The following is a 522,722-nucleotide window of genomic DNA, read 5'->3' on the forward strand; positions in this document are numbered from 1 at the left end:
TGAAATCATGCAACTGCACGAGTTGCAGATCATCATTATTTAGGCATGGCCTGACAGTATGGGAAAGAATACATTCACTTTAAAGATTACTTTTTCAACTTTCTCATTGTTTGATGACTTCAGAACACAATGGTAGGATCATTACAGTAAATAACAGATACATTTAGGAGCACTGATATACAGAGGGATTTTGAGGGCAAATTCACAGCTCCTTGAAAGTGGCAACATGAAGCGATAAGGTTGCAAAGAAAGCCTACAGCATGCTGGCCTTCATCGTTCAATGTATAAACATTGGGAAGTCATTTGCACTGGTATAAAACTTTAGTTAGGCTACATTTGGCATATTGTGTTCAGTTCTGGTTGCCACAAGATAGGAAGGATTTGGAGGCTTTGGAGAGGGTGCAGAAGAGCTTTACCAGGATGTTGCCTCAATTGGAGTGCATTAGCTATAGGGAGAGGTTGGACAAGGTTGGACAAGGTTGGATTGTTTTCATTAGAGCATCAGAGGCTGAGGGGTGACCCAATAGAAATATATGCAACTATGAGGGGCACAGTAGGGTGGATAGTCTGAGGTTTTTCCCAGGGTGGAACATCAAATTCTAGAGAGTTTAAGACTTCTAGATTTAAGTTGAGAGGGGAAGGAGTCTAAGGTAGAAGTGAGAGGAAAGTTTTTTTACGCAACAGGTGAAAGACACCTGGAACTGTTACTGGGGAAGGTGGTTGAAGCAGATAAGGTCGCAATGTTAGTTAAGACAGACACATGAACACACAGGGAATAGAGAGAATAGACGCTATGCAGATAGATGGGATTAGTTTGGAATGGCATCATGGTCAGCACAGACATGGTGGGCTGAAGAGCCTGTTTCTAAGCTATACTGTTCTATGCTCTATCATCTGGTTATCCTTGCTCTCACAGTCTAGTAGAATGCATGAAGTGAACGTACCAGTGTTGGACTGGGGTGGACAAGGTCAGAAGTCACATGTCACCAATCTTGTGACTTCTGACCTAGTAGAATGTGTGGCATAATGTCAAATCAATGATTGTTAACTGTTGACCAACAAATCAAAATTTTCATATGGCTTTGTGTATTTTTGTGCAACATAAGTGGAGAAGGGATTATCAGCCCCAGCAGAACTCCTGTCCAGACAGCAAGTGCAAAAAGTTTTGGCCATCAAACAAATGCATATCCATTCAAAATACTAGTTTGTTATGATCAGATGCCTAATGTTAGTCTTGTCACATCAGATAAAAATACCATTCCGAACGCATAAACTTAATCAGCGACAGAATAAGTTACATTTTTCTATAAGCCTAGGCCTAATGTGGCAGGAGGCAGTTCTTCATTTTTAGAAACACTTGTTTGCATTATTAAATTCGTGGTTGGATTTCTGACATGGAATAATTTTGTTCTAATAACTTTTGTGCATTGATCTCAAATCAACATTTCATAATTGAAACAAAACTCATGTTCTGCTGAACATTTGGATTGTTGTCTATGAGCTTTGGACTGCATGTTGAACACTGATCTCTCCTTCACGCTTCGGCAACCTGCAAGCGATTCAATTTCAAAACCGGAACTGTATCCTGGCAGACTATGAATGCACCTATAAACATGTTGCACCTAGGGAAAGATTCAGTCACACAGCTTTGAAGAATAAATCTGTTTTAACTTATTCATTGCAACACTTTTCCTCTCTTGCTTGATGGTGTCACAAAGCTGGTCCCTTTTTTCCTAAAAGCTGTTCCTTTTCTCAAGGATATTGTATCCTCGATTCTTTTCAGAGTGGCCAGGCTCCGATTAGATTAGTTTGGTACCGATGAAACTTCAGGCCAAAGTGGTCATGTTTTAGAAGTGACCTGTATAACGGAATGGGAGTGGTCAGCTCTCTAGCTGAGCAGTTCAGTCCAGAACTAGTTAGGAATTCAGCTGTGTGGAAACAGGCTCTCTCTCTGTCTGCCATTCTAACTTCAACCTGTAAGCATCTGTTCCATTTTTTAACAGCTTTTCTTAAGGGGGTTTTCTTATTGGTACTGTATTGTATATTCAGAACAGCATAATTAAGTCTAGTTTGGATATACTGAGTTCTGTAGGGGTTCTTTATTCCATTCTTTGTGTTTCAATGTGTAATTTTGTAAGTAAATTTCTGTCTGTTTTAAAACCTGGCAGTCAACATAGCTAGAAGAAAGTGAGGACTGCAGATGCTGGAGATCAGAGCTGAAAATGTGGTGCTGGAAAAGCGCAGCAGGTCAGACAGCATCCAAGGAGCAGGAGAATCGATGTTTCAGGCATGAGCCCTTCTTCAGTCAACATAGCTAGCTTACTCCAGGCAATTTTCACTGTACACTTACCAAAACAAATTGCCAAAACAAAAGTTATGGACGGTTGCCTGCTCAAGAATGTTTTGAGCCGTCTGACCTAGTCCATAACATTGGCTTGATTCAAATTAGCCAAACCTGGAATTGCTCTATTTTCCCCTTTAGCTCCATAGCGTATTATCCCAAAATGATGCCTAACATTAAAAGAAAAACTCCTACAACAGAAGGACATTACATAGTGCAATTCAATATTATCAGGACAAAAGCAATCCACATTTCCCAATGGGACCAAAACAGACTGTATAAATCACATGAAGCCTCCCTCTTTCTTTCATCTAATCCCATCAACATCTCCCTTTTTTTTCTCTCCCACATTTAGCAATGTCTACTTAAATGCATTAATTCTAGTCACCTCAATTATTCTGTGTAGGGTCAGATTTCAGATACTAAGCAACCTCTGAGTAAAGGTAAAATGTGCTGAGAAAATCCCAGCAGTTCTGGAAGCATCTGTACAGAGAGAAACAGAATTATCATTTCAAGTCCAATACGATTCTTCTTTGAAGAACCGTGTTTCTCTCTCTACCGATGCTGCCAGACTTGCCATTGTTACAGATCTCCAACAATCAGAGTATTTTGTTTTTACTTTTGGTAAAGATGTTTCTTCTGAAATGCTGACTCTGTTTATCATGAGAAGATTGATTAACATTTTACAACTAGTTTCCTCATCTCAGTTGGAAGTATAATTTATCATCACTGTGGTGAATCTTAAATTTCACACATTTTTGCCCAGGTGCTTGAAGCCAATGATTCTCAATTGCAAATACCGGTATCTAGACATCAAAGAGCAGTGAAAATGACCATCTCATTTTTCTGGCTTAGGAAGTCTTTGTGACAATAGAATAAATCAGTTTTACATGAAATGAGTGCTAGCCAGTTGTCAGCATATTTTATATCTCTCTGGATGCTGATTTTATTTGAAGTCAGTGCAATTAAAGTTTCAGAGCTGATGTGAAACAACCTGGCAATTTGCTACCACCGAGTTTTAACCTGTTGAATGAAGTCAAGATCTAAACAAACCAGCGCTAAATAAAAAGAGCTGCAGGCTAAGAAATCTGAACTAGATGTAAAATTCTGAAACCAAAAATATTTTGCAAATTGAGCAACTGATAGAAATAAAATAGTATTATTAAGAGATTTTAATTGTTCTTTACTTTGAAAGTAATGATATAAGCATAACCCTTCCATTCAAGAAGAGATAAGGGAGAAAACAGGAAACTAGACCAGTTAGCTTGACATCTGCCATGGGGATGGTGTTAGAATTGATCATTACAGAGGTTATAGCTACACAGTTTAAAAATAAATCAAGATAGTCAAGAAGAGTTTTGTAAAAGGGAAATCTTTTTCACCAATTTAGTGGAGTTATTTGAACACGACAGATAAAAGAGAGCTTGCTGGTATACTAGGATTTCCAAAAGGCATTTGACAAATTGTCACATAAAAGGTTTGTGTTAACAAAGAGCTTATATTGTAATGGGTAACATATTAACATGGATAGAAAGTTGTTTGGCTGGCAGAAAACAGAGCATTTGTATAAATTGATCCTTTTTATTGATTGGCTGGCTATGTGAACAGGGTCCCACATGAGTCTCAACAACTTGGATGATGGGAGCAAAAGCATTGTAACTAACAGTTGACAGAATGATAGGTAAGAAACTATGTGTAAAGAGGACATAACAAGTTTACAGACTGATATAAATTGGTTAAGTGAGTGGGCAAATATCTAGCAGATGAAATATATGTTGAAAAAATATGAAGATGCTGTCTTTAGCAGGAGGAATTAAAAAACAGACTGTCACTTAAACAGGGAGTAATTGCAGAATTCCAAGGTGCAGAGGGATCTTGGTGCTCCAGTGCATGAGTCATAAAACATTAATATTCAAGTACAGCAAGTAATTAAGATGGTCAATGGAATTCTATTCTTGATTAGGAGAGCAATTGAACAGAAAAGTAAGGATACTTTGTTTCAGTTAAGGCATCGGTGAGACCACATGTTGAACACTGTGCAGTTTTGCATGGATATAAATGTGTTGGAGCAGTTTAAAAGAGGTTTTCTAGATTGATATCAAGAATGAGCAAATTGTCCTATGAGGAAAGGTTGGACAGTCTGAGCTTGTTTTCACTGGGGTTTAGATGTTGTTGTATGACTCAGTTAAAAGAAGCAAGATTCTGATCATTCTTGACAGGGTGGACATAGAAAGGATACTTCCTCTTGTGGATGAGCTCAGAACTCGGGATCACCATTTTAAGTATAGGGTCACCCTTTCATGACAGAGCTGTTGAGATTTTTTTTCTCTGAGTGTTGTGTAACATGCCTCAGAAGGGTCATTGAATATTTTGGAGTCAGTGATGGTAGATTTGTGTTTGGTCAGGGAACCAAAGTTTGTCAGGGTAAATGGGAATGGGGAATTCAGAACACAAACAGATCATTCGTAATCCTATTGAATGGTGGACCAGGATTGATGGGCTAAATGACCAACTTCTGCTCCTAATTCATATTTCAATGTTTGTACAACTGAGCTCTGAGCTATTTATGTTGCCTGTTTTTGAATGCTAAGAAAGATTGAAATTTAGATCATGCGTTGTAGAAATGACATAAAATCATGTGAAAATAATTACCATGTGAATTATTTCAGAACTATCCCTAAAAGGCTTGTATTGGATGCAATAATTTGACAAATAATAACTTACACCAAAGTCATTCAGGTTAGGCAATGAAAACATTAAAAAAGCTGCAAAAACGTTCTTGGAATTGACCATTCTCCATTGTGGAAGAATCTAGGTTCCATTAATAATTAATCTTTCAGTTCATGTTTATCATCTCAATGAACTAGAGACTGTACAGAAGCAATCTGACTAGATTTCTTGATTTATTAGAAGACATAGTATGTAATATGAGCCCATTTAATGGACCAATGCTCATAAGATGTAAGGGAAGGGCAATGCCAAAATTCAAATCTCTCTGATTATTTTGATATATCTTCAAAACCTAATCAAGTCCATACTTTATACATGCACAGGTGTTTGTCTATTATTAGTTTAAATGCACTTTGAGGCAATCCTGAGGTCATGAGAGGCATGACACAAATAAAAGAGCTCTCTTTCAAAGATCAATACCCTTTTTAAAATCAGTTTCCATGGTAGTAATTATCACTGTAGATGCTGAGCAGTTTAGTTTGAGACTGTGTAATGTGACACCCTGCTGTCTGAAGCTGAAGCTGCCTCACTAATGTTGTGTCTGATAATGTGTGCAGGTCATGGGATGGCTGGAATAAATTTAGTTGGACCCGCAGGAGGGTCTTTGGAGACTTTGAAAATGTCAGCTGGAATGGGCAGCTGTTGTCTCTTAATCTAAGATTGATGAGTCTTTTCCTTAATTTGTTCCATTCTCTGCTAGATTGAGTGGTAATGAATATTAGCTGTGCAGAATGAACTCATCAGTGGTCGTAATTGTGGTGGTGTAGAAACTTAATGTGTGGATTCATTGAGAAAGCAAAACCATTGAAAATTAACCCTAACATAATCGAAGAGACTAATGTAACGTGGGTTATTTAATGGCAATCTTGTGATGCAGTAGATAGTTTCTGAAATAATTCATAGAATTGCTTCCTGGTTAACATGGAAGGTTGCCAGGTATGTAATTAGGACTTCACTCTGCAGCTATTTTGTAATCGAAATATGTTGAACCAATCTAGCTGCATCTTTCTTCACCAATTTTGCCCCATCAGGCTTGAGCCCAAGCCTTTTACTACAATCAGTGGCAACTGAGTCAGCTGTTTCTCATATGAAATTAGGATTGAAGTTGCACCAGTAATCTGTATAGGTTCCCTGTAGAGATTTGATTTGATTTATTATTGTCATATGTACCTAAGTACAGCAAAAAAAAATTGTTTCGCATGCAGTATAGGCAGATCATAGCACACAAAGATCTTGGGTAATAGAACAAAGTGAGGAATTCAATCTTACAGCTGAAGACAAGGTGCAGAGAGTGAGATCAACATTGCATTTAAAGTTTGAGAGGTCCATTCAAAAGTTTAACAGTGGGGAAAAGGCTGTTCTTGGATCTGGTCATATGTATTTACAAACTTTTATATCTTCTGCCCAACAGAAGAGGGTGGAAGAGAGTATATGGGTGAGAGGAGTCTTTGATTACATTAGTTGCTTTCCCGAGGCAGCGAGAAGTATAGATGGAGTCAATGGATGGAAGGCTGTTTTGTGTGATGGACTGAGCTGTGTTCACAACTCTTTGTAATTTCTTGCGGTCTTGGGAAGAGCAGTTGCCAAACCGTGCTGTGATGCCTTCAGATAGGATGCTTTCTATGGTACATTCATAAAAATTGGCAAGAGACCTTGTGGACATGCTGAATTTCCTTAGCCTCCTAAGGAAGTAAAGACATTGTTGTACTTTTTTGACCATTGTGTCAACATGGGTGGACCAGGCCAGATTGTTGGTGATCATCACTCCCAGAAACCTGATGCTCTCGACCATCTCTACCTCAGCACGATTCATGCAGATAGGGGCACACCCTCTACTCCACTTCCTGAAGTCAATGGCCATCTCCTACATTTTGCTAACATTGTTAGAGAGACTGTTATCTTTACACCATGCTGCTAAGCACTCAATTTCCTGCACTCTGTCTCACCATTGTTTGAGATCTGCCTACAGCGGTAGTGTCATCAACAAACCTGTAAACGGAGTTGGGGCAAAATTTAGCTTTACCATCGTGAGTGTATCAGGACTACAGTAGAGGGCTGAGGACACAACCTTGCAGGACATCAGTATTAAGGAGGTCGAGGAGATGTTGTCACCTATTCTTATTGATTGTGGTCTATGGGTCAGGAGGTTAAGGATCCAGTTACAGAATGAGGAGCCAAGACCTCAGTCTCAGAGTTTAGGGATTAGTTTGTTTGGAATTATGGTGTTGAAAGCAGATCTATAGTCAATAAGTAGGAGCCTGACATAAGTATCCTGGTTATCCAGATGTTCCTAGGTTTTCAGCGCCAAGATCTTACACAAACGTAAGGATAAGAGTCCAGAATGAATTTTGTTAAAGACTGGTTCTGCGATCACTGAAATGGCCACACCAGTATCAACCTCTATCAGAACCAGATGACCATTGAACCAGATATTTATTTTGATTGGCTCTGGTTTGGATGTTGTTAAGCAATTGAATTGCTTAGTTAAGTTAAAACAGTTAACCAGATGTAAGTGGGCTTTCCAGGGTGCGCACACTCACCTGGATGTCAGCTTATGAGTTTTCTTACTCAGTTCAAGCCTGGTCGGAGCCTGTATACTGGCAACAGCAACAATGGCTGGCCAACCCAGATCCTGAAGAAAATAAAAACTATTTCACTGAAGCTTAGTTTTGTTTTAGAATGTTGCTGTGAGCTAACCTAGAGTCCTTCTGTTCAGGATATGTCTGAGGGAGACTACACGTGTCCTCCAAGCTAAGTCAGACTGGTGAGGGTGTCCACTGTCATCAGCATAACCTGCAACCATGTGCTCCAATTGCCACATTTTTAAAAATGATGAAGCCAAATTGTGGTGCCAGTTTGAAGTCCAGTTGGTGCTAGTAGGTGCTTTTACATGGTGACATCATTAATCTCACATACCAAATGGCTTCTCAGCATCTTGTTAAGAGTTAAACCAAAATCACATGCCTCTGTCAGTCGTCTTAACTTCATCAAAAATTCCAACACAAATTCCCATTTTTGTCGAATGTTGAGTAAAAGTAGTAGAGTCTCAGACTTAGAGGAAGCTTGGGATCGTAATTTTCTTTAACCAAATCCGTGAACTCCTATTGCCAAACGTTAGGCTCTTAATATCAATAAAGCTGTGGGTCCTCAAGGAGAAGTGCTCATTGCTTTACATCTGCTCCAATGTCATTTGCCTGGAAATAATAACATATTCTTTCCCCATACTGGGCACAGTCTTTGACAGTAAGATCAAATAAGCTTCCTAAATAACGACATGATGTCAGAAATGCTTCTCCCGTATCAAAGGTGACTATTGTGATCAAATTTCTTCAGGAGAGTATTTTTTTCTCGTTGCCACTGAAGTAACTCCAGAGGCCGGTATCCTATCACCAAGTTACCCTTTATTTACATATGCATAGTAAACCTTTTATTTACATGTGCATGTGACTCACTCAGAGCCAGGTCTCATAATGAGCAGGATGTCTGACACACCTGTTCTTAGCTTTCAGCCGGGACTGCCTGATTGGACAAGATTAGCAGCCCCAATCTGGGTAACCCTGTTCTATAATGTACGTTTAGCTGACTTTGTTACAATCACTAAAGCATCTTAGCCCCGAAGCGAGAAACACCAGGTTTGAGTCACCCCATCCCCCCAGAATTTGATGGTCAAGAATGCAACATTCATCACATGATTGAACAGCTTGATTATCACCTTTCCAACACATACCTATAAGCAGGTGGTAAAACAGGAGAGATTCCTGGCCTGTCATATGATGGAAGGAATGTTAGAGCCTCAAGCATCATTTTCCAATGTTCTAAATTAGACCATGCACATTTAAAAGTGCACGTTACCATGGCAACTACGACTCCCTGAGTGATTTACAACACATTGCTAGATTGTTTTACAATGCCAAGTGGGCAGATAGTGTCATGTTTGCTCTGAGTACCAATCACTGTTATCTGTTAAAGGCATTCTTAAACTGCTGTCTGCTAAAATTCTTACTACCAAAAACTTCTTGTCATAAACAGAACATAACATTGACTTAGGAACAGTGTCAGCCTAACACTTCATTCAGTTAAAATAATAGTGACAACATAAAAATGACCATTGACACTCTTCGCAATCATATTTTATTTTAAGTCAAAATATATTATTGAAAGGTGTGGACATTCTAATAGCTGGTTGCCTGGGGATTTTTTTTTAAACAATATGATCTTGCTTCTTCATCATTGCAGGTTCTAACCACAAATATTTTTACAGTTAAACTTATTTCATTACTGGTTTTTCTTCCAAAGAATATTTTGAAAACCACAGAATATTATTTAGATCTCCAAGTCTAATGCTCAATTATGACTCGGATAATTTGTCTCAGACTGCAGGCAGGATCTCCATGAGTCATTCCCAGCTCAGCAGTGCACTTCTGTGGTCTGGCTCATTTTGAATTTTATCCTCAAGTGTAGGCTGATAACAACAGATGATTGTCAGAGTATGCGGTCAAACTCATAATGACCTGACAATGTTTCCACTGATTGATGAGTCAATGGCTTTTTGAGATGAGCATTTGGAATGTACCTTAAACTGGAATTAACTTTGAAATCCCACCTGCAATTGGTTAAAGAGTGTTTTCAACCTTCACTGGTAGACCAAAAATGTGAAGTATCAGCTGCATAACAAAAATAGCATGGGCAGCATGAAGTTGAGAAAGTTGTCCTCTTGTGTTTTGGACAGCCCAATGTCACTTAGTCTTTTTGTGAATGTTGACACATGTGCTACCCATGCATTTGACATGCCAGCTGCTGTTCATCCCTAGGGATAAGGACATGAGGGCACAATTCAGCCAATCAGAGATTGATGGTTTCGTGAAATAGCAGAGCCTGTGGGAGTGGAGGTGATGCTTAGTAATATCATCACGAGACTATTAATCCAGAGACCCAGGTAAAATCTAAGGGACCCAACTTCAAATCCCACCATAAAGATGATGGAATTTGTATACAGTAAAAAAAAATTGGAATTAAGAGTCTGGTTCACTAATGTACTTTAGGGAAGGAAATCTGCCATCCTTAACCAGTCTGGCCTACATGTGACTTCAGACCCTCACCAATGGAATTGTTTCTCACCTGCACTCTGAGCAATTGGGGTTGGTAATAAAGAATGGCCTGGCCAATGAAGTCACATTCCATGAATGAATTAAAAAATAAACTCGCCCAAAGCCTAGGATTATTCCTGTATCCCTGGCCACACGTGTGGTGTTGTTATGAGGGGTCTGTGTAGTTAAGGTAGAAGGGGTGAATGGGGTTGGTAATGAGTGGAGACAGTGGCCAACAGCACCATTTCCTCCATTTACTCGAGCTTGATCTCTTAATCAGGGATCCCTTCCTTTCAGCCCAATATCTCAATGCATGCTTCATAGGCACCAGTCACATCTGCCCCATAGATTCCCTACAGTGTGGAAACAGGCCCTTCAGCCCAACAAGTCCACACCAATCCTCCCCCCACCTAAACCCATTCCACATTACTCTACATTTACCCTAACTAATGCACCTGACCTACATATCCCTGAACACGATGGGTAATTTAGCATGGCCAATGTTATGCACACGCAGTTGACAGCTTTCTTTCCCCTGTACCAAATCACCTGTTTTATTTCTGTTCATTTATGTCTCCGATTTCTTCCCTTACTCATTGGCTGTGACTTTCTTAATGGGCTGGCATTCAATTCTCATTAATGAGACACAACCATGCATCTTTCTCTTTGTTTTCCACATCCCCCCCCCCCCCACTCCAGTATTGTAAAGAAACCTCAAAATGATTTGAATGCTCTTTTTGAGTGCAGCTGTATTGACATTAATGATTGGAAGAAGCTCCGTTCCCATTGTTCAGAATAGCACTTACCTGTGAATCAATATTTTATCAGGATTTGAGCCACAGCAATTTAAAGATGAGGCACAGCAAGGAGCAGAGAAAGAACAAAGAAAACCAAATTCTGTATTCCAGATTCCACTAACTCATGGGACATTCTTCCCCATGTGCTGAAAGATCTGCTGGTTGAGATCTGATCAGCTACCCAAAGACTATTCTCACTATTTCTTTCCTCACGCACTGTCACCATCCCCAAACCCCAACACCACTAACCCTCCATGCCCTTGGTGCTGCCTACTGACTCACTTAGGACACCTCTCTACTTTCATTTCCCTTAATATCTTCCCCCCTGCAATTCCATGAGACAAGCAGCCTACAATGGGGGTGGAAGTGAGCTTTGCCTTGAAACAGTCTCTGTATGGTAGAGGGCTCTTGAGGTGCAATGGTAGTGTCCGCACCTCTTGGCCAGAAGATCCAACTACTCCAGAAGTGTGCAATAACATCTCTGAACAGGTTGAATAGAAAATATAGAAAAGGACAAATTATATTCTTACATAGTCTCCATTTTGTGACCATTTCGCCACATTGCAGATACCACAACTTTTTCTGTTAATTCATTGATGGAATCTGTGTTTTGCTGGTAATGCCAGCATTTGTTGGCCATCCCAAACCATGGATTACTCGTCCCACGATATGACCACAATGTCGCCAACTACTTATTCTGTAACAGCTCTCCAGAAGCTATAGAAGGGAAGCCTTTGATGACTCTGCTCCAGGAACAAGCTGCAGCAAAAATGTATTTCAAAATTAAAACATTGATGGAGAGTTGATCAGTGGACTACATTACTCTATTTTCCAAAGCCAGCTCCCAAATTTGATTCTGGTTTATAGTTAAAATGTTATTAAATTTTGTCCAAAAGCTGAAACAATTACAGTATAACAAAGGCATATTGACGTCCACACCTTTATTTTGTAGTTGAATGTTTAATAATCCCAAATGCATTAACAGGAAAATAAGTCTCAACAACCTTGTGGGATGATAGCACATCTTCTAATCCTGAAGCAGACAATGAGTCACAGTATCAATAGAATTGAATGTCTCAAATTGTTAATAACCATCAAGATGTCAGTTACAGGTAAAGCCTGAACAAAATTATCTCCTCGTTTAAGTGAACAAATGGAAAATGAATGACTAAATTGGTGTAATTTATTGTAGAAAATCTTGCTTTCACATTTCTAAATCACTCAAATGAAGCTTGCATGCTTTATGGAGAAAGTGAGGACTGCAGATGCTGGAGATCAGATGATTCCTGAAGAAGGGCTCATGCCCGAAACATTGATTCTCCTGCTCCTTGGGTGCTGCCTGACCTGCTGCGCTTTTCCAGCAACACATTTTCAGCTTGCATGCTTTATGGCATCATTTGAAGTTACTGCATTTGTTATCCTCTCATATTTGGGTTATTATTGTTTCATGGTATGTTTAGTCTAAAAAATGTTGTTATCTGTCTGGTTTGCTTCATAAAACAATTCCCACTATAGAAAGTTTGCAGGGGACTATTATAGCATGTGCTTACCTGTCTTTATAATGATTACTAATCCAGGAAAATTCAAAAATCTACAAGTCAGGCATTACATTCATGGTGTATTTTTGTCATGGAACATCTCTAAGTGCCTTTGCTCTGTGAGGTGGGGTAAATCAAGAATAAAATACAGACTCTTAGTAATGGAGGTAAAAACAATGACTGCAGATGCTGAAAACCAAATACTAGATTAGTGGTGCTGGAAGAGCACAGCAGTTCAGGCAGCATCCAAGTAGCTTCGAAATCAACGTTTCAGGCAAAAGCCCTTCATCAGGAATAAAGGCAGTGAGCCTGAAGCATGGAGAGATAAGCTAGAGGAGGGTGGGGGTGGGGAGAGAGTAGGATAGAGTACAATGGGTGAGTGGGGGAGGAGATGAAGGTGATAGGTCAGGGAGGAGGGTGGAGTGGATAGGTGGAAAAGAAGATAGGCAGGTCGGACAAGTCAAGGAGACAGTGCTGAGCTGCAAGTTTGAAACTAGGATGAGGTGGGGGAAGGGGAAATGAGGAAGCTGTTGAAGTCCACATTGATGCCCTGGGGTTGAAGTGTTCCGAGGCGGAAGATGAGGCATTCTTCCTCCAGGTGTCTGGTGGTGAGGGAGCGGCGGTGAAGGAGGCCCAGAACCTCCATGTCCTCGGCAGAGTGGGAGGGGGAGTTGAAGTGTTGGGCCACGGGGCGGTTTGGTTGATTGGTGCGGTGTCTCGGAGATGATCCCTAAAGCACTCTGCTAGGAGGCGCCCAGTCTCCCCAATGTAGAGGAAACCGCATCGGGAGCAACGGATACAATAAATGATATTAGTGGATGTGCAGGTAAAACTTTGGATGTGGAAGGCTCCTTTAGGGCCTTGGATAGAGGTGAGGGAGGAGGTGTGGGCACAGGTTTTACAGTTCCTGCGGTGGCAGGGGAAAGTGCCAGAATGGGAGAGTGGGTCGTAGGTGGATGTGGACCTGACCAGGTAGTCACGGAGGGAACGGTCTTTGTGGAAGGCAGAAAGGGGTGGGGAGGGAAGTATATCCCTGGTGGTGGGGTCTTTTTGGAGGTGGCGGAAATGTTGGCGGATGATTTGATTTATGCGAAGGTTTGTAGGGTGGAAGGTGAGCACCAGGGGCGTTCTGTCCTTGTTACGGTTGGAGGGGTTGGGTCAGAGGGCGGAGGTGCGGGATGTGGACGAGATGCATTGGAGCGCATCTTTAACCACGTGGGAAGGGAAATTGCTGTCTCTAAAGAAGGAGGCCATCTGGTGTGTTCTATGGTGGAACTGGTCCTCCTGGGAGCAGATATGGCGGAGGCGGAGAAATTGGGAATACGGGATGGCATTTTTGCAAGAGATAGGGTGGGAAGAGGTGTAATCCAGGTAGCTGTGGGAGTCAGTGGGTTTGTAAAAAATGTCAGGAACTACTGGCACAATAACTACATTAATCTTTAAACATAAAAGCACATTTCTTGTTTAGCAGCAACTACCACTGCATTCACCAGTAAATGGAACTAAACCAAACCCAGAATATCTGATCACAAATGAGGACAGCTGCCTTCAAATTGTGTGTCTTTATTCTATCAGATTTGAGGAAAATTTTGCATTGCCTTCAGTACTACAGCGTTTGAGATTGAAGATCCTTCAATAAATCCACAGGACTAAACAAAAGAGTTTGGAAAGACAAAACCAAAAATAACTAACATTTGTTGCACAAGTCATTGCATCTTATGACGAAATAAGTTATAAATATACATTTTGGTGGAAAGTGTGTCAACTCACTAACTGGAAAAAGATGAATAATTACTTTAAAAATCTGGCAAATTGCTTTGAAATGCTCAGAGGTTATATTCAACATCTTTACACTTTAACAGCATGTGGCAGAAGCTGTGTATTTCTACAGATTCACTAGTAATAGACAGCAAGAATAACCGTAATTCCAATTTAAATAGAGCCTTCAATGTAAATGAAGTGATCCAGGGTGCTGCATAGAAAGATTATGCACTAGGCATGACAATGAGCTACATAGTCAGTCAGGGACACAATAGCTTGGTCAAACCAATGGGTTTTAAGCAGAGTGTTAAAGCACAAAAGTGAAGTCGTGAAGTGGCGGGAGAGTTTGAGGCTGAGGCAATTGAAGGGACAACCACCGATAGCGGAAGCTGTATTTTTTCATTGTTGTTTTTTCACCTTTAATTCATTTTGACCTGAGTTGCTTCAGTACTTCCCATCCACTAGGTCTAACATGTTTCACTTAAATCTGTGCTATAAAGGCACAAAAACATTGTGGATCCAAATATTGTGCCTTAACACTTATAATGCACACTTCCATAACATGGGCTGAGTCACAGCTGTTGCCAGGATCAGCAGAGCCATGTAGAATTTCTGAGGCTGAAGGGATGTCTTAGTCATTTTTTTTTGCCACTGAGAAACAGTTTTTTCACAGTACACTAGATAGGCCTGAACTCTCTTCTGATTACATTTTGTTGTGTCTCCCACTCTGCAAGCACAGTGAAGGATTCCCAGGAGCTGATGCATTATTGTCTCCCTGCATACTATGTATGCTGTTAACATGAAGCAATAGAGGAGGATCATTGGGATAAAACATAGGAGAATCTCGCAGAATGGTGTATGCCATCATGAAGTTCTCCCATTGAAGTTTTAAATAGCTCAGGTCATACAAGAACCTTTCTGAGGAGCTGTGGAAATAATGAGACCATCTCACTGAATCAGGCAGATAGGCTGCCTACTGCATCACAACCACCTGCTTACATTGCTCTGCCTTTGGCTATGCAAGTGACAAACACACACAATTTTTATGGCTCTTCAAACTTGTGATGTGTTTACTTTAGCCCTGGTTGCTGTCCAGTCATTTATTCCTCAGGTCACTGATGAACATTGCAGGAGGAATTCACCAACTTTATCATCACAGCCAGGCACAAGCAAAATAACGTCGGCAGGTTTTACTGCATCTCTGACTACCCCAAGGCCCAGTGTGCAATCTAGAACACCCACCGTATTCTGAGAGCTCCCACAGAACTTTGCATCAACTCTTTCAGAAAATGCTTCCCCTGCCTAGCGGTCAATCATGAAATTCCAAGTCATAGATTTCCTTGGCCAGGCAGTGTGAAAGCTTTGTGGTGCAAGTCCTTAAAGAAGATGCTGCAAAAAAGGAGGAAAGAAAGCATCTGTCTTGCTAACCATTAAACTTTACCCAACTCTGGTTAGCAGAACTACAGATGAAACAATTGGCGCTCAGTGCCAGGTTTTTTTTAACTAAAGTGATATGGATCAGAAATGGATAGATGGAATTAGCTCATAGATCAGCCATGACCTAACTGAATGGTAGAATCGACTCAAGAAACCAAACAGCTTTTTGCTTTGTGTCAGTGCATGACACAATTGCTCTTCCCACTATATCTGACAGCCAGACACACAACAGTCATTCCACTCTCCAGCTCAACCTCCTTCATCTAACTTTACTGAAAGTTTCTTCACCTGATATGAGGAAAGGATCTGGGGTGCATGCAGAACAATCCTAATTTGGAAAAAATTAAGTTGGTCTCAGACACACTTAACTTGTTTGCAGGTCAAGAATATGTAACAGTCCTGTTGTTGCTCAGCGCATTCTGGCAACCAGTTCATCTACTCCATAGATGGTGACCAATGTTGTTTTATCTAACACACTGCAACAGTGAAAGAGTACATTTGAGTCCAGAGCCACACTATATCCCATTCCTGAGCTATGTTTAATTCACAATAACGTGATCTGCTGTTACAGCTGCCTTTTGCAGTGAAATGAGCATAGGTTATGCAGAACCAGGTGAAATTGTATGATTTTTAACAATCAGAAGAGTCAAATAGCTCTTTACTTCTCAAAGATAGAGGGCTTCCTTGCAAAATTGCATCGCATTAAAAATGCTTAGTTAATGGTAACATTTTCTTAAGTGAAGTTCACATTACGTTTAATTATAGTCATGTAGTAAAATTTGTTAGTTATTCTTGTTCAAACTTCATTTATCTGAAAATTATGAAACAATATTCCCAGGAATACAAACAATTCCAGACAATGAAGACCCTGTGGTTCATCCAGACTGTTCCACACAAATATGAATTGTAAAATATATACTTCACCCTTTTTAAAAACTATTCCTCTTTAAAAGGTGTATTCCTATGATGCTGATTTCTGTCTATGCTGCTACCCACAACTATTCCAGGTGGATCAAGTTCAATATTCTCGTAATTCTCTGCATCAACTTTTTGCGTAACTGCATCGTAGAGACCAGAAAGGCACTTGCTTTGATCCCCGAGTTGTGCTTTGCTCATGGTGCACGGTCTGGTTTTCTCTAATATGTGAATATGTTCCAATATACTTTCGAAATGCCATTTTCCTAACCGTGTATTTGGAGTTTTAATATTGACCGAAACCAGTAACCTGGCAGTCAGAACTTCAGTTTCACATCTCATTCCAAGCATCATATTCACTGAGTGCTTTATTAGAGTATCAAGCTAATTTTCATATTCAAGTCCTGGAGTGTGACTCAAGTCCATAACTTTCTCAGTTGGAGGGAGAGTGCTACCAATTGAATCAAGCTGACCACTCCGTTCATCTTTAATATCGTTAAAATATGCACACAGTGATTAAATTCTGCACTTACGATTTTCGGTCAAATGGACATGGAATACTTCTCTGTTTGTCACCCTCACTCAGCTCTAATGTCTCCAGTGGCCAAGCAACAAGAGGCATCTTTAGGTCAGAGGTTGCAGGAGATATCTCCATTTTGAACTTGTAACGTCTACTTGGCCGAATAGAAGCAAGTAACAGAAATTAGAGCATACTCCCAAATGGCTTTTTGACATTTTGTGTAAATAATCACAAAACCATGAGCAGAGCGTGCCCAGATTCCCAATATCTCATTTCAAGTGGCAAGGTTTCCGTCAGGTTGCAATGCTGGAAAGTGCTCTTAGTGTTGAAGAGTCAAATAAATGAGAAAAGCCTCTTAAAGAACAACTGTACATATAATATAAATAACTAGGAGAAATTGAACCAAGTGCAAGGCCAAATGGGGAAAATAATCTGCACACAAATTTTCATCTCATATAATATCTGAAAATGTAAGCTGGAATAGTATCTAAATATTGCTAGTAAGCACATTCATGTTAATGTTATTGGACTTGTAGTTTGGTGCCTTTTACTACTTTCAGTAGATTGTGTAGTTTATACACATTACTATTGGATGTAATTATGGAAAAGAAGAAAAACAATTCATTGATTTGTTGATAATTTATCATTAATGATATGTGACCTAAGAATGCTATGTGCCTCTGTATTTATTTGGAGAATATACACTGATTCATGTTGCCCTGTCAACATACTAGCAACGCTAGTTAAATACCAGATGTTGACGTAAAGTTCCTGTATTTCTTATTGCAACATGCCTATTTACAAACAGGAGTTTTCAAATGATATGCTGCTGAAATTAATATGTAGCAGAACAAAAAGATACATTGAGCACAAGGAGAAAGTTTGAAAAAACGTACTTTTCTGCTTGACAGCAATAAAAAAAAAGCGTTGTTGCCTCTTACAAAACAGAAAGGAAACAAGCTAAAAGCTGGAAGATCTGTGGTTAATGGAGACTGTTAGTGGCTAACAATAGATAGTGCATGATGGCAGACTATGTGATAACAAAGCTTGGTGTGTGGGGTAGGGGCTAGGACATAGGAGAGTTCAGGCCCCAAAATTATTGAACTCAATATTGAGACCTAGGGGTCTCCAAGCGGAAAATGAGGTGTTGATCTTCCAGCTTGTGCTGAGCTTCACTGGAGCACTGCAGCAAACCTGAATCAGAGATGTTGGCCAGAAACAGGGTGATGCGTTAAATGGCAAGCAGCTGGAAGCTCAGGGATAGCAATAGGGTTCCCCTTGTCCTTACCTACTATTCCACCAGCATCCAAATACAGAAGATCATCAGCCGCCATTTCCACCACCTCCAGCAAGATGTCACTACCCTCCCTCCCTTGTCCACCTTCCGCAGGAACTGTTCCCTCTGAGGCACCCTGTTCCACGCTTGCTTCTCTCCTAACACCCCCTCAGAGCCCCATGGTATCTTGCCTTGCAACTGGCAAAGGTGTAACACCTGCCCATTTGCCTCCTGCCTCTTTCATTGTCCAAGAGCCCAAATATACCTTCCACACTAAGCCGCACTTTACCTGCACTTCACACAATTTAGTCTACTGCATTCGCTGCTTACAATGTGGTCGCCTCTACTTTGGGAAATCAAGTATTGACTGGGTGACCGCGTCGCAGAACATCTACATTCTGCCGGCAAAAAAAGACCCTGAGCTTCCAGTTGCCTGCCACTTTAACACCACCCTGTTCTGTGGCTAATACCTCTGTCTCAGGCTCGCTGTCGTGCTCTAGTGAAGCTCAGCACCAGCTGAAAGAACATTACCTCATTTTCCATTTGGAGACTCTGCAACACCCCCCGGGCTTACTATCAAATTCAATAATTTTAGGTCCTAAGCTCCCACATATCATAGCCCCCTACCACATACACCAGGCCTTGTTATCATATAGTCTGCCATTACACATGACCTATTGTTAGCCATTAACAGTCTCCATTAACAGCTATTCACCCTCCTAGCCAGATCATCATCCACTACTTTGTCTGTCCAACTGTTCTTCTCTCTCATTGGGCTCTATCCCCAACTATCATTTACTCCTAACCCCCTCCCCCACACTGTCCTCTGCATATAAACTGACATTTTCCTAGCTCCCATCAGTTCTGAGGAAGAGTCACTGGACTCGAAACATTAATTCTGATTTCTCTTCACAGATGCAGCCAGACCTGTTGAGCTTTTCCAGCAATTTATATTTTTGTTTGAGAAAGGAAACAAATGTGGCTGAGGCTATGGGACCATAAATTTAGCGTTGAACTTTGTTTTGTACCGATGTATATAGGATGAAAAAATTATGAGTCAATCTACATTATGTGACACAAAAGATAATGAGCAATATTAAACCTTTTCTCAACAAACCTTGAACTTTTTTTAGTAATCCGAAGCAATCCCTTTCAAAGGAAAACAAACTACGGATGGACTAAAGCCGGACATGAGGAAATCCTAAACTGAATCATCGGAAACAGCAATATATCGCAGAAGATGATCCATTTCTTTTGTGCTCAGAGTTCCTTGAGAATGAAAGACCACCTTCTGGAAGGGGGCCAAGTCAGAGATTGGATTGTCTAAAATCCACCAAAACACAGTGAAATGTAAGTAGAATACACTTGAAACATCTAAAATATGCTCTATTTAATTCAAATAGAACCCCTAAAATGTGGAAACAGGCCCTTCGGCCCAACAAGTCCACACCGACCCTCCGAGAGTAACTCACCCAGAGCCATTCCCCTCCCCTATTACTCTACAATTAGCCCTGACTAATGGAACTAAAGTACACATCCCTGAACATGATGGACAATTGAGCATGGCCAATTCACCAAACCTGCACATCTTTGGAATGTGGGAGGAAACCAGAGCACCCAGACGCAGGGTGAATGTCTATGTGGAGTTCGCACAGTCGCCTGGAATCAAACCCAGGCCATTGACACTGTGAGGCAGCAGTGCTAGCCACCATGCCAGGAAGTCTATCTTGTTCTAGCTGAGTCTGCTGAGAATGTAGATGCAGAAACACAGGGAGGGATATTATAGAGGCCTTAGCTATGGTGAGATTTGTAGCAGAATCGCACAAACGTCCAGTGAGGTCTGTCTCGACATTGGGAACAACCCGGTGCATTCTTAATGCAGCTGCTGAGCAGCAATGTGAGTTTCTCACGAGGCACTGGTGAATTACCAATCCAAGAGGGATTACTAAACACACTTTAATACCACAAATTACCTCATTAATATTCAGCTCCATATCTTACTAAAAGTGCCAAACAAGGTAAGACGTCAAAAGTTCTGGTCATGGAATTGAAATTGGATACTTGGTGAATTCAACTCACCAATTACCCTGAAGCAGCATCACATTGGACACTGGACACTGCATCTCAATCCACAATCTGTGGGCTCCACAGACAATTGGCATCTCAATGTGCCAGCCTCTAAGATCCCTCATGGAACATCTCTGAATCCACTTATATGTTGCTTCTGCACTTCTATGCTGTACTTCCACCTGCACTGGCAAATATCATTGTAACACTACAGCCTGGACACCGCCCACTCAACGACACACACCAGGTCCATGGACTGGATCTATCTGCATCTCCAACCTGTTCACTTACTGTCATAGTGTTCACTCACTCTGGCTTTGCTTGGCTGTTCACAACATCACTGCCTTGCCTTGGTGTTTTATGTATTTTACCCCCTTAGCCAGAGTTACCAGGCTCACAATATCGCTGTATTACTGAGTGCTATACCACAGTCACAAAGTCAGGTAAATTGTCATGGTGTCAGCAATCTTCAGCCAAAACAACAGAGATAGCCCTCACTCAGGGTCCTGGCACAGAAAGTCAAGTCCAGGAGCTTGGACGCAGACTGAGGAGGAGTCGAATATCAAGTGGCACACTGACTATCTTGACATGTATTGCCCTAGTATGGGCTGTTTTTCTCATGGAATGAGAGAGAGGCAGACATTAAAGGAAACAAAAATATGTGGCATCGGTTACAATTGGTGCAGGTCAGAAGGTGTCCCATGTGAGGGCACGTACTGGGTCCGTGATGTCAGGGCTTGGAGTGGGTGAGAGTGAGTGGTGAAGATGGTGCAGTCAATAGCGATAGTGATAGAGGATGAGCCTTAGTGGGAGGTGAATTCAGTAGCAGAGAGAAGGTGGTGGTACTTATGTTGTCGGAATGGAGGAGGCCATTGATCTTCTTCCTACATTGCCATGAATTCCTCCAGGTAACTGACACTGGGTGGCAACCTCAGACCAGGCTGGTCTCCTCTGCTGGTCATGGTGGGGAGAGGAGAGCTGCCATCTGCACCAGCCTGTCTAGCAGCTCCTCTGAGCTCCTACCCACAAAAGGAGGGAGCAAATTCACCTTGTTTACCATGTCCAGGCCAAATGTCAAGAATTGGTCCTAGACTAATGTCTGGGTGAACAAAGGGCCCTCTAAAGATGTCAGAACATTCCAGAATATCCTGGCAGTTTTTAACTGTCCTGGGAATGGTACATTGTAAGATGGAGCTAGAATTGAAGGAGAGGAATGCTGCAGGTAAATGCAAGTTTTGTAATATACAGTGGGAAGACTCAGCAGGTCTTGAAAAGTCCTTGCAAAAAGAACTCAATATAACTGGCACTTAGCCAGTAAGATTCAATCCATGTTTGGGTGTCATTGATGAATTCTGCATTTCCTCTTGGATTTGATCCTTTCAATTGATACAGAAGTCATTAGCTATATCTTTGTTCAAACAGGAAGTCACACCTGCTGTTTCAGTCTGCTGCAGTTGACATCGGGGCCTGATTCTCCTGCTGCTATGAGCTCCACATTTTCACAAAGCAGCCTAAACTATCTAATAAGAAACATCTGCAAGCTCATTATTGCCAATAGCAAAGTTCGCACATTTTAACTCAAAACATGTCTAAGAATAGCTCGAACAATTTCAATGCAAGATAATAAAAGGGACTCGGTCATGTGGAATTAATGAATGACTCCAAAGCCCAGAAATGGCATTACTACTGGAAAAAGTATTTCATATCATGATGTGTTACATTCTTTACTGCTGTATTTGTGGTTTATAGCTACGCAGTAACATTAGGTTTAGCTTCTCACCCCATCTCAGGGTCACTGTCCACATTGCTAATACAAAACAACCCTGGTAAGTGATCGTTGGTGAACAATTCTCAGCTCACTGTAACAAACAGTAGTCATATAGGTCAGGCATTTTAGAAAAGTTTTAGAAAGCAAAAACGTTGGAAAATAAGAGGAGGAATTGAACCTGGTCTGTTGTTCAATATGGTCGCAGGTGGCCATGTTGAAAGTTAAAGTACCCAACCTCCTCACTATTTTCATTTTGACTATTTCCATGGCTGCCACCTTGTCACTTAAGTTAATAGAACCTGCTTAAATAGCATTAATTAGATCTGCTACTGTTCATTATGTGATGTATGGACTGTTTCTGTTTCAGATAGGTATTTTCCGAATTCAAATTGACATTGCCAGAGGAGAAATTTGATTTTAATTATCTTTTTGCCACTCAGTCAAGAGCTAATTAGTTGTGGAGACACTTTGACCTTCGAAAGGCACTTTTTTGCAGTTTTGCTTTGAAGTCCTTAAACTCACCTTTCGACATTTCAGAAAGTTTGGCAGCCAGGATCGTCTGGAATAAACATCACAACCAATTGGCAGGTAATGTGGTTCTCTATCAAGGGTGAAAGGGGCAATGATTTTAAATAAAATTTGTCTATTAAACTTTTATTTCATGATGAATATTTGCAGCAATGATTTCAATCCATCTCCACATTTTCATTGTTATTTTCTCTGTGCACTTTTCTCAATTAACTTAGAAAGTGAGTCATGGTAGTGGTAATTGGAATGTTCTTAACATGATGAACATGATAGGTATCACTTTCCTGCTTTTTCCCATATGGCCCCACGAGTAATTTTTTTCCTTTTGAGTGGTCATCCAATTCCCTCTCAAAAGTTTGAATGTGTTTTCAAAATCTGTTTAGGGGACAGCAACAGGAAGACATCGCAGCAGGAGACCATTCAGCCACTGACATCTATGCTAACTCCCAAATGAGCAATGCACCTTGTGCCATTCCTCCCACTTTCTCCCTGTAACCCTGCAAATTCTTTCTTTTCAGATAATCGTCTAATGCTTCAATTTATCTCGCCTCCATCACATTCTCAGGCAATGCATTCCAGATTTTAACCATCCACTGCATGAAAAAGTTCTCCTCCTGCCTCAATCACTTCTTTTGCCAATTGCCTTAAATCTGTGTCCTCCCATTTTTTTTGATCCTTCCAGGACTGCGAACAGTTTCTCCTTATCTGTTTATCCATACTAGTCATGATTTTCAAAGCCCCAATTAAGTCTCCTCATAAACTTCTCTTCTCTGAGGAAAACAATCCTAATTTAGAATTATTGAAAACAGGAGCAGGAATAGGCCGTTGAACCTTTTAAACCTGCTCCGCTATTCAATATAATCATAGCTGCTGATCCAACTCAGTACCTTATTTCCGCTTTCAGCCCAGACCTTTCGATCCCTTTACTCCTACAACCACAGGTATATCTAACTTCTTCTTAAAAACATTCCATTCTTTGGTCTCAACAGCTTTCTGTGGAAAAGAATTCCATAGGCTCAACATTTCTTCTGCATAAAGAAATTTCTCCTCATCATAATCTTAAATGGGTTTATCCCGTTTCCTTGAAATGCGATCACTTCTCCATCTATGTAAGTAACTGAAGCTCCTCATCCCCAGGATTATTCTCATTGGGCTTTTCTGGACTGTCTCTAAAACCTTCTCGTCTTTCATAAAGTGTTGCACCCAGAACTAGATATAATATTCCAGTTGAGGCTGAACCAGTCTTTTTATGCAAGTTTAACATAATATCCTCACTCTTGTACTCTGTGCCCTTATAATACAGCCTCTCAACCTGTCCTACCACTTTCAATGAATTATATATTTGTACACCTAGATCTCTCAACTCTCACCAGTTTTCTTCAGGGAAGGAAATCTGCTCCCATTACCGAATCTGGCCCACATGTGACTCCAGTCCCATAAGAGCGTGGTTGACTCTTTATTTCCCTCTGAAATGACCCTGCAAGCCATTCGCTTCAAGGACAATTAGAGATAGGTAACAAATGTTGGCCTTGTTAGTGACATACTTATCCCATGAAAAGAGTTTTAAAAATTCTCTGAATTGAATTTCATCTGCTGCTTGTTCACCCCTTCCTGCAACTTTTCTACAGCCTCAGCAAATTCTGCACTAACCTCCGAGCTCACCATGCTTCCCAGCTTGGTACCATCCTTTGATTTTGAAGTAGTCCTCTCTATACCAAGCTCAAGGTCATTAATATAGAACTGGAAAAGCCAGATCACCCTTTTAGACAATGTGTAACATTTACATCTGAATAAGGAGCAGCAGGAAACCATTCAGGCCTTGAGTCAGCTTCACCATTCAAAAATATGATTGTAACCTCAAATTCATTTTCCTGTCAACCCTTGATAAATTTTCAACTCCTTGCTTAACAAGAATCCTCCTCTGCCTTAAAAATTCAAGAACTCTGGTACCACCATTTATTTCCAGAAGAGAATTCCAGAGGTTTGTGAACCCCTATCCGAAATATAATTTGTCTTCTTTTTTTTATCTATTTTTCAATAAAAATATATTTTTGTTAATATTACAACAAATGCAAAACAATATAATTTAATAACAGTACAAAGAAAGCACAAGAAAAAATAAAACTAAACTGCACAAATATACAAATGTATAAATCTATATATAAAAAAACTAAATATGTAAATAAATAATAACTAATAACTAACAATTAACTTAATAATAATGCTCAGCGAGACAAGACACTGGCTCTCGGCCATTGAGAGCATTAATTTACACATATTCACGCATTTGCAGTTCCCCCTCTCTGGGTATTAGATTCATAAAACCCAATCATTATGGTTATATAAAAGCTCTTACTAGTGTGGCAGACAGATCTGTGTCCAGGTAGTCCAAAATAAGTCGCTATGTCTTATAAAAATTCTCAGTTTTATGATGCACCATACTTGTAAGAAAACCCAAGGGAGTATTTTCCATTACTATCTTATGCCAACCTGACAAACTCAGAAGATTTTCAGACTTAGGGTGTAGATTTGCTCGCTGAGCTGTAGGTTTGATATGATTAGATTGCATTACTTACAGTGTGGAAACTTCGGCCCAACAAGTCTACACCGACCCACCGAAGCACAACCCACCCATTCCCCTACATTTACCCCTTCACCTAACACTACGGGCAATTTAGCATGGCCAATTCACCCGACTGCACATCTTTGGACTGTGGGCGGAAACCGGAGCACCCGGAGGAAACCCGCACAGACACGGGGAGAATTTGCAAACTCAACACAGTCAGTCGCCTAAGGCGGGAATTGAACCTGGGTCTCTGGCGCTGTGAGGCAGCAGTGCTAACCACCGTGCCACCCTCATCCAGACGTTTCATTACCTGGCTAGGTACCATCATCAGTGGCGACCTCCAAGTGAAGCAAAGCTGTTGTCTCCTGCTTTCTATTTATATCTTTCTTCTGGATGGGGTTCCTGGGGTTTGTGGTGATGTCATTTCCTGTTCGTTTTCTGAGGGGTTGATAGATGGCATCTAGATCTATGTGTTTGTTTATGGCGTTGTGTCCCAGTCGAAATGGTGGCTTTTTTGTTTTTGTTTGTTTATGGCATTGTGGTTAGAGTGCCAGGCCTCTAGGAATTCTCTGGCATGCCTTTGCTTAGCCTGTCCCAGAATAGATGTGTTGTCCCAGTCGAAGTGGTGGCTTTTTCCAACTGTGTGTAGGGCTACGAGGGAGAGACAGTCTTGTCTTTTTGTGGCTAGCTGGTGTTCATGTATCCTGGTGGCTAACTTTCTTCCTGTTTGTCGTACGTAGTGTTTGTGGCAGTCCTTGCATGGAATTTTGTAGCTGACGTTGATTTTGTCCATGGGCTGTACTGGGTCTTTTCAGTTTGTTAGTTTTTGCTTGAGAGTGTTGAGAAGAGACCATCACACACACACCAACCACCATTAATCACATTACCAACGCAAACATCATGAAGCTAGTGGACCTGTGCCTCACCACCCACTTCACTTTCAACAACATAGTCTACAAACAAACCAACGGCACACCCATGGGATCTCCGCTATCAGGATTCATAGCAGAAGAGGTAATGCAAACACTAGAACAAACAGCCTATACCAACCATCAAACCAAAAATCTGGGTCTGCTACGTAGATGACACATTTGTCATCACAAAACGAAACAAGATAGAAGAGACATTTAACATCATCAACAACACCCTCACAGGCATAAAGTTCAGCAAGGAGGAAGAAACTGACAACAAACTTGCATTCCTGGATGTCACAGTTGAAAGAAAGGACAATGGAGAACTACAAACCTGCGTATACAGAAAACCGACAAACACTGATCAAATACTTAGCTACACCAGCAACCATCCCAACACACACAAACGAAGCTGTATCAGAACACTATTCCAATGAGCCACCACACACTGCAGCACAGACGAACTACGCAAAACAGAGGACAACCACCCATACAACGTATTCAAGAAGAACGGATACTCAATAAATACAGTGCGCAGATTCCTCAAGAACAAACCACGACAAGCAGACCAAACACAGCCAAAAACCCTAACCACCTTACCATATGTCAAAGAAGTTTCAGAAATGACAGCCAGACTACTAAGACCCCTCAGAATCCTAGTAGCACACAAACCCACAAACACTCTCAAACAAAAACTAACAAACTTAAAAGACCCAGTACATCCCATGGACAAAACCAACGTCATCTACAAAATTCCATGCAAGGACTGCCAAAAACACTACATAGGACAAACAGGAAGAAAGTCTGCTACCAGAATACACGAACACCAGCTAGCCACAAAAAGACACGACCCTCTCTTCCTTGTAGCCCTACACACGGATGGAAAAAGCCACCATTTTGACTGGGACACAACGCCATAAACAAACACATAGATCTAGATGCCATCTATCAACCCCTCAGAAAACGAACAGGAAATGACATCACCACAAACCCCAGGAATCCCATCCAGGAGAAAGATATAAATAGAAAGCAGGAGACAACAGCTTCGCTTCACTTGGAGGTCACCACTGATGATGTTACCTAGCCAGGTAATGAAACGTCTGGATATCAAACCTACAGCTCAGCGAGCAAACCTACACCCTAAATCTCAACCTGAGCTACAAACCTTCACAAACCTTGCAAAAGATTTTCAGCCAGCCTAATAGAATCTTCTTTCTTGTGCAAGAAGTAAGGATGTTGAAAAGTTTTTTTCTTATGCGCATCTACAGGGAATACACTGGGCAGGCCAAGAAGAAGAGAAACTGGGTCCATTTCCCCCTTTGTCCCCGGGGTCCTCTCTATTGCACCAACAATAGTGCTCCAGTAAGTTCAGAGCATTCAGCATGACCAGAGGCAATAAGTAAGAGTGCTTGTACTCGCTTTGCACTTGTGACATGTTGAAGATACTCTTGGTTTAAATTTTGATAAACAATCTGAAGCCAAGTGACCCCTGTGAAGAATCTTCAACTGTAAATCTTGGGTCCTATTGCAAATCAAGATCTTTCTCACATTCTCCCAAATATCTTCAATGTCTCTGAGGAGATCTCAATGCACAACTCTTTCTCCTGCACCCTGCAAAGCCATATGATCTCATCCAACGTCCCCCCCAACAGCTGATAAAGAGTGCTGATAGAAAGCTTGTTCTTAGCACTGAGCACCCTCTTCTGTCAGAATCGGTTAAAAGTGTAGTCCTTTTTTGAATATAATTCCTAACCTGAAAGAAATGAAAGAGTCCCTACTAGATAGCTCATATTTCCGAGCTAACTGGTCAAATAATATCATTGTGTCCCCCTCAAATAAATCACCCATGCAAGACACACTCCTCGCTGCTCAAAGTTTAAACCCTAAGTCCATCATCCCCGGTTGAAAACTTGGCTTACCACTATAGGTGTAAAAAATACGTTTTGGCAATATAGCTTTCACTTTGCAGCATTTCCCTCCATGTTTTAACAGTATTAATAACTATCAGGTTGTGGTAATATTCCTTAGTTGTTCTTATTTTGTCCAGGAACAGCAAGCTAGTAAAGGAGAACCTCTGCATGAGAAGTTTCAATATCTAACCATATTGAAAGAAGATCTGCACAAGCCCAGTCACTCAGATTAGATGAAAGCAAGCTTAGTTGATGGTTTTTAATGTCCAGAAGATCCACTCCCCCAGTCTGTGAGGCAATCGCAATTTAGCTAATCTAATAAGGAGCCACTTACGATGCCAGATAAAAGAGCTGATTCTGCCATTCAGTCTCCTTAATATTGGCTTAGCAAAAATCAAGGGGGGCATTCACATAGGGTCCAATAGACTGGAGAGAATGTTCATGATAATGAGGGGTATCTGACCTAACCAAGAAACCTCCCATCTTCGAAGGTCTTGTTTAATTTTGTTGAATAAGTGAATAAAATTAGCTTTAAACAGCCGATCGAAAACTGGAGTGATGAATATACCCAAATAAAGAAAACCACTCTGTGACCACTGAAAAAGGAATTGAGATTTGCCCTCAAAACCTAGTATTTTCGTAAGACCACCCATAGGCATGGCGTCTGATTTTGCAAAATTGATCTTGTAACCCAAAAAGCTGCCAAACGAATTGATACATTGTAACAGACAAGGCCTCAAAACTTAGTTTGACAAAAAGATGAGGACATTGTCCACTTACAACAAACTCTGATGTGATCTTGACCCCACTTCTGGGACTGGTATTTTAGGATTCCTAAGAATGGCCTCTGCCAGCAGCTCGATCACCAATGTAAAAAGCAATGGTGAAAGGGGACAGACCTGTTGGCTGCCCCGAAAGATATTAAAATTGCTTGATTGCACACCATTAGTGAGGGTCACGATAGAGATCGTTTACCCATCTTATAAAGACTTCGCCCAAGCCAAACCGCTTTAATGTATGAAAAAGGTATGGCCACTTAACCCAGTCAAATGATTTCTCTGCATCTAGAGAGATCACCAATCCCTGTACAGACTGTTGTTGACATGCTTGAACTACATTAAGTAACGTCAACATTATTGGAGGATCTGCGGCCCTTTATAAAGCCCATCTGATCCTCTTTAATAATAGAAGGTAACACCATTTCCAGCCTTAACGCAAGAGTTTTGGAAAAGATTTTAAAATCAACATTTAAAAGTGAAATGGGCCTATAAGAAGCACAGTTCTCCACAGCTTTCCCACTTTTTTAAGAATAAGGGAGATATTGGTCTATCTTAGAGGTGGCAGGAGACGATCATAACTGTATGAGTCAGTAAACATGTTGAGCATCGGGTCTGATAATATGTTTATAAATTCCTTATAAAATTCACTGGGAGGTCCATCGGGAACAGGCGCCTTTCCACTCTGAAGCTGCTTCACAGCCTCCTACAGCTCTTGCTCTGATAAGGGGGCATTGAGAAAAGACTTGTTTGGGGGTTACATCTGGAAGCTCCAAATTCTTGAAAAAGGGGTCCATCCTAGCCCAGCCATTGTCTCAATCTTCAGATCAGTATAATCCAGAGTAAAATCTCCAAAATGCCACATTGATCCTTTTAGAATCACAGGTTAGGTTTCCACTACTTCCCCCGATTGATGTAATGGATTGAGGGGGCACTCTTTGTCCTGGCAAGAAACATTAAGTACTGGCCCAGTTTGTTACCATGCTCAAATAGCCTTTGTTTTGTAAAAGCAAGCTCCTTCTTTGCTGTCTGCATGAGCATGGAATTCAATGCAGACCGCAGCACCGTAATTTTCTGTAGCTTGACAAACAAGGCCTGTCAGAGTAAGCTTTCTCGCCTGCCTTCAACCGTGCTTCGAGGAGATGTTGCTGCTCGCCTTTCTGCTGCTTCCTACTGGCAGACTAGGAAATATCTAACCCCCTGGAGTAAGCTTTAGCAGTCTCCCACACAACGGACAGGCTACTAGCCGTACCTGAATTAATGTCTAGAAATTCCCTGAAATAATTAGAGAAATACTCCACAAGCTTACTTTCCTTAAGGATAAAGGGATCCATTCGCCAGTGTCTCAGACCCGCTACAGTATCCTTAATCTTAACCAACAAGTACACTACAGCATGATCAGAGATGCCAATATGACCAATCATACAAGATACCACGAAGTCCAGGGTTCCATAGAATCCTAGTGTGGCACCTGTGCGGATTGGAACAAAATGTAAAATTCCTGCCTGTAGAGTGGAGATGCATCCAGACGTCCACCAAACCTAACGCCACACACTAATTAGATCCACTAACTGTTTAGTTTGTACAGAGGGTATTTTGGGCCCCTTTGGGTAACCTGTCTAACACGGAATCCATAAGACAATTAAAATCTCCCCCTATGATGATATGCTGAGATTCATGACTAATCAATTTTGAGGACGCATCTAGCAGAAATTTGGAGGAACAGATAGCGGGACCGTAGATGTTTAAAATACCATATTCTTCTCCATTTATCAAAGCTTTAAGGATTAAAATCTCCCATGTGTGTCTTTAACACACTCCAGTAAATTAAATGGGATATTCCACTTAACCAACATGGCTATTTCCCTACTCCTAGTATTAAAAGAAGAAAAGTAAACCTGATCAAAGCCATTCTGCTGCAATTTTAAGTGTTCCCTACCATCCAAGTGTTTCTCCTGCAATAAAGCAATATACAACTTTTCCTTTCTCAGACTCGAGAGTATCTTTTTGTTCTCAATTAGCGAGTGACTTCCCTTGATGTTCCAAGTACACCATTTAAAAGAGACATTAGCCATAACCTTCTGCACTATCATTTAGAGTTCAGAGAGAAAGAACTCAAATTAAAATTACTGAGCCTTAATAAAAGAAAATCCACAGAACATAAACACTACATAAGATAAAACCACTACAGTTAAGAAACCTATACAACTATCAAAGACTATATACAACAAAAAACAAAAAAAAACAACATATAAAGCACTAATGGTACTGGATAGGGCAGTTCACCTCCTGCCTAAAGGGGGCACTAACATATCCCAAAACCTAACTTCCTGTCCCAGCTGCCAACACAGCAACCAGGCCATTTAAATACCTGAACTGGGCTTATACTGCCTGCAAATAGGCATATTGCCATCCCAACCATTTTTGCTCCTCCTCAGTCCACTGATCGCTCACCTTCCTTTCCCTCCAACAGACCAATGTTCCAAATATTTTTCCTCCAAACTGTATAGTAGAGATCATCAACCTGGTCAAGCAAATTATGGACCTGTGTCTCCAGGGGCTAAATCCTATCCTTGGAGGAATCAGTCTCAGTTCCATCACTATGACCCCGCATTTGACCTCGTCTGACCTTTTTCCAAGGTCTCCCTACTGCTATTCATGGTTCTGCAGCATAATAGAGATCCGGGGCCAGCTTCTTTTCAATTTGCTCATCCAGGATCCCGTGACATTTTGCCAGCTCTGATACCAGGGCCTGGTAAGAAACTGATTTCGAGGATCTTATCGGATGCCTCAGACAAGCCTGCTCCCTTCTTAAGCATCCCTTGATGGCAAGAACGCAGGTAAGTGACTTCTTGGAACTTTCAAAGACTCTGTGACTTTTTTGGAGTCCTAGAATACCGCGATGACCTGGGTAATGTGGGTAAAGGCTTTGTCCCACCTACAATGCGGGGCAGAGCTCTGCAAAACAATCTTCTTAGATCGACACCATCTTGGAACCACCCCCCCGCCCCCCCATTTGTCTCCCTTTTAAATGATTTTTAAACAATGACTCCCTTCTTCTACATTTCCCAAAAAAAAGAAACAATCTGTCCATATCTTCCCTAATGAGACCCCTCAGGATCTTATATGTTTGTATCAAAATGCCCCTTACTGTTTTAAACAGCAGCAGATCCAAGCCTTTTTCTTCCAAACTACAGTTTGGAAACAGGCCATTTGGCCCAACAAGTACGCACTGATTCTCTAAAGAGCGTCCTATCTACTCTATTCCTGCATTTCCCATGAACCCACACATCCCTGGACTTTATGGGCAACTTAGCACAACCCACCTAACCTACACCTCTTTGGATTGTGGGAGGGAACCAGAGCATCCGGAGGAAAGCCACGCAGACACAGGGAGAGAGTGCAAACTCCATACAGACAGTTGCCCGAGGCTAGCTTTGAACTCAGGTCCTTAGTGTGATGAGGCAGCAGTGCTAACCACTGAGCCACCTTGCCAGCCCAACCTTTCCTCATACATTCATTCCAAGTGTTGATCTAGTTAACCTTCTCTGCCTTCCATAGAAGACAACATCTTGACATGGAGCAATATCTCCATTAATTCACTCTAACTGGTTCAAGTTTCAAAATTCCCTTCCTAACAGCACTGTGGGCATCTCTACACACCATGGAATTTAACAGTTCAAAAGGATGGGTCTCCACTACCTTTTCATGGACACTTAGAATTAGAATTTGATTTTATTGTCATGTGTATTCAAGTATAGGAACACAGGGGTAGCATGAAAAGTGTACAGGGTCACTGAAGTAACTGCACCAGAGGCTGGTATCCTATCACCAATCACCCTTTATTTACATGCACACAGTACATGGACTTTGACCAGCCCAGCTCAGAGCCAGTCCCTAGAGTGAGGAAGTTCTCTAAGGCTCCTTTTTATATCTGTCAGCCAGTGTTCCCTGATTAGCCCAGATTAACAGCCCCAATCAGGGATCTCTTACATAGCAAAATTCACTGAGCCAACCTCGTTCCAATTGCATACAGTTGCCATTCTCCAGAGCCATCTTGGTTACACACTTGATCACAAAACTGGGATTTCTTTTTCAAAAAAAACAGCAAAAATAAAGGAAACAATGCTGACAGGAATGAGAAATATCCAGATGTCAAAGTCTTATTGAAGTCTTATATCCGTGCAGGAACCCAGGCCAAGCCTCAGCCTGGAATCTCAAGAGGAGCTGAGGGCTTGCTTCTGTTGATGCTACTGCCTCTAATCTCCTCCAGTTGCCACCGGCAGAATAAATGCTGGCCTAGTTAGTAATGCTGTGAATGATGTAAATTAAAAATGTTGGCTTCATTTCAACAGCCAGTGTGGCACTGAATAACACAAACAAGGAAAATCACGATTTAATTCGGTGGTTGCACAAATTTAACTGATCTCTAGTTAACCTAGTGCCCACAGGCTATGGAAGGGTACAAACAATGAGTTTCCTGTTACTTCTTCATCAGTCTCTGAGAAGTTTGTGTGTATTGTTATCAGATGAGAGCTTGAGCCAGAGTTAAACAGCCTGCTCACACGCATTATCATCAAGTCTGCAGTGCGGCCAATCCCCATGGAATATTCCAGCATGAGTCAACATTTTGAGTAAAAGAAATGAAAGCAAATAGAAGAAAACAATTGAACTTGATGAGCAAGTTAGGGTAAATGAGGAACTCAAAATATGGATCCTTTGAAAATAAAAGAAAACTGCTCAAGTGGTTTTCTGACAACTTTGCTGTGGAAAGCTTGTAAACGTTAATTCTTTTAGAAATAAGACATTGTGTTCATTAATCAATGTACAAAGCCTTAAGGAGTATCCAAAGCATCACCACAAACATTGCAATGTAGTACTTCCTGCCATCTTAATTATTGGGTAAAACCTCATGGAATTCTTTGTTTAGAACAAAACTGCAAATGCAAACTATTTCACAATAAAATGCTGAGTTTATTTAACATGTAGTCTGTGTAAATATGAGGCTGGTTTAAACTATTTAGATCAATTTATAATTTAGCATTTTATAAAACTGTTCCATTGTGTGTGCCACTTTCTTACCCACCATCCTTAATTCTGCTTAACCAAACTCTGAAACCCTCAACCATTTTCTCCCATGTATTCCATCTATACTTCAAGGATTTGTGGGCACCAGTCCTCCTCCGGGTACACGTGAATCTGAAAAATAGAGGTGTTGGACTGACACACACACACACACACACACACACACACAAACGAGCAAGCTCAGTGCTGAATGAATATGAAAGCTAAATCAATCCCTTAAGCATGTAAACCAGGAAGATTTGCTACTTTGGTATTTCTTGAGGGAAAGTTAAAACTTCAAAGCCAGTTCAAATGAAATAATCTTTCAACTATCTCAAGAGCCCTACAATTATTAGGTTTAAATGTAACAAGTGGTTTTATTTCTTGGTGTAAACAGTGGAACCCATGTCTGCCAACTTAAGGCACAGCTACTTGAAAAGGATAAAATTTATGATTCTTCAAAGGTGTTTTCAATCAATTGTGGGATGTAGACAATGCTAGTGATGGTGATATTTATTGCTTGTCCTTAATCGCACTTGGGAGGTGATGGTAATGAGCCACTCTGCTAAGTGCAACTGGTACGTTAGGCCATTTCAGAGAGCAGATCAGATTACTATGCATCTAAAATTATATATGGGCCACACCAGGTAAGATTTCCTTCACTATAGGACAGTTGTGAGCTAGCTAGTTTTTACGATAATCCAAAAATTTCATAACAACAATTCCTAAAAACAACTTTTTTAACTGTCAGATTTAGTTGAATTAACTGGATTTAATTTCGTGAAATTTTTGTTGTGAGATTCGAACTAATGGCTGACAGCATCTCATTTTGGGCTAAGTCCAAAAGTGAGAGAATGTGGAGTTCGGAAACCCATGGCCTGTGAATATCAAAAAACTGCTGTATTATATCTTCAGGTAATCAGGCAGCTTCCTACCAGAATTAGGATCCAGCAGGAGGAGGCCCTGTCTGCCAAGAACTACTGGTCAATCAGAGACCAGCAATCCAGAGCTCAACAGTGCCAGGGCAAAGGCTGTGGTTGCTGGTAAAACATCACATGGACTTCCATGTTGGAGGTTTGGCTCTGGGAAAGGTAACTGATTTGGCAGATGGCTTATGGGCTTGGAGGACACGGGCAATGGTGCCCAAAGCAAGAGTAAGGGGATGGCTCTCAGTCCCTCAATCATGCCGAGATTAGTGCAGAATTAGTAACCACCATCCCCTCCCCCCCCCCCCACTCCATTCCCCCCTCGGCTCCCTCATTGGTCGGTCATCAATTTTTCCTTATCCCACTAGTTTGAAACCTGCACTCGGCCTCTATGTGGACGTTAATTTACTTAATGACTACAGTTGACAACAGGGCTAGAAAATGCAGCTTGGGCCATCCCATCTAGTACTTCGAATCATGGAATTCCTATAGTGCAAATAAAGGCTGTTCTGCCTTTTGAGTCTGGACCAACCCTTCTAAGAGCATCCCATTCTATTCCCATAACCCTGCAATCACAGATTAACCATGGCTAATCCACCTCACTTGCACGTTATTGGACTATGCAAGGAAACTGAAGCACCTAGAGGAAACTCAAACAGACACAGGAAGAATGTGCAAACTCCCCACAGAAGTCACCTAAGGTTGGAATCAAACCTGGGTCCCTGCTAACTACAGTGCCACTGTGCAGCTCTAATTTACTTTGGGAGAAGATGGAAAAGCAGCAGGGTTGTGGTCTCCACCATCCTGCTTGAGTTGAATTCTTACTTCCGAACTCACCATCTTCAGGTCAAGAAGATTCTGCTCTACGTCTGTAAATCGCAAGTTCAGACCTCAGACTTACTCATCCAGTAATATCATCACAATGCTACTGTACGAAATATCTAATGTTGTGATCTTGTGCAACCTTCCCAATAGATTGGGTTATTGTTGAAATACATTTGTTAAAAAAAAGCATTATTATTTATGAAACAACTGACAGTTTTGGGTCAGTTTTTTATGCACACTTTATCAACTGCAAAGACAACCTGTTGTCAGTAAGATGCCAGTGTTGATCTTACCCAACAGGTCTGTGTGCTTAAGAGTTAAAAAGAGGATTTGAACCTCCAATGAAAATCTGATATCATGTGAACTAGCCAGGGTCTGTTGCTTGAAAAACTCATCTCTAAAATACAAGAGAAACTTAGTTAACTTCAGTTGGTGGAAATGACCACACCAGGCCATTGTGTTGTTTTGTTTCTCCTGTTGCACACAATATATGAATCCATGGAATGCTACTGTGCTAAACTATAATTACCATTCCCTCTCACTTCCTACATGAGGAAATGCTTTTTTTCCTTTCGGCACTTCTCCCATAAGTGGCACCTCTGTGAACTGGAAGTTATCAGTTACATCCAGATAATCTGAGATACAGCCGACTTGCATCTCTTGGCTATAGAAGTGAAATATATGTTCAGTCCGTCAGTTCATGACATTACTGCTAATGATTTGAACATATGAACATTTGTATTCCTGAACTCTCGTAATGTATGCACTCCTTCCAAGTCAGTGAGATCATTGCTTTTCAAATTGGTGGCCTTCTCAGATCAAGACTAAAGTTGTAAAACTACACCAAAAGCAAAAGAGGCTGAAAAATCATCCAGTGCATTTCATGAGACAGTAAGTAGGTTTGGAAGGACAAACCAAAGAACTATGTCAATTTGTCCCCACGATCTGTTGAAATTTGTCGGAAGCAACAACATGAGAAGAGCAGCAAGGTAACAATTCCTTGCTGACTGTCCATTTCAATCCCCCAAAGCTTTGTTGAACAACAGACATTACTGCAGCCTGTAAAAATGTTCAACTGAGTAATATACCATCTGGCATTATGGATGGTTACTGTAAAATAGCAAAATGATCATTTGAAGATCTGCCTCAATCTTTTGTTCAATTGTTATTGGAACGGAGGTAGTGTTACTTTCTTACATAATTCATTCGATTTGTTTTTTTGCTAAAACTGTATTAAAGTCAAGATGTTTAAATACATGTAAATAATTCAGTTCATTAACTCTGCAATGCAAAGTGTACGGGATCTAGATTTTATCCAGGTATTTATAAAGAAGGTTACGTTCAAAGGCCTACAGATTGAAAACAGATCAAAATTTGCAGTTGACCTACTATGTTCTGAGTGCAGGAAGGAACTGTAGTATATGGGCCTGAAAGAGTCAATACTGAGGAGTGCTATATATATCATGATATTATGTAGATCTATGGATAGAGCAGAATCTCAAAGCACTAAGATCCTCAAAACATCTGTGACAATGTCCATCTTACTAATGTAACCTGTAACTAGTTGCTAATGTAGAATACATGATATCTTATTTGACTCTTCTAGTCAGGCTAGGAAATAGTTATTCTTCATTACACTAAACCATTAAACCAGGCCCTATAGTTTCCTACACTTACAGGGACAGGATCAGCAGCCTTCATCATGGGCAACAATATAGCTCCGACAATATAGTGAGCTGTACACTCATGCAACGTGGTAGATAGCAGGAAGAATTTGATTTCACTGGATATGTAGCACATGGTGCGGACTGGTGTGAAACCTGCAGACTCAAACTGAAGCCACCTGCTCATTAAAAGCCTAAGCAGACCTATTCAAATGAGGAAATGAGTTTCAGATACACTATTCAAGAAAGATGGGAAATTCTTCATAAGAGCCACAATAAAGGCAGAATTTCCTTACACAAACCACGAGGAATGAGAGTCATGCTGTAAAACTGTAATTAAAACTGAAACTTTTATTAAACAGTGGGATTCATACAGTGAAACCATAAAAAGAGGTGTGAGTCCTTTATTTTAACTGTTCAGATTGGGAATCTCCTTCTTTAGTTGCGAAGCATGGGAAAACCCTTCAGCACAGAATCAAAGAGTTGGCATTATTTGTGACTGTAAAAAAAAAGTTCATTACAGAAGCAAAAATATGTTATCAAATTAGGAAGGCATGCACTAAGAATAATATTTCCAAGAGGACTTCATTTGAGAAATATGCGAAGTAGACCACAGAATTTGACATCATAAAGAAAACAGTTCCTGTGGTACAGGATAGCTTTGAAATAATTCTGAAGCTGAACAAATAAATACACATATACACTACTTGGAGTGAAACTTCACAAAGGACTAAAAGAAACAACAGATACTTTCAAAAAGGTACTGAAAGCCTCTGCAATACTCTTCAGATAATCAGCACAACTTGATGGGTCAAGTGGCGTTGTTTTGCCCTATTGGGATTCTAAAATTCAACTTTGATGCAAGGAAACCTCACACTGTCCAGCTATTAAAAATGAAACATTAGTCTGTCAGGCAACAGGTCAAATTCAGACCAAATGAAAAAAAAGTGGACAGATTCAGAAAAGTAAGAAATCTAATAAATATCAAGATAAAAACTATAATAAAGAAGGCAAGTTTGTAATGGAATTAAAAGTTAGAGTGTTCTTAGTAGAAATAGGTGGTCCAGATGTTATATTTTGGCATCCTGATACTTATTTCAATAGTCATCTCATGAATGTCCAGTTATAAACTGCAGTGAATGTCACTATAACATCAGATAGCCAGCTATGGTTAAGAAAACACTGTTTATTACTGAGAACAGTGCAACTGCATGTTTGAGGAGGCAAGCAATCAAGATTAACAATATTCTACAAGCAGCTTTTTTATAAAGAGAACACCATCTAGTAGAAAACTGATACATACTTCACATCAACAATGATCACTCTTCAGTAGAAAGGAATACTTTGACTTTATTTTCTTCAAATGGTGAAGGGAGTCAATCTAGATAAAATTAATGAACAGCCAGACAAGAAACAAATGGTCAAAGAATAGCCAAATGAGGGAAAACCTGTTCAAAGGACAGTCAATAGAACATTTTATTGGGTTCCTCAGGTTCACTGTGGGACATAAATAAAAAATCAGAATCGATTGAAGTTAGTTACAATAGCATAAGGAACTTGTTTCATACTGTTAATGAAACCTGCAATATGACTAAATTAACACTTTTTTTTCCCAAAAGAAACAGAAATTTAATAAGCAACAATCATATAATGACAACACATGCTTTTACACCAAAATGTTGCTAGTTCCAGAACCAGGTCAAATAATGTGGTTCAAGGAACTCAACAGTCATGGTAGTGCCATCTAATGTGTACCAAATCAACACTAACAATCACAAGGAACAGTACATCAGAATTGCAGACAACTTAAGATAATCTAAACCTCTCACTACTTCCTGAGGATGAACGCTACAAATGACATGGGGAGCCTGATCATACACAATCAAGTCCAATACAAGACCCATAATCAAATCAGCTATTCCCAAATAATCAAAAAAACAATCTTCCCATTCCAACTTATACTCAGTCAAGAATGACTGAATTTGCAATTCAGAGAGCAGAGATGGAATTATGGTAAGTCAATTTGGTAAACTGACTTTACTTATTTGAAACAATCATCTAAATAACTTAAAAACCAGAAAACAAATTGTAGTAGATGTTACATAACACCTGGTATCTGAAAAGGTTACCTGACACCATTAGATAAACTCCACCATCAGAATGTAAAGGATACCCTGAGAAGAACTAATGAGTTGCAAGTACCTATTCCATTTTCAACTTTAGCAATATGGAGTTAAACAGTGATGTACACACATTCTCAACACTAACCTAAAGTCTTACATGAGACTCTGTAACTCAGATGCAATGTAACTAGCTATTAGTTGCTTTTGATTATATCTATTCTGTTTATACTTGCTCTGTTTATCTGATTCTCACTTCTGCAATAACTTATTGTGGGTATTCTTTCTCATGTAGTATCGATAGCTTAAACATATACTAATAAGTGGTAGTGAATATTCCCAAGGCATCTCAGATGGTAAAGGTAGACACAACAAAAACATATAGCAATATTATTATGGTGAGGTTACTTCGGTCAGGTTTTTATTGAAGAGAGGTTGTAAGGCAGAGGCGCTGAGTTGTCCCTAGAAAGTAAACAATTTGTGAGGCCTTGGATTTTTTAAAAGTTGGAATGATGGAAGCAGACTGGGTGGGTCCAGCTCTCATACACCAGGCTTTCTAGTTTTTACGTGTAGTTTTGAGCAGAAGCTTTAAGGGTCTTAAAAGAGTTGGCAGCTTCAATGAATATCCTTAGCTGCTATTCTGTCTGAATCTTCTCCTGATGTTTTTGACACCTGCATTGGAAAAATGCACCTGAGAATCTGTGTCTGAGTTTTTGCCAAGGGGTGTGGTTATGGGATGTTACAATTTGGAACAGCTAATTAGTAATAAGTACTGCATCTATTATTCAGTTAAATTTTCCAATAGTTAAGTTATTATACCTTCCTCTTTCTTTTGTTTGTATTTTAGTGTTTAAATAAATTGTGTTTTGTTTAATATTGAGTTTTGTGACTAGTCATATTGCATGTGGAACACAGCACTTCACATCTGCCTTTAAAATAAGAAAAATATAGGGTGTAGAGTCTACCTTCTTAAAATATATTGAGGGGGTCTAGGCTAGTCCATAACCATTATATCTAATACAGCAACGCTGGATTATTTTTCTGCATTGGCTTGTTAATTTCTATTTTGAATTTTGAGGATCAAGGCATAAAAGGTAAAGAATCAAAGTGACAAAATCAAAGCATTTTGAAACAGAGTGCTCGTTTTTTCCTTCCAGCCAATTTGGCTGGCAAAGATTCTGCAAGGGTGAAAAAGTCACAGGCTTGAGCAGCAAAGGCACTGTCACCACTGTGGACAAATTTCTGTTATCTGATTTTAGGCAGGTTGTTTACATACAGAAAGGAAACTGATGATTTAATGTCTCCATGGGCTAGCGTGGTCAATCATGTAAACTTGTATGTTAGCTTTCTCACACAAAACATAAACAGCTTATATGCATTTGCCAGTGGATTGCATTTGATCAGTTAAGAGCAATCTGTCGGTAAGTAACAATTAATTTATTAAAGTATGTTATAATTTTGATAAGTTTGCAATCAATCATATCGTTTTCATATCATAAAGCAAACCTTGAGGTCAACAGATTGTTTAAAACTGTACATCCTGGGGTTGGGTTTGATCCTCATCAGGGAAAAGGATATCTAGATTTGGTCAATCACTGTAATTATACCATGACATTCCTCAATAATGAGAAATCCTTCCTTTAATAGAAATGATCACTTGAAAGACCAATGAATGCAGCTGCATCTAAATGGTTTCGGAAACTGGTATTTAAAGAAGTGAAATTGCTGTCTGTTGTTACTGAGAGCAGTGTTTTTCACTCAATGCCTGGATATAAATTTTACTCTTGGAAGAAACTGTCTGTGAGTTTACAAGATTTTGAATGGTCGACAGTGAACTTGATTAGCTACTGAAGCATGAGCTCACAGCATGTTTCTACTTTCCTTGCTTTACCTTCAAAAACTCACCTCTGAATCTGCAAACCTGCATCTTACTAATCACAGGACTTGGAACTGAGATAACAGATGTCTTGTACTTGCAACATGTTCCTTCTTGTGGGGAAAGAACATCAGATTCCTTACATCTTGTATTTATGAGATTGTATCAGTAATTCAAGCCCAGGGGCACATGGACTGGACAATTCTCCCTAACATTTAAAAAGCAGGACCCCAACAATCTGGTGAAAAAAATTCTCCTAATGGTTGGTGAGTCCATGTGGTGTTTCTAATATGAATCCACAAGAACAACAACTTTGGAAACATGAATTGCACATTTGTGGATTAATAGCTCAGTTGTCTTTAAGTGGCCTGGCAATACCAGGAGCTTTCTCTGAATTGATGGAACTTTTATAATTATGCTCTAAGTGCTTCAAGGAAATTGTTTCCTCTGTTAGGCTAAAACAGTTATCCACTCAGCCCCAATGGCATCATCACCTACTCTGATCAACTGAGAGAGTTCTCACTCCATGTGCAAACGCTGAAGTAACAGCTTCCAGGTGGCAGAGATTATGAAGAAGGGCAATAAATCAATAGATTCTCCACAGAGAGAATGAGATGACAACTTGATCCAGCTCTGGAATAATTTGGTACGTATTCAGCAAATCATTTAACTTTGTGCATAAATCAGTTGCAGTCATTTCAACTGTAGTTTTAAAGCACTGTATAATTTCATCTAGCTATCATTTATTTCCTCAGTAAAATGTGATGAAGTGTTGAGCTGTTCAGTTTGGTAGGAAAAACAGCAAGGTATTTATTGACTGGTGAGACGTTGGAATATATTTGAATTTTGAGGCAGCTGGCTGTCCATGACAACCTGTACAACAACTTTACAATACACCGTCATACTGCTACCAATTGAGCACCAATTTACTGCCAAGATAAATTTTGATCGTCGATAGAGCAAGGACAACTTTCAATGGTAGAAGCTTATTAAGAACACTGTTAGAGAATTCCATACTTAAATTGATGTGGATAGTAAAATATTGGTAGAGTATTTGGTCAGATTCTTTAAAATCTATTTTTCAGTGGAAAGCCTGCAGTGCTTGATAGCTTTCCACTAAGAAAAGAAACTATTCCACTTCAATTGGCCCTCTAAGGTATGAACTTAAAATTACCAAATTAATCAATTCACAGACTACTGTAGCCCCCTTGTCAAATTCTGCTAAACATTTTGCAAATTCATTTTTGTTAGGGGAAGTGAAAATGCATACATGAATTCATAAATTGGAATTGTTCTCTCAACAGAATGTTGTCTGCCTGTTAAAAATATAGCTAGTATATTGTACAGTATATTGAATGTATATTCAATGTCACTGTTATGCAGTGGATTTAATTTTAGCCTATTTTCCTTTCTGAACATTATACTTAGTACTATAACAATAGAGTTGAAAGCGCAAGGTTACTTATTTTGCTTTCAATATTGAAAGGGATTTGTGTAAAGCAGATTTGCTTGTATCTTATGTCATTATTTCAACATCTAAATGGTGAAAGAATCTAACATTGTCTGGGCTGTGCATGGTGGGTCAATATAACATAGCCTTCTGCAATACATATAACATTTAAGTACATGCTAAATGATTTTTGTTGCTATCTGATGCAAATTGTACCCATTCCTTTTATAGAGTCATACAGCATGGAAACAGACCCCTTGGTCCAACCAGTCCATTCTGACCATAATCCCAAATAAACTAATCCCGCCGGCCTGGTCCTGGCCCATATCCCTCCAAATCTTTCCTTTGCATGCGCTTATCCAAACGGTTTTTAAACATTGTAATTGTACCAACATCCACCACTTCCTCAGGAAGTTCATTCCACATGCGAACCACCCTCTGTGTAAAACATTTGCTCCTCATGTCTATTTTAAATCTTCCTCCTCACCCCAAAAAACGCGTCCCATCCTATGGAAAAGACAACATATACCTCGTTTCTTTTGTATTTCACCAACTCAACATACATTTCAATGAAGCCTTTAGGAATATTGAAGAGTTAATGGCCAGAATTTATTTCTTTTGTTGGAAGAGTCCAGATGAAAAGAATTAGAACCTTAAACTATTCCATTAGTCATTCAGGATTGATGTTATGAAGCATTATTATTCAAAGGGTAAAAAGAAATCTTGGAATTTACTTCCTCAAAATTGTTGATTCAAAAGTGAGATTGATAGACTTCTGCCATGCAAGGGTAGTGAAGGTTACCCAATCAAGTCAGACAGTTGAGGATAAGATACAATTTGTTATGTCTTATGGTAAATATACAATGTACCTTTTAAAGTACATATTCATGATGTAATCACCACATTGCTGCATGTGACTTAATCGTATAAAGGTATCAGTCTCCATCCCACTGAGTCCTCTTGCAGCATGACATACTAGATCACATCACAAGATTTGAAGCTCATATCAGCTATCATGTCACTGTTCAGTCATGATCTAATCAAATAGCAAAACATGCTGAAAGACTTAAATGGCTCCTATTCATGTTTCTCTGATGATGCAGTGCAAAATGTCTGTGCTCATCTTTCTCTATGTTGGGAGATTTTTCAATTGGCTGTAGTAGATACTGAGCAAACAAATGAAATTGGGAGAATTACAAAAATAGACTGTAGCTCTGTTTTCTGAATATGAATGTTTGGTTGCATTCAACAAGGGGCAGAGGGGCCCCTTGCACCCTAAAACACAGAACCTATTTAAAAATTCCACCTGGATTTAATGTAAATAAATGTACAATGCCTTTTACTAAGCCTGTATTAGTAATGTTATATGCTCATTTTAAAATGTATGAACCCATTTATATTTATACCAAGCTGAAGACAGACATTAAAGAGAAACTTTTCATTTTATACTCATTAGGACATTTTGCAAGAATACCAACTTAGGGGGAAAACCAACTGTATGAGAGAAAAATAATTGGTGACCTCTGGTAGAGGAGTTACATGGAGAACACACCCAGTAATGATGACTGGTTGCTAACAGGGCTTCTTTTTAAATTAAAACTGGAAAGGTCAGGGCATTATAATAAATAAACTGGTGACTGTCTAACACCTATTTTGTTGTATTGGGACTAGTGCAGTCCATGTACTTTGTCCCTCTGCCTGCAAAGGATAGTGTTCCGTGTATTTGTATGTGTAGCTTCCAGTACATATAAGTGGGCCACACTGTGAAACAGACTGACAATCTTAAACTGGTTGTCAGCAAAATTCCTGATGAGTAAAAGTTTAAAACTTTTTGGCAAAATTATTTTTTTCATCAATAGTCAAATTCTATAATACCTTGTGACTATTTGGACCATATTTTCCAAAGTGGCTTATTAAAAGTGCTATTTCTTGTCAGGGTTTCTGTATTTGTTAAAGTGCTACTCATCTGCATTATTTCCATGATCTGGAGGTGCCGGTGTTGGACTGGGGTGCACAAAGTTAAAAATCACACAACACCAGGTTATAGCCCAACAGGTTTATTTGGAAGCACCAGCTTTCGGAGGGCTGGTCCTTCATCGGGTGGTTGTGAAATATATGATCGTAAGACACAGAATTTATAGCAAGAGTTTATAGTGTGATCAAACTGAAATGATGTATATAATTATATGCAATTTCAGTTGCATCGCACTGTAAGCTTTTGCTGTAAATCCTGTGTCTTACGATTTGATACTTCACAAACACCTGATGAAGGAACAGCATTATTTGCAGTTGAACTAATGGCAAAAGTGACAGAAACTTCATATGTGTAATTGAATTCAGATCTTGCTGTCAGTGACTCATGGACAGCATTTCCTCCAGTTTGGAAGGCTTCAAAGGCACTTCAGTTGTTGTGAATCCAGTAGATTTGCAGTGATGTACTCCACAACGATTATTCCTGAACAATCACTCTGGTCCTGAGAAACTAATTATTTTATTTGTGAAATTGCAAACTTACCATTTTAAAATTTCCATAGCTTGTTTTTTAATGTAAAAATTAATGATATTTCACCTATCTTAACTCCATGTGTATGTCAGAATGCTTATTTCGCTCTCTCAAATAATTAGAGAAGGATACATCTTACCTCCTGCTGGAATTATTCAATGCAATTGGCTAATTACTCTGATAGCACCACCACTGCTGAGTATTGCTAAACTCCCCTTTGCCTGCTGCTGCAATTAAATTGTCAGGAAATATTAAATCAGTTCAATAGAAATTACTGGATATCAGGTGTAGATTTCTCCAAGATCCGTACTGAATGCAGTCACTCAGTCATGGACAATAAGATCTCTAAGTCATCATTTCCAGTGCAACTTATGGTTCTATTGCATCCAGGAGCTGCAAGCAAAATATAGTTTTTCATCTTTTTAGACTTAATTTGTTTTGACATGTTTTTGTTACTAATATAGTTAACAGTACAAAACTGAATTTAATCCTTCCCTGGTTATGCAACATTCTGAACAATTTTTCACTTTAACGCTTAAAATGTTTCTGATTTTTTTTAAGTCTCCTGGCAAGTACAGATTAAACAACAGAATGAATTTGGCGAAGAGGTTATAGTTGTTACAAGTCAGCCAGCTCTGCCGAAATTCCCCTGCTCAGATATTTTTTAATCAACATGATCAGAGATTTAATGACACATATCTCGTGCAAGTATGAGTTGAACACACCCGCTAAGCCACAAGATCCCTAGTTCCTTTGGTTAGAGATTTTGGTATTTTCTGGTCAATGTGTTTGGAGAAGTAATTACACACTTCTTGAGCAGATGGAATTTGAGCCTGTCTCCTGGCTCTGAGACAAGGACTCTACTACCACATCACATGAACTCCAATTCTTCCGGGTAGTGTGCTTGGGACAGTTACTAAGAGCAGAACATTGTAGAGTTAACTAGGACGCAAGCTAGATATTTCTAACCAACCAGTTCAAAGACGTTTTACACCTCTGGAGCAGGTGAGGCTTGAACCTAGGCTTTCTGGCTCAGAAGTAGGGACATTAGCACTGTGAGATAAGAGACCTTGGTTCCTCTGGTTAGGTGTCCTAGTCCCAATCATCTTCAGTTATTCATTGATAATCTTCCTTCCACGGTCAGATTAGCAATGAGGATGTTTGTTGATGATTACACAGCTTACAGCACTGTTTATAAACCCCAGATTCTGAAACCTCCCATATCTATTGCAGAAATACCTGACTAACACTTGGTTTGTGCTGACAAATGGCAAATAACATTTGTGCCAGGCAAGGACCATCTATCACAAGAGAGAATCTAATCATTGTCTCTTGACATTCATGTCTAAATCCCCCATTATCAACATCCTGGGTGTTACCATTGACCAGAAACTGAACTGTACTAGTTTTATAAATATTGTAGCTACAAGACCATGTCAAAGGTTGGGAATCTTGCAGCGAGCAATTTGTCTTCTGACTCCCTGAAGCTTGTCCACCATCTCCAAGGCACAAGTTAAGGATTTGATGGAATATTTCTTATTTTCTGGATAAGTGCAACTCCAACAAAACTTAGGGTGCTTGATAAAATCTAAGTCAAAACAGCCCACCTGACTAGCACCAGATCCACAAATATTCACTCTCTATCACTGATGCTCAATAGCAGCAGTCTGTACCATCTACAAGATGCATTGCTGAAATTTACCCTGGCCTCTTAAACAGAACCTTCATCTAGAAGGGCAAGCATAGCAGATACAAGGAAATCACCACCACATCCCAAACTTCCCCTCTAAACCACTCACCATCCTGGCTTGGAAATATATCACCATTCCCTCACTGGCGCTGAGTCACAATCCTGGAACTCCTTCCTCAATGGCAGTGTGGGTCAACCTCTGCCAAAGAGACAGCTACAGTACAAGAAGGCAACTCACCAACACCACCTTAAAGGCAACTTGAGTGGGTAATAAATGCTGGCCCGGCCAACAATACCCACATCCCATGAATTAATCCTTTGTAAAAAGTTTAATTATCCAGATATTATAATCATTTAGATAATCAAGTTGAGTTAAATTAATTCTTCATTGCATTCAGCTTAGGCCCCTTTTTTTTATTCTTTTGACATTTATTGTTCCTAAATTTCAGATTTCTTTATATTATCTCTTTATGTTCACTGCAGAGAGTATTTACGTGTGTGCACACTTTCCATTTCACTGTCCAAGAATAGACATTTTGGCACCTTTGGGCACTCTCATTATTTGCAGTTCCAAAAATTCCTTGCTTCTGTCAAGAAATCCATGTATCTATTTTGTAAATTGTCTTTTCCCTTGCATATTTTCTTTTTTGGTCTGTCCATCTTCCCTCTTGGCTTCAACAGCTTCTTTTGTATAATTTCTCCATACTAAACAAAATGAAATGCTCCATGATTGACTGCATGTAGTTGAATCTAAGGTCAAGTCATTTTTTTTCCCCTTTACATTCCAGTTTGCAAATAATGCATTTTTGAGTGAGCTTTGTTTGCTTTTGGGTGACTGTAATTGCTGCTAGAACTTGTAGCATTAAGTATTTACAGGTTTGACTCAAAGACAATCTTCTCTTGTGATCTAGAAAGGCAAAATATTCCAAGATTTAACATCTCACTTTGCAAAAGAACATTCTCCCAAACTCCCTTTATTCTTTATCTCCCTTAAAATGGTGGCATTCGTCATTGGCTCCAATAGAGAAAATAGTCCATCTGAGTCACCCTAGAATAGTTGTTAATCTCTTTTTAATCCTCTTTGCTTCAGTGGAAATAATCTTATACCTGAAATGTTTTACAAATTTATCACTTACTTACTGCTCCAGATCTCGTGCTCCTTCAAAGAAGAACAAATATTATCTGCCTTTCTATCAGCACTTAGTTAGCGATAAAGGTACTACGAATGCTGGAATCCAAGGTAGAAAGGCAGGAGGCTGGAGAACACAGCAAGCCAGGCAGCCCCAGGAGGTGGAGAAGTCAACGTTTAGAGTATAACCCTTCAACAGGCCGAGGGGTGAGTGTAAGGGGAGCTGCAGATAAGGGGACGGTGTGGGGGGTTTGCAGAATGGTGAGGTAGGGATAGGTGAATACAGGGCAAAAGTGAGGACTGCAGATGCTGGAAATCAGACTCTAGATTAGAGTGATGCTGGAAAAGCACAGCCGATTAGGCAGCATCCAGGAGCAGAAAAATCGACATTTCAGGCAAAAGCCCTTCATCAGGACTGAATCTAGGTGAATACAGATAGAGGGTACAACCTGGTTGGTCGATGGGAGGAATGAATCTGGTAGGTGGCTAGAAGGAAGGATCGAGCAGAGGAATGGAAGGGGTGGGAAGGGAGTCAGGGGCTGGAAAGGGAAGTTATTTGAAATTGGAGAACTCAATGTTGAGTCCTCCGGGCTGTAGGCTGCCCAGGTGGAAGATGAGGTTTTGCTCCTTCAATTTGCAGTCTGATTCACCTTAACAATCGAGGAGGCCAAGGATGGTTATGTGAGAAAGGGAATTTGAAGGGGGATTAAAATGGACAGTGACTGGGAGGTCCGGTTGGCCCTTGCGCGCCTGACTGAGATGCTCAGCGAACCGTAACTAAGTTTGCATTTGATCTCCCTAGTGTAGAGAAGACTACCTCAGGGGCACCTGATGCAGTAAACTGGGTTGGAGGAGAGGCAGGCAAACCTCTGTCTCACCTGGAAGGACTGTTTGGAGTCCTGGATGGAGGTCGGGATGGTGTGTGTACCAGCAGCTTTTGCATCTTTTCTGGTTGCAGGAGAAAGTACCTAGGGGTTTGGGGAGGTTGGTCGGGAGAGTGGCACAAATCAAGGATTGGCAATGGGAATGGTCCTTGCGAAAGGCAGAGAGGGATGGGGAGGGGCAGATGCAATTCATGGTGGGGTCTAGTTGGAGTTGGTGGAAATGTTTAAGGATCGTATGTTGGATGGGGAGACTGGAGGGTGGTGGGTGAGGACAAGGGGTCTCTGTCTTTATTGTGTTGGGGGAGTTTTAGAGCAGTGGAATGGGAAATGGAGGTGGTACAGTAGAAGACTGTCTGGATGACATGGAGGAAATGCATGTTGTTCAAAATAGGTGGACATCGGGGAAGCTTGCAAGTGCAATGTCTCCTCATCTGAGTAGTTGCGATGGGGGCAGATGAATTAGAAGAATGGGATGCAGTTATTGCAGGATTCTGGATGGTAGGAGGTGTAGTCCAGGTAATTGTGAGAGTCTGTGAGTTTGTAGTAAATGTTCGTCTGGACACAGTTCCTGGAAATGGAAATGGAGAGGTTAAGAAAGGGGAGGGAGGTGTCAGAGATGGACCAAGTGAATTTGAGGTTGGGGTGAAAGTTGTGGGTGAAGTTGATGAACTGTTCCAGTTCAGACCGTGTGCAGGACGCTGCATCGTTTCAGTCATCGATATAATTGCGAAAGAGTTGGGCACAGTGCCTGTGTAGGGACTGAAGAGGGACTGTTCGATGTAGTCGACAAAGAGGCAGGCATAGCTAGGGCCCATCTGAGTCAACATGGCCATTCCTGGATTTAAAGGAAATGGGTTGAGTTAAAGGGAAAGTTGTTAAGTGTGAGGACTAGTTCAGCAAGGAGCGTATTGGTAGAAGGGGACTGGATGGGTCTGTTGGAGAAGAAGAAGCTGAGGGTCTGAAGGTCATCCTTGTGGGGTATGCAGCCTACAGCCCAGAGGATTCAACATTGAGTTCTCCAATTTCAAATGACCTCCCTTCCCAGCTTCTGACTCCCTTCCCAGCCCTTCCCCCTCCTTTACATTTATCTGATCAAACCTTTCTTCGAGCTACTAATCAGATTCATTCCTCCCATCGACCCACCAGTCATACCCTATACCTGCCTTTACCTAGCCCCACCACCATCCTGCTCCTGCCACCCCCTTTATCTGCAGCTCCCCCTACACCCACCCCCAGTCCTGAAGAAGGGTTATACCCGAAAAGTTGACTTCTCCACCTGCTGATGCTGCCTGGCTTGCTGTGTTCTTCCAGCCTCCTTCTACTTAATATCAGCACTAGCACTTTCAAGAATTTGTGTATTGGAATTGCTAGGTTTCCCCGTTCCCTGATTAATGTCTTTCCATTGGTCCTTAGCTCCTCAAAGTTCACCACTTTGCACTTTTCCACTTAAGTTGCTTTCGTTTACTATTCCCTGTGCTTTTTACCAGCCCAATTAATGCAATGCAATAAACATGTTTGTCGAAAACCATTCTTTCCTTGTGATTCAATCATGGGCAGGATTTAACACCTGCCTAAGTGGTGAATTTGGTGAGGAGAGGGCATTTTATCCAGTAGGAGGATAGCAGGTGAGGATCCCTCTGTTTACCCACCTCGGTGCCAATAAGTCTGTGTCGGGTAACCCTATGGATGGAATTCTTGGTCCATAAGAGAGTAATTGATGTCCAGTAATGTTTGCATCCTGCTGCTGTTAGTATTAACCCAGCAGCAGTTTGAGGTATTTTTGTTTTTTCATGGGATGTGGGCATTATTGGCTCAATCAGCATGTGTTGCCGATCTCTAATTGCCCTTGAAGTCATTTGTTCAGCAACTTCAGGTCAGTTATGAGCCATTAACATTTGACTAGCTTTTAATTCCAAGTTTGTTAATTGAATTTAGATTCTCCATGCAACTGTGGTGGGATTTGAATTTTGTATCTTCCAATCTGTACATCTGGATCATTAGTGTAGTGATATTGCCATTGTCACCTCTTATCTAGGGAGCACACCAAGCAAACTTGTGTAGGGTTGCTAGCGAGGGGTCAGGGATGCCTTGTTCAAAAGCACTCAATGTGTGATTGAGGGACGCAGCATCAGCAGGAAGGGAGAGCCTACTGGGGGCCTCACTCCTGTATGTTTTGCTGATTGCTGTTCTGTGAATACTCCACCTGCCATTACTCACTTGCAATCCAACAATGATACAGAACCTTCAGTGAGTGTAGTACTGGCACCAGCCACTGGCTCCCATTGGTGCTAGCAGCTCTCACCAGGTGGGATGCCAATACCTTTATCCTGAGGGAGGCCTGAGTCCTATTCACATTTAATTCAATTAACCTTTATTAAAAGATATGAAGATGCCTATCTTGGACTGGCGTGGACAAAGTTAAAAATCACACAATACCAGGTTATTGTTCAACAGGTTTATTTGGATGTACAAGCTTTTGGAGCGCTGCTCCCTCATCAGGTCATGAGGTACCTGATGAAGGGGCAGTACTCCAAAAGTTTGTACTTCCAAATAAACCTGTTGGACTATAACCTGGTGTTGTGTGATTTTTAACTTTATTAAAAGAGAAATTGCAGAGCTCTCAGCTGCTTTTCAGGTGACTGTTTATTTGTGTGGAATTTGTACATTCTCCCTGTCTCTGTGTGGGTTTCCTCCAGGTGCTCCGGTTTCCTCCCACAATCCAAAGACATCTAGGTTAAGTAGATTGGCCATACTAAATCACCCACAGTGTCCAAGGATGTACAGGGTAGGTGGATTAGCCATGAGAAAATGCAGGGTTATACAGTAGGGAGGTAAACCTGGATTGGATGCTCTTTGGAGGGGTGGTATGGACTCATTAAACCAAATGGCCTGCTTCAACACTGTAGGAATTCTATGATTCTAACTTCGTTTGTAAACCAAGAAGTTTCTTCATGCTTTACTTAGTATTAACATTCATAAGCATAAGTTAAACATTGACTTCCTTTTGCATATAAATCATCTTGCATTCTGTGTAAATTCCCTTGTATGTAAGTGGTGCTATTTATGAGTGCGCTCTTGTACTAAGCCCTGCTATTTCATTCCAATATGATTACCATTATGTGTATGGATCAGCAACTTAACTGACAAGTATTGCTTTAAAAATAAATATGAATTTAACACCTGTCCTTGTATGTTTGTTTGATAAAATGGATCTCTGAAATCTCTGATGTAAAGCTCAAGATGAATTGTTCAAGAGAAATTGTCTTCTGTCTGAGAGAGAAAAATCTAAATGTAAATGTGAAATTTTCTCTCAGCAAAGGAATCTAAAAAGTCCATTCTCTTTGGAATTTGATTTGTCTTTAGCAATCATTTTTGCATGGGCACCAACATTGGAGAATGTATATTCCTTATTATCGAAAAGACTTAACTGAGTTTAAACTTTGCTCTATGTGGATCAATTGTTCATTTGCATTCAGTGTGTAACAGCTGGTTCTGTTTAATCCAAAGTATTTTGAGCTGATCTGCCCATACTGAGTAAATCAAAGCAGATTCAAATTTGCCTGAATCAAACCAGAAGTGACAAAAGCATTATCTTCTGATGTACAACATGGTATAGCTCATGAATACTGAGAGAAGGAGACCATTTTTCTTTTCAGAGTATCTTCTGATTGTACTGACATCCAGAATGATGAGAAGTGAGATGCAGGAAGCGGAGAAGACCAAAGATCCAGTCCAGATTGTTCCATAATCCAGCTCCTGTCTCAGAATTAGATCTCCTGTACCTGTGAATTAAAACATTATTATTCCAATAATATTCCTTTTTACAGCCTTCAACAGTATCCACAGTTTAACTGTTGCACTTCACATGGCAGCTAATTTTTGCCTGGATGTTAGGATTCCTTGACGGTGAGGCAGCATGTCACAAGATAAGATCTGATTACTTTTGTAAACAGTTTCATGCTTTTAGCTTCCATTGCATTCTGTGGGAGAGCACTAACACATTGATTCAGTTTTCAGATTACTCAGGTAAATTTTGCCTGTTGCTACTTTGGACACACACCCTTTCCCTACTCCTTTTAATTACTATTTCCACGCTGTCTATTAACACATGTTTTGATCCTGGACATGATCGGCAACATTATGCGCAGACCCTTGACAAAAGTCACCAAATTATGTTAAATTGCCATTAAGGATCAGTAATTTTTGATTTTCAAAATTGTAAAAAAATGAGATCCCGGAGCCTTTCTAAATGAATGAAAGCACAAGATTCCGTAAGTTTGAACATAGTAATACTTTACAAGTTGTAAAGGTAATACAAAACACAATACATGCACAATGTGCTTATAACACCCAGAATTAACAAATAGTAAACATGGTTAATATACTGTGATCAAACACAGCATAGTAAACAACAAATAGCAAATGCTATCACAGATTTCACAGAACTAGCACCACCCCAACACCCCTTGCCAATTCCTCTGACAATACTGACACACTAGTCATCAAATCATGTTGCATTTCACAGGGGATTACAGTTATTCTGTTGCTGACCTAGCCTCCCTCTCGAGAGCTACTCCCTCATGAATTCTCTCAATGACTGCTCCTGTTCTAGTTGTTCAAGCCCCCCTTGACTCTGAAAGTACATTCCAGTATCTATTCATTGGCAATAATTTCATATTTTTGCCAACAGCTAGCTTCACCAAGCTAGATATGACCCTGAATTTTCAGTTGTATCAAGCAAATACTACTGTTTACTACCCCCACTCTCTCATCTGCACGGAAGTATCAATGCTCACAGGCTTGACATCCCTCCCGCAGTTCCCTCTGACATCTGTTCTATTTTCTGAACTCTGACATCTGATTCCTGATTTCCAACAGCTAGATGCCTACTGATTCCTAAACTACTTCCTACGTTTGTTCAAACGGCACAGAACTATCCTACTTGATTCCTTCTATACTGGTCAGTATTCCTAACATGCATTCTGCCGTTGCCTCTTTATTCAACTAAATGTCTCCTCTCCCTCTGTCTATATTCTTTTAGAATTGTTATTGCATGATTCCGAACTGCGCTGAATGACCTATCAAATGCTGTGCAGGCAGCCTTGCCCTTTTTGCAAGGTAAAGTTGAACTTCACTATCTCAACTACTCTGGAATGACTTTCCTCAAAATGATACATTTTCATTGTCCCTGGTGCAATCTGGCATCCAGGAAATGGATTTCACTTCTCATACCAGAATAAAATTGCATTTCATATGTCCAAGTATCGCTGGCCTCTCTTTTGCATCCTGATCGCTAACATGAGAGACCAGTATTGTGGCAATACACTGAAGTTGTCCATTGATCGCATGTCTCATTGCCACCTGGGTGACTACAACTGAGTACAATACAGTCCATAATCAAACTGCGAGCAGGGCGTGAAACATTTCCTTACCAATTCAAATTTAGATATCCAAAATCTCTGATCTCAATTAGACATTTCAGAAGTACAAGCACATGGGTGTTGTAAATGGAGGCCAGGATCTTCCAGGGCCTAAATGCTGTGTGTTATAATGAGAAAACTGAGACACTTGTGAGAGAAATCAAGCAAGGCCTTTCCCAATGTTGGAGCAATTTGTTGTGTTTTCAAATAGAGTTCCGGGGGTCAAGATGAGATTCCTGGTAGGCAGTGGGGTGATGCCTCCTGTAGTAAAGCATCGCTTATTAACTGCCCCATTAACCTCAAATCTCACGATATTAATGTGCAGCTTTATCCTACTATACATGCCATGTGGATCTAGACACTGAGAACTCTAAGCATGAAAATCAGAGATAGGTATGTGATGATTCCAGCTCATTGCTTACTTCCCTGGAGCTCCTGGACACCTGACTCCATTATCTCAGGACATTTTCCGTGGTTAGTAAGTGAAAGCACCACCCCGTTCTCTCCTGCCCACTGCCAACTCATGGATTGAACCAACCTGCATCTCAGGACAGTTGGCTTGATCTCTTACTTCTCACTGATTTTGAGCTTCACTCAATGCTCTCAACACCTTTGCCTTGATCTACCATTTTGTAGTATGCCCCCTCAGCCAGTGACACTGGGCTCGTGATTCTTCTGCATTGCCTTGTCACTGAGCAAGACTCAAAGCCAGGAAGCTTGTGATCATTGTCATCAGTCAACTCAAGGAAGACACCCTTCAGTCAGGCCATCCCAGCACAGTAGATCAAGAGTAGCCTTGGACACCAGTTCAGGCACAGGCAGTTCTGCCAACCGGTCAGGTCAACTGGGGTCCTTTCCTCACTCCCGGGTATAGTAGCATCGACTAGCACCAGCGCGATGGTGGTACATTATCGTGGCAGACTGCAGAAGGTCATTTCTCCAAGGGGCCGAAGCTGAATTGACATGTTTACAGTTTCTGACCAGGCTAGCAGAGCCATGTCTTGTAGTACCTGGAGGAAGAGAACATCCTGAGGAGGCAATGACCTCATGGTATTATCGTTGGCCTAGTAATCTGAAAACTCAGGTAATGTTCTGGGGACCTTAGTTCATATCCTGCCATAGCAGATGGTAGAACTTGAATTCAGTAAAAGTCTGCAATTAAAAGTTTAATGATGACCATTGTTGGGGGGGAGGGGGGGGAGGGGGGGGGGGGTGCAATCCATCTGGTTGAATAATGTGTTTTGGGGAAGGATCCTTACCTGGTCTGGCCTACATGTAACTCCAGACCTACAACAACATGGTTGATGTTTAACTATTCTCTGGACAATTAGGGATGGGCAATGAATGCTGGCCTAACCAGTGATGCCAACAGCCTGTGAAAGAATTTCTTTTTTAAATAGTCCCTTTTTCTAGACATCAACTAAGACGTTCAGGTCCTTTTCTGTGAAGTGGGACACCAATGTACCCTTCTCGGCCATGTTGAAGACAAATATCAAGAACGGTGCAGGGTTGCTTCAGACTGACTGATTGTGCTTACCTGGATGTACAATGGCCCTTTTAAAGATGACACAGTGCCAAGGATGCCAGTCTTTTCAAGAATATCTGGCAGTGGTGAATTATTTCGGCTACAGCAGGTGTTAGAATCTGAATAACATCAGATGGGATGTGTGCCGTAGTGGTGGGGTAAGTAGTTAAGGAAATGAATTTGCTAATATAGCATGAGAAAATTCACTGAGAAACTTTTGTGGGAAACCCTCCATGACACTCAATGAAACTGACACTTTGCCAAAATATGGCCATATTCGGCCCAAACCTTTACATGGTAAGGCCTCACCTGTGATATTTGTCATAATGGAATGTAATCTATCAAATAGAATTTACTTAACTAACCCAAATTGTATATATAAATGATATAAATCAGAATATAGGAGGCATGGTTAGTAAGTTTGTGGATGACACCAAAACTGGTGGCACAGTGGACAGTGAAAAGGTTATCGAAGAGACCTTGATCAAGTGGGCCGAGGAATGGCAGATGAAGTTTAACTTAGATAAATGTGAGGTGTTGCATTTTGTTAAGACAAATTAGTGCAGGACTTACACAGTTAATGGTAGGCCCTGGGGAGTGTTGTCAAACAAAGAGACCCAGGGATGCAGGTATACAGTTCCTTGAAAGTTACAAGACTGGTGTACAGGGTGATGAAGAAGGCATTTGGCATGCTTGCCTCCATTAGTCAGAGAATTGAGCACAGAGTTGGGACATCGTGTTACAAGACATTGGTAAGGCCACATCTGGAGTACTGCCTACAATTCTGGTCACCCGGCTATAGGAAGAATATTATTAAACTGGAGAAGGTTCCAAAAAAGATTTACAAGGATGTTACCGAGACTGGAGGATTTGAGTTATGAGGAGAGGCTGGATAGGATAGGGCTTTTTTTCTCTGGAGTGTCTGAGGCTGAGGCACGACTTTATAGAGGTTTCTAAAATCATGAGGGGCATGGATAGGATAAATAGCCAAAGTCCTTTTCCCAGGGTAGGGGAGTTCAAAACTAGAGGGCTTTGGTTTAAGCTGACAGGAAGAAGATTTAAAAGGGACCCGAGAGGCAACTTTTTCACACACAAGATGTTGTGTATATTGAAAGAGCTGCCAGAGGAAGTTGTAGAGGTGAGTACAATTATAACATTTAAAAGACATTTGGACAAGTTCATGAATAGGAAAGGTTTGGAGGGATATGGGCCAGATGCAGGCAAATGGGACTAGTTTAATTTGGGAAACCAGGGAGGCACGCATGAGTCGGGCCAAAGGGTCAGTTCCAATGCTGCATGCCTCTTTCCAGAGGGACCTCGATTATCCAAATATCAATTATCTGAAAATCAGATTATCCGAAGGAGATCTCAAGGTCCCAATAGAAACATTACATCAAAGAGGTGTATCTAACACTGATCGCGTCTTTTGTTTACAATGATTAAAAACAAACTGGGCTTACTGAAATGCTGCTAAGAACAGTCCTGGACATCAAAGGGAGCCCAGGCACCGTCTCCAAATGACTGGCCTCCCGTCCTCTGTCTCCCGGGGGCAGATGGGGTGTGTGTGGGTGGGGGGGGTGCGGCGGAGTTGGACAGAGTTGGGGGGTAGACCGTGGCAGGGGCCTGCACACAGTGTGCTGCTGCCTAGTGTCCTGAATGGGGAGCGGACTTAGCAAGTGCTCGCTGTGTCAATCCCATTGAACAGATTGTGTGTGTGTGTGTGTGTGTGTGTGTGTGCGCGCGTGCATGTCTATGGTGCAGGAGGCTTCAGCAATGCTGCAGGTCCCTTACACACAATGTGTGTCTGCTCAGAAACAAACCCTCAGACAGAGAGAGGAAGCAAGACACGCAGAGTGAGGATAAAGGAAACCAGAAAACTCTGAGCCCGAGAGGAAAGGCATTGAATCAATTAGCTGAATAATCAATTGTCAGAACGAAATTGTGCTTACCCGTCTCATTCAGATAATCAAGGTTCCTCTGTATAAGCAAACCTGAAGGATTTGAGAATTCTGCCAAAAGACATGGAATAGTAATTGTGTGTGAATCTGGCTGCTGTTGAGAGTATTGTAATAAGTACCTCAGGTTACTTAATTTTTTGATTGAATTTGGGATCGACCTTGAACTTGGGGCTTAATCCTACACTAAATTGGTACTTATCAGCTGAACAAACAGAAAATCCGCTTAGGGTTTCTTGAACAAACACAGAGGATTTCATTTACCAATGGTACTTAAGGAGATTTTTACTGGCAGGTGGGTAGATTTTCTAATGTTCAGACGGTCAATATTCCAGTGTAGCTGGGAGTTACACTTGGGACCCTGTGGAATCCCCATCATAACTCATTCTAATGGAATTGGCCAAGAAAATGAATTTTCCTCTGAGTGATTCTCCTATGCCTGGAACCCTTCAAATGTTTCCATAAAAACTGAAGACTTCAATAGTTCAGTGAAAATTAAAGTAAAATAGTTAGTCAGGAACTGTTTGATTATTACATAAGTTATGTATGTCATTGTCTAAGGATTTTTCTGAGTAAGTATTAAACTTTATGCATGTCTCACTTGCGTGTACACACACGCTGCACCATGCTGAGGCCATTTACACATCTGGGATGAGATAATCCCCATCCTCCTTCATTCCTAAACATGACACCCTCCCTCCCCACGTCCCCTGATGGACTTAATTTCTCCAATTCATCCCAACTAACCCTGAACACTGAGCTGCTCCCCTTTTCACCTTGCACCTGGACACGCTACCCCTCCCAGCACCCTAACATCACACCTCACTTTTATACACTTTAACAACAGCTGTCTAAGTCGCTGTCAGGACTTTTACATTTCAGAATACAGTAGCTGACTGCTGCGAAAAGGGGGTGTGGTTTGTCTTCTCCTGACAGCTCTGTGCTATGAAAACACAGTCAAATGGTCAGTGCACATTTCTGAGGAAGACCTGAGTGTAATCTCCTCTTGGAAATCTGAGCTCTCTTCTTTCATTTAAAAAAGGAAGGACTGGAGTAGCAATTTGTGTGAGAGGCCATCAGTGGAAAATGTAGCCCTGAGTGTTTTGTTGTCTTTCAGTGACTGTGCAAGCTTTGCCTGAACAAATGATACAATCAACTTATGCAATATAGCAGAGATTCACACATGAGCATCTCCTCCTAAAATAGTTTCAGTGGAAGATTAGAGACGATCAGGACCTAAAGATGGACAGAAGGCCTGTAAATAAGGAGATAACTGAGCAGATGAAAGTAAACAGGTTGCTTATCCTGGACAGTGGACATAGGACCTGAAGAGCTGAAAATGTGTTGCTGGAAAAGCGCAGCAGGTCAGGCAGCATCCAAGGAACAGAAGAATCGACATTTCGGGCATAAGCCCTTCTTCAGGAATAGGACCTGAAGACACAAGCAAAACATTCATAAGCTTTGAGCAAGAGCAAAGATTATATATGTTTCTAAGTTTTATCCTTTCCACAGATTGGATCTTCACAGATGGTATTTGATTTAGGATCAAGAACAAAGAACAAAGAACATTACAGAACAGGAACAGGCCCTTCGGCCCTCCAAGCCTGTGCCGATCCAGATCCTCTATCTAAACCTGCCACCTATTTTCTAAGGATCTGTGTCCCTTTGCTCCTACCCATTCATGTCTCTGTCTAGATACATCTTAAATGATGCTATTGTTCATGCCCTTACCACCTCAGTTGGCAACACATTCCTGGCACCCACCAGCCTCTGCGTGAAGAACTTGCCACACATATTCCCCTAAACTTTTCCCCTCTCATTTTGAACTCATGGCCCCGAGTAATTGAGTCCTTCACTCTGGGAAAAAGTTTCTCGCTATCCACCCTATCTACGCCTCTCATGATTTTGTCGGCTTCAATCAGGTCCCCCCTCAACTTCCTTCTTTCCAATGAAAATAATCCTAAGCTACTCAACCTCTCCTCATAGCTAGCACTCTCCATACCAAGCAACATCCTGGTGAACTTCCTCTGCACTGTCTCCAAAGCATCCACATCCTTCTGGTAATGTGGCCACGAGAAGTCTATGCAGTATTCCAAATGTGGCCAAACCAAAGTCTTATACAACTGTAACATGACCTGCCAACTCTTGTACTCAATATCCCGTCCGATGAAAGAAAGCATGCCGTATACCTTCTTGACCACTCTGCTGACTTGCATTGCCAACTTCAGGCAACAATGAACTTGAAAACCCAGATGTCTCTGTCCACCAATTTTCCCCAGGACTTTTCTACTTACTGTATAGTTCGCTCTTGAATTGGATCTTCCAAAATGCATCACCTTGCATTTGTCCAGATTGAACGCTATCTGCCATTTTTCTGCCCAACTCTCCAACTTAGCACTGCTGCTTCACAGCACCAGGGTCCCAAGTTCGATTCCAGCCTCAGGTAACTGTCTGTGTGGAGTTTGCACATTCTCCCCGTGTCTGCATAGGTTTCCTCCCACTGTCCAAAGATGTGCAGGTCAGGTGAATTGGCCATACTAAATTCCCCATAGTGTTAGGTGCATTAGTTAGAGGGAAATGGGTCTGGGTGGGTTACTCTTCGGAGGGTCAGTGTGGACTGGTTGGGCCAAAGGGCCTGTTTCCACACAGTAGGGAATCTAATCTATAGGGAATTAATCTATCTATATTCTGCTGTATTCTCTGACAGTTCCCTTCACTATCTGCTACTCCACCAACCTTAGATTCATCTGTAAACTTGCTAATGAGGCAATCCATACCTTCCTCCAAATCATTTATGTATGTCACAAACAACAGTGGCCCCAGTACAGTTCCCTGTGGAACACCACTGGTCACAGGTCTCCATTTTCAGAACTTCCCTTCTACTACTACTCTCTGTCTCCTGTTGACTCCTGTCTTCTGTTGATCAAGGGCATCTTTACAAACATATATATACACATCCATACATATATGGATATATTTCTGAGAATTATCCAGATACTGAGCAGCACTACTTGTTCATCTTTTTAACTGAAGGAAGAAAGCTTAATATTTCTTAAAGTAGCTGATTGGCAGACAATATAGGAATGAAGAATTGTTACTGGGCTCTGTGGGGAGGCCTTGAACTGACTGGCATTCCATAATCCAGATATTTTAACATGTCACTGAAGACTCATGATCTAAACAATCTAACCAGATTGTAATGTGTTATTCAGAAATGGTTGATGCCTTAAAATATCAAAAAAAGAAAAATGTCATTCATAATTTAAGGAAAAATGCAGTTCAAATTTAATTGCTGTAATTGATCAACATCTGTTGGGTGGAGTAGAAAAATGTATTAACATTTCAGACAGGGCCATGATTTAGGTTTGAAAAATAAGCAATCTGTTTGTATATTGTGGCGCATTCAAAACTGTTATAAGTATTTTGTTGTCTTGAGGCAACTATACTGCTCTGCTGACCCAGCAGAGGTACCTTGTTAGGGAGAGATAATTAAGGTTTAACCCAGTATTGATTCTAAATGTCTGTGGCTTAATTTACAATTGTTTCAGTCCCAAGAACTTTGCAATCATGGTCTGTGTGTACAATTGAATAATGTATTTTGAAGAGTTCTTCAAATTGAGAGCTAATTAATTTTGTCCTTGTGTTACTAATGCTGTGTTAACAGAACAAAACATGTCTTTGAAGACTTCTGATTAATTAGATTGTTCCAGACAACTTGAGTATTGCTAATCATGCTTAATGTTTTCTTCGTTACCATCTCTTCTATTTCTTCCATTAATTTGCCCTCTTTCGGTTCTCTGCCGTCTTCCCTCTTTCAAAAAAATACAATGCAACAAACTTTAAATTCTGAAAGCATGGAGCAAAGTCAGTAAAATTTGAAAGTATAAAAAAGGCCAGTGAGTGTCTGTGGAAAAATGATTGACTAAAATGTAAAGCAAGGTCTTCTTTCAGAATTAGGTCATAGAGGTATATAGCACGGAAACAGACCCTTCAGTCCAACTCATCTATGCTGACCAGATGTCCTAAATTGAGCTAGTTCTGTTTGCCAGCACTTGGCCCATATCCCTCTAAACCCTTCCTATTCATACACCCATCTAGATGCCTTTTAAATGTTGTAACTATACCAGCCTTTACCTCTTCGTCTAGCAGCTCATTCCATACATGCACCATACATGAAAAAGTTGTTCCTTTTAAATCTTTCTCCTCTCATCTTAAACCTATGCTCCCTAGTTTTGGACCCCCACCCACCTCAGGGAAATATCTTTGTCTATTTACTCTATCCATAGCCATCATGATTTTATAAACCTCTATAAGGTCACCCCTCAGCCTCAGACGCTCCAGGGAAAACAGCCCCAGTCTATTCAAACTCTTCTTATAGCTCAAACCCTCCAACATCCTTGTAAATCATTTCCGAACCCTTTCAAGTTTCACAATATATAATTGAAGAATAAAACCTAATAATCATTTAAATGAAATTAGAAATTGTTGGGGAATAAGGAATAAATTTTCAAACATAAAGAGAAAGTTGATGTGATGGGAAATCTGTGATAGATTGCATTTTGTTGGACTGATTTTCAGCATTCAGAAATAGTTATTGATTTGCTTTTCAAAATAAAGTACAGTCATCTGTATAAGTTGGAGGGAAAGGTTAAAGAGTTATAAAGGTGGCACCTTGCCAATAATGGTTTATGGAGGTTTTTCTCCTCTGAAGACTAAACAGTTCAATAGTCTGTCTTGGTAATGACAAAACAATGGATGTCAAATATTCTGTAAAGTTTCAGGCAACAATCAAGACAATCTTCTACTTGCGCTTTCAGAAAAGTAAACAAAAGAAGTTGAAATGTGGGAAGGAGTCATGGTCGAGCTCAAGCTGCAAGGAGGAGTGGAGTAAGGGTTATTTTTACTTCTCTAGATGGAAGGTTTCATTAATTTGAGTTGCATCATAAAATCATTAAGTGTGGAACCAGGCCATTCAGCCCATCAACTCTACACTAACCCTCCAAAGAGCATCCCAGCCCCCCTCCCTCCCCCGCCCCCCACTCTACCCCTGTAACCCTACATTTCCCATGGCTAACCCATCCAGCCTAAACATCCCTGGATACTAACTTAGCATGGCCAATCCACCGAACCTATACATTTTTGGACTGTGGGAGGAAACCGGAGCACCCAGAGGGAACCCACACAGATGTGGGGAGAATGTACAAACTTCCCACCAATAGTCCCTGAGGCTGGAATCAAACCCAGATCCCTGGTATTATGAGGCAGCTTGGCTTACCAATGTGCCACAATGCCGCATTGTATGATGGTAAGAGGTAACTGTCTGAATTAATGGCGCTGATCATAATGGTGCTATTATCTGTTCACTCTTTGGACTCAAACCATTAAATTGCTTTTATTTCAATAAGAATGCCATATCTTCTTATGGAATTCTGCAGTTGGGTGCTCTTTTCCCTCCTTCTAGCTTCTCCCACTCAACACCCACCATCTCTGCTAGAATGCAATAAAGTTGGTTGGAAAAAATGTAGTGCCAGAATTCCCTGAAGAGTCCAGACCATCCAAATTATTCAAGGAGCCAACAAAAATGATGCCAAAATATTTCTGACCTCATTTTAGCTTTCTACCCAAGGGCATCTGTGGATCATTTATATTACCTCTGAAGAGGGCACTTACACCAATGTATCACCCATGGTTTGTGGGTAGCTTGGGGAACTGCAGAGAGCAAAATGGTTTCAGGGTCCTGGCAAAATAATTTGAACGTGATTTGAGAAGAATCTTGGCCTGTTTCAAGTGGGATTGTTAGCTTTTTGAATCAAGATATTTTCAAAATTTGGAACAGGTGGGTCTCCAACTGGGTTTAAAACTAAAGGCAGTTCCACCTTTTAAAATGGTTACAGCGAGAGCAATGTGAACATTGAGTTAAACACATTGCATGCGTAGTTATTGCTGAACTTTACATAAACTTCTCATGAAACAAGAACATTTTCCTCATAAGAATGATTAATTGGACCACTCTTGACCAAGATGTCACAGGATTAAGAACCAAGATGAACATATTTCAGAAATGACATTTGTTAATTCCTTACATTTTACGTCAAGTTATGAACATTCCCTTCCCGCCCCCAGTTCAAGGAAGTTTTGTGTCTCCATAATCCGATCAAATACTTTTTTTTCCTGACCATGAGTGGGAAACATACATTACTCTGTGTGGGCTGAATTCCGTCCAAAAATGAGATGAGCGTTTTGATGTTATATTTCGTCTGGATCGGTGAAAAGCCAAATAGATAGTCAGCATGAATCACTGGAGTCATCTCAGTAACTCTCTCTCTTAAAATATTGCTAAATAAAGTAACCAGGTGGCTCAAATGCAAATATATTGTAAATCTACAAAGACAAAAGCAGAAAGTAACTTGTAGTTATACATATTGTACTCATGTGTTACAATTCACTGAGGGAGCCTGATCTTGGCAATGCGCACACTACTGATATAGATAGTGATGATAGAAGCTTTAACCATCTTTCATCACTTGGATGACAAGGAATCTCTCCCTTGCTTTTGGTCTACATTGAAAGGATTTACAGTTTGATGTTCAAACTCTCTGGTCACCATGATCCATCATGCTTATCTATCAGGTCTTGAAGGGAGTCTGTAACACAAATCTCTTGGCTCTAAGGCAGGGAAACCATCAACTATGTATCAGCATTCCTATTAGCATTCTAATCCTTTATAATCTTAAAACCTCTGGTAGGTCACCTCTTAAATTTTAATAGGCTTAATTGAAATGAGCAACATTTTTATGGCCACTTTTTTGATAATTTGAACATTTTCCTTCCTTCACTCTCCATTGTTGGAAGGTGAAAAGGTGGCTAAATGTACCTTGACTAGTCCAAAGATGTGCAGGTTAGGTGGATTGGCCTTGCTAAGTTACCCATGTTCAGAGATGTTTCAGGTGTGTTCTCCATAGGAAATGCAGGTATAGGGGACGGGTCTGTGTGGGATGTTTTTTACAGGGTAGGCTGAAAGGCCCATTTCCACATGGTAGAGATTCTATGGTACAAGGGCAAGTATAATCTTGACCAATCTGTAGTAACACTTTTTAACCTGGGCATGTTATGCAACGAGATGGGCAAAAGTTAGGGGAATGTCCAACACAACTTTATTGAACATTTTATGAAGGAAAAACAATATTCGTCAGACTTGATAATTGTACTTTGATTAATCATAGAATCCCTACAGTACGAACACAGGCCATTTGGCCAAACAAGTCTACGCTGACCCTCCAAAGAGTATCCCTCCCAGACCCATTCCCCTACCATATTACTCTACATTTACCCCTGACTAATACCTAATCTACACATCTCTGAACACTATGGGCAATTTAGCATGACCAATTCACCTTACCTCCACATCTTTGGACAGTGGGAGGAAAGCAGAGCACCCTGAGGAAACCCATGCAGACACGGGGAGAATGCCCAAACTCCACAAAAACAGTCATCTGAGACTGGAATCGAACCTGGGTCACTGGCACTGTGAGGCAGCAGTACTAACCACTGAGCCCTGTGTTGCCCCTAGATTGACCTCTATCAGTCTCTTCACAGGACTCTCGAATAAACAGTGCCAAATCTACACTAGCTATCTTCTTTTGACAACAGCTTTTGAGGATTGGCTGCACCCTCTCCACTGCTGTATTTGAACTGTTTGTCTGAAAAACCTGGTAATACCATTCAGTAAGGCTAGGACAGACTGTTCCACAACCTTCAAGGGTTGGATGATGTTTCAGGATCTGCAGTTGTTGATCTGCAGCTGTTGACTCGGGCTGGTTCTGGTATTGAGCTCATTTCACTGAGTTGGTGTCTCTGAGTCTGGTCAGTCTAATGATACTCAACATGAGGGACAAGCACCTGGTGATACTGTGCAGCTCAGCTGCCAGTCAAAGGTGCTCTCTGGAGATGCTTTTGAAGAAGGTGCTAAAGCATAAATAGCTGGGACTCCAGGTTGCCTCTCTTATCCCTCTCTTCATGCCCTTCTCCGAGATTCTGTGACCTTCTGACCAATACCAGCATTGAGCAGGGGACAGGAATGTCTAATGAGTTGACTACTTTCTATGTGTGAGGGTTGCAGAACATGGTTTTGACCCTGCAACTGTCATGTGCTGTCTTTGTCACTGTCTGCCTTTGGTCTCTAACCGAGCTAGATGCCATCAAGTCTGTGTATCATTCACCTACCAAAGCAGCTTCACTGGAGATACAAACAATTTTGCCATTAGCACCTGGCCAGGCAGTTCCAAGCAAGTTGATTGTCCAAGGCCAGACTGCATGAAAACTATCTATTCCAACTCCGTGGCATGCAAATTGCAGAGTCTGGCTAAGTTTATACATGGCTTCCGCACATCATGTCCATGTCCATATCCGTGTCCATGAGAAAGTATCAATATTCTGTAACAATCCTGGAGATCATGGGTCACCTGACCACACCGTGAACTGCCATTCTAGCTCTGTGTCCTTCCTATCTCACTTCAAGCTTTGTTCAAATATTATAGCTGTGCTTGTTGAATTAGGATGGCACGGTGGCTCAGTGGTTAGCACTGCTGCCTCACAGCACCAGGGACCCAGGATCGATTCCATCCTCAGACAACTGTCTGTGTGGAGTTTGCACGTTCTCCCCATGTCTGCTTGGGTGCTCCAGTTTCCTCCCACAGTCCAAAGATGTGCAGGTTAGGTGAATTGGTCATGCTAAATTGCCCATATAGTTAGCGGGAATGGGTCTGGGTAGGTTACTCTTCTGAGGGTTGGTATGGACTAGTTGGGCCGAAGGACCTGTTTCCACACTGTAGGGAATCTAATCGAATTATGCTGGTTCCTGATCTAACAATTTCTCTCCTTATCTGTGAATTCTCTTCCAAATCTTTGAGAATATAGAACTTTGTATAATGCTATCTCCTGGAAGAGAGAAGTAGAAGTACTGATGTAAAGAATACAGAATTTTGATGGATACCTTTCATGATTGACTTTATCGGTCAAGACTGCTGAGCCAATTGATTCAATCTGTCTTTGTATATCACATTGAATTCTTGTTTAATATTTCATAACTAACAGCAATTTGCCTGCTAATTCATGGTTAGCTTTGTGTGAATCGGTGTCCTAGTTTTTTTAATAAATTGAAGAGTATTGATAGTTAGCTGAGATAGGATTTAGTATTTGCTTTGTTTGATGCTTATACAGCAAAAACTCTTCTGTTTTTAAACTGTGCAATCTTGTGACTTCATCCTTTTTGTAAATAAGTGGGATTTTTGGAGAAAGGTCGTAGTATTATTTATGAAACAGAATGATACTAAGCAAAATCCATCCAGCCATAAAAGCCACAAACATTTTTTTCACTTTCTAGGTGCCAAATTTTAATCCCGAGTTAAAATTAGGCCTTTATCTGTAGTCAGTAATACTTCAGTTAAATTTTAAACATATAATAGCGAAGATTTAGTACGAACGATGAGGGTCTTGACCCCACCTCACTATTTAGAGAACTGATGGCAGACCTGAGTTGTTTGTACAGGGCAGCCAAGTATAATTCAAGTCATATCAGGCTTTTCACATAATTAAGCCCCCACTGAAAGCAAAATTGCCCCCATGCTTTCTGGACTGGCTGAAGCCAGGTCCTTTGATTGAAGTCCTTTCCCCAAATGGAAAACATCAAGAGGGTTTACTAACTGGTCTTTGCGAAGTATAGGAGAGCCATATTGTACAGGCTAATGATACCCCAAATAACAGTCTCATATATTGGTACAAACCCTTATGGGTATTAATTAGAGCATGCTTCTGGGAATCCTCATCTAACCATAAGTATAGGTAAGCATGGGTCATTTTCAGCTGTGTGAAGGACAGCCCAAAACTGTTTCCTCCCGTTTCAGCTCCCAGGAGGACCAGTTTCAACACAGAACACACCTGATGGTCTCCTTCTTTAAAGACCGCAATTTTCCTTCCCACGTGGTTGAAGATACCCTTCAATGGATCTCATCCACATCCCGCACCTCCGCCCTCAAACCCCACCCCTCCAACCGTAACAAGGACAGAACCCCGCTGGTCCTCACCTTCCACCCTACCAACCTTCGCATAAGCCGCATCAATTGCCGACATTACTGCCATCTCCAAACGGACCCCATCACCAGGGATATATTTCCCTCCCCACCCCTTTCCACTTTCCACAAAGACCATTCCCTCCGTGACTACCTGGTCAGGTCCATGCTCCCCTTCAATCCACCCTCCCGTCCTGGCACCCTCCCCTGCCACTGTAGGAATTGCAAAACCTGCGGCCACACCTTCCCCTCACCTCCATCCAAGGCCCTAAAGGAGCCTTCCATATCCATCAAAGTTTCACCTGCAGATCCACCAATGTCATTTATTGTATCCGTTTCTCCCGATACAGTCTCCTCTATATTGGAGAGACTGAACGCCTTCTCGCAGAGCGCTTTAGGGAACATCTCCAGGACACCCGCACTAATCAACCCCACTGCTCCATGGCCCAACATTTCAACTCCCCTCCCACTTTGCCAAGGACATGCAGGTCCTGGGCCTTCTCCACTGCCATTCTCTCACCACCCAATGCCTGGAGGAAGAACGCCTCATCTTTCACCTCAGAACACTTCAACCCCAGGGCATCAATGTGGACTTCACCAGTTTCCTCATTTCCCTAACCCCACCCTTCCCCAGTTCCAACCTTCCAACTCAGCACCATTCCCATGACCAGTCCTACCTGCCTATCTTCGTTCCCACCTATCCGCTCCACCCTCCTCTCTGACCTATCACCTTCATCCCCACCCCCATCCACCTATTGTCCTCTTCGCTATTTTCTCCCCAGCTCCATCCCGCTCCCATTTATCCCTCCAGCCTGGAGGGTCCCTGCCTTCAGTAATGATGAAGGACTTTTGTCCAAAATGTCGATTTTCCTGCTCCTCGAATGCTGCCTGAATGGCTGTGCTTTTCCAGCACCACTCTAATCTAGACTCCCATTATAGGTGCCCAGTCTAGCCAAGATCTTGCGCAAACGTAAAGGTTGAATTCCAGCACAAATTTTGTTAAAGACCAGTCCTGCGATCACTGAAATGTGCACATTGGTATCAATCTCCATTATACATGGGTGACCATTTGACCAGATGTTTATTTTAATTGGTTCTGATTTGGATGTTGTTGAGCAATTTAATCGTTCCAAATCAGCTGTACGTGGACTTTCCAGGGAGTGCATTCTCTCGATACCGGCCTATGAGTTATTTTAGAGGAGAAAGTGAGGACTGCAGATGCTGGAGATCAGAGCTGAAAATGTGTTGCTGGAAAAGCGCAGCAGGTCAGGCAACATCCAAGGAACAGGAGTATCGACGTTTCGGGCCTTCCTGAAGAAGGACCGATGCCCGAAACGTCGATTCTCCTGCTCCTTGGATGCTGCCTGACCTGCTGCGCTTTTCCAGCAACACATTTTCAGCTATGAGTTATTTTACTCAACTCAGGTCGAGTCTGACTCCCTTGCTTTCTTGACGCCACATACTGACAGCAACTACAATGGCTTGCCAGCCCAGATCCTGAAGAAAGATTTAACCATTTGGCTGAGGTTTGTCTTTGTTTTGGGGTTTTGCAGTGAGCTGACTTAGATTCCTTCTGTTGCCTTCACTCAAGTAGTGCCCCTCAAGCTCATTTGGACTGGAGAGGGTTCCACTTCCATTGGAATACCCTGTAACCCATCTGCTCTATTTATTGCATCTTGCAATGATAAAGTCGGTTACAGTGCCAGCTAGGCTTCAGTTAAAAGGTGCTTTTGCATCGTTATATCATTAATCACACATACCAACTGGACTCTCAGCAAGTTATTAAGGATTAAACCAAAGTCACAGGCTTCTGCCAGTTATCTTAACCTCGTCAAAAATCCCAATCTGGATTCCTCTAGTTCTTGAATTACCAAGCAAAACTGTCAGTATCTCAGAATTAGAATAGGCTTGGGACTGTAATACTCCTTAACTAAATCTGTCAACTCTTGAAAGGTTTTAGTAACTGGTGCCTAACAAAAAGTAAAGCTCCTAATAACCGAAAAAGCTGCTGCTCTACAAGCTCTCAGGAGAATTGCTTGTTGCTTTTCATCTGTCCAATGTAATTTGCTTAAAATAAACCTTTCATTCCACATACTGGGCCCAGTCTTTAATGGCAGGATCCATTGACCCAACCCTCCCAAATAATGGCATGATGCTAGAAATGCTAAACCCAACTCAAAGATAACTATTTCTTCAGGAACATGCTTTACATTCACCACCACGGAAATAGCTGCTCAGAGGCTGGTATCCCGTCACCAACCCATTCTTTATTTATACATGGAAAGTCCTTGACACTGATCCATCTCCCTCAGAGCCTGCTCTCAGAGTTTGTTTGACATTCTTCTTTTAATCAGTCAGCCGAGGCTCCTGATTGGACCAGGTTAACAGCCCCAATCTGGGAACTCATATTCTATGGTGTCCAGATGGTTGACTTCATTACAATCATTGCATCACTCCTGACCAGGATTTCCACAATGACTCCTTCCCATCACCAATTTAAGTGGTCACTCCAATAAAGGCAAAATACCGCAAAGGATAGAATTTTAAAATAAAAAGTAGCAAGTGATCGAGAATCTCAGCAGGTCTGGATGCATTTGTTGAGAGAGAGAAAAAACTATGTTGCAAAGAATAATTGCATTAGATCCACCATTAACTCAGAGTTTCTCCAGATGCCAGCAATCTGTTCAGGTACTCTGGCTCCCAGCATCACATCCATTTCAGCATTAAATTCTACCTGATGTTTTTGCATAATTCCAAAGACCAAAAGTCAGTTTAATTCACTGAAATTTGATCAAAGTATGTGAATACTAAAGAAAATTCTGTTTATTCTGCTACTAGTAGCAGTAATGTAATCCAGATGTTTTTGGCTTATTTCTCCATCTTGAGTAAGCTAAAAGTCTGCTTAAAAATGTATTATTTTAAAGTTACTTTTTAGTTCTTCACAAATCTGGAATGGAATTGCAATTCCACCTAAAATGAATGTACTGTAATGATTTCATCACATACTTCAGTCAATAGTCACCCTCAAACATGATGTAGTTTTTTAAAAAGTAGGCAATAGAATAGCTAACAGTTTTGTGATAATTTGAAATTAATAAAGAATAACTTGATTTTTTGCAATCTCGTCTCTCGTGATTTATGCGTCCAGAAAGTTTCCTATTTTCTGTTTAGTCCGTGATAAATTCTGAGGCTTTTCCAAATGCTTTTTCCAGAATGTGAAAGGTGTTTTTTATTAGCAGTTCAGAAGCTTTTATGGTGTCTGACATTCTTCCTTTCAAGTCACAGAATGTTCCTTCTCTGCAGTTGAGATTCTGTGCCTACAAAACAATAGCCTCTGAATATTGTGAAAGTTCAGTGTGTAAAATCCCTATAATTATTGGTTGAAATCTCTTGGGAAAACTGTTTTGGCACACAGAAAATGGCTTGAGTGAAACTATCTGGATGTATTATTTTGAAATAAGACAGGCCCAGACACGGGATGTCATCTTCACACAACGGAAGGCTTGCATAATGATTCAGAGAAAACCACATTTTTTTTAGAAAAACATGCTCTGCATAATAAGCTTTCATGCTACTTAATGATTGAAATTCAGGTTGTAGGCTATAGGTTTACCTACAAGCTGCTCTTTATAGTGGCTCAATGTGAAGTGAGGAAATGGGATTGCAAATCATTCCCAGGACCGTAAGAAACTCCAGAAAGTTGTGTGCACAGCCCCGACCATCACAGAAGCCAATTCTTTCCGCCATGGACTTCACTTACAGCTCTTGGTGCTGTGGAAAGGCTGTCAACATTACCAAAGATCTATCGCACCCCAGTATCACTATCCTATCACCTCAGGGAGAAGATAGAGAAGCCTGAACAAACGCACCAACAGGTTCAGGAACAGCTTCTGCCTGGTCATTATTAGACTGATGAATGGACTCTCTAACTTCAAACAATGTTGATCTTGTTAATGTTGTTCTTACCTGCATGCCTCACTCTGTGTAAGTCTTTTTCACCCTATGATTTGTATATCGTTGCTTACTATGATCTGCCTGTACTGCTCACAAACAAAGCTTTTCACTGTACTTAGGTACATGTGACAATAAATCAAATCAATCCATCAATTATTTCACCTGTCTCTTCCCTTCCCCAGAATGGGGCTGTGGCTCCATCAGAACTATTGGCATGCTTTGATTTGCATTAGCAAAATCTTCTCCACTGAGCTCCACATGTTTATCACAATCTCCTTTCCCAATAATAACTCTTCCAGTAGCAAGCCCTCAAACTACTGGAACACCATCTGCTTAAATAGAAAACAGAAAGCTAACTGGGCACGTGTCCCGTTACTAAAGGGAAAGTACAAATCTCAGTGGAATAGAAACATTTCAGCTTTAGCTTTGAAGCTGCCATCAGGTAAACTTAAAAGCAGAAAATGCTGAAAAAGGCTGCACATCAGATAATATTTGCGGAGCTGCAGCAAACTTAATGTCACAGGTCAATAACATTTGAATGGCTGTCACCTTGAAATAGTAATGGCTTCTCTCTCCAGCCACCTCCTAATTTGCTGAGTATGTACAGATTTTTGTGTTTTTATTTCAAGATTTCTCCCCAGTATATTTTGCTTTTGCATCAGGTTAATTTGACGACAGGACAGTCACTCAGGGAAAGCAATTTGAAATGTAGTCATTTCCAATGCTATGTAATTCCTGAAGTAATTCTGAGCGTGCAGTCACTCTGAATGTATGTACCTTTGGTTCCTTTTGCACACTGCTACCTCTTTCTGTCTTTCCATTGCTTCCTTTGTGTTTTTTTGTTGTTGCTTGGTCTTACTCAATATTCTTTTTCTTTGCTGCTTTAGTTTGAGCCATGATCATTCTGTACCTCAACATTGGGCATATTGTTCACACTTTGACCAAGCATTCTAAATCTTTTTATCGTTTCAAGCTTGTTTACAGCTTAGCGCCTTGGTGCCTATCTTTGTTACTGTTCCCTATCACTCCATGATCATGCAAATGATGTGTCAAACCTTTTCACACATGACTAGAACATTATCTTCTTTATTGTGAGTCCTGGAGCACTTGGAAGTGTTTTGCCTGAAGGAAAATGAAGGGGGTGTAGCTGACCTTGTGAACTGCATATCAAAAGGTTGTGGCACCAGTACTTTTAATGAGATTGGACCCTGTCTACTGAAAACAGATGCAGCATGGTGAATGGCGGTAAATGTCCTTGACGATGAAAAGCTGAATCATCTGGAGGCTCCCGGGACCTCATTTACAGCTCATCATTTCTGGGGTAAAAGGAAATGACTTGGGTCCCATGCCGAGCTGAGTGACAACTGCAGCCTGTTCCCCTTGGTCCCCTGTAAGACTTCCTGTTATTCTGAGCTTGCAGGTTAAGTTGCTAGGTACCCAAACCAAGTTGCACACTTTGAAGTTGCCATTAGAGCATTCATAATGCACATGTTAAAATAAAAGGTGCCAATGTATGCCTTTCTTTTAAAAATACCATATTTAAAAATGAAATTAATTGGAAGCAATATAACAGGTTCAAAGGTTACAATATCCACAAGATTACTGAAATAAACTGAGGTGTAGCAGAGCTGGCATCCAGCTGGATGTGCTAAATGCTGAGATACATAAAACAACAGCCACTTCTTTTTTTAAAATAAAGTGAGAACACTGAGTATTACATAGCTATGGAGAAGGAGAGAATTAGGCAAAATGGGAGGATATTTAATTGGGGAAGAGGAAACTATGATGCGATTAGACATGAGTTAGGAAGCATGGATTGGGAGCAATTGTTCCATGGTAAAGGCACCATAGGCATGTGGAGACTGTTTAAGGAACAGTTGTTGCAAGTGATGAATAAATATGTCCCTCTGAGACAGGCAAGAAGTGGTTCGATAAAGGAACCTTGGATGACGAGAGCGGTGGAGTTTCTCGTCAAAAGGAAAAAGGTAGCTTACATAAGGTGGAGGAAGCTAGGGTCAAGCTCAGCTCTACAGGATTACAGGCAGGTGAGGAAGGAGCTTAAAAATGGTCTAAAGAGAGCCAGGAGGGGGCACGAGAAAGGCTTGGCAGAACGAATTAGGGAGAACACAAAGGCATTTTACACTTTTGTGAGGAATAAGAGAATGGTCAAAGAAAGAATAGGACCGATCAGGGATAGCATAGGGATTTTGTGTGTGGAGTCTGAGGAGCTGGGGAAAGCCCTAAATGAGTTTTTTGCTTCTGTTTTACGAAAGAAATAAACTTTGTAGTGAATGAAACCTTTGAAGAGCAGATAAGCATGCTGAAATGGATAGAGTTCGAGGAAGCTGATGTGCTGAAACTTTTGTCAAACGTTAAGATTGACAAGTCTCCAGGCCCGGACCAGATTTGTCCTCGGCTGCTTTGGGAAGCGAGAAATGTGATTGCTTCACCACTTGTGAAGATCTTTGCATCCTCGCTCTCCACAGGAGTCGTACCTGAGGACTGGAGGGAGGCAAATGTAATTCCTCTCTTCAAGAAAGGAAATAGGGAAATCCCCAGCAATTACAGACCAGTAAGTCTCACGTCTGTCATCTGCAAGGTGCTAGAAAGGATTCATGGGGACAGTGCTGAGCTGGAAGTTTGGAACTGGGGTGAGGTGGGGAAGGGGAAATAAGGAAACTGTTGAATTCCACATTGATGCCCTGGGGTTAAAGTGTTCCGAGGCAGAAGATGAGGCGTTCTTCCTCCAAGCATCTGGTGGTGAGGGAGCGGCAGTGAAGGAGGCCCAGGACCTCCATGTCCTTGGCAGAGTGGGAGGGGGAGTTGAAATGTTGGGCCACAGGGCGGTGTGGTTGATTGGTGCGGGTGTCCCAGAGATGTTCCCTAAAGCGCTCTGCTAGAAGGCGTCCAGTCTCCCCAATGTAGAGGAGACTGCATCGGGCGCAATGGATACAGTAAATGATATTGGTGGATGTGCAGGTAAAATTTTGATGGATGTGGAAGGCTCCTTTAGGGCCTTGGATGGAGGTGAGGGTGGAGGTGTGGGCACAGGTTTTGCAATTCCTGCGGTGGCAGGGAAAGTGCCAGGATGGGAGGGTGGGTTGAAGGGGGGCGTGGACCTGACCAGGTAGTCACGGAGGGAACGGTCTTTGCGGAAGGTGGAAGGGGGTGGGGAGGGAAATATATCCCTGGTGATGGGGTCCGTTTGGAGGTGGCGGAAATGTCGGCAGATGATTTGGTTTATGCGAAGGTTGATAGGGTGGTAGGTGAGCACCAGGGGGGTTCTGTCTTTGTTACGGTTGGAGGGGTGGGGTCTGAGGGCGGAGGTGCGAGATGTGGATGAGATGCGTGGGAGGACATCTTTAACCATGTGGGAAGGGAAAGAAGGAGGCCATCTGGTGTGTTGTGTGGTGGAACTGGTCCTCCTGGGAGCAGATATTTTCCCATACATCATGAATTCCACTTTGTAAGCAATTTGTTATTTAACACCACAGGTATTCTGCAAGGCAGTTAATTGGAGTCATATGCTTTCATCAAATTATGTATTAACTTCACTGATCCAAATTACTTTCTGACCTTTCAAAAACAAGCCAGTTACTACAACAGAATTTTGCTCCAGTTCTTCCTTACCTCATCATGAAAAATCTAAATTCCAATATATTGCATAGCTTTATCACCTTTCCTGATTTCTCCTTCTTTAACTCAGTATCGAAAGATGTTTTTATTAATATTGTTTCTGCTGAACACTCTGGATTGTTTGATAAATGTAAATTGTTATAAATAGATTCATTTTATTATGGAGGGATAGTTTGAGTTAACTTAGAAAATGTGCTTTCTGATTATTTGCCTTGGGATGGTCTTTACTCCATCTGCCATTTGAGATAGAAAGATGTAAGCCATAGATACAAAGAAGCTTCCTAATACACCACACAAAGTGTACTGTTTCTGACCAGACATTTTGCTTGTATATTATTCCTTCCTGTTCTCTTTTCATTACTTAACCTATTTAACAGTAATACTGCGGCTTGACATTTCATATTCGATTGCTGGGGAAAAATGCATTTAATTGTAATTATAGCAAGGTCTGTCAAAAAATCTAATTGCAGATACCTAAATACACTGCTCATTTTCAGCTTTCAGCTTTCATTTAAGCCTCTGTTGGGATCCAAACTTGCAAAATTTCAATGGTATTCGATTTGTTACCATTTAAGTCATGATGTCCAAGGAAGTCAAAAACAACAAAATTGCTTAATTTTCCATCTAAGGAAACTAAAGGACATTTTTCAGAACTTTTACTTTGACAAGCAAACTGATATCAACATAAATTAACCATGAATAAACAAACAGGCAAATTGTGGTCAATGGAAATTATAAGTGGCACTTATAATTAACCTGCTGTAAAAATGGTGCCAAATCCTTCAAAACTCTGGATCAAAAAAGTTCTAAATCATTTTCTTCAAAGCCTTAAACATTAGTTTCTCAACTGGTAGCAGAAACCAACCAACCTAATTTAACAGGTATGGCTTTCATCGAAATAGTTATCTTTTGAACCTCATGAGCTTTTCTCATGATAGTTTTAATAGTGTGGATTTACTAGAAATGTCATTATTTGCAGACACCGTAATAACCCCATGCACTATGTTGCTGCTTCAGATCAATTAATTCATTTTTTCAAAAAATCTAAAGCTGTGGCCATAACTTTTCTTTATCTCTGGTCCAGACTTCCCATTCAATATTTTTAATTGTTTGCAACATCATTGGATAACCTGAGTGCTGATGGTTCTGTGTCTTTGATATGGTTTCATCCAACATCAGTTTCCCCATAATCCTGAAGTTTCCATTTAGTTTTAAAACTACAGTTTCCATCACAAATAACCAAATGACACTTCTCTTAACATCTAATTTTTAATCATTAACAGTAAAAAAAACAACATTCCAGGGATAGGAATCACTCTTGAGTGTTTGCAGAAAGATCGGTATTAGATCAGCCACCCAACATGTGCTGAGCCTGAAAATTCATTGCATTGACTGCAATGTAACTGACTACCAGGAACAAACAATTAACGGTTGGCTGATGCAGTTTGACCCCTGCACAAGACCAATTCTGTCACACAATTTCAACAGTGTTTAAGAGTATAGTGCTGGGTAACATTTTCAAACTGGAAGGGGATGGGTAATATATTTTCTGTTAGAAACATGCTCCTGAAAAAATAAGGTATAAGAAGTAAATGGAAAAATTGCATAATTTGAGAATTGTTCTCTTTTTAAATGCTTATTTATAAAACCGTATTCCAAATGTAGAAATAAAATGGTTATTATCAAAACATTGATGACTGATAAACTGCTACAAATAATATGAAAAATAAAAGTCTAGTCCAGAACTGGTTCTGAGGAAGGGTTACCAGACCTGAAACATTACCTCTGACTTCTCTTCACAGATGCTGCCAGACCTGTTGAGCTTTTCTAGCAACCTCTATTTTTGTTTCTGATTTACAGGATCTGCAGTTGATTTGGTTTTCATTTTGCATATTTTGTCTTCCAGGGAGAAGAAAGTAATGGAGAGATCTCTGTAAAATATTAAATGGTGTAGAAAATTGATATTGCCTTACATTTTCCTTAAACTAAATTGCATGAATAAAACTATGGGGCTTTCCCTTCACTTAAAGACAAATGAAAATGTACAATGATTATTTTCACACAAAGAATTCTCGGTATATTGAATGGACTCTCATGAAACTTTGAAATAAAATGACCTAGAATAACTTGGAAAGCAATTGGATTCCACAGAAGTAGGCCACTCTCGAATCCGTGACCACATGTACAAACATCAGTCAATTAGTATGTTTCCAACAAATTTACCTTGCAAACTATTGCAAATTGAATTTTTTTTTCAAATTTTATGAAGGAAAAGCCCACATGAACTTTGATTTCCAACTGAAAACAATCGTTTGTCTCTTTTTCATTCAATGTGGTTCCCTAACCAGTTTTGACTTGCCTGATTCACACCTCTCAAATGATTTAGCAATCACTTAACTAGGAATGAATCATCTGAGAGTAAACCAGCTGCAAAGAGTGCAATTCTCTCCTATTTTGTCCAAGCCACACCCTGGAGAGGCTTAATGCGCAGGTAATGTGTTTGAGCATGTGGTTTCTGGTAAGGAGAGAAACCTGACAAGAATCACTTGCACAAAGTCAGTTGCTGGAAATGAGGTTGCCAAGTGGGAGTATATTGCTTCTGTGACTTCCATGATCCAGAACAGACCTGAAAGTTTTATTTACCTCTCACACTCTCAGCTACCTTCCCCCCAGCTCCACCTCCCCACCCTCCCCCCCCTCTCATTTTTCTCAGCCCTGGGCCCACAAGCCTCATTCCTGATGAAGGGCTTATGCCCAAAACGGGAGTTCTCCTGCTCCTCGGATGCCACCTGACCTGTTTTGCTTTTCCAGACCACATTCTTGACTCTGATCTCTGGCATCTACAGTCCTCACTTTCTCCTGAAAGTTGAATAGTTTGTACAAAATTATTCTGGTAATCTGATAGTTTAGATTAGATTTTAGATTAGATTAGATTAGATTAGATTAGATTAGATTACTTACAGTGTGGAAACAGGCCCTTCGGCCCAACAAGTCCACACCGCCCCGCCGAAGCGCAACCCACCCATACCCCTACATCTACCCCTTACCTAACACTACGGGCAATTTAGTATGGCCAATTCACCTTACATATACATCTGATGACAAAAGAACTAAGACAAATTGGAATGAAAATGGCAAGATAATTGTGAAAATATCTATTTACTGTCTGAACATATGCCAAATGATGTTCAAAATTAGTTTTGAGAAATGAACATACCACCCACACACTTGTGCAATCCTCAACCTGCCTGTTACTGATACATACATGTCTGCAAGAAAAATGCCGATTGTTAACTTAAGTCAGATAACTGATGAGGACTGGAAAGGAAAGGATCTTGTTTTCAAAGAGGGCCATGATTTGAAATCCCTAATGTATAATTTGATGCAACAAAATATGGATGCCACTCTGATTAGCACAGAATATCTCTGACATGTATCATATGATCCAAACAGCAAAAGATTTAATTTGCGCACACTGCTCAACAATATTAGTACTAATATTAACAAGCCCTACATCATCCTCCAAATGCTGCCCTTTGGGATGACGTAACATATTCCTTAGAGTGGAACCAAATGGAAAGTTGAATAAGGCATCAAAATGGATGACAAGTGACTGCTAAACATGAGATTTGGATCAAATAATGCATCCAGCCCACTTTGAATGTGACAGAGTTTGGCAGAAGGATGTTTCCATGTTGAGGCTTGATACATTCTTTGAGTGATACAATTGGTTTTACACCTGGTGGGCAGAAAGAATCCGTTTATTACCTTGCTCAAAAGATGGTACGTCAGACAGTGCAGTACTCCCTCAGTCATGTACAGAAGAATTTGCTTAGGCCATGGTTGAGTCATGGACTGGGCCTTAATCCCACAACCTAGTGTTGTTGGCACCAGGAGTGATATTTAAGGTCACTGTTAGAAGTTGTTTGATATAGGAGTTTGACCTGGGTTTATCAATCTCCGTTTTTCACTTCTGGTCTTGCTATTGTTTACATTTTTGTATATTGAAATCTAGAGGAAAAGATTGACAAGCAAATTATTACAGGTGCTGTAGAGCTAAAATAAAAACAGCATTGGAGAAACTCAGCAGATCTGGTAGCCTTTGTGGGCAGAAAACCAGTGTTCACATTTTGAGTCCAACCTGACCCTTCTTTGGTTCCAAAGAGTTTTACTGGACTTGAAATGCTATCTCTTCATCTCTATTCACAGAGACTAAAAGATCTGCTGAGTTTCCCCAGCATTTTCTGTTTGATTTCCAATTGAAGAAGAAGCCACTTAGAGATATCTCTTTCACTGTTATAAAGAGGAATGTGAAGAGGTAAGTAGAGTGTCCATGCTAATTTGACAGTAGAACCAATGTCCTCATCCTGTCTATTTGTACTTCCATTTGAAAAGTCATAAACAAAATTCACCCTCAACCCAGGAACATGTAACCATTCCTGATGTTAGGCTCTGAGTGAAATAACTTTTGAATGAGGAGACAGGAAAGTGAAGATCTTTTATTACTTCATGACTACTTCTGATAAGTAATTTGTATATAGTAAGGTAAAAACAATGACTGCAGATGCTGAAAACCAAATACTGGATTAGTGGTGCTGGAAGAGCACAGCAGTTCAGGCAGCATCCAACGAGCAGCGAAATCGACGTTTCGGGCAAAAGCCCTTCATCCCGATGAAGGGCTTTTGCCCGAAACGTCGATTTCGCTGCTCGTTGGATGCTGCCTGAACTGCTGTGCTCTTCCAGCACCACTAATCCAGAATTTGTATATAGTAGTCAACACAGAAGTTTGAGATGGTTAGAAAAATGAACAATGCTTACAATCTTCTATTGGCTCACATTGTGATTGGTTCTTCAGACTCTATCTGCAAACTTGATGAGGTCATTGATTTTTTTTCCTCCATGGAGGTAGCTTATGCTCACTGGCCAGATCATCTTCATCCACTGGGTCTAGACTGTGTTTTGGCTTCCGTACCGCCATATTACCAATTCTGTTGCCCTTCTTATTTTTTGCCTTGTTTTAGATGGCATAATGTTCACAGATGAAGCAAGCCATTTGAAGAGATGCCAGCTGAGTAGTTATCCCACCCTTACTCTTCTTTCCATTATCTAGTTTCTCTCTAACTGCAAAAGGCCAGTTATATAAATGCCATATAATTTTGGAATCCTATTTTTCTTCACCATGAACATGTTTGTTCCCCGAAACAATTTCATAAGGGGACAGTGTTAGTGCCGTTCTCTATTTAAATTAACTCTATCCCATATTCTTGAGCAGGGTTAATGGACAACATCACATTGAGGGACATAACATCTTTTCGAAACATCTGTGCCAGAAGGGGTAATCCATTCTATTCTCTTATCAACACAATGGAACTCTTATTCACTTCTACCTTATTTTATTCTGAAGTTAGTGGCAATCAAGGAAAACATGGTTCCTCAATACCTTTAAAGAGTATAACAATGACTATTCCAAGGAAATAAAAATTCTCATATGGCCGGAAAGAAATTAAACTTTGCTTTAGTCACAAAATAAAAATTGTCCTTTTAAGTACGCAGTTGTGGTGTGATATTTGCACTGAGCTCATTCTTCTGATTTAAATTATACTTTTTTTATAATTGAAACAAGATTGAAAGCATTGCAGTTGGCTGGCTAACTTATCAACATGATGTAAGCTACACACAAACATGTGGTGAAGTTTGCTTAAAATGTGATGTAGAGCTACTGTGCTAGACAACGAATTGTTAAGGAAAAAGGAGGTTTTATCACTGGAGCTATATCATTCACCCTACCATTTTAAGTGGGTGGTAGTCTCCTTTTCAAGATTCTAACAGTGATAGTCTTGGGGACTTATTTGAATGCAGAATTAACATGTGTTTTTGAATGAAATCTGTCAATGAGCCCAACAAACCAAACATTCAAGCTTGGTAATCATTTGTGGCTGCCCCTTGCCATTTGTAATAAGTTAAAATAAATTGATCTGTTTGCTTGAATCATGTGGAAATCACAGTTAATAGTAACATGACCTCAGTAATTGTGTGTTTCCAGTCATCTAAGCTACGTGAAGCATGGCTACATAAGAGTGAGTTGAATAGTGAAGTAATGGATATAATTTGACCAGATCTCTACATCCTTGGGATTTAGTTTCAGGAAGTCTTTTCCAGATGGCCTATGTCCATGCCATTTACTAAGATTAGTGAGGCTATTTCCAGTTTTCCTCATCAATTCTTCCTCAAAGGCCTTTGTCTTTTTCTGTAAAATATGCTGGTTTTAAGGTTTCTAACAATCAAGTATCCGTTTTTCTGTTATTATTGTGATTAGTTACAATTTTAAGAGTGAGTTGACTTGTACCTACTCATAGTGCCCAAGTCAATGAATACAGAACAGGAATAACAACACTGAGCAATTGGAAGGGAGAAAGATTGAACAGTGTTTGATGAACTGCTTGATTCTAAGAATCACCAAGAAATGTAGAAGTCTGCCACCCGGGGAGAGAAAAGTACCTGAGTTATTGCTGATGCCACAATACCATTAGGTCATCACATTCACCTCTCTCCCCACATCCATTTCATTTATGGTGAACCAGGGCATCACCGTGACCATCAAGTAGGCAAGTGCTTGAGTTTGAATATAATGTACAATATATCGAAATCAGTCACGAATAACCAGAAAATCTGAAGAGAAATACTTGTATTGATATTTGTCTTTCAAGATAATCATTGGTTATAAAATGTAAAATTATTTCCACATTTGAAATGTTGTGACTATTGTGAGGGACATGGCAGCCAATGTGTACACAGTATGTGATGTTTAATGGAAGCTCCTGATTGCAGAGCCATGTGAGACCCACGTCACCTCTTTTAGGGAACAATTCACTGGATTGAGACCTACAGGTCATTCTGCTGTAACGCACATTTTGTTATCGCAAATTCACTATGACACAATTGATAAATTGGGGGCACTGTTTCTAAAGTGCAAAGTTTTAAAGGGTGTTTTGGTTATGACACAATTCTGGCCCCATTAATTTAAATAGTGCTGCTGTTATGTGATTTTCTTCTAACACGGGATTGTATAAAAAAGGAACTATTGAATTATAGCAGAAGTGACTGTATTTGGATATTGAGCTGGACTACAGCAAGCCTTCCCTATGATCAATGATCACAGAAATAGAAGTCATAATCGCCAAGAACTGTCTGCCAATTGGAAGCCCAATTGAATGGCTGCTAATGATACTGCACCAAGCCAAATCCCACTAACATTGCAGAAACCCAGGCCACTGAGGAGTAATGACAGAAGACTATTCGTAGGGTTGTAGTTGCAGGGAGGGGGTTCAGTAGCAAGGACAGACTTTGTCAGAACCATAAACCAAATCATCCGCCAACATTTCCGCCACCTCCAAACAGACCCCATTACCAGGGACATATTTCCCTCCCCACCCCTTTCCACCTTCCGCAAAGACCGTTCCCTCCGCGACTACCTGGTCAGGTCCACGCCCCCAAACAATCCACCCTCCAATCCTGGCACTTTCCCCTGCCACCGCAGGAACTGTAAAACCTGCGCCCACACCTCCTCCCTCACCTCTATCCAAGGCCCTAAAGGAGCCTTCCACATCCATCAAAGTTTTACTTGCACATCCACTAATATCATTTATTGTATCCGTTGCTCCCAACGCGGTCTCCTCTACACTGGGGAGACTGGGCGCCCCCTAGCAGAGCGCTTTAGGGAACATCTTCGGGACACCCACACCAATCAACCACACCGCCCCATGGCCCAACATTTCAACTCCCCCTCCCACTCTGCCGAGGACATGGAGGTTCTGGGCCTCCTTCACCGCCGCTCCCTCGCCACCAGACGCCTGGAGGAAGAACGCCTCATCTTCCGCCTCGGAACACTTCAACCCCAGAGCATCAATGTGGACTTCAACAGTTTCCTCATTTCCCCTTCCCCCACCTCACCCTAGTTCTAAACTTCCAGCTTAGTAACTGTCCCCATGACTTGTCCAGACTTGTCCTACCTGCCTATCTTCTTTTCCACCTATCCACTTCACCCTCTCCTCCTTGACCTATCACCTTCATCTCCTCCCCCACTCACCCATTGTACTCTATGCTACTCTCTCCCCACCCCCACCCTCCTCTCGTTTATCTCTGCACCCTTCAGGCTCACTGCCTTTATTCCTGATGAAGGGCTTTTGCCCGAAACGTCAATTTCGAAGCTCCTTGGATGCTGCCTGAACTGCTGTGCTCTTCCAGCACCACTAATCCAGAATCTGGTTTCTAGCATCTGCAGTCATTGTTTTTATCTACTTTTGTCAGAACCTGTCTGTTCAAAGTGGACCTTGCAATTCATTTTGAATACATGCAGTCTTACTCTGCAGATAATCTCCTTCGATTGCACTGATACAGAAAGCTGGTGGAAGTCAGCACCCACTCCACTGGATGGATATACAGCATCATTTACTCCATTATTGTGCTTGGAGTGCTTTCGTCTCCCTGCTGGGTTGTTGCCCTACTCTGCCAGTTGGCTTATAAGGGACTCTGATCTCGGGAAAAGAGCAGATGCACATAAACTCTCACCTTCGATGAAACTACAAGTCCCTTTCTCACACTCTTGTACAATACACACATCTGCACATTTACACACCAAAAGTGTTTTTTTTTCCCGACAGTTTAGTCTTTACTCTGGATTCTCTGGTTAGTTGTACCTTTACAACTCTAACTGTTAAGTGCTCTGAACACAACCAAATCACACAGCTGCCATTCTACCCAGTTGTAGTGTCATAGGCTGACAATGATCTAGTTCTGTGCATGCACATGTGATGATTCACTCAATGGTTATGTTGGCCTTAATTTCCAGCCATCAGTAAGACAGTTTAATATGGGACACGAGTCAGAGGGCAATCCAAAACCACTGATAGACAGCATTTATTTGCACAGAATTAGAGTGTTTATTATTTCATTTCAGACTGTATGTTTCTACTTGAAAAATGGGCTGAATTGTTTTGTCATCAGTACTTATTATATTTATGCACTTTATAAAAGTCATGCATTCCGTTCACTTTGTTTCTCAGAAAGGACCATGACAATATCTGGTGGCACAGTAGCTCAGTGATTAGCACTGCTGCTTCACAGCACCAGGAATCTGGGTTCACCTTCAGCCTCAGGTGCATGGAGTATATGTGCGGAGTTTGAACATTCACCCCCTTGTCTGCATGGGTTTCCTGCCACAGTCCAAAGATATGCAGACTAGATGGATTGGCCAAGCTAAATTCCCATCATATCCAGGGATGTGCAGGTTAGTTGGGTTAGCCATGGGAAATGCAGGGTTATGGGGTAGGTCTGGCTGGGATGCTCCTTGGAGGGTCAGTGTTGACTTGCTGGGCCAAATGGCCTGCTTTCATACTGGAGGGACTCTGTGAATATCTTGTTGATGTGCATACCCAGAAGTCACAAACAAGTGTTGCAGTCTTTATAATTTCTCTTTGCTTTGTTTGCATTGTTCTTAAAGCATTGTGTTAGTACTTTGCTGAAAGTTCCAGTTTATATTGCAGGCAATCATCTGAACCCATTTGTACATCAGCATTTATGTTTAAAAAGATTATATTATTGCCTCATACACTGGTGTCATTGGTTGTCTTTCACTGTATCTGGTAAAGTCCCCAAAACATAGTGAGGTACTTCAACAGACCGATGGAAGAACTTAGCAGTTATCAAAATGATCAAATCAGAGAATCATGTTAAAAGGCTGAATTAAAGAAATTCTAATGAATCTACAGAACATTTGCCCAAAGTTTAAGAAGGGCTTTTGGCCGAAACGTTGATTTTCCTGCTCCTTGGATGCTGCCTGACCTGCTGTGCTTTTCCAGCACCATTCTAACTGGACTCTGATTTCCAGCATCTGCAGTCCTCACTTTTGCCTAATAATTTGAATTGTCATTATAGGGAATTGGCCATGGGGACTGATTCAGTTAGTCCTTAAATAAAGGTTCAATCATCACCTGTATACCATCAAATCTTTTAATGTATTTTCCTAATGCCCCCCATTTGCTCAGTTTCTAAAGATTCTAGGGGACTAAAAATTTTGAGATTCTAAAGTGAATGTCCAAGAATATTTCACATTTTGAAGGAATAGACCAGAAGGATAAAGAGCTGAGCCAGTCATCCTGATATGAGATTCCATTAGTGAATTGGTAAGAGAGGACTTTAGGTCAAAGGATTAAGATGTAGAATCAGTTTGGGTGGAATTAAGAAACACTAAATTGTAGACTGATATTGGGCTTGAAATAAAGCAGAAATGTAAAGATGTACACAATCAGTAAGAATGGATGACTTCAATTTGCATCAAGTCTGAGTTAACCTAGACAGTACGAATGCTGTGAAGGATGAATTCCTGGAGTGTGGGAGTTTACAAAACAGTTTGTTGAAGAATTCACAAGGATTGGGCTATTTTGTATTTGGCATGTCATGACAGAAGGCTTATTAATATCTTTATTGTAAAAGAGCGTTTAGGAAACAGTGTCATAAAATGATAGAATGAAACATATAGTTTAGATGTGAATTATTTTGTTCTGAAACTCAGGATCTTAAACTTGAGCAAAGGAAACTGAGCAAATGGGGGGCATTAGGAAAATACATTAAAAGATTTGATGGTCTACAGGTGATGATTGAACCTCTATTTAAGGACTAACTGAATCAGAAAATGAATTTAGTGGTAAGATGGCTATTATATCATAGCAACAGCCAACGAGCTGCTTGAAAGAAATTTAATTGTTAGATGAGAACAGAATCATTAAAGTGTTATGGAATTGTTAGATATCCTGAGTGTCTGAGAGTTCAGAAGTAACCTCTTAACTTTTGACTATTAAATTATCCTGTATTTCCAATTTCCTGGTTGAATTGGCCATTTGTCTGTTAAAGCTGTGAGAAAGGTGTCTTATGAAATGTATCATTAGATAACTAAACAATACTGGACTAAAGATTTTGGACAATCATCTCAGCACAGCTTCAGTTTTCATCAATCTGAATATTACAACATTTCATGACACACTGAGTTCTTTTGCTTCTGTGTAATGGTTTTACCTGAATACATTGTGTGCAATGAGTCTTGAGAAGTGGTTTTTAACTCTCTTTCTGAAGCAGTCAGACGAGGATGGTAGAAAACAAAAGAATCTGCAATGTGGTAGGGAAAAGACATTTGCTTGTTGCAAGGATATCAATTTATTCTACTTAAGTGAACAAATTTCTGTTTCTGGCATCCTGTTCTATTTAAAGTTTTTTTAAAGGTAATAAAACATTGTTATTAGCATATAAAGACAGTGACCTACTTCTTGAGTCACTGGTCTGTAAAAGTATAGGTTGGGTTTACTTGCAAACTATTTTATTTAACTGCAAAAATTTATGAGTATGCAAAGCAGCTTCCAGAATGTATATCTGGAATCAAGTTGACTTCAGTGGGCAAGTCCCTGGAAGAAGTTCACCTTCCGTTGACACTTCATGTTATATAAATCAAACGTGTTACAAATCACCCAACTTCAGTACTCAGACAGCAGGGAATTTCCAATCCCTGCTCTTTCAACATTTACTTTTATAAAATTGTTAGTAAACCTGTCTTCTGGGTAGCTGACTGGAATTTCCAGCAGGCAATGGAAACATATTATTTTCTTGTTGGAAGCTTGTACTATAGCTGCTGGAATGCAAAATCAGTCATAAACCCGTGCATTGGATTAATTTTGTGACTGAAACTTATAAAGTTTGCACATTAGTATAATGGAAAATATGGAACTCATATTAGCTAGATGCAAATAAATAAAAAAAAGACCGGTCTTTTCCTTAAAATTACTGCAACGCCTATCTATCATTTATTTTCCACACTATCTATCTCTCAAAAATGAATAATATACCTCTTTTTTCAGATCCTCATTAATGGTTTACTTCATAATAATTTAAGTTTGGAGAGGTGGTAAATTAATGGGAATGTTATTGGATTAGAAATCCAGAGGCCCAGATAAATATTTGGTTGATATAGGCTCAAATCTTTTCAAATAGGTGGCATTTAAAATTATTTAATAATCATTAATAAACCATTTGTCAACTGCCGTAAAGTCCAGTTGGTTTTCTGATTCTGTTTAGGAAAGGCAATTTATTGATCTTTTGTCCAATTGGTTTATATATGATTCCAAACCCAAAACAATGTGGTTGACTCCAATGGCCTTTTGAAATGGCCTCACAGGCCACTGAGTTGTACCAAACCACTTCACAGGCAAAGAGAAAAAGAATTAAACCAGGCAGACTGCACAGCAGCAATCTAGTCCCAGAGATAGCAATGGCAAACCTAGCACTGTTGACCCTGAAAGGTTCTCTGTACCAACATCTGAGGCTTGTGCTAAAATTGAAGTTCTGTTTCAGACGAGACAAGTAACAGCCTGACATTAGCTACATCATGATTCGCTGAGTGTGACAGAACCAAACATCACCACCATCAGCTCTGGGCATATGTTTCCCAGCAGCAAAGCAGACACACCAGAGAATGTGGCACAGGGGTATGCAGTTGGGAGGGTGTTGTCTGGAAATGTTGACATTAATTCTGGATTCCAAGAAGTCTCATGGCATCAGGTCAAATATGGGCAAGAAAACCATATACCAGTAACTGTACTCCTCCTTCCCATACCACCATCCCAAAAATTCATCACAGCTTATGAATCCGTATTCCTCAATGTTGAACATCACTTCCTGCAAGCACTGAGAGGGCAAAGACACAGAGTATTCTTGAATGGGGTCTACAATGCTCATCACCAAAAATAGCTTAAGCACCACTAACTGACTCAGCCAATGGACTCCTGAAAGGTATAGCTGCTAGACTGGGTCTGTGACTGCTAGTGGAGGGAGCCTGAGGTGAAATTTAAAAACATGCAGGAAATGAAGGGGAGGTAGAATCCAAAGGGGAATCAGTACTTGAATTGACAAAAAAAAACTAGCAGGGAATTGAGAAGAAGCTTCTTTACCCAATCACAGCAATATGGAATTTGTTATCATCGGGGATGGGTGTTGCAAGTAATATAGATGCATTTGTTGAATCCCTGCAGTGTGGAAAGAAGCCATTTGGCCAATTCATCTGTACTGACCCTCCAAAGAGAAGTCTCTTCCAATCCTATCTCTGTAACCCTGGATTTACCCATGGCTAATCCACCTAGCCTATTCATCCTAGGACAATTTAGCACAACCGAACCACCTATCCAGCACACCTTTGACCTGTGGGAGGAAAGTGGAGCACCCAGAGGAAATCCGCACAAACATGGGGTGAACATGCAAACTCCATACAGTCACCCAAGACTGAAATCAAACCTGGGTCCCTGGCGCTGCGAAGCAGCAGGCCTAACCACTGAGCCACTGTGCCACTGATGAGCATTAACAGGAGAACGGAATAGAGGGTTATGAAACGCTGAGTGGAACCTCAAGGGAGTCATAAATGCAGGGAAAGCTGATTGTACTGAAAGACTTGTTTCTGTGCTGTATATCCTGTGAAGGAATAGTGAGCTAATATTTCCATAAGACAACACTCTCATTCAGCATGTGCCTGTTAATATCATCAGGATGTTATTTCAAGATTCAGAAATGTGTTTATTTTTTGAACAAATTCATTTAGTTTGTCTTAGGAATGTTTTCCAATTTGTCTGTCATGCAGTAAGTTTAATCTATTTTACCTGGCATTATTACCAGTTATATTGATATATAATGTCATGAACTTTACAAGCAACTTGTTCATTCTTAATTGTCTATGGTTCTCTACCGCCCAAGATTAATTCGCGTACCTCTTTCCACAGCCTTTGAATTACCACAAGCAGCATTGTAAGGGATTTCCTGAGAAGAGATAAAAACCCATTTTCACATTTTATTCCATGACTTTTTATGCCAACTAAAAAGCTGTGTATTATGAATTACGTAAGACATTTTCACTCTGAAGCCTTCACACATCATAATCGGTATCTATGACCTAATTTCCACAATAACTGTTTTGTTATTTTTGTTGGACAATGTAATCTTCAGCTGTCGCAATGCATTATTCACAGATCTGATGTTCCACAGATACTCAGTCGAGTCTGATAATAAATCATTTTTGGAAATTTCCAGAAACAAAATTACAACTTTAGCCAAAATATATTGTGGACCGTTTTGTGATTAATAACTTGACCCAACTCCTGTACCTTGTGCAATCCAAACAGAGTCCAAATGCATGATTCTTCAGGAAGACTGGGAAGACAACATTTTTAAAGACAGCTTATTTAACAATAACAGCTTTCAATACTCCAGAATGTCATTATGTGTCGCCAAGGTTCGTTGGCAAACAAGTCTAGGCTGAAACATCGGCATAGTGCTGTAAAAGATGTTGCCTGACAGTTGAAAACATTAAACCTATCTCTGGTGCATGGAAAAGAACCCCTGGTGGTAATGTATTAAAGAAATGCATAAGACAAAAAGCAATTAGACCCCAGGAGTAGGTCATTCCACCCTTCGAGCCTGTTCCACCATTCAGTAGGATCATGGCTGATCTGACCTTTCACACATCCACTTTCCCTTTCTCTGCAACCATTAATTCCTCTATTGACCAAGAATCTATCTATCTCAGTCTTAAATATACACAGTCTGCTGTGGCAAGGAGTTCCAAAGTCACTCAATCTCCTGGAAGAAGAGATTCCTCCTCAGTCTTAAATTGCCGTCCCTTTATTCTGATATCAAGCCTCCTGGTGCTAGACTCTTCCATGAGGGGAAACATCCTCTCAGCATTTATCCTGTCATGTAAGGATCCTCTATGTTTCTCATTCTTCTAAATTCCAATAAGTAGAGCCCCAACTTGTTGAATGTTCGCTGAAGACAATCCCAGAAGAAATAAAAGAGTTTTCTCTGATGTCATGACCAATATTTATCTTTCAACCAATGGTATTAAAACACATTGTCTGATCATGACCATACTGCAACAAGATTCCAAATGTAGCAAGCAAATTGCCTTTTAAATCTCTACCTACATTGCAACAGTTATGACTGCATTGACTGTAAAGCACTTTGGAATGTGAATGTGGCTTTATTTCCCATCATTCTTACGGTGACACAAATCACTAAAAATACAAGTCTGCTATGCTATTCAAATAATTGCTTTAGTCCAAAGTAAAATTAAAGCATCTACCATCAGTGACATTACTACTTTTTGCGTTCTGCTAAACTGATTTTTAAAAATTTAGTTCCTAAGTATTTGTCATCTTGCATAGACTTTTCTTTTCTAATCCCAGGCTTTAGCCTGCGCAAGGAAAAGAATAAGTAAGGATCACCACCTGCTGTTTTTGTGAACCTTTACCTATGTATTCTAATGAATGAAGACCCGCAGTTAAAATAGACTAACCATAGTATTGCAGGGTTTATACTCAAATCAGAAGTGGATAAATTGTTGTGTTACTTCAAGAGCCTGGCATTCCCAGCTGACAGCAGAGCTCATAGGGCAGACATGTGTGGAAATTAGTGACATCCTGAGCAATATTTGCTGTTTGTTAATGGATAGAGCATCATTAGCTGCGGTGAATTCCCACAGCGCATCTTTTTAAGAGCACAGTTATTGTAGTCGGTATTGGGTTGTCAAATCAACTCTTCACATTTCAGCAACATTAAACAGAAATCTGCCTCCTTCCATTGTTATTTATTGTTGTGTAAACAGTCTGCTTCTTTCTCTTTTCAAATGTGCAGCACAGTGGTTCAGTGGTGAGCACTGCTGCCTCACAGCGCCAGGGGCCCAGGTTTGATTCCCACCTTGGGCAACTGTCTGTGGAGTTTGCATATTCTCCCCGTGTCTGTGTGGGTTTCTTGCAGAATCCAAAGATGTGCAGGTTAGGTGAATTGACCATGTCAAATTGTCCATAGTGTTAGGTGTATTAGTCAGGTTTAAATGTAGAGGAATGGGTCTGGTTGGGATACTCTTCACAGGGTTGGTATGGACCTGTTGGGCCGAGGGGCCTGTTTCCATACTGTAGTGAATCTAAACCTAAATATTGTACTTGTAAGTTAAAGGGTTCTGATCAATCTAATCATGTGTTCAACTAATTGATTTGGAACTGATATAAATAAGTATTTAATTAACCTGCTTTCAAATAATGATCACTAAGGCATGACCAAATAAACTTTCTCTTGATAACTACTTCATTCTGGTGTAATGCTCACAATTTATACATAAAGTAGAAACAAACCGTTACTTGTAACTAACACACACTGAATAAGTTGTGACTTTAAAATGTCATTCACTATTTTAGCCAAAGTAAAATAGGCAGTATTGAGACTATTGCATCAAATTAATAAAATTCTGACTGGATTAGAAAGATTATTTTTGCCTACAGAACACTGATATCTGGGACTAGATCCCTGGTTAAATCAGTGAATATTGTTTGATCAATACTTGGAACAGCTACATGAAAATCAGTTCATATTAAATTCAGAGATCTGGGAAGTGTACAGAAAGGAAAGTTTGAAAACTGTGCAGAACATGATTCCTGAACTACTTGGGACTTGGAAATGTCACCTGAAGGAAGGAAACAGTTTAGAAATGTAACAGCCATCAGGTGTATCAGAATGAATGCTAGCCATGGTTCTGTTGATACCTCACACATCTCTTAATCGTACGTTCGAATCACACTCCGGACTCTTGAGTAGAATATCCATGTTATCATTTGTAGTCCAGTATTGAATGAGAAATGAACTGTTGGTCTTCAGATGAGATTTGTGGCTCAGCATAGTAAACAATGGGGGCTAAAGGTTTGTTAGAGACTTCTGGAGTCAGATTTGATAAGCTTGAGGGTAATGCCTATAACTGAGAGATTGCTGGTTTCACTTTTAACTTTAGGCACTATTTTTTATTCCTGTGAAGATCTGGAACAAATGGCTGTATAAAACAATGCTGCCGAGAGGAGAGGTTATATTGCTTTAAATCCTTAAGGTGCAGAGTTAATGTTGGTTTCAGATGGGATAAAAGAGCCTGTTATGTCTCACTGGGGAGGCAGCTAGAAATTAAGCCCCACCGCTCCAGAGTTATTACCAAAGTGAATGACTTTAAGAAGTAAGAATTCCCCAATTTGCCTGTCCATTAGAACTAGCCTGACAGAAAATATAGCCTATATAGATATCTATACTGAACACAACTCACTATTTATTCCAGATAAATAGCCTTTAGTCACAAATAAACAATTAGGAACTGTCAACATTTTACTCCAGCAGTTAAAACACTACTTCCCTTATAAACTACCTTTCTCCGCATACGTACAGCCATACAAAACATGGGTATTATGTGTGGAGGAAAAGACTAAGAAGGCAGTTAAATGTTCACAGGGTCCACTGGAATAGTCCTTTTGGGTTGGTATGCCCTTGATTCTCTTTCTTCAGACATTTTCACTTCCTTGTAGAAGGTACAGGGTGGCTGGTTCACACTTACAAAGTTTTGGTTTACTCATTAAGAACCATAGCTTACAGAAGCTGATGAGGGGGAACATAAAACTCACTATCACCAAGCTTGAGACTCTTTTTGGTTGTGGAGCAAAAACAGATCATTTTCCTACAGATAAAGTTTCATGGTTTCTGACAAAGTAAGAATTTACCCACCCCAAGCTGTTCAGCTAACTGGGAACCAATCACTTAATTGATGGCAGGCAGAAGGTTGCTGTCATTGATCTATGGGCTAGTGACAAGTTATCATTCAGCTGCTTGTTGCTGGCCAACACTCCATTTGTACACATCCAGGTATCATTTCCTGTGGTGATGTCATTTCCGGTTCTTTTTCTCAGGGGGTGGTAGATGGGGTCTAACTCGATGAGATACGCCTGAGAATTCCTAGAAGCATTGCATTCCAACCAGAACTCTATCAACAAATTCATCGAGTTAGACCCCATCTACCACCCCCTGAGAAAAAGAACAGGAAGTGACATCACCAATCCAAAGAAATCCAAACATATAAACAGAAAGCAGGAATTATCAGCAGTGCTTCGCCTGGAGGCCCACGGAAGATGTTACCTAGTAGGGTGACGAAATGAACCTTACAGCTCTGCGAGCAAACCTATATCCACAATATTTGGAAAGTTAAAGTTCCCATAACAACCACCCTGTCACTGTCGCTCCTATGGAGGATCATCCTTGTTATCCTATCCTCGACACCTCTGGAACTACTCTGAGACTATAGAAAACTCCCAACAGGGTGACCTAATCACAGCCCATACTACCTCAATAGACGTGCCCTCAATGTCCTTTCTGCAACTGTCATACTGATCTTGACTAACAATACCACACCCCTCCACCCCCTTTTTATCATTTACTCTCTTACTTTCTCTGTTCTTACTGAAACATCTAAATCACAGAACCTGCAATAACCAATCCTGTCCCTGCTCTACCCATGTCTCCAAAATGGTCATAACATTGAAATCCCAGGTACCAACCCAAGCTGCAAGTTCATCCACCTTAATTTGGGTGCTGCTGGCATTGAAGTAGACACACTTCAAACCAACTTCTTGCTTGCCAGTGCCTTTTTGCGACCTTGAAATCTTAGTTCTGACCTCATTACTCTCAACCTCCTAGATACTCGAACTACAATTTTGGTTGCTATCCACCTGTAGAAGTAGTTTAAACCCATCTGAAGAGCATTAGCAAATCTCCCCCCAGGATATTAGTACCCCTCTGGTTCAGGTGAAGACCGTCCTGTTTGTAGAAGTCCCATCTACTCCAGAAAGAGCTCCAGTTATCCAGGAATCCAAAACCCTCCCTCCTGCATCGTCCCTGTAGCCATGTATTCAACTCCTCTCTCTCACTATTCCTTGTCTCATTAGCACATGGCACAGGCAACACACTAGAGATAACAACTCTGTCTGTTCTAGCTCTAAGCTTCCACCATAGCTCCCTGAATGTCTGCCTTAAATCCCCATCTCTCTTCCTACCTAATGTCACTGGTGCCTATATGGACCATGACTTGAGCCTTCTACCCCTCCCACTCAAGGATCCCGAAAACACAACCAGATACATTGAAAACCCTGACACCTGGGAGGCAACACACCAACCATGAATCTCCCATTCCCTCAGAACTTCCTATCTGTTCCCCTAACTCTGGAGCCCCCAATGACTAATGCTCTGCTCATCTCCCCCTTCCCTTCTGAGCAACAGGGACTGACTATGCCATAGACCTGTGCCACATTGCTTACCCTTTGTTCCCCTCCAATAGTATCTAAAACAGTACACTTGTTATTGAGGGGTAAGGCCACAGGAGATCCCAGCACTGCCTGCTGGTCCCCTTTCTGTTCCCTAATGGTAACCCATCTACCTTCTTCTTTTATCTGAGGTGTGACTACTTCCTAATAACATATTTTAACATAGTCTCTTTTGTAATAAACTTGTGTTTTGTTGTTAAATCAAAATCTGTCACTTGTATTTCAGTGAGAGATTTCTTCAAAACAAATAAAATTATGTTCCATTGAGGCACGTTTGTGGATTTGCTCTGTAATAACATCCACCAGGATCATAATACATATTCTGGGGTTCTAATTTTTCATTCATTTTTCTGTGTATATTTTTCTACCCCTTCCTATCACATATTTTTAATTATTATTCATCTCTACAATATCTTTCACTTCTGCTCGCTTGTTTAGTTTTCTTTCTGTTAAAAACTCCCTTCAATTGAACTTCCCCTTACTAATTAGTTGAAAGCGCTACCTACAAATCAAGCAATATGACTCACTAACAGAGCATGGTTCAAATGAGGGGTGTCCCAAAGGAATAGTTCAGTCTTTCATCAGTACTGCTATTAAGTCCCCATGAATTGTAACCCATTTCCCACATACAAGTCATGCATTTACCCCTCTAATCTGATTTACCCAATGCTAATTTGCTCATGGTTCCCTTAGAAATGCAGAGATTATTGCCTATAGTAAATCTTTAGTCACCTGCCCTTATATGCTCACAATAAAACACTCTGACAAGCCACAAGATATTTTACTATGTGAACAGGGTTAGCTTAATACCTGAGGGTTATGTGTTTTAAATTTGAAGCAAAATAATGTGGATGCTGGAAATCTGAAACATACAGGAGCAACAAACCAACCAGAGCAACTGAGCACGTCTGGCCATCGCCGTGGAGAGAGAAACAGATTTAGCATTGAGTCTGTTATGGTCAATGTGTAGACTATCAGGCAATTTTTGAAAATAAACATTAAATAGTTGTCCATGTGATGTCTCAGCTTCTTGGAAAAGAACTGCTGTATTTACACTTTCTCTGTCAACAAATTCTGGCTGCTGCTTACTAAAGAGCAAATGTTATTTTCACAACATATCTTGCACATTCATTTGAACTTACATCAATATAATGATACCAAAAATTACTTAAAGGTATATCATTTTTCCTGTCCTCCAAACCTTTGACATTCTACCAAGTGATAATCCAGACTGCCAGTTAGCATTAGGCATGTCTTTACCATAGCATTTGACTAAAATCTATCAACACTATAAGTTAGCATAATCGATATTGGGCCAACACATCATTATTTTTCCCATCTGTTTCTTGAGCTTGGTTGTGCCATTTTTTGATAGTTCTATTTATTGTGAGTATGTTTTTGCTTAAAAATGTAAAAACATATTAATGGCCATGATCTTATATTCTGCACTGCGAAAACTGCTGCTGAGTCAATGTTCTCTTAGGAATCTATATAATTTCTGTGTCTAGTGATGAACTTGGCAAAGACAAATTGATTTTGGCTGCAATTTGAGGACTATCCCCTTGGAAACATTGAACATTATTTTTATAGCTGCTGTATCAAAATAGACTCTTATCGGGTGCAATAGTATTTGTTAACGCTTGGCATTTGTAACTGTTTCATTTGTAACAATTGCATTTTAAAGAGCTATTTATTAAGTTTTTTTGTAAATCTCTGCATGGGATGTAGGTGTCACTGGCTAGGCCAGCGTGTATTGTTCGTCCCTAATTGCCTAAAAGGCAGGAGAGGCTCCATCACAGTGCTGTGGGTCTGGTGTCACATGTAGGTTCATATAAGAATGACAGATTTCCTTCCCTAAAAGGCATTAGGAAACTAGATAGGTTTTAATGACAAGTAACAGTGGTTTATTCCAGATGTTTTTTTCTTTTGTTGATTTTTTAAACATCTGCCACTGGGGGATTCCGGCCTAAATCCCCAGAACAATAATTTGGTGGTTTGGTATACTAATCCAGTGACATTCCTATTATGTCACTACCTCACATTAAAGTTGATTTAAGTGGATGAATTGGGAGTTGTGAATAAATAACACACCAGATGACCTCCTTCTTTAGAGACCACAACTTCCCTTCCCACATGGTTGAAGATGCCCTCCAACGCATCTCAGCCACGTCCCGCACCTCCGCCCTCAAACCCCACCCCTCCAACCGTAACAAGGGCAGAACCCCCCCTTGTCCGCACTTTCCACTCTACCAACTTTCGCATACACCGCATCATCCGCCGACATTTCCGCCACCTCCAAATGGACTCCACCACCAGGGATATATTTCCCTCCCCACCCCTTTCCACCTTCCGCAAAGACCGTTCCCTCTGTGACTACCTGGTCAGGTCCACGCCCCCAACAACCCACCCTCCCGTCCTAGCATCCTCCCCCTGCCACCGCAGGAATTGCAAAATCTGCCCCCACACCTCCCCCTCACCTCCATCCAAGGCCCCAAAGGAGTCTTCCACATTCATCAAAGTTTCAGCTGCACATCCACCAATGTAATTTATTGTATCCATTGCTCCTGATGCGGTCTCCTCTACACTAGGGAGACTGGATGCCTCCTCATAGAGCACTTTAGGGAACATCTCCAGGACACCTGCACCAATCAACCCCACCACCCCGTGGCCCAACATTTCAACTCCCCCTCCCACTCTGCCGAGGACATGCAGGTCCTGGGCCTCCTCCACCATCGCTCCCTCACCACCCAATGCTTGGGGGAAGAACACCTCATCTTCTGCCTCGGAACACTTCAACCCCAGGGCATCAATGTGGACTTCACCAGTTTCCTCATTTCCCCTCCCTCCACCTTACCCCAGTTCCAACTTTCCAGCTCAGCACTGTCCTCATGACCTGGCCTACCTGTCAATCTCCCTTCCCATCTATCCGCTCCACCCTCCCCTCTGGCCTATCACCTCCATTCCCACCCCCATTCACCTATTGTACTCTTTGCTACCTTCTCCCCAACCCCACCTCCCCCCACCAACTTGCCTTTCCACCCTGCAGGCTCTCTGCCTCCATTCCTGATAAAGGTCTTTTGCCCGAAACGTCGATTTTCCTGCTCCTTGGATGCTGCCTGACCTGCTGTGCTTTTCCAGCACCACTCTAATTTAAACAACTGTTGTGAATAAATGCATTGTGTGTGACTGCTGGATTACATAATGGATGTGAAGCCATAGTATAGAATTGCTGAGCATTGTCCTATTGCAGTGATTGAAGCAGTGTCCTAAAATAACTTGGCAAGCATCAAGATTAAATAAGAAACTGTAGCTGAATTGACAAAGGGTCAGACTGCCGACTAAAAGCATTGTGGAGTGTAATTTGATTTTGAAGAAGAAAGTGATGCAATATTCCATACAGATAATGAACCTTTCCAAACCTCAGGACATTGCAAAGAGCCTTGCAATCCAGGGGACTGGTGAAGGTCAAATATGGATAAGGAACCCTCCTGCTGATCGCCATACAATCTCCATTCCCCACTCTTCCACTCAAATGAATCAGTGCTCCTCCATGTTGAACAGTTCTTGGAGGAAACTGAATCAGCATAGTCACATAAATACTGTTGCTACATGTGATATGAATCTTGCAGCTGTCATCAGCTGACTCCCCAAAAACTGTCCGTCATCTACAAGGCACAAGTCATACATGTGATGGAATATTCACACTGGCCTGGATGGGTGCAGCACTAACATCACTCAAGATGCTTGACATCATCCAGGAAAGAGTAGCTTTCTTGATTAGTACAACACTCACAAACATCCACTCCCTACACCATTGTCACTCAGTAGTAGTGTGTGCTGTTTATGAGATGCACTGCAAACATTCACCAAGGTTCTTTTTACAGCAACATCTAAACCTTAACCCCAATGTTAACCTTAATCACCTCCATCTAGAAGAACAAAAGCAGCATGTACATGAGAACACCCTCATCTGCAAGTTGTCCTTCAAGTCACTTGCCATTCTGACTTGGAAATATATCACCATTCCCTCACTGTCGTTGGGTCAAAATCCTGGAAATCCCTCCAAATAGGTATTGTGTTGGTAATTATAGAAACAAACTGCAACAGTTCAAGTGACAGCTCACCACCACCTTCTCAAGGGCAAATATAGAAGGGTAGGCTGGCAGGATCAGGTAGTGTGGTCTCCTCTGGTCCTTAGGGAAGAGGACAGCTCTCTGCTACACCTTCTAGTTCTTTGTAGGAAAAGCAAAGGTATCAATTTTCTGCTGTCAACCATATTGAGGACAGTTCTGTCGTGATAACATGAAGGAGTTGGACCAAAGGGTTTGTTTCTGTGCTGTACATTGCTATGACTCTATGACTAGGCACATGAGTATGTTCTAAATATTACACCTGCACCACGGAATCCAGAAGCTTCCAGTAATGATTGGTATGTTGCCTGTGGTGAGAGGGAAGCGTGATGAGCAGTATGCTATAGCAGCACAGTGCATAGCCAATGAGGTGAATTTTGGAGAATTATGTGTGAAATCCCATGGGCCGTCATGAAGAGAAACCGACCATAAAATGGACCAAAATTGACACTAATTTTCATAAAATCTAAGCCCTCAAACTGAAGGCTATAATTTTCCAGTGGGAGTAAAAATTGAACTTTGCTCCCAGATTGATTCTAATGGAAATTACTGTTAATTCTGCTTATTTTTAAAAAAATGATCTTTGACATGTATTCCTGCATTGGCACTCTGTTCCCTGTTGAAGATGATATTTTAAACCAAATGCATTTCCAGCAAAGATAAGCTGTAATGGGCTAATATTTCAATCAGGTTAGAACAATTCACCATTGAAGCAAAAATCAGAATGAAGAAACCTTTCAATGGAAAATATTTTTATATGTCAGCTTTGTAAGTGTTTCCAGAAATGATCTTGCAGAAGCTAGTTTTTGTGACCACAACATTGTTGTTTTAAAAAAACTGGAACATTGTACTATTTTTCATAGACTTCTAAGAAACTATCAGTGTTTGTGTTTACTTGGATGCTTCACATTGAATTTATGTGGAATTTTTGATGGTTGCCAAGTTTTATAATACTTTTACTGCATTGTAAAAATGTTAAAGTGGTAAATGATTCAAAAGTCAAGCATTTTTGTATTGAGAAATATTGCCTTGATTTATTACATTCATGAAAAAAAACACCCTCTTACCTCACACCGGTTGCATTATATGAAGCACAAAATGTTATCAATTTTGAGATGCAATCATATTTTTGGGTGAGTTGTGAATGAGCTCCATGACAGACTCATAGAGATGTACAGCATGGAAACAGATCCTTCGGTCCAACTAGTCCAAGACGACCATATATCCTAACCTAATCTAGTCCCATTTGTCAGCACTTGGCCATATCCCTCTAAACCCTTCCTATTCATATACCTTTCCAGATACGTTTTAAATGTTGTAATTGTACCAGCCTCCACCACTTCATCTGGCAGCTCATTTCATAGATGCACCATCTTCTGTGTGAAAAGGTTGCCCCTTAGGTCTCTTTTAAATGTTTCCCTTCTCATCCTAAACCTATGCTCTTTCGTTCTGGAATCCACCACCCCAGGGAAGAGACCTTTTCTATTTACCCTATCCATGCCCCTCATGATTTTATAAACCTCTATAAGGTCACCCCTCAGCCTCCAAAGTTCCAGGGAAAACAGCCCCAGTCTATTCAGCCTCTCCCTGTAGCTCAAACCCTCTAACCCTGGCAACATCCCATAGAGTCATACAGCACAGAAACAGACCCTTCGGTTCAACCAGTCCATGTTGAACATGATGCTAAACTAAACTAGTCCCACCTGCCTGCTCATGGCCCATATCCCTCTAAACCATTCTTGTTCATGTATGGATCTAAGTGTTTTTTAAATGTTATAACTGTTTCCACATCCACCGCCAGGAAGGTTATTCCACATGTGAACCACCCTCTGTGTAAATAATTGTCCCTCATGTGTTTTTAAGTGTCTTTACTCTCTACTTAAAAATATGCCCCCTAGTCTTGAAATCCTCCATCCTTATCTATACATCTCATGGTTTTATAAGGTCACCTCTCAACCTCCTACCCTCCAGTAAAGGAAGTACCAGCCTATCCAGCCTTTCTTTATGTTGTAGAGTTTGTCACCCAGTGCATTAACAGCCCCCTCTAATATCAAAGAACTGACTTATGATTCATAGGGATGATGAAAACAATGGGAAATATTCACCAAATCAATATTCAAACTTCCTCTTGTGTTGATATTACATTAGTGCCTCTGTACAGTTAGAAGGACGAGCACTCTGTTATAATGTGATATTAATTTGCTGTTGATTCTATTCCAGATGTGTTCGGGAATCTGACGCACTCAGAGGCTCGAGGTTAGTCTTTTAAGATTTTAATTAAGCACCATAATTGCTGAATAAAGGTTGTCAGTTTTCATGATCAGCTGAGAACCAGGTCATGGGGATCGAGTGCTATAGGAGAAAGTGAGGGCTGCAGATGCTGGAGATCAGAGCTGAAAATGTGTTGCTGGAAAAGCTCAGCAGGTCAGGCAGCATCCAAGGAGCAGGAGAATCGACGTTTCGGGCATAAGCCCTTCTTCAGGAATGAGGAAAGTGTGTCCAGCAGGCTAAGATAAAAGGTAGGGAGGAGGGACTTGGGGGAGGGGCTTTGGGAAGGTGATAGGTGAAAGGTGGTCAAGGTGAGGGTGATAGGCCGGAGTGGGGGTGGGGGCGGAGAGGTCGGGAAGATGAAGAAGGTCAAGAAGGTGGTGCTGAGTCCGAGGGTTGGGACTTGGTGGGGGGAGGGGAAATGAGGAAGCTGGAGAAATCTGCATTCATCCCTTGTGGTTGGAGGGTTCCTAGGTGGAAGATGAGCGGCGGGGCGGGGTTCAAGGGTGGAGGAGCGGGAAGTGGAGGAGATGTGGTGGAGAGCATCATCAACCACCTCTGAGGGGACATTGCGGTCTTTGAAGAAGGAGGCCATCTGGGTTGTTCGGTATTAGAATTGGTCCTCCTGGGAGCAAATGCGGCGGAGGCGAAGGAATTGGGAATTTGGGGGGGCACGGTGGGAGGAGGTGTAATCTAGGTAGCTGTGGGAGCCGGTCAGTTTATAGTAAATGTCCGTGATGAGTTGGTCGCCCAAGATAGAAATGGAGAGTTCTAGGAAGGGGAGGGAGGAGTCTGAGACGGTCCAGGTAAATTTGAAGTCGGGGTGGAAGGTGTTGGTAAAGTGGATGAACTGTTCAACCGCCTCGTGGGAGCACCACCCCCCACCTTTTCTTCCGCTACATCGGTGACTGTATCGGCGCTACCTCGTGCGCCCACGAGGAGGTTGAACAGTTCATCCACTTTACCTACACCTTCCACCCCGACCTCAAATTTACCTGGACCATCTCAGACTCCTCCCTCCCCTTCCTAGACCTCTCCATTTCTATCTCGGGCAACCGACTTAACACAGACATTTACTATAAACCGACCGACTCCCACAGCTACCTAGATTACACCTCGTCCCACCCTGCCCCCTGTAAAAACGTCATCCCAAATTCCCAATTCCTTTGCCTCCACCGCATATGCTCCCAGGAGGACCAATTCCAATACCGAACAACCCAGATGGCCTCCTTCTTCAAAGACCACAATGTCCCCTCAGAGGTGGTTGACGATGCCCTCCACCACATCTCCTCCACTTCCCGCTCCTCCGCCCTTGAACTTCGCCCCTCCAATCGCCACCAGGATAGAACCCCACTGGTCCTCACCTACCACCCCACCAGCCTCCAGATACATCCTATCATCCTTCGTCATTTCTGCCACCTCCAAACAGACCCCACCACCAAGGATATATTTCCCTCCCCTCCCCTATCAGCATTCCGGAAAGACCACTCCCTCCGCGACTCCCTCGTCAAGACCACATCCCCCACCAGCCCAACCTCCACTCCCGGCACCTCCCCCTGCAATGGCAAGAAATGCAAAACTAGCGCCCACACCTCCCCCCTCACTTCCCTCCAAGACCCCAAGGGATCCTTCCCTATCCGTCACAAATTCACCTGCACCTCCACACACATCATTTACTGCATCCGCTGCACCCGATGTGGCCTCCTCTACATTGGGGAGACAGGCCAACTACTTGCGGAACGTTTCAGAGAACACCTCTGGGACACCCGCATCAACCAATCCAACTGCCCCGTGGCTGAACACTTTAACTCCTCCTCCCACTCCGCCAAGGACATGCAGGTCCTTGGACTCCTCCATCGCCAGACCATAGCAACACGACGGTTGGAGGAAGAGTGCCTCATCTTCCACCTAGGAACCTTCCAACCACAAGGGATGAACTCAGATTTCTCCAGTTTCCTCATTTCCCCTCCCCCACCTTGTCTCAGTCAAATCCCTCGAACTCAGCACCGCCTTCCTAACCTGCAATCTTCTTCCTGACCTCTCCGCCCCCAACCCACTCCGGCCTATCACCCTCACCTTGACCTCCTTCCACCTATCGCATTTCCAAAGCCCCTCCCCCAAGTCCCTTCTCCCTACCATTTATCTTAGCCTGCTGGACACACTTTCCTCATTCCTGAAGAAGGGCTTATGTCCGAAACGTCGATTCTCCTGTTCCTTGGATGCTGCCTGATCTAGTGCTACACCTTGCTAGAGCCCATTCTTCTCGGTAGAAGGATCCATATATATGATGGAGAAAACTTAGCAAATATCTTGAGTTCCAAATATTAAAAACACTCTCATAATTTAATATCGCTAACATATTTTCACTTGACTTTACTCGAACCAGTTACTTGAGGCCCCTTGTGGCAGTTATTGTTGGAATATAAAACGTAATCACTATTTTAGTTTTGGATATAATAGCATTCCCATTCACCAGTCAGAAGAAATTCCTACTGTACACGATGATTCTATCCTAAGCTTGATGTTAACTCTCCCAATCTAATACCGTATCCCCATTTAAAGAAAAACAACTTAGTTTAAGTCTTGTAGTTCTCCCATCCCCCCATCCCCCCATCCCCGAGTGTGCCAGTTCTTGCTGCGTTATGGCTGACTCCATTCTAGTTCCTCACCCTGGTGGCAACTTTTTATTGGTTAGACTAGATGGCAAACACTGATTTTAATTATTTTAATTGTTAAAATGCATGATTTCTCAGCCCAGTTCTGCTCAGCGTGTAACTTCTATATTTGCATGCATTGAAATAGTTTCAAAGTATAGTCATTACTTCTTGGTTTGAAAGATGTTGCATAAATAGAAGTACTTAACTTTTCTTCTTTCTTTTTTACTTTTCAAAAGGTTAGCAATCAAGAGTGATATGACAAACTGCTTTTTACACTGTTAGGAAAGTAAATCTGTCCAGCTATTGTATTCCTATTTTACCACCTGGGCAGAGTCCAAAGAACATTCTGAAGAACTAATTTCCATACTGAGCAGTACATTGATCCACTGAAATGTCAGGGAAAATGTAATGATTGGAACCAGGTGGATCCTGTTGACTATGAGATCCTCAATTGGGATCAGGAAAACCCTGGCTGACCAATCATAGAATCAAAAAAATCCCTGGGGATTTAGAATCTCCTCAGTCGAGGGCACTGACTCTGAGCTGGCTGGCCCCAGCCAGTGTCCTGTGCACAATTAAATAAAGGGCAACTAGGTGATGGGATACAGGTCTCTGTGCTGCTATTTCAAAATGATTCTGGAATGCGCTCTATACTTGAGCAATTAGGCCATATTGCCCAAGAACAGCTTCACTAGATGGGAAAACAAGTTGAAGTGAAGAAGAAAGAAACTTGCAATTGATGTAACATTTATTTGGGCCTTTAAACTATCCCAATGTATTTCAAGGATTGCCCACTGTTGTAGCGTAATGAAATGAGTTGGCCAGTTTGAATGCAAACAGAGAAGGAACCACACACAGCTCACCAAGAGCTTTTGTCTTGGGGCACAGCTGATCTAGTAACTGTCTCCATCTCCACTGTGTCTGTGAATCCCTAACCCTGCAGAAGTTCCTGTGGATAAGGCTATTAGACCACAAGAAATAGGAGTGGAAGTAAGGCCATTTGGCCCATTGAGTCCACTCCGCCATTCAATCATGGCTGATCGGCATTTCAACGCCACTTACCCCCATCCTTCCCATATCTCTAAATTCCTTGAGAAATTAAGAATTTATCAATCCCTGCCTTGAAGACATTTAACATCACGACCTCCACTGCGCTCCATGGCAGTGAATTCCACAGGCCCACCACTCTCTGGCTGAAGAAGTATCTCCTCATTTCCGTTCTAAATTGACCCCCTCTAATTCTAAGGCTGTGCCCACGGGTCCTAGTATCCCCACCTGATGGAAACAATTTCTCAGCATCCAACCTTTCTAAGCCATGCATTATCTTGTAAGTTTCTATTAGATCTCCCCTCAACCTTCTAAACTCTAACGAATACAATCCCAGGATCCTCAGCCGTTCATCGTATGTTAGGCCTACCATTCCAGGGATCATCCGTGTGAATCTCCACGAGACATGCTCCAGTGCCAGTATATCCTTTCTGAGGTGTGGGGCCCAAAACTGGACACAGTATTCTAAATGGGGCCTAACTAGAGCTTTATAAAGTCTTAATAGCACCTCACTGCTTTTACATTCCAACCTTCTTGAAATAAATGACAACACTATATTTGCTTACTTAATCATGGAACTCAACTTGCAAGTTAACCTTTAGAGAATCCTTTACTGGCACTCCCAGATCCCTTCGTACTTTGGCTTTATGAATTTTCTCACTGTTTAGAAAATAGTGAACGTAAGTGAGCCTACTACTGGACATGAAACACACAGCTTCTCTGACCTCTCTCGCGAGAAATGCCCCTGGGAGCCATGATGTGGAGGTGTCAGTTTTGGAATAAGGCAGACAAAATCAGAACTCAAAGACACCAGGTTATAGTCCAACAGGTTTGTTTGAAATCATAAGCTTTCGGAATCTGGATTTCACCTGACAAAGGAGCAGCATTCTTAACGCTTGTGATTTCAAATAAATCTGTTGGACAATAAAAAAACAAAAGCTGCTGGAAAAGCTCAGCACCTGTACAGAGAAATCAGAGTTAATGTTGTGGGTCTGGTGATCCTTCATCAGAACTGGTGGTACCTCAGAAAATGTTGGTTTACATCCAGAAATATGGTTAGGGAGGTGGTGAGGAGTAAATGTTCGGTGGGAATAGAGCCCAAAAGAGAGACAAACAATTGGACTGACAAAGGAATGGATAACGATCTGGGCAGGAGGGTGAATAGCTGTTAATGAAGAATGTTAGTGGCAAACAATAGGTAGCGTTTAATGGCAGACTATGTGATAACATGTGTGTGGGGTAGGGGGCTAGAATATGGGAGGGTTCAGGCACTAAAATTGTTGAACTCAATACTGAGTCCAGAAAGCTGCAGGGTCCTCAAGTGGAAAATGAGGCGTTGTTCTTCCAGCTTGTGATGAGCTTTGCTGGAACACTGCAGCAAGTTTGAGACACAAGATGTTGATCAGGGAACAGGGTGCTGTGTTAAAGTGGCAGGCAATTGGAAACTCAGGGTCTTTTTTGTGTTCTGCAAAGTGGTCGCCCAGTCTACGCTTCATTTCTCCAACGTAGAGGAGACTGTTGGACTATAACCTGGTGTTATGTGACTTCTGAATTTGCCTCTGGGGGAATTGTCCATCCTAAACTTCCAGGCCTGCAGTGCTCACTCCAGAGCAAGCTCTGTCTCCCCCCCCTCCTTCCCAGGACTACACTAGACATAGTGAGAGAGCAAGAAACAGTGCTTTGGAGGTAACACGGGTAACTCAACCTGTGCTATAAACACACCTTTGCATCAGGAAATCCATACGTGCTTTCAATCATCACATAGAGTCAGAGAGTCACAGAGATGTACAGCAAGATGTACTTCGGTCCAACTCGTTCATACTGACCAGATATCCCAACCCAATCTAATCCCACCTGCCAGCACCCGACCCATATCTCTCCAAACCCTTCATTTTCATATACCCATCCAGATGCCTTTTGAATGTTGCAATTGTACCAGCTTCCACCACTTCCTCTGGCAGCTCATTCCGTGCACGGATCACCCTCTGTGTGAAAAAGTTGTCCCTTAGGTCTCTTTTATATCTTTCCCCTCTCACCTGAAACATATGCCCTCTCATTCTGGACTCCCCCACTCCAGGGAAAAGGCATTGACTATTTATCCTACCAATGCCCGTCATGATTTTATAAACCTCTATAAGATCACCCTTCAGCTCCAGGGAAAACTGTCCCAGCCTATTCAACGTCTTCCTATAGCTCAAATCCTCCAACCCTGGCAACATCGTTGCAAATCTTTTCTGAACCTTTTCAAGTTTCACAACATCCTTCTGATGTTTTCCCTAACTACCATCGAAAGATGGCACATCTAACAGGCATGCAGATCCCACCACTGCGCACCAAGTATAAATCAAACCCACTTTGCCCACTGCAATTTGATAGCAGTCATTTTTCACCTTTTATTGAAGAATTAAGGTTTCGTTGAAGATGACACTCACTATGTGAGTGAGTTCCTGCTCCACCTGATAGTCAAGATTAATCCTGTACAACTTGTTATATATAGATTTGAGGTGTTACTGTTCTTGTAAGAACGTGGGTCAGGTGACTCAGAGCATAGTTTTAGGTTAGTCTAGGACTAGCTGTGTAACTGTACAGATGTGTAATAAATTGTTCCCTCTGCTACGTGCAATGGACAATTTATAAATTGACTATAATTTATGTTGCTGTGACTTTAGCCTCGAGACTCCCCATGTTCCCATCCACCATGTTATTTAATTGCTAACCTCTCCACAAATATTCTCCTCCTCCCATGGCCTATTACCATATTCCTCTTTATAGTTATCCACTGCCCACTAAAGCTACAGTGGTGGTGACTTATAACACTTCATCCCAGGCCCGTCCCCACCACACGCCCCACAATACCCTGTGCTCTTCTATACTGTGTCAGATTCCACCTTATGGTAGGAGATATCTCCTATTATTGTTATCATCACTTCAGCATCACATCTAAATGCTGCACTTGCATAGACTTGTGTTTCCCATTCTGATGTCTCGCTGACTGATTCACCTGTTAGCCGAGAGTGTGGTGCTAGAAAAGTACAGCAGGTCAGGCAGCATCCAAGGAGCAGGAAAATCGATGTTTTGGGCATAAGCCCTTCATCAGGGGATCTGAGAGATATAGGGGTGTGGAGATGGGAGGAAGGTAGTTGGGAATGCAATAGGTAGATAAAGGTGGGGGAGAAGGTGATAGGTCAGAGAGGAGGGTGGAGCGGATAGATGGGAAAGATGATGGACAGGTCAAGAGGACAGTGCTGAGTTGGAGGCTTGGGACTGGGATAAGGTGGAGGGAGGGAAATGAGGAAACTGGTGAAATCCACATTAATACCCTGGGGTTGCAGAATCCCAAGGTGGAAGATGAGATGTTCTTCCTCCAGGCATCGGGTGGTCAGTGTTTGGTGATGGAGGAGGCCAGGACTTGCATGTCCTTGGTGGAGTGGGAGGGGGAATTGAAGTGTTCAGCCACAGGGCAGTGGGGTTGGTTGATGCGGGTGTCCTAGAGATGTTCTCTGAAACCTGTTACACTAAGCTTCTGACTGACTGTGGGCAACCACTTGGATTCAGATGAGATGATACCATTGACTGAGTGTTGTAGCATCCCCTGACTAACTGTAGCCCCCAACCACCAACCACAGTCACTCCTCTAAGGGCAGTTCCCATTGCCCTTTAGACATGGATGTTTATCTGATGCACATGCAGCCATGTAAGCTGTTGGGAGATGCTGTAGATATGACACTGATGCAGCACCCACTCCCTTAACTGTTCAGTGTTGGCAACCACAACAATCTAAAAAGGGAGTCAAACCAGGGATGTTGTTAGCATCCAAATAAATGCAAAATGATTGAGTACTAAGAACCAAACCAAGCGCCATAAAATACATTCTCTGCAAGTGCACAAAGGGGCATGTTCTTCCATGCAGAGCAACTTCGCAGGAACGTTGCAATTTATGGTAGCTGTGAGCTCCACAGTGCAGGGAGGAGGTCTGCCTAAGTTTTGAGTTAGTTCTAGATCAACCATGAAAATGTAATGAAGCTGTTCTTTAGCTAATGTCAAATTCCATGGCTGAAGGGTGGAGATAGTCATTGCCTGCAGAGCGTACCATAAGATTTTGGTCAATGCATCGTAAGATACAGGCACAGAGAAGCAACTAGCAAGTTTCTTCTGCTGGGTAAACTGCCCCGAATTTCAAGTTGGGAATTGTCACCTTTTAATTTTTTTCCCTCGTACCTGGGAAAATTGTGAATTGCATCCAAGTAAGGAGAGGTTAGCCAAAAAATGAGACAGAAATGTACAGAGGTAAAAGTCTCACTCATTAACAAGGTTCGGAATGCACAATTTAAGCCTTAAGGAGAAAATCAGAAATTTTATTTCTCTTGATTTGAGAATCAGACTTTTTTATTCTTGTTATTTTTTCCTATATTTCTCAGCACTGTCCAGCCCACTGAAAGACTGAAAAAAACACCCCGAGTACATTTGATGGGTTACTGTCCTTGTAGAAGAATTAATTCCAAATAAGAATTCCTACATTTAAAATTTTCTTTTCCTGTCGTAATCAGTAATGCAAACTGTGATCAGACTCTGATCATGCTGCTTGGGCTTAAAACTTGTTCTTGGATCTCGAATATGTGTGTGTGCCTGCTATGTACAGTGCAGCGAATTACACAGAGCTAATCTCAAGGCTACACTTGGCATGCTCTCCATAAATTGATTGACACGTTTCCCAGTGAATTCATTAACACTGGGTGGGCTATTTAAATGATGTGCTAACATTCTTTGTGCACTCATTCTCCCACGTTGCAAGAGCACAGGAGCCAAATGATTTCAAATGGACAGTGAACCTCTAATTGGGAATCAAGGTCTTAACTCTAGCCAAGAGCAAAGAAATTGAACTTCACAGGTTGTGGAGGCTGGGGGATATTGTCTTAGAAATATATTACTTGAGGATCCTTCAGTTAACCTCTCACTGATGATTCTATGCATGCTGCTTAGAACATTTTTTATAATGTTAAATACAAAGTAAGATGATGTATTCTGCCATTTTTTGGCAGAAACAAAAGAACAGTATAGTTTTATTTTATCGCACAGTATGCTTACTGGTTCAGTTTAAGCTTTTGTAGAGATGTGTGTTGTCTCATCAGTTTCACAGCTGTTAGTTAAAGAAGAAATTCAGATTTATATCGCATCTTACTACATCCTCAGGCCCTTCAAAGTCTGCAATAACCAGTGGTCGCTGTTATTGTCTAAGAAAATTAATTGTCATTCAATGGGCCAAGCACTCCAGAAAATGTAACTCTATGTGCTTTACAATAACCTGCTTTTAGTAACTGGTTAGCAATTATTTAACTTGAAGTAGCCAGCCTATTAGACTAACATTACCCTGTGCTAAATTAGACATTCATTTTAGAATGACTAGTAACAGTTCAAGTAATTGGATTATTTTGCTACGATTGAGCTGTAAAGCACAACAAAGATTGATCCTGGCGTTAGAATATCTGAACATAGAATGAGAGGTGTCTATAATTGATAATTAACCCTTTGAAAAACATTCTGTGGTCAAATCACACTAAAGGTGTAATTTACAAACTGGGCCTTGTACACAATCTGCAGCTTATCAGAAAATCACAGATAACAATTTTCTAGCTGTGGATTTCAATGCAGATATTATTGGCTCAACCTGAAATTTGGAAGTATTTGCATTCCAACTATGTTTTTGAATTTTCACCTAAAGTGATCTCCAATTTGACCATAAGAAGCAAATAGGAGTATGTAACTGTGTAGGAACTCTTGATCTGTTTATCTAACTTCAATCAGCACAAGTGACTTTCACTCAATTTAAATATGCAGCAAACCCACTTTTAGGTCATACTTGATTTTTGTTCTGTAAGCCTTTTGTAATTCCCCTTGCTTTCTAATGTGGATGCATTCCATTATCATTAGTCCAGCCCCATATTTAAATTCCCTCAGTGACACAATGAAACAGCATATTTAAATTCCTATTGCTATTCATTTATCTCTTTACAGCTGTAATAATTCAACAGTTATGAAATGAGGACTTCAAGTAGGAACTTTGCAAAGGTGATGAAAAATGGCAGGAAGCAGCTTATGGAAAATGCAATCAATCTCTTTTGACAATCTGGGTTGAAAATATCTTGACTGTGGTGGAATCTGTAATTTGCATTGCTAGTGAGGAAATGTGGCTGTTGTTTGGTGAATCCTCTATTAATTCCTGTTAAGGCTCTTCAGTCAGGTTATTTAAGCTGTGAGCATGGAATGATTGCTGAGATGTGGATCTCAGTTGCATCGTTCTTCACTGACACTTGGTGTAACGTGAGTCAGGACTTCTGTGGCAAGCTGGAGACAGGACCAGAAGTAAATGGGATTGGAATTCCCTGCCTCTGGTTCCCCAGCTTGGTTCAGACTCCCATGGATTTACTGAAGACCAGGTCAGATCAGGAATGTCTAAGCACCAGCGAGGAGTCAGTACCTCATGAGCAAGTTAAGGAAGTTAGTAAGGTCACTTACTTGCACTGACTGGAAGTTTCCAATTGGGCTCTCTGCAAAGGCCAAAGCATAACAGACTTGTAGATGGACAGTGCTCTGGACTGCTGTTTAAACTCCTTTGCTCCAAATTATGTTTTCAGAAAATGGTTGCAACTGTAGGGTAGGACACAGACATTCCCCTTCACAAGAACAGTCTGGCATCTGTGACCATTTTTACATGTATAAATTTTTCAACGTGCTCAGAGGATGTACTCATATCTGTAACAGCAGGCTGCAGCTCTTTCACTGTTGGAGGCCTTCCTTAATGGCCCACCAGCATTGGGAGCCCACCCATTGTCATTAATCAGATAGTAAGCCTTAAAAATTGTGTTGGCTAACTGTTCCCAACACTGGGGCAGCGTCCAGACACTCATTTGATGCTGATAGTGGGATCCTGACCACAAACTGAAAATCAGCCCATGGTTTTGGAGAAGTGTATCCTCCAAGTCTTTTTGCCCTTTGATCAGATTGAAGCATTACTCCTTTCGAAGGGTAAATTGGCATTAACTTTAATTCTTCAAAATAACAACTGGCGGCATCTATCACCACATTTTCACATCCAATATTTTCAATGCCAGAATTCCAGACAAGATCATTTTACAGTGTAGGTTCATCTAAACTGTTGGCCAAGTTAGAATTGCCAGCACACATCTGATATGTTGTGTTTAGAAACATGGGAACTGGCTGAGACCATTGAAGCCCTCCAGCCTATTCCGTCATTCAGTTCGATCATGGCAGATCTGAAATACGACACCATTTACCAACCTGGGATCAATATCATCTTACCTATCAGACATTTACTGTACTTTGTTTTGAAATCCAACTGTCCCAACATCCACAATTGTTAATGCAGAAACTTTCAGGTATATCAAACCCAGTGGATGAGAGAGAGCTCCCTGATCTTCCAGACAAACCCAATTTCAAAGTTATGCTCCTTCATTCCTAGTTTTTCCTAGCAAAGGAAATAGTTTCTCTGTACCTATGCTATGCAAAGAATTTAAATGCTTCAACCACATAACTTCACACGGTATTATCATGACTGTGTAATTACAAATTATGTACTTTGTAAGGAGGGCTGATCAGTCTCTTCAAAATAGACAAAATGGCTTCCAGACTTTTTTGCAATTCATCAAACTTTTCATCAACAGATAAACAAATTTGCTCCGTTTGATGACATCAACATCTCAAGCTGCTTGCAGACTACACAAACTCACAGCTGTTTACATTTCAGTTGCATATGTGCAATATTAAACAGGTTTTTAATAAGTAAAATAATAATCCATTTTTGTTTCATGTTTACTTCTCTTGCTTTATGTACTCTTTCTTCAAAAATTTTCATCATGATTTTTGTTAGGCATCTATTCACTTTTTTGAAAATACATTTATGAGACATTTTGCTCCTAGTGCACAGGCTGTTGAGTTTCCAGTAAGGACAATCAAACAAATACTCTGACAATGGTTCCCCTGGTGATGGGAACAGTCCTTCCTAGCTTACTACAAACAGTGAGAATTATTCAAACTAATGACTGGCACAGTCGTTACCCTTAAGTAATAGACAATGGATGGGTCTGTTACCTAATATGATAGCATGATGCAACTGTTTTGGGAACATAGCCAGTTTGAATTTCAATCTGTATAGCACAGGCTCTAAGATACCATTTTGAGCAGAACTTCAAAAGACACCATCAGAGAGAGAGAGGATGCCAGAAAACAGGCTAAACTGCTCAAAGGCTGTTAGTCTGCTCCAGGCAATGAAGATCTACAACTTGTGGGACCATAAAAGCAAACTATAAGAGCATTCACCTCCACCTAGAACCTGTTCTGTTCTGATCACCTATGAGAGAATATCTCCAGGTGCTTCATGACAGAAGTTATCACAGCTGCTGAATTCTGACTTTTTTCCACCCTTACCTCAGAAAGAGAAATCTTCATTCAAACTAGGTCTGCAGTGTTAACCCAGAAGGAAAACCAATCATTCTTGTGAATGACACATATTTGTCTGACTTGTTTTATATACCTCAGAACACTGCTCCAGTAGGATCATTGTGTTCATTTCCCTGTCTTATTGTTTCATTATTGAGTTTCACCCTGAGAACAGACTGATCTTACTTTGTACCTTTATAAGTTCTTTTTATTTGTATCTACTATTAACCTTGGTATGCATATTTTACCTAACAGTTATGTCACTTTGTACATGGTAACACTCAGCAATAGCTATGTGAGAATTAACTTTCACTTGGATTAGATTACTTACAGTGTGGAAACAGGCCCTTCAGCCCAACAAGTCCACACCGACCCTCCGAAGAGCAACCCACCCCTACACCTAACACTACAGCCAATTTACCTAACCTGCACATCTTTGAATTGTTGGAGGAAACCAGAGCACCTGAAGGAAACCCAAACAGACAGTTGCCCGAGGTGGGAATTGAACCTGGGTCTCTGGCACTCTGAGGTAGCAGTCCTAACCACTGTGCCACTTGGTTTATGACGTAACATTTTGCTGCTTGATTCCATTTAAATTGGAACACTTCAAGTAAAGGTAGACTAAAATGAAATAAACTGTGCAGTTTGCAGTTCACAGATCTGACCACAACTGATGTGGTTATTATAAGTTTATGTAACCTGGTCTCAAATCTGAGCTCCCTGTCATTCATGTGAATCTGTGCTGCATGTTTTCAAGCCAAAACATCTTCCTGTGGTACACTGCCGAAAAGTATGTGCAATTCTTCAGCTGCACGCTGGCTAAGCTGTGTAAAGCAGAAGTATAACGTCCTCTCCTTTCTAATTCAATCACCTTGCCCCTTTGATTTACTCAGGTATAAACATTCATGCCAAATGGTCTGTACTGATCGATATGCAGCATAGACTGAAGAGAGAAGAACCAGACAGCCAGTGTGGGAAATTAGCTTGACATTGTTCAAAATTGCCAAACTAAATGAAGCAGTAACGAAGGATAATTTGTCCAACATTCCTTGGATCGGTGTTGGGCATTAAACAAACCCTGCTCTTAATAGTCAGTAATTATATCAGCAGAATAGAAAAGAAGAGATGATACAATGATTATAGGAAGAGAAAGGCTGACAAAGAAACCAGATGCTCAGGAGATAGGATGCTTTCTTTTCAGCAGCTGTAATTGTGGAGTGACAAAAAAAAATGAGATAAAATTGGCTTAAATACCTCAAACTAATCAAAAAGATCCCAGGTGCAACACACACAATATTTTTGAGATACAGAGGAAGTGCAGGCTTAATTGCATCGAGATGTCATCCCAGATCTGACAGATGGGGGAAGAGAAGCTTTACGAAACCATGCCAACTAGAATAATATCGACTATTGTACTAATGCAGATTTTTTATAGACCAGAAGAGTTAAACTAGTGAGTTATATAAATGATTGCATTCCCTGGATTTACTTTGAAATTTTATTGTTGGATATTAATGAACAAATGTGAAATTATTTGAAATAGAAGGAGAAAACAAATAAATCTAATTAACATATTTGAGCCCTCACTAAACTAGCGGAGGAAGGATTTTTAAATTAATGCATTTAACATTGGAGTACTTATATTCTGCAGCACAATTTTATAGCCTGAGGCTTTATTAAATTTTGAGGAAGTAAATCTACAAATTCATTTACATTTTAGTTTATGAATGTTGTCAGTATATTTCAGACTGTTTTGTTATTCTTCAGAATGCTATTCTGGCTATTTAGAAATGTAGATTACTCTTCATTACACTCTTGGCACCATGCCATTCACTGGTTGAAAGAAAACATGATATTATTGCTTTTTTGTACGGATATACAGATTGGAGAGATATCCTCAACTATATTATGCAAAGGACATCTGCTTCTAACGAGAACATGGTACAACAAAGAACAGGATTCCTCACTCCTCACCTTGTGTATTAGAATCATAGAGTAATAGTGATGTACAATATGGAAACAGACGCTTCGGTCCAACTTGTCCATACCGATCAGATATCCAAAATTAATCTAATCCCATTTGTCAACACTTGGCCCCTATTCCTCTAAACCCTTCCTATTCATATACCCATCCAGATGGCTTTTAAATGTTCTAATTGTACCAGCCTCCACCACTTCCTCTGGCAGCTCAATCCACACACGCACCACACCCTCAGTGTAAAAATGTTGCCCCTTAGGTCCCTTTTAATTTTTTCCCCTCTCACCCTAAACCTATGCATTCTAGTTCTGGACTCTCCAAACCCAAAGAAAAGACCTCGTACATTTACCCTATCCTAGCCCCTCTATAAGGTCACTCCCCAGCCTGCGATGCTCCAGGGAAAACAGTTCCAGATAGTTCAGCCTCTCCCTATAGCTCAAAACCTCCAACCCTGGCAACATTCTTGTAAACCTTTTCTGAACCCTTTCAACTTTCACAATACCCTTCAGATAGGAAGGAGACCAGAATTGCACTCAATATTCCAAATGTGACCTAACCAATGTCCTGTACAGCAGCAACATGACTTCCCAACACCTATACTCAACACTCTGACCAATAAAGGAAAGTACTCTATTTACTCTTCACACTACTCTATTTACCTGTGACTCTACTTGCAAGTAACTATGAACCTGCACTCCAAAGTCTCTTTGTTCAACAACATTTCCCAGAACCTTACCATTAAGTGTATAAGTCCTGCCCTCATTTGTCTTTCCAAAATGCAGCACCTCATATTTATCTAAATTAAACTCCGTCTGCAACTCTTTGGCCCATCTGCCCATCTGAAGTAACCTTCTTTGCAGTCCATTACACTTCCAATTTTGGTGTCATCTGAAAACTTACTAACTATACCTCCCATATTCACATCCAAATCATTTATATAAATGCCAAAACAAAGTGGATCCAGCACCGATCCATGTGACACACCATTGGTAACAGGCCTCCAACCTGAAAAGCAACCCTCCACCACAACTCTGTGTCTTCTACTTTGAGCCAATTCTGTATCCAAATGGTTAGTTCTCCCTGTGTTCCACATGATCGAATATTGCTAACCAGTTTGCCATGACGAACCTTGTCGAACCCCTTACTGAAGTTCATATAGATCATGTCCAGCACCCTGCCCTCATCAATCCTCTTTGTTACTTCTTCAAAAATCTCAATCAAGTTAGTGGGGCATGATTTCCCATGTTGACTATCCCTAATCAGTCCTTGCCTTTCCAAATACATGTACATCCTGTCCCTCAGGATTCCTTCGAACAACTTGCCCACCATTGATGTCAGGCTCACCATCTGTCATTCCCTGGCTTGCCCTTACCACCTTTCTTAAATTGTGGCACTATGTTAGCCAACCTCCAGTCTTCTGGCACCTCACCTGTGACTATCAGTGGTCCAAATATTCAGCAAGGGGCCCAGCAATCACTTCCCTAGCTTCCCACAGAGTTCTCGGGAATGCCTGATCAGGACATGGTGCTTTATTCATCTTTACGTGTTTTAAGACATTCAGCACTTCCTTCTCTATAATATGGACATTTTTCAAGATGTCACCATCTATTTCCCCATGTTCTATATCTTCCATCTCCTTCTCCACAGTAAACACTGATGCATAATACTCATAAAGTATCTTCCCATTTCCTGAGGTGAATCATATCAGGAGGATAGGAAGAAACTGTTCCCATTGGCGAAAGGATTGAATGGCAATGGGCACAGATTTTAAGTACTTGATAAAAGAAGCAAGGACAATAAAAGGAAAACATTTTCATGCAGTGAGTGTTCAGGAATTTGAATGCTGTACCTGAGAATGTGGTGGAGACTGGTGAGGATAGGGTGAGGGTTTAAAAAGAAAATTGTACCATTTTCTGAAAAGGAAAAAAATTGCAAGGTTCTGTGGAAAAGACAAGAGAGTGGTACAACTTGAATGACTCCTTCAGAGAACTATCAGACATAATAAGCTGAATGGCTTCCTGCTGTGTTGTAATTGTTTTATAATTTTACTCCATGATGTGAGAGACTGACTGAAACATGTACTAATTATTTGCAATTGTAATACAGAAGGAAGGTATTTTGCGGATTGAAATATTTGTTATCTGTCCACCACTTCAGTCAGGCAAGACAATGGAAGGAAGGAAGGATTTTTTTTTGTTCAGCAGTACTAAAATAACAATGCATTCCAATTAAAATAGAATTATTTCTTCAAACTAAAATGAGAGAAGCCATGGACTGGAATGATATTGACATACATCATAATTTAGGATGCCGTCACTCTGGGAGACAGTTGAATGTTTAAGCTGAGCGTTTTCAGCCATCATTTTGTTTTGCAACCTGTCAATCCAATTTTCTGACTGTGGAGTTTCATCAGCCTGCTTTCTGTTAAAACACGGAGCAGACATAAGTACTATAACTGTCTTTGCCTGTTGTACTGAGATTAGGAAATTGTTTTACAGGTCTTTAGTTTTTCAAGTGTTGAACTTATTACAGCCATTTTAGACCATTATAGCACTTGGAGACACTTTGTGTTCTTTTGATAGCTGGCTGCTTCAAGAGTTTTACTTTTGAAGAAGTGAAATTTGAGTGATGACAAATTGTAACATTAGTACCAGCCACGCAACCTGAAAATGTACAATATTACATCAGTTATATTGGAAGGATAGAATCTGGAAACCGGCAGGAATACAAACTGTGCTCCTAATATGGACCAGTGGACTCTTAATGAGCCAATACTTCTTAACAGCCCTGCAGGTAATGACACCTCAGATCCTGGGGCTAAGTTTCATTGGATTAAAGGGGTGAGCACCCAATCCTTGAATCCTTATCTCAAAATGGGAACACACTGATCCAAGATGGGAAGCCAAGTGTCAATAACTGAAGATGATAGTCATTGCATCTGACTTTTAGTATGGAAATAATAGGCTCCTTTGAAGTATTCAATGATCCAGCTGGGAGACCTCATTAACCTAGAATTGGATCTGTGACTTACTCTATCAAAAGAACTCCACAGATTTTAACATTAAGTCTGTAAGTGCATAAACATCTACACACAAATACACAGTGAGAATTATATTGATGCAATAGAAAGGATGACTGATTAAAGCATCCAAAGTTTGGAATGGGAAAATCCAGACCTTTTTGACACAGGTGCATTATCTGTCATATCTTTTTCAACTTTTCAGATTAGAAATAATGAACTTGACTGTGTTTGTTTGAGATTAGTCCCAAAACTCCTTAACTGTTGCAAAGTGTTGAACGCAGTGCTTAGGAACCATAACAGAAGCCTCAAACAGTGCCCTATTGCCAATAAGTGCTTCAGCATAAATTTTTTCTCAAGCCTTTTTACGGCCAGAAAAATTGAGTGACCACGAGACATTAAACAGACGTACATTTCAGGATTTGGGTTGCTTCAGTTTGGCTGAATCTGAGTGATTAATATTCACTTCCCTCGTCTGAGGTAATGGCAGTAAAATTTGTAGTGTCCAAGAATCTCATGAGTATTGACCGGATGTTAATGTTATCCAGTTGTGGGAGACACAGCACTTCACTTCTAAGTGTCTGCATGACAAGTAGACTCCGACTGAACAGTACAAGCCCTCAAGAGGCTAAGCACAGCTCTTCGGGTCAGAAGAATAGGATTGAATTCCTGAGAGGCAGTGTGTTGCTTTTCACCAGAAACAGATATGTCAGCCAATACGAGGCAATATTAGAGGTCAGAATTAGATCATTGTGAAACAACGATTCTCCTTGAGTTTCCATGCTACTGGAGTTGCATGTGAAAACATCCATTTTCTGAATTTGCCTTTTGCCAAGGGCTGCGTTTATGGGTTGTTACTAGATTGGAACAGTTAAATACTCATAGTTATTGTATCTATTATTCTTTTAAGTTTTCCAACAGAGTTAAGTTATTCCAATTCTTTCTTTCTTTTGTTGTATTTTAACTATAGTGGATGAATAAAGTGTGTTTTGCTTTAATCCTGCATCTGGAATGCAACGCCTTGCATTTATCTTAAAAATAAGAAAAAGTTAGGGTCTGGACCATCTTCTGAATACCTTGAGAGGGTTTGGTCCAGTCCATAACATCTCCTGATGTGCCAACAGATACCAGTCAATTCAGTTCACTCCACATAATATCAAGAAATGGATGAAGACACTAGATAGTGTGGAAGTTATGGACTGTGACAAATCATGGAAATAGTACTGAAGATGGGATTTTCAGAACTTGTCACCATCCCCACCCTGTCCAACATATACCCAATGTGGAAATGTTTACAGCTATGATCTGAAAAAGACAGAACAAATCCAACATACCCAATTGTAACTTTCAGTCTACGCTTGATCATCAGCAAAGTGATGAAAGGGTTGGCAAACAGTGCAATCAAGCAGCATCTGCAAAGGAAAAACCTGCTTGTGGTGTTCAACTTGGATTCTGCAAGGGTCAACAGCTATTGACCTCATTAGATTTGGTTCAAAATGGTTAAACAAGCTGAATTCTAGAGGTGAGGTGAGAATGACTGCCCTTGACATCAAGACAACATTTGACCGAATGGGCCATCAAGGAGCCCTAACAAAACTACAGTCAATGAGAATTGGGGCAACCTCCATTGGTTGGAGTCATACCTGGCACAAATGATGATGATTGAGGAAGTTGGAGGTCAGACATCTCAGCATCAGGACATCATTATAAGAGTTTGTTAGGGTAACGTTCTAGGCCCAATTGTTTCAGTTGCTTCATCAATGGCCATTCAACCTTTCATAAGGTCAGAGGTGGTGTTGCACCATGATGGTTGCACAATGTTCAGCACCATTTGTACTCCTGAGCTACTGAAGCAGTCAATGTCCATTTGCAGCAAGACCTGGACAACATTCAGATATTTTTGAATCAACCTATTCAGAAATGTTATGTTGTACATCTGGAACATGTGGGACATGATTCTTGGACTTTTGATGCAGAGGTAGAGACATTACCACTACACCAGCAGGGCCCCCAAAAGTTTGCAAATATACTTTGGATATTTTAAATCAAACTGTTGGGTTGTGTTATGATACATCTCTGGATTCGGGACTACAGCCTAGGACTCCTGACTCAGATATAAAGACAGTACCACTGCACTACAAAAGCCTTTTAGACAATATTTAAGCTTGGACTGACTGCATGGCGATTGACACTCACACTACACAAGAACCATATAATTACTATCTCACACAAGAGAATGTAACTACTTCCCATTGATATTTAGGAAAATTACCATTGCACTCTCCAGTATTATCAACATTCTGGGGTTTACTATTGACCCGAACCTGAACTGGACATTAGGTAAGTATTACTACAAGCATTACAAGACTGTCAGTAACTCACCTTCTGATTCCCCAATCCTGTCTGATATGTCAAAACACAAGTGAGGAGTATAATGGAATACTGTCCACTTGCCTGAATGAGTGCAGCTTCTTCCACACACTGGGCTGAAATTCTGGAACTTTCTTCCAAACAATGCAGTGGGTGTCCTTAAGCCTGAAGGACTGCAGCAAATCCAAATTGCAGCTCATCACCACCTTCTCCAAGGTAATTAGAGACGAGCAATAAATGCCTGCTTAGGCCAAGACACATGCATCCCTTGCACAAGGTAAATAAAACACTTGTGTGGGCAGCACACAAGTGGTTAGCACTGCTGTTTCACAGCACCAGGGTCCCAGGTTCGATTCCAGCCTCGGGCAACTGTCTGTGTGGAGTTTGCACATTCTCCCCATGTCTGCGTGGGTTGCCTCTGGGTGCTCCAATTTCCTCACATAGTCCAAAGATGTGCAGGTCAGGTGAATTGTCCATGGTAAGTTGCCTATAGTGTTAGGTGCATTAGTCAAAGGGAAATGGGTCTGGGTGGGTTACTCTTCGGAGGGTTGGTGTGGACTGGTTGGGCCAAAGGGCCTGTTTCCACACTGTAGATAATCTAATCTAATATTGCTGTATATAATAATGGTTCTGAAAGAGCTATTGTTGGAGATAGTATTAGTTTCCAACCAATCTGACAATGTCACAGTCTTTGGTGGAGAACTGAGGAGTCTATCTCTCGATCCTGTTGGGATTAGATGCATCAACTCTGATACCTAGCAGGTCAATGTAACCTGTGTTTGTTGCTACCATGCAAGAAACTCCATCTGGTTAAGACAAGTGCCACTTCTTGTTCAGACCAACCAGGGTTTATGCCGCATAGCAATAGCTAGTTTTCCGATTGGTAAATTTTGGGAATTAAGACATTGACACATTTGTTGTATGTTATGGTACCAACCACTGACAGTTTATGGAGGGTTGCACCTTTGTATACTGAGTCTAGGATTCAGTATAGAAGGGTGCAGACCTCCATAAACTGTCAGTGGTTGGTACCGCAACACACAACGAATATGACAATGTCTTAATTCCCAAAATTTACCAATTGGAAAACTAGCTATTTTCCCCATCTTCTGAGAAGACAGCTTATTAGGCTGGTGGCAAGTTAGGAAGGTCCCCAACTGACCATTTTGTCCAGCAAGGTGGCAAGAATGGAGTAAATATCTCGCCCTGGTCAACTTGTTCAATTAATTGCCATTCTCACAACCCACCTTGCCACCTTCATGGAAAGGATAATGTCCCTTTTAACTTTCTTTCTCTTATCAACAATGTTGCACGACCCACTGAATATTTTTAGCATTTGCTGTTTCTTTTTAGTATGATGGGATAGACTGTAGGGAAATGTTAGCAATTCAAATATGTGCATTCCATTACCTACAGTGCTTGAGCATACTGATTCCTGGTGGCAAAAGGGACTTTGTGTTGCATTTGGCTATCAACTCATTTTTATTCAGCTTTCTGTCCTCCACGTCAGCACAGAATTTGAACATTCAGACGCTGGAGCCCTATAGTTCAGCTCCATTTTGAATGGCTCCTTTTATTGTGGAGAAGTTGACAAACCCCATTCTAGGCATCACATGGAACTTGCATACAAATAGCAATTTTAAAATGCATCCAGCACTGCAAAGCTATTCATTGAAAGATTTTTGCTGTACACAGCAAATGATCTATGTGGTTGGCATGTCTAGGCTGGCATTGATATGCATCAAGGAGCCAAAGTGGCTTCAGAAATGACAACTCTGGAGGTTTTCAGCAGCACTGCATTTACAATGCAAACATTATCTTCCTGAGAGAGGGAAAATAGGCCAAATAAAGCAGACGTTTTAATGAAATCCACAGTGGAGGAATTGTTTCCCTTTGTTGTTAAAATTGTACTTTTATGTTTTTCCATGAATACGGTAAAAGAAGAATTGCGAGCCAGATTCTGCTGGTGCAGTGTTTGCTCTTAGATCACCAAAAGTAATACTGTCTTCCAAAGAATCCTGGTTTTTTTGTTGCCTTAAAACTTATGCAATGGAAATTGTTTCTCTTCATTTCAAATGAAAAACGCCAAAAATCTGTTTTGTTTCAATGGCCATTCCCATTACTTTTCTTTGTCATGAATATGGTCAGCTTTTATTGTTTTTGATCTGTCTGACAAGATGCAGCGATAGCGTGTGAACCTTTATTCAGAAAAGAAATTCTTTGTTTCTTCATTTCTCCAGATTGTTACATGTCTGATCTGTCTCCATTCATGGATAGAGCTCCTTAATTGAACCGAAACTCCCCTCAGTAAATAATCAGCCAGTGGATTATGAGCTCCCTATGGACGACTACGAGTGAGGTGCGACTCTTGACTTGTTTCCTTTGGCTCTGCTTTAAACTCTATGAATGCTACTGTGTTCTTGCATTCAGAACCAGATGGGAGCATTTCAGTCATCTCAGCTTAGTGGCAGTTTTAACCACATCTTTTCAGCAGAAATGTAAATTGCCTCAAGTTAAAAAGCCGCAGTCCTGTGTGGTTATTCCAGATTTAAACGGTCTTGAAATATTTAATAAGCCTGGTGGTATCTTCTCACAAAGGTAACATTGTGCAGAAAGAGCTCAGCAATTCTGGGCAAGTCCACAAAAGGGTCAGCCTGTGAGGGCTACTTCTCTTCAGGGCTTGATGCCTATTTGTTTTTGAACTGTAGGAGTTACGAGGAAATTAGAAAGGCAAATTGTATGAAGGTTGGCACAATGTCCATCTGTTAAAACCTTTAATAATTAAACATCACATCCCATGCTCCACCTGCTGCCATCTACATGCCAGCTGACTAATTTAACCTCATAGTGGAAGGTTACTACATTATCAGGAGGAGGATTGATTGCAATGGCCACAGGCTACTTGTTGAAGCAACTGGAGGACCCAGCAAAATAGACCAGCATTCCTTTATTAAGTGAGACATATTTATTTAGGTCTCTGTGTATATTTTGCTAAATAACATGCAAATCTAGACTAGTGTTTCAAATTGAGGATAAAATTAACCTGAAAACAATTAGAGCTGCAATTCATCTCATTTGTTACTGTGAGCCACAAGCACAGAGTTTGACCACTTTACAATCACTATCTAAAGAATAAAATTGGATTGAATAAAGTTAATGTTATCTGTGCATTTTATAAAACAACAGATGCATGGCAAAATTTATATTTATTTTGTGGTGGGTTAATCCAATCAGTGGGCAGGGCAGGTTAGATAGGGATATGCGGTTCCCACTCATGAAGGTAAAAAGAATGAGAGGGCAGAGATTTGAAGTGATTCACCAATAGGAATGTGAGAAAAAGAATTTTTTCACAACGAGGAATTAGGGTATGGAAATCATTGCCTAGTGAAAATAGATTTAACTGAGGCATTCAAAATGGCATAGGACTATTATTTCAATAGAGATAGTGTTCAGGAATATGGAGGAAAAGCAAGAGATTGGCAGTAAGTAACAGAATCCACGCAGGCACAATGGGCTGAATGGCCTGATCTGCACCCTATCAATTCTGTGAAGATGCTCACATTAGGGATGATGAAAAAAACCACAGTTTAGCAGCTTTCAGCATGTCTGGTTCAGGTGCAATAATGGGAACAAGAAAGAACCCAATAGTCTGCCTCAACAGCAATGTCACATTGGTGGGACACATTAAAAGATGACAACATTATGATTACTCATAATGCACCTGATGATATGAGGGAAGTGTGGAGACAGGAAATCTGCTCTTTGTGGGCTAACTATTTCTAGGAGAATGCAAAATTCAGCAACACCCAGTTAAAGAGCAATCCTTTACATTTCTAGTTCTAGACATTGCCTGAGGCAGCAGCAAGAACAGTAAGGTTTTCAGATGCATCTGTCTGAAATATCTGCTGAAAATAGTCAGGGCAAGATTAGACCCTTGAGCACTGAAAGCAGGAAACCCCACAAAAAGGGCAGTGCCTCTTTTCAGAGGGGAGGTGAACAATACAGCCAACTCAGGTACTCAGCTACCTCCACACCAGGAAGTATCCCATGGTGCCCACAAAGGTATTCACAAAGGCCAATCTATGCACAGAGTTTGAGCAGATATTTAAATACAGTTGAGAAGATAACTCATAGAATCTTGAGTCATGCAGCACGGAAACAGACCCTTTGGCCCAACTCATTTATGCTGACCCAATTTTCTAAATTGAACTGTCATATTGTGAATGTGCCGGTGTTGGACTGGGGTGGACAATGTCAGAATTCACACAAAACCCAATTATAGTCCAACAGGTTTGTTTGAAATCACAAGCTCTCAGAGCACTGCTCCTTCTCACCTGATGAAGGAGTAGTGCTCTGAAAGCTTGTGATATCAAATAAACCTGTTCAACTATAGTCTAGATTAGAGTGGTGTTAGAAAAGGACAGTAGGTCAGGCAGCATCCAAGGAGCAGGAAAATCAATGTTTTGGGCAAAATCCCTTCATCCGGATTTACTTCATCAGCATCACTCTAATCTAGACTCGGATCTCCAGCATCTGCAGTCCTCATTTTCACCTGTTGGACTATAATCTAGTGTTGTATGACCTTCTGAACTTTCATATTATAGAAGTACTTTCTGGACACTGTGCAGGCAAAAGTTGAGCTTTCAGTGGGACTGGATAAAATGACAGTCTCCAAAATGTACCAGTCTTAGAATGATGAGCTGCAGACTCTACAAGCACACTTTTGCCAGAGTCAGATTTTCAGGATTGGTATGGAAAGTAAATTGAGGGAATCACTTTGGAGAACGAGGTTTTTGAATCCATTAAATGACACAATTATAATTCACGGTGGCACAGTGGTGGGCGGCACGGTGGCACAGTGGTTAGCACTGCTGTCTCACAGCGCCTGAGACCCGGGTTCAATTCCCGCCTCAGGCGACTGACTGTGTGGAGTTTGCACGTTCTCCCCGTGTCTGCGTGGGTTTCCTCCGGGTGCTCCGGTTTCCTCCCACAGTCCAAAGATGTGCAGGTCAGGTGAATTGGCTATGCTAAATTGCCCGTAGTGTTAGGTAAGGGGTAGATGTAGATGTAGGGGTAGGGGTATGGGTGGGTTACGCTTCGGCGGGGCGGTGTGGACTTGTTGGGCCGAAGGGCCTGTTTCCACACTGTAAGTAATCTAATCTAATCTAAAACTCTCTTAGAAGGAACCAGTAACATTTTGGGATTATGGTCAGCATGGACTGGCTGGACCAAAGGGTCTACGTCTGCACTTTATGACTCTAGGACTACCAATTGGTGACCGCTGCACTGTGGTTAAAGTTCTTGGAACAGTTGAAAGGAGACTTGCCACTAATTTCAAATGGTCCTGCTGAGTTTATGATTTGGAAATGCCGGTGTTGGACTGGGGGTGAACAAAGTTACAAATCACACAACACCAGGTGCTCTGAAAGCTAGTGCTTCCAATTAAACCTGTTGGACTATAACCTGGTGTTGTGAGATTTGTAACTGCTGAGTTCAGATTTCCTCCTGATCTGATTCACACCTCTCCTCACCATCAAGACTGAGAACCAGCTATAAATGAGGGTGGGGCGTCAGCCTTTGGATTCCAACTGCCTCCAGAGTTAGCTCGATTTTGAGACAGAGGGACCTTTACTTTCTCTCTCTGTTGTGACCTTCTTAAAAAGGAACAGACCAGACTTAGTGCACCCAACAAAACATTCTCCAAGCCACTCTATGCAGACAACAGCTCACAAATGCTTTCCCCACTGCTCTTATGAAGTGTAGTTTTTGTTACAAAGCTTCATTGCTGGTGTTTGAATGACATTGGTGCAGAATAGAAGGGGAATGGAGTGTTGTCCCTTTCTTGTCCATGTCAAATTTGGTCTACAAGTACTTTCTGTCAATATTGATATTTTTGGCATTTTACTTTAAGAGTTAGAAATGTATGAGAATGGGGTCTTCTGTGGGCTATGTATCACAAAATTGCAATTCATTTAATTAATTAATAAATTCACAATCTTCTTACTAACCACACATCAAACTTCCCCCGAAGGAGTTCATTAGGTTTGATATATGTTGTCCGTTTGTGAACATTTTAGGTTTGTGTGAAAATTACATTATGAAAAAGTAAAATGTGACATGAACAGGAATTTAAGGAGTAGAGAATAAGGCAAAGCTTCAAAACTGCAATAAATATATCCTTTCTTTGAGTCGTTTTGAAAATTAAACTAATTTTGATACTGAGCTACAAAACTACTTCACCCTGCTTATTCAATGTAAATGTAATATATATTTTTTGGTCTGATTTATGATGACTTGCTCTGAATTTCCTCAATTGTCTTCATCACTTGCACTTATGCACAAATTATTGTAATATATTGTCCATGATCTTTTTAAACCATGAAAATCTCCCTAAGGTTCATGACGATAGCTGTACTGTTGAAAAATGCAGACATTTTCAGGGTTTATCCACTTCTGAAGTCAGTGTAAGCTTTTAATATATATTTTCTAATCAGCCAGCTCAGATATTATTGCACATCTCTGGAGTAAGTGGAACTCGCACCCAGGCTTCCTAACTCGGTGGAAGGCACATTCTCACTGCACCCAAAAGTCCTTAATTAAACATTGTGTTGATTGTAGTGCTACCTTTTACCTTTTAAGAAGTTTAACAAATGCTCTTATCAGTTTGAAGAGTTGTTGAATTAATAAGGAGACAAAGTCTGTTGATTCCTGGTTTTTCAGGGGTAATTTTTCAGCACTGTTTACAATACAGGACGGGAACAGGCCCTTCGGCCCAGAAAGTCTGCATCACTTCCTACTCCTTATTTAGACCCTCTACTTATTGCCCATACAAGGTTTCTATCCCTCTGTTCGCCTCCCATTCATGTGTCTATAAAGATTCACCTTAAATATTGCTAACGTGCCTGCTTCCACCACTTCCACTGACAGTATGTTCCAAGCACCAACCATCTTCTGTGTGAGAGATATTCCCTGTGTTTTTCCCCTAAACTTACCCCCCTCATCTTGAACCCGTGTTTCTTATAGTTGACCTTTCCACCTTGGGCAAAACCCTCTGAGTATTCATCCTATCTACACCTCTCATAATTTTATAGACATCTATCAGGTTGTCGCTCAATGTCACTTTTCTAGTGAAAACAATCTGAGTTTATCCAACCTCTACTCATAACTAAAGGCAACATCCTGGTAAACCTTCTCTGTACCCTGCCCAAAGCGTCCATGTCCTTCTAGTAGTGTGGTGCCAGACCTACACACAATATTCCAAATGTGGCCTCACTAAAGTTTTATACAGCTGTAACATAACTTGCCAACTTTTATATTCCATGCCCTGGTTGATGAAGACAAGTATGCTATCTGCCTTCTTGACCAGCTTTTTCACCTGTGTTGAGGAGCTAATATGTAGGATGAATAAAAGGAAACCAATAGATGTAATACATTTGGAATTCCACAAGGTGCTCAATAAGGTGTCACACATAAGGCTATGCAATCGGATTAGGGGTCACAGTGTCAGCCGTAGTACTTCAGCATGGATAGAAGATTGGCTAATTAAGAGAGGGCAGAAAATTGAGTAAAGTGGACATTTTCTGGATGACAACCAGTAGAATGAAACTGGGATTAGAGCCAGTGGCACCATTACTTTCAATATACGTGAATGACTTGGATGATGCAAGTGAATATGCCATCAGCAAGTGCATGGATTAACCGAAAACAAGTAAATTGGTGAAAAGGAAGGTAGTGAGGAGAATATAGGATGTTTGCTGAGTGATTTTGTCAGGTTTAGTTGGTGGACAAAAGGTTGGCAGGTGGAATCTAATATGGGAAAATATGAGGTTATACACTAAGGCTTCAAGAATAGGAAAGTTGAATGTTAGTTAAATGGACAAACATTTCAGAAAGCTGCAATTAGTAGAAATTTGAGCATCTTCATGCATGCATCATAAATAGCTAGTCTCCAACTTCCAGGGGTAATAGAAAGGGCAAATAGATCATTGGCCTTTACTTCAAAGGGACTGCTGAATAGAAATAGGAAGAACATAGAACATTACAGCACAGTACGGGTCCTTCAGTCCTTGATGTTGCACCAACAAAGGCTGCGGTAAAGGTGCTTATCTGACTAAGCTTGCAATAGTGTGAATAGTGTTAGGTCCCTTTTCTAAGGAACAATATATTGGCAATGGATTCTGGATTAGTGGTGCTGGAAGAGCACAGCAGTTCAGGAAGCATCCAAAAAGCAGTAAAATCGACGTTTCAGGCAAAAGCCCTTCATCCTGATCTGCACTCACTGTTTTTACCTATATTGGCAGTGGAGGCAGTCCAGAGAAAGTTCACCGAGTTGATTCCAGGTTGGAGGAATTTTCTTATGAGAAAGGCTTGAACATGTTGGACGTGTATGCTTGGGAGTTTAGAAGAATGAGAGGAGACTTTATTGAAATATATAAAATCCTTTATGGTTTTGATAAGGTAAGTGTGGAGAGGTTCTTTCCCCTTGAAGGAGATGCATGGATCAGAGGCACAGTTTCAGAGTAGAGATTACCTATTTAAGAGAAGGATGAGAAGGAATTCCTTCTCTCAGAAGGTAACAAATCTGCAGAATTCTTTATTGCAGAGGGCTATTGACATAAGGCTGTTAAGTATGTTCAAAGATAAGATAGAAAGATTTTTGATCAGTAAGAGAATTAACGGGTGTATGCAAGTAATGGCAGGAAAGTGGAACTGAGAATTATGAGCACAGCCATGATCTCATTGAATTGCAAAGCAGATTTGGTGGACTGAATGTCCTATATTTGCTACTATATCATATGGTCTTATGGTGAATTGATCATACAATTAAAAATAAACATATTGGCAATTCCAATAAAATTGTTGAAATAGGAGTTTGATGTGTGTGTATTAAATCTTGTAAGATCATCAGCAAAGTAATGTCTCAGGTTTTATTTTCAATGAGTTAAAACAGTAAATAATAAACAAAAGAAAACATAGGGTTGTATGGCAACATATCTGCAATTGTGTTGGGTGAGTTATCTCACTCAGTCATAGGCTTTGCAGCTCATTATTTATGACAATGAGATGTTGTGTGAGTTACTCAATGAATTACATGGCAAGCAAGCCAAATGTTCGTGCCACTGGCAGAATCCTCTGGGCTCAAAGGGTCTACTGCTATGTTTCAAGACCAACTTGACAGCACTTCAGATGTTGCAAGCCAGGAGCTTCACCTCATCCTGTAGTGTCCACTCCTCCAGAAGAACAGACGCCTGCCATGCCTTCCTATCCATTTCACGACTGACTCAATGGGAATCCTACACCTCCTTATATGGTGATGCGTGCTCATAACTGCTCCTGCACTCAGTTCAATCACATTCAAGTTGTATCTTTGTCTCACTGCAGGAAATACAGGCCCATAACTCAGGCCACAGTGCCTAGACTGGCACTGACATTTGAAGAAAGAGCCCTTGAGCTAGCTCTTTTCTATTTGCATTAGCACCAATATTAACACATTTGTACTGGGCAAGATCAACTTCTCTTCCCTCTCTCCTCTCCCTCTCCAATTCAAACCTCCTCTCACCATAACCACATGATCACTCCACCCCAAAGGATAATGTGCAATCCCTCTCCCCCCCCCCCCCCCCCCCCCGCTTCCTTTTTCCTCTCTTCCACCTCCCTCAATGACAGTGATCCATTAATTCTACCTGACTGACTGCTGACTCCTCATGGCCCAATCCTCAGATCTGCATTGTATGAGCAACCTACCTGACTGTGGCCAAGCCCCAAGACACGAAAAGGCTGATCCTCTACACTGACTGTGGTGGTAGTCTCTAACTCAAATCCACTTTTGACTTTCATACACTATCCATGCTCTTTAAATACGTGCCATTGTTTGCCAGATTAGTTGTTGGTACATGGGCCAGAGCGCCATACAATATACTACCATGATACCAATCTCCCCATAGCCTCCACTCTTTCGCAATCACTCTTCACTGTTTCTGCCTGCCAGTTCGTCCCACTGATGAGAACTTGATTTTTGGAATCTAGCTCAATCGAAGCATGTTGGAAACCATAATCATATTGTAAAGTGATGAATGTTTTATCAATTATGTCTAATAATGCTGTACCATTTGGCTTTCTCATATGGCATCACTTTTTAAGTAAGAAGTCATTTCATCGACTGAAGAGTGTCAATATTATCAAATGTTGCGAAATAAAGCACAGTATTATTTGTGTATTAGTATGCTAATGATTCTTCAGAAAATACTGCAGCGTTGCTAGGAACAAGTAAATACCTAATTTGTCTTTACCCTCTTCTCCGAGGAGGATAGCATGTGAAAATGGCAACTTCCTAATCCTTCAGACATCTTCCTACACCTCATGTGTGTTCCTGGACACACGGTGGCTCAGTGGTTAGCACTGCTGCCTCACAGCACCAGGATCCTGGGTTCGATTCCCGCCTGTCTGTGTGGAGTTTTCACATTCTCCCCGTGTCTGCGTGGGTTTCCTCCAGGTGCTCTGGTTTCCTCCCACAATCCAAAGATGTGCAGGTCAGGTGAATTGGCCTTGCTAAATTGCCCACAGTGTTAGTCAGGGATAAATATAGGATAAATATAGGATAGGGGAATGGGTTTGGGTGGGTTTCTCTTCAGAGGGGCGGTGTGGACTTGTTGGGCCGAAGGGCCTGTTTCACACTGTAGAGAATCTAATCTAATCTAAAGTCCTTAAATGAGGAGGGAGTGCACAAGTTAAGTATTGCCACCATCATAAAATATATAAATTCAGAAGACAAAGGTGAGGTCTGTGATATTTCTAGGCTGTTCATAGATTTGCTACTTTGTCAGTTCATCCCAGTACACACTATTAATTAAGTTATTCTGTTGTGTCTAATTTTGAAATGTAACAGTGAGATCCTCGACATACAATTAATGACAAAACAAATGACTTGAGGCCCATCACTGCAGAGATTTATACAAGACTCCTAGCTACTATTATTGAAAATAACAATTGCATATTTAATAAAATACATTGCATTCACCTTATTTTGTAATTATTTTCCCATTAATTGTAAAAGATCATCTCACATAGATAGAAGGTCATGTTGCAAATCTATTTGAGTTATTAGAGTTCATTATCCATGGTAACATTTTGATTTTATTGACTTACAATTATAACAGTTCATTCAGATCCAGGTTTGAATATGGTTATATGATTTTTCATTGTCACTGAGATGCAGTGAAAATTAATGTTTTGCATGCTAATAGACAAATCATACCTCACAAAAGTACATCAGGGCAATACAGCAGAATGCAGAATATTGTGTTACAATTGTATTCTCAATTGAGAAGGTGTTGAGAAAGATCAATATATGAGAGGTCCATTTATAAGTCTAATAGAACATAGAACATAGAACATGACAGTGCAGTACGGGCCCGTTGGACCTCAATGTTGCGCCGACCTGTGGAACCAGTCTGAAGCCTATCTAACCTACACGATTCAATTTCATCCATATGTTTATCCAATTACCATTTAAATGCCCTTAAAATTGGTGATTCTGGATTAGTGGTGCTGGAAGAGCACAGCAGTTCAGGCAGCATCCAAGTAGCTTCGAAATCGACGTTTCGGGCAAAAGCCCTTCATCAGGAATAAAGGCAGTGAGCCTGAAGCATGAAGAGATAAGCTAGAGGAGGGTGGGGGTGGGGAGAGAGTAGCATAGAGTACAATGGGTGAGTGGGGGAGGGGAATGAAGATGATAGGTCAAGGAGGAGAGGGTGGAGTGGATAGGTAGAAAAGGAGATCGGCAGGTAGGACAAGTCCGGACAAGTCATGGAGACAGTTACTGAGCTGGAAGTTTAGAACTAGGGTGAGGTGGGGGAAGGGGAAATGAGGAAACTGTTGAAGTCCACATTGATGCCTTGGGGTTGAAGTGTTCCGAGGTGGAAGATGAGGCGTTCTTCCTCCAGGCGTCTGGTGGTGAGGGAGTGGCGGTGAAGGAGGCCCAGAACCTCCATGTCCTCGGCAGAGTGGGAGGGGGAGTTGAAATGTTGGGCCACGGGGCGGTGTGGTTGATTGGTGCGGGTGTCCCGGAGATGTTCCCTAAAGTGCTCTGCTAGGAGGCGCCCAGTCTCCCCAATGTAGAGGAGACCGCATCAGGAGCAACGGATACAATAAATGATATTAGTGGATGTGCAAGTAAAACTTTGATGGATGTGGAAGGCTCCTTTAGGGCCTTGGATAGAGGTGAGGGAGGAAGTGTGGGCGCAGGTTTTACAGTTCCTGCAGTGGCAGGGGAAAGTGCCAGGATTGGAGTGTGGGTTGTTTGGGGGCGTGGACCTGACCAGGTAGTCGCGGAGGGAACGGTCTTTGCGGAAGGCGGAAAGGGGTGGGGAGGGAAATATAACCCTGGTAGTGGGGTCTGTTTGGAGGTGGCGGAAATGTCGACGGATGATTTGGTTTATGCGAAGGTTGGTAGGGTGGAAGGTGAGCACCAGGGACGTTCTGCCCTTGTTACGGTTGGAGGGGTGGGGTCTGAGGGCAGAGGTGCGGGATGTAGACGAGATGCGTTGGAGGGCATCTTTAACCATGTGGGAAGGGAAATTGCGGTCTCTAAAGAAGGAGGCCATCTGGTGTGTTCTGTGGTGGAACTGGTCCTCCTGGGAGCAGATACGGCGGAGGCGGAGGAATTGGGAATACTGGATGGCATTTTTGCAAGAGATAGGGCGGGAAGAGGTGTAATCCAGGTAGCTGTGGGAGTCGGTGGGTTTGTAAAAAATGTCAGTGTCAAGTCAGTCATCATTCATGGAGATGGAGAGGTCCAGGAAGGGGAGGGAGGTATCAGAGATGGTCCAGGTAAATTTAAGTTCAGGGTGGAATGTGTTGGTGAAGTTGATGAATTGCTCAACCTCCTCGCGGGAGCACGAGGTGGAGCCAATGCAGTCATCAATGTAGCGGAGGAAGAGGTGGGGAGTCATCAATGTAGCGGAGGACATGGCGCCTCCTAGCATAGCGCTTTAGGGAACATCTCCGGGACACCCGCACCAATCAACCACACCGCCCCGTGGCCCAACATTTCAACTCCCCCTCCCACTCTGCCGAGGACATGGAGGTTCTGGGCCTCCTTCACCGCCGCTCCCTCACCATCAGACGCCTGGAGGAAGAACGCCTCATCTTCCGCCTCGGAACACTTCAACCCCAAGGCATCAATGTGGACTTCAACAGTTTCCTCATTTCCCCTTCCCCCACCTCACCCTAGTTCTAAACTTCCAGCTCAGTAACTGTCTCCATGACTTGTCCGGACTTGTCCTACCTGCCTATCTTCTTTTCCACCTATCCACTCCACCCTCTCCTCCTTGACCTATCACCTTCATCCCCTCCCCCACTCACCCATTGTACTCTATGCTACTTTCTCCCCACCCACACCCTTCTCTAGCTTATCTCTCCACACTTCAGGCTCACTGCCTTTATTCCTGATGAAGGGCTTTTGCCCGAAACGTCGATTTCGAAGCTACTTGGATGCTACCTGAACTGCTGTGCTCTTCCAGCACCACTAATCCAGAATCTGGTTTGCAGCATTTGCAGTCATTGTTTTTATCCCTTAAAATTGGTGAGTCTACTACTGTTGCAGGTAGGACATTCCATGCCCCTACTATGCTGTGTGCATAGAAAATACCTCTGACATCTGTCCTATATTTATCACCCCTTACTTTAAAGATAAGTCTCCTCGTACTAGATATCATTATCCAAGGAAAAAGGCTCTCACTGTTCACCCTATCTAACCCTCTAATTATCTTATGTGTCTCAATTAAGTCACCTCTCAACTTTCTTCTCTCTAATGAAAACAGCTTCAAGTTCCTCAGCCTTTGCTCGTAAGACCTTCCCTCCATACCAGGCAACATCCTAGTAAATCTCCTCTGAACCCTTTCCAAAGCTTTCACATCCTTCCTACAACGCGGTGACCAGGCCTATACACAATACTCCAAGTGAGGCCGCACCAGAGTTTTGGAGACAGTGAGGTCTGCAGATGCTGGAGATCAGAGTTGAGAGTGTGTTGCTGGAAAAGCACAGCAGGTCAGGCAGCTTCCGAAGAGCATGCTGCCTGACCTGCTGTGCTTTTCCAGCAACACACTCAAACCAGGGCTTTGCACAGCTGCAACATAACAGCGGGGAAGGAGCTGTTCTTAATTCTGTTACAATATGTTTTCAAACTTTTATATCTTCTGCCTGATGGAAGAGAATGAAAGAGAGTAAACTGACATTCAAAACTGGAATAATGGATTGTGTTGCCACGAGGAGTGATTAAAGTAGGGATTATGACATGTGTTAAAGGAATCCAGGCATGTCAAGATTTATAGAGGCACAGTGAAGTTTGTTTTGGATTGCTTTCACAAAGAGTTGGATTGAACATTAAGGGCTGAATGGTCATATTGAAGGGATAAACCCCTCCACTAGTATGGAGAGAGAATTAGATTGTTATCTGTTACGTGAAAACTATACTACACAATATTACTCTGAATTCATACTCCTTTGTTTGTTATTACAACAGATATTTGTCAGTTAAAATAAATTACTTATTAACCCTGCATTCAAAACATTGACAGAGCAATTTAATACAAAAAAACAGTCATAACGACATTGGATAGAATAATTTCCAAATTTAGTTTAATTATGTTTGAGTTTATAAAAGTTGATGAGTAGCCCAGGCTTTGTAGTAACTTTTAAGCTTTAATCGATTGCCTCTATTGAAACTAAATTGCCCATTGACAACAACTGGTACCAAATTGCATTGTGGAAAAACTGCATTTGAACCGTGGTCTGGTTTGATGAATAAATTCATCAATTTGTGCAACAGCCCTGCATCTTCTAGCTCATTATATGCTTTAATGATAACTACAAAAACAAACAAGCCCGTTGTAGAGTTGAGGGGTACTGCTGCAAGGTTACAATGAAGCACACGAGAAACAGTTTCTTTTCAAAAAGGTAAGAAAGCAATGGTATGACCTCATTCTGCTAATTAGATTAATAAGTAATACCATGACCTTTACAATGTTGCCATGGGATCATAGCATCTAAGTTCTAACCACATCTGTATGACGTTCCTTTTGCTACCAGCCTGGGGTTGTAAGTAATCCATTAATTTTAACTCGCTTAGCCTCTCTGTTAAAATAGCGGGGGAGAGGAATTTCATGCGCTCAATATTTATATTTATATACGATTAACCCACACTGTGATTTTAGGACCTATGTCCTTAGCCAAGCAGGAAGAATTTATGGTCATGGAGCCGTAACCTAGTTTGAAAGATTGCTGTGAGGAGATCAGAAGCATAGAAGAAAGGAAAGAGTTTGAGGAATTCACCAATTTTTTCTCTGACCTCTGTATATTGGTATCACATCTTCTGATAAGGGCAATAAAAAGGTATTACATAATTTTTGATGCTCAAGTGTAACAAAAACGTCAGACTTTGTGAAATGCCAACAATAAATTAGTTTCAATAGTAAATTTACAGAAAAAAATTATTTAGTTCAACCTGTATCTTTTATGTTAATAATCAGTTTATGGAGTGTACCAACCACTTACAATTGTTAATAATGGTGGAATTTAATTTGAACTTTAGTTATTTTATGATTTCACAAAGAAGTGGAGCTCAGTGTTGTTTTACTGTTCTTGAAATGATTTAATGAAATATTTAACTAAATCTCCTATGCTCTATGTAGTTTTTTAATATATTTCTGTAAGAGGCGATGAGTATTATTGTAACACAGAAATCCAATATTTCTTTTACTTTTTCTTCTGAGAGAACACCAAAAGGGAAAAATGTTTCTCTGTTATTTAAAACACTTTCTCGCCATGAATCTCCGCCTCACTCTTATTCCTCTATTGTGAATTAAACACCTTTTTTGAGTTGCTACTGGCTTCAACACTCCTACAATCTGGTGTATATATGTTCAACCAATAACTGGTCACAGCTCTCCACTTGCAGAGGCAGCCCTTCTCTCCCTTGGTACCCTTAAATGTTTCAGCTGGAAATCCTTGATTTGTGGCAGGGTCTCTATTTTGGGAGTGCAAGGGGCTACAAGCACAAATACAGCTGAAGACCGGTGGTATTTAAACAGGAGCAGAGAGTAAAGCCTTCTCAATCTTCCAACCTCTTCAGAAACAACAGGAGCTATTGCCCAGCCGCACTGGGAAATGTGTCTACTTTCAACTGAGTCATCGTTGTTACTTCAGAACCATTGAAGGTAAATGCCTACTTTAAAAAAAATCCATTTGCAACAGGCATTTTTTTGATATCCTGCTACTGATGTTTGTTTATATAGTTGTGCCTTTATCTTCACAGCATAATCCAGTAGGTTTCATTTCAGACCTTAAAGATGCTTGTGATTAAAGTCAGTTATAAACTTAAAGCTTAGCTGTTTACAACCCTTTTTTGGCTTATAAATATAGCAGTGTCTGGTACTGAACACATTCTTTAGCTCCCCAAAGAATATTATTTCCTTAAGTACTTTATCAAGCTTTAACTCCAAGTGCATTTATCTCACACTGTTGTCCTAATCTTGGCAAAATGCTAGAGAACAGGTATTAAGGAAAGCCAGCAGTCCCTCAATCCAGACAGAAGTGACGGCGCACATTTGATTGTATTTCCATGTGCTATCTTTAGTTCTTTGAAAGCCACGTACAGACCTACTGAGACTTAGTATCCACTCCTAATTAAATGCAGGGACTCGTAAATACACATCTGTACCAAAGGTTGTCTGCAGTCAGAGAGATATACACAGAACAAAACACAAATCACAATTTCCTTGATCTACTTGTAACAGAGCATGCTTCCTAACAAAATATTCCTATGTTCAGGACATTGCTGCAGTTTATTAATGTATTCTGAACAAAACAGTTAGTTTAGGACCTATTAGATTTTTCCATACACATGGTGAGAAAATTCAATGAAATAGTTTAGAGGATAGTGAGTTCATAAGTTATTCATGCAAAGTTGCCATTCAGTCCATTGTGCTGGACTGAATCGTTGTATACCTGTCTATTTTGTCCAAATTTCCCCTGGTTTGCTCAAATCCCTTACAGTATATATTTTTTTGCTTTCAGGTATATATCAAAATTTTCTTTTGAAGGTAGCTATTGACTCTGCTTCCAACCATGTTGATAGTGCATTGCAGATTATTAAAAATTAAAGTTAAGCCCATTTTTTGGGACAGAAGAATATTGTTAATAAAATCATGAGCAGTGTTTGCATGCAAGTCTGAACCTAATGAGTAACATTATGGGCTCCATTAATTTCTACCCTGGCAGTCTATGATTTTATCTGTCACAAATAAGTCAGGCTGGAATTTCTTTGGAAATGCTGGCTAAACAAAGTAAAACTGAGTTTTAAAGCAGGAGAAATTGAATATGCAGATGATGAGACAGCCTTAGCAAGAAAAGAAACAAGAACAAATACTCTCCATGTGCTGCTCTAAGATTATAATTTTAAATTTACAAGGTTGCACTTTTGGAAAAAGCATGATATAATACTGTAACAATAATATTGGACATTCTCAACTTCATTCACCTTGTGTTTGCACAATGTGTTCAATGCTTTGGTGCACCTGTGCCCTTATGTGATCTGTATCTCCTGTCCTTCTTGCCATCATTCTGAGCACATCAGAAAAGGTACTTACAAAAACGTCCTTTCATCAGTGAGTTGCTAGGATCTGGAATGCACTGCCTGAGAGTGTGGTAGAGGCAGATTTAATTGTGTCTTTTAGAAGAGAATCAGATAAATATCTGAAGAGAAAAGAATTACAGGACTATATGGAAAAAAAGCAAGGTGGGCACCTAGCTGAAGTGTTTTTAACAGAGAATCAGCAAGGATAACCCAGGCTGAATGACCTTTACCTGCTCTATAACCAAAATATGATTCAATGCTTTGATTCTCTGTTACTTAACCAATTATCTCAAACAATTTGAATACATTTTGTTGGTAATGAAATTTTTGGATGGTGAATGTTGGATGGTGTATATAATAATTAGTGGAAAGCACTGTAAAATCTTAAAGGAAGCAAAATACGTACATGGTGGAGGGCAGAGGTAAGTTTCCCGCATGCATATCAAATGCAAGAGACAGCAATTACTCACCTAATGCTTCCATCAGCATGATGCAAGAGCATATTATGAGTGCAATATCTTATTAAAAATAACTATGCCAAGGCAGTGGCAAGCAGTGAAATAAATTGGTCACACTCGCATGTAAGTTGAGTCATATAAAGCAATGGCTATTGTATGGTTCAATAAGGAAGCTAATACACAGATGATTGAAATAACTCCCTTGTCAAAACATATTTCTGTATGTTTGAAAGATTTATGACCTACCGAGTTTGATTCAAGTGGAAATTGCAAAATCTCCATATGTGTCCTAAGCAGCCAAATTGAAAACCCAGCCAAACAGTTCTGCTACAATCTTTCTCAATAAATAAAGGGACACAATAAAAAAGTGAAGGCCCATGCCATTGTTATACTTGAAAAGATACCAAGTGCTTTTCCATGCATTCAGTCCAATATGCAGAATAGAAGCACGTCATTGAGGATGTCTGATAGAAACATCAAAGTTTTAATAATTGGGCAAAGACGCTATGTGATTAACAAAGATGTAGTCAGCCATTATTGCCTAAAGATAGCATTCTGAAAATGTTAACATCTTGAAATGTGAGTGCCACTTTGATAAATCAGTTCGAGATAAAGAAAAAATGATCCAAAGATTGTCTTAGTGAACACTATCCACGCCTTTTATCATCACCATTGCAAGGATAAGAAAGTTGTTTAATTTGGATTGGTCCACAACTTAAAATAAGGCTCATATTTTGAGAGCTACCTCAATGATGGGAACAGCTTTCATCAAATTCAGCAGATGGAACTTGAATCTCCTCTTTGGAACTAGCTACAATTGAATCAGGACCATATTATGGAGATTGCTAATTCCATTTAAATATCAATCTCAACTTGAACGCCAAGCTGTAACTAGGAGCAAAATCAGAGATCTTGCAGCAGGGCAGCCTGTTCTCATTTTAAGTTATTAGGAAATTAGGGAAAATTAAGGAAAGTGTGCATTCACTATCAATCAAAACTGTTTCATTGTCTGTTTTACACCCTGCCCAATTTTACTCATCATTGAAGTCAATAGAGGGTAAAATTAATAAAGTATGTGTTTGACCCAAACAGCAGGAGGGTTAACTAAGCATTGTGAGGTTCGTTTAATGAGATGTTTTAACTTCTAATTTAATTCTATTCTTCCAGCACCTGGTTCCATTAGTTTCAAGGCACATTTCACTGCTAGAGTTCCAAGATCAGTAGAGTCAGGAAACTTATCAAATGTCTGTGTTCAAATAATGGGTTGGATGACTCAAAGGATGCCTGGAATTGTTCAACAGTCAGATAGTGACCACATAATGCAAAAGGTCATTCTAATGAAGAAATAAACCATACTGTGCAGCATAGGTTTAATTAATTTACACTTCTTTATATCTATAATCATTTTGCTTTCATCCTGTTTTGACTCTTTAAGAATTGGTAATTATTAGATGATTTAAAAATAAAATTGGTTATGCATTTGAAATTATGACAAATTATTAATTTTCTTTAAGACAATATAAAACATAGAAGTTGAATTCTTTACACTTCCATTTCAATGCCATTTTCCTGCATATGTCCTTAACCCATGATATCTTTAATATGTATACACTTCTGGTGCTGAATGTACTCAATGACTCATGTGTGATGGTAGGAACATCAGAATAGAGGAATAGGAGTAGACCATTCAGCCCTTCGAGCCTGTTCTGCCATGGTTGATCTGTTACCTAACTCATATATCTGCCTTTGACTCATATTCCTTAATACCATTGCTTAATAAAAATCCATCTATCTCAGATTTAAAGTTAACAACTGATCCAGCATCCACTGTTGTTTGCGGAAAAGAGTTCCAAATAACTACCACACCCTCATACAAACCATAATATTATTCATATTGCTTACTTTGCTATTTTAGCAGAAGTGTTGTCTGGATCATTTTACAAATCACCTATTGTCACTTACATAGAAGCATAGGAAATGGATGTAGAAGTACACCACGGCTTCCAACAACTGATTATGACTGATCTTCCATTTCAATGTCATTTTCCTGTGTATGTCCTTAACCCATGATATCTTTAATATGTATACACTTCTGGTGCTGAATGTACTCAACGACTCAGCCTCCATAATTCTCTGGGGTAGTACCTTCTAAAGATTCATCACCCTCCACAATATATCCAGCAATTGTTTTGATGACATTAATTATGAATTTGAAATTTCAGAAATCTGTTTGATTCATTCCTTTTGACAGAGTGGGTCTCAAAAAGGTTGTCATAATCCACACCAGCCATATCTCCATAAGCAACATATCTATCACTGTGTCAAGAAAATTTATTTACACTGATAATATTACCTTGACAACTCAGGCAAAATCTTGCAAGGTTATGGAAGCCTTAATGAACTGTTGACCTGTCAAAAATGGCTGACTAGTTGAGATTGCAAACAAAAACAGCCAAGTCCATTGTCTTTGAATTCCACCTTGAACATCACAAGGTTTGCAGCACTCCAAATGTTAAATTCTATGGACATAAAGTGCAGGCTTATTGAAGTTAAAAATCACACAACACCAGGTTATAGTCCAACAGGTTGAATTGGAAGCACTAGCTTTCAGAGTGTTGCTCCTTCATCAGGTCCTGGAAGCTAGTGCTTCCAATTAAACCTGTTGGACTATCACCTGGTGTTGTGTGATTTTTAATTTTGTACACCCCAAGCCAACACTGGCATCTCCAAATCATGTTCAAATGACATAATGTTTTTTTTAATTTTGTCTGCAAAGCAGACAAGTTCTCACTTTTTCATCCGTATATAGAATGAACTGCCAGAGGAAGTGGTAGATACAGGTACAGTTGAAACATTTTAAATAAATTTGGACAGGTACATGAATAGGAAAGGTTGAGAGGGATATGGACCAAAGGCAGGCAAGTGGACTGGTTGGACTGAAGGGTCTGTTTCCATGCTGTATGACTTTACGTCCTGTATGTTCTCTAAGTAGCAAACCACCATACCACTGATGAAACCTAAAGGAACACTTGAACAACTAAACATATTGTCTCCCAAACAACATCTCATCAACTAGGCTTCAATCTCCCTTGGGTTATGTGGACAACCTTCAGTGAGATCCAGATTGGAAAGGGTTGGTGCGGCCACCTGATGTACAAGTGACACCTCCACCCCTTGCCTGGCTGTGAATGAAGAAAACCTGACCAATTATGGAACATACAATGGTACTTTGTCCGGGAGTCAAGTTTGAAGGTGACTTGCTGGCATTGCACTTCTCTCTAAGAAGGCATTGCAGTGATTAGGGAACTCACCATTAAAACTGAGATAAAGTGAGGACTGCAGATGCTGGAGACCAGAGTTGAAAGGTATGGTGCTGGAAAAGCACAGCAGGCCAGGCAGCATTCGAAATGTCGATTGTCCTGCTCCTCAGATGCTGCGCTTTTCCAGCACCACATTTTTTAACTCTGGTCTCCAGCATCTGCAGTCCTCACTTTCTCCTAGTTGATCTTAACCTACTGCGAATCCTCTTACAAGGATGCCTACCTTGAAGAAGCTCTCCTCCTCCCTCTACAAGGATCTCAGTGAGTCCCTCTCTCACTGCATCCCCCCCCCAGGTCATCTCCTCTGCCCTGAAGCTCTTCAGCCTCATTCCTGAAGAAGGGCTTATGCCCGAAACGTCAATTCTCCTACTCCTCGGTTGCTGCCTGGCCTGCTGCGCTTTTCCAACACCACACTTTTCAACATTAAAACTGAGATAACAGCTTCTGCTCCTAGCGCCGTATCAATGAAGATCCCTCCTGCTAGCTCCTTAAATTCAACATTTGCCTATTACATTTTCATGTTCTATTGACTGCATTGGAACTGAGAGTCAGGATATACCCAGTACAGGGAGTGGAAGGGAAGGGGGTGGGGGGGCCAATCAAATGATGAATTTCTCAGTGCATATCCTTACAAACATCAAATGGGTCTCAAGTCAGTATTATTAATTCTCACATACAGCTCAGATTGCTTCTTCTAAATGAGTTAACTTCACATAAATTGGCTAAGCAAAGCTTATAAACATATTCAATAGCATGTGTAAATCCTGTACGAAGCAATTTCTAAGCTGCAGTAACCTCATCCATCTTCTCAGAGACCAAAATAAATCTATTTGCTGGAGAGAATTGATAGGTAAATCAGAACTTGCATTTGCTTGGATAAATAATACACTGTAAATTTATTCAAATGCATGTACTGTTTAGTAAAGTGTCATTAAAGAGGCATTCTGGCTGTATTAAGATTTTACTATGTTCTATATTAAAAACTAATATCAGGTGAAGAAATCTGATCAGATCATAATTTTGTTTTGAATACTACCCTCAGCTTTTATCTCCTTCACTGCCAGTGCACAAATATGATTTAATTTGTAATATTTATCCACGTACTCAGCCATCACCTTTCTTTACTGATCATACACCGTTGCTGAGAAACATGTGGTGCTTGATGTGAGGACCTGTAAATCCTTCACAATGATGCTAAGCCTGGACTTGCGTTTAAACAGAAGAGTTGTGCAGTGATACTGATGTTACCGTTCTCTTGAATTACATGAAGTAACTGTCAGTTGTTCTGCAACTTGATTGATCATTGCGAACATTGCTAAAAATCACACAACACCAGGTTATAATCCAACAGGTTTATTTGTAGCTACCTGAAAGCTTGCACTTCCAAATAAACCTGTTGGACTATAACCTGGTGTTGTGTGATTTTTAACTTTGACCAACCTAGTCTAACACCAGTACCTCCACATTATTGTGAACATTGATAATAAACATATCTGTACATTCAAATGGGAAATGTGATACTCATGATTTCAAATTACAATACATCATCTCAACAGTGAGGCTTCCCTTCTGACCCTCTCACAGGTTGCTTTCTCCTTACAGGTATTCAGCCATACTATCTTCACCTGTCCCTAATCTAAAATGAGGATTGAAAATGATTATAAGTTTTTGCGTGTTTGTCAAAAGATTTGCTCATGCATTCCTAAAATCATAGAGTTCAGAAAGCCCATTTGGTATTGGCTAAAAGTATTACTAATTAGCCCCACTCTCCAAGTTGTTTCCCCCTCAACCCCGATCTATTCTTTTTCCTTTTCAAATATATATCCAATTTCTTTCTGAATGTCCTACAGAATTTACCTCCAACACCCTTGATTTAGGTAACCACAGGCAGCATTTCTGTTTAAAATGAAGCTCATTTTATTTTGATTATTCTTCAAATGCAGTGAAATTCAAGGTGTGATTTGATCTTGTATGTAAAACTGATCTTTTGTTTGCCAGCATTGAACATATGTTCACACTAATAACTCAGAATGCATTGCAAAACTATTATCAGTAAATATTACATTCTTACACTTTCAGCTTTACTTTCACACTTCAAACTGCACACCATTGGAAACCTGATGGAAACATCTACTTCACTTTTGCTAAGCCTTTTCTCTAAATATTCAACATGGTGAATACACAACAATATGGATACACAAAGGAATTATTGTTTTCGCTCAGTAGAAATGAATTACACCCTTCTCTAAGAAGCAGGAGCAGTAAAACAGCCTAATTCTTACAGATTGTCAAAGAAAATCCAGTTTACATTTTCTGATGTGAGGATTGGATGGTGTGAAAGAATTATTTTACCATGGAACTGAGGATAATAAACTTATTGGAGGATTTGAGTTCAATTCCCCAGGAGTACAAGTGTTTGTCAACAGTAATATTTAACTAAAATAATGCACTCTACTATACATTAGGACGCAACTTGCTTATCTCCAAATCTGCTAAACAGTATAAGTGTAAAATGGTCTTATTTGAAATATGGCGTCTTAAAATGCAGAAGTTGAAACATTAATTTTTTTTCTTAGAAAATTAAGCATGGTGTTCTGATTAAATAAAGGTGATTTGGGGAAAATAGGCAATATTTTTATTTGTCTCTTTATATTGATTAATATTTCAGTTCTTGCCGTCCCTCATGGGTTTATTTTCTGGAGCTAGTGACAGAGCTGATATGGTCGATGTAGTTCCCCAAAGAATCAAAGCTGGCAGTACAATCTATCATTCGGACACAGCATGACTTCTATTTCTGCTGGAGAGCACAAATGAGAGTAAGTCAGGGAATTCTGTAATTTCTCCAATAATGACAGAGACATATCAGTCCATCTGGAAAATGACAAGGAAGTAGAGGCAAAGATGGATGACATGCGAAATAATAGAAATTCAAATTTGTGACAGACAAGTCATCATCATTTGTCAATTATTTTCAAAGATACATGTTTCCACTACCTGTATTTTAAATCTTTGTATCTATGTTCACACCTCTAACATTCAATCATTTTCAAACAATTGCTTAGTGGTATAGAACTGTAATATTACTAAAAAGAGAGATGAAGACGAGAGACATGCTTTCTCGCTCTACATTTGTCAAGAGTTAAAAATCACACAACACCAGATTATACTCCAACAGGTTTAATTGGAAGCACTAGCTTTCGGAGCGCTGCTCCATCATCAGGTGGTTGTGGAGCACCTGATGAAGGAGCGGCTCTCTGAAGTTCTAGTGTGCTTCCAATTAAACCTGTTGGACTATAACCTGGTGTTGTGTGACTTTTAATTTTGTGCACCCCAGTCCAACACCGGCACCTCCAAATCATGACTACTTTGTCAAGAGTGAAAGATAGGAAAATCAACTTTCTGATAAGAGAGGGCTATGGATCCTTACTGCATCCCGTGGCAGTGCCCTCACCAATCAGACTTAACATGCCTGCTTTAAAATTAATCAGATAAAGAAGAGTTAACAATGTCTGCTGTATCCTATTGCCGACCACAGTCTAATAAATCAGTACCCTCTTTCCCATGTACCCTCTTCCCCATGTACCCTCTTTCCCATGTACCCTCTTCCCCATGTACCCTCTTTCCCATGTACCCTCTTCCCCATACTGCATAAATTGCTGTTTCCTTTCTGAAGCTTTCTTACTTGAGTTTAAAGATGTTGAAGCTATTTGCCTTCATGACGTCCTCATCAGAATTTAAACATGGGTTTCTAAAAATTTGTCCAATGCTTTTGACAGTGCAATATTGCTGGCGAATCCCATTAACTACGACTGAAAATTTTGGAATTTGTGATGTGAATATAGTAAATAATTAATTGAAACAAAGCCATAATAAAACACATCCTAGTTACATAGTATTCTGGGCTTTGTTAACAAGATGTGAAGTTATTTTTCATAAAGTAAATGTACTGCTTGATCAGCTGTGATGTTGATCATAAGAAAATGCTTTTAGAGCAGTTAGGAAGTTAAATGGAAATATTTTTGATTATTTGTTGAAGGAGAGGGTTTTCTAAATGCTTATTATGTCATGAATTTTACTTTAAGGTACTTGGTAATATAAGTAATAACATATGTTGAATATGTTTAATATGGAATATTGTTGGTTAATGTTTTGGTGGCATGTAATTTCAAAGACAACTCACATTACAGTGAAAGGATTTACATAACATCAAAAGGAATGAAGCATAGACTTAAACATTAAATTGAAGACAAAACAAAATATGACTGAGCTATCACAATCATTTAATAAACAGATTATGAATTTAGCAGAAATGGTGTTTCATCAGATAATTCAGCACTATAATTGTGAACAGCTACTTGAATGATCTCACAGCTTTGGAAATATGTTTATATTCAAATTAACTTATTGAAGGAAACTACATATACATGTGTTATGGAGACATATTCTTCAGTCTACTGTTAAGAGATGTAACATAGCTGTTTAAGGGGGACTTTATGCAGGATTTTCAGAAGCTGAGCATGTGGGACTGGAGATTATGGAATTCATATTTCCTGCCACCAGTGTTATCATGGCATGAGCCAAGCTCTGAGCCCTTTCTGTTCTGAAAAGATCAGATGAGTGATAAAGCAAGGGGTAGCATATAGGGTTAATAAAAGGACCTGTTCAGGCCACTGAGAAGAAAGTTGATTAGCTCCACATGTTGAGTCGAAACCACAGCCAAGCAATGAAGATAGCCAAACTAGGATGGTGTAGGAACCAGCACTCACCAACCATCCTAAAACCTGCCAAAACCAAACATAAGCAGCAAGATCTTTGACCACTAGCCAGCCAGTGATGAAAATGTCCCTCCGCTGAGGTGATTTTGCAGCTCTTGCATTTTTAATGTTCTAAATCTTTAAATCCATCTTGAGGCATGTTTTTTTTATCTCTCCTCTCTCCAGTTTTTTGAGAGAAGGTTCATTCGGGTGAATCCTAGGATATGATGGGATTGTCTAATGAGAAAAAGTTGGACAAAGTTAGGCCTGTATTCACTAAAACTTTGTTAATCTTATGGAAGTTCATAAGATCCAGAGGGGACTGGACACGATGGATGCTGAGAGGATGTCCCTCCTCATGGGAAAGATTATGACTAGGGTACGCAATATAAAAGTGGTTGATGATTTGTGAAATATTCTTCTGCAGGTGGCAGTGGAGGTGGGATATTGATTTTTTTTGTCAATTTTTGACTGATAAGGGAGCCAAAGGATAGTGAAGAAAGTAGGGGGCACAATCAGATCAGTCATGATCTTATTAAATGATGAAGCAGGTAAGAGGTGTGGAATGGCATATTATGCTCTGAATTCATATGCCCTTTTGTCCTACTTAGCTTGGCAGCGCCCATCTCTAATGTTGGAGCTGCCAGTCTGTATACTGGAGGTCTTCCTATTGATGTTCCAGCCTTGAAAGATCACTCTTGCTCAAGTGCACACCTTGACAATTATTTGGTAGCTCATCAAATAAAAGCATGGCAAATATCAAGGGCTAGGATCTGAACCCAGAAATTCATCTGACTCTGAGTTCTGCACCTAGAACTAAGGTTCAGCGACTTGTGTTTCTATTTGTGGTATTTTGCATTTTATATTCATTCAAAGTTATTAATTACTTTAAGTTTAACTATTTCCGAAATAAATGTTATTCTCACTCGCTCACTTGTTTGGTATATTTTCCCATTTATCATAAGATATGCCAGAGTTGCTGAGCAATCATCATTAGCTAATCAATCTTGACTTAAAAAAAAATTAAATTGTCAGCAGTATAAGACACCACACAATACTTACTTTGAAACTTCTGAATGTCTTAAATAGTTTGCAGAATAATTACTTTTATTGTATGCCTGTTTTATCAGATGTGGTTTGAGCTTTTGTTAATTTTATTATCGTCACTTTCAACAGCATTTGATTTTTAATTGAAGGAGAAACAAAACACTCTGTGTGTGGTCTTCAGCACAACGCCATCAATTAATCAGAATGGGCTGCCTATTTGGCACTTTTGTCACAGGGGAATATTTCATTCTGCAGTGCTGGCTAAAAGTTAATGAATACACAATATATTACCTAATTCCTTCAACACATGTATTATTAACAACCCAAAAATCTTATTCATATTAATTTCTATTTATAGTGCTTTTAAGATAGTAAAACATTCAAAGCACTGCACGGGGACACTATCAGACATAAATCTGACACTAATCAACAACACAATAGTAAGATGGACCAAACACATGCAGGAAGATGTCGGTTTTAAAAAGTGACTTCAGGAAAACAGAGGTGGAAAACCTGAGGAAGGCAAGACGCACTTATACAACCCCTTCATCCCCAAACCCCGACAATCCCAGAGTGGTGGAGTTATCAAAATATGGAGAGGGAGTGGTGGTGTCAGAAGATTGTAATAGTGAACTAGAATGGTGGACTGTAAAGCTTGTAGAACCTGAAATAACACAAGATATGGATGAGGCCATGGAGGGTTTGGACTCAGGGATGAGAACTTGAAATTTCTCAATTTTGAAGTAACAGAAATATCATAAATTATTTTAAATATAGCTCAACCTAAGGGCATTTCAATCTAAGGACATTTAATTTGGAAATGGTGGACTTTTTTTTGCTTTGATAGTAATTTTAGACCTCCTTTTGGATGTAACTTAATACAAACTAATACATTTACTCTAGCATATATAAACATCATTTGTTTGTCATCTGCCTGACTTTGCATAGCATTTGTGACCTGTTGTCACCATTCTGCGTTGAAGCAAAACACACCTAGTGGGATAGTTGTAACAATCACAGTGACTGTGTCCATCCAGAGTGATAACATCCTAATCTACCATGTACAAAGAAATCAACTTAAGATCTTTCAGAGTAAGTATGGTATTTCAGCCCTTCGATGGGAGAGATTTTAACTTTCAACAAAAGGGTGGTTTTCAATTGGGTAGAAATTATCCTTCTCTGAGATTTTCCTACTTTACTTGGTGGTCACCCTTCTCTCACTCATCCTGTCAGTCACTCTTCTGATCCAACTACATTTAAGTCCTTCACCATCACATCTTTCAGTCTGCTCACATCTTTTTTCATTCTTCATGGCAATCCCATTTCCATCATTTGCCTCACATTTCCTCTCTCCCTCCCTCTCTCTCCACAACAGATGGCCATATCATATCAACATCTTCTTGGATACTTGCTTCCATGCTCCCACACACTTAACTGACCCCTGATGTGCTGGTTCTTAACTTTGTCCTTTCTGAATACTCAAAATGTACATCTTAGCATCTTCATCTCATTACTAAGCAGTATTTATTTATCCCTCTCATATGGTGTTGCCTATGTCTTTGCAATGTAAGTAAAGGCCAGTTTTACAGTTGCAATGTGAATTCTTCCTTTCACTTTCATTGTTACCATTCTATTGCATAACATTCTACTGTACTTCTTGTAATCAGTCTAATCAGTTCTTTAGGCTTTAGCCTGAAAATGGAAATCAATATTTACCCAGACCTGCCTCAAATCCATTGCTTTCAGGTTTGACTGGAAACAGGATAGAAGGCAATCTACAGTAGAAGTGGAATGAACACTTTAAATATTGTAATAAAGCCCAGAGCAGTGAAGTCAGCAAAATAAAACATTGCTAACCTCACATATAACTGCACATTGTCAATTTATGCATATCATGTTTAACAAATGTACACTGAGTGCCATGAGATTCCTGTGGGCTGGTGACTTTACCTAAATGGCAGGGTGTAAATCTCAAAGTGCTATTCTCCCAGATGATGTTATTACTAAACTAATTGGATCCCAAGCTTCAACCTGATTTTATCAATCAGATATTGTTATTTGGTTTTAGCAAAGTGATTGCTCACTAAAGCATTAGCGCACAATACTCCAGATTTTATTTACATGGTAAAGCAGACATTTTATTAATAGATGTTACTAACAAAATAAATTAAGATGGAATAAACCAAGCTATCTAATTTCTAACGTAAATTCAAAAGTTTTTAAACTCATAGTAAAAGTATAATCCCATTAATCCTAAAACATACATTTATAAATTGAAAAGAAAAGCAACAGTTTTTATATAATTATACAAAACACATGCATGGCACTGTACCAAAAACCTTACATAATACACAACACCACCACTCATACACTACTCAAACCAGAGTCACTGTCTCGAACATCTTCATAGATTTAAGTCACTTGTGTCTTTAACTTAGACAGTGGAACTCAGATAACTTTTTCTTGGAGCTATTAGGCATTTGGGTTTAAAAAATATCCAGTTTCAAATAACCTCTTCGGTGTTTTATCCCAACACTTCTGGTTTGGGATTATCACTAACACCTTACTTATAGTAACCTGGTTTTAATATGTATATCCTTCTATTTTCAGGAGCACGGTTTATATAGCCATTTTCATCCAAAGATGTCGTAGGACTCCTGAAAATACAAAATAAACTAAAAGAAAAAGAACTCTCTTACAGCGCCCAAAACTTAAAGAAACTTCTCCTGGTCTTTTAAACCAGATGTTGTTTAATTTCTTTGGTTATAAAACCCTATCAAAGTATACAAAAATCATCAAATCTAAATCTAGGGCTCAAAATCTATTTTAAAATAAATCATGACAGCTACAGAAATGCAAGTTAAATAATAAAATTTGACACACAGAAAACCCAGATGTTACTAACTCAAAAACAAAACAAACTTACAATAAGTAACATCAAAAATATGCATGCATCACACAGACAATATCACAAAAGCTTCATATTAATAAGGATATGTGGCATGGAAGTATAGTACCAGTATGAATCCATTACAAGCTAGCATGTGGCATGTCACACTGGGAATACACTGCTAACTTGGCATTGCAATCTCCTGTCAGGAAAATTGAGATTTTTGGGTTTCTCCCTAATTAAGTCACTCTGAACTCTACACTTGCGGCTCCATGAAATTTGACCTCCAAACCCCAGCCCAGGATTCCTGATCCAAATTTGAACTTGATAGTAGGGTGCAGATACCCAACATAAAAATCAAGCCTTACATTTATGTTTTGAAAGAGTCTGGAAAATTAAATGTCGCAGAATCTGAACAATGATATTGAGATCATTGAGGAAATTGTACATCTGGTGTTAATGTGATTGAAAATGGGATCATGATAGGCAAGACATTCCTTACTGTTCAAAAGCAAACAAAAAAAAAGTACTGGCTGGTTTTAAGTGGAAAGTAGATTTCCTTTTGCCAGGATTTTGCATAATGTGAAAAAAATACATTTTCATTTCCTCACCGTTCTTTAACAAACGGCTTTTGTGAAAAACCCTTTGAGTTCCCCAGTTCATTGAATGAATGTCTTTGACATGCTGTGCGGACATTGAAGAAGGGCTGTTTAAGTTATTAGCACAAAGCTGCCATTAGTCTTTAAAAATGAAGGATATCCCTGTGAAGAGAGAATTAATAATGTTATATATATATTGAATCTTTTTCAATTTGCAAGAAATCTGTCAATGATCAGGTACCAACTTGGCACCATTGTTATGCCTAAAAAAGAAACATTCATTTTGTACAGATTTTAGTCTTTAAAGTTGTTCCAAATGTATTTGTATTTTTCAGCTTATGTCACCAGCTTTTATCTTTAGTCAGGATATCCAGTGATTTATTTTTGTTATTTATCACCATGAGTGTCTCAGCTGGTAACACAGGACATAAATACAACATTTATTGAATTGTTTGCAATGGGCTGACATCATTGAGATCTTTTAACATAATAGAGCTTATTTGGATTAGCAGAGAAAGAATTTTTCCACTTTGGATGTGTCCAAGATAAGAGGCCAGAAATATAAAATAATCACAAATAAATCCAAGAAGGACTGCAAAAGAATCTGCTTTACTCAGAGAATGGTTACAACGGAATTTGCTATCACAAGAAATAATTGAGGCAAAAATCATTGTTGTTTTTAGTAGGAAGCTATTTACAGTTAGATTTATTGTCACGTCTATATAAAAATATAGGGAAAAGTGTTTTCTCACTTGTTATACGCAAAGTGTCCCATCTTGACACACTGAATAGAATGCAAGATTTTACAGCAATAACATTTACCTTTCTCTCTTCTCCTTGGTCCTCCTATGCTGCTCCTTCAGTTGCTGCTGGGTCTCTGTAACAGTCTCTAGAGTCTTAGTTACAGGCCTTTATTGCCACCACTCCTGTGATTGCCATGTCCAAACTAGAGCCATGGGCCTGGGGATATGCAGGTTGCATACCTCCTGTTCCCCATCTGGTCCTCCTTCAGATGCTGCCACTGATCTGCCATCTGTCCCTTTCACCGATGCTTTCTCTCCTTTAATCAATCGGGCCTAGCTACAGGCCAGAAGCCTCAGCCTAGCCTGCGAGTCCCAACCCAGTGTGTCAGCCTGGGACCTTTCTTCTCGCACGCTGAAAGACCCCGGGTTGGGATGGAACTGTCTGGCTGGCCCTTGTGTTTCTGCTTCTGCCACTGCTGCAGCCACCAGAGGCCTCCTCCACTCTCCAGCCTTTAAAGAAAAGAAAAAAGAAAAACAAAAATAAAGCTAATGAAAGTGGGCGAGCCCTGGGCTCAGCCTCCCTACTCCAACCCCATCTCTAGAAGTTTCTGAAGGAGAAAGGAATTGAAGTACAAACAGATGATGTTGGGTGAGTTAGGTTTGGAGAGGGCTCACCAATATTGACCAGTGGGGCTGACTGGCCTGTTTTCTTGACACTGTGTTTTTTGTGTTTTGGATACTTTGCCCAGTTTATGTATTAAAAGCACTTTACGGAAGAGCTTTTGTCAATGAGGTGGCAAAAGGGACTCAGAATTTAGTTTGCTGTTCAACTTGATTGTATTTTTTAAAATTTCTGATTAAAAACAAAATGTGAGCATTTCACAAATTCCCACAATATTTACACTCTATCAACTCTATCTGATAAAGATAGGATATTACCTGCAACAATCCATATGTTTGAGCTGGGCTGTTAGAATTTCCTTCCTTGCTAAAGTAGGGCTGGCTCTCTTCTATAAAGGTGGATCTTGCACATCAGACATCTACCATGAGTCTTGCTGTGAGTCTTCGCTGATAGGGTGACTTTTAGCTGTGTGTTGTTATCCCCTTTGATTTTGACCAATGGGGTCATGAGCAGGCTTCAAAGTATCCTACAGAGTCATGCCAATACCTTTCACTGTTGCCATGCCAGGGAGGTGTGAAGTTCATGACCTCAAGAACTGGTAGTAAGTTAAGGTGCCAGAAAGTCCGATTGATATTTCCCCAATACAGAACCCATCGGGCTGATTGTAACTGATTGCCCCAAACGTTTGTGACCTCACTGACCTTTCCATGGTTCTCTGTAGCCAATAGCTGCTGGTTGTTATTTAATTTAGCTTGGCCAATTTCTGTTAGGCCCAGTTTCTCTGCCTGTGGGTCAATTTAGAATATCGAATTTTGGGCCCATGGTCAGCTATGAACGTTCCATCAGTTCAACTATAAGCAAGCAATTCTTTAATGGTAAGTGACACTCAGACTGAAAGGGCATTCCAGAAAAATTACTGCCAAAGCAGTTTAATTCTCCTCAGCAGTATTTCTAGTGTGGCCATTAATGCATAAATATACCAATGTATTTACTTTAAATGAAGTTAAGTCACTTACCTGTTATTGTGGTGATAGACTTGCAAGAGGTTGCCTGCTTTGCATTGCTAAAGGGATATTGTTGGTGTCTGAGAGATCGCTTTAAGATCACTCTTTATACAAATTTCTATGAAGTCTGAAACTTAGCACAAGGTCTACACAGTTGCTTCTCTCCATTAAGTTGGTTACTATATATCTCTCTTTATGTAGCTTATGTACATGTTTGAGTTTTAATCCATTATGCTACACCCCTCCTACCTTCTCAAGCCCCACTGTCCTTTTACGGTCATTATATTCACAGGTATTGGAATCATAATGATTGCACCAACCTCCCTGGTCACATTCATAATTCTCTCAGGGATAGTTGAAAATCTATGTTCTCCAAGCTTTTGTTTGAACATTATTGACCACTGTTCAAGTTACCAGAGATTGTTAGCCCTTCATCTTTCTGGATTTTTGGATAGCTGGTACATCTAAATATTCACCTTCATCTGATCAAGACAAAGGTATTTTTGTTTTGTCATGTTCTTCCTGTTGCATATGGTTCCAAAAGGCTAATACTTGATTGAATGCATTATCCATTGTGCTGAAGTCATGGAGACTTGATCAGAGGAGAGAAGGAGCTTGTGGGAGTTAAACATAAGGCTAGTGTACTCCTAATGGTCTTTGCAGTCATGTAGATCTCATTTATGATATTTGTAAATAGTTGCAATAATATAATAATATCGTCTTGTTTATTAATGAGACTTATCTAGCTAGACGCAGAAAGTGGGGTTTGGGGGTGGGAGAACGCAGTATCCTCATATACATGAAATTACACCAGACTTGAAAGAACCCAAACAGAACCTGATGATAAGGGTTACTCACTATAGTGAGCAGCTTTGACCCACACCATTCCTAAATTGTGCCACTTAAGAGAAAACAGGACAAAGTGAGAGAAAATATGATGGTGACTCAGGAAACTTCAAGTGAAACAGCTGATTGACACTAGTGAATACCACAAACTGCATGGTAACACTCAAAGAATACTTCAGAGAATGACACAGAAAGCATTACAGACTGAACAAGGCAGAGGTACTGATTACATTATGAGGCCAATATCTGTGGAAGTGGTCTCACGTTTGAGTTGAGGCAGTGAGGTGGTCATCCATTGCGAATTGCAGGGGTCAAAAGCAAAATGAAACCTTGTACAATAGGGAAACTGTAAGTGGAGCAGCAATTCATGCTAAAAGGGCAGTAATTAAAAATAAGAACATGTAGAACTATGAGATAGGGCTGGGAGAATGAAACTAGGAGAGCCATGAGAGATTAGATTAGATTACTTACGGTGTGGAAACAGGCCCTTCGGCCCAACAAGTCCACACCGCCCCGCCGAAGCGCAACCCACCCATACCCCTACATCTACCCCTTACCTATCACTACGGGCAATTTTAGCATGGCCAATTCACCTCACCTGCACATCTTTGGACTGTGGGAGGAAACCGGAGCACCAGGAGGAAACCCACACAGACACGGGGAGAATGTGCAAACTCCACACAGTCAGTCACCTGAGGCAGGAATTGAACCCAGGTCTCTGGCGCTGTGAGGCAGCAGTGCTAACCACTGTGCCACCGTGCCGCCCATATTCCTGGAGCACAGAAATAATTAACTAAGACAATCGATGGAATTGAAAGAACTACATGTTTATGGTCTAGTACAAAGTATCTTTGGGAGATAAAGAGAATGCAATGGAATGCATCCTGATGAAGGGCTTTTACCCGAAACGTCGATTTCGAAGCTACTTGGATGCTGCCTGAACTGCTGTGCTTTTCCAGCACCACTAATCCAGAATGCATAGTATCTAATGCAGTTCAGCTGTGAAAGGTGAGTAAACATTCATTGCAGCAGTAAAACATGGAACGACTCTCAAATACAACATCATTCAATGATAAAATACAAATGAGGAGGCTATAGAATCAGAAATAGTATTGCCAAAAAAATTTAATTTCAAAGGCCAAATGGAACATAAAAAATTGGACATCCTAGAGAAGAGAGTAATCAAGGTACAGAATAGCTTCTAAACTTATTAGAAACTGAACAAATAACAACATTTCTGTACAGAACTGGGAATAAGGCAAATAATGTCATTGCTCACCAAGGAATAAATTAGGTATCAGACATATCCATAAAGATGTTGAAGGCCTTTGACAATTATTTCAACCTCGCAACTCATGACATTCTTGAAAGGATGTGGGATTCAACAAAGAACGCAGCTTCCATGTGCACTACAGGTGATTTCATTAATGATCTCTCCAGACTAGTAGAGAGATAAAACTGCGGCAAATTAAAGTCAAAATTCAATATTAGCAATTGTTTATGGTCTGTTTCTGTAGTAAATTTTAATCTTAGGATGTTACCTGCAAATATTTCATATACTCATGTAGCTGTTAGTGTTTCTATCTTGATCACAGTGCACCTTTGATTAGTTTCCTTTCACCATCTCGACATACAGTCATCTTTCATGGGGAAGAAATTAAAATTGAATATTAAAGAGGTTGTAGCAGGGCACTTAGAAAAGCCTAAAGGAAAATTAAAAGAATGCACATGGTTTTGTTAAAGGGAATACATGTTCAGCACATTTACTGGAGTTCTTTGATGAAGTAACATGCATTGTAGATAATGAACAGCGTGTAGATGTACTGCAGTTGGATTTCCAGAAGGCAATTGACAAGTTACTGCATGAAAGGTTCCTGTGAAAAATAAAGGCTTGCAGTGTAAGTACAACACATTAACATGGCCAGAAAATTGGCTGGGTGGCAGAAAATAGACAGTTTATATAAATCGGTGGTTGTCTGATTGGCAAGTCGTGATGAATAGTACCATAGAACATAGAACATAGAAAAATACAGCGCAGTACAGGCCCTTCGGCCCTCGATGTTGCGCCGACCGAAGCTTACCTAACCTACACTAGCCCAATAACCTCCATATGCTTGTCCAATGCCCGCTTAAATAATCATAAAGAGGGAGAGTCCGCCACTGCTACTGGCAGGGCATTCCATGAACTCACAACCCGCTGAGTAAAAAATCTACCCCTAACATCTGTCCTATACCTACCACCCCTTAATTTAAAGCTGTGTCCCCTAGTAACAGCTGACTTCATTAGCGGAAAAAGGTTCTCACTGTCAACCCTATCTAAACCCCTAATCATCTTGTACACCTCTATCAAATCTCCCCTAAACCTTCTTTTCTCCAATGAAAACAGCCCCAAGTGCCTCAGCCTTTCCTCATATGATCGTCCTACCATGCCAGGCAACATCCTGGTAAACCTCCTCTGCACTCGTTCCTATGCCTCCACATCCTTCCTATAGTATGGCGACCAAAACTGCACACAATACTCCAGATGAGGCCGCACCAGAGTCTTATACAACTGCAACATGACCTCAGGACTCCGGAACTCAATTCCTCTACCAATAAAGCTCAGTACACCATATGCCTTCTTCACAGCACTATTTACCTGGGTGGTAACTTTCAAAGATCTGTGTACATGGACACCAAGATTCCTCTGCTCATCCACACTACCAAGTAGTCTTACCATTAGCCCAGTAATCCATCTTCTTGTTACTCCTACCAAAGTGAATGACTTCACACTTAGCTACATTGAATTCCATTTGCCACCTTACTGCCCAGCTCTGCAACTTATCTATATCCCGCTGTAACCTGCCACATCCTTCTTCACTGTCCACAACTCCACCGACTTTCGTGTCATCCGCAAACTTGCTCACCCAGCCTTCAAGCCCCTCCTCCAGGTCATTTATAAAAATGACAAACAGCAATGGTCCCAAAACAGATCCTTGTGGAACACCGCTAGTAACTGCGCTCCAAGATGAACCTATACCATCAACTACTACCCTCTGTCTCCTTCCAGCCAGCCAATTCCTAATCCAAACCTCTAATGCACCCTCAATGCCATACCTCCGTAGGTTTTGCATTAGCCTGCCATGGGGTACCTTATCAAACGCCTTGCTAAAATCCATATACACCACATCTACTGCTTTACACTCGTCCACTTCCTTGGTCACCTTCTCAAAGAATTCAATAAGGTTTGTGAGGCACGACCTGCCCTTCACAAAACCATGCTGACTATCCTTGATCACATTATTCCTATCCAGATGTTCATAAATCCTATCCCTTACAATTCTCTCTAAGACTTTGCCCACAACAGAAGTGAGACTCACTGGCCTATAGTTACTCGGGCGATCCCTGCTCCCCTTCTTGAACAAGGGGACCACATTCCTATCCTCCAGTCTTCTGGCACTATTCCCGTAGACAACAACGACATAAAAATCAAGGCCAATGGCTCCGCTATCTCCTCCCTAGCTTCCCAGAGGATCCTAGGATAAATGCCATCAGGCCCAGGGGACTTATCTATTTTCATCCTTTCCAGAATTTCCAACACCTCTTCCCTACATAACTCAAAGCCGACCAATCTAATTAATTGTGACTCAGTATTCACATAGGCAACAATGTCCTGTTATTGAGTGAATACTGACGAAAAGTATTGATTTAGTGTCTCTCCAATCTCCTCCGGCTCCACACACAACTTCCCACTACTATCCTTGACTGGACCGATACCTACCCTAGTCATCCTTTTCTTCCTGACATACCTATAGAAAGCCTTTGGGTTTTCCCTAATCCTACCAACTAAGGACTTTTCATGTCCCCTTCTCGCTGCTCTTAGCTCTCTCTTTAGATCCTTCCTGGCTACCTTATAACTCTCAATCACCCCAACTGAACCTTCATGCCTCATCTTTACATAGGCCGCCCTCTTCCCTTTCACAAGGGATTCCAATTCCTTGTTAAACCACAGCTCCCTCACAAGACCCTTTACTCCCTGCCTGACTGGTACATACTTATCAAGGACACCCATTAGCTGTTCCTTGAACAATCTCCACATATCATTTGTGTTCTTCCCTTGAAGCCTATTTTTCCAATCCACGCATCCTAAGTCATGCCTCACCGCATCATAATTTCCCTGCCCCCAGCTATAACTGTTGCCCTGCAGTGCACACTTATCCCTCTCCATCACTAGAGTAAAAGTCACCGAGTTGTGGTCACTGCCCCCGAAGTGCTCACCTACCTCCAAGTCTAACACCTGGCCTGGTTCATTACCTAGAACCAAATCCAGTATGGCCTCACCTCTTGTTGGCCTGTCTACATATTGTGTCAGGAAACCCTCCTGCACACATTGGACAAACACCGACCCATCTAACGAACTTGAGCTATAGCTTTCCCAGTCAATATCTGGGAAGTTAAAGTCCCCCATAACAACCACCCTGCTACTTTCACTCTTCTCCTGAATCATCCTCGCAATACTTTCCTCTACTTCTCTCGGACTATTAGGAGGCCTGTAGAAAACTCCTAACAGGGTGACCTCACCTTTCCTATTTCTAACCTCAGCCCACACTACTTCAGATGGCAAGTCTTCCTCCATCACCCTTTCTACTGCTGTAATACTATCCTTGACAAGCAATGCCACACCTTCCCTCTCTTTTACCCCCATCTCTGACCCTACTAAAACATTTGAACCCTGGAACCTGCAACAGCCATTCCTGTCCCTGTTCTACCCACGTCTCTGTAATGGCCACAACTTTGAAGTCCCAGGTACCAACCCATGCTGCAAGCTCACCTACCTTATTTCTTATACCTCTGGCATTGAAGTATACACACTTCAAGCCACCTTCCTGTTTACAGGCACCCTCCTTCGAGATCGATGCCATATTCCTAACCTCCCTACACTCAAGGTCCTGTACCCTAAAGCTACACTCCAGGTTCCCATGCCCCTGCAGAGTTAATTTAAACCCTCCCAAAGAGCACTAGCAAACCTCCCCCCAAGGATACCGTAGGTCTCTGTGCTGGGTCCTGAGATTTTGACAAGTCATTTAGAAATATTCAATGACCACATCTACTGCATTCTAAGACAAAGAGTTCAAAACTCTCTGGGGGAAACACATTCTCCTCATCTCTGTCTTAAAAGGGCAAGCTCAAATTTTAAAATAATGCCCATTAGTTTTGGATCCACCCATAAGAGGAAATAGACTTTTCACATCTACCTTGTCAATATCATTCAGGATCTTGTAGACTTCAATCAAATAAGCCCTCATTCTTCTTAACCCAAATGGAAACAAATCCAGGATATCCATCCTTGCTCAAAATGTGTTGCTGGAAAAGCGCAGCAGGTCAGGCAGCAGCTAAGGAGCAGGAGAATCGACGTTTCAGGCATGAGCCCTTCTTCCTCATTCATCCTTGCCCTTCTAGGTGGGTAGTGGTCATAGGTTTGGAAGGTGCTGTCTCAGAGTCTTTGGTGAACTTTGGTATTACATTATGTAGATGGTTAACTCTGCTCTGACTGAGCATCGGTGGTGGAGGGGATGGATGTTTATGAACGTGGTGTCAATCAAGCAGGCTACTTTGTCTGAGACAGTGTCAAGCTTTCTGAATGTTGTTAGAGCTGAACTCATTCAGGGAAATGAGAATTACTCCATCACATTCTAGACTTGTGCATCGTTGATAGTATATGGGTTTTGGAGAGTCAGGAGGTGAATTACTTGATGCAAGATTCCTAACCTCTGACTTCCTGTAGCTATTGTATTTATATGGTCATTCCAGTTCAGTTTCTGATCAATGTTAAGCACAGGGTAATGATAGTGGAGCACTCAGTGATGGCAAAAGCATGGAATGTTAAGATGAAATGGTTAGATTTCCTTCTGTTGGAGTTAGACATTCCCTGGCACTTGTGCGGTGTAAGTGTTACTTGCCACTTGTCAACCCAAGTCTGGATATTGTCCAAGTCTTTTTACATATGGACATGGACTGCTTTGGGGTCTAATTAGTCACCATCAATGCTGAACATCCTCACTTCGGATCTGAAAATGGAGGAAGTTAGTTGTTGAAGCAGTTAAAAATGGTCAGATCTAGGACACTACCTGAGGAATGCCGGGAAAGCTGAGATGGCTGATCTTCAACAACCACAACCATCTTCCTAGTTGCCAGCTACAACTCCAACCAGCAGTGAGTTTGTCCATGACTCCCATCGATTTCAATTTTGCTCGGGCTCCTTGATGCCACAATAAGTCGATTGCAGCATTTATGTCAAGGACAGTCAGTCTCACCTCACCTCTGGAATTCAGTCCACTCTGCATGAAGATTGTAATGAGGTCAGGAACCCAAACAGGGCATCTCAGGGCAGGTTCTTGCTAAGCAGATGCTGCTTGATAGCACTGTTGATAACGCTTTCATTCCCTTGTATGTTCTGTTCAGATTCAACGCTATAGTTCCGATCCCCTGCGATCGCACATTTTAAGGAAGTCACATAATAGCAGCGCCATTTAAACCAATGGGACCGGAATCATGTTATAGCCAATACATGTAAGGAAAGTTCGCATTCTACAAATAATGGTCGAAATTCTTCAATCGTGTTAAAGCCAATTCACATTGAAGAAATACTTGTTATAGCAGAACCGACTGCATTGATGATTGAGTGTAGACTGATGGGTTTGTAATTGGCTGGGTTGGATCTGTCTTGCCTCATATGTACAGGACATACCTGGGTAAATTTCTACATTCTCAGGAGATGCCAGTGTTGAAACTGTATTGGAAGAACTTGGCTACAGGAGTGGCAAGTTCTGGACCACAAACCCTCAGTTCTATTGCTGGAATGCTGTCAGGACCCACAGCCTTTGCAGTATCCAGTGTCTCCAGCTGTTTCTTGATATTGCATGGAGTGAATGGAATTGGCTGAAGATCGACATCTGTGACACTGAAGATTCCTGGAGGAGGCCAAAATGTATCATCTACTCAGTACTTCTGGTTGAAAATCATTTCAAATACTTCACCCTTGTCTTTTTCACTGGGGTCCCTAATGCTGGAAATGGGAATGGGAATATTTGTGGAGACTTCTCCTCCTGTTAGTTGGTCAACTCTCCACTACTATGCACAACTGGATGTGTTAGGACTGCAGAGCTTAGATATGATTTGTCCATTGTGAAACTGCTTGACCTTACCTAGGATGTCACCTAGACAGGGGACGAAACATCTGCAACACAAATTCCCAGCTCGGCGAACAGAACCACAACAGTGTCAATTGGTTCCGGTCATCTGTTTGTAATGAACTGGTTATCAAAATTACAGTGGTGCTGGAAAAGCATAATAGGTCAGGCAGCATCCAAGGAGCAGGAATGTCGATGTTTTTGGCAAAACTGGTTATCTCCCAACGAAAGGAATAGCCCATCATTCACAATTTAAGGATACAGTCTTGCCTTTGAAACACCTGAAACTATGTGGTTGCTTCAATATTTCTGCCATTATGTTAAAATCTCTTGTGCTGTGTAAGCTCCATCAGACTGGTCACAGAACAGCTATGAGTAGAAACATCATGGAATTGAAAAAAAAGCCTTGGAAGAGCTACAAGAGTGAAGTAGAAAATTAAATAAATTTAAATCTTCCTTGTTTGTAATTTTGAAGTGAGAGTTTTTTTCTCACTAACACAGTAATACACCAGTTAGTTGTTCATAAGCAATGTGATTGCGACCATGTCTTTAGTTTCCACCTGACTTCATATTGATGTTTACAGGTGAGAACATCTGAGAAAATTCATTGATGTGAATAAAGGACAGGAAGCATTGATTTCAAAGCCTAGTAATTTAAAAAAAAAGATTGTTGTTAATAATTAGGAATTAAACAGTGTGTAAAAATAATCAAATCACTTGTCTCTACCTGAAGGCATACAATTAAGTTCACTTAGTGTTAAATGATGGTGAACCACATTTTAGACACTAAATGTACAAAACTCAGTAAAACTCAGTTTATCATCCACAGACACTCTCTGATATGTTGTAAACAGAGTGGGCAAAATAGTTGACTACATTTTCCTTTGTTCATAAGAAAATTTAGAATTATTGTGTGGAAACAGACCTTTCAGCCCAACAAGTCCACACCAACTCTCTGAAGAGTATCCCACCCTGACCCATTCCCCTACAGTTACTACTGATTCATGCACATAATCTACACATCCCTGAACACTATGGGCAATTTAGCACAGCTAATCCACCTAAACTGTACATCGTTTGAATTGTGGGAGTAAACCGGAGCACCCAGAGGAAACCCGTGCAGACATAGGGAGAACGTGCAAACTCCACACAGTCACCTGAGGCTGGAATCGAACCTAGGTCCCTGGCACTGTGAGGCAGCAGTGCTAACCATTGAGCCACCCTGCTGCCCCTAAGTCTCAGAGGTGATTAGTATATTCCAGCAGACAAGAAAAGAATGTTGCATTATTTTATCCCTGCTCTAAGTAAAAGGTTTAAATGTAAAGCCTCACAAAATGAAACAAATGTTATCCTCTTGGATGGTTTTTTAAAGCAGCTGTGAAAACACTAGGGGACATCATTAGGTAGAGGATGAGAAGGAAGGAAGTGATAATTTTTAATGAGGGTTTCTAGAAGAACGAGAAACATGTCAATGGGCAATTAGAGGTGGTGCATATTAATGATGACAGCAAGTGCCAAAAGATAATCTTTTGAAAATGACCCCACTGGAATGAAAAGAATCCCAGAAGGAAAACTACGTTCTTTAAATGTAGATAAAATTTTAAAGAATGATGTTTGTATATTCCACATGTATCCCGATATTTTTTGTATTTTTTTTCAGCTGAAAAAAGCATAGTCTGAGCTTTTTAATGACTTTGTTGGGGGTGGGGGGAGCACAGGGGGTGGAGATTGGGTCAAGGTTGCATTAACAGTGATAATTACAATTACAAAATGTGTCATAAATTGCAATTCCATCAAATTCGATCATGTGTTTATACAAAATGGGTGATTACATCCTCTAATCACTCTTACACAAATGTGAGATAAATTTGTCATTTTGAGCATTCTGCAGCTGTTTATTCTAGTGATATAAACTCCAACAATTTAACTGTGCCATGTTTCTTGGAAATAGATTTATCATGCCATTGCATATTCTGGTGGCTTTAAGTTTAACGTTATTTCAAGTTGTGTTATAATTTATTTTTGCTCAGGACATATAAACAATTACCAAGTGTCAGCACAAACCGGGTTATAAAACCTCAACTGTTGTACATGCTAGCCAATATTATTCTTTAACTCTTCTAAGTTCTGAAAGTTCCAATAAATTTGTGATGTCTTTGGACCGACCGCATTTCCAGGTTTAAACACAATGGTCCAGATAGAGTCATAGAGACGTACATCATGGAAACGGACCCTTGTGTCCAACTTGTCCATGCTGACCACATATCCTAAATTAATCTAGTCCCATTTGCCAGCACTTAGCTCAGAGCCTGCTAAACCCTTTATATTTGTATACCCAGATGCCTTTAAAATGCTGCAATTGTACCAGCCTCCACCACTTCCTCTGGCAGATCATTCCACTGTTTGCGTGCAAAGGTTGCTCCTTAGATCCTTTTTATATCTTTCCCCTCTCATTCTAAACCTATCCCCTCTAGTTCTGGATTCCCCCACCCCAGGGAAAGGAGTTTGTCAATTTATCCTATCCATGCCCCTCATGATTTTATAAAACTTTATAAAGTCACCCCTCAGCCTATGACACTCCAAGGAAAACTCCTATTCAACCTCTCCCTATAGCTCAAATCTTCCAACCCTGGCAACATGCTTGTAAATCTTTTTTGAACTTTTTCAAGTTTCACAACAGCCTTCCAATAGGGGGAGACCAGAATTGCACACAATATTCCAAAAATGACCAAACCAATGTAGTCTACAGCTGCAACATGACCTCCCAACACCTATACTCAATGCTCTGACCAATAAAGGAAAACATACTAAATGCCTTCTCTCTATTCTATCTACCTGTGACTCTACTTGCAAGGAACTATGAACCTGCACTCCAAGGTCTCTTTGTTCAGCAACACACCCCAGGATTTTACCATTAAGTGTATAAGTCCTGCCCTGATTTGCCTTTCCAAAATGCAGCACCTCATATTTATCTAAATTAAACTCCATCTGACACTCCTTAGCCCATCCGCTCCTTTGATCAAGATTGCATTGTACTCTGAGGTAACCTTCTTCGCTGTCCACCACACCTCCAATTTTGGTGTCATTTGCAAACTTACTAACTATACCTCCCATGTTCACATCCAAATCATTTACATAAATGACAAAAAAGCAGTGGACCCAGCACCAATCCTTGTGGCACACCAATAGTCACAGACCTCCAGTCTGAATAGTAACCCTCCTCTACCACTCTCTGTCTTCTACCTTTGATGCAGTTCTGCATCCAAATGGCAATTTCTCCCTGTATTCCATTTGATCTAACCTTGCTAACGAGTCAGCAGTGAGAAACCTTGTCACACACCTTACTGAAGTGAATATAGATCACATCCACTGCTCTATCCTCATCAATCCTCTTTGTTACGTCTTCAAAAGCTCAAACAAGTTTCTGAGACTCGATTTTCCATTCACAAAGCCATGTTGGCTATCCTTAATCAGTCCTTCCCTTTCCAAATGCATGTATATCCTGTCCCTCAGGATTCCCTCCAACAACTTGCCCACCATAGGCTCACTGGTCTATATTTCCCTGGATTTCCTTACTACCTTTCCCCACATTAGTCAACCTCTAGTCTTCCAGCACCTCACCTGTGACTATCGATGATCCAACTATCTCAGCAACAGTCGCAGCAATCACTTCCCTAGCTTCCCACAGAGTTCTAGGTTAAACCCGATCAAGTCCTGAGGATGGATACACCTTTTTGCATTTTAAGACAGCCAGCACGTTCTCCTCTGTATTATGGACATTTTTCAAGATGTCACCATCTATTTCCCTACATTCTGTAGCTTCTATGTCCTTCTCCACAGTAAACACTGATGCCAAGTACTCATTTAGTAACTCCCCATCTCCTGCAGTTCCATACATAGGTTGCCTTGCTGATCTTTGAGGGGTCCTATTCTCTCCTTAGTTACCCTTTTGTCCTTAATGTATTTATAAAATCCCTTTGGATTCTCCTTAACGCTCTTTGCCAAAGCTGTCTCATGTCCTGTTTTTGCCCTCCTGATTTCTCTCTGAAGTATATTCCTTTTCTGAAAATGAAGCCAATTCACTTAATCTGCACATTTTTGGATTGTGGGAGGAAACCCACGCAGACACGGGGAGAACGTGTAAACTCCACACAGAGAGTCACCTGAGGCGGGAATTGAACCCGGGTCTCTGGCACTGTGAGGCAGCAGTGCTAACCACTGTGCCACCATGCCACCCACCGTCTAACTAATGACAGTGACACAAATGCTAACATTGCCATAATAAACTACTGCTGACATCAGAATAGCTTTATTATTGTAATATTGACTCCGACAAAACTCAGTTTATTATATTTTGCTAAACAAAAGAAACAAAAAAACAAAAGATATTGAAATACTCAGCAGATCGGGCAATGTGTTGGGAGGTCATGTTGCGACTGGACAGGATATTGGTTCAGCCACTTTTGGAATACTATGTACAATTCCAGTCTCCCTCCTTTAGGAAGGATGTTGTGAAACTTAAAAGGGTTCAGAAAAGATTTACAAGAATGTTGCCAGGTTTGGAGGGTTTGATCTATAGGGAGAGGCTGAATACGCTGGAGCTATTTTCCCTGCAGTGTCGGAAGCTGAGGAGTGGCCTTATTGAGCTTAATAAAATCATTCTAGGCATGAATAGGGTAAATACACAAAGTCTTTTCCCTGGGGTGGGGGAGTCCAGATCTAAAGACCATTGGTTGAAGGAGAGAGGGCAAAGATTTAAAAGGGATCTAAGGGACAATCTTTTCATGCAGAGAGTGGTGCATGTATGGAATGAGCTGCCAAAGGAAGTTGTGAAGGCTGGTACAATTACAACATTTAAAAGGCATCTAGATGGGTCCATGAATAGGAAGGATTTAGAGGGGTATGGGCTAAGTGCTGGCAACTGGGACTAGATTAGGTTAGGATATCTGGTCAGCATGGATAAGTTGGATCAAAGGGTCTGTTTCCGTGTTGTACATCTCTATGATTCTAAGAGAATGAGACACAAAATCAGGTTTCAGATTGAGGACCTATTGTCTCTTCAATTGTTTGGAGCTCTGAAATTATTGCGTTATGCAATGAGAAGGTCACAACTGTATCACAAAAGCATACAGATGTGTTTTTCCAAAAACACTCAAAGACCTTGAAAGTAAAAGAAGCCTGTTTGACTGGCACCCCATTTACCATGTTCAAAATTCACAATTTCCAAAATGGCTGCAGTGTGTACAATATATGCTGCAATAATTCACTAAGGCTCTTTAAACAGCAGCACCTTCTAAACTCACAACCTCTATTAAAAGGAAAGGAGTAGCAGATGCATTGGGCCGCCACTATTTGCAAGCTCCTTCCTAGCTACAATTGGAACTACATCATTGTTCCTTCAATGTCACTGGGTCTTCGTTCCAAACAGCTCTGTGGCTGTCCTTATCCACATGGACTGCAGTGCTTCAAGAAGACCTCCTCCTCATGGACAATTAGGTATGAACAAAAAAATGATGGTCTAGCCATTGATGTCCACATTCTTTAAATGAATAAAAATAAAGGTTATATTTGTAAGAATCAAAGCAATGCTTTACCAGAAAATCTTTTCAACAGCAATTAATTTGTAAAGAAATTATCATTTAGATTAAAATTATTTAAAGCTCATTCAATCTTGCATCCAATGAGTTTAAGAGAACAGGTAGAACAGATCATCTTCTCTAACAGTCTCAATGTCAGTGCAAAGTTGTGCACATAAAGATCATAGTTCTCTTTGCATCTCCTTTATCTGGTCAGGAAGGCAAAGCTCTCTCAACAAGTGTCTGCTGAAACTTTTATTTTATGAAACTCTGATTTTATGAACACAGTAAAATATATATACCAAGCTCTCAATAGCATTTCTAATTACTCAACTGACACTTTTGGAATGAATCATTTGCTACTATGTACAGTTACAATGCTGTGAGAAATTTGATCATATTGTGAATAAACATTGCTCTCATGGATTTGTTAAGTGTCAAAGGATACATTGATTGATGCTAATCAATCAAATTTTTCAAAGGATGTTTTCAGTTAATTCCACCAAAGAAATAAAATGATCCAATTTTTTCCAACCTTTGCACTCAGAATCTTGTTGAACAATGAAAGACTCAATGCTCTCCTGGATAGGTGTGGTCTCAATAACAAACCAACAAACACACCTATCCACCACAAAGCAACGTGTTTGATCAGCATCCCTCTACTATTAGTGCACATACTGTTACAATATGGACCATATGTGAATGTATAGCAATAGTTCATCAAGGTTCAATTAACAGTACCTTCCTATCCCATGAGTGCTACCATCAAAAAAGGATAAGAGCTGTATTATCATAGTTCCAATTCTGCACATTGCCCACTTGCCAAGGAAAGGGTACTTAAGAAAAAAATAATTCCTTACCGTTGACAATCCATCAACTTTATTTGATCTCAAACCTAAAACAAGACAGGCTGAGAAGACTTTCTTATTGAACTAAGACAATGTTCAATGACATGAGAACATAGAACAGGCCCTTAGGCCCATGATGCTGTGCCAAGATTTAATCCTAATGTAAAATATAGTAACTTAACCTATACACCCCTCAACTCACAGCTATCCATGTGCATGTCCAGCAGTCGCTTAAATGTCCCCAATGACTCTGCTTTCACCAGCACAGCTGGCAACACATTTCATGCATTCACAACTCTCTGCATAAAGAACCTGACTCTGATGTCTCCTCTATACCTTTCCTCTAATATCTTAAAACTATGACGCCTCATACCCATCAATCCTGCCCTGGGGAAGAGTCTCTAGCTATTGACTCTATCTATTCCTCTCATTATCTTGTATACCTCGATCAGGTCTCTTCTCTTCCTCCTTCTCTCCAGAGAGAAAAGTCTGAGCTTATTCAACCTTTCTTCATAAGGCAAGCCCTCCAGTTCAGGAAGCATCCTGGTAAAACTTCTTTGCACCCTCTCCAAAGCCTCTGTATCTTTCTTATAGTAGGGTGGCCAGAACTATAAAAACTATAACAATAATCCAAGTGTGATCTCACCAGGGACTTGTAGGGCTGTAGCAAAAACTCGCAGCTCTTAAACTCAATCCCTCTGTTAATGAAAGCCTAAACACCATTTGTTTTCTTAACAACCCTATCCACTTGGATGACAACTTTAAGGGATCTATGTACTTGCACACCCAGATCCCTCTGTTCCTCCACACTGCCAAGAATCCTGTCTTTAATCGAACCTTGTTAATTGAACCTTGATGAACTATTGCTGTACATCCATTCATGTTCGATCTTCCTAAATGCATCACTTCGCATTTATCCAGGTTGAACTCCATCTGCCATTTCTCAGCCCAGCTCTGCATCCTGTCCATGTCATGCTACAGCCTGCAATAGCCCTCGATACAATCGACGACACCACCAACCTTTGTGTCATCTGCAAATTTATCAACCCACCCCTTAACCTCCACATCCAAGTCATTTATAAAAACTACAAAGAGCAGAGGCCCAAGAACAGAGCCCTGCAGGGCCCCACTCAACACTGACCTCCGGGCAGAATATTTTCCATCTACAACCACTCTCTGCCTTCTGACAGCCAAACAATTCTGAATCCAGATTGCCAAATCTCCCTGTATCCCATACTTCCTGACTTTATGAATGAGCCTACAATGAGAAACCTTATCAAATGCCTTGCTGAAGTCAATGTACACCACATCCACCTCTCGACCTTCATTGACCTGGCTTGTCACATCCTCAAAGAACTCAATAAGATTTGTAAGACATGACCTGCCCCTCACAAAGCCATGCTGACTGCCTTTAATCATGGTACGTTTTGTCAAATAGTCATAGATCCTATCTTTCAGAATTCCTTCCAAAACTTTGCTGACCACAGACGTGAGACTGACTGGTCTGTAATTGCCAGGGATTTCCCTTCTACCCTTCTTGAAAAGAGGAACAACATTTGCCCACTTCCAATCCTCTGGTATGACTCCCGTGGAGAGTGAGGAGGCAAAGATCTTCGCCAGCGGCTTAGCAACCTCCTTTCTCGCTTCTCGGAGCAGCCGAGGATAAATCTGGTCTGGCTCTGGGGACTTATCCAACTTAATGTTTTCCAAAATTTCTAGCACATCAACATCATCAATCTTGATCTGGTCAAGCCTGTATCCCCGCTCCTCAAAGTTCTCATTCACAACAAGGTTCCTTTCCTTAGAGAAAACTGAAGCAAAATACTCATTTAGGGCTTCCCCTATCTGCTCAGACTCCACCCACATGTTCCCTACACTATCCCTGATAGGCCCTACCTTCTCCCTGATCATTCAGTGAATTGGCTCCCCTCTTTAACATCTCCTCAGTTGGCAATTCAAAATGTTATGATTTTTTCAGCATAAGGCTATACCTTTCTCTATTAGAAATCTAATTGCCCAATGTCAATGTTTTCTTGAGCAAAAGCAACAGCAATTTTGCGTTCTAACCCGAAGTAAAATAATAAAAATATGACATCAAGTACACATACAGGTACAAAGTTAAAGAGGGATAATGTTTACTAAAAAAGTAAATGGTGGAAGGAAAATATAGTTTTTGGACTTTAGGGTGTCCTTGCAGCATAAACGTTTTAACCTCAGACTATGGTGGTTTAACAATACCTTATATCCTCAGCAGTGTCAAGTATTGCAGATCTCTTTAATTCTGTGTCCAGATTTTTCTCTCCACTTTGTGCTCTGCAATCACAGATCCACTTCCTGTGCTCTGCCAAAAGTAGATTCCAACAATGCAAGCTGTTTTGTGTATTTCAATCTCTTATCTCCTTTGTTTCCTAACTTGATCAACGCAGGCATTCTTTTCAAACTCCATGATGTGAAACTTATCGCACAGGTGTAAATCAAACTAAGGGATGATGGTTCCTTTGTGTCTGACTAGTTTTTTTGATGAAATGTTAAGTCCAGTTCAAACCACTTTGCTTATTCCATGTTAGTTTCACCAAACCTAGTGCAGTCAGCTGATAGGCTATTATAAGTCAACATTTTTCTTTTCTAAATCCATTTCAGCACATGAAAGTCCCAAAGATTGCAATCAATTATTTATATAGAGTCATAGAGATGTACAGCATGGAAACAGACCCTTCGGTCCAACCCATCCACGCCGACCAGACATCCCAACCCAATCTAGTCCCACCTGCCAGCACCCAGCCCATATCCCTCCAAACCCTTCCTATTCAAATATCCATTCAGATACCCATCCAAATGCCTCTTAAATGTTGCAATTGTACCAGCCTCCACCACATCCTCTGGCAGCTCATTCCGTACATGTACCACCCTCTGAGTGAAAACGTTGCCCCTGAGGTCTCTTTTATATCTTTCCTCTCTCACCCTAAACCTATGCCCCCTAGTTCTGGACTCCTCGACCCCAGGTAAAAGACTTTGTCTATTTATCCTATCCATGCCCCTTATAATTTTGTAAACCTCTATAAGGTCACCCCTCAGCCTCCGACACTCCAGGGAAAACAGCCCCAGCCTGTTCAGCCTCTCCCTATAGATCAAATCCTCCAACCCTGGCAACATGCTTGTAAATCTTTTCTGAACCCTTTCAAGTTTCACAACATCTTTCCGATAGGAAGGAGACCAGAATTGTACGCAATATTCCAAAAGTGGCCTAACCAATGTCCTGTACAGCCGCAACATGACATCCCAACTCCTGTACTCAATACTCTGACCAATAAAGGAAAACATACCAAATGCCTTATTCACTATCCTATCTACCTGCAATTCCACTTTCGAGGAGCTATGAACCTGACTCCAAGGTCTCTTTGTTCAGCAACACTCCCTAGGACCTTACCATTAAGTGTGTAAGTCCTGCTAAGATTTACTTTCCCAAAATGCAGCTCCTTGTATTTATCTGAATTAAACTCCATCTGCCACTTCTCAGCCCATTGGCCCGTCTGGTCCAGATCCTGTTGTAATCTGAGGTAACCCACTTCGCTGTCCACTACACCTCCAATTTTGGTGTCATCTGCAAACTTACTAACTGTACCTCTTATGCTCGCATCCAAATCATTTACGTAAATGACAAAAAGTAGAGGACCCAGCACCGATCCTTGTGGCACTCCACTGGTCACAGGCCTCCAGTCTGAAAAACAACCCCCCAACACCACCCTCTGTCTTCTATCTTTGAGCCAGTTCTGTATCCAAATGGCTAGTTCTCCCTGTATTCCATGAGATCTAACCTTGCTAATCAGCCTCCCATGAGGAACCTTGTCGAACATCTTACTGAAGTCCATATAGATCACATCTACTGCTCTGCCCTCATCAATCTTCTTTGTTACTTCTTCAAAAAATTCAATCAAGTTTGTGAGACATGATTTCTCACGCACAAAGCCATGTTGACTACCCCTAATCAGTCCTTGCCTTTCCAAATACATGTACATCCTGTCTCTCAGGATTCCCTCCAACAACTTGCCCACCACCGAGGTCAGGCTCACCGGTCTATAGTTACCTGGCTTGTCTTTACCGCCCTTCTTAAACAGAGGCACCACGTTAGCCAACCTCCAGTCTTCTGGCACCTCACCTGTGACTATTGATGATACAAATATCTCAACAAGAGGCCCAGCAATCACTTCTCTAGCTTTCCACAGATTTCTCGGGTACACCTGATCAGGTCCTGGGGATTTATCCACCTTTAACAGTTTCTAGATATCCAGCACTTACTCCTCTCTAATCTGGAAATTTTGCAAGATGTCACCATCTATTTCCCTACAGTCCATATCTTCCATCTGCTTTTCCACAGTACATGCTGATGCAAAATATTCATTTAGTATCTCCCCCATTTTCTGAGGCTCCATTCTATAGTGACAATCTCTTCCAAGAAATTAAAACGTTGGACTTATATTCCATAAAATACTTCCAATGTGCCAACCCTAACAGAAATAACATGGAAATTCTAATACAAGCCAACAAAATTTCTGTGATGAATCTGGATTTTAATCCCATTTGTACAATGTGCACAAGGAAAAAACATTAACAACATTATCTATATTACACAAAAATGGTTCATCTCTGTCACACGCAAATGATTTAATTTACAAGTCTCGAGCTGTGTTTCAGGTTCGTGTTCTGTAGAAATGAGCACACTCTACAGTGTAATAAAGGCAAAGTTGCCATAGTTCTAGCAGACCATAAGGTTGCTCTCATCAGAGAGAGATGACCAGTGGTGGTTTAAACTAACAGTCACCGTGTCTCAGGAGAGGGGAGAGGTTAAGAAGGAGAGTCTTTCATGGTAACCTCAGCTGGTGTAGGAATTGAATCCTTGCTGTTTTTATCACTCCATATTGCAAGCCAACAATCATGATACAGTGCAGTAGGAGCACTGTGGAGTGGTGTTTCAGCAAAGATGATATTCCCCATGCCTCCAGCTCAGTTGCTCAAAAAGGATGCTTTCTTCAGCAATGGTATTGCAGAAACATTGGAAGAACATAGTTTTGGAATTTATTTTAGGATTGGAAATGATCACAGTTGGATATTTTGTTTGCTTGGATGGTATTTCTCCACCCATTATTTTAAAGGATGAGCTAATTTCAAATTGTAGCAAGCCATGCGATGGTGGTATATTGGTAAGGATAGCTGCCTTCCAAGCAGTTGACCCAGCTTCGAATCCTGGCCATGCAGTGTTGCAGTTTCTGATCCAACTTTGAAAGGAAAGCCATGGAGATTTAGCGAGAATGTGGACGTTTCTTTCTGTGATAAAATGGATCTGTCAGATTGCTCTATCACTAGAGTATGTTAAGCATAGTTCTCATCTATGAATACCTCTGACACAAATTCCTACATTCAGAACCGAGTATGCCTGCTCTGACAGTTCATTCTGAACTTTGATTGTGAACTTTCAGCGATTCTTCAAACAAATTGTGGTTCCTTGCTTCAATTTCTATGTTTTTGCTTTAAATTTCTATTGATGCAGGTGCTGTCCTCTAGTGGAGGCCATTAAAAATATGGATCTTTGGACATCATACGTGAATAATACTGAATAATATTTTTTCAATGGGAATATTCCAAGATGGCGACTACTACACTTGTCCTGACACTGTCATTTGATAAAGGCAGTTATTTGAATGCTTTTTGTCAATCCTTTTGAACTCAGGAAATTGAGCATGTGTGAATCTTGGAAGGAGTCGAGAAGTGGAGTTGTTTCATTTTTAGAAATAAAAGTCATTCATTTATAGAATTTCATACCAAAATAAGATTACCTCTCAATAACTGACTACCAATGACTTTTTGTTTCACTTTCAATACCAAATAAAGTCAATTTACTCATAATTTTTAATACCAATGTTGCAAATAGTAAAATGAAAGACATAAATCAATAAGTGACGAATGAATTTGTTGGGTCAAAATCCTACAACTCCCTCCCTAACAGGTGTCCCAACAGCAATTGGATTGCAGGAACCAAAAGAGAAAATACTGGAAAATCTCAGTAGGTCTGGCAGCATCTGTAAGGAGATAAATAGAAGAAACCACATTTCATTGGAGTATTCAATGGCAGCTGCAAACTGATTAACTACTGGTTAAGTTGTGAACTAACAGTTGGTATCTATAAAGCCTACATGGAGAGCCCACATATCCCTCTGGAGAATATCCTGCTGCTCAGTAGGCACGAATCATTCAGCATCTTGACTGCACCTCAGGAAACTACTGAGCCTTTTAAAGTCCCTTTGCAGTCTTTGAGCTCAACTTGATTTTGTTACATAAATTATGAAAACGCTTTATTACTACTGCCAAATCAATCCCTGTATCCATTGATCTCCTGCAAGATATTATACAAAATATTGTCCTCAAATGACCTGTGCCTCTCCTTTTTTGTTGGTGTACTGTTTTACTTAAAGTTGATAAAGTGACTTCTGCTTGGTTCAATTTACCAACAATGTTGGTTTAACTTTACATGTTACAGGACAGGAGTAAGTTCACAAGTATACTTTTTTGAGGAGGAAATCAAGCACCAAGCAACTTGTAATTGCCAATGACCGAATTGAAGTAAACCCTGGTGTTGGTCTCAGTGGTTGAAGAATATGATATGGGGGAGCAAGATCTTTTTATAAAAATCATTAAATGTGAAGTTAAGGCAGATGAATGAACTTTTAAAGTCAGTCAGCAATTGTGCTATCAAATCTAAACATACATTTCTGGATAACAATAAGCAGAGAATGCTGTAAGTAAAATAATCTGCACCTAAATTGAAATTAATTTAATTGATTTTGACAGTTTCAGCTAAAATCTGGGCTGATCTAATCTACGGTTGCAGTACTCGACTCTCAATTCATTTCTTGATGTTTTAATACAATATGGTACACATTATGTCTGACCAGTGAAAGACAAATAACTCTTTCAAATGGTGATGACAAAGTGCTTCTCTTACTGGAGCATATGGGCAGAATTAGAAACTGTGTTCAATTCAGACTACTTGAGATGTGATACAGTCTAAACGACAGCCTTTCCTCTCAGCTCAGTGAACTGGAAATCGAACAATAAGCATTTTTTTTGCTATTTGCTTTTAGGTAAACTTCTAAACATCGTGGCTCCTCTGTTTCGCCTTGGGCCCCAAACAGCAGGTAAGCATTGAATTTCTAATCCTGCTCATCCCATAACTGTTGGCTCCGTTTAGTCTCCATGGGTGGGGAACAGTTTCACTGGATAGATTTATTTTTCACCATGCCAAGTCACTGAGGTTGCTTTGTTTTAAGTGTAAGTAATAAAGCAATGCATGGCTGCAAATCCTGAATACCATTTCTGAATAAAAAGCAAGGAAATAAAAAACAAATCATGTGGTTTAATTTTCCGCCCTTTTACCGTCCCCCGCAAACTTTCTACATGCTACACCAGACTAGCTTTCTGTTTTTGAAGGTGATGCTGCCCTTGGGGAAATATATTGGATCCCAATGGCTTAGTGAATAAATGGATTGGTTGGATCAAACTTAGATAGATACTTGTGCACCCACTCACCAGAACATCCCAGGTTTGGTCAGAGCCTTGCTTGGTCAAGCAATCTCAACTGGGATAGTAATAACAGGGGCTGCCAGCACTTATCCCAGCAACCCCAACTGGTGGACAGTCAAACTGATTATTCATTTACCTGTAATAGAAAGTGTGCAATTGGGGAAATTTGAACAACTATAGAATCAGCGTGCTATGACACTCCCGTGACTCACTAGTAAGGCTTGCACATGGACAATCACTAATGAGACAAGGTCACAGCAATGGCTGATGGTGCTTAGGCTCAGCTGGGAACAGACTCATTTTTCAGTTAGAAGATTGCTGGTTCAACGTCTCTTTCAGAGCCCTGAGTACAGAATTAGGCTGGCTCTCCAGTAAAATACTGAATAAGCAGCTTCATGGGTGGCACGGTGGCACAGTGGTTAGCACTGCTGCCTCACAGCGCCAGAGACCTGGGTTCAACTCCCGCCGCAGGCGACTGACTGTGTGGAGTTTGCACATTCTCCCCGTGTCTGCGTGGGTTTGCTCCGGGTGCTCCGGTTTCCTCCCACAGTCCAAAGATGTGCAGGTCAGGTGAATTGGCCATGCTAAATTGCCCGTAGTGTTAGGTAAGGGGTAGATGTAGGGGTATGGGTGGGTTGCGCTTCGGCGGGGCGGTGTGGACTTGTTGGGCCGAAGGGCCTGTTTCCACACTGTAAGTAATCTAATCTAATGTCTGGACAAAGAAGATGCTGCTATTCAAAAAGCAGGAGAGTTATCTTGATGTGCTGGCCAATACTTATCCTTTAAAAATATAGGTGATGTGATGATTTTCTGTTTGCAGCTTTTGAGACCTGTGCAGCAATCAGCTGTCGCATCACGACATTAGGACAGTGTTTGTGTCATGAACACAGATCATGGTCTGTGAAGGTCTTTAGGGCATCCTGAAGTGATGAAAAGCACTTACATAAATACTTTAGTCCAGATGAGAGAAAATGAGTAACCCTGTGAGCAGGAAATTCAAGAGGTAAACAGTTACATGTGGGGAAAGAGCATTGAAACTCACTGTTATAAAAACACACTGATCTTTTCATGGGTTATTAACACACGAACAGTGAACTCACGATATTCATCTGTTTATTTTCAATATTTCACCATCTCTAACATTAAATGCAAAGAGGAATTCTGAAATAATGCGGCAAGAACTTACATACTATTTATCCCACAGTGTAACTTCAGTGTCCACAGTGACATTTGTACATGAAACTATTGTAATGTTTAGCTGTCAGCCAGCAGCCATACCTGCGTACCCTCAAGAAAAGGCGTTGCCAAAATGAAAAACACATTGTAACACATGCTTATAGTTTAGTTTGAGTGGAATTTAAGAACTTGGCATTCAGAGGCTTTTATGATACGTAATTATCGGATATTGATGAGGTGGCCTAAGGACATATGATTTCATTTGTTCAAAGTGTATACACTTGATTTCAGTTACCCTTTTGGATCCAGTTGACCTGTGTCTGTTTTTTATTTTCCTAGTAAATGGTTCCTATTATTAAGGTAACTGTTAAAATGGCAGACAGTCTGCTTCCTGACAACTGATCTAAGTATGTGCTACTATAGAAACGGACAGTCCCATAAAAGCAAACTTCCTACTCCGCCACACACAATCCTAATGAAGCACATGATTGGTGTGGTTGTAAAACATTTGCTTTATTGAGCTCAACAATGAAAGTGAAATAAAATGCAAGATGTTAATAAATATGTCCAGTTTCCAAGCATTTAATTCTGTCCTTATATATTTAATCCTTTTCAATTGTTGTGGTAACTAAATATCACGCCAGATATCGTGAACTTATTAGACAAAATGCAATCAGGCTATTTTGTTTATTAGCAGACAGATTAAACTCCCACCTTCTGATGAAATTATTGAATAACAAATGTTTCAGAAATGTCTTTTAAAATATATGTTTAAAAACACACAAAATTACATAGTGCTCCTGTTTATCATGTGTGGGAATTTCATAGAATAGGCACTGAAACAGAAGTGCACAGATGATTCTCAGCAGTTTGTCAGATGTAGTAGGATGTATTAGAAAATGTGTGATGATCTATTTACTGCACATGAACAGGCCATTCGCCTCAAAAGCTGTATGGTGGTGTTGTCATCAGCATAATTCACTTCCAACCCCTCTTCACTTAATCATATACTTTTACCGAGAAAGCTACATTGATTAGTATGTGAAATTACTCCACGAAGGCTGGTATCCAATCACCAAATTACCCTTTTACTTACACATGCATAGGACAAGACACTTACACAGCCAGCTCAGAGCCAGCTCTTAGAATGAGCAGAATCCCTTACAATCTGATTACATCTGTCAGCCAGGGGTCCCTGATTGTACTAGGTTAACTGCCTTAATCAAGGAACTCATATTCTATGAAGTCCACCTGGCTGACCTCGTTATAGTCACTATAGTATGTACTTTGGATATTAACTGTCTTGTATTAGTTTTCTAATTAGGGCCAGAAACTGGAGGTTGGCTAACGTGGTGCCACTGTTTAAGAAAGGTGGTAAGGACAAGCCAGGGAACTATGGACCAGTGAGCCTGACATCGGTGATTGGCAAGTTGTTGGAGCGAATCTTGAGGGACAGGATGTACATGTATTTGGAAAGGCAAGGACTGATTTGGGACAGTCAACGTGGCTTCGTGTGTGGGGAATCATATCTCACAAACTTGATTAAGTTTTTTGAAGAAGTAACAAAAAGGATTGATGAGGGCAGAGCAGTAGATGTGATCTATATGGACTTATGTAAGGCGTTCACCAAGGTTCCTCATGGCAGACTGGTGAGCAAGGTTAGATGTCACAGAATACAGGGAGAACTCCCCATTTGGATCCAGAACTGGCTCAAAGGTAGAAGACAGAGAGAGGTGGTGGTGGAGGGGTGTTTTTCAGACTGGAGGCCTATGATCAGTGGAGTGCCACAAGGATCATTGCTGGGTCCACTACTTTTCATCATTTATATAAATGATTTGGATGTGAGCCTAAGAGGTATAGTTAGTAAGTTTGTCGATGACACCATAATTGGAGTAGTAGACAGCGAAGAGGGTTACTTCAGATTACAACAGGATCTTGGTCAGATGGTCCAATGGGCTGAGAAGTGGCAGATGGAGTTTAATTCAGATAAATGTGAGCTGCTGCATTATGGGAAAGCAAATCTTAGCAGGGTTTTACACTTAATGGTAAGGTCCTCGGGAGTGTTGTTGAACAAAGAGACCTTGGAGTGCAGGTTCATAACTCCTTGAAATTGGAGTCGCAGGTAGATAGGATAGTGAAGAAGGCGTCTGGTATGCTTTCCTTTTTTGGTCAGAGCATTGAGTATAGGAGTTGGGAGGTCATGTTGCGGATGTACATGACATTAGTTAGGCCACTGTTGGAATGTTGCATGCAAGTCTGGTCTCCTTCCTATCAGAAAGATGTTATGAAAGTCGAAAGGGTTCAGAAACGATTTACAAGAATGTTGCCAGGGTTGGAGGATTTGAGCTATGGGGAGAGGTTGAATAGGTTAGTGCTGTTTTCCCTGGAACGTCGGAGGCTGAGGGGTGACCTTATAGAGGTTTACAAAATCTTGAGATGCATGGATAGGATAAATAGACAAAGTCTTTTACCAGGGGTCAGGGAGTCCAGAACTAGAGGCCATAGGTTTAGGGTGAGAGGGGAAAGATATAAAAGAGACCTAAGAGGCAACATTTTCACTCAGAGGGTGGTACATGTATGGAATGAGGTGTCAGAGGAAGTGGTGGAGGCTGGTACAATTGTAACATTTAAAAGACATCTGAATGGATATTTGAATAGGAAGGGTTTGGAGGGATATGGGCCAGGTGCTGCCAGGTGGGACTAGATTGGGTTGGGATATCTGGTCGGTGAGGACGAGTTGGACTGAAGGGTCTGTTCCCATACTGTACATCTCTCTGATTCTATGGCTCTATGAATAAGGAAATCTGATCAATCCCACACGCATTAGATTTTAAGGATGTGTTTGCCTATTCACCTAAATGGGACTTCAAAGTGCAGCCCAGTCTGCTGTCATCATACATTCCAAGAAAGTCACAAGAGTTGGAAGCCGGAACTCATTTCTCCTTATCTGTTCCCATTCACGCTCAGGCTTGGCGTCCTTCTTCCAGCTGAGATTCTATTGATGGATTTCAAAATGTATTATTATCATTCTGGGATACCAGTCAGTTTGTAAGGTGTTTAATGAAATTAAATGCACCAAATGTTGTTTCATTGATCAATGAGAAGCCATTTCTAAAAGAGATTGAATTGATCAATAGACTCATAGAACTTTATTTTGTGTCATCTCAACACAAATCCTGAAGACTGCCCGTGATAAATACCCAGAAAGTTGGCATAGAAGATATAAGAACAAAGACTGCTCATCGGCATAAGTTGACACAAAAGGCTATAAATGACCATGGCATTTGTTAGGAGACAATAAGTTGGCATGGAACTTATAAGGGCCAAGGGTTAGCGGGAAAACAGGAATTGTTGGCATGGAGATGGGGATATGAGGAGCCATAGTGTGGTTAGAGTGACACAGATTGACATGCAGAGTCCACCTGCCATGGCGAAGGCCTCCAGGTGATCCATTTCTTCCTCTCCTGCTGTCCCAACCAGTACCCCTCCACCAATACACTCATTCAATTGGCAGAACTGATCCTCACACTCAACAACTTCTCATTCAAATTCTCCCACTTCCTTCAGACCAAAGGTGTAGCCATGGGCACCCACATGGGCCCCAGCTATGCCTGCCTCTTCATTGGGTACGTGGAAGAGTCCATCTTCCACAGTTATACTGGCACCATACAACCCTTTTCCTCTGTTACACTGATGACAGTATTTTCACTACCTTTTGCTCCCATGAGGAGGTTCAACAGTTCATCAACTTCATCAATACTTTCCACCCTGACCTTAAGTTCACCTGGACCATCTCAGACACCTCCCTCCCCTTCCTGGACCTCTCTGTCTCCATCTCTGGCAACCGACTCAATACGGACATCTATTTCAAACCCACCAATTCCCATAGCTACTTGGAGTACACCTCCTCCCATCTCCCCCCTGTAAAAGCACAATCCCCTACTCCCAATTCCTCTGCCTTTGCCATATCTGCTCCCAGGTGGAGCAATTTCACTCCCAGACATCCCAGATGGCCTCCTATTTCAAGGACTGCAATTTCCCCTCCCATATGGTCAACAATGTTCTCCAGCACATCTATTCCACTCCCTGCACCTCTGCACTGGAACTTCACCCCTCCAACCACGACAAGAATACAACTCCCCTGGTCCTCACTTTCCACCTCACCAATCTCCACATACAGCGCATTTTCCTCCACCATTTCCACCACCTGAGATATATTTCCTTCCCCACCCCATCTGTGTTCTGCAGAAATAATTTCCTCCATGATTCCCTTGTTATGTCCACAACCCCTACCAACCCACCCTTCACTCCTGGCACCTTCCCTGGCTGCTGTAAAAGGTGTAAAACCTGCACCCACCCCTACTCCATCACCTCCATCCAAGGCCACAAAGGATCCTTCCACATCCGGCAGAGATTTCCACATGGCATCAATGTTGACTTTACCAGTTTACTAATCTGCCCACTCCCACCTCATCCCAGATCCAACCCTCCAACCTGGTACCGCCCTCTTGAACTGACCCACCTCTCCATCTTCCTTCCCATCTCCCCATATCCAAATACTTCATCTACTGTGTCCGTTGCTCTCGATGTGGTCTCCTCTACACTGGGGAGACAAGATGCTAACTCACAGAACGTATCAGGGAACATTTCTGAGACACATGCATCAAACAACCCCACTGTCCTATGGCCGATCACTTCAACTCCCCCTCCCACCCTGCCAAGGACACACAAGTCCTAGACCTCCTCCACTGTCAAATCCAAGCCACTTGACATCTGGAGGAAGAATGCCTCTTCTTCTGCCTTGGGACCCTCCAACCACATGGCATCAATGTCGACTTTACCATCTGCCCACTCCCACCTCATCCCAGATCCAACCCTCCAACCTGGTACCGCCCTCTTGAACTGACCCACCTCTCCATCTTCCTTCCCATCTATCCATGCCACCCTCTCCTCGGACCTATCACTATCACCCCCCTCCTGCATCTATCTATCACCTTCCCAAACACTTTCCTCCAAGCCCCACTGTACTATTTATCTCTCAGCCCCCTTTTCCTCTCCTAATGAAGGTCTTATGCCTGAAATGTCAATTGTCCTGCTCTTTGGATGCTGCATGACCTGCTGTGCTTTTCCAGCGGCACACTTTTCAACACCGAATTTGAGGGCCATTGTGTGTTGTGAGTGTGAGGTGGAGTGGATTTACATGGATGGGAAAGGAGGTGTATTGTGGGAGGGTGAGGTATTCTGAAAGGTTTCTAATCTTGTTCTTTTTTAGTGCTGGAACTAAAGAGCACTGAAGCCAGCTTTTCACAGAACCAGCCTCTTCACCGAGACCTGGGTGGTCCCAATTGGAGACCCATTCTCACTCCCTCTGCCTGCACCCCATTCCCACACCAAAAGAGAAACATTTACTGTTCACAAAAGTCAGGGTCATGGTAGAAATTTTCCCAACTCTGCACCCCCAAATCAGCAATGGAAAGTCATGTTCCAGTCTTTGAAAGAAACATTAGGATTGATGATCAATTACTTGATTGAAGATTTAAATGTTAATGTGCATTTTAATGAAGGAGGGGAGGAAGAAAGGCTAAGTGAGAGAGTTCTAGGCTTAGGGTGATATTTAATATTAATTTTTATATTTCCAGGATGTTGAGTGCTTCTAAATCCTATACTTGTGGTTATTTTATTGTGTGTTTTACATACAGTTCTACCGTATGGCATCTTCTATTCAACTAATAAGTGATATTAACCTCTTGTCACACATTTCCTAGTGACAAAAGCTACCACTGTGCCAAAAAGCTTAATTTCCCACCAAGCGCTGCTTGTAAATTAATTGCATTCTGTGATTATTCACAATCCAAAAGGTATTAATGAGTGTTGCAATAATGTTTGAACCAGAACCAGAAAAATAGTCAACTGAACTGTTTTAAGTTGGCAATTATTATTTATGAAGATGAATTCAGATTGATTTTTTATTCATGATCTGGATTCGCAAACTCACAAAGTTCATATTTGTGTAAGATCCAAACTGCACGTCTTTTGAAGTAATGTTGACAATCCAAATACTGCTCACTATTCTGAATGGTTATGACAGGGAGCTGCCAGCTGAGAATAGGTGAAAGGCCACCTGTGCCATTTTTGGGAAGGTTCACTAAAATTAACTGCCAGTTAGGTGTTAACATGGGCAGCAAAGGATCTTTGTTGAGCTGAAGAACTCCAGGGTGTGAAATCCCATCCTCCCAAGAGAGAGCAGCCAGCCAATCAGTGTCTGGCTGCTCTTTATTCTATGGAAACATGCCCTCCCACCCATCTCCATGAGAAGCTGTGACTATTGCTGGAATTACACCCATCCAAAGCCCATGGTCACTGAGGGACCCAGGGCCACAGTTGTGTAATGCAGGAGAGGTTGCTCTCATTAGCCTCCCCCCATTCTAGCTATCAAGTCCTTCAAACAAAAAACATCCTTCCCCACAAGCAAACCCCTGTAGTCTTTACTTCTCGACCCACCTGCAGGTTACCTCAGTTGAATAAATTCAGCAAGTGGTGCCATGAAACCCCTAAGTGGGTATTTATTGCTGTGTGATGGATGATCATCCATGGTCTTTCCAACTACTAACCATGTTGGGGGAAAGGCAGGAAGGCAGCAGGGTTCTGATCCACCATCCTCCCAACTGAAAGACTGACACCTGACCTACAGGAGACAGCATTAAATTCCACTCTGATATCTGCCCACAGTGTTCATTAAGACCAGCTCACTTAATAAAATAAAAAACTTATTTTCTTAACAATTTAATCAACTTCCACTCAGTTCTCAGTATCATACCATGCTGGTTTTGTGCTGTAGATTGTAATTATTAAGATTTATTAATAGAAGACAGTAAAAGGCCTACAGCCCAAGAAGTAGGGCACAGAAACCATTCTAACTGGTTTTGTTCATTTCATCTCCATCACTTGAAGGTACTTGAATAATAAATTAGATTTATTTTCAAAGAGCTGCTCTTTAAGAGTGGCACGATAAAACATATATGAGAAAGCAATGAATTTGCCAGCCAGAACGTGTCATATCGGATATCAAAGCTACTCTGGCTAGTACTGAATTTATGCTGTTCCATCACCTGCAGTATAGTCTATTTAACGCAATTACGGAGTAAGGCTTCTTACATTGGTGACCAGTAATTTAATTCATACAAAACCTTCATGGAAGAGTTGTAAGATCACCAGGCTATGAGTTTAAAGAAATTTTCAAAGAAAAATGATTAAACATTTGATTGAGGGTCTTGAAAGTGTTTAGTTTAGGGCCAACACATTTTTTTCCCCTAAGAATAGCATACGATAGAATGCATTTTATTGTTACGACGTCTGTGCGCATTTTTATAGTGAACAATAACCTTGTGATTGCTGAGTTTTCATTTTGGCATTACTGTAGAATACAAAATGTCATCTTGGAGAGAAAGAGTCATCTAGGCCTCCTCTAAGTGAAACCCAAAGCCTCCTCAGGGAGATAGGCAAATCAAATCAGGCCATGTATAGGACATAAAAACTATGGGTAAAGCAGTAATGTCAGAATCCTGTGGGAGAGAAATGTTACCCCGTACTTCCCTGGGAAGGGAAACCACAGTCTCAGGGAATCGCTCCAGACATGGTCAAAAAGGAATCAACTAGCTTTATAGAAAAAAATGTGTTCCAATTAGAGGGAGCTGAAGAATATTCCTTTAAGTGGATGGTGTCTTCAGCACAGACTGGTGAGCTGTTTGTCAAGAGCAGGGTTTGCTTTGTTACTTGTCCCAATTAAATACATCTCCTGCAGTGAGAGCCTAATTAAAATATTCAAATAAGGATCAGTTGTCAAGATCAGTAATAAAATTTTCTTAGTAATCAGTGTGTCACTGCTACTGCCTCAATCTGTCTACAAACCATTGATGATACAGGTCAAAAGACTATTAAATTATGACATAAAGTGATATATGCCTGCCCTCGTTTAAGGTGTTAGGATTTTGGTTGTTATTTTTGTCATGATTTATGAGCACATTGAATTTAAATGTGCTTGTAGTGACTATATAAAGATTTTAGAAAAATTAAGGGGCTCTGGCTCGAAGAAGAGAGACCAGACCAGGAGGAAATTTAGCCACAGAACAGACTGAAGAAGAGATGATGGCAAGAATCCGTAACATCTTAACAGAGTTCATTCGTGGCCCGATTTTAAATCTGTGTAAGTAGGTGGGTTTTGGCTAGGTTACAGATTTTACCAGTTCGGTCCAGTGCAGTGTACCTGTGTCTCTTATTATAGACTGTACTTTTTAAGCAAGGCTGGCTCAGTGTTGCCCTGCCTTGCATATCTACCCGCAACTACCCCACTATTCTACCTGTTCAATTAATGCCTCTGTACTTGTTCACTTGCAGCTCTTTTCAGGCTGTGAGAGAGGATCAGTAATGTCAATTAGTCTTTAGCCCATTGGAGTCCTCAGTTAAGGACTTTGTTGTCTACATATATTTGGCAGCTTCTTTCAATGCACACCAAAGTAAATACTCCATATGAATGTGGTTTGTACAGGTGCTTCTATATGTTGTGTAATGGGAACAATGTAAGGAGGTGTCTTTGAAAGAGGAACTTGAGTAAGAGGAGGTAGAGGTAAAAATTTGAAGGTTTTCACTCCAGCTTCTTAAGGCTCCTGTTTTAATTCTTTGGCAAATACAAAGCACTTTAGCTGAAGAGATTCTGCTTCTCTGTAGATTTAAGAATTTATTAAGTAATGTCATTCTGCTGTATCTAACGTATGTTGCCGATATCAATGAACTAGTGATTTTAGCTTCCTGTTGTCAGTGTGTGGAAACTAATTTCACTTGCATTTGCTATATGTGTATCAGGTGTATAATCTATTGAAAATCTAACACAATGGTCCAAGTGCCTATGTCTGGCAGCTGCTCCCAGTCTATTTCTTGTAATATAAGTACATCATAAAAATGTTTTCTTTAAAGGTTTGAAAAGAATGAAACATTCAGTTTGTCTCTCTAGATATTACAATACAATTCCATTGCAGATGTTTTCAGTATAATCCTGGTTTGTCAGTCACTATACTACTAACTTGGGACAACATCCTTTATTATTACAATGCCCTAAACAAATAGTCTAAATATCTGCAAGGCTTTGAATATCCAAGATGATTAATACTTGTATGTAATGGTATCCAGACTGTTTTTCAAGTGGTATTGATGAAATTACATCACACAGAAAATCTGGACAAGAATTATCCCATTAAAGTGCACCATAAAAACTCAATAGGGAAAATGTTGCTCAGGGGCACTGTGAAAGAACACATGTCACTACTGCGATTTTCTATTACAATTATAACAAGGTACTTGAACAAATTGGTTGCATGTGTCTTTCTCAATACAATGCAGGTCATCAAAAAGAATAAGGACCAAGTTGCATTCTAACTGTTGGCTGAGTAGCATTATTTTATTAATCTGCTGCTAATTATCTATCAGTCATAAAGCTATGTAGTGAGTTTGAACTAAGTATTAGTTGTAATAAACTTAATACTGTGAATATTAAGGAATGAGGAATGGTGCTGCTGTGATCAATTTGTTGTTGATTCCTTTTTCCTCGATCTATGTTAGGTCAGTAAAGTATTAATACGATGGGAGCATGTAGTCATTCTGAAATGTTCCTGGATTCCTTTGAGAACAAGTGGAAACTATTAAGTCATTTAATTGTTAAAAGCACAGACTTCAACACAGCTTGAAAATGTTGAAAAACCCACAAGATCTCTTGATGAATTAATTAAGTATATTATTCACACTTGCAGGCTTGGAAATATCACTTAACATCCAATGAACATGTTATTTTTACTTATCCATTTTCTGCATTCTGTATCACCTTCGCTTCAGTCAAAACATACCTTGAACCATTTCCTTTCCCATTGCTGAATCTCTTTCTTGGCTTTCTCCCATTATAACCTTTTCTTTTTGACAAAGTATGCTTATTAAAGAGCTCATGTTTGCTTATATATTATTTTGTCCATCATCAAACTCCACACCGTTCTATTAACACCATCCCACATGGGCTCAGCCCACATTTTTTAAAAATCCTTAAATACCTTTAGTTACATGTTATTGCATGGGAAACTCAATATCCATATTGTTGAAACTCATTGCCTCAAACATCTGTTTCTACTCTTGCTGCTGTCTTCCCTCCTTTGACCTCAATCCAACTCAGTGTCTGCATACACATTACAGGCTGCACTGCTGTGGGAGAAATGCACTGAGTACCAGAACTGCACTCTCTAACCATGTCCTGAGGCTGAGGGGTAAACCTTATAGAGGTTTACAAAATTATAGGATAAATAGACAAAGTCTTTTCCCTGGGGTCGGGGAGTCCAGAACTAGAGGGCATAGGTTTAGGGTGAGAAGGGAAAGATATAAAAGAGATCTAAGGGGCAATTTTTTCATGCAGAGGGTGGTACGTGTATGGAATGAACTGCCAGAGGATGTGGTGGAGGCTGGTACAATTGCAACATTTAAGAGGCATTTGGGTGGGTATATGAATAGGAAGGGTTTGGAGGGATATGGGCCGGGTGCTGGCAGATGGGACTAGATTGGGTTGGGATATCAGGTCGGCATGGACGGGTTGGATCTAAGGGTCTGTTTCCATGCTGTACATCTCTATGACTCTATATCCAATAACCTTCCTTACCTAAGAATGACTGCCCCAAACAAAGGCAATAAGAAGACAAAGCACAATTATCACCTTTAGAAAATTTGAAGGTAAATATAAAAGATTATATTCCTTGCTCTAGCAAGCCATCAGCTTAAGAATAATGCATTATTTGTCCTGATACATTGAATTTTATTATATAGCTAACCTTTAATTGTTTTATGTGTCAAAAATAACATTGCAGTGTCATAAGATCAATGTCTTCTTTTCTAATTACATTTGAGTGTTATCATGTAACACATATTCCAGAAATTATACTTAAACATGGTCTAATGTTGTAATAGTTGTTTTTACAAGATTCCTACAAAAAAAAACGAAGAGATGGACTTATGGGTTAGTTGGTGATATGGTATACAACAACTAGCAAATTGAATTAGAGTATTTACAACATCATGTACCAGTACATGGAGATGGGTCAGACTGCTATCAGCAGTCTTAAAATTCTCACAGTAGCCCTAACAGAAAAGGAGCATTTATGTTGCTTTAACATGCAAGGAGCAGTGACATATACTTAACAAAAATATTTTTACAAGTTTAATAGAAAACACTTTGGACAATTCACATAAAACGTGAAGCAATTGAATTGTGTCAAATCCAGTGATGTAATACAAGCTTGCAACTTGGACTTTATCTTGCAATTGTAAAGTACTCTGAAATAATTGAGATTTGCTTTGAAATAGCTTAATAACAATACATGTTGCTGGAAACAAACTCAACAATTAATACTTCTTTCTCTTAGGTAGGATATCAGATTTAGATCTAACATTATTTACCTTTTAGTTCTGTTGCTAACTGAACTTTGGGGTGTAATTGCTAAAATCTGCTGGTTTGATGATCATTGCTTCAAAAGGTAAAATGGTACTGTGCTCCTACCAAAGAGTAGGCAGAGATGAAACATTTAACTATGTTAAAGCACTAGGTTTGAGTGCCACCAACGTTGAAGACACCAGACTTTCTGTGTGAGTAAGAAAAAGGCTGGAAGTTTTTAGAAGTTTCAGCCTAGGCCCGTTTAAATTCTTTGATAGAAGTACAATACCATTTTAGCCTCCTAAATCAATGATGATCAACTCAGCAAATATGAGAAATTAAGACATGAAACTCAGTCAGCATCAATGACAGTATTTATTGCACCACAGCAAGTGACAGACTTTGGTCTTTTGTCACTCCATCGGACCAGCTTCATGAACGGCCATGTTGATTCTGTTTGTAGCATTTAAATATTCTACTCACGTTCTTGAATCTTTATTCATTGTGGTTGTAATGTTCTCTCAGCCAAGTATGTTTTAAAGCTTACCAAGGCGCACCACAGAGAAATTTGGAATGGTTATGTTTGGAAATGAATGCAGGTTGTAACCTCTATGCCATTGGTTATAAGATCAATGTCTTCTTTTCTAATTACATTTGAGTGCTATCATGTAACACATATTCCAGAAATTATATTTAAACATGGTCTAATGTTGTAATAGTTGTTTTTACAAGATTCAGGAGAGAGGTCTGACATCATTCCACAAGCTTCATTAGTTTGAAAACCTCTAATCCACGTGGGTAGCAAAAAGCTCAGAATGAAAACTATTTGAGAAATAAGGAGTAGAGGCTTCAAATTGTTGCCCAGTAGATTTGTATCTTTTTCACATAGAGTGAATTTTATTAATGGAATTTGAGTGTGATATTTCATATAAAAAGTCTGGATGTGATTAAATGTAGGTTAGTTCAATTAAAAACAAATTGATATGAATTTCCTGCGAATGATTTTATGCAAAAAATTGCAGTGTATGAGTTCCTTTTATAATCCCCTCACAACTGCAATAACAGATTCACTTTAGTAAAGATTATTTTATATTGCCTTGAATTTATAGTAAGTAGATTTTGTTCATTTAAGTGCTTTATGCAGCTTCCATGCTGATCTCTTCACTGTACTCTTGGAATTTGTGAGCAATGACATGTTAGAATAAAAGACATACTAACTAGTATGGACTCCTGAGATGACCAGAAGTGATAACGACCACAAAGTCACGGATTATGAAGGTTTAGAGCCTCTGGACAAAATCAGTTGATCAACTTTAGTCAAAACAGACTGGAAATATCAGCAGACAATCTGTGCAGTTAATTTCAATTCAGCCATACAGGTTGACTGCCACTTCAGTAAATGTTAAACCTTAGCAAATATTTTCACTTAAGAAGTGTTACCGGGGATTTCAGAGGTTATCGATGAACTACAGTTTGAAGCAGTTTTCCGTACAGAGAGAGAGAATTTGTGAGTTGTTGAGCAAGTGAGCATCTTGAAGCCTAAGGCTTCTTTTTTGGTAAAGCTTGAGAATTACTGTTCGCTTTGTACTTCAATCTTTAGTTAAAACTCATGTGACATTATAGATTAAGATCAGATATGATTGTGTTCTTCCTGGAAAATAACCTTTGGTCTGTAGGTCTTGCTCCATTTTGTGCAAAACATGTTGAATTCAGATGAGGAAATGATGTTTGTAGCAGTTCAATTTTGGCCCCTTGTCATAATATTCTTCTTCACCCTTCATTATAAACCTGCTTTAAAAAACACACATATACAATGAGATAATCAGTGACTATAATATCATTGTTCAGTACCACAATCAAAAATATTTGCTTTTATTATCTTACAAAATTCAATTATACTTTGTTTTGCTACATCTGTGGTGTGTACAAGATTAATACGAGTGAGGAACGAAGAAGGGAAGCTCTGTGCTTCCCCTACACAGTTTAGTTGTGCTAAAGTAACCTCAGTCTTGTTTTTTAAACCTATGTTAGAATATTCTGTGCCACAATGTGCTACAATATTGAAACATAATTACACAAAAGTACAAAATGTCATCTTTCTTAGTTCTTAGTGGGCGGCACGGTGGCACAGTGGTTAGCACTGCTGCCTCACAGCGCCTGAGACCCGGGTTCAATTCCCGCCTCAGGCGACTGACTGTGTGGAGTTTGCACGTTCTCCCCGTGTCTGCGTGGGTTTCCTCCGGGTGCTCCGGTTTCCTCCCACACTCCAAAGATGTGCAGGCCAGGTGAATTGGCCATGCTAAATTGCCCATAGTGTTAGGTAAGGGGTAAATGTAGATGTAGGGGTATGGGTGGGTTACGCTTCGGGGCGGTGTGGACTTGTTGGGCCGAAGGGCCTGTTTCCACACTGTAAGTAATCTAAAAAAAGCTTGCAAAAATGAAAATGTAAATTAGTGATTGGATATTGATAAACTTTTCTTTTTTAAACCAATTTTACACCTCCCCTTTCCAAAAGGTTAAAGGTCACACAACACCACGTTATAGTCCAACCTGGTGTTGTGATTTTTAACTTTTCCACCCCAGTCCAACACTAACACCTCCTCATTATGGTTTCCAAAGGGTACATTTATTGGGATCTGGTACCACCACTGTTTGTGTGTGAATATTAAAAATTGCCTAGAACTAGTGGGAAAAGTAATGTGGCTTTTTAAAAAAAATTCATGTGGGATGTGGACATCACTCGGGGACCAGCATTTATTGCCCATCCCTGGTTGCCCTTGAGAAGGTGGTGGTGAGCTGCTTTCTTGAACCACTGCAGTCCACCTGCTGTGGGTTGATCCACAATGCTGTTAGGGAGGGAATTCCAGGATTTTGATCCAGTGACAGTGAAGAAACAGCAATATATTTCCAAGTCAGGATGGTAAGTGGCTTGGAAGGGAACCTGTAGGTTGTGGTGGTCCTGCGTATCTGTTGCCCTTGTCTTTCGAGATGGAAGTGGTCACAAGTTTGGTAGATGCCGTCTGAGAATCTTTGCAGTGCACCTTACAGATCGTATACACTGCTGCGACTATGTATTGGTGGTGGAGGGAGTGGATGTTTGTGACCATGGTTTATCAGGGATGGTGCTGTTAAATTGCCTACGAATTCATCTGGGCAAGAAATAATGCAAATATATCTACTTGACAGAAATTGCTGACTAATTAAAAATGCAGGTTTTTTTAATGCCTGCATTTATGCTTCTGCATCCCTGATCATCCCTTTCGGCTCAGCAAGGACACTGTTAATCATAAAAATAGTCATGCTTCTATTTTCTATTCCCTTAGTTCAAATACCTTTTCCTCTATTTATCTTTCGGCACAAAATCCAATTTGCCCTATTTCTTTCTGTACAATTCCTGTTACTTTAAAATGATAGAGAATCTCATTGAGAGAAGCTAGAGACCATTGGAGCTATTAATCACCAATGTCCTAAATGTGCCATTAGAAGTTGTTATTTTCATAATTTTGCATTTACAGCAATTTGAGGCATAAAAGATTGTCCAACTAAATGGCAAGGAAAACGATCTAATATGCCTGCTCCAGTCAATTCTGGGCTAATGAGTGCTGATGTGGCGAGGGGATTGGATCATCGGTGGCCACTCCAACAGCAGATATGAAGGTTGTAAAATAAAACTGCCTTGTTATTTTATCCATTGCACGATGGGACAGAGACCAGGCAGGCCTGGCAATGTTCAATTTATGGGCTGTTTTCAGGCTCATCAGAGGCACCCAATCCAAAAAAATTATACTCTAGCTTTAACATTCTGCCACATCACCTCCCAACCCACCCCTTACCCAGTGCTACTAAAACCTAGCCCACAGCTTCCTTGCTGGGACCTGACAGCTAGGCAGGATTGCCTTGAAGACAGGCCACCATCTTGGATCTTCCTGTGGTCACTGTTCAGACCTGGTGCTTTTGGCATGAAAGAGCTGCCAGTCAAATAGACCAACCGACAGAAGAAGTCTCACCCTAAAACAATTCAAGCTGCTCCCAGTGTAAAAGGGCTTTTGGGGAAGCCAGCTTCTAGATGGACAAACTGACAATGGATTATCCCTACCCCTATTGCAGGATCATGGAATCCAGGAAAACTCTGGTTTTCTTCTACCTCCATAGAAAACAATACTAAACTCAATTTAACTTCCCACCCCAGTTTGAGTCTGACTGAGTTCAACCCATTCTGAGGTGATTAAGAAAGAAAATATACGAGATCCGGATGGGTCAGAAGCAGTCTGTGTAGCACATTCATCCCTTAATGCAGCAATGCGACTCAACAACTTATTACTCCACATCAGGAAAGAGAGAAAATTATCTGAAGGCTTTGCTCTAAAACGTTTCTCACATTTAAGAATCATAAAGCAACACGAGAAACCAAATGCAATAGATCCTCTTTTATCTGACTTAACTAATCATCACCAAGTATGGAAGTGAACATAATCCCTTAATTGCTACTAACATTTATGACTTATTGGAATTACCCTACACAAAGGCACCTTGTTAAAAATCACAACCCCAGGTTATAGTCCAACAGGTTTAGTTGGATGCATTAGCTTTTGAGGCACTGCGTCTCCTTGAAAGCTAGTGCTTCCAAATAAATCTGTTGCACTATAACTTGGTGTTGTGTGATTTTTAATTTTGTCTACCCCAGTCGAACACCAGCACCTCCAAATCATAAAGGCACCTCAGAACCCTCAATGTTCTGGTATTCTTTATATAGTGCAATATGTAGAACCACTTAATATTCTTAAAAACGTATGAGTTGAGTTACTCCAGAATGTCTGGTTATATTTAGATCAGAATATTACAACCAAGTACATTGAAGTGCCAGATTATCCCATTGACTTCAATTTTGGTTAAAAGCCGGTGAAAGAATCATCTCCAAAAAGGTGCAATCACTTACGCAAACATATTTTAATTAAGTGATTCAGTCCTTGTAGTATCAAAATTCTGGAAAGCGCCATCCAACAGATGTCTAGTAATCTTGGTGGTTCATTCCTGTGGTTAGCCAGCACACTCGCGGTGGTCAACGTTCTGAACAGCAACTAAAGCAGCTATGGAAATCTACTGTGGTTTGGTTCGATGTATTCCCTAACCCAAACCCTACCTCAAACCCCATTTGAATTTATGTTAACTGATAACATGAAGTAGAAATCATTGATCTTTGAGTTCATATTAAAATGTACAGACTTTCATGCTGACAGACTGGATAACGCAAGTATTTCTTATAGGCAACAAATAATGCGGAAAATTAGCTGGGTTATCTGTTTGAGCAACTTATCTGTACATTGTTTGGCAGATTCATCCACAGCTGAGTTCAGTTTAATCATGACCAAATTAGGAAAGCATGAGGAGTGTTAAGCAAGCAGTTAACGTCATCTTTCAGAAAGCTATTCTGTTGATGTTATATTTAACAGAAAGATAACCTAACAAATATCACCAGAGTTGAATTGTCCTTAGGCATTATGACAGCTATAAGAAATTGAAGATGATGAAACAGATCCCTTGTGAATTATTAGATTTTCATATATTTTGTCTCTAAAGTGGTGACACTTTGTATTATATTTCATTTCCATTTTTCTGCTTTTTCCCATTTCAACAGACACTAGTAGACTAAACCCAATCTGGTTGATAGATCTTACAAACATGGGTTGAAAACATTGATTGTCATTTTCACATTTTACTCCTTTTCCCTTCACTTCACTTTTCAATCGGGTGGCTGAGATTGGAGACTTGCCATGATGTAGAGTCATGAGTAGGCCAGAGATTGCATTCTGTTTTAACGACACCATGTATGTCCACATAGATGGTGTTGCCATGGGATCATTGCTAGCTCAGCTCTTGCAAACATATTTATTCGATTCAATGAGACACGTGCCTTCAATAGAATCACTCCTAATCTCGGCAAACTACAGACAGTTGTGAACACAGCCCAGTCCATCACTCAAACCAACCTTCCATCCATCCATTGACTCCATCTACACTTCTCACTGCCACGGAAAGATAGCCAACATCAAAGACCACCCTCACCCCCCCACCCCCCCACCAAACCAGTTATTATCTCTTCCAACCTCTTCCATCAGGCAGAATATATAAAAGCTTAAAAATGTGTATCAACAGGTTCAAGAGCAGCTGCTGTTATTAGGCTTCAGAATGAACCTCTCGAATTTTAAATCCAATATTGATCTTGCTTTTTGTGCACCTTCTTTGCAGCAGTATTTTGGTATTCCTCGCTCAGTTCAATAATCCTACGATCTTTGCATGTTACAATTTGTCTGTACTGCACAGAAAATAAAACTTCTTGCTGTACTTAGATACATGTGACAATCAATCAAATCAAATCTTACCCCTTTCATTTTCTGATGTGCAGATAATATATTTACTTTTTTTGAACCTGCAGCTGCAAGAGTTTCCTTTCATGTTCTAATATACTCCATTCTGCACTCACTAATATTTTGAAATGGAACTGTCAAATTAGCTCCCTTTCCTCAATTTCCTAGTTGAGTGACAAACTTACCTTTGCTGGTCAATTACACGATGTGAGCCCAAATACACACAGACTCGGTAGGTTATGAGGACAAACCTTGATGTATATATCACCAGGCAGCTCATTGATCTCACACAAGTCCAACAAATGTTATTTGAACTTGCCCGGATTACCCTGTAAATCCTCTCAAATGTTTGAACAACAGCTGAAGTTGGCAGTAGCAACATGAGGAAAGTTTACCAGTAAAAGGATGCTGCCTCCAGGACAACAAAATTCTAAAATGTCATACAGATGCATAATATGGTATATGAATTTCATTGATATGTTGCTAGTTGAGTAGGTCATATATCCCAAAAACTAATGGATTCCATTAAACAGCATGTCTCTTCAGCCCTTAGCAACAAGCAAGGTACTGGCCATATCTAACTTGCAAACCTTGCAAAACAGTGTTCAATGTTAGATGTGATTAGCAATTCGGTAGCATTTGCTAGATAACTGAGTGTATGAGTAATTATGCTATAACTAATTTAGACTTATTTGTGAGGATTACAGTGTGGTGAACTTATATGTACTCAAAGCTACACATATTAATACTCAGAGCCCTGCTCTACAAACTATGTCTGCCTTAACTCAGCAAATTAAGTGACAGCCATCTGCTGTTTATTTCGCAAGGCAGTGTCCTGATCAATCATAGACAAACTGCCTGTTTGTTTTACACCCTGGCTATTAACTGTCAATCATCATTAATTGATGCAATCTCCATGGTAACCTCTCTCTACCTTTCAGAGTTCACTTGCCAACCAAACACCTGTTGCAGTATAGATCTTGATATTCCCGTTGATTTAGTATTCTTGCAAATTATCCTGCTGAATACATGGTGAAAAACTACTTTCCTGGGTTTTTCTTAGCCTGAGTCAAGTTTTGATGTAACAAATAAACACAAATATGTATTCTGACTGTAGAAACAAAACCGCATCTGTATGACATTTTAGACAATTTCAGGATTGCATCCAGGATAAGGCAAGCCAATTGATTGGCACCCACATTGGCACCTTCAATATTCACTTCCTTCACCATTGATATACAATGGTAGCAATGTGTACCATCTATATGATCATACATTACAGTAAAGGTCCTTCAGGCAATCAAGTCGCTACCAAAATATACTATACCTGCACAAATCCCACTTTCCCTCCCTTGGCCATTAACCTTGAATGTTATGAGACTTCAAATGTTCATCCAATTATTTTACAAAGGTTGTGAGGCTTCCTGCCTACCATCCCTGGCAGCATATGCCAGGTACCCACTTTCAGTTAAAAAAAAGTTTTTCACCTTGAACTGCAGAAATTCAATGCCATTTGAAAGCACCCCCCACCACCACCACCACCACCACCACAACAACCATAACCTCTACCACCAAGAATCACAAGAGCAGCAGATACATGGAAATCCCACCAACTGCCAAGTTCCTCTCTAAAACAAACTCCCTCTTTAATACCACTCTCGATGTCCCAACGTCACAGACTGCATCGGTTCAAGAAGGCAACTCACCAACATCTTCTCAAGATGAATTATAGATGGGCAATAAGTTTTGGTGTTACCAGTATTGCCTATTTTATGTGAAATAATGTTCAACAAAGGATTTCTGAAAATGATCTACAGTGAATGTACGTTGAAACGTAGTTGCTATTGTAATACAAACTGCATGTTGGCCAAACTCCCAAAATGATGAGAAAACCTGTTTTTATTAGGGATACAGGATAAAATTACTTTTTGAAATGCCATTTACAGCATTTGGTCATAATACATAATAAAAATGTTTCCAGAAATTACAGTTTTATGATTATGGTGTGGTGTTCACTGTGGTTCAGTTGGTAGTATTCTTGACTCTGGTCATATGGTGGCGTGTACTTTAAGTACCATTCCATGTCTTGAGCACAAAAGATTAGTTTCAGTGCAATTGTCAGAAGTGTTGCACTGTCAAAGATGGCATATTTTTGGATGGGATATTAAACTAAGGCCCCATCCTCCCTCTTAAGGTAGATGTAAAATATTACATACCTCTATTTCAAAAAAGTAACAGGAGTTAACCCTAGTAGCTTGGCTAATAGTTATCTTTCAATCACAACAGCCGAAGACTTGGATTTTCCAGTGGCCAAACAGTTTTCATTTCAGCACAGATGGGTGTTGAGTATAGGGACCCCACAGAATCTCCATCCAGAAGGAATTATGCAGGAAATTAACCTTTCCTCTGAGCCATTCCTCTGCATGTAGAATTTTCTGAAAGATCTTCATTTAAATTGAAGACTTCCGAGGCTTCTGCTGAAGTTAAGTGTTACTCAGGAAAGGTTAGGCTGTTAAATAAACTCCTGTGTATATGTTTAACAGACTTTGTACTTAACTCACACAGCCTTACAAAGTTCACCTCCACTGGGCCCAACACTACTCCCTGGGATCCAAAACACCTTCCACAAACTCAAACATCCCATGGCTACCAACACACCCTTCCTCCAACATTGCACCTGGCCCCATCTTTGTACCTGACCCCCAACCACAACAAACCTCCTTCTACTGCTACATCCAAAACACGATACCCTCCCCTCACTGCCATTCCCAGCAGCACCCAAACTCTAAACATGCCACCTAACACCTCCAGACCTGACCCCTGACACCACCCTCCTTACTGCCACTCCACTGTTCTCTCACTCACATGACCCTAGCTCCTGCACTCACCCTGACCTACTGTAAACATTGCATCTCTTTTGTCACCTTGTACCTTGTACCCTACCCACTTTGCACCCTTCTCCCTCCCTACTACATCTGACACATCTAACGCTCACCCTATCACAAGCTGGCACCCCTCTTGCCTAACAAATGGTCCCCTGCTTACCTGGCACCTTAACCAGCCGGCACAATACTTAACTCGCATCCCAGCATCCTATACACTTGTACCTTCTGCATTCTTGAGGAAGACCTGAGCAGAATCTTGTCTTGGAAATGCAGAGTTCCCTTTCTTCATAAGCAAGAGTAGGAGCACAGTGACAATCTGCAGAAAACTGATTTCTGAGGACTAACAATGCCACAGTCATAGAATCATACAACACAGAAATAGTCCTTTCCATCCAATCAGTCCACATTAACCATGTCTCCAAACTAAACTAATCCCACCTGCCTGCATTTGGCCCATATCCCTCCAAACCTTCCCTGTTCATGAATTTATCCAAATGGCTTTTAAGCATTATAACTGTATCTGCATCCACCACTTTCTCTATAAGTTCATTTCACACATTGATCACTCTCTGTATTAATAAAAAGTTGCCCCTCATGTCCTTTTTAAATCTTTCTCCTCTAACCATAAAAATATGATGCCTAGTTTTGAACTCCCCACCCTAGGGAAAAGACCTGTGTTATTCACCTTATCTATGCCCCTCATGATTTTATAAACCACAATAAGGTCACCCCTCAACCATCTATGCTCCAATTAAAAAAAAAGTCACAACATTTCAAGTCTATTTTTATACTTCAATCCCTCCATTCCCAGCAACATCCTGGTAAATGTTTTCTGAAACCTCAGTGGTTTAATAATATTCTTCCTATAAACAGGGCAACCAGAACTATACACAATGCTCCAGGGGAGGCCTCACCAATGTCCCAACTAACCTCAAAACGATGTCCCAACTCCTATACTCAAGTCTGAACAGTAAAGGCAAGTGTATTGTTTACTATACCACATCTCCATGCCACTGGACCCCTTTGGCTATAAATTCAGTGAGCACGATCTTAACCTCCACAACGACCTGATGAAGGAGCCATACTCCAAAAGCTAGTGCTTCCAAATAAACCTGTTGGACTATAATTTGGTGATGTGTGATTTTTAACTTTATCCACCCCAGTCCAACACCAGCACCTCCAATTCATGGCAAGTGTACTAAACACCTTCTTAACCACTCTGTCTACCTGTGAAGCAAATTTCAAAGAATTATATATCCAAACCCTCAGGTCCCTCTGTTCTGCAACACTACCCAGGGTCCTATCATTAATTGTACAAGTCCTGTCCTTGTTTGTATTACCAAATTCAATACCTCACATTTAATCAAATTAAACTCCATTTGCCACTCCTGAGCCCATTGACCCAATTAATCAAGCTCTCTTTGTAATCGTACATAACCTTTGTCACTATGTACTATAACAACCAATTTTGAAGTCATTTGCAAACTTACTAACCATACATCCTATATTTTTATCCAAATTATTTTTATAAATGACAAACAAAAGTGGATCCAGTACCAATTGCTGTGGAAAACAGCTTGTCACAGGCCTCTATTGCAAAAAGCAATTATAATTATAATCATCATCATAAACCACCATCACCAGCTCTGTCTCCGCCCATAAAATCAATTTTGTATCCAATTAGCAAGCTCACCCTGCATCCAATCTGATCTAACTTTCCTAATTAGTTTACCATGTGGAACCTTGTCAATGGTTTTACCCTACTTAATTGGCTGTGAAGCACTTTGGGATGTAGAGGTGTATATCTTTTTGTCAGAATAATCCTCGTCCTTAAATTTATAAAGATTTTCAGTTTCCAGATACAACATTCCTTATTTTATGAGTGAACTTTTTATGTTTCAGTCTTGTTTTCTACTGAAAGAAGCATTGGTATGAAAATGTCTGGGCCTTAAATTTTTTTGAATGATGGCAATTTGAAACCTTAGTTCCATTCATGATTTAGTTCCAAAGTTTCAGGTCAAATGTATATAATGTGACTTACTTTTGGTGAGACGCAGCTGAATAGGCTGCAGTAATAGATGAATCCCTGGTTATTTTCACATAAAAAGAGTTGAAGTATAATTGAAATACATTCATTTGAAAAGCAATTTGACACTGCCATTTACACAAAGATTGGCAATTTAAAGTCATTTAAAATCACAACCGCTCCTACTGGGTAGCAATCCCATCCAGCTGAACAAACAGGAACTGCAGTGGTTAACATAACAAATGCTGTGACTAACACTTCATTAACAATTGCTGCTACTATTCAACATAAGAAAAATCAGAAGTCCTAATGCCTAATTCAGTCGGAAAAATGTTTGCAGGTTATTTTTCACATAGTTGACAAGAAGCAGGTTTAATTGCATATGCTTAAGAAAAAATAGTTCTGTAAATGAACCTGAAATAAGGGCATTTGGGCTGAATTCCGAATAATGCTGTGTGTGTCCATTTGGATTGCACAGTCCTGGGACTTCCTTATCAACAGCTCCATCGTTTCTCCTTTTGAAACGCCTGGAGAATTTTTAAAGCACTTTAATCACCCTTTTGCCCTCATTTAGCAGAATCCATGAAAAGTAATATTCACGCGAGAGCGCAGGGCAGAAATTAAACACTGCCAGTATTATAAGCTGTCAGGAGATTTAAAAGTGAAAAATAGTGATAAGTCAAATCTGGACTGAATGAATCACTTCTTCTTTTTGAACTTTATAGTTGTCGAAATTTTTGAATTACATCACCAAGAATTGACAGGCTTTTCTTTGAGTGCAAGTAATCAGTTTAACTGTGTACCCTGTTTTTAAGGTTACAGGTCTGCTAGTCAGCTGAAACAAAACTTAATTTTAAATCTTTATTTAGTGCAAGAGTAACCCTGCTCTAAGGATTCTAAGAATCCCGCAACTCATTCCTGCTATTCCCCTACCACCAGTCATCTCAGTGTCAGCAGTAACTTGTCCTGATGAAACTTAGCACTCCATGTTCCTGAAGGTCTAGCTTCTGCCAGTAGAATTATCTGGTGCTGAAAAAAATGATATTTTTCTCTTCACTGAAAACATGGTTGAGTCAGGACAGATTGTGTTCCATTTCACTGCACGGTCAGACCTGATTCCATCTAAGAACAAAATGGCTGGGACCCTGCCTGGATGTTTCCTGGGTTTTGCTTGACAGCAGAATTAAGTCACATGAGAACAAAGCTAAAGTTTGTGTTTTGACTGGAAACAGATTGGGGTCAGGTTCAATTTGGGTCCAGACCCAGGTCTGTTCTGGTTTCACAGCAAGATTAAATCGGTCATGACATCTGGTAAGGTGTCTGCACCAGTAGAATGACACCCATTGCAATTTTGTCAATACACCATCAATGTCCCCTCCCCGTAAATTAAAAGTTTTTACCTCGACCTTGAATTTAATGTCTGTTTTGGACATGTGATGCAGTCTAGGAGCAACGTTTCATTGATGAATTTTTGCTTTATATCACCATCAGTTGCAACAGTATGCATTAATTCCCAAACCCTCCCTCCAGTATGTGCATTTTAGATTAGATTACTTCTAGTGTGGAAACAGGCCCTTCAGCCCAACAAGTCCACACCGCCCCACTGAAGCGCGACCCACCCAACCCCTACATTTACCCCTTACCTAACACCTAACACTACGGGCAATTTAGCATGGCCAATTCACCTGACCTGCACATCTTTGGACTGTGGGAGGAAACCGGAGCACCCGGAGGAAACCCACGCAGACACTGGGAGAACGTGCAAACTCCACACAGTTAGTTGCCTGAGGCGGGAAATGAACCCGGATCTCTAGCGCTGTGAGGCAGCAGTGCTAACCACTGTGCCACCATGCTGCCAATGAGATTAAAGCCAGGATAAAAACAATGAAATGCAAATACATTTTTGCATCAACCATCCCTCCATTTTACAATGTCTTGAGATGAATTGACAGAAAATCACAATCTCAACAATGGAATTTCAATTCCTATAAATGTCTTTGCATCATGTTTCTTCTCTGGATTTCATTGTACCTCTTATTTCATCAATAAATAATATTTTACAGACCCCATCAATCGGGCTCTCGAACCAATTTAAATTCTCATATTAATTATACTGAATGACCCAAAACTGCCCACCTATGGAAGTGATCTCCATTTCAGCCTCCTCCTGAACTGCCAGTGTTGAAAATTCCAGTCTTCGGCCAATTTATTTCACTCTACATGATATCAAGAAATGGCTAGAGGAAATGGATACTGCAAAGGTTATAGTCTCTGACAACATTCTGGTAATAGTACTGAAAACCTGTGCTCCAGAACTTGCAGCACCCCGAGCCAAGCTATTCCAATACAGCTACAACACTGGCATCTACCTAACATTGTGGAAAATTACCCAGGCATGTCCTGTACACAAAAAAAAACAGGGCAAATCTCACTGGGCCAATTGCTGCCCCATCAATCCACATTTATCAAGGGAGATGAAGGCCTTGTGGCATTATCGCCAGACTGTCAGTCCAATGATCCAAGTGATGTTCTGGGGATCTTGGTTCAAATCCTGCCATTGCAGATACTGGTATTTGAATTCAATAAAAATCCGAAAGTAAGAGTCTGATGATGACCACAAAACCATTGTTGCTTATCAGGAAAACCCATCTGGTTCACTACTGTCCTTTATGAAAGGAAATTGCCATCTTTACTCCATCTGAACTACACACGAGTCCCAACCCTCTGGGCAATTGGGAATGGGCAATAAATGTTGCCTAGCCAATGATGTCCTCATCTGTGAATGAATGAAGAATGTCATAAAATGATGGAAGTTTTCAACGCCAGTACTATCAAGTAATGCTTGTGCAGCAAAAAGTTGCTCACTGACATTCAGTTTGATTCCTGCTAGTATCATTTAGTTCCAGACTTCATTGAAATCTTAGCTCAATTATAAACAAGAGAACTGAATTCCAGATATGACATGAGAGTGACTGCCGTTGACATTAAAGCAGCATTTGACTGAGTGCGGCATTAAGAAGCCCTCACATATTTCGAGTCAATGGGAATCAGGGGTAATTCTTCCAATGGTTGGAGTCATACTTAGCACAAAAGCATGATAGTTGATGTTGTTGGAAATCAATCATTTCAACTCTAGGATATCTCTGCAGGAGTTCCTCAGGATAATGTCTTAGGTCTAGCCATCTTCAGCTGCTCCATCAATAACCTTCCCTCCATCATAAGTTCTGATGTATATGGTTGGTAACTGATGAGTGCATAATGTTAAACACCATTCGCAACTCTTCAGATACTGAAGCAGTCCAAATCCAAATGTTGCAAGACCCAAACAATATTCAAGCTTGAACTGAGAAGTGCTAGACTCTGACCATCGTTAACAAGAGAGAATTTAACCAGCATTCATAGAGCCGCAGAGTCAAAGAGAGGTACAGCTCAGAAACAGATCCTTCGGTCCAACTCATCCATGCTGACCAAATATACTAAATTAATCAAATCCCATTTACCTGCACTTGACCCTTATCTCTCTAAACCCTTCCTATTCTTATATCCATGCAAATGCCTTTAAAATGTTGTACCAGTCTCCATGACGTTCTCTGGCAGCTCATTCCATACACTGTGTATTCCATTCCCTTTGTGTGAAAACATTGTCCCTAAGGTCCCTTTTAAATCTTTCCTCTCTCACCCTAAACCTATGACCTCTAGTTCCAGGGAAAAGTTGAAATTCATTGGCATTATTATTGCTAAATTCCCTACTATCAATATCTTGAGATTTGCCATTGACCAGAAACTGAACTGGACCAGCTATATAAGTACAATGGCTCTTAGAGCGGATCAGAGGCTAGAGATCCTCCAATAACTAATTCACCATCTGACTCATCAAAGTCTACCCACCATCTCCAAGGTACAAGTCAGAGGTTTGTTGGAATACTCCCCATTTACTTGGATAAGTGCAGCTCCAACAACATTCAAGAGTCAGAGTCTTGTACCATCCATAAGATGCACTATGGAAATTCACAAGGCTCCTTAGACAGCACCTTCCAATTCCATGATGACAACCACCCCAAAGGACAAAAGTGGCAGGTACATGAGACCGAGCAGTTTTTGTAAGTTGCAAAAAAATTGTTGTGTAAATTAGGTAGAAAGGACACAATATGGTGTATTCCTTTAAAAACCTTATTAAATGCATTCAACGATCATAATGAAAGAACATGGAAAATCAAGGCTACATTTACTGATATCTCAGAGCATGTGTAATGGCAGCAAAATTGCTGAAATAAGTTGAAATGAAGAAAGATAACTTAAAAATCAATCAAGAGAACAAGTTGTTAAATAAAGCAGTTTTTAAGGTTTAAAAATCAGCTTTTTATCACATATGCTCATTTCAGAAAAAAGTTATTTATCCAGTTTTTCCTTTATCTGATGTGGCTCAATTCAGAGCTATCTATCACATATGCTCATTTCAGAAAAAGTTATAGATAAGCATGAGAATTTATCTTCAGGTAGTTGGTGTCAGCAGAATTCTATCTAAATTTAATATATATGTGAATACTCAACATTAGAGCTCATTGATGTTTTACTCACATATAGGTGATTGTCCCTGTTCCTCAAGTATATAGTTCTTCCAGAACTAAGTGCAAATATGTAGAGAACGGAAACTAGTGCATCAGCCAGACTGGTCCATCTCAACAGGAACCTTCTCCATCCCACGTCATCAAATCCCATATCAGCTTTATTTTCAACTTCTTTCTCTCTCATTTATTTATCTAGTTTTCCTTTATTTGATGTGGCTCAATTTGTAGCATTGTCTTCTTAGAATCAGACCATTATGAATCCAAGTCCCATTCTAAGACTTGCGCACAAAATTCTCAGCTGATTTTGTCCAGTGCAGCACCGAGGGACACTGCCAGGGGCAATGTCTTTGAAATGAGTCATAAAAAAAAGGGTTCATCTGCTCTTTCAAATGGATGCAAATAATCCCATGACTCTACTTCAAAGGAGGGTAGGGGAGTTTTTCTTGATGTCCTGGGCAATATTTGCATCTCAATCAGAATCATGAAGGGATGTAGTTATTATCACATTGCGGGTTGTGTGAGTTTCCAATGCTAATTGACATTGTACTTCCAATTTTGAAACAATGACAACCTCCAGTCAAAACACAAGGGGAAAATGAGGGAATCTGTTCCCACATTCCTTTTAATAGCCTGCAAAGTTCACTCCTGGGGCAACCAGTAAGAGAAATCTCACCAACATGAATAGAATGGAGGCAAACAGTCAGGAAGTCTAATTACAGGATTGAGCAGGAGAGGAGCAAAGGGCTGGGGGCTCGGAACGGATGAAAGAGGTTCAGAAGCAGTGGTCCTTGACCCAAGACACTCAAACTCCAGGACCAGGAGCTAGCTGCCATTATGCCAAGACCAAGAGGGGAAGACAGCTTTATTGGATGGCCATAACAAGGGGAGTGGAGATGTATTTTTGTTGACCTCAACTATTGACTGGGTCTTGGGTGTGCAGGCAAGTGGAAGACTGCCAAGGAGTTTAAGGGAACACAAGCAGGCAGCAAGGTGGTAGGAGAGAGAGGGAAGTAGAAGGCTTGAGAAAGAGACATTGAGGCTGCAGGTGAGGAAGTGGCAAGGCAAGCTAAAAAGAAGAGACACTTTCAAACTTGTCAACAATGGAACACCCAGCTAACAAGGAGCTATGGAAAACTTGAAATCACTGAGGTAGCAAATTACTTGCAAATGAATGTGATTACTCTGCCTTCATGTTCAAGAGCTACTAGGGGAAAATATGTTGGACGCTATTGTAAGAGACATTACTAACAGGACCAGCCAGAGTAAATGCAGGATGAATGTTCCCAATGCCTGGGGAGCCTACAACCAGGCGTCACAGTCTAAGAATTTGGAATGGGTTATTTAGGACTGCGATGAGGAGAAATGTTTTTCACCCAGAAAGTGGCGAGACTGTGGAATTCTCTTCCAAAGGAAGTGGTTGTAGATAAAACATTAAATGATTTCAAGAAGGAAATAGATCGAAAGAGATTAAAGGTATGAGGCAAAAGTGGGAATAGGTCACGGAGCTGGATGATCAGTTCTAATCATATTAAATGGTAAAGCAGGTTTGAGGGGCTGAATAACTTTCTTCTGTTCCTTTTTTCTCTGTTTCTATCATCAACACTACCAGTTGTTAGTTTTAAATCTGAATTTGAGATTTAAGGTGCAGAAAAAAAAGGGAGTAACTGCCTAATTAAATATTTCAGTATTGTGCATTTGTGATGGAAACACATTAGTTGTGATGCGAGAAGTCTGCAGAAGGTGTCATAGGGTGAAGGAGTTTTGTGTGCAGATGTAAGTGCATGTTTTTTTCAATTGAGCAAGGAGATGAGGGAGATCTTTTTTCTCTCTTCACCAAACTTGCAAGCTTTAGGAAGTCTCCTGTTGATTAACCCACTTTCCATTTGCAGCAGACATATCTGCACCTTCAGAAGAATAACCAATTCAGTCATCAACATATTTCATTCAGAAGCATTGAGAGTAATAACTTCAGTCTAAATCCAATCGATTCACAGGACTATAGACTGTATAGACTCTTTCTTCATGGACGCTTATTCCTTCTTATTTGGAGGTGCCAGTGTTGGACTGGGGTGGACAAAGTTAAAAATCACACAACACCAGGTTATAGTCCAACAGCGTAATTTGGAATCACTAGCTTTCGAGGCACTGCCTCTTCAACAGGTGGTTGTCCACCTGACAATAACCCTGGTATGTATGACAATGGTCCGGTGGGATAGGACCCCCAATGTGGTCAGTCAGAGTCAAATGAAAAATGCATTCTAGAGGCAGGGGCTACCCATGTGAAGACTCTCACGTGTTATAAATATTAATGCCACCTCTTTGCTGGGACCTCCACAACTAGTTCCATTGATCTTGACTTATGAACAGGCTCTAGTAATCCTTCAGCCTAAGCTTCCTTCACTACTGTCAATAGCCACCACTTCCCAGTAGCTCTGCTGGCACTGGAGTGCTGCTAGACTCTGGCATTAAATAGAATAATTGAGAATGGAGAGGTCACAGTGGGGTTGACACTAACACCAATCCAGTGAACTGTCCCATTAGTGCAAACATGCAAAATATGCTCATTGTTTGTGGTCAGTGCCCAATTTATATGTTACTGATCTTCCCTGTGAGTGCATGGTTTTGTCTGAACATGTAATAGGTCTTGCTAGGATCTCAGAATTTATGGATGTATGAAACTTGTAATATCATGAATCAGAAAGAGGATAGTTTGAAACTCAAAAGGACATAAAAATGTTAATAAATGGACAGACATCGAGCAGGTGAAGTGTAATGCAGAGAAACACAAAACAATTCATTTTGATTTAAAGAACATGAGACTATTCTAAAAATGGGGGAAGGAGCAGAGGGGCCTGATTGTATATGTGCATACATCATGGGAGGTGGCAAGACAGGGTGAAGAGAATAGTTACATACTTCATCATGGACTTTATCAATAGACACGTAGGACACAAAAGCATGGAAGTTATATTTAATCTGCAGATTTGGTCTCAAGTTCTGGGCACTCCAGTTTGGGAAGGATCGAAAAGCTTTAAAGATGGTGCGGAAAAGGTTCACAGGAATGGTTCCAGGAACTACAGTGTTACAGAAAGATTGGAGAAGGTGGGACTCGTTCCTTGGAAGACAGAAGGTTGGCAGACGATTTGATCAAGGTTTTCATCCTCATGAGTGGTCTGGACAAAGTAGCTGTCCCCACTGAGGTGGAAGGATCAAGACCAGTGGGCATAGATACAAGGTCATTGGAAAAAGAGGCAATGATGACATGAGGACATTTTTAAATGTGATACGCAATTAGCATCTGGAATGCACTGCCTGAGGTTATGGTGAAGGCAGAGCAAATTGATGCTTTCAATAGGGAATTGGATCATTACCTGAAAAGGAAAGATTTGCAGAGCAATGGAAATAGGTCAGGGGAGAAATACTATGTAATTTTCTTCTTCAGAGAGCCAGCATTGACATAACTGGCTGACTACCTTCCCTTGGAGCTGCAACCATTCTATGACTGTACCTCAGCTTCCTGCTCCTATTTCATGGAGAAAACCCAGTTATGAGCTTGTGACAAGAACCAGCTCAAATCTGAAAATCTACCTCTTTCCGGTCATTCTTCCTAATACGAGTAACCTGCTAATAAGTTGACATTATTGTTCCATATCATTGATATTATTACACTGCAAGGGTTGTGCCTCATCCATTCTCAGTTTACAGTGTAACTGGGGATAACATGGCCTTAGGCTGGCTAATAGAAGAAGTGTATAAGTTATACTGATACTGTAAAATGCTAAAGCAGCTTTGCTGAACATGAAATCAAAGTAAATTAAGAGCATTTAAGCCTCGCTTTGACTCTGTTATATTGGACCCACTATTGCTTTAACTTAAAAGAAGAAAAAGAATCCCTACAGTGTGGAAACAGGCCATTCAGCCCAAAGAGTCCACACCAACCTTCCAAAGAGCATCCCACACAGACCCATCCCTGCATTTCCCATGGCTAATGCACCTAACATGCACATCCCTGAACACTATGGGTAATTTAGCATGGCCAATCCACCTAACTTGCAAATTTTTGGACTGTACAAGGAAACCACAGCACCCAGCAGAAACCTACATAGATATGGGGAGATCATGCAAATTCCACATAGATAGTGAACCGAGGGTGGATTTGAACCACAAAAACTATGAAAAATATCTAATTCATAGACATCCTTTCAAGGGGCCTATTGTGGTATGGTGATAGTGTCCCTATTCCTGGACCGGAAGGCCTGGATTGAAGTCCCATCTGCTCTAGAGTGTGTAATAACATCTCTGAACCGGTTAATTCGAAACAAAAATAGGTTTAAGTCACTGTAAAATGCAGTCTTCCAACAGGTTTCTTTTATAAAGAAAATCACAGGATCTGTGGGATTTGGCTGCATGCTCTTTCTCAGGATAATTTTAGATGAAACGACCCTTCAGCCCATTAAATTTCATCTTCATTGCATTACCAACTCTACCAACATTCCCATGACAGTAGCTGTTTCATAAATGAATCCAGTATCCTGGCCGCAATCACTCTTTCTGGAAACTTATTCCAGCTGTAGATTCCTGTCTCTGTGGGTTACTCAGCAACGGAACACTATCTAAGCAGCTTTATCCAAAATGCATTTCTAAAGCAGACTGTAACTCGGCAGCCTGACAAAGACATTCAGACACTTCTTCACGGGGGTCATAAGTTCTGACATGAGAACAGTCTGATCAGACAGATTGTGTTTATCATTGGTCTCAGTCAAAATTGCCTCCTGCCTTAATATAAACTTTGTAACCAGATTCTGACAAATTTGGTATTAAGCGTTATCCCTGGGTTACCCTGATGTCAGGTGCATAAACAGATCCCAGATTTAACTTTGGGCTTGCTTAGCGTTAATTGATACATTTGCTATCTTACACATATACACCAACAACACAAAAATGACTTTGGTGACTCAGTTCAATCTATCTCTTTCATTTGAAGAGACAAAACTATATACAACAATATCTGGGAGACCAGTTACTACCTCTGGTGGACTGCTCCTGTAATCTGCCCAATGGTCGCATTATTATATGGGGCACATACTGTCTGGGATAAGAACTAAAATAAAAGGAAGACTTCTGCAAGTCAGGTGGTTGTGTGACACAAAATGAAATTAACATTTTGGGCCGATGAATTTTCCTCGGCTCGTGAATTCTGAAAACGGAAGTGTTAACTCTATCTTGCTCCACAGATGCAACCTGACCTGCTAAGCTTTTACAGCTTTTCTTTTGTTTTGATTTCAGATTTCCAGCATTCACAGTATCTCACTTTTCTTCATTCTTCAGCAGTTTTAGAAATACCCCTTACCACAATAAGTATTCACCTCAGTCTGGCCAAAACAGGAATCAGTCTAATTGATTCTCGCTATCTCTAAACTGGAGGACAAAAGGTTGGCTACAATGTGCCAAAAGTTGTGTTGCAAAAAACATCATCGGACTGAATTTCTTGGATTTTCTGCTGTTCCAGAGGCTCTAGAATCACTGGGTAATCAATGCCCTCCTAATGAAAGGTTTGGTGGCAGGAGGGCATTTAATAATGTCGGAGGATGGCAGATGGGTCCCCATTACCTTCCAGCCATGTCACCCTTGTTTGAGTGGCCTTCTTATCTCATAAGCAGTTGTTTGTCATTTGACCAATCAATGTCCACTTTAGGCCTTCCATGCCACCACCACTGGTATTAAATTAGTTTTTGGGTGGGATAAAGAGATTGCATTCACTTCAAAGAGAACATGACAAACAAACCCATTCAGTGTAATTTTTTTTAGATTACTTACAGTGTGGAAACAGGCCCTACGGCCCAACAAGTCCACACCGCCCCGCCAAAGTGCAACCCACCCATACCCCTACATCTAACCCTTACCTAACACTACGGGCAATTTAGCATGACCAATTCACCTGACCTGCACATCTTTGGGTTTGTTGGTGGTGGTGGCTGTGCAGGGTGTAGAGGGAAGTGGTTGAGCAGGCAGAGAGGAATCCCTTCCAGTTGCACAGTGCCTGACTGAGGGACTTGACATGACTGAGGGATTGTGGAGGGATACTAGGTGGAAGCTCACTGAGAGAGAACCCTGTGACCTTACTGATAAATCTCCCTTCCCAGTGAAACCCACTTAGCAAATCCCCTTCTGTCATCAATCACGTGCACCCTGTGATTCAACATCAATCTTCAGCCTTGGGTCAGCATTGCAGTGGGAGCAAAAATTGTCTCCCTGATATGAGCCATTCCACTGAGATCTTGGCTTTTGATGTTCATTGAACTGTTGTCCCTGTTCCCAGAGAAAGGCCCTCTGTGTCCGGTTAATTGCCTGAGTGGAAATTAATAAGCTGCCCTTTCTTAAAAGAAATGACATCGGGATCTTGCCTAAGTAGCCAGTGGGTGAGGTCTGTTCTCCCCACTGCCATTGTTATGATAATAACTTACATTTACACAGTATCTTTAACCTTCTCAAAGTATAACACAAGAAACAAAATTTGACTCAGAGCCACATCTAAATATATTAGGACACATAACTTGATCAAAGAGCTGGGTGTTAAAGACCATCTTACAAAGGAAGAGAGCTGGAAAGGTTTGGGAGGGAATTCAAGCATTTATGGTCTAGGCACTTGAAAGTAGGGCTGACAGCGATGGAGAAATTGAAATGGGGATGTACAACTGTCCAGGATTTAAGGAGCGGAAAGATCTGACATTAATCTGGAAGATGTTCCAGAGGTGGGAAGGACAAGGCCCCAGAGAGACTGAAAATATCAAAAGAATTTCAATATTTTACAAGAGTGTCAAACTCCCCATATGTTGTAGTGGTACAGGAACAGTAAATCAGAAATAATTAGGTGCTTATTTTTCCTTCAATGGAATCTGGAATTAAGGATCGAATGATGACCATTAAACCATTATCGATTGTCAGAAAAGCCCATCTGATTCACTAATGTCCTTCAGGGAAGGAAATCTGTTGTCCTCACCTGGCCTGGCCTATATGTGACTCAAGACCAACAGCAATGTGGTTGACTGCCCTCTGTGCAATTAAGGATGGATAATAAATGATGCTGGAGCCAGATATATCTCCTGTGAGTGAATAAAAAATAGCACTCTCTGTTCAAGCCCATCTTCATGGCCTGCTGATGGTCAGATCCAAAGGAGAATTAAAATAGCCAAATCGAGATCTGTCAGAAGGTAAAATGTGTTATGATCAAAGAAACTGAAACTGATCCTTTAAAGGACACTGTCATCTATCTCATGTCTCTCAGAGAGATGGTCAACAAACTGTTGTAAGTCTAAGTAACCAACTGATGACAGTTTGTGGTGAAGTGCTGCCATTGATCCTCCATTCTGTACAAGCTCTAAGGGCCTATTTGCTTAACAGTGGCAAAGAATGAACAACACATGAGTCGTAGCAAAAAAGACACTTGTCTGAACCACAAGATTTTGTTTATTGCATGGTAGCAATAAGTTAGTGGGCAAAGATTAGGCAAGTAGAGTGTAGTGTGGAAAAATGTGAAAATGTCAATTTTGGCAGATGGAATATGAAAAAGCATGTTATCAAGATGATGAGAGTTTGTAGAGTTCTGAGATGAATTGGGATCTGGGTGTCCTAATCAGGAAAGATTTGTATCCAGGTACAGCAAGTAATGTTACCTGATATGTATTTATGATCTTTATCTCAATGACATGATAAAAATGTATGAATGATACAAAACTTGGAGACATTGTTAGACATGAGGAAGAATGTTTGTTTAGAACTTCAAAGAGACCTAGATAAGTTAGCAAAGTGGCTAGATAGGCAGCAGATGAAGTTCAATGTAAAAACGTATGATGTGATGTACTTTGGTCAGATGAATATGGACATACAATACAAAAATAAGAGCTGGGAGTTTATGTGCACATTTCATTGAAGTTAGCAGGATTGATAGAGAGAGGAGGTAATAAGTCATATTGTATTTTGGGCTTTATTAAGAGAGTCGAGAATGTGGTGCTGGAAAGGCACAGCAGGTCAGGTAGAATCTGAGAAGCAGGAGGATCGATGTTTCGGGCATAATCCTTCATCAGGAGTGAGGCTTATGGCCAGGAGGTTGAGAGATAAATGGGAGGGGTTTGGGGTTGGGGGGAAGGTAGCTGAGAAAGCAATAGGTAGATGAAGGTGAGAGGTCAGGGTGGGGTGGAGTGGATAGATGGGAAAGATGACAGACAGGTCAGGAGGGCAGTGCTGAAATGGAGGCTTGGGACTGGGGATAAGGTGGGGGAAGGGGAAATGAGGAAACTGTTGAAATCCACATTGATCCCATGTGGTTGCAGGGTCCCAAGGCAGACTATGAGGTGTTCTTCCTCCAGGCATTGGGTGGTAATGGTTTGGCAGTGGAGGAGACACAGGACCTGCATGTCCTTGATGGAGTGGGAGGGGGAGTTGAAATGTTCAGCCACGGGATGGTGGGGTTGGTGGGTGCGGGTGTCCCAGAGATTAGATTACATTACAGTGTGGAAACAGGCCCTTCGGCCCAACAAGTCCACACCGACCCGCTGAAGCGCAACCCACCCATACCCCTACATTTACCCCTTACCTAACACTACGGGCAATTTAGCATGGCCAATTCACCTGGCCTGCACATCTTTGGACTGTGGGAGGATACCGGAGCACCCGGAGGATACCGGAGGAAACCCACGCAGACACGGGGAGAATGTGCAAACTCCCCACAGTCAGTCGCCTGAGGCGGGAATTGAACCCAGGTCTCTGGCGCTGTGAGGCAGCAGTGCTAACCACTGTGCCACTGTGCAACCCACTCTGAAATGATCTGCAAGAAAGCACCCTGTCTCCCCGATGTAGAGGAGACCACAACAGGTGCAACGGATGCAGTAGATGACGTTGGTAGAGGTACAGGTAAATTTCTGACAGATGTGGAAGGATTCTTTGGGGCCTTGGATGGAGGTGAGGGGAGTGGTGCAGGCGCAGCTTTTGCACTTTCTGCAGTGGCAGGGAAAGGTGCTGGGACTGGGGTGTGGGTGTGGGTGTGGGGGTGTGGGTGTGGGTGTGGGGGGGGGGGGGGGGGGAGGGGGGGAGGTGGACCTGATGAGGGAGTTGTAGAGGGAATGGTCTCTCTTAAATACTGATAGGGGTGGGGAGGAAAATATACCTCTGGTGGTGGAGTTTGTTTGGAAGTGGCGGAGGATGATGTGATTATTCAGAGGTTGGTGGGGTGGAAGGTGAGGACCAGGGGATTCTGTCCTTGTTGTGTTGGGAGAGATGGGGTTCAAGGTTCAGATCCATGACCTCCACCAGCCCACACCCCATTCCTGGCATCTTTCTCTGCCACCACAGGAAGTAAAAACCTGTGCCCACACCACTCCTCTCACCTCTATCCAAGGTACCAAACGATCCTTCCACATTGGACAGAAATTTATCTGTACCTCTACCAATGTCATCTACTGTATCCATTGCACCCAATGTTGTCTCCTCTATGTCGGAGAGACAGGACGCCTTCTTGCGGAAGGCACAGTCCTCAGCCAAGTACGAAAGAAAAAGGGATATTCAGGTGTGTCTATGCATCAACCCTTTAATTTTACGAAGATTAAAAGACAAAATTGTTCAAAACAAATCTCAGCATCTTATAATAGAACAAAGTCCAGGTGCTGGAAAATATTAATTAAAGTTGTGATTAAATTGTGCTGCTTTCACTTCATAAATTACAAAGTTAATGTAAATCTTTAAAGTTTAGTGCTGCTCAAGCCTGAAGCCAACATCTGCTCCTTTAAACCTGCAGTAAGTCGTGTTCAGTTGTGTAATATGATTATTCGGCTCAACCTTTAAACATAACACACTTAACAAAGGTTCACTGAAGGAAATACACGAGGTGCTTGCTGATTATGAATTTAACAATGAAAAGCATAAGACATTCCTCCATCCAATATTTAAAAGGAACAAAATGTGCAGCAAATACCTTTTGCTAACACACCAGTCAAAGGAATGTTACACTGGGGTATTATCCAATAACATCACCATTTTAAAAATTCCAAGCCTAAAATGTTGACTGGCATTTTTTTGCGGCAGACAGGCAGGAGGCTGGAAGAACACGGCAAGCCAGGCAGCATCAGGAGATGCAGAAGTCAACGTTTCGAGTATAACCTTTCTTCAGGTCCTGAAGCAGGGTTACACCTGTAACGTTGACTTCTCCACCTCCTGATGCTGCCTGGCTTGCCGTGTTCTTCCAACCTCCTGCCTGTCTACTTTGGTTTTCAGCATCTGCAGTTTTTTTATCTCTAACCTTTTCTGCAGGCAGGACAGATAAGCCAAAAACCGTTTAACTCAGGCAAGTAGATTTATACAGCAGTCGGTAAACTAAAAAGCTTGTGGAAAAATAAAATGTAAGAACAGTTACGTGCTTCGAGTCATTTCAACTGGGTTAACTTTAGGCAGAAAAATCAGCATCATCATTAGGTTTTTCTTCGTTGGCCTCTTCCATGGAAACAGGTAAGAATTCTAAGCATTATTGGCTCTAAGTGAATGAGATCCCAATGCCAGCTTCTAACTTATGATTCAAACCAGCGATTATCTAAACAACAGGCTGCTTGATTGAACCATTGAGAAACACACAGCATTATGAACTAGAATTGCCTTCCCTTATATGGGAGAGGTGGACTGGATTGAACTTATTGACTCCAGTATTCTCTTATCTTATGAAAGTCCCTGTGCTAAGCAGAAAGCATTCACTTCACAGCCGTATGTACCCCACAGACCAATTCTGATCACAAAACAAGCTGCTTAAGTTAATGGTGTTGTTGCTGCAGTCTATTTCATGGTATGTTGCGGCTGTACAGGACATTGGTTAGGCCACTGTTGGAATATTGCGTGCATTTCTGGTCTCCTTCCTATCGGAAAGATGTTGTGAAACTTGAAAGGGTGCAGAAAAGATTTACAAGGATGTTGCCAGGGCTGGAGGATTTGAGATATAGGGAGAGGCTGAACAGGCTGGGGCTGTTTTCCCTGGAGCGTCGGAGGCTGAGGGGTGATCTTATAGAGGTTTACAAAATCATGTGGGGCATGTATCAGATAAATAGGCAAAATCTGGACTCCCCTGGGGTCGGGGAGTCCAGAACTAGAAGGCATAGGTTTAGGGTGAGAGGGGAAAGATATAAAAGAGACCTACGGGGCAACTTTTTCACGCAGAGGATGGTACAGGTATGGAATGAGCTGCCAGAGGATGGGGTGGAGGCTGGTACAATTGCAGCATTTAAGAGGCATTTGGATGGGAATATGAATAGGAAGAGTTTGGAGGAATATGGGCTGGGTGCTGGCAGGTGGGACGAGATTGGGTTGGGATATCTGGTCAGCATGGATGGGTTGGACCAAAGGGTCTGTTTCCATGCTGTACATCTCTATGACTCTATTTGGGTTTGCAACTTGACAGGGAAATGCAACTGAGACTAAAGAGAGGAAAAGCTTTGCACTGAAGTCAGAGGAGAGGATCTATCCACAGAAAATCATACCTCCGACATGAACGGTGTATGAGCCACCTGTGGTCACTTAAACTGTTCCACCTCCTTCAGCAGGGCCTCTAGTCTGACAGCTGAGGGAGGACAGCAATGCCGAAAGCTATCAAGGTCACAGTCACTCAGCATTTTGATGTAACTGAATCTTCCCAAGCACGAGCAGGTGTCATTGTAAACATGACCCAGTTTGCTGCACATCATGACATAAAAAAGGCCAGGTCCACAGGGAGAGAAGGATGATTTTTCCAAGAATCTAGGGAGAAGGAAGATGAGTAGTCTCTTGGCAATGGAGTCCACAATTCAATGGAAAGAGTCAGTGTTCCACTCCATGAATGCGCAGTTGGTACGGTATCATAGCCAAACTATCATGTCGGTGAATGAATTTATAGAGGGAGGAGCATGATATCATCATCCTGAGACAGTCTGCCATTCATGCCATACTTAGACCACCATGAAGAGCAAAAGACGTCAACTTGGTGATGAGGGATATACCTGACGCTAACATTTCCCTTCCACTCCCCAAACATGCAAGGACAACAGTGCTTACATTGTCTTTGTGGCATGGATTTAATGACACAATGAGGGTGCAATATGGGTGATAAATAAAGACTGCTGAATGAAGATATGAATTTTAACACCTGAGTTCAATAAAAAACACAAAGGGTCATCAAGTTAAACCAAATGTTTTACCAGTGTAGTTTATGTGAGCTGCGTACAGGATTAGCCATAGACTAATCACAAATCGTGATCTCTGAACCTAAAAATGTGAGCAAACACACTTTTTTAGCTTTTTCCATTCAGTTTAGGTGTTGAAATTCACACCTTCATTCAACAGTCTTTATTTTTCACTCAGCTGTGACTATCTGTCATCATGGCTGCCAATTTGTAACATATAGTTTTGCTTTATATTTAAAGTCTGCAATTTGTTGTGAGAGGTGATTTATTTGCCAATCAAGACCACTATTTTTCACAGCTTTCGGGAATTTCTGTGCTAAAAATGCCTGAATTGTACACAGGCTAATATAGCATTTTGTAAGATTAATTGTAGGATATCATGCATTGCCATACCAGTTCCCCTATCATGTGACAAGAAGATTACAGAGCATAAAAATTGACTGCTGATAATATTAGAGTGTGAATAGTTGCCACAATTCTATAACATTCCACTGTAGTTTTGAGTGTTGAGAGATCTGGTAAATGAAAGGGAGTAGCATCTCTGTGAAAATAAAAGATGGAAAAATGGTGCATTGGTATTTTCCTCCACTAATGTTAGCAACAACGTTTCTAAATATTATTTTCATGTAAGGAAGAGACATAATGAAAACTCAAGGTTTTCATCACATCAAATGACAAAGTTCTACTGCAAAATAATGGTCATACACATGTTTTGCTAACAATAAGCAAGGATAAGTCAAATCAGCATACTAAAATGTCATTTCTGTGTCTATATTTTCCAATTTTAAACAATAGCTCTGAATATGCAATAACCTGAAAGGGAGGAACTTGTACGGCCTTAATGCGATCTTTTCTGCAGAACGGAAAATCAACAGATTGGAAGTTTAGACACCAGCTACTTTCTTCATGGGGCTGTTTATTATTGGTTGAAATGGAAGAGGTACATATTTGGCTGAATAGTTTTTTTTACAAAAATAGAAACGTGTTCATACCATTGACAATGTCCAGCTGTATCACAAACCTTTTTTTAAATGTAAAAGTTTGTGACAATGTTCCTTTTGAACTAAGGAAGCATTCACAAGGCATTCCATCTCCATCTGTTTGCCATTATATTTTAAAATATATATGTTCCTTCAGTTTGCATTGAAATCAGCAGCTTTTAAATTCATTCACTGACTTCTTTGTTCTTCATGTTACGGGTGGTTTGTGTTGGATGTGGTTGATGGAAAGTGAAGCATGGCCACCGGTTAACTCCATTCCGTCCAGGAAGTGCATTCTGCCTACAACTGCAGATCATTCTGTTCAAGTGTTTATTCTGGTTAATCATTCCTCACAACCTTTTGTTATTAAACTTGATTTACTATATATCCATAACTCCTCCACATTTCGTTGAAGCACAATTCAGTCTTTTAATTCAGTTTACCTCCATTAACTCACAAGAATTTTGTGAGGCGTTCTTTATTTGAATAACCATTTTTGATACATTCTGGATTTCATCGGACACGGTGTTTCAATATCTGTTTTGTTTCCTTAACAGTATTTTAATTAATCAGGAGGAACCAAGTCAGGGAGACTGAACTTTAACCTGTCCTCTGATGTGAATGTAAAAGATTCCATGACATCATTTTGGGGAAAAGCAGAGTTACCTCTGACATCCTGGTCATTAATTATCACTCAATCAACATCACAAAGATTATCACATAGCTAATGGCAGAAGCTTGTACATAAATTAGTGAATTTTCTACAATTAGAGTCAGAGTCTTACAGTATGGAAACAAACTCTTCAGTCCAACTTGTCCATGCTGAGCAGATTTCCCAAACTAAACTAGTCCCATTTGCCTGTGTTTGCCCCAAATGCCACTAAACCTTTTCTGTTAGCGTGCCTGTCAAAATGCCTTTTAAATGTAACTCAAGCTGCATCTATCTCTTCTTGCAGTTCTTTCCATTTATGAACCACGCTCTGTGTGAAAACGTTGTCCTATGGGTCTGTTTTAAATCTTTACCGTCTAACCTTAAAATTATGCCCTCTAGTTTTGAACTCCCCTAACCTAGGGAAAAGACCTTTGATTAAACTTCATTGACTGCAAAACAGTTTGTTAAGCCCCACAGTGATGAAAATTGAAGTGCGGGTCTACCTTAAATTTGGAAATAGGTTACCAGAGAAAGTTCAGACAAAGGGAACCATATAAAGTGAAAGACTTCAACTTGAATAGGAATTCAGTGATGAATTTAGAAACAATGAGAGGAGTGTCACTAATTACTAATCGTGGGAGGGTGCAAAACTGGAAATTGTGCTAACTCACCTCAGGCTGCATATTTCAGGAAGCATTTAATGTCATGTATAATTGATTTGTATTCTACTAATGTAAGTTTTGACATTTGAATTGTGCTACGTAAATGTTTTTTTTGCAAAATTAACAAATGCAGCCTGTTTTGGAAAGGGCATAGCTGGGGAGTGCAATGGCAGAGAGTAAAAACAGATGAAAGCAAGTTTTGAAGTTGCCTTGGACAAGTTGAGGTTGGAGCTGTAAGTTTTGCTTCAAAGGTATAAAAGAAGAACAAAGCTACAGCTCATGAATTATGAATTGTTGGACTTTGGAATTTTCGAGCAAAGAAGGTTATTTTTGGGACTGCGGGCTACCTACATATTTTTCATTTGTGTTTTCACAGGTCTCTATGGGGAGGTTCAGTCCAATAACTCCCACTGGTTTTACTCCCACTCACTAACTGGGTATTAGCTCATTGGTTCAATCTGTAGATTGTGATCTTTAATCTAAATCTATCAGGTAGGATGTAGTAGCTCCTAAGCAGCCTATAGGAAAATACTATACTGAGTTCACCTCCTTTCAGGGAAAGGTTTGGATTGGATGTTTTATAACTCTGAGTAGCAACATACATAAATTCCTAGAGATAATCACATTAGATTAGATTACTTACAGTGTGGAAACAGGCCCTTCGGCCCAATAAGTCCACACCACCCCGCTGAAGCACAACCCACCCATAACCCTACATTTACCCCTTACCTAACACTACGGGCAATTTAGCATGGCCAATTCACCTGACCTGCACATCTTTGGACTGTGGGAGGAAACCGGAGCACCCGGAGGAAACCCACGCAGACACGGGGAGAACGTGCAAACTCCACACAGTCAGTCGCCTGAGGTCTCTGGCGCTGTGAGGCAGCAGTGCTAACCACTGTGCCACCATGCCGCCCACAAATCGTTCATCTTTAATAAGAGAAGTGATCATGGCTGGGTAATTTAACAACAAGATTACCTAGGTAATCAGTGCTAATCTTGTTGTTAAATGTTTGGCAGAACCCTAGGGAGTACTCTTCTTCAAATCAATGCCTTGAGACTCCTTGCTTTCAACTAAGAGAATAACTCTTGGATTAGTGTTGCATCTGGAAGAGGACCCCTCTGCTCATGTAGTATTCCCTCAATAATGTTCCAGGGTTGGACCTAAATGCTATGTTCACATTTCTGGAGTGGATCTTGAATCCACAACTTTCCAGCTTCAAAGTGAGAGTACCACTAACTGAAACACAGCCTTGCAGCAAGTAAAGCACAAAGAACAGAGGATTTGGGTGGTGCAGTGATTAGCACTGTTGTCTAACATCACCAGGAACCTGGGTTTGATTTCAGCCCTGGAAGAGTTTGTGCAGAGTTTGCACTTTCTCCCTGTTTCTCTCTGGTTTCCTCCCACAGTCCAAAAATGCAGGTTAGGTGGATTGGCCATGGTATATTGTCCCTTAGAGCAGGCTGGGTGAGTTAGCCATGGGAAATGCAGGGTTATGGGTAAAGGGTGGGGGTCTGGGTCTGGGTGGAATGCTGTTCAGAAGGTCAGTGCAGACTCAATTGGCCAAATGGTCTCTAGCTTCACTGTACCGGTTCTATGATTTGAGTTTATTGTGCTGACTTTGCTAGTGAAGACCTTAGCACTGCTGTGAGGAGCTAGATTAGTAGTATTCTTGGTAGGAGGTAATGGGACATATTTCAAGACAATTACAATTGGTGAAGACAGTTTCAAACCAGAGAATTCTTTGAGGAGAAAAGAAATGCTACAACTAAAACGTAGCCTGAAAATTAGAGTATTAATGTCAGGATGCTTATTATTATGAATCTGTCACCACATCTCAAAATCCCCAAGGTACATGCTACAGCTTGCTAACTGTCTAAAGAAAATAAAAATCAAATCATACCATTAGTAGGAGAAAGAGAGGACTGCAGATGCTGGAGATCAGAGTCGAAAGGTGTGGTGCTGGAAAAGCACAGCAAGATCAGGCAGGATCTGAGGAGCAGGAGAGTCACCATTTCAGGCGTAAGCCCTTCTGGCCTGCTATGCTTTTCCAACACCACACTCTTCAAATCAAATTATACCATTTTAGGTTATAATTCACAGTGAGTTTTGGGCAGGTGAGAATGGGTCCAGTACCTTTGTTTGGCAAGGTCCAAGCTGTGTTGAGTTTTAGGAAGGTTTTTAGCCAGGATGTACATTGGGTTTTATCACTATTCTTTCCCAAATGTGCTGTATTAATTACTTACTCCTCTCCAAATAGTATTGTTCATGCCAATTTCCAGCCTCATCTTACAATGTTTGCCACTCAGTGGATATCCATCAAATTACTAGCATCCCTTGTGCCAATACCATCTTTAGAAGGCCACTGTGCCCACTGCTTCTGCACCCACTTTCCATCCAGGCTTATGCTCTGCCAGCCTTCCTACTGCATGCAACATGTTCTCTCACTTTCTCTCACCTTCTCTAACCTCCCACACTATCATCCCTGCATGTCCTCGGCACTGCCTCTTCATTCCTCTGAAATACTGCAATACCTTTCTACCATCTGCACCATCAATGTTCAACTCATGCCTAGCCTTTCATTCTTTTGTGACAGGAGAGGGCAACCTGAATGGGGCATAGGGTGTGGTGCATGACATTCACCACCTCACCAACCCCCTCCTGCCCCCAAAAATAACTGCTTTGATCTCTGAGTACCGAGGCCTCAAAGGAAGATTCACCAAGGCTACCTTCTGTACCTTCCACCAGCTCCGACCCTGACACCTCAGTGGGAATATGAGGCTTTTAGAGTGAGGGACCACAGCCTAGTAAGCAACTCACTGTGACTACACTGGCCTTGGCCAAGAAAAGAATGCCCCGGGTCACTGGAAATTGGATGACCAGCTTAGCTTTGGGCAAGTGAGACTCTGTAGTATCAGCAGGCAGGGGCTTCCCATGCACAGGGAGGACCAAGAGTGACAACAGGGACCTGGGAGGCAATGGCACCCATTGTCCAAATGCAGCAGCAAGTCATTGTGACCATCTCGCTCCATGGATATGTTGGTGGCTTCCATGGAGAGCCAGGTCCAGCATCCTAAGGGGAACACCTGAGCTCCATCACCTTATCCTCTGGACTGAAGGTGATAGCGATATGGGAGGTTGGGCACTCACACCAGGCACCATTTCCTCACAAGAAGAAAGAGCAGTGCCAGGAGGCAGCCAGTCACAGGGGCACCCTCAGAAGCCGCCACTCAGGACACTCTAGTGATGACCAAGCCCTCAATACCTACCCTGCCTACACCAACCCCCTACTCCAAACCTTGGAAGTTCAAGCTGAGGAAGGTCATCTTACCTCTGGTAAGAGGACCCTCAACATGTTTGGTCCATCCAAAGACAAGCACCTGTGGGGCACCAGAAAAAAACCTCAATGCCAAGCACGCTGTCTCCACTCCAGCTGCAGAGCCAGAGAGTATAATTAAACATAGTGGAAGGGAGAGGAGGAATATAACTTATTGAGGGCACCTTGGCATCATGATTGATAATGGCTTCTCAATAATTCTTGACCTTCTGTGCTTTATACCCGGTTGTTAGTTTCTCTGTGTAGGGCTGAATGTCACTGTCACGGCAGACAGGATCATTTCATGGCCACGGTCAGGGCTCCGTCTGTGCTGAGAGTCTGCTGGAAGCACAGGGAACAATGTCTACGTCTAGCACTGGGTCAGAGTGACACCTTTGGATCTCCTCGTATAATGTTGCCATTGCTTTGTGACCTCTGTGCTCAAATGTGTCGCTGTTAATGAGTTGTCACCATGATGCAAACTGATAACAAGTGCTCCTTGGCCAGTCTGGACTCCACCTGAAAGTATCAGTGAGCTCCCGAGCATCGAAGGTCCCCTCCATTAGCCCATCCAGTAAACTCTTAGACTTCACACCTCCCCAAACTTCCCACCCAACCCATTTATAGAAGCCTACGTGTGCCAACCTTCTCCCCCCAACCCTTCTCCACCTCCATGCCCCTGCCATATAGAACATAGAACATAGAAAAGTACAGCACAGAACAGGCCCTTTGGCCCACGATGTTGTGCTGAGATTTAATCCTAATGTAAAATATAGTAACTTAACCTACGCACCCCTCAACTCACTGCTATCCATGTGTATGTCCAGCAGTCACTTAAGTGCCCCCAATGACTCTGCTGAGGTGAGGTGACTATTCCAGGAATGGTCATTTGCTGCTCCCTCTTACATTAAAGCTGGGTGTTCCTGCTGATGGGCAAACCCCATCTCACATTTCCCAGCTCTGGTCTGCTGGATTACGCTCCCCCCCCCCTCCACCTTGCAGATGTTGCCACCCCCTTTATAATTGTAATCCTCCCTTCCCCAAAATCCGCTGCCCCCTCTCCTACAGACTAACTTCCTAAGTCCTATTCCTTTGTCAATGGAAAGGGGTTTGGGGTGGGGCTGGGGCAATTTCTCTGGAGGGACTCAACAAACTGTGAGGCATCCCCATGAGCGTCCTAACCAAATGGCCATGAAGGGCCCAAAACCCTGACTAGTGGCTGTACATTTTCCTGACCACACTTTCTCCTGCCCCCCCAAGGGGCTAGCCACTCTGGAGTCACAGGACTGATGATAAACCACTCTCTGAACAGCAGAGGTACAGAGCTCCTTACTGCGATCAAACTGATCGGAAGCCAGACCATGGCAAATCATTGGACCAATTTTGGGAGGCTGCCCTTGACTTACTGTGTCGGGACCCCTAAATGATGGGTACCCCCATGGACTCACCTCAGACTTTAAGATCCAATTGCTTGCTTCCACATATAGTGTGTTTCCTGCATAAGCTGCTGATGCAGGATTGAGATTAACATAACACACTGCCTTACAGCAAGGTATCTGCCCCCTTGTCTGAGTAATGCTGAGCAACACAGCAAGCTGAATGTTTGTATGACTAAACTAACTGGCCCAGCAAAGCAAGCCATGCATGGATGATGTGAGCATCCAGGTAGACACCCAAGAGAGCAAAGGCTCAGTGAGTAGCTCTGCAATAGAGCCTGGTCTAATCCTTCAGCTTTGTGCCTATGCCCTCAATGTCTCCTTGCTGCAGCCTTTCACTGCCTGTTGCTCCTGCAATGCAAGTCTATGCTCCCAGAGAGTACTACCAGTGTGCCATGATGGTCATGAGAGGTTGGCATCTGCCAATGTGAGTGGAAAATGGGTGTGTGCAGCTCGTACTCATGGATCATGCTACAATGTGGTCGTATAGAGTCATAGAGATGCACAGCATGGAAACAGACACTTCGGTCTAACCCGTCCATGCCAACCAGATATCCTAACCCAATCTAGCCCCACCTGCCAGCACCTGGCCCATATCCCTCCAAACCCTTCCTACTCATATACCCATCCAAATACTTCTTAAATATTGCAATTGTACCAGCCTCCAACACTTCCTCTGGCAGCTCATTCCATACACGTACCACCCTCTGCATGAAAAAGTTGCCCCATAGGTCTCTTTTATATCTTCCCCCTCTCACCCTAAACCTATGCCCTCTAGTTCTGGACTCCCCTACCCCAAAGAAAAAAACTTTGCCTATCTACCCTATCCATGCTCCTCATAATTTTGTAAACCTCTATAAGATCACCCCTCAGCCTCTGATGATCCAGAGAAAACAGCCCCAGCCTGTTCAGCCTCTCCCTATAGCTCAAATCCTCCAATGCTGGCAACATCCTTGTAAATCTTTTCTGAACCCTTCCATGTTTCACAACATCTTTCCGATAGGAAGGAGGCCAGAATTGCACGCAATATTCCAACAGTGGCCTAACCAATGTCCTGTACAGCCGCAACATAACCTCCCAACTCCTGTACTCAATACTCTGACCAATAAAGGAAAGCATACCAAACACCTTTTTCACTATCCTACCTACCTGCGACTCCACTTTCAAGGAGCTATGAACCTGCACTCCAAGGTCCCTTTGTTCAGCAACACTCCCTAGGACCTTACCATTAAGTGTATAAGTCCTGCTAAGATTTGCTTTCCCAAAATGCAGCACTTCGCATTTATCTGGTCAAGACCCTGTTGTAATCTGAGGTAACCCTCTTTGCTGTCCACTACACCTCCAATTTTGGTGTCATCTGCAAACTTACTAACTATACCTCTTATGCTTGCATCCAAATCATTTATGTAAATGACAAGAAGTAGAGGACCCAGCACCGATCCTTGTGGCACTCCACTGGTCACAGGCCTCCAGTCTGAAAAACAACCCTTCACCACCACCCTCTGTCTTCTACTTTTGAGCCAGTTCTGTATCCAAATGGCTAGTTCTCCCTGTATTCCATGAGATCTAACCTTGCTAATCAGTCTCCCATGGGGTATCTTGTCAGATGCCTTACTGAAGTCCTACTACCCTGCCCTCATTAATCCTTTTTGTTACTTCTTCAAAAAATTCAATCAAGTTTGTGAAACATGATTTCCCATGTTGACTATCCCTAATCAGTCCTTGTCTTTCCAAATACATGTACATCCTGTCCCTCAGGATTCCCTCCAACAATTTGCCCACTGCTGAGGTCAGGCTCACCGGTCTATAGTTCCCTGGCTTGTCCTTACCACCCTTCTTAAAAAGTGGCACCACATTTGCCAACCTCCAGTCTTCCGGCAGCTCACCTGTGACTATCGATGATACAAATATTTCAGCAAGAGGCCCAGCAATCACTTCTCTAGCTTCCCGCAGAGTTCTCAGGTACACCTGATTAGGTCCTGGGGATTTATCCACCTTTACCCATTTCAAGACATCCAGCACTTCCTTCTCTGTAATCTGGACATTTTGCAAGATGTCACCATCTATTTCCCTACAGTCGAGATCGTCCATATCCTTTTCCACAGTAAATACTGATGCAAAATATTCATTTAGTATCTCCCCCATTCTCTGCAGCTCCACACAAAGGCTGCCTTGCTGATCTTTGAGGGGCTGAAAATGTGTTGCTGGAAAAGCGCAGCAGGTCAAGCAGCATCCAAGGAGCAGGAGAATCGATGTTTCGGGCATGAGATTCCTGAAGAAGGGCTCATGCCCGAAACATCGATTCTCCTGCTCCTTGGATGCTGCCTGACCTGCTGCACTTTTCCAGCAACACATTTTCAGCTCTGATCTCCAGCATCTGCAGTCCTCACTTTCTCCTGATCTTTGAGGGGCCCTATTTTCTCCCTAGTTACCCTTTTGTCCTTAATGTATTTGTAAAAACTCTTTGGATTCTCCTTAATTCTATTTGCCAAAGCTGCCTCATGTCCCCTTTTTGCCCTCCTGATTTCCCTCTTCAGTATACTCCGACCGCCTTTATACTCTTCTAAGGATTCACTCAATCTATTCTGTCTACCTTACATATGCTTCCTTCTTTTTCTTAACCAAACCCTCAATTTCTTTAGTCATCCAGCATTCCTTATACCTACCAGCCTTCCCTTTCATCCTGACAGGAATATACTTTTTCTGGATTCTCATTACCTCATTCCTGAAGGCTTCCTATTTTCCAGCCATCCCTTTACCTGCGAACATCTGCCTCCCATCAGCTTTCGAAAGTTCTTGCCTAATACCGTCAAAATTGGCCTTTCTCCAATTGAGGACTTCAACTTTTAGATCTGGTCTATCCTTTTCCATCACTATTCTGAAACTAATAGAATTATGGCCGCTGACCCCAAAGTGCTCCCCACTGACATCTCAGTCACCTGCCTTGCCTTATTTCCCAAGAGTTGGTCAAGTTTTGCACCTTCTCTCGTAGGTACATCTACATACTGAATCAGAAAATTGTCTTGTACGCACTTAACAAATTCATCTCCATCTAAACCTTTAACACTATGGCAGTCCCAGTCTATGTTTGGAAAGTTAAAATCCCCGACCATAACCACCCTATTATTCTTACAGATAGCTGAGATCTCCTTACAAGTTTGTTTCTCAATTTCCCTCTGACTATTAGGGGGTCTATAATACAATCCCAATAAGGCGATCATCCCATTCTTATTTCTCAGTTCCATCCAAATAACTTCCCTGGATGTATTTCCGGGAATATCCTCCCTCAGCACAGCTGTAATGCTATCCGTTATCAAAAATGCCACTCCGCCTCCTCTCTTACCTCCTGTTCTATCCTTCCAGTAGCATTTGTATCCTGGAACATTAAGCTGCCAGTCTTGCCCATCGCTGAGCCATGTTTCTGTAATTGCTATGATAGCCCAGTCCCATGTTCCTAACCATGCCCTGAGTTCATTTGCCTTCCCTGTTAGGCCCCTTGCATTGAAATAAATGCAGTTTAATTTATTAGTCCAACCTTGTCCCTGCCTGTCCTGACTGTTTGACTCACTTCTGTTCTCAGCTGTATCCGTCTCAGATTGATCTCTTTCCTCACTATCTCCTGGGGTCCCAAGCCCCCCACCTTACTAGTTTAAATCCTCCTGAGCAGTTCGAGCAAATTTCCCTGTCAGTATATTAGCCCCCTTCCAATTTAGGTGCAATCCCTCCTTCTTGTACAGGTCACTTCTACCCCAAAAGAGATTCCAATGATCCAAAAATGTGAGTCCTTCTCCAATACACCAGCTCCTCAGCCATACATTCATCTGCTCTATCCTCCTATTCCTGCCCTCACTAGCTCATAGCACTGGGAGTAATCCAGATATTACTACCCTTGAGGACCTCCTTTTTAAATTTCTGCCTAGCTCTCTATACTTTCTCTTCAGAATCTCAACCTTTTCCCTTCATATATCATTGGGTCCAATGTGGACAATGACCTCTTGCTGGCCCCTCTCCCCTGTGAGAACATTCTGCACCCTCTCTGAGACATCCTTGATCCTGACACCAGGGAAGCAATATGCAACAGTGGAGTTTGATTGGAATAAGTGACAAGATGAATCTGCCAGGTCTCCTCATTGGATTTCACATCATGCTTTCTAGCCATGTGGAATGCATGATGTGTTTGGGCAGATAGAAAGCTGAGGCAAGTTGGCCCATCAATGAGATATTCAACAAGCAAGAATCCCCTTCCTTGGCAGACTCGCCATGCCCATGAAAAGCATAAAAGATGGCACGAATTGCTCCTGACCTAAAGGAGGGCCTTTGCATACTCATCATCCAATTTTGCCACAAATCTTACCACAGCCCAAATTGTTTAGACCCAACTTGTAAGATTCCTCCCTTTGTTCCAGCCAACAGTGGGCATTAGAAAGATGGGAACCGTAACAAGAACAAAGGGTTAATTTTTGAACGCATAAATAGAAAGTCATGATCACAGACTCCAAAGAAGCAACAACAGTTAGACCATGTGATTATCTTAGTGAGTGAAATATTTTGAGAAGTCCTCCGACACTAAGCACATTTCCATTATGCAACTTCAACCTCCTCTAAAACACCACCTGACAACAACAGATGGTGACACAACTGAAGAGACCCCGTAGTGAGACGGAGCTGCAGGAAGCAACCTGAAAAAACATCCAGCAGGGAGTGAAAGCTCTAGGACAATCCGGAGAATCAACTGGAGCAGAGAGAAAAGCACAAAATCCAGCAATTGCTGGTAAAGCAGTGTGGGAAGAAAATCTCTAACCGCAGTGAAAAATATATTCATACCTTGCTGCTCCCGGAACCATTCAAACACATGGTTATGAGGAAAAGGAAACTGGCAAAAATGGTGAAAACATTTTATCCGCTCCCAAAATGCTTCAGCTTTTGCAGCGGAAGCCAATAAAAATCATGCCAGTACCTTGTTACATGTAGTAGGAAGCATCTTATATGAATGGAGGGTTTCTCTTATGAGCAAAGGCTAAACAGGTTGTAACTCTATTCACTAGAGTTTGAAACAGTGAGGGATGATCTCATTGAAACATAGAGGATTCTTAAGGGGTAATGCTGAGAGGATGATCCCCCTCATGGGAGAGTCTAGGACTAGAGGGTATAGTCTCAGAATAAAAGGTAAACGATTTAAGGATGAGGTGAGGAGGCTGTTCTTCTCTCAGAGGGTTATGAATCTTTGCTGCAAAGCCTCCTGTGATGAGTTCCAAAGTCCTTGTGTACATTTAAGGCTGAGATAGATTCTTGTTCAGCAGGGAATCAAGGATAACAGGGATAAGGCAAAAAGGTGGATATAAAAAGTGCCAGATTAGTCATGATCTGATTGAAAGGCGAAGAAGACATAAGACGCCAAATGGCCTACTCCTGTTCTTATTTCTTGTGGGGCAAGAATTTTTTTTTCTAAAAATCCACTCAGTGAGGAGAAGAAACACAGAAGATCAATGCGAGGAGGAGACGATGAAGGCTTAATGGAAGAAACTTTTACCACTTGGAGTAGTGCAGCATGGAAATTATCACTTTACTGTTAAGGATCCCACGAGGATTGAAAACAATTATGTCTTGGACATTAAAGGAATTTGAAATCTTGAATCTTTTTGCTGAGCCCACAAACTTTAAATCAAATAATTCAAAGCTTTGGGTCCTTTGAAGAATTCGAAGAATGCAAATCTTCAAAAACCTCAAAAGATGATTTTGTACAAGCCTGAGGAGATTGTGAATCCACTGCAAGCAGAAATTTCGGAGGGAGATGTAATATATGTTCCAAGAGACGATGACCTGGAGAAGATATAGTGTAAAGGGATAACTCGTCATCCTATATGCAGGAAACCATATCAATGACAATGATGACACAACAGAAAAACCCTGAAAATTGAGTATGAGCTTTTATGCATAATCAAAATGTATAGATAATATAATGTAAATTTAAAAAAATTGCAAAGTCTTCCATCTCTAGCCACATCTCTTTCATACCATAGTGCACTAAACATCTTTGAGATAGCACATTACCACAACTGACCAGGTGGGACAATAGTGCTCAGGTTGAGGTTAAAACATATTGATATGGCAGGATTCAATTTTCATGAATTCCTGCAGTATCGGCCTAACCCTCTGCCAAATCAGAGACATAAATATCCAAAACCAGCAAGAAATTGAACCATTCCTTATTAACTGCTTACCCACTTTGTTCCCATTCAGCAGAGACAGTTAAACGCACTCAATAATTCCAACAAGAAAAAAAAACTGTAATGAGTAGCCGAATATAAAAAAAAGATGAAAGAGATGATGAAAGGAGAGATGACTTTTGAAAACATAAAAAAGAATAACCGTAAGGCATTTTACAGAAGCAACAACAAAAAAAAAGAACAGAGAAAACTTTTTCCAAAACTGAGAGGGAAAGGTGTCGCATAGGGACTTCAGTGAGCTCAAAAAAGATCCAGTCAGAACCAATTTTCTTTTTAAATATCAAGCAACAGCAATAATAGACCTCAGTTAAGAAAATAAGTAAAATATGGAAATAAGGACCCAGAACTTTGAATTATTTGATTTAAGGCTTGTGAGCTGAGCAAAAAAGATTCAAGATTTCAAATTCCTTTAACGTCCAAAACATAATTGCTTTCAATCCTCGTGGGATCCCTTGCTGGTAAAGTGATAAATTCCATGTCACACTACTCCAAGTTGTATATGTTTCTTCCATTAAGCCTTCATAACAAAGGTGCAAATTCAATCTGCTCATCCATGGGCCTCCTGCAATGCGGGCTGATCTGTGAAATTGTGCCTCTGTGTTTAGATTGTATTAACAATAGCTTCTTAAAAAGCAGCTGTGCTTGGATTTTTTTTCATTGTAGATGCTTTCTTACCGTGAGAACTTTCTTGCTGCTACTACCCAGGAGAAAGTGAAATCCTGGCAGTGATGGTGAAGGAATAAAATTATGCTTCAGTAATAAAACCATGAGAGTCTAAAGGGAAGAACAATAGGTACAATTTATAAGTCTCAAACTCTTCACTGAAAATATAATTTGGATAACTTGCAATAATGCGCAAACCTCCTCCTTCAGGATTGATAGGAATGATGTCATCTTGACAGGAAGAAGGTTACCTGTAGGTGTATTTATTCTCTGCTAAATAAAAAAGTATCACCGTTGACAAATTTTACTTTGATAATTTATCAGAAATCTTCAAGAAATATACAGCTCTAACTATATTAGATTATAAAGTTTGGACAATATATTGGTGGTGGAGGATGAACAAAGCATCCAATCGTGGAAATACTTTGGGAAGGAACCCAGTTCCACTCTGATAATCCAATTACTTTCCATGAGGGAAGCATGAATATATCTGCCAGGCATCCAAGGTAGCAAAATATGTGGAATTATTGTGAACTGTGAGGAAAGTAGTGATATAATGATACTCAACTTCAGTTTCTTGTCTTTTTCCGATAATCCTTGATTCCTTTACTGATTAAAATCTAAATCTGACTATCTGAGCTTTGAAAATATTCAATAACCTAGCTTCAACAGCCCTCTGTAGTAAAGAATTTTTCAGATTCACAACTGTGTGAGAGAAGAAATTCCTTTGCAACTCTATCTGAAAGTTGTGACAATTTATTCTGAGGTAGAGACATAGTGTCTCTGGTCCGAGATACTCCCACAATGGGAAGGAACCTTTCCACATCTGTCCTGTGAATTTGTAATTGAATCTTGCATGATTCAATAAAATTGTCTGTCATTCTTTTATGTTCCAATGTTCACAAACCCAATCTACTCAATCTTTATCAGCCATGATTAAGTGGTGAACCAGACTTGATGGGCTGAATGTCCTAACTTCTGCTCCTATTTGTAATGGTCTTAAGGTCTTTTCTCATAAGAAAGCCCCTCCATTTCTGGTATCAGCCTTGTGAACTTTGTCTGGACTTCCTCAAATGCCAGTATACCTTTGCTTAGACAAGAGGTCCAAACTATTCACAGTATTCCAGTTGTGTTTTCATTCATGCCTTGTATAGTTTTAGATAAACTTCCCTACTTTTATATGCCATTCCTTTCAAAATAAGACCCAACATTCTGTATGTCTTCCCTATTACTTGTGGATGCTGGATGCTAACTATTTATTTGTGATTCGTGGACAAGGACTCTCAAATTCCTCAGTCCCATAGTTTTCAACAGTCTTCCTCCACTTAAATAATATTCAGCTCCTCTATTCTTCCTGCCAAAGTGCATAACCTCACATTTCCCCACATTATATTCTGTCTGGCAATTCTTGTCCATTCACTTTATCTATCTATATCCCTCTGTAAACTCTTTCTGTCATCATTTCCATTTACCTTCCACTCATTTTGTGTCACCCACAACTTGGCTACAGTACATTAGGATCCCATTTTCAAGACATGAATATATATTGTAAATAATTGTGGCCCTAGCACTGATTATTGTGGCATGACACGAGTCATAGGTTGCATTCCTACAGATGTCCTCCTTATCCCAATTCTCAAACTTCAACTAGTTTGTCAATGTTATATCCATGCTAAGATATTACCTTCAAAACCATGGGCTCTTGTTTTATTAAGTAGCCCAATGTGTAGTAGATTATCAAATGCTTTCTGAAAATCCAAATATGTTACATCCACTGCTTCCACTTTATCTAACCTTCTTGCTACCTCTTCAAAGAATTCTAGTAAATTTGTGGGGTATAATTTCCTCTTCATGTTGATTCTGCTTGATTATCTGCATTACTAAATACTCTGCTGCTGCATCCTTTAAAATAAACTGCAACACTTTCACAATGACAGATAATACTATAACATACATTTGGTAGAAAGAACCAGGAAAAACAATATTAACTAAAATACGAATACCTCAATGAGGTGCAAGAACCAAGACCTTGGGCTTATATCTGCATGAATCATTGAAGGTGGCAGGAAAGGTTGAGAAATTTATGGGATCCTGGAATTTATACACAAATGTAGATTGGCCAAAGCAATGAAGCTATATTGTATCTTTATTAACATTGTTCTGGCCTCAACTGCCATATTGTGGGTGTTCCACTTCAGGAGAGACACAAAAGCTGTGTAGAAGATGAATACAAGGTTTATGGGAATAGTTCCAGGAAGTTTGATGTCATCTATGTTGGAGAAAATACAATGGTTCTCCTTAGAGAAGGAAAGATTGAGAGGAACTTTAAGAAAAACATTCAAAACGATAAAAGGCAAGATTATTTAAAGATAAATTATTCCCATTAGGCAAAACTTTGAGAACGCTAATTTACAAATGACAAAAGAATCAAAAATGACAGGAGGAAAATCCTTACACAGCAAATGAGACAATCTGTGATAAACCAGCTGAAACTATGGTGGAGGCAGATTCAAACATTGTTTTCAAAGGATAATTGGATAGGCTCCTGAAGATGAATGATTTCCAAGTCTACGGATAAAAAAATCGGGAGCGGAACGAGTTAAATTGCTCATACAAAGTATCCCAACATTGTACTAGATGATCTACTGCTGCATTGTAACCTTCCTTATGATTCTTCGAAACAAGTAATTTAGGTCATTTGGGGTTCATGAAAGTTGGTTTCTCAATACTACTGTATTGAACATCCCTATTGTCACCCGTATGCCTGGCAATACCCAATTGTTCAGAAAGACATTCTAAATGTGACTATCTGATAGACATTTGGAGAAGCCCTACTCTGTGTGGAACTGTGTGCCAATAATAAGTCATTGCCTTTAAAGAAGGGAGGAGAAAAAGCAGGAAAGATGAAGAAAAAGAATTAAAGAGCCTGTTTCTTATTGCATTAGAATGCAGTTTGATGCCTTTTTTGGCTTCAGTGTACAAACAACATTAGATGGCAGATTTATTATTTCACAGCCATCTGTTTTAAATAGTTGCATTATGTCTTCTGTCATCTGGTTTAACCTTAAATGCCTGTTGTTTACGACAAAAAAATCATAAAAATTTACACAAAGTGCCTGGGAAAAATTATGAAGTAGGAATGCTACCCATGGTGATACCCAGTGCAAACAGACAGCTATGATAAGCATAGCTGCATCATTGTCTCTATCTTTATTTCTGTTGCAATTATGACAGAGTGAAAGCACAGGACCGTGACATGATTTCTGCATGGTTCAAGAATAGGGAAAACTTTCTGTATTCTTTCTGAATTCTGTACTCTGCACCTAGAGGAGTCTGAATATAAACCTAAACAATTGGTTTTTTTTAAATGGCTCAAGTGCGGGTCATAAATCAGTCGCTTTATGAAGACAAGTGATTAACAAACTTTCTCATTTTTATTTGGAGCCTGCAATATTTGCAATTTCAAGTCTCAGTGCTATAATCTGCAGCAACTTCATTAATTAGTCACGTTACAAACAAAACAACTCCCTACATATTGTGGTACATCACCCTCGACGTGATGGGCGGCACAGTGGCACAATGGTTAGCACTGCTGCCTCACAGTGCCTGAGACCCGGGTTCATTTCCCGCCTCAGGCGACTCTCTGTGTGGAGTTTGCACATTCTCCCCGTGTCTGCGTGGGTTTCCTCCGGGTGCTCCGGTTTCCTCCCACAGTCCAAAGATGTGCAGGTCAGGTGAATTGGCCATGCTAAATTGCCTGTAGTGTTAGGTTAGAGGTATGGGTGGGTTGCGCTTCGGCGGGTCGGTGTGGACTTGTTGGGCCAAAGGGCCTGTTTCCACACTGTAAGTAATCTAATCTAGTTTGCATGTGGATAGATCTAGGTCATTAACAGGTGACAAATTCTGCAACACTGTTAAAGGGTATTAGCTCACCTGGTCTTTCTTGGTGCCTATGCTTTATCTGAGCTCTTTCCCAACTCTCATCCTCTCAATGGATATGCTGATAGGCTTATTCTTTCTATTTGGAAAAAGTGAGGACTGCAGATGCTGGAAATCAGAGTCGAGAGTGTGGTGCTAGAAAAACACATCAGCTCAGGCAGCTTCCAAGGAGCAGGAGAATCGACGTTTCGGGCATAAGCCCTTCATAAGGAATTCCTGATTAAGCGCCTAAGCCTGAAACATCAATTCTTCTGCTTCTCAGATGCTTCCTGACCTGCTGTGCTTTTCCAGCACCTTATTCCTTCTCTTTCCTGTGCTTGTCTAAAAAATAAGGACACAGGAAATAGGAGCAGGCACATCATATTGCTCGTTCAGGCTACCCTCCATTCAACATGAATATGGCAAATCTTCAGCTTCAGATCCACTTTACTGCCTGCTCTTCATAACTCTTGATTCCACAAGAGAACAGAAAATCACTCTAACACAGCCTTAAATGCATCCAACAATGAAGCATCCACAGTCCCCTGGAGTCAAGAATTCCATTGATTTACAGTCTTCTGAGTAAAATAATTTTTCCTCCTCTGTCTTAATTTTGAAACTGTGCCCATATGGTTTAGATTCTTTGGCCATTGAAAGCAATCTCTTAGTCTCTCATAATAAGATTTTTCAGAATATTCCATGTCTTCATGAGATTGTCTCTCATTCTTCGAAGTGACAGAGAATATAGGCATGTTTACCTTTTCCCAGGGATCAATTTCAAGAACCTTCACTCTTCCAACTCCAAAGCAAGTATATTCTTTTGAAAATGTGTCGTGAAGACTGTGCACTGCTCCAGATCTTGTCTCACCAAAGCCCTGTACAATTTTGACAAGGACTCTTTATCCTTGTACTCAAATTCTCTTGCAATGAAGGCCAACATGCCACTTACTTTCCTAACTCCTTACTGCACCTTAGATTTGCATTTAGGTATCTGCATTCCTCGTACAAGCACATCCAAGATGCTTTGACTACCAACACTTTCAATTTACAAGTCTTCTACAAAGCATTCTCCTCTTTTATTCTCATGAGCAAAGTGAATAACTTCACTCTTACCTGCATTATATTCCATCTGTTATTCGCTGCCCACTCTCTTAAATTGCCTGTATCTGTTAGTGGCCTCTCTGTATGCTCTTCATAGCTTACATTTCCGACTAGCTTTGTATCATCAGCAAACTGATGTCTTTCTCTTTTCCACTTTACAATTTCAAATGCAAATAGCTGAGACCTTACGAATCCTGGCTCTCATCACTGTCTGCCAACTTGGAAATGTCCAATTTATGCCCACTCTTTTCTTCCATTGATCAATCCATATTCATATTAACTCCATAACTCCATAAGCCCTTATCTTGCTTTGTGATCTTTTGTATGGCACCTCACTGAATGCCTTTTGAAAATCTTGATGTATGATATCTACTGATTCCCCTTTATCTACCCAACCAGTTACATCCTCAAAGACATCTAATAAATTTGTCAAACAGTAAATACCTTTGGTAAAATGTGTTCGAAACATGCTGTTTTTCTAAGAGCCTTGCTAAGACATCCTAGATTACATTTTCCCGATGATTAATGTTAGTGAATTGGCTTGTATTTTACTGTTTTCTTAGTTTCTCCTTTCTTAAAAAAAGATGTAACATTTGCTATGTCCCAGTCTGATGGGGTCATTGACGAACCTAAGGAATTTGAAACATTGCTGAAAAGAGACACATTGTTGATTTTTGTTATATATCTTGCACTCGTCAAGACTGACACAAGAAAATGCTATTCTCATATGAAGGGAATAGCAACTTGTGCAGCATGGGAAGAGGGTGTTGATTGGTTGGACACAGTTAGCACAGAGACGCAGCAGAAGCTGTTAACTGTCAATCTTACATGATTAAACTCAGTTAGCTAGATTACTCTAATGTGGTGCAGAACAGACCCAATAGCATGCATTCCATATCCACTCTGGCCATGATAGATCATGAAGACCTGCCCCCTCACTTGTGGTGTGGTTACCCACAATCCTGACCCAAATCCACTGAGCTTGTACCCTGTTACTTCAAATCCCCTAGAGCCCCAAGTCCTAGTTAGTGCCCACCCCTCCCTTATCCTGGATCCTGCTGATCTTTATATATGTCGCCTAACCTTTGTCCAGTTTCTGTCATAACTAGAACATGCACATATACAGACTCAGTATATGCAACACCGCACCTTACGCTTGATGCTAATCTCCTCTCCTCCTTTGACCCCCCCCCCCCAACCCCCCAACCCCCCCAACCCCCCCAACCCCCCCGTGATGAAACTCACACTGCATCATTCACATCTGGCCCGGAAACCAACATTGATCATCCAGACTGCAGTCCAGGAATAGCCAATGATTCACTGGCAGCTCTTGGTGAGTGTGACTTTCTGCTCCCAAGGTCCTAATCCCATGGAAGGCCCACAGGTGTTCTCTCAACTGCCTGTGGCAGAATATAGGGCAAGTGGTGTGCCAAGTCTAAACAGAGAAAACCCACGCAGACGCGGGAAGAATATACAAACTCCACACAGACAGTTGCCTGAGGCTAGGATCAAACCTGGGTCCCTGGAGGCAACAGTGCTAACCACTGAGCCACTGTGCCTTCCCTCTTGGGTTAAAGTTTGAATTCAGTTTAAAGACTTGGATAAGAAGCTAGTCCTAATATCAATCATGCAAGCGCTGTCAAATGACGTACAAACCCATGTGGGGATCCTTACCTGGGCTGGCCTGGTCTACATGTGAATCTAGATCCACAAGAATGTGATTGACTGATAACCGCCCAATGGGAAATCAATGCTAGCATATCCAATGCTGCCCATATCCCACGAATGATTAAACCAACAAGAATGTGCTTCCTGAGTCCTCACTTGCATCAAGTCTCATTCATCGATTACCCCTATGATTTGCATTGCCTTTCCATCAAGCAGTGCCTCTATTTTAAAATTCTCTTCCCCATTTTCAAATCCATCCCTGGTCTTGACCCTTCTGCATCTCTGTCATCTCCTCCAGTCCCTCCAGGATAATGGTGCTCCTCTAATCTTCAGTATCCCCCAATTCATTCGGCCTAACATTAGGGCCTTGACCTATGTTGCCAATGATTGTAAATAGCGTCCCATAGGTTCTCTGGCTTTCCACAACCTGTTTTCCTTTGACATATTCCTCAAAAGCTCACTCAGCTTTTGGGCACCTGTCCTAATGTCACCTTGCTTATCCTGGTATCAGAGTTTGCTTTGTAACGCTCCTTGGAATGTTTTATTGCATTAAAGGCTCTGTATAAATACAAGTTGTTTCAGCTAATAAAAATAGAAACCATGATGGTGTGATCTCACTAGAAGAGCTGTTTTCGGGGCTAACGTGAATGGCCTCTCATTTGGAATGTGCAAAGGGATCTTGGAGTCCATGTACATTGATCCCTAAAAGTTGCCACCGAGGATGATAGTGCTGTTAAGAAGGCATATGGTGTGTTAAGTTTTATTGGTAGAGGGATTGAGTTCCGGAGCCGTGATGTCATGCTGCAACTGTACAAAATGCTAGTGCGGCCGCATTTGGAATATTGTGTACAGTTCTGGTCACCATATTTTGGGAAAGATGTGGAAGCATTGAAAAAGGTGCAGAGGAGATTTACCAAGATGTTGCCTGGTCTGGAGGGAAGATTATATGAGGAAAGGCTGAGAGACTTGAGTCTGTTCTCATTGGAAAGAAGGCAGCTAAGGGGGGATTTGCTAAAGACGTACAAGATGATCAGAGGATTAGATAGAGTAGACAGTGAAAGTCTTTTTCTTAGGATGATGTCATCAGCTTGTACAAGGGGACATAACTACAAATTGAGGGTGATAGATTTAAGACAGATGTCAGAGGCAGGTTCTTTACTTAGAGTGTGGTAATGCCCTACCTGCTAATGTAGTCAACTCAGCCACATTAAGGAGATTTAAACAATCCTTGGATGAGCACATGGATCGTGATGGGATAGTGTAGGGGGACGAGCTGTGAATAGTTCAGAGGTCGGTGCAACATTGAGGGCCGAAGGGCCTGTTCTGCAATGTATTGTTCTATGTTCTATGTTCTAATGTGGGTTCCCACAGGCTCCCCAGCAAGCTGCCAGGGCCCTTCACTCTATAAAACTCCTACCCACTCCCAAAGTCCATTCTTTGGATCAGGGATGTATTTTATCTGATTCTATGCCTGGGATATTTTATGAGATAAAAGACACTGCACAAATGCAAGTTATTGCTTTCAATAAAATATGTGTACTTTAGTTAAAAAATGAAAAAAAAACACAGATGTCAGATGTTAAGATTGACATTTGCAATGAATCAAACATATCTATGTGAATAATTTATATGCATGGATGCAATTAAAATGCCAGAGAATGTGGAAAATAATAATGTTGGCATTGATTGAACACTCAGCTATTTTGAAATGTCTGAAGGCCCTTCAAAGATTGATTTACTTTTGGAGTGTTGTACTTCTTGTTTATGTCAGCAAATATTACAGCTATTATGAGCCAACAATTTTTCATAATCTACATGGGAGCAATGTCCTTTCGGTCTGTGCTTTTGTGATATTGGTCAAGAAAAGCATGTGGCCCATGATACTGGGAGAATCCTGCTCTTTGGGTTGTCATCAGATCTCTCATATTTACCAAGAAAGATGAGCAAAACCTTGCTTTCATGTCTTACACTGAGGACATATGGTGTGTCTGAGAGTCAATCTAGAGAATGAATTTGACAGCCATGATTACACCCAACTTTCTGACTCAAATGAACTTGGCATGTTTATTCATATGAGAGTTCATCAGACTGCATGGAATCATCGAATGCCTACAGTGCAGAAAGAAACCATTTGGTCTATCTGCAATGACCCTCCAAAGAACATCCCATCCAGACCACATTTCCCACAGCCAATCCACCTAGCCTGTACATCTTTGGACAGTGGAAGGAAACCCGATTTATGAAGAACATACAAACTCCATGCAGACAGCTGTCTAAGACTAGAATCAAACCTGGATCCTTGGTGTTATAAGGTAATAGTGTTAACCACTGAGCAATGATGCCATCCAAGTTAAGGATGATTGTAATATGGAGCGAGCACAGAAAGAAGCTTGCCATTAGGTCTAAAGAAATAGGAAACTAGGAGATAAAAGAAAGGTAGAATGGAAATGTTGAGAAGGAGCAAAATCAATTGTTAATGTGACAATTTGTTTCAGAGCCATGAGACCTGTTAACTGGCAAAAAATACCAAAAAGGGAGCTAGAAAAGGTATAAAAGCAAATACAAGTTGCTCTGCTACAATATAACAGTTGTGTTCCTCTGCAACTTCGCACTATAGAAAATTGGCCTGTGGAAAGCCGCTATAGAACATCATGCTATAGAGGATCGCTATTAGAAAATCACTATCCCCAGTCAATAGAAAGTTTGCATTGTCCAAACGGCTTCCACAATTCATCAATCACATTCTAGCCAATTTACGCTAACAAAACACATGTGATAACAGAATGACCTGTGTCGGAAAATACCTTGAAAGAGGAAGAAGAAAAATAATCTCCAAAATGAACAAATGCACTCATGTAGTACTGGCATGATAAAAAGCACAAGGCATAAACCATATTTCTTAACACAACACATCAAATACAAATATATAAAACAATACAGACAGTTTCAATAAACATAGTTACTACATTTTGTTTGTAAAGTATTTAGTTCTGTGTTCGAGAAGCTGTTTTTGTTATGCCTGATCTGCTTTTGCGCTGAATAGTTCACAAACATCACATCGATCACAATGCAAAATTTATGAAGCATGCTTTGCAAAACTGTCATGTTGCTACATCTTAGGTGGCTTAAGCATTACTCATTTTTAATGTCACTTTTTTTTTCACTCACCTCGAAATTATATTTAGCTTGGCCATCTGTTGCCTGTGCTTGAAGCCTGTGAATTTTAAAAAAATTTTCTGGTCTGCTTTCACCACTGTATTTCAACATTTCTAATAAGCTACTGATTATGGATCTTCAGGAGAAGATTTAAATACATCGGTACCTTACTGGCAACCAGCACTGTAGATAACAGGAGAAACAATGAAGAGAAGTCTCAACATTGAAGTGGGTTCTGAAAATGTTAGCACTGCAAATTAGAAATGCCCCTAGGAGTGTCTAAAAGCATCAGTGAAAGATCCATTCACTTAAGATTGCTAATTTGACAGGAAGTTTCCAGATCAACTTGAAACTGTTCAGAAGAAAAATCAATGAAAGAAGTAACCTTGAGACATGAATGTAGCTTCAATCAAGTTTAAGAAATACCTCAAAGAATGGATTGAAAAAGTTACTGACAGCTGCAAGATTCAAGCGGATTTCAGTTCAGCGTCACCTGGAAAGTTTCCAAAGATCATAATTTCCTATTCCACGATGTTAATGACCTAGGGCATATTGGCAAAGCTGGAAAAGCTATTTTTAAGAAAACAAAACATTATTATGGAATCCCAAATGTGACAAATTGGCTCAAAAAACCTCAATTATAAATATTATTGAATCAGTGTTGATAATGTTAGCAAGTTGAAGAATGGTCTTTTTCTTTTGAGCACAGAAACTTTAATATTTTAATTTACAACACAAATGCTTTAATATATGATTAGATTAGATTAGATTCCCTACAGTGTGGAAACAGGCCCTTCGGCCCGACCAGTCCACACCGACCCTCCGAAGAGTAACCCACCCAGACCCATTTCCCTCTGACTAATGCACCTAACACTACGGGTAATTTAGCATGGCCAATCCACCTAACCTACACATCTTTGGACTGTGGGGGGAAACCAATGCACCCGGGAACACAAATCTTGAAGGCAATTTAAGAGATAATCGGCCGCAATACATATGAAAGAGAACAGATCAAATGATATTCATAAAATGAGAAAGGGGAGTATTAACTCCAAAGTTGAACAATTATAATGTAAAGGACATGAATATCATTATTTAGTAATATTTAGTAATTTTGGTTAACTTTTGGACAATGCACCATATTTTATGATTCGTAAGCAATGATTCCATCTTTTACTTGCTGTTATAATTTGGATTCTGTTTTAAGAATTGTGACAATGAAATAACTTTTCCTTCTGACTTCCTGATATTTAACTGAGATAATCTAAAGATTGTGTCACATAACTTTGCTTAAATTAAGACAAAACAGGTGACAGTAATGACATTTAGGATCTTCTCAGGTTTTTGAAAGTGTTGATGTAGTGGGAATGAAATTTTCTGGTAAGTTCAGTTCAGCATACTATCTTATAATAACCGAGAATTTGAAAGATCTACAGCAAGACTTGATGTGAATAAGTTGGCTACGTAACATAGATACTTTTTCATACATCACAGTGATGACTACATTTCAAAACTTATGTTATAGGTTGGAAAGTGTAGTGAAATGCTCTGTGATCATGAAAGGTGCCATATAAATGCAAGTCTTTATTTGTTAGATTAACATGCAGTGTAAATTATTTCATATTAATTATAGTATAAATATCAGTTTGGCTCTAGACATTTATAAAATAATTCTGGTATCTTCTAAAATATCATAACCTTGCCATTGCTGCCAAACCATAGTGGAAGTGTTGATTGTGTATAACATATTGCCCCAGGATGTACAAATTCCATTTGACAGCTGGTAAAAGATTAATATTAGCAGATACTGGATTGTTGACCCTTGCTTAAAATTAAAATATGAAAATGGTTCCTTTTTTTAAGTTGGATTTGCACCTGGGCTACAGGTATATTTCATAGGTAAATCACTATCATTGTGTAATTGCTAGAGATAGTCTCAAAAGGTCGATGTTTAATGCAGTCTGTAACCACAGTACCAAACAACATTACCATATTACCATTAAACTGTGCAAAATGGCTTCACATTGGCACAAAATCAAATGTTGTATACTGTACAGAGAATTTACTGCCAAGAAACCAATCCATATCTAGAATAATACTTCACAAAATTCCTCCTCACAGTCCATTAAACCTCAATTCAACTGAGCACCACATCTTTCATTTCTCTTTTCCTTCAGGTACTTATTTATCTCAGGTCCCCCTTGAATGCATCCATGTTATTCACCCCAAACATTCCAGATGACGGTGAATTCTTCATTCTCTCAAAGTAATCATTCTCCTGAATTCCTCATTGGATTTGTTAGGGACTGTGCTGTTTTGTATTGTGCATTTAAGATTAACTTTACCTTGCATAAAACTCGTTCTGAGGTATGTTTCTGGCACTTGAAGCCTAATTGAAATTACTGTTTCCATTTTTAATTATTAATTGAGTGAGCCATGTTTAAAACATTCATGAGAAGTGATAATAGTTAGAGGATCATTGAAATCGTAATCAATTTAGATATGGTCAGTGTTTATTTGTTTCAATTTTGCTGTATATTATGTTTTACTTGCTCACTGTAAATGATTGTTTCTGCTGAGAGCATGCACCAATGCAGGTAAATATGTATTTTGATCCCAGTGGATATTAGAACTCTTACAGATCTTAATTGGCTTGCTGGAAAGAACACTGTTTTCTGACATTGGTCAAAGTTTGAAATGACTTCTCTTGGCTATAATCACAAAATGGAGGAGGAATTTTGTTTGCCCCAGGTAACAGGATCAGAGTTGGGGGATTGGGAAAACTTGACAAAAAAATTGTTTGTGGATATGTATCCCAACTTGCTTCTGCCCAGTTGCACCTTTCCCAGGTGTGTGTTGGAGGCATCCTGTCCAACAGCGATAGGAAGTCAAATGAGGTAACCATCATGCCAATTGGTGGGCACTTTCAGAGGACTGTGAGATTTTTCAGGTGGTGTCCATTGTGTTGGTATCTTCCCAATCCACAGATGGCAAGAGTAAAGCTGAAGGTCAAGTGATGTGCAATTCTGATGCAGTGGTTGCAGTGTTCAATTACTCTGAGTTTGTTTAAATGTAGCTGTTTACCATCAATGCTCAGTATGTTTGACCGGCAGAGCCTGGGTGTGGACTCAGGAAAAAGTAGACAAGATGATGGAAGAGATGGAACCGAGTGCTGAAACATGGAAGAGACATTTTAAAATGCATAAAATCTAGTTTCACCTCTGCGGTGCTCTGAGATATATACTATACAAAACAGAGATCATTTTAAACAGCAAAACTTACAATTATCAGGGTATTTGCCGATATTTCCATAGTAAAGTACTGGATGTGAAGAATTGGTTAATGGTCCCAATAGAAATTTGGCATCTTCATTAATGTTGCACTCTTCTTCTCTTGGATGTCTTGACTGGAAAACCCAGGTCCTTAGATTAGGCACTGTCCATAAATTGGTCAGTGCCTGAGTTGTGGCCTAGTTGGTGTTTTCCACTAAAATTACTCCCTATGTTGCCCTACACAGCATGACTAGATTTGCAACACAAAAACCGTTGAGACATCAGTTTGTTTACACAAAAGGGAAAATGCAGACTAAACATCTCACTGAATCAACTACGCATCTATGCCCTTTATAGCATTGCTAATGTGATCAATGGCTTGGGAGACATTTTAGATTTATTTCCATCTGTTTTGTGTTTGGGCTAATTCAGCTGGGTTACCACTCAATGAATCAGAAAGCACACAGCAAACTTTTCCTAATAAAAACCAAAAGAACTGTGGATGCTGTCAATCAAAAACAAAAACCAAAGCAGCTGGAAAAGCTCAGCAGGTCTGGCAGCATCTATGAAGAAAGAAATCAGAGTTTACTTTTCAGGTCCGGTGACCCTTCCTCTGAATTGCTGAGCTTTTTCCTAATGGTTTTCTGAATCCCACTGCCAGAGTGAAATTAGACTCTGATTATGTGGAAAACAGTCAATTCAATTAGATTCCCCCAGGCCAGATATTTAATGACCCAAGGCTTGCCTGTAAATCAAAGATAGACAAGCAGCAGGCTGAAAGAACACAGCAAGCCAGGCTGTATCAGGGATTGGAGAAGTCAATGGAGAAGGAACGGTTATACCTGAAACATTGACTTCTCCACCTCTTGATGCTGTCTGGCTTGCCATGTTCTTCCAGCCTCCTGCTTGTCGACTTTGGATTCCAGCATCTGCAGTTTTTTGCTGTCTCTAAGTAAGTTAAAGATGTCAGACTTTCAAAGTCGGAGGGACAGTCAGAGGCCTTCCACAATGAAAAGAACAGAGGCCAGCAATGACAAGTGAGGGAGGGAGAGGCGGATTCAAAAAGGAGGCACCCTCTGTCCAATAGTTTTGTAAATGTACACGGGAAACTGAATTCTACCAGTGTGGCTTTTTGGAAATCCATCTACATGAAGGTGTGAGGCTACTGCTATACTCAGGGAGAAAGTGAGGACTGCAGATGCTGGAGATCAGAGCTGAAAATGTGTTGCTGGAAAAGCGCAGCAGGTCAGGCAGCATCCAAGGAGCAGGAGAATCGATGTTTCGGGCATGACCCCTTCCTCATTCCTGAAGAAGGGCTGATGCCCAAAACGTCGATTTTCCTGCTCCTTGGATGCTGCCTGACCTGCTGCGCTTTTCCAGCAACACATTTTCAGTACTGCTATAGTCAGGCAGACAAACTGATCCCAAGGCAGTGTACAAGCCAATGAAGTCATTTATAATGCCCAGCCATCTCCCATCTCAACCCTGCAGAACCAAACCATCAGATCCCATAACTTAAACTAATATCTGCCATTTTTCCAATGAACGCAGTGTCACTGACCAGGCTTATACTTAAGATCTCACCTCTCAATAAAACTGGTGATTCTTTTCTTCACATCAGCTTACTTATCTGTTTACATACATCAACCAGGACATTAAAATGAAAAACGTCGCAACACAAGTTAAGTAAATTTGCATATATATTGCTTTTATTTATTATTGTTTCTGAAAAAAAAGTTCTACTAAAAGACAATGAAAATCCAGGACTCATCCCACAACCTCCCAAAGATTTTCCTGGAAATTTACTAAAGTACGAAGACTCCAGCTAACCTATGAGATAGTTGGATCAGTCATAAACAAGTACAAGCCGTTTATTAGCATTCCAGGTATAGTTGTTGGGAAAGCATTGAATTATGCTTTGAGCAATGCAGAACAGGTTACTCAGATTGGGATCCAAATTCAATTCCCAAAAGTATGCAACATATAACCAAATATTGGTTACATTGTTTGTTGGAATATTTAATTAAGTTCTGTAAATGGATGTTTGTCTGTTTCGAAAATATAACACAAAAGGGAAAATTCAGACAAAAACCTTTCCTTTTTGTTTATAATAAATATATTTCAACACAACCTCAAATCAGGAATGAATTGAAGTGGCATTAACTAAGATTCCATTTGTTTCTCTCTCCTTTATAACTATCTACTCATTCAAACATACTGTTATGATCAGACCATGGGCAGGGTTCCCCAATTCATTATGATTCTAGGCAGAATAACCCAAATTGTTAAGCTCACAGTTGTGGTGGGATGAGTTGGCTCCACATCTTTACTCACCCAACCTCTCAGTTAGTTACAACAAGGTTCATTGAAAAAGAATTGCTTCCCATGGAGATGAAAATCTCCCAGACCAGACTTTCTTGAATTAACAAAAAGAGCATACAAGATACTTGACTTCATCAATCGGGGCATTGAGTATAAAAGTTGCAACTGTGTAAAACTTTAGTTGGGCCACATTTGGATTATTATGCACAGTTTTAGTTGCAACACTATAGGAAGAATGTGGAGGCTTTGGAGAAGTTGAAAAAGGGCTTTACCAGGACATTGCCTGCATTGGAATGTATTAGTAATAAAGAAAAGTTGAACAAACTTGGATTGTTTTTTCCAAACCGTCAGAGGCTGAAGGTCAATCAGATAGTATAAAAGATTGAGACATGTGGGTGGGATGGATATTTAGAGTTTTTTTCCCAGAATAGAAATGTCAAATACAAGAGGACATAGGTTTAAGGTGAGAAGGAGAAAGTTTAAAGGAGATATGCTGGGAACGTTTCCAACACATAGGGTGGTAGGTGCCTGGAATATGCTGCCAGAGGAGATTGTAGAAGCAGCTAAGTTAGCTAAGTTGAGGAGGCTTTTAGACAGAGACATGAACAGGCAGGGAATAGAGGGATATGGACCATGTGAAGGGTGATGAGATATTTTTAGAATGACATTATGGTCAACACAAACATAGTGGGCCAAGGATCTTGCACTATAGTGTTCTATGTTCTATTAATTATCAGATATAGAAATATAACACAACATATTACACCAATTAGAAATAAGAGGTGAGTCCAAAAATACTAAAATGAAGAAAGCTATACAGATCAGTCTGTGAATTCTTAATGAATGTCAGGTAGGATGACCTTGTGTACATTGTTGGGTTGTCCTGGTAGCATTGACCTTGGTACTTCAATGGTAATTTTTCAAGATTTTTGGTTTTGGATGCTGATTGAAGTTCCTGAAGGCCTGATTCCTTTTGTAACTGGTTTGTGCTCTTTGAGTACAAACTTTTTTTCTTTTCTTTACCTGTGGTGCAAGGGTGCTTACTGGATATTCTTAAACTGAGATTTTCACAGCATTCTAGACACATTGTAGACCTTAAGTACATTGCGGACGTTAGTGCTAAAGCTCTCTTTTAACCCGTCCTTTGTATTTTCCTGGGATGGAAAACCACAATTGTCCACAAGAGGTAGTTCTCTGCGAGAAGTATAGGAGATAGTCAGTCCTTATATTATCTCAAATTGCAGTCTCTATCTCTTTCTCTTTAATTTCTTTGGCATCTTTAGATATTATATTTCATCAGTTCCATTGTTATAGACCAGACCAAACCTCCTCACAACATATTAAGATGATAGTCCAGACCCTAACATTTCCTTATTTTAATAGTAAATGTAAGGCATTGTATTCTTGGTGTAATTCAATTGGTCAAACCACTTGACTTTAAACAATACACACTTTATTTTTACACTACATTTAAAATATATACAAAATAAAAATAAAAGAAAAGACTTGGCTTAACTGTAATTCTACCTAAATACTTAACAAAATAATTATATATATGTGTGTGTATATATATATATATATATATATATATATATATATATAATATAAACTACTGTTAATTAACTTCTCCAAAATAATAACATCCTAAAACACACCCTTGACAAAGGCAAATTCAGTAAAATAGATGGTCTCATATGTAAGTCTAGCATCAGGAAGAGAACCCCTGGTTTTAGCTATAACAGAGAGAGGAAGAAGAGCTTCCACATCCAGCTTCAAGACCCCAGCAACTGCTGAAAGCTACAACTAAAAATCCTGGTTCTTTGGGAGCTTGACTCCACCCATTCAGGCTGCTTCTATTTATTTTTCCAACTTTAAAAAAGAACTCAAGGCCTCTCAAGCTGGTTACTTGATTGGCTTTGAGCAGACTGCTCCTCTCCTCTTCATAAAAAAGGTCAAAATGCACCTCTTATTGCCATCCGATCGTCACTCCAAACAGAATGTTTCTCAACCAGCCACTAAACTTGTACCTGAAGTTTTTTTTTCACTGTAGCAGTCCTTTTTTAGAAATACATTTTCAAATTAAAGGGTACAAATCTGCATAATGTTGTGGGGCTCAACTTGTCATTATAACAAAACACAACTCCACACCTCCATGCCAACCAATATATATGTAAAGAACAAACCTCGGTTATATGGATGCTGATTATCCGAATTTCAGATAATCCAAACAAGATCTCAAGGTCCCGTAAAAATGTTATCCATTATCCGAATAATCAGTTATCCGAACAAATTACAGCCCACCTGCCTTGTTCACATAATCAAAGTTGTTCTACATACGTACAAAAACACATGCACGCGCACACACAAACACACACACACACCCTTCAGTCTCCTGTTTCAAAGTTGCAGAATATCAGGAAAAAGAAAGAAAAGTGTAAGAAATTATAAAACATGAATTTGTCTCATATGATGCAGATTGATATTTGAGGCTAAAATTTGGAGCTAGAGGATACATTCATGTGCTATTGCAGTGTATTTAGTGTTATTACCATTTTATGTGAATGATTAATCAAGATAAATCTGGGTAGGTTCAGAAAATATTCTAAAAAGTGTTACAATTTATGTGTAATCTCTGTTCGCTACAGCCTCAGCTTGTTCTAAATTTAATTAATCATTGTTCGTGTGATCAGGTAAAAGTTGTGGCAACACAGTAGTAGTTGCTGGAAGTAGTTTGGTTTCTCAAAGAGCTTCCAACACTTGGTCTACTAATATTATGAAGATTCAGTGAGCCATAATTGTACAGCAATGTTCATGGATCACATCCAGTTTTAAATACTTCCGACTTGGTGGGAAGCATTTAGAAATTCATTTTCAACAGTCTGTGAAAACAATACAATAACACGGCTGTGTTGCAATCAATGTAGGCTTTATTTCAGGGTTTGGGTTCTTAACTGCGGAGGAGGCCCTGGCACTTGGGGATTCAGAGCTCCATCACAATGACGCACATTTAGACAAGTCCTTGCTGAGATGCTACAAAGGTCACCAAAGGATAAATCCTCTAGGAGTTTTTTTCCATCAAATTCAGTCTAGCTCAGGGTCCAGGACAAGCTCCCCATTCTCAGTTTGTACACACACACACACAAACACATATATTCACTTCTCCATAGAGCCAACACTTGAGCGTTCCTTGGGATCACAGAATTCCTGTTATAGCGGACAGAATCATTCATTCAGTCAGCTGGGCCGCCGTATGAGCAATTTACCGAGAACTACTTCCCCATGCTTTTCCTGTAACCCAGCATATTCTTCCCTTTTATGCTTTGATTGAACCTACTTCCACCACAATTCAGCTGTTGCATTTCAGATCTTAACCACTCCCTGCAAGAAAACGTTTCCCCACATGTTACCATTGCTACTTTTGACAATCACATTAAATCTGCGTTGAGTGACCCTCAATACTTCCACCAGTGGGAACTGTTTCTTCCTATATGTTCTATTTTGAAATATTATGAGTCTGAAAAGCTCCAAGAAATCTCCTCTTGATCTTTACTCTCCCATGAAAACAATTCTAACTTCTCCAGTCTATCTATATAACTAAAATTCTTCATCGCTGGTATCAACTCCACTTGCTAGTTAAGGTTGAATACTTGTTTTACACATATCTAACATTTCTTTTTTTTTCACTTGATGCCTCCAATAATAATGCTGTATGCTTTATTAACCACTCTCTTAACCTGTCCTCTCACCTTTCAATGATTTATGCATATATATATATATATCCAAGTCTCTCCGTTATGCATCCTCTTAAAATTGTATGTTTTAACTGATATTGTCCTGCTACATTCTGCCTACCAAAATGAATCACTTCACACCACTCTGCAATACATTTCATCTGCCACTTGTCTACCCATTCCACGCTTATATCTTTGTCCTTTTGAGGTTCTACGCTATCCTCCTCACAATTCAGAATGCTTCCAAATTTATAGAAAAAATATAGTTTAAAAAGTACAGAAGTTATTAATATTTATCCAGAAAAGCAACGGTTCCAGCATCAGAGGAATTCTATCTCAAATCTTTCTTCAGTCCAGAAAATACCAATTATCCACTCTTCTGTTTTCTGCCACTCAACCAAAATTGTACCCATGTTGCTTCTATCCCTTTTATTCCATAGCTTTTAAACCACAAGTCTGTTAATGTGTGTTTTCAGTTGCCTTCTTTATGACCATGTATGCCACATCAACAGCATCACCCTCACCAATCTTCTCAGTTACCTTCTCAAAAAAATTCCAGCAAGTAAGTCAAAGATCTTGCAAAGATCATAGAGCTAGAAAACAATCTTCTTTTCAGGTAAGTTAGTGTAATGGGACTTAAAGGGATTTAAGAGGAGTCGATGGCTTATTGGTATGAACATTGGACCATTAATCCAGAGACTCTGGTCATATTCTGTGCACCAAATTCAAATCCCGGCTTGGCAGATGGTGGGTTTTGGATTTAATAATTATCTGTAATTAGCAGTCTAAAAGTGACCGTGAGACTGATTGTCAGAAAAACCCAACTGGTTCATTATTTACTATTAGGAAAGGAAACTGCTGTCCTTACCTGATCTGGCTTACATATGACTCCAGACCAACAGCAAGGTGGTTGACACCCAATTGCCCTCTTTGCAATTAGGGATTGTTAATAAGTGCTGGCCTCACATCCCTTTAATAATTAAAACAAAAACAAACTCTAAAGCAGTGGACTACCTGCTCCTTGGATGCTTATGAGCAAACAAGACATCCTCATTCACTGTCATTTGCTGTCTTCTGCCATCGACTGCAATCTCTTTTTAAAAGCTGCACAAAGATTTCCTGTGGGTTGACTGCTTTATAATCATTGTACTTAGATTTTCGACTAGTGCCTACACAACAGCAATCTAAGTAAAAAGACCTAGCAAACGTGTGTTAGATACATCGCACACACACGCACTCTCTCTCTTTTTCTCTTTCTCTATCTCTCTCTCTCTCTCTACAAGTCACCAACAGACACAAATCTTTATTCAGGGGTCAGCAGCAGTAAAATGCTGTACTTTTTATTTTCCTTTTAAAATTGCACTGAGAATAACAGAGGAATTGAAACCCTTCAAAGTCAAGCTAGGTAACTGCAACACAAACAATTCATGGACTCTATGCTCTATTGAAATAATGATGGTGATGACATTTTGCTTGGATTCTTTGGTGAGACTAAAGGGTTTCCATCTTGCCTAAAAGGAACTATTTGGAAGAGTTTGCAGAAATGCACTTTGCACTTTGCTAATGAACTGAAAACTGCGTATGCTGTGAACCCTGCCAGCAAATATTTCCATTTTATCCAAAAGCAGCAAAAACAGTTCAAAAACAGATGGATTAAGGATATAATCCATGTATTACATTTTTTTTTCAAACCAATTGTGATCTTGGCATTATTTCACCGAATTCATTCTTCTCTAATTATAGCAATGAATAATATTCACAAAGTATAAACTAAAGGGTAAAACAGTATGATTAAGTGAAACATCCATGATGCATGTTACCACCTGCAGAAGCATGACACTTGAATAAAAATTTCCATGCTGTAATTATATTCCTCCAAAAGTTGAATTATAACATGCTTCAGAGTTGAAAGGGGGACTTATATTGAGAAGAACTGCCAGAAGGCTTCCTTTGTTACTGCAGAGACCTGACAGCTATTTTATCATATTTTCTGAAGCTGCATTTCCTTTTACTTTTTAAAGAAAAAATCCTTTGTTCGGCCTGATTTTCTTTTCAGCACAAGCCAACAAATTTATTTTCGGTGCCTTTGAGAATTTATGGTGCCGTATATGAGATCAGAACTGCTATCCCCATTCTCCACAGACTGTAGGGGGCTTCTTAATGAGGATTGTTTTGGTCATAATCCAGTTTAAATTGAATCCTTGAATCTCATCCAAATGATGACCTATACGTGTCTCCTTTTAAGTTATGCTTCAGACTTCTGCGTTATGTCCGCTCAGTGTCTCATCCACTCTTTAGTCAGATGTTGGGAATTACAATGTTCATGAATGTTTGCTTTTGCCATTAGCAGCCCCTGTTTCTCAGCGCAAGTATTATCTTCTAATCACTCATATAGTTTATGTCCTGAAAACATACCTATCGATATCCCTGCATGTGGATCGCTCAGTTCACAAGAACCAAATGATTGAGATTTCTGACACAACATGCAATTTATTCCAAACTAATTTTAAGTAACAATCTTTTCTGTTCAATTTCATTTAACCGAAATATATGAGACCTGCATGAAATCAATCATAGAGTCATACAGCATGGAAACAGACTCTTTGGTCCAACCAGTCCATGCCGAACATTATCCCAAACTAAACTAACCCCACCTGCCTGTTCCTGGTTCAAATCCCTCCAAATCTTTTCTATTCATGTACTTTTCAAAGTGTCTTTTAATGTTGTAACTGTGCCCACAATCACCACTTCCTCAGGAAGTTCATTTCACATGCAAACCACTCTCTGTGTAAAGCATTTGCCCCTCATATCTCTCCTCTCATGTTAAGAATATGCCCCCTAGTCTTGAAATCCCCCATCCTCGGGAATAGGCACCTACCATTACCCCTATCTATATCCCTAATGATTTTATCCACCTCTATAAGGTCACGTCTCAGCCTCTTACATGGCAGTGAAAGAAACCCCCTTCACTGATCTTATTACTGATTAATGGCATGTTACTTGGATAGAGTTGAATGCATTTTACTGAGATGACACAGATTCTGCCATTCCTTCTTAACATTAATGTTTTGGCACTCGTTCCAGTGTGGAAATCTAGAATTATCTCAGTGAAAAGGCAGTGGATACTGTTCTAATTGTATTTTCAAGATTGGAATTGATAATGATTTGTTAGATAAGGCTGGGAAGTAATTTATAATGAATGGCAGATGAATTGAACTGGGGGAGAAATAAGCCATAATTGGGAGAAACAGACTCAGTTGCAGAATCTTCCGAATGACATATCCTGCTCTGAAGATTCTTTACTATGATATTTCCACATTTCATTTGTTTCATAAATTAGATTTTTATCAAGTTTTTATTTTTCTCCATTAAATTTGTTCCATTTCCCACATTATAACAGTGACCACACTTTAAAAATACTTCAGTGGGTATAAAGTGCATTGGGACATCCTGAGGTCACACAAGGTGTGAAAGAAAGGCAGGTCTCTTCCTTACTTTTAGGCATTTATCTGTCTACCTTTTTCTACTCCTCCCCAGCCAGTCCCCCATTTTTTTGATATTACCATTACTCGAGCTGTCCAAGTCTTCCCACCTACAGCTTTCTGTTGCCTCCCACTCTTCCTTCCTTTTGCAGGGAAACCCTGGAGCTTTACAGGCTGAGATCATTGTTCCAAATTGTAGTGACGAATGGGCTCATATTGGTAACTGTAATCCTATAACATTCTTGTAGGAAGCCACACATCAATCCAAATGGATCCCAGGGGTCTGGGGGTTGTCCCATGATGAGCAGCTGAGTAAACTGGGCCAATGTTCTCTATAGCTTTGCAGAATAAGAGGCAATGTGATTGAAACCTATAAGATTTTCACAAGGTAGACACCTAGAGACTGTTACCGCTGATCATTTTAAACTGGGTTGAGGAGAAATTGCTTCACTCAGAGGGCTGTGAATCCTTGGAATTCTTTACCTCAGCAGATAATGGATGTTCCATCCTTGAATACATTTTAAGCAAAAATAGACAGTCTTTAGTCTCTTAGGAAATTGATGCATATGATCAGTAGGCAGGAGAGTCAAATTGAAGCTCAACAACGGTTCTGATCATTTTAAAAGAGACTGCAGGCTTGGCAGGTGTCCTCCTGTTCCTGTTTCTTGGGTGGCCTTGTATTTTTGTACTGTTTGAGTAGAGTGGGGTAAACTGTTGAGCAAGGAAATACATTAAGTGCTGTCTCTCTGGTCACTAGTGGGATTGGAGCAGCTACACAGGACACTGTTACAGTTGCACAGCAAGAGACATTGGCGAGAAGCCTATTTGTGCTGCATGCAGCAGATTGTGATTATTTAAACACTCTTTATGCTATACTGCAGCAACCTACCAGTCTGATCCTTTGTTTCACCAAATTTATGCTAAGCAATTAAAATTAAGGACCAAAGAAACCTAATCAGACCTTTGTCAAATTTGAAATAGGAGAGAGAGAAATGTTGTGGGATCAGACATTTAGATGATTCAAGGTAAATTCAAGGAATACTTTGTTTATTTATCCCATTGCAACATCCTTTAGTTTCGATCAATTTTAGGGTATAATTGATTATGATAAAGGATCAGTCACCTTTGCTACTATCAGGGAGACTAGCAAGGAATCTTAAAAAATGAGTCCACTCATTTGTTTACATTTTACACTTTGCAGCCTTCCTACAGATGGTGAATCAGGTTTTTCTGTCTGTCTGCAGTTTGCTTTGTCTTTTTTAGATGTTTTGATCTTTTTTTTCTCTTTCTTTCTGGGAAGCAGATCTCTCTGCTATTCACACTATCTTTCGACATTATCAATTTTATTTTGTGTGTTTGTCTCAATAAAATGTCCTTTAGTTTTCCAACAGGGACCTTTCTGTCATTTAACCTGTTCTGTCTTCCAACCTGTCACAGATCAATCCTTAGCTCTTTTGTTCCACTCAGCTTAAAATCTGTTACATTTCTAACTATCCCAGTTTCTATGAGAGGTCATTGACCCGAGATGTTAATTTATTTTTCCTTCTGCATTGATACTGCCTGATCTGCTCAGGTTTTCTGCTGTATTTCAGATCTCCAACATCCACAGTACAGCCTTTGCTATAGAACCAACCTGTCCTGTGAGGATTGCACATGAAATGGCATGAGCCTTGCATTTCTGTTAGCTTATAAACACATTTTTCACCCTTTGCTGGCCTAGCTAAATAAAAATTTAATTCATAATGTAATATTTCAAAATTTCAAATTAGCATAAGCGGTCATTGTGTCCCATGTTATAGAGTCTGTGTCATAGAGATGTACAGTACAGAAAGAGATCTTTTGGTCCAACTCGTCCATGCCGACCAGACATCCTAACCTAATCTAGTCCCATTTACCAGCACTTGGCCCATATACCTCTAAGCCCTTCCTATTCATATACCCATCCAGAAACCTTTTAAAAGCTGTAATTGTACTAGCCTCCATGACTTCCTCTGGCAGCTCATTCCATACACACACCACCTTCTATGTGAAAAAGTTGCCCATTACGTTGCTTTCAAACTTTTCCCCTCTCACCTTAAAACAACGCTCTCTAGTTTTGGACTCCCCCAACCCAGGGAAAAGATCTTGTCTATTTAGCCTATCCATGCCCCTCATGATTTTATAAACTTCTATACAAATTATACAGTAATACTTCTAATTTTAAAAATGCTGTTGAATCATTCAATGTAAAAAGATTATGACTTTTGATATTTAGTCAGGAACATTTGGACGTAATCCTGCTGTTTTCCATCTCATTACTTATGGATCTCATAGCAATGGCCAATAAGCTGAGGTCAAAATACATCAGGTTTCATCACCTCAAAGGATTTCTATGGACATTTAGTGTCAGATTTTTCAAAGCTCTCATGCAATATACCAGCTTTATCCTGAGTTTTACGTAACAAGGTATAAAGTTTGCAAATATTAAGCTGTTCACATTTGGAGAGTGAAGCATTTCTTCATGATTTATGTGAGCATTAAGCAAGACAGTGATTATGAGTAGTTTGTCACTTTCACACATTTTGACATCAGTTTTTCCATTTTTTTCCTCAATTGTTGTGGTCTTTTTTGACATTTGGAGTTTGACTTGCCTGGCAAAAAGAGTGCTGGTCAATGAGAAGCCCATAAGGTTATGAAGCTAACAAGATACCTGAGGGGCAAATCTGAACACCTTTGCAGGTTTGCTAGAATGAAATGGTTGTCCCCAAAATGGACTGGCGCTGTTCTCCAGAATGTGGAATGCTAAGATTACGTACGTGACTCTGGAGATACACACCAACCTTCTTTGCAGTCCATGAAAATACAACATCTCTTTGTTGGGGGTCTTCTGGTCCCTCACCAGCTTTGGTGGTGTCAGCATCACAGAACTAGACTGTGCAAGCTCAAGCCAGGTCCAGTTTAAAATCAGGTCAGAAGACTCTAATTTCCAAACTCATAAACTTCTATCACTTCAGATAGGGCAGTGCTATGAACATCCAGACATCTAGGCCCCTTTAAAAATCGTGCCAGCATCATTGGTGATGTGAATTGAATGGGAAGGCTGCCAATCCTGTGTTTTACTGAGAGGAATTTTTAAAAATCTATGCTTTTGTTCCTCTTTCCCTTCCAATAGCCCTTCCTGCCTCCATGCAATGTTCCTGAAAAATGGTATCCTACATTTTTCTGGTAAATCATATTAAACTCTCCTTTGCTGAATCTTATGCTCCCTGATTGTCTCTGAGAATCACATACCAATTATGCACAGAGGATAACATTCTGAGGAACTCTGACTGCCCAAAGGGAAAAACACGTTTTTTTAAAAAACTGGTAATACTTAGAAATATCTGCACAGGTTGTACTGCAGTTCTATGTTCAAGTATTCAAGATGAGTGAGACTAATACATGTAATACTAATACATTAGTTTCATTCCTTTTTTTCTCAAGTGCAGCTAATTTTGGGTGGGAATCTATCAAATGGAAAATTTTCTTTAATTGTTTCCCAGCCATGGAAATCAGTGCTTAAATTTTCTAGATTCTTTCAGCCTGAAAACTTTCTCCTTTTCTCCTTGATTGGATAATCCTGTAGGGGCTGGATGGACAGGCTTTGCAAAGGAGCCAGGAAACATGGTAAGCAAGTTAATGCAAACTGAGCGCAAAAGACTCTTCTAAAGAAATTTACTTCAATCCCTTTCCCATGTATATAGATTACTTCCAGCGTGGAAACAGGCCCTTCGGCCCAACAAGTCCACACCGCCCCACCCAACCATACCCCTACATCTACTCCTTACCTAACACTACAGGCAATTTAGCATAGCCAATTCACCTGACCTGCACATCTTTGGACTGTGGGAGGAAACCAGAGCACCCGGAGGAAACCCACGCAGACACGGGGAGAATGTGCAAACTCCACACAGTCAGTCACCTGAGGTGGGAATTGAACCCGGGTCTCTGGCGCTGTGAGGCAGCAGTGCTAACCACTGTGCCACCGTGCCGCCCATTGAGATATACCATTGAGATCAGTGAGAAAATAATCCAGCCACTGCTTCACCTGAGATGAACTATCATTATCTCCTGGTCACTTAAAAAAAATGTTTATTTATAAAACAAAAATGAGGTAGAACAAAAATGTGGGATGCACTGCCTGAAAGGATACCATCAAAAAGTTTGATTCTGGATTTCAGAAAGATATTGGATATTGATTAGTAGAGAAAACAATTCAGCAGAAGCCAGGCACCGCTTGAAATAAAACATGAATATGCTGATGCTGGAAATTTGAAACAAAAACACAAGTTTCTGCATCTGCTTGGTCGCAACATTCATGGCGAGAAAGCAGAGTTAATGCTTCGAGTCCAGTAACCTTTCTTCAGAGCTGATAGTAGCTAGGAAAAGGTGGTATATATGCTGAAGACAGGAGATGGGGATTGCGGGGAGGGGAGAAGTTAACTTAATCAAAGAGAATACAAAGGCACCAAAGCGGGATTTGCACAGCTTGAGATGTTCACAGCAACTGTTGTTGAAATGTTGTATATAATTTTGCAAAATGTCATAATCTTCTTTTATTTGCTCCCCTTCTCATTTAATACCATCTGTGATAATAGTGCCCTGTGATAATAGTTCATTCTATTTTTATGTACGAAACTACAAAGAACAGGTATTTATTTTTTTTTCCTTCCATCAGCTTCTTTACATATTCTGCAGAAATACTGATTAGTGATCTTCACAGCTGGTGTGTGTATGAGTATTAGACTGCAAAGAAGAATGTTTTTTCCTTCCTGTCATCCCTCTTCTACATAAAATTATAAAATAATTACAGTGCAGTGTGCCATTAGGCCCATCTGTGCTAGCTCTCTGTAATAACAACTCTGTTGGTGCCTGAAACAGAATCAGACAATACTGGAGAAACTGGTTGCATCAGAGCAGAGAAAGCAGAATTAACGCTTCAAGTCCAGTGACCTTTCTTCAGAACTGATAACAGCTAAGGAAGAGTGGGATTTATGCTGAAGACAAGACACAGGGGAGAAGGAGGAGTGAATGGTGGAGGTAGAGCCCAGAGATAGACAACAGCAGTTAGACAGACACATAGATGAATGATAGTATGCTCAGGAGAAAGTAAAGTTGTTAATGGGGACCATAAGTCGGTGAAAATGGATTGGTTGTGTTGAAAGGATTATCACATTTCAGTTTCCACTTGGAAACCCTTCAGGATTCAATATTGAGTTCAATAATTTAAAAACCTGAATACCTTCTTCCATTCCCTTTACCTAACCCCACACCCAAGGCCCTGACACAGCATGGCCTGCTTTCAGCACAGCCAACCCATATTCACCTACTTATGGACTACATTATAAACCTTTCTTTCTCCCTGGCTTACTATCACTCAACCCTTTGTCTGTCTAATTATTGTTCTCTCTCTGAGCTCCATCTCCATCTATCCGCCCACTCCCCCTCCCCACACCAGGCCACCTCCCCTCCCCCAATCCCCATTTCCTGTCTTCAGCATACATACCACCTTTTCCTAGCTACTATCAGCTCTGAAGAAAGGTTACTGGACTCAAAGCATTAACTCTGCTTTCTCGCCTTGAATGTTGCGACCAAGCAGATGCAGAAACTTGTGTTTTTGTTTCAAATTTCCAGCATCAGCATATTCATGTTTTATTTCAAGTGGTGGCAGGCTTTTGCTGAATTGTTTTCTCTACTAATCATTATCCAATATCTTTCTGAAATCCAGAATCAAACTTTCTGATGGTATCCTTTCAGGCAGAGCATCCTACATCCTAACCACCCATTGCATGATATATTTATTTGCCACTCCCTATGAAGAGATCTTCAAAGATCCTTGACCCATTACCACTGGGGCCAGTTTCTCTGTATCACTTCTGCCTAGAACCCTCAACATTTGATTACCAGATTGAACATTTGTCTTGCCCTTCTCTTTGCCAAGGGATAATTGAGAGTTTTTTTGAGGATATCAAAGAGTTCCAGAAAAAAAAATTGATAAGGTGCTTGTAAAAGATTAATTCATGCAATAATGGCTCTTGGGGTTGGTGTGATATATACAGAGACAGTGTTGTTAGCTGTCAGCAAACAGAGTAGGGACAAATGGGACATTTCTTTTTAATTGGCAGGCTGTGACTAGTGGAGCACTGCAAGCATCAATGCTGGATTCGCAACCATTTAATCCATACATCTTAGTCGGTGAATAGACAGGTAATAAGGTAGCTACGTTTGCTAATGAAACAAGGCTAGCTGGGAAAGCAAGGCTACTAAGGGATATAGGCAGGTTGAGATTCTTTTTAAACAAGGTGGTGGGTGGAATATCATGTCAGAAAGTGTCTTATTATTCACTTCAATTACAAGAATAGAAACATGGCATTTTTTTTAAAAGATGTGAAACTTGTCTCTCTGAACATTAAGATTTATTTGAATGTGCATGTACATGGAAAGTTAACATGCAAGTACAGCAAACTATTAGGAAAGGAAATAGCATGTTGGTTTTCAATGCAAGGGGTTTGGAGGAGAAAACTAAAGGAGTCTTGCCAAAAGGCTTTGATGAGAGCACACCTGGAAGACTGTGTGGAGTTTTGGTTTCCACATTTAAGGAAACATATACTTTTTGTTGGAGGCAGGGAATGTTCATAAGATAGGAAAACCTTCTCATTCCAGTGTTATGGATGAGACCAAACCCTCTCAAAATCCATTAAGAAGGTATTCCAGAGCCCAACCTTTTCTTTTTAAAAGGTAAGTGTAAGACATTGCATTCAAGAAGCAATTTGATTGGCCAAATTATCAAGTTAAAGCAAAGCATACTTTATTTTCATAGAGAAATAAAATACAGACAAAACAAAAAAAAATAAATTAGCTTTACTATAACTCTATCAAAGTATTTAACAAAAGTATATAAATATATTTTAATGACTACTAATTAACTATTCCAATATAGTAAAATTCCATAAACACATACATTGCAAAGGCAAATTCAGCAAAATATATTGTCTCACATGCTATTCTAGCAGCAGAAAGAGAACCCCAGCTTTTAGCTGTAACAGAGACAGGAATAAGAGCTTCCACAATCAGCTTCAAGACCCCAACAACTGCAGAAATCTAAAACTAAAAATCTTGGTTCTGTGGGAGCTTGACTCCACCTATTCAGGCTGCTTCTATTGTTCCAACCTGAAATAAAAATCCACAAGCTGTTTACTTTATTGGCCTTGAGTAGCCCGCTCAGAGCCTCTGACTCAACCTTTCTTCATTTAGAAAAAAATCAGGATAAAATACACCTGTTAAAGCCATAATATGATCACACCAGAGCTAATGATATGAGGCTTATTAAATTGGCAATAGATTCTATGGAGTTTTGAAGAATCTCTGGCAATTGAAAGATTCAACGTTCTGAGGAGATTTTACAGTGTAGATGTATTTCGCCTGGCCAGAAATGTGACAAATTATATAAAAGCTAATCTGTTCACCATCTGAACACTAAACCTTCAAATGTATTTTTCATTACTTACATTCAAGAATGTTTCACCATCCCTCAATGATGTAGTTAGAATTGAGTTGTCACTTATCATTTGGAATAAAGTTAACTAGTGCAACAGAATATCATTCCTTTCCAAATTGAGGTATTTGGTGGGAAAATTATCCATTTAGAGTTCATGTCAGAATTATGTAGGAAAGTTGCCTGATTGTTCAGCTTAGTGGAGAGAACTACATAAACAGCTGATGCTTCAGTTTTTGTTTGAAGATTCTGATTGAACTTTCTCCACCCTTTCCAGAAAAAGACGCCCAGAGCCATTTTGTGCTGTTGAAAAGCATTGAGGATTTAGTTTGTGAATTGGTAATGCTAGCTGCAACAGCTCTCTGATATATATAGTTTATCAGTCTAACAGAACACATAGCTGTTTGGAATTCAAAAGCAAACTATAATACCTGTCTTCACTGATTCACAAGTCTGGAAATTAGGTTTGTAATTTTCCACAACTGGGTTCAACAAAATAAAAGTGCTACTTTTTGATTTTAGAAGCAAAATCATTCAGTGCAAAGTGTTTTCTATATCAAAATATGCATCCAATTTATGTGGACAAGTTTAGCTTTCTAGTATTGTTAAAATCAACCGAAATCATCCTATGCTAAATGATTATGGATTCAGGAAGTCTTGCTGAGAGAAGGTTTTGTTCAACCTACTGGAAGCACTTAGTATCAGATCTGTACAGAGAAGAAGGAAAACAGCAGGTGGTCTTGTTTTGTTTCTGTACTTGTGTGTCTGCAAGCAGATTCACAATTTCATGGTAAACTCCAGACAATGCAATGTTGGAATCTGCTAAAAAATATGTTTCAAATCATATCAAAACCGCTTTCCTGTCATTGTCTGTTAAATTGGTTCCAAGAGGGAATTGCTGACGCAGTTCGGTCCTTCATGATCACAAGAATGCAGATGTGCAAAATGAATCCATCTTTTCTGAAAGTCTTACTTTTCTGTTACTGGAAAATATATTGTTTTTAAACTTAATTGGTGGATGATTGTGACTCGGAAAATATCATGACGTGAGGACGAATGGATCAACTGCCCATTATCTCCCCAGTTTGAAAATTGGAGGTGATGAATAACAACTGGCTGTTACCACACTGTCCACTTACCCCAGTGCTCCAGGTGAAAGATTTCCCATTGTCTTCAGTCTGAGAGACTTCATGATATTCACAATTCTGGTCATTGCTTTATGAGAATGGTTGAATCGCAGGACAGAGAAAGCTTGGAAGAGTTATCTGTGATCTTTACTGAAATGGAAAATTTGAGCTGTGAGGAGTGATTAGAAAGGTTGATGTTGTCTTCTCTGGAACAAAGATGGATAAGATGATATTTCATTAAGGTGCATGAAAATAGGAGTTGTCGAGATGGAATGGATAGGAAGGGCTTATTTTAATTGGCAGAGAGGCCAATAATCAGGGGGAATTGATTTGAAATAATTGGCAGGAGGATTAATGGAGATTTCAGGAGGCACCTTAAATCCCAAGGGTGTTGGTAGTCTGGAACTCACTGCTTGAAAGGATGGTGGAGGCAGAAACTCTCATTACATTTTAAAGACTAAGTTATGCAGTCAAGATGCAATAACTTATGACACTACAGCCCAAGAGCTGGGAGATGGGATTAAGCTGGAGAACCTGTTTTCAGTCAACACAACCACATTAAATTAGATCCTTCTGTGCCAGAATGTTTCTGTTTCTACATTCTATGGTTTTATGCGTAATGCCAGCTGGAAGGATTAAAAACAGAATTCAACTTCTATTACTTATTTTCTATCACCTTTACTGCTTTTTAACCAAAATGAAATGTCTAAAAGAATGAGGGTTTGTCTGGAAAATTTAGACTTCCGTTTTGGACAGTACCACCAAGCAGGGTGAACTGATTGAGTCAGGAGTTCTACATCCCAAATAAAAATCAGCCATATTGAAATCAGCAAAAGTGAATATTGGTGGGTAAGAAGATGGAAATGATTATAGTGAGTGACTGATTCAATATCATCTCTTAGGTGTCAATTCCCAAGATGAATTTCAATCCCAAAATTAAATCTCTTAATGCTTCTGAGAGTTTAAAGGGGGATTATTTTGCCCTCACTAATAGCATGTTTGGAGAAGAAGAGGGTTTAATCAGACAGGAGGGTAGTTGGTGAGTGCCCCACCACCTTTCCATCAAAACCTACAGAATGACAAAGGAGACCCTGCACTAGCCTTCCAAATGAGCACCATGATTTGTTGCCTTTTTCCTGACTTCTCCCAATAACCTTACATATCATTTCTGGTAAAATAATCATCTAATACCCTCTTGAACTCCACAGTTGAAGCTGTCTCCACCACTTTTCTGTGCAGTGCATTCTGCACCAACCACTCATTGGTGTGAAATAGTTTTTTCCAGTCACATGTGCTTCTCTTGCAAATCACTTTAAATTTGTGCCTTCTCATTTTCTATTATTTTATGACTGGGAATTGTTTCTTCCTGTCTTTTCTATCCAACCTCATGATTTTGAAAACTTGCATGACACCTCTTCCTCACCTTCTTTTCTAAAGAAGGGCTATTCCCAACTTTTCCAATCTTTCCTCATAATTGGCATTTCTCATTCCTGCAGCCATTCTTGTAAGTCTCTTTTGCACCTTTTCAATGTGTTCGCACACTTCCTGCAATGGGTGCCCAAAAGTGCACACAGTGCTCCTGCAGAGATCTAAAGCACGGCTTGTACAAGCCCAGTAAACCTCCTTGCTTTTGTAGTTTATGCCCCTATTAATAATGTCCAGAATACTGTATGTATTATTAACTGCACCCTCCATCTGTCTTGACACTTGTAATGATGGTTACACATCCCCATGCAGGTCCATTTGCTCTTGGATGCCCATTTAGCATTGTACGCCTTATTTTATATTGTCTGTCTATATTCTTCTTACCAAAATACATAACCTCACACTTCTTTGTATTGGGCTTGTTGAAGTTCTATAATGTCCAAGTTTGTATCATTGTCCCCTGCACACCAATACCTACATCGTTAATATAAATCAGGAAAAGCAAGGTCCCAGAATGGACCCATGGAGAACTCCATTGTAAATGAAAATTAATTTCAGAGCCCCTGCAATTTTCTTCTTTGCCTTCCACAGCAGCTTTGGATACATTTCATCTGGATTAGGAGATTTAGCTAATTTCAAGCCTATTAAAACCTCTCAATCCTAATTTGTTCAATCCTAATTCCTTCATGTATATCACAGTCTCCCTCCCTAATTTCTACATCTTACATCATCCTTTTCTACAGTGAATATAGATAATAAGTCATCATTTAAAACCTCAGCTATTCTTTCCAGCTGAATACACACATTGTCTCTTAGGTCCCAAATGGGCCCTACACTTGCCTTAGTTTTCCTTTTGCACCTAATATACTTAAAAAATGTACTTGGATTTTCCTTTAGTTCTATCCTCCAGTATGTTTTCATGCCCCTTTTTCATTCTCCTAATTTCTTTTTTTTAAGTGACTTGTAGTGACCTGCACTTTAGATACTCCTCAAGAACTTCTAATGTTTTCTTTTGCCCGTGGAATCTATCATAAGCCTCCCGTCTTTCTTTGCCCCACCCAGTACATTTCTCGACATCCAGGGTACCCTGCACTTGCTTGTTTTGCTCCTCACCTTCACAGGAGCAAGTTGGCCGGCACTATCACTATTTTAGCTTTAAAAGGTTCCCACTGTTATGCAATAAATGTTCCTCTAAGTAGCTGCTCCCATCCACTTTGGCCAGAACCTGTCTTAGCATAATAAAACTGGCCTTCCCCTACAACTTGCTGTCTGATTTTGTCCTTTTCTATAATTGTCTTAAATCTCATAGAGTTATGGCCATTATCGTCACTCTCTGTCATCAATAAAATGGCAAAAATAGAAATTGCTGGCAAAGCTCAGTCTGTCTAGCAGTACCTATGGAGAGAAAACATTGCAGGTAGACTTTTATTTAGTATCATCAATAAAGTGATTGCTCCCTTTTTGCTTTTAACTTCTACTCATAAGGCTTCAATTGAAGGACCTACTGAGATATTATCCCTCCTTATTGTAATAATTGTTTCCTTGATCAAGTTATTACCGTATCCTCTTTTACAGCATCCTCCCCTGTCTTGGCTTGAATCATGAGCTGCTAGTCCTACCCCTCACACAGCCATTTCTGTGATAGTGATAATCTAATTTCCCCATGTGTTAATCAGCATCCTTGACTTACTCATGCCTTACTCATACATCCCCTTGCATTAAAATAAATGCCAGCTAGACTTGTGAAGTTCCCTTCCCCTTAATTTGATTATATGTGCTCTTTCCTGCATATTGACTTGATTTTTCTTTTACATTTGTCTGTGCAGCACCCCTTATTTCACCTTCACTCCATATACCATCCCACTGTTTAAACCTCAATAACAATACAAGCAAAACTCCCTGCAAGGATATTGGTCCTGCTATGATTCAGGTATAAAGGTCCCACATTCCCTAGAAATGGAATCTCAGATCCAAGAATCTAGAAACCCTCCTCTACCAACTCTGCCTGTTCCTACTCTCCCGGGCATGTAACACTATTACCTAGCTCCTTAATTTCTTGTGTTCCTCTTCCAACCTATGTTGTTGGTACCAATTTGAAACACTACTCTCAAAGTTTGCCCTCCCACATTAGAATGCTCCACAACCATTCAGTGATATCCTTTACCCTGGTCTCAGGGAGGCAATATACTATTCTGAGGTCATGCCTCCAGCCACAGGGTCAGATGTCTGTATTCCACATGATTGAGTCTCCTACCACTATTGCCCTTGTTATCATCTTTTCTACTGTTCCCCTCATCTGGACTTTGGCTGCACTGTCCAGAGGAATTGTCACTCTGCTTTCCAATACAGGAAAACTGTCCTAGGTAACATCATCAGTAAGCTTGCAGTGAAGTATTGGTGTTCGTGACCTGCTTTCTATTTATGTGTTTAGGTTTCCTTGAGTTGGTGATGTCATATCCTGTGATGATGTCATTTCCTGTGCTTTTCCTCAGCGGGTGGTAAATGGGGTCCCATGCAATATGTTTGTTGATAGAGTTTCAGTTGGAATTCCATGCTTCTCAGAATTTTCATGTCTCTGTTTGGCTTGTCCTAGGATGGATGTGTTGTCCCAGTCGAAGTGATGTCCTTCCTCATCTACATGTAAGGATACTAGCGATAGTGGGTCATGTCTTTTTGTGGCTGGTTGATGTTCATGTATCCTGGTGGCTAGTTTTCTGCATGTTTGTTCAAGGTAGTGTTTGTTATGGTTCTTGTAAGGTATTTTGTAAATGACATTAGTTTTGCTTGTTGTCTGTATGATGATGTTACCTAGTATGGTGACGAAATATCTGAAAATGAACTTTCCGGCTCAGTGAGCAAAATGACAAACAGAACCTCAACCTGAGCTACAAATCTTCTCAAAGCTTGCTAGAAAAACTGTCTTTAAATGAGATGTGGGGGTTTTGCTGACTACGTGATTGTCTCCTCCTGACTGGTTATTACCCATTCCTTCTCCAACTTCACCTCCTCAAGGGTATCTGTGTCTAAAAGCATCTTCTTAACCTCATGAATGTACTGTCGTGTTTCCAGCCAATGCGCAAGCTCCAAAACATTTGCTCGGTCTGGTCAAATTGGTGGCACTTCCTACAGATGTGGTCAGGAGTGTCCAAGCCTTCCCATACACTGCAGGATGTGCAGCTCACAGGATTGAGGTTAGCTGACATAACTTCAGTTCAGTCATTATATCATCATGGACTACAGCCTCAATCTGTTCACCATCCCCCAGAAGTATATTCTGAGCCAATTTATGACAACCTGGCCCTGTCAACCAGGGAGGCAACATTCCATCCTGGAGTCACATACATAACCACAGAAACTCCTGGCAATTCCCTGAACTGACAAATCCTGGAACACTATTCTTCCTCCTCTCCAATAAAACTGAGCCACTCATAGTGGCACCAACGTGGCTCTGACTGCACTTGCTTGAGGAACCAGGGCCCTCATTAGTTTCCAAAATGGGAAACCAATTTTTGAGCAGGACCTCCAGGACTCTGGAATTACTGTCCTGTTTGTCCTGGACTACCCAATGGTCGACCATTTCTTTTCTGCCTCCAAACCCTTATGCTGCTGTGTGACCAATTCTCTGAACATGATAGAGAGTTTTGAGAAGATTTGTCACTCAGGTTGAAGTTCTGGATGTAGATTTGCTAAAACGAACCTTCCAGCTGAGTGAGCAAATCTACATCCATGCTGTCAGCCTCACAGAAGTGACTCTAGTCCCTGCTGGAGCTCTGAAATGTGGTGTTTCAGGGTCCTGACTATGATGGCACTTCCTTCACATGCAGTTACTTCAAATATCAGTAATGCCCAGGACTTGCCATATAACACACGCTCCATATTCCACAAGATCAACCTAAACTGCTGTGTTTTAATATTAAGTGGGATTGGTGTGCACTTGTTTGGGCCAAATGGCCTGTTTCCACACTCTCGCAGTTCTATGATTACTCTGATTTCTAGGATTCCTTACGTTAACTCTATTCTGCTTTGAATTACTTGTATTACATTGTTGTATTGGCTCTGACTTTCCCTTATTTAAGGTGTTTCTCAGTTAAATTGAAATATGGCAATGTCTTTCAAAATTACACATTTTTCTACAACAATTAAAAGAGATTCCATAATAGTAGTTACTTACTAACCAATGAACTTACTAAAAAGAGAAAAGTCACCTCCTTCCCATCACCTCCCTCAGTAAACTTCCTCCTTATCAACACGTTTCTCCTTGTAGTAAGCCTTACTTAAAAAAAGCTCTTTCTCCCACTGAACTGAATTCCCAGTTTCATCCAAATTTTCAGATATATTAACATGCCTATCACCTCTAGACCTCTCAAGTGAAGTCTTCCTCACACTAACCATGCACCTTTCTTAACTCTGTGCTTTTAAATCCCTTCCTTATGGAGAGCTGCAATGAGTCACTTATAGCTTAGCTTCCTGCACCAGTAGTCAGCACATTATTCAGGCAATAGATTTTGGAGAATTGTTAGATAACTATCAGGCAGGCTGTTTTAACGAGGTCAGAATCTGGAATTTACTCCAAAATTAAACTTGAAAAGGATTTACTAGTTGTATTCCCATATTAAACCAAGTTCCCAGACGCACTGACTCAGGCTCTGTCTCACTCAGACGAATTCTCCATCACTCTAACACTGTAGTCTCACCCTGATTAGGTTTAGGGAAGGGCGGCCCATGGATGGCTTTTCTGCCCACTGCCAATTGAAGCCCTTTCGTGGGTAATTCATGGCCATTTAAAATTATGGAAAAATGTTTATTAACTGGCCCCAATGGGAACAGAAGGGTGTTGATTGATCAAGTATTCTGATAACCAAGAGGTAACCATAACCACAGTAAACCCTGACCAAGCAAAACTTTGAGACATAAACATTGCTCAAAAAATCTTTGTAAAAACATTAACACATTGCCGAAACTCAATGTTTAAGCACACAATAAGTAATACAAATATAATGCAGAGGTATACATATCACTGTTATACTTTATTTACAGCGTAAATACTTGGACGTTGCAGTAGATCACGGTATTTGAGTTATATGATTTTTGCTGGTGTATCAAGAGTTCCAGTTGATAAGGTGCCAGTTAAAATAAAGTTTTCTTGCCACTGCTAGTATACATGCAGCTGTGGATGATCTGGTCACTGCACAAAGGTGTGGCAAGTAAACCTGTGTGGACCTGCTTATTGTGTCCTGGATGGGAAAGGGAAGAGTTGGGTTTCCTACTTCAAAGGCACTCAATCAGGACATAGTGTCATACACCACAGAAGCAGATACTGGATTAGTGGTGCTGGAAGAGCACAGCAGTTCAGGCAGCATCCAACGAGCAGCGAAATCGACGTTTCGGGCAAAAGCCCTTCATCAGGAAGCAGACCCTTTGGTTGAACTAGTCCATGCCAACCAAGTTTCTCAAGCTAATCTAGTCCCTCTTGCCTGCATTTTACCCATATCCCTCTAAACCTTTCCTATTCATTTACCTTTCCCAATGTCTTTCAAATGTAGTAATTGTACCAATAGTTCGTCTGGCAGTTCGTTCCACATAAATAACTACCTTCCATGTGAAGATTTGTCCATCAGATCCCTTTCTCCTCTCATCTTAAAAATATGCTCTCTAGACTTGAAATCTCCCACCCTAAGGAAAAAACACCTTATCTATGCCCCCATGATCTTATCAACATCTATAAGGTCATCCCTCAACATCCTATGCTCCAGTGAAAGAATCCCAGCCCATCCAGTCTGTCCTCATAACTCAAACCCTCCATTCCTGGCAACATCCTGGTAAATCTTTTCTAAACCTTTTCCAATGTAGTAATATCCTTCCTATAGCAGGGTGACCAGGCTGTATTCAGTACTCCAAACATGACTTCACTAACATCCTGTACAACCTCAACGTGATCTCCCAGCTCCTATACTCAATGGTCTGAGCAAGGAAGTCAAGTATGCTGAACATCTTCTTAACCACCCTGTCTACCTGGGATGCAACTTTCAAAGGACTATGAACCCCTCAGTCTTTCTGCTTGGCAACACTACCCAGGGCCCTACCATTAATCGTAATGTCCTTCCCTTGTTTGTTTTACCAAAATGCACTATCTCACATTTATCATAATAAAATTCCATCTGCCTCTCCTTAGCCAATTGATCCAATTGATCAAGATCCCTTTGTACTCCTAGATAACCATCCTTACTGTCAACTATACCACCAATCATCCACAAGCTAACGAACAATGCCTCCTAATTTCTCATCCAAATTGTTCATATAAATTACAAACAGAAGTGGACCCAGCACCAATCCCTGTGGAAGACTGCTGATCACAGCCTTCCAGTCTGAAAAAAAGCCCCCCCCCGCTACCACCCTCTGTCTCCTATCATCAAGTCAAGTTTGTATCCAATTGGCAAGCTCTCCCTCAATCCCATGTGATCTAACTTTACCTAAATAGTTGACATGCAGACTGTGTCTGATCAAGGCACTCAACATCAGGAAGGATCCAGAGTGCCAACCCAGTGCACTTAATGCCAAACCCCCTTCTAAACACACCTACACTGTGAGCCCCATCCTGTAAAATCTCTGCTATTGTTTACCTTTATCATAGGTCTGGGCTGCTGTACAGTTCTGGATCTTGGATAGCTGTCATTCTAGCAGCAACCACCATTCCCTAGTGACACTGCCTTTTTCTGATTTGTCTGGCAACTATCAGTGGTGTGGACTTCTATCTCCAGCATCCTGATCTCAGGGAAAAGTCTAACCAATGGGCCTCTCAATTGCCCAATTGTCTTGCGCTTCAGCTGTCCTACCCCAGAGATAGCTACATGAATCTCTCACTGACTCTCCAACCAACAGGTCAGATGCAGATTGCTTCCCCAACATCCTGCCCATAGTCTTCACTCATCCCTGTTTTATACACTTGAAGGTTTTTACTTTTGTGAACCTCAGTTTAGATGGGGTTTTATTGCCCAATTCACTGAGAATAGACCCTGACTGAATGCCATTACCAAATTCAGATATCGTGAGGAGGTGAATTGGAACAAATGAGCAGTTTCTCAGTTAGTACAGATGGCTTAATTTGCTAAAATCAGCTATGACAATGTATGTAACTATATCTGTCCTACTCTTTTGCAAGAGCACTTTCAGTAATCAGAGTTAAATCATTTGGAAGGTATGGTGTGGGCAACAGTCTGATGACAGAATTATTCTTCCATGACTAATTCTTCTTAGGCAGCACAAGTTTGACATTTAGTGCATTTGAGTTATTGCCAAATAAACACATAGAAACCTATCTACATGGATTGTTTGGTTCCTGTCATCTAAGTTTGGAATTGATGGTTAACAAAACAAAAATTCCTTGGAAAACACATTAAGCTTTGAGAGCATATCTTTTCAGAATAAAAGTGTATCTTCTGACTTGGAATCAGTGACTTATTTCAGAATCTGGTTGAAGTCCCCAGTCTTTTCATTATCACAAAAGTACAGGAGAGATTATTAAAATATTAGTATACTAATGTAAATTAACAAAATTTTAATGTTCTGTCTTTCCAAACAACAGCCAGGCATGCGCCTCATCCTGAGGCTAATTAATATTCTATGATCTCAATCTACAAATGCAGCTTCTGCTACATCTGATCCTGAAGTGCTTTATTGTGGCAACGCAGCTGTTAATGTAACTGAGACACAACCTTGTTGATGTAGACTTCCGTCTTTACCATCTGTGTCAGAAACTTTGCCTGGACACAGCAAGGAATGAGAATAGAGCAGAAAGAGGATAACATGTCCATGATGGAGTTTGCTTGATTTGCTTTGTTTAATTTGGTGAGTTAAAAATTGAGTAAGTTTTGTTATGGGTATGTAACATATCCACGCTTTAATTCTCTCTCTGGCCTCCCCTGGTGATTTTTTATGATGGGTAGAAAAGAATGGAACCCTCGTGAATAAATGGAAACATTCCTTTGAGATTCAAAAGCAGTTCTTTCCTTTACCTGGAGCTAAAGGGAGAGCAGACTTTAATTGTGAGGACGCAACATGAAACGAACTAAGAATTTGTATTGCACTTTGGTATTACTTTTAATTGCAATTATTCAACTTCGGTCTGCCTGAAAGTGGTTCTGTCAGCGTATTTGCACTGCAAGTTCAGTATCAACACAAAGGCAAGTTTCATTTTTAGCTCATGCCAACCTGAGTGACTGAGTCCACAATAAAGTAAGTACGATTCCTTGGAGGGGAGGTGCATCATGTGCTGCATCACAGTTAGTTGACTCAGTGCTGAGGAGGCCCAGTTACTTGAAACTATATTGACTGAGAGTGAGGAGGCACCCCTTCTTACTTTACCTATTTTGATAGAGTTATGTGCATACCTGTATGCAAACAGTCCAGACAAATGTTGCACCTCGAATTAGAATGCTATCCACTAGAACATGAAATATAACTCAATAGTTATTATCAGAGCCTTGCCATTAAACTTTGAATACAGCCACCTCCCATTTAAGTGATCTGATCATTGATGGTCCTTGTCAAAAATGGTCATCAAAGTTGCAGTTAGAATATTTTGTTCTAATTTCACAACAAAAGTGCCTGAAAATAAAGGTGGATTAGCTACCATAATTTTAACCTTTTACTTATTTTAGCAATCTAAAGCTCAAACTGAAAGTGGAGTGTCTTGCCAATTTCAGAAGAGCATCAAAGTACAAAAGAGCTTCAGTGATTCCTTAAATCTCACGTTTGCTTGTTGCTACAATAATAGATCCAGGTGTGATTTTTAAACAATTACTTGAGAAGCTTTGATGTATATATTTTTGAAACATCGATTTGATACGGGCATACTGCACTCATTCTTGAATGTCCGACATTTCCTGAAATCTGGGGATTAAATTGGACAATTGCTGAGTGACTTTCACTATGGTTAAGTTGATAATAACCTGCTTCACCAAAGCATTCTGTCTAAACAAAGTACAATGATGTATTACCCCTGTGGGCATTCACATTTCAAACCATTTCTTTCTAACTTAGTTTGAGACCAAACAAAATATAATTACAAGGATAACCACACTGTGGGTTATTGGTAAATCATGTAATTTTCTCAGTCTAAGGAACTATGTAGTTGTGGATTTGGCAACAACCATAAGAGCCCTGTGAACAAATACAAAGTTTGTACTTAAAAAGCTGAGGATTTCAACTGAAAAAGCTAATATGTCCCAGTTCTGCTTGTTATCCTGATTTTCTCTCTGTGTGTCTCTCGATTCTGTGGAGTGAAAAGAACGTCTGCTTCACGAATTCTCAATTATTTCGTATTCACAGCATGTTTTGGCATCCGGTGCATAATCAGGAGCTGAACTCACCAATCCATTTACATATTCTTCTACACCATATTAGTTCATGTTTGCAGTGACATTGCAGTGGTCTGTGTCATATCATCCCAGACTTTGGAGGAAGCTGGAATGGAAAAAGCAAAGCAAATGACATCTGCAAAATCTATCATCAATCCAACAGCACTTTGAACAAAAATTGGTGTTTGCATTCTGTAAAGCATATTCAAAACTGGATTACTCATTTAACTGCTTAATTACCACTCTCTTAACCATTGTTCCTTTCAAAGTACCCAGAATATATTAAAACTAAAGTTTTGAATCTGTAACTCTTTGTAATTTATGATAAACAAACTTATTTGTTTAAATGTAAACATTCATCAAAAAAACTAGCAATATTAGAAATATTCAAATTTAGGAATTTAAAATTATCAGCGCCTCAGTGGACAACAGGAACTCCAAGTGTATCAATTTGAACCAGCTACTGGAAGTCGCCACCAATGGCTGCCTGAGTAGGGTTTTCCAATTAGGAATGTATAATCACTGGAGGAGCAAAATTGGGAAATGGGAAAATTTCCACCATTTTTCATCTCATTCAATTTATTTTGCCTCTGAATTGCAAGGTCCCAGAACCAAGTCACACTCCAGAACCTAAGTTTCGAGACTGGCACACCAGTGCAGTACTGAGGGAGAACTGCACTGTTGAGATACTGTCTTTCTGATGAAGTGTTAAGATACAGCCAAAACTGACTACTTGAATATAAATGATCCCATTTCAAAGAGAAGGGAAGTTATCTTTAGTATCCTGGCCAATATTAATCCCCTAATCAACATTACAAAAAGAAGCCTTGCATTATCATATTGTTGTTTGTGGAAGTTTGCTGGGTACTTATTAGCTGCTGCATTCCCTGCATTACAACAATGATTCTACTAAAAAAGTATTCCCTTGGCTGTACAGTGCTTTGAAAAGTCTGGTTGTGAATAGCACTATATAAATACAAGTGTTTGCTTTCTACTACATAGCATTATGTATTTAGCCTCTAAAGCTAAGAATCACTTGCAGTACTGAGGGAGACCTGCACTGTTTGAGATACTGTCTTTCTGATGAAATGTTAAAATACAACCAAAACTGACTACATGAATGTAATGGTCAACACACAGCTCAAAACATTGTAAAGCAAGTGAAGTATTTTTGAATTGTATACCATTGTCATGTAGGAAGCATAGTAAACCAACTTGCACACAGCAAACTCAAAAAAATAACAATGTGATAATGACAAATCAATTTTTATGATATCATTGAGGATAAATATTGACCAGGACATAAGGAACAACTGCCTTGCTCTTTTTCAAAATAGTGCCATGAAATCTTGTATAAACAACCAGATAAAAACAATTAGACTGAGTCGCAATTCAATGTAACATCTGATTAACAGAATCTACAGCAGTTTCCCTCCATATTGTACTGGAATGTCAGCCTTGCTTATTTTGCCCAAGCCCTGACGTAGCTCTTCAATCAGAACCTTGACACTCGAAGAAGAGTGCTACCAATAAACAGTGCTCTGTTTAAACTGAATGATTTTGTGCCTTTGATGAATTCTATGATCTGAGAATCATCCGAGCATTTGTTGTGAATTGATTGAAGTTACATAGTGATGTGCAATTTGTGTTTTATTTGACTTGGTATGCACATCATATATAGAACAACCCTCAGAAAAGTAGTTAATCCATTTTTTAGTCACCTGGGGATATGCCTTAGTCAGGATCTTCTGTTTAGAAGGTAGCCATTGCTGCAGAGAAGTCTGGAATTATGTATTGGGACATTCTGGAAGTCTAAACTGATTCTGTTGAATTGTCCAGGACGTTGAAACTTCAGGTGGGCATTTACCTAGTGTCTGGAATGTTTTGAAACATATCCAAATCTGGTATAATGGGAGATATTAGATGATTTTGACTGACTGAAGCTTAATAATTGCTCAGGAAAGGTTACAGCATTAAAACCTGTTTTAAGTACCAGGTGATGATTAGGATGATACCCAACTCTTCATCATCTGATACCTCTGTCCCTCACCCATTTGGCACCCTAACTGCCTCACCCACTTACCACGTTAACCCCTCCCATAAGCTGTGGCACAGTGGTAATGTCTCTGGGCTGGTAATTCACAGATGGAGGTGAATGTTTTGGGGTCGTGGGTTTGAATTCTATCATGGTAAAATACAAATACAACTGGAATTGAAAGCTCATCTAATGGCAACTGTGTAACCAGTGGTGATTGTAAAATGAGAAATCCGGTTCACTAATGTCCTTTAGGGAAGAACATATGCTGTCCTTATTTGAGCTGACCTACATTGACTCTAGACCTCTAGCAATACAGGTGACTCTTCTAAAATGGCCTAGCAAGCCACTTGGTTCAAGGACAACTAAGGATGTGCAACAGTACCCACATCCCATTCAGGGATAAAAACAAATGTATCTCTATTCTACCTGCTTGCACCTCACCTGCCTGCTACCAAGCCATCTCCCAATTAATTATTTCCAGTACTTGGCATTTCAAAAGATTTAGCTGTTAAGAAACTGAACATAGTAGGGGCATTATTTTTCTATAATTGTGTTTGAATGTAAAAGGTCAGTCCAGACACAGTGCATCAAAGAAGAGGGGGCAAGGAGACTCACTAATCTGTAATAGAACTTTCTGCTCTTTTATTACATAAAGGTAACTTGGCATTCTCTCTCATGTTGTCTGCCACTTCAAGTTGCCTCTACGTAGGCAGTCCTGCAGTCCAGTAAGAGGAAAACCTACATTAATTTAATTTTGTTGCTATCGTATTGCATGAAATTATTTGACAACTCATTTTTCTCTTGAGAAATAAATGTGCTTTAAAAACAATTCCTTTTCTCTGAGTTTGGTAACTGAATGCTCATCGTTCTCCTGTCCTATTTTAAAGGCTGGAATTTCATCTCAGGCACTGTCACAAAATGAGCAGTATCTAATCAGCCTCATGCTCACACAATGTCTGATATTAAATTCCATTGACTGCTATAGAGCTGAATAGCAGGTGCTGTGTACAATGATGGTATCGTCCATTTCTCGCCATAGCACAAGATGAATTTCTATCCTGAAATCATTTCTTTACGCTGCCGCAACTAAGGCCTTTAATCTCAGCCTCTGCAATGACACACTGTACTGCAGCAGTATCGTATAATTCTCACACTTTTCATCATTGAGTATTAGAATGCAGTTCATGCCATATCATAGGTCGTTTTATGTTCACACACATAAAAAGCAGCTTTCAGATGGTCTGAACTTTTCTCACTTTCTACAGCTGCACTCCAACCTTTCGCTTGTTGCTGGAAATTATCCAAAATCCTGCTTCTGAGAGGATAGATTTCTGACCCAAAGAACCATTGGGTTTCACGTAAGTAGTCTGCTTCTCTCTTCTCAGGTTATCAACTGTGAAATATGTGGATCCCTTGGTTCAATACCTGTTACATAAGCCTTCTGCTCCTCTGGCCTCAATATTAACCCATAGGTAGGATGACAAGCATCATTGGAAGGCAGTGCACTTGTAGATTGGGCATTAATCATCAAAATAAAATACCGTCAAAAGTCTTGGTCAAGCTTTTTCTTTCCGACTGCAGATGGAAGAACATTCAAGGGTCCTACCATGGAAAGGCAGTGTATTTAAACAACATTTTTAAACTGGAGTTTCCAAATGCAATTGGGAGTACATTATATAAAGTCGACAAACAAATGTTGAGAGTCCCTTTGTTCTGATTAAACTTCAAAGGCTAAAAGGAAATGTGGGGTCAAGGGGGCATTATCCCAAGTGCAGCAGTTCTTCCGGTAGCTGAATCTGAAGAAATCCAATTGTAATTTGTGTTATTGAATTTACTATCGGTCAAGTTGGTGAAATTTTGAATGGCTTGTTATTTTGCACAGGATAAGTTAGGAGCATGAATAACAGATCCTGAAACATATTTCAGTTTACTCTATTCATGTTCATGTTATTCTTAATAAGCTGCATTATGTAATTCCTATCTTAAGCTAGAATATGATAAGTGTGTTTATTTTCCTGCTTTCATAAGTCTAGCCAGCCCTGGGTGGGCTTGTAACATCACTGCTGAACTAAAATTAACAGTGAGGGTTCCCGTTTGATCACACGACTCTCCTTGTTATTGAAGTTTGGTCGTATAAAATTATACAAGCTAAAATGTCCACAATTTTACCAAATTGGTAATTCTGATGCTAATTGCAAGCAAAATTTCATCATCTCGAAGAAACAGCACTAAGAATTTTTTTTTTCTAAAAGTTTCCACTCAGAATCTGCATTCAGCCAGCACAACTGGGCAACTTTCTAAAATGTAACTTGTTTTTTAAAAAAAAGTTTATTTAAAAATACTTCTTTGTTCAAGAGTAATAGCTTGATACAATTTAATTAATAAAACTAAAGATGGGTTTGTCAATCCCAGTGAATAAACCAATTTTAAACGATTGAGAATGATTTTGAATCAATCCATAGAACCATCTGCTCATGTGAGGTTGTTACAGTCGACGTGTTAGTAAATTATAAAACATTTCTATTCAAAAGTTTTTTCAAATGCTCTTATTAGTGCCTTTGCACCCAACGTAATTTTTCAGGCTTCATCTTAGGCCTGAAAAAAATGGCTAATTAATGTACTCTAGATGTTTGGATTGAAATATAAACATGTACAAATAATCGTCCTGATCTGCCACCTCCATTTGAGCTCTACCATGAGACACACGCTGCAGGCAGACATCAAAATTTCAATTCATTAAAGAGTTCATGCTGAACACACTAGCGCATTGTACACACAAAACATGGTATTAGGAGTGACACTGAGGTGAAAGTTGCAGAGCAGAATGAAATCACAAGTTGAGTCAGACAGTCATAGAGCTGTGAGCTACCACAAGAAAAGAGCAAAAAGAGTGATCCACAGTAAAAACACGGGTTAAGAGAAAATAGCTCCAGCTTTTCCCTTAGCAGTTCCTGTTTGCAAGACAGGGGATATGAAGCAAAACACAATTAAGTTCCAGGTAAATGACGAAATTGTGGAGTAGCAACAGATTTGTTGAGCAACCCAGAACAGTTACAAGTTGCTAAACATTTATCACAATCGGGAAGAGATTGTTTGAAAGCATATTTCATATCAACATAACATCATTAACTCAACTCTTTGAGACCTGTGAATTTGTGCAAGTACGAAATGATTTGGTTATTGTATGAGGAAAGGAGATCAGGCAATGAAAGGACATCTATTGAGAGGGGAGAGCTCATGCTTTGGAAAGCAATTGATGTGGGTAGAAGTGCCAGATTTGTGCATGAACAGCTGGAACATATTCATGGCTGAATAGGCCATGCCTTGCATTATGTTAACAAATCCTCCAGCCACAGAGAGCAGAGCGATCACAGGCAAAGGGTAGGATTTAAATTTGTGAAGGACACCAGCAAGACACCATGCATAGAAGAAGAAGGCATGTCGAACATGGAGAAATCAGTGCTCTCACAGCAAGAAGTTGAATCATTTCTCACACAAGTGGTGGCTCGAAGCACGCACAAAGTGCAAGCCACTGGAGTGATATCGGTTGAAGATTCTGCTGAATCATTCTATACCACACAACATGTTGGTTCAGTCAGGTAGGTAGGGGAGACGTGCTTTGTGAGTGTTCGAGTGAGGACTGGATAAGGAGAACACCAGGACAACATAAAGCATCAAAGAGACATTGGTGTATCATGCAACATCATAACCTTCACAGATCTGTGAGAAATGGCATAAGACAGTGATCCAAAATTAAACTGAAAGAAAGGTTGTGACTATACTTTATCATGTGGTACATGTCAAGAGGTTAAATTACTTTGTGAGCCCATTGCAACAAATTAAGCAAGGATGTGGAGACCCAACTCATAGATGGCAAAGTGGATGCCATTCATCACAGCCAGAGCAAGTCAAAAACTTGGACTGCTACCTCTTTGCATCATCTCACAGCACCTTAAACCATTGGCCATGGACCAGATCTGAGTGGAATCCTAGAAGGGTTACCCATTTGAGACAGAGATGAGAAGAAAGGGGCTATAGAGGATGTAGAGGCTGGGTAATTAAGTATACTCAAGGCTGAGATAGACAGATTTGTAATCAGTAAGGGAAACAAGGATTATGGGGTTGAAGCAGCAAAAGGGATTTGAGTATTGTCAGATGAATCGTGAATTCAATAAATAGTGGAGCAAACCAGTTGGCCAAATGGTCTACTTCTGTTTCCACATCTTATGATCTTCTGGTTTTAGGAATTATATGAAATGAACAGAACTGACAAGGTAGATCATTAGAAACGCAGGTCCATGCACTCAATGGCAGAAGCTGCTCCTTAACTGATGGTAGCTGATCAGGAAGAATTGGATGAGATCTTGGTCATGAGAATGACCTTCACAGATCACACATTATCCATCACATTCCGAGGTCCACACTCTCCTAACTACAGAAACTGAATGACATCCCTGGGGAAACAGTCCAACAGCTAAATGATAGTAAACACCCATATGCTAAGATTCAGAGATCAGCACAGAGGCAAAGAGTGATACAACTTATATACTGCTAATGAATAATAATAGTCATGTGTTTCTTGGATATATTGGGTAATTCAAAATGTACATGGTAGTACTCTTTTTTTTCTAAAAAGGGGAATGTTTTGACTGAAATGCAATCAAAAAATGTCTATTGTAGACTGCCAGAAGCTTGGCTCTTCGACCATGAGGCACACCTCTTATACGCAAACAGACATCTTAACTTTATTTCAGTAAATATCTCACCTTGAGCACATGACATTGTGCAAAACGCAGGCAGCATGGCCCGTTTTGTGACGGATCCTGCTTCTTATGTAATATGTTTAGAACTAGTGCAAAAGAAAGTGGAAACTGAAAACAGTTTGAAGTTAAAAACCTTCTCGGCTTTAATGCGAATGTAAGGATTCATAGCTCCTTTCGATGGGTTATCTTTTAGATTGAGTAAGAGAAAAGTATCTCAGTTAAAAATCCCTATAATGTAATGGTGTAAACATTTCACCTCTACTATTAAACAGAAATATTTGATTCATCCATTGAATGGATGGTGCAAGAATTCTTCCATATTAATATTAAACCACAAATTTTCATTTGCATATCTTCTTCCCTTTAACGGTAAATTAAAGTTTACATATCTGCTAGTTGTTCCTCCTATGTACACATGATATGATCATGTTGAGCAAACATGTTCAAATTGAATAGAAAAATGGTAGACACTTAATTGTCTGACTGGCTCACATCAGTGTTGCATGCAAATACATACTTTCTTCTCCATGAGAGCAAAAAGATAAATGTCATTGTGGTTAAATAGCTCTTCATTCGGGTGAAGAAGCAGACTCTTTGCCTTCTGATGCTATTAAATCTCGCAGATGTGTTTAACAAAATTACCATTTCTGGCACTTCCTGACACGTATGTCAGGGGACTGTGGTGAGATATTTGGTTGCATTTAAAAAGACTGTACCAGAATATAAATCGTATCCCCAGCAACAGTCTCCATGTGAATGAACCATCTGCCTGATAACTGGGCAGCACTTCAATACCACAATCTTCAAGAATGCTTTCAATTGCTTAGTGGTTTCATTCTGGGCAGTCTGTTGGAGATAAATTGTAGATCCTTAACTAATTTTCTGTTCTTACTTTCAGAATTATTGTAATATGATGAAATTAAATGTTTTAAACTCACTATCTTGAGCCTTTGAAAACAAAAATTGCATGTGTAGCTAAGCCAGGAAATTTTCTGTTCTTTTTGCTGAAATAATACATCAAATCCATGCAAATAGCAAAATAGAGAACATGCAACATGAGTGTACATAATCTCTGTTCCTATATACCTGTATGAGAAATACAGATTAGCCAAGAAAACATGCAGATTAACGGAGACACATCACATTAAACTAACCATCAATGGAAATATGATTAACATGATGCAACAAACATTCAATAAAAGCCGCTGTCTGTCTATTAGATTAAGCATTGCAAGCTTATTTTTCAGTTGCCTATTCTTAGACCAGATGGAGACCCAAGATACCTACGTGAAACATCATGAACTAATTTTTCAATGATGTTGAAGCCAAGTATCTCATAGACAGAGGGTGATTGAGAGAGTAAAATATTGGGAACATGTTCAAGACTAAGCTGACCTAGTAACTTAATGTTTGCTTAGTGCACCAAGAAAGTAACTTGCATTCGTAACCCTTTTGCACATGAACAAATCATTGTAATATGATCTTAAAATGTTTGTTCTCTGTGACAATGGTGCCATAATGATTAGAATGTCCAGTACAGCAGTTTGAAAAAACAGTCAATAATTTTAGAGTTATGACAAGTTCTGAGAATTACGTTTCATTTGAAACATTTGGTAAGACAAGAAGTTGGATCAGTAAACACTGTACATTAAAATTCCATTAAGGCAAGTCAGAGCAAAATGAGGACAGCTTAAGAAAATACATGACATGCATCAGTAAACTATCTTCATTATTATCTTTTCTGTGTATACTGGTATTTCACAGTAAGTGTAATTTATAATTTCAACTTAACATCGTGCACTGTCATTGTGATATTTTGTCACCTATTGTAAAACGCACAGAGTGCAGAGTGTCATTCTTTACAGCATTTATCCCTATGGTTTCAGAGTGGCTTATTTATGGTGAAATACACTATCCCAAATTGCTTCATATCATTGAATCAGTTATGATTTCTGTGACTCCATCAGGTAATGCTTCAGCATAAATACATTAGAATGGAACCTGAATAGCATGAGACATATTGCCTCATCCTCTCTCTATCCTGTGGTCTCTTCAACCCTTTGTCCATGAATAGTGTTGTATGCAAGTGTAAGGATTTTAAAAGGTTAAAACTGAAGAGTGCAATAACGATGCCACATGTGGACAGAACAGTTTCAAATCTTAGAGAAGTACGACTGAGCATTTAAGTCTGCTGCAGTCTCTCAAACAATGTCTATCATATCAATTGTTATAGATAAGTCCAATCCCCCTCAAAATATATCAAGAAAATGGCCTAGACCTTAACTTTCACCTTATATAAAGGCAAGAATAACTCAATGTGTTCCAGATGCGATTCAGTTGTTCAAACTAGTAGGCTTTCTGCAAAATACACTTCATTCTTACACCACAATGAGGACATAAACAAAAAAAAGAGAATTAGCACAACATCAACTTTATCAAAATAATTAACAAAATAGTGTATTATTTAACTTTTACTCATCAACTGTTCCAATATTGCAGCATCTCATAAACACAGCCTTGCCAAAGGCAAATTCAGTGGAACAGATTCCCCTCAATTGTGATCTTCTCCAGTCCAGGAGAAGGAACACCGACAGATGGAATCTTGCAGCAGTGAGAACACTTGAGCTTTTTGTAGCAACAGATTCTTTACAGCATTTATCCCTATGGTTTCAGAGTGGCTTATTTATGGTGAAATACACTATCCCAAATTGCTGAATCTAGCAGCTTCAATCCCAAAACCCCAACTTCAACAATTAAAATCAAAACTAAAACCCTGGATCTGCATGAGCCTGACTCCATCCACCCATGCTTCTTTTGTCTAGTTTAAAAATACAAACCTGTTTTCTCTGCCTTCCATGGGGCAGACACCTCATCAACAGGTTTACAGTACCCTCTTCAAGCTGAAACAGGATGAATAACCCCGCTTTAAAGGTACATCTCCACACAACTGAAGCTGTAACTTGTTACTAATATGCAATAAACTCCTTCTAGTTCAATATAAGAACTTCTCCTCGTTAGATTAGTCAATGGTTTCCCTCTACTACATGACATTATGCAGTACTTTAGATCCCTGAACTTAAATAGTGGCTAAATGATGAGGTGCAGATTCAGTTTAGCTGCACATAAAATATTGTGGCAGATGTGGAGATCTGACCTTTCTTCAGCACTTTCAGACTCAGCTTTAAGTTGCCTGGTCAAGCACAGTCAGCAACAAAACAGGAAAAAAATGGACATTTAAGAATCTTATCTTTGTGTCCCTTGTGGCAAGGCATAACAAGGAAGGATCTACAATTAGTCTTTGATTAAGTGAGTCAGAATCATTTCAGACCAGCAAACAGGAGAGTTAAGATCTTCTGGAGAAGGTGCATTAGTTAGTGCAGAGCAGAAACAGAACTGCATCTTGTGGAGCAGACCTGAGTCAGTGGACATTCGGAGAGTGACCAGAGATTTGAAGCTCTGTGAGTAACGATAAGATTCCTTGTGGCAAAGGAAAATCTTTTTCACAAAATTGATATTGAAGCTGGGAAAGGGAAGATGCATGAGAATAATTGGAGCTCAGATTATGCATTTCTGCCATAGAACCAAGCACAGCTGCAATGAGAGAAATCAACAGCTACAAAACCAATTTAATTTAAGGTCACAGACTGAGAGATATCACAAAGTGTGAATTTAAGCAGCAAAGGGAAAGACTCAAAGCCTAAGCAGCCCCAGTCTAACAAAATGTAAATGTTAAATGTGAGGATAAAAGATTTTTATTCTCACGTGTATTTTATCAGTGAAAACTACAATAAGATACAGTGAAAAGCTTTCATTCATCATCACAATACAGTGCCATTTTGATAGTTTCAGAATAAGAGGAAAATGAAAAGATATAACTTAAAGAGAAGTCCATGTATGTTAGAGTTCTGAGTTGGCTCAGAACCACCATCACCTCGCCAGACCCAACGAACATCGAAGTCTCCAAATCTCAGATGCCATCTTTCACCGCTAGGCGAATTTACCTCTGCCACCACCTGTCCTGGACCCCCCCCCAACATTGGGATCTCTCGCCGGGGTCCACTTCATCGATGTTGGTGTGATGCCCTTCCATCATCAGCGCCAGACCCAACCAATGACAAAATCGTCGATCCTCAGGCTCTATTTTTCACTGCTCAGCATACCTCACTGAAGTCACCTCAGGGCTCACTCTCCCCCACTCTGGGATTACTCTCCTCCACGCTGGGCTCACTCTTCCCCCACGCTGGGCTCAGTGTCTCCCACCACGAGTATATGCTGGGATGACTCACCGTCACCGATACCATCCGGACTCTGTGATAAATGATTAATTGATGATTTCATGCATTGAAGCTGGGATGCCTACAGATAGATACCCAGCTACTGAAGGACATTGTTTGCAGAGGTGTTGATCTAGTAGGCCAAACTCACTAGCAACTGGGTTGTGTTAGATTTGGTTTCCTTGCGAGGTCGTCATTCATCTGCCGCATGGATGTAATTCCTCTCACAGTACTCTGCCACCTGGTCCAACTTGTGGTAACTGTCCAACAGCACTCAGAGGCCCATGGGGATGTCCTCCTCCAGCAGCATCTGCAGCTCCACCAACTTCTCCACATCTTCCAACCCAGCAGGCTTTATTCAGGACACAGGAAAAGCTTGGTGATCCTTTGTTAAGGCTACATTAAAGGCTGAAACCATGGGGAGCAGAAACAATCCAGAGAACAAAATTTGTCAAAGAAATGGAGATCATTCTGAGACCTGCAAATAGCAGGAATTGTTCACATGAACTGCTGTAGATACAGAGCTCATCCCATAAAGCATAGAACAGGAGGCTGCTCGTTGGATGCTGCCTGAACTGCTGTGCTCTTCCAGCACCACTAATCCAGTATTTGATTTTCAGCATCTGCAGTCATTGTTTTTACCTCATAGAACAGGAGGAGTCTAGCCAGTAATTCTCACATCCCACAAACAATTAAAAAATAAACATGGTACCCCTGAGGTGGTCGTTTTGGGAAGTGGACCATAGTTTGCTGATCAATGCTTCAGCCAATTTGCAGCCAGTTCTCAATTTGAACTTGTCCCAAGCTCACAAAGAATTCATAATCAAATGGGAAAGCCAAGTGTGGAGTCACAACAGTCAAGCTGCTTTTGAAGAGAAGTGTTCACTTCTATATGATGCTATTCAATTATAGATCCACCTAACTTCACTGCAGTCCAAGACCATCAGAACTGCAGATGAGCAGAAGGCTACAGTCTCAGCTTCATATCTCACCCAAAGAAGTTCACACTTTGGTGATGGGACCATCAAGATGTAGATAATGTTCAGCAGACTGCACGCTGAGCCATCGGTTAGGAGCTGTAGCAAGGTTTTGAAAATGTCACAGGGATTTCATCATTACTCAGGCAGGATACCTACCAAATTACCAAGGAGCCAATAAAATCAGCTGCTTTCAAGCATTTATGACATTTCTCAAAGAATTCTGCTGCTCCATGCCAACCTCCCCAAAGACTGGAAGAAACTCATGAGATTGTGGAATCAGAATATTTGGTATGCATGTGAATGTGTGCTGTTCATAGCAGGAATGACGAGTGTGAATAGTTAGTAACAATGGATAACAAAGAACAAAGAACAAAGAAAATTTACAGCCCAGGAACAGGCCCTTCAGCCCTCCAAGCCTGAGCCAATCCAAATGTGCTGTCTAAACTTGTCAGTCAATTCCTAAGCATCTGTATCCCTCTATTCCCCACCTACTCATGCATTTATCCAGACACACCTTAAATGAATCTACCGTGCCTGCCTCAACCAACTCTGCTGGCAACGCGTTCCAAACACCCACTACCCTCTGTGTGAAGTACTTGCCGATTGTATCCCCCTTAAACTTTCCACCTCTCATCTTGAAAGCGTGACCTCTCGTTATCAAATCCTTCACCCTGGGAAAAAGCTTGTCTCTATCCACCCTGTCTATACCCTTCATGATTTTGTAAACTTCAATCAGGTCCCCCCTCAATCTCCTTTTTTCTCATGAAAATAAACTTAACCTACTCAACCTCTCTTCATAGCTAGCACCTTCCATACCAGGCAAGATCCTTGTAAATCTTCTCTGTACCCTCTCCAAAGCATCCACATCCTTTTGGTAATGTGGCAACCAGAACTGTACACAGTATTCTAAATGTGGCCAAACCAATGTCTTGTACAATGTTAACATGACTTGCCATCTCTTATACTCAATATCCCATCCAATGAAGGCAAGCATATTATATGCCTTCTTGACCACTCTATCCACCTGTGCAGGAACCTTCAGGATACAATGGACCTGCACTCCCATATCTCTTCCCATCAACTTTTCCCAAGGCTCTTCCAGTCATTGTATAGTTCACTCGAGAATTAGTCTTGCATAAATGCATCACATCACATTTGTCTGGATTGAAATCCATCTGCCACTTTTCCACCCAACTCTCCAGTCTATCTATATCCTCCTGTATTCTCTGACAGTCCCTTATGCTATTTGCTACTCCACCAATCTTCGTGTCATCTGTAAACTTGCTGATCATACCAACAGTGCCCTCTTCCAGATCATTTATTTATATCACAAACAACAGTGGCCCCAACACTGACCCCTGTGGAACACCACTGGTCACCTTTCTCCATTTCAAGAAACTCCCTTCAACTACTACTCTCTGTCTCCTGTTGCTCAACCAGTCCTTTATCCACCTAGCTAGAACCACCTGCACACCATATAACATCACTTTCTTCATTAGTCTACCATGGGGAACCTTATCAAATGCCTTACTAAAGTCCATGAAAATGACATCAACTGCCCTTCTTTCATCTATTAACTTGATCACTTTCTCAAAGAACTCTATTAAGTTGGTAAGGCACGATCTCCCCCACACAAAACCATGTTGCCTATCACTGAAACGCACATTCTTTTCAAAATATAAATAGATCCTATCCCTCAGTACCTTCTCCAGCAATTTTCCCACCACCAACATCAGGCTCACTGGTCTGTAGTTACCCAGAATATCCCTACCACCCTTCTTGTACAGGGGGACAACATGAGCAACCCTCCAAGTCCTCCGGCACCTCACCTGTATTTAAGGATGCCACAAAGATATCTGTCAGGGCCCCAGCTATTTCATCACTTGCTTCCCTCAGCAACCTGGGATAGATCCCATTCAGTCCTGGGGATTTGTCCACCTTAATAACCTCTAGCCTACCCAACACATCTTCCCTACTTATGTCAATGTGATCCAGACTAATCAAACTTCTATCTCTAATCTCAACATTCATCATGTTGCTCTCCTCAGTGAACACTGATGCAAAGGATAGATGCAGTATTGGGAACAAAAGAAACATAACTTAGGTTTGGATGACATTTGAAATTTCCTGGGTCATAGTTTTAGGAGATATAGAGAAGGGAAACCAGGCAGGCCACCTCTGTGTTAGCTCTTACTTCTCCAAGATCCTAAGCTCTTATGGCCACAAGTCTATATGGCACATCCTAGTGTGAGGATGTCACTCCTCAGTATTAAACCTTTAATACTCTTACACTCTTCTACAATGTGTTCAACTAAGTTTATGTGAATGGATTTGATGGCTCATTAGATCATACAGATGTTCTATCAATGATTTGGAGGTACAGGTGTTGGACTGAGGTGGACAAAGTTTAAAAAACACACAACGCCAGGTTATAGTCCAACAGGTTTATTTGGAAGCACTAGCTTTCAGATCACTGCTCCTTCATCAGGTGAGTTGTGGAGTATAAAATCATAAGCACCACCTGATGAAGGAGCAGTGATCTGAAAGCTAGTGCTTCCAAATAAACCTGTTGGACTATAACCTGGTGTTGTGTGTTTTTTAATAATGTTCTATCAATGTTGTTAGCATAACTATTAGGAAATATTAACCCTAAAATGAGACATCTATTATTAAATAAATAGACATAGATGGTATGATAGCACTGGAAGGTAATTTTCAACTGCTGGATGAACTCATGGTCAGATGGAAGTAACTGTCCTTGATGTCAAGACATCAAGGGGTCCTGGCAATATCGAAGTCAGTGGAAAGCCCTCCACTGGTTGAAATCATACTTACCACTAAGGAAGATGGTTGAAGTTTTGGATGCCAACCATCTCAGCCCTAGAACATCTCTACTGGAGCTCTTCAGGACCAAACATTTTCAACTGCTTCATCAATGGCCTTCCCTGCATCATAAGGCCAGAAGTAGGGATGTTTGCTGATTATTACACAGTGCTCAATACCATTCACAAATTCTCAACCACTGAAGCAATTCATGCTAATATGCATGAGTCCAGGACAACATTCAAGTTTGGTCTGATATTGGCAACTAACATTAATGGAAATTTCTGACAAGAAACAACACAACAATCTCCTGTGACAGTTAATGATATTACCATAATTGAATCCCTTATTATCACTGGTTGGGCATTATTATTGACCAAGCTCTGACCTGGACCAGTCAAATAAGTGGCTCAAAGAGTAGGTCAGAAGCTGAGAACTTTGGGGTGGGTAACTTACTGCCTCTTCCTAACCCCGCAGTGCCTGTCTACCAACTACAAGATGCCAGTGAGAACTGTGATGAACAACTTGTTACAACACTCAGGCAACTTGACACTTTCCTGGATAATGCAACCCACTTTATCAGCATCCACTCCACCGACTTAAACATTCACTTTCTCCACCACTGATGCACCACAGTGAGAGCAGTGCACACCTTGTATAAGATGTAACAACACACCAAGGCTCATTCAACAGTACCTTCCAAACCCATGATCTCTATCACTTAGAGGAAAATTGTAGCAGATGAATGGGAGCACCACAACATACACATTCACCTCCAAGACACAGACTATCCTGACTTGGAACTCTATTGCTATTCTTTCACTGTTGCTGAGTTATGAACCTGGATCCCTGTTCCCAGCAGCAATGTAAACAATGCACTAGATAACTGCAGCAGTTCAGCAGGATAACTCACTGTCACTTACTGGAGGACAGTCAGGATAAGGAACAAATGTTGACCTTACCAGCAATATCAACATGCCATGAAAACCTTGAGAAAAAGCACCCTCGTAAATAATGCCAATAAATGTGCAACCAGTAAAGTAGAATGGGTGCCACTCCCTTTATCTCACTGCTATACCTGTTCAACAGCTCTCTTGTTAACACGTGAGAAAAGTTAGAGAGCATTGTTAAAGTTATTTCTGATGGCTTTTATTTTTAATGTCACATTTAATCCTTTCTCACGATAATTATATTATGCTCCTGTCAGGGCATGAGTCAGAATCTTGAAATCAAATGCCAATTCGTGGGAGCAGGACAAGTGAAATCTAACCTTTTTGATGCGATTCTACGTAGTTATTTCATTCTTCATATCGCTATTTGAATCAATGAAAATGTTTTTGTTACATTTTGTAAATTTGAATCACTTGCCAGGCTTGCAAAATGACAGAAATCAACACCAATACAACGAGGGAGACATTGTGAAAGGTTGTTGCTTAATCAAAAAGGTAGGTTTTAAAATACCTCTGGAGGAAAAATGAGAGAGAGGACTGAGAGAAATTTCTGGTGTTTTAGACCCTAAAAAACTAAAGACAGAGCTGCCAAGGTTGGAGTAATCAAGATGAGCAAGGTGATAAAGTTGTGGGGAAGGAGGAGGGATGAAACATTGGAGTGATTTGCAAGCAAAACTATGAATTTAAAATTTTAGTAGCTCAGTTTCTGAATGGTTTTTAATCGTAGTCTTTTGGACAAACTTTCATCAAGATTTCACCATCTTCTCCAGAAAACATAATTCCTTCAAATCAGCATTAGTTCTCCCAATGGAAATAATAAGTTTTCTTTTTTTTCCCAATTGTAACCTTGTTGTTTATCAATAACTCACAATTAGCCATATTTCTTTTAACTTCAAGCTGATTGGTTATTGTTCAGTTGGTGCTTTAAAGACAAAAGAAAGCATTGTCGATATCTAAGACGTGACCTCCATCACACTCCGATGAGTGAAATAGATTCAAAATCTTAGGAGCATTCAAAAGAATTTTGTGCAATTTTAATTTCATTTTATTTTGTTTGATGTAAAATTACTGGAGAAGTGTTAAAAGTATCCGATTATCTGAGTGGAGTGATTGGAGATTGGAGGGATATGGGCCAGGTGCTGGCAGGTGGGACTAGATTGGGTTGGAATATCTGGTCGGCATGGACAGGTTGGGCCGAAGGGTCTGTTTCCATGCTGTACATCTCAATGACTATGACTCTATTCCCTGATCATCCTATCTAATTCAGTAATGGTACAAATATGTGCAAAATGACAACGGATTCCAGAGAATGGTTAGAATGTGAAACATGGACTAATTAAGATGAATAGCAGAGAGGTCTTCAAGGGAATATTTGAATACATGAGGGATAAAGGGGTTTGCCAATGGATTAGATGAAATTCGCTAGGTGGAGACTTGTGTGGAACACAACACTGGCACAGATCAGTCAGGCTGAATGATTCTAAACTTTATGTAACTTTATGCAAGTTTTTTATTTTAAATTCCCAGATCCCTTTAAATTAATAGATTTAAAACAGATGGGCAAATCAAATATAAAAGATGGCTATGTAGTCAAATTACTTATTAGACTTATCTTAAAGTGATAAATATTTTAGATGTTTGGTCACCTTTTGACGTATTCCAAAGTAGTTCTCTTCTTTTGATAAAATGTACCTCACGGAAAGGGGTTTGATTTCTTTAAACCTATTCTCCAATTACACCAGCGACATAGTTAGGAGAGAAATTATTCAGTGCACCAATTTATGATTTCAATTTTGCAAATGGTTGCTTCCATACAAAAAAGGCTGGATAAGTTTGCAATTCACTTAGAACCACTGCTTTGAATCTTCTGCCAAAAAGGAGATGTTGTGTAATGGAGCCAAATGATTAACCTGTAATCCGTTGATCAGAAGACGGGCTATGTTACAAAATTTTCCTTTTTCAAATAAGTTACTTTCTCCTCTTACTTTTCTCCAGAAGTTGATCTGAAACCCCACTCAGGGACACATTCCTGCAGGAACATGCCTAGGATTATAAATTTTACAGAATTGTCCTGGAGTCTCCAGGAATGAAAAGTTAATTCAAAGTTTGGTGAGAAGATTTGTAGCTCGGGCGCTCGTTGTTGTGCTTATGTTCGCTGAGCTGGGAATTTGTGTTGCAGACATTTCGTCCCCTGTCTAGGTGACATCCTCAGTGCTTGGGATCCTCCTGTGAAGCACTTCTGTGATCTTTCCTCTGGCATTTGTAGTGGTTTGAATCTGCTGCTTCTGGTTGTCAGTTCTAGCTGTCCGTTGCAGTGGTTGATATTTTGGGTCCAGGTCGATGTGCTTATTGGTTGCAAATTCAACCCAAACTCTGGGTCAGATATGTGGATGACACCTTTGTAATCATTAAAAACACAGAAATAGAGAACACACACCGGGTCATCAACGCCACATTCACAGGAATCTGATTCACGAGAGAGGAAGAAAAGGACAATCAACTCCCATTCCTAGACGTGATGGTACAGAGAACACCAAACAGAGAATTCACCATAAAGGTATACAGGAAAGCCACACACACAGACCAAGTCCTGAGCTACGAAAGCAACCACCCCAACACACACAAAAGAAGTTGCATCAAGGCACTGTTCAAAAGGGCCACAACACACTGCAGTACACCAGAACTGCAAAAAGAGGAAGAAGAACACCTATACAATGTATTTGCCAAAAACGGATACCCCCGCAATTTCATCAACAGATGCCTAAGGGAAAGACAACGGAACGAGGACATGCCGCAACCCAAAGGACTAGCCACACTACCGTACATCAAAAGCATTTCCGAACTGACAACCAGTCTACTGTGACCACTAGGACTCATAACAACACACAAACCAACAGCCACTCTCAGACAACAACTCACCAGAACGAAGGACCCAATACCCAGCATGAGCAAAACCAATGTAGTGTACAAAATCCCATGCAAGGACTGCACAAAACACTACATAGGACAAACAGGAAGACAGCTAATGATTCACATCCATGAACACCAACTAGCCACGAAACGACACGATCAGCTGTCCTTAGTAGCCACACACGCAGATGACAAGCAACATGAATTCGACTGGGACAACACTACTATTATAGGACAAGCCAAACAGAGAACAGCCAGGGAATTCCTAGAGGCATGGCACTCATCCACAGATTCAATCAATAAGCACATCGACCTGGACCCAATATACCGACCACTGCAGCGGACAGCTGGAACTGACAACCGGAAGCGGCAGATTCAAACCACTACAAATGCCGGAGGAAACATCACAGAAGTGCTTCACAGGAGGCTCCCAAGCACTGAGTATGTCACCTAGACAGGGGACGAAACGTCTGCAACACAAATTCCCAGCTCGGCGAACAGAACCACAACAATGAAAAGTTAATCCTGTGGATAAAAACAATGAGTAAACGAGGTGAATAACAATGCGATAAATTGGCCCAGTTGTTCCATTCTCTTTGTCATCAGATTTCAGACATAGGAGCCTAAATGCAAGGCAGAAGCTTTAATCTGGGAGAATTTCCTGGTTTGAATTTCTGATAGGCAGTACCTTGCTCCCTGGGATGTTCTGAAAAAAGTCTCTGTGTTAGCATCAGACACCCAGACAGTTTCTGACTTACTTATTTGGATCGTCACCCAGTAAATATTGGAGAAAAAAAATTAGTCTAAGTACCAACCTACCTCATGCACTTACCTTGCCTATCTAACCACTTACTTTACTTGGCCTACCCACTAACCATACTTATCCATACATACAGTTATACATTCATCCCTGCACCCATTCGAGGTGGTTTGCCTCCAGCAGGATGTCATTTTACCTGAAGCAAGAAGGCTTTTGTTATCCCTCTGAAACATAAGAAACATTTGTTATTGGAGATTTCTTCCTCAGTCTCCTTGTGCATGACTGGTGGACTCTATATTGATCTAATCTTATTCTGTCCCATCATAATTTAGCATTATTATCACTGTAAACTTGGAGGGGTTGGGCTAGTTGCTCATTTTAGAAACCTTTGCCTGTATCCAAGCATTTGGATATATATTTATTACTTTAAATCTCTGCCTAGGGTACAGTTTTTTTAGTTCTCGCCCTGCTCACTCACTGTGTATCTCTTTTGTTCTCCTCTGTCTTTGAAGAAGACTGTTCTGTTTAGAATGGATAGAAAATTAGTTACCACTTCACTTGATTGAAACATTTAACTTCCTAAGTTGGACAGCCAGTGCAGTGCAGATTTCATTAGGAAACAGTGACTTTTTTCTTGTAAAACAAAATTAATCATGTTGTTCATGAGTATTGGATTGATGTTTTGCTCTGAAGCTTCATTTTTTTGATGAAAACAAAGGTCATTAGCGTTTGTCTTCTAAACATATATAACATTGAGGATGGAAACCCACATCCACCACATGGATGATGGCCGCATCCCAAAGGATATCCTCTATGGAGAGCTTACACCTGTGAAGAGACCCACAGGGCATCTCCAGCTATGCTCCAAGGACATCTGCATTTGGGACATGAAGGCACTTGATACCGTTAAGGAGTCCTAGAAAAGGCTTGCAGCTGATCGCACGAGATGGAGAAGCACCCTGAACTAACACCTCAACACAGGGGAAAAGCAGCTGATGAGCACTGCAGCAGACAAATGGGTAGAAAGGAAGGAGTGCAGTAGCTCTAGCAGATCAACGACCACATACAAATGTGACCTCTGCAACTGGGACTGTCACTCCAGCATTGGTCTCTGCAGTCACAACTGACGTTGCTTCAGGGAAGTAGAAAGCTAAAACAACGAGGATACAACCCATGGTCAGCCATGACCGCAAGGGGGCTCACTCACTCATGATAATTCCCCCTTCCATTGGTGATGCACAAAAATGCAGCAATGTAATGCAAGAATCCTGATTTGTTGTATCATGCACAGTGATCATTGATTCGGTGGTGCACACCATACATTCTGCTAGACTGTTTGACTGTGGATAGTGGGTAACAATGTGATATGGGTCATTCCCCAGTTATCACACAGCTTGAAAAGGTTTGCCAGAACACTGTGGTCCATTATTAGATACTACGTGTTTTGGGTGACTAAAGATATCAAAGATAGGGCATTTTGTGTCAACAATCAATGTATTCATCCTGGTTGCTGAATTGTTGAATATGGGTAATTTGGAGAAAGAATTCATCAGAAAGACATAATCTCTTCTGTGCAATGTGAATAAGCCTATTGCTATTTTCATCCAAGGAGTGGATGGAACACCGTGTGGCTGTAGAGGCTCCCACTATTGCTGGGGTTGGCATGTTTGGCAAGCCTCATATGCATTCACAAATATCCTGAATCTTGAATGTTGAATATCCTGATTCCTCCCTGGAAAAAGCTTGCAGCTGATCGCACGAGATGGAGAAGCACCCTGAACCAACACCTCAACACAGGGGAAAAGCAGCTGATGAGCACTGCAGCAGACAAATGGGTAGAAAGGAAGGAGTGCAGCAGCTCTAGCAGATCAACGACCACATACAGATGTGACTTCTGCGACCAGGACTGTCACTCTAGCATTGGTCTCCCTAGCTGTACACGTTAGCATTCTTGTACATTTCATACCAATGTGTCCTTGGTTTAGCATGGACGTGATATTTTGGCACAATCATTTTGGTATTAGAATTTGTTTCTCTTGAAAATGTTGTTGGCCTGTGTCCATCTTCAAGTCATGTATCGATAGTGTGATGCTTTTTCTTGTGCAGGAGATCCTTACTGGATGTTTTAGTGTGTGATGGTGACTAACTCCATCAGCCTCTCTACAGTTTCTCTTTGGAAAGAGCATACACCTGCCCCTTACTACAATATCTTCCAACAAACAGGACATGAGTTGAGGTCTATTTATTTTGAAGTTAGTTCTAATCTTCAGATGGTCTTTGAGAATGTTTCTGATTTCTTTCTGCAAGCGAGAGTTTCAGAACTCTTAGGATCATCTAAGACTCCATCTGCAAAACAGAGCTACATCTTTTAAAATGGCTATAATTTAGTAAAGATGTCCACAAACATGTGTTCATCCTCCATTTCTCTTTGTAGGTCTTTGTTTCTTTATTTGAAGTCGAGCTCAATACCATATTCATTTATTTCATTTAATGAGGTTTCTTCTTTATCTTTTTCTCTCTTCTGTTTGTCTTTATTTTTCTCTGCTACTTCTATACTGTCCTTGGTCACTTTAAAAATACTACTTTAAGAACTACAGGATTTTGCCTGCAATTGGTGATCATGCCCAATAAGGAATGATATCATGAGGCTTTCCTTTACTTTTCCATGGATTTGGAAAAAGTAAAGGAAAGCCTCATGATGGTGAAATTAACTTATATTTGGATAAAACTGAGGCATTTTTAGTGTAGAAACTTTCTTATTAGTCTGGAAAGCTGTTCTGTGCATGTTGAAAGCTGCCTTGTTATTGTATTTTCTTCTAGAAATGCTTTGTTTGGACTATTCAACTGCTTTCAACAGTGTTTTAAAAAGAGAAACTGATGGCATGCTCACTGTATAGCCTTTAATTTTGTTTGTATTGGTAACTTCAGCATTTTAGTTTTATGCAAAAGGACTATGCAAAACTTTTTGTGTTTGAAGGAAATTAGCTTTCAGTTCGTCTGCTGAATATTCTACCTATAGATTTGTATGACAGGCTGGTCTCACAAAAAACTGATGCTGCTGACTATCTGAATTCTTTGATGTTGAGAGCTATAGACAATTTTTTTAAAAATCCAGCGCATCGTTGGATTGTGGGAGGAGCCAGGAACTCCTACAGAAAACACACAGGGACTCGGCACCATATACAAACTCTGCACAGGCAGTCGCCTAAGGCTGTAAATGACCTGAATGCTGCAGTTGTGAAGCAGTAGAGCTATAGTTCTAATGGATTTCAATTAGTTTTCCAAATGTTTACCACTGAGTTATTGGAGTTTTATAGATGGCCACCATTGCTAGCCATAATGTAACTTTGATTTCCAGTAGGGAATTTTAAGCTGATACAATAATACTTACATTATCCCTGTAACATAAGAAAATAATCATGGATAATGTAACATTCAAGAATCCAACAGACTTTTCTTACATCTAGCCATTATTTACAAACATTACATAGATTGACACATCAGCTATGAGGTTACAAAGAGCAATATGCTTCTATTTGTGTCTCTTTCTTCAAGTCATAGTGTCATCGAGATGTACAGCGGGGGAACACACCCTTCGGTCCAACTCACCCATGCCGACGAGATATCTTAAATTAATCTAGTCCCTTTTGCCAGCATTTGGCCCATATCCCTCTAAACCTTTCCTATTCATGTCCCTAGCCAGGTACCTTTTAAATGCTGTAATTGTACTAGCCTCCACCACTTCCTCTGGCAGCTCATTCCACACACGCACCACCCTCTGCATGCAAAAGCTGCTCCTTAGCTCTCTTTTAAATCTTATCATTGTCACCTTAAAGCTGTGCCCTCTAGTTTTGGTCTCCCGTATCCTGGAGAAAAGACCTTGTCTATTCGCCCTATCCATGTGTCTCATGACTTTATAAACCTCCATCAGGTCACACCTGAGCTTCCAATGCTCCAGTGAAAACAACCCTAGCTTATTCAGCCTCTCCCGATAGCTCATACCCTCCAACCCTGATCTGATATACTGTCTCTCTTAAAGATAATCTGATATACTGAGCATGAACCACATAACACAACACCATTCACTCACCAATTTGCTCATTAATTTACTAATATACGAGAATCATTGGGACCTTAAAATACACGCCATGGACATGGGCAACAAGGTGACAAAAACATGATGTGGCTTGTATGCAGATTCTCTTCACTTCATCCTCTGTGGATTTCTGCACTGAGGGAATTCTTCAGGATTTTCATTGGATGTTTGGCTAGAAAAGACCTTTTCAGATAATCCAGTCATTCCAGTGTCAATTAGAAGATCTGGGACAATGTTTATTTTCTCAACTTTGTTGAACACTCTTTTAACTCTGTACTTTATTGGAGATTGAAAAAAATGTCCACTGCAGGGTGAGTGATGACTAACGTCTCCAGAAAACATTGACGCAGAGGTGGAATCCCAAAGTATTGTCCTACAAATGTCAACTGATTGTCAGTGTCACAAACAGCCCAGTATATGCATAGAGAATGAACAGCTTGGGCATGCATTGAGAGTCCAAGAACAGAGACCCCATCCTTTCTTCCCAAACTCACCTAATGTAGAATTTTTAACAAAGTCACTGGATTACAATTGGCATGAAATGGCGTCCCTTCACTGGTCCTGGGCAGTGTGGTGAATGAGCTTGAATAAAATGCAAAGAGATGAAGGATAAAATCTGGGAATTCCCAAGTCTTTACCAACTGATTGAGGTGCCCACTCCTGATCATTCGCTCTTTCACCGTTGGTGGCTATACTTACAGTTAAACTTTAGAACTCCCTTCATAAGCCCCTCTGCCATTCTAATTTTCTCTCTGCCTGTGAGGTACTCCTTAACAACTGTCTTTTTCTGTCACCATGTTAAATTTTATTTTATGCCCTGTGTAATTTTATTGCAATGTATGGGCTTTTTAAATGCAAGCTAGTATTGTGCCATCAAATGAATTGAACCAGTGACCTTTAAAGCTTCTTAAAGTGCACAGAGTTAATTTTATTGTTAAATCCAACTTTCAGCACTGATTCATACCAATAAGAATAAGAAGAGGAAGAGGTGATTCTGCAACTAAAGTGTAGATCTGCAATCAGAATTCTTTTCTCTTCGGGTATGGCACACTAATGGAAGATTTGCAGGCAAACAAATTTGTATTTACTTGCAAAAGAATCATCAGTGCATCGGTTCAGCTTGCCCATTGCATTCAGTGGGAGGGCTGAACTATTTTCAACTTTGGAGAAAACAGTTGGAGAGATGCTTAGGGCTTAATGGATGTGGACAAATAAGTTACCAAATCAGGGGCTAAAACAGGCGTCACGAAAAGCTCCTCACTTGACCCACAAAACAACTGTTCCAGATTGACCTTGGAATGACCGACCAGTTAGAATACAAGATAGACCAGTCACCACCCAGTACACTGGATTGAATGTATCGCACACACCACTCTAGCCACTTGCACTTGAGAATTGAAAATGGGGACTTTAATTTGTATATACAAGCTGCAGAGTTTTCAGGCTGACCTGAAAGTCACATCAGGCATCCCTCAAGGGGCAATCACTCTTTTCTTGTCATTTCCAAATATTGGGTGCCTCACAAATGAAGTAACTGGTACCAGAAAATGACCCAAAGTGCCTTATATGAAAGATTATTGCTTCTTTAGCTCTGGACCATCTCCAGTATCCCCAAGGCAACGTGGGGATGTGCTAACATTTAGAAGTTAATTGTGGTTGATTCCATTATTAAAACAAAACTAACAATGAACTCACTGTGTGATATCATTTGTTATGCATACGCTCTGACTTCTCAGAGACTACTGTGGTTTCTGATGCACTCTGGAAATGTGTCTGGAAAATAACCAGCATTTGATTACAAAATGACCAAGACACTTCCTGTGCTGAAGAGACTTCTGTCTGATTCAAATAGGAGAGAATCTGAAAGGAAGATTCACATAAGAGAAAGGGAAAAAACCCAAAAATAGCAGTAATTGTTAAAAGTTAGGCAATAGTTCAGCATGGATTATACAGTTAGTTGGAAGGTTTGATACCATTAATTAAGTCATTCTTGGCTTCAGCCAGTATTGCTGTTCTGTGGGTTGAAAATGTTAACAAATACCTAATCCATATCAGTATACCAAGGGACCATTCCCTCCATGACTTCCAAATCCACTCTTAATCACCTCCAAACCTTTGTTTCCTTCCCATATGCTATCACAGGAGATGCAGCACTTGCTCTCTTACTTCTTCGGTTCTCACCCCTCCAAGCTTCAAACATTCCAACTAGACAAAGCAGTGATTTACATCCACTTCTTTCAATTTGGGTTAGTTCACTGTACTCTCTGATCACAATGCAACCTCCTTACATTAGATGGCCAAGTACAGATTGGGTAATCCCTTTTCAGAACATCTGTATTCAGGCTGCAAACATGCCTTTCAATTTCCTTTTGCTGCCACTTCAATAACCATTGAAATGCTCATACTCCCATTTTTGTCCTCAGCCATCTGCAGTTTTCCAGTGTAGCTTCACAAAAGCTTGGGGAACCACACCTTCCAAGTAGGCTGTTACAGCCTTTTGGACTCAATATCCAGTTCTGAAACTTCACACCATGACTCTGTCCACTATATTTTGATTTTGTTTTTACCATATGCTGGTTTCAGTCGCCTTTCTGACAGGGCTGTTCATTATTCTGGCACTTGCACTCACTCTGGCAACTTGAAGTATTTGCCATCTCTACCAGCAGGTGGTTATGGATAAGGGCTGTTTGAGGTAGCTTTCTGCTACCAGTCCTCCTTTGACTTTACTTTGTCTTGTGTGTGTCCAGTCACTAGTTATACAGGATGCACCACCATTGAGTATCGACACGAGAGGCACTGTTCTTTTCTAATAAAAGTAGAACCATAGATAATAGGTGCAGGATTGGCTAATTAACCCATTGTTTCCCCATTAATACGGTCATGACTGATCCTCTGTCTGAACGCTACACTCCCACTCTCTCCCCATATTCCTCAAAGCTGTTAGTGTCCAGAAATGTATGTACATCTTTTAAAAATATTTTCAGTGACTTGGCCTCCATAGTTTTCTACACTCGAGAATTTCACAGGCTCACCATCCTCCAAGTGAAGGAATTTTTCTTCATCTCTATCTGTAATTGGCTTCCCCTGAAACCTGAGACAATGGCCTCTTGTTTTAGGCCCTCAACAAATTATATTAAGGCTAAACAGCTTCCAGTTAAACAATTGAGCACAAGTTCACAAATGTTTCTGCAGTTCAGATGGTACTTTGATTGTGAGTGCATCATCAGACAACGGCACTCAAGACTGTGCAGATTCAACATTGTTCTCTTTGAGGTCAGGACGTGTTGGTCTAATCTTCAACTGCAATACATTTTACTTCTGCATTGTCCTCTTCTTGTTGCATTGCTAGAGAACTTGGGGAAATAAATAGTGATATCTTGGAAAGTGTCCGTATTATAGAAAGGTGGATAAACCCTGGGGCCAGATCAAGCGCATCCCAGAACTCTGTGGGAAGCTAGGCAAGAGACTGCTGCAGTCCTTGCTGAGATATTTGCAATATTGATAACCACAAGTAAGATTAGAGGTTGGCTACTGTGTTTAAGAAGGGAGTATAGAAAAGCCAGGGAACTATAGACCAGTGAACTTGACATCAATAGTGGGTAAGTTGTTGGAGAGGATTCAGAGGGAAAAATTTACATGCATTTATAGAATCATAGAGTCACATTTGGAAAGAAAGGTCTGATTAGGCATGGCTTTGTGCATGGGAAATAGTGTCTTACCAACTTGATTGAGTTTTTTGAAGAAGTGACAAAGAAGATTAATGAAAGCAGAGCAGTGGACATTGTCTATATAGACTTCAACGAGGTATTTGACAAGGTTGTCCCTGGTAGACTGGTTAGTAAGGTTAGATCACATGGAATCCAGCGGAGCTACCCATTTGGATTCAAATTGGCTTGAAGACAGGAGACAGAGGGTGGGTGGAGGCTTGTTCTGGAGGGTTTCAGCCTGGAGTTCTGTGAGCAGTGGTGTGCCGCAAGGATCAATGCTGGATCCACTGCTTTTCGTCATAAAATAAATGATTTTGAGTGAATGCAGGAGGTATGGTTAGGAAGTTTGCAGATGACACTAAAACAGATGGTGTTGTGAACAGTTAAGGATCTTATCTCAACATACAGTGGGACCTTGATCAGATGGACCAATTGGATGAAGAGCGGCAGATTGAGTTTAATTTAAATAAATTAATTTAGCATATCTAGCGCCATTTGTGAAGAGAGAATATTTCAATCATTGTGTTAACAGGTCACTATTCTGAAATGGTACCTCCTAGTTCTTGACCCATGGGTACTGCCAGACCTTTGGAGAACTGTTTACTTTTCAGACTGCCTGCAGCTGCAGTAAGTTACTTTTCTACTTCTTCATCACTGAGCTTGTGACAGACTTTATTTCCTTCTGGGGCCCTCATAATTGTCACTTTGTCTGATGTCAGACTCAATCGTTGTGTCTTTTGCCAGATTTAAGTGTCTCCATAATCTCTTAATTGCCTTGTCTAATGGTACCAAGGCATGTTGAGATTTTACTGATGAATATTTTAATTGAATATAAAGACGATTTTTCTTTATTTCTAAAGCTGCTTCAGTATTTGATGCACTACTTCCATGTTGTCTTCACCCATTGAAAACTGAAATTGTTTAAGAGTGGCGATCAAGTCTTTAAGATAATTTTCTTGATAAACTATCCCTTTCCACCAGTGCATTCCCAGTGCATTACGAGATGTACACAAGTAGAACATCAATTTTGTGCCGATTCAGCTGACTATGCATAACGTATAATGTCAGCTCTCTAGAATAATAGACAGCACCTGGAGAGCGGTGATCTCAATATTATTGGTTAAGACAGCTTAGCAAACCACTGAGACACAACCATTCCCAAATACTTAAACACTACAGAGCACAATTGGGAGTGCTTAACATATAATTACTTGTTTTTGACTTTTCTGGATTTCATTATATTAGTCAAAATAAGACAATGCTAAAGAGTGCCCTAAAATTATTATTTTTTAAAAAACTAATGGTGTTTATATGGCAGATTGTCCATCCTCCTGAGCTAGCTTGCTCTCAGTTTCACAATCTCAGGGAATTGCAACATCTCGCTGCAGACTTCATCAGGATGCTAGTTTGTAACCTAATTAGAGACAAAAAAAAAGCTGCAGATGCTGGAATCCAAACTAGACAGACAGAAGGCTAGAAGAACTCAGCAAGCCAGGCAGCATCAGGAAGTGGAGAAGTCGACATTTCTGGTGTAACCCTTCTTCAGGACCCTGAAGGGTTACGCCCGAAATGTCGGCTTCTCCACCTGCTGATGATGCCTGGCTTGCTGACTTCTTCCAGCCTCCTGCCTGTCTAGTTTGCAACCAAAGGCACACCGAAGCCTGGTCCTCAATACAGTTCCTTCATCTCTGAGAAGCATCTTTGAGTGCTGCGTTAACAATTGTTTTGAAATGCCTTGTTAATTATATAAGCAAATAACGTTTTTACTTTTCAAATTGTCAGTGAAAGTTTAAAACATTATTTTCATCTTGCTTGTGTTGGCCTCATTTCCCCTTTCTGTGGGAGTCAACACGATCTTCATAATTTTCTCTTTTTTTAGCCGTCTGTTTTAATCATCAGTCTCTGCCTGTTAATGATCTCCAAAAATCACATTTTTATCCAGTTGCTGTACATACCCTGCCATGAAATATGTTTTCCAGCCCAATTTTAACAGTCTGATCAGTCACAGCAATCTACTTGCACAATTTGATTCTACAGCGATTATTCAAGTTAAAATGATTAAATGAAGACAATTAAACAGTACATTTTTATGAGTATATTACATCATTACATGAGCCAGTCAAAAGGAGAAAGAAAGTTTTCAATGAATTCTTTGGATTGATTTACAGTGATGTGTATTTAATATTCCACATTTTCCATTTGTGCACTTTCTGACAAGAAAAACTTTTGTTTTCAGTAGGAACCAATGGTAGCTGAAAGGGCTCTCTTTACAACTAAGATGGAACTTGATTTTATGATGTTGATGCAGTGTCTGCTTTCTTTGGCTCTGCACCATTTTCAGAAAGTGAATTGGATGACCTTTATTACACTTTCTGGAAGATGTGAGCACTCACTTATTGTGTGTCTGATCGCAGGACTTGCATTACAAGGGATTTTCTATCTGGTGTGATAGGTTTCTGGCTGTTAAATCCCTTGTGAATGGAAATAGACATTTATTTACTTAGATGTAAAGTAATAGTGCTTAAAGCCAATCAAGGATTAATGTTTTACATTTCCTGCAGAAGTTTAATAACATTATATACTTGTGGAGGAAGCAATGAATTTGCACAGCAGAAGATGACATAATTAAAAGGAATTACCCAAATGGCTTACTATCAACTTTACAAAGTAATGTCAACTCAAACGTACCTATAAGAAATACCTGTAAGTAATAGGAGAACTGAGCACATAGGCAGATTGACAACAAGTTTAACAAAAATATTCAGTTGTTATTGTAGTCACTACTTTAACCACAGTCTTGTGAAAATGCAGCTTTTTAAAAAGATGCAGTCATAAATCAGAGATGATCAAAATGTCCAATAATGGGAGCATCTCATTGTCATTGATGATGAATCGAAGGAGGTTTGATTTGCATCTTGCCATCTTTCAGAAGATGATATCAATCTGAACATCCTAACCTGAATTTGAAAGCATCTAAATATGCTAATCAAGACAGTCTGTTTGAATAACTAAAATCTTCAACATTCGAAGACTTGCGATTTGTGAAGCAATCTTTATGCAGTAGCCCGAAAGATATAAATTCAGTTTGCAGCCAGCTATTTGCTGGTCTTGTTCTATTTCGGAAGTGACAGACATTATTCACAAGTTAGGGAAAATCCCATTGTACCCCATTGAGTCTCGAATCAACGATGTGAGATGATGTTCCAAATGAAAAACCCGAAATCAATGAAATGAGTTTAATTTAGTGTCTCAGTAATTCAAGGCTTCAAAGTTCTTGCTTTGCTTTAAAGTGTCACATTCAATCCTGTTGGAAATGCAGCATAACTTTTCCAGAGCAATGTCACATCTGATAATCCTTAGAAATGTTAAAGGTCAAGTCACCATTGTCTTTCTAGACCCTCATTAGAGAGCGATGACTGCTGGTGGTTTCATCTGAGGGTTACCATACCTGAGGTGAGGGGATAGTTTACAAGGAGAGCCCTTCATGGTAACTTCAGCTGGTACAGGAATCAATCTCACACTGTTAACAGCATGTTGCATCTCAAACTGGCCATTCAACCAACTGAGCTGAAAGAACCCTCTTGTCACTGTTCAAGACAGGAGTTATGTGATGGATTCTTGTCGAAGTCTCAATGCAACTGACCCTGCAATGAATTGACGAGCAAAGTTTGAATCCTCCATAAAGCCCCCAGTTCTGCATTAGAGTTGGAGACTTTGGCGGGTTCTGGTTTACTTACTGAGATGGTTAACCTGGAAAGGTGAGGGAGATTGAAAGCTGCCCCAGCTACAGAGTAACTATAAAACTAATTAAGCCTATGCCTAACATTGAACCCGCTCACTGGCATCTTCCCACAAGACAACACAACTCCTAACCCAATCTAACCTGACCCAACACCATCATGACTTGACCCACCCAACCCATCATCCACATGTCACTTTCACCTACCTGACACTCTACATCCTAATTCATTTATCATCCACATTCACTTATTTATCTGCCACCTTCAACCCTTTACCTGCCTACCACCTTCTTCTAATCACATTTCTGCACACCCTCACCAATCTGCTTCTCTATCCCTCCTCTAACTACCCATCAAACTATAAAACATAGGAGCAGAAATTAGGCCATTCAGCCCATCAAGTCTGCTCTACCATTCAATCATGTCAGACAGGTTTCTCAACTCCATTTTCCCACTTTCTGCCCATAACCCTTGATCCCCTTGGTACTCAAGAATTTATCTATCTCAGTCTTAAATATACCCAAAGACCTGGCCTCTACACCCCTCTGTGGCAATGAATTCAATAGATTCACCATTCTCTGGCTGAAGAAGTTTCTCCTTATCTCTGTTCTAAAAGGTTTTCCCATTACTCTCCTACCAATGGAAACATCTTCAGTTTCAGTACATTTCAATTAAATACCCCCTCATCCTTCCAAACTCTATCGAGTATAAGGCCCGTTGGAATGTTTGAAACACTTTTTACATCAGCTAGTAGAGCGAGAAAGGGTCATATGATTAGATTCCCTACAGTGTGGAAACAGGCCCTTCGGCCCAACAAGTCCACACTGACCCTCCAAAGAGTAACCCTCCCAGACCCATTTCCATCTGATTAATTGATCTAACACTATGGGGCAATTTAGCATGGTCAATTCACCTGACCTGCCCATCTATGGGCTGTGGGAGGAAACCGGAGCAAACCCACGCAGACACAGGGAGAATGTGCAAGCTCCACACAGACAGTCACCCAAGGCTGGAATCGAACCTGGGACCCTGTTGCTGTGAGGCAGCAGTGCTAACCACTGAACCACCATGCCGCCCACAGTATCTTGCCCTCCAGTATTGTATTCTATAATGGAGGCATCCAGGACAGGCTAGATCCAAAGGTATGGCTGTAAATATTGTTGACAACTACATGAGCAATCTTTAAAAGGATTGCTCTTGGTCATTTGAGTTCCCGTCGTTAATCAGAAGATGAGGGCCAGTGTATGTATGAGTGGTTAGCATTTTGTTGCTATTCCAGTAACACCAATGAAAATATATAATTCCTTTAGTTACCTTTCAAAAAAGAATTCAGTTCAAAGCAAAACAGTTTTAATGAAATCTATTCCAGATTACTATCTTATGATGATTCATGTAGTTAATATGATATGCATCTAATGTCATAATGAATTCCCTTTGATGGAACATGAATTTAATCTCATTAATTTTTAGAGTTCCAGGTCTGAGAGAATTCACCATGATCCAAACATAAAGTACCATTTGATGTTTATTTTAGTGAAATTTACATCCAACGTGCTGGTGTCTTCTTCTCTGGAATGCTTTCTTGTTCTGATGCACAAATTGAATCGATCTCTCCTTACATTACTCTGAAGGATTATTTATTGCAACTGTTTGTAGTGAGTTATGAAGAACTGATAGACCCACGGTACACAAGTAGTTCCTTCACTGCTCAATCCCAGTAATTGTGGAGCCCTACAGATGTGTGAAAATGTGGAGGCTCAGAGCACGACATCATATATTTTTACCTCTCCTTTCTGCGTTCCAAATATGTGTTTGTTTTTTGTTTAATGTGAGAAAAGTTGCAATGGATTTATCACCTCTTTTTATGAAGAGTGAAGTTAAAATCGGAAGAGATGGGGCAGGAGAAAGTCGTGTGAAATCCAAATCAGATGAGAATATCTGACAATAAAGCTCATTCAAGTCAATGTCTCCTGAAGATGTTGAAACACTTTCTTACTCAGTGCAACCTGCAATCCAATTGCTAGCCTTATTCTTCAGTTCATCTCAGGATTTTATTTCTGCACTGGAAGCATATCACTGTATGAGACGAAGAAATTCAATGTAAGATAAGCAGGTGATTAAAGTCTAAATGGACATTACCTTTTTCAAATTAAGTTATTCCATTTCTTGTGCACCCGACCTGATTAGTTGCTGTTCAAATCATATGTAGCATAAACAAATAGTAGAAAAAAAACTCCAAAGTCTCTCTGACTGCCACATTTATAACTCCTCTTATAACAAAACTATCTTTTATTTTCAAATGCTATCAGCTAGCAGTCATGTTTTTACGCTTGGTTTTACCAGTAGAGATTCATAATTAATGAGCAAGTTGGATTTCACTTTTTGGATTCTGTAAGAGTTTACATCCCAATCTCTCTTCTAATTAGGACTGATTCTTTAATGTTAAAACTGCATTGTAACTATCAGCACAAAGGTATTGTCCAAAATTTCATTAATTCAGAAATTGGTGCAGTCCTGTAACAGATTTATGCAGCAAAAGCGCTTCATTAATATTACTTAAAAAAAACTCACAAGCTAAATCTCCTAATATCTTGGCCCTTCAGCAGAAAGCAAGTTAATGTGCAGGCATTCATGGTGATAAATTAAACATTTGGGGCAATATAGTGGCTCAGTAGTTAGCACTGCTGCTTCACAGCGCCCAGGACCCAGGTTCGATTCCAGCCTTGGGTAACTGTCTGTGTGGAGTTTGTACATTCTCCATGTGTCTGTGTGGATTTCCTCCCACAGTCCAAATCTATGCAGATCAGGTGAATTGGCCATGCTAAATTGCCTATAGTGTTAGATGCATTGGTCAGAGGGAAATGGGTCTGGGTGGGTTACTGTTTGAAGGGTTGGTGTGGACTTGTTGGGCCAAAGGGCCTACTTCCACACTGTAGGGAAACCAATCAAAAAAACACTATTTTGCTGTTTAGTTAAAATCATTCTACATTCCTTTCTCACTTTGTATCTGCAAACAATCTGAAACTGAAAGGAGAGATGAATAAGCCCCAATAGGTCTTAGATTTGTAACCAGCTACTGAAGGACTTGTGAGGGGTGGGGGTGGAGGGGAGGTGGGTGCAGGGTGTGGGGTGGGGAGTGAATAGTCTCTTTCACAAACTAATTTTTCATTCTGTGCAGTGAAGTAGCCACCATTTGATCTTGGTCCTGAAAACTTGATTTTGGTTGAATAAGGTAACAGCTCTGAAAGAGTTAATGTCGGTGATTGGCATTACGCCACTCCCAAGCTGGTGATGTCTTACAACTTTGGTGAGTGAAGCAAGAGATCTGGTTGAAGATCCCAATGGGGTCAGATGTGTCATCCTTGTCTCCGGATGGTCTTTGTAATTATGCCTAACTAGCCAATGTGATTTGTATCTATTTCTATTACATAATAAATATCATGTGATTAAGAGTAGTGCTTATTCTTTTCTCAAGGTTCATTCACTACCACTATTGATCAAAAAGGCCTGAGGGAGGTGTCCTCATCCCTGATAACTATATTTTGATATGTTTCCATTGACCATTTGTTCTTGGTCCTTGCTATGGCAACCTCAGTTTAAGGTTTTATTTAAAACAGTAAAAATGAAGATTAATGGCAGCGCTCTACCCAACTTTTGCTCGGTATTGATCATTCCAAAAATATTCAACAATGATTAAGATCCCAGCTTGTGACAATTGTACATATAGGCCATGATCTAAATGCTCCACATTGTGTTTTTTTTTAATTCACTTGAGGAACAGGAGCATTTCTTCCTGGGCCAGTATTTATTGACATTTCTAGTTAACCATGAAAAGATGGCGATGAGTTGACTCCTTGAACTGATGCAGTCTATTTGCTGAAGGTACACTCTCAATGAAGGGAGGTCCAGGATTTTGACCCAGCAACATGGCGATATATTTCCAATTCGGGATGGGAAGTGGCTTGGCAGGGATCTTGCAGATGGCGGTGTTGCCATGTACCTGTTGCCCCCATCCTTTGAGATGGAAGTGATCCTATGTTTGGAAGGTGCCTGGATGAATTTCTGCATCTTGTAGGTGGTGTATATTGCTACTACTGAGCATTGGTGGTGGAGGAAGTGAATGTTTGCAGATGTGGTGCCAATCACACATACTGCTTCATCCTGGATGGTGTCAAACGTTTGAATGTTGTCAGAACTGCACTCATCCAGGCAAGTTGGAAGTATTTCAAGACACTCCTAACTCTTCCGTGTTGATGATTGGATTTGGGGAGTCAGGAGGTGAGTTAGTTTCTCTCTTAACAGATGCTACCAAACTGTTGAGTTTCTCCAACTATTTTTTGATTTCCAGCATTCTGCTGCATTTTGCTTTTATTCAAATGTTAAATATTACTTTTACGATGTGGCATTCTGAGATTTAAAGCTGTGTTTTGACATTGTGTGTTTCTCCACTCCATCAATTTCTCTGTAAAACTGTTGATTCGGAGGGTTTTGTTGAAATAACTGAAGGAACTCATCAGGTCTGGCAACATCTGTGGAGAGACAGAGAGAGAGAGAGAGAGAGAGAGAGAGAGAGAGAGAGAGAGACAGAGATCACATTTCAAGTTCAATGATTTTTATTCAGAACAGTTCCAAAGAAGACTCATTGGACTCAAAACAAAAGTCTGTTTCTCTCTCCATTGATGCTGCTTGACCCTCTCCAGCAGTTTCTGTTTTTATTTCAGATTTCCAGCATCAATAGTATTTTGCTTTTATTTGAACTAGAGGCTTTGTTTATCATTAATTAATTCATATCTGGCACAGTTATGAAGTGGATTTTCAAACTGATTGACACCAGGTGCCATGAATAACCCGATTGTATGACTGAGCTTTTCATTCTTCACAAAGTGCTTCAATCTATTTAACAAATGGTCTCTGCTCTCTGGGCAGGTCCAATGGAGTTACGGATAAAAGCTCTGATTGTTGGAATAAAACAATGACTCACTTTTTGATACACCATCTGTTCAAAGCTTCAATCAGTATGTGTGTGGTCTGTGTCATAAATCACTGCATACTGCAACCATATAACTAATGTATTCAGGAGAGGGTAAGCCCATCTTTAAGGATATTTTACTCATCTTGCCAATTTAAAATCACACTGTTATAAACAGCAGAATTCATAAACCTTGCATCCCGCAGTGGTTTTGGATTAAGATCGTTCAATCAAAATTATTGAATTACAGTTTCCACTGGGGACATTGCCAATGGTACCATCTTGCATTTATTAATAAGAAAATTATTGGGAATAATAATAACACATTTACAACAGTTCTAATCACTAAAGAAAGTCCTTTGTTCAAATCCTCACTGAATATCATGTTGAAATTAGATCATTGAGAACAATATTAGTAATTTCATTTATTCTTTTCTATCCCACAGTCTAATGTATTTTTACTGAAGGAACTTGTAAAGCTGTAACTTACATGTTCACGGTCTCAGAAGTTTCTTCCTGCAGGTGGAAGAGGAAGTCCTGTAGCTCCATAAATGTATCTTTCAAGTGTATCTTTCAAGTTGGCTCGAGAAATGGGAATTGCATATTTTAACGTTGGGCCTCCTAAGACGTGTTTGTTCCTTTGGGGATCCTTTTTTGTGTGGAAAATACGAGCTAAAGCCAGAAGATTGTTTTAAATAAAATTGGATCATAGTTTTATTAGTTACATCAGTAAGGGAGAGCAAAGTTCTGTAAGTAACTGTGGAGAAGTTTGCTGGGTTTTAAATCAATACCAGAAAAAAAAATCATACATATCAAAATACCTCACACTCTGTACATCATCTGCTGATACTGGTTATGGCAACCAGCTGTCAGATCTTAGTGTTCGACACGTCATTTTATTGTGAGATCATTTGTGCTTTGTAGTGTGCAGCAGAACTTGTAGTTAATTAAAGTGGCTGCTGGAAAACTATGGCTTTGTTCTGTGAACCTTTGAGCTCTGCAACAACATTAAGACAATTGGATTCCAATGTCTATAGTTCATTCAGGATGTGTTCATTGGTACCAACAGAGCTACATAATTGATGCAATGACACGGTCACCCGTCTCAAATGTTACACCTAAGGAAACTGATGAATTATTCAAGGAAGAAAAGATTATTTTAGTGCCATAAAGGTAAAGAGAACAGGTTCCTTGAATGTTGGATTTGGCTCAGTGTGAGCACACATATCCCATATTCATAAAATCCTAAGATATAGCCTCACTCTTAAAGCCTTGATTTGTTAATTTCAGATGAAGGGCTACTGCACATTTTTTAAACTGTCTTTTAGATGAGAATTGAACCAATAATCCATGAAGCTCATGAAACATATAGCACCACCCAAGGAGAACAAGGGCTTTCTTCCTGACTTGGACCCAACATTTATTCCTTACCTTCACACCTATCATTATGCATGTTTTATTTAGCATCATGCCAAGATGTTAACTCTCTTTCATGAAGATAAAGGAAAATCATCCCAATGAATTAGTTGTGATATCACTCTATAGCATAATCCCTGTAGAGATAAACTTAAGACCATAAGATATAGGAGCAATAGTAGGCCATTCAGCCCATTGATTTAGCTTTGCCATTTAGTGAGGCTATGACAGATGTGATAATTCTCAACTCCATTGTCCTGATTTTCCCTCAAAACCCTTGACTCATTTATTGACTAAAAATCTGTCTATCTAATCCTTGAATAAACTTCATTACCCCACCTCAACAGCTCTGTTGCAGTAGAAATACCCATAGATTCACTACTCTGTAAAAAAGGCTTAGATAATTCCCAACAGTTTGATATGTACTGATGTTATAATCCAAACTATTGGCAATTCTGGAGAAATCAGGTCTCAGAGTGAAATCTGGCATGGTAGATCATAATTTTTTTCAGTTAGGTTAGCATGGCGATAAGTTACTCAACATATTCCCACAGTGCTATTAACGTTCTTTGATCAAAAGCACAAAAGTTTATTAATCACAATTTGGTTATACAAAATTTATGCATTGCTGAGAAAAGACACATTTTGTTGAAGCCTTTTTTCTTGCTCTCATCAAAACAATTCACAAGAAATTCAGAGAGAAAACTAACACTTATACTTAATGACAGGAGAATACTAATTGATTTATAATGTAATGTAATCTGTTTGCTGCTAAAGGGGCTATATAAATATATAAGTTGTTGCTGTTGAATTCTGCTTTGGCTTAGTAAGGAAATATATGCATACGACTGGCATTCTGAGTAATCTCTGACTCATTTTTGAGTGGTAAAGGGGGGAAATTGCTCTTCTCACACGACTTCAATGCAGATTCATCTTGATTGCCCCAGTGAACTGGTTGTTCCCTGAGGAGCAAATCTGCCCCGAGCTGCAAAGAGCAGGGTTACATGAAAAGAAAGAACAAGCAGGTGCAATGGAGAAAAGATAGGAGAATAGTCAGTTGGTGAATGTTCTTTTGAAGAGCCAGTGCAAACACAATATGCAGATCAGTGATTCCGTTAATTCTGCCTGAAGTATATGGGCAAAAGACTCCCCGGTGTTGGCTTTTTCCTGTCACTCTTGTCTAAACCTATATCTGCCCCCATCACCTCCAACCCCCATCTTTGATCTATTTGTTGCTTTTCCATAGCAAGATGATAGAATTTTCTTCAACTACAACAATGGTGCATTATGGCTTAAGGTTTCAAGTTAGTTTCCCTGGAGCCTTAGCAAGCCTGGAAGACATCTCATTGAGGTCAGAAGGTTTCTCTGAGGCTGTTATTAGATTTCTGAATACTTCTTCGTGGTATATGACCGATGAAAGAATGTAAAAGAAAGTTCAAAGTCAAATTTATATTACTTCTGCACAGAGAACGAGGTGGAGAAAACAGTGCCTGAAAATTCCATTTAGCTACTTACACCACAATACCTGAGGAATGTTGCTGACTTATGCTTTATGGTAACATTTTTGATTTTGTATTTGATTGAACGGTCAAATCATATTGTTGTTTGTGTGATTTTGTTGTGCATAAATTGGCTGTTGCATTTTTGACATTACAATAGAGACTACGCTTTCAATTGACTGTAAAGTACATACGGCATGTTGTTAAGTTGTGTAAGGTGCTTTTCAATGTAACTCTTTTTATTCAAAAATCTTTTTGGTTTCAAGCTTAAAGCCACAAGAAGATATTGATTTGCTGTTCATTTTCTGGGTGGCACTGTGGCTCAGTGGTTAACACTACTACCACACCGCACCAGGTTCAATTCCACACTCTGACAACTGTCTATATGGAGTTTGCACACTCTCCCTGTGTCTATTTGGGCTTGCTCCAGGTGCTCCGGTTTCCTCCCACAGTCCAAAACTGTGTAGGTTAGGTGGATTGAATCAAAAAGGGTGATGCTGGAAAAGCATAGCAGGTCAGGCAGCATCCAAGGAGCAGGTGAAGAGCTTATGCTGAAACGTCGATTCTCTTGCTCCCTGGATGCTGCCTGACCTGCTGTGCTTTCTAATGTTAACTCTTTTCAACTCTGACTCTCCATCATCTGCAGTCCTTACCTTCTCCTGGACTAGGTGAATTGGCCATTCTAAGTTTCCCATAGTGTCCAGGGATGTGCAAGTGAGGTGGATTAGCCATGGGAACTTCAGAGACAGGGTAGAAGGGTGAATCTGGGCGGGAAGCTCCTCAGAGGGTAAACATGAACTTGATGGGCCAAATGGCCTGCTTCCACACTGTAGGGATTCTATGCCGAAGGAATTTTCTATTTCATTGACTAAGTGAGCCAAATAAAAACATAGTTGAGATTGGCATGCATCAAGTCAGAGGATATAAACTTTCAACCACAATGATGTCTGTATTTATATGATGAATACACAGTTAGTCATTTTCATTCTTGCTGGAAGGTTTTTGAGTAGGCCCCCTCAGTATAGTTTCAAAGGTATCCCAGCAGACCCTATCTTTTAATATTCCAGGACTTAGCAACCTCATAAAATGTACCAACAGATTGCCCTCTGCTTGATAACCAAGCACATTGCAAAACGTTAATAAAAACAAAGTGTTTCAAATGCTAGAGAATTGCAGGTGGCTTGGTGACTCTGTGGTTAGCACTGCTGCCTCACAGCACCAGAGACCTTGGTTCAATTCCAGCCTCAGGCAATGTCTTTGTGGACTTTGCATTTTCTCCCTGTGTCTATGTGGGTTTCCTCTACGTATTCTGGCTTCCTCCCACAGTCAAAGATGTGCACGTTAGGTGGATTGGCTATGCTTAAAGTGCCCATAATATCCAGGGATGTGTAAGTTAGGTGGATTAGCCATGGAAAACGCAGGAATAGGATAAGGGGGTGTGAGTGGGGTGCTGTTCGGAGAATCAGCGTGGACTTGTTGGGCAAAATAACCTGTTTCCACACTGTAGGGATTCTATTGCAATAAAAGCAGAAAATGCTGAAACCGAGTTTTTATTTCCAGCCTGTAACTCTTCCTCAGAAATTCCAGAGAAGTGTCACTGGACTCGAAATGTTAACTCTGTTTACCTCTTTCTGGATCAGTAGTGCTGGAAGAGCACAGCAATTCAGGCAGCATCCAAGGAGCAGCAAAATCGACGTTTTGGGCAAAAGCCTTTCATCAGGAAGACAGGCAGAGTGCCTGAAGGGTGCAGAGATAAATGAGAGGAGGGTGGGGGTGGGGAGAAAGTAGCATAGAGTACAATAGGTGAGTGGGGGAGGGGATGAAGGTGATAGGTCAGGGAGGAGGGTGGAGTGGATAGGTGGAAGAGCTTCAGGGCAGAGGAAATGACCTGGGAGTTGCAGTGGGAGAGGGACTCCCTGAGATTCTTGTAGAGAGAGGAGGAAAACTTCTTCAAGGCAGACATCCTTGCAAGAGGATTCGCAGTAGGGTTAAAATCAACAAGGTAAAACCAATGACTGCAGATGCTGGAAACCAGAGTTTAGATTAGAGTGGTGCTGGAAAAGCACAGTAAATGAATGTACACAGACAGGAGATGGGTCAGTTAAGGTAGAAAAATGGTAACTCTTTTAAGATCTTGCAGTTTAAAGTGATCCATGTCACTGAATTCTGAATTCCAAATTGAAGCAAAGTAGATGATGATCACAAGTTGGAATGCAGCAATGTGGTTCCATACAGTAAGTTAGAAAGGGAGGAATGCTACTTGCCTAAAAGAAATGTGATCCATGCAGAATTTAGCTACTTTAGCATTATTAGACTTATTTCTATTAATCCCCTCTTTTGTACATCCACTGAAACCTCGGCACCTCGCTTGTGGAATCAGAAATAATTCTGTGGTCCTTTTATCCTGTCGATTGAAATAATAATGCACTATCCTGACCTTCATTGATAGATTTGTCAGACTTTTACTTGCCAATTTGCCTATTCTTCACCTTATCCTTTGCTCCCTTTTGACTGTTTTCTAATTCTTTCCTTTAGTCAATTTGGATATTTGCAATTGTTCCATTTCAGCTGTTCTTCAGATTTGGTCTGGACCTTTTTGTTTCCAGCCTTGGGCTTATCTATTTGTTTACAGAATGACTTGGTTTTACTAGGTGTTTCTTTTTCTTCCCCAATATTTTTGTGCCTTTCTTTTGCACTTTTGACTGTTCTCTTTCCTGAAATGTCAGAGTGCATTAAACTGATGTGTATTAAGCCTTACTTGAAGCACATGATCATCTCACTCATCATCCTTGTCTTTACTAACCTACAAGGGCTACCTGTGGCTGAACAGATTGTATTTAAAAGGTATTGTACAAATCTGTCCAAGGCCTTCCCCTACAGTATCATCTGTTGTACCCTAATGTCCACATTTTCTGGTCTCTATTGATTGATTGCTTCAAGTAAAAATAAAATTTGTTTAAAGGCAGCTAAAGCTTCCATTCTTGGAAGTCTGACAAATTTGTCAATCAAGGTCAGGATAGCGCATTATTATTTCAATCGACAGGATAAAAGGACCACAGAATTATTTCTGATTCCACAAGCGAGGTGCCGAGGTTTCAGTGGATGTACAAAAGAGGGGATTAATAGAAATAAGTCTAATAATGCTAAAGTAGCTAAATTCTGCATGGATCACATTTCTTTTAGGCAAGTAGCATTCCTCCCTTTCTAACTTACTGTATGGAACCACATTGCTGCATTCCAACTTGTGATCATCATCTACTTTGCTTCAATTTGGAATTCAGAATTCAGTGACATGGATCACTTTAAACTGCAAGATCTTAAAAGGGTTACCATTTTTCTACCTTAACTGACCCATCTCCTGTCTGTGTACATTCACTTACTGTGCTTTTCCAGCACCACTCTAATCTAAACTCTGGTTTCCAGCATCTGCAGTCATTGGTTTTACCTTGTTGATTTTAACCCTACTGCGAATCCTCTTGCAAGGATGCCTGCCTTGAAGAAGTTTTCCTCCTCTCTCTACAAGAATCTCAGGGAGTCCCTCTCCCACTGCAACTCCCAGGTCATTTCCTCTGCCCTGAAGCTCTTCCACCTATCCACTCCACCCTCCTCCCTGACCTATCACCTTCATCCCCTCCCCCACTCACCTATTGTACTCTATGCTACTTCCTCCTCACCCCCACCCTCCTCTCATTTATCTCTGCACCCTTCAGGCACTCTGCCTGTCTTCCTGATGAGGGGCTTTTGCCCGAAACGTCAATTTTGCTGCTTCTTGGATGCTGCCTGAACTGCTGTGCTCTTCCAGCACCACTAATCCAGAATCTGGTTTCCAGCATCTGCAGTCATTGTTTTTAACCTCTGTTTACCTCTTCACAGGTGTTGCCAGAGCTTCTGAGTTTATCCAAAATGAAAGAAACAAGGAACAAAAACTTTCTGCTTTCATTACATTTCAATACTGTCATGCTTTTGGCTAAACAAAAACCCACAGATATTGAGAAAAACATGTCAGGAGAAGAGATTTCCTTCAAAAATGAGTGGATGATGCCAGGTTTTTAAATTTCAAGGCCTGTTGGGGAAAAGTTCTGGTGACATATTTTTAAGACCGATGAGGAAATATAAATCTTGGTTTATTCTCATGTCAGCATTTCCCTTTCAGAATCAGAAGCTTTGTGTTAAAGTCCATGAGGACTCGAGCACATGAGCCAGACTGATGCTCTGATGTAGCTTAAAGACGTGTTGCAGCGTTAAACGAACCAACTTTTGGATGCAGCATTCAATCAAAGTTCTGTAGACTTACTCATGAATATTTAAAAGTCCCATGGCACCTTTTGAAAAAAGAACTCTGCCTTTTTTGAAGAGCATTTGTCCCTCCAGTAACAATACTCATTGTCTGTCTGCTTTGTCTCCCCTTTCTCCTTGGATCTCTCAGAGTGCAGGACATCTACAAAATTTTCCAAAACAGTCACCAGAAATGTGATCATACTTGAAAATGAGCCTGTGTCTGTCGGGGCACATCTCTCCTGCTTGTTTACAAAGTCCTAGGTACCACGTTAACTGTTTTGTGAGAGGTTATTAAAATGACTTAGACCTGCAGCCACTGATATTGTGCTTTCTTTGTGGAAGTAAAGGATCACTTAACAAAACCAATCCCTCTTGAAGGCATCATGCATTCTGGCATAGTTTCAGAGTAAGAAGTAAAATGGAAATGAGTTTTTTTTTCTCTCAAGACAGTGGTGAATCTGCAGAAGTTTTGACCACAGAGGGCCTTTGAGTCTTGGTCGTTAAGTACATTCAAGACTGAGATAGACAGGCAGATCATTCAACTGTAAGAGTGTCGTGAGGAAAAGGAAAGAAAGAGCAGCTGGTAATGACCAGATCAGCCATGATCTCATTGAATGGTGGAGCAGACTTGATGGGCCGAATGATCCAGTTCCTCTCCTGGTCTTACAGCTGCAAGTTTTCCAGGTTGGAAAAAACCAGCTGCAGTAGAACACAATAGGGTACTCCCCAAGTTTGCTGATGTTGTGTTGGAAAATACAACATCAGGTGGTAAATGGGAGGAGAGGGATCATGAGAGAGTCACGTGGGCAGCTATAGGAAGCAGTGCATATTCCAAATGACAGGTCTGTAACCAGATGACAAGCGATTGCTGCAGAGATCATGCTGGAGGTTTAATTCCCAGGACATGTTATAACAATGGGAAGAAATTAGTGACCATATCATGGTAAGAATACTGCTCATTCACATTCTGCTTCTGTTTTCTATTGCCTCTTCCTAACCATTTTCTGGCATTCCCATCATACTGCACCACTTCTGCTTCTCAAATTCACATGCTCTGCCACAATTGCAGCCTTTACTTCGCCACCCCTCCCAGATTACACTGACAATTTGGTCATGGTAAGTCCTTTCTCTAAGTGCCTCACAAGGATATCACAAACACACACTCCCATGCTGAAGAAAGTCACACACAGTTTGAACCTGAAGCCTGCCACCAGGAAAGCAGCCTGTCCACACTCGCATTTTCTCCTTTAAGAAGGAAAATGTGCTGGCCAATACAGATCGGCAAAAATTATGCCTTTGTTGAGCACATTACAGACATGTAGCCAACCGTTTTATAGATGGAAAACTGAAGCATTGCCAACAAATTTCTACAGCATTGAGTTCAAGAAGCAATTAATTGTATACGTTGCGCTTCACTTTCAGAATATTGTGAAAAACTATTTAAAATGTGAGTTCCTTATAGAATTACAGGAAACAAATAAAAATAATTGACTATATTCAAATGCGTTGTGCTTATTTTTACGACTTTGTTCAAAACATGTATCAACTCAATCCAAATGCTCTAATTAGCCAAGTCAGAGCTATGCAAATTAGAGACAGGTGAAAGAAGAATAGACGGTATTTTGAGCGATTTCTAAAAGTAATTGCAAAGCAAAGTAATAACAAACTTCAAAGATTTGTTTTAATCTGATGCCTGTGGTGTCCAATTATGTAGAAAGTACACACCTAAACATTGTATCCCTGTGGTTTTTGTATTAAGAGGGAGGTTCGATGTCAAGAGGCAACATGTTATTTTCTTACCCAGCTACTCAGTTTGTCAGGTGATGTGCTTTAAAGGATTATTTTTTCTTTCTGGATGATTGAAGGATTTTGATTTATTAAAATTTAAATATTCTCTTTCAGTAGCAATTCAACATAAGTGGTCGATGGCATCAAAAGATAACAGGCTACTACTTTACACTTATGTAGATAAGCAACATATTCCAGCAATGCAAATTAATAACTCATCTCCCTTACATAATTATTAGATGTAGTAACTGTACCAATCTAGCCCTAATTAAACTAGCTGCTTTGTGATGCTCCAATCTACTCTAAGAAAAAAGAAAGAAGACCATTACAACATACTGTTTATAAAAGTCTCTTTTCCTTCTGCACTAGCCTGAAGGTATTGACTAATGCAAAGTTACAGTTCAGTGCAGATCTGTAGACTTTCAAAGCCCACTTGAGTGACCTGTGTCACATCTTAAATTAATAGGCTGTTAAACAACAGGGCCATTTTATACTATTCCTTCACAGACCTCACCCAATATCCCATCAGCTCCAGATTTCATTGCAGTGAACAGCAATCAAAAACAGAAATCCTGGAGGATTTTATTTTCATTCCCAATGAAACTGTTCACACTGGCAGAAGGGTTACTAAGTCAAAGGAGGTTGATGTAGGATTACTGGGGAAAGAAACCAATGGAAGACAAGGAAATGTTTTTAGACACAACAAGTAGTTCATGATTTGGAATAGAAGCTTAATGGAAGCAGATTGTTTCATAAACTTCAAAAGGGAATTAGATGCATACTTGAGATGAAAAAGAAAGTTTGCATAGCTCCAGGAAAATATTGGACTAATTGGATGGTGCCCACAAAGGGCTGCTACAACCAAGATGGACTGAGTTGCTTTTTGTGTGTTGCTGGATAGAAACCCAGTTCATTGTTTTAAAATCCTGAGTACATGATATGAAACTGGAACACATTGTCTAAGCTAAACAAAATCCAGCAGATGTTAGAAACCTAAAATGCCCTCAATGTTCTGGAAACATTCAGCAGGTCAGATGGCATCTGTAGAGAGGTTGGTTGCAAAAACTGGACGACTGGTGAGCGAACAATGCTTGGCATTACTTATTGGTGTATTTTTCCCCACACATTCTGTATGGGGTTTTGTGTTGCAACTGGTGGTGATTAGATGTTAATCTCAGTTTGACACACTCAAAGGAGAACCTGAGGCACTTGATCAGTACTTAATAAAGACACTGGAATTCCATCTGCTTGCACGAGATCTGGTGAGAGCTGTGTGCCACCTCCTTTTGAAAGGTCAGCTGCATTGAGCATTTAGGTGTACAGCGATGGACCTTTTCTGGGATCAGGGGCTGCAGGGCAGAGGTCTCACTGCTCAAAGCTGCCAACCATTCAGAGGCTGGCAGCTGTATGTTGCAGGAAGCACCAGCAGGAGCAATAGTGATTGTTGACAACCCACCCACTGAAGATCAAGGCCGCCCTCTCCCTTGGCACCTCCACACAAATCCGATGGGTTGGCTTTTGAGTTTACTTCATAGTGATGCTGTGCAAACCATTGGGTGACTACCAGCGCCAGTGGCATTGGCTCGAAAGTGGGCATTAATTACATCATCATTCCCAAACCTGCCCTCAAAATTATTCTCAGTTGAGCATTAATTCAAACCATTGTGTGAATATGATAAGTCTCACAAACTACAAGACCATAAGGACTGCAGATGCTGGGCGTTAGGGTCAATAGATGTGAAGCTAGAAGAGCACAGCAGGTCAGTCAGCATTTGAGGAGCAGGACGAAGGGTTTCAGACTGAAATGTTGACTTTCCTGCTGCTCGGATGCTGTTTGACCAGCTGTGCTCTTCCAGCTTCAAGTCTCACAAACTAAATTGAACAATCCACACTGAGGCATGGAGAATATGAACCAAGAAAATTAAGTTCAAGCAGTTAAACTTTGAAATCAGGTGTAGAAAGCAAAATAAACCAAAGGAAATAATTACAAGTTTAAAGTAAAGTTAAAACAGATAAGAAAAGTAATATACAATGTATTTTTAAGTTTTCAGCAATCATTGACATCTGAAGGAATGAGATGCCAAACTTATAAAATGTACTTTTCAGAGCCAATATAAGGTAGGTTGACATTATTTAAGACATACCACGTTTTTAATATGTATGTATCAATACTGTCACGGAGACTGGTTTTGTCAGTCAGATTTATTAATTGAATTTAACAATTGAATTAACCAGCTGCCATTGTCGTTTTGAACTAATGTCCTCAGGGCAATGCTCCATGTCTGGATTATGTGTCCAGGTAGCGTTACTACTACATCACCAACCTGTCACAATGTCTAATGCCAGAAGTTGCTCTCCAGTTTATTCTGTGCCAACAGTGAGTGCTTACATCCTCACCATTTTATTAAATAACAGAATCTGGGTCACTAATGTTATAAGGTGATGATTACATAGAAATTTGCTAAATATGATACAAAGAATGACAATTAGGGTGTTGTTTTGGTATTAATCCTAGTAAAAGACATTGATAATATTCTTGATACATCTCTAAAAATCATCAGGTGGTTGAAGGAGCAGCAATCCGAAAGCTAGTGTGCTTCCAATTAAACCTGTTGGACTATAACCTGGTGTTGTGTGATTTTTAACTTTGTACACCCCAATCCAACACTGGCATCTCCAAATCATTGATACATTTCAATCTAGATTTTTGCCATACTAAATAATCTCTTTGCCATGATTAAAAAGACAGATGAGCCTGGAAATTTACAAGATTAAAGTGGTGCTGGAAAAAGCACAGCAGGTCAGGCAGCATCCAAGGAGCAGGAAAATTGAATTAAAATTTTGCTTTGGGCAAAAGCCCTTCCTCAGGAATTAACTTTTGCCTGAAACATCAATTTTCCTGCTCCTCGGATGCTGCCTGACCTGCTGTGCTTTTCCAACACCACTCTAATCTTGACTCAGATCTTCAGCATCTGCAGTACTCACTTTCACCTGGAAATTTCCAAGTTCATTTTTCATGGGGGAGTAAATGGGAAGCATTCATGTTTCACACTCATGCAGGTCATGGAGGCACCTAGCCATGTTATAAGTTGCCTCCAGCTATGTTAGATTTTGGCTCCCCAGAGTATGAAAACTGAAGTATACACAGTAGGACCTATTGGAGTATACTTGAACTTTATTATCAAAGTTAGCCCTTTGGAAAATAAGAAACTTTTGGCCTTATCCCAGTTTGATTTATAACTGTGTGAAGTAAGACTATGAATTCTAGTGTTTGTTGTCATAAGGGATTGTGCAAATGAACAATGTTTTTATATCAGATGTCATGTAGTTGAATGAATATGAATATTGTAAGTGAGTTTTTAAGAAATACAGTTTTTTTTAACCAAGTGTAGTGAAGTCTGGAATGAACACTTCTACTTATAGAACTAAGTTTTATGCCACTGTTGCACGGGTTGTGCAGTCTGCCACTGTTGAAAACTGGATGAGCTGACAATAGATACAGTATAAGGGAGAAAGTGAGGACTGCAGATCCTGGAGAGTCAGAGTCGAAAAGTATGGGGCTGGAAAAGCAATACAGGACAAGGCAGCATCTGAGGATGAAACGTCAACACTCTTGTTCCCAAAGGGTTTACAAGGGCAAAGGATGATGGTGGGTGATATGAGTTGGCAACAGTTGGTACTAAGGTGACAGAAAGGCTGCAAAGAGCAATGAGCTGGGCAGAGAGTATAGGTCTACATAGGGGTTAGAAAGTGTCTTGCATTTAGGTGGGGTGCATTGTTTAGTATAGGGACTATAAAGGGCTTTCAGGAGTGGTTGCAGGGACATAGATTGTCATAGCAGGCATGTTGGCATGTAGGGTGTGGGTAGAAAACCATTGTTGGCAAGGATATTATGAAGGGTTATGGGGAGTGAGTTAGCGGGATTTGAGAAGATTTGTAGCTCATGTTGAGGTTCTAGATGTAGGTTTGCTCACTGAGCTGGAAGGTTCATTTCCAGATGTTTTGTTACCCTACTAGGTAACATTTTCAGTGGGCCTCAGGTGAAGCACTGTACATGATTCCTGCTTTCTATTTATATGTTTGGGCTTCTTTGGGTTGTTGTGTCTTTGGGAGTGAGTACAGGTGGCTTGGGTTGGTATGAAAGTGCATGAGAAGTGGGAGTGACAGGAGAGTCTGAAAGGATGCTTTTATGTTTTATTCTTTAGAAGTAAATTTTGGACTCTGTGGTGGAGACCTGAGCCCGATCTTGCACCTGGCCTTGCTCTTTGGCTGGAATTTGCTTCGCTATTTCTGGGGTCATCCACCCTCAATTTAGAATATAGCATGGACTCAGGGTCAAAATTCCAGAATAGCCATCCATTATTAAAAGTCAGGCTCACAGAGCTGGGAATTCCCCTTACTCTGCACACCCAATTCTTGGACAAAGACTAGACCTTAGTATCCTTAGTGAGGAAATCCTTTGATTATCTCAAACAAAATCAGAAAACATTTGCAAAGTTTTCCTAGAAGCAGAGATAAAGAGACCATTTTTCAATGTTTCTAATGCCAACTTAGGCCGAATTTTAATTCCTGAGATGTGTTTATGATGTGATAGCACATGCTGACCAGAGGATGTAACTTTTCTAAATTAATCACAATGACCTCTCTGCTTGATTGCAGTCAGAGGAAATCTCCCTGCAATATTTATGTTTGTAGCTTGCATTCAAATAAAAGAACATGCTGTTTATGAAGCTGAGTAATCCAAAGCAACTAAAGGAAATGACCACAATTACTCAGGTTCCACTCAAAATTATGTACTGCACCACAAATGAGTCATAGACTCACTTGTGGTACAGAAAGGAGGCCATTCAGCCTTTGGATTGTCAACAGTTTTCTCAGCAACTGTAGAATATCTCACCGACTATTGAATGCCAAATGTTGTAGATGCTAACATGAACCAAAAAATAATCTTGTGGAAAGGGAATAGTACCAGAGCTGATTAAAGAAAGAGATTCTCTTTGACAAGAGCTCACTTATTATCTGTAGTATTGGAATCAGTGATTGACATTGCAATGATGATGCTGAAAAATGTGTTGCTGGAAAAGTGCAGCAGGTCAGACAGCATCCGAGGAGCAGGAGAATCGACGTTTCGGGCATGAGCCCTTCTTCAGGAATGAGGAAGGTGTGCCAAGCAGGCTTAGATAAAAGGTAGGGAGGAGGGACTTGGGGAAGGGACGTTGGGAATGCGATAGGTGGAAGGAGGTTAAGGTGAGGGTGTTAGGCCAGAGATGGAGTGGGGGCGGAGAGGTCGGGAAGAAGATTGCAGGTCAAGAAGGCGGTGCTGAGTCCAAGGGTTGGGACTGAGACAAGGTGGGGGGAGGGGAAATGAGGAAGCTGGAGAAATCTGCATTCATCCCTTGTGGTTGGAGGGTTCCTAGGCAGAAGATGAGGCGCTCTTCCTCCAGGTGTTGTGTTGCCATGGTCTGGTGATGGAGGAGGCCAAGGACCTGCATGTCCTTGGCGGAGTGGGAAGGGGAGTTAAAGTATTCAGCCACGGGGCAGTTGGATTGGTTGATGCGGGTGTCCCAGAGGTGTTCTCTGAAAAGTTCTGCAAGTAGGTGGCCTGTCTCCCCAATGTAGAGGATGCCATATGGGGTGCAGAGGATGCAGTAAATGATGTGCAGGTGAATTTGTGATGGATATGGAAGGATCCCTTGGGGTCTTGGAGGGAAGTGAGGGGGGAGGTGTGGGCACAAGTTTTGCATTTCTTGCCATTGCAGGGGGAGGTGCCGGGACTGGAGGTTGGGCTGGTGGGGGATGTGGACCTGACGAGGGTGTCGCGGAGGGAGTGGTCTTTCCGGAACGCTGATAGGGGAGGGGAGGGAAATATATCCCTGGTGGTGGGGTCTGTTTGGAGGTGGCGGAAATGATGAAGGATGATAGGATGTATCTGGAGGTTGGTGGGGTGGTAGGTGAGGACCAGTGGGGTTCTGTCCTGGTGGTGATTGGAGGGGCGGGGTTCAAGGGTGGAGGAGCGGGAAGTGGAGGAGATGTGGTGGAGAGCATCATCAACCACCTCTAAGGGGACATTGGGGTCGTTGAAGAAGGAGGCCATCTGGGTTGTTCGGTATTGGAATTGGTCCTCCTGGGACATATGCGGTGGAGGCGAAGGAATTGGGAATTTGGGATGACGTTTTTAGAGGGGGCAGGGTGGGGCAAGGTGTAATCTAGGTAGCTGTGGGAGTCGGTCGGTTTATAGTAAATGTCTGTGTTAAGTCGGTTGCCCAAGATAGAAATGGAGAGGTCTAAGAAGGGGAGGGAGGAGTCTGAGATGGTCCAGGTAAATTTGAGGTCGGGGTGGAAGGTGTAGGTAAAGTGGATGAACTGTTCAACCTCCTCGTGGGCGCACGAGGTAGCACCGATACAGTCACCGATGTAGCAGAGGAAAAGGTGGGGGGTGGTGCTCCCACGAGGCGGTTGAACAGTTCATCCATTTTACCAACACCTTCCCGACTTCAAATTTACTTGGACCATCTCAGACTCCTCCCTCCCCTTCCTAGAACTCTCCATTTCTATCTTGGGCGACCAACTCAACACGGACATTTACTATAAACTGACCGGCTCCCACAGCTACCTAGATTACACCTCCTCCCACCCTGCCCCCTGTAAAAACGCCATCCCATATTCCCAATTCCTTCGCCTCCGCCGCATCTGCTCCCAGGAGGATCAATTCCAATACTTAACAACCCAGATGGCCTCCTTCTTCAAAGACCGCAATTTCCCCTCAGACGTGGTTGACGATGCTCTCCACCACATCTCCTCCACTTCCCGCTCCTCCGCCCTTGAACCCCGCCCCTCCAATCCCCACCAGGACAGAACCCCATTGGTCCTCACCTACTACCCCACCAACCTCCATATACATCATATCATCCTTCGTCATTTCCGCCACCTCCAAACAGACCCTACCACCAAGGATATATTTCCCTCCCCTCCCCTATCAGTGTTCCGGAAAGACCACTCCCTCCGCGACTCCCTCATCAGTTCCACACCCCCCACCAACCCAACCTCCACTCCCGGCACCTTCCCCTGCAACCGTAAGAAGTGCAAAACTTGCGCCCATACCTCCCCCCTTACTTCCCTCCAAGGCCCCAAGGGGTCCTTCCATATCCATCACAAATTCACCTGCACCTCCACACACATCATTTACTGCATCCACTGCACTCGATGTGGCCTCCTCTACATTGGGGAAACAGGCTGCCTACTTGCGGAAAGTTTCAGTGAACACCTCTGGGACACCCGCACCAACCAACCCAACTGCCCTGTAGCTGAACACTTTAACTCCCCCTCCCACTCTGCCAAGAACATGCAGGTCCTTGGCCTCCTCCATCACCAGACCATGGCAACATGACGCCTGGAGGAAGAGCGCCTCATCTTCCGCCTAGGAACTCTCCAACCACAAGGGATGAATGCAGATTTCTCCAGCTTCCTCATTTCCCCTCCCCCCACCGAGTCCCAACCCTCGGACTCAGCACCACCTTCTTGACCTTCTTCTTCTTCCCGACGTCTCCGCCCCCACCCCCACTCCAGCCTATCACCCTCACCTTGACCACCTTCCACCTATCACATTCCCAAAGCCCCTCCCCCACGTCCCTCCTCCCTACCTTTTATCTTAGCCTGCTTGGCACACCTTCCTCATTCCTGAAGAAGGGCTTATGCCCGAAACGTCAATTCTCCTGCTCCTTGGATGCTGCCTGACCTGCTGCACTTTTCCAGCAACACATTTTTCAGCTCTGAGCTCCACCATCTGCAGTCCTCACTTATTCCCATTGCAATTATGATGCCTGACATTGCAATCTGCTCCAGTGATAGCTCTGTGTCCTTTATAAAAAATACGTACCATTTCATCTGATTAGTTTTGTACACAGAAATGGGTGATACACATTTTTTAAGAAAATTAATCAAACTTGTACTTATGTTACATTCCATGACAGCAGAATATCTTAGAGTACTTTACAGCCAATTAAGTACTTTTAAGTATTGTTGCTATTGTAATGCGGTAATGGCAATTTTCTCACAGCAAATTTTACCAACGCTAATGTCACAGTGACCAATTACTCTGTCATTAATAATATTGTTAGAAGGATAAATAGTGTCAAAGCAGTGTCATGGAATCTTTAATGTTCACCTGAGACAACGGACCTGGCCTGAATTTATGGTGTCATCTGAAAAACCCCACCTCTGGCAGTGCAGTATTCCTTAGAACTGCCAGTGGAGTTTCAGCCCAGGATTTTGTTGTCATTTAAAATGGGACTTGAGCCTATAAACATGATTCTGAAGTGCATGTGTTACACATTGAACCTGGCTGAAATAGCAGACTGATAAATATAGATATATAAATTTGACTAATATAATCATAAAGCTGATTTATTGAGAATTTCCCTCCTTCAGCGCCAGAATTTTTCAAGTTATCACCATTGATAAAATTTGAGATTAAAAATTGACAGTGTGTGATTTTGTTTAATATCTGAAACAAGCTTTGTTGTCAATAACTGAGGAGTTAACGCACTGAGTAGTCACTTGATAATTCATTCGTGACCAGAGAGTGATGATTACTGGGTCATTCACTTTCCCTCTCTGTCAGTTGCCTGAACACCTCTGACGATAGAGCCAGAGAGCCGTAATTGGAGCTTTAACAAAAGAAATCTGAAGTCTGTCATCCCTGCAGCAGCCAGCAGCAGGCAGCTCGTTTCAAACCCTCTCCTGAGTTTATACTCCTTTTTGAGATTAGATTCTAGAAGACTCAGTAACTGATTGGTCTTACAACTTTTTACGTGGAATGAGAATTCTCCCTATGAGCTGAGTCACTGCGGGTGGAGGGGGGAAGGGGTGGTGAGGAGGTGGGGGGTGGCTTTGGAAGCCTTAAAGTGACTTCATCCTTCACCATAAATGGTATGTTAAAACAATTTTCCAAAAAAGCAGCACCACAGAGTGGCTGCAGCTTTAATTCATCACTTTTAAAGTCAGCCTAAAGGCATCTCATTACAGGGATGATGCCAAAGTTCATTGGTCTCAGAGATGCTATATAAACGGAGAGCATGCTTGCTTGGCTGACTAACCACAGTCTGCTATTTGAGAAAAGGTGTGTGTGTGTGTGTATGTATGTGTGTGTGTGTGTGTGTGTGTGTGTGAGTGTGGGGTGAAATTGCTTTGTTCCTGAGCAGCTACCTAGGACTTTGTGCAGGCTGTTTCTTCAATGTGTACACATAGGCTGCAAAAGAAATCTTGAAGAGCAAGTTTCAAAGCGATAAAGGAGCTGAATTTTAAAGTCTGGTCACAATAGAAACTGAATGGTTCACATCAGTGCAACTTAAGGTAAGAAAACTGTTTTATAGAATCTGCTGTGAACTCTTCATGTCTATGCAATATATTTCATTATAGCTTCAAATAATGACTTTAATCGGAAACCACATTATTGATATTTTGTGTTTTAAGTCCATCTAGTCTTTGTCTGCAAGTTAGGATAATGCTGATGGTGCAGTAATTTTCAAAAAGGAAATGCACTAATTCTCTTTTCTCTCTCTCTATTGAATTGCAAATATTTTCTATGTGGGAACGTTCGTATTGTCATTAGATGAAGAATACCCACAGGGTTTGTGAGCGAAAATAACAGAAGCTGTGAAAAGAAATCTTTCATATATATTGAACAAAGTGGGAGATAGAGTTAAGCACCTTTTGTGCTTATACTCAGCCGATCTCAGCAATACACAGACTTCATGGCTCAAACCATGTTGGAGCTTGATATTCAGTTCTCTCTTCAAAGGAATGAATAGATTTATTAACAGTTTAAAAACGACAATGTTAAAATAGTTGCTCATGCCAGACAGCTCACAAAGGCAGCTTGCTTCTGGTCAAAATGATTTGCACAATTCACTGCTCCAGTGGAAGACAGATTTATTGTCTAGAAGTAAATCCATGTGTGGCAAAGCTGATATGGAATCCCCCTTTGTTTTTATTGCTGTAACAGCAGCCATACCACTAAATTAAAGGTCTAAGCCCACTGCTCAGATTACAAAGGTGGTAGTGATCGCCAGTGATTTTTTTTTGTGTGTCTGGCAAAACAAGGAGACAAGTATATATTGATCACTGGCATTTCTGAATATCACAGGGCTCCTCAACTCAGACCTCTTGTAATGGTTGAAAGCTTCATTTAAACCCAAATTGCTTCATATCACAGTTTTGTGACTCTGTGCAGAATCTTTCAGCCTTCTCAAATCTTCCAACTGTCTCTCTACCTTGGGTAAGGATGCTGATTGGTGCTAAGCTCTAGTTCCAGGGCAGTTGTTTTACCTGTCTCAGACAGCCATTTCTGAGTCTGGACTCTGAGTGCAGCCCAACCCATGAGCGAAAAAAAAAACCAAGTGTTTGACTGCGATTGTATCATCACATTTGGGTGCTTTGCCCCAGGCTGTATAAAATAAAATAACATGAGCAGTAGACAGCCTGGCTGATGGCTTGAAGACACCAAGATCAATGATAGCACACCCTCCTGCCTCTCTGGATGGCATCAGTTCATGAATTCAATCTAATTTGCAAACTTCTCAATCTTCTGTGAATTTTTTGTTTTCCTTTGCATATTTACCTTTGTAATTCATTCTCCTTATATGTGTTCATTTGATTTCACCTATAAATAAAACTGTTGCACTCGAACCTTTTACCAATGGTCCTGCTTCACATGGAAAATAGGACATTGGCATTGAGTTGGCAACAAACTATCCCATAAAGCTGGGGAACGATGGACAGTCTGTGTCTGGAATCCTAAACAAAGGGAATTTCAATTTTTGACAGGACATTCTGGGAAGTAACAAGAGGCAAAGTAGTGACTCAAGCTGAAAGGGGGGCCATTGGAAAGGAAGGTCATTAGTGGATATCACTACACACCTCCTGGTGGTCAGTTTAGGAGTGGCTAATTGGCAGCTCACTGATCTATCCTCATGGTTGACTGACGATGAGTTGAGGAGAACAAGTAACAATAATGGAGTAAGGAAAACAAAAGATGGTTTTGTGCTTTCTGACAAAGGTGTCTCCTACCCAGGTGTTGCTGTGGCAATTTATGATAAATTTTTCAGCATCTCTTTCAAAATTCTCTTCTAACAGAGGCTAGCTATTTCTTAGGAACTGACATTTAGATAAGTGTGTTAGGATGCTATAAGAATGGTAGGTCTGCCTCGTATTGGGAAATTTGAAGTGACTTTTTTTTAAATGGATTTGTTTGCATGAGATGGAAATTTCAAGACTACTGCATTTGTTAAAAGCATACAGTTAATTCTGCTTTATTTGAAATCATTTGTCTCAAAATCGTGCTGTGTGATTAGTCATGAATGAATGCGTTTATATGGAATATAATTGTCGATATTTTAACAACTGGTTTAACGGTTTTGCAATAAGTACTTTAAACATGTCAACAACAGTATTCAGCTAATTGCATAAGATAATGGCCAAAATAATTTGATATTTGTTGTTAATATCACATAGCATTGTTTGAAGCATTTGTGCTTTAAACAGAATTGATCTGATTTGAATGTCCTAATAGTTGGCCATTGACAGACAACTGAGCTTCAATATTCCTGAAATTTTCAGGAAGAATAACTCAACTGGAAAAACTTTCACTGGATTATGTTCAATTCTTCTACAGCACAAGGATAATCAGTTTCAGGAATTCCTGAAGCAGAGCCGCAAGTTAAAAAAGTAACAGTTTTGTGAACAGTACTTCAATTAAATGTTGCCGTAGTCCTACCTGACCCTAGACCTGCTCTCTCATTAGAGACAGAGAAAGAGAGAGAGAGAAAGATGACTGGTGGTAGCTTAACCTGAGGTCACCAGACCTCAGGAGAGTGAAGAGGTTGAGAAGGCAAGTCATTCATAGTAACCTCAGTCGGTACAGGAATTAAAACCACACTATCAGCGTCTCTTGGCATCACAAACTAGCCATCAAGCCAACTAAGCAAATGCATTCAGATTAAATTTCTTTTGGTTGCTATTTTACATGTATTCCATTGGCCAGATGCCTTTGTTAAAATAGCTTACAAAACCTAAAATATATTATTTTTAAAAAGAGTATTAATAATGATCACAGGAACATATCAAACAGAATTAGCACTCAGTTGGATATGGAGATATTAGGAGAGGTGATGAAAACTTGGATCGAAAAGGGAGCACTTTAGGGTAGAGGAAACAGATGGCAAAGCAGAAAGACTTATAAGAGAATTCAAGAGCCAGTTAAAGCACCTCCATCTGTGGAGCAATTTGAAATGGGCATGAATCAGAGGAAGGAACTGGAGGGGCACAGCTATCTCAAAGAGGTTGTCATGTTTGCGGAGGTTATGGAGATAGAGAGAGTTAAGGTTTGAGAGCAAATGAAACATGTTCCCCCAACAAGCTTGTCTCAGGTGTCACATAAACAGTTACCTCAAGCAGGATCGACTGCAAGCTAAAGCTTTCCTAGCCATGCTTCTTCTGCAGGCGAGATTTTCACTTTGGAGGTGGGAAACAGAAGCCAAAATTATTTCTACATCCTGTACCTGCCCCTGGGGAGTGACAAGGGTGCAACCTATTAAAATTTTGATTGGCCGTCTATTGGCATCAACATGAAGGAACCCTCCCAGCAACACTCATTTCAAAATTCTATTGACGTAATTTGAGGTCATCCAGTGACATGTAATGAATGAAATCCGAACCCCTTGTATTTTTGTCACAGTTCTAATTAACATTAAAGAATAAGAAAAACTGCGAAAACAAAGCAACAAACTTAATTAGAAATGCGAAGAAAGAGGACATCTTAAATAAAGCATCACAAAAGAAATGTGTGTCTTCATGAATACAGCTGTACATTTAGTACCAAGGACAGAGAGATTGCTTGTTTCACAGTTCTAGGAAAGTGAGAGTCTGGGCCAGAATTCTGAGTCAATCTTCATTTGATAAATTTGCCTGAGAGCTTGGCTTATTTCAAGTTCAGATTCACATTGATATGAAGCCACGCTTTACAAAGAGAGATGAATTTTAGATTTACTGGCTGCAAACTTCTAAAGATGCATTCTGGTGACTTGGAATCAGAACCAAAGATGGCTGGATGTGTATGCTTCACTCTGCCTTCTGTATTCCAACAGCATTGAAATGGAAACAACCTGTCTACAAAGCTGCAGCAAGAATAATTGCCTGCAGGAGTTTTTTTTTTCATTCATTCATGGGATGTGGGCGTCGCTGCCTGGCCAGTGTTTACTGCTTGTCCCTAGTTGCCCTTGAGAAGGTGGTAGTGAGTTGCCTCCTTGAACTACTGCGGTCCACGTGCTATAGGTGGACCTTATTTGCCCTGAGGGAGGGAATTCCAGGATTTTAACTTTGTAAATAGGACCATTTCCAATAATATCTCCAAAGCATCAGGGCAAACACTTGGGTATTTAACGTGGGGGCAGACAAACCATTAGATGTAATCACTTGGTCAATGGGGAGCTATGAAAGTAATATTCTGGGACAGAATCTCGTTGTGTAAACCAGGCAACTGGAATACATTAGTCTTGACCAAATCTTGATCAGTGGTTAGTTGGAGATAGAAGGTCTCATGACAAGCCAACTAGCCCTTGGCATGTTTAACGAGCTGTTTTCATCTAGAACAGAACACTAAATCTCACTTTTATGAAGCTTTCTTATTGGAAAAGCACAGTCCACTTGCATTTCTTTGTTTTGGAGTATGGGCTAATTTTAAGCGGCTTCATTGAAGATAATAGTTTACCACAGGCTTGCGATTCTTTCTGCAGTGTCCAGTTGCTATTAGCTTGAATATGGTCAAGAGAAATTAATGTTTCAAAATTAAGGAGTGATCTTTTACGACATTAACCATGACTGTTCTAATCACCATTTGAACAGAAGTGTCTGGCTAGGGGAGACAGAATGCTAAAGAATCATTTTGTTGACCTGAAATAGAATACATTCCCCAGTGCTAACCTGCTTCTAAAGTTCCCTTTGCATTTATGTTCCATAAGTAATCACTCCTGTCCCTTTCACATACCCCTGTTCCTGCTCTTTTGCTTGACGCTCTTATCCTAAATATCCTAGGACAACATCTCATACAATCTGTTCTGTATCCCCTATTCTCCATCCTGGGGAGATTGTTATTTCTGCTGTCTATCCCCCACATCCCTCTCACGAGGCTATTTTGGATGGAAGTTACCTCCGAAGAAAGAAATGCACAATCCTTATTAGCCCAGCTGCTTTGGCTGTTGCTGCCACCATGCATTCCAGCTGTGTCACAAAACCCACCCACTCCACTCCCAAGGCAATTCAAACCACTGTTGTGTGCTTCAGCATAAACCACTTCCTGGCTTTGATTGCCGAATCCCTCATTTCAGACAACAGTCCACCTTTCACATTGACAGTCAGTCCATTGAATTCAGTGTCCAGCTGCACCCATGCTTAGAGATGAAATTTAATATCACAGCCAGTCATTTTTGAAAGACATTGTAGACTGGAACTGAATCACAATCATTATATACTTACTCATTTTGTATGCACTTACCTCTGATCCACAATGTGTTCCAGCTTCCTGCTGTATCACAAATGTGTATCCTCAATGAATAATTACAAACTGAATACAATTTAGCTTCCAAATAATAAACCACATCCCTCAGTGCTGCTCCTGGTTTCTGGCTGTACTGTGTGCTGCAGCAGAGAATGGAACTGTGCGATGGGCAGCAGAGAGTGCAGACAAGGAGAGGTTGTAATGTCTAACCAGCAATGAATGTGGAGAGGGAGATAGTTTGGCGTATGGACTGAAATGAGGAGGTATGGTGCCTGAATGAATATGAACACAATAAGAAGGCCCGCAGGTGTCTGGCAGCATACATTTGGAGATGGACTGGGATTGATGTGATATACATGAATATTTAACATTCTATATCTTCAACTGTTTGACGTTACGCACACTATGACACAAGCCATGATGTTTTATCCCAAGACATTGTCAATAGAACATATCAGGTCAGTTCTTTTTACGTAACTGCACAGTAACAGAGTCATTCAGCCATAGAGGTTTACAGCACAGAAACAGGCCATTTGGCCCAACTCGTCCATGTCGACCAAGTTTTCCAAATCTGAACCAAGCCCATTTACCTCCATTTAGCCCATATCTCTCTAAACCTTACTATCCATCTACCTGTCCAAATGGTTTTTAAATGCTGTAATTGTACTCACCTCCACCACTTTTTCTGGTAGGTCATTCCATTTACGCATCACCCTCTGTGTGAAGAAATTCCCTCTCAGATACTACTTAAATCTTTCCCCTCTCACCTTAAACCTATACCCTCTAGTTGTGGACTCCCCCACTATGGGGAAAAGACCTTGACTATTCGCCAGATCTATGCCCCCTCATGATTTTATAAATCTCTTTAAGATCACCCCTCAGCCTCCAAAGCTCCAGGGAAATAAGTCCCAGCCTGTTCAGCCTGTCCTTATTACTCAAGCCCTCCGGTCTTGGTAACAAGCTTGTAAATCTTTTTGGCACCCTTTCCAGTTTAATAACATCTTTCCTATAGCAGGGTGACCAGAATTGTATGCAGTATTCCAAATACAATTTGCCTTACAAATGTTTTGTACACTTTTAACATGACGCCCCAACTCCTGTACTTAATGCTCTGACTGAAGAAGGCAAGGATGCCAAATGCTTTCCTTATCACCCTGTCTATCTATGACACCTCTTTCAAGGAATTATATACCTGCACCTCTAGGTGTCTCTGTTTGACAACATGCTCCAGAGCCCCACCATTGATTCTGTCAGTTATGCCCTGGTTTGTCTTACCAAAATGCAACATCTCATATTTATCTGCATTGAATTCTATTTGTCATTCCTTGGCCTACTGGCCCAATTGATCAAGATCCCATTGTACTCTTTGATGTTCTTCTTCACTATCCACTATCGCACCAATTTTAGTGTCATCCGCAACCTTACTAACCATGCCTCCTATATTCTCATCCAAAACATTCATATAAATAATGAACAACCATGGACCCAGCACAGATCTTTGCGCACACAGCAGGTTGCCATTGTACACCTTATTTTCAAATTGAAAGCCTACGTATTGTTTTATCCATCATTTTCATTTGATTGATAAATTTTGTGACAAACAGAAGAAAATGACAGGAGTGAGCATTCTAACACTGACAGAATGAGGCAGATGAAAATTGCTCAAGCCAGTTGGCAGTATGAGAGAGGCAGATACCAATCTGAAATTGGGAGAGAGGGATTCGATGGCCGTACCCTATAGTAGTGTTGACATATGAGAAACCTGTCAGCATCAGAAAGTAATTTACCGGTTGAATTGCAAGTGCAAACGAGAACAGGAGGAAGTGTGTCATTTCTGACAGATATATAGATACTGGTCCCTCACAGTGCCAGAGACTCAGGTTCAATTCCCTCCTCGGGCAACTGTCTGTGTGGAGTTTGCACATTCTCCCTGTGTCTGCGTGGGTTTTCTCCGGGTGCTCCGGTTTCCTCCCACAATTCAAAGATGTGTAGATCAGGTGAATTGGCCATGCTAAATTGCCCGTAGTGTTAGGTGAATTAGTCAGGGGTGAACGTAGGGGAACGGGTCTGGGTGGGTTGCTCTTCGGAGGGTCGGTGTGGACTTGTTGGGCTGTAGGGCCTGATTCCACACTGTAGGGAATCTAATCTAATCATAACTTTAAAATGACCAACTTCAACATCTGAGAGGATTGGTAGACTTTGAGAGTAACCTACAATTTCTTCACACGATGTGAGAGGAAGTCCTTGTCTATGTTGCCATTGCCTACAACGGTGCAAATGTAGGCAATGAAAAGCTCCTGCTCCAAGATGTTTTTCTACTCACTGGGCAGAAAGATTCGGATTCCATAGTCCAGCCCATGCCCTCTACCTAGAACTTCCATCGCCTTCAAATTCAGGCCCTATACAGATGCACCTGTTGTTGTGTGTATTTAAGGGGACTTGGCCATAGGTCCTTAAGAAATGTATTCACAAATCTTATTTGTGTTTTGCTGGTGGTAACTATGCCCTAGAACACTCTCACCTGGCAAGAAGTAGGATAAAGCTTGACGGGTGGAAGTTAGCCCAAAGGGGGGAGGCAGCTGGAAGTGGAGTGAGAAGGTGCGGGGAAGTGCAGTCAGATGTCAGGTGTGGTACACAGTTTAATGCAGAGCCACACATCTCCTCTTGGCTCTGTATTCAGGTAAGTAAACAATGCTGTGGTCATCTGTTTATTCTTTCAAAGTCTCCAGTGATCCCTTTAAAAGATATTAGTTTGATACTTTCTGAATGAGCAAATTGCAGACAACGTACTCTGTGTGTGGAGTATTCAATCATGTTCAAATTTGACAAAGAAGCATGGTGTCCTTATTTGTAGAGAACGTGATACCTATCTCAGCCAATGACACTTTATGTCTACAGGGCCTTCAAACTGAAATAACATGCTTCCCATCAAGACAATAAGGACCCTTTACTGCTATTATATCTCTTCAAAATGGGCAAAATGTAATCACATTTCTTGATCTTTAGGACCTTTGGAAACAGGGAATAGCAAAATCTCTTAAAATAATAAGAGTTAGAAGGAAATGACTCAGCTCATCAACCTTCCCTTTGTTAGATTTGTGGAGTACTCCGTTGGTCCCTAAATCCCTGCAATTCTCTTTTCTTTCAAATATATATTCAGAAGTTTTGAAATTTGTTCTTGATTCTGAATACATCACCATATTAGAAAGTGCATTCAAATTCCTCAGCCAGTAGAAACAGTTTATCTTCATTTCCTCTATCTAAATTGTCATGATTTTTAACACTTCTTTCCAATCTTCTCATAGCTTTCCCTGTTCTAAGGAAAGCAAACCCCAGCTTCTCCTGTCTATCCATGTATATATGATGCCTCATTCTGGAACCCTTCTCGTACATCATTTCATACCCTCTCCAAAACTTTACAATCTTTCCAAAACCAAGATGGCAAAACTTTAGCACAATACCCCAGCTGAGGTCAAACTATATTATTATAGGTTTAGCAAAGGTTCTTGGCATTTGTACCATATGCCCTATAAAGTCCATAATCCCATTGCTTTATTAACTGCTTTGTTAACTTGCCCTACAACTTGCAAATACTCTTGGGTTTCTGTCCCCATTTATTCACTTCAAAAGGGAAATTAAAAAATAATCGAAATATATTGTCTCATTTTCCTTGCCAAAACAAATCACCTTGCACCATTTCTGTGCTATATTTCCACCGACAAGTATTGGGTCACTTCACCAATCAATCTGTGGGTTATTTTTGGAGTCTAGTATTCGGCACTTATCTGTTGACTACATTATAGAAGTTATTTCATCTACTTTTGTTGAAAATGTGCCTGTTATACCAAAGTCATAGAAATAATAATCACAGTGTTCATGACTTTTTTTTCAATATTGCTGAAAAGGAGAGGTAGAATTTTTTTTTAACCTGGCACTCATAAGGACTGAAATGCAAGAAAGCCAAATTCAAACTGAACAACTTGACAGGTGTTGGCTAGGATGTTGCCATGGGAATTCAACAGGGATCAGCTGTTCCCAAGGCCCTTCCTCACTGAAAAAGGCGCAACATTTGGATGTATGTGTGAAGATTTTCCGAGTGAACAACAGTTATTTAATAATTCTGACTGTGCTAAGATTTATATTAATATTATCTGTCAAACCTACAAAGTGATTATTTGTACATGTGAACTGATTTATTTGTTTGCAATATTATCTATAATCCTCTGTAAGCAAAAGAATATATCCAAACACTGTACCTTGTTTTAATGTGTAACATTCTATGGCGATGCCAATCCCTGGTGCGTTACTATTGCAATATCCTCATCAATTATATTCACATTTCTGGTTTGTATTTAGTTAGTTAACTAAGATTTACAGTTACCACTTCCTGCTGCATCTTCATGCTAACCACAATCCAAACAATCAGCACTTTGTTGTTCCCTTCCTGAGTGTGGTTTTGCTGAATATCAATTCTGATGAGGGCAAGCTTAAAAAATTCGACTTCATGTTTCTTTTTAGCAAAGTTTATGTTCTATACATCATGCAATTATTTCTCCAGTAACTAGAAAAAAATTGTATCTTCAAATTTCAGACTAAATCAATTGATGTTTTCATAAGAATTACATGATATGAAAAAGAAATAAAAACAGGAAACTCATTGGAACAAATCTATTTCTGGAAACAACAAACATTTGGGACAATCCACAAAAATTCTGAAATAACTTCTTTAGGATGGCACAGTGGCTCAGTGGTTTGCTCTGCTGTCTCACAATGCCTGGGACCAGGGTTTAATTCCAGTCTTGAGTTGAAAAATGTTGTGCTGGAAAAACACAGCAGGCCAGGCAGCATCCGAGGAGCAGGAGAATCGACATTTCGGGCAGAAGCAGTCTGCAGTCCTCACTGTCTCCTTTAATTCCAGCCTTGGACAACTGTCTGTGTGGAGATTGCACATTCTCCCTGTGTTTGGGTGGGTTTCCTCCAGGTGCTCCGGCTTCCTCCCACAGTCCAAAGGTTTTCTGGGTTAGGTGGATTGGCCATGCTAAACTGTTCATAGTGTCCAGGGATGTGCAGGCTACGTGGATTAGCCATGGGAAATGCAGGGTTGCAGGGATGGAGGATTGGGTGTAAGTGGGATGCTATTCTGAGGTTTGATGTGGACTCGATGGGCCAAATAGCCTCCTTCCACGCAGTAGGGATTCAATGATTCTAGTCTGGATAATTGCAAGAATTTGTGGTTTTGTGTAAATACGTAAGTGAGAATAATATGCATACTTAGTACAAAGTTCAGGCATTACATATAGACAACCAAACCTGAACCACAAAAGAGGGTGAGCTAGTAGCTGCTTGCACCATTCACACTAAGCTTACAAAACTTCTTATCAAAGAAGAAATCTTACACTTAGTCTGTGGCTTTGAAAAAAATTGCTAATTCTTTTCTAACAATCAAAAGAATAATGGGATGTACTAAAGGGTGCTATTTCTTTGTGGAGAATTATTAACATGATCAGTCACAAAACAAAAACAGGTTGGAATTTTTGTGTCAATTCAGTAAGTGGTTCTGCTGGTGAAAATAAACTGGTTTTGCATTACTCTCAGAACAGCAAACTGCTTTTAATAACTGATCTCTCTTGACCGTGTGCAATTTATTTACAGACAATGGCTTGTGCAGGGATGAGTTTGCTCCCCAACTAACTCACAGATACTCTCCAAACACAATTTGTACATTTTCTTCATTTCCGTCAAACACAAAGAGAAAATGACTTATTTAATAATGTCACTAATGGTTACCTTGAAAGTATTTGCAACACTTGGTGCAGTTATAGATTTGTATGAAAATTGATCCAGAAATGTTACAAGACAAAGCAAGTTGGGGCTCTGCCTCTGTCAGGCTGGTTACATATTCTGGTCAGATTTTCCAAGGTGCCATATGTATTCGAACAAACTGAAAGCAGAATGATGTATTTTTAAAAAGTAGGGCACTGTGACAATTACACGCAAAAGCTCAGCTCAAGGGCTCCTGTCTGTCACAGCTGCAAAGCAATGAGCAAGTGGAACAATGGCAGGTATATTGTTGGGGCTGAGGGAATGAAGAAGCTGCAAATAATTGCAATGACAATCGTTCCCTGCGGCCATTACACTATCAGCTGTAGGAACTGAATGTTAATGCTGACTGCATTGTGCAGAATTGTAATAGAGTCCAGCTGCATCAAAATACCACATTCTATTTCATCCGCTTAAAACCAGTGCACTCCCCTTCGAAGAGTCATGTTGCTGCCGTCATAGTGACAGAGTTAATTAATTAAATTGTTCTTAAAGTGTGTAGTGAAAGAAATTTAATTCTCGGCACCAATTAATTATTTAAAATCTAGTCATGCCCAATCAGCTTTTTGCCATCTGTTGGATTTGATATCCACAATATTGAATCTAATTAATAACAGTTAACATTAAACTAAAGATATCCAGTTTTTTTTTCCATGCATGTTGGATTAACAATTGTTTAAAGTATTCCTTTAGTGGCTCACCAGATTTATCCAGTGGCTAGCTCATCTATAAAACTGTATAACTCCTAACCCTGGTTCTTGGATCCCTACATTAGTTAATCTCAACCAGAGCAACAATGGAGGTGCAATTGAAACAGGAAGAGAAATATACAATTCCATAGTGAAGATGTGTCATGAGATATGTTTCGTTTCAGGCAGTGTCTTTGCTTCAGAACCAATAAAACAAGGCTGATGAGCATATTAATACAATCATAAGAAAATGAGAAAAAAATTATATATGACAAATCTAGCACTGTGAGAGCATTTTTTTTAGATTAGATTACTTACAGTGTGGAAGCAGGCCCTTCGGCACAACAAGTCCACACCGACCCGCAACCCACCCATTCCCCTACATTTACCCCTTCACCTAACACTACGGGCAATTTAGCATGGCCAATTCACCTAAGCTGCATATTTTTGGACTGTGGGAAGAAACCGGAGCACCCGGAGGAAACCCATGCAGACACAGGGAGAATGTGCAAACTCCACACAGTAGTCACCTGAGGCAGAAATTGAACCCGGGTCTCTGCCGCTGTGAGGCAGCAGTGCTAACCACTGTGCCGCTCACTTTTAACTTCATTCTCAGGATATGACATTGCGAACAAAATCAACATTACTTGTCCATTCTTGTTCACCCTTGAAATGGTTATTTCTTCTTTAACCACTGCAGTCCATCTGATGAATTATTTCCATTGCACAGTTACATAGGAATCTTTACTCCAGCAGTGGTGGAGCACTGGGGATGTGTTTGAAGATTAACTTGGACATAGTGCCATTTAATTAACTGCTGCCCTTGTCCTTCTGGATGGTGAAGGTAGTGGGTTTGGGAAATGATGAGTAACAGATCAGCTCAAGCAAGTAATGCAGACAAGCAAAGTGTGTTGGAAGCAGGAAGGAATCTGCTGTGAATGGCCTCGAGATCCTGTGTCTGGGAAGGAAAAGTGGGTCAGGATGCCAGATCTAGATTGTTATCATGTAAACCCTGCTCAGAATGAATATATGTGTGGCCCTTAAATAAAGCCATGGAGAAAGATGCATGTGATAATCTCTCTATGCCCACACCGCGAAGGGAAAAGTGCTCTCTGAGAACTCCTGTTAAATTCAGAAATATGTCTAGATCAAGCTCAAGCTTGTCTTTTGCCTCTAGGTCTATGCCCATGCAAAGTGGACCAATGTTTTTAAGAAAGGAAGGGTAAGAGAACAAAAGAGCGAAGGCTCACTGGAGAAAAAAAATGAGGAATATTTTATTTTATCTCACTAATTGATATCTGTAATTGTCAAGCAAACTATGCTCATAAAACTCGATGTAGTATTGTGTTTTGGGGGGCATTTAAGGTTGTTGATGCAGTGAATTCGGAAGTGAAAAGGGAAGAGAGGAAATCAAAACAGCACTCCCCTTATCTCTATATGTCTTATTGAAGTTACATCAATCAGCTCATGAAGACAAGTGTGACATATTACTGTCACAGGTCATGATGATAAACCTGAATGTACTGCTTACAGCATCACAGGTGAACTAACAGAAAGCTCACACATTCAAGACATTCACATCTAATTGCCTTTGATCATTGAAAGCTAATACGTTAATAGAGTAAGGATTTTTCTTTGAGTAGCAAAAAAGGATTATTTTTCCTTTAAATAGTTCATTTTCAGAAATAATCTTCAGGATAATAATTACCTGGTTCATTAATTCAGAATGATACATCAAGTGAAAGAAGTAAATGCATTCCACAGTGTATTTGAAAACCAATTTGCTTCAGTTTAATTATGATTGCAATTTCAGCTGGATTGCTCAGGCTCTGAGTTTTAATCATTGCTGACTCCAGTACATCTTGGGAAATGACAACACTTCATCTCAAGGTGATTTTACACCAAATTCAAGTTTTGCACTCTGGACACACAAGTACTCAATCTCTAAATAATCTGGATCAGTCCATGATCTCCCAGCCATTAACATTCAGTGATTAAAGAATGTACAAAATCTGCAGAAATGTTATCTCCACATCCATTGTCCCTGCCCAAAGAAAGTGGCCACTCATGTATTTGCATTCCTTTCCCACAACAGTTCAATACTGAATTCCCCTGTCATATCGGTGCAATTAGTTCATAGAGAACAAAGCTGGAAGTATAACTTTCTCAAAAGCAGACCCAGCACCTTCAGTAATTGGTTTACCAGCAACGGATCTGTTTCTCCCTTCTTAGTTGCACTCCTACTTCATTAGTAAAAAGTAAAGGTTAAGCCGCCAAAGTCCTACTAGATCATGGGCTTGCTCATTCATTCAGGAAAGATGACTGGTAGTCATCTAATCTGAGGGTCACCACACCTCAGGTAAGGGGAGAGTTGAAAAGGAGAATACTACATGTTATCTGAGCTGATGCAGGAATTGAACCCATACTATTGTTGTTGTTCTGTGTTGCTGTCCATCCAACTGAGCTAGCAAGAGACACATGCTGCCACTTCCAGGAAAGGCCAGCTGAACTATAAACCACTCTGGCCACCAGCAAGCTTTCGTCTGGAATCCGACCTGTGGTGACATAAATTCCATCTAATGAGAACTGCCTGTCAATCAAAAGCTGGCAGTCCTTGTGCTGAGTAATGTCACAGAGAAGGCTATGCTGCTGCTAAAACCATGGCCTCCCACCCCTTCTCCACCAGCCCTAGAATCACAGAATCATGAAGAAAGCAGGAGAAGGGTAAGTGATGTGGGGGTGGAATGGGGAGAGGAAGGCAGGAAAGCCAAAAACAGGGGCAGAGGTCATAGAGTCAGAGTATTTTCAGCATGGACAAAGGTCCTTTGGCCTATTGTGTCCGTGCCAGTCATTAAGCATTCATCTATTTTACTCCCATTTTCCAGCACATGGCTGGAGCCTCGTATGTTGTGGTATTTCAAGTGCTCATCTAAAAATGTCTTGAATGCCTTGATGCTTCCAGCCTCTGCCAACCTTTTAAGGACTCACCACACTCCAATGAAAAACATTTCCTCAAATCACCCCTAAATTTCCTACTCCTTTCCTTAAAATCCATACTTATTGACCCCTCCACTAAAGGGAAAATTTCTCTTCAGCTATTTTCTGTCCATAATGACTTTATACATGTCAATCAGCCTTCTGGCTGTAACTCCTAAAGGATACCACAATGTTCAGTCTCACAATTAGGAAGTGACCATCTTTGATTGAGGGAACTACCCTCTCACCCCCAGCTGGAAATCCACCTGCACAGGTTGAGCTGTTGGGCACACGCCCAGGTGACAAGCTTGCTCACATTGAGATAAATCCCAGCAGTGGACAAATTGAGAACATCAATTGGCATTGGGTCAGAAAGCTAGACAATGGGCCTTCCAGCACAGAATGTAATTTAGGAGGAGATGTGAAGGGTTTGGGTATGTCCCACACACCCACCTCTAAGTTAATCACCTGCAAAGCCAAAAATTCTATCCAATGTTTCGGGTCAATGATAACTGAGAAAAGTTAGAGAAGATAAGAGGTTTTAAAACAAAGACAGAAGCAGGGTAAGGGACAATGAATCACAAAAGTGATGGTACTGTTGCCCAGCAGTTTCTGTTTCCACTTTAGATTTTCAGCATCTGCAGGAAATTGCTTTGGATTAGTCGGAGTCATTTATTGATTTCTGCTAAGGATCACATTGACTATTTGCAGACACAGCCTCTTGTCTCTTGACAGAGATGAGGCAAGAAGAAATTTCCATACGTATATTTTGGCATGAAACTATAGCTAAAATCCCTTCAATAAACAGTAAACTGAAAGTCTATCTTTGGCTCTGAAGGAAGATAACAGTGTAACAGGTCTATAATGCTTGTAGATTCTCACGAACAGATGTGGTCGATCTCTTGTTAGGAGTATAAGGAAGGAGGAAGTGGCTGACATCAATATTTAATAATAAATCTCTCTGAGATGATGAAGATTGAAGGTTGACAATAAGGACAGTATTCCACAATGACATTGCTTTTATGTTTGCATCCTGCCCTTGTGATCTCAAAGAAATTTCATTTTCGTTCTGTAAATTTCTCACAAATCTTTTGTTAATTGATGAACCAGAGCAAAGTATTTTTAGGTGTAAATCATTCTATGTAGATTATTATTTATTTTGACCCTTTGAAGTTTTCTTTGGTTTACATCATTAAGTGTACATCTGTTTCAGAATAATTTGAGTTTATTGCAACAGTGAGTAAGCTGAGCTATTTGCTGGAAGCAAAGGTGGCATTTCAAATACTGCAATTATCCTTAATTATACCACTAACGTGTGGAAATTTTTTTCTACAAAATAGCAGGAACATTATTGCTAATCTTTGGCAGGTCTTAACTAGGATCTGTCAATATTTTAGAAAGCATGACCCTTTATGTTTTGTTAGTTACTTAGCAATAATGGAATATTTTGCTGTTGCTGATTTTTCTCGGGGGGTTGGATGGGGTTCTTGTTACAAAGAAGTTTCATTGCTGAAATATAGATTTCATATTAAATTGGTGCAAAGTTAGATTGTATAAGTTATGCAGTTTGGATGAACTGCATGCCTTGTGAGAAACTTCATGCTGTAACTTTGCATGTGTACATAGTTGCATTTCCTACCAAAAGAAATTGAAATAAAACAGGTTTAAGTTTCAAGCAATGTGGTAAAAATGTTGAGAAAATTAATGTAGCTGAAATTAATTTAGTGCCTAAAATCATATAGAGTAATGAAATTTGGATCTCAATACATTTTGTTGGGAATGAGTCGAAAGGTAAATTGAAATAGAGTATAAAATTCGCCAAGTTTGGATCTGGTAACTTGCAACGGTATAAAGGTTAACATATGTATTAAACACATGTGTCAAAAAGCGTGGCACTGGAGAAGCGAAGCAGGTCAGGCAGCATCCAAGGAGCAGGAGAGTCGACGTTTCGGGCGTAAGCTCTTCATCAGGAATGGTTGATGAAGGGCTTATACTCGAAATATCAACTCTCCTGCTGCTCGGATTCTGCCTAACCTGCTGTGCTTTCCCAGTGGCACACTTTATGACTCTGATCTCCAGCATCTGCAGTCCTCACTTTCTTCTACATGTATTAAACTGACAAGAGACTGTCATTGGTTATTAAAATGTAACAAAATATAAGCAATTAATCCATAATTATTCTAAATAGTTTCAAACCAAATATATTTTGTTCGTCTTCTTACAAATAGATGAGGAGCACTGGAAAGGCTGCCTCCTCTTCCCGCTCTCATTTGATTGCAATAGGTTTTCGAAAATTCGGTGACTAATTAACTGTTTATATACTGTGATAATAAAATAAGCAATCAGATAGGTTTTGTGAGATTTAAGAGAAAAGGGCATTGTTTTATTTTACTTAATCCAATCCAAGTGAAATAATGGAAAGAGCTTGGGCATGTGCAAACACATGCTTGAAGTTCTCACTCTTATAAACAGATTACAGAATGGGAGGATAGATTAAGTAATTTAGCATCCAGTAAAATAAATTGACATACTTAAGTCCTTGTTCAAAGTCACCCTGTTTAACACTATTTCGCTTTAATACCTGTAAGTTAATGGGGCATGTAATCTCATGAACTGTTGCAAGATTAATTTTAACATTGTTTCCTGCACAAGCCAATCGGGATTTCTGTCCCTCTATGACCTCCAAGTTCTGGCCTCTCCCCTTTCTCCAACCCACCCACTTATCATTTTCCTCTCCTACACGCCAAGATCCAGACTTAAACCTAAGTTGGAGATGCAATGTCATGTAAGTGAGTCCAAATAGTTCAGAAGTGCTAGGGCTTTTGCAATCCTTTAAAGTTGCTCCTGTTTCACAGCTCTTCGAGCAAACCCTTGCTCACTGTGACCTCTCTCTACAACTGACCATTGACCCAACTATTATCATGATTAACGTGTTACAGTCACCTGACTTGGGTGATGTGAATATAACTGATCACATTCCTATTAGAGTCAAAGTCGCTGGTCCGAGTGATTATCTCTAATCGCTTAACCAGTTGAGTACCCAGGTTCTGATGCTTGACTGATAATATGGGAATTGTCCCATTCATATTCCTGCAAGAGAATTGCTCTTAGTGCACTTTGCGGACAAATAGTCTCCATTCAGATGACTTTGGAATGTCAAAGGTACAGTGATGAAAATGTACAACCATCTTTGGCTGTGATCTCAGCTCACTGGAATGTGATTTACTATCTTTTTGGAGATTTTTTTTTCCAGCTACGAAGACAGAAAAAAAGCAGTTTTATAATGCATGGCTTCATAACAGACTGCAAAATCTTTCCATTGGCAATGTATCTATTAGTTTACTTACGGAATCAATTGAACAATGTGAAATTGTTTAAAAATAAAACAGACCGTCTGTTAGTACTACTCAGGATTTGGAACTTTATAGCTATTTTGGAAATGGGAGAATGCCCACCTCATCAAAATGTTAAAAGGTACGCCTGCACTGTTGGAATAAATTACTGAACATCATATAAATGATGCAGTAGTGATACATATAAATTCTGTTGACTAAAATTAATGCAAAATGACTGTGTAAAAACATAAGATTTGTCAACTTTCTAACTTATCAGGCATTTACTTGACAAATTTCAAGTCTGTACTAAATATATGCTTGGATTAACTGGCATCATTCTCACCCATTAGTAGATCATGAATCACTGAAGCCCCTTGTTATCTGAACTGGATATCATAATCTATTACATGCTAGATAAGCATATGCACTTTCTACTCATCCAGACAACATGTTAGTAAAATGATGCCAATTCCACATCAACAAGCTAATTTAGATTAGAAGCTGTGACTGAATAAGCTGAGTAACATTTTATGGTGGATATCACTTAAACTCATTTTCTTAACACCTCACATAGCAGACAAGAACATGATTGCCATATTTTGCCCCTCTGTAAAATTAATACACTCTTTTGCCGAGGAGATTCTATGCAAAATTGTCTTGAAAGTGAGGAAATCCTTCCCTCTTTAGTTCTGAATTCCTTATCAGATTTTGCACTTGGGCCTTGACTACATGCTTCACTTTTACCTTCAACCTTAGTTGAACGAGAAACCAAGCTGTTCATCCTTAACCCTCTCCTAACTCGGTGTGTCAAGCCTTTGCCCAATGGATCCAACAATCAATCTGACCCTTGTCGTTCTGGATAGGGGATCTCATAGAAGTGACCCTTGATAAGCACTAGTGAACAGACCAGTTCCAGAATCTCAAGTATCAACATTTACTGAGGTGTTTTTACCAAACCTCCACTATCTCAAAGTGCATTCTGTATCCGAGCTCTACTCATTTCACAAATGTGAGCTAAATTTAATCTAATAATTACATTTGAATATTCCGGATTTAGGTCTACTCGCTGAGCTGCAAGGTTCATTTTCAGATGTTTCGTCACCATAGTCAATAACATCATCAGTGAGCTTCTGGATGAAGCGCTGGTGATATGGCTTGATTTCTATTTGTGTGTTAGGGTTCCTTGGGTTGGTGATGTCATCCTGTGGTGACATCATTTTCTGTGGTGACATCATTTCCTGTTCTTTGTCTCAGGGGGTGGTAAATGGGATACATTTGAATGTAGATTATACCAACATTTTCCCATAACAATGTACTCATGAATATAATAATTATCAAAATGCTGCTGGTTAGTTTTGCGTGATTAGTTATATCAAAACATCAGCTGTTAAGTCTAGTAATGTAAGATGTTTCTTACTCACCTCAGTGTTTTTTGAAACATTCGATGGCCTGATGCTGATGAGTGAAATTTTACTTGGCACTTTGCCTGTCGACAAAACACATTTTGAAATCATGAAATTATGGGCACGCATAAGCTCCTCATGATCTTCTTTCCATTAAAATTACCACACTGTGGGAAGGGTGCCTGCAATGTTCTGACATGTGTTCTCAACAAGCAAAGACCCAAACACTGGAATTGCACATCGGAGATTAGCTCCACTCATGCTCAGCCTTGCATATAGTCTTACGAAATCAATGAAAGATTTTGAAGACCAAGCTCTACTTTATGTGCAAATTTAACAAAACTATGAAGAACTTGTTCTATGTAGTAGACAGGAAGAAACTTTTTCTCTTGGTGGAGGGAAATAGATTTAAAATAAAGGACAGGAGATTGAAAGGAGGTGTGAGGAACACTCTTTCAGTCAGAAGATGGAGTGGGAATCTGAAACTTACTTCCTGAATGAATTGGTAGAGGCAGAAACCTTCATAACATTTAACAAGTATTTAGATGTACACTCATGATTCCGAGGCATATAAAGCTCTGGGTAGCAAATTCTGATGTTGGAAAAAGCACAGCAGGTCAGACAGCATCAAAGGAGTAGGAGAGTCGAAAGTCAGGATGCTGCCAGACCTGCTGGCACCACACTTATCAACTCAGACTCTGCAGCATCTGCACTCCTCACTTTCTACTGTATAAGACTCTGCACCAAGTTCTGGAAAATGGGATTAGAATAGTTAGGTGGTTATTTTTAACCAGCACAGACTCAATTCAGTGACTATATGTGGAAGAAATAATTCCCCATGCCATGTAGTGGAACATTATAGGACCACAGTTTAGATTAGATTTCCTACAGTATGGAAACAGGCCCTTTGGCCCAACAAGTCCACACCAACCCTCCAAAGAGCAACCAACCCAGATCTACTCCCCTACGTTTACCCCTAACTAATGTACCTAACACTACGGGCAATTTAGCATGGCCAATTCACCTAAGCTGCATATTTTTGGATTGTGGGAGAAAACCGGAGCAACTGGAGGTAACCCACGCAGACACGGGGAGAATGTACAAACTCAACACAGACAGTCACCCAAGGCTGGAATTGAACCTGGGTCCCTAGTGCTGTGAGGCAGCAGTGTTAACCACTGAGCCACCGTGCTGTCCGTTCTACAGTTCCTGTCATGGCCATACGATGTAGAGGACAATACTTGGGGATAGAAGCCTGGTTTCCCAACCCTCTTTCTTTTCGTGGCTATTTTTACCAAGATTGATTCAGAGCTAACCATCGTCATGAGGTGGGCTGCCAGTTCGATTCAGTGAGAGTCATGTTAAGCACAGTTAAATGAGCTGAAGGGATTTTTGCAGTCAGTGTCCAATTGCCTAACCTAATAAGATGGGATTTCGGAATAGGAGCAGTTCAGCAGCCTGGAAGTTGGCACTGAGTAGCACTCCAGGGGTTCACTACGCCTGATAGGCTTACAGATCCTGCCTGGGTGAGAGAGCGACCAAAAGCCACCTCATGGCAGGACCTCCTGACCCCAGCCTGTCAGAATGGTGGACTAGGAGAAAGTGAGGACTGCAGGTGCTGGAGAGTCAGAGTCAAAACATGTGGCGCTGGAAAAGCACAGCGGATCAGGCAGCAACTGAGAAGCAGGAGAATTGATGTTTCAGTGGACTGGCAGATGTATTGAACTTTAATTTTAAATTTAAAGAAGGTTAATTCCATGTTGAAGGACCCTCAACCTGTACTGCGGTTGTTGCTTCACTGAAGCTGAAAGACAGCTGATAGGCCCTTACAACTTCAACAGGCCATCCTGTGCTATAACTCACTGTGGAATACTGTTGCTTTCATGAAAATCCCTGAGTAACGGTTTCCTTCGGAGCAGATTCTGGACTCAGAAGCAGTGCTTCAGCACAGCGAGTCGAGGGGGGATATACATTCTGGAGTTACAAACAGGCACCTTTTAAACAAACCACAGGTAATCATTAACTGCAAAACATGAAGAAACTAACAATCCAGGTGAGAGGGTCTTCAATTTAGTGAAAGCCGATTGCATTAAGTCATTTGGCAAATGAGGGATAATGATTAACAAATACCACCTCAAATCCCTTTCTTAATATTTCTTTATCTTAAGTTGATGTCAACAAGCAGACAGTTTAAGTGTGTGGTACTATCTGCTGAGAAATGTACAATCGAATGCAATAGAGAACTTCTAACTTAAATGTTTAGTTCCCAACTCTGCAATAATGAATCAGAAAATTTAAGATTGAGATCTGACCTCTCTCCTAGTAGCCAGGCACAAAATTGCCATTTGTGGAGGTCAGAGAAGAAATTGTTGGATAAAGCGTAACAAAAAGAACAAACTTTAAAAATGAAAAAAAAAACTATTTATTGCGGACAATGGAGCATTTAATTTCAAGCAACAAAGGTTACTCTAAGAAGTAACTCCACAGAGCACAACAAATTCCATGTCTCAGATTTTATAGCTGAGATTTCTGCTAGGTAATTTGTATGTATAATAGCATGCTCTGAAACATTGAAAGAACTAAATAACATCTGGTTTCCAATGCAAAAGTTACAGTTAGCAGAGTCTACGGCATTTAGCAAGGGATCTGCTTAGATGATGCATTGTTCAGGGCTTTTTTATTAATTTTGACAGCTTTAGCTTTCTTTTTAATTCATTCCTCGAACTGCAGCTACCTGCATAACATCCCACTACAGTTAATGCTTCGTCTGTCAGGTGTAGCCAGTGGTATTTTCCTGGGAGTGATTTAAAGAGTCAAATACTCCATGGAGGTTTGTGTGTTCAATATTTTCCCCTCCATTTGTCAGGTGGCCCTGTTTATCTTGGCTCATTTGGAGTTGAAGTCCTCTCTACTTCTTTTGTGGCTTTTATCCAGCTGCAACAGGCCAGATACTAATGTAAAGTTACAATAGGTAAAACACATTACAGTATTTACATCTCTTTTTATGATTAGAATAAAATAGATGCTTTTCCAGAACAGCACAATGAAGCTGCTAGATACTGTGCCACAGAATGGTAGACCATGAGATCCTCTCTGTGATTCTTCCTGTATTACTGACTTTATCTCTGCAATTGTAAGCAAAGAATTAAAAATCAGTTGGAAGGAGAATTACCTCAGCTCCTGCACTTCCAGAGAATTGAATTCTATGAAACAAGACTATCCACTCTCCTGGTATACATGACTTACAAAAAAAGGGGCAAATAAGGAAATTACAGGCATTCAGAGTGAAAGCTTAAACTTATATGCATTGTTTGTCATTTGAAACAGAATTTTTGAGCCTCTCTCCAAAGGTGAGAACAGAGGTGAGAGGGTCCAATATATAGTATTTCAGTTACACAGCATCCCAGATCCGAGGCTTAGATAATCTGTAGGAGATGAACTCAGGGCCCAGGAAAGCTCCTAAAATTGTTAGATAGTTGTGTTGATTAAGGACCTGGTTTTAGGTATATTTAGGAGGCAGACTCAGATGTTTCAATCTACGTCCTGTTTCCTGGTGTGTCGGCAGGGATTGGAGCAGATCATCTGCCTGAAGATAGGGATCTGGTACCAATGCTCCAGGCAGACATAGAGGCCATGCCTTTGTGCTGGTGCAGCCATAAAACACACTGTAAATTGACAGCTTCGAAGCTACTTGGATGCTGCCTGAACTGCTGTGCTCTTCCAGCACCACTAATCCAGAATTTGGTTTCCAGCATCTGCAGTCATTGTTTTTACCACACTGTAGATTGATTCCACCCATCCATACCACCGAGTTGTTTGGTTGATTTATATCATGGCTGACAGTGTAATTACTTGTTATGGGATCTTCCAAGCTGGTGAGCTGTTCATGCAGTCGGGTGCTACTCTGACGTTGGATTGACCTTTCACCTTTGCAAGCCCACCCAGCCCCTTTAATTGCCCAAGAAACCCAATATCAATTAGAGCTCACCAATTACAAATCTCAATCAGTTTCCCTCTCCAGAGTCAAGTCCAGCTCCTGCTTCTCTATTCCATGGAAAGTTCAGCTCCAAGTTAAATTCACAGTGCATGAAAGAGCGAGATTTTAACAGCAATCTCATCAGCAGAATTAACATAATCCTGAAGTGTACCATCCTTAACTTTATAAAACATTTGAGCTACATTGAGCAGCTTTTGTTTCTTTCCAGTTCTTGAGCTTCAACTCTCCATTATATTGCTCTGAGTTCAAACCAATGCATAAAGGAACTTTAATTGAAGTTCAGTCTATAGGAATTGATTGATTGCTTATCATATTCCTTAGTGTTAGTCTGCTATTGACCTAATGACACACTTAATTGTTGATGAATTGAACAAATAACTGGCCATTTCAGTCACCTTGAGAAATTACAGCAATCCCTCTGCTATCATTAACACCCCAAGCAAGAATCCTTTTCTGTAATAAATTAGTACATGATATGCTAAATATGTCTCTGTAGAAGACAAAATAAGTTTCCCTCCCAGTTTACTTCATAATTATTGAGTGTTGTCCAAAGTAAGGTGCAGTACTAGAAACTTGATCATGTATTAACATAACCAATGCATCCTATTAGACAGCAGATAGACAACCTAAGCACAGGAGAAACATAATGCTCAACACTAACCAAATATCTTCGTCTGAACATCAGAATTACGTATGGAAGTTGGCCATTCAGTCCCTATAGTATCTTCTATCATTTGATATAATTGTGTCTGATCTGATTTTGGCCTGAAATTCATATTCCTGCCTACCCCCAATAATTTTGAAATCCTTTGTTAAAGAAGAAACGAACTACCTTTCCTTCAAAAGAATTGTAAACTTGCCTTCATCGCTTCTGAAGAAGAGAATTCCAAAGAACAGCTATGATCCTTTGAGAAAAAGAATTCCCACTTAACACCACATTAAATGGGAGATCCGTTATTTTTAAATTGTGATGGCCAGTTCTGGTCTCTTCCACAAGGGGAAGGATTTTCAGAATCAACCCTATCAAGTCCCCTTAGCACCTCTGACATTTCAGTGGGATCATCTTCTAAACTCCAATAGATACTAATCAAAGCTGTTCAATATTTCTTCATAAGATATCCTGTCCCTGAACTCTGCTTGACTTTCTCTCTATGTACTTTCTTTAATAAGGAATGTGGTATTCTAGATGTAATATGTTTTAAACAGCTGTGATACAACAGTCTTACTTCTAAATTACATTATCCTTACATTACAGAACACTCTAACAATCTATTTGCCTTCCTAGTTACTTGCTGCACCCCAAGACCAAAACACCCAGATCCCTCTGCATCACTGCATTCTTCAATTCTCTATATTTAAATACTATGCTTCCGTTTTATTCTTTCTCCCCAATATGACAAGCTCACATAATTTGCCACATTATGCTTTGTCAGCCAAATTTGTGATCACTAACGAAATCATCTTATATCCTCTTCACAACTTACTTTGCTATTTATCTTTGTACCATCAGTAAAGTTAAGAATCTAACATTTGTTGTCTTCATCCAAGTTATTTATATAAAATGTAAATAATCAAGGTCTCAAAACTGATCTGTGACACATCACTCATCACAACCTGTCAAACTTAAAATAGCCCATTTGTGCCCATTCTGTGCCTCCTATTAGTCAGTCAAACTTTCAGCCATGCTAGCATGATAACTCCTACCTTTTGATCTCTTACTTTACACAGGATAGTTTTATTCTGGGAAGTTATTTGTATGCTGTACAGCGGAAACAGATGTTAGAATTAATCTACCATTCACTATTTTCCATCATTATTTCCCCAGTGGACCAATTCTCACTTGTCCCATCTTTTCCTTTTAAATATCTGTAGAATACTTTATTTTACCTTAGAGTGGTGCTGGAAAAGCACAGCAGTTCAGGCAGCATCCGAGGAGCAGGACAATTGACGTTTCGGGCAAAAGCCCTTCATCAGGAATTCTCCTGCTCCTCGGATGCTGCCCGAACTCCTGTGCTTTTCCAGCACCACTCTAATCTAGAATCTGGTTTCCAGCATCTGCAGTCCTTGTTTTTACCTTATTTTACCTTGTCAAGTGCTGACTGGAAATGGAAGTATAGTATTTCCATTGGCTTCCCTTTATCGGTGTTGCTTTTTATTTCCTCCAAGAATTTCAATAAATTAGTTAAACATGATTTCTCTTTCACAAAAGCATGTTTGCATTAAAATTGTCTCAGTGTCCTTCGATATTTTATGTAATAAAAGGTTCCAGTATTTTCCTTAAAACAGATATTAAGCTTGTAGTCCACTGCTCTCTGTCTTCCTCATTTCTTAAATAATGGATTCATATTTGCTACTTCCCAAACTAACGTGATCTTTCTAGAATCTAGGGAGTTTGACAAAAAAAATGTGTCTACTATATCAGTTGTCACTTATTTTAACACAGCAGGATGAAGCCCAACAGGGCCAGGGGCCTTGTCACATTATATGTCTAATAATTTTCTCAGCATCCTTTTCTTGTCAATTATGATTGCTTTAAGTTCCTTACTCCCTTTCACATTCTCATGCATAATTTATACTGAGATGTTATTTGTATGCTGTACAGTGGAGACAGATGCAAATTACATGTTTGAATTAATATACCATTCACTATTTTCCATAATGTTTCCCCAGAGGACCAACACTTATCTGACTCTTTTCCTTTTACATACCTGTAGAATACCTTATTATCTGTTATTATATTTCGAGCTAGGTTTTTCTCATTCTAATATTTTCTCCTAATTAATATTTTACTTGTTCTTTGCTGCCATTTATTGTTCCCCGATTTCTGACCTGCAATCATTTTTGCAGAACGATATGCTATTTTTTTCTTTCAATTTGATACACTTTTAAAATTAGTCATGGATATGTGTCCTTTCTTTAATTTCAAACTTTCTTGTCGATTATTATATGCATAAAGAAGTATAGTATATTTGACAGGCATCATTATATCATTTTGAGTATCTCATGTGAAAAGTGTACTTCTGTTTTCAACCTTAATTTCTTGTGTCTGAACATTTGGTCACATTGTGTCAGTATTTATCTCTATAAATTGCAATGTTAAATTTTGCTGTCAAATATCACACTTAGTTGGAGGCTTGGTCCATTAGGAGGCTCCCGAGGGTCAATTTCTCAAGATTTCCTCCCAACTCTGATACCAGATTCAACATAAAGAAAATGGCACGCATGACATAACGGTGGGCAACAGCACAAGCAAATAGTTAGTTTTAAGTAAGAATAAAAGTATGTTCACAAGGCTGTGAACCCAAATTTGGATGGTATCCAAAGCTGACCAAGTGAAGTCATTTTCTAAGTTTAAGCGCATCCTATTTGTTTTGAATCATAATGCTATCTGAATTGCTTTATATTTGCCAATTACCTTTGTCCATTTGGTTTCACATCTTTTACCTTTGTGTGTAATTGTGACAAAAAGCCAGTGGGGAAAGGAGGAGGGGTTTTGCTATTTTATGAGTTAGAATGCATTACCTGAAAGGATGATGAAAGTAGATTCAATGGTAATTTTCAAAACAGAATTGGATCTACACTTGAGGAGGAGAGTTTTTCAGGGCTGTAGCAAAAAACAAAGTGTTCTATCATTCTATGATAATTCCATGGGCCTAAAAGAGAGATTTTAGCAGAAGGTTATTATCATAAATGAGGATTATGACAGGAGTAAAATGTATTTTTAATCGCGGTTGAAATATCTTGATGTTTGTCACATGTTAATCAAATTTTCTGGGAGACATTTCCTTCAGTTAAACAGTTCGAACTGGCTTTGATATTAAAATGCATTATGGTGTAATGCATCATTTCTTCAATTATTGTTTAGAATGAAGAGTATTTGAAGTCTGGAACATCAGTTTGAATTGTGCTGTCTGCTACTGACGTATGGCAGCACATAAAACACATCTGCTCTCAAATTCATCCAGGTTCCATGCCATTACAATAAAATGAATGATAGTTGTTTGATTTGCACAAAGAGTAGATAATCTGTACAGGCAAGTTGCTGACCTGGTGGTGAACTTGAAAATACCCTCTATTATCCAGGTAACTTGTGGCTTTCATGATTTTGCCTTCCTGCAATTATGGACTTCACTCATTTCATTCATTTCCAAATGAACTAATTAATACCGTCAGATGAAATTCTTTTGTCTGCTGTTTTAAAGACTATAAACTATTATTTTAGCATGCCTTTTCCAAAAGGGCAGGCACAGGAATTTTATAAAATCATATTTATGAGATAGATGGATCTTCAATGGCTCAATAAAAAGAAACAGAATATCATGCAGGAAGATGTCTGGTCAATAATAAGATAGAAATTGGCAAAAGTTCTTAGCCATATTTAAGTGCCTCCTAGTGCTGGCTATGGGCCAGCATTGGCAGCTACAGCAAAGGCTTCCTGAAGGGTCTGTGTGCTTTCTCTGTTGGACTTCAGGGTGTGAGGTCTGGCATCTTGCTAAAAAAAACAAAATGGAGGAAGTCCCTTTCACCTCAAGTCAGCAGTTAGAAATCTCTGAGCTGTTGAAAGTTGCTCAGTGTAACTTTCAAAACAGTTAACATAAAACTTGGGGGGGGGGGGGGGGGAGGTGGGAGGGGGCAGGTGGTGGAGTTGTCCCCTGATACACCAGGCACTGAAAAGCCTCTGAGGCAGCCAGGATACATTCTTCAACTGAAATGTTGCTTTAACCAGAGTTTAGTGCAAGACCGTAATTTTGCTAGGGATTCTCTTTGATCTGCTGGTATGAGATGAGAACAATGAGGCCAGGCAGGGCAGCACCAATTACTAAATTACTGTTGAGAAAGGGGCTGAAATCTGAGGTGGACGTCTGTCCTCCTAATGTCCTCCTAATGGAGAGAGAGAAATTATTGCTCTCCCTAATTTTCCAGCACTACTGCAAGAGAAAAGACTATTGACTGTAAAATAAAGTCTATACGGAGATCCTAATGAAAAATTGCCAAACGCTGTTATGTATGGCAGTTTGGATTGTTGTAACTGTGCACCACATCTCATTATGTTTCAACAAGACATCTTCTTCATATTAAAGGTTACTCACTAATTAAATAGCATAAGGTCTCTTGACCTTCATATCAATCAAAATTGTCCAGCTGTGAAATACTCCAAGAGATTATTTTGTCAATTCCAATTTGATCGATCTTAGTGTTGTTTACTGTGCATTTTTAATCTGAAGTACTATTGCTGGGTGAGCTTCTTTTCCAAGAGCTGAGACCTGGGGTAAAAAGTGAATCTTGGCCATAATTTAACATAATGAAACTCTTGCACAGCATGGTTTTGCAAATGGAATGAGATAATGAGCGATAAACATTGGCCAAGACATCAGGGGGACTTCATATGCTGTTTGAAATAGAGCCATTGGATCCATTTGAGAGGACAGGTAGTTTCCCGGTTCACTGTCTGATCTGAATGATAGAACCTCTGCCAGCGCAGTCCTGACATATTACATTGACTTTGAAGAATTGAATCAAGGTAATGATAAAATGAATCCTGAAGCTGACTTTAGATTGTTCTTGTGCCCCTCATTGACACCTGTTTAAAAATGTATTGATCTGGAGCATGTGTCAACAAGTAAAAGCTACTTGGGTGGGGGAGGATTAAGAAATGCAGTTTAACTCCTGCCACTGCACTAGAAGTCAGTGCCTTTGTGCATCTGGAACAGGACGTGGGCATCCACTCCACTAGTGGCCACATGTACAGTGTCACTGTTGTTATTGTTCACCCATTGAATGCTCACTATCTACTTGGCCATCCCATTCTCCACCTCACTCGCCACCCACTGGCAACTTCAATGGATGCCCAGCTTGCTGCTTCCCTGGCCACAACAGATCGCATTGGCTCCCACCCGTTCACCACACTGCTCCCTCACTTGCAGGAAGCAGTCAACAGGGAAGGGAGCTGGGCAGTGAATGGTATGGAGACAGTGAGAGTTCAGGGCCAAATGGCAAGTGAGGGAGTGAGGTTGTTGGCACATGGGGAAGCCAAATGATGGGACTGGGAGTGGTGCGATGAGAAAATAGCAGTCCTGACATTTTGAACTGGTCTATTGGGGATCAATCTACTGTGAAAATGAAATCTTTAACCACGGTATTATACTGGCATACAACAGTTTGTGCATTTAACATTTAAGGAGAAACATTTGAAGAAAATGCATTGTACTGGTGCTGCACTTGTTAATATCTTTGCATTGCCCAATGTTATAGATGGTCCTATTCTTTGATGCATGCACCTCCTTGTGACATGCCTCGCTATAATTTAGGATGCATGTGACTGCATGGCGAGTGTGTGAGTGCATCCCTGCAGTTCTGGGATCAGCAATTGCAACCTAAAATAATCCAAAATTATTGAAGAAGAATGACCCTGCAATAATAGTGGTATTACAGAGAAAAGGGTGTTATTATGCTGTTAATTGAAGTACCTGTAGTTATGCCACAATGTTGGGACATAATTAAAATCTACACTGACAATATCATTTGCTGTGTTGTGGTGCTTTTTACATTGGTACAAATGTATCATGAAGTAAAACAGTGATTTGCAGTTATATCATCAAGCTCAGCGAATAGATGTGAGAAGTTTGAACAAACCCTTCTCCTACCTGCAAAAGACAACATTTTTTTTGCCTGATTTATATTTAAACAGGAGAAGACTGCCATCCTGACACTAAGGAATTCAGAAAGTCAACAAGGTGATTTCAAAAAATGTAAACCAACAGATTTGTTAATGTTTAACAATAACAGGACTGATTGTTTATTGCCAAATAAGCTTTGCAGCCATCTCTCCCACATGTTGCAATCAAAATGTTAGCAACAGCGTATGCTTTTGGATCATTTAAAATAACTATTTACTAGCATCTGTGAATGGCCATTTAACTCGAGGTAAAGTTTGGATCTGATTTTATTTCATTACCTGACTGTATCTTATGAGAACAATGTTTGGGGAAGCCTTCCTTCCTGTAGAGAGGGTTAAGGTTTGAATCAGAAATGGACCACTGTCATTCAAGTAAATGCACAATATTAGTCAAATTGAAAGTTATTTGTGTTTGTATTTAAATATTTTTCAATTCATGCAATCAGTTCCATGATTTAAGAACTGAATTTCCCCTTTAGCTCTTGTAAAACCTAAACTACTATATTAGATACTGGGTAACATAAGGAAACATCATTCCTGATGAAGGGCTTATACCCAAAACATCGATCCTCCTGCTCTTCAGATGCTGCCTGACCTGCTGTGCTTTTCCAACCCCACATTCTCGACTCTGATCTCCAGCATCTGCAGTCCTCCTAGTTTCTCCTAGTTGATTTCAACCCTACTGCGAAGGCTCTTCCAAGGATGCCTACCTTGTAAATGTTCTCCTCCTCTCTCTACAAGGATCTCAGTGAGTCTTTCTCCTCACTGTACCCCCTAGGTCATCTTCTCTGCCCTGAAGCTCTTTAGCCATCATTCCTGATGAAGGGCTCTTACCCGAAACATCAATTCTCCTGCTCCTTGGATGCTGCCTGACTTGCTGTGCTTTTCCAGCACCACACTCTTGACACTGCATTTGGCCATATCACTCTAAACCTTTCCTATCCATGTATATGTCCCAGTTTATTTTAAATGCTGTAATTGTACTCACCTCCACCACTTCCTCTGGCAGTTCATTCCATATACTCATCATCCTCTGTGTTAAAAAGGTTCCTCAGGTCCCTTGGTGATCTTTTCCCTCTCACGTTAACCAATGCCCTCTAGTCTTGAACTCCCCTACTCTGGAGAAAAGACTTTGGCTATTCACCTTATCTCTGTCTTTTATGATTTTATGAACCTCGATAAGGTCAGCCTTCTATGCTCCAGGGAAAACAGTTCCAGCCTATCCAGCCTCTCCTTCTAACTCTAACCCTGCAGTCTTGGTAGCATTCTTGTAAATTTCTTTGCACCCTTTCCAGTTTAATAACATCCTTTCTATAGCAGGATGACCAGAATTGTGCACAGTATTCCAAATGTAGTCTTAACAATGTCTTGGACAGCCGTAACATGACGTCTGAACTCCTGGTTTCAATTAAAATTCCTTTGACGATTGCACGTATGTACAGCTCAGCCACCTGCTGCCAACTTTGCAGACAGTAAGACGTTCCCAGACTCATTTACTGTACATCAATAATTACATGGTGTGAAATGGAAAATTCCACAATTTGGAACTTCTTCAGAGTCCAATTTCTTTAGGAAATAGTGTCAAGCTATTTTATTTTTTCCTCTTTCCTGTTACTTCCCTCAATGTTTAAGGCAAACTAAATCACTGCATTTTCAACTAGGATTTGACAGCTAGCTCTTTCACTAACTTTCAAAGGGATTGAGTGGTGGTGACATTTATTGCAAATATACATTCAGTCCCAGCGTTCCAGTTTTTGTTCTGTCATGTCATTCTCATCATGGATCTGCTTTCTTCAAGACCAGGAGCCTTTAAATGGACTTTGTTAAACTTAGTCTTATATTTGCTTAATTTTACTTAATTTTGTAACATGTGATTTCATCATGACTTCTGCCATTATAGGCACCACAGTAGGGTGATGTAGAACACTTTTCATTATATTTTTATTGTTAAAATACATATGACAGTAAATTCTAATACTAATTCTAGTTCTACATTTTATTAATCACTTAACAATTGCTCCTAGACAGTGGGGATGCCCACGATGCACTAAAACTTACAGTCCATAAGATAAACCAACTTGGATAGATTGCTTTTCACTTTCAGAAAATCAGCAACTCCAACACAATCACAAGTAACACTTTTGAAAATACGTTATTACCCTCATCTTTCAGACTAATTGCACTAGTGCAAAGACACTCAAAAGTCTTTGTACTCAGTTAGCTTTTTTTTTTAGAAATTCTTGAAGGCCTGTTTCTAAACAGAATTACTGGAAATTCCCAACAGTGATTGGCAGAGGAATTAAATGGGTACTTCAGATCTGTGTTCACTGGGGAAGACACAAGCAATCTCCCTGAGGTAACAGTGGCTGAAGGACCTGAACTTAAGGGAATTTATATTTGCCAGGATTTGGTGTTGGAGAGACTGTTAGGTCTGAAGGTTGATAAGTCTCCGGGACCTGATGGCCTGCATCCCAGGGTACTGAAGGAGGTGGCTCAGGAAATCGTGGATGCGCTGGTGATTATTTTCCAGAGTTCAATAGAATCGGGGTCGGTTCCTGAGGATTGGAGGGCGGCTAATGTTGTGCTACTTTTTAAGAAGGGTGGGCGGGAGAAAGCAGGAAATTATAGACCAGTTAGTCTGACCTCAGTGGTGGGAAAGATGCTGGAGTCTATTATAAAGGATGAAATTACGGCACATCTGGATAATAGTAACAGGATAGGACAGAGTCAGCATGGATTTATGAAGGGGAAATCATGCTTGACTAATCTTCTTGAATTTTTTGAGGATGTAACTCGGAAGATGGACGAGGGAGATCCAGTGGATGTAGTGTACCTGGATTTTCAGAAAGCTTTTGATAAAGTCCCACACAAGAGGTTAGTGAGTAAAATTAGGGCGCACGGTATTGGGGGCAAAGTACTAGATTGGATAGAGAATTGGTTGGCTAATAGGAAACAAAGGGTAGTGATTAACGGCTCCATTTCGGAATGGCAGGCAGTGACCAGTGGGGTACCGCAGGGATCCGTGCTGGGACCGCAGCTTTTTACAATATATGTAAATGATATAGAAGATGGTATCAGCAATAACATTAGCAAATTTGCTGATGATACAAAGCTGGGTGGTAGGGTGAAATGTGATGAGGATGTTAGGAGATTACAGGGTGACCTGGACAAGTTAGGTGAGTGGGCAGATGCATGGCAGATGCAGTTTAATGTGGATAAATGTCTGGTTATCCACTTTGGTGGCAAGAACAGGAAGGCAGATTACTACCTCAATGGTATCAAATTAGGTAAAGGGGCTGTTCAGAGAGATCTGGGTGTTCTTGTCCACCAGTCAATGAAGGCAAGCGTGCAGGTACAGCAGGTCGTGAAGAAGGCTAATAGCATGCTGGCCTTCATAACAAGAGGAATTGAGTATAGAAGCAAAGAGGTGCTTCTGCAGCTGTACAGGGCCCTGGTGAGACCACACCTGGAGTACTGTGTACAGTTCTGGTCTCCAAATTTGAGGAAGGACATTCTGGCTATTGAGGGAGTGCAGCGTAGGTTCACGAGGTTAATTCCTGGAATGGCAGGATTGCCTTACACGGAAAGACTGAAGCGACTGGGCTTGTATACCCTTGAGTTTAGAAGACTGAGAGGGGATCTGATTAAAACGTATAGGATTATGAAAGGATTGGACACTCTGGCAGGAGGAAACATGTTTCCGCTGATGGGGGAGTGCCGAACCAGAGGACACAACTTAAAAATACGGGGTAGACCATTTAGGACAGAGATGAGGAGAAACTACTTCACACAGAGAGTGGTGGCTGTGTGGAATGCTTTGCCCCAGAGGGCAGTGGAGGCCCAGTCTCTGGATTCATTTAAGAAAGAATTGGATAGAGCTCTTAAAGATAGTGGAGTCAAGGGTTATGGAGATAAGGCTGGAACAGGATACTGATTGGGAATGATCAGCCATGATCATATTGAATGGCGGTGCAGGCTCGAAGGGCTGAATGGCCTACTCCTGCATCTATTGTCTATTGTCTATTGTCTATTGATTAATTCACCATGGATTACGTGACCAGTTTTAGGGATGGGACCTGCCTCAATGCTATGCATTAAAAATAGTGTAAAAGATTACTGAAACTTGAGTTACGCTATGAGTTTTAAAATTCTACTATGGTATACTTTTGGATACAAGCAGGAGGCTAGAAGAACACAGCAAGCGAGGCAGCAACAGGAGGTTGGGATGTCAACATTTCAGGTGTAACCCGAGTCACATCCAAATCATGAATAAATACTGTGAATAGCTGGGGTCAAGCTCTGATCCTTAAAGAACCCCATTAGGAATTTTGTCAGTCAGAGGATGGTTAATCTGTGGAACTCATTGCCACAGAAGGCTGTGGAGGCTGAATCATTGAGTGTATTTAAGATAGAGATAAATGGTTCCTTGATTAGTAAGAGGATCAAAGGTGAAGGGGAGAAGGCAAGAGAATGGGGGCTGAAAAACATATCAGCCATGATCGAATGGTCAAGCAGACACAATGGGCCAACTGACCTAATTCTGCTCCTATATCATGTGCTCTTGTGGTCACTTCCTGCCATTTGGACAAAGACATATTTCTTTTTAATCTTTGTTTCCTGTCTGCCAGCTAGTTCTCTATCCACATCAGTACACTGCCCCCCCCCCCCCCCCCACCCCACCACCACCCCCCAGTCTCACGCACATTAATTTTACATGCTAATCCCTTATGTGGGACCTTATCAAACACCTTCTGGAAGTCCAAGTAAACATATCCACTGGCTCCCCCTTATCAACTGAATGTCAAGCATGATTTCTCTTTTGTAAATCCATGTTGACTCTGTCTGATCTTGTCACTGTTTTCTAAGTGCTCTGCATTAAATTGTTCATAATGAACTCTAGCATTTCTCAACTACTGATTATCAGGCCAACTTGTCTCTCATTCCCTGTTTTCTCTCACCTACTTTTTTTAAATAGTTGGATTACTTGAGCTATCCTCTGATCCCTAGGAATGTAGTACATTGAAAGATGACCACCAATTTATCTACTATTTCCAGGGCCATTTCCTTAAGTACTCTGCAATGTAGATTATCAGGCCCTGGGGATTTATTGGTCTTTAATACCATTGACTTTCCCAACACCGTTTCCCTCCTAAGACTGATTTCCTTTCATCTCTATCTCTCACTAAACTCTGTGGCTCCCAACATTTTTGGGATATTATTTACGTTCTTTTTTGTGAAGACAAAACCAAAATTTATATTTAATTGGTGTGACATCTCTTTGTTTCCCATTATAACTTTCCCTTTACAGATGGGAACAGCACCACAACATACTCTTTACCCCTTTTGTTCCTCCTTCCATTTCCTAAACAACCTTAGTGGGACTAGCAACATTCAACCCTTCAGTGTTCTGCTCAGAAAGGAACTCTGCACATTTCTAAATGCTAACACATGGTGGAGTTATCTCAAAAACGCTGCAGACTTAATTGATCAGACAATAAGGATCAGAGAAAATGCTACAGCTCATTTTCTGAACATTAAAACTAAAGTCGACAATGTTGGTCTCCGTGACTAACTGAGTTTTTCAACAGTGGGAAACCCAAGATGTGTGGGATTTCTACCCCAACTGAACATCATTCCACAAACAGATGAAAACTATAGAAAGAATGGTTAAGAAGGCACCTAGCATTCTTGTCTTCATTGCTCAGACCTTTGACTATGGGAGTTGAGATGTTATGTTGAGGTTTTACAGGACTTTAGAGAGGCCTCTTCTGGAATACTGTGTCCAGTTCTGGTCTCCCTGTTACAGGAAGGATAGTATTAAGCTGGAGAGGGTTCATAAAAGATTTACTAGGATGTTGCCAGGAGTTATGAGGAGAAACTAGATAGGTTGGAACTTTTTTCACTTGAACGTAGGAGGTTGACAGGTGACCTTATAGAGGTTTATAAAATAATGTGAGGTATAGACAAGGTGAATCCTCCCTCTAGAGTGGGGAATTTCAAGACTTGGGGGGAAATTTTTAAGGTGAAAAGACAAAGATTTGAAAAAAAGACATGAGGGCAATTTTTTTTTACACAGAGTGATTCTTATGTGGATTGAACTTCCACAGGAAGTGGTTGATTTGGATACAGTTACAATGTTTAAAAGACATTTAGATAAGTACATGAATAAGACATGTTGGAGGGATAAGGGGCCAAATGCAGACAGGTGGGATTACTTTAGTTTGGGATTATGGTCGGCATGAACTGGTTGGACTGAAGGGATTGTTTCCATGCTGTATAATTCTATGGCTCTGTGAATGTATATTGTTGATTGCATGAAATGCAAATAGATTCCTATCAAAATGCCCTTTAAATATTAGTGAAGGGCTAATGAAGATTACTCCTTTGTTGCTATGTTTAAAGATTTAAAGCAGAAGCTTTAAAAGTTTCCAGCAATACTATGGTCATAGTTATACCTGGGTTGATGTGAAGCTGCAATGATGGGAGGCTGTGTTCCTGATTCATGCACACAATGTGCTCTCCGTTTGGTTCCTGGTTACACTGCACTCTTATTCCTGACATCAAAGTACATATCTTTGTGATATACTAATGTTCTAAGTATGTGAAAACAGAGAAACTCTTTTATAGAAAGATCAACCAGATTGTAATTAAATGTTACTGATCATTTTGCAAAGATGATTGAAATAAAAGAACAGGATTTTATTTCAGGTCTGCATTGGTGCAAATCATAGCAATTACTGCACCCATTTCCTTTTCCACATCCGAAGAAATTGGTCAGGGTCACTGACAGTGCTATCCCAATGAAAATCCACTGCCACTGTATCAAAGGAGAACATCCAGTCTCCCTCTTCTAAACTTCCCTTATGTTCGCTATCTACCTGACAGTTTAAGATAAGCTTCACTGTTCATCTGAACTGGCAAATAACATTATTTAGTTGCCGATTATGTTGAAAGCGATGTCAAATGTTATACACTTTAGTAAGCCATCCATCACACAAATCGGTTTGGGGATTGACTGGAAAGAACAATTTCTCAATGACTGTCAGATTATTTATCTTAGCGCTGCCTTGCTGTGACATGTTAATGTATTTCAATCACGCCTGTGGCTTCTGTGTTTGCAATGTAATCGAAGTTGTAAAACCACAAGGCTGAAATCAGCAGTATGTTTTAGTCATCAGTAGTAATGAATAGCCGTTGCTGTAATTAAGTCTCACCCTGCCATCGATCATCATATTAGATGGCAACATTTTTGATTTCTTTGCTTAATTTGATTGTTTCAATATTTGTAAATACAATAATTAATTTTTGTTCCATGTGTGAAGGATTACAAAATGTCATGCCAGTTTGAGAAGAGAAATGAGACTCTTTCATAATTTTTTTTCTTAATTTCTTACAGATAAATAGAGTCAGAAGGAATCAATTCTTTCACACATTTTTGTTCTGTGTTATATCCATCAACTGACTGCATAAATTGAAAGAATACAAACCACCAAAATGGGCTTTAAATGGCACATTTTAGTTTGTTTCATCACTGCTATTTTAGTGGAACAAACCCATGAGGGACTTATTAAGAAAGTTATTAGACAGAAGAGAGACATTTTGCAGCCAAAAGAAGAAAATATCACTTTACCACTTGGAACACAGCCTATAAACTTCAACCACGTCTACAACATCAACGTTCCTCTTGGCTCCCTTTGTTCAGTGGACTTGGAATCCCCTGACGGCATTGCAAGACCCAAAGCTGACTCCAGTGACCAACACATAGAGCAGACAGTTGATGGTGAAAATCAAATTGTCTTTACTCATCGAATCAACATCCCACGTCAGGCCTGCGGCTGTGCGGCAGGGCCAGATATCCGTGACTTGCTCAACAGGCTGGAGACATTGGAAAATCATGTATCCTTATTACGTGATCAGTGTGCTAATGGAGGATGCTGCGGAAATGGTGCACAGCAAGGAAGAGGTATGAAAGGAGCAGCTACATGGTATAGTTAAATAATTGTGGGTGTATATATACAATGTCTGTGACGTTATCTGGGAACAATACTGCATCTATACTAATTACATTTTTTTATTATAGATAGTTGGTATACAATATATTTAATGTCAAATTGTAATTTATTCTTAATACCTTACTTAGCATATTGAATAGACAAATTGCAATGTCTGAACAATTAATATAATTAAAGCCTTCCAGTCTTGACTGCCTACTTTATAGATGTTGTATCTTACTCTACGCTAACAAATATCTGTGCTTAGGTCGTATTGATGTAAAACCTTTCTGTGGTGCACATGGAAACTACAGTACAGATAGCTGCGGCTGTTTATGTAACCCAGGCTGGAAAGGAGAAAATTGCACAGAACCTGACTGCCCAGAAAATTGCAATGAAAGAGGCACCTGCATTAATGGCAAATGCTTGTGTGAAGAAGGGTTCACCGGTGAAGACTGTAGCATCGAAGTAATCTGCCCTAATGACTGCAGTGATCAAGGCAGGTGCATAAATGGAGTCTGTCATTGCTTTAGTGGTTACACAGGAGAAGACTGTGGCCAGGAGTTGTGTCGATTTGACTGTGGTGAATATGGAACCTGTATTAACGGAGTTTGTGTTTGTGATGAAGGTTATACAGGTGAAGATTGTAAAGTGAAGCTCTGCCCTAACAATTGCAGCAATCAAGGTATTTGCATTAATGGACAGTGTGTTTGTGATGAAGGTTTAACTGGGGAAGACTGTAGTGAACTAGCCTGTCTCAACAACTGCTATAATCGTGGCCGCTGTGTGGATGGAGAGTGCATCTGTGATGAAGGTTTTACTGATCAGGACTGTTCAGAAATTATTTGCCCCCATGATTGTTATGATCGTGGACGCTGTATCGAAGGGGTATGTTACTGCGATGAAGGCTTCACTGGTGAAGATTGCGGGGAGCTTGTCTGTGTAAATAACTGCAGCAACAATGGTCTCTGCGTCAATGGACAATGTGTCTGCAATGAAGGCTACACAGGAGAAGACTGTAGTGAATGGGCTTGCCTGAACAACTGCCACAATCGTGGAGTCTGTATCGATGGGGAATGCATCTGCAATGAAGGATTCACTGGTGAAGACTGTGGTGAAGTGGCCTGTCCAAATAATTGTAACGATCGTGGACACTGTGATGATGGACACTGTATATGTGATGAAGGCTTCACAGGAGAAGACTGCAGTGAGCTCCTCTGTCCAAACAATTGCAACAATAATGGTCGTTGTGTCAATGGAGAGTGCATCTGTAACGATGGCTACACTGGAGATGACTGTGGCGAATTAGCTTGTCCAAACAACTGCAACAACCGAGGGCGCTGTGTCAGCGGCCAATGCATCTGTGAGGAGAGCTATTCTGGAGAAGACTGCAGTGAGCTGATTTGCCCCAATGACTGCTATGACCGTGGGCAGTGTGTCAACGGCCAATGCATCTGCGACGAAGGTTTCACTGGTGAAGACTGTGGTCAACTGGCCTGTCCGAACAACTGTAACAATCATGGCCGCTGTGTCAATGGTCAATGTGTCTGTGATGCTGGTTTTACTGGTGAGGAATGTGGTGAGATGGCGTGTCTTAACAACTGTAATAACCGTGGCCGCTGTGTCAATGGTCAATGTGTCTGCAATCCAAATTACACTGGTCTAGATTGTGGAGATCTGGCCTGTCCTGCAAATTGCAATGATCGTGGGAGTTGCGTGAATGGTCAATGTGTCTGTGATGAAGGCTACATTGAAGAAGATTGCTCTGCTGGTAAGTGACACCAACTGTTTCCTTCCACTTGGTTTGTCACAGACAACTATCAATTTCTTTCAGGACCACCTATTTGTCAGCTTTTATTACATTTTCAAACAGCAATGTTGGGCAGTAACTCATTGCATTCAACTGTGCTTTGCTGTTTATTATCTGCAACATGAAAAGGTTATGAGTTCTATTTTACTTGTCAAAGATTTCAAATTGCTATTGTTTCAAAATCTAAAATGAAATTAAAGTCACAGATTTCCATTCATTCCCAAACTATTTTTCTGCAGTTATTTTTAACTCATTCTTTCATGGGACATAGACACCATTGACAAGGCCAGCATTTGTTGTTCAGCCCTAGAACTTGTTGGTTTGCTAGGCTAAAGCAGGTAGTAGTCAATATCAGAGTGGTGCTGGAAAAGCACAGCAGGTCAGGCAGCATCTGAGGAGCAGGAAAATTGACGTTTCGGGCAAAGCCCTTCATCAGGAATGAGACAGGTGGTACTTAAGGATCAACTACATTACTGTGAATCTAAAGTTAGATGTAGGTAAGAGAAGGGTGGCAAATTCCCTTCTCAAAAGAAGAAATTAGTGAGCAAGTTGGAGTTTCAACAACACTATGACAGTTTCAGAGAATAGAATAGAATATACTTTATTGTCATGTGTACTCAAGTACAGTACATCTTAGGTACAATGTACCTAAGTAAAAATCTTAGAAACAAGATGAGGAATAAAAAAGAAAAGAAGTTACATTACCTTGTAATGATTAATAGTATAAGTTAGAAATAAGACATTGTTTAAAGGATAAACATTACAGTCAGATAAACAAATTACAAATAAACATTACATTGCAGTAGCTCAGTGCAGGGGCTTCCATATATGGTCAGAGCAGCCTCACAAGCACTGACTGCCTGTGCCAAACAATCTCTGCTCTGCTCCAGCCCCCACCCACTCCACACTGCTCCAGGTCTCCAGCCCCCACCCACTCTGCACTGCTGCAGGTCTCCAGCTCACTCTGCTCCAGACCCTACCCACTCCACACTGCTTCAGGCCTCCAGCCCACTACCCTCCAGCCCCTACTCACTCCACACTGCTCCAGGCCACCAGGTCCCACCCACTCTGCACTGCTCCAGGCCTCCAGCTCACTCTGCTCCAGCCCCTACCCACTCCACACTGTTCCAGCCCCTACCCACTCCACACTGTTCCAGGCCTCCAGTCCCCACCCACTCCACACTACTCCAGGCCTCCAGCCCCCACTCACTCTGCACTGCTCCAGGTCTCCAGGCCATTCTGCTCCAGCTCCCACCCACTCTGCACTGCTCCAGGCCTCCAGCTCACTCTGCTCCAGCCCCCACCCACTCCACACTGCTCCAGGTCTCCAGGCCATTCTGCTCCAGCCCCCACTCACTCTGCACTGCTCCAGGTCTCCAGGCCATTCTGCTCCAGCTCCCACCCACTCCACATTGCTCCAGGTCTCCAGGCCATTCTGCTCCAGCCCCCACCCACTCTGCACTGCTCCAGGCCTCCAGCTCACTCTGCTCCAGCCCCCACCCACTCCACACTGCTCCAGGCCTCCAGCCCACTACCCTCCAGCTTCCACCCAGTCCGCACTGATCCAGGCCTCCAGCATGCTTCACTCCTCTCCTCAGTTGCTCCTTGGTAAGTTTCCTTATCAAAACCAAAACATTTTAAAATCTTAGCAAAAGAAGAGCAAGAAAGAGGGGTCTGGAAATGCAGACTGATTGACAAACCTTGGGCTGAGAAGCCTAAACACTGCCTCCTCTGCTGCTGCCATCTTGAGGAATGTTACCTTTGCTAAGAGTAGTTTAGTTCCAGATTTTAGTCATTGAATTAGGTTCCATCAGCTGTCTGCTGGGCCTCTTGAGTCCAGCGATTTCTACATTACACCACTATCCTCCCATAGCTTTTAGATATTGCTTTTGTTTTTAGGTATGTAATAGGACTATTACATATTAGGTATGTAATAGGACTATGCCAAAAGTAGTAATATATATTTAAATGATCCTAAGGTAAAAATCACTTAGGTAAGCAATTGAATTGCTTACTGTCTGGTTTTTAATTGAGGAAAAAAAATGTCCATGCGAATCCAAGAGATTTTTCCATACGCTTGATAGATCATGCCTAAACCTCTGCAGTTCATAAATTCAGGTTATACAGAACGGAACGAAATTTGAGCTGAATTGTCTTATGCTATCTCCAGTTAATTTGCTGTTAATAGTTAACCACTGGCAAAATAATAGCAAAGTTTATTCTCTGCAGTCTTCTTGTCTGGTATGTCCAGAGATACATGATTTAACCTAAATAAATGGGATAAATGATCATTTTTCTCATTCCTCCGACATGACATATTGATTTGCCATTCTTTTCGGTCAAACTTATTTGTTTCACAGTCATAGAGATGTACAGCATGGAAACAGACCCTTCAGTCCAACTCGTCCATGCTGACCAGTTATCCTAACCTAATCTAGTCCCATTTGCCAGCCCGTGGCCCATATCCCTCTAAACTCTTCCAATTCATATATCCATCAGATGCCTTTGAAATGCTGTCATTGTACCAGCCTCCACCACTTCCTCTGGCAGCTCTTTCCATTCACGTACCACCCTCTGTGTGAAAAAGTTGGCCCTTAGGTCTCTTTTGTATCTTTCCCTCTCACCCTAAACCTATGCCCTGTAATACTGGATTCCCCCACTCCAGGGAAAAGACCTTGTCTGTTTATCCTATCCATGCTCCGAATGATTTTATAAACCTCTGTAAGGTCACCCCTCAGCCTCCGATGCTCCAGGGTAAACAGCCTCAGCCTGTTCAGCCTCTCCTGATAGTTCAAACCCTCCAACCCTGGCAACATCTTTGTAAATCTTTGCTGAACCCTTTCAAGTTTCACAACATCCTTCTAATAGGAAGGAGACCAGAATTAAGCGCAATATTTCAACAGTGACCTAATCAATGTCGTGCATAGGCGCAACATGACCTCCCAGCCCCTGTACTCAATATTCTTACATTTATCTAAATTAAACTCCATCTGCCACTCCTCACAAATTGGCCCATCTGATCAAGATCCCGTTGTACTCTGAGGTAACCTTATTCACTGTCCACTAAGCCTCTAATTTTGATGTCATCTGCAAACTTACTAACTATACCTCCTATGTTCACATCCAAATAATTTATATAAATAACGAAAATTAGTGGACACAGCACCGATCCTTGTGACTCACCACTGGCCACAGGCCTCCAGTCTGGAAAGCAACTCTTCACCACCAACCTCTATCTTCTACCTTCAAGCCCCTTTCTTACATTTTCTTCCTTTTTTAACTTAAACCTCTCTGTCGATTGTTGCTGCTGTATATCAGTTGAGTAAGTATGTTCAAAGGAAGGAATGTCTCAAGATGCTGATTTTCTTTCCCCACATTCTTGTGTGAGATGAAATCTTCCATCCATGGCTCATTCTAGTGAGTTTCCTCAAAGCTACACATAGTTCTAATATCAGTCAGAGTTGGAAAATAAGCCAGTGAGTTTTAATGGTCTATGTTTGGAGCAATTTGGAGGGGAGTCAATGATCTACTGTGTTTATGTGAGACTATTAATCCAAAGACCCTTGTAATGTTCTGGGGACCAGGTTCAAATCCTGCCATGGTAAATGTGGAATTTCAATTTAATTTTAAAAATCTAGAATTAGGAGTCTAATGGTGGCAATGAAAAGCCATTGTCAATTGTTGGAAAAACCTATCTGGTTCACTAGTGTCCTTTAGTGAAGGAAACTGCCATCCTTACCTGATCTGGCTTACATGTGATTTCAGACCCACAGCAATGTTCTTGACCCTTAACTGCCCTCTGGGCAATTAGAGAAGGAGAATAAATGCTGGCCTGGTCAGTGATGCCCTCATCTGTGAATGAATACAAAAAAATTTGTTGGGTTCTAGATATTGATAAAACAATATAAATGTGAGAGTTACACTCTTTGGAGTGTTATTGGTAGATTTTGAAGTATTCTTCTTAGAACCCATGGAATTAAAATGTGGGATTTTACCACCAAATGTACACACCAAACACAATCTCCTGGATCACTAACTCTATCCTAAGCATTTTCCCTCATCAAGAATGAAACATGCCCTAATCTCACAGTAGTTGAGATTTCACTGTCTCATTTGAGACAACTCACTTCCAAAACATAAGAGACAAATGACCAGAATACTATTTGATCAAATTAGTCTTTATTGCTAAAATCCCTAATCCTTTCCCTTACTGGATTTCTCTTTGATCTTTTTAGAAGGAATTGATCATCATAGGTTTTGCCTGGAATCTGTTCCATATATTCAGTTCTGTGTTCACATTTGAATTTAAAACAAAAAATTGCTCAAATCGAAAATATCCATCCTATCTCTGTCTTCTCTAAAAGTACAGATTCTCATCTTCTGTGAGTCTGTCTTCATATTGAAGGGCACCAAATATGGAGTTGCCTTTGTCATTCTTCTTTGGTCTTTTTCCATACATCAGAGCCAAAACGACATGGAGCAGGACTCTAGTGAACCAGGACACTAGTGAACCAGATAGGTTTTTCCATCTGGAATGTATGAGCTGAATTAACTGAGGTGGTCAAAATGGGACAGATTGTGTAAGAGAAGGATTTGCTATGGGAGAAGGAGCAGGGGGTGACACTAACTGGATGGCACTTTCCAAGAACCTGTACAGGCAAGATGGGCTGAAGAGTCACGGTTGATGTTATGACTGTTATTTTATAAGAATACTGACAATCTACACAAAGTTAAATGAGAGAGTTCCGTCCCCATGAGCACGATATTTCTAGAAAACATAAGCTAATTTGATTTCAACAGACAGGTCTGTTTGCAAACAACATATCATTAAATGATTTCAACTGGTTTTAAAATGAATAATGGATCCAAATTATCTTCATTTGAAATTAAATTTGTTGCAATCGCTGTAACATTTGAACATCCTATGCAGCAAAATCTGCTCAGGTATGCTTAGAGTCATTGTGTCATTGAGTCATGCAGCATGGAAACAGACTGTTCGGTCCAAACAGTCCATGCCAAACATAATCCCAAATGAAACTAGTCTCACCTGCCTGCTTCTGGCCCACATTCTCACTAGCGTTTTGCCTAATTTCTACTTTTAAGCACTGAGTCTTTGCTCAAATTTAAAAGTTCTGATCAAATTCATAATTGGAACCAGTGTAAGATTATATTTATTTTATTTGTTGAGTTCAAAATGTTACCACAGGACTTGTTTTTTTCCTACAGTTTCTCCCCCCAGGAACCTAAAGGTCACTGAAGTGGATCCTAAAACTGTGGACTTAGAGTGGTATAATGAAGTGCGAGTAAATGAATATCTTATCACCTATGCTCCAACTACCCCTGGTGGTCTACAATTGGAAATAAGAGTACCTGGAGACCAAATGTCATCCACCATCCAAGGGCTAGAGCCAGGACTTGAATATTTAATCAACGTTTATGCTATCCTTAACAACCAGAAAAGCATTCCTGTCAGTGCCAGGATAGCAACACGTGAGTACTGACAGTCTCTGAAAGAATGTCTATTTGCATATTTTAGCCTGTGAACAGCAAACTTATCTGTCTGTGACTTGTTAATCACATCGGTGCAAAGAAGCTTTTTAATAAACTTCCATTAACATGAGAACAATGTGAGTTGTTAATTGGGAGAAAGCAAATTGACGTCCCAGGCTGAAAGTAAATAAGAAGCAATAAGTGTGACTGACAAAATGATATTGTTGGCAAGTAATGCTTTTTTTTTCAATTAAAAAGTACCTTAGGCATTTGAGCTCTAAACATAAAATAGCAAATCTGCTGAAAATACAGATATTTAAAATGATAATAGATTTATTTTATAAAGAAATTTAAATTTACCTATACTTTGCTATCCACCTTTAAAATCATGTTTTGGATGTTAATGTTTGGAGATTTCAAGCGCATTTATAGACAGATAGAATATAAGTTACTTATTATCAACAGCAACAAGAGGCCTTATCCCAGTAATTGGGAAAATTACCCAGAACTTTATCATTGGTGATGTAGACATCTGTTTGTTGTCGCATTCCTCACTCTTTGGCTTTAATGGAGGCCATTTGTTTTATGTTACATTAAATCCATCAATTTCTCATTTGGGTTCTTCAGTCTTGATGCAAGCTCAGGCCAGCCGTCATTGCAACTGTTAAACTAAGTTTATTGTTACACTGTTTTTGATAGTGTCTCTATGGAGCAACATGCTCCAAGCTTCACAGACTCCAACATCTTAGTAAAACACTAACACACACTACTACTGAGCTCACAGCAATATTCCAGGCTACTTCAGAGGCTCACCTACATATTAATCAAGCCTTGTCTCTATGAAAATGGTGAATATATCCATTAAAGCCGTGGGGAGATAACTTTCATAAATAGTCCAGTGAAGTGTTTACTGACAATAAATTCTATTCACCTACAAATCCAAATGTTCTTAATTCATCTGCTTCAACAAATTGACATTTAGTCATTAAGGGATGTTAACTGATTTTAACTGGCCAGCAAGTGTTAATAGCAAAAAGCAATATGACAGGTGGAACTTTCAGGACATGTACCAAGAAACTCACACAAAGTGCATTGCCAGTAATTAAGTAGCAGCTGGTGGAGCAGTAAATAGTGATGAAGATAGTCTTAGAATGGAGGCTATAGACGAGTTGGTCAGTTGGGCTGATTTGTACCAAATGGAATTGAATCCAGATGCGTGTAAGGAGATGCACTTGGGTAGATTAAAAAGGCAAGGAAATACATGAAGAATGGTTGGACCTTGGGAAGCACTGAGGATCAGTGAGATCCGGTAGATCAGGACAGGTACGTAAAGTGCTTAAGAAAGCGTACAGAATACTTTTGCTATAAATTCTGTGTTTTATGGTCCTGCTCAACAGCTACCAGATGAAGAAGCAGCGCTCCGAAAGCTAGTGCTTCCAAATAAACCTGTTGGACTATAACCTGGTGTTGTATGATTTTTAACTTTGCCCACCCCCCCGTCCAAAACCAGCTCCTTCACATTATAGAATACATGCCTTATTAGCCAAGGCATAAAGCTGAAGAGTAGGAGGCTGTGTTGGAACAGTACAAAACATTGGTTAGACCACAGCTAAAGCATTGTGTGTAGTTCTGGAATCCTCATTATGGGAAGGATTTTATTAAACTGGAGTATGCAGAGATGATTTGCAGGATGCTGCCTGAACTGAAGAGTGCCATTTATGAAAAGGGATTGGATAGACTGTGCTGTAGAACTCAAAGTCTATAAGCCACAATGGCAGCACTGAGTACACTCATCCAGTTACAAAGAGCTAAATTGAAAGATTGCTTTGAACTGCACTATTATATAAAGAAATGGTTCTGAAAGAGTTATGGTTGAACTGTATTGAGATTGACCCAATTTGTTGGTGTCTCACAGCCTTTGATAGAGACAGTTTAGACTTGCAAATGCGCCCAAAAGGTACAGATATATTCTGTACAACTCCTGAGAATCCTTAGTGCCAAACATAATGAATATAAACTATAATATTGTTATTATGTAGTAAATCACATTTTAAAGTAAGACAAGTGCCTTAGACTCTGTTTCGACTCCCCAGTAGTCCATCCTCTGCCACTAATAATTAGACAAGCCTGAGATTCAGCATAGAAACACAACTGGTGTCAGCAACCTACCCGAACAAGAATGGGGACTTGATCTGAAAAAAAAACAAAGGCAATAAAATATCTAAACTAATTAATCTGGAGAACATCATAATTACTTTAATATTGCTGCTTCTATTTTAGTGTCTGAGACAGTGACAGCAGACAGAGAATATCAACATCGCAGCTTCATTCACAATGATGTTTGTTCAGAATATGAGAAATAGACAAACCTTTTTTTCCAGCTAATTCACTGTTAAAATAGGAAGTTAATCCTAAAGTAAAAGATAATTTTTAAAACAATCTGAAGAAGTGGTTATCAAAAAGTAATTCTGAGGACTCATTTGTGCTAACAAAATATATTTACCTCAGCAAGTCAAATTCTTGAAAACTGTTGATGTTAACGATTTATATGAAAGAGAATTACTCTTAGGCTTTTAAAAATACATTCAATCTGTAGTCCTGCAATATTTCATTTAAAAATTGATTATTGTTGGATAAGTAGCTTGTTCTAAATTGATAGTATTCATCAAGTTTGCTGCAAGCAGCTATTTTGCCAATGTCAAATCAGGCCATGCTGAAATTTGCATGCCTACTTAAACCACATTAAAGTTAAAGACTGTTGCTTGAAGCTGGTCCTGTTCATAACCTGTAATTGTTCTGAGTGAAATTATCTGTTTGACGTAAAGCTTCAGCTTTCTAAACTTTATTCCTGCCTCCCTGCAGATCTACCCACACCAGATGGTCTAAGATTCACGTCCATCCGTGAGACCTCTGTAAATGTGGAGTGGGAGCCTTTGGACATTGAGGTTGATGGTTGGGATGTCATTTTCAAAGCTCCAGTAAGTCAAATGATATAAATAGAGGGTCACAAAATTAGAAGGTGTGGCAAGTGTATGATTGATTTCTTATAAAGTGGACCAAATTAATTGATAAATTCTGATAATATTATTTTCAATTGGTTAATTTTGGATATTTTGTTTCATGTGAGAAAAGATCTTGAATCATTTTTGTGATCTACTATATTTGTGAATCAAATGTTTATTCCTTAGTATGCCTTTCTTTGGTAATTACATCTCCCAAATTTTATGACTGATCCAGTTCATTTTCTGGTCAATGATAACTTCCCAGGTAAGGGAGGATTCAACAGTGATAATGGCATTGAATGTCAAGGGAAGGCAATTATATTCACTCATTGTGGAGATGGCTGTTGCCTGGCATCTGTATGATATGAATGTCACTTGCCACTTATGAATATTGTTTCGAGCTTGCTGCATGTAGAAAGAGACTATTTCAATATGTCAGCTGTCATAAATGAACTTAAACATTATGCAATCTTCAATGACCGTTCCCCTTCAAACCTTATAATAATGAAATGTCTATCCTTAGAAACTTCTACAGTAATGTCCTGAGACTTCTTCAGTGCAGAAATAGCTGCAAATAGCCCCTAGGAATGTTACAACTATGATTCAATCAGCTGGGGAAAAGATGGCATTTTGAAAATTAACTCTAATGAGTTGTGAGAAATTTATTTTTACCCTTCCATATCAGCTGTTGGTTAGTTGGTAGCAATTCCAACTCTGAGTTACAAGGTCACGTATATTCAGTCATATTCCTGAATTTAAGTATAAAAAGCAAGACTGATATTCCAATGCAGCACTAAGGGAGCATTGCACTGTCAGAGAAACCATCTGCCAATTTGGGTGGATGCAATAGATCCTGTGGCACTACTTCAGATAAGATTAGGGGAGATAACTCCAAAGTCCTGACCAATATTTACCCTAAAATCAACATCACAATGACAGCTTATCTAGTCACTATCACATTGTTGTACAAAGGGGCTTGCTTTACGCAAATTGGCTGCCATGTTTCCTACTTCAATAGTGACTACACTTCAAAAATTATTTCATTGGCTATAATGTACTATGAGGCATCAGGTACTTAGTGAGGGCTGGGGAGGGGAGGTTGAATTTATTGAGAATGTCACTATGAGGTGAAGTAATACACACATACTCAGGAGTACACTGTTACAAACATAAGATCAGAGAAAATAGGAGCACGCCATTCAGTCTTTCAAGCCTGCTCTGCCATTCAATAGGATTATGGCTGATCATTCAACTCAATACCCTGTTACTGGCTTTTCCCCATATTCTTTTTGACCTTAGATCTGTATCTAGTTCCTTCTTGAAAATATTCAATGTTTTGACCTCAACTACTTTGTGTGACAGAGAATTTCAAAGGCTCACCACTCTCCAGGTGAAGAAATTTCTCCTCATTTCAATCCTGAATGGTTTACCTAAGATACCTTAGATGATGTCATTGCAGAGTAATGGAGCAGTACCAGTATCTGCTGATATAACTGTAATTAATCATACAGCTTTCAATTATACATGCTTCTGAATGATCTTAGCTAATCAAGGCTTTCTTGCCCACAATGAATCAACATGACTAACTAAAAGGGAGTGCAAGAAGCAACTAAAGTAGCATGAGGGACTGGTGATCACATCTACAGACTAATTACCATGAAATAAAGATGGGGCAGTTTGAGGATACTCTGGTGCTGATGTCATTGCACACAGAATGTGGTGATGTCTGCAATGGATTATGGGAGAATCCTGAAGTCTGCCAGAGCCAGCTGATATCACCAGCCCTGTCTGTACCGGTGGGCATTTTGGTGCTTGGTATAATTACTTTGAATAATGCAAGTTTTCCTTCTCTATGTTTCCCAATGCATTTCAAGTTGGGAGGTTTCTGACTGGCTAATACTTTCGAAAGTTCACTTGCTATCTGAAGTAATTCCACAGTATCCCATCACCAAGTCACCATTTATTTACACATGGAGAGTCCTTGACCCTGATCCAGCTCCCTCAGAGCCAGCTCTCAGACTGAACAATAACTCTGACACTCCTGTTTTTATCTGCCAGCCAAGGCTCCCTGATTGGGTCTGTTAAACTGGCCCAATCAGGGAACTCATATTCTATGAAGTCTACACGGCTGACTTTGTCACAATCATTGTACCATCTTAAATGTACCTGTCTCCAGGTAAATTCATGGAGCACCCCTATTAAAATCACACAGTGAGCAACATTTTATCCCCAGGCTTGGAATGGGCTCCTGAAAACAGTCCTAACTTCTGGCTCCCACCCCAGAGAGAACTTGCTGCCCAATGAGATATTCCATGCTATTTGTCTCCACTGATTTTAATATTACCAATAGCAGTCAATACCTGATCAATGCGGCATTCCCAACCCATCCTCATCCTTCAACTCGTAATCTCCTTCAGTCAGATATAAACACTAACGTATCATCAAGATGTTGAAATATCTTCATTACAATATTGTCATATCACTGTCATATTTATTTATTCACTTGAAGTGTAGACAGCTGTAAAATATTGGTACATCTGTTACCAAAAAATGCATGACTAACATTTACATTTTCAACTTTTACATGTTGTAACAGATGAATGTTACAAGAAATTTTCTTTCATCAAATTTGCCAAGGCGTGGCTAACATGATGACTCCAGAAAAGGATGACAATTGTCAGATATTGGGATTGACTAAGTAAGGAGAGTAAGCCTTCAATAGCTGTGGGATTAACTAGAGGACACAGCTATAAGATGATTGAAGGATGAGAACTATTATGAGGAACCACTAGTTGAAGCAACAATCAATTAAGATTTAAAATGGGCAGCCTGAGAGGGTGGTTTAAAAAATTAATAACAGTCTTCAAAAAGGAATTGGATAAATATTTGAAATACAGGGATATCAAGATGAGCATGAAAGAGAGGAAAAAACATACACACAGGCACAGAATTTATAGGCAGAAAGATCAAAATATTATACAAATGTGATAAATGGAGCGTCGATAGGCTTGAATAATAAGTCTCTGCAGGTGATCAAAAGTGTCAGATAGTGTGAGTAAAGTGTCAACAGCTAAATAGCAAGTGAAGGGATGATCCATTGTCCGATTAATTGAGACAAAGAGATAATTACAAAACATTAAAAATAAGGTGGTGCTGGAGACAAACCAAATAGCTAGAATAACATGATAGGTACAAGAGTCACATGCCAAGGGTCTAACCCAAGTAACATATAATCCAAAACTATTCAAACTAATTAAGGTAGAGAGATCATAACAAGTTATCGAGGTGATGGCAAAAAAGCAGGACAGTAAGGAAGATTTTACCGATACAGAACAGTATGGTAGGGTTACATGAACCCAAATTCAGATTATGGGTCATTCCTTCACTTGCTTTGCAGCTGTTAACACTTTACTCACATAGTCTGACACTTTTGATCATCTGCAGAGACCTATTAATCAGCCTATCGATACTCCACTCACACCATTTATATGATCTTTTTAACCTCTCTGCTTATTGATCTCTCTGCCTATGAATTCTGTGCCTGTGTGATTTTTCTTCACTTCACCTGATGAAGGAGTAATGCTCAGAAAGCTTTTGATTTCAAATAAACCGGTTGGACTACAACCTGGTGTCGTGTGACTTCTGACCTTGTCCATCCCAGTCCAATACCAGCACCTCCACATTATGAGAAAATGGGGACGGTGCTTATGATCTGATGGTGGTGCATTTTGTGTTGAGACCGGAAGATGTAAACCATCTAACTGAAAGCTGCTGTATCTTGATCTAGCAACACATTTTACTCAAATAATTGCAGAGGACTTGAAGTTCGTAATGGAAATGGAACAAATATATAAGTGGCAAGTGACAAGAAATTCAGGGTCACACTTCTGCCTATATTCAAATGCAACTAACTTAAATTCTGATTACATCTTGTTTTTTTTAAACTTTTTAATGCAAATTGGACTCTAAATTTATCTCCATTGGACACAAAGCTTATTAACATCTCCATACTAAACAATGGTTGGTGGTAATAAACTGGGGTGGCATGGTGGCTCAGTGGTTAGCACTGCTGCCCCACAGCTCTAGGGCCCCATGTTCAATTCCAGCCTCAGGTGTCTGTCTGGAGTTTACACATTCTCCTGGTGTCTGTGTGGGTTTCCTTCGGGTGCTCCGGTTTCCTCCCACAGTCCAAAGATGTGCAGATCAGGTGAATTGGTCATGCTAAATTGCCTGTAGAGTTAGATGCATTAGTCAGAAGGAAATGGTTCTGGGTGGGTTACTCTTCGGAGGGTCGGTGTGGACTGGTTAGGCCGATGGGCCTGTTTACACACTCTAGGGAATTTAATCTAATCTAAAGGAGAATATGTTGTAAAACAAAACCAGATGGAGCTGGAGAAATTCAACAGGTCTGTTGTGAGAAAACCAAAATAATGTTTTAAGCCCAGTGACCCTTTGTCAGAACATCTTGTAAAATCTCAATGAGCTCAGCAAAACTGTTACAAAGAGGAATCAGATCAAATTCTGTTTTTCTCTTCACAGATGCTGCTTAGGTTTTCCAGTAGATCTTCAGAAAGCACAGAAATGTGCTTTTATTTCAGTGATTAGTAGTGATATAAATTACAATTTGACATTCTTAAATCTGCCTATATTCTAATCTGGACTAGGTAACAAATCCTTTTCTAAACACAAACCCAACTTTAAAGTAAGTATGGTAAATCAGCCACAAACTTGCCCACTCATCTATCCAAACACACTTGGTTTATTTTATTGCAATGGATAGCATTACAAAAAGCCGTTGATAAATTCATACATTCTCCCCATGTCTGTATGGGTCTCCTCCAGGTGCTCCAGTTTCCTCCCACTGACCAAAGATGTGCAAGTTAGGTGGATTAGTCAGGGGAAATGAGGAGTAATAGGGAATGGGTCTGGGTGAGATACTCTTCGGAGGGTTGGTGTGGACTTGTTGTGCCAAATAGCCTGTTTCCACACTGTAAGGATTCTCTGACTTCCCCATGCCTAGGGGAAATAATGTGTAAACGCCATGGGTCACTCACAGATCACCTTTATGTTTCCCTGTGTAAACCTGAAATATTGTTTTACCTGCAGAAAGAAGAAAATGGAGAAATTTCCACCAGCCTGAAACAGCCTCAGGTATCATTTGTACAGACTGGTCTGGCTCCAGGAGAGGAGTATGAGGTTAGCCTTCATGTTGTGAAAAATAATACCCGTGGCCCAGCAGCTAAACAAAGACTGACAACAAGTGAGTAAATTTAAATGTATTACTTTTCAACTCTGCTTGACTAGCTTCTTGATTGTATAGCCATCAATCTGAGTCAACTCAAGAATGACTTTCTATTAAATGCTGAGCTGATTAATGAGGACTTGAACTGCTTTATTTCTAGAAAGATCCTTTTCTTGATTCATGATATCACGTTAAAGAAATGAGAACAGAATTAGAGCTCCAATGCTCTTTGATCTGCCAGCCAATTATGAGGTGCCTAATCTTCTACCACAGTTTCAGTTTTGTGCCCTGAAATAACTAAACAGAGGCCAGCATCCTGTCACCAAGTCACCCTTAACTTACATGTGGGATGTCTTTGACTGTGGCACAGCCTTGGCAAAGGGCAAAAGTGAGGACTGCAGATGCTGGAAATCAGAGTCTAGATTGGAGTTCTGCTGGAAAAGCAAGGCTGGTCAGGCAGCATCCGAGGAGCGGGAAAATCGACATTTCGGGCAAAAGACCTTCATTAGGACTAAAGGCAGAGAGAGATAAATGGGAGGGGATGGGGCTGGGGAGAAGGTAGCAAAGAGTACAATGGGTGGATGGGGGTGGGGATGAATGTGATAGGTCAGAGAGGAGGGTGGAGCAGATAGGTGGGAAGGAAGATTGGCAGGTAGGACCAGTCATGACGATGGTGCTGAGCTGGAAGGTTGGAACTGGGGTAAGGTGGGGGAAGGGGAAATAAGGAAACTGGTGAAATCCATGATTGATGCCCTGGGGTTGAAGTGTTCTGAGGCAGAAGATGAGGCGTTCTTCTTCCAGGCGTCGGGTGGTGAGGGAGCGGCGGTAGAGAAGGACCAGGACCTGCATGTCCTTGGCAGAGTGAGAGGAGGAGTTGAAATGTTGGGCCACAGGGCGGTGGGATTTATTGGTGCGGGTGTCCCAGAGATGTTCCCTAAAGTGCTCTGCGAGAAGGTGTCCAGTCTCCCCAATGTAGAGGAGACCACATCGGGAGCAGCGGATATAATAAATGATATTGGTGGATGTGCAGGTGAAATTTTGATGGATGTGGAACGCTCCTTTGTGGCCTTGGATGGAGGTGAGGAAGGAGGTGGGGGTGCAGGTTTTGCAATTCCTGCGGTGGCAGGGGAAGGTGCCAGGACGGGAGGGTGGTTTGTTGGGGGGTGTGGACCTAACCAGGTAGTCACAGAGGGAATGGTCTTTGTGGACAGCAGAAAGGGGTGGGGAGGGAAATATATCCCTGGTGGTGGGGTCCTTTTGGAGGTGGCAGAAATGCCGGCGAAGGTTTTTGCGAAGGTTGGTCGGGTGGAAGGTGAGGACCAGGGGGGTTCTGCGCTTGTTATGGTTGGAGGGGTGGGGTTTGAGGGCGGAGGTGCGGGATGTGGATGAGATGCAATGGAGGGCATCTTCAACCACGTGGGAAGGGAAATTGCGGTCTTTAAAGAAGGAGGCCATCTGGTGTGTTCTGTGTTGGAACTAGTCCTCCTGGGACCAGATACGGTGGAGGCAGAGGAATTAGGAATATGGGATGGCATTTTTGCAGGAGGTACGGTGGGAAGAGGTGTAATCCAGGTAGCTTTGGGAGTTTGTGGGTTTGTAAAAAATGTCAGTGTCAAGTCGGTCATCATTGATGGAGATGGAGAGGTCCAGGAAGGGGAGGGAGGTGTCAGAGATGGTCCAGGTGAATTTAAGGTTGGAGTGGAATGTGTTGGTGAAGTTGGTGAACTGCTTAACCTCCTCGTGGGAGCATGAGGTGGCACTGATGCAGTCATCAATATAGCAGAGGAAGAGGTGGGGAGTGGTGCCAGTGTAACTATGGAAGATGGACTGTTCTACGTAGCCGACATAGAGACAGGCATAGCTAGGGCCTATATGGGTGCGCATGGCTACCCCTTTGGTCTGGAGGGAGGACTCGAAGGAGAAATTGTTAAGGGTGAGGAGCAGTTTATCCAAACGAATGAGAGTGTCAGTGGAAGGGTACTGTTGGGAACATCGGGAGAAGAAGAAATGGAGGGCTTGGAGGCCCTGGTCATGGCGGATGGAGGTGTAGAGGGATTGGATGTCCATGGTGAAGATGAGGCATTGGGGGCCGGGGAAACGGAAGTCTTGGAGGAGGTGGAGGGTGTGGGTGATGTCTTGAACGTAAGTGGGGAGTTCCTGGACTGGGGGGGTAGGACTGTATCGTGTTCAGTGGGGCAGGAGCATGCTGAGACATTGTAGAGTATCCCACCCTGACCCACTCCATACCTGTACCATTGCATTTCCCATGGCCAATCCCCCTAATCTGCACATCCTTGGACCATGGAGGGAAATTGGAGCACCTGGTGGAAACCCACACAGACACAGAGAGAATGTGCAAACTCCACACTGACCGAGGTTGGAATTGAATCTGTGCCCCTGACACTGTGAGGCAGCAATACTAACCACAGAGCCACCATGACCAACCTTCGCATAAACCGCATCATCCGCCAACATTTCTGCCACCTCCAAACGGACCCCACCACCAGGGAAATATTTCCCTCCTCACCCCTTTCCACTTTCTGCAAAGACCATTCCCTCTGTGACTACCTGGTCAGGTCCACGCCCCCCAATAAACCATCCTCCCGTCCTGGCACCTTCCCCTGCCACCGCCAGAATTGCAAAACCTGCGCCCCCACCTCCTCCTTCACCTCCATCCAAGGCCCCAAAGGAGCCTTCCACATCCATCAAAATTTCACCTGCACATCCACCAATATCATTTATTGTATCCGTTGCTCCTGATGCGGTCTCTTCTACATTGGGGAGATTGGATACCTTCTCGCAGAGCGCTTTAGGGAACATCTCCAGGACACCTGCACCAATCAACCCCACTGCCCTGTGGCCCAACATTTCAACTCCTCCTCTCACTTTGCCAAGGACATGCAGGTCCTGGTCCTACTCCACCGCCGCTCCCTCACCACCCGAAGCCTGGAGGAAGAACACCTCATCTTCCGCCTCAGAACACTTCAACCCCAGGGAATCAATGTGAATTTCACCAATTTCCTCATTTCCCCTCCCCCGACCTTACCCCAGTTCCAACTTTCCAGCTCAGCACCATCCTTATGACCGGTCCTATCTTCCTTCCCACCTATCTGCTCCACCCTCCTCTCTGACCTATCACCTCCATCCCCATCCCCATTCACCTATTGTACTCTTTGCTACCTTCCCCCACCCTTCTCTCTGACATATCACCTCCATCCCCACCCCCATTCACCTACTGTACTCTTTGCTACCTTCTCACCAGCCCCACCCTCCTCCGATTTATCTCTCCACCCTTGGGGCTCCTTGCCTTAAGCCCTGATTAAGGGCTTTTGCCCAAAACGTCGACATTTCTGCTCCTCGGATGCTGCCTGACTGGCCGTCCTTTTCCATCACCACTCTAATCTAGACTGTGGCACAGCCTTGTTAGTGTCAGCATCCAGAAAGTCACAATTTCATTTGTGAGTTTGCAGCTTTTATATATGTGCTTTTTCAGGATGGTCGCACCCACCTGAACTTTATGCATCACTGGACCTGACCTCAAGTCAACCCCTTGCCTATGCTGGGCCTTTCCTGTGGTCCTTACACCAAAATCCGTCTCCTGAAGTAAACTGTCTCTCTCACTTCATGGAATTGTGTGCTGGCACGGCATTCCTGACACCATTCCATCCTGCCCATTCCATCAGGCAGCCATTTTCTAATTGAAAAATAATGAGCCAATCAAGTTAAATCTCTCTCAACCAAGTTCAGCCCATCAAACTTGGGCCCAAGCCTTTTACTACAGTCACTGGTAACTTAACCAATTGATTTTCATATGAGCCCAGAACCAAAGTTGTACCCTTAATCTGTAAAGGTTCCCTGGTATAGATTCTCAGCCTAGCCGAGGTCTTGCGCAAACTTAAGGATTGGAGTTCTGACCGATCTTTGTAAAAGCCTGCACTTGTGATCACTGAAACAGCCATGCCTGTATCAACCTCCAGATGACCATTGGATGTTGCTAAGCAATTTAACTGTTCCAACCCACATGCAGGTGGACTTTCCAGGATACTCACTCTCCTGGATACCAGCCTATTAGTTTTCTTCGTCAGTTTAGGAATGGTCGGACTCTTTTACTGTCTCAAATCCACATCCCGGCAATAGCTACAATGGCTTGCCAGCCTGGATCCTGAAGAACATTTTTACCAATTGACCAAGATTTGGCTTTGTTTTGGAGTTTTGCTGTGGGCTTACTGAGAGTTCCTCTGTTCAGTTGTACTCTTTGCCTGAGTTAGGTTATGTAATGCCTTCACCCAAGTGGTGTCCCCCAGTTCAGTCGGACTGGCAATTTGTCCACTTCCATCAGAATACCCTGCAACTCATCTGTTCAACTTGTTGCATTTTCCAATGATTAAAGCTAGTTATAATGCCTGTTTGAAGTCCAATTGGGCTTCAACTAATAGGCATTTTTGCATGGTTATGTCATTAATCCTACATTCATTGCCACTGAAACAACTCCACAGAGGCCAGTAGCCCGTCACCAAATTACTTAAACATGGAAAGTCCTTGACTCTGGCACAGCCTCATCAGAGTCAGCACCCAGAGTGTCAGAATCTCTCTTTTATCTGTCAGCCAGGGCCAGTTTAAGGATCCCAATCAAGGAACTCATATTCAATGAGATCCATCTTGCTAACCTTGTTATAACTCCCATCTCCTTTGTTCCCTTATTGACCAAAAGTCCATCAGTTTCCAGCTTGGGGAAACTCAATGAACGAAGCAGCTACACTCCCTGGAGCAGAGAATCCCAACGACTAAAATCCATATACAAGTCATTTTACTTCAAGCTATTTTGAACCATTTTTTAAATGTTCTCTCCAACATATCTTTTTTAAAACCTAATGTCATTAAAGAAAAAGGATTTTGATCACTCAGTTGCAATCTATTGGTCCTGTTAATATAACCCACGAAACCAAGCCTTACATTGAGTTGTGACCATCAGCTGAGATGCTGCTTTATGTAATGCACTTGTGAGCCATTTAAACTGGAATATCATAAATCTGGGAGGCAACATCTGATACTCCATTTGTTTTCAAGTGAATTGAAACCAGGAATGCTATTGCAACCATAGAAGAAATGTAAAGGCTACATTAAAGCTCTCTTATCCTCTCCCTCCATTTTCTATATATAGATCTCAACCCACACAAACCCCCTTCACTCCTCAATTTCCTCCACTTAATTGGCCCCTGTTTCAACTTAACTTGTGATTTTCATGGTACCTTTCTGAATTGGTTTTTGCTCCTCACCCATCATCAGAATCATTTCAATGAGTTACTCTGCAAAGTGATGAAGTGGGCTCATCCTGGCACATTGCTTCCACAGCAGTGTGTGTCAGGAGCTCCTTTGTGAACAATCTTTTCAAGTGCATTATGGGTGAAGGTTGACACTGACCCATCACCAGTTATCACTCACTTCTGGGAAAATTCATACCATCATGCCCCTACTGCTGGCCTGGAGAATTGACCAGGCATTGCTTCTCTCAAGGGACAAAAGATATGACCAGGTCACCAGACCCAGGTAAAACTTCATAATGCATTGGAAAAGGATATACTTTTCATTTCATGCAAGGAAGTGTTTGGCATCAGCTCAGTGCCACAAGTCCCTAGAACAGATTCTTGATTGAATTGGAGATTGAAGGTGATTTTACCATGAGAAAGATTATGACTTAACAAAAATGTATCGAGGAATTAGTTTGGGGTGGAAAGGGTTGTTTAGTTGGAGGCAGGACTCTGCGGTAATTGGGCCATGAGAAACTGTTACATGAGCAGGGTTCAACACACAAAATGGAAACATCTGACTCTTCAAATTAAACAGGACGGATGGAGAGTCAGTGATGAGGGAAATGTTCGTCCTATTCAAACGTCATTGGTATGGAATAGATTTTTTTCAAAACTTTAATTTTTATCAATGAAACAAATGTTTTTCCATGCTATTGATTCCATTCCAAATGATGTAGACCCTGTGTAGCTTTATGCAGATCCCAAAAAGTACTCTATCTGCAAATGTTTCCAAATATGAGGGGGGAAGGCAAGGTCTTGAAGTGATGCTTATTGATCGTAATTAAAATTTCTTTCTTGCCTTGCCACAGCTATTTTTTGTGTGAAAATTAGCAGAGGCTGAGATGCAGGCTGTATATCATTATCTGTAGTATCAGCTCCATTTCTTTCAGCAGCAATCTCCAACATAACCCAATCCGGGCAGTGTAAATCCAGCTCCAGCAACTGTTGCCACTTGACGATGGTGAATTCTGACACTTTCTCCATCGTTACATCTATGCTATCCAAACAAGACCCTGGAGACCAAATGTTAGCACATCTGGCCATAAATGAAAGTTTGAGCCATGTAGTAATGTTCTATAAATGGAACAGCAAGCACCCATTTCATCGTTATAAATTAATAATTTCATGCCTCATAAAACTCTCCCAGCAGGAATAGAAGCTTCTGATAATTCAAGTAATCTGTTAATGTTATTTATTTTATTTGCTGTGTAAATTGAACAACTGGCACAGCTGACAGAGAGGTATGGGAATTGTCCAATCATTAACTTTTAATTCCGTTCTGGGAATGTAACAATATTTTAGGGTAAATTCTACTTAAAGTGGAACTTTTTCTCAACGTGGCTGTTTTCACAGGACCTTTTGGAACAAGATCATTTTACAAGATCATAAATCACACACATACGCACAACCCCACCAGATGAATCTTCCCAGTATTGGATAGTGAAATTGCCAGACCGATAGATTTAATTAGGAAAGAATGAGCTAATGCCTACCTGTCAGTTGTAATGAAGTGTTGATGTGGAAGAATGTTGGAGTGTTCAAATATCTGTAGAGTATATGTCTGGTCTTGTTCTGCACTCAGGGATTGTACCTGGCCTGGCCACATAATATTCAGCAAAATGTTATAGAGGCTTTACAGTGGAAATTATCTCAAGTGCATCTTACCAGATATTTTGCTTTAATATAATAGATTCAAGGTATATCTAACTTTGCAGCAGCTGTAAAACACTGCTGCCACTCATTTCCATACATTCAACACAAGATTTGATCGTCATAATTACTGAGAATTGTAAGTTTACGTTTATTCTACATATGATGCAGGTTTCTTTTACACATCATTGTGATGTTCTAACCTCAATTGATTTCAAAATATTACTATAAATCATGCAACACCTTTAAGAATGCAAACAGCTGTATTTGAAAGGAAATTGCTGGCTTAAATTACACTTGGCAATTCTTCACACAAGAAGGAGCCGTGGCTTTTAGTAAACGTATAACATCAAAAAGGCAAAAACAAAAAAACAGAAAATGCTGGAGAAACGCATCAGGTCTGGCAGCATCTATGGAGACTAAACAGAGTTAACATTTTGACTCTCGTGGCCCTTGTTCAGAAACGTTAACTCTGCTTTCTCTCCACAGATTTTGCCAGCCCTCCTGAGTTTCTCCAGCAATTGTTGCTCTTGTTTCAGATGTGCAGCATCCACAGTTCTTCATTATATTGGAAAAAAATCAGGCAAATAATCTTGTATCTTTCTTTGTCAAATGTATGCTGTTTCTCATATTCTCAAAGAGATTGAAGTCAGTCTGGCAAGACGGAGCCTCATCTGTAAAGGACGAGGTACTAGGAAGTGATCTTAGAAGGGTAGGTCAGAGAATTATGAGCAAGGAATCTACCTTTCACTTGTATGAATATAAAGGAATGGGAAGGGGTATCATAGGAAAAGGTAAACAGAGAACTCTGGAAATTCTACTTCATGCAAAGTGATCAATTTGTGGAGGAGCTTTCCAAAGTGAATGAGTGAGGACTAAAACCGAGAAATGATTCGAGACACGATTGAATCTTGCAAAGGGATTACTCTAGCTTCTCTCTAAATAGATGAATTAACCTGGATTGAATGGCCTTCCTCTTCATAATTATACAGTAAACTGAAATGATTTGGTAAGAAGTTAGCAATGTACATCTGGCAATGGAAGTTAAAATCCATTCAGGATTTTCAACATCTAAGTTTTAGCTCAGAAATCATCTTTTATGGATAGGGATGCTGGCCAAGTGGAAATTAACCTAAAGCAGTCCCTCTAGAACTTTAGAGGTATTTTGCCCTTTCTGTCATTGTCTTGTTGTTTATGATGTACAAAATATCAAAAACATAATTTAAAAGCGACAAGCTTTTCATTAAATTCAATAATGATAAACTGCAGATAGCTTTGGGCTTTACATAAATACTAACGTACATAAGCACATACACCGGCACAGGAACAGACAACAAATACTTTGAAATTTAGAAGATTTGGCAGGCACTTATTTGTATGATACTGGAAATTTTATTTGCAAGATACTTATGGAGGGAAGAATTAGGAACTATACGAAAAGGCATTGTGACATTTTTGACCAAAATTTATTGGAGTGGAAAAACTCCCACCTATATGCCATTAATTAGATATAATCATGCACATATTAGCAGAAAAATATTTTGTGCCCCAACTTGTTAGAAATGCATCCTGACAACAGCGGCAGCAACGAGGCATCTGGGTGAAGGGCAGGATTAACGTAATAGCTTCTTTACAAATAAGATTAAAAGACTGAAATAAATACACTGATAAGGGAAATGAATTAGAGTGTATGAATTCAATTTCAAATCAAATGCAAAAGAGAAATAAGGAGAGGAGAAGAAAGTTTAAATTAAGAGAGAGAAAAGAGACAGAAAGGGAAAGTGTGAAAATTCTGCATTTTTAAGGTTTGAACAACAATTCACTACTTAATTGAATATGATTCAACATTCCTGATTGCTCACTGTCTGGAGGCTGATTAAATATTATTAACAATTAGTTATGACAGCTACTTATAGAAATTTGAAAAGTGGTAGCTTCTACTAGGTAAGGGTTAAAGCCAACCCATAAATAAATAGAAACTACAATTTCTTCTTGCTTTGAATCCCGATAGTGCAAAAAGAGATCATTCAGCCTATTGGGTCTGCACCAATGATTTGAAGAGCATCCCACCCAGAACCAGCTCCCTCACCCTCACTCTACCACCATAACCCCAAATTTCTCATGGCTAACCCACCTGGCCTGCACATCCCTGGATATTATGGACAATTTAGCTCGATTAATACACCTAATCTGTACCTCTTTGGATTTTGCGATGAAACAGGAGCACCTGAAGCAAATGCACGCAGATACTGGAAGAATGTGCAAACTCCACACAGTTACCCAAGGCTAGACTCAGACCTGGGTCCCTGGCACTGTGAGGTGGCAGTGCTAACCACTGAGCCACTTTGCCACCCTTTTAGCTTAATACGTTCAGATGAAATACATTTGCTCATTATTTTATGCTGACATGACCCCAGCTAATGTTATTAAAGGACAGGTCAGATCCCAGGTTTGACAGATAATATTTGATTGATTTTATTTAACAAAGCTGTTTTTCACTGAAACACAAGTACACATGACTGAAGATTTGGTTTTAACAATACAGTTTACTTTGCAAATGAAATTATGATAAAATAGAACAGCTATCAGACTGATTGTTCAGTAATTGGCTGGGTTTGATTTGTCCTGCTTTTTGTGTGCAGAACATACTTTGGCAATTTTCCACATTGGCATGTAGATGCTAGTCTTGCAAATGTACTGGAAGAGCTTGGCTACGGGAGCAGAAATTTATAGAGCACAAGTCTTCAGTAATATTGCCAGAATTTTGTAAGGGCCCATGGCCTTGCAATATCCAGTGTCTTCAACCATTTCTTGATATCATGTAGAGTGAATCAAATTGGCTGAAGACTATTATCTGTGGTGCTGGGTAGATTAGATTAGATTACTTACAGTGTGGAAACAGGCCCTTCGGCCCAACAAGTCCACACCGCCCCGCCGAAGCGTACCCACCCATACCCCTACATCGACCCCTTACCTAACACTACGGGCAATTTAGCATGGCCAATTCACCTGACCTGCACATCTTTGGACTGTGGGAGGAAACAGTCAGTCGCCTGAGGTGGGAATTGAACCCGGGTCTCCAGCGCTGTGAGGCAGCAGTGCTAACCACTGTGCCACCGTGCCGCCCAGGGTACTGTTGGAGGAGGCCAAGATGGATCATCCACTCAACATTTCTGGCTGAAGATTATTGTGAATGCTTCAGCCTTGTGTTTTGCATGAATTGTTGAGCTCTTCCATCATTGAAGATGACGATATGATTTATAGAGCCTTCTGCTCCAGGGAGTAGTTTAATTGTTCACCACCATTCCTGACTGGATGTGGCAGGACTGCAAAGCTTAGATCTGATCTGTTGGTTGTGCGATTACATAGCTCTGTGTATCACTTTGCTGCTTATGCTGTTTGGCATACAGGCAGTCCTGTTTGATAGCTTCACCAGAGTAGCCTAATTTATTTTTGTTTGCCCCTGGCATGCCCTTCTGTACTCTCCATTGAACCAGCGTTGATCCACTGGCTTCATGATAATGGTTGAATGGGTGAATTCCAGGCCATGAGGTTGCAGATTGTGTTGGAGTATGGTTCTGCTGCTGTTGATGGGTCCAGTCTTGAAATGCTGGATGTGTTTGAAGTCTGTCCCTTTTAGCACAACGATAGTGCCAAACAACATGATAAAGAGCATTCTCAATGTTCAATGGTGTCATTGCAACATGTGTCAACCCATCAAATGGGAACAGCAATGTTAAATTTAGATTTCAATGAGAAATGAAAGACAAATTTCAGCAGGTGATTTATTATCTTGATGATTTGGTTAACTCATTCAGAAATGTACTGAGGATTGCATTGTGTTAAAGAGATGAATGATACAGTTTACACCTTAATCCCACAGTGATTGATGCACCAAGCCATGTAGAAGTGAACAAAGTCACAGACTCCACTGCTCACATTACCTGGTTCAAGCCAGCTGCCCAAATTGAAGGAATTAGCCTGTCCTATGGGATTCCAAACAGTGAGATGACAACTATTGAACTTCCTGACACAGAGACAGCCTATTCCATAGCTGAGCTTCACCCAGATACTGAATATGAAGTTTCTCTGGTTTCTAAACGAGGGAACATGAGAAGTGTTCCGGCTGTCAATACATTCACCACAGGTAAACAATACTTTTAAATTTTTGAAATCATTTATAAAAACTAGTCTCCAGCCAATCTTTTCTCCTCTATCTGGCAGTCCTATCTCCATCACTCACTTCACCCCATTTCCTTCCTCTCTCTGTCCCTTATAGAGAACACCTATTTCAGACTGTTCCCTGCCATTCTGTTGCACAATCCTTACTGAGCTGTTGTTATTCTAACTCCTGACCTCATCACTCTGCACATGCATCTCTGTGTGTGCGTCTCATTCGCGCCAAGTCGCCATTCCTCTCTAGATGTCATCCACAGATTTTTTTTCTTTTAATCATGGGCTTAGTTAAGAAAGGCTGTAAGGAGAAGCCTGGGAACTATGGACAGGTGAATCTGATGTCAGTGGCGGGTAAGTTGTTGGAGGAGATTCTGGGAGATGGGATTTACATACATTTGGAGAGGCAAGGACTGATAATGGATAGTCAGCATGGCCTTGTGCATTTGAAATTCTGTCTCACAAATTTGATTGAGTTTTTTGAGGACATAATCAAAAAGATAGATGAGGGCAGTAAACATTTTCCGCATGAACTTTAGTAAAGCCTTTCACAAGGTAGATTGGATAGTAAAATTAGATCACATAGGATTGAGGGAGAGCTTGCCAACTGGATACAAAATTAGCTTGACGGTAAGAGACAGAGAATGGCAGTGATGAGTTGTTTTTCGGACTGAGGGCCTGTGACCAGTTGTGTCCACAGGGATCGGTGCTGGGTCCACAATTCTTTGTCATTTATTAAATGATTTAGATGAGAATTTAGGAGGTATAGTCAGTAACTTTGTGGTATAGTGCACAGTGATGAAGGTTACCTAAGATTGTAAAGAGACCTTGATCATTTGGGCTAATGGATTGAGGAGTGGCAGCTGGAGTTTAATTTAGATAAATGCAAGGTATTGCATTTTGGTAAGGCAAACAAAGGCAGGATTTACACAGCTAATGGTGGGGCCCTAGGTAGTGTTGTCAAGCAGAAAGACCGAGGGGTACAGGTACACAGTTCCTTGAAAATTGCATCGCAGGTGGACAGGGTGATGAAGAATGCATTTAGCGTGTTTGTCTTCATTGCTTGGACCATTGAGCATAGAGCTGGGACGTCATGTTGCAGTTGTAGAGGATGTTGGTGAGGCCACATTTGCACTACTGTGTATAATTCTTTACAATGATTTACAAGGATGTTACCAGATCAGGAGGGTTTGAGTTATAGGGAGATGCTGGATAGGCTGGGACTTTTTTTCTTTAGAGCGTAGGAGGTTGAGGGGTGACGTTATAGAGCTTTATAAATTCACGAGGGTCATAGATAAACTGAATAGTAAAAGTCCTTTCCATAGGATAGGAGTGTTCAAAACTAGAGGGCATTTTTTAAGGTGAGAGGAGAAAGATTTAAAAGGGACCTGAGGGACAACGTTTTTACACAGAGGGTGGTTCGTATGTGGAAAGAACTTCCAGAAGTGGTAGATGCAAGTACAGTTAGAACATTGAAAAGACATTCTGACAGGGACATGAACAGAAAAGGGTTAGAGGGATTTGGTCCAAATGCAGACAAGTGGGACGAGTTTAGTTTGGGAAACTTGGTCAGCATGAATTTGTTGAATTGAAGAGACTATAATCCGTGCTGTATGACTCTATGACTAATTTATGCTGGTTTGGCACTATTGCAAAAAACAGCATACACCATATCTTCTGATTTGACTATGTCAAATGTTAATTTATTATTTGAAAGGTGGTATGTAAATGAAAATTGTTGTTGTACTATCATAGCATACTACCATTTAATGGTGATATTTGATACCTTGTATAGTAATATCCACTCATAATTCAGTGTCTTTGCGATGAAAATTTAATCTTTTGAATTAATTGATTGAAACACAGGGGTGGAAGAATTTAGTACAAATAGTTAATCATATGATTTTTAATTTGTTCCTTTTTCCTGACTAATACCCTTTTGTGCTCCAGAACCTTTGAGTTCCTCATCAACCGTGTTCTTACTCTCACACGGGCATTTTATTTTAGCCTCTTGTTTCAGGCTACTCTTTGCTTTTGCAGTATGTAACTGGCCTGTGATGGTATTTTCCCTCAGATCATTTCCATGCATTTCCATAGAAAGCTCAAGTAAGGAAAGTAAAATCATCTAGTCATTCATCCTTCTGGAAATGCACGTGTTCAAAAATGTTTTCGAGATCTCAGGCTCGGAACTTAGTGCATGTCCTGAAACAATTGCTGTGCTCATTACATCGAGAACCTACAAAAGTAGATAGCAGTGTATAATGATATTAAATTGTGAAACTTTCACTCTAATCTTGATACTGACAAACAACCTAACCACGCAATAAAGCCATCTTGGTCAATTTGATAATTAATAAATATTTCTGAATGTTGCTGTTATGATTTTATTGCAATTTTATTTTAATATCCCATAATAAATGCATTTCAATTACAACAATATTAATTAATTTTCCCTACTATCTCTCAAGGAAATTATTATTATCTTAGAGTAAGTCAAAGTTTGAAACTATGAACCTTGTTCTTCAGACTGTTTCTAATAACTGTCCATTACACTGTAATATACAATATCCTCTTTCATGATTAAAGACTATACTTTTTTAATTCTGTGCTCTTGGTATAATTCAAAATCCTCTTGCTTCCTCTTTCATTCCTGCTAATTTTTTTTTATGTCTAGACCTTGATGCTCCCAAAAACCTCAGAAATGAGTCTCAAACAGATGACAGCATCACCTTGGTGTGGGAGAATACGAGAGCCACTGTTGATAATTACAAGGTTAAATATTCACCACTGGCAGGGGGAGAACACAAGGAAATCACAGTCGAAAGGAGCAATCAACCAACCACAAAAATTAAGATTCCTGGTAATATTTACTATTAACTCCATGGTAATTTTCAGAATATGCAAAACTGACTTGAAATGAAACTGAAAATAGCTGGTTCAAATGTGATATCTGAGTGGAAAATATTTGGGTTTTTAATGAGACTTTGTAAATTAGGAGAGTCGAAGAGGTGCTGCACTCACTCTGTGATCCCAGATTTTGGCAATCCAGCTGGTGAGGCCTGTAGAATTATAATTTGTGCGTGGATTTCTTATTTGTTTATTTTCCACATTTGATTCCTTGAAGACATTGAAGTTTGGAACATATTGTTCCCAATGTTACTCAAGGTGAAATTTGTTTTCGCTTGCAGTGCAAAGTGTGACTCAGAGTCACCACGTTACACGACATCCAACGTTCTTTTCCCTTGTGGAAGACAAACCTGTTTGATTTGGTGGATAAACGAACCCGAAGTTAGAGCGTCAAAAATCCATTAATAGTGATCCTTTGAAATACATGCAAGTAAATGAGACACTACAGAAGTTGCCTTAAAGACTCCATAAATTTGGATCATCAAAATGCCTCAAATTGAAGATTTTTTGGGGGGACTGCCTGTTATTAGAAGCAAATAGCTGGAGTTCAGATATTCCTTGGATGGTTATTACTCTTCTGTTTTGTTTATCAAGACCACAGCATAGACCACATCTTACATCATATTTTCATAGTAATAGAAGCAGGAGTAGGCAATTTGGCCTGTCGAGCCTGCTCCGCCATTCATTAAGATCATGGCTGATATATCCATCGTCTCTACTCCTCCTACCTTAATTATTCCTGTAACCCTTAATTCCCCTACCATGCAAAATCCAATCCAACTGTGTCTTGAATATATTTAATGAAGTTGCCTCTGCTGCTTCCTTGGGTAGAGCATTCCATAGATTCACTATTCTCTGGGAAAAGCAGTTTTTTCCATCTATGTCCTAAATCTACTCCCACTAATGTTGAAGCTACGTCCTTTATTCCTAGTCTTACCCACCAGTGGAAACAACTTTTTATAATTGCAGATATTTCTATCCTCTTAATTCTAGTAAGTAGAGTCTCAGTCGGCTCAACCTCTCCTCATAGGGTAACCTCCTCATCTCCAGAATGAACCTGGTGAACCTCCTCTGCACTGCCTCCAAAACCAGTATATCCTTCCTCAAGTAAGGAGACCAGAACTGCACACAATACTCCAGGTGTGGCCTCACCAAAACCTTGTACAATTGCAGCAGAACATCCCTGTTCTTAAATTCAATCTTTCTAGAAATAAAAGGCAATATTCCGTTTACCTTCTTGATTACCTGTTTCATCTGCAAATCAACTTTCAGTGATTCATGTACGAGCATTGCTAAGGCCCTCTGCAATCTTTCACCATTTGAACAATATTCTAACCTACTATTTTTACTTCCAAGGTGGATAATATTGCCTTTACCAATGTTGTACTTCATCTGCCAGACCCTTGCCCACTCACTTAACATATCTAAATCTCTTTGCAGACCCTCCACATCCTCTGCACAGTTTGCTTTTCCACTCAATTTAGTGTCATCAGCAAACTTGGATACGTTACACTCAGTCTCCTCTTCCAAATCATTTATATATATCATGAACAGTTGCAGTACAAAACTGACCCCTGCAGCACCCCATTCACCACTGATCTCCAACCAAAGAAACACCCATTTATCCCAACTCTCTGCTTTCTATTGGTTAACCAGTCCTCTATCCATGCTAGTACATTCCCTGCAATTCCATACATTCTTATCTTATGGGTGAGTCTTTTACGCAGCACTTGATCAAACGCCTTCTGGAAATCCAAGTTAAAAAATCCACCTGTTTCCCTCCATCCGCTACGCTTGTTACATCCTCAAAAAACTTCAGTAAGTTTGTCAAACGCGACCGTCCCTTCCTGAATTCATGCTGCATCTGCCTGACGGAACCCTTTCCATCCAGATGTCTCACTATTTCTTCTTTAATGATAGCCTCCAGCATTTTCCTGACTACAGATGTTAAGCTAACTGGCCTATAGTTGCCTGCCTTTTGCCTACACACTTTTTTAAACAGCAGCGTGACATTTGCTATCTTCCAGTCTGCCAGGACAAGTCCGGCTTCCAGTGAATTTGGTAAATTACCACTAGCACATCTACTATAACTTCTGCCATTTCCTTCAGCACCCTGGAATGCATTCCATCAGGACCAGGGGACCTCTCTACCTTTAGACCCTCAAGTTTGCTCAACACTACCCCTTTAGTGATAACAATTGAATTGAGGTCCACACCTCCCATCATATTGTTAAAATATTAGACACGTTTTCTCCTGTGAAGATTGACGCAAAATAGTAATGCAAGACCTCAGCTGTTTCAGCACTACACAATATGTATTCCCCTTTCTCATCCCACAAGGGACCTATGTCTGCTTTAGCCACCCTTTTCCATTTTATATATGTATAAAAACTTTTCCGACCTGTTTTATATTCTGTGTTAGTTTGCATTCATAATCTATTTTTCCTTTCTTTATTTCTTGTTTTGTGGTTCTTTGTTGATTTTTAAAGTTTTCCCAATCTTCCTGTTTCCCACTACTCTTGGCTACTTTGTAAGTCTGAGCTTTTAATTGGATGCCATCCTTTATTTCCTTGGTTATCCAAGGCTAGCTCTTCCTACCCTTGCTATCCTTGCTTTTGACCAGAATATACTTCCCTTAAGCACTGTGAAAAATCTTTTTGACTGCCCTCCACAGTTCCTCAACCGTTCCACCGTATAACGTGTGTCCCCAGTCCAAGTTAGCCAACTCCTTCCTCATCCCAATAGTCTCCCTTGTTTAAGCATAACACCTTGGTTTTTGATTATATTATTTCACACTTCATTTGTATATAAAATTCGACCATACAGTGAGCACTCTTTCTGAGAGGATCCTTAACTACAAGATCATTAATTTTACCTGTCTCATTGCACAGGACCTGATCTAAGATTGCATGCTCCCTTGTAGGTTCAGTAACATGCTGTTCAAGAAAGTTATCATGGATGAGTTCAATCAACTCCTCTTCAAGGCTGCCTCTACTGACTTGATTCGACCAGTCAATATGCATGTTAAAGTCCCCCATGACTACTGCTATTCCATTCTTACAGGTGTCATATATTTCTTGATTGATCACTTGTGCCACTGTAGCATTATCATTTTGGGGCCTAAAGACTATTCCCACCAGTGACTTCTTCCCCTTACTATTCCTGATCTCCATCTAAATGGATGCAACATTTTGCACCTTAGATCCTATATCCTATATTTCTTCTCCTATTATCATAAACGATTGAAACCCAAGCTTGATGCTCCTTATAATCACAGCCTCTTTCAGTCACGACTGTAGGCTTTGGTAGGCTGCAATCTGCCATAAAGGTCCACTGTTTGCATTTTCATTTTAAAAAAGCTGCCAATTTTCATTAATTTTCTGGGTTTTTAAAAAATCTTCATTAGCCTTATTTTAGTGACACTGAGCGGGCACATTGAATATGTAGTGTTTGTAACAAGGTCAGCCAGGTGGACCTCATAGAATATGGGCCCCTGATTGGGGCTATTAAGCTGGTCCAGTCGGGGAGCACTCGTTGACAGATAAGAACAGGAGTGTGGAATTTCACATTGGCCCCAAGGTCCCATACTTCCCGCGGGAGCCTGTGCCCCACAACCCGAGCCACCTCCAGAATTTTAATTTTGTTCCCTTCCAGGGGGTAAAAAGGCGGGCCCTATATAGACTGCTGCTGCACACTGTCCACCTCTTCTCCCTCATCCACCGTCCGGACACGCCTTGGTGTACCCATTTGCCACCGGGCAGTGGGGATCCCCAGTGGAGGGCTCTCTACTCGGGAGTCTTCCCCCTTTCTCTCGGGGATCTGGAGTGGAGGGTGCTGCACACAGCAGTCCCCTGCAACCGCAGATTGCGGTGGTTCATGGACTCCCAGCCCAACTGTTTGTTCTGTGGCGCTGTGGAGTCCGTGGACCATGTATATATTGGGTGTGGGCGTTTGCACTCCCTTTTTGATTTTCTCAAAAACCTTCTCCTCTGTTTCTGGCTGCACTTCAGTCCCACGTTCCTGATCTTCGGGCACCCGGTACAGAGGAGGGAGGGCAGGTCTGAAGACCACCTCGTGAGTCTGCTCCTGGGCCTGGCCAAACTGGCCATCAACAGGTCGAGGCAGTGGGCCGTGGAGAGGGTCGTCAGGGCCGACTGCCTGCCCCTCTTCGGGGGTTATGTTAGGGCCCGGGTGTCCTTGGAGAAGGAGCACGCCCTGGAGTTGTTCAGGGAGAGGTGGACGCCGCAGGGATTGGAGTGCATTATTTCTTCCCTCCAACTCTATTTTGATTTAGTCCCTACCCTCCCCTTCACTGTTTTGATCACACAGCATTGCCCTTTGATGTGAAGGGCAGTGCTTGTCACTGGCCACTCGGGTGTTTTCCTTTCTTCCTGATGGTGGAAATTGAATAAAGATTCGTGCACTTTGTGTCTTTCACTGTGTCTCACTCCTGCACACACACACACACCATGGGTGCTGGGGGAAGAAATAAGCACTACCGCAGTTAGGCGGTAGTGTGGGGGTAAATTTTTTTAAAATTTTAAAAAAGAACAGGAGTGTCAAACGTCCTGCTTACTGTGAGAGTTGGCTCTGAGGGAGCTGGATTCACTTCAAAAACTCTCCACTTGTAAATATAGGATGATTTGGTGATGAGATACCAGCCTCTCTGGAGTTATATCAGAATAGTTTCAACTTATGGCTAACTACATAGCAGCATATCATCAAACAAGACTTACATATTTTAATTGGCCCTTTTTGACAAGCTGATATAATGTTTTAGAGTTGTAAGACACTAAAATAACAAAGCGTGTTATGTTATATGATAAGACCTTTTAGTTCCTCTGTATGTCCACCTTTGATAATCAATCAAGCACAGTTGCAAAAGATTGCCCCAGGCAGCAAATACATGTGAATCCCTGATTCATGCTGCACCCAAGAAAGAATCTGTCAAGTTTCTTTCTATTTAAATTAATGAAAAAATTGGCAGCTTCTATTTCAAACAAGTGTTTCAGCCTGCCTGAATTCCCAATACCCAGCCAGTGTGATCAAGCACCCCCTTCTTAATTATTTCAAAAGTATGACAAACTTATCACGGATATTTTGCATTATAAACAGCTTATTACCATAAATATTTAAGTGAACATCTCTTGAATATGTTGGATTTGTACATCTCAGGATGTATCTTTAAGGCATAAATTATGTTTTGCATTCCATGAAATGAAGAACATCTTAGAAAGCAATATTTTGTTATTTATAGTTGCACTAAGTGCCTTGAATTAAACATGAATTGTTTTGCATTATTCAGATCTACAGCCAGGTACTGAGTATGGTTTTGGAGTTAGTGCCATTAAAGACTATCGGGAGAGTGCCCCTGCTACCATTAATGTAGCCACAGGTAAGATTTAGCTGTCTGATAAGAGGCTGAATTCATTGAATTCTGAGTAAAATAGAAAGATTGATCATAAAGGGATAGCAATTATTTTATCTCTGCTTCTAAAGTACCAACATTTACTTTAACGACTCTCTTCCTTTTAGATACTTGTGAGTAGTCTTGCAGTCTGTTTCTATATTGCTGGTTAAGAATACTCTAATTTTGTTTTGCTGTTTTTATAAAATTTGTTTTCTAAGACACTTCGAATCTTCAGATTTGCTACTATACTTTGCAAATTATAGTCTTTTAATATAAGCCATCTTTAAAATTCTGAGTAAACTATAGATGGATCATTCTTGTTTGTTTTCAATGAAACTTATTTTTGTCCATCAACTAAATATTTTGCACTTTTTCTTTACTATCATTTACTATCTTCCAGTCTACTTAATATATCACCTTCTGTTCTGTTAAACAAAGACCTGCAGAACTGGCTTTGTTTAAGTTTAAAATTCTTCTTTTATTTTCGAGTATGTCGCTGTCAAACTTAACGTGTAATTCAATTAATTTAGAACAATTGATTCACAGCAGAAATTTTATTGCAAGAGGATCAATTAGTCCTGCTTCATTACACAACATTGAATGTAAAATATCTTCATCATTAATTGGTTCCACATTTATTGCTCCAGGAAAGTGTCACAAAAACATTCAACAGACTCATCCTCTAGGCCATCCTTGATAATTTGATTGGTTCAGTTTCATGTTAAATGTGAATGAAGAGATGTAGACAGATTAGAGAGCTTGAGGCCTAGGCAAAGCCACCAGTTGTGGAGAAATTATAACTTAGCATGCAGAACAGGCCACAATTTGAAGATACCTGATATCTTGGAGTATGTTAGAGCTGGAGGAGATTGTAGATACAGAATGAGGCAAGGCCTTAGAGGGAACTGAAAACAAGGATGAGATCTCGAAAACTGAGACTTTGCATGACTAGGCACAGAAACAATAGGGGGAAAAGGAATTTACTGAGATTTAAAATAGAGTTTTGGATGACCTCAAGTTTATAGCGTGTGGAATATGGGACAACAATCAGCCATGCCTTGACATAAGTGAAAGCATGGGTAAAAATTTCAACATCAGATGAACTGAGATAAGGACAACGATGGGAGATTTTATGAGATGGAGCAGGCATTGTTGGTAATGGGATGATTATCAAATCAAAACTCACTCCCAGATTAAATGTGACATCTTGGATATGACAGCTTACTCTCAGATTGTTGCCATGGAGAGGCAAGAAACGGGTAGGCAGACAAAGTGGTATGGAATGGGAACCAAAAGCAATGGCTTCACTTGCCAATGTTTAATTGGAGGAAGCATCTGCTCATCCACTACTGTTGTCAGATAAACAATCTGATAATGGAGCAACAATGGAGGAGCTGAAAGAGGTGAAGAATCATTCATGATAACAATTATGTCACACTATACATTTCACCATTTAAACTCAATTTTTATTAAACATCAATCACTACACAAAGTAGGACATCAATCAGTAGTCTAGCCCTCATTACATCAACACATTACCTCCTATGAAGTGATTCTGGTCTCTCAGAATTACTTCACCAGAAGTCAATGAAAAAAGTCAATGCAACTCCCAAACTTCAAATTGTATCCATATGAAGAAATAGCTTTTTAAAAAAGATGCAGGTGTTTGATTGTTAATGGGCACCACATATTGTATAGAAACTTTGCAGTAAACGTCATTCCACTTGGGAGGAAAACTTCCATCATGCCTCATGATATTATCACTCATGATTTATAAAGAGTTCTCAAGTAAATGGAATATTAAAAAAGTTTCCTGTTGTGAACATTGTTTAACACATTAAGTATAGGACAATGGACCTGAGCAACCAGACAACAAAGATATTCATACCATGAAAACAAGCTATCACATCACTGCCAAGTCATCCATCAGGCTAAAACAGTTATTGGGAAGCTTTATGGCAAAAGTTATACAGTTATTCACTTAAACAATGTGAAGTAAGCTGGGAAATTTCTTTGAGATCACCAAATTACAAATTAGTATTGCTGGTTACACTTTATTTTCTCTCCAGTTTCTTCTCTCACCTAGTGTCTCTTGCTATGAATATTCAACAGCTGATGGTTTCTCCGCAGCATCTCACCTACATATGAATTTCTTTGGAGTCAAAAATGAATTTCTCAGCTTTTAGATAGCAATGCACCAAAGGTTAGTGGTGAGACAAAGACCTTGGCTGATTTGTTTCCCCTTATACTGCTCAGATGTGCAGTAGCCAGTTGCTTTGGTCACACTACAATAAGATCAGTGTACTCAGTACAGAAACTGCGTTCAAATTGAAGAGTGTCTGAGATGGCAAAGTTCCAGATTGAGTAGTATCCCCTCAAGCCCAAAAAGAACTGCATTTAAACTTTGTCTCTGCAGACTTGGATAGTCCAAAAGACTTGAAAGTGATGGAGACAACAGAGAACACAATTACTCTGACATGGAAACGGCCACTGGCAGCAATAGACCATTACTACATCATCTATATCTCATCCACTGGTGAGAAGAATGAGGAGATTGTGGCAGCCGATGCAGTCTCCTACATTCTGACTGGGCTTGTCCCTGCAACTGAGTACACCATTATTGTTATAGCACAACGAGGTAAACAGAAGAGCAGTGCTTCCACCACCAGTGCTTCTACAGGTAAGGAAGAACTTTTGAACGCCATCTTGATCTCTTCACTTTTTATTTAAATGCTAAATGTTTTATCTGTTTTGTTCTTTGAGAGACAAACATTTCAAAAAAAATAATCTTTACGGAGATTCTTCCACCAGTGTTACTTTCTTTTGAAAACACAAAGGTGGGATTGTCGAGGGCAGTATTAACTTAACCTGCCCATTACAAAACTGAGCATTATTAGGTGCAATGTTGGTTTTCCAGACTTCCTGGTTTTACAGAAGTCAATGGGGCACAATGCTTGAAGATGTACTACCATTCTGCTTTCCTTCAATCCGATCCTGTCAATTTCTAAATCAGTAGCAGAGATTTTAAGGGCCCTCTCTGTGTTTAATTTACTAATGGAAATAATAAGAGGAATTGTACATTAGTCCATCTGTTTTTGTGCAATGGCTATTCCTTTTTCAAACAAGTACATGATTTGAGTGATTTACAAGACCCGTCCCTATAATCTGATGCAAACAAGTAATAAGTGGACATTTAGTATGTTAATACATAGATATAGTAGTGGAACTTGCTTGATACCATTGTAGTGTGTTAAGAATCAATCACACATGCTCAATTATGAAACCTTCCAATACAGTTGTCCTGTCGATAAGCCCAGCTTGCTGGTGGCAAATCTTTGCAGAGTCAATCCCAAGATGTAAATACATTTACAGATGGAATAGATGGTTGGACTCACTAACGGTTACATTTAATAATCAATTGTTTGAGCAACATTAAATGGAACTCAAGTTACAGTTTGATTATATAGAATGTACTACATATCCCATATTAGAAAAGAGAGCTGGGTTACAGTCCTTATGTCTGTGATGCTATGGAATAAGAAATGCTAGTACAAACACAATTCAGGTATTATTCATCATTAGAGTTTATACAAGCTTGCTAGGCATTGACACACAGGGGCTTTTAAAATTTAAGTAAAATTGTGAAAAGAAAGATCTATAGATAGATTAACATTACATTTAAATAAAGGAAACAAAAATAAACTAAATTAACTATGCTACTATCTTGTGACTGTGTAAAACAGTGCAACACAGAAGATTTATTAATTACTTGTGCCAAATGCACCACATGGTGTTGGAGTCAAACTTACCAGCCAAACAAAACAGAGTTTTATGTAGTTTTCTCTTCTGTATGGTATTGAAAAAATTCAATGCTTTGTAAGCAAAAGAACAGCTCCCTTATTCCACTGAACTTTCATTTTTGCAGCTTGTCAAATGTTGCAGAAAGTGGTAGATGGAAATTATTTAAAGTAATAATAAATTATTATTCCTAGTTCAGAGTGCCAGACGTAGAGTCTGCAAAGAGTTTCCCTTTACACACACTCCAGAGAAAGCTTTCTCTGGTGTAGGATTAAAACACTGTCGTTTTTCTTTTTGGGGGCTATGCAACCTTGACCTTTGAGCATATTTGAAGACCCAGTTAATGGAAATGTTCCTCTGAAGCTCAGCGGTTTATACAGGGGTGGTTAATATGGCTGGAATTTTCTAAAATGTGTCAAAGTGACCAGGATTCCACATCACCAAATTGTATTCCACAAATTGTCACCCTCAGCCACCAGCAGTGGCCAGTCCTCGAACCCCCACCCCCACAATGAGTACTAGAGCGAATGTATGCAGGGAAGGCAGAGATTAGGTAAAATTTCCAATTTGTGTAGAGTAGTTATGGCTGCAGCAATTGAGTCTTCTCAGTATATTGAGGGAACGTCTGATCACAGTGGATTCTGATCATGTCTGATTATCAGGTGAGACAATTATGGCCTCATGATTCATATTGGTTGCTGACTCTGGGAAACAAAGTTCACACATAGATGGGGATACTTTGATAATGTACCATAGATCATTTGTCCATGCTGGACAAACGGCAAGAAGTAGTCAATGAAGAGAACTTAATAAAAACAAAATTAGGAGGGAAAGGAAAATCAGAAATGCATAACAAATGTAATAGATTTGCTCTTAGTCTGCAAACCTGTATTTTTCCATCATTTGAATACATCAAGTTTCTCATTTAAAAGCAATACTGAGGCATATGTGAATCTCCTACCTCAACGGTAGGTAATTATTAAAATTAAAATCCTAATGGGTAAACATCTGCTTTGTATTAATAAAATTGGCAGCTAAAACTCAATAATTAAACTTTCTAGATAAACTCACAACTGGTCAAATAAATAAATTTATACTTTGATTTTTGCTTGTTTTCCCTTCTAATTTTTTTTTTGCAATTTCAAAGCAAGATGAAGTTGAATTATTGTATTTCTCATGTTCAGTGTCCTGTAAGGCTTTTTTGAGGGCTCATTGTACATGTTAAGTTATACACAAGTTCCTAACTCTTTAAATATTGCATCCTCCACCACTTCCCTTCAAGTTACTAAAATCATGTTAAATTCTCAACTTTGACAAAATCCCATTGAGTTTTAATCTATTTTTAACTTCCCCATAAAGCAAAGAAGAGAAACAATCCAAGGGATAAACAATGAGAACATATCATGTTTTAAGCCATTTTGAAACAGTTTAGGGGTTGATCTGGATTTATGAGGCTTGGATATTGATCCTCTCAATCTGTCTCCAATGTTACCACACAGGCAGGCAACACCCCAGCTAAACCAGGAGGGACGCATTTGAATTTATGTTCTATATTGGTTATAGAACCCCAAATACATTTCAATCACAGCAGGAATGGGGAAGCTAGTATATTGTTCCTAGATTGATGCATAGTTATAGATGGTCAGAAAGACAGAAAGTCTGTTGGGTTGTTAATTTATTCCCTTTATCAGTTTATGAAGAATAAAAGTAGTCAGTAAAACTTTTCAGAATTTAGTATTAGATATGTCCACCTCCTGTTTACTACACTGTATTCCAGCCTTCTATCTTTATATGTGCACAAGAACTTTTTCTATGGAATGTGAGCTTTGATAGCTACTCATCCTTCTTGGCTTGCTTAACCATTTCAGAGGTTAAGCAAGTGTCAACCCCAATGCTGTGGATTTGACAATATATGTCGGGCAGACAAGATATGACAGATTTCTGGTAGATCTTTCAAAACAGCCAGTTAGAATTTGATGGTCATCCTTAGTGGTGAGAGTGTGGTGCTGGAAAAGCAAGAAAATTGAAGTTTCGGGCATAACCCCTTCATTAGGACGCTATAGCACTCTTCACCTCTTGTGGAACTCTCTCAAAATCCCCTTTCTGTTGTTTCTGATGACTCCTAACAGGCAGCCCTTGACCACCAAGTTATCTACTGTCTGTAGTCCTGATGAGGGATTAATGAAACATCAATTCTCCTGCTCTTCAGATGCTGCCTGACCTGCTGTGCTTTTCCAGCCCCACACTCTCGACTCTGATCTCCAGCTTCTGCAGTCCTCACTTTCTCCGAGATCATCATTAGTGAGAGGAGCTTTGAATTCCAGATTTTATTCATTCCACAAAACGTAGTGGTATTTGAACCTAAAAACCCCAGGTCATTAGCCTGTTCCTCTAGGTCGCCGACATTACCACTATGTCATCATCTTCCCACACAGTTAAACCAAACCTATGTATCTTGACAAAGTACCATTAACATAGGAAAGATCAAACAGTTGTTTTGTGGAACCTCAATGAAAAGAATTATTTATTGGCCCTGGTAAATTAAGTTGTTATCTCACTTGTCGCCTGTGGCACCCTTTACCATTACTCTCTCAAAGTCCCCTTTCTATTGTTTCTAATGACCCCTAACAGGCAGTCCTTGACCACCAAGTCATTCACTGTCTGTAAACACTCTGCACTTGCACACACCCATTTCAGACATTTAAATATATTTGCTTCTTGAGCCATGTCACCTACAGCATTCCAACTAAAGTAGTATTAACTTACTAGAACAGGATCCCAATGGAAACTAGTTCCCTGTCGGAATCCACATTTTATTCACTTCCACATGGATTCAGGCAATGAAAACTGAAAACATATTACAGAACAATGTTAGGATACTTACCAAATTAAAGAACAAAAATTATGAATCTCGAAACCTCAAAATTGAGAGAAAATGCAGAAAAGACATAATTCTAGGATAAATATAGGGAAAAGTATAAGTGTAGGGAAAAGTTTAAGTTGGATTTGTGTCTCCAGTGTTGAAGGGTTTTCACCAGACAGAGATCAATTTGCTATTTATTTCCAGCAGTTGTTGTTGTATTTCTATATTATAGGACAGATTTTGTGAGGAATAACAATACATAAAGCTTTGTGAAGGGAAAAGACCTTCTGTAACCTGGCATGATACTCTTGCCAATAGATAGTTTCACAGTTTGGACTTTTTTTCATCTGTTCAATTCTTCAAACATTACCTCAAGCAAATATGTGAGAATTTCAAAATAATTATTTATTGCATTTTTTGAGCTAGGATAATTTCAATATTCTTTCAACATCCCAAATGTACACTCATTATTTTGAGAGTTATTCACTATTATCCTTGCCATACATGATTGACATTTTTTGATTAAAGTTCTATTGTTCAATCGATTAAATGGTTTTGGCAACACTATTTTGTAGGGTGGCAATGTAAACTGACACATTAAAAATATTCTTCTATTTAGCTACCATGTGCACAATATTTCAGTCCAAATGTAATTATTGAGGTCTCCAAGAACTGTGCATTTTCAGTAAGAATAACAGAAATGAAAATGGTGAATGATCAATCAAAAAATGTACGCCATGTACATTTTTAGTTCACATTGTCACAGTTCAAAGGAATATATATCATGAACGTATGACCATATGGATTCATTTGCAATTCTCTACTCTTTAAAAAAACTCCACAGGCCTTGAAGCACTGCGAGGTCTTAAATTTTCTGAGATAACTCCCACAACTACCTCAGTGGCTTGGGAAGCTCCTTTAGCTCCCGTTGACATGTTTGTTGTGAACTATAATCCTAAAACCCATGGAGAAACGCAGCAGGTTATTGTGAAGGGAGACCAGACTACAGTTGCTCTCACTGATCTGAAGCCTGCCACTGAGTATGTGGTGACGCTTATGGCTCTTCGAGGCACAGCGAGAACAGAGCCCTTGGTCGGATCTGTCACTACAGGTACTTCACCAAATACTGTAGCTCCATCTTAGTGTTGTCTATTGATTGTTCTGGTTATGTGCTTGCTCCTGCACGTAAAACACTTTTTCTAAGGGCAAGCTATGCGCTGCAGCATATTTCATGAATCCTACAGAAGAATAGGATATACTGGAAATATGTAAGCTTTCCCAAGGTTGGCTCCCTCCATCTGCTTCCTGCCTGGATGTAGTCAGTAGAATGATAACCTTTCCCACTCATCCTTCCGTCATCAATGGTACTGGCGTCAACTAAGCATTTCAGCTGGAACTTGCCTAACTAAACATAAACTACAATCGTTTTTAACAAAATGACATCTCTGTTAATCTTGATACAAGTCTGCAAATAGTTTGTTGACTTTGCTTAGCATTGCCCCATGAAGGTTTAAGCGCCCCATAAGCTGTTTACAATGTAATATGTGTAAAACAACTAACATATTTCACCATGAGATTGAAACCTTAGTTTGAAACTAATATAAAATCAATGGATTGTTGCTTTTTCCAGCATGAAGGCCTTGTAGTACTATTGAAATAAAAAAAACTCTACCATGGAGAGTTACTTTAAAATCACTTATTTCAATAGCCACTACTAACTCATAACATTTACCCATATCTGTGTATATGCATAGATGCATGTAAGCAATAGCAAACAAAACTATGTATGGAAAAATGCTGGTGAAATTAATAACTTATTTGATATCAGGAAAAGGAATTCTTTAATGCTACTGCAATTTTGACAAGAGTAAGCGTAAGAGTCTGTGATTTTGCAACTTTGTACCAAACTGGATGCCAGAAGTTTTCAGGTAAAAGTATAATTCCATTCAAAAATAGAATTGACACCATTTTGAGCTGGCAAATTGGAAATATACTCATGAGACAATTTTAATATTTAAACCTCTGTAGTGCACTTCCCATGAATGCTATTGTGCATTAAACAAGTTCTGCAGGCAACCCTCTCTGCTGTGCCTACTGCAACAGGAAAATATTTTCAATTAAAATCTAAATGGTAGAGATAAATTACAAAATTACATCCTCTGTATTATTAATTTAATTATCTTGCAGTTATTTCTATTCTGATCATCTTACATTCCAATATTTCACTGAGAATCATGAGCTGTTTCTCAATGCTTAAAGAAATGTTGCTGACGAATCCATAAAGCAGAGAGGTAGACGTATGTAATTTAAGCAGACTTTTAAATCTTGCATTTTATTCATAGTACTAAGCACGATGAGCAAAATGTTCAGAAACCCCAGTTTTTAAATGATTACTGAGTAAATGGTGCACCCCTCTTCGTCCCTGATCTTGCTGTTCCCAGGGTTGTCCACATCCCAGCTCTCAGTTTACTCAGTCAAGTGGTGTCAAAAGGGTCAAAATGCCAAACAGGTTGATTTGTTTTGCCAAAATCCTGGACATGACATTCCCATCCCATATTTGTGCCATATGCATTGGATCTGTCCAGGCCTTGCAGTATTGGAATTTCCTATCCAAGATATGTACCCATGACATATTTTCCTATTTGACAATTCCTGCCATAATAGGGTTTAACTTTCCACAAAAGGAAGGCAGACCAGGCCTGGATAGGAGCTGCCAGGAGGTCCCATTTCAACCTGGATATCTAAAGGTGATGAAGGACTTTTTCAAAGGAAATACTATTTATGGTCTTCAGCCCTGACCTGACACCATCCCCTGACACCTACACCCTAAACAGATTGCCATCTGTTTGGAAAGTCCAATGTTGGAGTGCCTCGTTCGAGGTCAAGCTGGAAATGGGACAGAAGGCTTTCTCATTAAGATGGTTCCAGTACACCCATGCCAACATCAGGCTCGTGTACAGACCTACATCCCATTTCCAACCCCCACCAATTTTCAGGGAATAATTCCATACTGTTGCAATCAAAAAGCGGGCTGCTTGTTTCTAACACTGTGCTTTTGTTTTATTTCTATTTAAATAGGTCACTTGCAGGAACCAAGATGAAAACTAATTCATTCAATTGCATCTTTTTCAGGCTATTAACTTTATATTTAAGAACTTTAATGTAATCACTATGATTCCAGATACAGCATCTGACAACTACTTGTCTTTAAACAATGTACAATAGTAACAATTTTTCCTCCTGCAATTCTACTGAACAGATTTGCACTAAAATATTTGAACTGCTTTTTGTAGCAATGTTGGAGCCAGCATTTACTGATACTCTGGAGGAGGCTATCACTCCTTCTCCCTTTGGAAGAATAACGACTCCAGTTGTTTCCCTGATATTAGAAGCATCTGTGCCTGAGTTTTCCGGGACTGGTGATGGTGAACTCAGTAATCTAACTGTTTCTGATGTAACTTCGGATGGTGTCAAACTTTCCTGGATGGCAGAAGTAGGATTCTATGACTATTTTATCATAAAGTATAGAAGTGAGCATGGAAACGATGATGAGACAGAAATCTCCGTGACTGGTGATGATTTAGCTGCTGAACTAAGAGGCCTAATGCCCTCGACTTCTTATAAGATATCTCTTTATGGAATTGCTGGTGGTCAACGCTCAGAGCCGCTGAACATTATAGCTACCACAGGTATTCAGCTTTACAATTTTGTCTGCAGACTGCCTTTCAGTTTATAATGATGCTAAGGTCTTCTAAAACTGGTGTTGCATTGAGGATCCCGGCTACTATAAACAGCTAGTTGTGCTGTTACCTGCATGACGTAGCATTAATGTTCTCATCAGCACGTTGCCACAGGTTCAACGGAATAAATAGGCTCCAGCTTGAGAATGAAAAAGCATGTGCAATAAGAACAGAAGTGATGCCAGGCCGCATGGCTTATTAAATGTTTTGAGAGCTGTTGAATGGGGTTTGTCTTTTGTCCTAGTCCTTTGTCATTTGTGGAATGTTACAGGGTCGTTGAGCAGAGGAGTACAAAGTGTGTGAAATGAAGTTAAAGGCAGCATGATTAAAGGGACAATTGTCCTCTGCTACTTGCTTGTTGCAGGATTTAGAGACTGTTGTTCCGTTTGCGTGACTTGCATTGTTTAGATTAGAAGAAAGCAGAGGTTAGAATGACATAGATACAAGCATGACGTTTGAAATCTTACCTGTGTTTATTAATACTGTATTGGTCATTTAAACCAGTCTACTCCTCAATTCTGAATATGTGAACTTGCTTAATTCCTCATTTCCTTCAATACTAATTTCTCCCAATATCATTTTGCCCTTCATAGATAGCTGGGTGCTGGAATTTGTAGCAGATGCCTGTCTGAGAAATCAAATGCTGCTGCTTGAAATTGATGTAGTGCAAAGACCAGTTTTACCTTTAAGTGGATTCCACATTGCTTCCAGTTACTGTTAAAGTGATAACCATTCATTTGCAATATTTGCCACCATTTACAAAATTGGCCATGGACATTAAGCTCAGCTTCTACAGTCAATTTGTGACAGAACTTTTCTTTTACAAAGCTAGAATTTAGACAATAAAATACTCGCAAACCAATACATGATATTGTGTAACTGGAAGCATGACCTATTGTTAATGTTGTTTTATTATTGTTCTGTTGATGACATAGCATTTTGAAACATTATTCCTTCAAAATTATTTTTAGCTGTCTTAAACAATCCAGTTGGCGAACTGGTAGATCATACCTCATCCCTCACTGCTCGGCTGCACAAAGATGGAAGTTTTAACCATGGGCCCTCATTTGATTCAGAGAAAGGGGTATTGCATAGTAAACTGGGAAGCCTTACTGTGGTAAACACAACTTCCAAAAGTATTAAGCTCTCTTGGACTTTGCAAAATGGATCTTTTGACAGCTTTCTTATAGTGGTCACAGATTCCACTGGGCTATATGGACCACTGGAAATGGCCCTAAATGGTGACTTACATAGCACGGAGGTAACTGGTCTCTTGGATAGTACACATTATAAGGTATATTTATACGGATTTGTGGGAGAGTGGCGTTCAGATCCCTTGAATGCAGAAGTCACAACAGGTATTTTTTTTCTTTTATTCACAACCTTTCCCTGTACATCTCTCTTCCTGTCCTCATTTTGTAACTGTACAGAATCTTCCCCCACTACTCTTTTACAATAATGTTGATCAGAGCATGCCTTCACATACTTCTTCAGTACAAAACCATTAACAGCTGTGAGTGAAGCTGGCAAAAGCAAATACATCAGTGCCATAAAATGTAGTCCTTGACACATTGTTGGATACACTATTTATCATGTGTTTAATGCACAGGAATTATACATCGATAGGGATCCAGTGTTTGCACTGGATAATCCCAAACTTCACATTTAGATTTGGATAACCCTGACTATCAATCAAAGTAGCATGTTAAATGTTTTTTGGTAATACAAATGCTGAAAAAAAGAGACATGTTGCTCAAGCTTTTTGTATTTGCACTTATCAGGACAAATGCAAGAATGTAAAATTTCAATGATCGAAATAATTTATAGTACAAGAAAAAAGGTGTTGATTGATTAGCAAGTTGACTCTGACCATGATGTGGAGGTGCTGGTGTTGGACTAGGGTGGATAAGGTCAGAAGTCACATGTCACAAAATTATACATCAGGTGACAAAGGAGCTTTTTCATTCTCAGAAAGCCTGTGATTTCAAATAAACCTGTTGGGCTATAACCTGGTGTCGTGTGACTTCTGACCTGATTAACCATTGCTTTGCCATGTAAAAGGTGCCTATAGGCTCCTAGATAGTTAAAAACAAGGCCAAGGCTTAAACATGTTCCTTTGCTTGCAGCAATAAGCCCTATGTATGCTTGTATGTCTCTTCCAGTAAACCAACTAATTGCATTACAAATTCAACTGATTATCTTAAATTGGCTACAAGAATAGCTACAAACACATGCAGGATTATTCATGTGCAGCCTAATCATGGAATCACATTTGAAAACAGACATTGTGTTTTGGGTTTTGTAACCACAGACTCAGTCTGTGTTCTGCTTATTAGAAACAACCAAGAACACGCTGTTCGATTTGATCAGCCAATCACTGGTACATGTCCTCTTTGCACGCTGACATCATATTGGCACAGAAATTTGCATAAGACATTGTTGAATTGTTTAGTGGGATGAATGTCTTTTTGGACTGACGTTCCAGTGATTGACTGACTGACTGCACAGCATGGTACCATGTAAAACCAATGGAATATAATTAGTCCAACTGAAACATGATGTAGATGAAGACCAGTTGATGTAGTTCTTAGTTAATAACGGAAGTGAAATATCTAAGGGTTTTGCGCTAGTTTAAAATATTGCACTGAACATATTAAGATTCATGACATGCAAGTGAATATGTACTGTACATTTCCAATAAGGATTAGAAATGACATTGCTCATTTATCTTTGGTCAAACTTTAGTAATTTGAATCTACCATTAAGATAATTAGGAACTCGAAAGGTATAGATTTAATCCAACGTTTTATGTTGTCTAGTCAGATTTGTTAAGCCCCAGGCATTGATTCTTAATGCTCGCATTAATCTTAATTCATGAGTTCAGATTTAAAGTGGATTTTTAATAATATTCAGTTAGCAGTGGAAAATCATGCAAAGAATAAATTTGATTTCCTCGCTTTTCATTTTACTGCTGTCCCTCCAGTACTGAAGAGATCTGATCAAGTTAAAGGCCTTGATTCCCCTGGCAGTAGCTTTCTATGTTGAGCTCCAGGATGAGTATATGAATTCTCTTGGTGTGAATTATTCTCTTATTGCTTGACGAGAAAGGTTTGGCTTCTCTTGATCATCTCCCCAAGAGTGAGATTCAAGCAGACTTCAGAGAATCACGCATCAATCTATTCCTGTGCCACTGTGTACAATCCATTCAAACCTCCACAAGCAATACTGCAACCAAATCACCCTCATCCCTTTGAAAATCAAATCCCGTTTCAAAATGCTTGCGCATAGATGATCGAGGCATATCATTTACATGCTTCTTTTTTTAGCAGGACAGCAAGGTGTAGATTATTTTCCCATTGTCAGAAGTGATCAGATGGTATGGGGCATTTGGAAGTTAACCTGAAAATGGTATTGCTTCATCTCATGACTATTATCAAAGCATTCTATTTAGAATATGTGGATATCTTTCATGCTAGCTTAGACCTTCATGTGTCGCTAAACAACTTTCAAATTGCTCGACTTCTATAATCAGAAATATCAATGAACCAATCGTTTCTGTTGTGGAGAGCTAGCATCAACCTGACAATATCAGCACTTTCACAAAGAAATCTTGAGTGTTATCAAAAAAGAGTATGAGTTTTGTCATGAACCTATGATTAGAGAAAACAGTCAGACCTTTAATATTATTGAACTATGTCAAAGTTGTAAAGATGAAAAGAAAACACAAGCAGTGAATCAAGGTTTATTAGATATTTTTCTTCCTTTCTGCCTGATCGTTTTTGACCACTTTGGTCAGACACATTAAAGCAATTTATTTTAGTTTCTTTGAAATCAACTTTCATGTGGCTAAATCAACATTCCTTTAGATCAATGGTAAACATGTAGGCTTGATTCCCTTTGGTGTTGCAGGGGGTGCAATTTATATTTCATACATCATAGAATCTTACACTGGTGACAGTGGAAAATAAGGCTTTTTGGCCTATTAATTTTCTGCTCGCTCTCTGTATGAGCAATTCAACTACTGGCACTCCACAACCTTTCCCCATACCCCTACAAATATTTTCTTTTTTAGTTTATGAACCAATTCCCTGTTAAATACTTTAAATGAAGCTGCCTTGACCAGACAGTTGGGCAGTGCATTCCAGATCCAAGCCACTCACTCTACTGCAATCACACCAATGCCCAGTTGAAGCTGCCTTAGAAAATAATGCCCTAGCTTTTCCTGTACCAATACTAAATGGAATGCTAATTATTACAATTATGAAACTATTGAAACATGAAGTGTTAGTTTTCCCTTATTCAAATATAAAGATTTTATACTTTTATGCATTAGCGTACTCCAACATTCACTTTAGCACCAGTGAGTCTCGCTATGAAGGGAGCATAACATTGAAGTGGCAAGAGAATTGGCTTTGAAATAACAATTCAGAATCTGGCATTTGTTCAAAAAGCTTGCAAGGAAAATCCAAGCAATTTCAGACCAGTCTGTCAGTCACAGTCACATGGAAAAATATGAATTATTTAGGGAGAGGGTCCTCAAGCTAAACCATATTTAGGTAACTTGATGAAGTTTGAAATGATAATAGAGAGGGTTGATGAGAGTAATGCTGTAAATGTGGTGTTTCCAAAAGGTATTTGATACAATGCCACACGATGGACTTGTGAGAAGAGTTAGATTTCATGAAATGCTGAGGGTACTCCTCACCTGGATCCAAAATTAACAGAGTGATAGGGAACAAAACATAATGGATATTTATCAGCCTAGAGGAAGGCTTGTTGTTGGAGTCCCAACCTCAGATGAGCCATGATCCTATTTAATGACAGACTAGGTAAGAGGAGTCAAATGGCCTTCTCATGTTTCAATTTCTTATGGTCTTATAGTTCCCCAAGGCTCAAAATTTAAACCCTGCCTTTCCCTGATTGAATATAATAGACAGTTTCAAAGCATGCAGATGACACAAAACTTGGGGGAATGTTAAACCCTGAGAGCAGTGTAGAACTTCAAAAGGACATTGACAAGTTGGTGAAGTGGGTGGATGAAGTTTACTGTGGAGAAGTATGAGGTGATAGTTTTGGAGCAACGAGGTAGTTTAAAGTAAAGAGTATTATTGTTGAGAGTGTGCCGGAGCAGAGAGACTTGAGTGCATAACTTCTGAATGAGGCAGTAAAGGTGGCAGGACAGAAGAAAAGAATGGTTCACTAAACATGATTCGGAGATGCCGGTGTTGGACTGGGGTGTACAAAGTTAAAAATCACACAACACCAGGTTATAGTCCAACAGGTTTAATTGGAAGCACACTAGCTTTCGGAGCGGCGCTCCTTCATCAAGTGATTGTGGAGGGCTCGATCATAACACAGAATTTATAGCAAGACTTTGCAGTGTGATGTAACTGAAATTATACATTGAAGAATTGATTGTCTGTTAAGCCTTTCATCTGTTAGAATACAGTGATAGTTTCACTTCTTTCATGTGTAAATCACAAAACCCTTTTTTTAAAAGTTGCATTCTCAGGTTAGCTGTTAACAATGGTGATAGCTAGACAATATGCTGAAGGTTCTGGATTAGTGGTGCTGGAAGAGCACAGCAGTTCAGGTAGCATCCAAGTAGCTTCGAAATCGACGTTTTGGGCAAAAGCCCTTCATCAGGAATTGAAGGTGTTAGCCCACTGTGTTCTCTGTCTATGACCTGATGTTTAGATTGATTCCAATCTAAAAAGTGAGATAACAGAGTTTTACATAAATTCATGCAGTTTTTGAACTCAGAGTTCTACATGAATGTATGTGGTTTTTGAGCAAAGTGCAATGTAACTCTACAAGTACAAAAAATTCACCACACAAAATATATGTGTGCATGTGGATCTTTGTCTGTGTGTGTGTGTCTGTCTGTCTGGGGTGGGGGTTGTGAGTGTGAGAAAGTGTGTGTGTGTGTGTGTGTGTGTGGGTAGTGAGTGCAGAGTGTCTTAAGTCTGTGAGGGGGTGCATGTGTGGGAGTGTGTGTGTCTATAAGGGTGTGTGTGGGTGTCTGTGTGCGCGTCTGTGTGTACCTGTGTCCGTGTGTATGTGAGAGTCTAGTGTGCTTCCAATTAAACCTGTTGGACTATAACCTGGTGTTGTGTGACTTTTAACTTCACTAAACATAGTATTCTAGAATCTGTGAATAGTGGCATAGAGTTCAGGAGCAGGAAGATTATACCATGTGAGACACTAGTTAAACAGCAGCTGGAGTATTGTGTACAGATCAGGGGGGAGATGGGTTTTCACATTTTAGGAAACATGTGAAAACATTGCATAAGTGGTTTGAAAGAATAACTTCAGAGATGGGAAAGTTTGGTTGTGAAGATAGACTGGAGATGTTGGGACTGTTTTTCTTGGAGATGATAAAGCTACAAAGGGATTTGATTGAATTTTCCAAAATCAATCCACTCCCAACTGCACTGATCAATCAATGATTCCCAGGGTTTGCCTTCCTCCCGGCCTTTGGACGGAGTAGGTAGAGAGAAACTGTTCCCTCTCATGAGTGGATCAAGACCATCAGATTTGCAAAAAAAAGTACATATGATATGACATTTAACTCCTTCACACAGCCAATGTTTTGATTCAGGAATACATTGCCTGGAAGTGTGGTGGAGGCATGTTCAATGGAGACAATTAAAAGGGTGTTAGATGCTTTTTAAAATAATGTACAAGGTTACAGGAGCGATTGTGAGGATGGAATTAAATCGTGACACTCATTCAAAGAGCCAGTGCAAACACAATAGGCTAAATGTCTCTTCCTTCACTATATCAATTCTGTGATTGGTTACAAATAATATTTTCTGGACAGCAAATATAAGGTGACGGTGTTTTATGGTCCCAGTTATAATAATACCAGACAAGCCAGATCTTTGTTATGACCTAGATAGTAGACCATAATCTTTTTTTACAGAAAGAATGTACAGAAGAACAAAGGATAAGATAATAAGTTGCAGGCTTTCCAGAGTTGAATAGAAACAGCTAAAAAATAATACATATTGTGCAAACTTGACCAAAACAAAATTAGTAATAATGGTTAAAGAGGTATACTGAACAGGTACGATAATAATATTAAACAATACATCATATACACAATGTAGGCTTTAACAATTAGGATTAACGTGGGATAATAGAAGTTAACAAACAGTTGTGCTTAGTATCCCACAGGCTGCAATGGCTGCAAGTCATTAATGTGATCAGTGATCAGCATAGATCCCAGCCAGATGCTCATGGGGCTGTGGATCACCACCTCTTATTGCAAGTTCAAGGGAGTTCAATTCTTCACTTTTAAAGATCTAGATTTAAAATACCTGAAGCCTATCCATCTTGAACTGCCACAACTTCTCATAGCTTAGTAGTTCAATGTCTTTTCCCAAGACTGTTCAAACTTCCTAACACTACTCCCAAACATCCAATTACCAGCACTGTTTCAACATTTATCAAACATTTAATTTAATTGAACTTCTGCCGAATTTCTCTAAGCTCCAACATTTATTGGTTGAAGCAAACAAATGCTGCTTGTGGTCTTCCTTTTACCTCACCCCCCAATTGTACTAATCATCATCAATTCCTAGAGTTTGCCATTATCCCTAGCACTTTTCCCAGTATGACTCTCCTGAGGCTAGTTATCTCGAATCTTCCAAAAGCAGTACCTATGCTGCCCAGAGCCACTTCTTCTGCTTTAGTTCTCTTCATGTTCCAAATTCCAATGAACCCCTCCCAGCAGACAAATACTCAGATACATTAAACCCAGAGAAACTTCTTAAGCTCCGCACATCTCCACGATTATACCACCTGCTTGAGACTGCCCTTAAATTGACCTTGAGGATTGATTGAATGTTTTTAAGCTAATTTAATTATAACTCGCCCGCACTGTCTTTACTATAAGCTTTGTATGGACCACATCCTCAGTTAAGTTAGCTCGCCTACTGATTTTATAATTTCATCTCTTCTATGTTGATGCTGTTAAACAACCATTGGCTACCTTCTGAAGTACTTTTTTTGTAGGTATTCTGGCAATCATTAAAACCCCATATTTTTATTACCTTACCATTCTAGTTCTTAACCTCTAAATCAACATACCCTTGACCTTATAAATGTGCTCGACTTCAAAGTTCTTTAATTCCATTTATTCCATTGTCTACTGTTAAACTTCAATTCTGAAAGCTAACATAAATACAAAAATGCACTAGTCATAAACTAAATGTTCAGAACAAGCAAATTTCAAGCAGAAATTGACTCTAGCATTCTGGCTGTCAGTACTAATAATTTGATTTTTACTCTTACACTTCAGGTAGTGGCTGAGTTATTTCAAAATTGCATGTCATAAAGTCCTGAACAGGAAATTATATTTTTGAAAATGTGCATGTAATTGGAGGTGACTTTGTGAACTGGGTTATTAATTGGATAGGAAGTAGAAAGCAATAACTAGGCATTAATGTGGAGATCCATGGGATGTTATAAGTGGTGTTCCTCAGGAATATGTATTTGAGTCTCAGCTTTTCACCAGGTGCATAAATGAGTTGAATGAAGGAGTAAAGAGGTGTATATTTGGACTTGCAGAGGACACTATGTTAAGGGACAGTATATATAATATAAATGGGAGAATACAATTTCAAAGACAAATAGATAGACTAATGGGGTGAAACTTTGGCAGAAGCAATTCAATGTGGGAAGAGTGGGAACATATACATTACTTAAATAAGAAAGACAAACCTGAATATTTTCTTATCACTGAGAGACCAGGGACTTCAAGAAGCCAAAGAGAGCAAGGTATCCATATAAATTAATCACTAAAACTGATACACAGGTTTAAAAAAGTAATCAAAAAGGGAAATGGAATGACGTTTTTATTGCTGGAGCAGTTTGATTTGAATTGATTCTGCTATAATTATGCTACAGACTTTGGTTAGACCCCATCTGGTGTAAAATGATACAAGATAATTCACAGGAGAATATAAACAAATGTTGACACCAAGACACGTGATGAATTATGCAGGTAAGCTTAAACAGAGTGGTTTTAAGCAACATTTGAAAAGACATAAAGAAAGTGAGACTGCCAGAGCTTAGAGCATCAGCAGCTGACATGATGACTCTCTTCCCAGAGGCTATGAACACCAGATCAATTGGAGTTATCTAGATTCAGGTTGACAGATTTTTGTTAAGATCATCAGGGGACATGGAGAATAGGGAGATGGAATTGAAATACAGATCTGATGGAATAGTACAGCAATCTTGAGGAACTGAACAGCTTACGTCTCGCTCAATTTAATCCCGATATATATCTCCTTTGGAGATACATTTGCTAACAATTGATCAATATTTATAATTCAAAGATTAATTGTGGCTCCATGATGGACAGTTAAATAGCGAGGCTTCCAGTCCAGAAAAAAATCTAATTCAATTCCCAGTATAGATTCAGCTTGCTGCTCTCATTCTGGGCATGAGCCAGATGCTCCAGTTGGCCTCAGTAATAGTGGCCTCAGGAGGAAATCTCAGCCAGGCTTCCCATTTCTAATTGCTTTCCAGTGAATTTAGCTGAAATTCATGTGTGGGTGAATGCCAGGTGATGGCAGGATCAAGTTGTGATGCTGCCTCGCACTCTCCATGTGCTCAAATTGTCTGCCAACATTCACTGTCTCAGTTCACACAGTGTAATCACACAGGCCAGGTTCCTGAGGAGTGCTGATACTCACGGAACCACACGTTGGAAAAGGTGTGTGTCACTGGGTAGGTCAGAGTTTGTTATTTTTGAGAAATGACTGAACACATCAAAGACAAAAATAGACAAAGAACTGCTGATGCTGGAGAACTGATACAAAAAGAAACAGAAATTACTGAAGAAACTCAGCAGTTCTGGCGGCATGTGTAGAGAGAGAAAACGATGTTAACATTTCGGGGCCAGTGACCTGACTTCAGACCAAGACAAAATGAAGCCTTACCTGGTAAAATGGAATTGCAGATGCAAAGAAAGAAAACAGAGAACCAGACTTCCATAGAAAGGAATGGCTCTAAAATTGATGCTTCCAGAAGTGTGGATTAGAGTAGTATTTAAATTTGTGTTGCAGACGTTTCATCCCCTGTCTAGGTGACATCCTCAGTGCTTGGGAGCCTCCTGCGAAGCGCTTCTGTGATGCTTCACTATAAATGCTGGAGGAAACATCACAGAAGCGCTTCACAAGAGGCTCCCAAGCACTGAGGATGTCACCTCGACAGGGGACGAAGCGTCTGCAACACAAATTCCCAGCTTGGTGAACAGCACCACAACAATGAGCACCCGAGCTACAAATCTTCTCACAGACTTTGAAAATTAGTATTTAAAATTTTAAGTTTGGCTGTTGTAAAATGTCAAGATTAAATAGCATGCAGCAAAAATATAAACTTTAGGGGGCCCTTTCTTTACTTAAACTTTGACAATGCACTTTTCTTTAATTTTTCACAACTCAGTAAGAGATCATTCTATATAACGAAGCTTTTTGTTGTCGGAGTGGGGAATGGAATGTGACTTCTGATGTATCGTTTCACACTTCTGCTAACCTATGGTGGGGACATTCATTGTGCAAGGGTCTCTCCTAATTGACCAGTTTGTGAAAAAAGTTAGATCATCTGGTTAATTCTAATCCGCAAACATCTATTCCAGAATCCTTTGACAATACCACCACACATTCTCCAATCTCAGGAGCTGCCAAGCCAGAGAATCTTCTGGTAAAAAACATAACTTCCAACAGCCTTGAGATATCATGGACAGCGCCAAGTGGACTCTTTGATAGATTTCTTTTAATAATAAAGGATATTAATGGATCGAGTGTCCCTTTGAAGATTTCCCTACCAGGTGATCAGCATACCACTGATGTAACAGGGCTGGTAGCTGGCACTGAGTACGAGATTGATCTTTATGGAGTATTCCAACGCCACCTCTCGCAACCATTGAAAGATATTGCAAAAACAGGTATTCCTTAACATCAAACAGTGCTTCTCTCATCAATGCACCAGCTTTCACCTCCTCCCCTTCATTGTTTAGGAGATGATCAGTCTCCAATATTTTATTTGCATTCCGTATGATCTCCATCATTCATTGGCACAACTTTCTCTTCACCTCCAATCATGCTGAGCCCCAAGTGGTACCATTTAGGAACAGGAGAATTTGTTGCCTTTCTGCATGTGAAAAGCATATATTTCTAACCCTCTCATCGCTTCCGCCAAACAATTTATGTACGCTTTCTGTCCAGTTTGTCCAAATGTTACATGGCATGGCACTTTATGATATGTTTTGGGACATAATTGTTCTTGGCCTAGTTATGTGAGGCCACTCATTGCACTGGATTGCAGCAAAGAATCTCATTCCAAACTCAGTTAAAAATTCATTAGTTTTACTGAATTTCTGAGGTCCATTTTTGAATCAAAATCTTCACAATTGTTTTTAAAGTCAGCAACTGAAGGGTTTTCTGAACATATTCAAAGTGAACAGCAATTTGAAAAGATGCAGTCCAAACATGCAGATTCATTAAATGGGTCAATGAGATGTCATAAATAAAGTTGATTCTGTAATTCTTACAAATTAGGCTGTATGTCAGGACAGGGCCTTTGCGACATGTTCCCTTAATCTCAGTTACAGAAAGTGTTCCAGGCACCTCATGTAAATCAGCTGAAAATGATCAGCATTGCATGCAAAAACATATCTGCTGTTTTAGAATTTTTTAGACTTTTAGAATTTCCTCAGCAGTTTATTTTCCCTTCCTAAAGATGCTGATTCACACTAAACAGACAGCAATGCCCTTCAGTGGCAGATCTCCATGTGTGAGCCCCCGTCAGGAAGGAATTGATTGGTTATTTGACTTAATGGGATATCATTGCAATTATGTCTGATTGTGCCTGCTCCCAACAGCACACAGCTAAAGTTTTCATTAAAGACTATTTGATAGGGATCTAAGCCAAGACTCTGGTCTAATTTCCTTCCTGCCCCAACTCATGAGTATGAAAGCCAATTATAGAGATGAGGCAAGTCACCAGGAACTTAACATTCACATGTATTGACTATCTGTCAGAGAGACTGACCGACAATCTGGATGTAAATTCTAGATGATCACTCCTCTCCCTCATCCATTTGTGTTAGAAATATTTACAATCCAATTTATTGCGCAGGTCCACAATGTATAGTGACGTTAGAAATTTCTCATTTGCTTATAGATTAGACCTTCTGTCACTACCAATAATATTATTTCTTGGCTAAGTACATTTCAGGACTTATAAGGAATTTCCAGAATATAACATGATCTATTTTATGTCTTGGGATTGCAATATAATATATATCGTGCCACTATCTCTCTTTTAGGGCAGAGCAATAACTCAAGCTGACTGTTGTGAATGCATTATAGTTTAGTGGTTGGAAAAATAGCATCTGAACATTACCTCATTGCTTTGGACATTTTTACAAAATACTGACCAGTTAATGATTAATTTTCCCTTTCCAGGATGAAAGGATAAACTCATTTGAATGTTTTTAAGTAGCTTTGCAATTGTACTATGCACGTACTCTCACTGAATATACTCTTTTGCAGGTGACCACTTCTTTATTTTTTTTAAAACAGTGGTACTGAATGGAATTATGCTGCCTTTGTCACCATCATTTCATTCCATACTAATGCTACCTCATTACCTGGATTACGTTTACATTCTCACTTACCATTCATTGCATATGCGTTCTATGTGTTTTCTGTGTGTTACCTGTGATCTGCTTCAGGCCTATTCTTTTCACCTCCAAATAGTTAATCGTTCATTATCTTCCAGACTGTGTGATGGCATGTTAGTGATTGTAGAACTTTATCTTGTACAGCTTCGCAGTTCGTAATTTAACATTTCAAAATATTTATTACCTTGCCAGACTCTGAACTTGAAAACTTAATGGTCTCGGAAGTTACCTCCGGCAGCTTCAAACTCTCTTGGACAGCTGATGAGTCCTTTCAAAACTTTGTTATAGATGTTAAAGACTCTGATGGGTTATTCGAACCATTAACATACACAGTACCAGGTGATCAGTATTCCATAGACATCCCGCATCTTCATGCTGCTACTGACTATGAGATTTCCATCTATGGTATAAGTCATGGTCAGCAAACAAAGCCACTATACACTGAAGCTCAAACAGGTATTTTGGTTTATTTATTTTCCACTTTCTTATTTTTCCTCAGAAATGAACAGCTCATCCATTGATGGCTTTGCATATTTTTTAATTGCACAATATACCTCCAGTTTTTAACTTATTACTATTGCAGGTCCTATGCTGAAAAGCAGAATGGCATATCATCTCCCTCAAATCATTCACTCTTTCATATTTATAGGAAATGGTCTCACTGGATGCAGCAATCTTCAAATATTCCAAGATACAGGAATGCATGAATTGTCACAACATTTTGCTTACTCATTGCAACAATTAAACATCTATGCATGACAATAGAAAAAGTGTCAAATTCTGCATTAGCAGCGATTCACTTTACTAGCAATGTTGACCTTTGTTTTTTGAAGGCTTGTTGCCTGAAGAGATCGTGAGCATCTGAGTCTCTGTCAAAATGGCAAACTATGTTGTGTTGATACAAATGGTTTGGCATGGTCTCTGGCTATTTTCTCGTGGACTTTGATAACCTCTTTCAGTTGTGGGGCTGCCATCTTTTGCTAAAAGCAAGAAGGTGTCATGATTGACATTCCAATTCTTTTGTTGTATCAGAAAGTTGTTGAAACTTTAATCAATATAGTCTTAATGAAACACAAAGGTGGAACATGGGATTTAATTTAAAATAGACAAATCTGGCATTTCTCTTCAAATCAAATTTTCTAGAAATCATTCGAATTCTGATAGATGGCACCCCCTACTTAAGAGGACAACATAGCTATTTAACTATTAAGCTTGTATTTATAACACCTAACAGACCTACTGATCAAAGTATTATGATTGTGACTACAATGTTTTAATTACCCACTAACTGTTCATTATTGAATGAGATCTTTGGCATTTCCATAATCTTATTTCCTCTTTCTAGTTTCCCATACCATGGAGCCAAATGAATATTAATATCAAGTTATTAAGTCTAGTCATTTCTAAGCCTGTTATTGCAAACTATAGAGCTGCATGAAACATGTAATTTGTAAAATATTGTTGGTGCTTGTGACAACAGACTGAAATATCTGATTGCAATGGTTTGTGATATACAAGGTAAATGAACATAGAATATCCTTCCTTAAGCCAAATCCAAGTCTATTTTCAATCCTCCTTCATGCGCACAAAAATATAACTAATATGAATAACCTTGGTTAAGATGGATGAATAGGTTTGTAGTTCAAAGAAGTATCCATTAAATAAACTGCATGTATACATTACTATGCTTTAATTGACCTTTAATAATGTAGAGTTACATTGCATTAGTGAAAAGCTGTTACTGTCATAACAGATCCACTTAGTTTGAATAAATGATGGCGACTGTAATACATTTGCACCATGCTAAGCCTAACTCCTGTTGATTTCTCACATAAATAAAGCATATTGCTTGCTTTACATATTGCACTGAACCAATATGCCATTCAATTATTAATTTGTATTTTCCCAGTCCTTTATCAAATATTTTAGTTGTTAACAACCTGCTCCTGGATGATAATTACTGCTTTTCCTCCTTTCACTCTATCTTACTTTGCTAAAGTTTTTCACCATCAGTGGCACATAATTCAACTGATTCCAGTCGCACTGGGAAATTTAAGTGGGAAGCTAAAATAATCAGCAAATCTTTTCAGTACAAAACTATCGCAATGAAATAGATTCTACACTTCTCCAAGTTAAAGTAGTTCCAATCTGTGTGGAAATTAAATCCAGTAAAATGCCTCCCGTGTCACTGCTCTCTTACAGTTTATTTTTATTTATTCATGGGATGTGGGGTCACTGATCAGGCAAGCTTTTATTGCCCATTCCTAATTTCTCAGTGGGCAGTTAAGAGTTAACCACATTGCTGGGGCTTTGGAGTAACATGTAGGCCAGACCAGCTAAAGATGGCGGTTTTCTTCCCTAAAGGGCATCAGTGAATCAGGTGGGTTTGTCCTGATAATGGTTTCATGATTATCAGTAGATTCTTAATTCCAGATGTCTGTTTTAATCGAATTTAAATTCCACTATCTGCTGCACTGGGATTTGATCCCAGCTCCCTGGAACATTAGCTGTGTCTTTGAATTAATACCCCAGCAATAATACCACTAGACCATTGCCTCCCCTCAGCTACTGCTTTTCTTGCTTCCACACTCTCTTGCCTTGCTAAGTTTTTCACTATCAATGGCACAGAATCCAACTGATTCCAGTTGCTCTGTGTTACCCAACCAAGTGGCAGACAAAAACGATCAGCAAATTATTTCACCACAAAAATGACGCAATGAAACAGATCCTACAAACAGTAGTTGAGCGTCTATTTCAGCCACCAGCTTATGCAGAGTATTAACTTCTTAAGTCTACTCACAACTCAAAAACGACACTACTTTCATTCATACAACTTCACTTTTTCGGACACTATTTCACATTTGATGATAGCATTTCACATCCAACATTGACATCCATCCAATTCATATTCATTAGAGAAGGTAGCCTGGATGTTCTGTTGGAGACAGCAGATAAATCTTTAACAGATCCATGTGACAGTCTTTTGGCTGTTGTTTCAAAATAATCATTAACATATGAACTCTGCTAAAACAGATATTCCAAATGAATGCATTAAATGTTTATCCAGTAATATTAGCACACTATTTTCTCAGTTAATATCTGGTCTAATGGTAAAGCAATTAAACCTTATTAGTATGAATTGGCATATTTATGTTAAATGTTTACCTTTAAATAAAGGAAATAGTTTGTTTATATTCCAAGGATGTCATATATTAAAAGTTTGATGTTAGTATTTTAATTAAGATTTAATAACAGTTTCTCAGTAAAAAAAAACATGGTTTTCACCTTAATGCTAAGAAAATATATGTTTGAATGAGTTGCTTCTGCTTTCAAAGCTTGCTACATTGTGTATCATGTGTTGCACTTTTACAAAATCAGAAAACACCTTTTGATCTTCTTCATTAGTTGCAATGTTACAACTTTCAAAGAGCTCAGGTCACTTTTGTTTATATTTAACAATTGAGTTTTATTGACTTCAGAGAATTGTATCATTTTAAGAATTTTTCTTCAAAGCGCACAGATTTGATCAGCAGCTCCAAAAATGAATGTTTTAACATCAAATGTGTTGAGCTCTAAGATCCAGTTAATGCTGAAATGTGTAGGTTACATTTTGGAAGACATGACTGATTTCAGATGTACTGAATGTTTTTTTTATCCAATTATTTCCTTTCCTCAGTGACTGAACCCAAACTTAGCAACCTAATGGTTTCCAATACTACCTCAGACGGTTTCATTGTCTCTTGGACAGCCAATGGCACCTTTGAAAACTTTGTAGTAGACGTTACAGATCCTAACAGGATCTTCGAAACCTCGGAGCTCATTGTCTCAGGCAACCATCGCTCTATTGGCATCTCAAAGCTCTTAGCCAGCACTGATTATGTCATTTATCTCTCTGGTCTTTATCATGGACAGCAAACACAAACGCTTAGTGCATTTGCTACAACAGGTATTTGTGTTGCAGCTGGAGTTTTTCAGCAGCAAATTGATTCTACCTGATTCTTTTAGAAACTTGTTCTTATTACCCAGTTGCTTATTGATCTGTATTGAAACGTAAAATGTATTTTAATTATAATTTGGATTTTCTCTTTTAATCTTACCAATAGCTCTTATATGTTCTCCTAAAATTTGGATAGCAAAAATACTCACTAGTTTGAATAATGTTTCTTTTCAGATAGAAAATCAGGAATAAGGCTTTATCATCCAGATTTAACACAAAAAATGCTATACATAGCGACTGCAAAAACCTGCTCCTGAGAGTAGCTATTATGTGAAGATATTCCATTCCTTTATTATTTGTTAAACGTTCATGCATGTATCTTTGAGTACTATTTATAACTCTTGATGTCCTTTATAATTAGAGCAAAGTATTATGCCAGCACAGTTCGAGCTTCCAATTAACAAGCAATAACTATGTTAAATACATTCTTGCATGCAGTAAAATTGTCAGTACAACAATAAGATTGTATATTCCTCATAAAGGAGAAGCCACAAGAATTTTATCCAGGACTTTTCTTTGCAGAAGTTACACAAAGTACCATATAATCCAGCTGAGCAATACAGGCACATTGTTAATTTAATTGTACAGTGTTAAGTGAAGCTAGATATCACCTCCAAAGTTATCATTAAAAGCACATGCTAAAGAATTTGCAGAATCATGAAGTTAATCCCTAACAGTCTTAAACATTATGGCAATGGGGTTATTGTCAAGGGGTTTGAGTAAAGGATATGGATTTTTTCTAGTAGTGTGGTTATTTCTTAAACTGAAGTTTCATATCACAATACAAATTACCTGGTCCCAGTAGACAATAGCAGGGCAATCTAGAGAAATGTGACTTTATTAACTAAGTGACAAGCATCATCTGAGTTTTAGGCTGTGTCATTTGATTCTGAGCTAATCTGTACTCTTTTGTTGTGTTGCTTTAAAAGTGCTGAAGTTTTATTTCCAAAACAATCCCTATAGAGGCAGAACCCGAAGTGGGCAACCTAGTGGTTTCAGGCATTACCTCAAACAGCTTCAGCCTCTCTTGGACGGGAAAGGACAAGGCATTTGAAAGCTTTGTCATAGAACTTATAGATTCTGACAGGTTCACAGAGCCACTGGAATACACAGCACCGGGCAACGTGCAAACCACCCAACTCTCCAACCTCATAGCTGGCACTAATTATGTGATTTATTTCTATGGAATTGTCAATGGCCGACGTACAATTCCTGCAACTACTGTTGTATTGACAGGTATTTGCTATTTTATAAAATAATTTATTCTCTCAAATTTCATATAACAATGTCATACAAAGGCTTGTCAAAATTTGGCACTTTTTCGACTCGTTTTGATTGTGGCATTTATTTTCCAATGATATTTTTCATTGCAACAACAAACCCAAAACCCTCTGATTGCTCTAATACTTTACAAAGTCCTCACATCATTTACAGTTTGCCATTTGGGACCTTTGCAATGATCTGTGACTTGCTATAAAAGCTTAGAAGTAACTGGACCATGGCTTCTCACAGCACACCCCATTAGCTAGGACATTTCCCTCCTTCTTCAATGTAATTAAAATTTAGTTTTATTCATTGGTGAAACGTAGGCATCACTGGCCAGCATTTATTGCCCACCTCTAATTGCCTTTGAGAAGGTGGCGATGACCTGTCTTTTTGAACCATTCACCACATTTTGCTGACAGTACAAGCTGGTAATATAGTGTTAAGGTCACTGAGGCATCTATGAACATCAGAACTGACTGTCTTCAGAGGAACCTTGATTATCTGGCATTTGATTATCCAAATATTGGATTATTTGGCAAGATCGTAATGTCCCGATGCTTGGCTAAACTATGTTATACAGCATTCGATTTTCTGGAATTTGATTAACTGAACAAAATACTCCCCGACTGTGTCTTTCGGATAATTGAGGTTCCTCTGTATATCATGAAGCAATGAGACTGAGGAAGAAACAAGAGAGGTAGAGAAGGAATTGGGTGAAGTAGACTGAAATTTGGTACAGGACAAGAAATAAAGAGAGGGATAGGTACATTGGATTAAGTGAGGACAGAAAGGAAAAAAAAAGTAAATGAGCACACCCTCTGGGCTGGATATTTGGACTCAAGTGTTACGAGGAGAAGGCAAGAGATTGTGTTTGAGAAACCTATCAGCCATAATCAAATGGCGGAGCTGATTAGGTGGGCTGAATGGCCTTCTTCTGCTCCTGTAGCTTATGGTCTAATGAACTGTTTTTACAGGAGCATATATCTGATCCAAATGTTCTGATGACCACCCCCCCCCAACCCCCCACAGTAGACACCCCTTAATCAACTGCCACGCAACTCCACATTCATGTTGCTTACCTACACTTTCAGAACATTCATTAAAGTGGATGGCTGTGGTGCTGGGCATTTAGATCTCACAACACAGCAGACTGACTGCTGCAAAAGTTTCTGTCATCTGACTTGCCCTAGCTAACCTGCACTAGTGGGCAACTATGTTGACTCCACATTTCTGAAGGACTCAGGATCCAAATTTTCAGCTCATGTTGTGGAGCTCAGTTCTACTGTCAAACAGAGTGGCATTTTTACAGAATATTGTGACCATTATTTAAAAAAGCCTTACATAGTTAAGGAACAGCCCTCACATAAGTAATACACAAGTCATAAATGCATTTATTGTAATGCACGACTAAAATTTTCAATGGAAAATTTAAGCACAAGATGCCAGTTTCACATGGCAAACATCAGAGCAGTCAAGACAATGTAATTTGTGTGATTTACAATCTGTTGCTTCCTCACATCAAACTGGTCAGCAATTTCCACATTAATAATGGCAGCACATTAACTTATCATTTTCCCAGCAAATTATGGCCCATAATCTTCCACTTTGAATAAAATATTAGAAATGCTTTTATGCCTGAAGGGTTTCTTACAGTAAGCATGGAGTAGCATGTTCAGCATATTGGGTGCAATTTGCATCAGAGCTTGTCATCCCTTTGTGTGGGGTTATGTATCAATAATAGTGTGTCTGTGTAACTGTTTTGTCTATGTTAAAACACAATTGCATTTATGTATAATATTATAGCATTCATATTTACTAAGGAGTAATACTAAGTACTCTTTCATATGACTTTGCTGTAGAAGGCTTTTACATGCCTGTGTTATGTGGAATGGCTCCTTTACTTGATATGGAAACCATTTCAGCTTCCATTCTGCTCTTGACCTCCAAAAGATCTGTGATGAAAATGTGGGCTATCGGCTGTGTTTTGGTAGCTTCTGGCTTAAGTTCTGCTGAGCAAAGGAAGTTTTTTTCTTAGTTTTCCTTTCCAGCTTGGATTAATAACTGTGAACAGATGAAATGCCAGGATTTTTCACATATGTGACTAACTCTGCCCAGCTGTTCTGATGAGTGCCAAAGTCATACAGTAAAGCCAGTATAAGTCTCACAGAATGATAACACAAGCGTGGAAACAAATTAATACAGACATGGGTGGAAAGTAACAGTACTTGGCATTTTTAAGAAAAGACTTGAATGCATTCCTTGGACCTAAGAAATTCAATACCAATTACAGGCTACTTACTATTTGGCATTAAAAACAGTTACTATTGAACATTTTAAATATATTTCATTCAGCAATATTTACATTGAAATAGAAGAATAAGTAGGCCTTTCAGCCCCTGAAGCCTTCTCTGTCATCTTTCAAGATAAGATTGTGACCACAACTTTCCTGTCTATCCCCTTCTACTCCCTTCTCAGTCACGAATCTACCTAGCTCTACCTTTAGAAGTATTTAATGATGCTGCTCTCTGGGGAACAGAATTCTACAGACTCACAATCCTCTGAGAGGGAAACGATTCTTCCCAATTCAGTCTGAAATCGGAAAAGCCTTATTTTTAAGCTGTGTCACTTAGTTCCAGTTTTTTAAACAAGGAGAAATATCCTCTCAGCCCGTCAGATCCTATACCTTTTAATAAAATCGCCAGTCTCTCCAACCTTGCCCTACAAGACAATCTTTACATCCCAGGGATCAGCCAGGTAAACTTCTCCTGCATTGCTTCTCCTGCGATTTTGTTCTTTATTGAATGAGGAGACCAAACCTACACATAGTACACCAGATATCTCCTTTCCAACCCCCTACACAGCTCTAGCAAAACTTTACTACTTTTATAAAATATTCCCTTTGTATTAAATGGCAACATTTCATTTGTCATCCTAATCATTTGCTGTATCTGCTTACTGATCTTTTGTGATCCACACACCAGGACATCCAGATCTCTGTATCGCATAATTCTGCAAACTCACTCCATTCTTATGTTGTGCTGCATTTGCATTCTTCTTACCAAGTTGGATAAAATCATTCCTTACTCATATTGTACATCATGTACCAAACTGTCATTCACTCATTTAATCTTTGTCCCTTTGCAGACTGTTTACGTTAGGGTTTCCTCAAGAGGGATTGGGATGCTACTTGGTGTCATAAATTTGAAGTTATAGGGTTACAAGCTCCAAGGCAACAATGGCTGGCTTTGATTCTGACTGAACATACATTCTGGAACAAGTAACAGCTGTACTCCCCTCTATTAGACAGGCCTCCACTTTCACAGGAACCCATCAACTTGCCCCCACTCTCACAGGTTCCCTCACCCACACATGGGGGAATCAGTAGCTGCTGTTTGAGACCATTGATAGCTGACAAAGAGATGATTATGTAGCAGCCCATGTGATGGCACGGCATCCTTTGTGGGGATTGGGGAAAGGACAAAGGAGAAGGTGCTCAGGCCCTAAAATTATTGAACCCAATATTGACCCCTGAAGGCTGCAGAGTCCCAAGCATCTCATTTTCCACTTGGAGACTTTACAGCCTTCAGGATTCAATATCGAGTTCAGTAATTTTAGGGTCTGAGCGCCTTCTTCCATGTCTTTTCCTCAATCCCCAAACACTTGGCCTTGTCAACACATGGGCCACTACCATAACAATCACATGATAAGCTACTAATGGTCCTCATTAGCAATTACTCATTCTCCCAGACTGACATTTACCCATTCCTTTTTCTATCCAACTGTTTTTCTCTCTCTCTCTGGGCTCCATTTCTTCCTATCATTTTCTCCTCCTACTTACCCTGGCTCCACCTTCTGTATAAACACTAACCTTGTCATAGCTACAATCAGTTTTGAAGAAGGGACACTGGACCCGAAACATTAACTCTGCTTTCTCTCCAATGATGCAGCCAGACCAGCTAAGGTTTCCCAGCAACTTCTGTTTCTGTTTCTGATTTCTAGCATCGGTAGGTGCTGGGTTTTTTCTGCACTCACAGATGTTACTTTGAGGAGTTGCAGCAATTTCAAGTCTGGAAATGTGTGACAGTGGGAAGATGTTTGCCTTATGTCTTCTCCATAATTTGTCAGACCTACCTTTGTATCATCAGCAAATTTGGCAGCCCCGGTTCCTTCGTCCAAGTAATTGATGTTGATTTTGATTGGTTAAGATCCAGCCTTGGTTCCTGGGGAATACCACTCATTTTATACTGCCAAATCAAAAATGAACCATTTATATCTACCCTCTGCTTCTTGCTGGCCTTCCAACCCTCTATCACATGCTAATATGTTACACCCTATTCCATTAGCTGTTAGATTGTTTAATAACCTTTAATGTAGCCCATAGTTAAATACCTTACGGAAATTCAAGTATAACACTTCATTGAGCTTGTTTGGTATTTTCTCAAAGGAACATGATTTCAAACCAAGATTATTCAGTGGAATTGACTAATTAAATGACACCAGCGCTGTACAATTAGAAAATCAGAACTCCAGATTTGTTCAATTGATGCACTCATCTACTAGCTACTTCGAAAGCAGTGATGATCACAAATGTGTTAAATGATAAGGCCAGTACAATGCATGAATATTGTCTTCTTACAGTTATTTGCATTATTAATAATCTTGTTTCATTGATTGACCATGAGCTTTGTTTGTAGAAATGCAGCTTTATTTTGCATTAATTGCATCCCAATTTATAGCTACAGAAACATGCTCTTTTTTGGTTTGTGTTGCTAAAGGTAGTGATTTGTGGCAGGCTGATGTCTTTTTAGTGTGTTGAAGATTGCTGAGGGCAATAAAAGATAATTAGCTTAACATGAATTTCTGTCATGGAAAGTGCTCAGAGAGGCTTTTGTATTTTCTTCTTACATTTTTAAGTTGAGTTCATGACCCTTTTTTGATGCAACAAATCCAAATCTAATGTGTGCATAACAGGGAAGGAGAGAAACTGCAAATGCTGCAACTCAGAAAAGTGCAGACCAGTGGGTCAGCATCTGAAAGAGACTCAATATCACGTTCAATAATTTCAGAGTCTGAACTCTCCCATGTCCTAGCCCCCAACCCCACACACCAGGCCTTTATATTACATAGTCTACCATTACACACTGCCTATTGTTAGCCACTAACTGTCTCCATTTACCACTATTCACTCTCCGAGCCAGATCTTTATCAACTCTTTTGTCTGTCCAGCTGTTCTTCTCTCTCTTTGGACACTATTTCCAACTAATGTTTACTCCTATCCCCCTTCCTCCATCCTATCTTCTGCATATGAACCGGCATTTTCCTAGCTACCATCAGTTCTGAGGAAGGGTCACCGGACCCAAAACGTTAACTCTGATTGCTCTTCACAGATGCTGCCAGCCAGACCTGCTGAGCTTTTCCAGCAACTTGTTTTTTTTCCCGAAAGAGAAAGATGTTTAACGTTTTGAAAGTACAGGTAGCCCCCCCACTCCCCCCAACCCCCTTTATCCGAAAATGGAGGGTTTCCAGAAAACCTTTCGTAAGTCAAAAATGCTGTAAAGTGAACGTGCATGATTTATATAGGAAAAACTATTGACGTTTCTCATAAAAGCAAAAATACTCTTCGGATTCATGAAAATAGGTACTAATGCAAGTCTTTTGTAAAAGCCTACCTGTAACTCTTCATCAGAATGTTTTACATCCTCTAATGTTAAGGTCAAGCAGCAGACGTTGCTCTGCTTGCAGAGATACCTATAGATTCTAGCTCAGACCATGACATTTGTTCATCCCAAGTGCTGGTAAAGTTAAGTAGAATAAGTCTGGTGTTTAGTATGCTCTACATATTTTTAAGTCCCAAGCCGTAACAAATATCCATCCTCTGTTTTGAGATACTTATTCTGTAATGGTAAGGTAAATACAAAGATAATTTACAATTTCTGTTGAGAGTGTATTCAAATTCTAGGAGAAAATGAGGACTGCAAATGCAGGAGATCAGAGTCAACAGTGTGGTGCTGGAAAAGCACAGCAGGTCAGGCAGCATCCAAGGAATAGGAGAATCGACTTTTCAGGCCTAAGCTCTTCATCAGGAGTGAGTTCATTCCTGATGAAGGGCTTATGCCCAAAACATCAATTCTCCTGCTACTTGGATGCTGCCTGACCTGCTGTGCTTTTCCAGCACCACACTCTCAACACTGTATTCAAATTCAGAATGAAGAGGGTATATGTTTGTACATTTGGAAAAATAGCGAGTTTGTAGTTTATGTTATGCATATTATGAAACATCAAATAAAATATCCTCCAAAAACTAAAGCTAAAATGTTTTAAAAATCAGTTGCTAAACACTTAATAAAGATTTTGAGCTCTGATACCTATGAATTAGTATGTAACAAAGAACTGCAGGTGCTGGAAATCTGCAACAAGAACAGATGTTATTGGAGGAACACAACAGGACTGGCAGAACCTAAGGAGAGAAAGCAAAGTTAACATTTCAAGTCCAGCTCTGAAGAAGGGTCATTAGTCTCAAAACATCAACTTTGAATTAATATTTGGCTCCAGGATTTCAAAGTGGATTGGAGAATCCCAGAAAAACAGTGAAAATCTGCTAAAGAAAGAAAGCCCTCGAGGGAATGAGTTCACGACTCAGAACTTTCTGAAGTATTTTACCCATTGAATAGTATTTTGTGGTTGCTTAGCTACTAAATGTGTGTTAGTTAGAAACAGAGAGCAGATAAATTACGCTTCACTGAAAAATCATTTTTATTCACTGAGGAATCATTTTTAAACAGATTTTTGAGTTTCTGCAAAGCAGCTAATTCAGTTTTATTGCCTTAGCAATGCAGGCAGCCTTTTTTTAACTACATAGCTCAGGAGCTGGCAAATAAATGAATAATTCCATTCACCACCAGCACATACTTTATAGTTTTCTTTTCAGTTTAATCATTTCCTTCTGTTTGTTACAGAAGAGATGACACGATGTTTTGCCTTTCTGACAATCATTCAGTTGAGCATCTACTCAGACTAAACTTCTCACCATTATTGGTTATCAAATACCATAACAAAGTGCTTTGCTTTGTACATTTCCTTAACTATTGAAAATTTTTCAAGAGGTAATATCTTCACGAAAGTGCGTTTATTGTTGCTGATTGATTTGCCTGCATGTATTTGTGTAAAATATTATAATAAGCTCCATCTTGAATTCGTAAATCTGAATTTACCAAATCAACAATGTTTGCTCTGAAATGCGCTTTTGACATGACAAGTATGACTGAAATAAATATTTCGATGACTCTTCCTTCCTTTAGAAGAAGAAGCTGAACTTGAGAACCTAGTTGTTTCAGGTATTACCTCAGAAGGCTTCACACTCTCTTGGACAGCAGAAGAAGAGGCATTTGATTATTTTATCATAGATGTTAGAGATTTTGACAGCTCGCTTGATCCAATACAGCAAGTTCTATCAGGGAAAACACGAACTGCTGACATCTCAGGTCTAGTAGAAGGCACTGGATACCAAATTAATGTTACTGGCGTAATTCAAGGCTGGCACACACAACCTCTCACTGCTCTCACTACTACAGGTATTGCAGAAAGCAAAATAAGGCACTTGCTTTCATGATTTATTTATACCATGGCTTGGTTAAGTTTCATTTATAAAATAAAATAACACTCCATCTAGTTGCCTAACATACTAATATCTCCAAGGACCCTGTTCTTTCTGTAGCATGTTTTCTTTGCTTTTAATTTTAATAGTTATCACCCCTTTCTTTCCCTCAAGTCTGCCTTGAACTTTCTCCAATTCAGAGGTGCAGGATAGGCTGAGTTAGAGATTTTGGTGCTTTGTACTCAACAATAGGATGCAGAGAGCAAAAATGGACATGGACAGAACACAAAGAGGAGTACCACAGGTCAGTCCAACTTGTCAGGGTCAGTTGTACTCCAAGTTGTGCATACCATGCGATGCCAGTAGCTGCAAGACCCCCCGGCCATTACCAGGTCTCTCACTACTCACTGACCAATGAGCTCTTCATCATGCCTTCCAAATATTAGTCAGGTTTTTTTCCTAATAAAATTAACACATTTCAAGTGTAGCCATTTGGTAGACCAGAGCTTAAGTATTGCTGAAAAACAACATATTTTATCAAAACTTTTCATCTTACATTCGTCAGGACAGTTCAGTCGAATACCAAGAAAGGGGACATCAACATAAAGTGTTGATTGGTTGGCAATTCTGATGGTAATGGTATTCCCATGGCAAATGCACTCGTTAATGCTGGTTGACAGATAATTGCCAAGCTTTGTTTGTTTTCCCCTTGAATCGGTATTCCTGTGAATTGCCCTCTTGAGTGCAAGATAGCAAGCTTCAACAAAATCTGGTCTTTCACAGCAATATTATAAATATTTGTTTATTTTTTAAAATCCCAGTTACCCTAGTTTTATATGTGGTTTCAGATCACACTGCAATTTGAAACCTAAGTGATATGATTCGCTTCTGACTTTAATACTATCGTACAATCAGACAGGGCTGACGTTCCCAGTTATTAGGGGAGATTTTCAAAGACTTGTGTAACTGCACTGGAAAATTTAATCACCATCCATGTCATAAAATTAGATGGAAAGAAGAACATGCTTTTCAGACTGATTCAGAGTGAAAATTCAGGAAATCTTTTCCACTACTAAATCAATGATCTAATGGATCAATTAGTGAATAATTGTACTTTGTAGAACAATAATTATACTGGGAGAAAGTGAAGACTGCAGATGCTAGAGATCAGAGTCGAGAGGTGTGGCGCTGGAAAAGTACAGCAGGTCAGACAGCATCCGAGGAGCAGGAGAATTGACATTTCGGGCATAAGCCCTTCATCAGGAATGATTACAAATAACTGTAGTCTTCAATTTTATCTACTCAATCACTTCAATGCCATTGACTTTCTGCAGTTGAATGAACAACTTCCACACTACGGTAATACACTCAAGCAATGGCGGAAAGTCTGCTGTTATGAATATATTATTCTGTTATTCTGAACTTATTATTTCTTTATTTTTCAATATTTTCCTAAGAATTTGTACTTAACAATCCATACCCTAGGTACCTTTGTTCCTAAGATGGCACCTTAAATGGCGACTTGTAAACTTTTCATTGTACTCATTTGAGTGCACATGACAATAAGACGAATTCTAATTCATGATTTTTAGTCACCAATTAGTCCACTCCAGATAAATCACCTTGCACTCAGAGTGCGCATGCTTTGTCTTTATGAAAATTGAATAGGCTAAAAGGTCTGCAGGCTTTTCACAATCTCCTACTGAAATTATTGTTGGAGATCAAGAGACCACAAGGGAAACAGTATTGGCAGTCATTTTTAACTATTTCAGTGGAAATTCTACAGAAGAACTCTAAGGTTATTCCAGGCTCTAGAACAAAGATGCCCAGAGGTGAACCAAGTGCTGGATCCTCTAAAGCCAAAATCTTAGTTGAGAGACTTAATGAAAAGAACAATGAAAGAGTTATGGTGCAAATGTTTTTATTATATAGTGCAGTTAATTCAAATGATTTGAAAACTTCACATTTAACAGAAACTACTGATGTCAATGAGGCAAATGAGTCTATTAAAGATAAGGGAAGAGATAAAAGTTGTTCATCAATATAGCAAAAGCTTATACTAAATCGACAGAAAGGTATAAGCCATTGTCACGGAAAATATTGTTGCAATTTTTAATTTCAAGCCAAATAAAAACAGCAATGAGAGTAGAAAAGAATCATCAAAAAAGTGTGTCAACTATCATTCCCTCAACACCAGTAGAAAGAACATTAATGAAAAAATCATCAACAGTTTGCCACCAGCCTGTATTGTGTAGCTGGTTTACTCCAGTTCTATCCACTATAAAAATTAAAATCAGATCAGAAAGGAATCTGGGATGGTTTTACAATGATCAAACAATAGGGTAAATTTTGAACTTGTGTGGAAGTATGAAACAGAAGACAGCATAGCAGTAACATTTTCATTTCTTTAATTTAAGACCCCAGTTGCTAAAAGATTAAACCACAAAATTCTCAACTAAATCAAAGGACAGTTTACTAATAAACAGGCTGTACCTTAAATAGTTAAGTTTGTTAAAGATATTCAAAGTACAATGAAAAGAAGGCAACTCCAGAGAGCTAAGGAGAATCTAAATCATAGAACCTCATGGCACAGAAGAAGCTATTTGTCCCAGCATACTTGTATTGTGGAAGAACTGTAGGAAGACATTAATGAGAAGTGAAAGTAACAGACTTAATTAAAATGACCTTTCTTCAGTCTTCTTGCTAGATACTTACGAGAGATGAAAAGGAATAGCATGCAACACCCACTGTCCTGTAAAATCATACTTTTGCATGTGGTTATGGAAATGCATGATTTGCTATGTACTCCTTCTCTTCTACGAAACTGCCAATAATTTAGTAACCTCTTTCTTCATGCAGCATTCAATGATAACTGTCTGTGGCAGGTTTAATCGATTGGGATTGCTCAGGGTGTGACAAACTTCCAGTTGTTACTTTATGATTAAGCAGTAGAACAGAATTGTATGTTCACCCTTCAGAATTTTCCCCTAGCCTCCAACTGAAATCAGTTTGAGAGTTTTAAATTTTGGTTCGACTTGCCACAGTTCCAAACCAGAATCATGTTGATGGAATTATCCTCACACAAAGCTCAAGCTAACTCTGTTAATGTCAGGTTAAGCACCTTGCATAAACACTGCAGTATTTTTCTATTTGCATATATAGGTCTTGTACTATCATGAAGAAATACTTGTATTTCTTCCCCCCCCCCACCACAGATCTCCTAAATAAAGTGACTCATATTGTCATACAATCTCCTGAGTCCATACAGTGTTTTACCATGACCGTTCGTCATGTGTTCACTGAAGTGTTAGCTGGCTGACTTTGGGAGATACTGAATGCAAGTCCAATCATTGATGTTCACAAGTCCACTTCCACCAGAGGGAAATACAATGGGAGCTCTGGCTGATTATTTTGTTTATCTCTTCCTAGTCTCGGAACACCAAGACCAATCATACTACCCATTTGCGGGCCTGGTTGAAATCAGCTAACTCAGGGCATAAAGAGTATGTATGACACAGCATCCATTCAGAGCTCCAATATCTTATTCAAAATGTTCCCTTCTCATTGACCCAAATGAGACTTGCTTCAGTAACAGTCTCCCTCATATCATGACACTTATTTTTTGGAAACCATTCTCCTTACATCTAATATTAACTTGTTTCTTTGTTTTAGGCACTTAGCACGTGGCCTTGTCTGTGAATCTGTAATGTGTGAGTGCTGAATAAGTTCATAACTTTAAGTCAATAGTTGTACAATCATGATTCAATAGTATTTGATAAGATCTGTAGACAAAGCATGGATTTGAAGGATGTCTTTCATTTATAATGTTCTTCCTAAAATAATTCCCTGTTTCTCCAGAGCAAAAACTCAAAATGGAAAACTTAGTGGTTTCACACATAAACGCTTATGGATTCAAAATCTCTTGGAACGCAACGGACGGGGCCTATGAAAGTTTTGTTATAGTGGTTAGAGATTCTGGCAGGTTGTTGGAACCAATGGAGCACAGAGTGCCAGGCGATCATCACTCCATTAACATCACTGGTCTGATCACTGGGATTGGTTATGATATTAATATCTATGGTGTAGCCAATGACCAGCTCTCTAAGCCCCTATTTACTAAGACGGCTACAGGTATTTTTACTCAGTTGAGGTCTCTGTTGCTTGTTTGTGTATTCTTTTATTGACACAGAATTTTGTTTCTCTTTCAATGCAACACATTAACCCTCTGCAAACTTTATCCAGACTGAGAACGTTCACCAATATCTTCACATTAATATTTGTGTTTTTTTCAGAATTACACAGTTTAAATAAGCCTTATGAGAAAGGGGCATGGACTAAACAATCGTTTTGGATTAAATCAATTAAAAAGTAATAGGACATTGAGATTTTTATTTTAAAATGTTAACATTGTGAAATTTTTTCAAAGTTGACAGGGATGAGATATCATTCTACATCAACAGCAAGGAATGAACTTGTTGCAAATTGGAAGATGATTTTTTACCACTGCAGCTTTTATTTTCTATTCCCTTAGAAAATATTACCAATATTTAAAAAATTTCAAGCCATGTTAAAGTACCAGTTAAACTAGAAAGCTATTCCGCAGAAAGATCTTGAGCTATCATTCTCTGAATGTTGGTGGAAAGAAGACTTGGAATAGGACTTAGAGCATGAAATAAATTGTCAATTAGAAAGAGAAATAAATCTGTTTTGTTTGAAAACTTCTTTTCTCTTCCAAACTGCGCTTGATGTGGAACGATTTCAGTTTTCATCAACTTTTACACAGATATTGGAATGTCACCATTACCAAGTTTTTTAAAAAATAACAAAAAATTAACACCAAAATAAATCAAGTGGTGTTTTAAAAAAAAATGTGTGAATTGACTTTGGAAATCTCAACCTAGTTGTTAATGGACATGAGCTCACACCATTCATCTTTCATTTAACACATAAGATAAGCATGAATACAGCCAATGTGACATGTTGGCATATTGATGTTATATGAATATTCTGAGGTGAGGGTTGATGGCAGTATAGGGCAAGGTTTGCTCTGACTTTGAATGACATATTGGCTTGAATGTGATTGATGTTGACACAGGCTCAAAGTGGGAGAATGTTCAACTTTCTATGATATCTTGATGAGAACCAAATCAATATCAATGAGATTTCCTGTTATCTATAAAACAGACCAATATTTACAAATGACTTCACAATAATGACTTTTTGAGCGGTAAGGGGCATTAAATTGAAGGCCTGCTGAAGATGCAACCTTTGTTTCTGCATGACCATTTTAAATTGCTTGGTCATTATTGCAATCCCCTCCTGAAGTATGGCTTTAAATCAGAATGATGGCTTTTGATTATTGTCAGATTGTGTCTAACCATTTTACCAGGCTCCTTGGAATGTATTGGACTTCATTCCTGTAACATGGAATTCACACGGAAAGTGCTCACTCATAGTGTGTTCAGTTTGCTGTGTTCAGTTTCTTGTGATTACTGAAACCTTTTTATCTAGTTGTGGACATACTAATCACTATGTTCTTCCAGCATTCATGTTGTTTTCTTTGTATGGAGTGAAATAACTGCTTATAATTGTATTTAAATATCCTTTGTAATTCTTCTTGATCCCAATAACCAAATTATTTCTTGTATACGTCTGAAATGCTACTTGATGACTTCTTTAGGTTTGATATTGCCTGCATACAACAACCTTATGATGATGTTCAGTCAATGCTTGTACAAAGATCTAATGAATATCTTTGCCTTTTGTCGTTGTTAATTCTCTGTTGGTCTGTAAGTGTCTCATCTCCCCTTTACTCTGTTGCTTGGATTGATTACCATTTCAAAAGGTTAACACATAAGCCCCAATGTCTTTATAAAGCTAAATGGACTGAGTTCTTAAATGCTATGCAAAATCAGGTTTGGATGGAATGGGGAAAGAACTGAAATCAACTCAGATTTATTCACTATGGAGAAATGTCATGAACAATCAATATTTTCCAAATTCCTAGAGGCACACAATACATTGTTATTGCATGAACAATTGATAATTAACTTACATTTTAGATTTCTAACTGATTCCAGATTGTTAACAGTATTTTGGTCAAATTATTTCACAATTTACTAATACATTTGTGATTAAATTATTCAATTAAAAACGAATTAATTGCTTTAATTATTGGTAGTCCAGACTGGCCTGTCAAAGCAAACTTTTTTTTCGAGTAATTGATATTAACAAACAAAAGTAATTATTTATAATTTAAAGGCAAGAAGGAAAGCAGGAACTTACATAACTTGTTTCTCCCTCAGAAGCTGAGCCTGAAGTGGACAACTTATCAGTTTCTGATGTTACCTCAAATAGCTTCAAACTCTCTTGGACAACAGATGAGAATGTCTTTGATTACTTTAGCATTAGCATTGGGGATTTGAGAAAGGAAACTGCACCCCGGGACTACATCGTGTCAGGGGAACTCCGAACAACTAACATCACGGACTTACCCGATGGTACTGAGTATGAGATTTCCTTGGTTGGCATTTCAGAGGGACGATATTCGCAGCCATTAAATACCATAGCAACCACAGGTATTATTGTATTTTTTTTAACAGACTCTGCACTTATTTTTCTTTCACAACTGATAGACAATTTTATTTTTTCTCCAGGTTCAACTTTTTTTTTGCTTCTGGACTATTGACAAGCATAGATGCTGGCCCTTGCCTTCAATGAATTGTTTTCCAAACTTCACTGATAAATATTTCTACTTCTATTTTTGTCCCTTTTAGAACTCGCTTCAGCTGCCATTCTTCCTTCAAACAATAGACTTCACCAACATGCCATTAATAAGCAGTTGACAATTTTCTACAGAGAAGTAGGAGGATGGGCTGTTTGTGAAAAGCCAAAGAAGTTGAACAGAATGGGGAGCATGCTTGTTGAGAGTAGAAGTCCCACTGTCATGTAATGATTCTGAAGCAAAGTGAATTGAGTTCAACAGTATTGGTGATGCAGCATTATCCAAAATGTATAGTTCCACAGTTTAACCATAATCTTAGCTTGTGGCCTGCACTAAGATGCAATCTGTCATTGGAAAAAACTGTATCCCAACCAGCAGCTGCTTCAGTTTGAGTGGTCATGGTAGAGGTTAGAAACATTGTTTGCAAAGGTCCTCAGTTAACAGTTAACTCCTTACCTTTAAGTAAATTCAACTACTTCATAGGGCTATTTGGAACCTTGTATCCTTGTATGGTGGGGGATAGGAGACGATTTGATGCTGATGTTCGGAGAGCGGTTTCGGGTTGAATAGATGTTGAGGACAAACAAACATTCTGGAGTTTTATTTTGTGGCTACCTTTAATAATCTGAAGAATTACATCTCTAGAAGTTTCCATCAAATCAATGCATGAGTAAAATTGTACCAATATCTATGGATTTTAAAGTAAGCAGCCATTTCTTTTTCCATTCAGTGCTTTCTCCCATCAGTAGTCAGCAATGATTAAAGTTTCAAGAGTTCCTCTATTCTGCTTATTAGCAAGATTTTTTTAATGTAATGGCTTGATATCAGTATATTTGAAGATTCATTATCACATTTGATGCTAATCCATTTATTCTTATATTGTGCGGGATGCTTTGAATAAATTTGCTTTATGTTTCAGTTGGTTTGCAGTAATCTTGGCCATTCTTTGACTTTGTTGCAATGTCTTGGCTTTCAGTGCATGTGCAGAGCTGTAAGTGACATGTAACAGGACCTTCTCTGCTCTGCACTTCCTGGTTTTTCCACTTAGCCCGGGCAAAGCTGTTTCTGCTTTTCTTTCATAGTCATTTTCCCTCTTGTTTCAGTTACAAGAAGTGTTTGTGCAGCTGTTGTGTATTCAGATTTTGTTGTGTGTCTACTTCCTGTTCTTTGTATTGTCAAGCACTGCAAGTGAAAATCAGTTAAATGGATGGTTTGATTTGTAAAATAAAGGATCTGAAGATCATATATAAGCCAAAAAGACATTCTAAAGATAACCAGTTAATAGGATTTCTGCTGTCTTTATGAAACATGCTGAATAAGCATATATACCTGTTGACAGTATCAACAGTTTTATGCATTGCTTTGCCACTATATTGACATCATGACAAACATTGTATACCAATGTTTAATCTTTGTAAACAAGTGAACAAAAAATGCCAATCATATTTTCAATGAGATGATTGGTATCTTTAAGGTTTGGGCAAAATCATCCCTATCCGAGGCTTTAAACCAATGATAAAAATGTATGTTTTCTTTGCTGTAACTTATGGGCACTCAGTAATTTATTAGTGTGCAGCCTCATTAAGATTGCATCTCCATACATGATTTTTATTTTCATTTACCGTTCTAGGATTTGTTTCATCTCATTCTTGTTCTCTGCTTTTATGATTGAATGCCTTTGTTTTAATCTTAACGTCGTGCTATATATACTTTCAGATCAGATCTGATATTGTTTCCGGGCTTTGGAAGACATTCAATGTGTAACTTCGGAAATTAGTCCCACCATTATGCCTTTTGTTCAAATTTTGTCATGGTTTTCCACAGTGCCTAAATCTGTTAAGGTGTCCAGTTGGAATACACATCAAATATGCTTGACTTCTGTTATCAACTCTCTCTGACAGCATTAGGAGCTCCTAAATTTCTGCAGTTTACAGATGTCACCGACACTACAGTGACACTCTGGTGGGACGTTGAGAGTAGCTACATCACCAGCTTCAAGATTATTTATGTGCCAACTGATGGAGGTAAGACGCCACATTGACTTGTTGGAACCTCTATTTTATATGCTGTCAAATATAAAGCAAGTCCATATTCAATTGCTGATCTTCAAAAGTAATTTAGATTACTTACAGTGTGGAGACAGGCCCTTTGGCCCAACAAATGCACACTGACCCACCCCCCGACACCACAGGCAATTTAGCATGGCCAATTCACCTAACCTGTACATTTTTGGACTGTCAGAGGAAACCAGAGCACACCCACAGGGACAATGTGCAAACTCCACAGTCAGTTGCCTGAGGTGGGAATTGAACCCAGGTCTCTGGCACTGTGAGGCAGCAGTGCTAACCATTGTGCCACCGTGCCACACATGGAGTGCTCAATACAGTTTGTTGAAAAGGGGCCCATCAGCTAAATCAATTGAACTCTTTGGAGCATGACATTTCTACAAGGTACAAACTGGTTCTGGAATTTCCCATTGACATTACAAAGAGCTTCACATTTACTTACCTCCCATACTCCCATATGGCAGAAGCACATCCAGTACTAACTTGCATAAGGGAATTGGATACATGTTTGAAGGAGAGAAAGTTGCAGGATTCTGAGGAGTGAGCATGTGTGGCAGGGTTGGGGATTGTACATGAGAAATAGCTCATTCAAAGCACCAGCATGGGCATGGGTGGCTGAATGGCCTGCTTCTGTACAGTAAGATTCTATGATTCTGTACCAATTTTCTCAGGCCCAAGCAACACTGTGACAGTCGATGGTGGGAAGACACAAACTATACTGAGGAGGCTGACCCCAGCCACTGAATATGAAGTCAAAGTCATTGCTGTTAGAGGGCTTGATGAGAGTGAAGCGGTTTCCGGCACAGTGCGTACAGGTAAGTGAAGGGGAAAAGGGCATCAATAGAACACACAATCTCTACTGCCAAACTAAGATACTATTCACTGATTTGTGACAGCTTGACAAAAATTTGAAACGTTTATTGTGCAGAGGATGTACATTTCATCTCTGCTCCCTTTCATTTCACCAGTCACCGCATGGATCTCTGAGGTCTATGCATGGCAGTGTGTGGAGAAATCAGAAGGGAGTGTATCGGAAAACAAAAATGCTGGAGATATGCTATTATTTTGAGTCTAGATAACTCTTCAACAAAGTTTTTGTGGAAAGAGAGCAAGCTAACATTTTGAGTCCAGATGAAAGCTTCACAGCTCAGAGGGAATGTTGCTTTCCATATGTTTGTGCATCCCCATGGACGTAACAAGACATAACACCTTTAATAAATGTTAAACAGTTTGAATACTTTAATTCACCTGAATTGAACTCAAAAAGTGTAGATCCTTTTGGGTCCAGGAGCCTCTGATAACACAGACTGAGCCAAAGTGAGTTCCAGGCTTCACTTCCACTTCTATTTTCAGGTTGACTTATGCCAGGAATTGCAGATGCATGGTCTCACTCTGTTGGCTATATTCCATCGTCTAAATCAGGCTAGCTCCCAAGATCCAAACCATTGCAGACTTTCAAAAATTAGCTCTCAAGATTCTGTTGTCAGAATAAAGAGAACAAACTTAGTCCTTTAAATCCAGGGAACCTGGGCAACTTATTCCTCAGGTAAAAACAATAACTGCAGATGCTGGAAACCAAATACTGGATTAGTGGTGCTGGAAGAGCACAGCAGTTCAGGCAGCATCCAACGAGCAGTGAAATCGACGTTTCGGGCAAAAGCCCTTCATCAGGAATAAAGAATAGAGCCTGAAGGGTGGAGAGATAAGCTAGAGGAGGGTGGGACTTATTCCTCAGGGTCTCCAGAAAATAACAGGCTGTGGAATCTTGACTGCAACTGAGCATAACAGTGAAAGCAAAAATGTGGAATAGAATTCAGTCATAACTCAAGCGTGAAAGGGCCTTCATTGTAGTCACATCATCTTCATCATAATTCAACAGGGTTTCAGATTGGTATGACTGGTCGGCGCAACATCAAGGGCCGAAGGCCCTGTACTGCGCTGTGATGTTCTATGTTCTATGTTCAACACTAGTTGGTGACTGACTCTGCCATCTTGATATGAGTGTAATGAATTATGGAAATAGAAAGCAGGGATATAACACTTTCAAATCCATCAGCGACCTAAGCACAAGGGACTGTGTGACAAAGGTAGTGTTAATTGTTCCCTCGAGCCTGTCATTGTTCTGCTAGATTACACCTCCAGCACAAAGCCTTGACTGAGGTTCTGGAGGTGAATAGAGCATAATTGCTTTCCTCTGAGTGGTAGAATATTGAAATACACTTTAAGATTCTCCTTCTGACCAAAAGCAGGTCTGATTCATTATGCCACAACCGATAGGTAAAGGAAGCAGGTCCTGAAACAACCCCAGCCCGAATTGGGATTCAACCTGCTGTTGTTGGCACTGATATGAGCTACACTGGACATCCAACTGTTGAAGTGACCACTGCCTCCCCCCAATCAGAACTGCTGTGCTAACATGCTCTTTTATATATGTTATGGACCAGACCAAAACCCTCAAAATATTCAAAAGAGTTTCGACCCTAACCTTTTCTCTTTAAAAGTTAAATATAAAGCTTGCATTTTGATGCAATTAGATTGGTCAAAATACCAAATTTAAAGCAAAACACACTTTATTAATCCACTCTAATTAAAACACAATGAAAGAAAGAAGGAATTGGAATAAATTAACTCAACTGGAAAACTTAACAGAATAATACATACAGTAACAATTACTAATTATCACAGGTGAGGTGCCAGAAGACCATAGGTTGGCTAATGTGGTACCACTATTTAAGAAAGGTGTTAAGGACAAGCCAGGGAACTATAGATGGATGAGCCTAACGTCAGTGGTGGGCAAGTTGTTGGAGAGAATCCAGAGGAACAGGATATATATGCATTTGGAAAGGCAAGGACTGATTAGGGATAGTCAACATGGCTTTGTGTGTGAGAAATCATGTCTCACAAACTTGATAAAGTAACAAAGAGGATTGATGAAGGCAGAGAGGTAGACGTGATCTATATGGGCTTCAATAAGGCATTCAACAAGGTTCCCCATGGAAGATGGTGAGCAAGGTTGGATCTCATGGCATACAGGGTAAACTAGCCATTTGGATATAGAAGACAGAGAATGGTGGTGGAGGGTTGTTTTTCAGACTGGAGGCCTATGACCAATGGAGTGCCACCAGGATTGGTTCTGGGTTCACTACTTTTTGTCATTTATATAAATGATTTGGATGTGAGCTTAAGATGTATAGTTAGTAAGTTTGCAGATGACACCAAAATTGGAGGCGTAGTGGACAGAGAAGAAGGTTACCTCAAATTACAACAGGATTTTGATCAGACTGGTCAATGGGTTGAGAAGTGGCAGATGGAGTTTAATTTAGATAAATGTGAGGTGCTGCGTTTTGGAAAAACAAATCTTAGCAGGACTTATATACTTAATGGTAAGGTCCTAGGGAGTGTTGCTGAATGAAGAGACCTTAGAGTGCAGGTTCATAGTTCCTTAAAAGTAGAGTCGCAGGTAGATAGGATAGTGAAGAAGGCATTTGGTATGCTTTCCTTTATTGGTCAGTGTATTGAGTACAGGAGTTGAGATGTCATATTATGGCTATACAGGACATTGGTTGGGCCACTTTTGAAATATTGCATGCAATTCTGGTCTCCTTCCTATCAAAAGGGTGTTGTGAAACTTGAAAGGGTTCAGAAAAGATTTACAAGGATGCTGCCAGGGTTGGAGGATTTGAGCTGTAAGGAGAGGTTGAATAGGCTGGGGCTATTTTCCCTGGAGTGTCGGGAGCTGAAGGGTGACCTTATAGAGGTTTATAAAATCATGGATAGGGTAAATATACAAGGCTTTTCCCTGGGGTGAGGGAGCCCAGAACTAGAGGGCATAGGTTTAGGGTGAGAGTGAAAAGATATAAAAGAGACTGGGGAACAACTTCTTCATGCAGAGGATGGTGTGTATGGAATAAGCTGCCAGAGGAAGGGGTGGAGGCTCATACAATGGCAACATTTAAAAGGCACCTGGATGGGTATATGAATAGGAAGGGTTTGGAGAGATATGGGCCATGTGCTGGCAAGTGGGACTAGACTGGGTTGGGATAACTGGTTGGCATGGACAAGTTGGACTGAAGGGTCTTTTTATGTACATCTCTATGACTCTATAACTGTTTTAATATAGTAACATCCCATAAATACACCCTTTGGCAAAAGGTAAATTCAGAAAACAGTTTGTTTCACATGCAACCCATAACAGGCAGAGAACCCCCAGCTTTTGACTGTAACCAAGAGAGGGAGAAAATAGCTTCCACCTCTTCAAGACCCCAACAGCAACTGCTGAAAACTAAACTTAAAATCTCTGATTCAGTGGGTGGCAGCTTGACCACACCCACTCAGGCTGCTTCTATTGTTCCAACTTTGAAAAAAATACACACAAGACTTCACAAATTGTTTACCTTCTCATATACTGCTTGGCACCTGTCCCCCAGTCTCTCTCTAAAAGAAGCCAGAATAAAACACACCTCTTAAAGCCACTGTATCATCGCACATGCATGTTGCAGTCTGGAGCTATGGATACTGATTGTGGAAATCCAATTATTTTCCTTCCTGGGAACCTTGCTCACTTTTGCCTTTGGCATAAATTGGAAGGAATTATAAGTTGATCCTAGAGTTATGAGTCACTGGTATGAATACATATGCCTGGTCCATCTCATCCTGGAGTGGGACTTGAATTGTCGATTGCACTGGTATGAAAGTAATGTATTGCATTATATTTTCTCCTTGATTGACAGCCTTGGACAGTCCATCAGAATTGAGAGTTGTGAAAGTCATGGATTCTGAAGCCCTACTGACATGGAAACCCACAATTGCTGCAGTAGATGAATATGTGCTCAACGCTCATACTGAGGGTGGTAAGGGCAATCATTCAATCATAAAAATGAATCTATTTTAAATTAATTATTACTTATGAAAGTTAACATGAACAAGATAGAAAATTGGTTTGTGATTTTTCCTCAAAATATCCAGGATTGATTTTAGAAATCAATGCTACTGAAGCATAGCCTATCAATGGGCGATATGTTGTAAAAGAAAGACAGACCTCGCTGTCTTAATTTACAATGGCTCATAAAAAATGGTCTGTGCATCCTGTGACAATATTATAAATGCCTTCCTCTGATAATATTTCTGATTTCAATGGATATGCCAACTCAAGCAGATCTCAGGAAAGACAGTGACAATGTTTGTGCACATAATCTGATTCAGATTCCCCACCATATTTATGTTTCTGGCTCATTAATTAATGTGGACAGTTTAGTGGATGTATTTGCTGAAGACTAATTGTACATTTCAAAATATAAATATTATATACAGAAGAACTTCAATTATTCGAACGACATGGATGGGAGGTATTTTGTTTAGAGGATCAAATGCCAGATAACACAGTTTCACCAAGTATTGGGATCCTGTGATCTTGTTTGGATAATCCAAAATTTGGATAATCAAATGCCGGATAATTGAGGTTTCTCTGTACATTTACATAAAAAATTGTCTGTTGAGATCAAATCAGATTTTAGTTTTCAAGCAAATACTGTACTGGAAATGCTCAACAGGTCCATCAGCCTCTGTAAGGAGAAAGGATAGGTGGCAGGTTTGTAAGAAAGTGCTCCTTATTATTGCAAGAAAGATTGAAGTCCAGAAATACTTCAAAAATACTGGAACAAAGTAAAAGGGGAATAGCAAAGAATTACGGAGTGGGAGTTCTGCAAATTGTTTCATAAAAATAAGTTCATTTCAAGTGAGGTGAGAGAGAAATGAGAGGACAAGAAAATATACAAAAGGTAGACAAGACAGGGGAGAGGTCCCTGCAAACAAGATAACAAAGGAATATCTGAGATAGAAATAAAAAAAAGGTGTTCATATTAATTTTTAAAACTCTATCCATGTTTAGATAACTCCATAGCTATTTTCATACTGCATATTAAGTTGAACTTGTGTACATCTCTAATCAGTGTGGCTGAATTAATATTTTGCATTTATATTGTGCGAAGTACTTTAGAAATAATGGATTTGCTTCTGAAGTGATGCCACCGTTATTATGTAAAGCAAACACCAAAAGCTAATTTTCACAAAGAGCAAACCATCAAATAATCTAGTCTCAGCTTGGTCACTGAGGGAGGGATGGTAGCCAGAACACTGGGAGAACTCTGCTGTTCTTCAAGTAGTACCTTTGACCTTCCTACATAGATGACATCTCATCTGTAAAATTACAGGTCTAACAATGCAGCTGCACCTCAACATTGTACTGAACAATAACACCAGGTTATGTACTCAAATATTACATGATCACATTAGGCTAATTAATGAGCCAAGAACCCATGGTGTGAAGATAAAATTTTAGCGTGAATAGAGGATTAGTTAATCAAGAAAAGACAGAAAGTTTAGATAAGAGGGTCATTTTCAGAATGCATATCTGTAACTAGTGCCACAGAGATCAGTGCAGGGGCTTTGGTTTTACAATGTATGCAGCTGTTGTGGTTATGTTCACCGAGGTGGAAATTTGGTTTGCCGACATTTCTTCCCCTTTCTAGGTGATACCCTCGGTGTTGTGGAACCTGCTGTGAAGCGCTGCTATACTGTCATTTGGAATTTATTTGGTTTTGTTCCCATTTCTTCTGGTTGCCAGTTCCGGTTGTTCATTGTAGTGGCCTGTATATTGGGGATCTAGGTCGATGTGTTTATTGATGGAGTCTGTGGATGACTGCCATGCTTCTAGAAATTCTCTGACTGTCCTCTGTTTGGCTTGTCCTATTATTGTTGTGTTGTCCCAGTCACATTTGCTGTCCTTGTCGTCAGTAGATGGTAGCTATATATTCGGAGGACACGGACCACAAATTTGACTGGGATAACAAAGATAAGTGGGTAGGCAAATAGTGAGCATGACAGAAATAGTCTGCAGAGATATATAAACAGGTTAAGTGAGTGGATAAAAGCTTTGCAGATGGAATTTAATGTGGGAAAATGTGAGATTATGCACATTTGGCAGGAAAAATATAGGAGCTAAATATTATTTAAATAGATGAAGACTGCAGAAAGCTACAATACAGAGTCACTTGGGAGTCCTCATCCATGAATCACAAAATGGTAGCACCTAATTTCAGCCGATAATAGAAAAGGCAAATGGAATGTTTCAAATGGAATTGCATTTAAAAGTCGGAAAGCTTTTGCTGTAACCATACAAGGTGGTAGTAAGACCACAGCTAGAATACTGTGAACAGTTATGTGCCCCTTATCTAAGGTGGAATGTACTGGCATCAGAAACAGTCCAGAGGAGGTTGCCTAGCTGATATTGGGGAGGGATTTTCTTATGAGTAAGGGTTGAGTCATTGGGGCTGTACCCACTGGGATATAGGAGACTAAGAAGCAACCTTATTGAAATATACAAGGTTCTTAGAGGACTTGACAGGTTGGATTCAGAGAGGTTGTTACCTCTTGTGAGTTAGACTAGGACCAGAGAGCATATTCTCAAAATAAGAGGTCGACATGTAAAACAACAATGAGGAGGAATATCCTCTCTGAGGATAGTGAATCTGTGGAATTCCTTACCACACAAGGCTGTTGAGGTTGGGTCATTAAGGCTGAGATGGATTTTTAATTAATAAAGGAGTCAAGGTTTGTGAAAAGTTAGGAAAGTTGAATTAAGGATTGCCAGATCAACAATGAACTACTATGTCTTATGGTCTTAAATCCATAATAAAACGTGGATCCAAACTTGAATTCTGAAACTGTTATAAAGAAGGTATTACATGGAGGCATACAAGTCCCTTATATAATTATGTGAAGTGTCTTGCAGCCAATAACTTTTAAAGTGAAGTCACTTTTGGAATGTATGAAACAGAACCATCAGTTTGCACACAGTATGCTCCCACAACCAAGTATGTCAGTGGCTAGATGATCTGTTTGAAATTATCTGTTGATTGAAGGATATACATTTGAACAGACACCAGGGAGAACAACCCTGATGTTCATTAAAACAGCACCTTGCGTTGGTCTTACACACAGCTGAAAAAGTAGGCAGGGCCTCAGTTTATTACCTCACCTGAAATTAAGTACCTCTGACAGTGCAGCACTCCCTCAGCACTCCATTGGACTGTCAACTTCTTGGACTTCAACCGATAACCTTCTGACTCCAAAAGCAAGAGTATTGCCAACTAACAACTGAAGCAAACTGACACAAGGATTAAGATTAATTTCTTGCTCACATAAGTGGAAGAAAGTTTTACATTACCATTTTCAAATAAGAATGTGTACCTGCAAATCAATTGGACAAATAAGCCTAAAATAAGATACTGATCCTTCTTTTTCAGCTTCAGCTCTTCAACAGACAAAAAGGGTTTCAGGGGACCAGGTGCAGACTACCCTCTCCTCTCTTTTCCCTGGTACCTTGTACACTGTGTGGATCAGGGCTGTGAAAGGCATTATGGAAAGTTCTGCTGCATCTACTACTTTTACAACCGGTAAGTTCTACTCTGCCTGTAACCCAGGTTCGATTCCACCCTCAGGTGATTGTCTGCGTGGAGTTTGCATACTCTCTTTGTGTCTGCATGAGTTTCCTCCGGGTGCTCTGGTTTCCGACCACAGTCCAAAGCAGTGTAGGTCAGGTGGATTGGCCATGCCAAATTATCCATAGTGTTAGGTGAGCTAGCCATGGGAAATGCAGGGTTACAGGGCTTGGGAAAATAGGTGTGGGTCTGGGTGGGATGCTTCGCAGAGGGTCATTATGGGCAGAATGATCTGCTTCCACACTGTATAGATGCTATGCTTCATAAAAGCATTGTTGAGCTACCTAAATAGCCATTAGGAGATATTTAGACACCCGGCCAATAGCTTGGTCAATGATGTCGGCTTTAAGGAGTGGCTAAAGGAGGTGAAGAAGTCCGGGCAAGAATTCTAAAGTCTGAAGCCTAGGCAGCTGAAGGTAAGTAAAAAACAGAATTGAGAATGAGTAAGAGATTTGATTAGATTTCTTACAGTATGGAAACAGGCCATTTGGCCCATCTGGTCCACACCAATCCTCCAAAGAGTAACCCACCCAAACCCATTCCCCTACCCTATATTTACCCCTGACTAATGCACCAAAACTCTGGGTAATTCAGCATGGCCAATTCACCCTGGCCTGCACACATTTGGATTGTGGGAGAAAACCAGAGCAAGCCCACACAGACACAAGGAGAATGTGTAAACTCCACACAGACAGTCACCCAAGGCTGAAATTGAACCCAGGTTCCTGGCACTGTGAGACAGAGTGCTAACCACTGAGTCACCATGCCACCCATGAGGTCTAAACAGGAACTGCCAGAGACTTACCTGAGGGGATCTGGTATGAACTTTTCATCCTGCTGCTCAGGCCCTGAAGCCTGGGCTTTGAGAGCCAGCAGCACTGGTAGGATATAGCAACAACTAAAGATTCAGTTATGTACAGAAAGTGGTAGGGAAACAAATAGCATGGGTGGCCATTAACAGGAACTTTAATAAATGTAGCTGAAAGGTATAAAACCATGAATGAATTTCTTAACCCTCACACAAAAAAAGCTTTGATTGATCATTGTTAATGTTAAATAATGGATTAAAACCTTTCTTAGCTGCAATGCTGTCAGTTGCACAGAAAACAAGAGTGTGATGGAATACTGTCCACTTACTTGGATGAGTGCAGCTCCAACAATGTTCATGCCATTTATTTAATGGTTATATATTTTTATTCTCTCAAAGCCATTGATCCACCCAGAGACCTGAGAGTTGGAGAAATTACAGCAACCAATGCCCTTGTTTCTTGGAAACCTCCACAAGCTAAGATTGAAGGGTACATTATGACCGTGGAATCTGAAGATGGGAGACCACAGGTAAATCCTACCGAGGGTTGATTCTCTCGGCTGTTGAATTTTCAGACTACCGTTTCTCCATCATACTGGTGCTCACATTGACTTTATTCACTGAAATTGGAGAAGATAAAAAAATTCAACCGACTGCAGTTCACATTCAAAAAGAGTGAAGCAAAATAAAGTAGAAAGATGATAAATCATTGGGCAGATCTTTGTACTTGAGAGCTGGATGCGTAGCAGTTCACACCTCACATTATTACAGCTATTTCAACAAAAAGCAGGCCATTCTGCCCCACCTGTATGTTGTTACCCTTTGAACAAGCTGTAGTTCTGATCCCATGAAGCTGCTGCAGATTCATTTTGTTATTACTTGGAGATGCCAGTGTTGGACTGGGGTGTACCAAGTTAAAAATCACACAACACCAGATTATAAACCAACAGGTTTAATTGGAAGCTCACTAGCTTTCGGAGCGATGCTCCTTCATCAGATGGTTGTGACGAAGGTGCGGCGCTCAGAAAGCTAGTGCTTCCAATTAAACCTGTTGGACTATAACCTGGTGTTGTGTGATTTTTAACTTTCTTTATTACCTTTTCATTCTCATCATTTCTTAAATGTTGAATCCATCTTTACCACCATCTGCAATTATACTAATATGCTGTACAGTTCACAACCCTCCTGGACAAAAAAAAGAAATCTCCTTCACACTATCCTAAATTTCTGACAAATTAACTTGTCACTTTGGTTCTAGTTCACTGAAGTGTTGCTTTGACTTACTTTGTCCTATTCTTTTGACCTTTCCTAAACAGTGAAGTCCAGTTATTTCTTAATTCTGTCTGTTCAAACCAAATCATCACAAGTTTTCACCAATGCCTTTGTCTTAGTTTTTGTCTATACTGGCACTCTGCTGATCCCACAATCTCCAACAAAGTGAGGATTAGAGGATGAGGCAGATGTGATCTCTGTAACCATGGAGATGATTTTCTGAGAAATGTTGAGGCTGTGAGTTGTCCCTGAGTTATTTGGGCAGTCAGGTAACTTTCTTAGAATAAATGTCAGATTAGTGCCTTTGGCTGATTGTTGCTTTGTCTCAGATGTATACTGTATTAGAAATGTAAATTCCCCCTTTAAGGGTCAACAAGAACACCTCCAGAGGTGATTGAGAGCAAGTGATATTCATTGGAATTTGTATTTAAGAAGTGGGTTTGGGGATTTCTCCTATGGTACAGTGGTACTGTCCCTACTCCTGGACTATAAGACTGGAGTCCAAGTTCCTCCTAACCCAGAGAGGGGTAATAACATATCTGAACAGGCTGATTGAGGAAAAATAAATGAAATAAAAAACAGAGAGCTGTTTTTGGTCCCTTCCAACTCTGTTATGATATAGCCCCTTCCTGCTTCCAGACCTCTCCTTCACCTTTGGTAATTTGCATTGCCTTTAATGGGCTTTGCAAGTAAATTATGGAAAGATGGGTGATTTACTGGTGGTGGTTAATAAGTATAAAAAGAAAATACGGGTGATTTGGTGATGGGGAAAAGAAACTTCCAGTTGTGTGTAAGAGAACTTCTGAATATAAAACGCAAGTGCTGGACTTGTCGAGTTGCACCCCCTTTTTCATTATATGAACATATTTTTGATGCACTCCAGGTTTTTGGACATCTGTTGAGGAAGGGTATGGGCAAGTCAGAGGACAGCCCCTCGTAGGTCTGCTCCTGGGCCTGTCCAAATTGGCAAAAAACAGGTCCTGGCAGTGGAAGGGGCTCAAAGTTGCTGACTGAGTGCCTCTCTTTCCTGGCTACAATTGTGCCTGGGTATCCCTGGCAAGGAGGTATGCAATATGGACCAATATCCTCAAAGCTTTTAGAGAAAGGTGGGCACCACATGGGTTGGCATGCCTTATCTGTCATTCCAACTCCAGTTTGATTTAACCTCCTACCTCTCCCTCACCTTTGATTGCCCTTAATAGGCTTCACATGTAAATTAATCAATTGGAAAACATGGATGATGGTAGTTGTTAATAGATGGAAAATAGCACAGGTCACTCAGCAGGTCTGGCAACATCTGTGGAGAGAAATCAGAGTTAATGTTTCAGTTCCTTCATCACAATCCCATTCCTTTTTGTTTTTTGATTCTTGTTACATTGTCCCCTGGTGGGCAGTGTTTGTAGCAAATTGTTCATTGATATACTTGTGGTCGGCTTTTAAAGTAATTAAAAAAACAAAGTTGGCTTCTTCCCCAGTGAAATTTGACTTCTAGGTAGGGTAAGTGGGCAGAGGGGAAAGATAAAAACTGGGGTTTGTGCTAAACTGTACATTTACAATAACACATGTAAGTCCCTGCAAGTCCTTTGCCACCTTTGTGACAAAATAGATTTTGGTCTGTTAAACACTACACATCAAAGTAAACAAACTGAATCTTTCTTCAATGTGACTTTTTATTTTTATGTGCAATAGAGAGTTGAGTATTTCAGAGCTACAGATACCTCATACAGCATGAGTGAACTGGTTCCATCAATGACATACATTCTGAGACTCCAGGCTTACACAGGGTCAGAGAGAAGCAATGTGATAGAGACCAGCTTCATAACAGGTATGTGCAAAACTCATTGAGTATGCTGTTACTTATAGATTTTATCAGAAACATTGGGATATCGATATAACAGTTAGATCTCTTTACTCCCAATTTTTATCTCTCTCTGAATACCTTGACTTCCCAAGTAAATGTTTGTCTTCACTTCAAATATCTCAAATCAATCGCACTCTATGGAGTTTGGGATAGTGTGTTCTCTGCCAATACACATATACCTAACGAGTAAATAAGATAACTAATTTCAAATCTTAATATCTATATGTATAAGCAAAACATTTACTCAAAGGTAACAGTGTAAATTTCTTTTGAAACTTCTTCTAAAATAGCTATTATTTGACATATTAATGAGGATTTGATAAATATTAAAATCCAGGTAGGCAACACTGTTTCAAAATTCTCACCATTGTTCACAAAGTGCTCAACGGCATTGCCCCCTTCTATCTCCATAACCTTCTCCAGATCTATAATTCTTGAGTATCTCTGCTACTTCTGGCTCCCGGAGCCTGACGTTAGTCCAATGTTAATTATCCCAACATTGGAAACTGAAAAAGAGGCCAAACCTCTTTGATTAGGAATGCCTTCCCTAAACTTTCCATCTCAGTTTTCAATATGCTTTCAGTCAGCCTGATTCAGTACTATTTGGTGTTGCAGGATGTCAAATTTGGCTTGAAGCATCTTGGAATATTTTGTTATGTTAAACATGCTGTACCACTGTAAGCTGTTGCTCTAAAATGCTATGATGTTGAAATCTTCTGTTGACTGGGGTGGATCAACTTAGAAGTCACATGACACCAGACTATACTCCAACAGGTTTATTTAAAATCACAAGATTTTGGAGAACTGCTCCTTTGTCAGGTGAAGTGACTTCAAAAGCACTAAAAGCTTGCAATTTTCAATAAATCTACAGAACTATAATCTGGTGTTGTGTGACTTCTATCTATAAAATGCTACTCATGGAAAACATTGAAAAGTTTATGGCCATCTTCAAATTTGACATTTACACTCTGAACGAGAAGAATTAAGTATAGCTTCCCTTTTTCTGCAGTTGGCTCCTTGTATCCATTCCCCAAGGATTGCTCCCAAACGTTGCTGAACGGTGAAGCCATTTCTGGACTTTACACCATCTTCTTGCGTGGAAATCGTTCTCAGCCATTGGAGGTGTACTGTGACATGACCACTGATGGAGGTGGTTGGATGGTAAAGTAACACTCTTGTTTATGGGAAGTCCATGAGGTGAATTTCTTCACTGCAAATGATTGTGCGTATACAAAGCCATCTCATGCCCCTCATCTTGCCCAAATAATCAACCAGAAGAAATTCATCCTTCTGTTCGTACATGTAGTTACTGTCAAAGTCGCAAATTCCAATACGGTCATCATCAAAACAGATCAAATCGAGAAAAAGAGCAAAACATGAAAATATTGATGGCTGCTTGCTTACTTGCAGATTCACTGTAGTTCTGAGGATAGGCTGCTCAATGCGAGTAAAGATATTATTAACAACACTGTACTAAAGTCTGCCTCTCTGTATACGGGCAGTAACCATCAGTCACAGTAGCATTGCATTGTTATGTGCTGTAACTTGAATGTGAAGATAAATAAGGAAATGGAAAACCTGCAAAAAACTTGGGGCATAAATATACTGAATCTGAACAGAGCAAGGTTACTAACTGTTTTGAAATACGTGATGTTTTAAAATGTTTTTTAGAACAAGACTGTTTAGAGTTACAAAATGATCACAGTACCACCTAGTGTAGGAGGATTGAATAGTTTCTATAGTCAACAAGATCCAATAACTATTTAGATATGGAGTGATTATTCATAGCATCAAATTGCTGTCACATATGAACAGCCCATTATGTCATCTGGTCTGATAAGACATGACACAGGGAACATCTGCGCATGCTAGACACTGCTAGGAAGGAGAAGGAAAAGGATGCTACAAAAAAGAGAGCAACTCACTATAAAACAAACTGTCTTTATTTTGTCACACAGAATACTTTATTTTACATAATACAGGACCATTTCAGACAGGCTACTGCTTCCCATCACTTGAGAATGATGTCTGCTTTCTTTCTGCTCTTTGTGACACCGAGAGATGTATTCAGAGCATACTCTAACATCTACGTTAGACAGATAAATGATACCTTTAGGTGTTGCCATCATGAAGTGTAACAAGCATGCAACACACAGGAAGTAATTTACTAAACAGTAGCTATTTAGTATTCCATAAATAATTAATCAGCTGTAAATTACTAAGAATGCACATTACTAATTGCAAACGAAAATTCGAAAATGTACAACGAAAAATATCAATTTCAATGTAATTTAGAGGAACAGCAAGATCCATCATGCAGGATAAACCATCTTAGGAGACAATGATTTAGAGCAATTGGAATAATGAATTGAGTGCAGTTACCTTGGATCCTCACACATTGAAGGTTATGTGGAAGAATCTTTAGGATAGCATATGAGATTTGGGGAATGATAGTGTACTTCAGAGAAATATCAACCATGGTCCAAGCAACAAACAGCACTAGAAAATATGAAAGGACCAATCTTACCAAATTATACTCGTGGTGAGGAGCCATGCTCCCCCTCATGGGGAAGCTCACCTCAATCTCCTCCTGTTCATTCCAGGAATTAGGAAAAGCCCAGCACCATGAGTTCAATTCTACCCAATTAATCCCAGAAAGAAATCTGTTAGTCATGTTCTTTATAATCCTATACCACTTAAACCTAGAACATGCAGGTGAGTGGGGAAAAAGTTAACGTGTTCATTTGATGTTCCCTCATTTGCTATTTTAATTCAGGTTAACTCACTTCTTTAAAATTTATCAAAACCCTTACCAAAGTGTAGAAGGTGTCATACAAACAACGTGAGCTTTCATTTTACAGTATCCAGGCAATGACAACTACAGAAGTAATATTCCTGAGGTGTATGGCAAGAGTCAAAACTCTTATTAATCAAGTGAAAAATCAAATTCTAGGTTTTTCAGAGACGCCAGAGTGGCAGAGTAGACTTCTTCAGAAACTGGAAGAATTACACAAATGGATTTGGCAACCCTGCTGATGAGTTCTGGTTAGGTAAGTGTAACCGTGTGTGAATTATCCAATACTTTACTACAGCAAATCCAGTTTGCCCATTAGCGTTTTTTGATGATGATTTGCACAGTTGTCAATATGTCAAAATGGCATTGCAACTTCTGTTTCCTTCCCCATATTTCACATCCATAGATATTTTTTCCCTACACTTAGGACAGTTACATCTATTTTTCACATCAACACAAAACTGGCATGGCTACGCATTGTCGTGAATGTGACAGGATAACAGGAGAATGGATTTCTCACCAGCTATAATATGATCATAGAATTCCTACTATACGGAAACAGGACATTAAGCCCACGCCAACCCTCTGACGAGTATCCCACCCAGACCCATCCCCCTACCTATTACTCGGTATTTCCAGCGAATAATGCACCTAATTTAGCATGGCCAATTCACCTTACCTGCACTTCTTTGGACTGTGAGAGAAAACTGGTTCCCCCAGAGGAAACCCACACAGATGCAAAGAGAATGGTAGCATGGTGGCTCAGTAGTCAGCACTGCTGCCTCACAGCACAAGGGTCTCAGGTTCGATTCCAGCCTTGGGCAACTGTCTGTGTGGATTTTGCACATGCTCCTGTGTCTGTGTGCGTTTCCTGCGTGTGCTCCGGTTTCCTCCCAAAGTCCAAAGATGTGAAGGTCAGTTGAATTGGCCATGCTAAATTGCCCACAGTGTTAGGTGCATTAGTCAGAGGGAAATGTATCTGGGTGGGTTACACTTTGGAGGGGGTGTGGACTTGTTGGGCCAAAGGGCCTGTTTCCACTCTGTGGGGAATCTAATCTAAATGTGCAAACTCCATACAGACAATGACCCAAGGCTGGAATTGAACCTAGGTCACTGACACTGTGAGGCAGCAGTACTAACCGCTGAGCCACCATGCCACCTTATGATCTGACCTGTTATGAAGTCACATTCTAAAAGTTAATAAGTGTTTCACTGGCTTGTTATGACCTTTGAGAACATATTTTTTAATTTAAAAAGAAAGCCGATCCTCCTAGCATTGGAAACCAGTATGATTTTGTTTTTGCATGTGCATGTCAGGTCCAGCTATAAGACTAGTTTGGAATTATGTTCATCTTGGACTGGTTGGACCGAAAAGTTTGTTTTCATGCTGTAGGACTCTATGACTCTATGAATGTTTTGAACATCTAAATGCAATTCCAAGTCTGCTTTCTATACTCTCAGTTTCAGCCAAGCCAGAAAAAGGGTGAAAATTTGCTGGTTTGTCTGTGAGTTCCACAACCAATGGTTAAATATCCATAAGATCATAAGGCATAGCAGTGGAAGCAAGGCCATTCAGCCCATCGAGTCTACTCCGCCATTTAACCATGGCTGATGGGCATTTCAATTCCACTCACCTGGACTCTCCTCGTTGCCCTTAATTCCTTGTGAGATTAAGAATTTATCAATATCTGCCTTGAAGATGCCCAATGTCTCGGCCTCCACTGGGCACCGTGGCAATGAAGATGCTGAAGGTGGTGTCAAAGCTATTTTTAAACTAGCTGTTAATAGATGAGGGGAGCAATGTCCACCTCTCACTCCTCCTGTAGGGTATTTCTCACACAGGTTCCTTTCACTCAAAATTGGATCAAATATATATATTTTTTAAAAAATCAACTAACAGAAGAATCCTCTCAACTCAGTCTGCCAAACAATCACCATTCAAAAAGCGTATAGTCTCCCTTCTAAAACGTACAGGAGAAGGTAACTGCACAAGTCAATATGTTCAGCTTCATTAAAGACAAGCACTTAGAAAAGCAGCCAGGATAGAGAAAGTTAGAGTTTCACAGGACAAGACGATTGCACTGCCCCCATTCATTACCAATGGGAAAGGTTTAAAATCAATGGTGGTTTGACTTTCATCAGTACAACTTATCTGGTCTCAATTGAAATGTAGAAAATAGGAGTAGGAGTGGAACTTTTGGCCCATTAAATCTGCTGGACCATTCAAAATGATCATGGCTGATCCTTTGTCTTAATTTCATTTTCCCACTCACTTACCATACCAGTTGACATCTTTCACTTCTTTCCCAAAGAAATTTAATATCTTGGTCTTCACAGACTTCTGCATTTGAGAATTCCCAAGGTTCACTACCCTCTGAATGAAGAAATTTCACCTCATTTCAGTTTGAAAGGGTCTCCTGTTTATCCTGAGACCATGATCTGTTGTTCTGAAGATTAACATTGTCACTGCATTGAGTCTGTCCAACCCTATCAGAATTGTATATGTTTCAATGAGATCCCTCCTTCATTCTTCTAAATGCTATTGAATACAGGTCCAGTTGAACTAATCTCTCCTCATACAACAAACCAGCCATCCCAGCAATCGGTCTGGTAAACTTTTGCTGCACTTGTCTATGGTTCCTCTATTATGTTAGGTACCCAGGTGCTTAGGTTTCACCCGACATACACAAAGATTCAATTTGGGTTTTGTTACCAGTAGGCGTCTTCTTAACCAGTATGTATTCTACGGCTGGTAACACAATGATGATCTCCCTTTCATGGTAATGGTAAGTAATCAATGGAAGATTTTAAAAAAGCCTAAGTTTGTCTTAATAATGGCAGAATTTAATTGACACTAGTCACTGCTGGAGTTTGTTGGGTTGAATTGAGATTAAGAATGGCCCTCTATTTAGTGTAAAATATTTATATTGTATGTTTTTATAGGGCTTGAAAACCTTCACAAGATTACATCACAGGGTCATTACCAGCTGCGTGTGGATTTCCGAGATGAAGGGGACTCTGCTTATGCAGTTTATGACAGGTTCCTTATCTCTGATGCCAAAAGTCGATACAAGCTACATGTTGGAGGGTACAACGGAACAGCAGGTAAACGTCAGATTTCATCTAAAACTTATGAGCAAAAATAAATGTGAATAATTATCAAGAAAATCTCCCCTATCAAATTTTGGATATCTGTCCATTTGAGCGAAGTACAAGTGATCCCCTTTGGAGAGCAGTGCTATGGTTGATCATAATTTTGCACTATAGTGTTTAGCCCATGTTTAAAGATTTATTTTTGTTTTCTGCTCAGGTGATTCCCTGTCTTACCACCAAGGTCGGCCATTCTCCACAAGGGACAGAGACAATGATGTGGCTGTGACAAACTGTGCTCTGTCTTACAAGGGAGCCTGGTGGTACAAGAACTGCCACAAAGTAAATCTGAATGGGCGATATGGAGCTAAAAGCCATAGCCAGGTATGTCACGAGAGAAGTGGATATATCATGATTCACTATGTTTAGTTGAATCAACTGAAGGATGGGAAAATTGACATGGAGTTGACCATTTCTTAGTGTTAATAAAGCATGTCTGCTGACAAATTAAATATAGGGTATAATTAATTCTGAATATTTCATATATCTGTAGACTAACAGTTCCTTTTCCAATGTAGATACAAAGCCTGGGTAACTTGAGCCTTCCTGTTTCTCTAACTATGTGCTACCCGAATGGTGTAAACCATATAGGAGCCTAGAGGTTCCTCCACTTGCACAACCTTGGTGTTCAGCCTGGAAATGACCCATGTTTGCCCATTTGGGTGATGTTAAGTTACAACCAAGTATCTTGCAATCTCATTAAAAAGCACCCAAACATAAAATGGACTTAAATGGTATCAATGCATGTCACTGTCAAAATGGAATTAACTCCCTGATTGCAGGTTCTTAAGCAAATTACATTCTAGCAAATACCATTGAGATTCACAATAACATTTGCATGCTCTGAATAAATGAATACTTCATATGGATGCAAACATAATTTAAATAGATTTCTATCAGGAGATATCATCTTGAATTGGGTATGGGTCCAACAACACGAAAGAAGCTATGCCCATCTGCAAAGTAGCCAGTTGATGAACATGCCATCCACTGCCTTATACATTCATTTGGTAACCATGGGGATGGATGGCTAATGGTACTATCACTGACCTAGAAACTCTCATAATGTTCTGAGGACCTGCGTTCAAATCCTGCTATGGTAGACATTGGAGCTTTACCTCAGTTAAAATTTGGAATTAAAAAATTTAATGATGACCATGCAACCATTGTTGAAAAAGGCAATGTGGTTCACTAATGGATTTGGCCTAAATGTGAACTCCACACCCATACCATTTAATAAACCTCTGGGCTTTTTGGGCTGAGTAATAGCCAGTGATGCCCATGTCCTTTGAAATGAAAAAACGTCTCCACCACTGGTGAACAATTACAACGATGTGTAATAAGATGCACTGCAGTAAAAGACTCCTTCAGCACTAGCTTTCAAATCCATGCCATCTACTGTCTATGAAACAAAGGTATGGGAACAACACCACTTCCAATTTCTCCACGAAGTCACTTGCCATTCTGATTTGTTTCTTTAGCATTGCGGTATCAAGGTCCTGAGTTCTCTACCTATGTGCACTGTACTGTACTCCATGGGCTACAGTGTCTTAAGATGATAGTTTACCGCCACCTTCTCTAGTGACAGGCAATAATTGCTAGCTTTGCTGGAGTCATCAATATTATATTAACAAATACAAAGATACACAATTCTGGGACAAATTATATGGATGATTTGATACATGATAAATTTTGCATGCTTTGGAGAAACACGGGGAGGTAAAGGTCTAGTGGTGCTATTGCTGGACTGTTAATCCAGAGACCCAGGTAATGTTCTGGGGACCTGGTTTCAAATCCCACCACGGCAAATGATGGTATTTGAGCCCAATATTAAATAATCTAGAATTAAGAGTCTAATGACGACTGTGAATCCATTGCCAGTTGTCAGAAAAAAGTCATCTGGTCCTTTAGGGAAGGGAATTTGCCGTCCTCACCTATTCTGGCCTGCATGTGACTCAAAACCACTAACTGCCCTCTGGGCAGTTAGAGATGGGCAATAAATGCTGGCCTAGCCAGAAATGCCCTCAATCCTATGAATGGATATAAAAAAGGAGGTGTCTGAGGATTATGGTTTCCAAATTTCTTGAAGAGAAGGGCTAGGGATTTTTTTTCTTAGGTACCATTATGTCTATCATAGACAGAGATCAATATTGTCATGATTATCAGTGTATGTTGTGACTAACGAGCTGGTAAAAGGTGAGCTAGCTACCACCTGATGAAGGAGCGGCTCTCCGAAAGCTAGTGCTTCCAATCAAACCTGTTGGACTATAACCTGGTGTTGTGTGATTTTTAACTTTGTACACCCCAGTCCAACACTGGCATCTCCAAATCATAGCTAGACCTTGGATTTCTTCAATATCCCAAAGCCTGGATAAGAAGGAAAAGGGAATTATCTTCTTTCTTTTCTCTTCAGTCCTTAAAATGTATTTTCTTTTGTTTGTTACTATATTTCTTTCCTTTTTGAAATAAGTGGTGGTAACACTCCCGGCACTCCCGGCAACATCCTCTCTTTGTGAAGTTCAATTACGAAAGGATTTGCATTGAAACTCCCTTTATGGATAAAGCAAAAAAGATGGTTTACACATTTTAGCGGGTGGGGGGGAGATAATTTACAATTACACCAATTACAACATTTAAAAAGCATCTGGATGGTGACATGGATAGGAAGAGTAGAGATGAATATGGACTAAGTGCAGGTAAATGGGACTAGATTCATTTAGGATTACTGGTCAGCATGGATGAGTTGGACTGAAGGATCTGTTTCCATGCTATATAACTCTATGACTCCATGACTCTAAGGTCTCATGCTTTAAATTCTGTGTCTTATAATCCTGCGCCACTCGCAACCTGACGAAGGAACAGCACTCCAAAAGCTAGAACTTCCGAATAAACTTGTTGGATTATAACCTGGTGTGTGATTTTTAACTTTGTCCACCCCAGTCCAACACCACCACCGCCTCATCAATAATAAATTAAATCAAATAAAAAATGCTGTGTTCCTATGTTCCCAAGTATCCTATCCTTGCATACAAATGACAGTTATTACTCTAATGTACTATATGCTTTCTTATTCATTTAATTTTATTTCATTTCTCAAACAGGGTGTTAACTGGTTTCATTGGAAGGGTCATGAGCATTCGATTGCATTTGTTGAGATGAAATTGAGACCACACAACTTCAGAAACCCACAACAGAGAAAGAAGAGAGCACAGTAACATCATTAAAAACCAAATCAGCCATCAACAGTAAAGGTTCATAATGTATAAAAATATCACTAATTTAGTTCACAATTGAGTTACTGTGTAATATGAGCCGTGCTAGCAAAGTGTTCTCATCTTACATGGGTTTAGCTCCACTCAGTTTAAACACCAAAGATAATTTTGACAATAATTAACATAGGTTGTTATTGCTTTTAGGGTCATAGCTTTACGTATGTTGCTTGGAGGCTGGGGTGGGCTTTATATGTACATCATTATACCTACACAGACATCAGAGTGTATTATTTGTGTTTTTGTTCATCGTGTTGGAGATATATTGCCATGGCAACACACTGACCAGTTGATATTAGAAGGTTAATGTACAGAAGCTTCGTGTTTAACCATCAAATGTATAAGCAGACTGTTTAAATGTGGGTGCAGATTTTTTTTTTGTTAAGGTAGAGCACCAGATTTGTGGTACTTTACTGAAAAGAAGGTATTGTTTGAAAAAGCACAAATTGGTTCTTGCCATTGGTTCGCAATTTCAGGTACCTTACTTTAAATAAAAATCAACCAAATGTTGATTTTGTTAAGGGATAGAACAACAGTAATGTATATACCCAAAACTAGGAGCCCTTATTAAAGCCACATTCACAAAGATTCATTTGCTCCCTAGAATAGGACAAGATATTTTCAGTAAATTAACAATGACACACATGTTTAAAAAGAGTACATTATTAAATGTAATTTTGAGTTATTTTTCCTCGTGGGAAGTTATGTCTGGATTGTTTAGAATAATCACAACCCATCTTCCGTTTATATAAATGGCATGATTATTGTGCTGAAATAAAAGGAAAAATAATGAAATACTTTTAAGGAATTCTATTTTCAACACAAGTGTAAAATGTAATATTTTTGTCTTTCAAATGTCCACAACCAAAAATTTTTTTTCCTGGTTTATATAATGTCCTAACTCTGGAAACATATGATCACTAGGACCTAAGTTATACTGTACCACTAAAACCATAATATACATTTGTAAAATAATGAGTGTTTCTCACCTGAATAATTTCAATGTATGTTTCTGTGTACTCCTAATTAAAATAAAGTAATGGTGTTTTAACAAATTTATACCAGGAATGGATTTTTTGGCCACAAGGAAGAAAGCAAAACGTCCACTGATACAATGTGAGTAACCATGATCTCCTAGAGGTCTCTTGATTGCCAGAGGGAGGATGTGGCTTTGCTGGAGTTCTTCCACATGGACCACACAATTCTTTTTGCCCACATCTGAGAGTTAGTGACTTGGAGTGGACTGTGCAGAGGGATGAGATGATTGCTGGTTATTTAAAACAATGGGTTCAAATATTCTTTTGTGCTATAGTATGCTTTTGTCGAGTTCCCCTACTATCAGTGATGTTTGTTAAGCGGTATAGGTGAAAACCACACTAACCAATAAGATCCCACTTTCAATCTGAGCACTGTAATACAGTAGAGATTGTACGTAAGTGAGAGTGAAGTTAGGACCTTTAGTTTCAATGAGTCATCAACGACTCCAAGTACAAGGCATTTGATATAGGCAGTGGTAAGTTTGTTTAATGGAATCACAAGTAGTTCGACAGAGCAGCAAGCAAGATGGTATTAACAATCTGTTTTGTGAGCACTAGCTCTGCACTCTCCAGTTGTTTGGCACACTGTCTCCTGCTGCCTTCTTGTTGCTGCTGTGTTCCAGTCTACCTTTTCTTCTGTTGGTTATGCGTCAAGACCATATGACTCTTATTGCATCATTTTTGATCCAGCTGTGTAATAGGTGACCAATCACTTTACCCTTGAATAGGGTGAGTCTTCTCAGCCATCCTAATTCTTTCACTAGTATTTCTTTATTAGCTTAACACTATTTCAATATTGTCCCTTACTGATATTTGAACTTGTAAATCCCTTATGCACGATCATTTGTTCACTAAATAGGAGACTTTTTTATCTAATATAATTAAACAAAACACAGTTCTTTACCTTAGCCACTGCCTTATTATACAATCCAGAAGAAAATGCTTATCCAAATTTCCAATCGGGCTAAAGTTCAGAATACCTCTGGACCCAAGCTTTTATGACAGCTTAAAGTTTCTATCTTCTATTTCCCCATGTGTTAGAATCTAACCATGACTAAATAACTTTAAAATTATGTCTCAGCATTTTTTGAATTTGTACTTTCATCATAACCCACAATCCCTCTAAATGGCATTTGGACCATGGATAAATGGGATGGTATGTGATGGCAAGGAAGAAATCATGTCCACTTCTGAGCAATGTACACTTGAGTTTCTGTTCAACATGTTAAGTGAGAACACTCTTGTGGCTGACAGGAACCTTAATCCTCACCATTGATGCTGTCAGGCATGTTAAATATTTCCCACATTTTCCATTTTCATTTCAGATTGCCAGCATTTGCAGTATTTTATATTTGTATTTGTCTTTACCTTGTCATATTCCATAGTTGAAGAGCTGTTCACTTGACATGAGAGAAGAGGTTACTTGGATGAGGTTGGAAAAAAGATAGAATGAGCACAGTACTGGTCTTCAGGACACTTGGACAAAACAGAGTTTTCCAATTTTTCACAATACAAAATTCAAATATATAAGTTCAAAACAGAGACGTCTCAAAGCAGACTGGAGATTTAAAGAAGCTTGCCTTCTTATGAAACACTGAACATGCTAAAGGTGTTTTCAATATCAGCGATTTAACACCACTGAACACCACAGAATAAAAGAACTGAATGAATGCCTGGCAAATAACAGCATAAAACAAAATACAAATCCAGTCTCTTCAATGTACAATGAATTTCCTCCCTTCTGCATATGCGGAGCACGAAATGTATAGAAAGTGGCTGGCCAAAATTGACAGCTAAGGATGATCAAATGAATTCATATCCTGAAATCTCTCTTCATCATTTATCAGGTTAAGTAAGACATTTCACAGATTTATCAGGTTTGAGTTTAATTGTGGATAGTTGAATTAGGGGTTTATACAATAGCTGGCATTCACTTGATCTGAGAAGTGGAACATGTTTCATCAATCTATTGTTTTCATTGTGAGTGCAATCACACAATGACTGTGTAAAGGATTTTAGTCTATTGAAGTTACATGGGCTGTGGCCATTGCAGATTGGGCCAGCAATTCTTACCAATCTCTCAATGCCCACAGGGCAGCTAAGATAGTAATGGGTCTGGATTCACACATAGCCCACACCACAGAAGGATGGTAGATGGATTGGGCAATATGCACAACTTTCTGTAGTTTGTTATGGTCCTCGGCAGAATAATTGCTGTACAAAGCCATGATGCGTCCGGATAGAATGCTTTCTATGGTGCATTTGTAAAAGTTGGTAAGGATCTTTACCAGGGCAGATGAACAAAGTGAGATTAAAGGAGAACTGAAAGAACTGCGGATGTTGTAAATCAGAAACAAAAACAGGAATTGCTGGAAAAGCTCAGCAGGTCTGGCAGCATCTGTGGAGAGAAATCAGAGTTAACATTTCAGGTCGAGTTTCGGACCCTTCCTCAGGAGGGTCACTGGACCCGGAATGTTCTCTCCACAGATGCTGCCAAACCTGCTGAGCTTTTCCAGCAATTCCTGTTTCTGTTCCTGGATTAAAGAAGAGCAGCTTTGAGAAGGAAAGTGAGATTGCAAGTTTTTGGGAGGGAATTCCAGCATTCCGGACCTTGGAAGTTGAGGGCATGGCCAGTTGTGAGTACATTGGCACTAAAAGGCAATTTCAATGTTTGAGCAAAACGGCACAAGGTTCTAATTAGCAAGTGAAATGAAAGCATAGTCATGCCTGAGGTGTAGGAAATACATGTTTTTTGTGCCCCCAGCAACATCTCCTCAATTGGCAGCACTGGCAGCTGGCAGGACAAGAAACAGCTAACTGGTACTTGGTGGGCCAGTGGGGGTGGGGAGACAGGGTGGGAAGAAGGTCAGGCAGTGTTGGTTCAGTGCTGGGGCTGTACAGTGGAGCTGCGCATTAACCTGTCAGATCTTGTAGAGTCAAGTCAAGGGAGGCTATTGGATCAGGAGGAGGGTGACAGGTCAGGTTGGGTGGGGGTGGTGTAGTGTAACATCAGTGGGGAGAGGGTGTTCAGTCAGTGTGTTAGGGCAACTCAGTGGTGAATCAGGGATTCAGTTTAATAGTTAGCTATGTGTTCCATAGATTTCTCTATTTTCTAACCTCTCCTCAGCAAATAAGTGAGTTAGAGCTTTCCATAATCTCCAGCTGTAAGGGATTTTTTCATAGGGCCCCAAACATTGGGTAATTACTACTTGGATATATCAATTCTCACAGAGTCAGCATTTCTGCACAGTCCACAACTGCAATCTGACCAGCACTGACTGTTTGGCCATCAGAATTACTGGGTGATCATCTGCTACCTGGCAGTTCATTTCTTCCTTACTTCACTCAGGGGTGTACAGACTCAATAACCTTTCTGGCTGGGAATTTTAAGGGTAGCAATCCTTAGTCCCTTAAGCACTGTCCTTTTTTGCACTGTCCTGTTACTAAATGTGTTAGTAAATTATGCCTTCTCTAAGATGCAGGTTTGAATTTTCTGAAATCTACGCTTTCCAACCAGGATCCGTTACTGCTGGCGTACTTTGTCTCGTAAATTGTTTCTTGCACTGTGCAGTCCCATTTCTTTTTAAATGTTAATTACTTAATTAATTCAATCATTCATTCATGCAATTAACCCCAATGAAACATTCAAAAAAATCAACGAAAAGTTGCCCATGATTATTAAATAACGGAAGTGTTTCTAGAAAATGTTTATATAACTACAGAAACCTTTGACCAATTTAGAATTTTTTTTGTTTATTTATTCATTTGTGGAATGTAGGCATTGCTGGCTGGGTCAGTATTTCTTGCTGTTCCTTGTTGGCCTTGAGAAAGTGGTTGGTGAGCTGCCTTCTTGAACTGTTCAGTCCACCTGCTGTGGGTTGACCCACAATGCCATTAGAGAGTGAATATATGGTTTGATTAATTCTCAAAACATTTGTCCATTACGTTATTGTGGCAAAATTCACTTCACCAAATCCACACTATGTATGTATGATTTCAATTTGAATTTAACTTCCTAATTCTTCAGTTCTCTTTCTGGTTTATTTGGTTGGAGCATCAAAGGTATGAATAAGTAAAACCACCAGATGGCACTCTAATCTAAAAAGTCCAATTTGAGGCTGTGTACAGGGACTGAACAATGAGGTTTCTTAATTTATAGCAAATTCTTTTCTGTAAGTTTACCAGAAACGAAACAATAGGTAAATGTTCAGTAATCCAATTGGAATATTCCAATAATTTGACATGAAGAATAATCAGATTGAAACTGACACGGAGCCAAGGACAGATATTCAGATCAGATGCTGAAAATGCTCACTCAAAGAGGTGAGTTGAAAAGGAGGGAGAAATGTTAAGAGGTTTAGGAAAGTGCTTCTGAGCTTGGGCTTAAGATCCTGAAGGCAGTGCTATCTTCCTCAAACACAAATATCTAAAAGGAATAGGAATGCTGATAGAAGTTTTAAAAAACTTCTTTATGGGATGTTGGCATTGCCGGTTGAGCCACATTTATTGCTCATGAACTGAATTACTTGCAAGACCATTTCACAGATTAGTAAAGAAACTTGTCCATTTAAATTAAATAGAAAATAATTAAGAGTTGATAATGCACACAGCCCCGGCAGTGCTTGCCAATCATGGGAAGTCGGAAATGTGTTGGAATCAGCGCATGCTCCCTCTACAAGGAGACCCGATATACAACAGAATCACAAAACAGGAGATAGTTACTACTATCATGAACCAGGAATATCGTATCTGTCTCCATTGGGACCTCATGAATGATTAACTATTTCTCCCATCCTCACAATATTTGTGTGCCATCATCAGGTTGGGTGGAGTTCAATGAAACTCAACATTAGCACTTTTAGAAGACATGATATATACAACAACTCTTGAAATGAATGACTTGCTGGGTCTGTGCAGACGGCAGGTCAGTATTGCCATTGGAATCAGGTGCAAGGAAAACAGCTTTGCTAACCTGTAGGGCATTAGTGAACCTGATAGATCTTTACAACAATTGATCACAGTTTTGTGGTCACCATTACCAAGACCAGCTATCAATTCCAGATCAATGATTTAAATTCCATCAACTAACATGATGGGATTTGGGTGGTTCATATATGGAATGAACTGCCAGAGGAACTGGTAGATGCAGGTGGAGTTACATTTAAGAGACATATGGACAGGTACATGAAGACAGGTACATGAAGACGTAAGATGATAAGACTATAAGACATAGCAGAAATTAGGCTGTTCAGCCCATCTAGTCTGCACTGCCATTCAATCATGGCTGATAAGTTTTTCAACCCCATTCTTTTGCTTTCTCCCCATAACTCTTGATCCCCTTCATACTCAGGAACCCATCCATCTCAGTCTTAAATATACTCACAGCTTTCTGTGGCAACGAATTCCATAGATTCACCATTCTCTGGCTGAAGAAGTTTCTCCTTATCTCGGTTCTAAAAGGTCTCCCCTTTACCTAAGGCTGTGCCCTTGGGTCCTACCAATGGAAACATCTTCCCAAAATCTACTCTGTCCATTCATTATTCTGTATGTTTCAATTAAATCCCCTGTCATCTTTCTAAACTCTGGGTATAGACCCAGTGTCCTCAAATGTTCCTCATTGATTAAGCTTTTCATTCCTGACACTATTCTCATGAACATCCTCTGAAAATGTTCCAACTTAGTACATCCTTCCTAAGACATGGGCCCAATACTGCACAGAATACTCCAAATATGGTCTGATCAGAGCCTTACAGAGCCTCAGAAATACATCCTGGCTTTTATATTCAAGTCCTCTCAAAATAAATGCTATCATTGCATTTGCCTTCCTAACTACTGACTCAACCTGCAAGTTTACCTTGAGAGAATCCTGGACTAGAACTCCCAAGTGTCTTTACACTTCAGACTTAAGAATTTTCTCCCCATTAAGAAAATAGTCCATGCCTCTATTCTTCCTACCAAAGTGCATGACCTCACACTTTCCCATATTATACTCCATCTGCCACTTCTTTGCTCACTCTCCTAACCTGTCCATCCTTCTACAGCCTCTCTGCCTCCTCAATGCTACCTATCCCTCTTCCTATCTTTGTATCAACTACAAACTTAGTGAGAATGCCTTCAGTTCCTTCATCTAGATCATTAATATATAAAGTAAAAAGTTGAGGTCCCAACACTGAGCCTTGCAGAACATCAATTGATCGGCTGTCATCCTGAAAAGAACTCTTTTATCCCCACTCTCTGCTTTCTTCCAAACAGCCAGGCTTCTATCCATGCTAGCATCTTGCCTCTGACACCATGGGCCCTTATCTTATTCAGTAGCCTGCTGTGTGGTACCTTGTCAAAGGCCTTCTTGAAGTCCAGGTAGATAACATCCATTGGCTATCCTTGGTCTAACTTGCTTTTTACTTGCTCAAAGAATTCCAGCAGATTTGTCAGGCATGACCTCCCCTTGCTGAAACCAAGCTGACTTTGCCCTTTTTTACTATACACTTCTGAGTATTCAGAAATCTCATCCTTCACAATGAATTCCAGGATCTTACCCACAACTGAGGTTAGACGAATCAGTCTGTAATTTGCCGTCTTTGCTTTACTCCCTCTTTAAGCAGAGGTGTCACATGACTGATTTTCCAGTCCTCTGGGGCCCTTCCTGATTCTAGTGATTCCTGAAAGATCACCACTAACACCTCCACTATCTCTTCAGCTATCTCCCTGAATAGGAAACGTTCAGAAGGTTTTGGGCCATATGTAGGCAAATAGGACTAGTTTAGTTTGAGAAACTTGGAGGGCATAGTCAAATTGGACAGAAGGGTCTGTGCCTTTGCTTTAAGGCTCTATGACTCTAAAATTCCTACCCATGCACCATTAGTCTGCTCTTCTGGAATATTAGACATTGACATCATCTTTATCGCTGCGATGGCTGATTGGAACTTATTGAAAAGGATTAATGCTCTTTCAGAACAAGATGTTTGCGAAAGATCATAATGTGGACTATTTTTAAATATTCATACAAAAAAAAGTAAAGAAAGACCTCTACACATGATGTAATACCAGAGATCACTTTTCTAGTATTATCTAACTCAGCATTGACAATAAAGTATCACAACTACCAGCCCCCAACGGTTGGCACCCAGAGCCCACTGCAAAATGGATGAGTAAGTATTGTCACCACATTCATTGAAAGAACTTTTTAATTAAAATCTATCTCCATTAGTACCTGACAATCACTCAACTTATTCTGAACTTGGTTACAGATTTTACATAGAGCAGATAGTGGCCTAGTAATCCAAATCTCTGGGCAAATGTTCTGAGCATGTGGGTTTATGTTTCCACCACAGCAAATAGTCACTTCAACAGGCATCTGGAGTTTTTAAAAAAAGCTAGTTCAAAGGTGATCTGTATTTCTTGTTGACTCTTAGGAATATTTATTAGGTTTTCTAATGTCCTTTAAGGAAGGAAATCTGCCATCCTTGCCTGTCTGGCCTACAGCAATGTGGTTGACTCTAAAGGACCCTCTGAAATGGCTTAGCAAGCCACTCACTTCAAGAGCAATTGCAGATGGACAATAAATGCTGGGTCAGCCGGTGACACTTATATCCCATGAAGAAATAAAAATAAACTGTATCGCAGTACTAAAAAGTAAATATTGCTTCTACAAAGTTTTCCGACATGAGATCACAGAAAATAAACTTTTTTTTTGTCATGAAACATTCATCATTTTTATGATCACCTCTGAAATGGATTAATTTCATCTGATGGCAATTTGATTGATTTTAACGAATCGCTGACGGAGCAGAATGATACTTGGATTAATTCAGGCCTAATGTGCATTGAAAAAAAGAAAACTGTTCAATGTGTTCAAACGTTTTAAATGATCAATTGGAGTGAGTCACCAAATCATTAGCCAAAGCTAATAATCTCTTGTTCCCATTATTAATTTTTAACTAGACTTTGTTTTAAAAAGTGAATCAATTGGAATTTGAACCCAAGCCTTCTATCATTAACATTTCCTAATCTACTTGTTCAAGTGTGTTTTTACACATTTTTGGTAAAGGCAGGGCTTGAACTGGGAGTCTCCTAAGTCAAAGGAGGTGGGCACTACCATTGTACCATAAGAGCCTTATCAATAGCTTGTGCCCTTACAGAGTATGATAGCTGTCATCGCTTTAGCTGTGCAGACAATGGTACTTATTTCAACTTGAGACTGAACAGTTTATACAATTACCTGAAAATATATTGTAACTTTGAACATCTTCCAAATATATCTCAAAGTCCTAATTCATCCTCAATCACAGGCTGCTCTCTGGGGTCCAATGCACATGTCACCATTATTTATATAGCCCATAGACCGATACTGGAAATTGAGGATGTGTTTTCTCTAAACAACACTGTGGGATATCCTATATCCATTTGGACTTGGCAACCAGATTAAAAGCTTAATCAAGAGATGATATATATCATCTCACAGCTCTCTCTCGGTCCCACATTAAAGTAACTCTTTGTATAATCAAGTATGTGGGCCTTGAATCCACCAATTGATTTAGAGACTAGGGAACCATGAACTTGACCAATCTTTACAGCAGCTGCACTTCCCGATTCGATTACACAAAATGTAGATGACGCATTTTCTAATATGATGTTCAAACAGAATTAACAGACCAGATGGCAAACGTCTTGCGTTAAAGCTGTAGAAGGTAAATTTCTGAATTCCTGATTGCCCAACTTTAGTAAAAGAACTATACCAGCATGACTTACACAGATTTCCAGCTCTAGCTGCTAATGACTGTGGAAAATTGAAAGAACCAAATAAAATCCACCCCCATTGTAATTTTAATTTGTAGTTACTATTGACTTGAAATGGACCAATTTCCATAAAGTTGCTGACTTGAATGTTCAATGTAATGCAATTGTACGTTTCATGTATTGCGGATTCAAATATAATTTCCTAGTTTTTAAAGCTGCGGCATGTTGCTTTGTTACAATGAAAAATAAAGCTTTTGTTACGTAATTTTATTCAGAGCTGTGAGTGAGACATCTGTTGATGCCATGAGTGCAGTCTTCTGGAGAAAAGTAGATCTTCTCTATTAACAAGGCTTTAGTTCAAGCTCACTGCTTTCTCGTGCATTAATGCTACATGTTTTTGTTGGCATTAAAATACTCATGCAATAATCTTTAATGCATCATTTGTTTTAAGTCTACTTGCAGTAATAGGATTGGAAACTCTTCCAAAGTTTGTAAATCAGCAAAACTCCCCCTTATTTCCAATTTTCAACCTATTTGTGTTGATGTCCAAATGTGAAAAATCGAATTACCTTCCTTGAGCACTTTTTATGTCAGAAGAAGATATTTTTCAGGCACAAAAATTGATCCAAATCCCTTTGAATGGAACAAGACTTGCTGGTTGTGAACTATACATTTCTCTGCTTGTATTTATTCAGATAAATAATGAAATGGGTTTGAACTGTAGCCCAATTTTCTTAAGCAACTCTGCAATTTCACTTAGAGAATGGTGTTTCTAATGCTAGGAAACATTAAATGATCATAAAGTTTCAGCCAATTTGCAACCCAAAATTTGAAGGCTTACAGTTCTGCTAATAAACCTCAACTGCACCAAGAAGTACGTTTCCCTTCAACACTCCAGATGAAGAGATCCCACTCACTCATGGTACTAATTACATGCATTCCTTCTGCTCTCTACTACTTAAGAAGCAAATTCTAGCTCTCAGTCAATAGGAATTGCAACCCTTCATTAACACCCACTCTCTATGGAAACCCAATGGAGATGCAGCCAAAGATATATTCCAGCATTGGACCACCAGCAAAACTCAAACACGTTAGCTATTAAACAGTTCCTTCATCCCATCCACTCCCTCACCACCAGGAATTATTGAGGAAGGTGAAATGAAAAGGCAATTTGCCCGTCTGAATGGAACATTGGCGTGCTTCTGCCACCATCCCACAGCCTTCCGAATTTATTTTCTGCTTTGCATGTTGAGTCTGATGTACTTATGGATTGTTGTAGCTCTCACACCAGTCTTATGAACTAGGTCATTACATATACTTTTTAAAAGCTTTTAAGTGGCAAGACTTTCATTTCAATGAAATATTAGCTGATATATTTGTATCTGGATTAGTGGTGCTGGAAGAGCACAGCAGTTCAGGCAGCATCCAAGTAGCTTTGAAATCGACGTTTCGGGAAAAAGCCCTTCATCAGGAATGATGAAGGGCTTTTGCCCGAAACGTCAATTTTGAAGCTCCTTGGATGCTGCCTGAACTGCTGTGCTCTTCTAGCATCACTAATCCAGAATCTGGTTTCCAGCATCTGCAGTCATTATTTTTACCGTGATATATTTGTATGCCTAGCCCTGTGTCGTAGAGTCACCAAGGTCTACAGCACAACCTGACAAAATGTGCCTGATGAATCCATAACACTGTTACTCGACTAGCATTTTTCAAGGACTAATTGAATCTCCAGCAGATTTAATGTCCCAATAATTAATTCAATTTAAATTTTAGTTGCCTCCTTGAATTAAAAAGAGTGAATAAATAAATCCTTTTGTTCTGAGTTGTCAAAAGTTGCTAGACAACCAGTCACGTGCCGGATTATTGTTTATTGATTACAACATCACTACTTAAACTTCAAGTTGGATATACAACTTAGCACACAAATCTGTACAGTTTCGAACATTTCACATGAGTATTATCAGAAAAAAAAATTCTCAGATAGAAAAGGAGAAAGGACAGGTAACCAAAAGTTTGGTCAAAGAGGTGTTTTCAAGAAGTTGTTTAAAGAAAGAACACGATTATAGAACCTGAAGGCTTGAGTTAGGGAGAGGGAGAAATTCCAGAATTTGAGTCTTTAGACCACTGAGGGAAATGTGGGTTTCTTCCGGCTTCCTCCCACAGTCCAAAGATGTGCAGGTTAGGTGAATTGACCATACTAAATTGCTCATCGTGTTAGGTGCATTGGTCGGAGGGAAGTGGGTCTGGGTGGGTTACTCTTCAGAGGGTTGGTGGTGGACTTGTTGGGCCAAGGGGCCTGTTTCCACACTGTGGGGCAGCGTAGTGGTTCAGTGGTTAGCACTGCTGCCTCACAACGCCAGGGACCCGGGTTCAATTCGCGCCTCGGGCAACTGTGAGTGGAGTTTGCACATTATCCCTGTGTCTGTGGGGGTTTCCTCCGTGTGGTCCGGTTTCCTCCCACAGGCCAAAGATGTGCAGGTTAGGTGAATTGGCCATGCTAAATTGCCCGTAGTGTTAGGTGCATTAGTCAGGGGTGAATGTAGGGGAATGGGTCTGGGTGGGTTGCTCTTCGGGAGGGTCAGTGTGGACTTGTTGGGCCAAAGGGCCTGTTTCCACACTGTAGTGAATCTAATCTAATCATTGGGTGCACTCCCAGGGTTTTGGTCTGAATGATTTCTTTGCTGCTTAACTTTGTAGTACAATCCAGATGAACACTAGCTGATGGTAAAGGGAAACACAATATAAAGCTCTTCGGTGGTGAGGCAGGGCGGCCAATAGAATTATAGAATCATAGAGTACAGAAGGAAGCCTTCAGCTCATTGATCGGTACTGCCAAAAATATATTAAATCTACACTAGTCCCATTTTCCCTCTCTAAGCACATAGCCTTGAATGCTATGACTATTCAGTGCTCCTCCAAATATTTATTAAAGTTTGTGAGATTATCCATCTCAATTATCCATTGTGAGATTATCCATCTCAGCGTCCCTGGCGCTGTGGGTGGCATGGTGGCACAGTGGTTAGCACTGCTGCCTCACAGCGCCAGAGACCCGGTTCAATTCCCGCCTTAGGTGACTGACTGTGTGGAGTTTGCATGTTCTCTCTGTGTCTGCGTGGGTTTCCTCTGGGTGCTCTGGTTTCCTCCCAAAATCCAAAGATGTGCCGGTCAGGTGAATTGGCCATACTAAATTGCCTGTAGTTTTAGGTAAGGGGTAAATGTAAATGTAGGGGTATGGGTATGGGTAGGTTGCGCTTCGGTGGGTCGGTGTGGACCTGTTGGGCCGAAGGGCCTGTTTCCACACTGTAATGTAATCCAATTAGCCTCCCAGGCAATGCATTCCACCCTTTAAGTGAATAGAAGTTGTAAAACTCACAAACTCTGTTGTAAAAAAGCTTTGCTGTGAATAAAGTTTATTTATGTTGGCTTATTGTTCATGTTAGTATTTTAAAGTTGCACTTAATTTGAAGTGATTTTGCAGCCACATTATTTCCGTGCCCCCACTCAGTCATATTATGTTCATTTTGATCCATTGTTAACTGCAATAATGTGCGCTGAGTTTTGAATTGATTATTCCCCTTTTTTGGTACCATTCACATTAGACACATCTGAAGCCTTATGCAGAGGCAAATGCTTGCTTCCACGATCTCTTGGCCATGTGACTGAAATGCACTTCATAAATAAAATGAAACATCCCAAAGGTGTAATACAGAACAACTTGGTGTTTTATGCAAGTTGTTTGTCTCTCTTGCGGGTTTCTACCACTAAAGCTGTAGAAAGAACAACCTGGCAAGAAATTGATTTGGCTCAGCTTTCAATGCTGCCACCTGTTGTTCAAGTGAGAGAATGCCTCACCATTCCATAAGGCAAAATGTTGTCCTGCAAGAGGCCAAAACGCTCAGACATTTCTTTCATTTTTAGCACTGCCTTCTAATTGGAGTATATCCTGCAGACAAACATTTTCTGAAAAGTCACTGGACTGAAAACATTATCTGCTTTCCTTCTACTGATGCTGCCAGACGTACTGAATTTCCTCAAACAATTTATGTTTATGCTTCAACAACTCTGCTTCGATCTAAATTTCGGCAAGTGCTCCAAGTTATCTTGCTGTGGGGAAGAGGCAAGCATTCGATTTTTGGAATTCTTGGTTTGTCTGAAGGTTGTTTCTGAAGCAACATTTTGACTGCAGAGACAGCTGTCATTCAATGTTTATAGCACAGGAGGAAGCAATCTGACTAGTCGAGACTGTGCTGCCCTCTTAGGGAGCAATTCATCAAGATTCATTCCCCTCTCTTTTACAGGGAGAAAGTGAGGACTGCAGATGCTGGAGATCAGAGTCGAGAGTGTGGTGCTGGAAAAGCACAGCAGGTCAGGCAGCATCTGAGGAGCAGGAGAATCGACAATTCGGAAATAAGCCCTTCATCAGGAATGAGGTCAACCCTGTCTTTTACTGCAGCTTAGCAATTTCTCCAGGAGTTGGTGTGAGACATTAGTGCTTCCTGAGCTATGTAAACGATCAGGATCTTGGAGCACAGGGGACTATTTCAAAGTTTATGGATGACATAAAACTTCAAAGCACTATAAAATGTGATGAGGACAGTATAGGATTTCAAAAGCACTTTGACAAATCTGTCAATTAAACAAACAGGTGGCAGATTCATCCCTACATGGACAAGTATGAGATGATACATTTGGGTACAAAGAACATGGAGAGACAATATAGAATAAAGGGTACTATTCTCAAAAGGAGTGCAGGATCAGAGACATACCCAAATATACATGTGCATAATTCATTAAAGATGACAGGGCAGGTAAAGAGTGCTGTTTATAAAGTATACAGTAAACTTCATTAATGGGGCATGGAATACAAAAGCAAAGATGTTATGATGAAGAGTCACCAGACTCAAAATGTCAGCTCTTCTCTCTCCTCACCTATGCTGCCAAATTAGTTCAGTTTCTCCAGCATTTTCTGCTTTGGTTTTAGACCTTCAGCATCTTCAGTTCTTTGTTTTATCGTTGTGGTAAAGATGTCATGCTGACTTATGTATGGCATCAGTCAGAACTCAACTGCAGTATTGCGTACAGTTTTGGGAGTCATATTTCAGACATGATGTGAACATCTTGGTGAAAATCTGGAAGAGGTTTGTAAGAATTAGAAAACTTCAATTTAGAGAATGAATTGGAGAAGTTGGGCTTATTTTACTAAAAGAGGAGACAGGTAGGGAGAGATTAAATAGAGATTTTCATTTTTTGTTAATTAACCTATTCTTCTAATCAACCTGTTCAGGATGTTATTACACACCTCCCAAGTGAATGGGACTTGAACCAAGGGCTCCCGATCCAGGGAGGGCACTAGATAGCAATTTTCAAAACCAGTATGCAGATTAGACACATCTGTAACCTCATCAAAAAATGACAGCAAGCTACCTAAATGTAATTTGCCCTTTGGAAATCTATGCTGACATTTGTTAATTGATCTGCACTTCCCCATGTGGCAATAAATTTGTGTCAAAAAGTGTGGCGCTGGAAAAGCACAGCCAGTCAGGCAGCATCCAAGGAGCAGGAGAGTCAACATTTCGAGCATAAGCTCTTTATCAGTAATGTGGTGTGTGTAAAGGGGTTGAGAGATAAATGGGAGCAGGGTGGGGCGGGATGGAAGGTAGCTAGGAATGCAGTAGGTAGATGAAGGGAGCAGATAGTGGTGCTGGGTCTGGGGAGAGGGTGGAGTGGAAAGGTGGGAAGGAAGATGGAGAGGTAGGACAGTTCAAGAGGGCAGTGTTGAGTTGGAGGGTTAGAGCTGGAATAATGTGGGGTGGTGGTGGGGGGGGGGGGGGGGGGGGGGCGGGTGGGGAGATGAGGAAACTGTGAAATTAACATTGACTCCATACGGTTGGAGCGGCCAAGGCAGAAGATGAGGCATTCTTCCTTCAGACATTGGATAGCTAGGATTTGACGGTGAGGAGACCCAGGACTTGCATGTCCTTGGTGGAGTGGGAGGGGAGTTGAAGTGATTGACCACAGAGCGGTGGGGTTGTTTAGTGCTTGTGTCCTGGAGATGTTCTCTGAAACGTTTCGCAAGTTAGCGTCTTGTCACCCCAATGTGGAGGAGATTTGCAGGAAAATCTGGATGTGCAGGAAAATCACTGCCAGACACATCAGGTGTCCTTCTATTTCAAGGACTATAATTTCCCCTCCCACATGGTCAACAATGCCGTCTAGTGCATCTACTCCACTTCCTGCAGCTCTGCTCTGGAACCCCACCCCTGCAACTGCAACAAGGACAGATCCCACCCGGTCCTCACCTTCCACCCCATCAATCTGTGAATACAGCACATCATCCTCTACCATTTCTGCCAGCTACAATCAGATCATCACTACCAGAGATATATTTCTCTCCCCACCCCTATCTGCAGCAACCACTCCCTCTGTAACTCCCCCATTAGGTCCATGTCCCCCACCAATCTACCCTCCACTCCCGGCACCTTCCCTTGCCACCACAAGTGGTGTAAAACCTGCACCCACACCTCCTCCCTCTCCCCATCCAAGGCCCCAAAGGATCCTTCCACATCCGATAGAGATTTACCTGTACTTCCACACATGTCATTTACTGCGCCCATTGCTCTCAATGCAGTCTCTTCTACATCGGGGAGACAAGATGCCAACTTGCGGAACATTTCAGGGAACATCTCTGGACACCCACACCAACCAACTCCATCACCCTGTGGTCAAACACTTCAATTCACCCTCCCACTCTACAAGGATATGCAAGTCTGGGCCTCCTCCATCGCCAAATCTTAGCCACCCAACAACTGGAGGAAGAACACCTCATCTTCTGCCTTGGGACCCTCCAACCATACAGAATCAATGTTGATTTCACCAGTTTCCTCATCTCCCTCCCCCCATGCAATCCCAGATCTAACTCTACAACTCAACACTGCTCTCTTGAACTATCCTACCTGTCCATCTTCCTTCCCATCTATCTGCTCCACCCTCCGCTCTGACCTATCACCTTCACCCCCACCTTCATCTACCTATCACATTCCTGGCTACCTTCCCCCCAGCCACATCCCCCTCCCCCTTCCATTTATCTCTCAGCTCCCTTGGACACCTCCACTCCCCAAATTCCTGACGAGGGGCTTATGCTTGAAACATCAACTCTCTTGCTCCTCGGGTGCTGCCTAACTTGCTGTAATTTTCCAGTGCCACACTTTTTCACTCCGATCTCCGGCATCTACAGTCCTCATTTTCTCTGCCCTGACAGTTAATGTTTTCCAATTTATCACCTCCAAAAGCCTCGCACACCAAGATTAAACTGGTTAAGTGTACATTTGCATCCTTTTTTGGAACAGGACATTTGCAATTCTCCAATCCGCTGGCACAACTCCTGAATCTAAGTAAAATTGAAAAGTTGTGAGCAGTACCTGAGTATCTTGCGCTCTCTCACCCTTCAGCATCATTAGATGAATCTCATCTAGTCCTGGTGCCTTAACTACTTTATGTATGAGAATACCTAGGCAATACCCCATCTTTATTGATTTTAAACCCTTCATGTGTCTCAGCCATCTCCATTTCCATCACCACTTTGACAGCATCCATTTCCCGAGTAAAGATAACTACAAAACATATTTTAAATAACTTAGCCATGTCCCCTACCTCCATGTGAAAGCCCCATCTTTGATCCATGATTGACCCTGTTCCTTCTCTTGCCAGTCTTTTATTGTTTATTTCCCAATATAACACATTTGGACCCCTTTTTATGTTGGTTGCCAGTCTCTTCTCATACTCTCTTTTTGCTTCCCTTATAAGTCTAGAACATCCATGAACTTATTCAGTGTGAAAGATATGTATCACAAAGAGATTTCTTGCAGTGTTTTGGTAAAATAATTGAACACGACCGTTAAATAATCAGGACAATTTGCATCTGTAGACCCATAACTGAGCTGCCTGTGATGTTTATTTGTAATTCATTCATGTTTGATTACACTAGTAACTTATCCTTGTACACTTGCCTGATTGTTTAAGCCTGTAACTGGAGTGAGAGAGACAGTAGAAGAGAGACATTTCTTGATTGAAGACCAGAGACCAGATGTGCGTTGAAACTTCTATAAATTCCAAGATATTTCTCTATGGGTTTAACACAATAAACTCTCTGAGTTTAGAACTGGAATTGTCTCTGCACTGCTCTGAGATAAAGAAAATATGCAACAAACTTGCAAATATGAAGCAGTGTTAATTCTGCAAGAGTCTCAAAGCAATGTCGAGCCACTTCAGGATGGATCCAAAGTCCTGGCAGACCAACAATTACAGAATCACAGAAATGGTACAATGCAGAAGAGGCCATTCAGCTTATCACATTTGTGCCAGCTCCCCAACTATATTATGATTGAGTGCAATTTGCCTTCCTTTCCCCATAGCCTTGTACATTGTTTCCTTTTAAGTAGTCATCCAATGCACTCTCAAATGCTTAAGAGTCAAGCATTTTTTTTCCCTGTTTTTAGGAAACCTAGTAATTATATCTGTAATGATCCATTACTCTTTCAGATTTATACAATAAACCTTTGATTGGCCGATAATAGCATTTCAGAAAAGGTAGGGACTTCAGTGCGGAAAAATGTTGGAATGTCACCAGACATGGCTAGTTCATATATTTTAACCATTTTATAAAGTTGACATTTTAAGGGTAGGTTAACTGGGGCACAGGTAGGAGAGTCCAGATTAGAGTGGTGCTGGAAATCACAGCAAGTCAGGCAGCATCCGAGGAGCAGGAAAATCGACGTTTCAGGCAAAAGCCCTTCATCAGGAATAGAGGGCAGAGGTAGCAGATCCCCCAAGGACCAGACGATATGAGCTGATTTGTGCAAGCTAGTATCCTACAGTTATTGTCAATCCCATATGAAACGATAATGCTGCAGGTAGTGGAATGTCTGTTTTAAAGAAAATAGTAAAAGCAAACAAAAGAGCTGCAGATGCTGGAAATCAGAAACTAAAACAGAAATTGCTGGAAAAATATTCAGCAATCAGGCAACATCTGTGGAGAGAAAGCAGAGTTAACGTCTCAGTTAACTGGAAATTCTGAAGAAGGGTCACTGTACCTGAACCATTAGCTCGGCTTTCTCTCCACAGATGCTGCCAGACCTGCTGAGTTTTCTCAGCAATTTCTGACTTCCAGCATTCGCAATTATTTGTGCTCCTTTTAGCCAAGGAACCCTGGGAGTGAGAAAAATGTCTCATCCTCAATTCAGCCAGCTGTAATCAGGGTAGAATAAATTCCTTTACTATCTCGTGCATCCAAAGCAGATAGTAAACCAGGGAGAGAACATAATCATTTAAGAGCTGTAAGGTTACTCAGGAAATTAGAGGAAAACGCAGGTTTCGTAGAATTGCATGGAAATATCTTGTGTTTCAATAATAATAAACCATGTCTCATGGCAAACCATGTCTCAATATTAGTGAAAACCAAGCCCCACTAAGTAAGCAAATAAATCACACATACAAAAACAGTGCTTACAATGCTGTAGTCCACAGAGTCAACAGTGAGATTAGATTCCCTACAGTGTGGATACAGGCCCTTCAGCCCAACAAGTCCACACCGACCCTCAGAAAAGTAACCCACCCAGACCCATTCCCCCTACCCGATATTTACCCCTGACTAATGCACCTAACACTATGGGCAATTTAGCATGGCTAATTCACCTAACCTACACATCTTTGGATTGTAGGAGAAAATCGGAGCACCCAAAGGAAACCCACACAGATACGGGGAGAATGTGCAAATTCCACACAGACAGTCGCCCAAGGCAGGAATTGATCCTGGATCCCTGGCGCTGTCAGGCAGCAGTGCTAACCACTGTGCCAGGAATCAGAGAATTGATTCCTCGTGCCTGAAACATCAACTCTCCTGCTCCTCGGATGCTGCCTGGCCTGCTGTGCTTTTCCAGTACCACACTGTTGACTCTGATCTCCAGCAGCTGCAGTCCTCACTTTCTCCTATAGTCCACAGCAACAGGAACTGAAGAATATCAGCTTGATACTTGTATAAAGCCCTATTAAATGCAACTCCCTTTGCCTGTAATTTGTGCTACTTAATGATCTCAGGTAAAAAGAGATCAGTTTACACATCATTGTGTTCTGAAGGGTGTTTAATGGCAAAGGAACACATTTCACCTATTAACCATCAAATATTTAATTTCTAAAAGTCTGTGTAGTCTATACTTCTTTTTGAAAAAAGCAAATAAACACTCTCAAATGTACAGATTTCGAATCAGTATCTCTAATTGACTCGACAAACCCACATCATTTTTAATGTGGCTGGTGTTATTGAGATCTGCTTATTCGATTACTTCCGTTAGGCTTGTCTATTTTTATAACTCATATCATCTATCAATTGAAAGATAAAGCCTGATGGTGAAAAAGTTGATCCCACCTATTGCAACAGAAAAGAGCATTTATAGTCTGACCTTCCAATCAAAGTGATATTGAGGTCTGCACTATGTAAATTTAATCAGAGGGTGGAAAAGATGTTTTTGCTTCTACCACGCTTTTGCGAAAGTAAATTGTGAAATCCACTGTAGGCATCTCCAAGTAAGCGAGGTAAAAACAATGACTGCAGATGCTGGAAACCAGATTCTGGATTAGTGGTGCTGGAAGAGCACAGCCACCTCCGCCACCTCCAAACAGACCCCACTATCAGGGATATATTTCCCTCCCCACCCCTTTCCGCCTTCCGCAAAGACCGTTCCCTCCATGACTACCTGGTCAGGTCCACGCCCCCAAACAACCCACCCTCCCATCCTGGCACTTACCCCTGCCACCGCAGGAACTGTAAAACCTGCGCCCACACCTCCTCCCTCACCTCTATCCAAGGCCCTAAAGGAGCCTTCCACATCCATCAAAGTTTTACTTGCACATCCACTAATATCATTTATTGTATCCGTTGCTCCCGAGGCGGTCTCCTCTACATTGGGGAGACTGGGCGCCTCCTAGCAGAGCGCTTTAGGGAACATCTCCAGGACACCCGCACCAATCAACCACACCACCCCGTGACCCAACACTTCAACTCCCCCTCCCACTCTGCCGAGGACATGGAGGTCGTGGGCCTCCTTCACCGCCGCTCCCTCACCACCAGACGCCTGGAGGAAGAACGCCTCATCTTCCGCCTCGGAATACTTCAACCCCAGGGCATCAATGTGGACTTCAACAGTTTCCTCATTTCCCCTTCCCCCACCTCACCCTAGTTCTAAACTTCCAGCTCAGTCACTGTCCCCTTGACTTGCCTGGACTTGTCCTACCTGCCTATCTTCTTTTCCACCTATCCATTCCACCCTCTCCTCCTTGACCTATCACCTTCATCCCCTCCCCCACTCACCCATTGTACTCTATGCTGCTTCCTCCCCACCCCCACACTCCTCTAGCTTATCTCTCCACGCTTCAGGCTCACTGCCTTTATTCCTGATGAAGGGCTTTTGCCCGAAACGTCGATTTCGAAGCTATTTGGATGCTGCCTGAACTGCTGTGCTCTTCCAGCACCACTAATCCAGAATCTCCAAATAAGCATCAACCCATATTATAGATACAGAATGGAATCAGTTCTTATTAATATATTTGTAAACAGAAAAGTTTGTTTAATACTGGACTTCATTCTGTTTTGTCATCATTCGTTAGAGATAAGATTCTTCATAACGCTTTAGTATGTTTGTCATTTCTGCTGTCTTCATTCCTGTGGTTTGGATCATGAATTTCCATTGGATTGGTTCATGTTTATGAGTAAAGTACTGTAGAATCATAGAATCCCTCCAGTGTGAAAGCAATTGTCCCATCCAGTCCAAACTGACCTTCTGAAGAGTATCCCATGTACACTCATCCACCTCTGTAACCCTGCATTTCCCATGGCTAATCCGCCTAGTCTGCACATTCCTGGACACTATGGGCAATTTAACATGGCAAAACCACCTCACCTGCACATCTTTGTATTGTAGGAGAAAACCAGAGCACCCAGAGGAAACTGTAAATATATGGCTTACTCGAAAAACAGAAGGCTGGCTGCGACTGTGAATGTATTCAGCATTCAGAAGCCTGTGGAGACGCTGTGTAACCCACACGGGGGGGTGGTCACGTGACGTTCCGTTCCACGTCCGGAAGAGTGCGAGGTGGTCACGTGACGTTCCGTTTCGCGCCCTGGAAACGGGCCGAGGAGGTCACGTGATGCTCCGTTTCGCGGGCAAAAGAAGGTCACGTGGGGTCGGACATCCGGGAATATGAGGAGGCGGGGAATGGAGTCAGGTCAACAGCCAATGAGAAGATAATTCTACCTCAGTGTTCATATGACGTTTTTTATTGTATAAAAGACTGGGGCAGGGATAGAACGAGGTCTTACTTTTTGAACTGGCACGCTTGGTAGTTTGTCAGGGACAAAAAGGTTTAGACCCAGAGCTCTGAATGCTTTGTCCACTTACTGTTTAAAATAAATTAAGAGTGTGAGACTGAATATCTTCTCCTAGTGCTTCATTTAAAAGAACACGCAGGACGAGGCTCACACATAGAAGAAAGTAAATTGGTAGATTGAGCCAAAGTCCAACAAAACCCACAGAGAATGTGCAAACTCCACACAGACAGTCGCCTGAAAGTGGAATTGAACATGGGTTCTAGTCGCTGTGAGGCAGCAATGCTAACCATTAAGCCACCACGTAGTAGTCTCCATTGTCCTCTGGCTGATCAGGAAATTCTTCTGCTTCTACTACCTACTACTGGGAATATTGGAAGGATTTACAGACTGATATAGAACCTGTGTGGCCATATTATGATCTTTGATGGTCAACTAGCCCTAGCCTGGGCATCAGACACAACACTTCTGGGCCTAACTTAGGGATGCTGCCCTGTGCAACAAGTCTTTCAATTCATCATTGAGTGTCAGGCTGTATTGAACAACTAAGTGCTGCTGGCTGCCTACTCAGTGTGTGATGGAGAGGCAGTAGGCATGGAACAGCAGAAGAGTGGGAGGGCGTGCATGTTGCAAAGCATTTTGTGTATTTCCAGTAGTACTTGTTCCTTCAGTGTTGGACTGCTGCTCAAGTTTATGAGGCTGACAATTCATTCTAACAAATATCAGGATACATTAGGTGACCTCTCATCATAATAACAGATCCATAGTATCTGAATACCCAAAATGTTTCATATAAAGCAAATTGCTTAATATGCTGTGGCAGTATGCACAACAAAAATGCCAGGTTACACATACCAAGTTCTCAAAACTAGCAATGAGGTGAAAGACAATCAAATAACTATTGATGATACTGTTTGAGAAAAAAATATTATCCAGTACAGTCAAAGCTACTTGCTCTTCACATAATGCCTTAAAACAAACTCCATCTGAGCAAGACAACAGGAAATTGACTGATTTAGCATTTAATCTGATAAAAAGAGACTTTTAAATTAGCTTAATGTCAGTATTTTTGCAGTACAGAGCAATTGTGTCACCTAAATTATACGCACAAGTCCTGTTCTGGATTACAAACCTTCTTTCTCAGAAGATCAAGTATTTCTTAATATTAAATTACAACATCAATGCTGCTTCATGGGTGTCATGATTTAAAAGGCAAGTGAAATTTACATTATGTGACAAATAGGTTTTGTGCTGATCACTAGACTGTCTGTGAAAATCATTCTAAATTAGAATACAGACTGATTAGGATCTGCTGTTTTGTTTGGCAACAAGTGTGTTTTGCTGTCCTGGACTTGAATCATATTTGCCAAGAAATATCATGCTCCGATCAGGATTCCTAGACAACACAGAAAACCGTAGTCAACTTGGACAATTTACAGGGAACACATCACTAGGTGAAGCAAAGAACCATGAAGTGAGACAGTGCACTACAAATGTATCTTTCTGATATTGATAAATCAAGATAGGAATACAAATAACTCATTGTGCATTGTGAGAGCTCGTAAAGATGATAGCATGTAGCGGTGTCATTTCAGAATCCAACACTGAATGCTTGTGTGGAGGAACTGTTCGAAATGACCCTCTTTGTAAAACATGGGCCCATTTGAAATGAATACTGTGAGCCCAGGACTCCAAAATTCCAACCCCATCAGTGTGGCTGCTGGACTGGTTTCACAAAAGTTGTGTTTAAAATAGTTTGGAATATTTTCAGAACTCAGTACAGGAACTGCCTCCAGATGTTTCTTCCCCCTTTTTTAAAAATCAAATTATTCAATTGAGCTTTTCAATCCAAAGTTATGCTTGAAACCCCTTATGACAAGGTGCGGAGGTGTGATCACTTCCCCATATTTTAAATTCTTTGCAACAAATACTCTTTTTTTTTCTTTTTTGTCCTCAGTACTATCACACTTCATTTAAAACACAGTGCGGTTCAAAATTAAGGAGCCAAAATATAAAGTTGTCTTGAGTAAACAGCACAGTGGTTCAGTGGTTAGCACTGCTGACTCACAGCGTCAGGGACCCAGGTTTGATTCCAGCTTCAGGGACTGTCTCTGTGGAGTTTGCACATTCTCCCTGTGTCTGTGTGGGTTTCCTCTGGGTGCTCCACTTTCCTCCCACAGTCCAACAATGTGGAGGTTAGGTGGTTTGGCCATGTTACTGTCCAGGAATGTGTAGGTTTGGTGCATTAGTCAGTGGTGAATGTAGTGTTATTGGGTAGGGGGGAATGCGTCTGGTTGGGATACTCTTTGGAGGGTTGGTGTGGACTTGTTGGGCTGAATGTCCTGTGTCCACACTTGAGGGATTCTATGAAAAGAAAAAGAAATTTAGTACTTACTAACTGAGAAAATAATGAAACACAAAAATCAGCATGTATACAAACATAGAATGTCTAGTACAATATAAAGATGATACATACAATTTTAAAAGTTCTCAGAATCCTTGAGTTACTATAATTGCAACAGATACCTCAGCTGTTTTGTTGATGACTTGTATCCCCAACAGTAGTAGAGTTTCTAGTAGCATTAAGTTTTCAGTAACTGACTGATTTTTCCAATTTGTTTCATCGCTGATGTTGGCTTTCAAGATGTTGAGAAGGAAATGGGAAGGAGAGACGAGGAGTGTTTTGGTCCTTGCTGTTACAATTTTTTTAACTCCTTTCTGTCTGCTGCATGGCAAAGCAGTTACTAAAATACTGTTTATAACTGTTGCTTGAGTCATTAGGTCCATGCTCCCCACGAACCCACCGTCCACATATGGCACCTTCTCTCGCCGCAGCAAGGGAACATCTCTGGTCCGCATGCACCAAGCAACCCCACCGCCCTGTGGCTAACCAGTTCAACTCCCCCTCCCACTCTGCCAAGGACATACAAGTCCTGGGCCTCCTTCACTGCCAAATCAAAGCCACCCTCCGACTGGAGGAAGAACACCTCATCTTCCACCTTGGGATTGTACAACCACGCGGCATCAACATTGACTTCACCAGTTTCCAACTCTTCCCACCACCCCCCACCTTCTCCCAGGTCCAACCCTCCAATTCGGCACCTCTTGATCTGTCCCACCTGTTCATTTTCCTTCTCACTTATCCGCTCTAGTCTCCCCACCAATCTTAACACAATCACCTCCTAGCTGCATCCACCTATCGTTATCCCAGCTACCTTTCCCCAGCCCCAATCCCCTAACCACCATTGATCTGGCAGTATCCTTACCCCTCCACATTGCCTGAAACATCGATTCTCCTGCTCCTCGGATGCTGCCTGACCGGCTGTGCTTTTCCAGCACCACACTTTTCGGCTCTGATCTCCAACATCTGCAGTCCTCACTTTCTCCAGTGGTTTTATTGTCTTTCTTAGCTAGATAGTTGAAGGCCACCCTTTTACCTCCAGTACATACAACCTCTAATACCGGTGTAAATTAAACAGGAAATGTGAGTTTCATGATGCCTAACTCAGTTGACTGGTTCAATGTCTTTAAATAAAAAAGTAATTTCAGTTTATTTTAGAGTCATAGAGTTGTACAGCAGAGGAACAAACCCTTCGGTCCAATCATCCACGCCAACCACATATATGAAATTAATTTACTCCCATTTGCCAGCATTTGGCCCATATCCCTCAAAACACTTCATATTCATGCATCCATCCAGATGTCTTTTAAATGTTGTAATTGTACCAACATCCACCACTTCCTCTGGCTGCTGATTCCATTCATGCACCACCCTCTGCATGAAAAAGTTGCCCTTATGTCCCTTTTAATTCTCTCCACTCTGATCTTAAACCTATGCCCTCCAGTCTTGGACTCTGCTACCCTGGAGAAAAGATCTTGTCTATTTATGCCATCCATCCCCATCATGATTTTAAAAATCTCTATAAGGTCACCCCTCAGCCTACAATACTCCATGATAAACAGCCCCACCCTGTTCAGCCTCTCGTGATAGCACAAACCCTCCAACCCTGGCAACATTTTTGTCAATCTTTTCTGAATCCTTTCAAGTTTCACAACATCCTTCCTATTGTTGGGAACCTGGAATTAATGCAGTATTGCAATTGTGGTCTAACCAATGTCCTGTACAGCTGCAACATGACCGCCCAACTCCTATACTCAATGCACTGACCAATAAAGGTGAGCATACCAAATGCCTTCTTCATTATTCTGTCTACCTGCGACCCTACTTTCAAGGAACTATGAACCTGCACTCCAAGATCTCTTTATAGAACATAGAACATAGAACAATACAGCACAGAACAGGCCCTTCGGCCCACGATGTTGTGCCGAACTTCTATCCTAGATTAAGCACCCATCCATGTACCTATCCAAATGCCGCTTAAAGGTCGCCAATGAATCTGACTCTACCACTCCCACGGGCAGCGCATTCCATGCCCCCACCACTCTCTGGGTGAAGAACCCACCCCTGACATCTCCCCTATACCTTCCACCCTTCACCTTAAATTTATGTCCCCTTGTAACACTCTGTTGTACCCGGGGAAAAAGTTTCTGACTGTCTACTCTATCTATTCCTCTGATCATCTTATAAACCTCTATCAAGTCACCCCTCATCCTTCGCCGTTCCAACGAGAAAAGGCCGAGAACTCTCAACCTATCCTCGTACGACCTACTCTCCATTCCAGGCAACATCCTGGTAAATCTTCTCTGCACCCTCTCCAAAGCTTCCACATCTTTCCTAAAGTGAGGCGACCAGAACTGCACACAGTACTCCAAATGTGGCCTAACCAAAGTCCTGTACAGCTGCAACATCACCTCACGACTCTTGAATTCAATCCCTCTGCTAATGAACGATAATACTCCATAGGCCTTCTTACAAACTCTATCCACCTGAGTGGCAACCTTCAAAGATCTATGTACATAGACCCCAAGATCCCTCTGTTCCTCCACCTGACCAAGAACCCTACCATTAACCCTGTATTCCACATTCTTATTTGTTCTTCCAAAATGGACAACTTCACACTTGGCAGGGTTGAACTCCATCTGCCACTCCTCAGCCCAGCTCTGCATCATATCTAAGTCCCTCTGCAGCCGACAACAGCCCTCCTCACTGTCCACAACTCCACCTATCTTTGTATCATCTGCAAATTTACTGACCCACCCTTCGACTCCCTCATCTAAGTCATTAATAAAAATTACAAACAGCAGAGGACCCAGAACTGATCCCTGCGGAACTCCACTTGTAACTGGACTCCATGCTGAATATTTACCATCTACTACCACTCTCTGACTTCGACCGGATAGCCAGTTTTCTATCCAATTGGCCAAATTTCCCTCTATCCCATGCCTCCTGACTTTCCGCATAAGCCTACCATGGGGAACCTTATCAAATGCCTTACTAAAATCCATGTACACTACATCCACTGCTCTACCCTCATCCACATGCTTGGTCACCTCCTCGAAGAATTCAATAAGACTTGTAAGGCAAGACCTACCCTTCACAAATCCGTGCTGGCTGTCCCTAATCAAGCAGTGCCGTTCCAGATACTCGTAAATCCTATCCCTCAGTACCCTTTCCATTACTTTGCCTACCACAGAAGTAAGACTAACTGGCCTGTAATTCCCGGGGTTATCCCTATTCCCTTTTTTGAACAGGGGCACAACATTCGCTACTCTCCAGTCCCCGGTACCACCCCCGTTGCCAGTGAAGACGAGAATTGTTCAGCAACACTCCCCAGGACCTTACCATTAAGTGTATGAGTCCTGCCAAGATTTGCTTTCCCAAAATGCAATGCCTCACGTTTATTTAAATTGAACTCCATCTGCCACTTCTCGGCACATTGGCCCATCTGATCAAGATCTCATTGTACTCTGAGATAACCTTCTTTGCCATCCACTAGACCACCAATTTTGGTGTCATCTGCAAACTTACTAACCATACCTCATACGTTCACATCCAAATCGTTTATATAAATGATGAAAAGTAGCGGACCCAGCATGACCCTTGTGGCACACTGCTGGTCACAGGCTTCCAGTCTGAAAAGCAACCCCGCACCATTACACTCTGTCTCCTATCTTTGATGCAGTTCTGTATCCAAATGGCTAGTTCTCCCTGTATTCCATGTGATCTAACTTTGCTAACCAGTCTCCCATGTGGAACCTTGTCGAACACTTTATTGCAGTTCACATGGATCAAGTTCACAGCTCTGCCTTCATCAATCCTCTTCGCTACTTCTTCAAAAAATTTAATTAGGTTAGTGAGACACAATTTACTGTTTCCTGAATTTGCATCAACCTGTGACTAGGTGATCACTTATAGCCATTTTCAGTCCACGGTTCTTCCTTTTTAAAATTCATGGATGTCCACAAAGTTCAAAACTCAGTTGATGGAAGTTGCAAATTAATGGTCAATGTTTTACTATTACAAAGGCCTCATCCCAGATCCAACTCTCCAACTTGGCACCACCCTCTTTAACTGTCCTACCTGTCCATCGTCCTTCCCACTTAACCGCTCCTCTCGCCCCATCGGTCTATCATAATTATTTCCCACCTGCATCCATCTATCACCTTCCCAGATACCTTCCCCCAGCCCCACCTCACCCCCTATTTATGTGGCAGCCCCCCTCCCCCCACCATATTCCCGATGATGGGCTCATGCCCAAGACATTGACTCTCCTGCTCCAGGGGTGCTGTCTGACCTGCTGCACTTTTCCAGCACCACACTTTTTGACTCTGAACATCTGCATCTGCAGTCATCACTTTCTCCTCTTACCATAACAAACTAAACGCACAAAACATAAAAACATTATGCTAACTTGGATGTGATTTTTGAGACTCAATAACTTCTACTGGTGCTGGGTAGGATTGGGACATTTATAGTGTAGAAATACTCTCTACTATTTGGAATATCTTGGTAAGTATTCCAGTACATCTCAATAGAGTGACTGATCTTGTAATTTTGATGAAATACAAGCAATATCTAGTGGAAGAAGCCCCATACTGTTTGTCACTCTATTGACTTTTTTCTGATTACACTTGTTAACATTTCTGTCTTGCACCTTCAATGAATAACCATTTTATGTTCATAAGCAAGGAGAAATCAGTGAAACTATTGATTCTGTCAGCAATCCTTTGATGGTATCATATTGATGATATGGTTAACAAAGCTTGCTCGTGTTTTGAATTAAATTTAAGCTCTAATGAATACAATTTATTCCTTGAAAACATATTTTAAACTCTATGATTCTCTTCCTCCAATCTTTATGGTCTACTCACTTGTTATAAATTCTGAGAGGACTGGGAAATTAGACCTTTGATGTTTTTTTCCCTGTGAATGTTAATGACCAGTAATTATTCTAGCTTGAAAAGGAAAAAAAAGCATTAAGATCATAAGCAACTGTTTTTCTAGAATGCACATGTATTTTATGACTCTGTGTCATTGCCAGAGAATTTGAGGGCACTACATAAACAGGAAAAACATATCACGGGTCTCAACATGAGAAGAACATTGGAATCAAAAGGGAGAAGAGTATGGTCATGACCAAGATTTGCAGAATGAAATCAAGATTCTGCGCATATTTATAGAGGGCTTATGTATGATTTAATATCGCTATCTTATCCCTCATTCAAGTCTGAGCTTTGGAATTGCAAATCATGCCTATTTTCCTATCTCAATGAACTATCCAAAGATTGGTACTTCAAAGGGGAAGAGAAAGCTTAAAATGTGAATTTAGCAACAAAATAAGAAACAATAGCTCTCAGCATGTTGAAGGTATTGGATAGCTATAGAATGAAGTTCTTTTCTGGTACTCCCCACAGCCAAATGCCTTACCATCATGATTGCTAAATGAAGAATAGTTGGCGCACAGGAAGATAGTATCTGTGCAACTGTTATTTAGCATGAGTCAACATTTTCAGGAGATGTGAACATTCTACATGTCCTGACACTAATCAAGCAATGCCATTGTTTAGGTCCTCTTCTCTGCATTGCATCCATATACTGTATACGTATTCAGTTTACACCTTTGGTGTGTTAAATCTACACATATCATGCAAAGCAGTGAGGCAGATTGGCAGAGCAAGGAACCTTCTCATTCATTATGTGAAATTGTGCTCAATATTCAATCAGGGAACACTGACACACATTGTGTTGAGCATGAGCTCCCAATTGATGTATCTGAGATTGAAGATTCCAAAGATTCATCACCCTTTGTGTAAAAAAAAACTTCCTTTTGTTTCACCTTTAATGGCTTACCCTGTGTCTTGAGATTATGCCTCCTCATTCTAGAGTCATCAGTCAGGGATATCATCTTATTGATATCCACCCTGCCATATCCTGTAAAAGCATTATTACTTTCAATGTGACCACCTCGCACCCTCCAAATCTCCAGAGAATACAGATCACACTTCCTCAATTTCCCCCTATGAAACAATTCTGTCATACCAGAGATTAATATGGTGAACCTCAGTTAAGCGTTTGATGGCAGTTACATTCTGCCTTAGATAAGGAGAACAGAATTGTACACAATCCTCCAGCTGAGGTCTCAGAAAGACTGTTTGCAACTGCAGCAAGATACCTTTACTTCTTTACTTAATTCCTTTGAAATGAATGTCAATATACCTTTTGCCTTCCTATTCGCTTGCTGCACCTGCATAGTAGCTTTTAGTGACTCATGCTCAAGGAAACCCAGATCCCTCTGAACATCTGCGCTTCCAAATCTCTTGCCATTTAAGAAGAAGTTTGCCTTTCTTATTTTCTAACAAAGTGAATAACTTCAGATTTACTCACACTAAATTCTATCTTCTAGGTTCTAGTCCATTCACTGTCTAAATATTTGTGAAATCTCCTTATTATACCTCACAACTTTCATTCCACCCAATTTGATATTGCCAGCAAATGTGGGGATATTACAATTGATCTAAATCATTATATAGCTTATCAACAGATGGGCAGCATGGTGGCACAGTGGTTAGCATTGCTGCCTCACAGCACCAGAGACCCGCATTCAATTCCCGCCTTGGGCAACTGTCTGTGTGGAGTTTGCATGTTCACCCCGTGTCTGCATGGCTTTCCTCCGGGTGCTCCAGTTTCCTCCCACAGTCCAAAGATGTGCAGGTCAGGTGAATTGGCCATGCTAAATTGCCCGTAGTGTTAGGTGAAGGGGTAAATGTAGGGGAATGGGTCTGGGTGGGTTGCTCTTCAGCAGGTCGGTGTGGACTTGTTGGACTGATGGGCCTATTTCCAAACTGTAAGTAATCTAATCTAAATCTAGTACAGCTGTTTACAGTACCCTATTAGTAACATAATGATCTATTTATTTCTGGTTTCTGTCTATTCACCAATTCCCAGTCCATACGGATATATTCCATCCCCTTAGTCCCATATGCTAAATTTTATTTACTAACCTACTATTTCAAAAGCCTTTTGAAAATCTAAAACATCCTGATACATTGGTTCCCCTTTGTCCATGCTACATGCAATATCTTCTCAAACTCCAACAAGTTTGTCAAACATAGTTTCCCATTCATATGTCCATGCTGACTCTTCACAAATTTGCAATTAGTTCAACTGTCTTCTCATTTTCTTTACTTCCATCTACTTCGGATGCTGCCTGACTGGCCGTGCTTTTCCAACACCCCACTTTTTGACTTTGATCTCCAGCATCTGCAGTCCTCACTTTCTCCAGGGTGTCGATAAGTCCACAACTTGAGTTCTGAGTACAGTTTTGCTCTCTATTTTTAAAAGTGGATATACTGCAATGGGAGGATTTCAAAAGAAATTCACTGGGCTGAATCCAAATGAATGAAGGGGTTAACTCATCAAGAATGGCTAAACATGTTAGTCCTTTATTCACTAGAGTTTAGATGATCAAGGGATGACTTATTTAAACATTCTGAGGGAGCTTAAGATGTTAGATATTGAGAAGATGTTTCCATTAGTGGAAGAATCTCAAACTCGGGGACATAGTTGCAGAATAAGGGAATAATTATTTAAAACTGAGATATGAGCAAATTTCTTCTTCCAGAGGGAGGTGAATATCTGGAATTCTCTACACCAGAGAGCTGTGGAAGCTCAATCATTGAAAGTATTTGAAGAGGATGTTGCTAGATGCTTGAAATATCAGTGAGTTGATAGTTATGCTGGCAAGAAAGAGGGTTTGAGGCCTGTAGGAATATAAGACACAGGAGCAGAAATGAGGCCATTCAGCCCATCTACTCTGTGCTGCTATTCAATCATGGCTGATAAGTTTCTCAACCCCAATCTCCCATTTTCTTCCCTTAACCCTTGAACCCTTTACACATAAGAACCTACCATCTCAGTTTTAAGTATACTCAATGATCTGGCCTGCACAGTCTTCTGTGCCAATAAATTTCATAGATTCACCACTATCTGGCTGAAGATGTTATCTCCATTCTTAAAGGTTTTTTTCCCTTTGTTCTAAGGCCATGTCTTCACGTCCAAGTCTCGCCTACCAATGGAAACATCTTCCCAACATCTACTTTGTCCAGGCCATTCAGTATTCTGTATGTTTCAATTAAATCCCCCCTCATCCTTCCAAACTCCATCGAGTATAAACCCAGAGTCCTCAAATGTTCCTCATATGTTAAGCTTTTCATTCCTGGGACCATTTCCGTGAACATCCTCTGAAAATATTCCAAGGCTAGTATATCTGTCCTAAGATATGAGGACAAAAACTGTACACAATACTCCAAAAGTGGTCTGACTAGAGCTTTATAGACCTCAGAAGTACATCCCTGCTTTTATATTTAAGTCCTCTCAAAGTGAATACCATCATTGCATTTGCCTTCCTAACTACCAATTCAACCTGCAAAGAGAAGATCAGCCATGATTTGTTGATTGATGGGACAGCCTTGAGGGGCCAAATAATCTCCTTCTCTTTCTAGTTCTAATGTTCTTAAATGGGACCTTGCCAATTAAATCAATAGATTAAACTTCCATTGCTGACCATGTCATGTTTTTTCCTCAGTTTTCAGTCTCAGTCTCACCTTCCCTACCTTGTCAGTAGTTTCTGAGCCAAGTGGGGAGATTGAGGTCAAGACACCATACATCTTCTCTTTTGTGGAGAGAGTTTATTGATTTCCTCAGTCATCCTTCTCATCACACAGCCAGTGCTATGGTGTTCCCTGTGGAAATGTTCTCAGAAAATGAATAACCATCACATGCTTATTCTTAACCATAAATAAAGACATTAACAAACGGAGGAATTAAGTTAACTAGACATGAACATAACTTGCTGCAAATTTCTAGATTGCGTTCCGTAAAAGTACACGGTCCGATTGGAATACAGAAAGAGGCTATTTCTCCACATCAATGCTGGTGCTCCATACAAGCTTCTTCTTTCCTGCTTTATCTCACTCAATCAACATGATTTTCTATTCCTTTCTGCCTTTTATGATCATCGAGCTTCCTCTTAAATGCATCACAAAGATTAAAATATGGCCCAGATTTTCTGAGGAATGACAATCATACACAGATTTCTCCACAGTTCTGTCAGGAAATTCCAATCAGGGCTCCTGCAGAAATGTGGGAACTGTACTTCCATTCTGTCAGGTCTGTCGTAGCATTGAAATGTCAGGGGATGGAATGTTGTGACTGTGAGGACATTGGTGAGCTCACTTTTGGAGTCCTGTTTACAATTCTGATCACCCTTCTACACAAAGGATGTTTTAAATTTGAGATGGTGCAGAAAGAAATGACAAGGATATTGATTGGATAGGAGGGCTTGAGTTATATAGAGAGGCTGAATAGGTTGGAGCTATTTTCCCTGCAGTTTTGGTGAGTGAGTGGTGACCTTACAGAAGTTTATAAAATCATGAGGATAGGATGAATAACCAAGGTATTTTCCGGGGGGTAGTAGAGTTCAAAACTAGAGGGCTTGGTTGAAGATGAGAGGGGAAAGATTGAAAAGGGCCCTGAGGGATAACTTTTTCATGGAGAGGATGTGTATGGAATGAGCTACCAAATGAAGTGGTGGAGGCTGGTAAAATTACAACATTTAAAAGGTATCCAGATGAGGTATATGAATAAGAAGGGTTTCGACAGATATGGGCCAAGTGCTGGTAAATGGGACTAGGTCAGGTTGGGATGTTTGGTCAGGTTGGTCCAAAGGGTCTGGTTCTGTGCTCTATGATTCTATGACTCTATGACTGTATAAGTTATTTCAGGGTAGGATGCCAGGAGGTTAGGGACATGGGAATGGGGCCCAGTAGCGTGGGAGGCACAGTCACATCCTAAAGGCATTGACATCTCTCAGGCATAGGCTAGGCAGTGTCAGGACTTGGGGAGAGGGGAGATGTCAAACTCCTGGGCCATTGGAGTCAGCAATAATGAGGATTCCACAGGGTCCCCATACATTACTCCAATCTTCACAAGAAAGATAATTATCTGTCCACTGGAATATCTGCACCACTGTATTAACCTTAGTTCATATTGCCTCTGAGTTAGAAGGTCCAAGTCAAGTGACGTCAGTGTGTACGCGGTGCTAAAATGAAGCAGGGCTGCATCATCAGAGGGTTCAGCCTTTAGAAAATGCATTGAATTGAGCCCTCTTTTTCACTCTCAGGTAGACGACAAAGGTGCCACACCATTATACAAAGCCAATTACTATCCTTCTCATGAGGTCCTGGCTAAGTATCTTCAGTTAAATCTTAGTTTTAATATCACTTGGAAAACTCTCAATATGGCAGTTTATTCCATTGATTTTTTTCCCCTTGCATTCTGAATAGTTACACGATAAACAAGTCAACCTTCCAATCTTTACAAGGCTATCTTCATTGCATTTCCTGCTGAAGGATGATAGCAATGGTTATAACTGTGGTCTGTGTCATCCCTCTGTCAATGGCAGACCACAAAATGTATTGTAAGCTCAAATCTTCAAAAACCGGCTGCAATGCACCAACCTGCGCATTAGGATAGTATGTTGGGAAAGAGGGTTCGGAGGTCAGAGGACTGGCAGGGATTGGTACAAATTTGGAAAATCTGCTTCATGCTAAAGCATCTGCAATGCTTTTGATGGCAGCAGAGTAGCAGAACTGCTTAAAGGTCTTGCCCAAGACTCATCCGCTCCTATCTGCTTCCTTTCTTGTTATTTTTCTTTTCACAACTGTTTTTTCTCTTTAATTTCTTTTCTTTTGTTTCTCCTTTCTTTAGCACATTAGTTGGCAGTATCCATGCAGTGGTAAGAGCAATTGGAGGAGGCAGCAGTGGCAGCAAGGACATCCTCCTGGCGACAGTAGGGGCAATGCTCTGCCAGCGATCAGAGGCAGCAGCGTGCCCTTCAAGGTGGCGGAACCAACCAGGTAACATCTTGGAGGAAGGCAGTTGAAGAGGAACTCTTGGCGCAGCAGCAGCCTGGCCTGGCAGTGAAACCAGGGACTCCTGGTTGCAGTAAGCCCGCAACAGGGACGACTGGTTATCAGTTGCAATAGGCCCGGAGCGGGGACACCTGGTCACCGGTTGCAGTAGGCTCAGTCAGGGGACTAGGAGAAAGTGAGGACTGCAGATGCTGGAGACCAGAATTGAAAAGTGTGGTGCTGGAAAAGCACAGCAGGCCAGGCAGCATCCGAGGAGCAGGAGAATCGACGTTTCGGGCATAAGCCCTTCTTCAGGAATGAGGCTGGTGTACCAAGCGGGCTGAGATAAAAGATTGGGGGGGGGGAGTTTGGGGGAGGGGCGCTGGGAATATGATAGGTGGAAGGAGGTGAGGGTGAGGGTGATAGGCTGGAGAGGGGGTGGGGGCGGAGAGGTCGGGAAGAAGATTGCAGGTCAAGAGGGTGGTGCTGAATCCAGGGGGGGGGGACTGAGATAAGGTGGGGGGAGGGGAAATGAGGAAGCTGGAGAAATCTACATTCATCCCTTGTGGTTGGAGGGTTCCTAGGTGGAAGATGAGGCACTCTTCCTCCAGGTGTCGTGTGGCCAGGATCTGACGATGGAGGAGGCCAAGGACCTGCATGTCCTTGGCGGAGTGGGAGGGGGAGTTAAAGTGTTCAGCCACGGGGCGGTTGGGTTGGTTGGTGCGGGTGTCCCAGAGGTGTTCCCTGAAAAGTTCCGCAAGTAGGCGGCCTGTTTCCCCAATATAGAGGAGACCACGTCGGGTGCAGCGGATACAGGAAATGATGTGTATGGAGGTGCAGGTGAATTTGCAACGGATATGGAAGGATCCATTGGGGCCTTGGAGGGACGTGAGGGGCGAGGTGTGGGCGCAAGTTTTGCACTTCTTGCGGTTGCAGGGGAAGGTGCCTGGAGTGGAGGTTGGGTTGGTGGGGGTGTGTGGACCTGACGAGGGAGACGCGGAGGGAGTGATCTCTCCGGAACGCTGATAGGGCTGGGGAGGGAAATATATCCCTGTTGGTGGGGTCCATTTGGAGGTGGCAGAAATGACGATGGATGATACGATGTATCCGGAGGTTGGTGGGGTGGAAGGTGAGGACCAGTGGGGTTCTGTCCTGGTGACGATTGGAGGGGCGGGGTTCAAGGGCAGAGGTGCAGGAAGTGGAGGAGATGCAGTGGAGAGCATCATCGACCTTGTCGCAGGGGAAATTGCGGTCTTTGAAGAAGGAGGCCATCTGGGTTGTACGGTTTTGGAATTGGTCCTCCTGGGAGCAGATGCGGCAGAGGCGAAGGAATTGGGAATATGGGATGGCATTTTTACAGGGGGCAGGGTGGGAGGAGGTGTAATCTAGGTAGCTGTGGGAGTCAGTCAGTTTGTAGTAAATGTCTGTGTTGAGTCAGTCGCTCAAGATAGAAATGGAGAGGTCTAGGAAGGGGAGGGAGGAGTCTGAGACGGTCCAGTTAAATTTGAGGTCGGGGTGGAAGGTGTTAGTAAAGTGGATGAACTGTTCAAACTCCTCGTGGGAGCACAAGGTAGCGCCGATACAGTCAACAATGTAGTGGAAGAAAAGGTGGGGGGATGGTGCCAGTGTAGCTGCAGAAGATGGACTGTTCCACATATCCGACGAAGAGGCAGGCATAGCTGGGGCTCATACGGGTGCCCATGGCTACTCCTTTGGTTTGGAGGAAGTGGGAGGATTGGAAAGAGAAGTTGTTCAGAGTGAGGACCAGTTCAATCAGTTGAAGGAGGTTGTCAGTGGAAGGGTACTGGTTGGTTCGGCGGGAAAGGAAGAAGTAGAGGGCTTGGAGGCCTTCGTGATGGGGAATGGAGGTGTATAGGGACTGGATGTCCATTGTGAAGATAAGGCGTTGGGGGCCGGGGAAGCGAAAATCATGGAGGATATGGAGGGCGTGGGTGGTGTCCCGAACGTAGGTGGGGAGTTCTTGGACTAAGGGGGACAGGACTATGTCAAGGTATGCAGAGATGAATTCGGTGGGACAGGAGCAGACTGAGACAATGAGTCGGCCGGGGAAATCAGGTTTGTGGATTTTAGGTGGGAGGTAGAAACGAGCGGTGCGGGGCTGTGGGACTATGAGGTTGGAGGCAGTGGATGGGAGATCCCCTGAGGTGATGAGATTATGGATGGTCGGGAAGATGATGGTTTGGTGGTGGGAGGTGGGGTTATGGTCAAGGGGGCAGTAGGAGGAGGTGTCTGCGAGTTGGCGTCTAGCTTCAGCAATGTAAAGATCGGTGCGCCAAACTACCACCGCGCCTCCCTTGTCTGCTGGTTTGATGGTGAGGTTGGGGTAGGGGTTGGAGCGGAGGGAGTGGAGGGCTGCGCTTTGAGACGGTGAGAGGTTGGAGTGGGTGAGAGGGGTGGACAGGTTGAGGTGGTCAATGTCGCGGCGGCAGTTGGATATGAAGAGATCGAGGGCAGGTAAGAGGCCAGCACAGGGTGTCCAGGTGGATGGGGTGTGTTGGAGGTGGGAGAAGGGGTCGTCAGAGGGTGGGCGAGAGTCCTGGTTGAAGAAGTAGGCGGGAGGCGAAGGTGGCGGAAGAAATGCTCGATGTCTAGCCACGTGTTGAACTCATTGATCCGGGAGCGTAAGGGGATGAAGGTGAGGCCTCTGCTGAGGACTGATCTTTCATCCTCAGAGAGGGGGAGGTCTGGAGGGATGGTGAAAATACAGCAGGGCTGGGAGCTAGGACCTGGCGTGGGGTTGGATCTGGGAGTGTGCTTAGGTGCTTTAGAGCTTCTTCATCATACCATACATTCATCTACTGCACAGTCGCATGCAATATTGCTTTGTACTCTGTTTTATGGTCTCCTTGATAAACTGCATAGTCCAAAATAATCACTAGAAGAGTTAGTAAAAATAAATCCAAAAATATGTTTAATTGTAATAATCCCCCAAAAAAGACCTTCATTTGTGTGAAAGCTTAGAGACAGAGCTGTCTTTGTTCTAAAAGGGCATGATGTTGTTATAGCAACTGTTGTAAACATGATCAATATAACTTGTGATGAAGTGCAGCTTGTTGTGCTTTGTCGTCCAATTCTCCCAAGCAATAGTTCTATATTTTGCAACTCATTATAGGTTGCTGAGATACATGTCACATACTTGCTTATCATATTAGGTTTTAGGGATAGCTTTTAAAAGGATAAACATTGATTGTTAAATTAAGTCAAATATCATACTATATTTAGGAGAATCAATTGTTCAATGTCTCCTGTATACCTTTCTCCTTTCCTAGGACAATTTATATTTGTTAGTTGAGCTTCTTTGCTCGTAAGCTACTATTCAGCCAAACATGTAAAGCTGGATGAAAATTTTTAATATTTATCCATCATTATGCAATGAGCATTGAAATCCAGTCTTAGTGTTGAGCATTGAAATCCAGTCTTAGTGTCCTTACCTCTGAGCCAGGAGGCTCAGGTTGAAGTTCCAACTGTCTCAGAGGTGTGTAATAACAGGTTAATTCGAAAATACCAGAAATGGTAAGCAGCATGTCCCATATAAACTAACATTTTTTATTCATTCATGTGATGTGGGACATTGTCGGCTGGGCTAGCATTTATTGTCTGATCCTACAGCTGGTGGTGAGCTGCCTTCTTGAACTGCTGCAGTCCATGTGATTCCAATTATTCTGAGGCCATTGTACCTGAGCATTGTTTAGTTGAAGCACACTTTGCTTGCATGGCCAAACCCTCACATAGTTTGATGAAGCTAGAGAGGCAATGTGGAGGCAATAGCCTAGTGGTTTATTGTTAGACTTAGGTAATCCAGAGACCTAGGTAATAGAACATAGAACAATATAGCACAGAACAGGCCCTTCGGCCCACGATGTTGTGCCGAACTTCTAACCTAGATTAAACACCCATCCATGTACCTATCCAAATGCCGCTTAAAGGTCGTCAATGATTCTGACTCTACCACTCCCACGGGCAGCGCATTCCATGCCCCCACCACTCTCTGGGTAAAGAACCCACCCCTGACATCTCCCCTATACCTTCCACCCTTCACCTTAAATTTATGTCCCCTTGTAACACTCTGTTGTACCCGGGGAAAAAGTTTCTGACTGTCTACTCTATCTATTCCTCTGATCATCTTATAAACCTCTATTAAGTCACCCCTCATCCTTCGCCGTTCCAACGAGAAAAGGCCGAGAACTCTCAACCTATCCTCGTACGACCTACTCTCCATTCCAGGCAACATCCTGGTAAATCTTCTCTGCACCCTCTCCAAAGCTTCCACATCTTTCCTAAAGTGAGGCGACCAGAACTGCACACAGTACTCCAACTGTGGCCTAACCAAAGTCCTGTACAGCTGCAACATCACTTCACGACTCTTGAATTCAATCCCTCTGCTAATGAACGATAATACTCCATAGGCCTTCTTACAAACTCTATCCACCTGAGTGGCAACCTTCAAAGATCTATGTACATAGACCCCAAGATCCCTCTGTTCCTCCACCTGACTAAGAACCCTACCATTAACCCTGTATTCCGCATTCTTATTTGTTCTTCCAAAATGGACAACCTCACACTTGGCAGGGTTGAACTCCATCTGCCACTCCTCAGCCCAGCTCTGCATCATATCTAAGTCCCTCTGCAGCCGACAACAGCCCTCCTCACTGTCCACAACTCCACCTATCTTCGTATCATCTGCAAATTTACTGACCCACCCTTCGACTCCCTCATCTAAGTCATTAATAAAAATTACAAACAGCAGAGGACCCAGAACTGAACCCTGCGGAACTCCACTTGTAACTGAGCTCCAGGCTGAATATTTACCATCTACCACCACTCTCTGCCTTCGACCGGTTAGCCAGTTTTCTATCCAATTGGCCAAATTTCCCTCTATCCCATGCCTCCTGACTTTCCGCATAAGCCTACCATGGGGAACCTTATCAAATGCCTTACTAAAATCCATGTACACTACATCCACTGCTCTACCCTCATCCACACGCTTGGTCACCTCCTCGAAGAATTCAATAAGACTTGTAAGGCAAGACCTACCCTTCACAAATCCGTGCTGGCTGTCCCTAATCAAGCAGTGTCTTTCCAGATACTCGTAAATCCTATCCCTCAGTACCCTTTCCATTACTTTGCCTACCACAGAAGTAAGACTAACTGGCCTGTAATTCCCGGGGCTATCCCTATTCCCTTTTTTGAACAGGGGCACAACATTCGCTACTCTCCAGTCCCCTGGTACCACCCCCATTGCCAGTGAAGACGAGAAGATCATTGCCAACGGTACTGTAATTTCCTCTCTTGCTTCCCACATAATCCTAGGATATATCCCGTCAGGCCCGGGGGACTTGTCTATCCTCAAGTTGTTCAAAATGTCCAACACATCTTCCTTCCTAACAGGTATCTCTTCTAGCTTAACAGTCCGTTTCACACTCTCCTCTTCAACAATACGGTCCCTCTTGTTCGTAAATACTGAAGAGAAGTACTTGTTCAAGACCTCTCCTATCTCTTCCGACTCAATACACAGTCTCCCACTACTGTCCTTGATCGGACCTACCCGCGTTCTCGTCATTCTCAGGTTTCTCACATACGCATAAAATGCCTTGGGGTTATCCTTGATCCTATCCACCAAGGATTTTTCATGCCCTCTCTTAGCTCTCCTAATCCCTTTCTTCAGATCCCTTCTGGCTATCCTGTATCCCTCCACTGCTCTGTCTGAACCCTGTTTCCTCAACCTTATGTAAGCCTCCTTCTTCCTCTTTACTAGACATTCAACCTCCCTCGTCAACCAAGGCTCTAATGTTGCGGGGATGTGGATTTGAACCTCACCATGGTAGATGGTAGAATTTGAATTCAACAAAAACCTAGAATTAAGAGTCTAATGATGACTAGTAAACTATGGTTGATTGTCAGAAAAATCCCATTCATTAATTATAGAACTTCTACAGTATGGAAGCAGGCCTTTCAGCCCATCGAGTCCACACCAATCCTCTGAAGAGCATCCCACCCAGACCCATCCCATTTGTCCCCTAAGCCTGCACATCCCTGGGCACTATGGCAATTTAGCATGACCAATCCACCTAACCTGCACATCTTCGGACTGGGAGAGCAAACGAAAGCAAACCCATACAGACACAGGGAGAATGTGCAAACTCCACACAGGCAGTTACCAGACAGTGGAATCGAACCAGATCCCTGGCGCTTTGAGGCAGCATTTCTAACCACTGAGCCATCATGCCACCTCATGCCCTTCAGGAAAGGAACTCTGCCATCCTAACCTGGTCTGGCCTACATGTGACACCAGATCCATAACAATGTGGTTGACTCTCAACTGGCCTTTGGGCATTTAGCGATTGGCAATAAATGCTGGCCTGCCCAACAATGTCCACATTTTGTGAATGATGAATAAAAAAAATCCTGATTTTTGTGTCAAAGCGAGCAGCCAGGTTTAAAAGTGGGTGGTACTTCCCCTTAGGAGAAGGTTAGGTTTTCTTGGCCTGTGATACACTCATGCATGGATAAAATGGCAACTGTTATGAACAGGCAAAAAGAAGTTCTGCACCCCTCTGCCGCCCTCCCTCATCTCACTTCACCCACCCCAAATGGGAGCTCCTGGCTCCAACGTCCACACGCCATATTGAAAAGGCACTCAGCTGGCACTTTACTTTCTAAAACCCAAAAGCATCATTCAGTATGTGTCCAACCCCGGAGATGTCAGAAGCCAAGTGTCAGCCGCATCCCTCAAGAAGATTTGGAATGCTGTCCTGGAGAAAAGGGAAGTTCTTTTCCCTAGGAATAGGGACAAACAGCAATCCAGCTGACAAAAGCAGCCTGGCGAGAGTTGGCAGCACACACAGTGACTGACACACAAGAACCTGACTCCAATGCCCAATGAGGATGAATGATCTGCTCCATTCTGCCAGAGTAAATACCACTGTCTGCTCAATGCTTCATGCCTCTGTAAGGGTAAGATAGCATTGCTAAGTCACCATTGCACGGGACTGTCACATACATTGGATGCTGGCCATCTCTATTATTTGCCTCATCTATAATCCATGTCTACCATCTCATTACAGCTAGCAATTGTAGCATTTCTTGCACAGTAGTGGAACCACCTCTCACATGTCAGCCTGGAAGTGAAAGGAACAAGAACACGCAGCAGTTCAGTCACTATCAGCTTGCTGACCTTTTATTGCATCTAGGAGAACAAAGACTTATGTGCGACAAAGACATGAAGACAAAACTTAGGTTCAAAATGTATACCACACAGGCATTTCACACACACACACACACACACACACACTCACACACACACACACACGCACACCATATAATTCTTCACAGATTTGCCTCGAACCACATTTCAATCACATCTCTGATACCACATTCTGCTTATGAATAATGCAAGAGTCACATTTGGGGATTAACATCTGCATCTGGTATTTATCAGTGCAGGCTTGGTGCCCTTGACCATGACCCCATCTCCCACCACCAAACCATCATCTCCCAGACCATCCATAACCTCATCACCTCAGGGGATCTCCCATCCACCATCTCCAACCTCATAGTCCCACAACCCCGCACCGCTCGTTTCTACCTCCTGCCCAAAATCCACAAACCTGACTGCCACGGCCGACCCATTGTCTCAGCCTGCTCCTGCCCCACCGAACTCATCTCTGCATACCTCGACACAGTCCTGTCCCCCTTAGTCCAATAACTCCCTACCTATGTTCGGGACACCACCCACGCCCTCCACCTCCTCCATGATTTTCGCTTCCCCGGTCCCCAACGCCTTATCTTCACCATGGACATCAAGTCCCTCTACACATCCATCCCCCATCACGAAGGACTCAAAGCCCTCCGCTTCTTCCTTTCCCGCCATACCAACCAGTACCCTTTCACTGACACCCTCCTTCGACTGACTGAACTGGTCCTCACTCTGAACAACTTCTCTTTCCAATCCTCCCACTTCCTCCAAACCAAAGGAGTAGCCATGGGCACCCGCATGGGCCCCAGCTATGCCTGCCTCTTTGTAGGATATATGGAACAGTCCATCTTCCGCAGCTACACTAGCACCACCTTTTCCTCCACTACATCGATGACTGTATCGGCGCTACCTCGTGCTCCCAGGAGGAGGTTGAACAGTTTATCCACTTTACCAACACCTTCCACCCCGACCTCAAATTTACCTGGACAGTCTCAGACTCCTCCCTCCCCTTCCTAGATCTCTCCATTTCTATCTTGGGCGACCGAATCAACACGGACATTTACTATAAACTGACCAACTCCCACAGCTACCTAGACTACCCCTCCTCCCACCTTGCCCCCTGTAAAAATGCCATCCCACATTCCCAATTCCTTCGTCTCCGCCGCATCTGCTCCCAGGAGGACCAGTTCCAAAACCGTACAACCCAGATGGCCTCCTTCTTCAAAGACCGCAATTTCCCCCCAGACATGATCGACGATGCTCTTCACCACATCTCCTCCACTTCCCGCTCCTCCGCCCTTGAGCCCCGCCCCTCCAATCGTCACCAGGACAGAACCCCACTGGTCCTCACCTACCACCCCACCAACCTCCAGATACATCGTATCATCGTATTTCTGCCACTTCCAACCGGACCCCACCACCAGGGATATATTTTCCTCCCCTCCCCTATCAGTGATCCGAAAAGACCACTCCCTCCGTGACTCCCTCGTCAGGTCCACACCCCCCATCAACCCAACCTCCACTCCTGGCACCTTCCCCTGCAACCGCAAGAAATGCAAAACTTGCGCCCACACCTCCCCCCTTACTTCCCTCCAAGGCCCCAAGGGATCCTTCCATCTCCGCCACAAATTCACCTGCACCTCCACACACATCATTTACTGCATCCACTGCACCCGATGTGGCCTCCTCTATATTGGGGAGACAGGCCGCCTACTTGCGGAACGTTTCAGAGAACACCTCTCGGACACCCAGACCAACCAACCCAACCACCCCGTGGCTCAACACTTCAACTCCCCCTCCCACTCCACCAAGCACATGCAGGTCCTTGGACTCCTCCATCGCCAGACCATGGCAACACAACGCCTGGAGGAAGAGTGCCTCATCTTCTGCCTAGGAACCCTCCAACCACAAGGGATGAACTCAGATTTCTCCAGCTTCCTCATTTCCCCTCCCCCCACCTTGTCTCAGTCCCAACCCTCGAACTCAGCACCACCTTCCTAACCTGCAATCTTCTTCCTGACCTCTCCGCCCCACCTCCACTCCAGCCTATCAGCCTCACCTTAACCTCCTTCCACCAATCGCATTTCCAACGCCCCTCCCCCAAGTCCCTCCTCCCTACCTTTTATCTTAGCCTGCTTGGCACACTTTTCTCATTCCTGAAGAAGGGCTCATGCCCGAAATGTCGACTCTCCTGTTCCTTTGATGCTGCCTGACCTGCTGCGCTTTTCCAGCAACACATTTTCAGCTCTGATCTCCAGCATCTGCAGTCCTCACTTTCCCTTGGTGCTCATATACTTATGTAATATCACCTAATGCTACTCACCTTCTTTCGGAGAAGAAAATGCACAACCTGCTTCAACAGAAATAGAGATGGGGCTGGGGCCAGGGGGTGCCACTCCTGACAAGGCTTATCACCTCCTTCAATGAGAATGCCCCTGAGAGAGAAAGGGGACTGTGGCTGTACTGAAGGGAGATTGGATATCTACAGTCATCAAATAAAAAAACCTCCAGCCAGCTATTCCTAGCTGCATATCAGGCAACAGGTTTTCGTGAAACCTTGGTAAGGGTGGCAGCTTGAAAAGATCTTTAAGTTTTTCTCTGTCGTGCTCTGCACTCCCCCACCCCTCACCCCCAATCCCATTTGCAAGCCAGGATCAAAAGAAAGAGGAGCCCCAGATCTTAGGGCCATCTCCATCAGCTATTCAAACCACAGTCTGAGGGAAAACTGTCATGAACCACAAATTAGATTAGATTTGATTCCCTACAGTGTAGAAACAGGCCCTGTGGCCCAACCAGTCCACACCGACCTGCCGAAGAGTAACTCACCCAGACCCATTCCCCTCTGACTAATGCACCTAACACTACGGGCAATTTAGCATGGCCAATTCCCCTGACCTGCACATCTTTGGACTGTGGGAGGAAACCGGAGCACCCAGAGGAGACCCAAGCAGACACAGGGAGAATGTGCAAACTCCACACAGACAGTCACCCGAGCTGGAATCGAACCTGGGACCCTGGTGCTGTGAGGCAGCAGTGCTAACCACTGAGCCACCATGCCACCCCATGAGTTGAGAGTGTGTTGCTGGAAAAGCACAGCAGGTCAGGCAGCATCTGAGGAGCAGGAAAATTGACGTTTCAGGCCAAAACATCAATTTTTCCTGCTCCTCAGATGCTACCTGACCTTCTGTGCTTTTCCAGCAACACACTCTCAACTCTGATCTCCAGCATCTGCAGACCTCACTGTCTCCTAGTTGATGAACCTCAGAGTGCACAGTCATAAGGCATTCCTGTCCACACTTCACCAGCACAGAGATATTTACCTTTGTCAGCGGGAAGCTTGGGGTGCCATTCTGATGAGCACAGCAGAGACAAGGGCTCACAGCTGGAGGAGGAAGAAACAATGGTGTAATCGGACCCTCAGAGAACTGCAGGACAACAGGCCCCTGCTGAGCTGTACGTGGTGGAACCACAGAGGCAAGTGGAGGAATATCTGATGCAGGAACCACAGATAAAGCACAGGAGCAAGGAGCTAAAGCATCTGCCCATGTTATGTCTGCTGCTGTTGGTCCAGTAAGCAAGCACATAGTTGCCTTCATGGACTGGCTGACTGTCACTGTGGATAGTCAGGTCCAGCAGCACGGTAAGTATCTGCTGGATATGTGTGCGGATGTCTGCACCATCACTCGAGCCATGGATGCATTAATTTACTGGTTAGGCCAGAGGGGTTCTGAGGACCTTGACTTCCCTGTGCGTACCCTATCTCCTCAAGGGATAAAGGAGGTGTCACTGTGTACCAAGAGGGAGGAGTTGAAGTCACGAATGGGCACCCAATGATTGGTTCTCAAGTCACTCCAAATGTGACCACCTCTCCTCTGCCAGGGACCCAGACAGACTGGTGTGAGGAAGTTGAGACCACGCAGGAATCACACCCCTCCCCGGTGCCCTGCTCCCTACTCCTGCCCAATGGTCTGAAGCCTTCTAGCCGTGGACCACCAGAAGAAACATGCTGCTGCATTTGAAGGAAGGCAGCAAGCAGGCTTCCCCACACTCAGCTGCTGCTACCAATGAGGCACTAAAATGTAGCAGAAGGATAAGAGAGATTAAAGAATATTAAAGTCATTGAGGGTGCTCCAGTGTCAATCTTCAGTATAACCTGATGTTTAACACAAGATGCAGTGCTTTGTAATGCAGGCCTGTGCTTTCTTTCACTCTGTTAAAGCTTCTAACTACTAATGTCTTTCTTGTGTCAGCATAGTGTAGCTGCCCTGCATCTCAGCAATTGATGGATGCCCTTCGCAAGGGAAGGTTTGAATCATATAAGTGCAGCCCCTAAGTAATCCTGCATAACTCTATCCTGATTATCTGGTCAGAAACGGGTTATTAACTCCTCTTGTATTAGAAATTGCCTTCCCATCCACACGTAAAAATAAAGAATTGTGGAAATCAAAAACAAAATCAGAAATTATTGGGAAAACTTAGTAGCATCTGTGGAGAGAAAACAGAGTTAATATTTCAGGTCAAGTGACTCTTTTGTTCTGAACAGAGGTCAATTGACCAGAAATGTTATCTCTGATTCCTCTCCAGAGATGGTGCCAGAGATACTGAGTTTTCACAGCAATTTCAATGTTTGTGCCTTCCTTTTACCCCCATGTTTCCCTCTCATAATTTTATACATCTCTATCAGCCAACCCCCTGAAAAGTTCTGAGAACTTAATACCAAAATTTGAAGTGGCCATCAGCAAATTGTAAGTTTGCTTCCTGCCCAATTCAGATTTCACCCACTCCGGGCGTAAATACTACAGGCAGGCCAGGAAGATTCTGCCCAAAGTTTCGGGTACAAGCTTCACATTTGACAAATTGTTATGAATCTTTTCTTGTTTTGAAAACAGATGATCAGAAGGGCAGCACGAATTACAGTGGCAGCAGAAGAAAAGCAGGAGATGACATTTGCTCTGATTAGTATGAAAGCAGATGCAACTTTGAAAAAAAAACAGAAAACAAATCATTACGTTATTTCACTGAGCTAGCAGAAAAATCATCGTGACACTACCCTGTTGTGTGAATAGAAGCTGTGTCAGCCCATTGATCTAATACAAACAGCATTGACTGCAAAACCCCTAAAGCCACCACATGTCATTACATAAAACCATACAAACACAAGTTTCTAAGCCATTTACCAACCAAGAGGTTCTTTTTTCTCTCATGTTCACAGTCAAATTGCAAATAACAAAACTGCTGCTCAAAACATTTATCAGACTTATGACTTTATTTGGAGGCAGGGATTACAAAAGGGAAAACGTTACACTAAACCTTTGGACATTATAAATTGGGCTTCAGCTACAGCGTTGTAACTTTAGAGAGAACAAGATGGATGGGCAATGCTAAGATACAGATCAACCATGATCGAATTGAATGGAGGAAATACCACAAGGATCTGAATGGGCTTCTCCTGTTCATATGGAGGGTTTAGGGTGGCAAGGGTATGTCTCTTACAGCAGCAGTGGTTAACAGGATATTTGCTGAGAGCATTTAGGGGTGGAGGTGGCATGGAGATACTTTCACAGGACTAGTAATCCAGAACCTGAAGTATTTGTTCAAGGGACATTGGTTTGAATCCCTCCATAACAGATGGATGAAATTTGGATTCAATTAATAAAGAAGTCTGGAATTTAGTAAAGGTAAGCTTGTCTAATTGTAACCACTGTCAATTGTTATAAACACGTTCTGGTTCACTAATGTCCTCCAGAGAAAGAATTGGTTTATCTCACCCATTTGGGAGCAGTTGAAAACACAGAAATGTTGGGATTAAGATTAGAGTAGTGTTGGAAAAGCATGGCAGGTCAGGCAGCATCCAAGAAGTAGGAAGATCAATGTTTCAGGCAAAAGCCCTTCATCAGGAATTTTGTTGTTGTTGACTCTTAATTCCCCAGTTAGAGCCAATCAATTTGTGCAATTAGAAACAGGCAACAAATACTCACCTTGCCAGTGGTGCCCATATCCCACATAAGAATGCAAAATATAAGAGTGTCAGTGACCAGAAAATACAGACTTAAAATGAATTGGCAAAGGATCAAAGCAAAGGTGCAAATTTATTTACTCAGCCTGTTGTTATGATCTGGGTTTATAGCACAAGGACTGCTGCAGTTCAAGAAGGCAGGTCACCATTACCTTTTCAAGGGTAACTAAGGTTGGGTAATAAATGCTAGGTCTGCCAGCAATGCCCGCATCCCATTTGTGAACAATAAAACAAAAATTGCCTGAAGACTTCTGTAAACAGATGTAGTCGTAGCATTTAAAAACGAATATACTTGAAGAGGTAAGAGGAAAGAGTTAACACAGGCACAGTGGATTCCTTCTGTGCTATATAACTCCACAAATAAATCTTTCTGGAACATTCCATTGCTTTTGCTACAACTATCTAAAGGGGCATCATCATTTTCTTTTATTGTTCAGAATGAATTAATGGAACAATCAGGATGGCTGATTTAAAGATTCAGCCAAAAGTTTGCCAGGCGAAAGTCGATTCTTTGCAGTCATGCATTTAATTTAATAAATCTAAATAAAACAAATAAGTTGGAGTAGATATTATCAGTGCTGTGAATGGGTCATTGTGTTATTCATCCTGTCATTGCACAATCCCTCTAACTAACCTGGTCAGGTGCTTTGCAAAATATTTTCTTGCACAATTATTCTCTTTAGCACCATTGAGGCCAATATGCCCAATGATTTTTCAAAGCTTTGCAGACAAACTGATGACAGAACAAATCTGCATTGAAAAATCAAAGAAGGTTTGCTGAGCTGGAGATATAGAAGATAGGAGTGAGGAAGGGACCAGCCAACTTTTCAAATTAATCCACTTGACCTTTCTTTCATTTTCATTTTTATTCTTACCAAGGTACTTCCACCTTTGTTAGGTCAATAATTTGTCCCCTTTTTGATGTTTCAGCACACTACAGTATTTATCTGGTGCTGAAGTTTCCAGTTCAGATACTTTTGAATAAGCAAGCAGCCCAGAATGCAAATCGATGGTAATTTGTATAGAACCATTCATGGGAACTAGTCAGTTTAAAGAATAATCTTAGTTAAAACTTGATTACTTTAAATATATACCAGAAACATGAAGAGGCTTTTGCTTTGTGTGCTTTTGGAATCAAAGCTTATACCTCAAAGGTGGTGTTTTACAACATCATGCTTATCCCGAAGTGGGTGTGTGGAGGTTCACTGACCAATGTGCTTTTGAAATTTTAAGCTACTATGAGAAGAACCAAACACATGTAGATTCATAACAACCTGACTGAAGCATATGTGACCAGTTCGAACAGTCCTTGGGGGCCAAGGTAAACCGAAGCAAGAGCAAGGCCATGCTCTTCAGGAACTGGGCCGACCAATCCTTGATCCCCTTCACCATCAGGACTGACCACCTGAAGGTGCTGGGTATTTGGTTCGGGGGGCTGGGGCGAACGCCAAGTCTTGGGAGGAGTGTATCAGCAAAGTGAGGCAGAAACTGGGCAGATGGAAGCTAAGGTCGCTCTCCATTGTGGGAAAAAACCTGGTCATCAGGTGTGAGGCACTGTCATTGCTGTTATACGTGGCACAGGTCCAGCCTATTCCCAGAACCTGTGCCGCTGCAGTCACCCAGACCATCTTCCAATTTATATGAAGATCAAAGATGAACTGGGTCCAAAGGAACTCTATGTATAAAGATCTGGGCAAGGGGGGAAGAAATGCATCCAATGCCACCCTCACCCTTATGGCCACCCTTGTGTGTGGCTGCATCAAGCTGTGCGTGGATCCCCGGTACGCTAACACCAAGTGTCACTACGTACTGAGGTTCTACCTGTCCCTGGTGTTGTGAAGGATGGGCCTGGCCTCGCTGTCGCGGAACACTCCAAGTAGTTGGACCGTTCCGTATCACCTGTCCTTCATGGAGAAGTTTATGAAGAAAAACACCTTTGACCACAAGTCCATCAGGAAGTGGTCAGCACATAGTGTCCTTGAGACCCTTCGGGAAAAGGAGGGGGCGGATCCTGTTGAGCGGTTCCCTGAGCAGACTGTCAAAGCCATTTGGCAGAATGCTTCATCGCTAGAACTTTCCAACAAGCACCAAGACATGGCTTGGCTGGTAGTGAGAAGGGCTCGCCCTTTATGCACGCCCGGACTCTCAGCCACACCGCACGTTGCCCTCGAAGCAGCTGTGGGTGGGACGAGACTGTCACATACCTCCTTCTGTAATGTGCCTACACAAAGGAAGTCTGGAGAGGAATGCAGTGGTGTTTGTTGAGGTTCGTCCCGAACAGCACCGTGACGCGGGAGTCCGTGCTCTATGGTCTGTTCCCCGGGACGCACACCGAGATGAACATCAACTGTACCTGGAGGATCATCAACTCAGTGAAGGACGCTCTTTGGGTGGTCCGAAACCTGTTGATCTTCCAGCTGAAGGAGTTGACCCTGACTGAGTGTTGCAGACTGGCACATTCCAAGGTCCAGGACTACGTGTTAAAGTACACGCTGAAGCTTGGGCAGCTGCCGCCAAGGCACAGTGGGGAAAGACCACCATGTAACGTCTGCCTGCCTAAGCACAGGGGGCCAACGCAGTAAGGGGGCTCCACTGACACCTCAGCTAAATATATAGATAGTAATCGTATAGACCTGTATATATGAATGATTACTCTGTCTCTGTATGCAAAGAAATGGAATGTTTACGTATGTATGGCATGACCAATTGTACAGATCATCAAAATATTTTATGAATAAAGTATATTTTTGAAATAAAAAAACCAACCTGACTGAAGCAATCAACCCGTAACTGCTTTTTACCATCGCTGAAACCTCCGCTATCAACATCCTGAGGGTTACCATTTATCAGAAACGTTATTGGACCAGTCATACAAATACTGTTACTACTAGAACAAGTTAGAAGCTGAGCATTTTGCAGTGGAGAACTCACTTCCTGACTCCTGAATGTAAAGCCTCTACCTTCAAGGCACAAGTCAGGAATGTAATGGACAGACAGAATCCCTACAGTGTGGTAGCAGGCCATTTGGCCCATTGAGTCACACTGACGCTCTGAGCATCCCACCCACTTAATCCCTGTAACCTTGCAATTCCTGTGGCTAATCCTGGACACTATAGGTAATTTACAATGGCTAAACCTACATAACTTTAGAATGTGGGAGGAAAGCAGAGCATGTGAGGAAACCCACATAGACACAGGGGAAATGTACAAACTCCACACAGACAGTCACCCAAGGGTGGAAATGCCCCCAGGTCCATGGCACTGTCAGGCACCAGTGCTAATCATTGAGTCACTATGCCATCCACTGTGGATGACTCCAACTCCAACGACGCTCAAGGTGAAGAACCAGGACAATGCAGTTCAATTGGTTGGCACTCTGCCACTTTTAACATTGCTGCTTCTGAAACGTTACTTGTATCCTGTACAGTGAAGACTGATGCATAATACCTGTTCAATTCAATTGTCACTTCATTGGTTTCCATTACAAATTCTCCAGTCTCACTTCCTTCAGGACTAACAGTCAATTTGTTAACTCTTTTGTTTAAGTATTTGGAAAAACTCTATTTATAGAAACTTTTGGCTGTTGTATATGATATTACACTGAATTTGGGGTAGGTTCAATCTCTATCCTCTGTGGTGTAAAAATTAAGGACAGACCTGCCCTCATTTTTGGAACTCACTCTGTAGTTGTTTAGCAGCCATTGTGCAATTCATTGGTTGCAGCATAACTTCCAGAGATAAGTATTGAGATTAATGTCCATGGTATGGCACCCAAATTAACCAAATGACACAAATGGTGCCATAAAATCCCACTCATCATCTGGACAGAAATATCACTGGGGGTTTCATTTCCTTCTACTTTTACTTGGTATGTTGTAAAATTTCATGGCCTTGAAATCAACCCTTTTGATTTCAAGTTCTTCAATCCTTCATTATTTTAATGAAACTTGTATACCAAATTAACTAGCACCCATACTAAAGGAGTCGAGAAATTAAATTCTTGTGTTCTTGTTATTATCGACTAGGTCAGACCACTCAAAACATTCTTAAGCAGGCAGCCCCAGACCATAACTTTGCAATCTGTTTCGGTAAGTGTACAGTGAAAATTACTTGGAGTAAGTTTGCTAGGTTGACTGCTAGATTTTAAAACAGACAAAAAACTATTCACAAAATTAAACAATGCAACATAAAACAAGAATAAAAAGCCCTAGAGAACTCAGCCTATCCAACGAGACTTAATTATGCTGTTCCGAATATATGCAACGGTCCAAATAAGCAAGCTCCCTTTATAAACCAGTATAAATGGAACACATGCTTATAGGTTGAAGTTTAAGGGCAGAAAAGAGAGAAATTTTCCACATAGCTCCCTGTTGAACTTCCAACCAGTTCAAAACTGAATTAAAACTCAGCTCAGCTCAGCTGTATTCATTATACAGGTCATTTCCAAAACATGACCACTTTGGCCTGAAGTCTCATCTGTTTACATATAAACAAAAGGCCTCTCAAAATCCTTTTCATCTCTGTATCAAACCAGACAGATCAGAGCCCAGCTTGATTTATTGCCCCTATGAAACAAAAAAATCAAGGACAGTGTCTCCTTGAGCCAGGGAACAGCTATTTGGGAAAAAAAAAGTACTAGCTTTGTGATGTTGTCAAGTTTATAATATCAGCAAAACCAATTGGAATCAGCTGCACTAACACGACTAATCACGGAGTATGAAGTCTAAATTCTGCCCAAAACCAATTGTGGTTTGCACAATATGTTATTCCAGCTCAAGATTCAATTCACCCAAATGAGGTTCTAACTGACTGATGCTTTTAGAATTGTGCTCATTTTCAAATAACGTGCAACTTCTTAGGCACAGCGAGTCTTGTTCACAGGTTTTAACTGTCTTTTCATATTGACATCTAATCAATTTACAAGTCAACCAATGAAACTATTAAAATTATTAAATATACTTTTTAAGGCACTTTCAGCGATTTCAAATTACCATTACTCACAAGTGAAGAGTTCACACTCTTATTAAAAATGTTAACTTCTGGTGTTTATCCCCATTTTAACTGCATCAATAAAACTGCACTAGGTCACCACTCTCAAATACATCAAGGAAATTGCAAAATAGAATTCAAACAAATGATCACAATATATCACACACCCAAAATGTACCAGTTCATGAACAGTTTTACATTTGTGATTACATAAATTAGTTTTTATCAGAAACAATGGCTAATCTAAGCAGTGGTTCAAGTGTACTCAGGGGCATTTTTCTACCCCATTAATTATATTTTGAAACCTGAATGTTTTATTTTGCCAAATTTAAGATCCCCAGGACTGAAAGAAAATAACACTAGCATTTTAACCATTAATGTGATGATCTTAGTTCAGTTCTGACCAATATGATGGATAAATTTCATATACATCACCAGGCTACCAAAATAGTCTTTAAAAATAACTTGGTCAATATTGTATATCAATCATTCATTAGAACCTCATTGTAATAAAAGACTGAATGTTCACCGGTTGTCTATTATGGGTGTGAGCATCAGTAATTTGAATCTTTGTCTTCATATTTATAAAGCCTCATGATACAGGTCACTGATCATGTTGCTATTGGTAACTAGATATCAAAACAATCAGTGTCTGTCTTAGAAGATTGAATTATTTGGTGATTTATTGGCCACAGAGGAGTATATACATTAAAATTATTGCTTTTAGTTGCTTTCTTTTAACTTTATTATTTTTATGATGGTCTTCTGCTTTTGATACTGAGGAATGGAATGCTCATTTTATAATTAAATATTTGCAGATTACGTATAACTAGTTTTTAACCTGGCTCAAAATGCACCTTAACCATAACTCCAAAAAGTGTACTTTTACTGGACAGTATTATATTCAATTCCAGTAAGACCATCTGCATGCTTCCCTCTGACTAATCTGTATATTTAAAAAAAGCTTTTAGAAACTGAAGTGTTGATTTGTCTTAACCTTCCTGACAGGTTTTGCATTTGCCAAGTGGGTTCGGTTAAAATCAGGGCTCAGGTCTTTCAAAATTTTTCGATCTTCCAATGAGGTCTGTCACTCCACATGGATAGAGCTGAAGTTCCTCATTTTCCAGATGTGCCCACTGTGGTCAAGTACAATGCCTGTCTGGGATTTTCTTCCTTTGCCATTGTGGGATACTGCATCTCTTGGGTGCATTTTTATCCAGTTGGATGAGCTCAAATGAACTGATCCAAAGAAAGAAAAGATGTGGAATTTTATGCCTCCTGACCATAGGAGTGGGAATGTACCATAATGAGGTACCATCACTGGCGTAACTTTAACCCTTCAACCACCTAAGGCCCTTAAGTGACCAATGAATCTAGGGGCCCACAGAGTGAGGCCACAGAGTGAACATTGACAGCTTTATTTCAAATTTGACAACAGATGGACTCTTCTTAACCTGACTAGAGCTTTAAGAAGGCTGAGTGAGGGAACTGAATTGGACGGGAGGGAAAAATCAGTTTCCTGATAATAAGTTACAGGTTCTGTATGAAGTTCTCAGAACCTATTAGGCAGGTTGGCTTTGGAAACTATTTTGCATTCATAAGAAGCCACTCCTTTTTGTAAACATTTGCAGTGTGAAGGGTGAAGCCTGACTGAGCTAACCAGATCTGTCATCTGTGGTCTTGCTCATTGCTCTTGAACCCTTATATGGAGTGAAGCCTGACCAGGTCAACAAGCAAGGCAATCACACTGGCCAATGCCAGCCAACCTGATGTGCAGATTAGGTGAAACGGCCATGCTAAGTTGCCCATAGTGTTCAGGGATGTGTGGGTTAGGTGCATTAGTCAGGGGAAATGGAAAATAACAGGGATGGGAAATAGGTCTGGGTGGGATACTCTTTGGTTGATTTGGACTTTTTGGACCAAATGACCTGTTTCCACTCTCTAGGAATTCTATGAATCCAATCTGCATACTTCAGCAATTTTACTTTGAGTTGGATTTCTTGGTTCCTTTCCAGTTTCCTTTAGATGGTGTTTCAACAGAATGTTGAAACACCATCTAAAGGAAAATATAGCCAACAAAAAGAACCAAAGAACTGTGGATGCTGGAAATCAGAAACAAAATTAGTTTATGGTATAATGATAGGCTGGCAGAGGAAGACCTTGTGAATGGGGACCCTAATGCCACCATGCGATATGCTCAGAGGCAAGAGGCTTAGGGGTACAGCTATCTGACTCAAGGTAGAGAGAAAATGAGAAAAATGAAGAGCCATTTCAGACTGCCACCAACAGTCTATAGATGGCCACCAAACATCGAGATATGCAGCTTTCTAGGGAAGAAATCCTTAGTTTTTGGTCACTTCATGGCCCATGAGAAATGTTTCTGATGACAACAGCCACTTCCATGACTGTGTCAACCAAATGCCTACCCATCTATTTCTCAAAGGCCTGACTACCTGGCCAGGCACTTTGAATGAAAGAACCTATCTGTTCATAGAGGGTCCCTGAGTATGCACATACTCTCTCTTCTTCCTGTAGCCTTAGAAGGAACCACTTCTCTCAGTGACGCTACCCTCTGATTGGGTCAGCAGCCCCTGGGAGGCAGGTTGCCAACCTCAACTGGACCTGTGCATTTAAATGAATTGGTCACACATTCCAAATTCAATAAAAGGGATTGTTGATCAGGATTTACAGGAAAGATAACATCTACTTCAA

General features: G+C 40.5%; 1 protein-coding gene across 23 annotated transcripts; it reads left to right on the top strand.

Annotated features, from left to right (window-relative positions):
- Nucleotides 1–101,192: 101,192 nt before the first annotated feature.
- tncb (tenascin Cb) lies at nucleotides 101,193–467,388 on the top strand. 23 transcript variants are annotated; one of them, XM_072565496.1, is made up of 33 exons: nucleotides 101,196–101,210; nucleotides 175,392–175,445; nucleotides 275,811–275,903; nucleotides 364,342–364,908; nucleotides 365,205–366,707; nucleotides 371,973–372,236; nucleotides 375,099–375,214; nucleotides 380,345–380,498; nucleotides 391,323–391,586; nucleotides 394,287–394,472; nucleotides 399,825–399,914; nucleotides 402,346–402,609; nucleotides 407,435–407,701; nucleotides 409,884–410,279; nucleotides 411,302–411,688; nucleotides 420,982–421,290; nucleotides 423,223–423,486; nucleotides 426,707–426,976; nucleotides 427,991–428,263; nucleotides 435,592–435,864; nucleotides 439,746–440,018; nucleotides 442,193–442,465; nucleotides 444,513–444,635; nucleotides 445,349–445,492; nucleotides 449,408–449,527; nucleotides 452,981–453,130; nucleotides 454,383–454,513; nucleotides 456,945–457,080; nucleotides 458,126–458,277; nucleotides 460,070–460,166; nucleotides 462,854–463,015; nucleotides 463,221–463,384; nucleotides 466,162–467,388. In XM_072565496.1, exons 4-33 carry the CDS (start codon nucleotides 364,440–364,442, stop codon nucleotides 466,273–466,275), a joined length of 7,788 nt encoding a protein of 2,595 aa, XP_072421597.1. In that variant the 5' UTR covers nucleotides 101,196–101,210; nucleotides 175,392–175,445; nucleotides 275,811–275,903; nucleotides 364,342–364,439; the 3' UTR covers nucleotides 466,276–467,388. The 23 variants fall into 23 exon arrangements, with proteins under 23 accessions (XP_072421598.1, XP_072421597.1, XP_072421593.1 ...); XM_072565492.1 differs by lacking the exon at nucleotides 101,196–101,210 and adding an exon at nucleotides 136,705–136,961; XM_072565500.1 differs by lacking the exon at nucleotides 101,196–101,210 and adding an exon at nucleotides 136,705–136,961 and having other exon boundaries at nucleotides 409,980–410,279.
- The last annotated feature ends 55,334 nt before the right edge of the window (nucleotides 467,389–522,722 follow it).

The sequence above is a fragment of the Chiloscyllium punctatum genome, chromosome 49 (assembly GCF_047496795.1).
Source record: "Chiloscyllium punctatum isolate Juve2018m chromosome 49, sChiPun1.3, whole genome shotgun sequence".
Classification (NCBI taxonomy): Eukaryota; Metazoa; Chordata; class Chondrichthyes; order Orectolobiformes; family Hemiscylliidae; genus Chiloscyllium; species Chiloscyllium punctatum.

Excerpts from the sequence above, each read along its gene's own strand:
- tncb (XM_072565497.1), top strand. The coding sequence starts at position 364,440 with ATGGGCTTTAAATGGCACATTTTAGTTTGTTTCATCACTGCTATTTTA. Across the intron at positions 366,708-371,972 it reads TGAAGAAGATTGCTCTGCTG|TTTCTCCCCCCAGGAACCTA; the intron begins GTAAGTGACACC and ends TTTTTCCTACAG. Across the intron at positions 463,385-466,161 it reads GAGCTAAAAGCCATAGCCAG|GGTGTTAACTGGTTTCATTG; the intron begins GTATGTCACGAG and ends TTTCTCAAACAG.